The sequence below is a fragment of the Agelaius tricolor genome, unplaced genomic scaffold, assembly GCF_023055355.1.
Source record: "Agelaius tricolor isolate 1412-34295 unplaced genomic scaffold, bAgeTri1.0.p SCAF_78, whole genome shotgun sequence".
Lineage (NCBI taxonomy): Eukaryota > Metazoa > Chordata > Aves > Passeriformes > Icteridae > Agelaius > Agelaius tricolor.
In genome coordinates this window covers 52,501-540,000 of record NW_027269338.1, presented here as the reverse complement: position 1 = coordinate 540,000, position 487,500 = coordinate 52,501, and the positions used below count along the sequence as shown (strand labels likewise).

General features: G+C 57.3%; 14 protein-coding genes and 4 long non-coding RNA genes across 61 annotated transcripts in view; 7 read left to right on the top strand and 11 right to left on the bottom strand.

The window, feature by feature from the left end:
• Positions 1 to 11,510, bottom strand: part of LOC139585439 (nuclear receptor-binding protein 2-like) — a 45,614-nt gene extending 34,104 nt beyond the window's left edge. Inside the window, exon 1 of one of the 2 annotated variants that reach the window (XM_071418198.1) lies at positions 11,126 to 11,510. In XM_071418198.1, coding sequence (XP_071274299.1) covers positions 11,126 to 11,242 — 117 coding nt within the window. In that variant the 5' untranslated portion in view covers positions 11,243 to 11,510. The remainder of the gene's footprint in view (positions 1 to 11,125) is intronic. The other variant, XM_071418197.1, reaches the window with a different exon arrangement.
• A 334-nt stretch (positions 11,511 to 11,844) lies between these two features.
• On the top strand, positions 11,845 to 16,797 carry LOC139585444 (uncharacterized). Of its 5 annotated transcripts, none has more exons than XR_011677082.1 (3): positions 11,845 to 12,517; positions 12,602 to 15,416; positions 15,447 to 16,797. It is a non-coding gene; the product is annotated as an uncharacterized lncRNA (long non-coding RNA). The 5 variants fall into 5 exon arrangements; XR_011677078.1 differs by having other exon boundaries at positions 11,845 to 15,416; positions 15,447 to 15,526; positions 15,585 to 16,797; XR_011677081.1 differs by having other exon boundaries at positions 11,845 to 15,345.
• Positions 16,798 to 30,120: 13,323 nt separating this feature from the next.
• Positions 30,121 to 40,910, bottom strand: LOC139585404 (epiplakin-like). Its single transcript, XM_071418162.1, has 2 exons — positions 40,659 to 40,910; positions 30,121 to 34,236 (listed from the first exon to the last, which is right to left on the bottom strand). The coding sequence occupies exons 1-2, from the start codon at positions 40,908 to 40,910 to the stop codon at positions 30,664 to 30,666; spliced, it is 3,825 nt and encodes a 1,274-aa protein (XP_071274263.1). The 3' UTR covers positions 30,121 to 30,663.
• Positions 40,911 to 51,894: 10,984 nt separating this feature from the next.
• Positions 51,895 to 64,834, bottom strand: EPPK1 (epiplakin 1). The gene has a single exon (XM_071418179.1). The coding sequence runs from the start codon at positions 64,832 to 64,834 to the stop codon at positions 52,226 to 52,228; it is 12,609 nt and encodes a 4,202-aa protein (XP_071274280.1). The 3' UTR covers positions 51,895 to 52,225.
• A 16,497-nt stretch (positions 64,835 to 81,331) lies between these two features.
• Positions 81,332 to 174,980, bottom strand: PLEC (plectin). Its single transcript, XM_071418161.1, is given in 79 exon segments — positions 81,332 to 81,992; positions 82,293 to 82,413; positions 82,875 to 83,059; positions 83,163 to 83,280; positions 84,972 to 85,046; positions 85,129 to 85,283; positions 85,364 to 85,526; positions 86,437 to 86,603; positions 86,675 to 86,789; positions 87,659 to 87,847; positions 90,610 to 90,753; positions 91,045 to 91,170; positions 92,967 to 93,164; positions 94,508 to 94,667; positions 96,814 to 96,983; positions 98,126 to 98,245; positions 99,514 to 99,720; positions 100,984 to 101,203; positions 101,206 to 101,363; positions 101,488 to 101,658; positions 103,045 to 103,173; positions 103,839 to 104,036; positions 105,688 to 105,843; positions 106,748 to 106,894; positions 107,907 to 108,008; positions 108,128 to 108,229; positions 109,236 to 109,358; positions 109,860 to 110,086; positions 110,211 to 110,442; positions 110,514 to 110,717; positions 110,929 to 111,147; positions 111,228 to 111,335; positions 111,430 to 111,549; positions 111,648 to 111,889; positions 112,395 to 112,479; positions 112,554 to 112,713; positions 113,036 to 113,196; positions 113,703 to 113,867; positions 114,290 to 115,491; positions 116,457 to 116,805; positions 116,955 to 117,055; positions 117,695 to 118,454; positions 120,300 to 120,420; positions 120,936 to 121,006; positions 124,259 to 124,320; positions 126,168 to 126,308; positions 126,677 to 126,940; positions 127,476 to 133,803; positions 134,331 to 137,711; positions 139,835 to 139,933; positions 140,106 to 140,210; positions 140,314 to 140,397; positions 141,540 to 141,896; positions 141,984 to 142,122; positions 142,892 to 143,070; positions 144,237 to 144,394; positions 144,943 to 145,126; positions 145,205 to 145,331; positions 145,404 to 145,558; positions 145,983 to 146,135; positions 146,668 to 146,793; positions 146,870 to 146,965; positions 147,518 to 147,622; positions 148,869 to 149,030; positions 149,631 to 149,708; positions 150,561 to 150,876; positions 152,491 to 152,645; positions 152,727 to 152,820; positions 153,372 to 153,499; positions 153,903 to 153,998; positions 154,946 to 155,065; positions 155,150 to 155,256; positions 155,572 to 155,687; positions 157,057 to 157,223; positions 157,367 to 157,459; positions 157,551 to 157,628; positions 159,261 to 159,350; positions 160,651 to 160,712; positions 174,470 to 174,980. Coding segments are annotated over 79 exon segments (23,094 nt in total). The 5' UTR covers positions 174,966 to 174,980; the 3' UTR covers positions 81,332 to 81,945.
• A 16,503-nt stretch (positions 174,981 to 191,483) lies between these two features.
• On the bottom strand, positions 191,484 to 202,683 carry PARP10 (poly(ADP-ribose) polymerase family member 10). Of its 5 annotated transcripts, none has more exons than XM_071418204.1 (11): positions 201,938 to 202,671; positions 201,303 to 201,463; positions 199,765 to 199,998; positions 198,312 to 198,530; positions 196,386 to 196,942; positions 195,721 to 195,933; positions 195,489 to 195,624; positions 194,407 to 195,357; positions 194,202 to 194,338; positions 193,956 to 194,133; positions 191,484 to 192,069 (listed from the first exon to the last, which is right to left on the bottom strand). In XM_071418204.1, the coding sequence occupies exons 2-11, from the start codon at positions 201,460 to 201,462 to the stop codon at positions 191,762 to 191,764; spliced, it is 3,093 nt and encodes a 1,030-aa protein (XP_071274305.1). In that variant the 5' UTR covers position 201,463; positions 201,938 to 202,671; the 3' UTR covers positions 191,484 to 191,761. The 5 variants fall into 5 exon arrangements, with proteins under 5 accessions (XP_071274305.1, XP_071274306.1, XP_071274307.1 ...); XM_071418205.1 differs by having other exon boundaries at positions 194,202 to 194,335; positions 201,938 to 202,667; XM_071418206.1 differs by lacking the exon at positions 198,312 to 198,530 and having other exon boundaries at positions 201,938 to 202,673.
• A 519-nt stretch (positions 202,684 to 203,202) lies between these two features.
• Positions 203,203 to 210,785, top strand: GRINA (glutamate ionotropic receptor NMDA type subunit associated protein 1). 2 transcript variants are annotated; one of them, XM_071418209.1, is made up of 7 exons: positions 203,203 to 203,359; positions 205,629 to 205,968; positions 206,738 to 206,850; positions 206,925 to 207,125; positions 208,502 to 208,630; positions 208,893 to 209,036; positions 209,948 to 210,785. In XM_071418209.1, exons 2-7 carry the CDS (start codon positions 205,659 to 205,661, stop codon positions 210,095 to 210,097), a joined length of 1,047 nt encoding a protein of 348 aa, XP_071274310.1. In that variant the 5' UTR covers positions 203,203 to 203,359; positions 205,629 to 205,658; the 3' UTR covers positions 210,098 to 210,785. The 2 variants fall into 2 exon arrangements, with proteins under 2 accessions (XP_071274310.1, XP_071274311.1); XM_071418210.1 differs by lacking the exon at positions 209,948 to 210,785 and adding an exon at positions 209,585 to 209,698.
• Positions 210,786 to 214,529: 3,744 nt separating this feature from the next.
• On the bottom strand, positions 214,530 to 217,199 carry LOC139585450 (NAD(P)(+)--arginine ADP-ribosyltransferase 2-like). Its single transcript, XM_071418213.1, has 2 exons — positions 216,069 to 217,199; positions 214,530 to 215,683 (listed from the first exon to the last, which is right to left on the bottom strand). The coding sequence occupies exons 1-2, from the start codon at positions 217,192 to 217,194 to the stop codon at positions 215,598 to 215,600; spliced, it is 1,212 nt and encodes a 403-aa protein (XP_071274314.1). The 5' UTR covers positions 217,195 to 217,199; the 3' UTR covers positions 214,530 to 215,597.
• A 3,533-nt stretch (positions 217,200 to 220,732) lies between these two features.
• Positions 220,733 to 222,355, bottom strand: LOC139585401 (erythroblast NAD(P)(+)--arginine ADP-ribosyltransferase-like). The gene is made up of 2 exons (XM_071418160.1): positions 221,460 to 222,355; positions 220,733 to 220,818 (listed from the first exon to the last, which is right to left on the bottom strand). Exons 1-2 carry the CDS (start codon positions 222,292 to 222,294, stop codon positions 220,733 to 220,735), a joined length of 921 nt encoding a protein of 306 aa, XP_071274261.1. The 5' UTR covers positions 222,295 to 222,355.
• Positions 222,356 to 230,967: 8,612 nt separating this feature from the next.
• LOC139585397 (uncharacterized) lies at positions 230,968 to 233,023 on the bottom strand. Its single transcript, XR_011677067.1, has 2 exons — positions 232,952 to 233,023; positions 230,968 to 232,921 (listed from the first exon to the last, which is right to left on the bottom strand). It is a non-coding gene; the product is annotated as an uncharacterized lncRNA (long non-coding RNA).
• LOC139585396 (poly(U)-binding-splicing factor PUF60-like) lies at positions 232,528 to 234,120 on the top strand. Its single transcript, XM_071418156.1, has 2 exons — positions 232,528 to 232,897; positions 232,988 to 234,120. Exon 1 carries the CDS (start codon positions 232,563 to 232,565, stop codon positions 232,851 to 232,853), a length of 291 nt encoding a protein of 96 aa, XP_071274257.1. The 5' UTR covers positions 232,528 to 232,562; the 3' UTR covers positions 232,854 to 232,897; positions 232,988 to 234,120.
• Positions 234,121 to 237,341: 3,221 nt separating this feature from the next.
• CCDC166 (coiled-coil domain containing 166) lies at positions 237,342 to 242,454 on the bottom strand. 2 transcript variants are annotated; one of them, XM_071418155.1, is made up of 3 exons: positions 241,797 to 242,454; positions 241,293 to 241,556; positions 237,342 to 240,245 (listed from the first exon to the last, which is right to left on the bottom strand). In XM_071418155.1, exon 3 carries the CDS (start codon positions 240,222 to 240,224, stop codon positions 239,382 to 239,384), a length of 843 nt encoding a protein of 280 aa, XP_071274256.1. In that variant the 5' UTR covers positions 240,225 to 240,245; positions 241,293 to 241,556; positions 241,797 to 242,454; the 3' UTR covers positions 237,342 to 239,381. The 2 variants fall into 2 exon arrangements, with proteins under 2 accessions (XP_071274256.1, XP_071274255.1); XM_071418154.1 differs by having other exon boundaries at positions 241,293 to 241,530.
• A 145-nt stretch (positions 242,455 to 242,599) lies between these two features.
• SCRIB (scribble planar cell polarity protein) lies at positions 242,600 to 380,001 on the top strand. 19 transcript variants are annotated; one of them, XM_071418121.1, is made up of 46 exons: positions 242,600 to 243,001; positions 266,389 to 266,506; positions 266,685 to 266,763; positions 268,106 to 268,195; positions 268,816 to 268,872; positions 272,885 to 272,948; positions 274,445 to 274,519; positions 274,837 to 274,981; positions 275,752 to 275,870; positions 277,659 to 277,858; positions 280,795 to 280,961; positions 281,891 to 282,015; positions 284,913 to 285,038; positions 285,981 to 286,205; positions 287,090 to 287,407; positions 290,203 to 290,265; positions 309,010 to 309,099; positions 310,148 to 310,225; positions 312,042 to 312,350; positions 312,987 to 313,067; positions 318,349 to 318,594; positions 319,824 to 319,934; positions 323,010 to 323,186; positions 324,532 to 324,648; positions 327,124 to 327,312; positions 331,647 to 331,766; positions 331,989 to 332,045; positions 336,061 to 336,117; positions 336,802 to 336,885; positions 346,974 to 347,042; positions 349,962 to 350,012; positions 352,236 to 352,277; positions 353,026 to 353,154; positions 355,284 to 355,397; positions 357,192 to 357,239; positions 358,325 to 358,490; positions 360,885 to 361,053; positions 362,874 to 362,963; positions 364,063 to 364,123; positions 364,170 to 364,405; positions 367,451 to 367,591; positions 368,733 to 368,872; positions 369,619 to 369,656; positions 371,811 to 371,885; positions 374,489 to 374,540; positions 377,864 to 380,001. In XM_071418121.1, exons 1-46 carry the CDS (start codon positions 242,840 to 242,842, stop codon positions 378,028 to 378,030), a joined length of 5,637 nt encoding a protein of 1,878 aa, XP_071274222.1. In that variant the 5' UTR covers positions 242,600 to 242,839; the 3' UTR covers positions 378,031 to 380,001. The 19 variants fall into 19 exon arrangements, with proteins under 19 accessions (XP_071274222.1, XP_071274221.1, XP_071274229.1 ...); XM_071418120.1 differs by having other exon boundaries at positions 353,023 to 353,154; XM_071418128.1 differs by lacking the exon at positions 290,203 to 290,265 and having other exon boundaries at positions 353,023 to 353,154.
• A 1,964-nt stretch (positions 380,002 to 381,965) lies between these two features.
• Positions 381,966 to 408,465, top strand: FAM83H (family with sequence similarity 83 member H). Of its 10 annotated transcripts, none has more exons than XM_071418149.1 (6): positions 381,966 to 382,293; positions 382,540 to 383,664; positions 401,097 to 401,557; positions 402,887 to 403,051; positions 403,369 to 403,493; positions 405,596 to 408,465. In XM_071418149.1, exons 2-6 carry the CDS (start codon positions 383,610 to 383,612, stop codon positions 408,243 to 408,245), a joined length of 3,456 nt encoding a protein of 1,151 aa, XP_071274250.1. In that variant the 5' UTR covers positions 381,966 to 382,293; positions 382,540 to 383,609; the 3' UTR covers positions 408,246 to 408,465. The 10 variants fall into 10 exon arrangements, with proteins under 10 accessions (XP_071274250.1, XP_071274248.1, XP_071274246.1 ...); XM_071418147.1 differs by having other exon boundaries at positions 382,519 to 383,664; XM_071418145.1 differs by having other exon boundaries at positions 381,966 to 382,689; positions 383,481 to 383,664.
• LOC139585398 (uncharacterized) lies at positions 383,572 to 386,746 on the bottom strand. The gene is made up of 3 exons (XR_011677068.1): positions 386,666 to 386,746; positions 385,513 to 385,622; positions 383,572 to 383,736 (listed from the first exon to the last, which is right to left on the bottom strand). It is a non-coding gene; the product is annotated as an uncharacterized lncRNA (long non-coding RNA).
• Positions 408,466 to 408,634: 169 nt separating the features above from the next.
• Positions 408,635 to 423,870, bottom strand: MAPK15 (mitogen-activated protein kinase 15). The gene is made up of 13 exons (XM_071418153.1): positions 423,723 to 423,870; positions 420,387 to 420,485; positions 420,096 to 420,125; positions 417,939 to 418,029; positions 417,676 to 417,806; positions 416,480 to 416,643; positions 414,811 to 414,950; positions 414,346 to 414,403; positions 413,435 to 413,572; positions 413,109 to 413,214; positions 412,403 to 412,694; positions 412,009 to 412,151; positions 408,635 to 410,594 (listed from the first exon to the last, which is right to left on the bottom strand). The coding sequence occupies exons 1-13, from the start codon at positions 423,846 to 423,848 to the stop codon at positions 410,388 to 410,390; spliced, it is 1,725 nt and encodes a 574-aa protein (XP_071274254.1). The 5' UTR covers positions 423,849 to 423,870; the 3' UTR covers positions 408,635 to 410,387.
• Positions 423,871 to 426,350: 2,480 nt separating this feature from the next.
• Positions 426,351 to 448,355, top strand: THUMPD2 (THUMP domain 2 tRNA and snRNA guanosine methyltransferase). Of its 4 annotated transcripts, none has more exons than XM_071418107.1 (10): positions 426,355 to 426,514; positions 427,080 to 427,212; positions 428,216 to 428,631; positions 430,375 to 430,452; positions 431,864 to 431,916; positions 432,210 to 432,297; positions 433,387 to 433,458; positions 434,156 to 434,270; positions 436,774 to 436,891; positions 438,359 to 448,355. In XM_071418107.1, the coding sequence occupies exons 1-10, from the start codon at positions 426,416 to 426,418 to the stop codon at positions 438,903 to 438,905; spliced, it is 1,719 nt and encodes a 572-aa protein (XP_071274208.1). In that variant the 5' UTR covers positions 426,355 to 426,415; the 3' UTR covers positions 438,906 to 448,355. The 4 variants fall into 4 exon arrangements, with proteins under 4 accessions (XP_071274211.1, XP_071274208.1, XP_071274209.1 ...); XM_071418109.1 differs by having other exon boundaries at positions 426,409 to 426,514; positions 427,112 to 427,212; XM_071418108.1 differs by lacking the exon at positions 430,375 to 430,452.
• A 10,512-nt stretch (positions 448,356 to 458,867) lies between these two features.
• On the top strand, positions 458,868 to 463,302 carry LOC139585423 (uncharacterized). Of its 3 annotated transcripts, XR_011677072.1 has the most exons (5): positions 458,870 to 459,232; positions 459,755 to 459,819; positions 460,437 to 460,500; positions 460,754 to 462,121; positions 462,545 to 463,302. It is a non-coding gene; the product is annotated as an uncharacterized lncRNA (long non-coding RNA). The 3 variants fall into 3 exon arrangements; XR_011677070.1 differs by having other exon boundaries at positions 458,868 to 459,232; positions 460,437 to 462,121; XR_011677071.1 differs by lacking the exon at positions 459,755 to 459,819 and having other exon boundaries at positions 460,437 to 462,121.
• Positions 463,303 to 487,500: the final 24,198 nt, after the last annotated feature.

Sequence of the window (487,500 nt, the reverse complement as noted above, 5' to 3'; positions counted from 1 at the left end):
TCACTTTTAGCTGGGGTGCCCCAGAACCCCCAGTTCAGAGCACAGCCTGAGTGAAGCTTTCACTGTCCTAAAGTGTTGGATATCAACCCTAAAGTGCTGGATATTAGCCCAAATTCTTGGCTATTAACCCTTAAGTCCTGGATATTAGCCACAATTCTTGGATATTAACCCTAAATTCTCAGCTATTAACCCTGAAGTCCTGGATATTAGCCCAAATTCTTGGATATTAACCCTAAAGTCCTGGATATTAGCCAAAATTCTTGAATATTAGCCCTAAACTCTTCGATATCATCCTAAATTCTTGGCTATTAACCCTAAAGTCCTGGGTATTAGCCATAATTCTTGGATATTAACCCTAAATCCCTGGCTATTAACCCTAAAGTTCTAAACCCCATTAACCCTAAATTTTTGGGTATCATCCTGAATCCCTTGGATATTAACCCTAAATTCTTAGATATCATCCTAAATTCCTGGATATTAACCCTAACTCCATGGATATCACCCTGAACTCTTGGATATTACCCAAAAAATTTAGGGCCATCATCCTAAATTCCTGGATATTAACCCAAAAGTCCTGGATATTAACCCAATACTCTCAGCTATCACCCTGAACTCTTGGCTATTAACCCAAAAGCCTTGGGAGCTCCCCCTGCCAGGTGAGCTGAGCTGGGCAGGGTCCCCCCAAACTCCCCCCTGGGGCAAACAGGGGAGCAGGAGGAGGGCAGGGATGGCAGGAAGGGAAGGAGCCGAGCCCTGCAGCTGATCCCCCAGTGCTGGAACGGCTCCTCACGGCTCCTCACGGCTCCTCACGGCTCCTCACGGCTCCCTGGGGACGGGCTGGCAGCAGAGCAGCTTTTAAAAATAACCCCGCGGCAGGAATCGCGCGGCTGGAGCCTTCCCAAGCCTTTCCCCGGCGCGGAGCCGGGATCCGCTGCCAAGTGCAGACCTCATCCATGCCTAAAAATGGGAAACCCCCGCGCCTCCCGGGATTCCAGCCCTCCCAGAGCTGCTTTTCCATGCTTTGTTTTCCTTTTGCCGCCCCAAACCTTCCCCCCGCTCCCTGCCGTCTCTGGCTGCTTTTTGAACACCGCTTTATTCTCATTAAACGCTGCCTCAGCGTTTCTGCCCTGCGGTTTTTGCTGCCGTTTCCCTCTTTGGCTCCTTTCTCCACCCTCCTGGAGGAGTCAAAGCTCAGAGCTGGAGAGCCCCGGGGTGGTTGGGGTGGGGAGGGGTCTTCAACAGGCCCAGTCCCACCCTGGGACATGGGCAGGGACACCTTCCATGGGCAGGGACAACTTCACAGGGCCAGGGACACATTCCATGGGACCAGGGACACCTTCCATGGGCAGGGACACCCTCCATGGGACCAGGGACACCTTCACAGGGGCAGGGACACCCTCCATGGGACCAGGGACACCTTCCATGGGTAGGGACACCTTCACAGGGCCAGGGACACATTCCATGGGACCAGGGACACCTTCCATGGGCAGGGACACCCTCCATGGGACCAGGGACACCTTCACAGGGGCAGGGACACCCTCCATGGGACCAGGGACACCTTCACAGGGGCAGGGACACCCTCCATGGGACCAGGGACACCTTCCATGGGCAGGGACACCTTCCATGGGACCAGGGACACCTTCCATGGGACCAGGGACACCTTCCATGGGCAGGGACACCTTCCATGGGACCAGGGACACCTTCCATGGGACCAGGGACATCTTCCATGGGCAGGGACACCTTCCATGGGACCAGGGACACCTTCCATGGGCAGGGACATCTTCCATGGGCAGGGACACCTTCACAGGGCCAGGGACACCTTCCATGGGCAGGGACACCTTCCATGGGCCCAGGGACACCTTCACAGGGCAGGGACACCTTCCATGGGACCAGGGACACCTTCCATGGGCAGGGACACCTTCACAGGGGCAGGGACACCTTCCATGGGCCCAGGGACACCTTCCATGGGCAGGGACACCTCCATGGGACCAGGGACACCTTCACAGGGGCAGGGACACCTTCCAGGGGCAGGGACACCTTCACAGGGGCAGGGACACCTTCACAGGGGCAGGGACACCTTCCATGGGCCCAGGGACACCTTCCATGGGCAGGGACACCTTCCAGGGGCAGGGACACCTTCACAGGGGCAGGGACACCTTCCATGGGCAGGGACACATTCACAGGGGCAGGGACACCTTCCATGGGACCAGGGACACCTTCACAGGGGCAGGGACACCTTCCATGGGACCAGGGACACCCTCCACTGTCCCAGGCTGCTCCAAACCCCAATGTCCAGCCTGGCCTGGCAAACCTGCAGCGATCCAGGGGCTGCTCTGGGAATTCCATCCCAGCCCCTGCCAGGGAACAATTCCCAATTCCCAATATCCCATCCATCCCTGCCCTCTGGCACTGGGAGCCATTCCCTGGCTCCTGTCCCTCCAGGCCTTGTCCCCAGTCCCTCTGCAGCTCTCCTGGAGCCCCTTCAGGCCCTGGCAGTGGCTCCTGGATCTGTCCAGAGCTCAGTTTCTCCCTTTCACCCCCCAGATCTGCACCCCCAAGGATTTGTGTGCTGAGAATCAGAAGCCCAGCCCGGAGCCATGGCAGGCAGCAGCACCTTGGGATCCCAGGATCCCCACTGGGTTGGGTGGGAAGGGAGCTTAAGGGATATTAACCCTCAATTCTTGGATATCATCCTGAATTCTTGGATATTAACCCTAAATTCGTGGATAACACCCTGAATTCTTGGATATTAACCCTCAATTCTTGGATATCATCCTGAATTCTTGGATATTAACCCTAAATTCTTAGACGTAATCCTAAATTCTCAGATATTAACCCTAAATTCTTGGATATCATCCTGAATTCTTGGATATTAACCCTAAATTCTTAGACGTAATCCTAAATTCTCAGATATTAACCCTAAATTCTTGGATATCACCCGTAATTCTTGGATATTAACCCTAAATTCATGGATAGCATCCTGAATTCTTGGATATTAACCCTAAATTCTTGGATGTCATCCTGAATACTGGGATATTAACCCTAAATTCTTGGATGTCATCTTGAATTCTGGGATATTAACCCTAAATTCTTGGATGTCATCCTGAATTCTTGGATATTAACCCTAAATTCTTGGATATTAACCCCAAAAACCCAAATCAAATCCCACACTGAAGCAGCAGCAGCGGAATCACGAGCAGGGCCCAGCTCCAGGGTGGCTCGGAGGAATAAATCACAGGAACAATTCCAAATTTCCACCCGTGGGGCCCAGCTGAGCCCTCCCATCCCAGGGAAGGGCTGCAGGAGCCCAGGGCTGCTCCAGGGCATCCCCACAGGGGCAGAACTGACAGGTGGGGATGGGGACGGGGTGGAAATCACAGCCTGAGCCCAGGAAATGGGACAGACAGACGGACGGACGGACAGACAGACGGACGTGGCGGGAGCAGCAAACTCCCGCTGGTCACAGCCCCCCCTTCCCGGGCAGATTGGGGGTCTGGGACCCCAAAGCAGCAGGGATGAACCAGACTGATAGACCAGGCTCACCCCAGTGCTGCCCACCCCAAGGGAGGCACAAACAAACCTCCCACAAGAGCACAAAAGCCAATTTTGTCTCCCTTCTGCTGGCGCTCCCCAGGGCGGGTGGTGCAATACGTGGCAGGGGTAATTCACGCTATTTATGTATGGTATAAAATATTGTGAAATCCAAACCATGTCTTTTGACCACCCTGGCAGGGAGCAGCTGTTTATTTAGATTCAGCTCGTTCCTGGACAAAAGTTAAGATAACCATCGATGCTTTAACATAAGAACACGTGAAAAATGCGTGTATTTTATGATTGGCTTTTTGCAAATATTCAAGTGAATATTACATGTGTTGTGTTAGAAAGTTATGCCGTATTAATTCTCTTAAGTAGTGTGTTAAATATAGTTTTGGGTCATAAAAATTGTTAAAATAGAAACGATGCTGTGTAAGATACTTTTTTTAAGAAAGGGCTCGCAGCGAGACAGCAGCCACAGGACACCTGAATCCTTCAGAGAAAGAGAATTTATTGCTCCATTATCAGAAGAAAGGAACTTCCTGCCTCGAAGGTGCTGTTAGGATTGGAGGAAGAAGTTGACGATGACCAGACAGAATCCTGTGTTTGAATGGAATTTATGCATCATGGATGAGGTGTATGAATATGCAACAGGCTGTTGCTTTTAAGGGTTAATCCTCTGTTAACGTGGGTCCTTTTTCAGGCTTATTTTGCCCAGAAAGAGGTACCTGGACCATCCATAACTCTTTGTTTTTATTGTCTCATATTGTCCTAATTCAAATTGTCCGAATTATTATTACTCTAATTGTATTGCTATTTTTATAACCATTTTGTTACTATTAAACTTTTAAAATTCTAAAAACGAGTGATTGGCGCTTTTCACACCGTGCAAAGCCGCGAGCATGAACGGGGGAGACTCTGACACTCCAGGGATCAGATCCAGGTTCAGCCAGCACCGAATCCAGGCTCGACGCTGTCCCTTTGGCTGTGGTGGCTTCAAAGACTGAACTTGGGTCTCGCAGGCAAATTAATAATAAATAATAAATCTTTGCTAAATCTCTGATAATTTTGGCTCGCGATTTGATCATGTACAACAGTGGGAAAAGCAAAGGAGGTCACGGAGGCAAGGCTGAGAGAGAGCCCCGGTGCTCCCAGGTGGGAAAGGGCGTGTGAGCAGCAGCTCCCAAACAGCAGCAGAGCTGTGGCAAGGGCAGGGCAGGGCTGGGACACTGCCAGGGCCATGGAGCTGCTCCTCTGGGACCCTGCCAGGGTCAGGGAGCTGCTCCTCTGTGACACTGCCAGGGCCATGGAGCTGCTCCTGTGACACTGCCAGGGCCATGAAGCTGCTCCTCTGTGACCCTGCCAGGGCCATGGGCCATGGAGCTGCTCCTCTGTGACACTGCCAGGGCCATGGAGCTGCTCCTCTGGGACACTCCCAGGGCCATGGAGCTGCTCCTGTGACACTGCCAGGGCCATGGGCCATGGAGCTGCTCCTCTGTGACACTGCCAGGGCCATGGAGCTGCTCCTCTGACACTGCCAGGGCCATGGAGCTGCTCCTCTGTGACACTGCCAGGGCCATGGAGCTGCTCCTGTGACACTGCCAGGGCCATGGAGCTGCTCCTGTGACACTGCCAGGGCCATGGAGCTGCTCCTCTGTGACCCTGCCAGGGCCATGGAGCTGCTCCTCTGTGACACTGCCAGGGCCATGGAGCTGCTCCTCCGTGACACTGCCAGGGCCATGGAGCTGCTCCTCTGACACTGCCAGGGCCATGGAGCTGCTCCTCTGACACTGCCAGGGCCATGGAGCTGCTCCTCTGTGACACTGCCAGGGCCATGGAGCTGTGCCTCTGTGACACTGCCAGGGCCATGGAGCTGCTCCTCTGGGACCCTGCCAGGGCCACGGAGCTGCTCCTCTGTGACCCTGCAGGGCCATGGAGCTGCTCCTCTGGGACACTGCCAGGGCCATGGAGCTGAGCCTCTGTGACCCTGCCAGGGCCATGGAGCTGAGCCTCTGTGACCCTGCCAGGCCATGGAGCTGCTCCTGTGACACTGCCAGGGCCATGGGCCATGGAGCTGAGCCTCTGTGACCCTGCCAGGCCATGGAGCTGCTCCTCTGTGACACTGCCAGGGCCATGGAGCTGCTCCTCTGTGACACTGCCAGGGCCATGGAGCTGAGCCTCTGTGACACTGCCAGGGCCATGGAGCTGCTCCTGTGACACTGCCAGGGCCATGGAGCTGCGCCTCTGTGACACTGCCAGGGCCATGGAGCTGCTCCTGTGACACTGCCAGGGCCATGGGCCATGGAGCTGCGCCTCTGTGACACTGCCAGGGCCATGGAGCTGCTCCTCTGACCCTGCCAGGGCCATGGAGCTGCGCCTCTGGGACGCTTTTCACAGGGGTTCTTGGATCAGAGACAGGGATCTGACTCCTCCATGTGAGGAGGAGTGTCCCAGACATCTTTTCATGAAAAATTCTTTTCTTAGGAAAAGAGGAAGCTGAGAGGCCTCAGGAACAAAATTTAAACAGTAATTATCTGCTGCTGTGGGATGCAACAGGTAAATCTGGGATTGGTCTCATGTGGTTGTTTCTAATTAATGGCCAATCACAGCTCAGCTGGCTCGGACAGAGAGCCCGAGCCACAAACCTTTGTTATCATTCTTTCTTTTTCTATTCTTAGCTAGCTGGGAATCTGCACAAACACCTGGGAATCTGCACAAATACCTGGGAATCTGCACAAACAAACACCTGGGAATCTGAACATACAAACATCTGGGAATCTGAACATACAAACACCTGGGAATCTGCACAAACACCTGGGAATCTGCACAAACAAACACCTGGGAATCTGAACATACAAACATCTGGGAATCTGAACATACAAACACCTGGGAATCTGCACAAACACCTGGGAATCTGCACAAACAAACATCTGAGAATCTGTACAAACACCTGGGAATCTGCACAAAGAAACATTTGAGAATCTGCACAAACACCTGGGAACCTGCACGAACAAACACCTGGGAATCTGTACACCTGTGAATGCACAAATACCTGGGAATCTGCACAAATATCAGTGAATCTGCACAAACCCTTGGGAATCTGCAGAAACAAACATCTGTGAGTCTGCGCGAACATCTGGGAATCTGCACAAACATCTGGGAACCCGCACGAACAAACACCTGGGAATCTGAACATACAAATACCTGGGAATCTGAACATACAAATACCTGGGAATCTGCACAAATACCTGGGAATCCGCACAAACATCATCTGGGAATCTGCACAAACACCTGGGAATCTGCGCAAACACCTGGGCATCTGCACAAACACCTGGGAATCTGCGCAAACACCTGGGAATCTGCGCAAACATCTGGGCATCTGCACAAACATCCATCTGTGAACCTGCACAAACATCTGGGAATCAGCACATCACGAACACCTCGGAATCTGCACAAACACCTGGGAATCTGCACAAACACCTGTGTGTAGGGGGTAGCACGGTTGGGACAGACGGAGATGAGAGATCTCTGCAGCCAGGTCAGGAACTTCGGGTTTATTGCATAGGGCCAAGGGCAGGGCCCTGCTGGAGCTGCCAGGCAGAGCTCAGAGCAGGGCTGAGAGAAGAGAGGGGAGAGAGGGTGAGAGGGAAAGAGAGCAAAAGCACAAGAGAGTACAAGAGGTAAGAGAGTAAAAGGCAAGAGAGCAAAGTTCCCCTTACAATACAATAAATCTTCTTCTGTGTTGAATATTCTGATTCTCACTCACCAATCCAGTACAAGATACAAATCCTACAGCATTTCCATACAGCCTATAAGAATCACTACATTCCCACACTGTGTTACATTTCAAACCCTAAAAACTCCTCTTTGGGCCCTCCTGCCAAGCTGGCAGGGTCTGCTCTGACCCTTGGGCCTGTCTGCAAGCAGAGGGTGTTGTTCCATCAAAAGGGGATCACCTTCAGCTGGCCATGCCATTGTTTTCCAGTTGTTCAGTAACTGAGGGATCTCAAAGCTTGCTTTCATTTCATTCTCCCTTATAGTTTCCATATTCTCAAAATCTTTTGCCAGACAATCACATTGATAAGGCTTTTCCTGTTTCATCTTCCCCAACACCTATGAATCTGCACAAACAAACATCTGGGAACCTGCACATCACAAACACCTGGGAACCTGCACAGCTCCTGCACAAACTTCCTCCAGCCGGCGATCAGGAGCATTCCTGCCCTCTCCTGGAGCAGCTGTGATGCCCAGGGAAGGCCATCCCACCCTTCCCACCCCTCAGAAGCACATCCCACCCTTCCCTGCTCCAGCTGGAAGAGCCCCGGGGATGGAGAGCACCGGGACCCAAAGCACTCGTGTGGAGACGGCTCTGGGGGTTCCCACCTGTCCACACCTGCACAGGAGGATGAACCCACCCCACCCCAGGCCAGGTCTGGGCATGGCAGCACCGCTCCAGAAAGGTCCTGCATAAATCAGCATGGAAATCCTCAATAAACACCACTGGCATTGAAATCCTCACCATGAAACATGGCTGGCATTGAAATCCTCACCAATAAATGTCACCGTTTGGCATTGAAATCCTCACCATGAAACACGGCTGGCATTGAAATCCTCACCATTAAACATGGCTGGCATTGAAATCCTCACCATTAAACATGGTTGTCATTGAAATCCTTACCAATAAATGTCACTGTTTGGCAATTTCAATTAAACATTGAAATCCTCACCAATAAATGTCACTGTTTGTTTGGCATTGAAATCCTCACCATTAAATGTGGCTGTTTGGCATTGAAATCCTCACCATGAAACATCACTGACATTGAAATCCTCACCATTAAACGTTGCTGTTTGGCCAGAGCAGACTGAAGGAATTTCCCCAATATCCCACCCTGAGCTCCCTGGCCCAGCCTGAGGCCGTTCCCTCTGCTCCTGTCCCTGCTCCTGGGATCAGATCCCAAATCCCCCTGGCTGTGCCCTCCTGGCAGGAGCTGTGCAGAGCCACAAGGGCCCCCTGAGCCTCCTTTGCTCCAGGCTGAGCCCCTGCCCAGCTCCATTCCTGTCTCTGAACGTGCTCCAGCTCCTCGATATTCTCCATTTCACGAGGGGCAGGGGCAGGGTCAGGGCCCATTGACCTGTGGTGTGGGGAAGGTGTTTTCCAGAGAGGGGGAGGGAGCAGGAACGGGGGAAAGGGGGGATGTGGAAGCACCTGGCAGCACCGAGGGACAGAGCAGCTTATTGGCCAGGAGGAATTACCAGCCAGGAGGAATTATCGGCCAGGAGCTGTGATCACCCAGGAGGAATGATCAGCCAGGAGCAGGAATCAGCCAGGAGGATTTGAGTTATCAGCCCCAGGAGCTGTGATCAGCCCCAGGAGCTGGGATCAGCCCCAGGAGCTGGGATCAGCCCCAGGAGCTGTGATCAGCCAGGAGCAGGGATCAGCCTGGAGCAGGGATCAGCCTGGAGCAGGGATCAGCCCCAGGAGCTGTGATCAGCCAGGAGCAGGGATCAGCCTGGAGCAGGGATCAGCCCCAGGAGCAGGGATCAGCCCCAGGAGCTGGGATCAGCCCCAGGAGCTGGGATCAGCCCCAGGAGCAGGGATCAGCCCCAGGAGCTGTGATCAGCCAGGAGCAGGGATCAGCCTGGAGCAGGGATCAGCCCCAGGAGCAGGGATCAGCCCCAGGAGCTGGGATCAGCCCCAGGAGCTGGGATCAGCCCCAGGAGCAGGGATCAGCCCCAGGAGCTGTGATCAGCCAGGAGCAGGGATCAGCCTGGAGCAGGGATCAGCCCCAGGAGCAGGGATCAGCCCCAGGAGCTGGGATCAGCCCCAGGAGCTGGGATCAGCCCCAGGAGCTGGGATCAGCCAGGAGCAGGGATCAGCCCCAGGAGCAGGGATCAGCCAGGAGGAATGATCAGCCAGGAGGAATTATCAACCAGGAGCTGTGATCAGCCTGGAGCTGTGATCAGCCAGGAGCTGTGATCAGCCCCAGGAGCAGGGATCAGCCCCAGGAGCTGGGATCAGCCCCAGGAGCTGGGATCAGCCTGGAGCTGTGATCAGCCTGGTGCAGGGATCAGCCCCAGGAGCAGTGATCAGCCCCAGGAGCAGGGATCAGCCCCAGGAGCAGGGATCAGCCAGGAGGATTGGAGTTATCAGCCAGGAGCTGTGATCAGCTTCTCAGCAAAGCCCAGCCTGGGAATTCAGGCCGGGAGATTCAGGCCTGGGCTGAGCTGAGCGCTGGGGCCGGGTCCTTTACCGGGACAGGGGAGATAAGGGGCAGATAAAGGGTCTGGCCTCGGGGACAGGGGAGATAAGCGGTAGATAAAGGGTCTGGCCTTGGGGACAGGGGAGATAAGGGGCAGATAAAGGGTCTGGCCTTGGATGGGCCTTTCCCCTCCGGGCTCCAGCAGTGCCTATGGTCTGTCTGTCCCCCAGCCCCGTGTCCGTCCCCCAGCCCCCGCCTGGGGCCAGGACTCACCCCCCAGCTCTGCTCCCTGTTCTGGGGGCCCTGACAGGGACAGGGTGGCTCCAGCCCCGTTTTTGAGGAGGCACTCCTGGTGCTGCAGCCTGGCACAGGAGGATGAGCTGCCCCCTTCTCTGGAGAGGAGGAACGGCGCTCTCCAGCCCCGGGATGGGCTCTGGGGGCAGCCCCGACACCGCACCGGTGACCGGCACGGCCCCGCTCCCGCAGCAGCTCCGGGGTCACCGTTCTGCCACCTGTGGGGCTGGCACCGGGCACGGCTCCGGGATTCAGACCGGCAGAACCCTCCGGGAGCCCCGCGGGGCGGTTACCGACTGCCCGGCACGGCCGGTCCCACCGGAACCGGGGCCGCGGGATGGGCCCGGACTGAGCCGGGGCACAGCCCGGTTCTCCACACCGGGGCCTTCCCACACCGGAGCCCGGCCTCCAGAACCCGGTACCGGGACACGGTGAGCCCGAGTCCTGCCCCAGACACCCCAGAGCAGGGCACGGTGAAACCTGAGCCCTTGCAGCCGCCGCACCGGGCACGGTGAGATCGGGTACCCGCACACCTGGGCACGGTGAGATCGGGCCCCTGGGCACGGTGAGATTGGGTCCCGGGGCACCTGGGCACGGTGAGATTGGGTCCCGGGGCACCTGGGCACGGTGAGATCGGGTCCCGGGGCACCGTGAGCCCGGTCCCCGCACCGGCACAGCCCGCACCGGCACAGCCCGCACCGAGCCACGGCGGGCTCGGCTCTCCCCGCACCGAGCCACGGCGGGCTCGGCTCTCCCCGCACCGAGACACGGTGGGCTCGGTTTTCCACACCGAGACACGGCGGGCTCGGCTCTCCCCGCACCGAGACACGGCGGGCTCGGCTCTCCCCGCACCGAGACACGGTGGGCTCGGTTTTCCACACCGAGACACGAATCGCTGTGGCACGGCGAGCTCGGCCTCCCTCACCGGCACAACCCGAGCCAGGCATGACCGAGCCCGGCTCCCCGCACCTCCGGCCGCCCCCGGGCACTCGCTGCCCGCATCGCCCTCCGGCCGCGGCCCTCGCGGTGCCCCGCAGGGCCCGGTGGCCCCGTCCCCGGGATCCCCATCCCGTCTCCCGGCGTTCCGCGGCTCCCACCTGCTCGCGGCGCTTCTGCCAGCGGCCGCAGGGACTCTCCTCCAGCACCTCGCTCTCCTCCTCGCTCTCCTCCTCCTTCTCCTGCGCCAGCCGCGCGTCCGGCTCCGGCACCGCCATCCCCGCCGCGATCCGCGATCCGTGCCCGGCTGTACCGGGCTCGAGTCCGACCTGATCCGCTTAGATCCGACCCGATCCGCTCAGATCCGATCCAATCCGACCCGATCCGACCCGATCCGCTCCGAACCGCGTCGAGCCGCGCTGATGCGCGCCGAACCGAAGCGAACCGAACGGAACCAAGCCGAAGGCGGCGAAACGGAGCCGAGCGGCACCGCAGCGCCCCGAGCCCCGCCGCGCTCCGCCGGTGCCGTGCGGGGCCGGCCCGGTCTCGTCCCGCCCCGCTCCGGACGTGCGGCCGCGCACGCCCCGCCCCGCCGGGAGGGGCTCCCGCACCCCCGGCAGCTCCGGCACCCCCGGGAGGGGCTCCCGAACCTCGGGAGGGGTTCCCGCACCCCCGGCAGCTCCGGCACCCCCGGCACCTCCGGGAGGGGCTCCCGAACCTCGGGAGGGGCTCCCGCACCCCCGGCAGTTCCCGCACCCCCGGCAGCTCCCGCACCCCCGGCAGCTCCCGCACCCCCGGCAGCTCCCGCACCCCCGGCAGTTCCCGCACCCCCGGCAGTTCCCGCACCAGGCTCGACCCGCCCCGGGGCCGTCCGGTTCGTGTCCGTGTCCATGTCCTGCCCCCGCCCCCTCAGCAGCCGCCGGTTGCCCCCTCCGGGGCCCCGGGGCTCGTCCCACCCTCCGAGCCCCGTTCCCGTCCCCCCCTCGGAGCCCCGTTCCCGTTCCCGTCCCCCCCTCCGAGCCCCGTTCCCTTCCCACCCCTCCGAGCCCCGTTCCCGGGCCCGTCCCGTGTCCCTGGGGCTGCCTTGCCCGGCGCTGTCCCCATCTCGGGGGTCTCTCCCTGCCCGTCCCCCGCAGCCGCCCCTGCTCCGGTACCGGGGGCTCTGCGGGACCCCCTGGCCGGGCCTGGGCACCCCGGGAGCTCCGCACCAGCCCCCACCCGGCGCCCCGCAGATGTTTTCGTTCCACCGGGAGCTCTCTGGCTCGTTAGATTATTTTTGGTTTGTTTTTTGTTATTTTTTTTCCTTTTTCTGGCCGTCTCCAGTTACTTTTAGCCCGGCCGTGCCTCGTCCCACCCTTTTTCCGCGCTGCGCTGGCGCCTGGCGGGGCTCGGGCTCGTCCTCCCCCTCTGGGCTGCGGCTGCTCCGGGTGACCGAGGGGACACGGGAAGGGCACGCCAGGTATGGCCACAACCTCCCGGCCTGGCACGGGACAAGGGAGCAGGAGGTGTGTCCTGGTGGGGGCCACCACCGGGTCCTGCTTGGCCACCACCGGGTCCTGCATGGCCACCACCAGGTCCTGCTGTGCCACCATGAAGTCCTGCTGGGCCACCACCAGGTCCCTCTGGGCCAGCACCAGGTCCTGCTTGGCCACCACCGAGTCCCCTGGGCCAACACCAGATCCCCCTGGGCCAACACCAGGTCTCACTGGGCCACCACCAGGTCCTGCAGGGCCAACACCAGGTCCTGCTTGGCCACCACCAGGTCTCACTGGGTCACCACTATGTCCCCCATGGCCACCACCAGGTCCCCCTGGGCCAACACTGGGTCCCTCTGGGCCACCACCAGGTCCCCCCTGTGCCACCACCAGGTCCTGCTTGGCCACCACCAGGTCCCTCTGAGTCACCACCACCTCCCCTGGGCCACCACCAGGTCCCTCTGTGCCACCACCAGGTCCCTCTGTGCCCCCCAGCCCCTGTTCCAGCCCAGTGCCTGGTGCCAGGAGCTGCCAGGGTGGGTCACCTTGTCCCCTGTGTGCCAGGAGCTCCCAGAATGGGTCACCTTGTCCCCTGTGTGCCAGGATCTCCCCTTGGGTCACCTTGTCCCCTGCGTGCCAGGAGCTCCCAGGATGGGTCACCTTGTCCCCTGTGTGCCAGGAGCTGCCAGGGTGGGTGACCTTGTCCCCTGCGTGCCAGGGGCTGCCCCTGGGTCACCTTGTCCCCTGTGTGCCAGGAGCTGCCAGGGTGGGTCACCTTGTCCCCTGTGTGCCAGGAGCTGCCCCTGGGTCACCTTGTCCCCTGTGTGCCAGGAGCTGCCAGGATGGGTCACCTTGTCCCCTGTATGCCAGGAGCTGCCCCTGGGTCACCTTGTCCCTTGTGTGCCAGGAGCTCCCCCTGGGTCACCTTGTCCCCTGTGTGCCAGGCAGGGCTGGAAGCGGTGCCAGCCCCTGGTTCTTATCACAGCAGAGTCTGGGAATGAGTTCAAGGCCAAGGGATGGAAATGTTGCCACCAAACACAAACCGAGCCCCACGCCCAGGCACCTTCCCCATCCCCACAGCCCCTGCAGCGCCCCGGGGCCACCTCCCGGCCTCGATGGCAGCCCCGGGGCCACCTCCCGGCCGTGGCTCACTGCAGCTCCTGATGGGACCCTTGTGACCATCTCCTGGCCATGGCTGACTGCTCCCAGCTCCCAGTGCCACCCCTGTCACCCCTCCTGGCCTCGATGGCACCCCTGTGACCCTTCCCAGCCTCAATGGCACCCCTGTGACCCTTCCCAGCCTTGGCTCACTCCAGATCTCGATGGTGGCACCCCTGTGATCCCCTCCTGGCTGTGGCTGCCTCCAGCTTCTGATGACAGCCCTGTCACCCCCTCCCAGCCTCGATGCCACCCCTGTGACCCCTCCTGGCCTCCATGGCACCCCTGTGACCCCTCCTGGCTGTGTGTGACTCCAGCTCTCAATGGTGGCATCGCTGTGATGATCTGCCAGCCTCGGCTGACTCCATTCCTGATGGCACCCCTGTGACCCCCTCCCAGCCTCGGTTGGCTCCAGTTCCCTGGGACCATCTCTGAGCCTCAATGGGACCCCTGTGACCCTCTCCTGGCTGTGGCTGCATCCAGCTCTTGATGGTGGCACCCCTGTGACCCTCTCCTGGCCATGGCAAACTCACTCCAGCCCCCAGTGCCAGCCCTGGGACCCCCTCCCAGCCTTGGCTGACTCCAGTTCTCAATGGTGGCACCCCAGCCTCAATGGTGGCCACCTCCCAGCCTCAATGGCCCCTCTGTGACATCTCATGGCTGACTGCTCCTGGCTCCTGGTGACACCCCTGTCACCCCCTCCTGGCCGTGGTTGACTCCAGCTCTCGATGGTGCCACCCCTGTGACCCTCTCCTGGCCATGTCTGACTCCAGTTCTCAATGGTGGCACCCCTGTGTCCCCCTCCTGGCCTCCTGGAGCTGCCTTTTCAGCACCTCCAGCACCCCCAAAAGGGATGAGCGGATGAGCAATGTCTGGGCCGAGTTTGCTGATCCACCGCAGTTTCTGGGTGGCTTCCACAGCCGGCTCGGGTGGCACAGGGAGGGGTGGCACAGGTGGGTGTGCACAGGTGGAACCAGTTCCTCAGCTGGGAGAGCACCTGGGCAGGGCTGGAGCACAGGGAGGGCACGGGGAGAGGCTCCTCAGGGTCCCACAGCTCTGCTCTGCTCTGCTCCATCACTGGGGAGCACAGGTGAGCTCACCTGCCCCTTCCAGGTGTGTCACTGCACACAGGAGGGCACAGGGAGGGGCTCCTGGCTGTTCCAGACCTCACCTCCCCTCTCCAGCTCCCTCCTCGCTCACTGGACAGCACAGGTGAGCTCACCTGTCCTGCCTGCTCCTCCCAGGTGTGTCACTGCACACGGGGAGGGCACAGGGAGGGCACGGGGAGAGGCTCCTCAGGGTCCCACAGCTCTGCTCTGCTCTGCTCCATCACTGGGGAGCACAGGTGAGCTCACCTGCCCCTCCCAGGTGTGTCACTGCACACAGGAGGGCACAGGGAGGGGCTCCTGGCTGTTCCAGACCTCACCTCCCCTCTCCAGCTCCCTGCTCCATCACTGGGGAGCACAGGTGAGCTCACCTGCCCCTTCCAGGTGTGTCACTGCACACAGGGAGGGCACAGGGAGGGGCTCCTCAGGGTCCCACACCTCCCCACTCCTCTGCAGCTCCCTGCTCCATCACTGGGGAGCACAGGTGAGCTCACCTGTCCTGCCTGCTCCTCCCAGGTGTGTCACTGCACACGGGGAGGCAGCTGGGAGCCCCATGGAGCTGTGGAGCACAGGGAGCAGGGAAATCTCTGCAGTTCCTGCAGGTGAGTGCTCAGGGCAGGGAAATCTCTGCTGTTCCTGCAGGTGAGAGTGCTCAGGGCAGGGAAATCTCTGCTGTTCCTGCAGGTGAGTGCAAATCTGTGCTGTTCCTGCAGGTGAGTGCAAATCTCTGGCTGTTCCTGCAGGTGAGTGCTCAGGGCAGGGAAATCTCTGCTGTTTTCTGGGCTGAGTGCTCAGGGCAGGGAAATCTCTGCTGTTCTTGCAGGTGAGTGCAAATCTGTGCTGTTCCTGCAGGTGAGTGCAAATCTCTGCTGTTCCTGCAGGTGAGTGCTCAGAGCAGGGAAATCTCTGCTGTTTTCTGGGCTGAGTGTTCGGAGCAGGGAAATCTCTGCTGTTTTCTGGGCTGAGTGTTCGGAGCAGGGAAATCTCTGCTGTTCCTGCAGGTGAGTGCTCGGAGCAGGGAACTCTCTGCTGTTTTCTGGGCTGAGTGTTCGGAGCAGGGAAATCTCTGCTGTTCCCTGGGCTGAGTGTTCGGAGCAGGGAAATCTCTGCTGTTCCCTGGGCTGAGTGCTCCGCGTGGTAGCAGCGGAATTCGTTGCCACAGGGCGCTTGCAGCTGATTTGAAAGGGGTTTTAAAAAGCCATTAGGCGAATTTGCGGCAGGGAAATTGATTGAGGGCTATTAAGCAGAGTCTCGGCTGCAGCCCCTGTGGCTCCAGAGGCTCCTGCTGTGGATGGCCGGGAGCTGCAGCTGCTGGAGCACAGCCCGGTCCCTGCTCAGCTCCTTGGGCCGCTCCTCTCGGGCTGCCCTGGGGGAAATGGGGAGCAGGGGCACCCCTGGGCTCAGGTCTGAGCTGCTTCCAGCCGGGTGGGGCAAGGATTTGGTCTTCAGGGCCTCTCTGGGGGTCTCCTGTGTGTTGTGACCCACAGGGGGGACGCATCTGTGAAAAATGCGTGTGTTTTATGATTGGCTTTTCACAAATATTCAAGTGAATATTATATGTGTTGTGTTAGAAAGTAATGCTGTATTAATTCTCTTAAGCAGTGTGTTAAATATGGTTTTAGGTTATAAAAATTGTTAAAATAGAAACGATGCTATGTAGGATACTCTTTTTAAAAATAAAGGACTCACAGCGAGATAGCGGCCACAGGACACCTGAATCTTTCAGAAAAAGGGAATTTATTGCTCCATTATCAGAAGAAATGAACTTCTTCCCGCCTCGAAGGTGCTGTTAGGATTAGAAGGAAGAAGTTGACGATGACCAGCCAGAATCCTGTGTTTGAATGGAATTTATGCATCATGGATGAGGTGCATGAATATGCAACAGGCTGTTGCTTTTAAGGGTTAATCCTCTGTTAACGTGGGTCCTTTTTCGGGCTTATTTTGCCCAGAAAGAGGTACCTGGACTGTCCTAACTCTTTGTATTTATTGTCTCATATTGTCCTAATTCACTTTGTCCAAATTATTATTACTCTAATTGTATTACTATTTTTATAACCATCTTATTACTATTAAACTTTTAAAAATTTTAAAAACGAGTGATTGGCGTTTTTAACTGAGAAGGACCCTGAAGGGCTGGAGCAGCTCCAGAGGCAGGAATGGACCTGGGAAGGGCCAGGGGGGCTGAGGGAGCTGAGCTGGGGGCGCTCAGCCTGCAGAAAAGGAGGGTTGGGCTGGGTCTGAAAAACGCCAATCACTCGTTTTTAAAATTTTAGAAGCTTAATGGTAATAAAATGGTTATAAAAATAGTAATATAAATAGAGTAGTAATAATTTGGACAATTTGGATTAGGACAATACGAGACAATAAATACAAAGAGTTAGGGACAGTCCAGGTACCTCTTTCTGGGCAAAATAAGCCCCAAAAAGGACCCACGTTAACAGAGGATTAACCCTTAAAAGCAACAGCCTGTTGCATATTCATGCACCTCATCCATGATGCATAAATTCCATTCAAACACAGGATTCTGGCTGGGCAGTGTCAGCTGCTTCCTCTGAATCCTGACAGCGCCTTCGAGGCGGGAAGAAGTTCATTTCTTCTGATAATGGAGAATAAATTCTCTTTCTCTGAAGGATTCAGGTGTCCTGTGGCTGCCATCTCTTTATAAAAGTATCCTACATAGCACAGTTTCTATTTTAACATTTAGTTATAACCTAAAACTATATTTAACACACTACTTAAGAGAATTAACACAGCACAGCTTTCTAACACAACACATACAATATTCATTTGAATATTTGGGAAAAGCCAATTATAAAATACACATTTTTCACACTCAGCTCCTGCCTGGCTGCCCTGAGCACAGGAGCAGCCTGGAGCTCCTGCCTGAGGAGCTGGGGGAGCTCAGCACGGGGATTATGGGTGCAAAGTTCCAGGGTTTGGTTTCCATCCAGGACGGGGGCGCGTGGGAGGTGGGCAGGATTTGGGATTTGGGCTTTGGGATTTGGGATTTGGGGGCGAGTTCTGTCTGCAGGGCAGGGGCAAGGGCACTCGGAGGGTGGAGCTGGGGCTCCTGTCACCCTGTAACCCTATCACCCCTGTCACCACTGTCACCCTGTCACCCTGTCCCCTTGTCCCCCTGTCATCCCTATCACCCCTGTCACCCCTGTCACCCTGTCATCCTGTCACCACTGTCACCCTGTCACCCCTGTAACCCTTGTCATCCCTGTAACCACTGTCACCCCTGTCACCCTTGTCCCCCTGTCACCCCTGTCACCCTTGTCACCCCTGTAACCCTGTCACCCTTGTCCCCCTGTCACCCCTGTCACCCCTGTCACCCTGTCCCCCTGTCACCCTTGTCACCCCTGTCCCCCTGTCACCCCTGTCACCTCTGTCACACCTGTCCCCCTGTCACCCTATCACCCTGTCACTCCTGAGAGGGTGGAGCCAGGGCTCCTGTCCCCCTGTCCCCCTGTCCCCAGGTGCCCCGGCCACGGCTCCCTCCAGGGCTGGGGACCTCTGGAGCTCCCGGTGCTGCCAACCCTGCAGGGCTGGCAGGTGCAGGGGCTCCAAAACCCCACACTGGGGTGAGCAGGGGTGACCCCACACCTGGGGTGAGCAGGGGCTCCAAAACCCCACACTGGGGTGAGCAGGGGTGACCCCACACCTGGGGTGAGCTCCAAAACCCCACACCTGGGGTGAGCAGGGGTGACCCCACACCTGGAGTGAGCAGGGGTGACCCCACACCTGGGGTGAGCAGGGGCTCCAAAACCCCACACTGGGGTGAGCTCCAAAACCCCACACTGGGGTGAGCAGGGGTGACCCCACACCTGGGGTGAGCAGGGGTGACCCCACACCTGGAGTGAGCAGGGGTGACCCCACACCTGGAGTGAGCAGGGGTGACCCCACAGGGCTGTGCAGCCACTCTGCAGCTCCTGCATTATTTAACGGGGGGTATAATAACTCCTGGTGTTATTTAATGAGGGTTATAATAACTCCTGGTGTTATTTAATGAGGGTTATAATAACTCCTCATTATTTAACGGGGGTTATAATAACTCCTCGTTATTTAACAAGGATTATAATGACTCCTCGTTATTTAACAAGGGTTATAATAACTCCTGGCGTTATTTAATGAGGGTTATAATAACTCCTTGTTATTTAACGGGGGTTATAATGACTCCTCATTATTTAACAAGGGTAATAATAACTCTTCATTATTTTACAAGGGTTATAATAACTCCTCATTATTTAACAGGGGTTATAACGACTCCTTGTTATTTAACAGGGGTTATAATGACTCTCATTATTTAACAGGGGTTATAATGACTCCTCATTATTTAACAAGGGTTATAATAACTCTCATTATTTAACAAGGGTTATAATAATGCCTCGTTATTTAATGGGGATTATAATGACTCCCCGTTATTTAACAAGGGTTATAATAACTCCTCATTATTTAACAGGGGTTATAATGACTCCTCATTATTTAACAGGGGTTTATAATGACTCCTCATTATTTAACAGGGGTTATAATGACTCCTCATTATTTAACGGGGGTTATAATGACTCCTCGTTATTTAACAGGGGCTATAATAACTCTTCATTATTTTACAGGGGTTATAATGACTCCTCATTATTTAGCAAGGGTTATAACTCCTTGTTATTTAACAAGGGTTATAATGACTCCTCATCATTTAACAGGGTCCCAGCTGTGGATCCCCCTGAACATGCCCTGAGCTGGCCGAGCCCGTGGCCACTCCCGAGCCCTCTCAGGCCCCTCTGTTTTTCCCCTCCTGGCACCTCCGCAGGCCCCGGGGTTGGGGGGCACAGCCTGGCACGGTGGGACCCCCCCAGCCCGGCCCAGCGCCCCTGGAATGAACAGGGCAGGAGATCTTTCACCTTTTGAATGCCTTCATTATAAACCAGCTTGGGTGGGGAGACCCGACGGGTCACACACACACAGAGACCACCACTGCTCCCAGGAGTGGCACAGAGGAGGAGGAGGAGGAGGAGGAGGAGGAGGGAAATTGCAGCTTCGCCCTCTGATCTGCAGGCAGGGCCGGGGGCTCCATCCCCACCAGAGCAGCAGGGGATTCCTGGATCCTGAGTTTGACACTCGAGCTCTTCCTTCCAGCCGACATCTCTGAGCTTAGGGTGAGGGGTAGAGAGGATCTCAGCGGACACCGGGTTCTGTTCCTCACCTCCAGACATCACTTCAGTCTCTCAAGTCCGTGGTGGCTCGTTGGTTTTAGGGGTTTTTCCTGCGGGATTTGGTGCGGGGTTCCCTCATTCGCCTGCCAGCCCCGATGTCACCTCCTCCTCACAGTCCTGGGCGCCATTTCCCAGGAAGCAGCAGGGGGATGCTGGACAAAGGGGATTTCTCACCACCAACAGCAGGTAATTAAAGGAAAACCATTAACAGCAGGGGATTACAGCATGAAATTATTAACAACAAGCAGTTAGAACTCCAGCTTGGCAGCAATTGGCTTAGCTTGTGAACTCTGCAACCTTTGAACAATGGACAACTCTTCTTCTACTCATAACAGGAGCACAGCTCCAGGAGCAGCAGGAGCCCCTGCCCTGCCCAGCCCAATGGTCCCAGCACTCCAGGAGAATCAGGAGCCCCCAGCACGGTGGTGCCACCATTCCAGGAGAATCAGGAGCCCCCAGCACGGTGGTGCCACCATTCCAGGAGAATCAGGAGCCCCCAGCCCAATGGTCCCAGCACTCCAGGAGAATCAGGAACCCCCAGCACAGTGGGCCCAGCATTCCAGGAGCAGCAGGAGCCCCCAGCCCGGTGGTGCCACCATTCCAGGAGAATCAGGAACTCCCAGCACGGTGGTGCCACCATTCCAGGAGAATCAGGAGCCCCCGGCACGGTGGTCCCAGCACTCCAGGAGCAGCAGAGCCAGAGCCCCTGGCCCAATGGTCCCAGCACTCCAGGAGAATCAGGATCCCCCGGCACGGTGGTGCCACCATTCCAGGAGAATCAGGAGCCCCCGGCCCAATGGTCCCAGCACTCCAGAGCAGCAGGAGCCCCCAGCACGGTGGTGCCACCATTCCAGGAGCAGCAGAGCCGGAGCCCCCGGCCCTTTCCCTGCACTGGCTCCACGGGGCCGGGAGCAGCCGGGCCCGGGGGGTCTCCCCTGCCTCCCTTCCCCTCTCGCTGCCCGGGGGCCCCGCTGGGTCCGTGCCCGTTTTCAGCCGCGTTTGATGATGGGGCCGGGCTGCGGGGCCGTCGTGCTCTGCCGCTGCCCGGCCCGCCCCGTGCCAAAGCGGCTCCGTGGTTCTGGCAAGCGTCCTGCTGCCGCTCCGTCCGTCCGTCCGTCCGTCTGTCGGTCGGAAGGATGGGTTTGTGTGTCTGAGCTCCCCCGGGCTGTGACTGCCCTGCCCGCAGCTCCTCACCTGCAGCATCACCTGGAGCCCGCAGGTGCCAGCAGGTTGTTATAAATGATCAAACCGAGAGCCAAACTTGGAAGAAAACTTAGCAAAGATTCATTAATTTGTCCGCGTAGACCGAATTTCGGTCGTCAAAAACCACCACAGCCAAAGAGGTCAGCGTGGAGCCCGGGATCGGCGCTGGGTGAACACGGATCTGACCCCCGAGTGTGAAAAATGCGTGTATTTTATCATTGGCTTTTCACAAATATTCAAATGAATATTATATGTGTTGTGTTAGAAAGTAATGCTGTATTAATTCTCTTAAGTACTGTGTTAAATACAGTTTTAGGTTATAAAAACTGTTAAAATAGAGACGATGCTATGTAGGATACTCTTTTTAAAAAGAAAGAACTCGCAGCGAGATAGCAGCCACAGGACACCTGAATCTTTCAGAGAAAGAGAATTTATTGCCCCATTATCAGAAGAAATGAACTTCTTCCTGCCTCGAAGGCGCTGTTAGGATTCAGAGGAAGAAGCTGACACTGCCCAGACAGAATCCTGTGTTTGAATGGAATTTATGCATCATGGATGAGGTGCATGAATATGCAACAGGCTGTTGCTTTTAAGGGTTAATCCTCTGTTAATGTGGATCCTTTTTCGGGCTTATTTTACCCAGAAAGAGGTACCTGGACCATCCATAACTCTTTGTTTTTATTGTCTCATATTGTCCTAATTCAGTTTGTCCAAATTTTTGTTACTCTAATTGTATTACTATTTTTATAACCATTTTGTTACTATTAAACGTTTAAAATTTTAAATACAAGTGATTGGTGATTTTCACAGGCTGGAGGTGGCTGAAATGGGGTGGCCAAAATCGCCTCAGGGGCACAGACAGAACATGGACAGAGCATGGACAGGGCATGGACAGAACATGGACAGGGCATGGACAGAACATGGACAGAACACGGACAGGGCATGGACAGAACATGGACAGAACACGGACAGAACATGGACAGAACATGGACAGGGCATGAACAGGCCACCACTGAGGGACACCAGGGGACCCCCACCATGGGCTGAGGGACACCACAGGACCATCATCACAGGCTGAAGGACACCAGGAGAACACCAGCACAGGACAGCTGGTTGGAATTTGGGGCAGGCTGGCTGGGTTTTGGGCACAGCTGGTTGGAATTTGGGGCAGGCTGGCTGGGTTTTGGGCACAGCTGGTTGGAATTTGGGGCAGGCTGGCTGGAGTTTGGGCACAGCTGGTTGGAATTTGGGGCAGGCTGGCTGGAGTTTGGGCACAGCTGGTTGGAATTTGGGGCAGAATGCCTGCATTTTGTGCACAGCTGTCGGACTGTGCCCATTGCCTGTGGCTGTCACGCACAAAGGACACCTGGTTTGTGCCATAGGCCCTGCTGCCACCCCCAGCCCTCTGCAGCTCCTGGGAGCATTCCCTGGGAGCATTCCCTGTGTTCCATAGGCCCTGGAGCATTCCCTGGGAGCATTCCCTGTGCTCCACAGGCCCTGGAGCATTCCCTGGGAGCATTCCCTGTGCTCCACAGGCCCTGGAGCATCCCCTGTGCTCCACAGGCCCTGGGAGCATTCCCTGGGAGCATTCCCTGTGTTCCACAGGCCCTGGGAGCATTCCCTGTGCTCCACAGGCCCTGGGAGCATTCCCTGGGAGCATTCCCTGTGTTCCACAGGCCCTGGAGCATTCCCTGTGCTCCACAGGCCCTGGAGCATTCCCTGTGCTCCAAAGGCCCTGGGAGCATTCCCTGGGAGCATTCCCTGTGCTCCACAGGCCCTGGAGCATTCCCTGGGAGCATTCCCTGTGCTCCACAGGCCCTGGAGCATTCCCTGTGTTCCATAGGCCCTGGAGCATTCCCTGTGCTCCACAGGCTCTGGAGCATTCCCTGGGAGCATTCCCTGTGCTCCAAAGGCCCTGGAGCATTCCCTGGGAGCATTCCCTGTGCTCCACAGGCCCTGGAGCATTCCCTGTGCTCCTCAGGGCCCTGCTCAGGATTTCCTGCCCCTTGGCCCCTCTCCCGGGGCTGGTGCAGCTCCTGGTGGGGCAGAACCGGTGCTGTGTGGGGCTGGAGCCCGACCCCAGAGGGTCCAATCCTGAGCCCTGGGATGGGATAATGGGATAATGGGATAATGGGATGGGGTGGGAACAATGGGATAGGATGGGATGGGATGGGATAGGATGGGGTGGGATCAATAGGATGGGATGGGATGGGATGGAGTGGGATAACGGGACGGGATGGGATGGGATAATTGGATGATGGGATAATGGGATGGGATGGGATGGGATGGCATGGGATAATGGGATGAGGTGGAATGGGAACAATGGGATGGGATGGGATGGGATGGGATCAATGGGATGAGGTGGAATGGGATCAATGGGACTGGATGGGATGGGATGGGATAATGGGATGGGATGGGATCAATGGAATGGGATGGGATGGGATAGGATGGGGTTGGATGGGGTTGGATGGGGTGGGATCAATGGGATGGGATGGGATAATGGGATAATGGGATAATGGGATAATGGGATGGGATGGGGTGGGATCAATGGGATGGGATAATGGGATAATGGGATGGGATGGGATAATGGGATGGGATGGGATGGGATGGGATGGGATCAATGGGATGGGGTGGGATAATAGGATGGGATAATGGGATAATGGGATAATGGGATAATGGGATGGGATGGGATCAATGGGATGGGATGGGGTGGGATCGATGGGATGGGATGGGATAATGGGATGAGGTGGGATGGGATGGGATGGGATGGGATGGGATGGGATGGGATCAATGGGATGGGGTGGGATAATGGGATGGGATAATGAGATGGGATGGGGTGGGATGGGATGGGATGGGATAATGGGATGGGGTGGGATGGGATGGGATAATGGGATGGGATAATGGGATGGGATGGGATGGGATGGGATAATGGGATGGGATGGGATGGGATGGGATGGGATGGGATGGGATGGGATGGGATGGGATGGGATGGGATGAGGTGGAATGGGAAGAGATGGGATAGGATGGGATGGGGTGGGATGGGATAATGGGATGGAATGGGGTTGGAGGGATGGGATGGGATGGGGTGGGATGGGATAATGGGATAATAGGATGGGATGGGATGGGATGGGATGGGATGGGATAATGGGATGGGATGGGATGGGATGGGATGGGATGGGATGGGATGGGATGGGATGGGATGGGATGGGATGGGGTGGGATGGGGTGGGGTGGGATCAATGGGATGAGGTGGAATGGGATCAATGGGATGGGGTGGGATGGGATGGGATAATGGGATGGGATAATGGGATGGGATGGGATGGGGTGGGATGGTATAATAGGATGGGATGGGGTGGGATGGGATAATGGGATGGGATGGGGTGGGATGGGCAGCTCTGGGGAGGGGAGGAGGGGACAATCCCTGTCACCCTTTTGGCAGAACCTCTCCCACCCATGGAGGACGAGCAGGAAGGACACCGGGACCCCCAGCCTGAGCACTCTGGGCTGCAGGAGCCTCTCTTGGCTCACACAGGGGGAGTCTGGGCTCTCACATCCCAGGAACTCCTGTCCCAACCACCTTTAACACCTTCCTGAGCTCTGGTTAAGAGGAAGACATGGAACCAGTCCAGCGGAAAACCGGACAAGGGCTCCTCATAACCTGGCCTGGTTTGTTCCTTTTTATCTCCCAGGTCAAACCTTCCCTGGAGAGAGGGGCAAGAGACAGAGCTGGGGCCAGGGTGACCCCTGGGGCTGGGGAAAGGTGCTGGAGCCGCCAGGGCTCCGCTGCTGAGCCCTCCCTTTGTGCTGCTGGGACAAACCGGGGCAATCTGGGACAACCAGATCCCAGCAGCAGCAGCAGCAAAGCCAAAACGGAAATTTTTGCTCCCCTGGCTGGAAGGGGAGCTCCAAGGGAGCACGTGGGAAAAAATGGAATATTTTATCAAGGGCTCTGTCAATAAATAGCAGGCGAGCCCAGAGCCGGCCCGGGTGACGTTGGGGCTGCAGGAGGTCACGGCACCATCGGGAACAGCCCGAATGCACAGTCATGCCCAGCAGCGTGCCAGAGCCAGCCGTGGGTCCCTCTGGGGCTGGATTGGAGGCACCTGACACAATAATTCACCTGCACACTCAGGTGTTTATTTATTTCCTATCGGTAAAACAGTCTCACTGCTGCGAGTTCAGCAGCAGGGCACAAAATGGCCACAATCTCTTGTTACAGGGGCTTTTAGGACTAAACTGTCCAATTAAGAACTGACACCTAGATTATTTTCCCTTTTAACCCAGTAAATGATCCCAAAGAGCCCCCAATGTGGACTTTTCTGCCCAATTACAAAATGCCACCCAAACCCATGGAGAAGGAGGAAGAAGCAGCATGGAGAAGAAAGCCAGGGTGACACCCTGTGCCCTCCATCTTGCTGCCATCCACAACTCACTAAAAATCCCAAACCCTCAATTTCTCACCCAGTGACACACCCACACTGCTCTCTATAATCTATGTTCTCTATAATCTAAATATTTATACTCGATAAATAACAATCTATACTCTCTATAATTGAAATATTTAAACTCTATAAATAACAATCTATACTCGCTATAATCTAAATATTTATACTCTAGAAATAACAATCTATACTCTCTAAATTCTAAATATTTATACTCGATAAATAATAATCTGTACTCTCTATAATCTCAATATTTGTACTCGATAAATAATAATCTATATTCTCTATAATCCAAATATTTATACTCGATAAATAATAATCTATACTCTCTATAATCTAAATATTTATACTCTATAAATAACAATCTATATTCTCTATAATCTAAATATTTATACTCGATAAATAGCAATCTATACTTTCTAAATTCTGAATATTTATACTCGATAAATAACAATCTATACTCTCTATAATCTAAATATTTATACTTGATAAATAACAATCTATACTCTCTATAATCTAAATATTTGTACTCAATAAATAATAATCTGTACTCTCTATAAATATTTATACTCTATCAATAATAATCTATACTCTCTATAATCTAAATATTTATACTCTATCAATAATAATCTATACTCTCTATAATCTAAATATTTAAACTCTATCAATAACAATCTATACTCTCTATAATCTAAATATGTCACATTTTTGTGGATTCCAGTCTATCTTGAAGTCCAGAAAACTTTCTCCAGCAATGCCAGGGGGTGCCAGGCCAGGCTCTGTGTGCCCCAGTAGTGCCAGGCCAGGCTCTGTGTGCCCCAGCCGTGGAGCAGGGGCAGAGGCAGAGCTGAGGGAGGAGCAGAGCAGGGGCAGCCGCTGCAGGACAGATGTGCAGGGAGATAAACCCACCCAGGGCAGCCTTATCAGGGAGCAGCAGCGCCAGGGCAGGATCTGCTCGGGCTGATGGAGGGGCTGGCACCTCAGCAAACGGGCTGGGAACCTTGGGGGCTGCTGGGAAAGGCGGCCAGGCCTGGCCTGGGAGCGTCCTGGTGGCCCCAGGAGTGCCCTGGTGGCTCCTGGTGGCTTTGGGAGTGCCCTGGTGGCCCCAGGAGTGCCCTGGTGGCCCCTGGTGGCTCTGGGAATGTCCTGGTGGCTCTGGGAGTGCCCTGGTGGCCTCTGGTGGCCCCTGGTGGCCCCTGGTGGCCCCTGGTGGCTCTGGGAATGTCCTGGTGGCCTCTGGTGGCTCCTGGTGGCCCCTGGTGGCCCCTGGTATCTCCTGGTGGCCCCTGGTGGCTCCAGGAGTGCCTTGGTGGCTCTGGGAGTGCCCTGGTGGTCCCTGGTGGCTTTGGGAGTGCCCTGGTGGCCCCTGGTGGCTCTGGGAGTGCCCTGGTGGCTCTGGGAGCGTCCTGGTGGCCCCAGGAGTGCCCTGGTGGCCTCTGGTGGCCCCTGGTGGCTCTGGGAGTGCCCTGATGGCCCCTGGTGGCCCCTGGTGGCTCTGGGAGGGCCCTGTTGGCTCCTGGTGACCCTGGTGGCCCCTGGTGGCCCCTGGTGGCTCCTGGTGGCTCCTGGTGGCTCTGGGAGGGCCCTGGTGGCCCCTGGTGGCCTCTTGGCTGTGTCAGGGTGGGCTCGTGGGCAGGGCTGGCGCCACATCCCACGCTCACTGCCAGGGTGTGTGGCCCCCGTGTGTCCCTCGAGAGGGACATCCCACAGGAGCCTGCGGTGACAGGGGGAAAGCTGGGACAGTTTTGGGCTGAAAGGGTGGAATTAGGTCGGGTATCAGACAGAACTGTTCCCTGTGAGGGTGTGAGGCCCTGGCACAGGTGCCCAGAGCAGCCGCGGCTGCCCCTGGATCCCTGGCAGTGCCCAGGGCCAGGCTGGACACTAGGGTTTGGATCGCCCTGGGATGGAGGGAGGTGTCCCCAGGGGTGGGACAGGAGGAGCTTTCGTGTCCCTTTCTACCCAACCCTTCCATGGCTCCGTGACTCTGTGATCGCTCTGCAGGGGGAGCCGCTGTGGGCGCTCCCTCTGCTGTCCCACCGCGCCCGCGGGCGCATTTTGGGATTTGCGGCTTTCCCGCTCCTTTTCCAGCAGCTCCGGTCCCGTCCTGGCGCTTTTCCTGTCACCCCACTCTTGTCCAACCGAGCCAAGGCGTTTCCGGGCGCCGTGTGACATTCCAGCGGGGACAGGGCTCGGTGCGGTGCCACATTCCCGCAGGGATGGGGTCCCTGCAGTGCCACATTCCCAGAGGGATGGGGTCAGTGCCACATTCCAGCAGGGATGGGGTCAGTGCCACATTCCCAGAGGGATGGGGTCAGGGATGGGGTCAGTGCCACATTCCCGCAGGGATGGGGTCAGGGATGGGGTCAGTGCCACATTCCCGCAGGGATGGGGTCAGTGCCACATTCCCGCAGGGATGGGGTCAGTGCCACATTCCCACAGGGATGGGGTCAGTGCCACATTCCTGCATGGATGGGGTCCCTGCCCGACCCTCCCTGTGTCCCCGGGAGCGTTCGGAGCCACTCCATCCCTCCCGTTATACAACGAGCTCTTCACTATGCAAATGTATTCCGCTCTCGGCTCGCACAACCTCCTGTTTTCCTCCAGCTCTCGGCTCTCAAAACCTCCTGTTTTCTTTCAGCCGCTTTTTTTGGAAACGCAGCGCTTCCTGCGGGAGCGCAGCCCGAGTTCCCGGAGCCATCCGGAGCCATCCGGAGCCATCCGGAGCTGTGCCAGCCCCGGGCTGCAGTGGCACCGAGTCCCTGCAGAGCCCTCCCCTCCCTGGCTGCGGGTCCCCCGTCCCCATCCTGCAGCCCCCGGCGTGTCCCGGTGCCGGCGGTGCCCGGTCCGAGCCAGGAGCGGTGACACGGGGGCTGCAGTGCCACCCTCAGAACAGTGACACGGGGGCTGCAATGCCACCATCAGGGCAGTGACACAGGGGCTGCAGTGCCACCCTCGGGGCAGTGACACAGGGGCTGCAGTGCCACCCTCAGAGCGGCAACACCTGAGCTGCAATGCCACTCTCGGGGAAGTGACGCGTGAGCTGCAATGTCACCTTCTGTGCCACTCTCAGGGCAGTGATACAGGGGCTGCAGTGCCACCATCTGTGCCACCCTCGGGGCAGTGACACAGGAGCTGCAGTGTCACCGTCTGTGCCACCCTCAGGGCAGTGACATGGGGACCGCAGTGCCACCCTTAGGGCAGTGACATGGGAGTTGCAGTGCCACTGTCTGTGTCACCGACACGGGGGCTGCAGTGCCACACTCGGGGCAGTGACATGGGGGCTGCAGTGCCACCCTCAGAACAGTGACACAGGGGCTGCAGTGCCACCCTCAGAGTGGCAACACCTGAGCTGCAATGCCACTCTCGGGGAAGCGACATGGGGGCTGCAATGTCACCTTCTGTGCCACCCTCGGGGCAGTGACACAGGGGCTGCAGTGCCACCCTCGGGGCAGTGACACAGGGGCTGCAGTGCCACCCTCAGAGTGGCAACACCTGAGCTGCAATGCCACTCTCAGGGAAGCGACACAGGGGCTGCAATGTCACCTTCTGTGCCACCCTCGGGGCAGTGATATGGGGGTTGCAGTGCCATCCTCAGAGCAGTGACACAGGGGCTGCAGTGCCACCCTCAGAACAGTGGCACAGGGGCTGCAGTGCCACCCTCAGGGCAGTGACATGGGGACCACAGTGACACCCTCTGGGCAGTGACATAGGGACCGCAGTGCCACCCTAGGAGGAGTGACACGGGGGCTGCAGTGCCACCCTCAGAGTGGTGACACGGGGGCCGTAATGTCACCATCTGTGTCACCCTCAGAGCAGTGACATGAGGACCACAGTGTCACCCTCAGAACAGTGACACTGGGGCTGCAGTGCCACCCTCAGAGCAGTGACACAGGGGCTGCAGTGCCACCCTCAGAGTGGCAACACCTGAGCTGCAATGCCACTCTCAGGGAAGCGACACGGAGGCTGCAATGTCACCTTCTGTGCCACCCTCGGGGCAGTGATATGGGGGTTGCAGTGCCACCCTCAGGGCAGTGACACGGGGGCTGCAGTGCCACCATCTGTGCCACCCTCAAGCAGCGACACAGGGGCTGCAGTGTCACTGTCTGTGCCACCCTCAGGGCAGTGACACGGGGACTGCAGTGCCACCCTTAGGGAAGTGACATGGGGGCTGCAGTGCCACTGTCTGTGCCACTCTCGGGGCAGGGACACGAGGGCAGCAGTGCCACCATCTGTGCCACCCTTGGAGCAGTGACATGAGGGCAGCAGTGCCACCATCTGTGCCACCCTTGGGGGAGCAACCCAGGGACTGCGGTGTCACCGTCTGTGCCACCCTCAGAGCAGCAACATGGGGCACGCAGTGCCACTGTTTGTGCCACCCTCGGAGCGGTGACACGGGGGCTGCAGTGTCACTGTCTGTGCCACCCTCGGAGCGGTGACACAGGGGCTGCAGTGCCACCCCCGGGACAGTGACATGGGGGTCACAGTCCCAAGGCTCTCTGACACCCCCCGAGCCCTTCTGGGAAAGCTCTGCCGGGCAAAAAGAAATCTCAGCACAGCCAGGGGTGAGACAGCAGGAGTTTATCTGAGCCCCACATCCCACATCAGCACATCCAGGTGAGACAGCAGGAGTTTATCTGAACCCCACATCCCACATCAGCACAGCCAGGTGAGACAGCAGGAGTTTATCTGAGCCCCAGCCCGCCCCACACACGGGTTTGTCACCACAGGGACACGCGAAGGGACCCGAGGAGCAAAGTCCCACGGGTGCACTGGACTCTGCTGTGCTGGGATCTCGGTCAGTGGTGGGACACATGGAGGGATACGAGGACCAAAGGCCCACGGCTGCCCAGGACTCTGCTGTGCTGGGATCTCGGTCAGTGGTGGGACACACGGACACACTGAGGAGCAAAGGCCCACGGGTGCCCCGGACTCTGCTGTGCTGGGATCTCGGTCAGTGGTGGGACACATGGAGGGATACAAGGAGCAAAGGCCCACGGGTGCCCCAGACCCTGCTGTGCTGGGATCTCGGTCAGTGGTGGGACACACGGACACACCAAGGAGCAAAGGCCCACGGGTGCCCCAGACCCTGCTGTGCCAGGATCTCGGTCAGTGGTGCCGGGGGCGGCTCTGCTCCAGCCGGGGCCCGGTGGTGACGGTGGTGGTGATGGTGATCCTGTTCACCGTCAGCCCTCCCGAGGGGTAGGTGTCCAGGCACGCCTCCCGCTTGTACTCGGAGACCTGCTTGGAGGAGAGCAGCTCCCACACGGACACCCGGCGCTGCTGGGACGGGTCACAGGTGATGTAGGAGCCCTCGGAGCGCAGCAGGTCCATGGTGTGAGCGGGGAGGGCCCTGAGGTGCTGCTCCAGGCTGTCGCTGGCCAGGCTGCTGGTGGTGCTGAGCAGCTCCTGGATGGGCAAGGTCCCCCCACGGTACAGCTCCAGCAGCTCCTGACGCTTCTCCTCGGGGATGTGGTCAGAGAAGAGCAGGTCCCACAGGGACACCTGCCTGCCTTGGAACTCTCCCACTGACAGCTCAGCTCTGGTGGCCTTCAGGGTCTCCTCCCAGGCCCCATCCCCATCCACGGCTGTGGGTTCAGCCTCTGTGGCCACCAGCTCTGCCCTGGAACCACTCACGGGCTCTGCTCTCTCCGCTGCTGCCATCCTGGTGACAATGGTGGTGACAACGGTCCTCACCTGCTCCAGGCTCAGCTCTCCTGCCTCGTAGAGCTCCAGCAGCTCCCTCCTGTTCTCCTCGGGGATATAGCGGGAGTGCAGCAGGTCCCACAGTGAGACCTCGTGGCCCCGGAACTCCGCAGCCTCCACGTGGACCATTGTGGTTTTCAGGGTTGTTTTCCAGGGTTCCTCTTTGCGGGGTTTCTCATCACCCTCCTCTCCTGCTGCTGTCTCGGGGTCCTTGTTGGAACTCTTGACTGAAATTTGGAATTTCCTGCCTGCAGATTCCTTTTTCTTGATGAGAGTGGTGACAACAAGGATTAACTGCTCCAAGGGCAGGGTCCCCCCACGGTACAGCTCCAGCAGCTCCTCCCTCTTCTCCTCGGGGATGTGGTCAGAGAAGAGCAGGTCCCACAGGGAGGTCTCTCCACCCTGGAACTCCCCCACTGACAGCTCGGCTCTGGTGGCCTTCAGGGTCTCCTCCCACGTTCTATCCCCATCCAGGGGTGTGGGTTCAGCCTCTGTGGCCACCGGCTCTGCCCTGGAACCACTCACGGGCTCTGCTCTCTCCGCTGCTGCCATCCTGGTGACAATGGTGGTGACAACAGTCCTCACCTGCTCCAGGCTCAGCTCTCCTGCCTCGTAGAGCTCCAGCAGCTCCCTCCTGTTCTCCTCGGGGATGTAGCGGGAGTGCAGCAGGTCCCACAGCGAGACCTCGCGGCCCTGGAACTCCGCAGCCTCCACGTGGACCATTGTGGTTTTCAGGGTTGTTTTCCAGAGTTCCTCCTTGGGATGGTGGTCACTTTCCTCTCCTGCTGCTGTCTCGGGGTCCTTGTTGGAACTCTTGACAGAAATTTCGAATTTCCTGCCTGCAGATTCCTTTTTCTTGATGAGAGTGGTGACAACAAGGATTAACTGCTCCAAGGGCAGGGTCCCCCCACGGTACAGCTCCAGCAGCTCCTGCCGCTTCTCCTCGGGGATGTGGTCAGAGAAGAGCAGGTCCCACAGGGAGGTCTCTCCACCCTGGAACTCCCCCACTGACACCTCAGCTCTGGTGGCCTTCAGGGTCTCCTCCCAGGTTCTGTCCCCATCCAGGGGTGTGGGTTCAGCCTCTGTGGCCACCGGCTTTGCCCTGGAACTACTCACGGGCTCTGCTCTCTCCGCTGCTGCCATCCTGGTGACAATGGTGGTGACAACGGTCCTCACCTGCTCCAGGCTCAGCTCTCCTGCCTCGTAGAGCTCCAGCAGCTCCCTCCTGTTCTCCTCGGGGATGTAGCGGGAGTGCAGCAGGTCCCACAGTGAGACCTCGCGGCCCCGGAACTCCGCAGCCTCCACGTGGACCATTGTGGTTTTCAGGGTTGTTTTCCAGGGCTCCTCTTTGCGGGGTTTGTCATCACCTTCCTCTCCTGCTGCTGTCACAGGATCCCTGCTGGAACTCTTGACTGTAATGTGCAATTTCCTGCCTGCAGATTCTTTTTTCCTAATCAGAGTGCTGACAACAGTTGTCATGTGCTCCAGAGTTAATAACCTTTCGTGGTACAGCTCCAGCAGCTCCTCCCTCTTCTCCTCGGGGATGTAATCGGAGAAGATCAGGTCCCACAGAGACACCTGCTGTCCCTGCAGCTCTCCAGCAGGCACACTGACGGTGGTGGACCTCAGGGCCTCATCCAGGTGTTCTGAGCAATCCTCTCCATCCTCCTGTGCCGCTGCCACTGCCCTGTGTGTGCCCCTGGCCTTCGCCACCCGCGCGGCGTTTGCGGCCTCCGCCCGGTTCACCATGGTGGTGACCACGGCGCCCACCTGCTCTGTGCTCAGTATCCCTGCCCTGTACAGCTCCAGCAGCTCCTGCCGCCTCCCCTGAGGGACGTATCTGGAGAAGAGCAGGTCCAGCACGGAAACGTTCTGCCCCCGGAACTCCCCAGCAGTGACACGGACCGTCATGGACTTGAGGGACTTCCTCAGCTGCTGCTCCTGGGCCTGCGTGTCCTGAGCTGGAGGTGACACCCTCGCTTCGCTGTTGGGCTTGGCTGTGGATGAGCCCAGAGCCCCACTGTCCCTTTCTGCCGCCGTGACGGTGGCGGTGAGGACGTCGATCATCTCTGCAATGCTCACTGCCCCTGCCTTGTATCTCCTCAGCAGCTCCTCTCTCCGGTGCTCAGGGACGTAGCGGGAGAAGAGGAGCTCCCAGACGGTGACGCTCTGGCCCTGGAAGAGCCCCACAGCCAGCGTGGTGCGGGCGGCCTGCAGGGCTCTGCGGGCATCCTCGCTCAGCTGGTAGAGCGCGGAGCCCTTGTCCATCAGCTGCAGCATCAGCAGCCCCGTGTCCGGGTCGGGCACGCAGCGGCGCAGCAGCTGCAGGTAGGTCAGGTTCTCGTGCGTGTTGGGGTCAAAGCAAGTCCTGGTTTGATTCTTGGGGTCGGACAGGATCTGGCTCATCTCCTGGTCGAAGTAGCCACGCTTGTGGGCCACCTCCACGGGCAGGCGGTGGCTGTGCACGGGGTCGATGATGCCGCCGGTGGCGATCTGGGCCTGCAGCAGGCGGATGCCGTGGTCCCTGACAATGAGCCCTTTCTGCATGGCCTGGAACAGGGAGATCCTGCGGCCCGTGTAGGGCTCCGTGTACCCCGTCACGGCTCCCTCGGCCGACAGCAGCTTCTCGTAGAAGTCGTGGCCCACGAGCCCCCGAGCCAGCGCCTCCGTCACCGAGAGCCGCGCGGCGCTGCCGGGGTCCGTGAGCAGCCCCGAGGCCGCCTGCGCCTCCAGCAGCACCAGCGCCGTGCCCGGGCTCAGCAGCCCCCTCACCATGGCCTCGTGGATGCTCAGCTTCTTCCCCTTGGCCTGGAGGAAGACTCCGGCGATGAAGCTGCTGCCGTCCCCGCCCGTCTCTCTGTGCTCACCTGGGCACAGGTGAGCACTCCCTGGGCTGCTCTGCTCGCCGTTCTGGGAGCGTCCACTCATGTTCCTCATCTTCCTCTCAATCCTGCTCCTGCGGGGTGCTGGGAGGGTCTGAGGAGGGAGTGAGACATAAACTTTAAGGAATTTAGAGATTTTAGAGGAGCTGAGATTTTAGAGGTAAGTTTTATTGGAGTTAATTGAAATAAATGGGTAGGCCGATGAAGTTAAGAGTTGGTAATTAACTAATAATTGATTGTCAACACAATGTTTGGTTAGCTGGGTTAATAATGAAGAATACAGAGACTGATAAATGGCTTTTAGGAACATCAGACAATTGTGGCCTCCTCTGTCCTGAAACCAACTGAAGATGGGGAATGGGAGTTCTACCAAGGGTTCATTTGTCACATTTGCATTGAAAAGGCAGAAAGGTCAGAACGAGGAAGACTTCATTTACTTCCTCCTTTTGGGACCCCTCCCCATGAACGAGACCACCGACCCATTTCAGGGGACAAACCACGCATGCTTAATGAACAAATTACTTTAGCCTTTGAAGTAATTACCATATGAAGAGGGGAATGGGATGTACCAAAGTTATGAATATGCATTTGTATTTTGGGTATTCAATGCTTGTAAGGATAAAAGGGTTCTGTAATCACCTGTAAATTGCAGTGTGTATTTGGGAGCTATCCCACAGTAAACTCACACTTTCTAACTCTAAACTGCCAGAGAGTTTTTGTCTCGCACTGTTCGATATCAGAACCGGATCAATATCCATAATTTTTAATAAATCACGAGGAACAGACAGAGCCCCTGGTAAGACACAAATCCCTGCGTGGTTTTCACAGTGGGGTCCCCGCAGCCGAGAGGAGGGCAGAGGGAATGCGAGGGTCCCTTTGACTTGGCTGGGGATCCCCAAATTTCCTGTGTCCCCCTCCCCAAATTTGAACCCCTGGCAATGTTGGGGACCAGCAGGGTTTATTGGGAGGGGGTCCCTGCAGGTGGGGAAGGGCTTGGGGGAGATTTTGGGGTCCCCAGGAGGACCAGAGGGATCCTTGGGGAGTGCGAGGGTTCCTCTGACTTGGCTGGGGATCCCCAAATTTCCTCTGTCCCCCTCCCCAGATTTGAACCCCTGGCAATGTTGGGGACCAGTAGCATTTATTGGGAGGGGGTCCCTGCAGGTGGGGAAGGGCTTGGCGGGGATTTTGGGGTCCCCAGGAGGACCAGAGGGGGCTTGGGGTGTCCCTCTGGCTTTTCTGGGACCCCCAAATTCACGTCGCCCCCTCCCCAAATTGGAACACGGGAGCACAGCTGGGACCAGAGCAATTTTTGGGGGGGGCTCGGGGTGGGGGAAGCCTCTCCCTGGAGGTGACCACAGGGAGAAGCAGGGAGGGGCATCTGAGCCTTTGCTGCTCCCTCAGAGCAGTCCAGGGTGCGGCTGGGGTGGGCAGGGAGCTCTGAGGGCAGGGCAGGGGTTGGTGACAGACACACGGCGTTGGTGACAGACACATGGCACACAGAGAATCACCCCGCAGCAGCAGGGACACCCTGCAGCCCCCCAGGGACCCCCCTGCTCCCTCAGAGCCCCAGACCTGCGCCCTCAGCCCCTCTCCTCTCCTCTTCCTGGGGGACACAACCACCCCTTGGTTTTGGGCTGGTGCCAGCACGATTCAGGACCTTGCCTTGAGTTTTGACTCTCATGTTTTCCTTGAGTTGAGTTTTATTCCTTGAGTTGAGTTTTAACTCTCCTATTTTCCTTGAGTTTTAACTCTCCTATTTTCCTTGAGTTGAGTTTTAACTCTCATATTTTCCTTGAGTTTTAACTCTCCTACTTTCCTTGAGTTGAGTTTTAACTCTCCTATTTTCCTTGAGTTGAGTTTTAGCTTTCTAATTTTCCTTGAGTTGAGTTTTAACTCTCCTATTTTCCTTGAGTTGAGTTTTAACTCTCATATTTTCCTTGAGTTGAGTTTTAACTTTCATATTTTTCTTGAGTTGAGCTTTAGCTTTCTAATTTTCCTTGAGTTGAGTTTTAACTCTCATGTTTTCCTTGAGTTGAGTTTTAGCTTTCTAATTTTCCTTGAGTTGAGTTTTAACTCTCATGTTTTCCTTGAGTTGAATTTTAGCTTTCCTATTTTCCTTGAGTTGAGTTTTAACTCTCCTATTTTCCTTGAGTTTTAACTCTCATATTTTCCTTCAGTTGAGTTTTAGCTTTCTAATTTTCCTTGAGTTGACTTTTAGCTCTCATATTTTCCTTGAGCTGAGTTTCAACTCTCCTATTTTCCTTGAGTTGAGTTTTAACTCTCCTATTTTCCTTGAGTTGAGTTTTAGCTCTCCTATTTTCCTTGAGTTGAGTTTTAGCTCTCCTATTTTCCTTGAGTTGAGTTTTAACTCTCCTATTTTCCTTGAGCTGAGTCTTAATTCTCATGTTTTCCTTGAGCTGAGTTTTAGCTTTCCTATTTTCCAGACTCTGCATTAGTAACTCTGAACTCCACACAAAGTGTCAGCAAGGTCTCCTCACAGCTCAGCCACACAGAACAATCCTTTTCCAGCCCCACAACCAAGGACATCACCGCAGCCTCAAGCCCAAAAAGTGCAAACAAAAGTGAATTGGGGAGAGCAACCTGGGAGGATGTGGCTGCACAACCTGTAATTGGAGCTGTAATTGGACAATTAGCCCCAATATGCAAACGAACCCAAACTTATAAAAGTGTGAAAAGCCATGACCCATCATCCACCTGGGGTGTAGCCGCGGCTGGGCTCTTGCACGGCCCAAGGCGTGTCCTTTGAAGGCCCTTTAATAAATGCCTGCTCTATTGAACGCAGTCTGGCCTCTGTTCTGGGCATGGCTCCCTCCCTGCTCCCCGAGGCTGCCAGGGACAGCCAGGTTTCACCGGGGGTCTCTTCCTGAGCTCAGGGCGCGCCAAGAGGCAGCAGTGGCTCCTGAGCTGATGGCACAGCCCCAGAGAGCTGCTGGCTGGTGCTCCCAGTCATTTCCTGCCCTGGCTGGCCCCGTGCTGGTCGCAGGCTGGCCATGACCCTGGTGGGACGCAGGGGACAGCCCGGCTGTGTGTGTGGATGCTCCTGTGTGATCCCACAGCGCCCTGGCACTCCGCAGGGCACGGGAATAATTTCAGGGATGGATGAGTGGCTGTTCAAAGCCAGGGGCAGCAGCGGGAGCTGAGGGAGAGCTTTCCCCTGGCTCTGGGTTCTCTGAGTCTCTGCTTTTTCCAAGGCCACTGGGCGGGCAGAGACCCCAAACCCCGTCCTGCCACCCTCCCGTCGTGCAGAACCGGGCTCTGTGTGTTATTTAATGTAACTTAATTTGAGCAATCGCAGACGCATCATGGAATCCCAGGTTAATCTGGGTGGGAACGGACCTTAAATCCCATCTGGTTCCAGCCCCTGCCACAGGCAGGGATGCCACCCACTCCCAGGATGTCTCACGTTGTCACCTGGTCCCCTGCAAAACAACCTTTCAGCCTCTGCAGCGCCGTGCAGCAGCGATGAGGCCACAGTCTCGTAAAAGCAGCAGAATCGAAACCCAGAGGATCACCCGGGGAACACCCATGTCCCGTGAACTCCTCTGGCTGACACTAACGACACGTCTGACTCGTTATCAGGGTCACAGCTCCGGTCCCTGCCTGTTTACAGAGCACCGGGGAAGCCTCTGAGTCACCGCTTTGATCCAGCGCAGTCCCGGATGGATGCTGGGGTGGAGGCCCCGCGGTGGGGCTGAGATTCACCCCACAGCCCGGCCCCTGCTCTGCGGGGACCCTGCCGTGGCTCTGTCCCACTCCTGTCCCTCCCTGCCGTGGCTCTGTCCCACTCCTGTCCCTCCCTCCCTGCGGCTCTGTCCCACTCCTGTCCCTCCCTGCCCGTGGCTCTGTCCCACTCCTGTCCCTCCCTGCCCATGGCTCTGTCCCACTCCTGTCCCTCCCTGCCCGGCTCCGGGGGTGCAGGGGAGGTGACGGGCTGGCTGTGCCACCTGCCGGGGTGGCAGTGGCCACTAGAGAGGGGTGGCCGTGATTCCCACTGCTCCATCCCCTGGATCCATTGATTCCCAGAGCTCCATCCCCTGGATCCAGTGATTCCCACTGCTCCATCCCCTGGATCCCAGTGATTCCCACTGCTCCATCCCCTGGATCCATTGATTCCCAGCGCTCCATCCCCTGGATCCCAGTGATTCCCACTGCTCCATCCCCTGGATCCATTGATTCCCAGTGCTCCATCCCCTGGATCCATTGATTCCCAGTGCTCCATCCCCTGGATCCATTGATTCCCAGCGCTACATCCTCTGGATCCAGTGATTCCCACTGCTCCAGCCCTGGATCCAGTGATTCCCACTGCTCCATCCCCTGGATCCAGCGATTCCCACTGCTCCAGACCTGGATCCCAGTGATTCCCACTGTTCCAACCCTGGATCCCAGTGATTCTCAGTGCTCTGGACTCTGGATCCAGTGATTCCCACTGCTCCAGCCCTGGATCCCAGTGATCCCCACTGCTCCAGCCCCGGATCCAGTGATTCCCACTGCTCCAGCCCCAGATCCAGTGGTTCCCACTGCTCCAGCCCTGGATCCAGTGATTCCCACTGCTCCAGCCCCAGATCCAGTGATTCCCACTGCTCCAGCCCTGGATCCCAGTGATTCCCACTGCTCCAGCCCTGGATCCAGTGATTCCCAGTGCTCCATCCCCTGGATCCCAGTGATTCCCACTGCTCCAGCCCTGGATCCAGTGATTCCCACTGCTCCAGCCCTGGATCCCAGTGATTCCCATTGCTCTGGTCCCTGGATCCCAGTGATTCCCACTGCTCCAGCCCTGGATCCCAGTGACTCCCACTGCTCCAGCCCTGGATCCAGTGGTTACCCCTGGAGCCGGGACACCTTTGTAGGCCAGGGCTGTCGTGTGAACACCCTGCACCGCCAGCCCGTTTCCCAACCGCAGCCTGTCATTAGCAGCTCTCATTAGCAGCTCTCTAATCAGCCTGCGGGGCCGGGGCTGGGCTGCACACGCAGCTCCCGGGGCTGGCTCGGCCAGGAGGCTCCGGTGGGAGTGGTTTCATAGCCGGAGCCAGCTGGGGTGGCCCCGTAAAAAGGGGGTCCCCAGCCCTGCCCGGGGTCCGGGAGGGAAATCACACCAGTGACCCCAGTACAGCACTGACACTGGGAGGGAAATCACACCAGTGACCCCAGTACAGCACCAGGGACAGAAACCACACCAGTGCCCCCAGTACAGCACTGACACTGGGGAGGGAAATCACACCAGTGCCCCCAGTACAGCCCTGGGGAGGGAAATCACACCAGTGCCCCCAGTACAGCACTGACACTGGGAGGGAAACCACACCAGTGCCCCCAGTACAGCACTGACACTGGGAAATCACACCAGTGCCCCCAGTACAGCACTGACACTGGGAGGGAAATCACACCAGTGCCCCCAGTACAGCACCAGGGACAGAAACCACACCAGTGCCCCCAGTACAGCACTGACACTGGGAAATCACACCAGTGCCCCCAGTATAGCACTGACACTGGGAGGGAAACCACACCAGTGCCCCCAGTACAGCCCATACCGGGGAGGGAAACCACACCAGTGCCCCCAGTATAGCACTGACACTGGGAGGGAAACCACACCAGTGCCCCCAGTACAGCCCAGCACCGGCTCCTTGCTGGGCTCCTGGTGAATTCCCAGTGCTCCAGCCCTGGATCCAGTGATTCCCACTGCTCCAGCCTTAGACCCAGGGATTCCCACTGCTCCAGCCCTGGATCCAGTGATTCCCAATGCTCCAGCCCTGGATCTCAGTGATTCCCATTGTTCCAGCCCTGGATCCCAGTGATTCCCACTGCTCCAGCCCTGGATCTCAGTGATTCCCATTTTTCCAGCCCTGGATCCAGCGATTCCCACTGCTCCAACCCTGGATCCAGCGATTCCCACTGCTCCAGCCCTGGATCCCAGTGATTCCCAGTGCTCTAGCCCTGGATCCCAGCGATTCCTGGTGCTCCAGCCCTGGATCCAGTGATTCCCATTGCTCTGGACCCTGCATCCAGTGATTCCCACTGTTCCAACCCTGGATCCAGCAATTCCCACTGTTCCAACCCTGGATCCAGTGATTCCCACTGCTCCAGCCCTGGATCCAGTGATTCCCACTGCTCCAGCCCTGGATCCCAGTGATTCCCACTGCTCCAGCCCTGGATCCCGTGATTCCCACTGCTCTGGACCCTGGACCCAGCGATTCCCACCGCTCCAGCCGCAGCCCCGGCTCGGTCCCACCGCTCCCTTTGTTTCCCTCCCGCATCCCAGCTCTGCTGAAGCACCGGCGACACAAAACGCGTCACGCAGAGCAGCAGCTCCAGCCAGCCCCGCTGCCACTCGGTCGCTTCGTCCCTTCCCAAAAAGGACCAGGTTCTGCCGGGAGGGAGATCTCCTGCTCACCAATCCCGGGAGTTTCAGCAGCCCCTGCCGAGCGGGAGTTTGGGATCGGGGAGAGGTCCCCGCTCCCCGGGCAGGTCCCCTCGGTGACGCCCAGGTGGGCTCTGTCCTACCTCCTGGCCGTGTCTCCAGAGCGGCTGGACGGCCGGCAGGCTCCGATCTTCCTCCTCGTCCTCCTCCTCCTCCTCCTCCTCCTCCTCCCGCCGGCTCCCAGCCAGGTGAGCAGAGGCGCAGGTGCCCGATTTAAATCCTGCCCTCCTCCGCCCATGGGGACGGCAGGGAGGCCCTGCCCTGCCCCGGGTGGCCCTGCCCTGGGCTGGAACACGGGCCTGAACTGGCCACGGAGCCCCCCTCGGCTTCTCCATGCCTGCTTTAGCAGTAGCTGCTGTCCCAGGGAGCGTTCCAAGGCCATACGGGCCACCTTCCTTCAGGGCATGGTGGGATGCCCTGCCAAGCCCCATCTCCACAAATGAACCAATGTCCTTTGGACAATTGTCATGGTCAGCCTCGGGAAGCACATCCCAACTGTTCGAGTGATTACACCGAAAACTTGCATTTCTGTATGCAAAATAATGGGGAGTAACGTTGTACTTTGGAGGATCGCCAATCATTAGCTGTGAATGAACAGCAAAACTCTATTTTTAAAGGACCCAGGATTTCTAATTCTTGGGGTTCAGACACTGCTCTGGGAAGTTCTTTGGCCCAAATGTTCCAGTCCAATGCAGGATTTATCCCACTGCCAGTTCCATCTGCTGACCAATCTCATGGTGACCGCTCACCTCTGATCACAGCTGTGCTGTCCCTGAGGCTGCCTTGTGCAGCTTCCCCAAAACCCTCTGATTTTAGAGATTCCCACAGACACTGCCTGGGTGACAGAGGGGACAGCGCTGGCCATGGCTCGGTGACAGAGGGGACAGCGCTGGCTGTGCCTGGGTGACAGAGCAGGGACAGTGCTGGCTGTGCCTGACAGAGGGGACAGTGCTGGCCATGGCTGGGTGACAGCAGGGACAGTGCTGGCTGTGCCTGACGGAGCAGGGACAGTGCTGGCCATGGCTGGGCTGACAGAGGGGACAGTGCTGGCCGTGCCTGCGTGACAGAGGGGACAGTGCTGGCCATGGCTGGGTGACAGAGGGGACAGTGCTGGCTGTGCCTGACGGAGCAGGGACAGTGCTGGCCATGGCTGGGCTGACAGAGGGGACAGTGCTGGCTGTGCCTGACAGAGCAGGGACAGTGCTGGCCATGGCTGGGTGACAGAGCAGGGACAGTGCTGGCCGTGCCTGGGTGACAGAGCAGGGACAGTGCTGGCCATGGCTGGGTGACAGAGGGGACAGCGCTGGCCATGGGTGTGCATGGGGACATTCATGACAGTGTCTTTGCTCCTGTCAACCTTCACAGGTGTCTGTGCCTCAGGGGGTGTGGCTGCCCCTGTGGGCTCCTTTGATTCCACGTGCCTGGAACAAGGACCTGTGTGACCCCTGCGTGTGTTTGTGTGACCCTGTGTGTCACTGTGTGACCCTGTGTGTCACTGTGTGACCCTGTGTGTGTTTGTGACCCTGTGTGTGTCACTGTGTGACCCTGTGTGAGACTGTGTGACCCTGTGTGTGTTTGTGACCCTGTGTGTCACTGTGTGACCCTGTGTGTGTTTGTGACCCTGTGTGTGTCACTGTGTGACCCTGTGTGTCACTGTGTGACCCTGTGTGTGTTTGTGACCCTGCGTGTCACTGTGTGACCCTGTCCCTGTGTGTATTTGTGACCCTGTGTGTGACTGTGTGACCCTGGGTGTGTTTGTGACCCTGTGTGTGACTGTGTGACCCTGTGTGTGTTTGTGTGACCCTGTGTGTGTTTGTGACCCTGTGTGTCACTGTGTGACCCTGTGTGTGACTGTGACTCTGCTGTGACCCTCCGTCCAGGTCCCTGCTGTGACCCTGTGTAGGTCCCTGTGTGTCACTGTGTGACCTTGTGTGTGACCCTGTGTGTGACCCTGGTCAGGTCCCTGCTGTGACTCTCCTGTGACTCTCCTGTGAGCCTGGGCACACAGGACAACGCAGGACAATGCATGTGCAGGGCATGGGTGGCTCCCTGTGCGTGGGGACACAGGTGACACACGGAAAGCTGCTCACACCCAGGTGTGCCCGTGTCCTGCGTGGCTCAGTGCCTGCCAGGGGGGACACAGGTGACACAGGTGACACAGGTGACACAGGAAAGCTGCTCACACCCAGGTGTGCCCATGTCCCGCGTGGCTCAGTGCCTGGCCCAGGGGACACAGGTGACACAGGTGACACAGGAAAGCTGCTCACACCCAGGTGTGCCCGTGTCCCGCATGGCTCAGTGCCTGCCAAGGGGGACACAGGGGACACAGGTGACACAGGAAAGCTGCTCACACCCAGGTGTGCCCGTGTCCCACGTGGCTCAGTGCCTGCCAGGGGGGACACAGGTGACACAGGTGACACAGGTGACACAGGAAAGCTGCTCACACCCAGGTGTGCCCATGTGCCATGTGGCTCAGTGCCTGGCCCAGGGGACACAGGTGACACAGGAAAGCTGCTCACACCCAGGTGTGCCCGTGTCCCGTGTGGCTCAGTGCCTGGCCTGGGGTACACAGGTGACACAGGTGACACAGGTGACACACAGAAAGCTGCTCACACCCAGGTGTGCCTGTGTCCCACGTGGATCAGTGCCTGCCAGGGGGGACACAGGTGACACAGGTGACACAGGTGACACAGGAAAGCTGCTCACACCCAGGTGTGCCCATGTCCCGTGTGGCTCAGTGCCTGGCCTGGGGTACACAGGTGACACAGGTGACACAGGTGACACAGGTGACACACGGAAAGCTGCTCACACCCAGGTGTGCCCGTGTCCCGTGTGGCTCAGTCCCTGGCCTGGGGTACACAGGTGACACAGGTGACACAGGAAAGCTGCTCACACCCAGGTGTGCCCATGTCCCGCGTGGATCAGTGCCTGCCCCAGGGGACACAGGTGCCACAGGTGACACACAGAAAGCTGCTCACACCCAGGTGTGCCCATGTCCCGTGTGGCTCAGTGCCCGTTCCGGGGGCAGGAGGGGCTGCGTGCCCTGGCCCTGCCTGTCCGTCTGTCCTGCTCCAGGAGCGCATTCCTGCCGGCGTGGGCGCTGCCCAGACCGGCTGATCGGCTCCGGGAGAGCTTCTCCCTCTGACTCACCGGGGCTCGGCTGCGGGGAGCGCACCTGGCCCAGGTACCCTGGGCTGGGGGGATGTGGCTCTAGGATCCTGTGGGGGGCGCACCTGGCCCAGGAACCCGGTCCTGTCCTGGGGGAGGTGGCTCTGGGATCCTGCAGGGAACGCACCTGGCCCAGGTACCCTGTGCTGCTCCAGGATCCTGCAGGGAGCGCACCTGGCCCAGGTACCCTGGGCTGGGGGGATGTGGCTCTGGGATCCTGCAGGGAGCGCAGCTGGCCCAGGTACCCTGTGCTGTCCTGGGGGAGGTGGCTCTGGGGCTCTGCAGGGAGCACACCTGGCCCAGGTACCCGGTCCTGTCCTGTGGGGAAGTGGCTCCAGGATCCTGCAGGGAGCGCACCTGGCCCAGGTACCCGGTGCTGTCCTGGGGGGAGGTGGCTCTGGGATCCTGCAGGGAGCGCACCTGGCCCAGGTACCCTGTGCTGTCCTGGGGGAGGTGGCTCTGGGATCCTGCAGGGAGCGCACCTGGCCCAGGTACCCTGTGCTGCTCCAGGATCCTGCAGGGAGCGCACCTGGCCCAGGTACCCTGTGCTGTCCTGGGGGAGGTGGCTCCGGGATCCTGCAGGGAGCGCACCTGGCCCAGGTACCCGGTCCTGGGGTGAGGTGGCTCCAGGACCCGCTCCTGAGGCTCCGCTCCCCGCTCTGGAGCCCTTCCCGGGCTGAGATCTGCTCCCAGCTCAGGAAATTTCCTCAGGAAAATGTTTCTGAGCCAAATTTTAAATGTTTGACTCAGAAGGAACTGAGGCATTTTCCTTATTATATATTTCCTTTCTGCTAAATACAATTGAAATTGTTAGATCTTCAGGAAAATGTTAAGAATGAGCGTATTTCTGAGCAAAATTTTAAATGTTTCGCTCAGAAGGAGCTGGAGCATTTTCACAAAAGAACTTATTTGGGTTTTTCTGCTAAATACAATTTAAATTGTTAGATCTTCATTTATCAAACTTGACGCAACTGAGTTCTAGGTGAAATATTTGCCAACTGAGCAAATTTTTACTCTGAGCTATTCCCACCGCATATTTTTACAATCAAAAGAAGAAATGTAAATGGAAGGGATATACTTTTTTAATTCATTTTCATAAAAGAATTTACTTGGATTTTTCTGCTAAATAAAATTTAAATTGTTACATCTTCATATATAAAACTTGACACAACTGAGTTCCAGGTGAAATGTTTGCCAACTGAGCAAATTTTTACTCTGAGCTAGGAAAAATCCCAAACCCTCCATTTCTCACCAAGTGATACACCCACACTACTCTCTATAATCCATATCACACTTTTGGGTTATATCGGGATAATGGGAATATATTTGGGGGCTTGGGGATATTGGGATATTTCTGGTAGAGTCCACAGAGAGGGGCGCAGACCCCTGGTGTGAAAAATGCTGATCACTCGTTTTTAGAATTTTAAAAGTTTAGTAGTAATAAAATGGTTATAAAAATAGTAATACAATTAGAGTAATGATAATTTGGACAATTAGGATTTAGGACAATATGAGACAATAAAAGCAAAGGGTGATGGATGGTCCAGGTACCTCTTTCTGGGCAAAATAAGCCCCAAAAAGGACCCACGTTAACAGAGGATTAACCCTTAAAAGCAACAGCCTGTTGCATATTCATGCACCTCATCCATGATGCATAAATTCCATTCAAACACAGGATTCTGGCTGGGCAGTGTCAGCTTCTTCCTCTGAATCCTGACAGTGCCTTCGAGGCAGGAAGAAGTTCATTTCTTCTGATAATGGAGCAATAAATTCTCTTTCTCTGAAAGATTCAGGTGTCCTGTGGCTGCTGTCTCGCTGTGAGTCCTCTCTTTTAAAAAAGTGTCTTACACAGCACAGTTTCTATTTTAACATTTTGTTCTAACCTCAAACTATGTTTAACACACTACTAACGGAAATTAACACAGCACAACTCCCTAACACAACACACATAACATTCACTGGAATATTTGCCACAAGCCAATGATAAAATACGCATTTTTCACCGCCGGGGTGCCCCCGGGCTCCCTGGCTCACCTGCAGCTTCCCGGGAGCCTGGCACAGACACACCTGGGCCCGGGCAGGGCCAGCCCTGTGGCCTCACCTGCCCGGAGGTGTGGGAGTCATGGCTGGAGCACCTCAGGGCCACATCAGAGGCTGGGAGATGCCTCTGCCAGGGATGTTTCAGCACTGGGGCGTTTGGGGAGGGTTTTCCTGCAGGGATTGATTTGGGAAACCCCCAGGGGCGGGGCTCAGGTGCTGATGCTGCTCCCAGCTCCTTTCCAGCTGGTGCTGGGGGTGCCTCAGGTTTTGGCTTTTCTATTTTTCAGGTTCTGTGCTGCTTCAGTGTGTGGGTCTGGGCTTCATCTCAGGGGATGCTGAACTCTCTGCACAGAGCAGGGAGACAAAACAATTCCTGCTCCAGCTGGGGACCAAGCACAAATGATCCAAACCTCAGCCCCAAGAGCACAAACAACGTGGGCTGGAGAGAGAAAAACAAGAAGGATGAGACTGCATAACCTAAAGCTGTAATTAGACAATTAGCTCCAATGTGCTAATTGACCAGAAGTTATAAAAATGTGAGACCCCGTGAGCTGTTGTCCTTTTTTGTGGCCGTTTTGGATCCAATTCTCAGCCCCAAGAGCGCAAACAACATGGGCTGGAGAGGGAAAACCAAGAAGGATGGAATTTCATGGTCTAAAGCTGTAATTGGACAATTAACTCCAATATGCAAATGGACCAAAACTTATAAAAATGCGAGACCCCGTGAGCTGTTGTCCATTTTTTGTGGCCATTTTGGATTGTGCTGCCCAAGGTGTTTCCATTGAGACCTCTTAATAAATCCCCGCTTTATTCTTCAGCTCTGCCTGGTCTCTGTTCCAGGCCAGCCCTCACAAGGCATCACTGAGCACAGGTCCCCGAGCCCCTGTGGCTGCTGAGGAGTTTTCCTGAGGAGGGGGATGCACAGATGGCAGCCCCTGCCCCTGGAAACACCTGAGCACAGGTTGAGCACAGGTAGAGCACAGCACGGTTCTGGTTAATCCTCCCTCGGGCTGTGCCAGGACACTGAACAACCCCCATGTACACGAGCAGGGTGGTTTTAAAACAATGTGATTGTTTTAATTCCTCAAAACAAAGTAAAATTTAATTCAAGTGCAAAGGAAGGATGTGACCGTCTTCATTGTTGTCCGTAAAAATATAGAAGTCCATATTGGTTAAGAAAATATATAAAGAGAAGAAAGAAAGAAAGAAAGAAAGAAAGAAAGAAAGAAAGAAAGAAAGAAAGAAAGAAAGAAAGAAAGAAAGAAAGAAAGAAAGAAAGAAAGAAAGAAAAAGAAAAAGAAAAAGAAAAAGAAAGCAATGAAGAGAAATAGAAAGTGAGGAAGAAAGAAAGCAAGAAAGAACAAAAGGAAAGAAGGAGAAGCAGATAATGGAGGCCTGGACCCCGGGGAAAGGCCCCTCGGCAGGGTTTGACCCTCGGCAGGGCAGGACCCTGGGAGGCACTGCTGTCACTGGCTGGGCAGGTACCGGGGCACTGCTGTCACCTGTGTCACCTGCTGGGCAGGTACAGGGGCACTGCTGTCACCTGTGTCACCGGCTGGGCAGGTACCAGGGCGCTGCTGTCACCTGTGTCACCTGCTCAGCAGGTACCCATGGTGTTTCTGTCACCTGCCCAGCAGGTACCAGCAGTGTTTCTGTCACCTGCCCGACAGGTACCGGTGGTGTTTCTGTCACCAGCTCAGCAGGTACTGGCAGTGTTTCTGTCACCAGCTCAGCAGGTACCCATGGTGTTTCTGTCACCTGCTCAGCAGGTACCTGCGGTGTTTCTGTCACCTCCTGGGCAGGTACCGGCGGTGTTTCTGTCACCTCCTGGGCAGGTACCTGTGGTGTTTCTGTCACCTCCTGGGCAGGTACCGGCAGTGTTTCTGTCACCAGCTCAGCAGGTACCGGCAGTGTTTCTGTCACCTGCTCAGCAGGTACCAGTGGTGTTTCTGTCACCTACTCAGCAGGTACAGGTGGTGTTTCTGTCACCTACTCAGCAGGTACCCACAGTGTTTCTGTCACCAGCTCAGCAGGTACCAGTGGTGTTTCTGTCACCTGCTCAGCAGGTACTGGTGGTGTTTCTGTCACCTGCTCAGCAGGTACCCACAGTGTTTCTGTCACTTACTCAGCAGGTACCAGTGGTGTTTCTGTCACCTGCTCAGCAGGTACCGGCGGTGTTTCTGTCACCTGCTGGGCAGGTACCAGTGGTGTTTCTGTCACCTGACCGACAGGTACCAGGTGTCAGAACTCAGTGCATCCCTCTGGGTGTCCAGAGTTGCCCGAACCCCTGCCAGGGGGCTCAGAGACCCTGGCACACAGCCCCGAGCACCTGTGGGTTTGATTATGACCCGTGGAGCAAATTTCCAGCTTTGTATGAAGACCTGAAAGCCACAGAAGTTTAAGTAGTGTAATAATAAAATTATCTCTGGGTGAAAAAGTAGATTTTGGGGTTTTTGGAAGAGGGCTTTTGGGGACAAGATGGAGGGACTTGGGCGTGTCGAGTCTTTCTTCTTCTTCTCTTCTGCTGTGATGTTGGCACTTTTGGATTGCTCTAGAGTAGAAGCTCACTGTCTAACATAGGAGAGAGGTATTGGGAAGTCATTGTAAACATGTTATACACAGTTTGTGGTATAAAGAGATAACACAGCCCCAGGGCAGGCACAGTGCCTCTGGCTGTCCTGCTGAGTGGACCTCGGCTGGACAGGAGAAAAATTTTTATAGATAAGACACAATAAACAACTCTGAGACCGAGAACTGAAGAACTCTGGCTCATTCTTCGAACGCGCGGGCCGAAACAGAGACTGCTCACAAATCTTGGGCTGCAATAAACTGCAAACTCCCGGGAGCCAGGGCGCTGCTGTCACCTGCTCGGCGGGTACCGGCGGCCGCCGCCCCTGCCCCGCCTCTCCCCGCCCGCACCGGCGCCTCCGCAGGAAAGAATAACAAAAACAACAAAGTTCCCTTTCAAAAGCCACTTGGAGCCAGCCCATCCCCGCGCCCAGGGGACGGGCACGGGCAGACACGGGCACGGACAAAAAATGCTCTTTATTCCGGCTGGGAGAGATTGCACAACTCTGATCTCTGTGGGAAAGGCACTATCAGGTGTCCTGTGCCTGACTCGTGGTTCCTGGGAAAAAGGGATGGGCCAGGCTCTTCCTGGTGCTCAGGACACCTGGCCTGTGGCACGGTGCGGGAGGGAGAGAATCTGGGGGGGCTGGGGGGGTTCCAGGGCTGCAGGGATGGTGCAGGGCTGCAGGGATGGTGCCAGGGTCACTGGGGTGGTGCCAGGGCTGCAGGGATGGTGCCAGGGTCACTGGGGTGGTGCCAGGGCTGCAGGGATGGTGCCAGGGTCACTGGGATGGTGGCAGAGCTGCAGGGATGGTGCCAGTGTCACTGGGGTGGTGCCAGGGCTGCAGGGATGGTGCCAGGGTCACTGTGGTAGTGCCAGAGATGCAGGGATGGTGCAAGGGTCACTGGGGTGGTGCCAGGGTCACTGTGATGGTTCCAGGGCTGCAGGGATGGTGCCAGGGTCACTGGGGTGGTGCCAGAGCTGCAGGGATGGTGCCAGGGCTGCAGGGATGGTGTCAGGGTCACTGTGGTGGCACCAGGGCTGCAGGGATGGTGCCAGGGTCACTGTGATGGTGCCAGGGCTGCAGGGATGGTACCAGGGTCACTGGGATGGTGCCAGGGCTGCAGGGATGGTACCAGGGTCACTGTGATGGTGCCAGAGATGCAGGGATGGTGTCAGGGTCACTGGGATGGCACTAGGGCTGCAGGGATGGTGCCAGGGTCACTGGGGTGGTGCCAGGGCTGCAGGGATGGTGCCAGGGTCACTGTGATGGTGCCAGAGATGCAGGGATGGTGCCAGGGTCACTGGGGTGGTGCCAGGGCTGCAGGGATGGTACCAGGGTCACTGTGATGGTGCCAGAGATGCAGGGATGGTGTCAGGGTCACTAGGATGGTGCCAGGGTCACTGTGATGGTGCCAGGGCTGCAGGGATGGTGCAGCAGCCACAGGGACACCATGCTGGCCCTGTCCTTGTCCCAAACTGTGTCCCAGTGCAGCAGCCAAGGGGACACCGTGCTGGCCCTGTCCTTGAGAGTGTCCCAAACCGTGTCCCAGTGCAGCAGCCACAGGGACACCACACTGGCCATGCCCTTCAGGGTGTCCCAAACTGTGTCCCCATGCAGCAGCCTTGGGGACACCACGCTGGCCCTTCAGAGTGTCCCAAACTGTGTCCCAGTGCAGCAGCCATGGGGACACCGTGCTGGCCCTGCCCTTGTCCCAAACCGTGTCCCCGTGCAGCAGCCATGGGGACACCGTGCTGGCCCTGCCCTTGTCCCAAACCGTGTCCCCGTGCAGTAGCCAAGGGGACACCATGCTGGCCCTGTCCTTGTCCCAAACCATGTCCCAGTGCAGCAGCCAAGGGGACACCGTGCTGGCCCTGTCCTTGTCCCAAACCATGTCCCAGTGCAGCAGCCACGGGGACACTGTGCTGGCCCTGTCCTTGTCCCAAATCATGTCCCAATGTAGCAGCCTTGGGGACACTGTGCTGGCCCTGTCCTTGTCCCAAACCGTGTCCCCGTGCAGCAGCCACGGGGACACCGTGCTGGCCCTGGCACAGTGGGATGTTACAGACACACCCCGGGGACCCAGCGCTCCCTGTTCCTCTTTGCCTCTGTGGCAGGGAGAATTGGATTTCCAGGATGAGAAAACTCCTGGGAGGTGTTGTGGATTCCCAGTAGCTAAAGGGGGCTGTAAGGCTGATGGAGAGGGACAAAGGCCTGGAGTGACAGGACAAGGGGGAATTGTGGAGATTCTCAGTTCAGTCGAAGAAAGAACAGAAACAATTTCTCCCGGGCTGGGCTGGGGAATCTTAGATGAAAGAATTCAAACAATTATCATCTCTCTTTCTGTAACCATTGTTTATGGATATGGTTCCTCACAGTGTGCTATTCAAAGTCACCAATAATGTGAGAATTTTTCTACTTTGACACCAATCTGGTCCCACTTAGTGAGTGAGACTATAAAACTCACTGCTTCTTGCTAACAAAGATTCTTCTTGAGCCTTCTGATCTACCTGAAGCCTGGAGCCTTTCTATCCATCCCTGACTCGACAGCGTCAGGGAATGGCTTCAAATTGGAGGAGTGTAGGTGTGGGTTAGATGTTGGAAGGAATTGTTCCCTGTGAGGGTGTGAGGCCCTGGCACAGGGTGCCCACAGCGGCTGTGGCTGCCCCTGGATCCCTGGCAGTGCCCAAGGCCAGGTTGGGCAGGGCTTGGAGCAGCCTGGGACAGTGGAAGGTGTCCCTGCCATGGCAGGGGGTGGCACGAGGAGGCCCCTTCCCACCCAAACCATTCCATGGTCCTGTGACTTCTCTCCCATCAGTTTATTCCCTCCTTTTCTGAGACCACGCAATTCTCTGGGCCCCACAGCTCCTCTACGCTTGTTCCCAGGTACCAGCTGCACAAGCTTGTGGCCAAAAGTCCATTTTCCAGGACATTACCGGGTTAATTAAGGCAAACACCCCAAGGCAGCACATTTAAGGAGGGTAAGTTTCCTCCCATTAAACAGCAGTAGAATTATTCATCCCTGAACTGCACGGGAGAGTGGCTCCAGGGCTGTTCCTCTGCTCTGGCATGTGGCTGAGTCAGCTCAGGACACAGGAGGGCAAAAGGAGCAGGAAGGAACGGAGGCGCCCGTGTGGATGGACAGACTGAAAGCACAGCACAGCCACGTCCACTTCCAGCTCCCGTGAGAGGATCCATCCCCACAGAGGCTTCACAGAGGGAGGGAAAGCACAGAGAGAGACCAAACCACGCTGGGCTGAGGCTGTTTGGGCTCCAGACAGCCCCGGAAAGGCAGGACAGGCTGGGGCACGGAGAGCAAAAACACAGATGATGTGTCCCACACCAGCGACACCCAAAGCAAGCCCGGCATCCTGCCCACGCAGAAATCTGCTCTGCACGCTGTCCTGGCTTGAAAACCTGCAAACAGAATGCAATCCTGCAAAGATTCTGGGGAAAATAGCTGGAACATGCAGGAAAATAGGGGCAGAGAATAAAAATACGACTCGCAGCAGCACCTGAACGGAACAAAGACCTGCAGTTAAACCTGAGTGGGGAAAATGAGGATGACACGCTTCACCAAAATGTCCTGAGATAACCCAGCCTGCCTGCTCTGTTCCTGAAAGGCAACTAAGGAAGGATGAACAATGCAGTGCAGCAACACTGCTCAGGGGGAGGCACTTCAAACTGTACCTGATGGGGGTGGGGGGTGGCAAAGAAAAGAGATCAGGAAGGAAATTCCCTCACTGGGATAATAAATGCTAAAAAAATATTTAGGAAAAGAAAGACAAACACCAGCAGCAAAAGAATTATTCACAAAAGTAACATTCCTCCGCAAGGCAAAAACAAGGAAAAAAATCAAAAAGGTTTTGCAATTATTTTCTAACAATATTGAGGAAATAAAGGCCCGTGTCCGGGTCGGGCACGCAGCGGCGCAGCAGCTGCAGGTAAGTCAGGTTCTCGTGCGTGTTGGGGTCGAAGAAGCCCTTGGTGTCGTCGCCGGGGTCGGACAGGATCTGGTTCATCTCCTGGTCGAAGTAGCCACGCTTGTAGGCCACCTCCACGGGCAGGCGGTGGCTGTGCACGGGGTCAATGATGCCGCCGGTGGCGATCTGGGCCTCCAGCAGGCGGATGCCGTGGTCCCTGACGATCAGCTCCTTCTTCATGGCCTGGAACAGGGAGATCCTGTCCCCCGTGTAGGGGTCAGAGTAGCCCGTCACGGCCCTCTCCGCCGACAGCAGCTTCTCGTGCAGCTCGCTGCCCACCAGCCCAGAGGACACGGCCTCGTCCACGGAGAGCTTCTGGTTCTTGACCGGGTCCACCAGGAAGCCGGTGGCCGCCTGGGCCTCCAGCAGCACCAGCGCCGTGCCCTGCCTCAGGATGCCCTTCCACATGGCCTGGTAGATGCTCATCTTCTCCATCTTGCTCGGCTCGCCCTTGGAGGGCACCAGCACGCCGGCGATGACACCCGTGCCGTCCAGGTAGCGCTTGACCGAGGCCATCTGCGTCACCTCCTGCACCGTCCTGGCGCCCTGCACCAGCTCAGCCAGCGTGCCCGTGTCGATGATGCCCGAGTCCAGCAGGTCCGAGGCGCTCACCTGCCTCCTGAGGCCCGTGAATTTCACGCTGCTGCCGCGCTGCGCCGCCTCCTCCACCAGGAGGGTGAGCAGTGTGGCCAGCTCGGCCAGCGCCAGGCTCCCGGCCCGCAGCCGCCCCAGCAGCTCCTGGCGCTTGGCCTCTGACACCCACTTGGAGAAGAGCAACTCCCACAGGGACACCTTCCTGCCGTGGAAGCCGCCTGCCGAGACCTCCACCGTCTGGGACTTGAGGGACCGCTCCAGCTCCTGCTCCTGTTCCTGTTTCTGTTTCTCTTCCTTCTGGGAGTTTGAGGCGCTGCTGTTCTGGATGGGTTCAGGCAGGATCTCCTTTTCTGTGGACTTGGAGGCCCCGTTGGCACCGTGGCCCTGGGCCTCAGCCCTGGTGACGATGGCCGTGAGGAGGTCGATCATCTGCTCAAGGGTGACTGTCCCCGCCTTGTACTGGCGCAGGAGCTCCTGGCGCCGGTGCTCAGGGACGTAGCGGGAGAAGAGGAGCTCCCAGACGGTGACGCTCTGGCCCTGGAAGAGCCCCACAGCCAGCGTGGTGCGGGCGGCCTGCAGGGCTCTGCGGGCATCCTCGCTCAGCTGGTAGAGCGCGGAGCCCTTGTCCATCAGCTGCAGCATCAGCAGCCCCGTGTCCGGGTCGGGCACGCAGCGGCGCAGCAGCTGCAGGTAGGTCAGGTTCTCGTGCGTGTTGGGGTCGAAGAAGCCCTTGGTGTCGTCGCCGGGGTCGGACAGGATCTGGCTCATCTCCTGGTCGAAGTAGCCACGCTTGTAGGCCACCTCCACGGGGACACGGTGGCTGTGCACGGGGTCGATGATGCCGCCGGTGGCGATCTGGGCCTCCAGCAGGCGGATGCCGTGGTCCCTGACGATCAGCTCCTTCTTCATGGCCTGGAACAGGGAGATCTTGTCCCCCGTGTAGGGGTCAGAGTAGCCCGTCACGGCCCTCTCCGCCGACAGCAGCTTCTCGTGCAGCTCGCTGCCCACCAGCCCAGAGGACACGGCCTCGTCCACGGAGAGCTTCTGGTTCTTGACCGGGTCCACCAGGAAGCCGGTGGCCGCCTGGGCCTCCAGCAGCACCAGCGCCGTGCCCTGCCTCAGGATGCCCTTCCACATGGCCTGGTAGATGCTCATCTTCTCCATCCTGCTCGGGTCGGCCTTGGAGGGCACCAGCACGCCGGCGATGACGCCCGTGCCGTCCAGGTAGCGCTTGACCGAGGCCATCTGCGTCACCTCCTGCACCGTCCTGGCGCCCTGCACCAGCTCAGCCAGCGTGCCCGTGTCAATGATGCCCGAGTCCAGCAGGTCCGAGGCGCTCACCTGCCTCCTGAGGCCCGTGAATTTCACGCTGCTGCCGCGCTGCGCCGCCTCCTCCACCAGGAGGGTGAGCAGCGTGGCCAGCTCGGCCAGCGCCAAGCTCCCAGCCCGCAGCCGCCCCAGCAGCTCCTGGCGCTTGGCCTCTGACACCCACTTGGAGAAGAGCAGCTCCCACAGGGACACCTTCCTGCCGTGGAAGCCGCCTGCCGAGACCTCCACCGTCTGGGACTTGAGGGACCGCTCCAGCTCCTGCTCCTGTTCCTGTTTCTGTTTCTCTTCCTTCTGGGAGTTTGAGGCGCTGCCGTTCTGGATGGGTTCAGGCAGGATCTCCTTTTCTGTGGACTTGGAGGCCCCGTTGGCACCGTGGCCCTGGGCCTCAGCCCTGGTGACGATGGCCGTGAGGAGGTCGATCATCTGCGCAATGGTGACTGTCCCCGCCTTGTACTGGCGCAGGAGCTCCTGGCGCCGGTGCTCAGGGACGTAGCGGGAGAAGAGGAGCTCCCAGACGGTGACGCTCTGGCCCTGGAAGAGCCCCACAGCCAGCGTGGTGCGGGCGGCCTGCAGGGCTCTGCGGGCATCCTCGCTCAGCTGGTAGAGCGCGGAGCCCTTGTCCATCAGCTGCAGCATCAGCAGCCCCGTGTCCGGGTCGGGCACGCAGCGGCGCAGCAGCTGCAGGTAGGTCAGGTTCTCGTGCGTGTTGGGGTCGAAGAAGCCCTTGGTGTCGTCGCCGGGGTCGGACAGGATCTGGCTCATCTCCTGGTCGAAGTAGCCACGCTTGTAGGCCACCTCCACGGGGACACGGTGGCTGTGCACGGGGTCGATGATGCCGCCAGTGGCGATCTGGGCCTCCAGCAGGCGGATGCCGTGGTCCCTGACGATCAGCTCCTTCTTCATGGCCTGGAACAGGGAGATTTTGTCCCCCGTGTAGGGGTCAGAGTAGCCCGTCACGGCCCTCTCCGCCGACAGCAGCTTCTCGTGCAGCTCGCTGCCCACCAGCCCAGAGGACACGGCCTCGTCCACGGAGAGCTTCTGGTTCTTGACCGGGTCCACCAGGAAGCCGGTGGCCGCCTGGGCCTCCAGCAGCACCAGCGCCGTGCCCTGCCTCAGGATGCCCTTCCACATGGCCTGGTAGATGCTCATCTTCTCCATCTTGCTCGGCTCCCCCTTGGAGGGCACCAGCACGCCGGCAATGACACCCGTGCCGTCCAGGTAGCGCTTGACCGAGGCCATCTGCGTCACCTCCTGCACCGTCCTGGCGCCCTGCACCAGCTCGGCCAGCGTGCCCGTGTCGATGATGCCCGAGTCCAGCAGGTCCGAGGCGCTCACCTGCCTCCTGAGGCCCGTGAATTTCACGCTGCTGCCGCGCTGCGCCGCCTCCTCCACCAGGAGGGTGAGCAGTGTGGCCAGCTCGGCCAGTGCCAGGCTCCCGGCCCGCAGCCGCCCCAGCAGCTCCTGGCGCTTGGCCTCTGACACCCACTTGGAGAAGAGCAACTCCCACAGGGACACCTTCCTGCCGTGGAAGCCGCCTGCCGAGACCTCCACCGTCTGGGACTTGAGGGACCGCTCCAGCTCCTGCTCCTGTTCCTGTTTCTGTTTCTCTTCCTTCTGGGAGTTTGAGGCGCTGCTGTTCTGGATGGGTTCAGGCAGGATCTCCTTTTCTGTGGACTTGGAGGCCCCGTTGGCACCGTGGCCCTGGGCCTCAGCCCTGGTGACGATGGCCGTGAGGAGGTCGATCATCTGCTCAAGGGTGACTGTCCCCGCCTTGTACTGGCGCAGGAGCTCCTGGCGCCGGTGCTCAGGGACGTAGCGGGAGAAGAGGAGCTCCCAGACGGTGACGCTCTGGCCCTGGAAGAGCCCCACAGCCAGCGTGGTGCGGGCGGCCTGCAGGGCTCTGCGGGCATCCTCGCTCAGCTGGTAGAGCGCGGAGCCCTTGTCCATCAGCTGCAGCATCAGCAGCCCCGTGTCCGGGTCGGGCACGCAGCGGCGCAGCAGCTGCAGGTAGGTCAGGTTCTCGTGCGTGTTGGGGTCGAAGAAGCCCTTGGTGTCGTCGCCGGGGTCGGACAGGATCTGGCTCATCTCCTGGTCGAAGTAGCCACGCTTGTAGGCCACCTCCACGGGGACACGGTGGCTGTGCACGGGGTCGATGATGCCGCCGGTGGCGATCTGGGCCTCCAGCAGGCGGATGCCGTGGTCCCTGACGATCAGCTCCTTCTTCATGGCCTGGAACAGGGAGATCTTGTCCCCCGTGTAGGGGTCAGAGTAGCCCGTCACGGCCCTCTCCGCCGACAGCAGCTTCTCGTGCAGCTCGCTGCCCACCAGCCCAGAGGACACGGCCTCGTCCACGGAGAGCTTCTGGTTCTTGACCGGGTCCACCAGGAAGCCGGTGGCCGCCTGGGCCTCCAGCAGCACCAGCGCCGTGCCCTGCCTCAGGATGCCCTTCCACATGGCCTGGTAGATGCTCATCTTCTCCATCTTGCTCGGCTCGCCCTTGGAGGGCACCAGCACGCCGGCGATGACACCCGTGCCGTCCAGGTAGCGCTTGACCGAGGCCATCTGCGTCACCTCCTGCACCGTCCTGGCGCCCTGCACCAGCTCGGCCAGCGTGCCCGTGTCGATGATGCCCGAGTCCAGCAGGTCCGAGGCGCTCACCTGCCTCCTGAGGCCCGTGAATTTCACGCTGCTGCCGCGCTGCGCCGCCTCCTCCACCAGGAGGGTGAGCAGCGTGGCCAGCTCGGCCAGCGCCAGGCTCCCGGCCCGCAGCCGCCCCAGCAGCTCCTGGCGCTTGGCCTCTGACACCCACTTGGAGAAGAGCAACTCCCACAGGGACACCTTCCTGCCGTGGAAGCCGCCTGCCGAGACCTCCACCGTCTGGGACTTGAGGCACCGCTCCAGCTCCTGCTCCTGCTCCTGTTTCTGTTTCTCTTCCTTCTGGGAGTTTGAGGCGCTGCCGTTCTGGATGGGTTCAGGCAGGATCTCCTTTTCTGTGGACTTGGGGGCCCCGTTGGCACCGTGGCCCTGGGCCTCAGCCCTGGTGACGATGGCCGTGAGGAGGTCGATCATCTGCGCAATGGTGACTGTGCCCGCCTTGTACTGGCGCAGGAGCTCCTGTCGCTGGTGCTCAGGGACGTAGCGGGAGAAGAGGAGCTCCCAGACGGTGACGCTCTGGCCCTGGAAGAGCCCCACGGCCAGCATGGTGCGGGCGGCCTGCAGGGCTCTGCGGGCATCCTCGCTCAGCTGGTAGAGCACAGAGCCCTTGTCCATCAGCTGCAGCATCAGCAGCCCCGTGTCCGGGTCGGGCACGCAGCGGCGCAGCAGCTGCAGGTAGGTCAGGTTCTCGTGCGTGTTGGGGTCGAAGAAGCCCTTGGTGTCGTCGCCGGGGTCGGACAGGATCTGGCTCATCTCCTGGTCGAAGTAGCCACGCTTGTAGGCCACCTCCACGGGCAGGCGGTGGCTGTGCACGGGGTCGATGATGCCGCCAGTGGCGATCTGGGCCTCCAGCAGGCGGATGCCGTGGTCCCTGACGATGAGATCCTGCTTCATGGCCTGGAACAGACTCATCTTTTGTCCCGTGTAGGGGTGGGTGTAGCCCGTCACAGCTCTCTCAGCGCTTAGAAGTTTGTTTTTCAGTTCGCTGCCCACCAGCCCAGAGGACACGGCCTCATCCACTGAGAGCTTCTGGTTGTTCACTGGATCAACAATGAAGCCGGTGGCCGCCTGGGCCTCCAGCAGCACCAGCGCCGTGCCCTGCCTCAGGATGCCCTTCCACATGGCTTGGTAGATGCTCATCTTCTCCATCTTGCCTGGCTCAGTCTTGGAGGGCACCAGCACGCCAGCGATGCTTCCAGTTCCCTCAAGGTACCTCCTCACACTGTCCATTTTTGCTATTTCTTGTGCTGTCTCTTTTCCTTTCTGGAGTTTTTCTATTGTTTCCTCTGTAATTATTTGTGCACTGAGCAGTTCTGATGCTGTGATCTGCTGTCGGATTCCCTGGAACCAGACATCGCTTCTGTCCTCTTCTTTTTCCCTGATGATCTTTAGTATTGTCTCAATGATTCCCTGCACAATGTGTTGCGATTCCGCCTTGTACTTTTTCACCAGTTCTTTTCTCTTCTCCTCTGTGATGTACTCGGAGCAGAGGAGCTCCCACAGCGATAACACCTGTCCCTTGTATTTCCCCACAGGCACCTGGACCTTGGTGCACAACAGGGCGTTTTTGGTTTGCTCATCAATGTAGAAATAGTCGCCTTCCTTTTCCAGGACCTGCAGCAGGTACAAGCTGCTCTCCCTGTCCTTGGCACACCTCTGCAGGAGCTGGCTGTAACTGATCTTCTCGCGAGTGTTGGGATCTATGAAGCCTTTGCTGCCGTGATCTGGATCCGAAAGCAGGAGGAACGTGTCCTCATCCAGGTGTCCACGCTTGTAGGCCACCTCCAGGGGCAGGCGGTGGCCATGCCAGGGGTCAACGATGCCACCAGTGGCGAGCTGGGCCTCGAGCAGGCGGATGCCCTGATCCCTGACTATTACCTTCTGTCTCACAGCCTGGAAGAGAGATATTTTATTTCCTGTTTGGGGGTCTGTGTATCCCGTCACGGCTTTCTCTGCCGACAGCAGCTGCTCGCGCAGCTCGCTGCCCACCAGCCCAGAGGACACGGCCTCGTCCACAGAGAGCTTCTTGTGGCTCCGGGGGTCCACCAGGAAGCCAGTGGCCGCCTGTGCCTCCAGCAGCCCCAGGGCACACTGCTCTGTGAGGAGGCCTTTCTTCAGGGCCTGGTAGATGCTCATCACCTCTTTTCTCAGCGGGAGGAGAACCCCGGCGATGCACCCGGTGCCGTCCAGGTACCTTTGGATGGTGTCCCTCTTTGTGAGGCTGGCAAGGGTGAGACTCCCGTCCTGCAGCTGATCCAGAGTTTTCTTGTCAATTATCTCAGAGTTGAACAACTCTGACACCGACACCTCGCCCCGCAGTCCTTTGACCTTGAGGGCTTCTCCTCTTCGCTCTGTGTCCTCGATGATTTTTAAGATGAGGGATATCAGCTCTTCCAGCGCTAGGTTTTTGCTTTTGTACTGCATCACCAGCTCTTTCCTCTTCTGCTCCGAGAAGTAGTGAGAGCAGAGAACTTCCCAGACAGAAACGGTTTGGTCCTTAAACTTTCCAACTTTCACTTGAAGGGGCTTTGAGCGCAAAGCCTGCTTTGTGGACTCATCAATGTAGAAATACTTTCCTCCCTCCTTTACAACCTGCAGCATGTACAGCCCCGTGTCCGGGTCTTGGACGCATCTCTCCAGGAGCTGCATATACGTGAGGTTCTCGTGCGTGTTGGGGTCAAAGAAGCCCTTGGTGTCATCACTGGGGTCTGAGAGGATCTGGTTCATCTCCTGGTTGAAGTAGCCGCGCTTGTAGGCCACCTCCACGGGGACACGGTGGCTGTGCACGGGGTCGATGATGCCGCCGGTGGCGATCTGGGCCTCCAGCAGGCGGATGCCGTGGCTCTTCACAATCAGCCCTTGGTTCATGGCTTCAAACAGGGACATGGGGGCTTTGGTGTAGGGGTCTGTGTAGCCCGTCACAGCTCTCTCCGCACAGAGCAGCTTTTCAAAAATCTCCCCTCCAATCAGACCCGCCTCTAACGCTTCCTCCACCGAAAACTTCTTGTTTTTCTCAGGGTCGATGATGTAGCCGGTGGCTGCCTGTGCCTCCAGCAGCACCAGGGCGGTCCCTGGCCTCAGGATGCCCTTCCACATGGCCTGGTAGATGCTCATCTTCTCATTGCTTGGCTGGATAAGGACCCCTGCTATGAAATTACTGCCCTCCAGGTACCTGCGGACGGACTCCATTTCAGTCACTTCCTTGACTGTTTTCTTCCCCTGGTTGAGCTCATCAAGGGTTTTTTTGTCGATCAGCTGGGACTGGAAGAGGTCACTGGCGGAAACTCTTTTCCTCAGGCCCTTGAATGCGAACTTCTTGCCTTTTGCCTCAGTCTCTTGGATGATTGTGGTGATAATTGTGGTGATTTCCTGCAGCACTTCAGCCTTCTCATCCTTGTACTTTTGCACCAGCTCTCTTCTCTGGCTGTCTGAGAAGTACTCAGAGTTGAGGAGGTCCCAGACAGACACGGTCTGTCCTTTGAACCGCCCCACGTTGACACAAACAGTCACAGATTTCAGCACTTTCATGGTCTGTTCGTCCACGCAGAACATCGCGTTTTCCGACAGAGGGAGGAGCCACAGACCTGACTCGGCATCACGAACGCACCGATCCTTCAGCTGCTGGTAGGTCACGTTCTCCTTGGTGTTTAGGTCAAAAAAGCTCTTGGTGCTGTCATCCAGCTGAGAGAGGGTTTGGTTCAGGTCCTCGTCGTAGAAGCCGTACCTGCAGGCAGCCTGGAGTGGCAGGTGGAGGTGGTGGATGGGATCAACCACCCCTCCCGTGGCCAGCTGGGCCTCCAGCAAGGGCACGGCCTCTGCCAGGGGGACGAGCTCCTTCCTGAGCGCTTGGCACAGGGAGATGGAGCCCCCGGTGTAGGGGTCTGTGTAGCCCGTCACAGCCCTCTCAGCCTGGAGGAGTTTCTCAGACAGCTCCTCTCCAACAACGGCCGCTCTCACAGCGTCTCTCACGCTGAGCCTCCGGTTTGTGGCAGGGTCAGTCAGGTACCCTGTGGCTGCCTGAGCCTCCAGCAGCCTCAGAGCAGCCCCAGGGAGGAGGAGGTTGTTTTTCATGGCTTCATAGAAGCTCATCTTCTGTTTGGATGCCTCTATGAAGACCCCAGCAATGCTGCCCGTGCCCTTCAAGTACCTCTTTACGCTCTCCATTTCAGCCACTTCTTCGGGAGTCCTTACACCCTGAGCCAGTTCTTCAAACGTCTTCTGGGAAATGATGCCGGTGTCCAGCAGCCAGACCACGGGGACACTGCCCCTCAGGCCTTCCAGGGAGATCTGGGTCCTGGCTTTCATCTCCATCTCCCCCACCAGCCTGAGCACCAGAGCCACCAGCTGCTCCAGCGACAGCTCCTCCGACCGGAACCTCTCCATGAAATCGCTCCTCTGCTCCTCAGTGAAATACCCCGAATGCACGAGCTCCCAGAGGGAGACTCCTTTTTCCTTCACCATGGTTTCCTTGAAGATCCGTTGGATTTGCTCGTCGGTGTAGGCAGGAGCGGCTGCCTGTGCCAGAGGCAGCAAGTGGAAGCCAGAGACGTCGTCCTTCTGGCAGTGCTGGATGAGCTCGGCGTAGGTCACGCTCTCTCTGCTGTCCGGGAGGCAGAACACTCTGTGGTCACCACTGGGCTTGGAGAGGGCCTTGCTGGTGTCCTCATCCAGGCAGCCTCGCTGCTGGGCCGCCTCCAGGGGGATGTGGTGGCCGCACGTTGGGTCGATGATGCCTCCCGTGGCCATCTGCACCTCCATCAGCTGCATGGCCTGCTTGTCCGCGATCAGCCCCTTCTTCATGGCCTGGAAAAGAGGGATCTTCTTGCCCGTGAAAGGATCTTTATAGCCCGTCACGGCGCCCTCCGCCTGCTGCAGCTTCTCGTGGACATCTGGCCCAATGACTCCCTCCTTGACGGCCTCATCCACGCAGAGCTTCTGGTTGTTCACAGGGTCAATAATGAAGCCCGTGGCAGCCTGGGCCTCCAGCAGGGGCAGGGCCACTCCTGGCACCACGATGTTCTGCTTCATGGCCTCATAAATGCTCATTCTCTGGTTGGACGGCTGGAGCACAATCCCCCCGATGCTGCCTGAGCCATAGAGGTACTTCCTGACAGAGTCCATGTGCAGGACTTGTTCTGGGGTGACCGACCCCTCCAGCACCTGCTCAAACAGGGCCCTGTTGATGACACCGGTTTCCATCAGGTGGTAAGCGCTGACGTTGCCTCTCATGGCTGGGAACTTGATGGGGGCCCATTTCTTCATCTCCTCCTCCAGCATCAGCCGGATTTGCTCCAGGCTGAGCTTCCTCAGCTGGAAGTGGTTGAAAATCTCCCGGCGCCTGCCCTCGCTGAAGTACTCAGAGTTCAGCAGGTCCCACACCGAGACCTTCTCCCCCCGCAAGCGCCCAAACCTGACGGGCAGCCAGGAGCTCCTGAACACCTGCCTGGTGGCCTCGTCCACGAACTGCCGCTTCCTGCTGTTCAGAGGGAGGAGGCAGAGCCCTGTGGAGGGCTCGGTGATGCATTTCTCCTTCAGCTGCAGGTAGGTCAGGTTCTCGTGCGTGTTGGGGTCGAAAAAGCCCTTGGTGTCGTCGCTGGGGTCTGAGAGGATTAAATTCATCTTCTTGTCGAAGTAGCCACGCTTGTAGGCCACCTCCACGGGGATACGGTGGCTGTTGACGGGGTCGATGATGCCGCCGGTGGCGATCTGGGCCTCCAGCAGGCGGATGCCGTGGTCCCTGACAATCAGCTCCTTCTGCATGGCCTGGAACAGGGAGATCTTAGCCCCTGAGTAAGGATCTCGGTAGCCAGTGACAGATTTCTCCGCAGCCAGCAGCTTCTCGTACACATCCGGGCCGATGACGTTTGCTCGTAAAGCCTCGTCCACGGAGTACCTCTTGTTGGCAGCGGGGTCGATGACAAACCCCGTGGCTGCCTGTGCCTCCAGGAGAATCAGAGACGTTCCTGGCCTGAGGAGTCCCTTGCGCTTTGCCTGGTAGATGCTGATCTTCTCCTGGGAGTCAGGGAGCAGCAGCCCCCCGATGCTGCCCGTGCCCTGCAGGTACTTCCTGACGGTGTCCATGCCCACCACCTCCTTGGCCGACGTTTCTCCCTCCTTGAGTTTCTTGAACAAGTCTTTGTTGATAATTTCTGAGCTCAGGAGCTGGTCAGCCGTCACCTGCTCTCTCAGGCCCTTGAAGGTGACGTTAGCAGTGGCAGCATTTTCCTCAACGGCGGCTCTGACGGCCTCTCCCAGCCCTTGCAGGGAGAGCGCTCCTGCCAGGAACTGCTGAGCCAGCGCAGCCCTTTGCTCGCCCTGGATATAGTCAGAGAAGAGCAGTTTCCACAGGGACACCGGCTTGCCCTTGAATTTCCCCACAGCAACGGGCACCTGCGTGTTTTCCAGAGCCGTCTGGGTCCTGTGGTCAAGGAAGCCGAGTGTCCCCTGGGACCCTTCGCCGCTGTCCCCAGGGAGTGGCAGCAGCAGCAGCCCCGTGCTGGGGTCGGTGACACAGCGCTGGAGCAGCTCTGCATAACTCAGCTTCTCCTTGGAGCCGGGGTCAAAGAACCCCTTCATGTCACCGGGAGGGCTGGACAGGAGCTGCCTGGTGGCCTCATCCAGGTACCCCCACTCGCAGGCTGTCTCCATGGGGACGCGGAGGTGCCTGCCCGGGGCGATGACACCGCCCGTGGCCAGCTGAGCCTCCAGGAGGCAGAGGCCATGGTCCCTGGGAACAAAGCCCTTCCCCATGGCTTGGAACAGGGAGAGCATTTCTCCGGTGGACGGGTCCCTGTACCCAGTGATGGCTTTCTCAGCTGAGGACAGCTTCTCGTAAAGCTCTGGGCCAATGAGGCCAACCCTGACAGCCTCGTCCACGGAGTAGCTTTTGTTCTTCAGGGGGTCTGTCAGGCTGCCCGTGGAGGCCTGGACTTGCAGGAGCACGAGAGCAGCACCAGGCACCAGGAGATGCTCCCTCAGCGCCTGGTAAAGGCTCTTCTGCTCCCCAGAAGGCAGGACAACCCCAGCCACGCTCCTCGTCCCACGCAGGAAGTGCTGGACAATGTCATTCTCTGCCACCTCCTGGGCAGAGATTCTTCCCTCCTCGAGGCCTCGGAACACGTCGGAGCTGATGATGCCAGAGTCCATCAGGTCCCTGCTGCTCACCCTCCCTCCCAGCCCTGGGAATGTGACCTGCAGCGGCAGGAGCAGGAAGCCTGAGGCCGGATCCACGACGCACCTCTTCCTCAGCTCCGAGTAGGTGACCTTCTCCATGGTGCTGGGGTCAAGGAACACCCTGCTGTCCTCACTGCCGGGGCCGGAGGTGAGCTGGCTCATCTCCTCGTCCAGATACCCCCTCTCACAGGCCAGCCCTGCCGGGAGCCGCCCGCCGGTGGCCGGGTCGATGACGCCTCCGGTCGCCAGCTGGGCCTGGAGCAGGCGGATGCCCTGCTCCCTCCCCACCAGCTCCTTCTGCATGGCCTGGTAGAGGGAGATTTTCTCATCAGTGTAGGGGTCCAGGAAGCCAGTAGCAGCCCTGTCAGCCGAGAGCAGCCTCTCCTTCAGCTCCAGCCCCACCAGCCCCGTCCTCACGGCTTCTGCCACGGGGACACGGCGGCTCCTCAGCGGGTCGGAGATGGAGCCCGTGGCTGCCTGCGCCTCCAGGAGGCTCAGGGCTGAATCCAGGCTCAGCAGATGCTCTCTGGTGGCCTCATAGAAGCTCATTATCCTCTTTGAAGCCTCTACATACACGCCTGCAATGCTGCCGGCCATCTCCGAGGGCTCCCCAGGAGCATCCGGCCCTGCGTCCCTGCCAGCTGCCTTTTGCTGCTTGTGCGGCATCGCGCCCTGGCACAAGTGGTTTGTCCCTGACACGGCTTCCCCGGGGACAGCCTGGCCATTCACTGCTGGCTTGCTCTCCATCCTCCTGCTGCACGCCTCCCACAGCTCCCAGGACTCTGCAGAGAGAGGGAAAGCGCGGTGAGAAATCAGCTTCTTCACGGTTTGCATGTCAAATACCGGGAAATCAGAAACGTAAATGTCCTCAGGCAGGAGGAAGTGACAGCCAAAGACTGGGCATGTCCAAACCTGGCGTGCCACCCTGAGGGACCCGGCCAGACTCAGGGAGTCCGTGGGTGAGAAGCTCCACATGCCCCAGCCACATGCACCAGAACCCCCAAACCCTGCGCCCTGGGCCCCCAGCAGGAAAGGAAGGGGGGATTCTGCCCCTCTGCCCCTGGGCTCAGGTGAGACCTCACCTGCAGAGCTGCCCCAGCCCTGGGGACACAGCAGCAGCACCTGGAGCTGCTGGAGAGAGCCCAGAGGAGGCCACGGAGCTGCTGCAGGGCTGGAGCCCCTCTGGAGCCAAGCTGGGAGAGATGGGGGTGCTCACCTGGAGAGGAGAAGGCTCCAGGGAGAGCTCAGAGCCCCTTGCAGGGCCTAAAGGGCCTCCAAGAGAGCTGGAGAGGGACTGGGGACAAGGATGGAATGACAGGACAAGGGGAATGGCTCCCACTGCCAGGGGGAAGGGCTGGATGGGATTTTGGGAAGAAATCCTTCCCTGTGAGGGTGGGGAGGCCCTGGCACAGAGAGCCCAGAGCAGCTGTGGCTGCCCCTGGATCCCTGAAAGTTTTCCAGGCCAGGCTGGATGGGGCTTGGAGCAGCCTGGGACAGTGGAAGGTGTCCCTGCCATGGGACACGGTGGGGCTGGGCTGGCTCTGAGGTCCCTCTCCACCCAAACCCTTCACGATCCTGTGACTCTGGGGGTGTGTCACAGACATCTTTTATGAAAAATCCTTTCCTTGGGATTTTTTATCTCCTGAGAAGCCGAGAGGCCTCAGGAACAAAATGTAACCAATGGTTATCTGCTACTGTGGAATGCAACAGGTGCATCTATGATTGGTCTCATATGGTTGTTTCTAATTAATGGCCAATCACAGCCCAGCTGGCTCGGACAGAGAGTCTGAGCCACAAGCCTTTGTTATCATTCATTTCTTTTTCTATTCTTAGCCAGCCTTCTGATGAAGTCCTTTCTTCTATTCTTTTAGTATAGTTTTAATATAATATATATGATAAAATGATAAATCAGCCTTCTGAAACATGGAGTCAGATCCTCATCTCTTCCCTCATCCTCGGAGCCCTGTGAACACGGACCCCCTGTGAACCCTAACCCTAACCCTAACCCTAACCCTAGCCCTAACCCTAACCCTAACCCTAGCCCTAACCCTAGCCCTAACCCTAACCCTAACCCTAACCCTAGCCCTAACCCTAACCCTAACCCTAGCCCTAACCCTAGCCCTAGCCCTAACCCTAACCCACGCAGTTCCCTGTGCTCCCACAGGGCTGCTGCACCAACCCCCTGTCCTTCCACTGTCCCCCCTCTTCCCACCCTGCTATAGGCAGAGAGGCTCCATCTCAGCGGGCAGTGGCCACCAGGCCACCTCCAGGGCTACCTCAGGGTGAGATGGCACCCAATGCAAACCCCCGTCCTGCTGGCAGAGCTGTGGGATGCGCTTGTGCCAGAGACCGAAACGGTTCGTGCTGCTGTAAAGTTCCTGCTCACGAAGCCCACCCCTCCCTCAGGAATGCCTGGCTGGAACTTTGCACTGACAGGCAAAACCGCCGAGATTAGATAAAGGGAAACCCATTCCCCAGGGGAGGAGTAAACAAGTAAATCAGGAAAAGAATGCGAGCCGAGCCCAGCAGCCGCGCTGGGAATCAACTCTGGCTGGCTTTGGGGTGGGTGAGGCTGCAGCCCACAGAGCCCTGTGCTAGGAGCAGGTTTGGATCCATCCCCACAGAGCCCTGTGCTGGGAGCAGGTTTGCACAGATCCATCCCACAGAGCCCAGGTTTGCACAGATCCATCCCACAGAGCCCAGGTTTGCACAGATCCATCCCCACAGAGCCCAGGTTTGCACAGATCCATCCCCACAGAGCCCTGTGCTGGGTGCAGGTTTGCACAGATCCATCCCCAGCCCGGGTTTGCACAGATCCATCCCACAGAGCCCAGGTTTGCACAGATCCATCCCCACAGAGCCCAGGTTTGCACAGATCCAATCCCACAGAGCCCAGGTTTGCACAGATCCAATCCCACAGAGCCCAGGTTTGCACAGATCCATCCCCACAGAGCCCAGGTTTGCACAGATCCAATCCCACAGAGCCCAGGTTTGCACAGATCCATCCCCACAGAGCCCAGGTTTGCACAGATCCAATCCCACAGAGCCCAGGTTTGCACAGATCCGTCCCCAGCCCAGGTTTGCACAGATCCATCCCACAGAGCCCAGGTTTGCACAGATCCATCCCACAGAGCCCAGGTTTGCACAGATCCATCCCCAGCCCAGGTTTGCACAGATCCATCCCCAGCCCAGGCGAGGTCAGGCCGTTTCGCTGTGTTGTCACCTCCTGTCGGGGCAGTGAGCCCAGAGGCAGCTGAGGGGCGCCTCCATCCCTCAGTGATCCCCGAGTGCCCCCAGAGTCACTCCCGAGGCCTTGCAGCGCAGGAGCGCGGGGGACACACCCGGGGTGAGCTGTAAAACACAACGGCCCTGCCCAGGGGTTCCTACCTGGCCTGAGTGTTTCAGCCCAGCCGTGCTTTCCAGGGGGACCTTCCCCACCGAACCAGCTGGAGAGGGCATCAGCAGAGCATCGCTGGGGTCCAGGGATGGTGATGTTTTCTTTTCCAAGAAAATGTCTTTTTCTTTGTTATTCTAAATGTAGAATATTTATTCTATATTTTCTTTACTCTATGTTTTATTCTATATTTTCTTTAATCTATATTTTCTTTATGTTTTATTCTATATTTTCTTTATTCTATGTTTTATTCTATATTTTCTTTATTCTACATTTTATTATATATTTTCTTTACTATATATTTTATTCTATATTTTCTTTACTCTATGTTTTATTCTATATTTTCTTTATTCTATATTTTCCTTACTATATATTTTATTCTATATTTTCTTTATTCTATATTTTATTCTATATTTTCTTTCCTATATATTTTATTCTATATTTTCTTTATTCTATATTTTATTCTATATTTTCTTTCCTATATATTTTATTCTATATTTTTTTTAGTCTATATTTTATTCTATATTTTCTTTATTCTATATTTTCTTCTATATTTTCTTTACTCTATGTTTTATTCTATATTTTCTTTATTCTATATTTTATTCTATATTTTCTTTCCTATATATTTTATTCTATATTTTCTTTATTCTATATTTTATTCTATATTTTCTTTCCTATATATTTTATTCTATATTTTCTTTATTCTATATTTTCTTTATTCTACATTTTATTCTATATTTTCTTTACTATATATTTTATTCTATATTTTCTTTATTCTATATTTTATTATTATATTTTCTTTATATTTTTTTTATTTATTCCGCCACTGTCACTCTCTTTTCTATTTTCCATTTCTTCCTCCCTCTCTTTCTCGTATGTTTGCTCTCAGGTAAAACCCATACTCCTGACTTTGGCGCAGGGTCTCGTTTGCACCTAAATTCGGGCAGAGGCATCCCTGATAACCCCAATAACTGGACCCTGACCGCTGGATCCCGCCCAGCCGCGGCGCCGTGAGCACGGGCAGGTGGGAGCGGAGCGGGGCCGAGCCCCGGGAGCTGCGGGGCTCGGGAGCCTCCGTGCCCGCATTCCCCGCGCCAGCAGCCGGCGGGAGCACGGCCTGGAGGAGCCGGTGGGGTGGCTGATTCCCTCGGGAACGCCATGGCCCGGGTGCCCAGCGGGGTCTGTCGGGGCTGGACTGGCCCCAGGGCGGCGGGGGAGCCCCCGGGCCGAGCATCGAGCTCTGCGGGCACCAAGGAGCGGCTCCTGCAGCCGAGCAGGGGCGTCACGGTGCTGCCCCTGGCACGGCCGGACCCGGCTGCAAGGACACAGCCAGGGCAGGGCTGCCCCGAGGTGTCCCCCGCACAGAACCGCAGCTCTGTGCCTCTCTCACAGGCCACATCCAGTGGGGACAGCGCGGGGCAGCTCTGCCCCATTGCCTGGAGCTCACAGACCCGTGTCCCCGAGCTGTCCCCCACACAGAACCGCAGGTCACATCCAGCGGGGACAGCGCGGGGCAGCTCTGCCGCATTGCCTGGAGCTCACAGACCCGTGTCCCCGAGGTGTCCCCCGCACAGAACCGCAGTTCTGTGCCTCCCGCGCAGGCCACATCCAGCGGGGACAGCATGGGGACAGCGCGGGGCAGCTCTGCCCCATTGCCTGGAGCTCACAGACCCGTGTCCCCGAGGTGTCCCCCACACAGAACCCCAGGTCACATCCAGCGGGGACAGCACGGGGACAGCGCGGGGCAGCTCTGCCCCATTGCCTGGAGCTCACAGACCCATCTCCTCCCGGCTCCACCCGTGCGAACAAGAGCTGGGAGCAAAAAGCACCTTGAAGGTGCCGGGGCCGTGCCCACCCCAGGAGCAGCCTCCCAGAGGGGCTCCGGGCACCCGGATTCGTCCCCTCGTGTCCCTCAGCTCCCTCCGTGCCCCTCAGGCACACCAGTGTCACAGACATCTTTTATGAAAAATCCTTTCCTTAGGATTTTTCCTCCTGAGAAGCCGAGAGGCCTCAGGAACAAAATGTAACCAATGGTTATCTGCTGCTGTGGAATGCAACAGGTGCATCTGGGATTGGGCTCATGTGGTTGTTTGTAATTAATGGCCAATCACAGCCCAGCTGGCTCGGATTCTCTGTCCAAGCCACAAGCCTTTGTTTTCATTCTTTCTTATTCTATTCTTAGCCAGCCTTCTGATGAAATCCTTTCTTCTTTTAGTATAGTTTTAATATAATATAATATATATGATAAAATAATAAATCAGCCTTCTGAAACATGGAGTCAGATCCTCGTCCCTTCCCTCATCCTCACACCCCTGTGAACACGGTCACACACCAGCACCTTCTCCTTACGCTCCTCTACCGCAGCCGCGCTCCGGGCTCGCTGCCCGGCCCGGGGAGAGGTCCCGGCAGGAGCCGCCTCCCTCCGCCCGGTGATACCAGCGCGGCTCGGATCCGCCCAGGCAGCGCCGTTTGTGTTTGTGTTTGTGTTTGTGTTTGTGTTTGCAGGATCGGGATCGCGATCGCGCCCGGCCCCCGGTAAGGGCAGAGGCACCCGGGGATCCCTGCCCGGGGGCCAGGGGGAGGGCAAGGGGTCCAGCTGCTGCCTGAGAGCCGGGACAGGGCTGTGCGCTGCCAGCCGGGGGCTGCTCCCCGCCTCGCAGGGCTCCCCCCTCTGCCCCACGGGCTCACCCCGGCTGCCCACGCCCATGCGGGGATGCCGGTGCCAGGCTCATGCAAAACACCTGCGGGGCTGGCAGCACCGCCCACGGGCTCTGCCGCCCGCTCCCGGGCCCGGGAAGGCTGGGGCTGTCCCCGGGAAAGCTGGGGCTGATCTCGGGAAGGCTGTGTTGGCCCCGGGAAGGCTGTGCTGGCCCCGGGAAGGCTGGGGCTGTCCCCGGGAAAGCTGGGGCTGATCCAGGGAAGGCTGGGGCTGATCCCGGGAAGGCTGTGCTGGCCCCGGGAAGGCTGGGGCTGGCCCCGGGAAGGCTGTGCTGGCCCCGGGAAGGCTGTGCTGACCCCGGGAAGGCTGGGGCTGGCCCCGCAGTCCCGTCCTGGCAGGGCCGAGCCGGGCTGGATGGCACCGGCTGTGCTGCCCTCGGAATGAGCTGAGCTCAGCCCTGCCGTGACGCGGGCACAGCGGCGCCGGGGTGGCTCCGGTGTCTGGAGAGCCCCGGGCAGGTCCCGGCAGGTCCCGGAGCTGGGGCGGCCGCGGGCACCGGCACCGGAGCGGTTCCAGCATCCGGAGAGCCCCAGGCAGGTCCCCAGGCGTTCCCAGAACCGAAGGGGCCGCCGGCACCGCAGGGCAGAGGGGACGCGGGCAGTGCCACCGCACCTGTGGAAGGCTGGAAGCGGCTGGGGAAGTCAAGGCGCTGCTGCCCCGGGCAGGGGAGGCGGTGGGCGCGCAGCAAGGGAAGGGCTCCGCTCCCTTTCGTCATCGGAAACTTTGAGTAACCGAGGCAGGGAGATTCCTGGCAGAGGTGTTGGCACCTGCCGCCCTCCCTGGGGCCACGGTCTCTCCCCGACGCGGGCAGCGCTCCCTGGCAGCCGCTGCTCCGCGGCTTTGGCTCCCGGCTGCATCAGGGAACGCGCTGGTAGCGGTGTGAGCACCCACGGGAGCCCCCGAGCACCCACGGGCACCCACGGGAGCCATCGAGCACCCACGGGAGCCCCAGAGCACCCACGGGCACCCACAGGAGCCACCGAACACCCACGGGAGCCCCCGAGCACCCACGGGAGCCATTGAGCACCCACGGGAGCCCCCGGAGCCCGGCACCGGCGGGGGAAGAGGCCCCGGGGAGGCCCCGGGAGCAGGGACCGGTTTCACCGGCAGAGTGCGGGACGCGCTGTCGGGACAGGGTGGCGGGGGCGTTGTTTGCTGGGGCAGGGACTGCAGAGAGCGGGGAGAGGCTGGGGCCGGGGCTGGGGGCGCTGCAGGGCGGTGTCCCGTGGGGCAGCCTGGGGCCGGGGGTGTTTCGGGGCAGGGAGAGCAGCGGGGAATTCTCTGGGGCAGTGACGGAGGGTGATGGGAACAGGGGGGGGCAGCCGGGGCGCCCTTTGAGGCCACCCTGGCACAGGGTCCAGGGTCCTGCCCGGTGCCCGAAAGGGGCTGCTCCAGGATGGACTCGCGCCCTGTCCTCAGGGCAACCCCAGCTCACCGCGGGAGGGGGCTGCCAGTCCTCCCCTGCCCTGTCCCACTGCCCGCCCCCTCCTCAGCGCCCTCAGTGCCATCGGAGCCTCGAGGCTTTTCCCGGAGCGACCCTGCCCGGGCAGCCATCCTGCCCTGCTCCATCCTGCCCTGCTCCATCCTGCCCTGCTCCTGGGACGTGCTGGGACCGCCACCCTCCCTCTGTGCCCCGGGTGGTGCCCCGGGTGCCACAGGCCCGTGTGCTGTGCCCCGGGTGGTGCCCAGGGTGACATAGCCCCTGTGCTGTGCCCCAGGTGGTGCCCAGGGTGCCACATCCCCTGTGCTGTTCCCCTGCACTGTGCCCAGGGTGCCACAGCCCCTGCGCTGGACCCCGGGTGGTGCCCGGGGTGCCACATCTCCTGTGCTGTTCCCTTGCGCTGTGCTCAGGGTGCCACATCTCCTGTGCTGTGCCCCTGGCAGTGCCCAGGCTGCCCCAGCCCCGTGTGTTGTGCCCCGGGTGGTTCCCAGGGTGCCACATCCCTTGTGCTGTGCCCCTGGCAGTGCCCAGGGTGCCGCATCCCCTGCGCTGTGCCCCAGGTGGTGCCCAGGCTGCCACAGCCCCGTGTGTTGTGCCCCAGGTGGTGCCCAGGGTGCCCCAGCCCCGTGTGTTGTGCCCCAGGTGGTGCCCAGGGTGCCACAGCCCCTGCGCTGTGCCCCGGGTGGTGCCCAGGGTGCCACATCCCCTGCGCTGTTCCCCTGGCAGTGCCCAGGGTGCCACATCCCCTGCGCTGTGCCCCAGGTGGTGCCCAGGGTGCCACAACCCCTGCGCTGTGCCCCAGGTGGTGCCCAGGGTGCCACATCCCCTGCGCTGTGCCCCAGGTGGTGCCCAGGGTGCCACAACCCCTGCGCTGTGCCCCAGGTGGTGCCCAGGGTGCCGCATCCCCTGTGCTGTGCCCCGGGTGGTGCCCAGGGTGCCCCAGCCCCTGCGCTGTGCCCCAGGTGGTGCCCCTGGGAGTGCCCAGGCTGCCCCAGCCCCGTGTGCTGTGCCCCACGCCCGCGGTCCCGCCCCGGTCCCGGGAGCGCTGCCGCATTCCTGCCATTCCATTCCGGGCATGGCCAGAGCTCCTCTGTGCCCCGCAGGGCCCTGGCACGGCCCGCGGTGCCCGGCCAGGGCTCTGCCCGCCCGCCCGCAGCTCCTACCTGCGCACGGTGCTCGCGGCTCGGGCTGCCCTGGCAGGTGCCCGGCGTTCCAGCGCTCTGCTTCCTGCCCGGGAGCAGAGCGCGTTTAAACCCCGGCCCTTCCCCGCCCCTGGGGATGACACAGCGGCCCAGCCCTTGCAGAAACTCGCGGGCCGGCCCTCCCCACCGCTCCCTCCGGGATCTGGGGTCCCTCCTCGCAGGGGTTCCCAAAAGGGCTGCGGGGCCGGGGGTGGCCCCGTCCCGGTGGGCCGTGCCCTCCGCAGAGGAGGGGAGAGCGAAGGGCAGGGACCTTCCACCCCAGGGTCAGCGCTGCCTTCATCCCCAGCAGCTCCTCATCCCTCTCTCCATCACCCCCTAACCCTCCCTGCTGCCAGCAGTGCCCCCGTGCCCCGTGGCTGGGCCTGGGCTGCAGGTGCAGGGCTGACAGAACCCCAGTGTACCCCTAACCCTGGCAGCTGGGGTAGAGAGGGGGACCCTCCCCTGCTCCCCCCAGCCTTGCCCACGCCCCTGGACGTGCAGAAAGGCTGAATTGCCCAAAACATGCCCAAACCATCCTGTTGCTGCTTGAGTCACCCAAACATCCCTGCCCTGCCTCCATCAGCAGCTCCACACCCTCTCTCCAGACCCTGCAGCAGCCCCACCGCCTGCTCCTGCTGCCCCCCGAGCACCTCCAGCCCTCTTCCCGCTGCCACAGCTGCTCCGTGGGCCCTGTGAGAGCAGCAGGTCCCACAACGAGGGGCAAAGAGGCTTTGGGGCAGGGGGGTGATGCCACAGCCTCCTCGGGGCGAGGATGCAGCGCTTGGGCAAGGTGTTTATGGGGCGTGGGAGTGTGTTGTCTGGAGAGCTGCCGGTATCCAGGCACGGGCTGGCTGGCTGAGCCCACGGGCACGGAGCCCTGGAGCCTGCCCTGGGTGTGGGCAGCCCTGGCAGTGCCATCCCTTCCCATCAGAGCAGCACCAAACACCTGGGCAGGGTGGCACTGAACAGCTGGGCAGGGTGGGCACTGAACACCTGAGCAGGGTGGCACTGAACAGCTGGGCAGGGTGGGCACTGAACACCTGGGCAGGGTGGCACTGAACAGCTGGGCAGGGTGGGCACTGAACACCTGAGCAGGGTGGCACTGAACACCTGGGCAGGGTGGGCACTGAACACCTGGGCAGGGTGGCACTGAACACCTGGGCAGGGTGGGCACTGAACACCTGGGCAGGGTGGCACTGAACACCTGGGCAGGGTGGCACTGAGCACCCAGGCAGGACGGGCACCCTGTGCCTGCTGCTGGGGCAATGCCATGCTGGTGGTCCAGAAGGGCAGAGGAACCTGGGCAGGGTCACCTGGAGCTGCAGATCTGAGAGAGGAACCTGGACAGGGTCACCCAGAGGGGCAGATCTGAGAGAGAAACCAGGGCAGGGTCACCCAGAGCTGCAGATCTGAGAGAGGGACCTGGGCAGGGTCACCCAGAGGTGCAGATCTGAGAGAGGAACCTGGGCAGGGTCACCTGGAGCTGCAGATCTGAGAGAGGAACCTGGGCAGGATCACCTGAAGCACCCAGAGCTCTGAGAGAGGAACCTGGGCAGGGTCACCTGGAGCTGCAGATCTGAGAGAGGAACCTGGGCAGGATCACCTGAAGCACCCAGAGCTCTGAGAGAGGAACCTGGGCAGGGTCACCTGGAGCTGCAGATCTGAGAGGAACCAGGGCAGGGGCACCTGGAGCTGCAGATCTGAGTGAGGAACCTGGGCAGGGTCACCCAGAGGGGCAGATCTGAGAGAGAAACCTGGGCAGGGTCACCTGGAGCTGCAGATCTGAGAGAGGGACCTGGGCAGGGTCACCCAGAGGTGCAGATCTGAGAGAGGAACCTGGGCAGGATCACCTGGAGCACCCAGAGCTCTGAGAGAGGAACCTGGGCAGGGGCACCTGGAGCACCCAGAGCTCTGAGAGAGGAGCCTGGGCAGGGTCACCCAGAGGGGCAGATCTGAGAGAGGAACCTGGGCAGGGTCACCCAGAGGTGCAGATCTGAGAGAGAAACCTGGGCAGGATCACCTGAAGCACCCAGAGCTCTGAGAGAGGAACCTGGGCAGGGTCACCTGGAGCACCCAGAGCTCTGAGAGAGGAACCTGGGCAGGGTCACCTGGAGCTGCAAATCTGAGAGAGGAGCCTGGGCAGGGTCACCCGGAGGTGCAGATTCAGGACAGGCATTGGCTGGCACAATGCCCTGGCCTCGTGGGGCGATGCCTGAGCAGGGGCAGCCCCAGTGGGGCAGTGAGAGGGCCAGGGGCTGCATCCTCCCTGCCAGGGGGTGGCTGCAGACCCCATCCATGCTCCTGCAGGATGGAGGACCCATCCATGGCAGCCGTGTCCCACAAACGGGCACAAGCTCCTGGCGGTGCCCGGGCGTGGCGGAGGCGTCGCTCACAGGAGGTGCTGAGCTCCTTAATCCATGGGCAAACAGGGCTGAGAGCTCAGCAACACCGAAGCCCCACAGAGCTTCCTGCTGCACCTTGGCAGCTGCCCTGGGGCCCTGTGACCATGCTGGGTGCTCAGAGAGCTCCGGGGCTGCACTGGCACCAGGCATGGATGCGGTGGCGGTGACCGGGCAGATGGGCACGGCCAGTGACCGGGCAGATGGGCACAGCTGGCGGGGGCATGGCCTCCCTGCTGGGCAGGAGGGGATCCCAGCTCCCTGTCGGGGCACACAGGACCCAGTGCACTGTGCTGGGCCATACTGGGCTGTTCTGGGCCATACCGGGCTGTGCTGGGTTGTTCTGGGTTGTACCAGGCCATACTGGGCTGTTCTGGGCTGTACCCAGCCATACTGGGCTGCTCTGGGCTGTTCTGGGCCGTGCTGGGTTGTTCTGGGCTGTACTGGGCCATACTGGGCTGTTCTGGGCCATACCGGGCTGTGCTGGGTTGTTCTGGGTTGTACCAGGCCATACTGGGCTGTTCTGGGCCATACCAGGCCGTGCTGAGCCTGCCACACTCCCCCTGCCAGTGCAGGGCGGCTGCTGCTGCTGCCCGCGGGCCGCCGAGGGGCTGTGGCGTTAATTACCCGTAATTAATGAGCAGCTGCGATTCGGGCAAATCCAACCCAAGCACGGGGCGGCTTCATCAAAGCTCCCGGGCTGCCGGCAAGGACAGGGAGCGACCAGCCTGGGCACCTCTGCCCTGACTGCGGCTGCTGGGGCTCGGTGGCACCCTCAGTGGCACCCGCAGTGGCACCCGTGCCGTGCCAGCCAAGCTGCGGGGCCACAGCTGTGGGGAAAGGGAGCCCAGAGGGGCTGGGATAGGGTCATGCTGTGCTGGAGGAGCTGTCCTGCAGCAGGAACCCCGCCTGGGTGGGATGGGTGCCATGCCAGGGTGGGTGCCATGCCAGGCTGGGTGCCATGGGTGCACTGGCAGAGTTGCCATGCAAGGGCGGGTGCCATGCCAGGCTGGGTGCCATGGGTGCACTGGGAGAGTTGCCATGCCAGGGTGGGTGCCATGGACTCCCTGGCAGAATTGCCATGCCACGGTGGGTGCCATGGACTCCCTGGCAGAGTTGCCATGCCAAGGTGGGTGCCATGCCAGGGAGGGTGCCATGCCACATGCCAGGGTGGGTGCCCAGCAGGCAGCACAAGCCCCCTGGTGTTCCTGACACATTTTATTATTTAGAAACCCTTTCACTAGGATTTTTCCCAGTGCCTCCGGTGCAGCCCCTCACTGCCCAGCAGGCAGCACAAGCCCCCTCATTCTCACTGAGATATTTTATTATTTAAAAACCCTTTCACTCGGATTTTTCTCCTGAGGAGCTGAGAAAGCTCAGGGAAGAAATGTGAACGATAGCAATCTGATGGCTGTGGAATGTGGTGTGGAGGTGGTTTACCAATAGGTGCATCCTTGATTGGTTTCATGAGAATTGTTTTTAATTAATGGCCAATCACAGCCAGCTATGTTGGACTCTCTAAGTCTGCCACGAGATTTTATCATTCTTTTCCAGGCTTCTGATGAAATCCTTTTTTCTCTCTTTAGTATAGTTTTAGTATAGCATATGTCATGTAATATAATGTAATATAATGTATAATATAATGTAGTGTAATAATATAATATAATGTAATGTAATATAATGTAATATGATATAATGTAATATGATAATATGATATAATGTAATATGATAATATGATATAATGTAATATGATAATATATAATATAATATAATATAATATAATATAATATAATATAATATAATATAATATATCAGCCTTCTGAAACACGGGGTCAAGTTCTCATCTCTTCCCTCATCCTCAAACGCCGCCACCCCCTGTGCTGTGTCCGTCTGTCCCCGTGCTGTCAGCCCAGGCTCACGGACAGCCCCAGGACAGGCAGCAGGGTGAGCAGACCCCATTCCTGGGGGGCTCTGGTGGCAGCAGCGGGGGCCAGGCCAGCTTGGCTGTGAGCAGCCACCCTCCCCACCCTCCCCACCCCTCGGGGCTGACGCTGCTGAGTCAGGGATGCCAGGGATGCCAGGCTCCAGGTGGATCAGAAGGCAAAAGCTTTTAATGAGAGTAGCGGGACTTTTCATGATGTGACTCGCTGGGGTGAGACTCGATGGGTCTCAAAGGAGGAGCATCTCACACTGACTGTGAATAAAACACTGTGGAGAACCACAACTGTAAACAATGGCCACAGAAAGAGAGATAATAATTGTTTGAAGGCTTCTTCTCTGAGATTCCCAGGCTCGGCCCAATCCATCCAATGGGAGAGATTATCTCCGTTCTTTCTTTGACTCGAAATTATTCTCTCCAATGGGAGAAATTACCTCTGTTCTTTCTTTGACTGAATTGAGAATTGGGGGGCAGGATTGAGGTTTCCATGGGGCTGGATGGTGGTTTGCATGGGGCAGGATGGTGGTTTCTGCTGTGGGGCAGGATGGGGTTTCTGTGGGGCAGGATGGGGTTTCCATGGAGCAGGATGGGGTTTCCATGGGGCAGGATGGTGGTTTCCATGGGGCTGATGGTGATTTCTGTGGGGCAGGATGGTGGTTTCCATGGGGCTGATGGTGATTTCTGTGGGGCAGGATGGGGTTTCCATGGGGTAGGATGGGGTTTCTGTGGGGCAGGATGGGGTTTCCATGGGGCTGATGGTGGTTTCCATGGGGCTGATGGTGATTTCTGTGGGGCAGGGTGGGGTTTCTGTGGAGCAGGATGGGGTTTCCATGGGGCAGGATGGGGTTTCCGTGGGGCAGGATGGTGGTTTCTGTGGGGCAGGTTGGTGGTTTCTATGGGGCCGGGCAGGATGGGGTTTCCATGTCGCAGGAGCTGGTTTCTGTGGGGCAGGATGGGGTTTCCATGGGGCAGGATGGTCCCACCTGAGGCTGATGGTCCTGTCTGGGGCTGATGGTTCTATCTGGGGCTGATGGTCCCACCATGGGGCTGATGGTCCCATCATGCAGCTGATGGTCCCTCCATAGGGCTGATGGTCCCAACACAGGGCAGGATAGTCTTGTGTGGGGCTGATGGTCCCACCATGGGTTTGATGGTCCCACCTCTGAGGCTGATGGTTCTATCTGGGGCTGATGGCTCCACCATGGGGCTGATGGTCCCACCTGGAGCCCCACTCCCCACCCGCTCACCTGCTGCCCTGGCAGTGGGACCCCTCAAACTCAGCACCAACCCCAAAGAGCCCCAGAGGCTCTGCCAGGACATCCCCGCTCCCCACCCCGTCTCCCCGAGCACACTGAATTTCCGAGCGGGTGCATTTCCAGAGGGTGAAGCTCCCGTGTGCCCATTCCCGTGCTCCGTGTGGGTGTGCCTGTCTGTGGAATCCCTGCCAGCCTCGCTGCCAGCTGACAGCAGCTCTGGGGCTGCACCACAGCACAAACACTGAGCAGTTTGGTGTGGGCCCCGCCGCGCCTGCTGCCTGTGCTTGCCAAGCCAGCGCCGCTGCCTGGGGCTCGGGATGCGGCTGGCACCAGCCGTGGGGCCGGTGGTGCCAGTGGTGCCAGGCACGTTGCACCAGCTGGGAGTGGTGGCTGAGATTTCCAAGGGGACAGGAATGTGGCTGAGATTTCCATGGGCATAGGAATGTGGGTGACATTTCCATGGGCACAGGAATGTGGGTGAGATTTCCATGGGCAAACGAATGTGGGTGAGATTTCCACGGGCACAGGAATGTGGGTGACATTTCCATGGGCACACGGATGTGGGTGAGAGTTCCATGGGCAAACGAATGTGGGTGACATTTCCATGGGCACACGAATGTGGGTGAGAGTTCCATAGGCACACAAATGTGGCTGAGATTTCCATGGGCACAAAATGTGGCTGAGATTTCCATGGGCACAAAATGTGGCTGAGATTTCCACGGGCAAATGAATGTGGCTGAGATTTCCATGGGCAAACAAATGTGGGTGAGATGACCCTGCTGGACATGGACACACAGGGATGGATGCACAGCTGCCAGGACCCTGCTGGACATGGGGACACACAGGGGATGGATGCACAGCTGCCAGGACCCTGCTGGATGGGGACACACAGAGATGGATGCACAGCTGCCAGGACCCTGCTGGATGGGGACACCCAGGACAGGGCTGAGGCCTCGCCCCGCGCTGCCCACGGTTGGTCCTGGTGCCAGCTGGAATGCCAGCGTCAGGAATGGCAGCAATGCCTTCTGTGGAAAGGAGGGGCCGCGGCACAGCTGGCACCGCTGCAGCTCCCGGGGCTCCGGTGCCCCCGGCTGGGACACACCCAGCCCTGCCCGGCCCTGCCCAGCCCTGCCCGGCCACCGGGTGCCACCGGGTGCCACCGCGCGGGTGGCACCTGCTGTGCTGGTGGGACACCCCCTACCAAGACAGCGCAGTGAGGGGTGGACAGACTGACAGACTGCAGCCCCTTGTCCTGACAGACAGACTGATGGACTGCAGCCCCTTGTCCTGACAGACAGACTGACAGACTGATGGACTGCAGCCCCTTGTCCTGAGTACACAGACAGACAGACAGACTGCAGCCCCTTGTCCTGACAGACTGACAGACTGATGGACTGCAGCCCCTTGTCCTGAGTACACAGACAGACAGACTGCAGCCCCTTGTCCTGACAGACTGACAGACTGACGGACTGCAGCCCCTTGTCCTGACAGACAGACTGACAGACTGATGGACTGCAGCCCCTTGTCCTGACAGACAGACAGACAGACTGACGGACTGCAGCCCCTTGTCCTGACAGACAGACTGACAAACTGCAGCACATTGTCCTGGTCAGACGGACAGATGGACAGACTGCAGCCCCTTGTCCTGGTCAGATGGACAAACTGACGGACTGCAGCCTCTTGTCCTGAGCACACAGACTGACAGACTGACGGACTGCAGCCCCTTGTCCTGACAGACAGACTGACAGACTGATGGACTGCAGCCCCTTGTCCTGAATACACAGACTGACAGACTGATGGACTGAAGCCCCTTGTCCTGACAGACTGATGGACTGCAGCCCCTTGTCCTGAATACACAGACTGACACACTGACAGACTGACAGACAGACGGACTGCAGCCCCTTGTCCTGAGCAGACAGACTGACAGACTGCAGCACATTGTCCTGGTCAGACGGACAGATGGACAGACTGCAGCGCCTTGTCCTGGTCAGATGGACAGACTGATGGACTGCAGCTCCTTGTCCTGAGCACAGACAGACTGACAAACTGCAGCTCCTTGTCCGGACAGACACGCTGACAGACAGATGTACTGCAGCCCCTGTCCTGGTCAGACGGACAGACTGACGGACTGCAGCCCCTTGTCCTGAGTACACAGACAGACAGACTGCAGCCCCTTGTACTGAACAGGTGGACAGACTGACAGACTGCAGCCCCTTGTCCTGACAGATGGACTGACAGACTGATGGACTACAGCTCCTTGTCCTGACAGACAGACTGACAGACTGACGGACTGCAGCCCCTTGCCCCAAGTACACAGACAGACTGACAGACTGCAGCGCCTTGTCCTGGTCAGATGGACAGACTGATGGACTGCAGCCCCTTGTCCAGACAGACTGACAGACTGCAGCCCCTTGTCCTGACAGACAGACTGACGGACTGATGGACTGCAGCTCCTTGCCCAGACAGACAGACAGGCAGACAGACAGATGTACTGCAGCCCCTGTTCTGAGCAGACGGACAGACTGACGGACTGCAGCACCTTGTCCAGACAGAAAGACTGACAGACTGATGGACTGCAGCTCCTTGCCCTGAGCACACAGACAGACTGACAGACTGCAGCACATTGTCCTGGTCAGACGGACAGACTGATGGACTGCAGCTCCTTGCCCTGAGCACACAGACAGACAGACTTCAGCCCCTTGTACTGAGCAGGTGGACAGACTGACGGACTGCAGTCCCTTGTCCAGACAGGATGACTGACAGACTGCAGCCTCCCTCCCCAGGCAGACAGACAGACAGACAGACCGACCGACGGACCCCTCCTTCTGCAGAGGGGCAAGCAGGCCGAGGCACGGCGCGGAGCCCCTCCCCGCGCGGACGGACGGACGGACGGACGGACAGACGGGGCGCCGGTAGAAAAAGGAACCTCACTACAGTTTATTGTGGCGGCGGGCGGGCCCGGCCGGGGTTACATTCAGCTCTACTGCTCTCCGGTTAGCGGGGGTGGCGCGGGCATGCGGCGGCGGGGCGGGGGTCCCGCTGCCCCCGGTGCCGCCGGCGGGACGGGACCCCCGGGGCCGGGGGCGGCCGGAGCACCCCCAAGGCCGAGGGGTGAGGGTTAGCACCAGAAACGGGGCTCGGCATCCGCCCGGTGCCCGGTACCGAGCCCGGCCGCCTCCCGCCGGGGCGTGGGAGGCACCGCGGGGACCCCGGTGAGCGAGGCCCGGTGCCGGGGATACCGAGCCGGCCGCACGGGAGAAGGGCAGGGGGCGCCCGGCTGGTCCCGCAGCCCCGGGCGCTGGGAGCGGAGCCGCGGGGCGGGAGCCCGGGTCTCGCTGGCTGTCGGGAGATGCTTGCATATCCTCTGGAACGGGCCCCGGCGGCGCGATCGGTGCGGGCGGTTCAGCTCAGCCCCGCTCGGGGGGGCCGCAGCGCCGGGCCCGAGACGCGCGGGGGGCGCGGCCCCGTGGAGGAAGGAGGGTCCTGAGTGGGGCCGGCCGAGGTGCTGGGCGCAGGGCGGGCGCGGGGCTCAGCGGCAGGGGCTGCAGCGCTCCGGAGGGGACCCTTCGGGCGGCTCTGCGGGGGCACGGAGGGCATGGATGGATGGAGCGCGGAGCTCTGCCCGCCCCGGCTCCAGCGCTGCGAGGGACGGGGGTCACAGCCCCGCTGCCCTGCGGCACAGCGCGCACCGAGCCCGGCTCCCCGGTGCCCCACAGCCTCGGGGTGCCCCCCAGCCCGGCTCCGCGGTGCCCCCAGACCGGGGGTGCCCCCCAGCCCGGCTCCCCGGTGCCCCCCAGCCCGGCTCCCCAGTGCCCCACAGACTCGGGGTGCCCCCCAGCCCGGCTCCCCAGTGCCCCCCAGCCCCAGGGCGCTCACCTGGGGGTGCCACAGGCAGGCTCTCCTCAGCCGCGCTGAACTGCAGCTCCGCTCCGTCGGGCAGCCCCGAGCCCCGGGAGCGCGGGCAGCGGTCCCCGGAGCGCGTCCTCCGCAGCACCGACTGGGGAGGGTGAGGATGAGGGTGAGGATAAGGATGAGGATGAGGGTGAGGATGAGGGCGAGGATGAGGATGAGGATGAGGATGAGGGTGAGGATGAGGATGAGGGTGAGGGTGAGGATGAGGGTGAGGATGAGGGTGAGGGTGAGGGTGAGGGTGAGGGTGAGGGTGAGGGTGAGGGTGAGGGTGAGGATGAGGATGAGGATGAGGGTGAGGATGAGGATGAGGATGAGGGCGAGGATGAGGATGAGGGTGAGGGTGAGGGTGAGGATGAGGGTGAGGATGAGGATGAGGATGAGGATGAGGATGAGGGTGAGGATGAGGATGAGGATGAGGGTGAGGGTGAGGATGAGGGTGAGGATGAGGGTGAGGATGAGGATGAGGGTGAGGATGAGGGTCAGAGGCCCCGGCGGGAGGGTTGGGGGGCTCAGTACTGCAGGGGGGGGGGGCTCGGCGGCCCGTACCTTCCTGGCCAGGGGGCTGCTGGGGGCCGAGGCGCTGCTGTAGAGGCTGAGGCTGGAGTTGGAGCGGCTCGGGGACAGCACTTTGGAGGAGGCGGCCGACTGGGTCCCGGCGCACCTGGCAGCGGCTCCGAAGACGTCCGAGGACAGGTACTTCTCGTTGATCTTCAGGTTGGTCCTTCCCTTCACTGGGGACAGCAGAGGGGGCGAGGGTTACCCTGGGGAGTGCTGTGCCCCCCATGGCCCCGCACCAGGCACCGTGGGACCCCACAGTGGGACCCCCGCCCTCACCTCTGCAGGGGTCGTTCTTCACCAGGAACTCGTCCAGGGCGATCCAGCCGCCGCCCACCCGCACCATGAGGGTGCTGCGCAGGATCCGCACCATCCGCAGCTGCTGGGACTCCCCGAACTGCGGGGAGAGGGACGCTGGGGCAAGGCTGGGGCTCTGGCAGGGCTGGGCCTTGGGAAGGGGGGCAGCAGCACCCAGGCCTGCCCCTCCCTGCCGCCCCCCCGGCCCCACTGGCACTGCCCTCCTGTCACAGACGTATTTTATGGAAAATCCTTTCGTTAGGATCTTTTCTCCCGAGAAGCTGAGAAGCTTCAGCTTCTTCACGTTTTGCTGTTTTGGAATGTGGTTTGGAGAATTGTTTACTCAGCGTGTGAAATTGTTTTTACTTGATGACCAATGACAGCCGCCTGTGTCGAGGCTGTGAGCAGTCACAAGATTTTTTTTATTCATTCCGTTCTTTTCTAGCCTTCTGATATCTCCTTTCTCTTTCTTTAGTATAGTTTTAGTGTATCATTTTCTTTCAATATAATATATATAATAAAATAATGAATCAGCCTCCATGAAACATGGAGTCAAGGTTCTCATCTCTTCCCTTGTTGCAGTTGCCTTGCAAATTCTACACCCTCCCACAGGGGCTGGGGCTCCTCGGGGCACAGGGATGTGCCCCCTGCTCGCCCTGGCACATGGGCACTGCCCCCATGGGATGTGCCCCCTCCCCGCCTCAGTGAAACAAAGCAGAAATTCTCCAGAGTAGAAATCCGTTTTGATTTAGGTCAAATGTACATCTCTGAGTTGAGTCTGTGGCTAGAAAACATGGCTGTGTAGCCTGACTGCAAAGCCTGGGCTCAGGGAAACTGATTCAGCGAAGGACAGAGATAAGGGGGGGGAACACAAGGTGATAAAGAGAAACAGAGACTGCTGTGAGAGCAGGTCAACCTGACCAAGGAATTCTTTCTGATAAAGAAGAACCAGCAGCAAATGTCACGCGAAATTCGTGAAAATGAATATGTATGAACCTATTGTGAAATTGTGTGCATTTGTATTTGAGAGGGGGATAAAAAAGACCTGAAGTTCCCAGAGGTACGCATGTCTTTTAAGCAGAGTAATCACCTTAATGTAATAATAAACATACCAGCTTTACAACTTGCACAAAAGTTGTGGGGTTTTGGTTATCTCTGCAAAACACTGGCACACGGGCACTGCAGGACCCCTGAGCAGGGCATGGGGATGTGCTCCCTCCATGCCCTGGCACACAGAGCACGGGGATGTGCCCTCTCCATGCCCTGGCACACAGGCACTGCAGGACCCCTGTATGGGCACGGGAATGTGCCCCATCCCTGCCCTGGCACACGAGCACTGCAGGACCCCTGTATGGGCACAGGGATGTGCTCCCTCCATGCCCTGGCACACAGAGCACGGGGATGTGCTCCCTCCCTGCCCGGCACACGGGCACTGCAGGACCCCTGCACAGGGATGTGCCCCCACCCTGCCTGGGCACACGGGCACTGCAGGACCCCTGTATGGGCACAGGGATGTGCCCCATCCCTGCCCTGGCACACGGGCACTGCAGGACCCCTGTATGGGCACAGGGATGTGCCCCATCCCTGCCCTGGCACACAGGCACTGCAGGACCCCTGTATGGGCACGGGGATGTGCCCCATCCCTGCCCTGGCACACGGGCACTGCAGGACCCCTGAGCAGGCACGGGGATGTGCCCTATCCCTGCCCTGGCACACAGGCACTGCAGGACCCCTGCCCAGGGCACGGGGCTGGGCACAGGTGTAAGAGCAGGTCCCGGCCTGGGCACTTACCCGGTACCTGTTGGCGCTGATCTGCTCCACCTGGAAGCGCTTGGCGCAGTTGCACTGGGCCACTTGCCGGTTCACCTGCGGGGGCACGCTCAGCTCAGCGCCGGACGGGATCCCCACCCTTCCAGCCGCCCCCCAGCCCCGCTGCCCCGCCCCACACCTCGTCCTGGATCTGGTCGGCGTCGGCGGAGCGGCGCAGCGGGTCCCGGTTGGGGTGCAGGGCGCTGACGAACTCGTAGTAGTCGATGAAGCCGTCGCCATTCATGTCGAAGATGGTGGCCACGGCGTTCATCTCCAGGACGTTGGTGGGGAACTCTGGGGGGGGGGGGTACAGAGAGACCATCAGCCCCCCAGTTCCGGCCCCTCAGCCCCCTCCAGCGCCCCTGGGCACGCACTGGAGGCGAGGACACTCTCGATGAACTCCCGCTGGCTGATGCGCCCGTCCTGGTCCCTGTCGATGCCGCGGAACACGTCCAGGACGCGGGACTTCATCTGGCTGATCCACTGCATGTAGCGCTTCCTCCAGACCCCGAAGTCAAAGTGCGCGAACTCCTCCAGCTGGGAGGGGCACAGAGGGGATGAGCAGGACAGCAGGACCCCCTCATGCCCCCCTCACGCCCCCCACCCCAGCCTGGTTCACCACGCTGTGCCCACTGTGCCCAGCCCCAGCTCCATGGCCTGCCTGCTCCCAGCCCTGGCCCTGCCACGGCTGCAAGGTTGGGGGGGGTCTCTGACCAGGACCCCCACTCTGTGGTGCACGGGGCTCCAGCAGCCCCTCTAGGGTGTCAGGGTGCACCCATGGGAGGGACAGGGACAGGGACGGGGTAGGGAGGGACAGGGCCAGGGCACAGACCCTGCAGGGACAGGGATAGGGTAGGGAGGGCACAGACCCCTGCAGGGACAGGGACAGGGTAGGGAGGGCACAGACACCTGCAGGGACAGGGACAGGGTAGGGAGGGACAGGGACGGGGCACAGACCCCTGCAGGGACAGGGACAGGGTAGGGAGGGACAGGGACGGGGCACAGACCCCTGCAGGGGCAGGGACAGGTAGGGAGGGCACAGACCCCTGCAGGGGCAGGGACAGGTAGGGAGGGCACAGACCCCTGCAGGGGCAGGGACAGGGCACAGACCCCTGCAGGGACAGGGACAGGGCACAGAGCCCTGCAGGGACAGGGACAGGGCACAGACCCTGCAGGGACAGGGACAGGGACGGGGCACAGAGCCCTGCAGGGACAGGGACAGGGTAGGGAGGGACAGGGACAGGGCACAGACCCTGCAGGGACAGGGACAGGGCACAGAGCCCTGCAGGGACAGGGACAGGGACAGGGCACAGACCCCTGCAGGGACAGGCGCTGGGGCTGCTGACCCCATCCCCATGACGTGGCCGAGGGGGCCCCCATGGGCAGAAGATGAGAGGAGCTGCTGAGGACCCCGCAGGGCAGGGGGACCCCCGTGTGCCAGCCCTACCTCCCGCAGGCGCTGCAGGGCCGTCTCCAGCCGGTACTGCCGGTCCAGGGCCAGCAGCCAGAGCTGCTGCCAGCGGTGCAGGAGCTGCGCCATCAGCGGCGTCTGCGGCTCCAGCCCCCCGAGCGGCGCCGCCGCCGTGCCCTGCGCCTTCCCGCCGCTGCGGCGACCTGCGGACAGCGGGGTCAGGGGCGCCCGGGGGTCCGGGCCGTGGGAGGGGGGCGCCGGTGGGTTTCCTTACGTGTGGCCAGTCGGCGGGTGGCCGGGGGGCCCAGCTCCACCGCCAGCTTCCGCTTGCAGCTCTTGGTCACCTTCTCCACGTCAGGCTGCTTGCGGTTCAGCTCCTCCATGAACACCTGCGGAGGAGGGCTGGTGCTGAGCGCGGGCTGGCACAGTTCCCTGGGCTCCACCAGAGCCCCCCGTGCTCCACCAGAGCCCCCCAGTTCCCTGTGCTCCAGAGCCCCCCGTGCTCCACCAGAGCCCCCCAGTTCCCTGTGCTCCAGAGCCCCCCAGTTCCCTGTGCTCCAGAGCCCCCCGTGCTCCACAGCCCCCCAGTTCCCCGTGCTCCACAACTCCCTCTGCTCCAGACCCCCCTGTGCTCCAGAGCCCCCCATTCTCCACAGTCCCCCGTGCTCCAGAGCCCTCCAGTTCCGTGCTCCACAGCCCCCCATTCTCCACAGCCCCCCAGTTCTCCACAACCCCTCCCGTGCCTCAGAGACCCCAGTTCCTTGTGTTCCACAGCCCCCCGTGCCCCACAGCCCCCCGTGCTCCCCAGACCCCCCCATATTCCACTGCCCCCCATACTCTACACCCCCCCATACTCCACTGCCCCCCATATTCCACAGCCCCCCTGTACCAAAGCAGCACCACCCACGAGCCCCGTGCCCCCCAAACCCCTCGGTCAGGCCAGCTCCTGGCCCAGGCCTGGTCGGGGTGTGTCAGGGGGTCCCCCTGTCCCCAAGGCCAGCTGGTTTCGGGGTCCCCGTGTCCCCAAGGCCAGTCGGTTTCGGGGTCCCCCTGTCCCCATGGCCAGCCGGTTTCGGGGTACCCCTGTCCCCAGGGCCAGCCGGGGTGTGTCGGGGGGGTCCCCCTGTCTCCAGGGCCAGCCGGTTTCGGGGTCCCCCTGTCCCCAGGGCCAGCCGGTTTCAGGGTCCCCCTGTCCCCAGGGCCAGCCGGTTTCGGGGTCCCCCTCTCCCCAGGGCCAGCCGGTTTCGGGGTCCCTCACCGCGTGCTGGGCGCTGAGCTCCTCCAGCTGCTCGGCCTCCTCGGGCAGCGGCTCCTGGTCGCGCAGCCCCAGCGCCTCCTCGGCCGCCGTGATCCAGTCCAGCAGCTGCTCCGTGTCCTCCCGCTCGGCCGCCAGCGCCGCCGCCTGCGCCCGCAGCCGCTCGCCCTGCTGCTGTGCCCAGCTCAGCACCTGCGGGGCGGCCGGGGCCCGTGGGGCAAGGGGGGCACGGGGAGCGACCCCGGTGTGCGCCCCAGGGACCCCGGCTGGGATATGGGGCTGGGATATGGGGGCACGGAGAGGGCACCCACTGTGCCCCCCAGGGTCCCCGGCTGGGACATAGGACACTGGACACGGGGAGGGCACCCCAGTGTGCGCCCCAGGGACCCCGGCTGGGATATGGGGCTGGGATATGGGGCTGGGATATGGGGCTGGGATATGGGAACACGGGGAGGGCACCCCAGTGTGCGCCCCAGGGACCCCGGCTGGGATATGGGGCTGGGATATGAGGTAGGAACACGGGACAGGGACATGGGGCTGGGACAGAGAACAGGGACATGGGGTTGGGACATGGGGCAGGGACATGGGGCAGGGACACTGGGATGAGATATGGGGCTGGGATATGGGGCAGGGACACCAGGCAGGGACATGGGGCAGGGATGTGGGGCTGGGATGTGGGGCAGAGATATGGGGCAGAGACATGGGGGCAGGGATATGGGGCAGGGATATGGGGACACGGGGAGGGCACCCCAGTGTGCGCCCCAGGGTCCCCTGGCTGGGATATAGGGCAGGGACACCGGGCAGGGATATGGGGGCAGGCACATGGGGCAGGGACATGGGGCAGGGATGGCACCCACTGCTCTCACCCCGAGGTCCCCTGCCTTGGACATGGGGCTGGGACATGGGGCAGGGATGGCACCCACTGGGCACCCCAAGGTCCCCTGCCTGGGATATAGGGCTGGGATATGGGGCAGAGACATGGGGCAGGGATGGCACCCCAGTGTGCACCCTGAGGTCCCCTGGCTGGGATACAGGGCTGGGATATGGGGGTGGGACACGGGGCAGGGACACAGAGCAGGGACACTGGCCAGGGACACTGGGCAGAGGTGGCACCCACTGTGCACCCCAAGGTCCCCCCCCGGGATATAGGGCAGGGATATGGGGCAGGGATATGGATATGGGGCTGGGACATGGGGCAGGGACATGGGGCTGGGATATGGGGTAGGGAGATGGGGCAGGGACACCAGGCAGGGACATGGGGCAGGGACACTGGGCTGGGATATGGGGCAGGGACATGGGGCAGGGATATGGGGCTGGGATATGGGGCAGGGAGATGGGAGAGGGACATCGGGCAGGGATATGGGGCAGGGACACGGGGCTGGGATATGGGGCAGGGACACTGGGTAGGGACATGGGACAGGGATATGGGGAAGGGACATGGGTCTGGGATATGGGGCTGGGACATGGGTCTGGGATATGGGTCTGGGATATGGGGCAGGGATATGGGGCTGGGACATGGGTCTGGGACATGGGGAAGGGATATGGGACAGGGATATAGGGAAGGGATATGGGAAAGGGATATGGGGCTGGGACATGGGTCTGGGACATGGGGCAGGGACACGGGGGCAGGGACAAGGGGCAGCACCAGGCTCCTGCTGGGCAGCTGGGGCAGGGCTGGGGGTGCTGCCCCCGCATGCTGAGGGTCCCCAGGTGTGTGCTGTGTGGCCATGCCAGCTGCTCTCCCTTTTTGGGGTGCGTGGGGTGAGGGGGGCAGCCCCAGGGCAGATCCAGAGCGGATCCTGCAGCTCTCTGCTCAACAGGGGCTTTGTGTGGGATCGGCTGAACTGGCCAGACCAGTCCCAGGAGCCTCTTACCTACAAATCCAGAGCAGCCCGGGGCGGCTCTGGGCCACGGTGGGAGCACAGTCTGGGGTGGGACCCCAGGACACTGCTCCCACCTTTCCCTGCCTCAGCTGTGTGGTGGCCACCATTGCACTGGAATGAGCCACCACTTCCAAGGGGGTGACCCCAGGAGGCCACAGGGTGGGGGACCATGGGGTGACCCTGGCAAGGCCAAGATCCTCTGGGGCTGAGCACCCCCAGATCCTGCAATGCTCTGCCTGGGGGGGCTGCAGTCCCTGGTGGTGGGAGAGGCGTGGGGCACTGGGACAGGTGTGGGGCACTGGGACAGGCGAGGCGTGGGGCACTGGGACAGGTGTGGGGCACTGGGACAGGTATGGGGCACTGGGACAGGTGTGGGGCACTGGGACAGGCGAGGCGTGGGGCACTAGGACAGGTGTGGGGCACTGGGACAGGCGTGGGGCACTAGGACAGGTGTGGGGCAGTGGGACAGGTGTGGGGCACTGGGACAGGCGTGGGGCAGTGGGACAGGTGTGGGGCACTGGGACAGGTGTGGGGCACTGGGACAGGCGTGGGGCACTGGGACAGATGTGGGGCAGGGGGACAGGTGTGGGGCACTGGGACAGGTGTGGGGCACTGGGACAGGCGTGGGGCACTGGGACAGATGTGGGGCACTGGGACAGGTGTGGGGCACTAGGACAGGTGTGGGGCAGTGGGACAGGTGTGGGGCACTGGGACAGGTGTGGGGCTGTGCTTTCCCCAGGTGTGGGGCACTGGGACAAGTATGGGGCCATGATTTCCCCAGGTGTGGGGCCATGCTTTCCCCAGGTGTGGGGCTGTGCTTTCCCCAGGTGTGGGGCAGTGGGACAGGTGTGGGGCACTGGGACTGGTGTGGGGCACTGGGACAGGTATGGGGCCGTGCCTTCCCCAGGTGTGGGGCCGTGCTTTCCCCAGGTATGGGGCCATGCTTTCCCCAGGTATGGGGCCGTGCTTTCCCCAGGTATGGGGCTGTGCTTTCCCCAGGTGTGGGGCCGTGCTTTCCCCAGGTGTGGGTGTCACTCTGCCCCCCGGGCAGGGATGGGGCCCCTGTCTCACCTCCTGGAAGCGGCTCTTGGTGACCGTGACCCAGGATTTGATGGTGATGATGGAGTCAGGGTGGCAGGTGCTGAGGATCTCCTCCCCCAGCGAGGTGATGCACTCCAGCTCCAGCTGCTGGCACTGCAGGGACTGCATCAGCTCCTGGGGGGGACAGGGACATGGCACTGTCAGGCCCCAGCCCCCCAGACACCACCACACCCCTGGGATCGAGGGATTGGGGTGGGGGTACCCAAATCTCCCCACCTCAGGGCATTTGGGGCCCCAAACCCCGTGCGCTCGGTGTGGTGGGACTCAACACCCCAAATCTCTCAGGGGTGGCACCCAACATCCCTGTGGGGATGCCAGAGCCCCGCTGGGGCAGGCTGAGCCCAGTGATGGAGGTCCTGGGGCAAAGCTGGGGTTTGCTGGGGTTTGCTGGGGGCTGGCACCCACCTGCAGCTGGGCCTGGCACTCCTGCACGGCCGCCTCCTCCTCGGGGAACACTCCGTACTTGAGGGTCTTCTCCGACTCGGTCAGGCGCCCCAGGAAGGAGTGCACCAGGCTGTGGAACTCCTCCGCCTGCCACCACAGCGGGGACCCGCTCAGCGCCCTCCTTGCAGGCCCCCTGAGACTCCCGGCCGGCCCCTGAGCCCTGCTGGGGATGGCCCAGCCCCTGGCACAGGCACTGGCAGCACGCGGTGCCAGGGCAGAGCTGCTGCCAGCCCCGCTCTGGCCCCACAGAGGGATCGAGGGGAGACCCCACAGCCAGCTCTAGAGCGGGACACCATTCCCTCCGAGCCTCCCTGAGCCTCCCTGTGCCACCCTGTGCCACCCGCCCCGGGCACTGTGCATGCACTCACACCTGTAGCAGGCAGCAGCCAGCCTGGCACCCGGCCATGGCACCTTGCGACAGAACCTCAGAGCCCCACGCAGCACCACACCCCGAGCTGGGCAGCCCACAGGGAACCCCAAAAGGCACAGCCCCAACACCACCCAGGCAGCCTGGAAGACCTCCCCAGATGCTCAGCCACCCACCGTGCCTGGGCACCCCATGGAGAATTCCCCAAAACGGGGCCACCCATTGTCCAAACTGCCCCCAAAGCACGGCCACCCACCGCCCAAACTGCTCCCAAAACACAGCCACCCAGCACCCAAACTGACCCCAAAACACGGCCACCCACCGCCCAAACTGACCCCAAAACACGGCCACCCAGCACCCAAACTGCCCCCAAAACACGGCCACACCCCGCCCAAACTGCCCCCAAAACACGGCCACACACCGCCCAAACTGCCCCCAAAACACAGCCACACACCGCTGAAACTGCCCCAAAACACGGCCACCCACTGCCCAAACTGCCCCCAAAACACGGCCACACACCACACAAACTGCCCCCAAAACATGGCCACATGGAGCACCCCCCAAAACACAGCCAAAAACTGCCCCCAAAGCACGGCCACACACCGCCCAAACTGCCCCCAAAACACGGCCACCCACCGCCCAAACTGCCCCCAAAACACGGCCACATGGAGCACCCCCAAAACACGGCCACCCAGCACCCAAACTGCCCCCAAAACACGGCCACCCACCGCTGAAACTGCCCCAAAACATGGCCACCCACCGCCCAAACTGCCCCCAAAACACGGCCACACACCGCTGAAACTGCCCCAAAACACGGCCACCCAGCACCCAAACTGCCCCCAAAACAGGGCCACACACCACACAAACTGCCCCCAAAACACGGCCACCCACCACCCCATGGAGCACCCCCCAAAACACGGCCACCCACCGCCCCAGCACCCCACAGAGCACGCCTCAAAGCACGGCCTCCCACCATGCCTGGGCATCCCACGGAGAACCCCCCAAAACGCGGCCACCCACCACCCCAGCACCCCCCAAATGACAGCCACCCACGAGCCAAGCAACCCCCAAAACACGGCCACCCCCCAACCCACCACCCCGCACCCCCACATCCATCTCAGCCTCCCCACATCGATGCTCCAGCTGCACACCCCAACCCGGGGTTCCCCTGCTGCCCCCAATTCCGGGGGCTCCCCCACTGCCCCCCAACCCGGGGTTCCCCCACTGCCCCCAATCCCAGGGGTTCCCCCCGCTGCAGACCCCACTCGGGGGTTCCCCCACTTCCCCCCAACCCTGGGTTCCCCTGCTGCAGACCCCAACCCGGGAATTCCCTTGCTGCCCCCCAACCCTGGGTTCCCCCGCTGCCCCCAGTCCGGGGGTTCCTCTGCTGCCCCAAATCCCGGGGGTTCCCCCACTGCCAACCCCAACCCGGGGTTCCCCCACTGCAGACCCCAACCCGGGGTTCCCCCGCTGCCCCCCAACCCCCCGGGCTCCCCCGCCGCCCCCCATCCCTCACCTGCCGCAGCGCCGCCTCCAGCCGGGCCTGTTTGGACAGGGAGAGTTTGCAGACCAGGTCCCAGCGGGTGCTGAGCTCCTCCACCTGCCGCTGCAGCCACTGCGAGTCCACGCTGCTGCTGCCCCGCGTCAGGTCCCGCACCGAGCGCTTCAGCGTCTTGATGCAGCTGGCGCGCTTGCCCAGCTCCTTCTGGAACACCTGCGGGGCGGGGGGACCGTGCGACAGGGACCCCACGGCTGGGCGGGGGTGTCCTGCACCCCAAAACCTCACAGCAGTGGGCATAGGGGTCCCCTGCACCCCAAAACCTCGCAACAACGGGCATAGGGTTCCCCTGCACCCCAAAACCTCACAACAATGGGCATGGGGTTCCCCTGCACCCCAAAACCTCACAGCAGTGGGCATAGGGTTCCCCTGCACCCCAAAACCTCACAACAACGGGCAAAGGGTTCCCCTGCACCCCAAAACCTCACAACAACGGGCAAAGGGTTCCCCTGCACCCCAAAACCTCGCAGCAGTGGGTACGGGGCTCCTGTGCACCCCAAAACCTCGCAGCAGTGGGAACGGGGCTCCTGTGCACCCCAAACCCTCACTGCAGTGGGAACGGGGTTCCCCTGCACCCCAAACCTTCACAGAAGTGGTTGGAGAGTTCCTGTGCACCCCAAACCCTCACAGAAGTGGGCATAGGGTTCCCCTGCACCCCAAAACCTCACAACAATGGGCATGGGGTTCCCCTGCACCCCAAAACCTCGCAACAATGGGCATGGGGTTCCCCTGCACCCCAAAACCTCGCAACAACGAGCATAGGGTTCCCCTGCACCCCAAAACCTCGCAGCAGTGGGGACGGGGCTCCTGTGCACCCCAAACCTTCACAGGGTTCCCTGCACCCCAAACTCTCACAGGGCTCTCCTGCACCCCAAACCCTCACAGGGTCCCATGCACCCCAAACCCTCACAGGATTTCTGTGCACCCCAAACCCTCACAGGGTTTCCCTGCACCCCAAACCCTCACAGGGTTCCCCTGCACCCCAAACCCCCACAGGGTCCCATGCACCCCCAAACCCTCACAGCAGTGGGCACAGGGCTGCCATGCACCCCAACCCTTCACAGCGCTCTCCTGTACCCCAAACCTTCACAGGGTTCCCGTGCACCCCAAACCCTCCCAGAAGAGGGTACAGTGTTCCTGTGCACCCCAAACCCACACAGGGTTCCTGTGCACCCCGAATCCTCACAGGGTTTCTGTGCACCCCAAACCCTCACAGGGTTTCCCTGCACCCCAAACCCTCACAGCGTTCCCTGCACCCCAAACCCTCACAGGGCTTCCCTGCACCCCAACCCCTCCCCAGCTCTGGGGCACACGGGAATGCTGGGAATGGGGTCCCAGAGGAGGATGCTCAGGGAGGAAGGGCAGTTCCAGCACCAGGGGCGGGGGCACCCCAGACTGGGGTGACACCGGGGTGTCCCCAGCAAGCCCTGCTCCATCCTGCCCCACAGCGAGGGTGGGCACAGCCCGGGGGTCCCTGCAGCCCCCCCAGGGCCACCCACCTTGTGCTTGTCCATGAGGTCCCCGACCAGGTCGCGGTCCCCCCCGACGGGCGCGTCCTCGCTGAGCTGCGGCTCGGCGCGGTACAGCCAGTCCATGAGCGCCTGCAGCGCGTCCGTGAACTTGCCCGAGAAGAGCAGGTTCTCCTCCAGCTTGTGCTGCCTGTGGGCACAGGGCACTGTGGGCACCTGGGGGCACCCTAAAGAGGAACCCCAGAGCCACCACACAGAGCTGGCAGGGCCATTATGGACTGGGATGGGTCCTGAGCAGGTTCTCCTCCAGCTTGTGCTGCCTGTGGGCACAGGGCACTGTGGGCACCTGGGGGCACCCTAAAGAGGAACCCCAGAGCCACCACACAGAGCTGGCAGGGCCGTTATGGACTGGGATGGGTCCTGGCAGTGCCATTATGGACAGGGACAGGTTCTGGCAGGGCCCTTATGGACTGGGACAAGTCTCATGGTGCCATTATGGACTGGGATGGATCCTGAGCAGGTTCTCCTCCAGCTTGTGCTGCCTGCCAGGGGCACAGGGCACTGTGGGCAACTGGGGGCACCCTAAAGAGGAACCCCAGAGCCACCACACAGAGCTGGCAGGGCCCCTATGGGCTGGGATGGGTCATGGCAGGGCCATTATGGACTGGGATCGGTCCTGACAGTGCCATTATGGATAGGGAAAGGTCCTGGCAGCAACAGTATGGACAGGAACAGCTCGTGGCCGTGTCCTTATGGACAGGGACAGGTCCTGGCAACATCATTATGGACAAAGATGGGTCCTGGCAGTGCCATTATGGACAGGGACAGGTCCTGGCAGTGCCATTATGGATGGGACAGGTCCTGGCAGTGCCATTATGGACAGGGACAGGTCCTGGCAGTGCCATTATGGACAGGAACGGGTCCTGGCAGTGCCATTATGGACAAGGATGGGCCTCAGCTACAGCCCAAGGGCAGAGCCCAGCAATGCTGGCAATGGGGTCCCAGAGGAGGATGCTCAGGGAGGAAGGGCAGTTCCAGTGCCCGCCTGGGACCCGCAGAGCGGGCAGAGAACAGATCGTGCCACAGCTGGAAGGGGATTTTTGAAAGGGGCCATGATGGCACTGGTCACCCTGAAGCTGTCATGGAAAACCAACAGTCCTGTCTGGGTGAGTCAATGGCCCCTGGAGGAGAAGAAACTGAGTTCCCTCAAACAGCTGCTCAATGAGCAATGACAGAAAGGCCACATCAAAGAAACCAACGGCCCCTCGCAGTGGGCACAGGGTTCCCATGCACCCCAAACCCTCTCAGCAGTGGGCACAGGGTTCCCGTGCACCCCAAACCCTCTCAGCAGTGGGCACAGGCTTCCTGTGCACCCCAAACCCTCACAGGGTTCCCCTACACCCCAAACCCTCACAGCAGTGGGCACAGGGTTCCCCTGCACCCCAAACCCTCTCAGCAGTGGGCACAGGGTTCCCTTGCACCCCAAACTCTCACAGCAGTGGGCACAGGGTTCCCCTGCACCCCAAACTCTCACAGCAGTGGGCACAGGGTTCCCCTGCACCCCAAACCCTCTCAGCAGTGGGCACAGGGTTCCCTTGCACCCCAAACTCTCACAGCAGTGGGCACAGGGTTCCCGTGCACCCCAAACCCTCACAGCAGTGGGCAAAGGGTTGTCCTGCACCCCAAACCCTCACAGGGTTCCCCTGCACCCCAAATCCTCACAGAAGTGCTGTGGGCACTATTTCCATCCCTATTCCCATCCAACCTGCATCCCAACCCCTTCCCTGTCCCATCCCCATCCCAAACCCTTCCCTATCCCATCCCATCCCATCCCATCCCATCCCAACCCTTTCCCTGTCCCATCCCCATCCCAACCCCTTTACTGTCCCATCCCATCCCCATCCCAAACCCTTCCCTATCCCATCCCTATCCCAACCCCTTCCCTGTCCCATCTCCATCCCATCCCCATCCCAACCCCTTCCCTATCCCATCCCCATCCCATCCCCATCCCAACCCCTTCCCTGTCCCATCTCCATCCCATCCCCATCCCAACCCCTTCCCTATCCCATCCCCATCCCAACCCCTTCCCTGTCCCATCTCCATCCCATCCCCATCCCAACCCCTTCCCTATCCCATCCCGTCCCCATCCCATCCCCATCCCGTCCCCATCCCATCCCCATCCCCATCCCGTCCCCATCCCAACCCCTTCCCTATCCCATCCCATCCCCATCCCATCCCCATCCCATCCCCATCCCATCCCATCCCCATCCCACCGCACCCACCCCTCACCCCCAGCCCATCCCCGCCCCATCCCGTCCCTCCGGCGCCGCTCCCACCTCTCGGCAGCGCGGCTGCACAGCGCATCCCAGCGCTCCTTCAGCTCCCCCAGCAGCTCCTCCAGCGGCTGCAGGTCCTGGGGCAGCCGCGCCCCCTCCCGCAGCGCCCGCCCGCTCCGCAGCGTCGCCTCGTACACCGGGCGCTTGGCCCGCAGCACCTTCTGGAACGCCTGCAGGGGACCCCACAGCTGGGCGCTGGGTGCCCCGGCTGGAGAGCGAGACTCCCTGCTGCCCCAAGGGCTGTGGGGCAGTCGGGATGCCCCACATGCCCAACATCCCTGGGCCCAGCACTCCCCCAAGACCCCAAGACCCCCAAGGTCTCCCAGCAATACAGGATGGCCCTGGGGTGTTTTCCAAACCCCCTGGCGCTGGGTGTTCCCTCTGGGTGCTGGAGAGAGAGACTGGAGAAGGACACTCCCTGCTGCCCCAAGGGCTGTGGGGCAGTTGGGATGCGCCACATGCCCAACATCCCTGGGCCCAGCACTCCCCCAAGGTCTCCCAGCAATACAGGATGGCCCTGGTGTCAGAACTCAGTGCATCCCTCTGGGTGTCCAGAGTTGCCAGGACCCCGTTGGGGGGTTCAGAGACCCTGGCACACAGCCCAGAGCACCTGGGGATTTGATTGTGACCCCTGGAGCAAGCTGCCAGCTTTGTATGAGGACCTGAAAGTCACAGGAGTTTAAATAGCATAATAATAAAATTATCACAGGGTAAAAAGGTCGATTTTAGGATTTTTGGTATGGGGCTTATGGGGACAAGATGGAGGAACTTGGGCGTGTCCAGCCTTTCTCCTTCTTCTTGTTCTTGGTCTCCATTTTCTGCAGTGATGCTGGCACTTTGGGATTGGTTTAGGGTAGAAGTGCACTGTCTAACATGGGTGATAGGTATTGGGAATTAAGTGTAAATATGTTATATTTAGAGTAGAAGTGCACTGTCTAACACAGGTGATGGGTATTGGGAATTAAGTGTAAATATGCTATACAGAATTTGTAGTATAAAAGGACAACACCGCCCCGGGGGCGGTCACAGTGCCTGTGGCTGCCCTGCTGAGCAGATCTCGGCTGGGCAGAAAGAAAATTTTATAGATCAGAATTAATAAACAACCTCAAGACCAAAAAGTGAAGATTCCAGACTCGTTCTTCAGCCACACGGGCCGAAGCAGAGACATCCTGCACATCCCGGGGCAGCAATCAACAACCAAAACCCGAGGTCCTGGGGTGTTGTCCAACCCCCCCTGGGATCTGGAGATCCCCCCAAAAGCCCAGTTCTGCACCCCCCGAACCGAGGAGCAGAGCACAAGGGGCAGCCCCACCTTGTGCTCAGCCAGCTGGCACTTGATCTCCTCCTGGCTGGTGGCAGCGTCCTGAGGCACCTCCAGGCTCTGCTCCACCTCGTCCATCCAGTCCAGCAGCAGCCGCCGGGACTCGCTGAACTGCAGGGCAGGGCAGGGCTGAGGGGCTGAGGGGGCTCAGGGGGCTCAGGGGCTGAGGGAGCCGAGGGGGCTGCAGGGGGCTCAGGGAAATGAGGAGGCTCAGGGGGCTGCAGGGGCTGAGGGGGCTCAGGGGGCTCAGGTGGCTCAGGGAGCTCAGGTGGCTCAGGGAGCTCAGGGGGCTCAGGGGGGCTGAGGGGGTCTCAGGGGGCTGAGGGGGCTCAGGGGGTCTCAGGGGGCTGAGGGGGCTCAGGGGGCTGCAGGGGGCTCAGGGGCTGAGGGGGCTCAGGGGCTGAGGGGGCTGAGGGGGCTCAGGGGGCTGCAGGGGGCTGAGGGGGCTCAGGGGGCTGAAGGGGCTCACTGGGCTCAGGGGGCTGAGAGGGCTCAGGGGGGCTCAGAGGCTGAGGGGGCTGAAGGGGCTGAGAGGGCTCAGGGGGGGACCCAGGGGCAAAGCGGATCTGGGGCCACCCAAACAGGAGAGATGGAGCCACACAAGGGAGTGACACAGCCCGGCCACCACCATGGGGCAAACCATGGGCCAGGACAGTGACAGCACCAGAGCCACGGGGTCCCTTCCTGGCCCAGCTCCCAACAGGACCCATGACATGGAATCAACATTCCCGGGATGGTTTAGGTTGGAGGGAACTCAAACCCATCCAGTTCCACCCTACTACTATGGCCAGGGCACTTTCCAACAGCCCAGGCTGCTCCAAGCCCCATCCAACCTGGCCTTGGACACGTCTGAGGATGGGGCAGACACAGATTCTCCAGGAAACCCCCCCTCACAGGGAAGGATTTATTCCCAAGATCATGGGAAGAAATTCATGGGCCAGGACAGCACAGTGACAGCACCAAAGCCACAGGGTCCCTTCCTGGGCCAGGACAGCACAGTGACAGCACCAGAGCTGTGGGGCCCCTTCCTGGCCCAGCTCCCAGCAGGACCCATGACATGGAATCAACATTCCCGGGATGGTTTTGGTTAGAAGGACCTCAAAGCCCATCCAGTTCCAGCCCCTGCCATGGGCAGGGACACTTTCCACCAGCCCAGGCTGCTCCAAGCCCCATCCAACCTGGCCTTGGACATGTCTGAGGATGGGGCAGACACAGCTTCCCCAGGAAACCCCCCCTCACAGGGCAGAATTTCTTCCCCACATCCCATCCATCCCCTCTGGCAGTGGGAAGCCATTCCCCCTGTCCTGTCCCTCCAGGTGCATGTCCAAAGCCAGCCAAGGGGCAGAGCCCCCTCCCCAGCCCGGGCCATGTCCTGGTACCTGCTTGCTGCGTTTTCGGGCCTCCTCCAGCACGGCTCCCCTCTCTGCTGCCCGCTGCAGGACCTTGCCCAGCCTCTCCCGGGCTGCCAGCACCAGGTTCTGGATGACGGCCCCGTCCTGCTTCCGACTGAAATCCTTCAGGCGCGCGGCCACGGCCTCCAGGCCGCCCAGCTTCTCCCCGTGGGCGTTCGCCTCCTTCACCAGGGCCTGCAGGGAGGGGGCAGCTCAGGGTGGAGGGTCCTGGGGGGGTGAGGAGCCCCCCGGACACAGCCCGTGCCAGGAGGGGACGTGGAGCAGCACCAGGGACGGGCTGGGACGGGGCACAGAGCATTGCGGTGTCATTTCAGGATTTACCCCTGAACCTGGGTCCCTCCCCTGATAATTCCCTGCCAGGTGTGTGTCAGTCACCTCTCCTTGCCCCTCCCAGCACTGTCTGTCAGTCCTGGAATTCCAGAAGGGATTGGCAGATTCAAAGGATGCCCTCTACCCCCGGGGGGCCTTGGGCCATCCAGGTGTCCTTTGTCCCTTTGTCCCTCCCCTCCTGTCCCTGCTTGGTGGCTCCCTGCCCCTTCCCTGCCCCTCTCCCTGGGGTTCAAAGGAGCAGCAACCCCGGGCTCAGGGAGTTCTGTGGGAGCTGGTGCTGCACTCAGAGGCCTGAGGGCCAGAATAAAGCTCTGGATCCAAACCCTCCATCAGAACCGACTCCTTTCCTTCACCATGGCCTGAAAGCTTCTCCACAGAGGGAAACCTGAGGGGCAGCCCCTGTTATGGGGGGAAGCTCCATCCCAGCACCACCAGAGCTCCTGCAGGCCTGGACTTGTCCCCACGTGCCAACTGCAGCACCCAGCCAGCCAAAAGTGTCTGTGGGGTGAAACACCACACACCCAGCTGGGCAAAAGTGTCTGTGGGGTGAAACACCACACACCCAGGCAGCCAAAAGTGTCTGTGGGGTGAAACACCACACACCCAGGCAGCCAAAAGTGTCTGTGGGGTGAAACACCACAGTTGCCCCTATTAGGTTCAGCACCAAGGGCCAGACCAGCCAAGGCAGGTCCTGTCTGCAATGTTGGTAAATTCCAACAGAGCTCGCTCGTTCTGCTGCGGTGGGGACATGGCACCCTGTTCTTCTAAGGTTCTTCTAAGCCTTTTGATCTTTACATTTTTGTAATGGAGTTTCTCACATGCTTTTCATGTAAATAATTATTGTTTTGCATTCCTTTCTGGAAGGAGGGGAGAATTGACAGGCTGTTGGTTTGACCAGTGTGGCAATTCCATCCTCCAATCCATGTTCGCTTTTGGAATTCTGTAAATATCCAGGTCGGGGAAACACACGCGTCCTTTCTTGCCTCGGACATTTCAGAGTGTGAGCATCGTTCATTTTGTGTCCTTTGTGAGAGGGACACACGAGCCACTCGCTCCAGGCACCCCTGGGGCAGACCCCAGCCCCACAAACCAGGGCACCGCTCTTGCCTTGTGCTCCTGGATCGTGGTGCCACGGGGACACATGTGCCACTCGCCCCGGGCACCCCTGGGCAGACCCCAGCCCCACAAATGGGCCCCAAGGGTGTTGCTCTTGCCTTGTGCTCCTGGATCGTGGTGCCACGGGGACACACGTGCCACTCGCCCTGGCACCCTGCAGCACCCCTGGGGCAGACCCCAGCCCCACCAACCGGCCCCAAGGGCCCTGCTCTTGCCTTGTGCTCCTGGATCTGCTCGGTGACGGTGTCCAGGACGAAGCTGGGGGGCGCGGGGGACCCCAGCAGCTCCTCGGCGTGGGTCACCCAGCGCAGCAGCTCCTGCGCTGAGCCGTGGAACTCGGTGCTGACCGTCAGCCCCTCGGCCAGGCGCTCCTGTGGGCACGGTGGGCACCAGTGGGCACGGCGGGCACCGGTGGGCACGGGCTGCCCTGCTCCTGGCCCGGTCCGGTCAGGGGGAGCCCCCCGCGGGTCAGACCCCCCAGAGCCCCCCGCACACCTTCCTCTCCTGGGCCTCGGCCTGGACGCTCTCCCACTTCTGCTCCAGCAGGCGCAGGCTGTGCTCGGTGCTGCAGGGCCGGCCCGCGCGGCACGAGTCCAGCAGCCGCTGCAGCCGCTCCCGCAGCCCCCGGTAGGAACCGGCCCGCGCCTCCAGCTCCCGGCACAGCTCCTGCCGGGACAGCGGCGTCAGCACCGGGACAGCGGCGGGACAGCGGCGTCAGCAGAGGGACAGCGGGCAGGGGGAGGAGGGGACACAGAGCGGAACGGGGATGGGGCAGGCAGGGTGACGGGTACAGGGATGGGGATGGGAACAGGATAGAGACAGGGATGGGGATGGGAACAGGGCTGGGAACAGGGATGGGGATGGGAACAGGGCTGGGAACGGGGATGGGGATGGGAACGTGGAGGGATCAGGTAAAGCAGACAGGGGACAGGGATGGGGATAGGAATGGTGATGGGAGCAGGGATGGGAACAGGGATGGGGCTGGGAATGGGGATGGGGATGCGAAGGGGACAGGGATGGCGATGGGAACAGGGATGGGGATGCGAAGGGGACAGGGATGGGGATGGGAACAAGGATGGGGATGCGAAGGGGACAGGGATGGGGGATGGGAACTGGGCTGGGAGCGAGCCTGGGAACAGGGATAGGAATGGGGATGGAGACAGGGATGGGGATGGGGACAGGGATGGGAACAGGGATGGGGATGGGAACAGGGATGGGGATGGGGACAGGAATGGGGATAGGACCAGGGATGGGAATGGGAACAGGGATGTGGATGGGGCAGGCAGGGTGATGGGTACAGGGATAGGAACGAGGATGGGGATGGGAACATGGCTGGGGATGAGAAGGGGGACAGAGATGGGGATATGGATGGGGAGGCAGGGTGACAGGCACAGGGGGGAACAGTGATGGGAATGGGAACAGGGATGGGAATGGGGCTGGGAACAAGGATGGGGATGGGGATGGGAATGGGAACAGGGATAGGAACGGGGATGGGGATGGGAACAGAAACAGGGATGGGGATGAGAATGGGGCAGGCAGGGTGATGGGTACAGGGATGGGGATGGGAACAGGGATGGGAACAGGGATGGGAATGGGAATAAGGGCTGGAAACAGGGATGGGAAAGGAGCTGGGAATGGGGATGGGAATGTAGAGGGGTCAGGTAAAGCAGACAGGGGACAGGGATGGGGATGGGAATGGGGATGAGAACGTGGAGGGATCAGGTAAAGCAGACAGGGGACAGGGATGGGAACAGAGGATGAGTTCAAGGTAGACAGCCACAGTGAACAGGAAGAGGGGATGAAGACAGGGATATGGATGGGGACAGGAACAGGTTCAGAGAAAGGGACAAGGACAAGGATGGCTCCTGCTCTGAGCTGGAGCAGCTGAGGGAGGGGTACCAGGCTCTGCCTGGCTGGGGAGAGGAGGCAGCAGAGAAGGATCCTGGCCCAGCAGAGTGGAGAAGGGTGGACCTGGCTCACACATCCCCCCAAGAGACCAAGAGACCGCAGGGGCCGATCCTGCAGCAGAACCGGGCTGGCGCTGGCTCTCACCAGGTGTGCGTTCAGCTTCTCTTTGGTGGCATCCGGGTGGCCCCAGGCCGGCTTGGAGCAGAAGAGCTGCAGCTCCACCTGCTCCAGCCACTGCAGCAGCTCGGTGATCTCCAGCGTGATGTCCTGCACCTGGGGGCGAGGCGGGCTCAGCGCCGGCCGGTTGCAGTGTGATGCCATAGCCTGTCTCAGTCATCCCAGCTCCTTCCCCAGGTGTGCCAATCACCTCTCCCTTCCCCTCCCTTGCCCCTGCTGAGTGCTGTCCGTCAATCCTGGCAGTCCAGAAAGGCCGTTGTGTGTGATTGGCGAAGTTCAAAAGATGCCTCTCAGCCCTGGGGGCATTGGGCCATCCAGGTGTCCTTTGTCCCCTGAGATTTTCCCCCCCTTACCAGGTTGGTGGGATCCCTACCCCTTCCCTGCCCCTCTCCCTGGGGTTAAAAGGAACAGCAACCACAGGCTCAGGGAGTTCTGTTGGAGCTGTTGCTGGATTCAGAGGCCTGAGGGCCAGGAATAAAGCTCTGGATCGAAACCCTCCAGCAGAACCCGACTCCTTTTTCCTTCACCATTGCCTAAAGCCTTTCCGCCAGAGATAAACCTGAGCTCCTGCCTGCCTGGACTTGTCCCAAGCGCCAGCTGCAGCATCCAGCTTAGCCAAAGGCGTCTCTGAGGTGAAACCACCACAGCTGCCACCCTTGGTCAAGCAGCAAGGGCCAGACGAGCCCAGGCACGTTCCATCTAGCTCTATCGGTATTTAATCCCAATATTTTGGCGCCCAACGCGGGGCGCCGTGGCCGTACCTGGCTGAGGTTGTTCTCCAGCTCCAGCTGCCGGCTCTCGGTCTCGCTGCGCACCAGCTCCCAGTGCTGCTCCAGCTGCTGCAGGCTGCGCTGCAGCCCCTCCACGCTCTCGCCCAGGCTGGAGAGCAGCAGCCCCTGCCCGGCCTCGGTCACCGACTGCACCGTGCGGGCGTGGGACATCACATCGGTGCGCAGCACCTGGGCAGGGGGCGGCGGGGTCATGGCTGGGGCAGGGACACCCCCATTCCTAAAGCCCCTAAAGCCCCTAAACCTGGCAGGGACACCCACACTCACATTCCTAAAGCCCCTAAATCCAGCAGGGACACCCTCACCCACATTCCTAAAGCCCCTAAACCTGACAGGGACACCCACACCCTGCATTCCTAAAGCCCCTAAACCTGGCAGGGACAGGGACACCCCCCACTCCTAAAGCCCCTAAACCTGGCAGGGACACCCACACCCCCATTCCTAAAGCCCCTAAAGCCCCTAAAGCCGGCAGGGACACCCACACCCCCATTCCTAAAGCCTCTCACCCCGAGACAGCTCTGCTGTCCCCAGCTCCTCTGCCACCACAGCCCTGGGGACTGACAGTGCCACACTGGGCAGGCATGGCACCCATGGGTGCCTCCAGGCTGGTGCCAGGGTGCGGGGCAGGGCCGAGGCAAAGGATTTGCCGATTTGTGGCAGTGGGGACAGGGGCAGACGGGACGGGGGCAGTGGGGATGGGGGCAGAGGGGACGGGGCCAGAGGGGACAGGGGCCGTGGGGACAGGGGCAGTGGGGACAGGGGCAGAGGGGACTGAGCAGAGGGGATGGGGCAGAGGGGACAGGGGCAGTGGGGACAGGGGCAGAGGGGATAGGGGAAGAGGGGACGGGGCAGAGGGGATGGGGCAGTGGGGATGGGGCAGTGGGGACAAGGGCAGAGGGGACAGGGGCAGAGGGGACGGGGGCAGAGGGGACAGGGGCAGAGGGGACGGGGGCAGAGGGGACAGGGGCAGAGGGACGGGGCAGAGGGGACGGGGCAGAGGGGATAGGGGCACCCCTTGCACGGCCCCCCTGGAGCAGGGACAGCCCGGCCCTCGCAGTCTCGCCCGCGTCAGGCACGTCAGGAGCGTGCCCGGGCACGGGGCTGTGGCACGGGGCCGGCACTGGGACAGCTCATTCCTCCCGTGCTGTCACCGAGGGAGGGGACGCGTCCCATGCTGCAGCCTGCCCGGCCCTGCTGCTGCTGCACCCGAGGGGGGGCCAGGCAGCGCCCTGGGGCCAGAACACCCAGCCCAGGGTGCCACCACGGCCAGGACACCCACCCTGACCAGGACACCCACCCTGGGGTGCCAGCACAGCCAGAACACCCAGCCCAGGGTGCCACCACAGCCAGGACACCCAGCCCAGGGTGCCACCACAGCCAGGACATCCAGCCCAGGGTGCCACCACAGCTAGGACATCCAGCCCAGGGTGTCACCACAGCCAGGACACCCATCCTGACCAGGACACCCACCCTGGGGTGCCAGCACAGCCAGGACACCCAGCCCAGGGTGCCACCACAGCCAGGACATCCAGCCCAGGGTGTCACCACAGCCAGGACACCCACCCTGACCAGGACACCCACCCTGGGGTGCCAGCACAGCCAGGATCCCCAGGACACCCACCCTGACCAGGACACCCAGCCTGGGGTGCCACCACAACCAGGAGCCCCAGGACACCCACCCAGGGGTGCCACCACATCCAGGAGCCCCAGGACACCCAGCCAGGGGTTCCACCACATCCAGGAGCCCCAGGACCCCCACAGGAGCCAGCAGTGTGACGATGGCTGTGGCCGCGTGTGTCCCCCAGCCCCGGCGCACCCTCACCTTGTGCTTGGCCAGCTCGATCTCACAGCTCTGCAGGTCGGGCCGCAGGGGCGCGGGGCCGCGCAGCTGCTCCCCGGTGCGGCTCAGCCACTGCAGCAGCTCGGCCAGCTGGGTCTGGAACTGCCCCAGCCCCAGCAGCGCCGCCTCCAGCTGGTGCTGCGGGAGGGAACCGCGGTGCCGGGGAGAGGGAAGGGCAGGGTTAGGGTTAGGGTTAGGCCCTGGGTGCCCACAGGGCACCCGGCACACACACAGTGCCCGCCCAGTGCCCACAGAGCACCCAGTACACACACAGTGCCCACAGGGCAGCTGGCACCCACCCAGTGCCCGCCCAGTGCCCACAGAGCACCCGGCACACACACAGTGCCCACAGGGCAGCTGGCACCCACCCAGTGCCCGCCCAATGCCCACAGGGCACCCGGCACACACAGTGCCTGCCCAGTGCCCACAGAGCACCCGGCACACACACAGTGCCCACCCAGTGCCCACAGACCACCTGGCACACACACAGTGCCCACAGAGCAGCCGGCACTCAGACAGTGCCCACCCAGCCCTGGGTGCCCACAGAGCATCCAGCACCCACCCAGTGCCCACCCAGTGCCCACACAGCCCTGGGCACCCACCCCATGCCCACCTGGCCCTGGGCACTCAGCCAGTACCCACACAGCCCTGGCATCCACCCAGTGCCCAAACAGCCCTCGCACTCATCCAGTGTCCAACCAGTGCCCACCCAGCACCCAGCATCCACCCAGTGCCCACCTGGCTCTGAGAACCCACCCAGCAACACCCAGTGCCCACACGGCCCTGGACACCCACTCAGTGCCCACATAGCCCTGGACACCCACTCAGTGCCCACCCAGCGCCCACACGGCCCTGAACACCCACTCAGTGCCCACCGAGCGCCCACACGGCCCTGGACACCCACTCAGTGCCCACCCAGTGCCCACTTGCAGCCCCCCACGCTGACCCAGCCCCATGCCCCCCAGCGCCCACAGGATGTGCCCACCCAGCACATTCACGGCACCCCCTGTCCTGCCAGCCCTGCCCCGTGCCCCCTGCCCACCTGTCTGCTGACGATCTCCTCCTCCAGATGGTCCCAGCGCTGGCGGAAGTCGCAGAGCGTGGCCGGGGGGTCCCCCTGCCCCGTGCCCCCCTGGTGCCGCAGGCTCTCCACGTCCACCTTGCACTGGTACAGCTCCCGCTTGAACTCCTGCAGGTAGCACCGGTTGGTGACAGGGCCCGACCCCATGGCACCGCACAGCGCAGCACAGGCACCTGGGCCCTGAGCTGCTCCTCTGGGGGTGCCCAGCCACCTCAGGGGCTCGTGGGGGACAGGGCCTGGCCACCCCAGGCAGGACTTGGCCACCCAGCGCACCTGGGCACGGGCACTGTCCAACATGCCATCCCAATCCATGCCACCTCTGCCTGGAGCACCCGCTGCCCTCCCTGCCCCTGCCAGCCCCAGGGATGTGGGCATGGTGTGGCACAGCATGGTGTGGCACGGCACAGCATGATTTGGCATGGCACAGCACAGTTTGGCATGGTACAGGATGGTTTGGTGCGACACAGCATGGTTTGGCGTGGCACAACACGGTTTGGCGTGGCACAGCATGGCCCAATGTGGCACAGCATGGTTTGGCATGGCACAGCACAGTTTGGCATGGCAGAGCAGGGCTCAGCATGGCACAGCAGGGCTCGGCACGGCACAGCATGGTTTGGTACAGCACAGCACGGCCCAGCGTGGCACAGCACGGTTTGGCATGGCACAGCACAGCCCAGCATGGCACAGCATGGTTTGGTGTGGCACAGCATGGTATGACATGGCATGGCACAGCACGGTTTGGCATGGCACAGCATGGCCAGGCATGGCCTAGCACAGCCTGGTGCGGCACAGCACAGTTTGGTGTGGCACAGCACAGCCCAGGGTGGCACAGCATGGCATGGCACAGCCCAGCACGGCCCAGCATGGCACAGCACAGTTTGGCATGGCACAGCACAGTTTGGCACAGCCCAGCACGGCACAGCATGGCACAGCACATTTTGGCATGGCACAGCGCGGTTTGGCATGGCACAGCCCAGCACGGCCCAGCATGGCACAGCACAGTTTGGCATGGCACAGCACAGTATGGCACTGCCCAGCATGGCACAGCACAGTTTGGCATGGCACAGCACGGTTTGGCATGGCACAACCCAGCACGGCCCAGCACGGAACATCTCAGCACCTTGAGCTCCGCCAGCTGCTGCTGCACCATGTCCAGGTCGCCGCCCACCAGGAACTCCTCGGCGATGCGCAGCTCGGCCGCCTCCAGCCACTCCAGCAGCCGCTGCGGACAGGCAACACGCAGGCTTGGGGGGCCCGTGCTGGCCCCACGGCCCCCCACGCCCCTGAGCGGGGACAGGAGGGTGGCACTGCCCCCTCCACGGGGCATCTGCCCATCCCCACCTGCATGGTGTCCTGGTAGCTGAGGGTGGCCTGGAGCTGCTCCTCGAGGCGCCCGTTCCGCTCCGTCCACACCCGGCTCAGGCTGTGCCAGGAGGAGTAGAGCTGTGCCAGGCACAGGGGTCAGTGGTGCCAATGCAGGGACAGGGCACAGGGGGATGTGGGGGACAGCGTGGACAGGGCACAGGGGACAGTGGTGCCACAGCAGGGCCAGGGGACAGGGGGACAGACTGGACAGGGCACAGGGGTCAGCGGTGCCACAGCAGGGCCAGGGGACAGGGGGACAGACTGGACAGGGCACAGGGGTCAGTGGTGCCACAGCAGGGCCAGGGGACAGGGGGACAGGGTGGGCAGGGCATGGGGGTCAATGGTGCCACAGTGGGGCCGGGGCACAGGGGGACAGGGTGGACAGGGCACAGGGGAGAGTGGTGCCACAGCAGGGCCGGGGGACAGGGGGACAGGGTGGACAGGGCACAGGGGTCAGCAGTGCCACAGCAGGGCTGGGGGACAGGGGGATGTGGGGGACAGGGCATGGGGGTCAATGGTGCCACAGCAGGGCCAAGAAGCAGGGGGACTGGACGTGGGGACAAGGTGAACAGGGCACAGGGGAGAGTGGTGCCACAGCAGGGCCGGGGGACAGGGGGACAGGACGTGGGGGACAGGGTGGACAGGGCACAGGGGTCAGTGGTGCCACAGTAGGGCTGAGGCACAGGGGGATGTGGGGGACAGGGCATGGGGATCAGTGGTGCCACAGAGGGGCCAGGGCACAGGGGGACAGGACGTAGGGGACAACGTGGACAGGGCACGGGGGTCAGTGGTGCCCCAGGGGTACAGGGTGTAGGGGTCACTAGTGCCAGGGAGGTGGCCGGGGCACAAGGGTGGCACCACACGGACATCCAGGCGCACCATGGAGTTCCGGGGCACAGGAGCTGTGTGGGGGTCAGTGGCACTGCTGGGGGGGTCTGGGGTGCGGGGTCAGTGGCACCCAGTGGGGGTCTGGGGTGCGGGGTCAGTGGCACTGCTGGGCATCGGGGACATGCCACCCCCACAAGCAGCATCCCCACGCCCCCAGGATTTGTCCCTCCCTGAACCCCGCCCCAAGGACACTCACATCGTCCAGGCTCTTGGTGACATCGGGCTTGTCGGGGTCCCCGCAGGAGGCCATCAGCTCCACGCCCAGGCTGCCCAGCGTGTCCAGCTCCCCCTGCAGCGCGTCGATCTCCTCCCGCAGGGCCTGTGTGGGGCACGGGGCTCAGGGCTGCCCACACGGGGCTGCCCGCACCTGGGGATGCCCAGGGCACTGAACACACCCGGGGTTGCCCATGGCACTGCCCACACCCAGGGCTCTGCCCACACGGGGGCTGCTCGCACCTGGGGCTGCCCATGGCACTGCCCACACCCAGGGCTCTGCCCACATGGGGGCTGCCCGCACCTGGGGCTGCCCATGGCACTGCCCACACCCAGGGCTGCCCACACGGGGGCTGCCCGCACCTGGGGCTGCCCATGGCACTGCCCAGGGCACTGTCCACACCAGGGGCTGCCCAGGGCTCTGCCCACACCCGGGGCTGCCCACACAGGGGCTGCCCAGGGCTCTGCCCACACCAGCGGCTGCCCGTGCCATGGCACTGCACACACCAGGGCACTGCCCACACAGGCGCTGCCCACACCAGGCGCTGCCCACACCAGGCGCTGCCCATGCCATGGCACTGCCCACCAGGCCCCCGCCCAGCCGTACCTGCATGGTGCGCAGCTGCGTGCGGATGGCCTCGGGCTCACCACCGGCCTCCTCCAGCCCCAGCACGAGCTGCTGGGTGTCGCTGAGCGCCACGGCCAGCTCAGACAGGCCATGCCAGAAGCGCTCGGCCAGTGCCAGCAGCTCCCGGAGCCACCGCTCCCGCTCCTGGCAGCGGCCGCGCAGGCAGTCCCACTGCGAGAGCAGCTGCGCCGTGCGCTCCTGGATCCCTGCGGGGCACAGCGGGCCGGGGATCGGGGCGCTGTGGGGGCCCCAGCACCCACACACGGACGGCCCTGACAGGGACACGGATCTCCTGCCGGCCGTGCCGCGCCCACCCCTCCGTGCCGGTACCTCTGTCCGCAGCATCGGAGCTGACCGCCTGCACGGTGGCCAGCAGCTCCTCGCCCTGCGCTCGGATCCCCTCCAGGGCCACCCCGAGCTTCTCCAGCTCGCCCAGGGCCAGGCTGTTCTCCCGGATCTGCTCCCTCAGGTGGGCCGCGTCGCCGCGGACGGGGGGCTGGCTCTGCAGCCGGCTCTGCAGCCGCTCCAGGCACTCCAGCAGCAGGTCCATGCGCTCCGACAGCTGCGGAGCGGCGCGGTGACTCGAGGGCACGGCCCCGGGGACGCGCCCCCGCAGGGCAGCGCTGGGCATACCTGGCTGTACCGCGGCAGGGCATCCTCCAGCAGAGCCGCCGCCTGGCGCACGCTCTCGCGGATGCGGCCGTACTGCTCCTCCAGCTCCTGCCAGCGCCGCTGGAACGGGGCTCCCTGCTCCGGGCTCAGCTCCAGCAGCTGCGCCGACACGCGCTGCAGCTTCCCCACCAGCGGCCGGTGCTCAGCGATGGCCTCCCGCAGGCTCTGGCAGCGGGGAAGAGCCGCGGGGACGCATTGGGGTGGGATGTGCCCCTTGGGGTTCACCCCGCAGGGATGTGCTGCTGCTCCCAGAGGGCTCCTCTTTGCTGGGTGTCCCCAGCCCGACGGTCCCCATGGCAGTGCCACCCCCATCCCGTCACCGCTCCCACCTGCGCGGTGGCCGAGCGAGTCACTTTTGCCCCTGCCCTGCCCACACCTGCAGCAGCGCCTGCTGCTCCTTGAAGGCCTCGTAGCTGATGGCGTTGGGGGAGAGCTGCACCCCCAGGGCCTGCGTCTCCTCCAGCCAGGGCAGCAGCTCCTTGAGGGCCTCGGAGAACTGGGTGAGCAGGGACTGGGCGTGCTCCAGCTGCACGGCACAGGCGCCGCTGCGCAGGGACAGCTGCTCCGTGCGCTCCCGCAGCGCCTGCACCGATGGCTGCGGGGACAGGGAGTCACCACACAGGGCACGGCCTTCCCTGGGTGCTGGCAATGTCCCCTGGCACCCTCGCAGCTCACCTGAAGGCGCTGCTGCAGGGGCTCGGGGCAGCAGCGCAGCAGCGGCTCCGAGAACCCCAGCAGACGCTCAACCAGGCCCCGGCAGTGCAGGATCTCGGCGGAGAGCAGCTGGAATGGAGCCACAGGTGGGTGCCAGCTCCTGGCGGGGATGGGGATGCCAAGTCAGTGCCCCTGGGACACCTGGGTGCTGCTGCAGACCCACCTTCTGCTCGGAGAGCTGCGAGCGGAGAGCCTCAGCATCCAGCTGCACGCGGCCGATCTCCTCCAGCCGCTCACCCAGCCCGGCCACACGGCTGAGCTGGGACTCCAAGACCTGCTCAAACTGCACCAGGGGGACAGACATCAGCCAGGGAGGGCGTGAATGCACCGGGACCGATGCTGGGAATGGTGAGGGGCTCGGGGAGCCCAGTGTCCCCACACCTTCTCCCTGTCACTGGCAGTGACTGCAGGCTCCTGGCCATCCTGCTGGCTTTCCTGCTCGCCCAGCTCCTTCTCCATGCGGCTCAGCCACAGCGCCAGGTCCTCAGGGGCCGTGCCCAGGCGAGACGAGGCCTCCAGGGTCTGCCCCAGCCGGTGAGCGGTGTCAGCGCTGCTCTGGCCCACGATGAGGTACCGCATCCTCAGTGACTCCATCTTCTCCTGCGTCAGCTGGGCCTCCTCCCCTGCGGCAGCGTGACAGCGCCATCAGTGCCACCGCACTGGCATCCCTGGACATGGAACTTCCAGCCATGTGGCAACCGCTCTGTGCTGACCTTTCCCCTCTCCTACCCCTGCTTCTCCTGCTCCCAGACCCAGCTCCGGCCTCTCATCCCTGTGCCACCAAGACCCACCTTGCCACTGAGCCCTGTCCCACCCCAGCTCTGCCCCACAGGCTCTGTCCTGTCCCCTCTGCATCCCCTGAGGTGCTGCCTGCCCCCTCAGACCATGCCACAGCTCCTGGTGGGGAGCAGCACGCCCCAAAGACCCCCCCAGTGGGGGGGGACCCCTTGCTGGCCTGAGCTGCCTCTGTCTGTGCTCATCCCATCCCGAGCCACAGCTCCCAGTGGGGAACAGCACACCCCAAAGACCCCCAGTGCCCCGGGACCCCTTGCTGGCCTGGGCTGCCTCTGTCTGTGCTCATCCCATCCCGAGTCCCTGTGGCCACCCCTCCCAGCCATTGCCACTCGCCTGTCACCAGCTCCAGGACGCGCTGCCCGCTCTCCAGGGCACCATCCAGCTCTCCCAGCCGCCCGCGGATCTCCTCACAGAGGGCCTGTAGCAGTGACCAGCGATGACACAGGTGCCCGTGTCCACGCCCTGCCCACCCCACGCCCTACCTGTGCCCACCTGGGTCTGCTGGTGGGCATCCTGCACGCGGCCCACGCAGCTGTCAGCATGCCAGAGCTGGGCCAGCTGCCTCTCTGTGGCACCCAGCCACTCCTGGAAGGCGTCTACAGCCTTCTGGAAGGCCTGGGCCGCCGGCAGGATCCGCTCCAGGCAGCCATACCTGCACCAGGAGGGCCGGTGAGGTGGGCAGTGACAGTCCCCGGGCCAGCAAAGCTCCCTCTCCCCCTCACCAGGGTGCCCACGCCCCGTGCTGCCCTGAAACGAGGGACACAGCAAGGCCAGTGTCCCCAGGGAGGGGCCAGTGTCCCCAGAGAGGGGCCAGGGGGAAGGGCTGTGTGACAGACTGTCCGTGCAGCCCCAGCACATGGGATGGGGACGGTCCCTCGTGTCACAGAGACTCCGTGTGGGGGACACCAGAGGGCAGAGTCTGCGCCAGCAGGACGGGGATGCCAGCAGCCATGAGGGCCTGTCCCCTGACCCACCTGGCCTCAGCCTCCTGCATCAGCTTGTCCCACCTCTCCCCGAGGCTGAAGAGGCCGGCGCTGCCCTCGGGCGCCGCCGTGCCCGAGCCCTGTGCCGTCAGTCTGTCCTGCAGGACGAGCTCCACACACGGCCTCCGCTCCTCCAGCAGGCGCTTCAGGAGCTGCAGGGACGGGGGACACCACGCTGGGGACACCTGTGCCCCCCTCCCACCCCGGCACAGCCCTGGGCTGGAACCCAAGGGAGCTGCAGGGACAGGGGACACCGTGCTGGGGACACCTGTGCAGCCCTCCCACCTCTGAGCTGGAGCCCAGGGAGCTGCAGGGATGGGGGACACCACGCTGGGCACTCCTGTGCCCCCCTCCCACCCTGGCACAGCCCTGGGCTAGAGCCCAAGGGAGCTGCAGGGACGGGGGACACCGTGCTGGGCACTCCTGTGCAGCCCTCCCACCCCTGAGCTGGAACCCAGGGAGCTGCAGGGATGGGGGACACCACGCTGGGCTCTCCTGTGCACCCCTCCCACCCCTGAGCTGGAACCCAGGGAGCTGCAGGGACAGGGACACCACGCTGGGCCCTCCTGTGCCCCTCTCCCGCCCCTGGGCTGGAGCCCCGGCCCCCTAATCCTGCACGGGCAGGCGTGGGCGGGACACGCCGGCTGGCCCTGCTGACCTTCTGCTCCTCCAGCTGCGCCTTCACCACCTTGGCCTCCGCCGACGGCGGCTTCTGGTTGCTCACCAGCTCCTCCATGTCGGCCACCCAGGCCAGCAGCCGCTCCAGCGTCTCCTGGCCCCTCTCCGCTGCCTCCTCCGGGACGGGCACAGCCCGTGAGGACACCTGTGGGCAGAGGTGGCTGAGCCGCCCGTGTGGGCAGGTGCAGGGCAGCCATGGGGCTGGGCAGCAGCCCCCACACCACGCCCTCTCCCCGAGGTGACACCCGTGACACCAAGGCCCCATCCAGCCCATGGGGTCCTCCCTTCACAGGGCTCCCCAAAGCAGGGGCTGCACGCCTGGCGCCGTTTGGATCCCTCCGGACCCATGGCCCCCTCCAGCCAGAGCTGAGGGAGGGGAGCTCCTGTCCTACAGCACCAGGCCGGGTGCCCAGCGCCAGCGGTGCCAGCGGCCCAGGCCACACCAGCGGGGCACAGACAGCGACTCCACAGCAGCCCAAGGTCAGGACTCGCTGCGGAGAAAACCACGCTGGAGGGCAGCCCTGTGGCACAGCGTCCTCCCAGCAAGGCTCTCTGCCCGTCGGTCACCTCGGTGGCGTCCGTGTGTCCAGCAGCAGCGAGCTCCCCCACGCACTCCGTCAGCACGGTGACCGTGCGGGTGACCACGGGCTCGCCGCCCTTGTCACCCGCCGGGTACTCGGTCACCTCCACGATCTCGGTCACGATGGTCTCGGTCACCTCCGTCACCTCGGTCACCTCCCGGGTGGTGACGGGCTTCCAGGACCAGGTGCTGCGGGCAGCGCCGGCCCGGGGGGGGGTCCAGGCCGCGCCGCCCCCCTGCCCCCGCAGCGCAGCCGCACCCCCGTTCTGCACGGCCACCTCGGACTGGCTGCGCCTCAGCACCGGGCTGCCCGGCCGGCTGCGGGCGGCACCGGGCCCCGGGCTCCAGCCATTCTCCACCGGCACCGCCGCCTTCTCCAGCAGCCCCGGCCCGGCCTCCGCGGCGCCTCCGGCGGATGGCTGCCCCGCGTCCAGCCCCGGCTCCCGCAGGAGCTCCTCCGGCCGCCGGCTCTTCTCGCCCAGGCAGCTGGGCCGGCTCACCGAGTTCCCCATGGCGCGGGCGCCGGGCCCCCGCCTCAAATCCCGGCCTGCAATGAGCCAGGGGTGCGCGTTAGCGGGACCACCGCGGGACCCCCAGGTGCCGCTCGCCTCGACCCCCTCACTGCACGGTGCTGCCTGACCTCGCCCTCCGGTCTTGGGGGTCCCCCAGCAAAGCGCTGCCGAGAGCCAGGCTACCGGGACAGGCAGAGGGGACACCGGCCGTCCCCGGGGCCTGGCGCAGGGAGGGGACCCCGAGGCGGTGCCCAGGGTGCCTGTCCGACGCGTCTGGGCAGGGGACGCGGCAGCGGCAGCAGGGGAGGGGCAGATGCTCCCGCCCGGCATCGCCCTGCGCCGTTGGATTAACGAGGAGCAGCCAGCGAGGAGCATCTGCCCGGGGAACGGGGGCTGGGGGCGCCGAGCGGGGACGGGCAGGTGGCCTCGCCTGCCTGCGAGCCCTGCCGCAGCCATAAATCCCCGGCGTGACCCGGCAGGACCCTCCCCCGGCAGCCCCCCCGCCGCAGCCGCAGTGCTGCTACCCCCGGCCCCGGGCACACGCCCCTGCGCACGTGTGTACACACAAACACACGTGTGCACACACAAACACACGTGTGCAAACACACGGACATTCACCACACGCGTGTGCAAACATACACACACACCCCACACACGCGTGTGCAAACACACGGACGCTCATCACACGCGTGTGCAAACACACGCACACCCCACACACGTGTGCAAACACACACACATTCACCACACGCGTGTGCAAACACACGCACACTCACTCTCACCCGTGTGCACACCCCTCCCACAGGCAAACCCCACGCTCGCAGCCCTGCCCGGGGTTGGGGGGCGTCAGCGATGGGACCCCCACGCCCGCATCAGCCGTGACATGAGATGCACCTGTGGCAGCCCCGCACACGCGTGGGGAGCACACGCGAGCCCACACGCACCCACCCTGGCCGCGCCCCTGCCGTGGGTACCGGGGTACCCTGAGCCCCCCTGCTCGGCCCGACCCGACCCGCCGTGGGGCACGGCACGGGCGCGACCCCCGTGCGCGGTCACGGCACGCACACCCACACCCACGGCGCGGTCCTGACCCCCGTGCGCGGTCACGGCACGCACACCCACACCCACGGCGCGGTCCCGCCGCGCCACCCTGGTGGGTGCAGCCCCGCACTCCCACCCCACCGCACCCCCCGCGTGTCCCGGCGCTGCGCGGGTGCGTGGGCCGCGACGCGTGGTGACCCGGGGAGACCCCGACCCTCGCCCCCCCGCCCCGTGGGGCCGCGGGACACGGACCCCGCCCGGCCCCGCGCACGCCGCGGCCCCGGAGCCCCCGCCCCGCACTCACCCCTCGGCGGCTTGGGGCGTCCATGGGGCCGGGCCGGGGGCGCCGCCGCCGCCGTTACCGCTCCGGGGGGACCCGGCTCGTGCGGGGGAGCGGGGCGGAGGCGGCGGGGGGAGACTCGGTCCCCGTTACCGCCGCCCCGGCCCCGCCGCCTTTGTGCGCCGCGCCCGCGGCGCGGGGGGAGCGCGGGGGGCACCGGGCGGAGACCCTGGCACCGGCAGCGGCCGGGCTCGGCGGGGCTGGTCTGACCCCGGGCACTCCGCCGCCCCCGTTAACCCTCCGGGAGCCGATCGCCGCCGTTACCGGGGAAACCCCCGGGGCCCCGCAGCCATCCCGCGGGGGAGGGGCGGTGCCGGCCCACCGCCCGCCCCGCGCCGCCCGGGGGGGCGAGAGCCCGCGCCCCGCGCTGCCCCGGCACCTGCACCGGCACCGGCACCACCACCGACACCGGCACCACCACCAGCACCGGCACCGACACCGGCACCTGCACCGACACCGGCACCTGCTCCAGCACCAGCACTAACACCGGCACTGGCACCAGCGCTAATACCGGCACCAGCACCGTCACCAGCACTAACACCGAGACCGGCACCGGCACTAACACCGACACCTGCTCTGGTACCAGCACCGGCACTAGCGCTAACACCAGCACCTGTACCAACACCAGCACCGGCACTCACACCGGCACCTGCACCGACACCTGCTCCGGCACCAACACTGACACCTGTACCAACACCAGCACTGGCACCAGCACTAACACCGGCACCTGCTCCAGCACCTGTATGGACACCATGCTCTCACCAGCACCTGTACCGACACCAGCACCGTCACTAACACTGCCACCTGCACCGGCACCGTACTCTCACTGGCACCTGCTGCTGCCCCTGCACCTACCTCAGCACCTGCACCGGCACCAGAACCAGGAACTGCTCTGGTACCAGTAACCACACTGACACCAGCATCAGAACCGGCCCAGGCTGTGCTGCCTCACCATGAGCCCCAGGACAGCACAACCCCTCGGTGTCATGGCCCCACGGTGTCACAACCCCTTGGTGTCACAGCCCCAGAATGTTACAGCCCTACAGTGTCACGGCCCCACAGGGTCACTGCCCCACGGTGCCACGGCCCCACGGTCCCTCCCGCTCTGGGGCTGCAGCCCCCACCCTCCTCTGGCCCCCAGGCAGTGGCTGCTGTGCTCACTGAGAGGCTTGGCCCCACTGCCTGGGGCTCTTTGGGTATGGGGACCCCTCAGCCAGGGCCCAGGGGGGCTCAGTGGAGCAGGGCTGGGTTTGAGGGGGGTCAGGCTGGGCTGCTGAGATGCTAAACTGCATCCCACCCTGAGAGCCAGGGTGCTGCAGGCCTGGGTCTCCAGAACCCCCTCGCTGCCACCCTGGGTGCTGGAGGGACCAGGGGGCAGCCGGAGGTGCCCAGCCGGGGGCTGTTCCTGCCCCTGGTGTGAACCCCATCCCCATCCTGCCCTGGCTCGGCCTCCCAGGCTCTGGGAGCCCCCCAGGACTGGATCCTGCCCCCCAGAGCCGCACGGGTGCCCCTCGCTGGGCCCCGGGAGCCGGGGGGCCGCTGCAGGCGCGTCGGCCACGCTGATGGATGGGGCTCCCTGGGGTCTCCTGGGAGCGGCGGGCGGCGGGGCCGGGGGCTTTGTCTGCTGCCAGAGACGCTGCCGGGAATTAGCATCTGCCAGGGCCTCGGTGGCTCCGCGCCGTCCTGCAGCAGCTCGGCATCATCCTCCCCGCACGGCTCTGGAGCCTTCCTCTGCTGGCACCGAGGGGCCGGGCACCGGCGGGGGCTGAGCCCCACGGCACTCCGGGCACCCACAGCGCCCGCAGAGCCCGGCCGGGGCCTGCCAGGCAGAAGCTGGGCAGGGGCTGAGGATGCGGCTCGGAGCCGCTCGCCACCTCCGTCCCCCGCGCCCGCCGGCAGCTCGCCCGGCACGCTCCGCAGCCCCAGGTACCGGGCTCGGGGTGGCACGGGCGCCCCGGGCAGGGGAGCCCGGCGCGGGGCACCGGGCGGGAGCGGTCGGCTGGAATGCACAGCCTCAGATCCCGGGAGCCGGGTGGGTTTCTGTGCGGCCTCGGCTTTGTCTGCGCCGGGGCCGGGATGAATGGCCCTTTCAGTTTGTGCCGTCATGTGTGCCGAGGGAGCCCGTGTGCCGGCCAGGCCTCGAACAAAAGGAGCCGGCGAGGGGCGGCGAGGAGGGGGCGGCCGGCAGCCCCCACTGCGCTGCTCCCGCTGCGGCTCCGCGCCTGGGCAGGGGGCACAGCAGCACAGGCTCTGCAGGCAGGGCTGGGCACACATCCCACCTGCCCTGACAGGGGCACACCCCCTGTGCCCGGCTGTACACCCCTAACACCCCTGTGCCCAGCTGAACACCCCTCACACCCCTGTGACCGGCTGAGCACCCCTAACACCTCCTGTGCCCGGCTGAGCACCCCTCACACCCCCTGTGCCCGACTGTACACCCCTAACACCCCCTGTGCCCAGCTGAACACCCCTAACACCCCTGTGCCCAGCTGAACACCCCTCACACAGCCTCACACCCCCTGTGCCCGGCTGTACACCCCTAACACCCCTGTGCCCAGCTGAACACCCCTCACACCCCCTGTGACCGGCTGAACACCCCTCACACAGCCTCACACCCCCTGTGCCCGACTGTACACCCCTAACACCCCTGTGCCCAGCTGAACACCCCTAACACCCCTGTGCCCGACTGTACACCTCTCACACCCCCTGTGACCGGCTGCACACCCCTCACACCCCCGGTGCCCAGCTGAACATCCCTCACACAGCCTCACACTCCCTGTGCCCGGCTGTACACCCCTCACACAGCCTCACACCCCCTGTGCCCAGCTGTACATCCCTCACACCCCTTGTGCCCACCTGTACACCCCTCACACAGCCTCACACCTCCTGTGCCTGGGCAGAGGGCACAGCAGCACAGGCTCTGCAGGCAGGGCTGGGCACACATCCCACCTGCCCTGACTGGTGCAGACCCCCTGTGCCCAGCTGAACACCCCTCACACCCCCTGTGCCCGGCTGTACACCCCTCACACAGCCTCACACCTCCTGTGCCCAGCTGAACACCCCTCACACCCTCTGTGCCCAGCTGTGCACCCCTCACACCCCCTGTGCCCAGCTGAACACCCCTCATGCACAGCCTCACACTCCCTGTGCCTGTGCCTGGCTGTACTCCCCTGATACAGGTGCACACCCCCTGTGCCTGGCTGTACACTCCCTGTGCCCAGGTGTACACACAGTGCACACCCACACACCCCCTGTGCCTGGCTGGACACCCCATGCACACCCACACACCCCCTGTGCCTGGCTGTACACTCCCTGTGCCCAGGTGTACACACAGTGCACACCCACACACCCCCTGTGCCTGGCTGGACACCCCCTGTGCCTGGCTGTACACCCCATGCACACCCACACACCCCCTGTGCCTGGCTGTACACTCCTCACACAGTCTTATAGCCCCTGTTACCAGCTGTACACCCCTCACACCCCCTGTTCCTGGCTGTACACCCCTGTACCTGGCTGGACACCCCTCACACACCCACACACCCCCTGTGCCTGACTGTACACCCCATGCACACCCACACAGCCCCTGTTCCTGGCTGTACACCCCTGTGCCTGGCTGTACACCCCTCAGACCCCCTGTGCCCAGCTGTACGGCCCATGCACAGCCTGTACACCCCCTGTGCCTGGCTGGACACCCCTCACACAGCCTGTACACCCCCTGCCTGGCTGTGCACCCCTCACACCCCCTGTGCCCAGCTGTGCACCCCTGGTGTTTGGCCACTCTCCCATGCCCAGGTAACAGTGCCACGAGCTGTGGCAGTGGCACCAGTGCAGGTGGTGGCCCTGTGGCCAGCAGGGCTCCAAGGCAGTGGTACCCTGAGCCCTGCCAGGGTCATGGGGCTCCCTCCAGGCCAACAGCACCCTTGGGCTGGGGACAGGGAGCCGGGCACAGGAGACCCGACCCCGGCCGGTTCAGGGCTGTGCTGCAGGGTCTCCCAGCCAGCTGTGGCCAGGTCTCTTCCTCCCTCGCAAGGACCAAGACCTCACCAGCCTCGGTGCAGACGTGGGCTGGTCCTGCCCGGCTCTGCACGGCCTGGGGCCAGGCGTTACCTGCAGGGCCGTGCCGGGCTCTGGCAGCGCCAGCAGCCGCTTCTCCACGGCGTCCAGCCAGTGCCGCAGGGCCAGCAGCTGCTCCTGCACCTCCAGCCTCTGCTCGGAGCGCAGGCAGGCTCTGGGGAGAGAGCACAGACACACCGGGCTGTGGGGGACACGGCCACTGTCCCCTGTCCCCGCACTGCCCTGAACTCCGGGCTGGCTGCCCACCTGGCCCAGGTGTGCCACAGCCGCACCTGCGCTCGCTCCCACCCTGCTGGCCCCAGCACAGCCAGCCCACGCCCTCCCCGCCCCAGCGCTGGCCCAGACCCCCCTGAAGGGTTCAGCAGCTCCCCCGTCCGGTGCGGACACCGGGCACGGCCGCAGCTCCCCCGTCAGGTGCGGACACCGGGCACGGCCGTAGCTCCCCCGTCAGGTGCGGACACCGGGCACGGCCGCAGCTCCCCCGTCAGGTGCGGACACCGGGGCACGGCCACAGCTCCCCCGTCAGGTGCGGACACCGGGGCACGGCCACAGCTCCCCCGTCAGGTGCGGACATCGGGGCACGGCCACAGCTCCCCCGTCAGGTGCGGACATCGGGCATGGCCGCAGCTCCCGGCACCCCCGTCTGGCAGCGCCCATCTGTGCCCGTACCTCTCCACCTCCTCCCTGTCCCACGGCGAGCCCTCCACAGCATCTCCGGTGTCCCCTGCAGCACGGTGCACCTGCAGGGAGAGCAGAGGGACGGTGGGCACAGTCCTGGCAGAGGGGCAGGGGACAAAGCTCCACAGTGGGGAGGTTTGGAGCGTTGCTGTGTCTCCCCAGGGACAGCCCATCCCCACCAGCTGGGACAGAGCTGTTCTGGACAGGATCCCCCCGTCTGTCCTGTGCTCCAGCCATCACCAGTACCTGCAGCTTTAGGCTTGGCTCCAGTTCCTCTGCATTCCTGTGGTGCACCTCAATTTCCCAACCTTTTTCCAGCTGGGATCGCTCCCAGATCTCACCCTGCTGCCTCTGGGGGTACATCTGGTCCCTGGTGTCCCTTCACCTGCTCTGTGCACTGCAGAGCTGCTGGCTGAGCCCAAACCAAAGAGCAAACTGACTCTCGGCAAAAAATTACCGACTGGAAAAGCCCCTGTTCTGGCATGGAGCAGCGGTGTCTCAGACCAGATGCTCCTCAGGTGCTGCCAGTGCAGCCACTTTACCACAACACAGAGGAGAAAACGCCGGGCAAACACTGAAATCTACAAATCAGCAATGTTTGTTCATGCCCATGGACACAGGGCACGAACAGGCAGCAGCTCCTTCGTGCCCCAGTGGAGAGCGGGACTGGCAGGAGGGATCACACCAAGCCTGCACCCAGAGGCTGAGGGTGATGCTGCTCCCTGTAATTAACCGGTCGTTAACCCTGATTAATTAAGCCAGGTCACCTGGCTGAGCACAAGGAGGGAGGGGCCCCACTGTGAGGGAAATGGGGCACAGCCACAGCGGTGGTGCTGAGCCCAAGACCTAAGCAAGGACATGACCACATCTCCAAGATATTGTACCAGGGGAAACAGCCAGGGAATGTGAGCTGGATAAATGGAGATAAAACCCCCGTTTTATGAGCAGGAGGGGTGTGACACTGCTGCCATGGATGGACCTGGGGAAGGTGACAGAGGGCAGCTGAGCAGGAGCTGCAGCACCGGGGGCTGGGGAGGCCTGGGATGTGTCTGCTGCAGGAGGAACCTCAGCCAGGGTCTGGTCAGGAACCCCACCAGCAGCAGCTGTGAATTCCCTGGACAGGGGAAGAGGTATCAGGCAGGTGCTGGGTGCTGGTGCCACAGCAGCTCCTCATGCTCACAGTGCCAGCAGGGCTCAGTCCCATCGGGGACGCTCTGGGGACGTGTGCTCACAGCAGGCACTGCTGTCACAATGCCCCCAACCAACCCACACACCCACGGCATGGCACCTGCCCCAGCGCGGGCACCAGTGCCACCCACCAGCTGGAAAAGCCACCAGCAGCACCGTGCTTCCCCCTGCCAGGGCCAGGTGCAGGGAGGGAGCAGGATGGCACAGCCGGGGCCACCGTGCCTCGTGGGGTTGTGGCAGCTCCAGAGCAGTCACAGGTGGTCCTGCAGCCCTCCTGCCCCACGCCGGTGGTCCCTGATCCCGTGTGCCCCCATCCCAGGGCAGGACTGCAGTGTGACAGTGCCAGCCCTGCTGCCAGGGGTTGGGCACAGGGAACCAGGCAGGTGGAGGATGCTGCCTCAGGTGTGCACTGGGAAAAGCTCTTCCAGCCCAAACTCAGCCGGGGCTGCTGGGGCTGGGGCTGGGGCTGGAGCCCCGATGATCGCTGCCAGCCTGCCCCAGACACGGTGCCAGCACGGCTGCACCGGCTGCTCCAGTCGGGACGTGCCAAGAGACACGGGACTGCGAGGAGCAGCAAACCCCAAACGGGTGCTGGGACACACTGGGTGCCCCCATCCCTGTGAGGGTCCCACAGCCGCCTCCTGCCCCGGCACATTGCGGGGGCCGGTCCAGAGCAGCTCCCAGCCCCGGCTCGGGCACCGGACACCGCGGGCTGCCCGTGAGAGCCGGAGCAAACAGCTCTGGAGCTGCCTGGCAGCAGCTCCCGGTCCCGCACCGCGCTGCCCGCACCGCAACACCGCGTCCGACTGGCCCTGGTGCCCGGGGGCTGCCCGGTGCCCGGCGGGACGTGGCGGCTGCAGCGCTGGGGCAGCACCGTCCCCGTTCGCAACGGGGACCGGGGGATTCATCCCTCCAGCCAGCAGCGGCCCTGGCACAGGGGCACGGAGCGACCATCGCTGCTCCACCGGGGATTCATCCCACCAGCCAGCAGCGGCCCCGGCTCAGGGGCACGGAGCGGCAGCGCTGGGCCAGCACCGTCCCCGCTCGCAGCGGGGACCGGGGGATTCACCGCTCCAGCCAGCAGCGGCTCAGGGGCACGGAGCAGCAGCGCTTCACACGGGGCACAGCCGCCCTTGGCCGGCGCACCCGGGCTCCGAGCCTCAGCGGCACGGCCGGGGGGGTCTGGGGTCGCTGGCCATGGGGAGGTTCAGCGGCCCGGCTCGGGGGGGGCGTGGGAGAGGCCGGCCGGCCTTTGTGGAGAAGCTGAACAGAGCGTTCCCGGCGCGGCGGGGGCCGAGCCAGCAGCGCCCGGGGCGGTGGGCACAGCGAGCTGGCAGCTGCTCCGTGCCAGCAGGGCCGAGCCGGTGGCCACGGCCACGCTTGGGACTGGCCACGGGTCCCGCCCGACGGAGCACGGCCAGGACCGGGCGGTGCTGCCGCTCACGCCCCGAACGCCGGCGGGGGGCGAGGGACCCCTGCACGGCCGGGGAGGCACCCGGTGCCTGCCGTGCCAGCGCGGTTCTGAGGGATGGTTTAACTCGGGGGAGCGGGAGGGTGAGCTCCAGCCTCCGCAGCAGCAGGGCGGGATGACATGCAGGGCATTAAAATGGGGAAAATCGTGGAGTTCTCCATGGTGACGAGTTTGGCTTTGGCCGGGTCACTGCCGGCGCTCGGTGCTGAAGGGGCTGTGGGAGGGACAGGGGGTATCGGTGGGGCAGGAGGGTGACATGGAGCAGCACAAGATGATGGAGAGTGTCCGTGGGCAGGGGACAGGGTGCTGGGTGGGGGAAGAGGCTGGCTCACCCTCGAGCCTGGATCTCGGGGCATTCCACCCTCCTCACCCTCCTTTGCCAGCCACTGCAGGGGATCCCACTGCCTCAGCCACACCAGGGAAGGTCCCTGGCATGGGGCCGAAGGGGTCTGGGGGAGAGGGTCCCCTCCTGGCACATGGATGTGAGTCCCACGGCTGGGCCTGGGAGCAGAGGCGTTTCTCACCGGGAAACTGAGTTGGACCCACCAGTGTTGGGGATGGGGGGGTGTGAGGGGCTTCCAGGCCATGAGATGGGACTGGGCCATGGGTCAGAGGGCTCTTGGTGGTCTCATGAGCTTTAGGAGAGGTTACTCACCCTGGGGGAGGAGTCAGGAAGTTGGGAGGTAAGCAAGGAATATCTGGGGGAGCAGGGAACATCTGGGGGACACAAGGAATATCTGGGGGACCAGTGAGGTGGGGCAGGGCTCTGAGCAGCTTGTGGGAATGTCTTGCTGTTCTGGGGCCCTTCCTGAGCCCCCCAATGGCTGCAGCAGCCTGCAGCCCCCCTGAGTCCCCCCCCCAGCCCGGTTGTGCCTAACGGCCTCATCCCACTGCTGGTGGGGACAGACGGACGCCGCAGTTAATTGCTGGTGGACAATGCAATTAACGTCCTGCCCAGCCATCACCATCTGTCCCGGCCAGCCCCACCCGGGGCTGCTGACATGCTTGGCTGGCCCTGGCACAGTTGAGACCCCAGCAGCCCCTGGACGTTGAAGGGGTCCTGCAAGGTCCTGACAGCCCTGGCGCTCCTGGCACAGTGCCTGGCGCTCCTAGCGCTGCCGTGGGGTGACCCTTGTGCTCGGGGAGTCCCAGCCTGGGCTGCACCTGCCTCACTGGGCTGGACAGACCCCTCGAGCCACCTGTGCCAGTGGCTGCACTGACATCTCCAGGTTTGCTGGGCTTTCCCTTCTGAATGCTGCTGTCCTACCAGAGGTTGCCAGGCCATCACATCCCCCCAAAGCCCCTCAGCCCCACAGCTGACCACTGCGATCCACCCCAACAGCCCCCACTGCCCAAAGAGAGCGCCCACAGCACAGCCCACACCGGGCAGAGGCCATGGCACTGGCAGTGGTAGCAGCACACATGGGAACAGTGCCATGGAGGACAGCGTCCCTGTCCAGTCCAGAGCCCCACTGATGAAGGGACAAGTCTGTCCTCATACAAGCAATGCTCAGAAGCCCCCACAGCACCAGAAGCACCCACTCCCCAAAACCAGGTGTCTACTGCTGCACCCACATGGACCTCCCAGCAGTGTCAGCTGTGCCACCAGCTCTGGGGACGACCCCGTGGCCCTGCTCTGTGCCTGGCAGCACCATGGGTACACCCAGGCCCAGGAGCTGGTCAGACCCCTGGCACCCTGGCACACTTCACCACGGCCTGCAGCAGCCCATACAGCCCATGGCACGAAGCTGCAGGAGGCAATGGGAGCCCACGGCCACGGTGGCAGGGCCAGGGAGTGAACAGATCACGCAGAGCTGCCGGCTGGTTTCAGAGGATTCTCCTTTACTGCCCTTGCAGGGGAGCCCTGGGTCCACACTGCTCCTTTTACAGACACTTCGGGGTATGTACAAGTTTAGTGTTTTGCCCCTTTGCCCCCAAAAAGAGATGTGTTTGGGTAATCCATGGACCCCCAGTGTCCCGATGAGTGAAGGCCGGGGTGTGGGGGGCCCCGGGAGTGGGGACTGTCCTGGAGCTGCGTGCAGGGGCACCTCATGCAAAGCTGAATGGGGTCATGAGAGCAATAATGACACCAGAGGCGGAGGGTAACATGACAGGATTTACAGGTGGCAGATGAGAGCGGGTGGGGAGGAGGAGATGTTTTGGAGATCCGCAGTGAGCCCGACACCACACCAGGAGGCCATCGCCAGGGAGGAGGGAGTGTGTGGGGCGAGTGGGGGCCGGGTGACCCTGTGGGTGCTTCTTGGGCCATTGGCTGCTCGGGCACCGTGGCCCCAGTCTCTGTCAGGGGACTCTGGCAAGTGCAAAGGGTGAGGGAGAACGTCCCTGTGTCCTCAGGTGCGGTCCCACCGGCCTCAGGGCGGGGGACGGGCTCCATGGCGGCGATGAGGGGAAGTGGTATGGACATCCAGCCACACTACAACAAAGCGAACAGAAAAGATGGGATGAGACAGGGAGAACAATCCATGAAATGAAGCCACCAAGCCCGGCCGTCAGCGCCGCGCACCTGCTGTGGGACCGGGACAGACCGGGGAGGTCGGCGTTACCTGCGCAGGTGGGCACGGCCGAGCAGCTGCCGCCTCCGGGGCTCCCCTTGAGCCCATCCACGACCTGCTGATGTCGGAGACCCAGCTCAGGAGCTCGCCCAGCGGCACTGGGAGGTCTTTGTTGGGACTGGAAAAAGACGTCTGCCAGAGAGAGAGCGCGTTAGCGCCGGCATGGGGATGAACCGGGGGGATGGAATTACCGCGAAGAAGGAAAAGGAGGCTGTTTTTACAGAAATCTGCCTATTTCTAACGTGAGTGTGTGCCAGGCTGCTACAGCAGCCCACGGCCCACCCTGTGCTGCAGGGGTCCCATGGCCCTCATACCCTTTGTGAGGGTCAGGAAAACCCCCACGGCTCTGGGGGGTTCTGGGGGCAGGAGCTGCGCAGACCCAGGCTGGGGCGCGGGCCCTGGCAGACACCTGCCAACGGGTCACGGAGCCACATGAGTGTGAGGAAATCAACCTCAAGCAGAAGCACTTCCCAGATACACGGAGAGACTGACAGACAGACCGGCCGACCGCGGCGGGCGCGTCCCGGAGGACGGGTGAGCGGGTGGGCTGGCGGAGGCGGGCACGCAGCGAAGCCCCTCGGCGGGCGAAGTGGCGAGCGGAGGCAGGTCCCCCCGCAGGGCGCGGAAGCACCGGGCAGCGCCAGCGCGGCACTTACGGTCAGGGCACCGGCTCTGCGGCGTGGTGGTGGGGACGTGCCGGGAGGCCAAGGCAGGGAGATGGGGCAGCTCGGGGGGCCGGGGTGCAGAGCCCCCTCCTCGCTGCACTGAGGGCGCGTGGAAGGGGTCCAGGCAGCAGCTTCAGGGCTGGTGTGGTGTGTCTGGCTGTCCAGTGCCGAGGAGCTGGTGATGTCCTCCTCTGGCACTTTGGTTGCAGTGGGGTGCACCACAGGGCCAAGGCAGTCTCCTCCTTTCGGGTGCAGGGGCTGAAGCCGGCAGGTTAATTACAAAAGAGTGCTAAGTGGTTAGATCCAAACAGGGAACTGTTTTCTTGGTGTCCGGCTCGGCCGCGCCGTGTGCGAGCAGCGGCGGGATTGGCACGGCCAGGAGCAGGAACGGTGTCCGGCTCCTGGGGCGCAGGGTGGGGAGGGTAGTGTGTATTCTCTCTTGTCTCTCAATATACAAACACTGTCAGCACATTCGCATATATTAATTTATTAGTCTTGTCTTTTTGGTTAAACTTGAGGCACTGCTTTGGGAGAAGAGTGGAGGTTCAAAATTAAAAAAAATACTAGTGATTAGCCAGCAGCGTTGCCACATGCGGAGCGGGTGAGGCGGCGCCTCGGGGGGCTGGCAGGTCTCAGGCCACGCGGAGCAGGGGCCCAGACACCCCGGGGAACTCCCTGCTCGCCTCCCACCCGCAGCTTCTGGATGCGGCCAGGGCGAGGGCAAGGGCAGCCTCCTCCACGGTGCCCTGGGTACCCCCCGTGTATCTGCGCCCGAAACTCGAGGAGGAATAGGAGGAGGAAGAGAAGGTCATGGAGAAGCTGGAGCCAGTGGCGTCAAAACTGCCACGCCGGGAGCCTGAGCGGGAGCCGGTGCGAGAGCCCGAGCGTGATCCAGAGGTGGAGCCGGCGCTGCTGATGTTGTAGGGGCTGTAGTAGCCCTTGCTGGATTGGGAGGAGGCCTCCAGCAGCCGCAGGCCAGTCCCATCCTCGATCATGCTCCGGTCCATGGCATCCTTGTAGGAGATCTTGAGCTTGGTCTTGGGGCAGGTGAGGTACTTGGAATAGGTGTTGACATCCCGCAGCTTCTGGGCAGTCCGCGCGTCGATGGTGCCCTTCTGCAGCGCGTCATCCAGGGAGACACGGCCTGGGGCATCGGGCTCGATCAGGCCCCCTGTCAAGTACTGCACCTCCAGGAACCGCTGCCCGGCCTCGTAGTACAGCCAGCCCTTCTTCAGGGCCTGCGCCGCCGACATCTTCGTCTTGGTCCGCGGGTCCTCAAAGCCGTAGAAGGCCTTCTGCGCCAGGTTGATGCGGTCCACCATGATCTTGTCAACCAGGCCCTTGGTGACCGCATCGGCGACGGTGCATTTGTCACCGGTGTTGGGGTCGATGATGCCCCCGGTGCAGGCCTGGGCTTCCAGCAGGCGCTGCCCTGTGATGTTGTCCACCAGGTTGCGGCGCATCGCCTCCGTGATGGACACCTTCTCCAGAGTGTCCGTGTCCAGGATGCCTGCCACTGGCCCAGTCTCTTCGGTTGGGTCAGTCCACATGGAGATCTGGGTCCGTGACAGGGCTGGGCTGACAGTGTAGGAGGAGGAGGATCCAACCGAGGACGACCGCGACCGGAAGCCACCCATGTTGCCAGAGAGCATGTCAGCAAACTCAGTGATAGAGAGGGTGCCCGAGCGGTACTGGTCCAGGGCTGACTGGTCAATCAGACCCTTGCCAATGGCATCGTCGATGTCATACTGGCGCCCCGAGCGCCTGTCGATGATCATTGACTTCACCACGCCATCGGAGGAGGAGGTGGTGATCTCCTCCCACTCGCACTCCTGCTCTGACAGCTCCAGGTAAGTCTGGTGGTCAATGAGGCCCTTGCGATAGGCTTCATACACGGACATCTCCTTGCCTGTCTCTGGGTCAACGATCACCACCCGGCGCTTGCGGACGGAGGACTTGGAGGAGGTCTTCCTCTCCCGCTTCTTCTCCTTCAGAGGCAGGAGGCACAGGCCGGTCTCTGGGTCCGTGATGCACCGCTCCATGAGCTGCAGGTAGGTGAGGTTCTCCTCTGTGTTGGGGTCGAAGAAGCCCTTGGTGTCGTCACTAGGGTCCAGCAGGATCTCATTCATCTCCTCATCAAAGAGGCCCCTCTTGTAGGCCACCTCCACGGGCAGGCGGTGGCTCTCCTCAGGGTCAATGATGCCTCCCGTGGCGATCTGCGCCTCCAGCAGGCGGATCCCGTGGTCCTTCAGGATCAGACCCTTCTTCATAGCCTGGAAGAGGGAGATGAGCTTTCCGGTGTAGGGGTCCCGGTAGCCAGTGACAGCCCGCTCAGCAGAGAGCAGCTTGTCCTTGAACTCGGGGCCCACAATGCCCATGCGCACGGCTTCCTCCACTGTCAGCTTGAGGCCCTTGATGGGGTCAATCACGTAGCCCGTGGCCGCCTGTGCCTCCAGGAGCTCGAAGGCAGTGCCAGGCCGGATGATCCCCTTCTTCATGGCCTGGTAGATGGACAGACGCTCCTTTGTGGAGTCCACAAAGACGCCAGCGATGCAGCTGGTGCCCTCCAGGAACTTCTTCAGGTTCTTAGAGACTTCCTCAACAGAGGTGAGACCCTCCTGGAGGCGCTGGGCTGTGGCTTCGTCCATCACCTGCGAAAGGACCAGCTCCTCCACCGTGATCTGCTTCCTCAGGCCCCGGAAGGTGAGCTTCCGTGTGTCACAGAGCGGGAGCAGGAGGAGCCGGGTGTTCTCGTCCTTGCGGCACCGCCTCAGCAGCTGCGTGTAGCTGAGCTTCTCATCTGTGGAGGGGTCCACGTAGCTGCGCACCTCACTGGGCTCCGACAGCATGTCGTACGTCTCCTTGTTGATGAAGCCTCGCTGGAGAGCCACCTCCAAGGGCAGGTGGAAGCCCAAGTGAGGGTCAATTATGCCACCGGTGGCAATCTGGGCGTCCAGGAGCTTGAGGGCCTCTTCGCTGGGAATGAGATCCTTCTTCATGGCCTGGAAGAGGGAAATCTTCTGTTCACTGTAGGGGTCTCTGTAGCCGGTCACAGCCCTCTCTGCTGACAGGAGCCGGTCGTGGATCTCTGGCCCCACCACCCCCTTCCTGACCGCCTCATCAACAGTCAGCATTTCATTCTTTGTGGGGTCGATCATGAAGCCGGTGGCTGCCTGGGCCTCCAGGAGGGAGCGGGCCACTTCAGAATTGATCAGCCCCTTCTTCAGTGCCTGGTAGACACTGAGAGTCTGCTTGGAGGAGGGGATGTAGATGCCAGCCACGCAGCCTGACCCGTAAAGGTACTTCCAGACAGTCTCCACATCCAGGAGCTCCCGGAAGGTTTTGGAGCCCTGTTTCAGTAGGTTGTAGATGTCCTGTGTGATGATCTTGGCCTCGAAGAGGTCCTCAGCTGTGATGCGGCGCCGGACGTAGTCATAGGACGTGAGATTCTGCTGCCGGATGATCTCGGTCTTCTCGATGATCTCGATGATAATGATGATCATGCGCTCCTTGGACACGCGGCCCGACTGGAACTCCTCCATGAGATGTTTACGCTGCTCCTCGGGCAGCAGGTCCGAGTGCATGACATCCCACAGTGACATGGAGGAGCCTGCCCGGCTGCCCACAGGGATGTCCACCTGTGTCTCCTCAAACACCTTCCGTGTCTCAGCTTCTGTGTACACGTGAGTGGTTTCCACCACTTTTGGCTTCTCAGGCTCCCGCAGAGGCAGCAGGTACAGGCCTGTCTCGGGATCCTCGATGCACCTCTCCTTCAGCTGCACATAGGTGAGGTTCTCCTGAGTGTTGGGGTCGAAGAAGCCCTTGGTGTCATCAGTGGGGTCGGAGAGGGTCCGGTTCATCTCCTCGTCGAAGTAGCCACGCTTGTAGGCCACCTCCACGGGCAGGCGGTGGCTGTGCACGGGGTCGATGATGCCACCGGTGGCGATCTGGGCCTCGAGCAGACGGATGCCGTGCTCCTTGACAATCAGCCCTTTCTTCATGGCCTGGAACAGGGAGATGGTATCGCCCGAGTAGGGATCCTTGTACCCCGTGACAGCCTTCTCGGCCGACAGCAGCTTCTCATGCAGCTCAGGCCCGACAATGCCAGCCTTCACCGCCTCGTTGACGTACAGTTTACGGTTCTTCACAGGGTCGATCAAGAACCCAGTGGCAGCCTGGGCTTCCAGGAGGACCACAGCAGTGCTGGGTCTCAGCAGGTTCCTCCTCATGGCCTCATAGATGTTCAGCTTTTCCTTGGTGGCCTCCACATAGACACCGGCAATGCAGTCGCTGCCATGCAGGAATCTCCTCACCGCATCTGTCTCCGAGAGTTCCTTCACTGATTTCTTGCCTTCCTTCAGCTGCTCATATTGGGTTTTGCTGATGATGCAGGACTCCAGCAGCTCACTGGCTGGCACCGGAGCGCGCAGACCACTGAATGTCAGTTTCTCCTGCTTTTTGGTCTCTGCCTCCTCGATGATGGTGATCACAATCTTGATGATCTTCTCGATTGTCACTTTGCCGGTCTTGTACTGTCGGAGCAGCTCTCGCCTGTGCTCCTCTGTGAAGTATTCAGAGTGGATCAGTTCCCAGATGGTCATTGTCTGGCCCTTCATGCTGCCCACCGGGACCTCGATGGTTGCTTTGTCGAAGCACTCCTTGGCCTGGCTGTCGGTGTAGACCTCCTCCTGCTGTGACTGGATTGCCTTGTCGGACAGGGGCAGCAGGCACAGGCCCGTCTGCTTGTCGCGGTGGCAGCTCTTCTGCAGCTGGGCATAGGTGAGGTGTTCCTGGGTGTTGGGACAGTAGAAAGCCTTGGCTTCATCTTGGAACTCAGTCAGAGCCTTGTTTATCTCTGGGTCGAAGTAGCCGCGCTTGTAGGCGACCTCAAGCGGGAGCCGGTGGCTGTTGACGGGGTCGATGATGCCGCCAGTGGCAAGCTGGACATCCAGCAGCCGGAGCCCAGTGTCGCTGGGGATGAGGCCCTTCTGGAGTGCTTGGTAGAGAGAAACCGTCTGACCCGTGTAGGGATCCTTGTAGCCAGTCACCGCCTTCTCTGCCGACAGCAGCTTCTCATGGAACTCCGGCCCCACCACCTCAGCCTTCACTGCCTCGTCCACGGAGAAGAGCTTGTTACCCACAGGGTCAATGATGTAGCCGGTGGCAGCTTGTGCCTCCAGCAGGGACAGGGCAACCTCTGGCCTCAGCAGGTTTCTCTTCAGGGCCTCGTAGAAGGTGAGCTTCTGACCCGTAGACTCCACCAGGACACCAGCGATGGCATCCACGCCCTTCAGGTACTGCCGTACAGATTCCATCTCTGCCACGTCCTTTACGGACTTCTTGCCCTGGTGCAGCTGGTTGTAGAGGTCCTTGTTGATGATCTTGCTCTCCAGCAGCTCGGCAGCAGGCACGGGGCCCCGCAGGCCCTCAAAGCACATCTGGCTCTTTTTCTCACTTTCCTCCACAACCGTGATGACGATCTTGATGATCTTCTCCACTGTGATCTTGCCAGTCCTGTACTGCTGGATCAGGTCCCGCCTTTGGTCCTCAGTGAAATATTCAGAGTTGATGAGCTCCCAGATGGTCATCGTCTTCCCTTGGAACTTGCCAAACGGTGCTGTCACTGTGGCCTTCTTGAAGACGTCCTTGGCTTCCTTGTCGGTGTAGACCAGCTCCCTGCCTTTGGCTGCTTGGTCAGTGAGCGGCAGGAGGCACAGCCCTGTGTCGGGGTCAGTCACGCACCGCTCCATGAGCTGCAGGTAGGTGAGGTTCTCCTGAGTGTTGGGATCAAAGAAGCCCTTGGTGTCATCAGTGGGGTCAGACAGGACCTGATTCATCTCCTCATCGAAGTAGCCACGCTTGTAGGCGGCTTCCACAGGCAGGCGGTGGCTGTTGACAGGATCGATGATGCCACCAGTGGCAATCTGGGCCTCGAGCAGGCGGATGCCGTGGTCCCTGACGATCAGATCCTTCTGCATGGCCTGGAACAGGGAGATCTTGTCACCTGTGTACGGATCCTTATAGCCGGTGACAGCCCGCTCGGCCGACAGCATCTTGTTGTGCAGCTCTGGCCCGATCACCCCCTCTCGCACCGCCTCGTTCACCGAGAGCCTTGCATTCCGCACAGGGTCAATGATGAAGCCAGAAGCAGCCTGTGCCTCCAGGAGCACCAGCGCTGTGCCTGGGCTGAGCAGCTTCTTCTTCATGGCTTCGTAGATGCTCATCTTCTGGTTGGAGGGTTTGATCAGCAAACCGGCAATGCTGCTCTTGCCCTGCAGGTACTTCTTGACATCCTCCCTCTGAGAGAGCTCGCCCACACTCACAACACCCTTCGCCAACTTGTCCAAGTTCTCCCTGCTCAGAATGCCGGCATCAGCCAGCTTCTCTGCTGACACCTTCTGCCGGATGCCGTCAAAGGCGAACTCCGGCTCCCCATTCTGGGCTAAGCCATCCACTGCATCCCGGCCATTGGGCACAGCCTTGACATCCAGCAGCTGCGTTGTCGTAACCGCCTCCCCAGGCAGGTCATCTGTCTGGATCATGATCTCCCGTCTCTGGGCCAGGGCAGCCTTGTACTCCTCCTGCATCTGCTCGAGCCTCTCCCTCAGCTTCTGGTTCTCTTCTTCCAGAAGTTTCTCCTGCTGCTGTCGCTGCCTCTCCAGCTGCTGTAGCTCCTCCTGCTTGTGCCGGACGTTTTCCTCAGCTTCCTTCTGATGCTTCTTGGCTTCCTCTAACATAGCTTTCAACTGCTGCTTCTCCTGCTCCATCTCCCGCTGCTGCCGCTCCTGCTCTGCCTTCAGGTTCTGGGCTTTGTTCACCTCATCCTTAAAGAGCTTCTCCAGCTTTGATTTCTCCTCCTCAATGAACTTCTCCTTCTGCAGCAGGGCATCTTTCTCCGTCAGGAAGCTCTGCTGCAGGAGCTGCGTCTCCTGACGGAGCTGAGCCTGCTGGGCCACCTGCATCTGGGGTGGGAGAGAGAACAGTGCAGTCAGACACCCAGGAGGGCAGTGGGGGACTGAGGGTGGGCTGAGGCAGGGGGACGGGCGGCAGGGGTGGCACGGAGGCACAGTCACCCACACACTCTCTACAACAGGTAAGAGCTAAGGAGCAGAGCCGGGGTTAGGGAGCCACACACAACATGAGGCAGGATGACCAGGGGAAGGACACGAGGGAACCCCCAGCACTCAGGCGGGGAGCTGGGCACAGAGAGGAACACGGCAGGACGTGCCATGGGGTGGAAGAGCCAGCCCAGGCGGTGGGGATCCCACCTCCATGGCTCCAGGGGTTTGGGGTCCTGCTCCGACGCTGCCTGAGGACTTTGCTCCACCGCCTCCAACTCTACGCACATCCCTGACCTGCACAGGCGGTCCAGCCCCACCATCCCCAGTGATGGTCCCTGGGGACCGCCCAGGGATGGTGTGGGCTGGCTGGGAAGAGGGACAGCCTCCCTGTGTACCACCACCACTAAGGGGGACCCGCAGCCCAGTACCTCCTCTGCCTTCTGCTGCAGCAGCGCTGCCTCCTGTTTCAGCTTCTCCTTCTCCTTCTCCAGGTCAGCGATGGCCTTCCGCAGCTTTTCGGCATCCTCATCGCTCTGGTGCCGCTGGATCTCCAGAGTGTGCACCATCGTCATCTTCTCCTGTGTGGCCAGCTCAGTCTCATGCAGCCTCTCACTGATCTCCTCCGCCTGCTTTTTGAACCGCTTGGCTTCCTCCTCAGCCTTGGCCTGGGCCATGCTCATCTCCGCCACTTGCAGCTTGAGGCGCTCGGCCTCAGCCGTGATGTCCAGCTGCCGCCGGCGCTCAGCCTCCAGCGTCTTCTGGAAGCCCTCGGTCTCCTCAGCCAGGCGCTGCTGCATTTGCTCCTTGTCCTCCTGCAGCTTCTTGGCGTGTTCCTGCGCCAAATCCTTCTGCTTCTGCAGCATTTCAGCCTCGGCCCGCAGCCGCGTGGCCTCCTGCACTGCCTGCATCTTCTCCTTCAGCATCTTCTCTGCCAGGGCCCGCTGCTGCGCCAGGTCGTCCTCAGCCAGCTGCCGCATGCGGGCGGCCTCCTGCGCCTCCACGCTCAGCCGGGCCACCTCCTCTGCCACCTGCTTCATCTTCTCTGCCTCCTCCGCCAGGAACTTCTGCGTGTTGTCCTTGTCCTTGAGGATCAGCGCCTTGTTCTCCTCCTCGATGCGGCTCTTCAGCTTGGCCAGCTCCTCCATCTGCACCCGCACCTTGAAGAGCTCCTCCTCCACCTGGGCTTTCTGCCGGACGGCGTCTGTCACCTCCTCCTTCAGCCGCTGCAGCTCCTCATCCAGGATGCCCTTCTGGTGGTCTGTCTCATCCAGCTGCAACTTCACCTTGGTCAGCTCCTGCTCCACCTGCGCCTTCTGTCGCAGTGTCTGCTCGGCAAACTTCTTGTGTTTCTCCATCTCGGCGTCGGCCAGCTGCTTCTGCCTCAGGGCCGCCTGCTCCGCCTGCGCCCGTTTCGCTGCCTCCAGCTCGGCCTCCTTCCGCAGCTTCTCTGCGTCCGCCTGCGCCTGTGCCTTGGCCTGCGCCTCCTCCTCTGCCCGCTGCTTCAGCCGCTCAGCCTCCTCCACGCGCTGCCGGGACAAGCTGGCGTCCTGCTCGGCCTTGCCACGAGCAAACTCAGCCTCCTCAGCCGCCCGCCGGGCCCGCTCAGCCTCCTCGCGCAGCCGGTCCAGGAGGCTCTGCTCCTGCTGGCGCGTCTGCAGCAGCTCCTGCTCCTTCTGCTGCACGGCAGCCAGGTGCGCCTTCTCCTCCGCTGCAATCCGCTTCTGCGCCGCCTCCCGTGCCAGCTGGATCTGCCGCTCCGACTCCTTCTCCGCCAGTTCCTTCTGCCGCCGCGCCTCCTCCACCATGGCCCGCAGCCGCTCCACCTCCTCCAGGGCCAGCCGCCGCTGCCGCCCGGCCTCCTCCTCGGCCGCCAGGATGGCCTGCACCTTCTCTTCGGCCTCGCGCCGGCGGCCCTCCTCCTCTAGCGCCAGCGCCCGCTGCCGCTCAGCCTCCCGCTCCGCCTGCTCCCGGCTGCGCTGCACCTCCTCTGCCTCCCCACGGATGCGGTTCAGCTCCCGCTCCAGCTCGCTCTTGCCAGCTGAGGCCCTCTCGAAGCTGGCCTTGAGGGCGCGGATCTCCTCCTCCACCTGCCGCCGCTGCCGCAGCGTATCCTCCACGAGCCCCTTCTGCCTCTCCAGCTCGCTCTCTGAGGAGCGCTTCAGCAGGGCAATCTTCTCCTCGATGTCCTGCTTGTGTTGGGCCGCCTGCTCCTCCAGCAGCTTGCGCTGGTAGGCCTCGTCCTCCGCCAGCCGCCGCAGCCGCTCGTTCTCCGCCTCCTTCTCCTTCAGCGCGATCTCCGCCTCTGCCTTCAGCCGTGAGGCCTCGTTGATGGCCGCCAGCTTCTCCTTCAGGATGCGCTCGGCCTCAGCCCGTTGCCGGGTGGCCTCGTCCTCTGCCAGCTGCCGCTGCCGCTTGGCCTCCTCGGAGAGGGCGCGCAGGCGGGCGGCCTCCTCGGCCAGCTCCCGCAGCTTGTTGGCCTCCGCCTCCAGCCGCTGCTTGGACTTCTCACTGCTGGAGCGCGACTCCTCCTCTGTCTTGGCCTTGCTCTCCAGCAGGACCTCCATCTCTGCCCGCAGCTTGGCCAGTTCCTCCTCCAGCTCTTTCCTCCTCTGGATGGCCTCGTTTACCTCACCCTTCAACCGCGAGAGCTCTTCCTCCAGGAGCAGGCGCTGCTGCTCCCCGTTCTCCATCTCTGCCTTCAGCCGGATCAGCTCCTGCTCCGCTGCCAGCTTCTGCTGGGCTGTGCCCTCTGCCAGCTCCCGCTGCTTTTCCAGCTCTTCCTCCGCCAGCTCCTTCTGCCGCACGGCCACCTCCTCTGCCTTGGCACGTTTGCGGGCCTCGCGCTCAGCATCCTCCTTCTGCTTCTCGGCCTCCTCCTGTGCCAGTGACTTCTTGTGGGCCACCTCTTCAGCCTGCAGACGCAGGCGCAGCGCCTCGTTGGCCTTCTGCCGCCAGCGCTCCAGCTCCTTCTCAGCCTCCTCCCGCGAGCGCTCGGCCTCCAGCTGCTGCCTCTTGAGCCGCTCGGCCTCCTCCTGCAGTTGGGCCACCACATCGTGCTCCTGCTGCAGCGACAGCTCCAGCTGCGCTGTCTTCTCGGCGAAAGAGAGCCTCTTGCTCTGCAGCTCGGCCTCAGCGCTGCGCTGGGCCACCTCCTGGGCCACCTGGATCTGCCGGTCCTTCTCGGCCTCTGCCTGCCGCATGCGTCGCTCAGCCTCCTCTGCCTGCAGCCGCAGCTGCTCCAGGTCTGCCACTGCCTTCTGCTTCTCCCGGGCTGCTTCGCGCTCGGCCTGCACCTTGCGCTTCAGCTCCTCCTCCGCCTCCCGCTTCTTCTGGCTCTCCTCCTTCACCTGCCGGCGCAGGCGCTCGGCCTCCTCCTGTGCCTGCCGCTTCTGCCGCTCGGCATCTTCGGCACGCGCCCGCAGCTCCTGCAGCTCTGTCTCTGCACTCTCCCGCTGCTTCTCGGTGCTCTCCAGCTGCAGGCGGATCAGGCGGATCTCCTCCTCCACCTTTTTGCGGTTGTACTCAGCCTCCTCGATCAGCTTCACCTTGGACTTGATCTGGTGGTCCGAGTTCTGCCGCAGCTGCATCAGCTCCTGCTGGATGTTCTGCTTCTGCTGCTCGGCATCCACGGCCACCACCTCCCGCCGGGTGACCTCCTCCTGCATGCGGAGCTGCAGCTCCCGCGCCTCCGCCTCTGCCTGTGCCTTGGCTTTGGCGTGGGCCTCGGCCAGCTGCCGCTGCTTCTCCAGCTGCGCCTCCACCTCCGCCAGCCGCTTCCTCTCCTCCTCTTTCAGCTTCTCGGCGGCTTTCTGGAGGGGAAAGAGGGTGCAGGGGACAGAGAGGGGAGAGAGAGACAAATCACAAGGGATGCGATCGTGCCGTGGAATCGATGCTGGCCCAGCCGCACACTGCCGAGACAGCGGAGGGGTGGCAGATGCGCGTGGAATGGCTTCGGCCCCTGGGCCACCGCACGAGCCGGTGACGCCAGCTTCCAGAAGATGTGTGGCACGACAGGAGACACACGACAGCACAGGCAGACAGGCAACAGGAGCCAGACAGCAGCGCAGGAAGCCACGCTCCAGAGAGAAGGGACAGAGAGCGAGCAGAGCCCAAGCGATGAAGACGATGCGAGCAGCGTGCACATCACCACCCTGGCTCCCCCTGCGAGGGGGCTGGCACAGACAGCCCCTGCCGTGGGGAAAGGAGAGAGACGGCCGGAGCACTGGGAGCAGAAGAGAGGGGAGCCGTGCCAGGGCGGTGCCAGCAGAGCCTTCCCTGCCGGGAAAGCCTCAACAGGAGAGAGTGGTTCAGCTGGTTCAAAACCCTCCCAGCCCTCTCCGGGCAACTGGGAGCAGGGTCTGCCAAAGGGCCAACGCAGCTGGCGCACCACATGCACCGTGAGCGAGGCAGCCGCACATTCTGCAGGGCCCGGGCACAGGCAGTGCATGCAGGGGAGCCAGACCCCACACCGGACCCCTGGTCCCAGAGCAGCACAGATGTAGAGGAGGGCGAGGAGGAGAGGGTGAGCCGTGGGGCAGGCGGAGGGTGCCGCGGGGAGAGGGCATGCGCAGAGTGAGTACCTGGTGCACGGCTGCCAGAGTCATCCTGGTTTTTTACCCTCCATTAGATCCCCACCAACACAAATATTCCCCAAGAAAAAGCACTGGCAAAGCAGCTCCAAGGGCAGAAACCAAGAGTTAGAGAGGTTACCCCGCGCCAGACCCCGCGGGCCAGCGCCCAGCACAGCAGCATGCGCAGGCAGGTGCTGACTGCACTACGTGTATCTGGGAAGTGCCTCCTACCACCAGTCACACCAGAGCCCCCAGTGCCCAGAGCCAGCTTGGCTCAGAGACCCTCTGTACGCAGAGCCAGCAGCCTTGCTCCCAGGAACCCAGCAGGGAGCAGGAGTTAGGGGCCGTGGGCCAGTATTAGTGATAGGGCTGGAGTCGTGGCCATGGGCCAGTGTTAGTCATGGGTCAGGAACCCCAACCATGGGCTGCTGTTAGTGATGGGGCTGGGGCTGGAGTCACAGCCATGGGCTGCTGTTAGTGATGGGGCCGGGGCTGGAGTCACAGCCATGGGCTGCTGTTAGTGATGGGGCCAGGGTTGGAATCAGAGCCATGAGCTGCTGTTAGTGATGGGGCTGGAGCCACAGCCATGGGCTGGCATTAGTGATGGGGCCAGGGCTGGAATCACAGCCACGGGCCAGCGTTAGTGATGGGGTTGGAGTCACAGCCATGGGCCAGTGTTAGTGATGGGGCCGGGGCTGGAGCCACAGCTATAGGCTGGCGTTAGTGATGGGGCTGGGGCTGGAGTGACAGCCATGGGCTGCTGTTAGTGATGGGGTTGGAGTCACAGCCATGGGCCAGTGTTAGTGATGGGGCCAGGGTTGGAATCACAGCCATGAGCTGCTCTTAGTGATGGGGCTGGGGCTGGGGCTGGAATCACAGCCATGGGCTGCTGTTAGTGATGGGGCCAGGGCTGGAGTCACAGCCACAGGCCAGTGTTAGTGACGGGGCCAGGGCTGGAATCACAGCCAAGGGCTGCTGTTAGTGATGGGGCTGGAATCACAGCCAAGGGCTGCTGTTAGTGATGGGGCTGGAGTCACAGCCATGGGCTGCTGTTAGTGATGGGGCTGGGGCTGGATTCACAGCCATGGGCTGCTGTTAGTGATGGGGCTGGAGTCACAGCCATGGGCTGCTGTTAATGATGGGGCTGGAGTCACAGCCATGGGCTGCTGTTAATGATGGGGCTGGAGTGACAGCCATAGGCTGGCGTTAGTGGTGGGGCCGGAGTCATGGACGTGAGCTGCCATCAGTGAAAGGGCTGGGGTCATGGCCGTGGGCTGGTGTTAGTGATGGGGCCAGGGACCCCGTGAACTGCGCTCCTTTTGGTCACACAGCTGGCCATGCCGCCCTGCACTGCTCCCTACCTCCTCGTCCTCCAGCCGCCGCAGTGTCTCGGTGATGAACTTGATGTACTGGGTGGTGAGCGTGGTCAGCTCACTGTACTGCGTCCGCAGGTCCACGTACTGTGGAGACAGGGGGTCAGCACGAGAGAGGGGAGCTTGCCCACCAGTACCCCGGCAATGATTGGGCTGCACAACCACGCACCACAGCCCCAAATCCACCCCTTCAGTGAGCAGCCATGCCCCAGGAGCTGCAGGACACCCCCGGCCAGTGGCAGTGAGCGCCCTCCCTCACCTCCTGGATGATGCTGTCAGATGCCGACTGCACTTTGGGCTTCTTGGCCGGCGATGCCACCGGCTCCACCTGTGCCTTGAAGCTCACCAGCTGCAGCTCGTAGTCCTGATGAGGAGAGAGTGATCAAAGCTCTGCTACCCCTGGCCACGGTGCTGCGAGCCCACCCCCTGCAGGACACTGTGCTGCCTCCCCAGCCCCCCAGGCCCACCTTGATGGCGTCGATGTACTGCTTGGCATAGCGCTGGCACTCCTCCACCTTCTCCTTGTGCTGCTCACACTCCTCCAGCAGTTTCTGGGGAGACAAGTGGAGGTGAGCCCGGGCACCCCACAGCCACTCAAGAGCACACCTCACCCTGCCATGGCCAGGGATGTCCAAGAGCACCCCTTGCCCTGCATGGCTGGGAATGGCCAGGAGCACCCCTCACCCTGCTGCAGCCAAAAATGGTCAGGAACACCCCCCATCCCACTGGAGATGGCTGAGAGCACCCACCCACCAGGTGCCATGGCCAGGGATGGTCCCCCTCCTGCTGCAGCCGCCCAAGAGCAACGCTCAAAGTGCCATGGCTGGAGACAGCCAGGCACTCCCCTCACTCTGCCAGAGACAGAGATGGGCAGATCTGCACTCTGCTGGGGATGGCCAGGGGAATCCCCTGCCACACCATGGCCAGGGATAGCTGAGATCACCCCTTGTCCTGCTGTGGAATGCCCAGGAGCACTCCTTGCCCCATTGGGGATGGCCAGGCACAACCCCTCACCCCATTGGGGATGCCCAGGAGCACTCCTTGCCCCATTGGGGATGGCCAGCCCTACCTTGCCCCCCTAGGCCGGCCCTACCTTGCCCCACGGCCAGCCCTACCTTGCCCCATGGCCAGCCCTACCTTGCCCCCCTAGGCCAGCCCTACCTTGCCCCTCTAGGCCAGCCCTGCCTTGGCCCCTAGGCCAGCCCTGCCTTGCCCCCCTAGGCCAGCCCTACCTTGCCCCTCTAGGCCAGCCCTGCCTTGGCCCCTAGGCCAGCCCTGCCTTGCCCCCTAGGCCAGCCCTACCTTGCCCCCATGGCCAGCCCTACCTTGCCCCCCTAGGCCAGCCCTACCTTGCCCCTCTAGGCCAGCTCTGCCTTGCCCCCACGGCCAGCCCTACCTTGCCCCCTAGGCCAGCCCTACCTTGCCCCATGGCCAGCCCTACCTTGCCCCCTAGGCCAGCCCTACCTTGCCCCATGGCCAGCCCTACCTTGCCTCCTTAGGCCAGCCCTACCTTGCCCCCATGGCCAGCCCTACCTTGCCCCATGGCCAGCCCTACCTTGCCCCCCTAGGCCAGCCCTACCTTGCCCCCTAGGCCAGCCCTACCTTGCCCCACAGCCAGCCCTACCTTGCCCCATGGCCAGCCCTACCTTGCCTCCTTAGGCCAGCCCTACCTTGCCCCCATGGCCAGCCCTACCTTCTCCTGCAGCAGCTGCTCGCGCACGGCCTGGCTGTCGGTGATGGGCACGGCCTGGATGGCCTCCTGGCGCTGCCGGGCGTCGTGGATCCACTGGCGCAGCGCGTCGCAGCTCTGCCTGTAGTAGCCCAGCTGGCGGCCCAGCTGGTCCAGCTCGCGCTGCCGCAGGTCGGCCTGGCCCAGCACGGCCTGCCAGCGCTCCAGCAGCTGCTGCACCCGCTCCCGGTACCGCTCCAGGTCCACGTCCCGCTCGCTGTGGCCGCGCACCATCCGCTCGTTGACGTCCTTGGCCTTGCCCAGGTCGGTCTCCAGCGTGCTGAAGAAGGGCTGGTGCCCCTCGGCCTGTGCCCGCAGCCGCTGTGGCAGATGGGCACCGGTCAGGGCCGGCCGTGGTGTCTCCAGGCCACCCCCAGCTCCCCTCGGCTCCCCCAGAGCCCCCACTACCTTAAGCTCAGCCTTGCTGGCCTCCAGCTCAGCCAGGTCGGCCGGCACTGCCTGCACGTCCTTCAGTTGCTCCTCGTACTTGCGGAGCAGCTCCTCAGCCCCCTGCGTGCTCCGGATCACCAGCCCGATGGTCTTGAGCCTGCGGCACAGGGGCGGCATCAGCCGGGAGCAGCCGGGAGCAGGATCGGCCAGGAGTGGGATCGGGATCAGCCGGGAGCGGGAGCGGGATCAGCCGGGAGCAGGACGGGATCAGCCAGGAGAGGGATCGGGATCAGCCGGGAGCGGGAGCGGGATCAGCCGGGATCAGCCGGGAGAGGGATCGGGATCAGCCGGGAGCGGGAGAGGGATCAGCCGGGATCAGCCGGGATCAGCGGGAGTGGGGCGGGAGCAGGAGCGGGATGGATCAGGAGGGATCAGGATGGGAGCGGGATCGGGATCAGGATCGGGATCAGGATCGGGATCAGCCGGGAGCAGGGTGGGAGCAGGAGCAGGATGGATCAGGAGGGATCAGGATGGGAGCGGGCAGCCCAGCAAGAGCAGCACCACAGACCCATGAGGGAAGGGAAAGGGGGAAAGGAAGAAAAAGGGGAAAAGGAGAAAAGGAAAAGGGAAAAAAGGGAAAAGTATAAAAAGGGGGAAAGGAAAAAAGGGGAAAAAGGAGAAAATAGGGAAAAGGAAGAAAAAAAAAGAGGAAAAGGAAAGAAAAGGGAAAAGGAAGAAAGGGGAAAAGGAAAAAAGGGGAAAAGGACAAAAGAGAAAAAAAAAAGGGGGAAAGAGAAAAAAGGGAAAAGAGAAACAAAAGGGAGAAGAGGGAAGAAAAAGAAAGGGAAAGGCATGCTGGCTCTCCCCAGACTCCCCAGGGCCTCCCAAGTGCCCAGGCTCGTTTCCAGGTGCCAGGGCTGACTCACTTCTCCAGGTAGATGCTGGACAGGCTGTACACCTGCTCCATCTTGCGCAGGGTGACCTCCAGCTCGGAGCGCAGCACGGGGGCCGAGCCCGCCTGCTCCGGCTGCGCCAGCACCTGCTCCGTCTTCTCGCTGACTTTGGCCAGGTTCTTCTGGATGCCCTCCAGCTCCAGGTGTGTTTGCTGCAGGGAAAGAGTCCCTCAGTGCTTGCTGGCTGCAGGGCAGGGCCAACTCCTGGCCAAATGCTCCCCCCTTCTTGGATCCCAGGAGGAGCGGAGCAGGGGAAGGCTCTGCAGCCCGTAGGTGCAGGTGGACAGGGGAGGTTGAGGAGGGATTTTGGGAAAACTCCTTCTGGAGGCGCTCTCCAGCCCTGGCACAGCTGCCCAGGGCAGGGCCGGAGTGCCAGCCCTGGGGAGATTTTACAGCCGTGTGGATCACCTGGGGACACGCTCAGGGGTGGCCTTGGGTGGACTCAATGGGCTCCGAGGGATTTTCCAACCCAAACCATTCCCCCAGGCCCAGCTTGGCACTGAGCTGTTCCAACCCAAACCATTCCCCCAGGCCCATCTTGGTACGTGTGGATCACTTGGGGACACACTCAGGGGTGGCCTTGCATGGACTCAATGGGCTCTGAGGGCTTCTCCAGCCCAAACCATTCCCCCAGGCCCATCTGTGCACACTACACGTCACAGGCGTGTCACATGGCTGGGGTCACCCTGGGGTCACCCTGGAGGTGTCACCCTGAGGATCCTGGGGGGATGCACTGGGGCAGTTCCCCCAGGCTCTCACACATGGGGGATGCACTGGGGCAGTTCCCTGGGCTCCCATACATGGGGGATGCACTGGGGCAGTTCCTCTGGGCTCCCATACATGGGGGATGCACTGGGGCAGTTCCTCTGGGCTCCCACATGTGGGGGATGCACTGGGGCAGTTCCTGGGCTCCCACACATGGGGGATGCACTGGGGCAGTTCCCCTGGGCTCCCACTTGTGAGGGATGCACTGGGGCAGTTCCTGAGCTCCCACATGTGGGGGATGCACTGGGGCACTTCCCTCAGGCTCCCACACGTGGGGGATGCACCGGGGCAGTTCCTGGGCTCCCACATGTGGGAGATGCACTGGGGCACTTCCCTCAGGCTCCCACACGTGGGGGATGCACCGGGGCAGTTCCTGGGCTCCCACATGTGGGAGATGTACTGGGACAGTTCCCCCAGGCTCCCACACATGGGGGATGCACTGGGGCAGTTCCTGGGCTCCCACACATGGGGGATGCACTGGGGCAGTTCCTGGGCTCCCACACATGGGGGATGGCCCCATGGGCAGTCCCCATATCCCACACGTGTCCCACACCTGCTGCTCCGCCTGGCGCTGGGCGCACTCGCGCAGGGGGTCAGCCTTGAGGGGCAGGCGCAGGCGGTGCACGGTGCGGCTCTCGCAGCTCTCCAGCTGCAGCCGGATGTCCTTCAGCTGCGAGATGTAGCTCTTGCACAGAGACTCGTCCTGCTCTCCTGCGGGGACAGCGGGGATGGCTCAGTGCCCTGGGACACCACGGGGACACTGCAGGGACCCACAGTGATGCCAGGATGTCTCAGCACCATAGGGACCCCCTGGGGACCCACAGCAGGGAGAGGTGACATGGGGATGGCTCAGCACCATGGGGACCCACAGCAGGGAGAGGGGACACAGGGATGGCTGAGAACCACGGGGACACCGCAGGGACCCACAGTGACACTGGGATGGCTCAGCACCATGGGGACACCATGGGAACCCACGGCAGGAAGAGGGGACACAGGGATGGCTCAGACTGTGCAGACAACATGGTGATCCATGGTGGGAAGGGGAGGATGCAGAGATGGCTCAGCACCCTGGGGACACCCCAGGAGCCAGTGCGAGAGGGGGGAGACTGGAGCAGCTCTGCACCATGGCGATACCCCAGGGACCACAAGGACCTGCAGGTCACCCCAGGGACATCACCAGGACCTGCAGATCACCCCAAGGACCTGGGCAAACCCTGGGCACCGCCACCTTCCAGAGGGGGCAGAGAGGGCACACCCACCTTTCTCCTGGCTCCGCAGCAGCAGCTCGTACTTGTGAGTGCAGGCGTTGTAGTCGCGCTCCACCTGCAGCCGGTCGTCGGGCTGGAAGCTCTGCGAGTCCTGGCTGTCCCGCAGGAACTCCTGGTAGTGCCTCTCCAGGCTGGACAGCACCTGGCGCACCTCCTCGGCCGGCAGCGTGCGGAACTGGGGGGGCACGGCCCTGTCAGCCCCTGCTGGGACCCCCGGGACCCCAGTGAGGCTCCGGGACCCCCAGGAACTCACCGTGACGTGCGTCCAGGAGTGGATCTGCTGGATGTCCCGGGTCAGGTACTGCCAGGCGCGGAGGCTGCGCAGGTCCTGGTGCAGCTGCTGCCACAGCCCCAGCAGCTGCTGGTGGGTGGCCTCCAGCCTGTGGGCACGTGGAGTTAGAGGGGGGACACAGGGGGGACACCCGGGTGGGGTGCAGGGTCACCGTCCCCACCTGTGCACAGCGTCCAGAGCCTCCTTGTTGGGGGGAGGCAGGAGGAAGCAGACCGAGGGGACAACGGCCTCGCTGCCGGCGGCGCTCAGCACCCGCCACTGCTGCGGCTGCGCGTGGTTCACCAGGGCACAGGTGTCGTTCTTGTGCACCGTCACCTGCGGGGCGGGGTGTGGCCCTTGTGTCCATCTGTGCCTCTTCCATATTCCCCAGTGTGCCCCCATATTCCCCAGTGTGCCCCCATATTCCCGTGTCCCCCCTGATATTCCCCAGTGTCCCCCCCGATATTCCCCAATGCGCCCCCACATTTCCCTATGGGACTGGTGTGGTCTCAGTGTGGGTGGGGGTCCTTCTGTGTCCCCCCAAGGGGCTGGGGCAGTGTGAGAGCAGGGTGGGAGGTCTCCCATGTGTCCCCTTGTCCCCCAGGGTGGTGCCATACCATGAGGGGGGGATCCTCCTGTGGCCCTCAATGGGGCTGGGGCAGCACCAGACCGGGGTGGTGGACCCACCATGTCCCCCCCACATCCCCCCATGGCCTCCCCAGGGGGACCAACCCCAATCCCAGCCTTGTGTCCCCCTCACCTCCATTTGCTTGTAGTCGCAGACAGCCTGGATGGGGGGCCGGCCCTGCAGGGGTGTCGAGGGGCTGCGTGGCTTCAGCTGCACGATGGTCCTGGCACGGCGGGACAGAGCCCCCAGCTGCACCCCCAGCTCTGCCAGCTGCTCCTTCTGCTCCTGTGGGGGCACGTTTGGGACACCTCAGGACTTGGGGTGCCCCATGGCATTGCGGGGGCATCAGAATCTTAGGGAGGTACCAGCTTTTTTGAGAGCGCTCCGAAATATCAGGAGGTCTCAAAGGTTTTGGGAGCTCTTGGGATTTGGGGGGGGGGTCTCAGGAGTTGGAGGAGGGGTCAGGAATATGAGGCGGGGGGGTCACCCCAATCTGTTGCAGCAATGGACGTGTTGGGGTCACCCCAGGGGCTGCTGTGGGACGCTGATTTTGAGGAGCTGCCACCTCAGAGTCACCAGGGGCCGGGGTCACCCCGCACGTGGGGTGAACCTGGGTTTGCCATGGGGCTGGGGTCACCCTGAGGATCTTGGGGGGCTCCACTCAGGCAGCCCCCTGAGCTCCCACCTGCCCTTGCTACGAGGTCATGGGGCAGGGTCACCCTGCAGATCTGGGCAGGGGCAGGGTCACCCTGGGGGTCACTGTGGGGGTCCCCCCGGGGTCTGGGGGTCTCCCTGGGGGTCTCGGGGGTGCCCTCACCGCCAGGTCCTGCAGCAGGTCCTCGAGGCGCGTGGCTGTGGTGCCGCGGTCGCAGCTGAACTTGCGCCGCATCGTCTCCTCCGTCTTGCGCAGCAGCTCCTCGGCCTCCCGCACCTCGGTGAAGAACTGGGGGGGCCAAGGGTCAGCTTTGGGGGTCCCACCTTCCCTCCCTCTCCCAGCCCTGCCCTGGCACCACCTGTACCTGGAAGTAGTTGGTGTTCTCCTTCAGGTGGGTCTCGATGCAGCAGCAGAGCTGGAGCATCCAGCTCCACTGGGTCTGCAGCGCTGCCAGGAACGCCTGGGGGGAGCAGGGGGGGACACCGGGGCTGGCACCGAGGGCACCTGCACCGCTGCAGGGGCCTGCAGCCACACCTGCACGCTCACCTGCACCACTACAGGAGCCTGCAGCCACACCTGCACCGCTACAGGGGCCTGTAGCCACACCTGCAGCCACACCTGCACCCTCACCAGCATCCACACCTGACCTGCATCCTCACCTGACCTGCATCCTCACCTGCAGCCACACCTGCACCCTCACCTGCATCCACACCTGACCTGCAGCGACACCTGCACCCACACCTGACCTGCACCCACACCTGCACCCAACACCAGTGCCCATACTGCTACAGGCAGCCACACCAGTGACTCCCAGTGCCCAGACCCTCCTGAACCCTCTCACCAACCCACCAAAGCCCCAAAGTGCCCCTCAGATCCTCCCAGCCCCTTCAGTTGCCCCAAATTCACGGAGACCCCCAGGCCCCCCCCAGATTCCCCACACCCCCCAGATCCCCCAGCCCCACACCCCCCAGCCCCTCTCACGCCCCCCGTTTGCCCTCAGCCCCACGCCCACCTCCAGGGTCTGTGCCCCGGGGTGCTCCTCCCGCAGCAGCCGCTCCCCCGTGCTCCGCAGCTCCTGGATCCGCCGCTCCCGCAGCTCCAGCTCCCGCATCAGCGCCTGCGGCAGGGCCAGGGATCAGGGTTCACACTCGTGTGCGTGGCCACGGGGGCATTCAGGGCTCACACTCGTGTGCACGGCTGGGGGGTTCAGTCAGGGTTCACATTCATGTGAAGGGCCAGGGGGCAGGGCTCACACACGTGTGCAGGGCCAGGGATCAGGGCTCACACACGTGTGCAAGGCCAGCAGAGATGGGGGAGTTCAGTGTGCATGGCTCTGTGTGCATGGTTACAGCTGGGGCTGTGTGTGCAAGGGGGGCTCTGGGGGTGCTCAGAGGGTTATGGGAGCTCTGGGAGTGGGGGCACACGGGGGCTCAGTGCTGCACAGCAGGGAGGGGACCAGGGAACACCTCCGTGTGCGTGTGTGGGGATGGCGTGTGTGTGTGTGTGTGTGTGTGTGTGTGTGCGTCCATGGATGTGTTTACATGGAGCAGCTGTGCCCTCCATGCGTGCCTGCTCACATGCGTGTCCATGCCATGGCCATGCCCATCTCTGTGTCCATGTCCACACCCATCCCTGCATCCATGTCTGTGTCCATCCCTGTGCCCATGTCGTATCCATGCCCATCCCTGTGCCCATGTTGTGTCCGTGCCCATGCCCATGCCCATGTGTCTGTGTTCATCCCTGTACCCATGTCTGTGTCCATACCCATCCCCAGGTCTGTGCCTGTGTCCATGCCTGTGCCCATGTCATGTCCATGCTCATTCCTGTGTCCATGTCTGTGTCCATGCCCATCCCTGTGCCCATTTTGTGTCCATGCCCATCCCTGTGCCCATGTCATGTCCATGCCCATCCCTGTGCCCATGCATGTGTTCACGTCCATCCCCATGTCCATGCCCATCCCTGTACCCATGTCATGTCCATGCCCATGCACATGTCCATGTCCGTGCCTGTCCCTATGTCCATCCCTGTATCCGTGCCCATCCTCATGTTGTGTCCATGCCCATCCCTGTGTCTGTGCCCATCCCCATGCCCATCCCTGTGTCCATGCCCATGTTGTGTCCATGCCCATCCCCATGTCCATGCTTGTGTCCATACCCCTGCCTGTACCCATGTTGTGTCCGTGCCCATCCCCGTGTCCGTGTCCATGTCCATGTCCATCCCCTGTCCATCCCTGTGTCCATACCCATGCCTGTACCCATGTTGTGTCCGTGCCCATCCCCATGTCCGTGTCCATGCCCATCCCTGTGTCCGTGTCTGTGCCCATCCCCATCCCCATGCCCAGGTGTCACCCTCCATGCCCGTACCGAGTAACTCTCCTTCTTGGCCGCCATGGCGGGGTTGTTGTGGCTCCAGTCAAAGGCCACCTCCTCCTCCTCGCGCTCGCTCAGCCACAGCAGCTCCTTGGTGGCGGCGCTGACGAAGCCGTGGAGACTCTCCAGGTGCCGCAGCCGTGCCTTGGAGGAGTTCTGGGGGGGCATAGGGGGTGGTTTGTAGCTGTGTCCCTACCCTGCACAGCCTCATCCCCACAGGGCTGCCCCCTGCACGCCCTCTGTCCCCCCTCATCCTCCTCCCCACTTCCCCCATGTCCTGCATCTTCCTCCTGCCCCACATCTCCCCATCCTCCTCCCCACACTCACCCCCAGCACAACCCCCCCACCACTGTCCCCTCTCCTGTCCCCTCTCCTCCATCAGGTCACACAGCCCTGACAGGTCCCCCCATCTCACACCCCACCAGCAGGGCCAGGGGTCTCACCTTGTCACCCCCTCATGGCACACAGCCCCTCCCCAGCACTGTCCCCTCATGTCCCACACCCCCCTGATCCCCATGCCACACATCCCCAGCATTGTCCCCTCATGCCACACATCCCCAGCATTGTCCCCTCATGTCCCACACCCCCCTGACCCCCATGCCACACGTCTCCAGCATTGTCCCCTCATGTCCCACACGCCCCTGATCCCCATGCCACACGTCCCCAGCATTGTCCCCTCATGTCCCACACCCCCCTGACCCCCAGGCCCCACGCCCCCCACGCCTGCCCCCATCCCCTGACCCCCTCGGCGCTCACCAGCAGCTTGGCGTACTGCAGCTCCAGCTTGCCCAGGCACTCCCGGTAGGCGCCGCTGGGGCCGGGGGACAGCTGGCTCTGCAGGGGACACCATCAGCTCCAGGACCCCTACCCCAGACTCACCCTGCACCCCGCAAAGGGAGTGACAGAGGGGACTCGAGGGGAGGGCACCAGGGGTGCAGGGGCTGCGGGGATGCCCTCGGAGCACGGTGCCCCCCACCCTCCTGGGGTACCCCAGGACCTGGGGGGCTCCAGAGCTTCAGGGACCCTGAGGCACAGAGCAAATGCTCAGGAGCAGGAAATGCTCAGGAGCAGCAGAGGGGACAACAGCACTGGGGGGACCCCTTGAAGCAGAGTGGGGACAGCCCCAGAGGACCCCCAGGACCTGGGGATCCCCAGCACCCTGTAGGCTCTCACCCTGTCACCCCCAGAATCAGGGTGTCCCCAGCACCCAGGGGTCTCACCCTGTCACCCCCAGCACCAGAAGGTCCCCAGCACCAGGGGTCTCACCCTGTCACCCCCAGCACCAGGAGGTCCCCAGCATTCTGCAGGGTCTCACCCTGTCACCCCCAGAATCAGGGTGTCCCCAGCACCCAGGGGTCTCACCCTGCCACCCCCAGGACCCAGGGGTCTCACCCTGTCACCCCCAGCACCAGGAGGTCCCCAGCACCCAGGGGTCTCACCCTGCCACCCCCAGCACCCAGGGGTCTCACCCTGTCACCCCCAGCACCAGGAGGTCCCCAGCATTCTGCAGGGTCTCATCCTGTCACCTCCAGCACCAGGAGGTCCCCAGCACCAGGGGTCTCACCCTGTCACCCCCAGAATCAGGGTGTCCCCAGCACCCAGGGGTCTCACCCTGCCACCCCCAGCACCCAGGGGTCTCACCCTGTCACCGCCAGCCCCAGGAGGTCCCCAGCACCAGGGTCTCACCTCATCTGCCCGTGCCCGCTCCACCTTGGCCCGGAACTCCTCGATGGCACGGTGCAGCCCGCGGTGGGCGCCCAGGTGCGTCTCCACGGTGGGCAGGTCGGCGCCCCACTCGGCCGTGGCCACTCGCCGCTGGTTCTCCTCCACCCAGGCCAGCAGCTCCTGCAGGTAGCGCAGGGGAGCCTCGTCGGGCTCCGGCCGCCGCTGCTGCGCCGATGTCACCGCCACGGATGTCACCGCTGTCACCGGCGCACCCGACTTGAGGCGCAGGTTGTACTCGGTGCGGATGGACACCAGGCGCTCGTGCAGGCGGTACACGCTGCGGGGAGGGAGGGGTTGGTGGGGCACGGGGGCCGTGGGGGGCTCTGGGAGCAGGGGGAGATTGGGGGTGCACAGGGCCTGTGAGGGGGTACAGAGAACATGGGGAGTTTGGGGGCATGGGGAGCCTTGGGGTGCACGGGGGTTGTAAGGGGGTGCAGCAAACATGGGGAGTTTGGGGTGCACAGGGGTTGTAAGGGGGTGCAGCAAACATGGGGAGTTTGGGGACACGGGAGGGTTTGGGGACATGAGGAGCCTTGCGGTGCACAGGGGTTGTAAGGGGGTGCAGTGAACACGGGGAATTTGGGGTGCACAGGGGTTGTAAGGGGTTGCAGTGAACATGGGGAGTTTGGGGACACAAGAGACTTTTGGGCCATGGTGAGCTTTGGGGTGCACAGGGGTTGCAGGGGGTTCCAGCAAACATGGGGAGTTTGGGGACACGGGAGGCTTTGGGGGCATGAGCAGCTTTGGGGTGTACAGGGATTTTAAGGGGATACAGAGAACATGGGCAGTTTGGGGATATGAGAGGGTTTAAGGGCAGGAGGAGCTTTGAGGTGCACAGGGGTTGCAAGGGGGTGCTGTGAACATGAAGAGTTTGGGGACACGGGAGGGTTTGGGGACATGAGGAGCCTTGGGGTGCACGGGGGTTGCAGAGGGGTACAGGGAACATGAAGAGTTTGGGGATATGAGAGGGTTTGGGTTGCACTGGGGTTGCAGGGGGGTGCAGCAAACATGGGGAGTCTGGAGATATGAGAGAATTTGGGGGCATGAGGAGCCTTGGGGTGCACGGGGGTTGCAAGGGGTACAACAAACATGGGAAGTTTGGGGACATGAGAGGGTCTGGGGTGCACAGGGGTTGTAAGGGGGTGCAGCAAACGAGGAGTTTGGGGACATGAGAGGTTATGGGGGCATGGGGAGATTTGGGGTGCACAGAGGTTGTAAGGGGGTGCAGCAAAGATGGGGAGCTTGGGGATATGAGAGGGTTTGGGGACATGAGAGGCTTTGGGGTGCACAGGGGTTGTAGGGGGGTACTGGGAACATGGGGAGTCTGGGGACACGAGAGGCTTTGGGGGCATGGGGAGCTTTGGGGTGCACAGAGGTTGTAAGGGGGTACAGAGAACATGAGGAGCTTGGGGACATGAGAGGCTTTGGGGTGCACAGGGGTTGCAAGGGGGTACAAGGGGGTGCAGCAACCATGGGGAGTTTGGGGGCATGAGGAGCCTTGGGGTACACAGGGGTTGTAAAAGGGTACAGCAACCATGGGGAGTTTGGGGACACGAGTGGGTTTGGGGGCATGGGGAGCTTTGGGGTGCACAGGGGTCACAGGGGGCTTTTTGGGGGTGCAGGGGCCACAGAGAGTAAGGGGGGTTTTGAGGGGTACAGGGATCACGGGGGACATGCAGGGCATGGGGGTCACACGAGGCTTCTCAGGGTTTTGGGGGACATGGGGGTGGCTGGGGGTGCAGGGAGCATGGGGCACATGGGGGGAATGGGCAGCATGGAGGACACAGGGGACATGGGGGACACAGCAGACACAAAGGGCTTTGGGGGGCAGGAAGGACACGGAGGACGTGGAGGGCTCCGGGGACTCAGGGCCGTGGGGACGAGCCCGTACCGACGGTACATCTGCTCGCCCTGCGGGTGCCGCCCGTCCTTGAGGGTCTGCACGTCGTTGAAGAGCAGCCGGATCATGGCATCCGCCTTGTCCAGGTCCCTCTCCACCTCTGCCGCCTTCTGCGGTGCCTTCCCGGCCGCCAGCAGCCGCACGTCCTGCGGGGCAGGGACGGTGAGGCCACCGCGGGGAGGGGCATGGCCGGGGCGGTCCCCCCGCCCCGGGGCCGCCGCACTCACCGCCTGCAGCAGAGCATCCGCCTGGTTCAGCTGCTCCTCACAGAGCCCCGACTCCATCTGCAGCTTGGTGACCACGCGCTGCAGCCGCTCCAGCCTGCGGGGACACGGGGGGACACAGAGGGACCCGGTCAGCACGGATCCTGCCCAGGGGCAGCTGTCCTGGCCGTGCACGGTGTGGGTCCTGTCCCGTGCTGCATCCTGCTATCCTGCTCCCCAGCCCGTTCCCAATCCCCCCATATCCCCATCTTCCTTTTCCCACCCCACTTCCAACCTCAACCCCATCCCCCTCATCCCCATCTTTCCTTTTCCCATCCCCATCTTCCTTTTCCCATCCCTATTCCCACCCCACTTCCAACCTCAGTCCCAATCCCCCTCATCCCATCTCATTTCAATCCCCATCCCATTCCCAGTCCCCGCCCCGCTCCCATCCCCGCTGTCCCCGCTGCTGCCGAGCCGTGCCGTGCCGAGGCGCGCTCCAGGCCGGCCGCAGAGGTTTCCCAGCAGGAGCGGTGACTCACGGCCCTGTGGTTCCCCCTCGGGGGGGCCGGGACACCCCACCCCGGCCCAGCCCCGCGGTTTGGCAGCGGCAGGGGGGTGTGGATGCCAGCGCGGCCCTGCCCGGCCCCCCGGCCCCCCCGAACTCGCCTCTCGAACTCAGCCCGCAGCAGCTTCTCCCGCTCCAGCACGGCGACGTGCAGCCGCCCCCACTCCTTCTCCACGTCCAGGGGGTGGTACCCGGGGGGCACCTTCAGCTGGCCCGACTGCACCGCGCCCTGCACAGCCCGAATGTCACACACGGCCCGAAGGGGCGCGCCGGGCACTGCCGGGGGACCCCCGGAACCCTGGGACTGTCATCCCCTTGGGACCCTCCCCGCATCCCCGAGACCACTCACACCCCGGAACCCTGGGACTGTCATCCCCTTGGGACCCACCCCGCATCCCCGAGACCACTCACACCCCGGGACTGTCATCCCCTTGGGACCCACAGCCCCTGGGACCATCACCCCCTTGGGACCCACCCCACACCCCAAGACCCCTGACACCCTGGGACCCCCACCCCTCAGGACCCGGGATCCCCAGGGTGTCCCCCTCAGGCCCCCCACCCCTTGGGACCCCGAGCACCCATGACCGCCGCCCCACAGCCCCTCCAAGCCCCGCCGCCACCCTTGGCGGTACCTCCAGCGCCTGGAAGATGGCTTTGGAGCGGTTCTTGTCGGCCTCCCGAGCCGGCAGCTCCGTCTCCTTGAACTTGAGGAACTGGCGCCAGAGGATCTGCCGGGGGGTGGGGGGCACAGCTGAGCGGGGACCCCCAGCCCGAGCTGCTGCCCCCTCCCCAAGCACCCGCCCTGCCCAGCCTGCAATTTTCCATGTGTGCAGAGCCGGGGGAAGGAAGTGGCCGTGCTGGGCTTTGCCAGCGGTGACTCACGGCACAGCCAGGCAGGGTGAGTCACAGGCTCCCCCCTCATGGGGCACCCGGCTCTGTCAGGGCTCTCATCCCCAAACCCCGCAGACCCCCAGACTGGCACCAGAGGGGGCTCCGTGCCACAGCCACGCCCAGGTCTCGTGGTGACTCATGGCATGGCACAGCTGGCCCTGTGCTGCCATGGGAGCTGCCACACTGGGCATGAGCCACCCAAGGGGGGCTGCTGGTCAGCTGGCACCCCTCAGTGGGCATGAGCCACCCAAGGGGGGCTGCTGGCACCCCTCGCTGGGCATGAGCCACCCACGGTGGGGCCACAGTAGGATTCTGCCACACACTGCCCCTGCTACCAGTGGCTCCCGGGATCAGCAGCACCATCCCTGTCCCTGTCCCCGTGCCCATGCCAGGCCAGCAGCACCGTCCCTGTGCCCATCCCTGTGCCCATGCCAGGCCAGCAGCACCGTCCCTGTCCCTGTCCCTGTGCCCATGCCAGGCCAGCAGCACCGTCCCTGTGCCCATGCCAGGCCAGCAGCACCGTCCCTGTCCCTGTCCCTGTGCCCATGCCAGGCCAGCAGCACCGTCCTTGTCCCCGTGCCCATGCCAGGCCAGCAGCACCGTCCCTGTCCCCATCCCTGTGCCCATGCCAGGCCAGCAGCACCGTCCCTGTCCCTGTGCCCGTCCCAGGCCAGCAGCACCGTCCCTGTCCCTGTGCCCATGCCAGGCCAGCAGCACCGTCCCTGTCCCTGTCCCTGTGCCCATCCCAGGCCAGCAGCACCGCTCCTGTCCCCGCTGGCCTCACCTCGATCTCCTCATAGCTGGCAGGGAGGCGCCGCTCCTCGAAGAGCGCCGAGTGCTGCCGGCTCCACTGCAGCAGCCCCGTCACCACCTCGTAGTACTCCTGCCAGCGCAGCTGCAGCTCCTGCCAGGGGGACACGTGTGGGGCTGGGTGTGGCACGGCAGGGGGGGCAGCAAGCAGAGGTGACCCCTGGCGCCCCAAACTCACGTTGGCCTTGACGCCGTCCTGCACCTCGGGCACGCGCGGCATGGCGTCGTACAGCGAGGACACGTAGGTGATGATGGACTTCTCATCGGGCTGCGCCACGTCCACGTCTGCGGCAGGGAGGGAGGGAGGGAGGGGGTCAGGTGGGGGAGAGGGAAGGGGCTCTGACACCCCAGAGTGTGGATCCCCTTGGGACCCACCCCATATCCCCCAAGACCCCTGACACCCCGGGATCCACAGCCCCTGGGTCCATCATCCCCTTGGTACCCACCCCATGTCCCCCAAGACCCCTGACATCCCGGGACCCCTGGCACACTGGGACCATCATCCCCTTGGGACCCACCCAGAGCCCCCCAGCCCTTCAGGATCATCATCCCCTTAGGACCCACCCCCTGTCCCCCAAGACCCCTCAACCCAGCCCGTACCTTCAGGGTCCAGCAGCCGCGTCACGCCCAGGTCCCGCTCAGCCACGGTGAAGGCCTGGTCCAGGTTCTCCAGGTTGCTCTGGCGGTACACCCGGCTCATGTCGATCAGCATTGGCCTGTGGGTGGGGGTCAGCAGGGGTCACTGGGGCTGTGGGGACCCCAGAATCCCAAGGAGGGCAGGTTCCCCCTTTCCTGGGGCTGCCTCATCTGCCTGAACTCCTGCCCGACCACCCCACACCCCACACCAGAGGCAGCAGTGGCAGGGGAGACCCCCAGAGCCAGCACAGGGACAGGAGGGGCTGGGGATACACACAGCCCCCAGTGGGAACCACAACACAGTCACAGCCCCCAGCTCCTGTGAACTGGGCACCCCAATCCCATGTGGGGCTGGCACCCCATCCCATGTGGGGCTGGCACCCCTGTCCCTTGTGGGGCTGGCACCCCAGTCCCATGTGGGGCTGGCACCCCATCCCATGTGGGGCTGGCACCCCTGTCCCTTGTGGGGCTGGCACCCCAGTCCCATGTGGGGCTGGCACCCCTGTCCTTTGTGGGGCTGGAACCCCTGTCCCCTCTGATGCTGACACCCCAATCTCATGTGGGGCTGACACCCCAGTCCCATGTGGGGCTGACACCCCAGTCCCATGTGGGGCTGGCACCCCTGTCCTTTGTGGGGCTGGAACCCCTGTCCCCTCTGGTGCTGACACCCCAATCTCATGTGGGGCTGACACCCCAGTCCCCTCTGGTGCTGACACTCCCATCCCATGTGGGGCTGGCACCCCAGTCCCATGTGGGGCTGACACCCCAATCCCATGTGGGGCTGACACCCCAGTCCCATGTGGGGCTGGCACCTTGGGCACCCCTTGGGGCTCCATGGTGGGGCCAAGCTCAGTGTGGCAGTGCCATGGCACAGAGCACGGCACAGCTGGCACATGGCACAGCTGGCACACGGCACAGCTGGCACACGGCACAGTGCAGGTGCCTACCCCCATCTGGCACAGGCCTGCACATTTTTGCTCTCCCCAAAGGCACGCAGAGGTCCCAGCAGGACCCGTGGGGACGTGCCTGCCACCGCCCCGGCACGCCAGCAGCGGGCACGGCACTGCCAGCACGGCCGATGGGCTGGGACTCGTCAGAGCACGTGCTCACATTGGCCCAAACAGGATCAGCACAGCTCACCATGAGCGCAGGACCAGCACAGCTGCCCCATGAGCACAGGATCAGCACAGCTGCCCCATGAGCACAGGATCAGCACGGCTGCCCCACGAGCACAGGATTGACAGAGCCACTCCATGAGCACAGGATCAGCACGGCTGCCCCATGAGCGCAGGATTGACAGAGCTGCCCCATGAGCACAGGATCAGCTGCCCCATGAGCACAGGATCAGCACGGCTGCCCCATAAGCAGCTGTCATGGGTGTTCATGAGCACACGCCTGCCCATGGTGTGGATCTCACACATGGATCACAGGCACCACCACGGCGCCCACCTGTGCCGGTGGATGATGGCATTGAAGAGGCGCCCGTCCCTCCAGCTGGTGGTGAAGTTGTCGCAGCGCAGGCCCTGGTAATCCTCCACCATCCGCTGGGACCACAGCAGCAGCTTCTCCTTGGCCGTCATGTCCTCCGACTGCCCGGTCACCTGGATGTCTGAGATCTGCCAGGACACAGTGGTTACTCTGGAAACTGGCACGGTGACACTCGCTGCATGGCCGCTGCCAGTGACACCACTCCTGCCCCCAGCCCCACAGATCCTGGCCCCTCGGTCCCCCTGCCCCGTCCCCACCCCGCCGGGCTCACCTGGAAGTGGAGGATGATGGTCCAGATGAGCCCCAGCGTCAGTTTGGGGTTGCCGTCGGCGATGTCATCGTTGCGGATGTTCACCAGCTTCACCTGCAGCACGGGGCACACACGGCTCAGGGATGGGACGGGCCCGGCACAGCCCCGGGGGTTATGGGCATCCCGGGGTCCCTCCCCATCTCACCTGCCGGTGCTTCAGGTAGTTGAGGGCAATCTGGACATTCTGCAGCTTGTGGAAGCGCATCCGGCCCTTCTCCCGGGGCTGGGGGAGAGGGAGAGGAGAGCGGTGAGTGAGGCCATGCTGGACACAGCCCTGCTGTGTCCTGCCACCGCGGCCCCCCCTGTGACACCACGGCACGATGCCACCAACCCCGTCCTGCCACCGCGGCCGCCCCCAGCCCGGCGCCACCCGGCCCCTCCCAGCAGTGCCGCACATGCCGATGGCTCCCACCCGTGGCACCGCCCTCGCACTTTGCCCCTGCAGGGGTGGGGACGCTCCCCGCGCTCCCCCCGCGGCACCGGCTGCTCCCACGCCCCGCCCGGCGGCTCCGGCGCCATCAGAGCCGTCCCGGGGGGAGCCGAGGGCCCCGGTGGCACAGCAGGCACTGCCCGGGCAGGACTGGCCTCAGCGCCAGGGCAGCACAGCCCTGACGGGGCCCATGCTGCACCCATGGCCACCGTGGTGCCTCGCCATGCAGCTCCCCAGCACGCTCCAGTGTCCCCCCAGCAGGACCAGGAGCTGCCAAGCCGGGTGAGGCCCCCAAACTTGGGGGTCCCGAGGTCCAGGGTCCCCTGGGTGCTGCCCCACACGTTCCTGCCCCACGGCAATGCCAACATTCCACCAGCTGAGCCCAGCTTTGGCTGCCAGGACAGCTGGGGACTCCATGAACCCCCTGGTGCCACTCAGCCACGGAGCAGGGTCACTCCTGTCCCACAGAAAGGGGACACCTTGGACCCCACTCAGCCACAGAGCAGGGTCACTCCTGTCCCACAGAAAGGGGCCACCATGGACCCCACTCAGCCACAGAGCAGGGTCACTCCTGTCCCACAGAAAGGGGACACCATGGACCCCACTCAGCCACAGAGCAGGGTCACTCCTGTCCCACAGAAAGGGGACACCATGGACCCACAGCTCCTCGGGGACAGGGCCAGCCCTAGGGTGAGACCTCAGGAGTTGGGGGCCATGTGCCACCCCCTTGCCAGCCACCCCACAGAGCCAGCAGCACATCCAGCTGCGGCGCCAGGAGCAAGTCCAGCTCCAGCAGGGTGGGATGGCTCCCAAGGATGCTGCTGGTGGAAGATGAACTTTTCCCTCCTGCTGCCGCCACTGAGTTCTGGCCCAGGGAAACCCACCCCCACAGCCCTGGGCATGGGGGGCACCAGGACGGGCAGAGCATGCAGCAGAGCCCTGGGGCAGCACCGGGACAGGCATGGCACAGGGCGCTGGCATGCAGACCGTCCTGGGACATGCTGGGCACCGCCGTCACAGCTCCGCGCCGTGCGGGGCCGCGCCGAGCGCTGACCGACGGCTGAACCACTCACCAACCGCAAGGTCCGCAGGACGTCGCGCTCCCGGGGCTGCCCCGGCCGAGCCGAGCCGAGCCGAGCGGAGAGGAGCAGAGAGAGGAAGGAGGAGGAGGAGGCAAAGGCGGCGGTGGGCCGGGGGCCGGCGCCAGGAAGCAGAGAGGGCACCAAAGCAAAGAGAGGTTAGAGGCGGGGGGCGCGGGCGCTCCAGGGGCACCGGGACGGACGGACCGACGGCCAAGCAGGAAGAGAGGGAACAGAGGCAGGCAGCGAGGGGGAGGACGAGGATGAGGAGGAGGAGGAGGACGGCCGGCGGAGGGGTGCCAGCACGAGGTGGGGACAGCGCAGGGCAGGGCAGAGTGGCACCTACCAGGGTGTCACCCGACAGCACCTCCAGCAGCGAGATGAGGTTGTGCCCGTCCCGCAGGTCCTCGTACAGGTCGTTGACATGGCGCTGCGCCTGTGGGGACAGCCACGGTGTCAGGGGGGCTGGGGACAGCTGAACACCCCTCACCCCTGCCAGTGGGGCTGGGGGCAACTGAGCACCCCCCCTAACCCTGCCAGTGGGGCTGGGGACAACTGAGCACCCCCTAACACTGCCAGTGGGGACAGCTGAACACCCCCCCTAACCCTGCCAGTGGGGCTGGGGACAACTGAACGACCCCCCTAACCCTGCCAGGGGCAGCTGAGCACCCCTCACCCCTGCCAGTGGGGTTGGGGACAACTGAACACCCCCTACCCCAGCCAAGGGCAGCTGAACACCCCCCCTAACCCTGCCAGGGGGCTGGGGACAACTGAGCACCCCCTACCTCTCCCAGTGGGGCTGGGGGCAGCTGAACACCCCCTACCCCTGCCAGTGGGGCTGGGGGCAGCTGAACACCCCCCCTAACCCTGCCAGGGGCAGCTGAGCATCCCCTACCCCTGCCAGTGGGGCTGGGGGCAGCTGAACACCCCCTACCCCTGCAAGGGGCAGCTGAGCACCCCCCCCACCCAGCCAACACCCCGGTGGGTGCCCAGTGACCCCCCCAGTGCAGCGGGTGCTCACACACACAGCCCCAAGTGCAGCTGGTGCCCCCAGTGCCATGATCCCCAAAAACACACACACAGCAGCTCCCCCTGTGCCAGGATGGATCTGGCACCACTCTGGCACCACTCTGGCATGCAGAGACCCACCGTGAAGGGGTCAGCCCCACTGCCTACCACAGTGGCAGCCCCAGGGTGTGCAAAGAGGAAGAGCGCAGTGGGACAGACAGAAAAAGAGAGGAAGGACCTACCTCTGGTCGCCAGTGCTGCACAGGGCAGAGAGAAGAGAGCAGTTAGGAGAGAGCTGAGAGGGGACCCAGCACGGGCAGAGCGTGGTGGCACCACCATGGCACTGCAGGGTCAGGGGCGTGTGGAGACGCACTGGGGGGCTGGGCCATGTCCCAGGGCGTGCCAGGCGCCAAGGGGGGCTCTGCCTGGGGCAGAGAATGGGGACTGGAGGCATGGGACAGGACTGAGGGCGGCAGAGCACAGGACACATCCCCAGGTGCCAAGGGCACCGCTCCCTCCTGGCATACGAGGAGGGCAGCAGGGGGGCAGATCCCACCTGGAGGGCAGCTGAGAGCCCTTGGCCAGAGGTGTGGCACAGGAGCACCGGCACCAGGGACCCTCCACGGCCACGTCCTCGGCCGTGGCAGCACCCGGGGCTGTGGCTGGGGGTGATTTGGGGCAGGGGACGGCTGGGGCAGCGGTGCCCGCTGGACTGGCGGTGCCCATACCTTGATAAGGTGCTTGTTGACCCATTTGGTGAAGGTTTTCTTCTGGACACGATCTCGCTCATCTGCAAGAGAGGAGAGGCACGGGTGAGCCAGTGGCAGCGGGGTCTTGGCACGGCCAAAACCAGGCCCCGGCGGTGGCACCGCAGGGCACGGCTGGCGCAGGAAGCGATGAGCCAACCGCTCTGGGGAAGCACGGTGAGTCACGGGGGTGTGGGGAGAGGAAACAGCTAACGGGGACCGGCCCCGGCGTGCCAGCACCGCGCCAGCACCCACCAGCACCTCAACACCAACACTGCGATTAGATCAGTTGGCCAGAGCGCGGTGCTAATAACGCCAAGGGTGCAGGTTCAACCCCGGCACGGGCAAATTAACACTTGGGCTTGGTGATCCTTGTGGGACTCCTTTCAACTCGGGATGTTCTGTGTCCCCGTGACTGCAGGGAGCAGGAGGTGCCCACCCAACCCCGAGCCCTCTGCACGGCTGTGAGGAGCCCCAGCCCTGCCCTGGGCTCGGTGGGCACTGGCTGAGCGGTTTGGGCACGGCACGGACACGAGGCCATGGGGGGCTTGTCCTGGCACAGCTGCAGCCCCACAGGCAGGGCCCTGGTGGGACAGGCACGGGATTGAGATGAGCCCACGCAGCGTCTGCACTGCCAGAGCCTGGGACACCCCAGGACATCCCCACACCCCCAGGACACCCTTCTCTGTGGGCACGGGGCCAAGCAGGGCTGTGGTGAGTCACGGCGCTCCCTGCCCGCTGCCCTGTCATTAGGGGATGGCATGGGAATGCTGACGCACGGGATGGGAACCCGGGATGGCACAGGACCCACCCCGCAGCACCCAGCTAACCCCCAGCACCCGCTACCCCCCAGCACCCCATATCCCACTGCCAGCGCCCCATATCCCACTGCCAGCACACTACTAACCCCCAGCACCCCATACCCCACTGCCAGCACCCCGCTAACTCCCAGCACCCCATACTCCACTGCCAACATCCCATACCCCACTGCCAGCGCCCCATACCCCACTGGCAGCGCCCGCTCTCCTGTCCCCTGCGTCCCCAGTGTCACCACCAGTGCCACACCCAGCCCGATGCCCCCGAGGGGGTCCGGAGGGCACAAGTGACCCCCCCATTCACACGGGGCGATGCCACCGGTGCCTCGGCAGCCGCGCCGCCCCCCTGCCCTCGCCGTGGCGAGCCGGGCGCTGCGTGCCGGGTCTTGCCCCGCTGCAGCGTGCCGGGATCTGCCCACGCGGCACCCAGCGCCCCGCAGCCGGCGCTCCCCGCCGCCGGAGCACCCCGGGACGCTGCACAGCCCCAAGGGCCCCGCGGGCGCTCCGCGGCACGGCCAGGGCGTGCCGGGCCAGGAGCGGCCACGGTGCGAGAGGGAGGAAGGAAGGGAGGAAGGAAGGAAACGTGGGGCGCAGTGCGCGCCGAGCGGGGGGCAGCGACACCATCCCCCGGCACCCGCAGCGCTGGCACCCAAGGGGTCCCCGGAGCGGCGCCCACCCCCCGGCGGCGGCACCAGGAGAGCCCGGGGCGGCCGGGCCAGGGCGGCCGGGTAGGGCGTGGCAGGAAGCGAACGAGGGCACCGGGGATGGAGCTGGGCGGCGGCCGGGGGGTCTGCAGCGCTCTGCCCCACAGCCCGGCCCGCAGACACCGCCCCAGCGCGGGGCTCTGTGAGCCACAGCCCGCCCCGGCATGGGGGACACCGCTCGGGTGCGGGGCTCTGCCCCAGGGACACCGCTCCGGTGCGGGGCTCTGCCCCACAGCCCGGCCCGCAGACACCGCCCCGGCATGGGGGTCTGCCCCACAGCCCGGCCGGAGATATCCCTCAGCGTGGGGCTCTGCCCCACAGCCCGCCCTGGGTACAGCAACCTGGGGACACCGCTCCAGTGTGGGGGACGCCGCCCCGGTGTGGGGTGGCCCCACGGCCTGCCTGGGGGCCCACAGCCCCGCGGACACGGGCCCAGCCTGGGGGTGTCCCCGGGGACCCCGGCCCGGTGTGGGGCTCTGCCCCAGGGACCCCGGCCCGGTGTGGGGCTCTGTCCCAGGGACCCCGGCCCGGTGTGGGGCTCTGTCCCAGGGACCCCGGCCCGGTGTGGGGCTCTGCCCCGGGGGCACCGCCCCGGGTGGGGATGCGATGGTGGGCGGCCCCCCCAGGCCCCCCCGGGCTCGGTACCTTTGCGGCCCTCGGCCGCCCGCAGCACGGCCAGGTACAGGTTGTCCTCGGAGCCCGTTCGGGCCGGAGCCTCCTCCGAGCTGCGGCGCGGGCGGGACATTCTGAGCCCCGACACAGCTGAGCCCCGACTCTGCTGCTCTGCCCTCCCGCTCCGCCGCCGGTCCCGCCGCGAGTGGGGCGGCCCGGGGAGGAGACGGGGCTCTCTCCCCCCGCCCCACGCCCCGACCCTGCCCACAGGAAACTCCTGAGCTTTAACCCTTCCCTCGCTGCGCCTGCAGGCGGGATGGGACCCACGGAGCAGCCACGGGGACGCTCCACGGGGAACCGGCACCCCCAGCCCCACACACGGGGCCCGAGACCCCCGCATCTGCACGTGCGGGGAGTGGGACACTCGTTCCTGAGGACCGGGGTGCTCAGAAACCCCTCACCCCTCACCCAGGGCGGCCAGAGCCCCTGCCCCACACCTCGGGGCCTTGGGACCCTGGGGAGGAGCACAAGTCTGTGGGGGTGGGACCCACAGCCTGGGGCTGTTGGAGCCCCAGTCACCGCACCCCAGCACCACCAGGTTTCCAAGCTGTGGACACTCAGGTCCCCCAGGTTTCCAGGTCAAGACCCTCCTTGCCCCTCACAGGGGGTCCCCAGAACCCCTCTGGCCCCATGGTCAGGAGCTCCCCAACACCCCCGGCCCCAGATGGGACCTTCAGTCCCTGTGGGGGTTTTGGCACCACCCGGTGCCACAGCCCAGGGACCACCCCAGGACCCCCAGCACACGCCCTGGGGCTGTAGGACCCCTGCTCCCCCCACCTGGGGCTCAAGCCCCTGGGTTCACCAGCCCCAGTCCCAGGTCCCACATTTGAGGGGCTCAGATCCCTGGGGCCCCTCTTGAGGGGTTCAGGGTCACATCCCCCTGGGCTGGAGGATCCCCAGGATGGGAGACTGAGCCCCACAGCCTCCCCCGGGTGCCCCCATGCACACACCAGCCCCAGCAGCAGCTCCCCTCCCAGCAGCACCCCAGGAGAGCACCCCACACCCTGCCCCGTGCCCCACAGCACCCACTGGGGCGGGGGCACTGGCAGCAGGGTAGGAATCCCCCTCCCCAGGGATTCATCACCCAACGCCCTCCCCCAGTGGGTGGCAACGTCAGCTGAGGGGACCACGGGGTGAATTCAGGGCTTGTGCCCCACCGGGTGCTGCATCCCCTGCCCGGGGACCCCCACCCCAGGGTGGCTGAGGATCCCCAGCCCTTGGGGTGACACCGAGCTGCCAGTCCTGCCCGGGGCAGCACCCGTGTCACCAACGTCACCAACGCCACCCACGTCATCCACGGCAGGGGTGGTGGCAGCTGCTGGGGAAAGTTCAGCCATGGGTGCCCTGGGCGCTGCCAGCCTGGCATAGCCAACACCCCAATAGCCATGTCTGCACCCCAACACACACGTCAGGGCCCTAAAGCCCATTTCCTGCACCCCAACGCCCGTGTCTGCACCCCAACAGCCGTGTTTGCATCCCAGTATCCATGTCTGCGCCCCAACACTCATGTCTGCGCCCCAATACCCATGTCTGAACCCCAATATCAATGTCTGCACCCCAACGCCCGTGTCTGCATCCCAGTATCCATGTCTGCGCCCCAATACCCATGTCTGAACCCCAATATCCATGTCTGTGCCCCAACACCCATGTCTGCACCCCAATATCCACATGTCTGAACCCCAACGCCCGTGTCTGTATCCCAGTATCCATGTCTGCGCCCCCAATATCCATGTCTGAACCCCAATATCAATGTCTGCACCCCAACACCCATGTCTGCAGCCCAATATCCATGTCTGCGCCCCCAATATCCATGTCTGCACCCCAATATCCATGTCTACAACCCAACATCCATGTCTGCACCCCAATACCGATGTCTGTACCCCAACACCCATGTCTGCAGCCCAACATCCATGTCTGAACCCCAACACCCATATCTGCACCCCAATATCCATGTCTGCACCCCAACATCCATGTCTGAACCCAAACACCCATATCTGCACCTCAATATCCGTGTCCGCACCCCGGTACCCATGTCTGCACCCCAACACCCATGTCTGCACCCCAACACCCACGTCTGCACCCCAACACTCATGACTGCACCCCAGTACCCATGTCTGCACCCCAACACCCACGTCTGCACCCCAACACCCATGTCTGCACCCCAGTACCCATGTCTGCACCCCAATATCCATGTCTGCACCCCGGTACCCATGTCTGCACCCCAATATCCGTGTCTGCGCCTCAATATCCATGTCTGCACCCCAGTACCCATGTCTGCACCCCAATATCCATGTCTGCACCCCGGTACCCATGTCTGCACCCCAATATCCGTGTCTGCGCCTCAATATCCATGTCTGCACCCCAACACCCATGTCTGCACCCCAATATCCATGTCTGCACCCCGGTACCCATGTCTGCACCCCAACACTCATGTCTGCACCCCAATATCCGTGTCTGCACCCCAACACTCATGTCTGCACCCCAACACTCATGTCTGCACCCCAATATCCATGTCTGCACCCCGGTACCCATGTCTGCACCCCAATATCCATGTCTGCACCCCGGTACCCATGTCTGCACCCCAACACCCATGTCTGCACCCCAATATCCGTGTCTGCACCCCCGTTCTGCAGCGGCGGGCGCTGCCCGTCCCCGGTGCGGAGTCCAAAGGACGCGGGGCCGCGGCCTCGTCCTGCCTGCCGTGACTCACGGTCCAACCGCGCACCGGCGGCGCCCCGGGAGCCCCGCCGGCCGCCGCCCACCCGTGACACCGAGCCCGACACCCACCCGTGACACGCCGTGGGTGCGGGGGCCCGTCAGGGAGCGGCCGGGCCGATGCCCGCTGGGACGGAGCCAGCGCGGCCGCCGCGGAATGCGGGCGGCACCGGCCCGGCCCCGGCCCCGGCACGCACATTTTTCCGCCGAGAGCGCATCTGGCACGGGCACATCTGGCACAGGCACATCTGGCACAGGCACATCTGGCGCCCGGAGCGCGGTGGGAGCCCTGCTGACGCACGTCGGGGGAGGCAGGGACACCCCGGAGCCGCGGCTACCGCGACACGGCCGAAGGTGCCACCGGGGCAGAGAGGGAGGGACGCGGCGGTGACACCGCCAGGGCGGTCACAAGGGTGGCACCGCTGCGCTCCGGCACCGCGCTCACACCGGCCGAGCCTCGGCACCGGGGCCGGAGGGTTCTGAGCCGGGACCAAGAGCTTGGGATCGTGTCGGAACCCAGGAAATTCCTCTGGCTGCCCTGGAGGACTCGGAACCCTGAGGGAGGGATCGGAGACCTTCAGGGCAGCCAGGGGAATTTCCTGGGTTGCGGCAGGATCGCTGCGAGGTGAGGGGCGGAGCGGCAACGCCAGAACCGGCACCCCCAGCACCGGCACCCCCATCACCGGCACCCCCAGCACGGCACCCCCAGCACGGCACCCCCAGCACCGGCACCCCCGGCACCGGCACCCCCAGAACCGGCATCCCCAGCACGGCACCCCCAGCACGGCACCCCCGGCACCGGCACCCCCAGAACCGACATCCCCAGAAACGGCATCCCCAGCACGGCACCCCCAGCACCGGCACCCCCAGAACGGGCATCCCCAGAACCGGCACCCCCGGCTCCCGCAGGTACCGGCCGGAGGACGCGGCGGCGTCAGAGCGGGCTCTTTGAAGACCTGCCGGGGCGGCTCCTGGCACCTTCCCCGGCGGCTCCCGGGGCAGGCGGCGCCCGGCTCCCGGCCCTGGCAGCTCCCGGCTCCGGCGGCTCCCGGGCCAGCCGGGCCGGCCGGGCGGGAGCGCCTCAGTCTCGCCCGCGGCTGCCGACGCCACCGGGCCGGCCCGGCTCCCTCCCACGGCGTCTCCCACCCTCGGGGCTCCGGGGGAGCCCCCGGGAGCCGCCGAGCCGCCCCCACCTCGGCACCACACCGGGCACCCGCACCCCGAGGCACAGAACGGGCGCTGCCACCACCGGGGCCGCACCAGCGCCTGGTGACACCCGGGTGACACCGCCACGGACCAGGCCAGGACAAGGCGGCGGCAGAGCACCGGGGCTGGGGGAGAGCTCGAGCCCCATGCCAGGGAGTGCCAGGAGGTGCCAGGGTCTGAGGGCATCAGCAGCGAGCGGGGATTGGCACCGGGAGGGGGTCAGTGCCAGGGGGTCCCCATAGTGACACACACAGGGGGACCTGGGGCACCTGGCACGGCAGGATGGGCACACGGGGCACTGGGGGCAGCGGCTCCCCAAGGTGTGGGAGCACGGCAGGGTGGGAACGGGGAGATGAGCTGGGACAGACACACGGCCTGCACAGACACACAGTGTGCACACAGGGACACACAGACAGATAGACAGACACACGGCCTGCACACAGGGACACACAGACAGACACACGGCCTGCACACAGGGACACACAGACAGACACACAGACACACAGCATGCACACACAGATACACAGACAGACAGACACACGGCCTGCACACAGGGACACACAGACAGACAGACACACACACACACAGACACACGGCCTGCACACACGGACACACAGACAGACACACAGACACACAGCATGCACAAACGGACACACACACACAGACAGACAGAAACACGACCTGCACACAGGGACACACGAACAGACACACACGGACACACAGACACACGGCATGCACCCACAGACACACAAACAGATAAACGGACACATGGACTCACAGAATACATTTGTGTGCCACTCTGTGTGACATATCTGTGCACACACACACCAGGACACCCGTGTGCACAAACACACACAGAGCACATCTGTGTGCCACTGCGTGTGACACATTTGTACATACACACACACACCAGGACACCCGTGTGCATACACACACACACACAGAGAATACATCTGTGTCCGACTGTGTGTGACACATTCATACACACACATACACACACTACATCTGTGTGCCACTGCATGTGACACATTTGTACACACACACATGCAGCAAGACACCTGTTCACACACACACACACACACACACACACACACACACACATGTGCACGCTGAGACACACCTGCACTGGCCCCCACAGGTGTGCACATGCTCTCACACACGTGTGCACAGGCACAGACATGTGTGCACGCACACAGACATGTACACACACACACACAGAGCCACACAGAGCCACACACAAACATACACAAACACATACAAACACACACAAACACACATAAACACACATAAACACTCACAAACACTCACAAACACGCACAAACACACACAAACACACATAAACACACATAAACACGCATAAACACGCACAAACACGCATAAACACGCACAAACACACACAAACACGCACAAACACGCACAAACACACACAAACACGCATAAACACTCACAAACACTCACAAACACGCACAAACACACACAAACACTCACAAACACTCACAAACACACACAAACACGCACAAACACACACAAACACGCACACACATTTACACAACCACCCTTTCCCGGCGGAGCCCGCCCCAAACGCAGCGCAGCCCAGCCTGGCCTCAGGGCGGGGTCACAGAGGGGGCGTCGCTCGGGGGGGGGATCCGCGCACACCCCGCCCTTCCCGGTGTCCCCCGCCCTCCCGCCGTTCCCGGGTCCCCCCCGTCCGCCGCTCCCGCGCCCCCGTTCCCGCGAGCCCCCCGCGCTCCCCCCCCGCCCCGGGACGCGCCCCCGCTGCCCCGCGCCCTCCGGCCCCGCTCCCCTCGGTCACCGGTGCAGCAGAGCCGGGCGCTCAGGTACCGCCGCCGCTCGGGCCCGGAGCCGCCGCTCAGCCAGTCCCCACCGGGACCCCACATGGCCGCGCCGCTCCGCCGGACGGGCGCGGACGGGACCCACCATGCACCGACCGACGGACGGACGGACCCACGGCCGGGACCGACCAGCGGCACCGGGCGGACGGGACGGGAGAGGGGGGGGAAACGGGCGGGACCCGCCCCTCTCCGCCCCGCCCTCCCCTCGGCGGCCCCGGCTGCGCCACCGCCCGTGGCACCCGGGGGAACCGGAGAGATCCGGGGGGAACACCCCGTCCCTGCAGCCCGGGGCAAACTCCATCCCACAGCCCGTGTTGTGATGCCCGGACGGGACGGCCCCTCCCGCACTCAGGACCCCCGTGCTGGGACCCGGCGCCCCGCACACACAGCCGGAGCCCCCAGGACCAGCCGGTACCGCGGTCACGGGGCACCCCGACACCTCCAGCCCCCGCGGCCCGGCCCCTCCACACACACAGAGCCCCCCCCGGGGGTGGGGGCAGCCTGTGCCCCCCAGCACAAACCGCTTCCTCCAGCACCCATTCCTCCCATTCCTCCCGGCTTCCTCTCCCCACGGGGGTCCCTGTGCCAAGGGCAGCCCTCAGCGCCTTTTCCGGGGGGTGTTTTCCCCACCGACCCCCCCCAAGCTGCCGAGACCCCCTGTGCCCCCGCCCGCGGTCGGACGAGCCCGGCAGCACCGCAGGGCCGGACCCGTTTGTGCTGGGAAGGGGTTTACGGCGGGGACGGGGGTCCTGGGGGATGCCACGGCATCCCGATGCCCCCCAACCCCCCGGCCCGCAGGTCACCTTCTCCAGGCCCGCAGCAGCAGCAGCAGCAGAGCGAGAAGCCCATGGCGCCCCCCGGCCCGCTCGGCGTCCGGCCGCGTCTGGTGGGAGTGCAGCGGAATCCGCGCCCGGAGCGCGGCCAGAGCGCGGCCAGTGACTCACACAGCCCACGGCCTCCGCCAGCCCGGCTCCTCCTGCTCCTGGGCAGCGGAGCCCAGCCCCGGCCGCTCTGCTGGGACCCCCCGGGCCCGCAGGGCTGTGGGCAGAGCGCAGCGGGCAGCTGGCACACAGCTGGAGGGGCTGCAACCACCAGGCATGGCATGGCACGGCATGGCATGGCATGGCATGGCACGGCACGGCATGGAATGGCACGGCATGGCACGGCACGGCATGGCATGGCATGGCACGGCACGGCACGGCATGGCATGGCATGGCATGGCATGGCATGGCATGGCATGGCATGGCATGGCATGGCATGGAATGGCACGGCACGGCATGGCACGGCACGGCATGGCACGGCACGGCATGGCATGGCACGGCATGGCACAGGACCCCCGGTCAGGGAGGCGCTGGAGTGGTTTGATCAGCTGCAGCCCGTGCCAGCACTCGGGGCACTGAGGGGGCTGGGGGAGCACGGGGGCCTCGGGGGGCTTGGGGGGGGCCTAACGTTAAAAGCCAACATGGCCCAAGCAGGCCAGGACGAAGCAGGCCAGCAGCAAGGCCCGGGAGCGGGGGCTGGGCACGGCACGGCACGGCACGGCATGGCACGGTGCCGAGGCACGGCTCAGCCCCACGGCAGCGGCAGCGTCGCATCTGTGCTGCGGAGATAAGGAGCCGGGGGGGCCGAGGAGGGGCGATAGCAGCCTGCAAACGGCGAACACCGCCTGGAACGGGACACGTGTCCCGTGGGATGCGCCCGCCACGCCCGCCACGCTTCCCGCACGCTGCCAGGGCCCCGCCACGCTTCCCACGGCTCCGGGACGCTTCCCACGGCCGCACCGCGGAGGACGTGGGACAGCGGCGGGAAGAGATTCCCCATGGCCGCCGGAGGCAGCGCCGGGGGGCGGAGGCCGTGCCGGGGGTGCCGGTGGTTGCCAGCCGCGGCCCCTCGAGGCCGGTGAGTCACTGCTGCGGCCAGAAGCAACATCCAACAACGCTCCCGGCCTGGCACAGCCGGAGCCGCCAGCGCGGTGGAAAAGCTGAGTGGAGCGGAAAGGGGGACACGGGGGGGGTTCCCAAACCTCTGGGGCCCCCACCCGCCCGCTGCCGCCACGTCTCTGGCAGCCTTGGAAACCGGAGCGGAGCCAAACAAACAGCGGCATCCTGCTGCCGAAACCAGCCGGCGCCGCCGCCAGGCTGCCAAGCTCTGCCGCGCCTGCCCGAGCTTCCTCAGCCCTCTGCCCTGCAGCGCTCTGCCTCGCAGCCCCGCGGGCACGGCCATGGGGACCCGGACGGGAGTTCCGGCTGAGCTTTTCGGTTCCCCGAAAACACCTGCCTTGGCACTGTGCCACCACCAGTGACGCCGAGAGCAGCTGGTACAGTCTCTCGTGGGCACCGGGCAGCTCCTTCGTGGGCACCGGGAAGCCCCTTGTTGGCACCGGGAAGCCCCTCGTTGGTACCTACAAACCCACCGTGGGCACCGGGCAGCCCCTTGCTGGCACCGGGAAGCCCCTCGTTGGTACCGACAAACCCACCCTGGGCACCGGGAAGCCCCCCGCGGGTAGCCCCTTTATGGGCACCGGGCAGCCCCTTTGTGGGCACCGGGCACCCCCTTGTTGGCACCGACAAACCCACCCTGGGCACCGGGAAGCCCCCCGCGGGTAGCCCCTTCGTGGGCACAAAGTAGCCTCTTCATGGGCACCGGGCAGCCCCTTTATGGGCACCGGGAGCCCCCTGTGGGCACTGGCACCCCCTTGTTGGCACCGGGAAGTCCCTTTGTGGGCACTGGGAAGCCCCTTGTTGGCACCGGGAACCCCCTTTTTGGGCACCGGGCAGCCCCGTACGGGCACCGGGAACCCCCTTTGTGGGCACCGGGAACCCCCTTTGTGGGCACCGGGCAGCGCCCCTTCCCCTCCAGAAGGGTTTCATGAACAGCTCTAACCCAAACCCCCTGCCCCGGCAGGGGTACCCCGGGCACCACCGGGGGCACCCCCCGAGCCCCGGGGGGCGGCAGAGCGTAGCCCTCAGCACCGCCCAGCGCAGCCGATGCTGCCGGAGCCCCCCGGGCGCTCCCAGCTCCCAGTGATGGGCCCCGGCAGGTGCGACCTTGGGGGTGTCCTTCGGGCTGGAGCCGCGCCAGGGACAGCGGCCCAGCCCCGGTGTCCCCCCCGGCGGGGGCTCCGGGCCGCCCAAGGTGCCCTGCCCGCCTTATCTGGCACCGGCACCGGCAGCGGCAGCGGCCGCCGCGGCTCGCACCGGCCACGGGCTCGGCGCGTTCCCAGCGCGGCGGCCGCGGGAGCGGAGCCATCCCGGAGCGGCGGCGGCCGCGTGACGGTGCCCGGTGCCACACGCAGACCGACGGAAGCCGCGGCCAACGCCCTGGAAAGTGCCGGGGGGGCGGGAGGGCCGGGGCCGCCGGCAGAGCCCCGGCAGCTCGGACGCAGGTGGCTGAGGGGGTGCGTGGAGGTCTCACGGGACTCCCAGACACCGGCACCCTCTCGGCCCTTCCCGGCCCCCTCTGTCACCAGATCTCTGTCCCCAAAAGCATTTGGCACCTCCACGCCTCGGGATGGGGATGCTGCGGGAGGGTTTGGGCGGCCAGCCCAGCGCCGGGAAGCTCCTGGCGGGACCCCCACTCGAGAAAGGGCCAGAGTGGACAGGGGTGGGCACGGGCCGGCGGCACCGGGGGGGCACACTCTGTCCGTGCTGAGTCACCCCTGGGTACCATCACCCCCCCGGCCTGGGTACCACTCCCACCGGGATGCTGCCCCACGGCGGGTGACGCCCCCCAGAAGCCAGGGCAGCACGTCGCTCCCCTTGTCCCCCACCCCACGGTGGGTGGGTCCCCCCCAGGCCCCCGCAGGACCCCCCACCCACTCGGGACCCGGCGCGGTGCAGGTGTCGAGCGGCTCCCCCCGAGCCCGGGCCGGGTGGGCGGGGCGAGGGGCCGAGCCGAGCGCGGCGCGGGGGGGCCGAGCGGAGCCCAACTCACCGGTGCCCCCCGGCTCGTCCCGCTGCCGCCGCCAGTACCAGACCAGGGCGAGGGATGCCGCGTGCCCCGCCGCCACCAGCGATGGGAACAGGGACCCGGTGTCCTCCATGAGGGGCACGGCGCGGGCTCGGCACCGGCCGGGCTCGGCGGGTCAGGGACGAACCAGCGCCCGCCCCCACGGGGCAGCGCCCTCTCCGCCTTAACCCCTCCCGAACCGCGCCGTGGAGACGCCTCCTGCCCGCCGCACCGGCAGGGCCCCCCCGTTCCGCGTCTTCACCCCCCCCCCCCCCCAGTGTCCCCTTCATCCCGGCTTTTTATATCCCGGGACAAGGCGCCCCGGCGGCGCCAGCCCCCCCCCGTTCCCGTCCTTTCCGCAGCCCCACCGGTCTCACCCACCCGGTACGACCTTCATGGGCAGGCAGGGAGCGGGCAGGTGCGGGCAGGGTGCGGACAGGTGCGGAGCGTGAGCGAGGGCGCAGCGCGGCTCCGCCGGTGGCGGCGGGGGCTGGGGGGGGGCGGGCAGGGAGCGGGTGTCGATATAAATAACCGGGGCCCGTCACCGAGCCCGAGTTAGAACATGACACGGGCGGGGGCGGGACGGGGCGACCGCGGCGGCGCCCCAGGACCCCCGGACCCCCCGGCAGCGGGGCGGGTGGTGACCGTCACCTCGGGGGTCGCCGTGACATCGAGACTAAGGAGCCCCGGCACGGCCCCGCCGCTGAGGGAGGCCGCGCCCCCGAGAAGGGGGGAAAATGGGGCCGAGGGGGGTCCCGGGACCCCCTCCGCCCCGCGGGGACCCCGCAATCCCCGCCGCCGGCGCGACCCCGTCCCCGCAAGCCGGGACTCCAGGCCGGGTTTTCCGGCAGCGGCTCCCGGGGCGGAGGGAAAGCGCGGAGCCGGATCCACTGGCGGCGGGACTGGACGGGACGGGCGCGGCGCCGCGATCGCGTCCCACGCAAGGGTCGGGGGACACCGCAGCCCCCGAGCCCAGCGCGAGATGCGACCCCCGGGAAGAGCTCCGGGGAACCCCTCCCGTCCCCACGGGACGTGGGTGCCGCCCGCGCAGGACCCGCACCCACGGGGCAGCAGCGCCGCGGGCCCGGCCCCCCCGCCGGCCGGTGACTCACGGCGCTGGCAGGGACCGGGCTCGGCGCCTCCAGGCTGGAAACTTGGACCGGAGGCGGCTGCCCACGGCCACGGGCTGACTCACAGCCCGGGGGGATCGGGGGGGGCCCTCACCGCCGCCTCGGAGCGACACCGCAGCTGCCCCGCCCGGGGGGGAGGGACACCGGACGCCCCGCACCCCCGCCGGGTCCAGCTGCCGCCGATCGTGTGTCGGGATCGCGTGTCGCCGGGGAGGCGGGGTTGGGGACCCCCCCTGCCGCAGCGGCAGCCCCCTCCCCAGCAGCGCTGCCCGCCCCAGCTGCCGCCGTCTGTCCGACCCACCCCAGGCCCCGCGGGGACCTCGGGGCGCAAAATCCCCACGGAATGTCCCAGCCCCTGCCACGGGCCCCCTGAAGCGCTGCTCCCCACGGCACGGACACCCCACGGCACAGCCCCCCCCCAATGCCACCCCTGCAGCACCCGGGGTCCTGCCACCCCACTGGCCCCTATGGACCCCGGGAAGCCACCTCACTGCACCCCAGCCCCCCATGATCCCCCAGGGACCGCTCCTGCCCAGAGCATCCCCGTGGGGCCAGGGGCACACGGCGAGGAGCCCCCAGCGCCCTCCTCCCTCCTCAGACAGCGCAGGAGCCTGCAGGTACCCCCACCCCATCCTCGGCTCGGAACTGGGGGGGTTTAGGGGACCTTAAGGATTTGTCCTTGTCCCAGACCCCCCCCGGCAGCAGCGGGGCTCGAGTGCCCCCCACCCACGAGAGCTCCCCGGGGCGCCGGTCGGTACCTGCGGCCGGGCCGGGCTGGGGGGGCGGCCGGCACACCCCCTGCCCCACGGTGGCGGCGACGGCTTCCACGTGCCCCTCGGCCTCGTCCTTCCTGCGGTAGAGGCGGTCACCGGCGGCGGGACGCGCCCGCTGGGTGCCAGCGCCGGCCGGGGCAGCGGCGCGCCGGGGCTCGGGCCGGGGGGCGGCGGGGCGGGGGACGCGCTGCAGGGAGCGCGGCACCACGTCCGGCGGCAGCCGCAGGTACTGGCGCAGGTGGGCCACGCCGGCGTCCGTCAGGTACCAGTAGAGGTGTCGCCAGGCCGCCGTCTGTCGCACGAGGCCGCGGGAGCGCAGCGAGGCCATGGCGCGCCGCACCTCCACGTTGGCCACGCCGGGCAGCTGCGGGTGGGTGCGCCGGGGGCAGCCGTCCCGCTCCCCGACCAGGACACCCTCGCGAAACAGCAGCTCCAGGATGGAGCGGAGCCGCTCCAGCGGCATCAGCATCCCCGCCACCATGGCTGGGCAGCACGGCGCAGGGCACGGCCCGCAGGGCTCGGTCACAGCTCAGCACCGCTCCGTATGGCCCAGCCCAGGCTGCCCCAGCACAGCCCGGTGTGGCCCGGCACAGCCCGGTACGGCCCGGCACGGCCCAGCTCGCTATGGTCCAGTACAACCCAGCACGGTCCCACACGGCTCAGGTGCTCCAGCCCAGCCCGGCACGGTCCGGTTCGGCTCGGTACGGCCTGGCACAGCCCAGCGCGGTCCGGTACAGCCCCGTATGGCCCGGCACGTCCCGGCGCGATCCGACACGGAGCGGCGCTGGCTGCCGGCACGGCGGGAGCGGCTGCGGCTCCACCCCCGGCCGGGGGGGTCAGGGGGGGCCCCAGGCCCAGCCCTGACTCACCAGCGGCCCCTCCCCGGCCCCGGCTCCCGCCCGAAGGGGCCACGGCCGGACCCGCCTCCCCCTTCCCTCCCCCGCCCCGACCCACCGGGCCGGTTCCTGCGTGGGAACCCCCGCGGGTCCCGCCCCGCCCCGGGACCGGGACCGGCCCTGGGGAGTGCCCGGGGGGACCCTGAGCCGGGGGGGGGGGGGGGGTGTCCCTGAACCGTAGGGATCCTCCAGAGGGAGGGGGACACCGAGCTGCGGGGGTCTCCGAGCTTGGGAGGGGCTCCCCGAGCCCGGGACGGACCCTGAGCCGCGGCTGTTCCCGAGCTCGGAGAGGAGCGAGAGCCCGGGGTCCCTGAGAGGGAGGAGGCTCCGGGCCCGGCACGGCCCCTCCCGGCTCGCCGAGCATCCCGGGCAGCGGGCAGAGCCACGGGCTGAGGGCAGAGCCACGGGCTGAGGGCAGAGCCACGGGCTGCGGGAAGAGCCACGGGCAGGAGGAAGAGCCACGAGCTGCGGGCAGAGCCACGGGCTGAGGGCAGAGCCACGGGCAGGGGGAAGAGCCACGGGCACGGGGAAGAGCCAAGGGCTGCGGGCAGAGCCAAGGGCAGGGGGACCTGCAGGTGCACGGGCGCGGGTGCAGGCAGGGGCACGGGCAGGGCTCGGCAGCCACATCCTGCCACGTCAATATTTGCTCTGCTCCTGCCCCTGTTTGTCCCGGCGTCCCCAGGGGGACCCCCCGGCGGTGGCACAGCCCCGGCGGTGGCACAGCCCCGGCGGTGGCACAGCTGTGCCGCGCCACGCCCTCCGGGTGGCAGGTGGGGACGAACGAGAGGCAGCTGCCCCTCCCCCGAGCCCCCCGGCACCGAGCACCGCCCAACGACCCGCACCGGCACCGCGGGGACCCCAGCGCGGCCCCCGGCACGGCAGCGGGACCCCGGCACCGCCGCGGGGGTGGGAGGGCACCGGCGACCCCCCCTCTCCGGGTGCCGTGTGAGGGGCTGAGGGGTGACACCCCCATCACAGAGCAGGAGGAACCGTGCGGGATGAACTGGGGTGCCAGGCTGTGCCCCCAGGATCACAGACCCCAAAGGGGAGGAACCCCCCGGGGCTCTCTCAGCACAGGGAGGTCGGGGCACAGGGATAGTGCGAGGCTGCAGCAGGGGCCCCCCAGCAGCCTTGGGGGCATGGAGGGACACCCCCACAGCACCCCGGTCCCTGCCGATGGGATTCACTGGGATTCACTGGGATTCACTGGTGGGGAGCAGCGACCCAGGCATGGGGGGCTGCTGCCTGTGCGGTGCCCGCCCCAGAGCTGCCCCGGGGATCCCAAACCCGCGGGGGCTGATGTGCACACACTGGCGCCCGGGGGCCCCACCAGGACTTGCACAACTTCCCCATCCCCGAGGGCAGAGCCGGGTGGCAGAGTGGGGCATTGCGAGAGCCCCCATCACCGGGGCCCCAGCACAGCTGGTGCAGCGGCACTGGAGCACTGGGGTGCCCAGACCCCCTGAAAGGGAACCCCTTGGGAGAGCATCAGTGGCCTGTCTGAGCCCCAGCTCGGCTTGCTCCACCCAGAGAGACCCACAGCAGCGGGGTGGGATTGATGGCAGGAGCGAGGGGGGCAGCGGCTGGAGGGGGAGTGATGGGGGCAGGGAGGGGATAAAGGGGGGCAGAGAGGAAGAAATGGGGAGCAGCAATGAGGAGTGATGGCGCCTGCGATGGAGTAAGCTCTGGGGGCATCTGTAGGGAAGTGACCGCGGGGGACAGGGACCGCGGCAGCGCTGGGGGCAGCAGGAGCGCGTCCCCCCAGCCGCGGCCCCGCACCCCCGGCCCGCAGCGGGGTCACGGCCGCGCCGGCGGCTCCCTCTGTCCGGGAAGTGCCGCGTCAGCGCCCGCCGCCCGCCGTGATCCAACGCGATGTGACAGCGGGGCCGCGGCCGGCGTCCCGCGGCTGCCCCGCGCCGGGCAGGGCGCGCCAAGCCCCGCACCCACCGGGAGGAGCCCGCCGGCATCGGCGCCGCAGCTCCGCTCGCCGCCCCGCATCCCGGGGTCACGGCCGGCAGCAGCACGGGCGGCTGGGGGCACCCCCGAGTCCTGGTCCTGTGCAGCCCAGGCTCCCCTCACCCCTACCCCATGGAAGCCTCGGGCAGCCCCCAAATGTGGGGCGGGCAGCGCTTGCGGCAGCGGCTCCTGGCCACGGGCCCGGCGCTGCCGTCGCGGTGCCGGTGCCAGCGGCGGTGCCGGTGCCAGCGGCGGTGCCGGTGCCAGTGCTGGGGTCTGGCGGGGCCGCCGGGCTCCCCGTGCCCAGTGGAACAAAGCCGCGGCTGTTTGCGGAGGGCAGCGCGGCCAGCGGCCGGCTCATAATGAGGCCGGTGCCGGCAGGGGTCCCGGTGCCAGCGGGGGTCCCGGTGCCAGCGGGGGTCCCTGGACGCTTCTCACGGTAAATCAGCCTCGCCGCAGCCCGGGCTCTCCCGGAGGGGACACGACCCAGGATCCCCTCGCTGGGGCCCGCGGCACCGCCACAGCTGCTGGGAGCCGTGACCCTGCCGGGGTCCGTCCCGAACCTTGCCGGGATCATCCCCGCCCGCCCGAGGTCCACCCCAACCGCACCCACCCGAGGTGCATCACGACCCTCGCCGGTGTCCGAGCCCCCCGACCCTCCCGGGCTTCACCCTGAGGCTCCCGGGCTCCGTCGCGACTTTCCCGGCCTCCATCCCATCTCTGGCCGGGCCCAGGCCGGCCCTGGCCGGGCTCCGTTCGGTGGCTGGCTGCGGTGGCTCCGTGCCCGCTGCTGCGGTGACACAGGGGCCGGTGGCCGCAGCAGCCCCGTGACCGGCATCCGCCGGTGCCCGTTACTCACGGCCCAGCGCCCCGGCTCCGCAGCGCGGCTCGGTCACCCGGCACCGCCGCGGCGGAGCCTGCCAGGGGCCCGGCGACACCGAGGAACTCCGAGCGGTGCCGGCGATGCCGGGGCGTCGCCGGTGACCCCCGCCCTCCTGCCCGCGCTGCGACATTGGCACGGGAGGGATGCGGAGCTCCCCGGGACGCGGCCCCCACCCCCGCGGGACGCGGAGCCCTCCCCGGGACGCGGAATCCCCGCCGGTGCCCGTGGGCCCGGCCCCGGGAGCCCTCGCCGTGCCCCCTCCCCCGGTACCTTTGAGGGAGGCGATCTCGTGGTGGATGCCCCGCGCCCCCTCCATGGCCGCCCGCGCTCCGCACGCTGCCGGCCGGTCCCGCAGCCCCGGGGCGGCTCCGTCCCGCCCCGCCCCCCGGCCGCGGCCCCGCCCCGCCGCCGCAGCCCCCCGCCCCTGCGGCACCGACACCGCCCCCCCTCCGGCGGACGGGACCGGCCCCGCAGCCCCCCCCGGCACGGCACGGCACGGCACGGCACAGAGTCCCGGCAGCGCGGCCCTGCCCGGCCCCCGGCACAGCAGAGACCCCCCTGTCAATAACAGCACAGCAGAGACCCCCTCCCCATCAAGAACAGCACAGCAGAGACCTCCCCGTCAATAACAGCACAGCAGAGACCCCCCCGTCAATAACAGCACAGCAGAGACCCCCTCCCCATCAAGAACAGCACAGCAGAGACCCCCCCGTCAATAACAACACAGCAGAGACCCCCTCCCCATCAATAACAACACAGCAGAGACCCCCTCCCCATCAATAATAGCACAGCAGAGACCCCCCCGTCAATAACAGCACAGCAGAGACCCCCTCCCCGTCAATAACAGCACAGCAGAGACCCCCCCCGTCAATAACAACACAGCAGAGACCCCCTCCCCATCAATAACAGCACAGCAGAGACCCCCCCTTCAATAACAGCACAGCAGAGACCCCCCCGTCCATGACAGCACAGCAGAGACCCCCCCATCAATCAATAACAGCACAGCAGAGACCCCCTCCCCTTCAATAACAGCACAGCAGAGACCCTCATCCATAACAGCACAGCAGAGACCCCCCCTTCAATAACAGCACAGCAGAGACCCCCTCCCCTTCAATAACAGCACAGCAGAGACCCTCATCCATAACAGCACAGCAGAGACCCCCCATCAATAACAGTGCAGCAGAGACCCCCTCCCCTTCAATAATAGCACAGCAGAGACCCCCCCATCAATAACAGCGCAGCAGAGACCCCCCCATCAATCAATAACAGCACAGCAGAGACCCCCCCGTCCATGACAGCACAGCAGAGACCCCCTCCATCAATAACAGCACAGCAGAGACCCCCTCCCCATCAATAACAGCACAGCAGAGAGCCCCCCATCAATAACAGCACAGCAGAGAGACCCCCATCAATAACAGCACAGCAGAGAGACCCCCATCCATAACAGCACAGCAGAGACCCCCCCTTCAATAACAGCGCAGCAGAGACCCCCTCCCCATCAATAACAGCACAGCAGAGACCCCCATCAATAACAGCACAGCCCACCCCCAGCACAGCCCACCTTCCAGACCCCCCCACAGCACAGCACAGACCCCCCCACCAATGTGCTCCCACCTCCCAGACCCCCCTATTCCAGCACAGACCCCCTCCCACCCAGCGCACACGGTGCCCCCCATGCCCAGCCGCCCCCCTCATTCCAGTACAGCCCCCCCGGTCCCCCCCCAGCTGGGTCCATCCCCAGGCTGTGGGGTCCCAGTCCAGCCCTGCCGGCAGTGCTGGGTGGGGTCTGTCCCTGAGGGGACCAAGGGACCCCCCCAGCTGGCACTGGCACCACCGGCCAGGCCCAGCCAGGCCTCAGGCTCAGCTCTGTGTGGCCACACCAGCCCCAAAGCCAGCCAGGAACGGCCACTGCACCGGGGACACCAGCCAGCCCTGGAGACACCAAGGACTCTGGCATGGCCACCACACCACAGCCACCAACCAGCCCTGGGGACACCAGGAGGGGCTGTGGCATGGCCACCACACCATGGCCACCAGCCAGCCCTGGGGCCACCAAGGACTGTGTCTTGGCCACTGTGCTGTCACCACTGGCCAGCCCTGGGGACATGGGGAGGGACTCACCACAGCCCCTCCACCACAGCCACTGGCCAAGCCCTGAGCCCCAGGGACATCGGGAGGGACCCAGCACAGCCACCAGCCCCTGGTCACCACAGCACAGCCACCCCTGAGCCCTGGGGACACTGAGCAGGACCCTGACACTGCCACCACACCCCAACCACTGCAGCCACCATCCAGGCTCTGAGGAGAGACCGTGGAACAGCCACCACAGTGTGGCCACCAGCCAGGCCTGGGGACACCAGGAGGGACCCAGCACAGCCACCACACTGTGACCACCAGCCAGCCCTGGGGACACCAAGGACTGTGGCATGGTCACCACGCTGTGGCCACCAGCCATTTTTGGGGACATCAGGAGGGGCTGTGGCATGGCCACCTCACTGTGGCCACCAGCCAGCCCTGGGGACACCAGGAGGCCACCACGCTGTAGCCACCATAGCCACTGGCCACCACACTGAGGATGCTGGCCAGGCCCAAGCCCCAGGGACATCAGGAGTGACACCAGCATAGCCCCTGCACTGTGCCACCATGGCTACTGTGGCCAGCAGCCACTCCCAGATCCCCAGGGACAGCAGGAGGGACACCAGGAGGGACACCAGGAGGGACCAGCCAGGCCCCTAGCCCCAGGGACACCAGGAGGGACAGCAGAGGAACTGTGGCACGGTCACCGTACTGCAGCCACTGTGTCACTGTCACTGCCAGGGACACTGGGAAGGACTGTGGCATGGCCACTGCACTGTGGCATGGCCCCTGTCGCCCCCAGCCATCTCAGGGACCCTGGCAGGGACCCTGGCACGGTCCCCACCCCACAACCCTGGTGAAAGGCCGGGGTGTCCCTGGGGCCCAGCTGTCCCTCACAGGTGACAGTGCATGAGCACCGTGCCAGGTCTGGTGACAATGTGACAATGTGACAATGTGACAATGACACTGGCGATGGTGGCAGTGGAGACAGTGTCCTCCAGCCTGGCTTCAGTGCCCACCAGGCCCTGTGCCACATGAATGGCTCTAACAGAGAGGGCACAAGGTGCCCAGCACCCGTCTCACTTTGGGATCCCAGTACCCTCAGTGTCCCCAGCCCCACGCCAGGGCCACCAGCAGCCACGCCAGGGCCACCACAGCTGCTCCAGCCCTGCCCCACGCGTGGCAGAGTCCCTGGCAGCGCAGCTGTTGGGTCCCCAGGGCTCTGGGCCTCAGGGATGGCACGTGCCAGCCGCTGGCAGGGATCAGCAGCCCCGATGGGCTCCGTGCCCACCGCCGCTGTGTCACCACCGCTGTGTCACCCTGCCCGGCTGTGCTGGCTCAGCCCTGACATCACCAGCCCTGCAGACACAGTGCCCTCCGGCCACTGAGCCCCGGGCATCCACACCCAGCCCGTGGCCAGGGCAATGAATCCTGAACACCCAGCAAGGGGGGACAGGGACCCCCAGTATCGGTGCCCCAGTGGCACCCAGTGAGGTGGCACTGTGCAGTGGCACCAAACCCTCTGTGCAGTGACACCAAACCCTCTGTGTGGTGACACCAACCCTCTGTGTGGTAACACCAAACCCTCTGTGCAGTGACACCAAACCCTCTGCCACTCACTGAGGAGTGACTGCATGGGGACACCGAGCCCAGCCCATGTCCAAAACCCCAGCACCAAGCAAGGTGGGGTCACACGGTGACACCAAACCCACCAGCACCTGCAAGGGGGACAGGGACCCCCAATATTGGCGCCCCAGTGGCACCCAGTGAGGTGGCACTGTGCAGTGACACCAAACCCTCTGACACTCACTGAGGAGTGACTGCATGGGGACACTGAGCCCAGTCTGTGTCCAACAGCACCAAACCCTGGCACGGAGCAAGGTGGGGTCACACGGTGATACCAAACTGCCAGCACCTGGCAAGGTGAGGTGACACAGTGACACCAAACACCTGGCCCAGGACCTACAGCACTGAACCTGCCAGCAGCTGGAGAGGTGGGGACAGCACGGTGACAATGAACCCCTGCTGGTCACACCTGGAGAGGTGGGGACAGCACGGTGACAGTGAACCCCTGCCAGCAGCTGGAGAGGTGGGGACAGCACGGTGACAATGAACCCCTGCCAGCAGCTGCCGAACCGTGTGCCAGCCCAGCCGGTGGCACCCGGGCCGTGCTGAGATCTGCCAGGCTCCTGGCAGCTCCAAGTGCCCCAGGGTCCCTCAGCCGGGGGACACGGTGACGGCGCCAGAGCTGCTGGTGGCACAGGCAGGGACCGCAGGCCGTTCGCAGCACCCCGACCCCGCGGCGCCCCTCTGGGGGAGCAGCCAGGCCCCCCGATGGCCGGGACCCCGCGGCGGGGACAGCTGGGACCCCCGGCTTGGGCCCGGGGGGGTTCCCCCCGCACGCAGCACCGCTCCCATGTAAGGGCATGGCCGCGGCCGCTGCCGCCCCACGCCGCGACACCGGGGCGCCCTCGGCCGCGGGCAGGCACCGGGGGCACTGCGGGCACCACCGGGGCCAGACCCAGCTCCCGGCGCGGGGCTCGTACCCCGAGATGCCACCCATGCCACCCATGCCACCCATGCCACCCATGCCACCCCGAGCACCGGCGCTCCACCGGCCCCCGCCGCCGCACCCCGACCGCCCGTGCCCCCTCCGCGCCCCCCCGGCCCCCGGCAGCCCCTCTGTCCCCAGGACACTCGGAAGGACCCCCCCGCCCCACCACGCCCCCCCTCCGGCCGCTCCGGGGGGCGCGGGCAGAGCCCCCCCAGCCCCCGAGCCCCCCGAGCCCCGGCGAGGGCAGGGACCGGGGGGCTCCCGGCGGGGTCGGCGGTGCCGGGCCGCGTCCCCCGGCCTCCCCGGCCCCCCCAGGCCGGCCCCCCCGGCCGTGGCGGGGCTGGCGGTGCCCGCCGTGCCCAATTATGGGAATGAGCGGCCGCGCTCCCCTGCGGCCCCCCCGCGGCCGGCGCCCCACGGCGCCCCCCGGCCGGCCCGAGTGGGGCGGGGGTCCCGTACCCTTGTAGCGCTCCCGCACGTCCTCGTAGGCCTGGATGAAGTCCTGCTCCTCGGGCTCGGGAGGGGGCCCGGCGGCGGCCATGGCGGCGGGGGGCGGATTTGGGGGGGCGAGGGCGGGGGCCGGGGCCGGGGTCCGGCGTGCCCGGGGTGTCCGGCGTGTCCGGCGGCTCGGCGGCCCCGCACCCCGCGGCTGGGCAGGGGCACGGGACGGCACAGGGGACGGCACAGGGGACGGGACTGGGGACGGGGCGTGCCCCCGCCCAGCCCTTTAAAGGAACCGCCGGACACCGCCCCGGGGCGCGGAAACGGCACCCACGGACACGGCACCGACCCACGGACACGGCACCGTGGGGCAGGGCACCCTGTGGGGCACGGGGCAAGGAAAGCCCTCTACGGCCCCCAAAGGGGTCACTCGGTGCTGGGGATGGGGCATTGCCCGAACCCCGACACTGCTGACCCGTCCATGGGGCGCCCACGGGTGCCCAGAAGAGCGCGAGGGGTGGATGATAAGGGACAGGGGTCGCAGGTGTTAGGGGACAAGGGTCGCAGGTGATGGGGACCGTGTGGGGCTGGGGGCGCAGGTGGTGAGGGATGGGGTGGCAGATACCCGGTGCACCCCACAGCCGGCGCAGGGACCCCCCCGATTCGCACCCCGACCTTTCCCCCCTCGCTCGAGGGGCAGACCCGGCGCCCCCTCCCCCGGTGAGTGCTCAGCCCCTAACAGAGACCCCCGCGTCCCCTCCGGCCAGGGGGGACAGGGACATCACGGCCCCTGGACTTTTAAAAAACCGAGGGGTTTTTAAAGCTCCGTCTCCCGGTGCCACCTGAGGGGCACGGAGGGGGCCCCACCGCGGCCCCCAACAACCCCAACCCCCCCCCGGAGCCCAGTCCCGGCCGTGGGCGAGCTGGGGGGGGGGGGGGGACACACCGGCCCCACGGGACGGGGCATCGTCATCCCTAAAAATAGACATTAATGCCCCGAAACTCGAGCGGGGACAGCGCCGGGGGGGCGAGGGGGCGGGGAGGGAGGCGGGGAAGGACGGGGGGGGGTGGAACGGAAATAGCCGGGGGGGGAGGGCTCTGTGCCGCGGGGGGGCTGAGCGCCCTATGGGGGAAACGCTGAGCATTTTATGGGGACGCACTGGCAGCTGTAGGGGGACGGCACGGCACGGCTCGGCACGGCACGGCACGGCTCGGCACGGCACAGCACGGCACGGCTCGGCACAGCTCGGCACGGCACGGCACGGCACGGCACAGCACGGCACGGCTCGGCACAGCTCGGCACGGCACGGCACGGCACGGCTCGGCACGGCACGGCTCGGCACGGCACGGCACGGCACAGCTCGGCACGGCACGGCTCGGCACGGCACGGCACGGCTCGGCACGGCACGGCACGGCTCGGCACGGCACGGCACGGCACAGCTCGGCACGGCTCGGCACGGCACGGCTCGGCACGGCACGGCACGGCACAGCACGGCACGGCTCGGCACGGCTCAGCTCGGCACGGCTCAGCACGGCACGGCTCAGCACGGCACGGCTCAGCTCGGCTCGGCACGGCACGGCACGGCTCGGCACGGCTCGGCACGGCTCGGCACGGCACAGCTCAGCATCCCTCATCATGGCTTCACTGCCCCAGCCGCGGCGCAGCTCCCAGCGCTGTGTCACCCCTCGGTGTCCCGGTCCCCACGGCATCGCCCCATGGGCCCCCAGACACCGCCGACCCCTCCATCCCCCCGAGCACGCCCCGGGTCCCCTCCCAGACCCCCGGACACATCCCGACCCCCACCCCCCCCCGCAGGGGCTCATGCCGAGCTCCCCAGACACGGCCCGGCCCCCTCGGCACTCCCCGATTCTCCTGTCCCACCCCGGCTGCTCTGTCACACCCCGGCTGCTCTGTCTCACGCCGGCTCCCCTGTCACACCCCGGCTCCTCTCTCACACCCCGGCTCTCCTGTCTCACCCCGGCTCTCCTGTCCCACCCCGGCTCCCCTGTCCCACCCCGGCTCTCCTGTCCCACCCCGGCTCTCCTGTCTCACCCCGGCTCCTCTGTCCCATCCCAGCTCTCCTGTCCCATCCCGGTTCTCCTGTCCCACCCCGACTCCCCAGTCCCACCCCGGCTCTCCTGTCCCACCCCGGCTCCCCGGACGCTCTCCCGGTCCCCGGGCCGTACCTGCGATGCGGATGACGGCTCTCTCGGCAGGGTCCAGCACCGTCCCGTTGCCCGCGGCCGCCTTGGCGCGCTGGGAGCGCTGGTGTTTGCCCAGGTTCCAGGGCAGCGTGTCCCCGGCGCCAGGCGAGCCGCTGCTGCCACTCGAGCTCTCCTCCGCCATCGCCGCCGACCCCGGCTCCTGCGACAGAGGGACGGCGTCAGGGACCCCCGGGACCGGGACCACCGCCCTCGTACGCTAGGGACCCCCGGCACCGGGCACCGGGGACCCCCGGCATCGCCACTGCCCCCCCTTCACTTCAGGGACCCCCGGTACCGGGCACTGGGGACCCCCGGCATCGCCACTGCCTCCCCTCTCGCTTCAGGGACCCCCGGCAACATCGCCTTCGTACGCTAGGGACCCCCGGTACCGGGACACCAGGGACCTCTGGCGCCGTCATCTCCTTCCCTCTCGCTTCAGGGACCCCGGTACCGGGCACCGGGGACCCCCGGCATCACTACCGCCCCCCCTCTCGTTTCAGGGACCCCCAGTACCGGGCACCAAGGGCCCCCAGCACAGCCACCTCCTTCTCTCTCGTTTCAGAGACCCCCGGCACCGCCGACCCCGGCTCCTACGGTAGAGAGGCGGTGCCAGGGACCCCGGGCACCGGGACCGCAGCGCCGGCAGCGCCCGGTGCAGCGCACGGCGGAATCACGGCGCGCCCGGAGGTGCCGAAACCCCTCGGGACAGCCCCGGGGAAGCGGGGTCCGTGCCGAGCTGGGCCGTGCAGGGCGCTGTCGCTAGGGACACGGTCGCCACTGGGCCACCGCTGCGAAGGGATGGGCAGGGAGCGGCGGCGATGGCCGGTCCGGCACCGGGAATTCGCCCGCGGTGCCGCCGCAGCCGGGGCGCGCACAGGAACAACAGCCGGACCGAAGGCGTGGGAGGCTGGACCGCAGCGGGGCAGGGGCCGGGCCGGGTCGGTGTCTCGGAGCGGCTGCGGGGTTCGGCCGGGGTTCGGCCGGGGTTCGCGCGGCCCGCGGGGTCGGTGCCGGGAGCGCTCCCAGGGGAGCGGGACGGAGGCTGCCGGTAGCGATGACTCCGTGATGCCGGCACCTCCGTGATCCTGCCCCCTCCATCCCGGCACCTCCGCCATCCCGCCTCCATCATCCCGGCACCTCCGTGATCCCGCCCCCGCCATCCCGGCACCTCCGCCATCCCGCTGCCCCCGCTCTGCCGGCATCTCCGTGATCCTGCCCCCAGCATCCCGACACCTCCGCGATCCCGGCACCTCCGCCACCCCACCGCAGCCCCGGCGCCGCCGCAGCCCCGGCGCCGGCTCGGGCTCGTTCCCCGGGGAGCCGGCAGCACCGGGCGTTTGCCGCGGCCGAGGCGCCATTTGCAGAAGCTCCGAACCCCGGAAAGTCACCGGGCCCGGCACCACCGGGCCTGGCACCGGGACCCACCGGCATCACCGACACCACAGCGCCTGGCCCTCCCGAAGGCCTGGGACCCCGGTGCGACCGACATCACCGGCACCCCCAGACCCACGGGCGTCACCGGCACCCCCAGACCCACGGGCCCGGCACCCTCAGACCCATCGGCATCACCGGCACCCCCCAAACCCATCGGCATCACCGGCACCTCCAAACCCATCGGCATCACCGGCACCCCCAGACCCACGGGCATCACCGGCACCCCCAGACCCACCGGCACCCCCAGACCCACCGGCATCACCGGCACCCCCAGACCCACGGGCATCACCGGCACCCCCAGACCCACCGGCATCACCGGCACCTCCAGACCCACCGGCATCACCGGCACCCCCCAAACCCATCGGCATCACCGGCACCCCCAGACCCACGGGCGTCACCGGCACCCCCCAGACCCACGGGCGTCACCGGCACCCCCAGACCCACCGGCATCACCGGCACCCCCGGCAGTGGGGTGGCGGCGGGGGGCGGGCGTGGGGAAGAGCTGGGGGGCGGGCGTGGGGGGGCAAAGTGAGGGGGAGCCGGCGGGGGCGGGCGTGGGGCACAGCGCGGTGCCAAGCCTGAGTCACCGGCTCCATCGCCCACGTCCCCCGAGCAGCCCCTCCACCCCAGGCCTGGCGCCGCCTCCCCGCACTGAAGGGGGGGTCACAGGGACCCCCCTGCCCCCAGACTCGGGCCTCAGCACCCAAACGCCCCTCGCAGCCCCAGCAGGGCCCCCCCGCGCCACCCTCCACGCCGCAGCCCCTCCTCCACCCCCCAGCCCTGAGGCAGCCCCGCGGCATCCTCCGATCCCCCCTCACCCCCGCCGCTCCCGGCTCCACGGGGGAGCGGGCGAGGGGGGTCCCACGCGCGGGGACTCACCGAGCGCCACGATCTCCGCCAAGCCGCGCCGGGGGGGCATGACCGGGGGGCGAAACGGCGCCGGCACCGGGAGGGCTCCGGAGGGGATGCGGCACCGGCGGGGAGCACCGGCACCGGTACCGCGGGGGCTCCGGGGGAAAATGGCCCCGGCGGCTCCGCCCGCACCGGCACCGGCACCGGCTCCGGCTTCTCGGCAGGGGCGGGGCGGGGGGCGGGCAGCGGGGGGCGCCTCATCTCAGCGCCCCACCCTCCACAGCCGCGCACCCCGCGGGGGAGGCACCCCCGGAGCCCCGAGCGGGAAGGATTAACACCGACCAGTGCTCCCAGTACAGGCAGAACCAGGGACTAACCCCGGCCAGTGCTCCCAGTACAGCCAGAACCAGGGACCACCCCTGACCAGTGCTCCCAGTACAGCCAGAACCAGGGGCCACCCCTGACCAGTGCTCCCAGTACAGCCAGCGCGGCACGGGTTAACTGTGACCAGCGCTCTCAGTACAGCCAGCGCGGCACGGGTTAACTGTGACCAGCGCACCCAGTACACTCCGTACGGAGCAGGTTAACCCTCCCCTGCACACCCAATCCGCAGAGGATTAACTCTCCCCAGTACATCCAGTATGGAGAGGGTTAAGCCTGACCAGTGCTCCCAGTACACCGGGCCGGCAGGGGTTAACTGACCAGTACACCCAGTATACCCAGTCCGGAGAGGGTGGCTGTGACCAGCGCACCGAATGCGAACAGGGTTAACCCTCGCCACTGCAACCAGTGTGGAGAGGGCGAACCCCGCCCAGCGCTCCCAGCGAGGCCGGTCCCGCCCCGCGCTCCCGCAGGGAAGTCCCGCAGCCGCTCGGCACCGCCCGCCCGGGCTGGGCGATCAATTGTGGGCCCAGCACCGGCCCAGCACCGGCCCAGCACCGGCACAGCACCGGCACAGCACCGGCACACCGCTGGCCCATCAGCGGCGCGTCTGACGGCGCCCGGCTGCCGCATTCAGAGCCCGGGGGAGCGCGGCCGCGGAGGGCTGAGATGGGAGCCCTGGCACGGCCCTGGCACGGCCCTGGCACGGTGCTCACACCCTGCCGGCCACCAGCCTCTCTTCTGGCCGGAGAACAGAGCACGGCTCCAGCCACCAGCGCCGCAGCAGAATGTCTGGTCTGGCGGCTGGGCAGGCTGGGGAGCCGCGGATCCCCTGCGGGGAGATGGGATTAGGGACGGGGATCAGCGCCGGGAACCAGTGCTGGGAGCCGGGGATCCGGCTGGGGAGATGGGACTGGGGACTGGGGTCAGCGCCGGAACCAGTGCTGGGAACCGGTGCCTTGATCCAGAGCTGGGCTGGAACCAGAGCTGCTGCCAGGTCCCGGAGCTGGTGCCGAGAGCTGGAGCTGGTACCAGGAACGGAAGCTGGTACCAGGATCTGGAAACCAGTGGGAACCAGAGCTGGTGCCAGGAACCGGAGCCGGTACCGGGAAAGGGAGCTGGTACCAGGAGCAGGAGCTGGTACCAGGATCTGGAAACCAGTGGGAACCAGAGCTGGTGCCAGGAACCGGAGCCGGTACCGGGAAAGGGAGCTGGTACCAGGAGCAGGAGCTGGTACCAGGATCTGGAAACCAGTGGGAACCAGAGCTGGTGCCAAGAACCGGAGCCGGTACCGGGCAAGGGAGCTGGAGCGGAGAACAGGCGCGTGTGCAGCCCCCCAGTGCGTGAGCACACCTGGGTGTGGTGGACACGGGTGGACACGGGTGGACACGGGTGTGTCCAACCCGGTGGCTGCAGGCACGCCCCGGCGCAAGCACGGAAGTGTGCACAGAGAACACACCTGTGCACACACACACACACGCACTGGGGCGGTCTCGGGGGCTTCCAAGACCCCCCGTGCCCCCCACCACATCCAGTTGCTGGCGTGGCGCAGCCCCCCGACCCCAGCCCCATCGGGGCCATCGCGTGCCGAAGTGACCCCGGCAACCCCAGCACCACCGCACCCACCCCGCGGGGCTCAGAGACCACCGAGCCCCCGGAGCGGGGAGGCGTGAGGACCCCCGGGACCCGACACCCGCACGGTGCAAGGTGGCACCCGCAGCGCCGAGGTCGGGACCCTCTCCGGGTCGCTCTGTCCCCTCCGCGGTACCTGCCCTGAGGGGGACAAGGCTCAGACCCCCACCCGCTGTCGCTGCGGCCGTACCGGGGCTGCCGCTCTCTCCGTCCGCCCGGATCCGGTGCTGGCGCAGCCGCTCCTCCCGCGGTCATGTGCCGGTGCCGGCACGGGCTCAGGGAGCGAATCCCCCGGCCAGAGCCGGACAAAGGGCCCTTTTCAGCCGCGCTGGGCCCCGCGGGCCCCTCGGCGTCAGGGGACAAAGGTCCGGCACGCTTGGCACCGGCAGCGCCGGGCACTCCCCGCCCGGGGCACCCGCGGGGCGCGGGGCACCGGACTCCGCAGAGGGGGGTGGGCGTGCGGCCAGGACCCCTCCTGCACCCCCGACCCTCCGGGCTCTCACCTCCATCCGCCGGCGCTCCGCGGGGAGCGGGGCTGGCGCCACGTGCGCGGGGCTGGCACGGCTGGCACGGTGCCCGCCGGGATCCCAGCGCTGGCACACGTCAGCGGGGCTGGCACACGCCGGCGCGGTGCCACCGCACCCTGCCCGGGAGCCGCCCGCGCCCGCGGGGCCGGGGCCGCTGGTGCCACCCTTGTGCCCACTCCCCTGTGCCGCTGGTGTCACACTCGTGCCCACCCCGTGTGGGGTCCCCAAAGGGGCGCGGGGGTCACCGAGACCCCCAGCCCTGTGTTCAACCACCTGGGGCATCTAAGTGGGCAACATGGGCATGGAGGGGACGCTGGGCACACCCGCCTCACCCTGCCACTGCCTGCTGGAGGGTCTCACCCTGCCAGCACTGCCCACGGTGGGGGCTGTGCCCACACCCACAGGGTGGGCACCCGGGGGCCCCCCAGCACAGCTCGGGGTGCAGGGGGACAGAGGAACAGGCAGGGAGCAGGGAAGAGGTAGGCAGGGAGCAGGATACAGGTAGGGAGGAGGCAGGGAGCAGGTGGGGAGCAGGAAGGGTGCAGGGAACAGGCAGAGGTGCAGGTGGGGAGCAGGCAGGGAGCAGGTAGGAAAGAGGTGGGGAGCAGGGAGGAAGCAGGGAGCAGGGAGGAAGCAGGCAGGGAGCAGGCAGGGAGCAGGATACAGGTAGGGAGGAAGCAGGGAGCAGGTGGGGAGCAGGAGGCAGGTAGGTGCAGGCAGGGAGCAGGTGAGGAGCAGGAAGGGTGCAAGAAGCAGGCAGAAGTGCAGGAGTGGCCAGGTCCAGCCCTGGGGTGGCCCAGAGCCACCACCCAGCACAGCCACCTCACTGGGGGACACAGTACCCACACAGAGCCAGGCTCCGGCCTGACCCCAATCCCAGTGCTCTCAGTTGGGTCTGGGTCCCCATCCACCCCAATCCCAGTGCTCCCAGTTGGGTCTGGGACCCCATCCACCCCAATCCCAGTGCTCCCAGTTGGGTCTGGGACACCACCCACCCTAATTCCAGTGCTCCCAGTTGGGTCTGGGACCCCACCCACCCCAATCCCAGTGCTCCCAGCTGGGACTGAGACATTCCCCCTATTCCAATGCTCCCAGCTGGGACTGGAACTTCCGCTCCCCTCTCCCAGTCCCCCCTCAATCCCAGCCATGCAAAAGGCTCCAATTTATTTAAAATTCCAAATTTTATTTGCAGTTTTATTCCAAATTTCACTGGTGTCACACGGGTGACCCAAAGTCCTCCTGCCCACCTCCTGCCCTGGCACGAGGGTGCCCAGGAGCATCCCCAAGTGAGGATCCCCCAACTCTGAGCTCCTGGGCAGGGCAGGAGCACCCCTGCACACCTCGAGCCCCTGGACACCGTAACCCCCGCTTTGGCACCAGTGCCAGGGGACGCCGAGAGGATAAAAAGGGGTCCTTGGGGCAGAGCCCCTGCCGGGGGGCTCAGAGGGGGCCCCCGTGGCGGCTGCGGCAGGTGATGAGGTACTGCGGGTAGGCCTGGGTGTCGTTGAAGATGACGAAGATGTCGGGCTGCCGCGGGTCATCCACCACGCTGTGGAAGCGCCGGGGCGCCACGGAGCCCTCGCGCAGAGGGGGTGCCTGCAGCCCCGGCTGCCCGGCCGTGAACTCCCCGGTCAGCACCTTGGCCACGAAGATGAACTTGGTGCCGTTGGCGCTGGGCGGCGAGTAGCGGTCCCGCGCCGAGATGGCCGCGCGCGCCGCGAAGTAAACGCCGCAGCCGTAGAGCGTGGCTGAGGGGACGGGCATCAGCCGGGGCACGGGGGTGTGCCAGCGGCACCGGGAGCACATCGGCACCCGGGGCCACACCGGCACCCAATTCCAGACCGAGGGCACCGTGCCCTCCTTGGCACCCCATTCCAGACCGAGGGCACCGTGCCCTCCTTGGGACCCCATTCCCATGCACCCGTGATCACCCTGTTCCTGAACAAATGGTACCGTGCCCATCTCACCCACCACCTATTCCACACCAAGGGTACCATATCCACCTTTACCACTCTATTCCACACTGATGGCACCGTGCCCACCTTGGCACCCCATTCCCATCCTCCCGTGATCACCCTGTTCCTGTGCAAATGGCACTGTGCCCACCTCACCACCCCATTCCACACTGAGGGCACCGTGCCCACCTTGGAAAACCCTTCCCATCCTCCCATGATCACCCTGTTCCTGTGCAAATGTGCCCACCTCACCATCCCATTCCTACACCAATGGCACTGTGCCTACCTTGGAATCTCATTCCCATTCACCCATGGTCACCCTATTCCTGAGCAAATAGCACTGTGCCCATCTCATCACTCTGTTCCTGCACCGAGGGCACTGTGCCCTCCTTGGCACCCCATTCTCATGCCCTCTTGATCACTCTATTCCTGTGCAAATGTGACCACCTCACCATCCCATTCCTACACCAACAGCCTCCTAGGCATGCACCCATGATCATCCTATTCCTGTGCACCAATGGCCCCCCCATCCCATGCACCCCTGTTCCTGTGCAATTGGCACCATGCCCACCTCACCACCCCGTTCCCACATCGAGGGCACTGGCCCAGCTTGGCACCCCATTCCCATGCACCCATGATCACCCTATTACTGAGCAACAGCCCCCATGCCCACCTCACCACCCTATTCCACACCACTGGCACCGTGCCCACCTTGGCACCCCATTCCCATCCACCCATGATTGCTCTGTTCCTGTGCAAACAGCACCATGCCCACCTCACCACCCCATTCCACACCAAGGGCACTGTGCCCTCCTTGGCACCCCATTCCCACCCACCCATGATCACCCTATTCCTGTATAAATGGCACTGTGCCCACCTCACCACCCCGTTCCCACACTGAGGGCACTGTGCCCTCCTTGGCACCCCATTCCCATGCCAATGGCACCCAGTGCCCTGTTCCCATGTTGTCAGCACCATGCCCAGAAGGATACCCTGTTCCCATGCCAATGACACCATGCCCCCCCTGATGCCCTGTCCCCATGCCAATGACACCATGCCCCCCCTTGGTGCCCTGTTCCCATGCTGATGGCACCGTGCCCCCCCTTGATGCCCTGTTCCCATGCCAATGACACCATGCCCCCCCCTTGGTGCCCTGTTCCCATGCTGATGGCACCGTGCCCCCCCTTGGTGCCCTGTTCCCATGCTGATGGCACCATGCCCCCCTTGGTGCCCTGTCCCCATGCTGATGGCACCGTGCCCCCCCTGGTGCCCTGTCCCCATGCTGATGGCACCGTGCCCCCCCTTGGTGCCCTGTTCCCATGCCAATGACACCATGCCCCCCCCGGTGCCCTGTTCCCATGCCAATGACACCATGCCCCCCCCGGTGCCCTGTTCCCATGCCGATGACACTGTGCCTCCCCTTGGTGCCCTATTCCCATGCCAATGACACCATGCCCCCCTTGGTGCCCTGTTCCCATGCCAATGACACTATGCCCCCCCCGGTGCCCTGTTCCCATGCCGATGACACTGTGCCCCCCCTTGGTGCCCTGTTCCCATGCTGATGGCACCGTGCCCCCCCTTGGTGCCCTGTCCCCATGCTGATGGCACCGTGCCCCCCCTTGGTGCCCCGTTCCCACACCAAGGGCACCCCTGGTTGCCCCCACGTGCCCAGCGCTCACCGTTCTTCCCACAGAAGCTGCGGTTGAAGCCGTGCAGGCAGATCTCGCAGCTGGAGGCCTTGGTGGTGCCGTGGAAGAGGACGCGCTCCACGGTGGTGCCGGCGGCGCAGGCGCGCTTCACGCTGCCCTTCTTCAGCTGGTACTGCTTGTACAGCACTGGATGGATCAGCTTCTGCACCTGCTGGGCCCCGCCGTGTCACTGCTGTGCCACAGGGACACCCGGGGGTCCCCCGTGCCCAGCCCCACCTGCACGACGCTGATCTGGCTGTGCAGCTCCTCCAGAGTGCTGCAGAAGTGGCGCACCGTGTCAGCGAACTCCTCCGAGTCCTCGGCCAGCGCCATCAGCCGCACCTCCTCCTCCAGCCCAGCCACCTCTGGCCCTGCTGGACAAAGCCCCGGTGAGCGTGGGCACAGCGAGGGGCACGGCTGGCCCCACGGCACCCACACGCACCGAGCAGGAAGAAGGTGCTGTCCAGCGGGGGCTGGCTGCGGCAGACGGGCACGGCGCGGGCACTGCCGATGTCGAACTCCTCCATGCGCTCCAAATCCACGGTGAAGGGTCGCCCATCCAGCACCAGATCCAGCCGGCGCTCCTGGCGCGACCAGGCCTGCTCCAGCAATGCTGCTGCCTCGGGGGCGTAGAGGACAGCGGTGCCAGAGGGGTCCCAGCGCACCCAGTGCGCGGTGGCAGTGGTGGCAGCGGTGGCAGCGGAGCGGGTCATGGCACTGCCCTGGCACTGCCCTGGCAATGGCAGGCGGTGGAGCAGCGAGGTGAGCTCTCGGGCGGCTGGGGCCATGTAGTCGGCGAAGCCACGCAGCGTGGCGGTGTCCCCGCGCAGGCTGAGCTGCACGGCGTGCCGGCACCGCAGCAGGGCCAGCGCGCAGTGGCCGGCGGCCGGCAGCGTCCGCAGCCGCTCGCTCGCCACGTCCTGCGCCCGCTGCTGCTCCGCCAGCGCCCGCTCCAGCTCCCGCGCCGCCGCTGAGGCGTCCCGCTCGGAGGAGCAGAACACCATCACCCGCGCCGTGTCTGCCGCCTGCAGCACCTCCTCCAGCGAGGCCTCCAGCGCGGCCAGCAGCCTGGCATCCTCCTGGGCCTGCTCCTGCTCCTGCTCCCGGCTGTAGGAGCACAGGGACAGAGCCGTGGCGCGCGCCAGCTCCTCCTGCTCGTGCCTCGCGTGGTCCATGGAGTACTGGATGGCCAGAGCCATCTGCACCTCCTCCTCCTCCTCCTCCACGCCGGTGTCCAACAGCAGCTCCTTGGCACCGTCCCCACCGGCCGCACAGATGAACGCGGCGTTGGGGTCCCGCTCATCACCAGGGACGGTGTCAGGCCACGGGTCGGGGCTGCCACGGCTGTCGGTGTCACTCGGGCGCAGCGCTGCCAGCACCTCCTGGATCTCCTCTGTGGGAGCAGCAGGGTGTCAGCCGTGAGGCCCCCTCGCCATGTCCTGGGGGAGGACCAGCACCCGTGGCCCCCTCATCCCACCGCAGCACCTGCAGAGCGGGCACCAAAGTGGCACCCTAGCCCCTCACCTGCGCTGGAATGGAAGCCGTGGCCGCCACCATCACCATCGCCATCAGCAGCGGCATTGTGGCCCTCAGGCAGGTCCTGGTGCCAGGAGTGTGGCCGAGGCTCCCTGCTTGGGGGCAGCAGCTCCTCCAGCTCCAGCTGTGGGGATCAAGGGTGGCATCACCAACGCTGCACAGCAGGGACCAGCACAACGGCACCCGCTTGCCAGACCCTTCCCTCCCCACGAGGCTGCACCTGGGGATCTGGAGGGCTCCAGGGTTCACCGTCCAGCTGGATGACGCACTGGAAGCGGCTCTCCAGCTGCTGCAGGAGGCTCTGCCCAGCCACGTCCCACAGGAAGCGGGCAACGCCGGGGAAGCGCAGGGCTGCGGGGTGCGAGGCCACAGAGTCCAGCAGGCTCTGCAGGAAATCCGCCACGGCCTGGCACCGGCCTGGCTCCCCGCTCACCTGTCAGTGGATGGGCAAAGGGTCAGCACCTGGGCACCAGCGCCTGCCCAGCTCCCCACTCACCCGCAGGCAGCGTAGGCAGCACCACGGGGCTGGCAGCCCCTGGCAACAGGGTGTGCGATGAGCACGGGGAGGTGAGAGAGCAGCAGAGACCCCTGCTCACACGCCTGCCTGTACCTGCCCACACTGGCCTGTACCTGCCCACACCTGCCTACACCTGCTCACACCTGCCCACACCTGCCCGCACCTGCCTGCACCTGCCCACACCGGTCTGTACCTGCTTGCACCTGCGCACACCTGCCTGCACCTGCCTGCACTGCTGCCTATACCTGCCCACATCTGTCTGCACCTGCCTGCACCTGCCCACACCCCTGCACTCGACGATCTTTAAGGTCTCTTCCAACCTAGTCATTCTATGAATTCTGTCACTTCTACCCCTGCCTGCAGCTCACCCGGAAGCCAGAGATGTCCCCCCCCTCCAGTGGCAGCAGGGACACTTCGGGGACGCTGCTGAGCATGTCCTGGTAGTGCTGCTGCAGGTAGCGCACGGCTCCCGGCTCCGCTGGCACCAGCACCTCGTCCTGCACTGACACCGCTGGCACCGGCTCTGGCACCACCACCGACAGGGGCCTGGGGGGCTGGGCCTGGCTGGGCACAGCCCTGAACCCCTCTGTGTCCTTGTCCCTGCTGGGGAAGGTGTTTGGGGGCTGCCCCGGCCCTGGGTGTGATGCTGGTGCTGCCGGTGCTGGCGCTGTGTCCGGTGTGGGGTTTGTCTGTGCCACGGTGGGGTCTGAGGATGGCACTGAGTCCGGTGGGCAATCTGTGTCCAGCAAGGGCTCCCTGACCAGCAGGGGCTCCACGTCAGGAGGAGAGGCCCTGTCCGGAGCGGGGACAGCATCCAGGGGCACGTCCGTGTTCTCCTCCAGCAGCTCCAGGAAGGGAAAGTGGGGAGCGAGCTCCAGCACCGTGTCCTGAAGCCGGTGTGGCCTCTGCAGCACCCGCTCTGCGTCTGTGGGGACAAAGGGACGGGCAGCTGGTGGCACAGAGCAGCTCCCTGTGCTCCCATGATCACCCTGTTCCTGTGCAAATGGCACCGTGCCCAGCTTGGCACCCCCTTCCCATCCACCCATGATCACCCTGATCCTGTGCAAATAGCACTGTGCCCACCCTGGCACCCCATCCCACACCAAGGGCGCCGTGCCCACCTTGGCACCCCACTCCACACCAAGGGCACCGTGCCCACCTTGGCACCCCATTCCCATCCACCCATGATCACCTTGATCCTGTGCAAATGGCACCGTGCCCACCTTTACAACCCCATTCCACACTGAGGGCACTGTGCCCTCCTTGGCACCCCCTTCCCATCCACTCATGATCACCCTGTTCCTGTGCAAATGGCACCGTGCCCACCTTGGCACCCCATTCCACACTGAGGGCACCGTGCCCACCTCACCACCCCTTTCCCATCCACCCATGATCACCCTGTGCAAATAGCACTGTGCCCACCTCACCACCCCATTCCTGCATGACAGGCACTGTGCCCACCTTGGCACCCCATTCCCATGCACCCATGATCACCCTGTTCCTGTGCACATGGCACCGTGCCAACCTCACCACCCCATTCCACACTGAGGGCACTGTGTGCACCTTGGCACCTCACTCCCATTCACCCATGATCACCCTGTTCCTGTGCAAATGGCACTGTGCCCAGTTTGATCACCCATGCCCCCATGATCAGCCTATTCCTGAGCAAATAGCACCATGCCCACCTTAACAACCTCATTCCACACCACGGGCACCTTGGCACCCCCTTCCCTATTGATCACCCTATTCCTGAGCAAATGGCACTGTCCCCACCTCACCACCCCATTCCACACTGAGGGCACCGTGCCCACCTCACCACCCCTTTCCCATGCACCCATGATCACCCTGTACAAATGCCAGCGTGCTCACATCACTACCCCATTCCTGCATGAAGGGCACTGTGCCCACCTTGGCACCCCATTCCTGTGCCCCCATGATCACCCTGTTCCTGTGCAAACAGCACCATGCCCACCTTGGCACCCCATTCCACGCCCAGGGCACCGTGCCCACCTTGGCACCCCATTCCACACCCAGGGCACCGTGCCCACCTTGGCACCCCATTCCCATGCCCACATGATCACGCTGTTCCTGAGCAAATGGCACTGTGCCCACCTTGGCACCCCTTTCCCATGCCCACATGATCACCCTGTTCCTGTGCAAATGGCACCGTGCCCACCTCACCACCCCATTCCACACTGAGGGCACTGTGCCCTCCTTGGCACCCCCTTCCCATGCCCCCACAATCACCCCATTCCTGTATAAATGGCCCTGGCACCCTGGCACCATGCCCTCACCTGCCGGCTCCTGGAAGGTGACGATGGCCCCGCGTCCCCCTGGCAGCAGCCGCACGTCGCTGACGCGGCCGCCGCCGCTGCGCCGGTTCTCAAAGTAGAGCTCGAGCAGGTCCCGGCCCAGCACCGGCCCCGCTGCCCTCACCAGCACCGCGGGGCTCCGTGGCACCCGCAGCAGCGCCAGCCCCTGCCGCCGTGCCCGCTGCTCCGCCGACGCCAGCTCTGCGGCACGGGCAGCGCTGGCACCGCATGCCATGGCCGTGCCGCTGTGCCTCCGTGGCCACGTCATGGCCCCCGCCATGGCACTGTCACCGCCCCCACCATGGCACTGTCACTGCCCCTGCCATGGCCCCACCACTGCCTCCACCATGGCCCTGCCACCACCCCTGCCATGGCCCTGCCACTGCCCCCACCATGGCCGTGCCACTGTGCCTCCATGGCCGCGTCACGGCCCCCACCATGGCACTGTCACCGCCCCTGCCATGACCCCACCACTGCCCCCGCCATGGCACTGTCACCGCCCCTGCCATGGCACTGTCACCGCCCCCACCACGGCCCTGCCACTGCAGCCCCATGGCTGTGTCACTGCCCCCACCATGGCCATGCCACCGCCCCCACCATGGCACTGTCACCGCCCCCGCCATGGCCCCACCACTGCCCCCACCATGGCCCTGCCACCGCCCCCACCATGGCCATGCCACCACGTCCCCATGGCCCTGCCACTGCCCCCACCATGGCCCTGCCACTGCGTTCCCATGGCACTGTCACCACCCCCACCATGGCCCCACCACTGCCTCCACCATGGCACTGTCACCACCCCCACCATGGCTGTCCCACCGCCCCTACCATGGCCCCACCACTGCCCCCACCATGGCCGTGCCATTGCCCCTATTGCGCTGTCATACCCGGGGCTGGGCACCTGGCAGAACCCATGCCCCAAAATGCCACCCTGGTGTCCCACCCAGACCATCAGCCCCCCACCAACACTCCCACCCCTGGTGCCAGGGCACCCAGCAGAACCCGTGCCCCAAAATGCCACCCCGGTGTTCCCTCTAGAATCCCCAGCCCATCAGCCCCCGAAATACTCCCACCCCTGGCACCACTGTCCCCCCACCCACCCCTCAGCAGCCTGACCCTGTCACCCCAGCCCCCGTATCCCCACCTCATTGCCCCTGGCAGCTCCACCCCATCTCCTCTGCCCTCCATACCACCACCCCCAACATCCCCATCCCACCCTGGTGTCCCCCCCAGACCCCCCAGCCCATCAGCCCCTGCCCCCCCAGTACTCCCACCACTGGCACCATTGCCCCCCACCCACCCCTCAGCAGCCACCCCAGCCCCTGTATCCCCACACAATTGCCCCCTGGCAGCTCCATCCCATCTCCTCTGCCCTCCACACCCCCACCCCTGACACCCCCCTCCCACCCTGGTGTCCCCCCAATGTCCCCAGTCCCACCTGGGGGGCTCAGGGGGTCCTGCAGCCGCAGCAGGCTCCAGCCGGGCACCGAGCGCTGGCACAGGGTGACAGTGCCAGGGGACACCCCCAGCAGGGTCCCCAGGTGCTCAGAGGGGGTCCCGGGCTCCAGACCCCGCAGCAGCAGGTGGCAGGGGTCCCAGGGGGGGGCCGGGCGCACCCCCAGCTCCGCCCCCCCGAGCCTGTGGCTGCCGTGGGCCAACACGTTCTGTGCATCTGGGGAGGGAAGCCCGGGTCACCGGGGGCTCAGCCAGCACCCCCTCACCCCCCGGGGCACAGCACTGCCCACCAGTGCTCCCAGTGGGGCTGGGAACCCCCACACCCCATCCCAGTGGGGCTGGGATCCCTCATATCCTATCCCAGTGGGGCTGGGAACCCCCACACTCCATCCCAGTGGGGCTGGGAACCCCCACACCCCATCCCAGTGGGGCTGGGAACCCCCACATCTTATCCCAGTGGGGCTGGGAACCCTCATATCCTATCCCAGTGAGGTTGGGAACCCCCACACCCCATCCCAGTGGGGCTGGGAACCCCCACATCTTATCCCAGTGGGGCTGGGATCCCTCATATCCTATCCCAGTGGGGCTGGGAACCCCCACACCCCATCCCAGTGGGGCTGGGAACCCCCACATCTTATCCCAGTGGGGCTGGGATCCCTCATATCCTATCCCAGTGGGGCTGGGATCCCTCATATCCTATCCCAGTGGGGCTGGGAACCCCACACTCCATCCCAGTGGGGCTGGGATCCCACATATCCTATCCCAGTGAGGCTGGGAACCCCCACACTCCATCCCAGTAGGGCTGGGAACTCTATCCCAGTGCTTCTAGTGGGAATGGGAACCTCCACATCTTATCCCAGTGAGGCTGGGAACTCTGTCCCAGTGCTCCCAGTGGGACTGGGAGCTCCAAACACAATCCCAGTGCTCCCAGTGGAACTGGGATCCCCCACACCCTATTGCAGTGCTCCCAGTGGGACTGGGAGCTCCGAACACAATCCCAGTGCTCCCAGTAGGAAATGGGCCCCTCACACCCTATCCCAGTGCTCCCAGTGGTGCTGCCAGCTCCAAACACAATCCCAGCATACCCAGTGGGACTGGGATCCCCCCCAACCCTATCCCAGTGCTCCTAGTAGGACTGGGATCTCCTACACCCTATCCCAGTGCTCCCAGTGGGACTGGGAGCTCTAATCCCAATCCCAGTGGTCCCAGTGGGACTGACACCCCCCAATCCCATCCCAGTGATCCCAATGGGACTGAGACCCTCAAATCCCATCCCAGTGCTTCCAGCTGGAACCGAGACCCCCAAATCCCATCCCAGTGCTTCCAGCTGGAACCGAGACCCCCAAATCCCACCCCAGTGCTTCCAGCTGGAACCGAGACCCCCAAATCCCACCCCAGTGCTCCCAGCTGGAACCGAGACCCCCAAATCGCACCCCGGTGCTCCCAGTGGGACTGAGACCCCCAAATCGCACCCCGGTGCTCCCAGCTGGAACCGGGGCACGCCCCCCTGCCCACGCTTACCCTGGGGGTCCTCGAAGGTGAGGAAGAGGAGGGGCCCGAGGCGCTGGCAGCTCTGCACGGGCCCCCCGCCCGAGCGCCGCCGGCTCTCGAAGTACAGCACCAGCAGCTCCTCGGGGGCGTCGGGGGGGACCCCCCGCACCTCCAGCACCCCCCCGGCCATCCTGGGGCACACACACGTTCGGGGCTGGGTTCCGTTACACCCCCTGCCCCCCAATCCGCCGGGACCCCCCGTGACCCCAAACCCCCTCCTCAACCCCCTGTCCGTGCTCCCCCCGCACCCCCGTACCGAGGGCCCCCCCGGGCCCGGGTCCGCAGGGCGGAACCCACCTTTAGCCACAAGCAGGGACCCCCCCCCCACCTCAGGGCCGGACCCCCCGATCGCCCCGGACCCCCCAGCCCCGTGGGGGGTCTCACTCCCCTGCAGACCCCCCACCCCAGGGCCGGACCCCCCGATCGCCCCCGATCGCCCCGGACCTCCCCAGCCCCGTGGGGACCCCACAACCCCCAGCAGAACCCCCCCACCCCGCACCGGACCGGGACCCCCCGATCGCCCCCCGGATCCCCCCAGCCCCGTGGGGGTCCCCACACCCCTGGCAGGGCCCCCCCGCCCCGCGGGGCAGGGCCCCCCCACGCACCGGACGCTGCGAGGCTCCGCCCCGGCCAAGAACCGAAACCGAAACGGGACCAAAACGGGAAGGGGAAGGGCGGGGGGCGGGACCGGGGTGGGGACACGGGACGGCTCCCACGCGAGACACGGGGACGCGGGGCCGGCCCGCAGAGGGGGCCCAGGGACCGCGGGACCGGCCACACGCGGGACGCGGGAGCAGCAGCACGGGTGACAGGGGGACAAGTGACTGTCCCTTGTGCGTGACCGGCCCCACGAGTGACCAGGGACACGGAACTGACCCCAGATGTGGCGAGGGGACACGGAAAAAGCGCCTCGGGTGACAGGGGTACTCGAGAATGACTGGCCCCACGAGTGACCAGGGACACGGAAGTGACCCCAGATGTGATGAGGGAACACGGGAGAATCCCCACAGATGACAGGGGTACACGGGTCCGTCCCCGAGAATGACACGGGGACACGGGTCCAGCCACGCAGGCGACAGAGGGACAACTGATTGTCCCTCGTGTGTGGTGAGGGACCCGTGACGAGCCCCACGAGTGACCAGGGGACACGGGACTGACCCCAGATGTGACAAGGGGACACGGAATAAGCCCCACAGAGGTACAGGATAATGACATAGGCGCACGGGGCATCCCCAGGGGTGACAGGGGGACCCGTGGCTGTCCCTCGTGCGTGACCGAGGGATCCGTGACCAGCCCCACGAGCGACCAGGGGGACACAGAACTGACCCCAGCCGCAAGAAAGGGGCACAGAATAAGCCCCACAGGCCGTACACGAGAATGACGTAGGCACACAGGCCATCCCCAGGGGTGACAGGGGGACACGTGGCTGTCCCTTATGCGTCACCGCGGGCGCGTGACCGTCCCCACGAGCAACCAGGGGACATGGGACTGATCTCAGAAGCGATAAGGGGACATGGAAAAAGCCCCACAGGGGGTACACAAGAATGACATAGGCACACAGGCCATCCCCAGGGTGACAGAGGGACACGTGGCCGTCCCTTGCGAGTCACCAGGGGACTCCTGACTAGCCCCACGAGTGACCAGGGGACATGGGACTGACCCCAGAGGCGATAGGGGACACGGAAAAAGCCCCACAAGTTACACGAGAATGACGTAGACACACGGGCCATCCCCAGGGGTGACAGGGGGTCACGTGGCCGTCCCCTGCGCGTCACCGCGGACGCGTGACCGTCCCCACGCGTGACGCGGCGGCGCCGGGGCCGCCCGCGACGAGTGCGCGCTGCCGCCACCAGGGGGCGCTCTGCTGCGCGGCCCCGTGGCCCCGCCCCCAAAGAGGCCACGCCCCTCCCCCTTTGGCCTACGCAGCATTAGCGGGCCAAGCCCCGCCCACTATCAAGCCCCGCCCCGTGCAGGCCCCGCCCCGCCCGGCGCGCAGCGAGCGGACCCCGCGCAGCTCGGCCCGGCCGGTGAGCGGGGGGCGCGGGGGGATCGGGGGGTCCGGGGCTCGGGTGAGGGGTGTCGGCGGCGAGCGGAGGGTGCGGAGGCTCCGGAGGAGACCCCGAGCGCCGTTCCCTCCGCCGCTTCCCGCTGCCGCAGTCCGCAGCGCACGGGTTCGGTGCGAGAGGGGGGGTAGCGGGGCGGGGGAAGCGGGGCCGTGCGGGACCCCGCGGCCGCGGGCACAGCGGGGGTCTCCGGGCCGCTCCCCCCGCGGAGCGCTCGGGGATTAGGCTCGCTGCTGCCGTAAATAGGCCGCGGCGGGGCTTTACCGAGCGTCAGGGCAAAGCGGCTTACGGGACTCGGAGAGAACCGGGGGGGGCGGCGGCACCCCCGCAACCCGTGATGCGGGAGCACCTGCACCCCCGCAACCCCGCCCGCCGGGCTGTGGGCATCCCTGCGCCCCCCGCACGCCGCCGGCTCTCCCGCGCCCCCCGCACGCCGTGCTGCGGGCACCCCCGCACCCCGTGATGCGGCCCCCCCGCATCCCCGCAATCCGGGGTGCGTTCACGGCCCGCACGCTGCGATCCCACAGCGCCCGCACCCCATGGCCCTCGCTCGGGGCGCCCCGCGTGCCCCCTTGTGGGGCGCACCCCGCGGCCCCTGACCCCGTTCAGGGTCTCTCCCATGCCCTACACACCCCGGGAAGCCGCCCGGGCCCGAAATGCGCCCCCCCGCCCGGTGTCGGTGCCGCCCCCGCGGCGCCGCAGGGCCGGGCCCCCCCCGTCCCGCCGCCCGCCCGGGGCGCGGGGCCGTCACGCGGCCGCCGTGGTTGCGCCACCGGCCGGCGCTGCCCGTTGGCCCGGCCGGGGCCGCTGCGGCACCGGAACAGCGGCGGAACCGCTTGGGCACCGCCGCCTGCCAGGCTGCGGCACCGGCAGCGAGCCCGCACGGGTACCGGTGCCGGTACCGCGCCGCCGGGTGCGCGATCCCCGCCTAGGGCGCAGCCGCCGCTCCCGCACCGCCCGGTTTTGTAACCGGGCTCCGGGAGCGGGGGCGGCCCCGGGGCTGCGGTGGAGCCCGCCCGGCTCGATGCGGTGGGGCCGCGGCCGAGGCCGGGCCTGGGCACGGGCCTGGCAGGACGCCGCCGCTCCCGGTGACGGCCCAAGGGGGCAGTGAAGCAGCGCCGGGGCTCCCCCGCACCGCTGCCGGTAATCGCGGCAGGAACCGGTCCCGCACAGCGATCCCAGCCCCGGGGCTGTTGCCATGGCAACGGCCTCGCCGCCGCCATCTTGTGCGGGCACGGGGGCGGGGGGAGCAGGATGGGACCCCCCCGATGGTGGGGACCCCCATCCCGGGCGTCCCCGAGTGAGGGACCCCCATCCTGGGCATCCGCTGATTGAGGGACCCCCATCCTGGGCATCCCCGAGTGAGGGACCCCCATTCCAGGCATCCTCGAGTGAGGGACCCCCATCCCAGGGCATCCTCCAGTGCGGGACCCCAATTCCAGTCATCCCCCGAGTGAGGGACCCCTATACTGGAGCATCCCCTGAGTGAGGGACCCCTGTCCCAGGGTATCCCCCGAGTGAGGGTCCCCCATCCTGGGCACACCCTGAGTGAGGGACCGCCCCCCCAGGGCATTCCCTGAGTGAGGTACCCCCATCCTGGGCACCCCCTGAGTGAGGGACCGCCCCCCCAGGGCATTCCCTGAGTGAGGTATCCCCATCCTGGGCACCCCCCCAAGTGTGGGACCCCCATTCCAGGGCTTCCCCCGAGTGAGGGACCCCCATCCCAGGCATCCCCTGAGTGAAGGGCCTCCCACCCCGGGGCATCTCCCAGTAGGGACCCTCATCCCAGGGCATCCCCCAAGTGAGGGACCCCCATCCTGGGCACCCCTCAAGTGTGGGACCCCCATTCCGGGGCATCCCCCGAGTGAGGGACCCCCATCCCAGGGCATCCCCCCATCCTGGGGCATCCCTGAGTGGGGACCCCCATCCCATCCCGGGGCATCTCCTAGTGGGGCCCCCCGGGGTGGGGGTTGATGGCCATGGGGGTCTGATGATGGCCTTGGGGGGCTGATGGCTGTGGGGGTGATGAGAAAGGGGGTGATAGCAGTGGGAGGGTGATGGCCATGTGTAACTACTGAGGACGGGGTGATGGCTGTACTGGGTGATGGCTGTACTGGGTGATGCCTTGGGGGGACAAAGATGAGGGGACGAATGCTGTGGGGGTGCCAAGGAGGTGGGTGACAGCCGTGGGGGACAATAGCACCATCTCTAACTCCCTGTCCCCCCTCCACAGCACCAAGGCGGCCGCAGCCCGCGGGCCACCATGTCCCACGAGAAGAGTTTCCTGGTGACGAGCGACGGCTTCGGGGGCCAGCAGCCGCCCACGGCCCCCCCGGCCTACCCTCAGCCCCCGTACCCCGTGGCCCCGTACCCCCAGCCCCAGTTTGCCCCCACGCCCTACCCGCAGCCGGGCTTCACGCAGGGGCCGGGGCCGTACCCACCGGCGGGGCCGTACCCCCCCGCCGGGCCGTACCCCCCCGGGCCGTACCCCCCGCCCGGGCCCTACCCCCAGGGCCCCTATGGCCAGCCGCCCTATGCCCAGCCCCAGCCCATGGTCCCCGGAGACCAGGACTGTAAGTACCGGGAAAAGGGGGCTTGGGGGCTCCAGATGGGCTGGGGGACCCTCCTGGCTGCCTGATGGCGGGGGGGGGGTTGTGACACACCTGGGCTCCTCTCTGAGGCTGGGGAACCCTCCTGGCTGCCTGATGGCGGGGGTGTGACACACCTGGGCTCCTCTCTGAGGCTGGGGGTTCAGGTGTGCAGGGCAGGGCAGCCCCTGAGTGAGGGCAGCCTGGGGGGGCTCCCTTGGATGGGGAGCAGTGCAGACAGTGGGGGGGTCTGGCAGCTCAGCAGGCTCAAGTGGGGCAGCAGGGACCCCCCTGTGGCTTCTGGCTCCTGTCCCACATGTCCTGGGGGGCAGCTGGGGGACAGTGCCCACTGGGGATGGACCCTGGGAGGGGGGGGGACACTGCCCAGAGCCATGCCAACTGTGACACCTGGCTTTGGGGGGCACAGAGCTCCACTCCCTGTGGCTCCTGGCTCCTGTCCCACACGTCCTGGGGGGCAGCTGGGGGTCTGTGCTCACTGGGGATGGACCCTGGGAGGGGGGACACTGCCCAGAGCTGTGCCAGCTGTGACACATGGCTTTGGGGCACACAGAGCTCCACTCCCCGTGGCTCCTGCCGCACACATCCTGGGGGACCGTGCCCACTGGGGATGGCACTGGCTGTGACCCCGGGAGGGGGGACACTGCCCAGACCCAGGCCAGCTGTGACACCTGGCTATGGGGGCACTCCCCATGGCTCCTGGCACCCTCCTGAGCAGTGTGCCCCCTCCCCACAGCCCCCCTGCACAGCACCTACCACGAGGACGGGCCCCCCTCCTACTATGACAACCAGGACTTCCCGTCGGCGCACTGGGACGACAAGAGCATCCGGCAGGCCTTCATCCGCAAGGTGGGACACGGGGGGCTCGGGGCGGGGAACGGGGCATCGGGGGGCTCCCTGTGACCCTGCCCCCCCGTCCCCAGGTGTTCCTGGTGCTCACGCTGCAGCTGACCGTCACCTTCGCCTTCGTGACCGTCTTCACCTTCGTCAAAGGCGTGCGGGGCTTCGTGCAGCGCAACGTGTGGACGTACTACGTGTCCTACGCCGTGTTCTTCATCTCCCTCATCGTCCTCAGCTGCTGCGGCGACTTCCGCCGCAAGCACCCCTGGAACCTCGTGTCCCTGGTGGGCCGGGGGCACGGCTGGCTGGGCATGGGGAGCTGGGGCATCCTGGGCCAGGGGCACGGCATGGCAGGGGTTAAGGAGTGAGGGCATCCTGGGCCAGGGGCACGGCATGGCAGGGGTTAAGGGTGCTGGGCTGGGGGCATGGCATGGCAGGGGTTAAGGAGTGAGGGCATCCTGGGCCAGGGGCACGGCATGGCAGGGGTTAAGGGTGCTGGGCTGGGGGCACGGCATGGCAGGGGTTAAGGAGTGAGGGCATCCTGGGCCAGGGGCACGGCATGGCAGGGGTTAAGGGTGCTGGGCTGGGGCCATGGCATGGCAGGGGTTAAGGAGTGAGGGCATCCTGGGCGGGGGGCATGGCATGGCGGGGGTTAAGGAGTGAGGGCACCCTGGGCAAAGGGCACGGCATGGCAGGGGTTAAGGAGTGGGGGCACAGCATGGCGGGGGTTTAAGGGTGATGGGCTGGGGGCACATGGAAAGTTTTGGGGTGCCGCAGTGGGGTGGGTTTGAGGGTGCTGATCTAGGGAGCACACAGAGGGTTTAAGGGTGCTGGGTTGGGAGCATGGGAAAGGTTTAGGGGTGCCACGGTGGAGTGGGTTTGGGGGTGCAGAGCCAGGGGCACACAGAGGGTTTAAGGGTGCTGGGCTGGGGGCACATGGAAGGTTTGGGGATGTCATGGTGGGGGCAGTTGGTGGGATGGGTTTGGGTGTGCTGAGCCAGGGAGAACACAGAGGGTGTAAGGATGTTGGGCTGGGGGTCCACGGAAGGTTTGGGGGTGCTGAGCCAGGGAGCACACAGCAGGTTTGGATGTGCCAGGCTGAGGGGGCAGATTTGGGGTGCTGCACCAGGGAGGTTTTGGGGCAGGTTTGGAGCTGAGTGGGGTGACAGGGCAGGTTTGGGGGTGCCGAGCCAGGGGCACACAGAGGGCTTAAGGGTGCTGGGGGCACGTGGAAGGTTGGGGGTGCCACAGTGGGGCACTGGGGGTGCAGAGCCAGTGGCACACAGAGGGCTTAAGGGTGCTGTGCTGGGGGCACGTGGAAGTTTGAAGGTACCACCGTGGGGGTAGATTTGAGGGTGCTGACCTAGGGAGCACACAGCGGGTTTAGAGGTGTCAGGCTGAGGGGGCAAATTTGGGGTGCTGCACCATGGAGGTTTTGGGGCAGGTTTGGGAGTGCAGAGCTGGGGGCACACAGAGGGTTTAAGGGTGCTGGGCTGGGGGCATGTGAAACGTTTGGGGTGCCACGGTGGGTGTGGGTTTGGGGATGCCAAGCCAGGGGCACACGGAGGGTTGGGGGATGCTGGTCCAGGGGGCACATGACATGTTTGTGGGTGCCATGTTGGGCACACAGGCCTGATGGGTTCCCCCCTTGCCTTGCCAGTCCATCCTGACTGTCAGCCTGTCCTACATGGTGGGGATGATCGCCAGCTTCTATGACACCGAGGCTGTCATCATGGCTGTCGGCATCACCGTCGTCGTCTGCTTCACCGTCGTCATCTTCTCCCTGCAGGTCAGCGCCAGGGCTGCCCCTGCTCCTGCCTGGGGGCTCCAAACTGGGGCACAACACCCCAGTGACTCCCTGCCGGGCTCCTGGGGGGCTGTGGGATCTCGTCTCAAGGGCCTTTGGACCCCAGATGGGGCGTGCAGCCCTCCCCAGCTCCCTGCTGGCTCTGTGGGATCTGAGCGGGGTGCTGAGCCCTCCCTCTGAGCTCCCTGCTGGCTCTGGGGGCTCCACCCAGGGCTCTGACGCCCCCCAATCCCCCTCCCCACAGACCAAGTACGACTTCACCTCGTGCCGGGGCGTGCTCATCATCTGCCTGGTCGTGCTTGTGCTCTTCTCCATCCTCTGCATCTTCATCCGGAACCGCATCGTGGACATCGTCTACGCCTCGCTGGGGGCCCTGCTCTTCACCTGCGTGAGTCGGGGGGCTGGGACCCTCACCTGCTGGGGGGGACAGTGCCACCAGCACCCCTGGGTGCTCCGGCTCCCTGGGGACACGCAGGGTGTGCTCGGGGTGGAGGGTGCAGGGTGTGCCTGGCTGGTTTGGGATTGGGGCATTTATGGGACCTGCTGGTTCCTCCTGCCCTCCACACTGCCCCATCCTGCAGTTCCTGCTGATGGACATGCAGGGTGTGCTCGGGGTGCTTGGCTGGTTTGGGATTAGGGGATTTATGGGGCCCGCTGGTTCCTCCCACCCCTGACACTGCCCCATCCCGCAGTTCCTGGTGGTGGACATGCAGGGTGAAGGGTGCAGGGTGTGCCTGGCTGGTTTGGGGTGGGAGGGATTTGTGGGACCTGCTGGTTCCTCCCACCCCCTCACTGCCCCATCCCACAGTTCCTGATGGTGGACACACAGGGTGTGGGTTGGGGTGGAGGGTGCAGGGTGTGCCTGGCTGGTTTGGGATTGGGGGATTTATGGGGCCCGCTGGTTCCTCCTGCCCCCCACACTGCCCCATCCTGCAGTTCCTGGCGGTGGACATGCAGGGTGGAGGGTGCAGGGTGTGCTTGGCTGGTCTGGGATTGAGGGGACCTGCGGGAACTGCTGGTTCCTCCCACCCCTGACAGTGCCCCATCCCACAGTTCCTGGTGGTGGACACTCAGGGTGTGCTCGGGGTGGAGGGTGCAGGGTGTGCCTGGCTGGTTTGGGATCGGGGCATTTATGGGGCCCGCTGGTTCCTCCTGCTCTCCACACTGCCCCATCCCACAGTTCCTGGTGGTGGATGCACAGGGTGGAGGGAACAGGGCATCCTTGGCTGGTTTGGGATCGGGGCACTTATGGGGCCCGCTGGTTCCTCCCGCCCCTGCCACTGCCCCATCCTCCCGCAGTTCCTGGCGGTGGACACGCAGCTGATCCTGGGGAACAAGCAGCTGGCGCTGAGCCCCGAGGAGTACATCTTCGCCGCGCTCAACCTCTACACCGACATCATCAACATCTTCCTCTACATCCTCGCCATCATCGGCAGGGCCAAGGAGTAGCCGCCGCCCCTGCCCGGCCCCGCCGCTCCCGCGGCCCCGCCCCGGTCGGGTCCCCTCCCCGTAGCCGGTTTTGTCGCCGTTCTCATCGCGTTCCCCGGCGGTTCCTGCCCCGCGGGGGCTCGCTGGTGCGGGGCTGCCACGGCCCCCCCGGCCCCCTGCTCCTCCCCGCTGTGAATACGATTCTCCCCCACCCCGCCCCTTTGCGTTGAACGCGGACTGGAAGCACTTTGGAACCCCCTCTGTCCTGTCCTGTCCCCACCTCGCTGTCCCCTCCCTGTCACCAGTCTGGCTGCACAGGCAGGGGCAGTGCCAGCAGCACTATAGACCCCCCTGGCCACTGTCCCTGCCTGTCCCCACCCCAGGCCCCCCGTGCCACCTGTGGCACCTCCAGACGTCCCCAGGCACCGTTCCCACGTGGGTGTACCACCAGAACCCCTCGAGCCACTGTCCCCGTCCGTCCCCAGCCCCCCCGAGCCTGTGGCACCCTCAGACCCTCCTGCTCTGAGCCACTGTCCTCATGTGGAGGCACTCCCAGAGGCCCCCAAACCCCCAGCCCTGCCCATTGCCACCTGCCTGTCCCCACGCCCCTGCCACAGCCCCACCTGTGGCACCCCCTGAGCCCCCCTGCCCTCCCCGCGTGGCCGAGGCCCCATCCTGGTCCTGCTGTTAATAAATTGTCTTGTTCATCTCCCACGGCTCTGGCTCCATCCCAGGGTGTCCTGCTGTCCCCAGCTCCCCGTGTGCCCAGCTGGGGTCAGGTGCCACCAGGGCTGAGGACAGCCTGGGGACAAGAAGGCTCAGGAGGGACCCCAGCAGGACCGCAGGAGGCAGCCAGGTGAGGTTGGGTCCTGTTTCCTGAGGTTTAGGGTGGATATTGGGAAAATTCCTTCCTGGAAGGGCTGTGCAGCCCTGGCACAGCTGCCCCAGGCAGGGCTGGAGTCCCCATCCCTGGGGGGATTTGACAGATGTGTGGATGTGGCACTTGGGGACATGGTCTAGGGTGGCCTTGGCAGTGCCATGAGCAGTGCTGGACCTGCTGGGCTCAGAGACTTTTCCATCCAACCCAGCCATTCCATGATTCCTTGGTGCCCAGTCCATCCTGGCAGCTCCTGACACCCTCCTTGGCAGCTCCAGCCCTGGCCAATATTTCTGTCTGCACATTCTCCCTCGGGAAACATTCCCTGCTCTTCCTTTGCTGCTCCCAGGCCTCTCTTGTTGGAGAGTTTTAAGAGCAGCTTTTAAGGGTTTTAAGGTGGCACCAGCAAAAGGAGGTTTGAAATAAAAGCAAAAGCACGACGAGGTTTGTGGGCAAAGCTCACTCAGTGGTTAAAGCACTCAGAGACAAAAATCTAACACTGGTCAACCTAAAGCTAAAATCACCCTGATCTGACTCAGCCCAGATCTAAAGGGTGAAGGATCTCAGGGGAACATCCCTGAGATCCCAAACAGAGAGCTGAGGAGCGGGCAGGGGCAGGTGCTGCATGCACAGGAGGGCACAGGTGATGCAGAGGGACAGGGACAGGGTCACACCTGTGAGAAATGCCCTGGGAGCTTGGGAAGGGCACAGGGGATGCACAGGGACAGGGTCACACCTGTGAGAAATGCCCTGGGAGCTTGGGAAGGGCTCAGGGGATGCACAAGGACAGGGTCACACCTGTGAGAAATGCCCCAGGAGCTCAGGAAGGGCACAGGGGATGCACAGGGACAGGGTCACACCTGTGAGAAATGCCCTGGGAGCTTGGGAAGGGAATGGGGGATGCACAGGGACAGGGACAGGGTCACACCTGTGAGAAATGCCCTGGGAGCTCAGGGAAGGGCACAGGGGATGCACAGGGACAGGGTCACACCTGTGAGAAATGCCCCGGGAGCTCAGGAAGGGCTCGGGGGATGCACAAGGACAGGGTCACACCTGTGAGAAATGCCCTGGGAGCTTGGGAAGGGCTTGGGGGATGCACAGGGACAGGGACAGGGTCACACCTGTGAGAAATGCCCTGGGAGTTTGGGAAGGGCTCAGGGAAGGGCTCGGGGGATGCAGAGGGACAGGGTCACACCTGTGAGAAATGCCCCGGGAGCTCAGGAAGGGCTCAGGGGATGCAGAGGGACAGGGACAGGGTCACACCTGTGAGAAATGCCCTGGGAGCTTGGGAAGGGAATGGGGGATGCACAGGGACAGGGTCACACCTGTGAGAAATGCCCCGGGAGCTCAGGAAGGGCTCGGGGGATGCACAGGGGCAGGGACAGGGTCACACCTGTGAGAAATGCCCCCACAGCTCAGGGAAGGGCTCGGGGAAGGGTCGGTGCCTCTGCTCCTCTGCAGGGCTGAGCCCCGAGGGCCGGGGGAGCAGCCCAGGCTCCAAGCACAGCGAAGTTTGGACTCCCTCCCAGGGAATGCCAGGCACAGCCCAGGGGCAGGAGAGCTCCAAGGCTCCCAGGAAGTGCTTGCAGGTCACAGGAGAGAGAGAGGGTGGACTTTGGCCATGGTCGTTTTCCGTCCTGGGTGCAATTCGGGCCAAGAGCCCAAAGTCTGGAAGTTCAACAGAGAAAATGTTCCACTTGGGTTGTTCTTCAGGAAAGAAAAATGAGTTCCCAAGGCCGTTTGTTAAAGGAGGAGCTCGTTATCCATGCAGCAGGAATTCCTGGGAGCAGACTGTGCTCCTGATAAGCTCGGGAGGAGCTTGGCACAGGCGCTGCTCCTTTGGGGTCTGATGGCATTTCTGAGCTCACAGAGCACTGGGGGAGGTGCAGCACCCCAGATCCATCTCCCACCTGTCTGTTCCCAGGGCTCCACATCCCGGGGCTCCACATCCCACTGCTCTGTCCCTGGGGGTCCAGCTCAAGCCTTTCCTCTCCCGGGGCTGCCCAGCTCCCTGTGCATCCCCTGTCCCTCTCCCAGGGCTCCCTGTCTGTCCCCAGCTCCCTGTGCGTCCCCTGTCCCTCTCCCAGGGCTCCCTCTCTGTCCCCAGCTCCCTGTGCGTCCCCTGTCCCTCTCCCCTCTCTGTCCCTGATTCCAGAGCCAGGGCTGCCTGATTTGCTGGCTCCGGGCCGCCCCTGACGGAGCAGAGCTGCCCTGGCAGCTTCTCCTCTCTGCTGCCCTCCGGATTCCACCCTGCGGTTTGTTTATTTCTGGAAACCCCTCCCCAGCACCTGTCGTGCTGCTGCTGTGCCTGTCCCACCCCCGAGGCCATGTGAGTGTCACACACAGGATCCCCGGGGCTGGCCCTGTGTCCTGCTGGCCCCAGGGCTGTCCTGGCTGTCCCCGTGTCCCACAGCCCTGGGGCTGTCCTGGCTGTCCCCGTGTCCCACAGCCCCAGGGCTGCCCTGGCTGTCCCCGTGTCCCACAGCCCTGGGGCTGTCCTGGCTGTCCCCATGTCCTGCTGTCCCCGGGGCTGTCCTGGCTGGCCCAGTGTCCCACTGGCCCCAGGGCTGTCCTGACTCTCCCCGTGTCCCAGTGGCCCCAGGGCTGTCCTGGCTCTCCCCGTGTCCCACAGCCCCAGGGCTGTCCTGGCTGTCCCCATGTCCTGCTGTCCCCGGGGCTGTCCTGGCTGTCCCCGTGTCCCGCTGGCCCCAGGGCTGCCTCCTGCCCTGACTGGCCCCGTGCCCACGGTGCCAGGGCAGGCACTGGGGGTGCAGCCAGGGACAGGAGCAGCTGCTGGGCCAGTGACGTTGCCAGAGGCCAAGTCTGGAGTCCAAGAGCCCTTGGGGTGCTCCCTGCGGGGTGTTGGTTCTGGGTTGGGAGGAGGGCAGGCACTGAGCCCTTCCCACCATGAGACATTCCCACTCAGATCACTCTGCCAGCTCTGGGCCACAGCACAGAGGGGATGGGGAGCCACTGAAGCGAGTCCAGAGGAGGCCATGGAGATGCTGTGAGGGGTGAAGCCCCTCTGCTGTGGAGACAGCTGGGGGTGTTCAACCTGGAGAAGGATCCATGAAAACACCAAAGCCCCTTCCACTGGCTAGAGGAGCTCCAGGAGAGCTGGGGACAGACAAGGGCATGGAGGGACAGGGCAAGGGAGAATGGCTCCCAAGTGCCACAGGATAGCGTCAGATGGGATATTGGGAAGGAATCCATCTGTGTAGCGGTGGTGATGCCCTGGCACAGGTGACCCAGAGAAGCTGTGGCTGCCCCACCCCTGGCTGTGTCCAAGGCCAGGTTGGGCAGTGCCTGGAGCAGCCTGGCCCAGGGGAAGATGTCCCTGCCCATGGCAGGGCTGGCACCGGACGGGCTTTAAGGTCGCTCCAGCCCAAACCATTGCAGAGCCCCCGGGGCCGGGATGGGGCGGGGTGGGCGCTCGGCAGCGCCAGCAGCTCGTGCTGCCGCCTGCTGTTGGCACCCGGAACTGCAGCTGGGGGCGGCGCATGCCCAGTGCTGCTGATTTCCCGCGCTCGCTGCTGCCCTCCAGTGGACAATTCCTGAACTACAACTCCAGGAGATGAGCAGGTAAAGAGGGAAAACCCCCGATTCGAAGGAAAAAAAAAAATTCCTGAGCGAAACATCAGGAGTTTTTTCATAAACAAATGGGTGGTGCTGCCTCTGTCCCCATTTCTCTATTTTATTTCTCATCCTTCTTCATTCTTCTTTTCTTTTTTTCTCCCAATGTTTTCTGTAGTGTTGCCTCAAATCAGGAAGTTTGGAACTGGCCCCAAGCTGATTATTCATCCTTTTTAAATTGCACTGAACAGCCCCGCCAGATCTCTCAACCCTTCCTGGTGCTCCAGACCCTTCCCCAGCTTCCTCCCTTCCCTGGCCATGCTCCAACCCTTCCAGGTTCTTTGTGAGAGCTGCAGTGAATGAGGAAAAAGGGAGGAACATTTCTCCAGCACCTCTTTGAAGATCAAGGTTTGAAAAATAAACCTTTAAGTTGCCTCTATTAAAAACTCCAGGAACTGCTTTATTTTAGGAGATGAGGCGTCCTGCAGGAAAGGCGTTAAAGGAGCTGTAGCAGATACATCAGGTGAGCCAGCAGCAAATTTTGGTAAAATTTTGATAGACCAGGCAAGCAAGGATCAAATTTCTGATAAACATTTGATACACCAGGCGAGCAAGGATCAAGTTTTTGATACATGTTTTATACCCCAGGTGAGCAATCAGCAATTTATTGCTACATCAGGCGAGGGAGCCAAGGAGCGTCAGCAGGTGGCCGTGGCATTGCCATTCCCAAACCCCTCTGTTGGGAATTGCCCAAGCAGCCCCAGGCCCTGCCCAATCTCTGCTGTCCGTGCTGTCCTTTGCTGTCCTGGCTGCTCCAGCCCCCTTGTGCTGGTCCTGATGCCCTGGCATTGCTCCCTCGCTGGGCAGCTCTCGGAGGGGCTTCCCCTGGATGGGCGCCTTGTTACAGTGACCATGGTGGCCACAGTGGTCACAGGGGACAAAGTGACCATAGTGGCCATAATGGCCTCGGTAGCCTTGGTGCCCTCAATTCCCTGGGGGTCTTGGTGGCCTTCATGCTCATGGTGACCACAGTGGCCCCCAGGACCACCGTGACCTTGGTGGCCTCATGGCTCAGAGGGTTCCAATGGCCACTGCCATGGCCATGGTGGCCAGGAGAAGTCCCCCAAGGTGGGGGAATTTCCTGGGGAGGCTCCCACCTGTGGAGACAAAGAGAGGGGTCAGGAGGGCCCTGGGGAGAGGGACAGGGGTGATGGGGGGTCCTGGGAGTGTGGGATGTCAGAGGGGGCCATAATGAGGCCCCTTTCCCCTGTGCCCAACCATGGGTGGCCTTGTCCTCCCCACCCCTGTGGGTGTCCCCAGCACTGGACGTCCCTGTCCCCCCCACCTGGCACTGGGTGTCCCCATCCCCTGTGCCCAGCAGTGGCTGTCCCTGTCCTTGTCCCCAGCTCTGGGTGTCCTGCTTCCCACCCACAGTGGGTGTCCCTGTCCCCTCTGGGCCATGGGCATCCTGAGCACTGTGGGTCCTTGTCCCCAGCCCTCACTGAGTGTCCCCATCCCTCCTGGTTGTTCCCATGATGTCACCTCGCAGCCACTCGCAGTTGTAGTTGCTGAAGTTCCCGGTGGAGCGAAGCTCAATCTGCACCTTCTTCCCTTCCCTGGTGACTTTGGTGACCTCAAAGGTCTCAAAGGGTGGGATCAGCACCTCCTTCTCGCTTGGATTGAAGGAGAATTTCTGGATGTCTGCTCCATGGCATGTGTGCACCTCAAACATCGTGACGTTCCCATAACCCTGGGCCACCGTTTTGTCCAGCGACGACGAAGCGAATTGACCAAAGCGGACTTTATCACCAGCTGTCACATTGAACTGGATTGTCCTCACCCCACGGAACACAGCTGGACACTCATCAGGGCGTCTCAGCTTCTGGAGGGCCTGGGTCAGCAGGAAATGCAGCGTTTTGAAGCGGAAGTTGTTTCGGTATTCCTGGCGGGAGCGCCCGGCCTGGCGCACGGCCGGGTTGAGCTGCTTGTGCACGTCCGGCATCGTGTAGGCCATGAGGGCGATGGCCTGGGCTGGGGACAGAGGGGATGAAGAGGAGCCCCGCTTCCGCCACTCGGCCGTGGCCTTCACCCAGGCCTGGGAAAACTCCTTGTTCTCCTGGAACTCAGAAGCGTTGAGGGCCGGCAAGGCCTCAGTCATGGCAGGGCCACAGTTGAGGTACTGGTCATCAAAGGAGTTCTGGGCCATGTCCAGGGGCACCACCTTGATGGCCGCAGTGGCCACGGTCATTGCCAGCAGTGCCAGGGTCTGAGCCAAGGGGGCCATGGAGAGGAGAGGCCACAGGGACCAGTGTGGGACACTGGGGGACACAGAGGGGACACAGAGGGGACACAGAGGACAGACTGTGTGACACAAGGAGGACACTGGGGGACAGCAGGGGATGCTGAGGGGACACTGATGGGCACCAGGGGACACTGATGGGACACAGGGGACACTGAGGGACATGGTGGGACATAGGGAGGCTTCCCTGGGGAGGGGCTGGGGAGGGACAGTGGGGTCAGCCCAGGGAGGGGAGGCAGCCCTGGCCAGGAGACCCCAGGATGTTTGTCCTGGGACCCTGATCCCAAATCCTGGGGTCATTCCTGGTGGCCCTGGTGTCTTCCAGTCCCCCCCCGGGACCCCAGTCCCACTCCTACAGTTTTGGGTCATTCCCCTGGGGTCCCCTCAGCCCCCCCAGGACCCCAACCCAAATCTGGGGTCACTCCCTGACACCCTGTGTGTCCCTCTCAGCCCACCCCCAGACCCCAATCCCATTCCCAGTCTGGAGTCCCCTTTGGGGTTGTTGGAAATGAAACACCCCAGGACCCCAACCCAAATGCAGGGATGACCCCCTGCCCCCTGCAGTGTCCTCCAGCCCTCCCATGGCCCAGTCACACTCCCAGTTCCCCCCTGCTGCACCCCAGAGCCCTGTGGACCTCAGTCCCATGTCCCCCAGTGTCCCCCAGCTTCCCCCAGGATTCCAAACCCACATCACTTTCACCCCCAGGGTCCCCCCAGTATCCCCCAGGGCCCCAGTCCCAATGCCAAGGTCCCCTCTCCCCCATCCATGTGTCCCCTGGAGTCCCCCCAGCCCCTGATACCAAAATCAGCTGGAGTGAACTCCCTGATGGATGTGCAGGTATCAGAAAGCCGGAATTCTTTATCAGCTCAGACTCACAGAGGATCTCTCCTGGTCCTGCAGCTCAGGGGGACTTAGCCACTTCTATCCACTGTAATTATAAATATTTATTAAAATGGGCTTCTTAGCTAATACAAAACCAGCACATTTCCTGTAAATAAGTGCCATGGCTCCGCCTCTCTCTTCTTTTATTTTTCTGGAGAATTCCTAGGAAGTCAGCTGGAGGTCATTTTCACTAATTGCCCCCATATTCCAGATGACATTGCCCGAACTTCTGCTTTTGGCAGGCGCTGCTCCTTCTGTGTTACAAAACTTGTCAAAAACCCCTCCAGAGTTCCCCTTCATCTCTTTCTCCACTGCTTTGAGCCATGCTTATTGTGCTCTGTAAATACTTTTACATCCTTTTATCATTTTTGCCTCTGCCCAGCAACTTCACCATGTGGGGAAAAGCCACACTGTGAAAAGCCAAATGTTGAAAAAATAGTTTTGAAATGTGATTCCAATAAAGGCACAGAGTTTCCACAGCCATATCCCTGTGGAGATTCTCTCTCAAGGTTTCGGAGGGTGCAGCCTCCTTTTATCCCAAACTCAGGGCTGCAAGTTGCCTTCTCCCTTTCCCCATTGGATGAGGTACTGGGAAGGTGCAGCAGTTTCCCAAAGCACCTACCCCACATCCCCCTTGAAGCTGTCATTTTCTCCCAAAGTTCAGAAGTTCAGGCTGTCTGGGTTATGGAATTGACTTTTTGGGGACCCATTTCTCTTATTACCCAAAAGTTCAGGACTTCCAACTTTCTGGTTAAACTGCCAGGGTTCTGTGACAAACTTCATGTCTTCACATGCACAGATGTTAAGAACCATTTTGAAGACACTGACAACAATTTCTCCTGAAGACCCCCAAACCTCTGAGTCATTTTTCAAAGACATCAGCACCCATCTTTCCTATAAAATCCTTTCCTGTGGCGGTGGTGATGCCCTGGCACAGGTGACCCAGAGAAGCTGTGGCTGCCCCATCCCTGGCCGTGTCCAAGGCCAGGTTGGGCAGGGCCTGGAGCAGCCTGGCCCAGGGGAAGGTGTCCCTGCCCATGGCAGGGCTGGCACCGGACGGGCTTTAAGGTCGCTCCAGCCCAAACCATTGCAGAGCCCCCGGGGCCGGGATGGGGCGGGGCGGGCGCTCGGCAGCGCCAGCAGCTCGTGCTGCCACCTGCTGTTGGCACCCGGAACTGCAGCTGGGGGCGGCGCATGCGCAGTGCTGCCCTCCAGTGGACAATTCCTGAACCGCAACTGCCAGAATCCCCAAATCCCAGAATGGGTCAGGCTGGAAGGACCCAGAGTGGGCACCCGGCCCAACCTCCCAGCTCAGGCAGCGTCATCCCTGAGACCTGGATTGGAAACCAGAGCAGCCCAGAACTGGACACAGCACTGGGCAGAGCTGGACACAGCAATCCTGATGTGGCTCCCTGGGCAGGGCAGAGAGGCACGATCAATCCCTGACCTCCTGGCCCCACTCTTCTCAACATCCCCTGGATCCCTCCTGGCCTCAGGCCACACAGCCAGCTCCACTGGTCACCCATCAGCAACCCCATGTCCTTCTCCAGAGCTCCTTCAGCACGTCCCCCCCAGCCTGCTCTGGCACTGTGGACTCTCCCTCCCCAGGAAGGACCTGCCCTTGCCCTCTTTAACCTCCCTATTTCCAGCCTTTAATGTCCCCCTGAAGTGCAGGATGTGTCAGGATGCTCTGCCTGGAATGTGGCCAAGGGATAATGCCACATTTGTGGCCATTGGGGCTGCATTGAGAGGTGTCTGCTGCTGATTTGTTGCAGTGTGATTTCCTGTTTCACCTATCCCAACCTCTCAGGTGTGCCAACCTTCCCCCTCCCCCTTTTGCCCTCCTGTTAAGAGCTTGTCAATCAATCTTAACATTCCAGCAGGGTCATGGTGTGGTTGGCAGAAGTTCAAAAGGTGCCCCTCAGGTCTGGGCTCATTGGCCTGTCCAAGTGTCTTTATCCTTTGAGCCTTCCCCTCCTCCCACCTGGTTGGCCCTCACCTGTCCTTTCCCCTCCCCCTGTCCCCGGGGCTAAAAAGGACACGAGACCATGCAGCCTGGGGTTCTATTGGGAGCTGTTACAAGATTCAGAGGTCTACCACCCTGAAATAAAACTCTGGATTAAGACTCTACGATAGAACCCGCTCTTTTCTCTTCACCGTCGCCTGAACCTTTTCCACCAGAGCTAAACTGAGTTCCTACTTTGCCTGGATTTGTTCTGAGTGCCTAGCTGCAGCATCCAGCCGGCCAAATGTATCTCTGAGGTGAAACACCACAGCTGCTGCCTTTGCCCAGCAGCGGGGGCCAGATGAAGCCAGGCACGACACACCCGGAAACATCGGGATTAATATTCTATACTGATTTTAGTGCTGAATCGGGCCAAAGCCAGCCTGAATCACCAACCCCAAACTGACAAGTGAGGGTGGATCACCAGTGATGGGCCTGGCCGTCCATTGCTGACCCCGGGAATGTCCAGTCCCCACTCAGACAGAGATTCCTCTCCCCTCTTCCTTCTTAGAATGAAATGTGTGTGAGGTTCCTCTTTCAGGAAGGGGATGCTTCCCAAAGATCCTCCTTGAGGTTGAGAGAAAGAGACGTTCCCATGAGTGTTGGTGTGGGGAGTGACATGGAGCCCTGCTTAAGAACGGTCACATTTTGCTGGCTTTGTCAGAATTATTTAATAGAATTGCTTTGCACAATGGCCTTGGTGTGCACAGTGGCCACAGTGGCTGTGGTAGCCTTGTGGCTCAGGGAGTCTTGGTGATCAAGGTGGTCACAGTGGCCTTGGTGGTTATAGTGACCATGGTGGCCAGAGTGGCTGTGGTGGCCGCTGTGACCACAGTGACAGTGGTGGTCTCAGTGTCATCATGGTGGCAACAGGTGGCAATGTGGTCATTGTGGCAGTGCTGGCATTGGTAGCCTTGATGGCCTCATTTCTCTGGGCGTCCAGGCGGTTTTGGTGATCGTGGTGGCCATGCTTGATACAGTGACCACAGTAACCTTGGTGACCTTGGTGGCCTCATGGCTCAGATGATTCTAGTGGCCACTGCAAGGGCTGCAGTGGTCAAGAGGAGTCCTCCAAGGTGAAAAGAAGCCCTGGGGACGCTCCCACCTAGGGGTGAAAAGGGGCAAAATGGGAGTTGACGGGGGGAGTGAGGAGGTAATTTATGGCCATAATGAGGGGTTGGGTATGACAGGAGAGATGGGGCCATGAGGTGACAGGTGACAGGGTGTCGAGGGGGGGGCATGTGGGGGGTACAGGGGCCAGGGACGCCAGGGGAGTCATGGTGGGCTTAGAGGTGACAGGGGTCAGGGGTATTCAGGGGTGCCATGGATGGTTACAGGGGGTTACAGGGTTTCAGGGAATGGCATGGGGGATCCTGGCCCACCTGTGTTCTGTACACAGGGCCCATCCCCACAGCACTGCCTTTAGTAGGGAGGGACAGGGTTGGTACCCTCAGGGTCCCTGTCTCTGTCCCTGTCTCTGTCTCTGTCCCTGTCCCTTGTCCCCTGGCACAGGTGTTCCTGTCCGTGTTCCCTCCCAGAAGTGGGGATCCCCATCCCTGTGCCCTGTCATGGATGTTCCTGTCCCTGTGCCCACAATGGGTGTCCCAAGACTTGGTCTTCCCCAGGGTACCCTTGTCACCACACACACTGTGGGTCTCCCTGTCCCCCATCCCCAGTGAGTGTCATTGTCCCCTGTGCCTTATCATGGCTGTCCCCATCCCCCCTGGCTGTCCTCTGTGTTGTTACCTTGAAGCCACTCGCAGTTGTATTTGCTGTAGGTCCCAGTGGACTGGAGCTGGATCTGTGTCTTGTCCCCTTCCTGGGTGTATTGGGTGACCTTGAAGGTCTCAAAGGGTGGGATCAGCACGATTTTATGTTCCGGATGTTTGCTAAAAAGCGTGACATCCACACCATGGCATGTGTGCACCTCGAGCATTGTCTCACCGGGGCACTCGCCAGTTTGTTTGCTCAGGAATATTGGCATGAATTGACTGAACCGGACGGTGTCACCACGCTGTGCCTCAATCCGGGTGCCACACACCATGAGGAACGCGTCCCGACACTGCCCGTTCTGAGCGTCCCTCAGCGTGGCCAGGGCATCGGTCAGCAGGAAATGCAGCGTTTTGAAGTGGAAGTTGTCTCGGTATTCCTGTCGGGAGCGTCCAGCCACATGCAGGGCATCATTGAACGTGCGGCTGAAGTGTCCCATTGTGAAGGCCATGATGGCGGTGGCCTGGTCTGGGGACAGAGGGGACTCAGGGGGGCCCCGACTCTGCCACTCAGCTGCAGCCTTTACCCAAACCTCAGCAAACTCCTTGTTCTGCTCAAACTCGGAGCTGTTGAGGGCCGGCAATGCCGCCTTCATGGCAGGGCCGCAGCCCTGGTACTGGTCATCAAAGGAGTCTGGGGCCATGTCCCGGGGGATCACATCGACAGCCGTGGTGGCCATGGCCATTGCCAGCAGTGCCAGGGTCTGAGCCAGGGGGGCCATGGCAGGGAGAGGCCACAGGGACCGGTGTGGACTCTGGAGGACACAGAGGGGACACAGGGGAGACACAGGGGAGACACGGGGAGGGTTCATCAGTGAGGGACTGGGGAGGGGAGTGGGGTCAGCCCAGGGGGAAGGGAGGCACTCCTGGCCAGCAGAGCCCTGGGCATGTCTGGGATCCCTGATCCCAAATCCTGGGGTTACTTATCCCTCCCCAATATCCCCCAGACCCCCAGGGACCCCAATCCCACACTATCATGGCCCCTCAGAAGCCCAATCCTACTCCCATGACTACAAGTCCAATCAGCCCCTCCAGGACCCCAACCCAAATCCTGGGGTCACTCCCCGAGGCCCCCATTGTCCCCCTTGGCCTGTCTCCAGACTCCACTCCCACTGACAGTCCCCAATTTCTTCAGTGTCACCCCAGAACCTCAGCACAAATCCTGGCATCACCCCATGCCCCCACAGTGTCTCCCAGGCCCCCCATGACCCCAGTCCCACTCCCACCATCTCCCCTCATTTTTCCCCCGAGGAGCCATGACCCCAGTCCCAGTCCTGTGAGTCCCCCAGTGTCCCCACAGGACCGCAATCCCAATCCCAATCCCAATACCACGGTCATATCTCCCCCCCCTTTCCCCCCTGCGCACCCCAGAGGTCCCCTGGAGTCCCCCCAGCCCCTGATACTGAAATCATCTGGAGTGAACTCCCTGGTGGAACTGGAGGTAGCAGAAAGCCAGAATTCCTTATCAGCTCAGACTCACTGCAGATGTCTCTTGGTCCTGCAGCTCAGGGGGACTTTGCCACATGTAATTTATTCAGCAAATTTATAAATATTCATTGAAATGGGCCTCCTAGCCAATACAGAAACATCACTTCTTGTGTAAATAATTTGCATGGCTCCGCCTCTCTCGGGAAATCCTCTTTATTGTCCTACACAATAAGCAAGAAGCCATTTTCAATGAATGCCCCAATACCACACATAACCTCACCTCGAACTTTCAGTTTCAGGAGGTACTGCTCCTTCTCTGTTACAGAACCTGTCAAAAACCGCACTAGGGCTCCTTTTCATCTCCTTCTCCTCTGCTCAAGAAATTGTCCTAAGCAGGTAAAAGATCTGAAAATCTCTAAAGAGATGGGCACAGAGGAGGAGGAATAGGGAGGTCATAGGCTCTAATTTTTGGGGGGGGACAAATACCATGTAGAGCCTGGGATAACTTTAAAAGTGGGTTTCCAAGAAGAAGAAGAATTGGAAATATTCCAAAAAGTTATAGTGTAAACAAAAGCACTGTAAAAGTAACAGGAACAAAAGGAAAGAGTTTCATAGTTCCTGTCATTAAAATATGTAGTAATTGAAGGAGAAACTAAAATTCGGATGGAGGATGTCTTATTAGTGCCTGGAGCAGATAACAACTCATTAAGAAAAGGCTTACAGAAAAAGAATAGAGGTTATACCACTAGAAGGGAAAATGACAACTAAAGATTTAAAATTAGGCCAAGAGAATGAAAAAAAGAAAATCAACAAGGAAGTTTGGGCTGGGAAGGAAATAGGGGAGGATTAAATATTGACTGCATAAGGGTTACAATTGAGAGAGAAGATCGTCCCATATGTGTAAGTCAGTACCTCATATCTTTAGAAGGATGGGAAAATTTGAAGCTGGTAATAAAAAAAACTTATAAGAGATGAGATATTAGAACTTTATATGTCTTCTCATAATACCCCTATTCTCCCAGTAAAGAAGTCCAATAAACTAATTTTTTTTTTGGAGAAACCGAAGTTAAAATTAGAGAAGCTACTATATAACTTTTGAATTTTCTGGGGGGAAAAGGATTAAGGGTATCAAAAGGGAAACTGTAATTTGTAGAACCAGAGGTAAAATATCTTAGACACTTAATAAATACAGGTAGCTGGAAACTCAACCATGAGAGAATTGCAGGAATTTTATACTTTCTCCCTCCCTCTTCAAAGAGGGAGATCAGAAAACTACTTAAATTATTGAAATATTACAGATTATGGATTGAGGGGTACACACAGGCAGTAAAATTTGTGTATGAAAAATTGACAGAGGGAAATGATATAAAATGGACCAAGGAAGATATTGTTAAATTAAAAGAGGTGAAGTTAAAACTAGCCTAAGTACCAGCTTTAAGCTTACCCTTGTTAGAAAAATCCTTTATCATTTATACATAAATAGAGAAAATTGATTAGCTCATAAAATTTTGATTCAGGAGTGAGGAAGAGTGAAAAAAAACCAAACTAGTAGCTTATATATCAAAGAGGTTAGGCCCAGTAAGCCACAGCTAGCCAGTATGTATTTAAGCTATAACAGCTACTGCAATCCTAGTAAAAGAAAGTGGTAAGCTTACTTTTGTAAGTAAACTAGTTGTGTGTACATGTCTGAGGTGTGTTGAATCAAAGAAAAGAGAAAAAGATAAGGAAAGAAAACGAAAGTAAGAAGAGAAGAAAGAGAGAAGTTGAAGCAGGGGGGTGGTATGTTGAAATGTGAAGACATCTTGGTGCTAGAAGAGAGCAGAAGTGTGAATATGTTTTGGGGGTTTTTGTTTGCACGAAAGGCAGGAAAGTGTCCTAACACACGGTTGTTAAAAGCTGAACTGGGGTCCAGAAAGGGTTTAGCAGAACGGGCCCTCCTTGAAGGGAAAAGAGGATAAGTTGACTAGAGAAAGGAAAAGAATGTCAGGAGCACCTGGGGACGCCAAGTTTGGGGTTGTCAAGGTTGGGAAGTGTCTGCCCGCTCCCTACGAGCGGCGGGGTCTCGGAGGCTGCGGCAGGCACCGATCCATGGAGGTGACCCGGTGGTGGTGCTGGCAGCAGGGGACACACGGGTTTGCCGGGCAGGAGCGGGCTGGCTCCGTGGCGGAACTGCCAGGGGGCTCCCAGACTGCCGGGGTCCTGAGTCCAGGATGGCAGCGTCGGCCCCGGTAAGTGGGACTAGAGAGAGAAGGAAAGAGAAAGAGAGAGAAGAAGAGAGAGAGAAGGAAAGAGAAAGAGAGAGAAGAGAGAGAGAGAGAGAGAAGAGAGAGAGAAGGAAAGAGAAAGAGAGAGAAGAGAGAGAGAGAAGAGAGAGAGATGGAAAGAGAGAGAGAGAAGAAGAGAGAGAAGGAAAGAGAAAGAGAGAGAAGAGAGAGAGAGAGGGCAAAAGGGACCCAAGGCTGCCCCCAGGGTCCCCATGGCCCTGGCTGCTCTCCCCTGCTCCGGCCCTGCAGCGAAGTCGCAGCACCAGGGGAAGAACAGCATTGACAGCAAGGCTGTGAAAAGAGGGGAGGGGGGCTAGCACTAAAAGATAAAATCAAAGCAGAGATTGCTGACTCTCCAAACCTCCCAAAGTGGTTTATTTTTTAAAGTAAGGGGGTTTTTTTCCGTTTTGTTTGCTGTTAAAAAGAGGAGGCATTTGTTCTGAAAAGTGGGTCTGTAAGACTAAAACAGTTAAATAGTGCCCAAAAAGTAAAAAGACATAGTTGTGATTCATCACATGTTAAAATTAGCCTGGCCTTTCTTATTTAACTAACTGTAACTCACAGAAAGAAGAATTTGCCTCTGCAGCTATTAGCACAGCTGGGTACAAAAAGAAGAGGCTGCTGTGGAGAAAGCTTTTAGCTAAACCCAGAAAGTTTGGAAGAAAAGCAAATGCTAGAAGTTAATGCAGTATTGTCTTTCTTTTATTACTATGCAATTAAGAAGTCCCTTCCAGGTACTACTGAAGCAACAATCAGAATCATGGAAAGAGGGTGAATTCATGCCAGCAGAATCAAAGGACTTGTGAAGAAACCTGAGGAATAGACTATCGCATTTAAACCGGGTGATACCGAACTGACTTTCCAATGGGGGCTGAGTGGTAATGGTTTAGGAAAACCCAAATGATCCAAGAAATGTACAAAGAATAACACTGAATTAAGAAATAAGACAACTCTTATATCACTGGTTTCAAGCACGGCCTGAATAAAACATCTCCTTGGGGGAGGAATACTCCAGATAGAAGGATCAAGACTGTTTTTGTGTTCCGACCTTAGCCTGAGAATTGTACAGGAGAGAAGGGGAATTACCATTTCCATCAGTACCATGCTGTAAACTTTGATGCTAGCTGAGTTATAAGTAAATGCTTGAATTGTGAGAATAATTAGCATTGTACTTCACAAAATTTATGCTCTTGTTGCAAGAAGTGTTAAAGTAATAATTTTGTTTTGTAGATGGGAATTATTAGCGCCTGTTGAATGAGAGATACCTGAGGAACGGTGGGAAACCACAGTTAAATGGTGTCAAAAATGATTTGCCTGGAAATTAGCTAAGAGTAAGTGACAAGGAAATAGAGGGCAAGACCAGATTGGCCTCTGTATTTTGGCACCGAGAAGATCAAATACACCTGCTGTGGGTTGCAACCTCACAGGCCTGGGAGATGGGAGTATAAGCCATACTGGACCTCTGTTATTCCTGTTTCTGGCACTCATTTGTTCTCTTTTCCCTTTCGGGATACCAGCAAGATCGTGTCACAACTGCTACAGAAAGCATCACGTGGAAAGAAACCAAAGTTCCTCTTTAATTACACACACCTATGTCAACAGCCACGGTTATAACCCATCCAAATTAAGAACCTGTATACAAAACAGAGAAAATTATTGGATTGCAAGAAACTTAGGAAAAAGTGGTAATAGATTTGGAATTGAATGTCCAAAAGGAGAGAAATGGATTTGTTTTACATTTAATCTTAAATACAGTTCAGGATTCGGTAAAAAAACAAATAGTAAACAAAAAGGTAAAACCAGCACAGCAATTTAACTCTGTATTGACCCCAAATTATCTATTGAGTCGTATTACAAGACTCCAAGCAGTTATAGAATTGATAGCAAGTAAAGCCACCCAGGCATTAGAGTTATTATCAAGTCAGCAAAGCCAAACAAAACCTGTAGTGTATCAGAATAGGTTGGCTTTGGACTATTTATTGGCTAAAGAAGGGAGTGTTTGTGGAAAGTTTAATATATCAGATTGTTGAAAGTTGATGACCACAGAAAAGTCATTCTAGAAAAAGCAAAAGAAATCAAAGGAAAAAAAATACATATAATAACCCAGGTACCAGTACAAAAATTAGAAAACAATGTTAAAACCTAGTTGGTGGGGTAATGTATTAGAAGAAATTAAGATTTTTCATTTTATGTGTTACAACTGTTTTGATATTTCTTCCTTGTGTAGTCCCCTGTTTTATTTTGCCAGCATAGTCCAGAAGATGCAAGTAGACAAGGAATATTGCTCAAGCCAAATGATTTACAAAGAAAAAGAGTGAGGATTGTGAAAAATGCGTATTTTATGATTGGCTTTTCGCAAATATTAAAATGAATATTATATGTGTTGTGTTAGAAAGTAATGCTGTATTAATTCTCTTAAGTACTGTGTTAAATATAGTTCTAGGTTATAACAAAATGTTAAAATAGAAACTGTGCTGTGTAAGATACTTTTTTTTCTAAAGAAAAGACTCGCACTGAGATAGCAACCACAGGACACCTGAATCTTTCAGAGAAAAAGAATTTATTGCTCCATTATCAGGAGAAACGAACTTCTTCCCTCCTTGCTTGGGCAGGATGCTGTGTCAGGATTCAGAGGAAGAAGCTGACACTGCCCAGACAGAATCCTATGTTTGAATGGAATTTATGCATCATGGATGAGGTGCATGAATATGCAACAGGCTGTTGCTTTTAAGGGTTAATCCTCTGTTAACGTGGGCCCTTTTTCGGGCTTATTTTGCCCAGAAAGAGGTACCCGGACATCCATAACTCTTTGTCTCTATTGTCTCATATTATCCTAATCCAAATTTTCCAAATTATTATTACTCTAATTATATTACTCATTTTATAGCCATTTTATTACTTTTAAAGTTTTAAAAACGAGTGATTGGCGTTTTTCACATACTACGAGCTGGGGGAGGACACCATCCGCCAGGCCTTCGCCCCCTTCGGGCCCATCAAGAGCATCGACATGTCCTGGGACTCGGTCACCATGAAGCACAAGGTGGGACGGGGCTGCCGGGAGGTTCCCTGCCTGCCTGAGGCACGGGGTGCAGCTGGAGGAGCTTTAAGGTCCCGTCCTGGCCAAACCCTTGTGGGATTGCCTGGGTCTGGCAAAGAGGAGGGGAACTGTCCTGGGAAGGGGTGGAATTCCTTGGGGGCAGCGAGAGCTGGTGGTGCTGATGCCCCAGTGCTGAGGCCTTTTGGGGTCTTCTGCAAGGACATTTCTTTCAGCCGTGTGTCCTAAACACAAAATAAGCGGCTTTGCAGAATTCTGGAAGGAATCCTTCCCTGTGAGGGTGGGGAGGCCCTGGCAGAGGCTGCCCAGAGAATTTGTGGATCCACCCCATCCCTGGAAGTGTCCAAGGTCAGGCTGGATGGGATTTGGAGCAACCTGGTCTAGTGGAAGGTGTGGAACTGCATGGGCTCTAAGGTCCCTACAGCCCAAACCATTCCATGATTCCATGATTCCCAGCCCTCAGGGAACATCCTCCTCTCTTCAAGGCTTTCCAGATGCAGCCAGGAGAGGAAAGGGCCCCTATCCCTGTGAAGAACAGGCTCCTTTTAGCACTGGGGGTGAATGTTTGCAGCTCCCTGATCTGCTTAGGGCAGGATTCTGTGGTGGGAGCCGGGGGTGTGTGGGGTGAAGTGCATGGAATCAGAATGCACAGCATCTCTGAGCTCAGGAGCACCCACAGCACCTCTGAGCTCACCCACAGCACCTCTGAGCTGTCCCACAGCATATCTGATCTTTCCCACAGCACCTTTGAGCTTACAGGCACCCACAGCACCTCTGAGCTCACCCACAGCACGTCTGAGCTCACCCACAGCACATCTGATCTCTCCCACAGCACCTCTGAGCTCAGCAACACCCACAGCACCTCTGAGCTCTCTTACAGCACCTCTGAGCTCTCCCACAGCACCTCTGAGCTCACCCACAGCACCTCTGAGCTCACCCACAGCACGTCTGAGCTCACCCACAGCACATCTGATCTCTCCCACAGCACCTCTGAGCTCTCTCCCACAGCACCTCTGAGCTGTCCCACAGCACCTCTGAGCTAAGAGGCACCCACAGCAACTCTGAGCTGTCCCACAGCATTTTTGAGCTCTCTCACAGCACCTCTGAGCTCTCTTACAGCACCTCTGAGCTTGGGGCACTCAGGGGCACCTGCAGATTCCTCTGAGCTCAGGGGACTCAGGGAACACCTGGGGGGACTCAGGGAACACCTGGCCTCGCTCTTCAGGATTGATTTACCTGGGCCTGGAGTACCAGGACAAGGGAATGGTTTCCCATTGCCAAGGGGGCAGGGTTAGGTGGGATTTTGGGAAGGAATCCTTCCCAGTATTCCATATAATCATATCCTATAATATCCCAATAATGAGGGTTTTTAGGGCACCCTGAAGCTGTGGCTGCCCCATCCCAAGACTGGGCAGGGCTTGGAGCCCCCTGGGATGGTGGGAGGTGTCCCTGCCCATGGCAGGGGTGGGACAGGATGGGCTCTTGGTCCCTCCATGCCAAACCATCCTGGCATTCCCTGATCTTCCCGAGTCCCTTGGAGGGCTCAGAGCAGGCCCTGGTGAGGAGTCTCTGACTGAGCTCTGGTGTCACTGGATCCAACCCTGGTGGCCTTTGGGCTGGAAGGGTGGGGCTGGCACAGGCCAGGCCAGTCTGTCCCAAGAACCAAGTTCACCTCTGCCCCACTACATCCCATAGAGGGTGAGTCCTGTGCAGAATCCCAGAGGAGCCCCCGGTCTGGGTGACAGGGTGGGCCTTGGTTGGACTCATGGTCTTGGAGGTCTTTTCCCACCTGAATTGATTCTGTGAACCCCTGAGGTGCTGATCAAACAGAAGTTCATGGGAATTGCAGTGAGGAGGAGGACAAGAATGAGGGGTAGAAAAAGAACATTAAACAGAACAATGGGTTCATGGATTTTTGTGGGGGCTGTTGTAGGGGACTTGGTGATCTTGCCTGGGCATGTCCAGTTTGTTCCTTTGCTGGAGTCTCCTGGCAGATTTCCTGAGCTTTGACAGGGAACCTAAGGCATTTCTTCCCCATTTGCTGATAGGGACAATGCTGACAGCATTCCCAAGGAATGAGGGTTCCCTCCTCTTCCCAAGGGTGCCTGAAGTGAAACACACCTTGGGGCTCCTGTCCCAGCAGCCACAACCACCTCAGTCCGTGGGACAGCCTGGCTTGGGAAAAGCTGAGCAGAGCTAAATAGTCTCATTTAAGGTTTAAAAAATTTAAAACCCCCAAAAACCAAAACTTGCAAGTCTTTTTTAATATAATGCTCCATCCCAAGCTGTTTGGGATTCTGAGCCTACAAGTGCCCTTGGCTTGGGCTGTGAGGAGCAGCCACAGGAAATGTGTTCACGTGGAGCCTGGAATGGGATGGGGCAGAGCCTGGAATGGCCCAGGTGTGCCAGGGCCAGGGGCACAGAGCAGCCTGCCCAGAGGGGGTGGGATTCCTGTCCTTGAAGGCACCAGAGGCCACCTGGACGTGGCCCTGGAGCTCAGGCCAGGTGATCTGAGAGCCCGAGGGGCTCAGTCATGGAAGGGCTGGGTGCAGGTGTGTCACCCATGTCACCCACCTGTGTGTCCTGCTGGGGGCACCTGGGGAATCCTTTACTGGGAGGGGAGGAAAGGAACACAAAGAGAATTGTGACAGAATTGTTGAGGAAAAGCCAACAATACCCGTGTGGTGTTTTCGGGGTCCCCTGTCAAAGGCGAGGAAAATGGTGAATCTGACTCCATGTTCTTAGAAGGATAATTTATTATTTTATGATATTATGTTATTAAAGAATACTAAACTAAACTATACTAAAGAATACAGAAAAGATACAGACAAAAAACTGGAAAGACACCAATGAAATCTCGTGACTCTCCCCAGAGTCTTGACACAGTTTGACCATGATTGGTCATTAAGTAAAAAAAATTCACATGAAACCAGTGAAGCAATCACCTACACATTCCAAAGCAGCAAAACACAGGAGAAGCAAATCAGATAAATTATTGTTTACAGTTTTCTCTGAGGCTGCTCAGCTTCCCAGGAGAGAAATCCTGGCCAAGGGATTTTTCCAGAAAATGTGCCAGTGACATACCTGGATGGCAGCAGCACAGGGAAGATGAGAGTGGTGCCCAAGGCTCGTTGTGCTTCCAGGAGTGTCCCAGGAAATGGCCCACAGCATTCCCAGCCAGGGGAATTCTGATCCAGGGGCCAGCAGCACACAGGCCTGGAAACTTGCTGCCACATTTCTCTTCACAGAGAAAAGCAAGGCACAAATCTTCCCAAGAATATTTCTGAGTTTCACATTCTCTGAACGTCAGAGAAAGGAAAAACAATTCTTATCATTTGTTGTGCCAAAGTGGAATGCAGTGTGGGGATTGTTTACCCAGAGTGATGGTGTTTTGTTTCCTTGGCCTGTCAGCCCCAGGTGTGTGTGTGTGTGTCCTGGACTGTCTGGACAGTCACAAGGGAGGGTCAGGAGATGAGTGCAGAGAGAGCAGTTGTGTGCAGAGTGAGTGCTTGGCAGATTCACTTTACATGGAATGTAACATAGTATAATAAAGTAATTAATTATTATTAAAGTAATTATTAATTTTTATTATTTCGATTAAATAAAATAAAATTAAAAATTAATTAAAATAATTGATTAGAAGTTTAAAATTAATTTTATTAATTTTAATTAATCATGATTAAAGTTATTAATTATTATTAATTATTATTAATTAGCCTTCTAATGGATCAAGTCCTCCTCATCATTCCTCCTTTGTTGAGTTGCCAGGCAGCAATAGGAACTCTGTGATTATCCCTGAGAGGCTGAGCCAGCAGCCCCCTGGAGGGTGCCTGTGTGCCAGTGTTCACAGGGGTCCCAGGATGAGGGAAGAGATGAGAATCTTGACTCCATGTTTTCAGAAGGCTGATTTATTATTTTATGATATATATTACATTAAAACTATACTAAATGAACAGAAGAAAGGATTTCATCAGAAGGCTTGAAAGGAATAGGAAAGGAATGATAATAAAATCTTGTGACTGGCCAGAGACTCTGAGACAGCTGGACTGTGATTGGCCATTAATTAAAAACAACCACACGAGACCAATCAGAGCTGCACCTGAGACCAATCCCAGATGCACCTGTTGCATTCCACAGCAGCAGATAATTATTGTTTACATTTCATTTCTGAGGCCTCTCAGCTTCTCATTCTAGCAAAAGGATTTTTCACAAAATATCATGGCTGCAGTGCCTGCAGTGGGGTTTGGGGTTTGGGGTTTTGGTGCTGGGCTGTGCCCCGTGCGCGTCTCCAGCCCTCACCCCCTCCTCTCCTCCCTCCCTGCAGTCCACGGTGATGGTGCTGCGGAACATGGTGGATCCCAAGGACATCGACGACGACCTGGAGGGAGAGGTGACGGAGGAGTGCGGCAAGTTCGGGGCTGTGAACAGGGTCATCATCTACCAGGAGAAGCAGGGCGAGGAGGAGGACGCCGAGATCATCGTCAAGATCTTTGTGGAGTTCTCCATGGCCTCAGAGACTCACAAGGCCATCCAGGCGCTCAACGGGCGCTGGTTCGCGGGCAGGAAGGTGGTGGCCGAGGTCTACGACCAGGAGAGGTTCGACAACAGCGACCTCTCGGCATGAACTGCACCCCGGGGCTGGGGATGGGCCTGGGGCTGGGCCTGGACCTGACCTTGGGGCTGGGACTGGACCTGGACCTGACCTTGGGGCTGGGACTGGACCTGATCCTGGGGATGGGCCTGGGGATAGGCCTGGACCTGATCCTGGGGCTGGGACTGGGCCTGGGGATCGGCCTGGACCTGATCCTGGGGCTGGGACTGGACCTGATCCTGGGGCTGGGGCTGGGCCTGGGTCCAATCCTGGGGCTGGTGCTGGGCCTGGATCTGATCCTGGGGCTGGGATGGGCTTGGGTCTGGGGATGGGCCCAGCTCTGATCCTGGGGCTGGGAATAGGCCCAGCTCTGATCCTGGGTCTGGGAATAGGCCCGGCTCTGATCCTGGGTCTGGGAATAGGCCCAGCTCTGATCCTGGGTCTGGGAATAGCCCCAGCTCTGATCCCAGAGCCTTGATCTGGGGAATGGGCCCAACTCTGTTCCCAGGGCTTGGCTGAGCTTGGCCTCTGGGAATTGGTTTATCTGTGATCCCAGAGCCTGGTTGAGCTCAGATCCAGGGAATTGGCCAAGCTTGGATCCAGGGAATCAGCCCAGCTCTGATCCCAGGAATTGGCCAAGCTTGGATCCAGGGAATTGGCCCAGCTCTGATCCCAGGAATTGGCCAAGCTTGGATCCAGGGAATTGGCCCAGCTCTGTTCCAAGGAATTGGCCAAGCTTGGATCCAGGGAATCAGCCCAGCTTTGATCCCAGGAATTGGCCAAGCTTGGATCCAGGGAATTGGCCCAGCTCTGATCCCAGGAATTGGCCAAGCTTGGATCCAGGGAATTGGCCCAGCTCTGTTCCAAGGAATTGGCCAAGCTTGGATCCAGGGAATCGGCCCATCTCTGTTCCAAGGAATTGGCCAAGCTTGGATCCAGGGAATCGGCCCATCTCTGTTCCAGGGAATTGGCCAAGCTTGGATCCAGGGAATTGGCCCAGCTCTGATCCCAGGAATTGGCCAAGCTTGGATCCAGGGAATCAGCCCAGCTCTGTCCAAGGAATTGGCCAAGCTTGGATCCAGGGAATCAGCCCAGCTCTGTTCCAAGGAATTGGCCAAGCTTGGATCCAGGGAATCAGCCCAGCTCTGATCCAAGGAATTGGCCGAGCTCCTGGGGTTCTGCCCTGCCCTCTCTGCCTCCCGGGGTTTTTGTAGCTGTGTGTAAAGGACATTCCAGGACATTCCAGGGCGGGCACAGGGATCTGGTGTCTGGGGAGTTGAGATAAAAACGGCAGAGAAAACCGGTGTCACTTGTGTGTGTGTGTGTGTGACAGGGCTGGCACCACCTTGGCCTGCCTGGCACGGGGCTGGCACTGCTCTGGCACAGGGCTGGCACTACACTGGCACCTCCTCAGCCCATTTTGGCACCTCCTCAGCCCGGGCTGGCACTGCACTGGCACCTCCTCAGCCTAGACTGGCACCCTGGGGAGCAGGGCTGGCACCCGGGGGAGCAGGGCTGCCCTCAGGAGGTGCTGTGGGTGCCCCTGCCCAGCCCCAGCTCCCTCAGGCACACCGGGGTCAGTTCCCTGGGGGGCAGGAGGGGCCCTTTCCCTCCGGGATGGGCTCCAGGGGGTTGGGATGGAGCCAAGGGGGACCCTGGGGAGGGGGAGTCACCCCTGGGGGCTCCTGTGCTGGCACTGGGGGAACTGGGGGTGCTGGGAGGGAGCCCCGATCCAGAGAACTGAGCTGAGCCTGTGCTCAGGAATCCCACAGGACTGGGACCCAGCTGGAGGAAATGATCCTGGTACTCCAGAAATGCAGATCTAAGGAGGATGATCTCCAGGGAATTCGGGAATTCCGAGCCCGGCCTCCCTCCGGGGGTTGCTGCCAGGCCTGGGGATGTCCTGGAGCTGAGCTGGGACACTCACCCGGGGCTGGAACGGCTCAGCCTGGAGCGCAGGCAGCAGCTGTGTCCTCAGCTGGCATGGTGGGACGCTGGGACGCCGTGTCTAAAACAGCTGGGATTTTGGGATATTGGGATTTGGGGATGCTGTGCCTAGAGCAGCTGGGATTTTGGGATATTGGGATTTGGGGATGTGGTACAGCAGCTGGGATTTTGGGATATTGGGATTTGGGGATGCTGTGCCTACAGTACCTGGGATTTTGGGATATTGGGATTTTGGGGATGCTGTGCTACAGCAGCTGGGATTTTGGGATGTAGGGATTTGGGGATGCTGTGCCTACAGCACCTGGGGTTTGGCGATGTTGTGCCTGCAGCAGCTGGGATTAGGGGGTGCAGGGGTTTTGGGATGCAGGGTTTGGGGAGGCTGTGCCTACAGCAGCTGGGGTTTTGGGATGCTGGGATTTTGGATGCTGTGTCTACAACAGATGGGATTTTGGGATGCTGTGCCTACACCAGCCAGGATTTTGAGATGCAGGGATTTGGGATGCTAGGATATAGGGATGCAAAGATTTTGGTATGCTGTGACTACAGCAGCTTTGGTTCTGTCTTTGGCTGCCCCAGGCTTTCAGGGGTAGCTGCACAAATCACTGAGCAGCTCTGTTTGGGGCCATGTCAAAGGAGGCTCTGGTGTTTAGGGAAAACATCCCAAAAATGCAGGGGGTAAGCACGGGAGAACCGGCGCGCCCGGCGGGCAGCGCTGCTCACACCAGCACGGGACAGCCTGTCCTGCTCGCCCGTCAGGGCCAGGCCACTGACCCCAAACCACCTGTCCGGGACCTGGAGGACCCAAGCAAGGAAGCAACCAAACCCTTCTGGCAGTGGGAGCACTGAGGGTTTGGAGCTCTTGTCACAAGGACCCATCAAATACATTTATGGACCAGATCCATACCGATGTTCTCCTTCTGTCCCAGGGAAGCTGTGGCTGCCCCATCCCTGGCCGTGTCCAAGGCCAGGATGGGCGGTGCCTGGAGCAGCCTGGCCCAGGGGAAGATGTCCCTGCCCATGGCAGGGCTGGCACCGGACGGGCTTTAAGGTCGCTCCAGCCCAAACCATTGCAGAGCCCCCGGGGCCGGGATGGGGCGGGGCGGGCGCTGGGCAGCGCCAGCAGCTCGTGCTGCCGCCTGCTGTTGGCACCCGGAACTGCAGCTGGGAGCGGCGCATGCGCAGTGCCGCTGATTTCCCGCGCTCGTTCCTGCCCTCCAGTGGACAATTCCTGAACTGCAACTCCAGGAGATGAGCGGGTAAAGAGGGAAAATCCCCGATTTGAAAGGAAAAAGAGTTTCCCGAGCGAACCATCAGGGGTTTTTCATCAATAAATTGGTGGTGCTGCCTCTCTCCCCGAGCCTGGGGCTGCTCTATAATCTCAGAAATGCCATCAGACTCCAACGAGCAGCACCTGTTCTGAGCTCCTCCAAGCTTATCAGGAATACTGTCTGCTCCTAGGAATTCCTGCTGGATGGATAATGAGCTCGTCCTTTAACAAACAGCTTTGGAAACTCACTTTTCTTGCCTGAAGAACAACCCAAGTGGAACATTTTCACTGTGGAGCTTTCAGAGAGAGCTCCAGGCCCAAATTGCAGCCAGGATGGCAAAGGACCATGGCCAAAGTCCACCCTCTTTCCTGTGACCTGCAAACGCCTCCTGGAGCCTTTTTACAGGGATGGACATATTTATGTATCTTTATCGTTATATAACTACATATTAATTATGCCACTTATATTTTTCTATTATATACATTGATTTCATCCAAGTATGGATTTTTAAAATTTCTATCCACCCCCCCGACATCATTTCTCATTATTCTTGTTACAATTAAACAATAATTACATCCAATTGCCAAACAATCATCACATCTAACAATCATATCATTTATCATAGTCATTAAATGATTATACAGGTGCAGCCTAGCATTTTCCCAGGCCTATCCTTCCTTTCTAACTCCCCTGAATATTCCATGATTTTAGAAACATTTTATCCCTATACTATCACTGCCAGCTCCTCAGCTCTCTGTTTGGGGTGTGACTGCGTGCAGCAAACACACCGGGGGTGCTCCCCTGGGATCTGTCACTGTGAAAAATGCGTATTTTATGGTTGGCTTTTCGCAAATATTAAAATGAATATTATATGTGTTGTGTTAGAAAGTAATGCTGTATTAATTCTCTTAAGTACTGTGTTAAATATAGTTTTAAGTTATAACAAAATGTTAAAATAGAAACTATGTTATGTAAGATACTTTTTTTAAAGAAAGGACTCGCAGCGAGATAGCAGCCACAGGACACCAAAATCTTTCAGAGAAAAAGAATTTATTGCTCCCTTATCAGGAGAAATGAACTTCTTCCCACCTCACTCAGCCCTGAAGAGCAGTCAGGATTCAGAGGAAGCAGCTGACACTGCCCAGACAGAATCCTGTGTTTGAATGGAATTTATGCATCATGGATGAGGTGTATGAATATGCAACAGGCTGTTGCTTTTAAGGGTTAATCCTCTGTTAACGTGGGCCCTTTTTCGGGCTTATTTTGCCCAGAAAGAGGTACCCGGACATCCATAACTCTTTGTCTCTATTGTCTCATATTATCCTAATCCAAATTGCCCAAATTATTATTGCTCTAATTATTTTGCTATTTTTATAACCATTTTGTTATTATCACACTTTTCAGATTTTAAAAACAAGTGATTGTCGTTTTTCACATTCACCGTTTAGATCTGGGGTGAGTCAGGCTGGGGTGATCTCAGCTTTAGATCAACCAGTGTTAGATTTTTGTCTCTGTGCTTTAATCACTGAGTGAGCAGCAGAGTGAGCTTTGCCCACAGTCCTTGTTGTGCTTTTGCTTTTATTTTAAACCTCCTTATGCTGATGCCTTTGCTGGTGGTTCTTTAAGTGACCTCAAGCCTCTCACGTGCCACAAAATGTTAAATGGCAATATAAAACCACTAAGCTGTTTGTGGCAGTGCCAGCAGTTCACATCTGGGAATACATCACCACATGCTGGAAAATTGAATTGGTTTTGTAAATTGTCTTTTTTTGTTATTGGGGGGTTAAAAATTTCAGCCATAAGGGAATTCCTGAGTTATTGCAGAGCCAAAATGACATTTCCATGAGCTGTGGATGCAGCTGATCCTGGCCCTCAGCAGGGCAGGGAGCTCTGTGTGGGAGCAAGCAATAGTGAGAGGGAAATGTTTAGAATTTGCCTTATTTACTGCAGATTTTAAAATCCATGCAGATTTTTTGTCAAGCGTGAGAAGGATTCCTTAGCTGTGCTGCTGAGCTTTAGTTCTTCTGGGAATTTAAGTCTGAAAACTTAAAATCTTTAAACCTTGAACTCTAAGTTTTCCACCACATGATATTGCATGCTTCTATTCAAATTACACAACTTCTATTCAAATTACACAAATTACAGCTGGGGTGACCCCAGGAGTTGTGGAATCACCTTGTCTGTATCTTTTAAATGTTTTTAATTACTGGGATTTAAATATTTTAAGTTACTGGAAGCTTTGTCAGCTGGCAGGGCCTGGTTTTCCCTGAAAAACTCTTGGCAGAGGTGTTATTTCAGAGAAGGAATTTTGAGCCAAACACAGTTCTGGGGTTTTCCATCACAGCACATGAAATATTCCAGCCTGATGATTCCAGCTTGTGCCCCTGGCAGGATGGAATGAGGATGTGGGGATGCTGTGTCTGCAGCAGCTGCGGTTTGGGATGCAGGGATTTTGGGATGTTGGGATGCTGGGATGCAGGGATTTTGGGATGCTGGGATTTGGGATGCTGTGCCTACAGCAGCTGGATTTTGGGATTTGGGGATTTTGGGATTTTGGGATTCAGGGATTTGGAGTGCAGGGATTTGGGGTTGCAGAGATTTGGGAATGCTGGGATGTTGAGATGCGGGGATTTTGGAATGCTGGGATTTGGGGATGCTGGGATTTGGGGATGCTGGGATTTGGGGATGCCATGCTCCAGAGTCTTTCACCTGCAGCCAAACCCAGGGGTGGCTGAAATCACCTCAATTTACAGCCGTTGGTGTTGTTTTAGGGTTTTGGGTTTTTTTTGTATGAGCTGATTCCCAGGCTTTTCCCCAGCAGTTGTGTGGGGAGTGAGCAGGGAAGCCTCTGTTGATCCAACAATTCCCACCTGGAGCTCAGCCAGAGCCTGGAGCAGAGCTCCAGCTCCATCCCACCTGTTCCCAATGGCATCAGAGCTCCCGGGGAGGGTCCCTGGGACCTCCCTCCTGCAGAGCCCAAGAGCTGCTGCTGCTGCAGGCACAGGTCGCTCCCACAGGAGCCATTTGCACTGAGATCCATAATTTCATGGAATTCTGGAAAATCTCACCCCACTGCCATGGGCAGGGACACCTCCCACCAGCCCAGGCTGCTCCAAACCCCGTCCAAGCCTGGCCTTGAGCCCTTCCAGGGCCGGGGCAGCCACCTCCTCCCTGGGACAGAAGGAGAACATCGGTATGGATCTGGTCCATAAATGTATTTGATGGATCCTTGTGACAAGAGCTCCAAGCCCTCAGTGCTCCCACTGCCAGAAGGGTTTGGTTGCTTCCCTGCCTGGCTCCTGCATGTCAGGGCCAGGTGGTTTGGGTGGTTTGGGGTGGTGTGGGGTCAGTGGCTGGCCCTGATGGGCGAGCGGGTCAGGCTGTCCCTGCGGCGCCGCGCTGGTGTGAGCTGGAGGCAGCGGTTCTCCCGGAGCAGCTGCTCCTGCTGGTCCTGCAGCTTGATCCTGGTGTCCCTGAGGAGCTGGCAGTGCTGCAGGAGGCCCATCAGCTCGTGGCGCAGGAGCCTGTTCTCGGCCTTCACCTGCTCCACGTGCTGGATCAGAGCCCTCATGGCCACCTCCTGCGCGCCCCAGGTGAGCTGCTGCATCCTGCGGTGGAACTGCTGCTCGCACTCGGCCTTGTCCTGCAGGAACTTGCTCCTGACGGCGTGGGTCTCCTCGGCGCAGCGGATCCTGGTCACCCGCAGCTCCTTCTCCAGCGCCTTCACCCTCTGCTCCGCCTGCACCTTCTGCTCCTTGTAGGGCTCCAGCTGCCGCAGCTCCGTGTCCAGGCGCGAGGCCTCGGCCTCCGTGTCCTCCAGGGCGCTCCGCACCTCCCGCTCCTTGCCGGCGTAGCACGGCACCAGCTCCTCCTTCTGCGCCTGGATTTGGACCAGGTCCTGGCGGTTCTGGTCGCTCAGGGTGATGATCATGCCCGGGGGGTCCTGGCTGAGCTTCGCTCCGCAGCACAGGTAGGAGTGGCTCTGCTCCTCAGTGTGCCGGGCTTCCTTCTCCAGGTGTTTGGTGCCCTGCAGGAGCTGCTCCGCCCTGCCCAGGTAGGTGTCCAGGTGTTGGGAGAGGATCCTGCATTCCTCCTGCAGGTACAGCTTCCTCTCCCGGACGGGGTCCTCCGTGTCGCTGCTTTCTTGGGGTGGCTCTTCATCCTTGCTTTTCTTTGTTTTGGATGCCATATTCCATCAGACGGTGAAAAACTGAAACAGAGGGGAAAAAATGGCACCTCAGGGTTTTTGCCCCAGTCCTGCCCTTGAGTTTCCAACTGGCTCCTCCAGCAGCTCAAATGTTTGACCCAAAACTGTTTGGTGCCATTCCTGGATTTGCATTTCCCATCCTGATTTTCTCCCGTTGCCTCAGGAGAAAAACAAAAATGCACATTCTTAAAGATTTCTCTTTTTTTGCCATGTAGTGTTGGGATATTCCTGCAGTTTGGAGGAAGTGCAATTCTGCCCCATTCCCATCAAACTGTGAAAAACTGAAACAGAGGGAAAAAACCAGGACCTCAGAGATTTTGCCCCAGTCCTGCCCTTGAGTTTCCAACTGGTTCCTCCAGCAGCTCAAATGTTTGACCCAAAACTCTTTGGTGCCATTCCTGGATTTGCATTTCCCATCCTGATTTGACTCAAGAGAGAAACAAAAATGCACATTTTTAAAGATTTCCCCTTTTTTGCTGTATAGAGTTGGGATATTCCTGCAGTTTGGAGGGAAAAGTGCAATTCTGCCCTGTTCCTCCCTCACTAATTCCAGTGTTTGAAGAGGCAGCTGCATCCCAAACCAGTACCTCCTGTCCAAAACCAATATCTCACATCCCAATTTCAGGAGACTCTCTTTTAAAAAAATATTTGTCAGCATTCATTTACTGAGATTCAGGTTTTTTAAGCACTTTTTAAGCATTAATTTCAGGATTGGCTGAATTTCTGAACTATTTATTCCAGTGTAGAATGCTGGAATTTTCAGGATTTAGAGCTGGAGTCTGACAAGTCTGATGGTTTCAGTGAATATTTGTAATTACAGATTCTCATTTCTTAATACAACCCATGTAAATTCTTAAGGAAAAAAACCACAAAATTCCAGAAGATGGGTGAAAAACAGAATGAATCCAGTAAAATCCCAGCCCAGGCTGCAGGGATTTGGGGAATTTCGGGGGGTTGGTGCAGGGGATGTGTGAGGGTCAGAGAATTCTCCGGTCCCCGTGGGAAAAGGACGAAGTTGGGGTATAAAATGTGGTGTTTTAGGGCACTGACCTTCCCTGCAGCCAGGTTTTCCCGGGTCCCACGGCTCTTGGCTGGCTCTGTGTGTTTGAGCCGTGTCCATGGAGATGAGCTGAGGTCACAGGGGGGCCCTGCAGGGGGATCCCACCCAGCCAGGTTCCACTGTGGGGTCTGGGAGATGCAGCAGGACAGAGCGGGAAAGGGGCACTGACTTCCTCCTCGCCTGCCCGGGTGTGCCAGGGCTCCTTCCTCTTCCTCACATTCTCCTCTTCTGTGAAAAACACCAGTCACTTGTTTCTAAAATTTGAAGAGTTTAATAGTAATAAAATGGTTATAAAAATAGCAATACAATTAAGAGTAATATTAATCTGGACAATTCCTAATCCAATAATTTGTATTAGGACAATACAAGACAATAAAAATAAAGAGTTACGGACAGTCCGGGTACCTCTTTCTGGGCAAAATAAGCCCGAAAAAGGACCCACGTTAACAGAGGATTAACCCTTAAAAGCAACAGCCTGTTGCATATTCATACACCTCATCCATGATGCATAAATTCCATTCAAACACAGGATTCTGGCTGGGCAGTGTCAGCTTCTTCCTCTGAATCCTGATGGTGTCTTCGGGGCTGACCGAGGCGGGAAGTTAATTTCTTCTGATAAGGGAGCAATAAATTCCTTTTTTCTGAAAGATTTAACTGTCCTGTGCCTGCTATCTTGCTGCAAGTTCTCTCTTTGAAAAAGTATCTTACATAGCATAGTTTCTATTTTAACATTTTGTTATAACCTAAAACTATATTTAACACACTACTTAAGAAAATTAACACGGCACAACTTTCTAACATAACACATATAATATTCATTTTAATATTTGCAAAAAGCCAATCATAAAATACAAATTTTTCACAGCCAGAGCTGGTGTGCCCAGAGCCGGGACCCTCCCAGCACCAGCGCCGCCGGTGCCGCGGGGCGGAGCCGACTCCGTTTCCCAGGGCTCTAGTTCCCGTCTCCCGGGACTACATTTCCCAGGATTCCATTTCCCAGGACTCCATTTCTCAGGACTCTGTTTCCCATTTCCCAGGACTCTCCGTTTCCCGTTTCCCAGGACTCCATTTCCCAGCATTCCGTTTCGCAGGACTCCATTTCCCAGTATTCCGTTTCCCGGGACTCCATTTCCCATTTCTCAGGCTTTATTTCCCAGCATTCCCTTTCCCAGCACTCCATTTCCCCTTTCCCGGACTCCATTTCCCGTTTCCCGGACTCCATTTCCCAGCATTCCCTTTCCCAGCACTCCATTTCCCGTTTCCCGGACTCCGTTTCCCAGGCGCACCCGCGGAGGGCGGCGCGGCCCGGGAGCGGCCGGGAGCGGCGGCAGGCCAGGGCGGCGGAGCCGAGTGGAGCGGAGCGGGGCGGGGGCGCTGCCGCAGCCGCAGCGGGAGCAGCCCGGCCCGGCCCGGCCCGGCGCGGCGCGGCCCCCGCACATCCGGGCGCTGCCGCAGGCCCGGCCCGTGCTCCCGTGGCGGCGCGGCCCGGGTGCTGCCGGGCGGCCCGGCCCGTGCTGTGGCGGCGCGGCCCGGCGCGATGCTGCGCTGCATGCCGCCGCTCTGGCGCTGCAACCGGCACGTGGAGGCGCTGGACCGGCGGCACTGCTCGCTGCAGGCCGTGCCCGAGGAGATCTACCGCTACAGCCGCTCGCTGGAGGAGCTGCTGCTGGACGCCAACCAGCTCCGCGAGCTGCCCAAGGTGAGCCCCGCCGCGCCGGCCCCGCCGCTCCCGAGCGCTATCCCGGCCTGCGCCGCCCCGCCCGGCCCGGCCGAGCCCTCCCGTGCTCCGCGGCCGGCACCGAGCGCTTCGGGGGCCCCGGGGCTCCGTGCGGCCATCCCGGGCCGGGGAGGAGCCCCTCGGCCGCGAGCGGCATCGCGGCTGACGCCCAGCGGGATAAAGAGGTCCCCTGTACCCGGGTCATCGGGATAAAGGGGTCCCCTGCCCGCCCGGGAGATCCTGTACCCGGGTCACCGGGATAAAGGGGTCCCCCTGCCCACCCGGGAGATCCTGTACCCGGGTCACCGGGATAAAGGGGTCCCCCTGCCCACCCGGGAGATGCTGTACCCGGGTCAGCGGGATAAAGGGATCCCCTGCCCGCCCGGGAGATCCTGTACCCGGGTCACCGGGATAAAGGGGTCCCCCTGCCCACCCGGGAGATGCTGTACCCGGGTCAGCGGGATAAAGGGATCCCCTGCCCGCCCGGGAGATCCTTTACCCGGGTCAGTGGGATAAAGGGATCCCCTGCCCGCCCGGGAGATCCTTTACCCGGGTCAGTGGGATAAAGGGGTCCCCTGCCCACCAGGGAGATCCTTTACCCGGGTCATCAGCCCTGTGACAGTCACAGCCACTGCCAAGCCAAGCATAGCATGAATTAAAAAACTCTGGTCTAGGCAGTAAGCTGCAAAAAGTGTCAGGTAAGTTAATGAAAAGTGATAGAACTGCTTTGTAGTTATGATCATAACTATGATGCTGGAGCATCTCTGCCATGCTGACAGGCTGGGGGTGTTTGGCCTCAAGAAGAGAAGCTCTGGGGAGAGCTCAGAGCCCCTTGCAGCGCCCAAAGGGGCTCCAGGAGAGATGGAGGGGCACTTGGGATAAGGGGGAATGGGGGGAATGGCTTCCCACTGCCAGAGGGCAGGGTTAAAGGCGTTATTGGGAAAAAATGATTTCCTGAAGGGTGGTGAGGCCCTGGCACAGGCTGCCCAGAGCAGCTGTACCTGCCCCGTTCCTGGCAGGGTCCAAGGCCAGGTGGGACCGGGCTTGGAGCAGCCTGAGACAGTGGAAGTGGCCCTGCCCGTGGCCAGGGATACCTGTCCATACGCACTTCCCTCATGGAAGGGGAGTAGGACCGAGTGGTGTTTGAGATCCCTTGCATCCCAACCCAGTCCATGATCTGGGGCTGCAGCCTGCACTTGCAGCTTCTGTTCTGTCCAGCACAGAGCTCTGCCCACAGGAGCACCAGGATAAGCTGCTCCATGCCACCGTGAGCCCTGCAGGGCTCAGGATGGAGATCTGCCCTGCTGCCAGCTTGGCCCAGCATCTCCTGCCTCCCCAGGGTTTGCTTTTGCAGGGCAGGGTGCTGGGACGGGGGAGCTCTCGTGGTTGGTCCTGGAGCACCATCCAACCATGGTGTTCCCTTTCTGCCTGGGATGCTGCAGGTGGGAATTTGAGCCTGCCTCTGGGGAAGGAAAAGGCTTGGAGACAGTAACTGGGCTGTGGGATACTCTAGAGGAAGTTTTATTGTGTATCCCCTTTGGAAACTGTGTGATTTTTAAAAGTTATTGAAGTTCTGCCTGTGCCAGAAAGAGGAGGTGTTTGGCTGCCCTGTGTTTGGAGAGATGCTCTTCAGGGAATGCTGACTGAGTTGTGTGTTTATTAAAAAAATTGAGAGGTGGGTCATTAGCTTTCAATGTTTTTGTTGAGTACTGACATGTTACGGATTTTGCCATCAAGTGTAGATAAAATAAACCCTTACTAAGCAGAAACTCAGTTTTGATTCAGGCCAGAGTGATTTGGTTCAGTTTTGTTAACACATACAAACATCCACACCTGAGCAGGTTCTCTTGTGTGGAAGCAGCAGTTGCTGCTGTGGTGTTTTTGGGTTCAGTTTCTCTTTCCTGCTTGTCTCTTCCTGGTGAGCTGGGCTGCCTGTGGCATTCAGTGTGAGGCTGTTCAGGTGTGGAGACACCAGTGAGAGCCTCTGAGCTCTTCTCTCAGGTAGCTCAGCATCTTGCTGTACTCTAGGCAGAAAGATTTCCCAGGCTGCTGGAAAATGTGTGTGTTGTGGGCAGGCTGGGGCTGGGCATGGCTGTGAGTCTGTCTGCAGAGGAGGTGATTGTGACACACCCACGGAGCAGAACCTTCTGGGCCCTGTGCTCTCAGCTCTGTGTACCCTGCTGAGCAGCCACAGCCTGGCCTTCTGCTCCACTGGACCCCTGGAACTGGGACAGACTGGGGTTTGTGAGCTTGGAAGAGCATCTTTAGGATTGTAAATGCAGATTTTACACTGGGTTTTTGCTTAGTCTATAATTGTGTGGGTGCAATCCAGCCTGTGATGGCAGGTGCTGTGTGCGTGCCCTCAGTGCCCTCCTGAGCCACCCAAAGAGCTTCTGTGTCACAGAGCTGTGGCATCTGTTCAGCCTGGAGCATCAGAGCTGCTTCCATGGCCTGTGCTGGGCTCACGGGCTCCTCTCTGGGTTATCCTGGGTTCACAGGCCCCTCTCTGGGTTATCCTGGGCTCACAGGCTCCTCTCTGGGTTATCCTGGGCTCACGGGCCCCTCTCTGGGTTATCCTGGGTTCACAGGCCCCTCTCTGGGTTATCCTGGGCTCACGGGCCCCTCTCTGGGCTGTGCTGGGCTCACGGGCCCCTCTCTGGGCTGTGCTGGGCTCACGGGCCCCTCTCTGGGTTATCCTGGGCTCACGGGCTCCTCTCTGGGCTGTGCTGGGCTCACGGGCTCCTCTCTGGGCTGTGCTGGGCTCACGGGCCCTTCTCTGGGTTATCCTGGGCTCACGGGCCCCTCTCTGGGTTATCCTGGGCTCACGGGCCCCTCTCTGGGCTGTGCTGGGCTCACGGGCCCCTCTCTGGGCTGTGCTGGGCTCACGGGCCCCTCTCTGGGTTATCCTGGGCTCACGGGCCCCTCTCTGGCCTGTGCTGGGCTCACGGGCCCCTCTCTGGGTTATCCTGGGTTCACGGGTTCCTCTCTGGGCTGTACTGGGCTCACGGGCTCCTCTCTGGCCTGTGCTGGGCTCACAGGCCCCTCTCTGGGTTATCCTGGGTTCACGGGTTCCTCTCTGGGCTGTACTGGGCTCACGGGCTCCTCTCTGGCCTGTGCTGGGCTCACAGGCCCCTCTCTGGGTTATCCTGGGTTCACGGGTTCCTCTCTGGGCTGTACTGGGCTCACGGGCCCCTCTCTGGGCTGTGCTGGGCTCACGGGCCCCTCTCTGGGTTATCCTGGGCTCACAGGCTCCTCTCTGGCCTGTGCTGGGCTCACGGGCTCCTCTCTGGCCTGTGCTGGGCTCATGGGCTCCTCTCTGGGCTGTGCTGGGCTCACGGGCCCCTCTCTGGTCTGTGCTGGGTTCACGGGCCCCTCTCTGGGTTATCCTGGGCTCACAGGCCCCTCTCTGGGCTGTGCTGGGCTCATGGGCTCCTCTCTGGGCTGTCAGTTCCCGTTCTGGAACCTCCTGGCAAAGAGTTATGAGAGGAACAAATGGAACAGAGCAGTGAGATGCTGGTCCCCTGGTCTCAGGAGATGGAGTAAAGAGGATGGGGAGAGCAAGGGGTGTGACCAGACCCAGTGTACAACAGCTTTGCATAATGGAGGTGAAGGCTTTCAGGGTGTCTGCATCTGTCTGGGAAAGGTGGTGAAAGGTGGAGCCATTCCCCAAACCATTCCCCATTCCATGGCAGGGGCCTGGAGGGTGAATGATGGCCCAGAGGAGGGGACAGGGAGCCGCTGCTGCTGCTTGCAGGAGAGCACTGAGTGCAACCAAAGAGGGCTCAGTTCAGAGCTAATGACATCATTCTTCATGCAAAATGTAGTTTAACTGAGCTGCAGAACCACTTGGCATATGGCATAACAGTGCTGTGGGTTAGCACGAGCTCAGGAGAGAGCTGGAGTAGTTCAGGAAGGAGAAAACAACCAAAACTGAGGGTCTGCAGAGACACCACTGTGTGTTTGCACTCCCTCCTGAGAGAGGCCTGGAGGGAGTTTGGCTTGGCTGTACTCACACTCTTCCTTCCCAGCCCCTGTCTGGAGCTGCCCAGGGCTTTCTGTGGCCATGCTGGGTGTCCTCCCATCCCCAGCCAGAGCTCAGTGCCCTCACAGGTGAGCATCAGGTACACCTGAAAGGAGAGCAGCCCCAAATGCTGCTGCTCCTGAGAGCAGCCAGGGAGTGTGGGCATGCCAGAGGATGGAGACATGCTGGGCAGAGAGAGCAGAGTCCCCTCTGTCCCTCCCTTCCCAGCCCCTCCAGGTTCCCTGTGGCTGCTCCAGAGGCACGTGAGGAGGAGGAGGAGGAGGAGATCTGCAGGAACAAGGAAGCAGGTTTGACCCACCTTAGGTGTGACCCAGTGTGTGTCCTGAAGGTTCCCTGAGCTGTGCCAAGGTGCCTTTGGTCCCAGGCACACAGGTCACTGCAGGAAGGGCGTTTTTTGAGGATATTCCTGTTGGCAGGGACAGACACCTAAGGCAGGAGTAGGAATCTGTGTGGTATGAGGTGAATACAGTGATGAAAATTGAAAATAAGCTGCCCTTCCACCAGGAGGAGGGAAGGTGGGAGCGCTGGGTCAGGCACACGCTGTCCCTGGAGGATGGTGCTGGGAAAGCTCTCTGGCTGGGGCAGGGGGATGATTTCCAGGTGAGGAGCCCTTGATGGAAACAAGGCCTTTTTTGGGAAGGAGACCCTGGGAGGAGGAGGAGGAGGGTTTGTGCTTGTCATGAGGTGGAGAAAGGGCAGTGTGCTTGTTTCACAGGAGGGGCTGCACGTGTCCATTCCCTGGGAGAGGGTCTGAAGGACACAGGGATGGGAAGATCTGTCAGAAAAGTGGGAATGAGAGAGCAGGCACAGCCCTGGGCAGCAAGGTTGTATTTGAGGGGCTCAGGCAGGGCTTTTAGGGAAAGAATTCCCTGTGGAGGTGATTTTGGAGGTGAAAGGATTGGAAGGGTGCCTTTTGGGAAGGTCTCTTGAAAATCCCTGAGTTTATATGGTTTATCTGAGTTTAATGGTTCCTCTTCTGAGGGTTTCTTACCCAGCACCAGCTGGGAGTTTCAGACTGTCTTTTCTGTGTCCTTATTTCACCTGTTTCAGAAACATGGCATCTCCTGCTCTTTCTGTGGCACCGTTTTCCTCTGCAGGATTTCCAGTGCCCTTTATGCTGGTGCTGTGCTCCAGATCCCATGGGATGCTCTGCCCATCTCCTGGATTTCTGAGTGACACTGCTGTGCCTTCCTCGCCTCTCCCTCTCTCCATCCTGCAGTGTCAGGTCCTCTTCTGGCTGCTCTTGCTTCTTTTTCACCTGTCCCTTGTGGAAACTTTGCCTGTTTTGAGCCTAAATTTCCCCTCAGGGTGGCTGTGCTTGGGCAGTTTGGAGGGATGGATTAAATCTGTGTGGGAGCATCTGCTGCCCCATTGCAGGGATTTGCTGACAGGGCGATACCACACGATTTAATGGAAAATGATAAATTCCCCTTGATAAGCTGCTTGTGCTTTCCACGAGGGTGTCTGAATTCCAGAGGTGGAAAACACTGGCTCTGTGCTGATTTCTGCTGTGCCCATCTTGCAGAGAGTGGTGGCTGCAGGATCTCTGCAGGAGCAGGGTGCAGAGCAGTTTTGGTGGTGAGAGTTCTGGAGGTACAGCTGGCTAAATCACTGTGTTGGAGCTGCATAACAACACCGTCATCCAGGCCACTCCTGAGCACTTGAGAAGTACGGGTCTCACTCAGCAGGAAGGAATGAACACATTCCATGGAATTTGGAGCACTCGGAGGTGGCAAACAGAGCCGGTCACAACCCAGAAGGATCCAGAGACTCTTGGTGTGCTTTTGGAGGAGTGCTCCAGTTTGGAGTGTGGGGAGGGAGGCTGGAGGAAGCCTGGGTGGAGCAGAGCTGGTTGGACCTGGTGTAGGAGGACAAGAGGGTGGAGCTGAGTAGGAACTGAAATCCTGAACAAGTCTGAGCAGAGGGAGGAGACCTCGGAGCTCTGGTGTGTCAGCATGAGCCTGACCCTGTGCCCAGGGACAGGCTGCTGGACACCTCCCGGGGGAGTGCTGGGCTGGAAGTGTCTGAGGCTGTGGGCTGTGCAGAGGGGGAACCCCAGGGCTGGCTGTGGCCCCAGGCCTTTTAGCAGTGCTGGTGCTGAAGAGGGAAGCCCCAGGCTTTTCTCATACAGGGGCTGCAGTTCCTCACTGCAGCTCCCATGCTGCACTGAGCCCAGTGCAGAAAACACTCTTCTCACTGCCAGTGAGCTGATACCCACTTGCACTGGAAGCTGTGGGAGACACTGGGGAGAGGAGCCCATTTCTGTCCAGGGCAGGTCCTGCCCTGTTTGGGCTTGTTGCTGTTTGCATCATGGCAAGGCCCTTTGGAACCAGCCAGGTTCCAGCAGCTCCTCCATCATGGCAAGGCCCTTTGAAACCAGCCAGGTTTCAGCAGCTGCTCCTGTTTGGCTGCCGTGGCCTGGGGTGAGAGCATCCCCATGCTGTGTTCAGAGCCAGGATCCCACCAGGAGCTGGGATCCCACTGGACCTGGGAGCCAGGATCCCACCGGGAACCAGGATCCTGCCCAGGGCCAGGATCCCACTGGGAGTTGGGATCCCACCACACCCGGGAGCCAGGATCCCATTAGGAGCTGGGATCCCACTGGGAGCCGGAATCCCACCACACCTGGGAGCCAAGATCCCACCAGGAATCAGGATCCCACTGCGCCTGTGAACCAGGATCTGCGGGGGGCTGGGATCCCACTGCACCTGGCAGCCAAGATCCCACCAGGAGTCAGGATCCCACCGGGAATTGGGATACCACTGGCAGCAAGGATCCAATTGGGAGCCAGGATCCCACAGGGAATCAGGATCCCACTGCACCCAGGAGCTGGGATCCCCCTGGGAATCAGGATCCCATGCCAGCCAGGATCCAACTGGGAGCTGGGATCCCCCCAGGAACCAGGATCCCACTGCACCTGGGAGCCGGGATCCCACTGGGAATCAGGATCCCACTGGCAGCCAGGATCCCACTGCACCCGGGAGAAGCTCAAGGCCATGCTTGTCCCTCTCTCCCAAAGCAAAAAGGGGCCTCGCAACACTAATTAAGAGCAGCTTTTAATTTCCTGGCATGTGAAGGCTGTAAGGAGGATCTTGGGGTTTATTTACTTCTATGGAAGAGTAAAGCTTCTCCTTCTAATCTCTGTATTAATAGCCCTTCCCTGAGAAAGTCAGGGAGCCAGGAGTGCTCTGTGGAGCCAGCCTTGGAGCCTGCCAAGGCTTGATGTGGGGTGGGCACCTCCTCTAGCTCTGGATGTGGCTCTTTCTATCCCAGGCTGTGTCAGAGCTGCAGCTGCATTTGCTTAACAAAACCAGCCAACAAACTGGTTTCACTTGCTGGTTGTGGGACTCGTGTGTGGAGCCAGCACAGCTCTGGGTGCTTTGCAGGATTCCAGCAGCCCTGTGGGTTACTGGGACAGCTGGATGTGTGTTTGTCTCTCCAAAAGCCATGTGTCCTGCATTGCTGCTGCCCAGAAAGTAGAATAAATGCAGGCCATCTCCCCTGCACCCTCCCCTGGTGACAGCAGAGGTGTAGGATCTGTGCTGGGGTGGCAGCAGCCAAACACAGGCTCAGTCATGGAGAAAAGAGCTGATAAAACTCTTGGATATACGAACAGGGAACAGGAAAGAGGCACACAGGTGGATTTTATGCTTGAGGTCTGGGAAAGGGAAGTGACTGTTAGCATTCAGTTCTCTGAGGTGTGTTCAGCTCTGTGGCACAGGTGTGGGGGTGCTGCCAGCCTGTGTCTCCCCACCAGCTCTGGCCTTGGAGGGGGTTCAGGTGTGTGGAATGGGAGGTGCAGAGGCAGCTGGGCAGTAGAGGGGTTTAGAGGAGTAAGAAATGATGAAAATTCACGTGGCCGTGGTTGGAATGGCTCTGCCTCTCACCAGCCCTTGCTTGGCACTGGTTTGGTACCTGCAGGGAGGCCAGAGGTGGAAGCACCTGCTCATCCTTCCTGGGTTCTTCTAAAGCTCTCTGTAGGTCGCTGCTGGGTGATTTCACACCTGCCCCGTGTGTGCTGCTGCCAGCTGGGTTTGCTGTGCCCCTCTTGGGGCTGGTTGCCTGTGTCAGTCCCCAGCCCCAGCTGCTGTTCCCAAGGCTGTCTCTGATGTGGCATTGCAGAGGCCCTGCCTGCTCCTCCCAGGTGTCTCAGGTTCCCTTTGGTGCTGCTGAGGATCTGCCAGGGAGAATTAGTTCATTGATGGCTGGAGGTAGGGGCAGGGCTGGGTTAACCCCTTCAGCTCTCCTCTGACCTGTTCTGTGTGTTTGCTGCATTCTGGGGCCTGTTTTGGCATCTCCCTGGCAGGAGCTTGGCTGAGGCAGGGGTGGGGCGTGGTGGATGGAAGGATGGATGCTCAGCTGTGTGCTGAGCAGGGGGATGTGGCAGCACAGCACCTCTGTGGGCTCTGGCTCCTCGCTCCATTCCTGGTTCAGGGCATTTACTGGTGTATGTCTGAGCTGTTCCCCTGGAGCTGCTCCAGCACCTTCTTCCTTGTCCTCTTCCTGCTCAGGGGAGGTGTTTGGGTACACTTAACTCTTCCTCAAGACTTCTCCAGTCCCCCAGATGTGCTTTCCTGCACCCCAAGGGTACAGGCTGCCTTTGAGTCCCCCACTTTGCACCAGTTACTGGGCTTGGTCTCATTGCCATGTCCCTGAAACATTCCTAGTTTCAGGGTTAGACCTGGTTTGTTGGGTTTTTTTGGTGGTTTTAAGGTGCCTCACTGTGCTGGAAATGTATCTGTTGGATAAACCCACTTAGGATTTCTGCCTCTGGAAAACACAATCTGATTGAAAACAATTGCAACAGGTTATTGTATAATACAACTTCTGGCATTTTTCCCCTCTGCTAATAGCTGTGGCATTACAGATCAGTCAATTACTTTTTTGTAGTTTTGAAGTTGACCCTTCTTTGCTGAGAGGGTGGTGTAGAAGTACATGGTGTCCCTTGGCTGAATTGTGGGGCTGGTTCCCAGTGTTCCATCAGGAACTAGAGGGACTGTGAAATATGGTTTATGGATAATTAGTTTCTTATCGATAGAGATGGAGAAATTGGAATGCAAAATACCAGCTTGTGGTTCTTCCTATGTGTTCTCAGCTCTCTAGCTGAAGCTGAAGACAATGGGCATCCCTTACAATGTTTCCTGTGAAAGTTTCTGTACATTGAAGTGGAATACAAAGGAAATACCCCAACAGCTTCTAGAACATGTCAAAATCATATGAATTTTGGTAACACGAAGGAAGTTTATTAATTTTGTGCATATCCACTGGAGTTCTTCAAAACATGAAACCATTAGGGTATATCAGAAATTAGTGAGACCCAAAAAGAGGCATTTGGATGATAATGGAGCTCATGAGAGAAGCACTCCTCCTTAACACCAGGACTCAGTGGGGACAAGGCATCTGTTTCCTGAAAAATTAAGACTCTGAATTATGCTGCTTTTCAATGAGAAACAAAACTAATGCCTGCTGTCTTTACCATGAAAAAATTGTCAGAAAGTACCACATATCTCACTGACTCAACAGCTTGGTGATCAGAGGTATTCATCAAAATTTTAGGAACATCACATCCTGAATGAAAAACCAAGGAGGAGGTGATTCCTGAGGTGCAGGTGTGCCAGGGAGGGGCCTGGCTGGGAAAACTTCAATGTTCAAATCAGAAAGGGGCAGAGGTGCTTGGGTGGAAGCTGGGGTGTGCTGGGTTTGGCTGCTTCACCTGCACCCAGGATGCTCTCCCTGAACTGATCTCCACAGCTCTCTCCAGAGTAATGATTTCACTCCAGTGCTTCTCTACATGCACAGTTAAGAATTTCTTCCATGTATGTAATTTAACCAGGCAGGAGGCACCTGCTCTGCAGCAGCTGGAGGAGACAGCACTGCATATAACATCACTGAACATGTAGAAATACTTTTTTATAATTCTCTAGGAGAATTATAGGAGATTGGCCTACTACTCTGACAGAAGGTACTTGAGGCTACACTATTTTAATGCTTGATACAGGAATACCACCAGATTAAAATGTGATTTGGATTTTTTTTTTTTCCAAAAGCAAAAGCAAATTTTTTAAAGTGACTGAGGTCCTTAAAGTAGGTACAATGTGTAGTGGTTCTGTTATGGAAAAAATTAGTCACAGAATCATTGAGGCTGGAAAAGACCTTCAAGATCGAGTCCTACCTTTGAACACTGTTTTGTCAACTAAACCACAGCCCTCAGTGCCATGATTATTTTGTATATTCCAGTATATTTATATAGTGGAATATATTAAATATATTCATTCACAGACCAAGGTGGAGGCTGTGAGTGCTGGGGTTGTATGGAATATGGCCTGCACATATTCCATTGAAATATATGGAATAATATACTGTATATATATGAATAATATACTGTATATATATGAATATATATATATATATATATATACACATACATATTTATATACTGGAATATATGAAATATATTCATATATTTACAGTATATTATTCCATATATTTCAGTGGAAAGTGCCCCTGAATGCCCCGTGCCTGCCACAGGCAGTTCTGGTCCTTCCTTTCTTGCCCCATCCCACTGCACAGACCCAGGTGGGGGCTGTGAGTGCTGGGGTTGTGCTGAGGGCCCCTCTTCACCCAGCCAGAGGCGGCTGCTGCTGCTGTTGTTGCTGCTGCTGCTGCTGCTGCTGCTGCTGCTGCTGCTGCCGCTGCCTCGTGTGCAGGATCAGCGTGGGAGCACCGATCACTCCCCAGCCTCGGCAGCAGGGGGATGCTGGTTGTGGTGTCTGGGTTGAATCCTGGCTCAGCACTGCCCTTCTGGGGTTGGTTTGTTGTTTCACCTGGAGCAGGGGCTGCTCCCTGCTCCTGGCCGTGTGCTGTGTGCCCAGCAGCTGCTGCCCCGGCCCCTCTGAAGGGGACAGCATTCCTCAGCCCTGCTGCAGCTGCCAAGCCTTGGCTCCCAGACAGTCGCTTTGTCTTCGCTGGAATGTATTCCCAGCCCCTGAGTGCTTTTAGATTTTGGCAGTGCATTCCTCAGGGCCCGATTCGGGGTTAAATAGTCGGAAATCCGCCGGGCTGCAGGGGAGGGCCGTGTGGGGCTGGCAGGGAGCCGCCTGCTGGGGCTGCCCTGCTGCTCCCTGCCTCCAGCGTGGGCAGGAGCGTGTGGGGCCGCTCCTGTGGCTGCCCCAGTGCCCCTGCCCTGCCTCACCAGCCCCTCTGTGCCTCTCCTGCTGCGGGCACACAAGGAGCGTCCTCTCTGTCCTCTTCTCCATGCCCTCTGCCATGGCTCTGGCTGCAGAGCTGAGCGTGGCTGGCATGCCAGCAGTGTCTCTTTGGGACTGAATTGCCACCTTTCAGGTGCTGGTGACCGTGTGCCTGCAGCCACAGTCACTAGCCATGTCCCTCATATCTTCCCCTCCAAGTTGTGTCTTCCTCCTTGATTTTTTCCCCTGCTTTTGCAACATCTGTGAAGTTAGTTTTGGCCTCTTTTGGTCCTTTGCACTGCGCCTGATTTCCTCCCAGACCACTTTCTTGTAGTCACTAAATCTCTGGATTTTCTGGGGTTTTTATGGTTGGTTTTTTTTTTTCAATTGCATTTCATTTGATCATATCTCCTTTCCAGAGTCTCTTTTCTATTTCACAAGATCCCATTTTGAGGATCGTTTTGTTTCCAGGCCACAGTTCACTAGCCTGGAACTGGTTCAGGGTCTGGCTGTAAATGCTGTGAGGAGGGGAGAAGGAAGCACTGGTGGTGAATTGCCACCTCTCAGGTGCTGGTGACCGTGTGCCTGCAGCCAGAGTGTTTCACTGGCCTGGAGGTGGTTCAGGATGTGGCTGTAAATGCTGTGAGGAGGGGAGAAGGAAGCCCTGGTGGGGTGGGACAGCTGGGAAGGTGTGGTGTTGGGGGGCAGCTGGTCTGTGTCCAGTGCCTGAGGTGGCTCAGACCAAGTCCCCAGGTAAAGGACACCTGCAGGGTGGCTGTGGTGCCCTCCCTGTGGCACCAGGGTGCCTCTGGGGCTGCTCTGCTGGAGCTCCACACTGATGTTCCCATCTCTCAGCAGTGTGATAGCTTGTTTGACCTCAGCTCGGGTTAACTCAGTTATCCTCATCAGATTTCAGTGATTCTTCTTGGATTGAGCTATTCTGGGAAGCACCATTGCCTTCCTGGTTTCTGTCTGTAGGGAGAGGTGTCTCTTGGGTTTGCTGCACTGCTGTTACCTGGAGGCACTGGGCTGTGCTGGAGGTGAGTCCTGCTCTGCTGGGGGAGCTGTGCAGCCTCTGGAGCCGGGCCTGGGCTGCCCAGCCATGGCACACAGGTGTGGCAGGTTCTGTGGCCTCACCTGTGCCATGCTGCCTCGGAGCACTGGGAAGTGCTGGGTTTCACCCTAGAGCTGATCAGCTCCTGGCTGTTTTGCTTTGCAGCCGCTGCTTCCAGCTCCTCCTGACTCTGTCCCAGGCTGGATTCCCCCAGAGACAAGGCACTGGCACAGGTGTGAGATCTCTCAGCACACCTGTGGAAGGAGGGCCCCAGGTCTCTTCACACTTCACCTGTAGGTGTCTGAGGCAGGCTGGGTGTCCCAGTGCCCAGCTGTGGAGCATGCAGCAGCTCTGCTTCCTCCAGGGACAGGAGGAACATGCTGAGCCCATGTTTAACCAGGAAAATGGAAAGGAAACACAAGGCTCAGATGCATGAGCTGGTTTTGCTGCCAGCATTTGAGGAGCTGCTGTGTTGCAATGCTGACAGATGGATGGACAGACACCTCCTGCCTGCAGTGCAGGGTCCCATGCATTCATCCAGCCTGGAGACAAGCTCAGAGCTCATCCAGGAGCCCAGCCCATGGTGGCATGGGAAGCGGGCCTTCCTGCTGGTGAATCACAAGGAGCATTGTAATTATTTTCCTGCTGCACAGTCTGATGCTGCCTTTAATTAAACATGTGCTGTCCTGCTGGAGGCAGGGATTGCTCCAGCAGGGCTGGACAGGTGGACTTGAAAACCTCTGAGGAGAAACGAGGGGTGAGGAGACTGAGGAGCACCTGAGCATGGGCACTTCCAGGGCTGAAGGGTTGGCAAAACCTCTGCCTTGGAGCCCCTTAGCTCCTGTTGGAGGAGCGGTCACACAACAGGCGCTGCTGGGGTGCTCGGTCCCTGAAGAAAATCACGTGTTACCAGCACTGCTGGCCCAGGGCTGGTGTCTGGGGCAGCCTGGCTTGTCACAGGTTGTTTTTGGGGAAGAGGAGTGTGGGAGAACAGGTTGTAAAAGAATAGAGACGGTGCTGAAGGCAATCTCACCCCTAATGAATTGCAGCTGTACTAATTACCAAAGACTGGGAACAGCCTTGCCCTTAATAGGTCACAGCTGTGTCCAATAAGGATGGGTGTTAGAAAAGAGGGGGTTAGCTGTCTGAGAGTGCTTCAGAGTCAGAGCTTGCTGGCTGTGCTGTGAGCAGGAAGGGTCAGGATGTGCTGTGAGGGACAGACAGGGTCGGGTGGCTGCGCAAGGGACAGGAAGGAGGTGGCTGGTCCTGCAGAAAGAAGAGGGAAGGCGAGAAGGAGGCAATGTTGTGTGGAGCTGCCCAGGAAGTTTACAGAGAAGGTATGAGAGCTTTTTTCACTGTCAGATAATAAACTGATGGTGCCAGTCAGTTTGAGTCTGCTGTTAATTGGTGCCAAACACCAGCTCTGATAAATGGTGCCCTATGTGAGGAGAGGACACCTACAAGAGAGGAGGTGTCTGAGCCCTGCTGTTTGGGTAGCAGAGCTGGGAGCACCATGGTGGTTTGGCTGCAGGAGCAGATTCTCTGTCCCATTCCAGAGCCAAGATTGTGCTTGTGGTGTAGAGTCTGTTCCTGATTCCAGCTGTGCAAATTGTCACACCTGGTTCCGGAGCCCTTGGCCTGAGTGTGACATTGCTGTGGCTCTGTGGTTAAGCTGGTGCTTGCCTCCTCTTCCCCTGACACGTGTCCTGCTCTGCTCCAGCAGTGCTGCTGTTTGTTACCTGCAGAGGTTCTGCACTGGAACCTGCCTAAAGCTGCTTGGCTGGGGGAGGGATGTCCCCAGAGCCTGTGGGGACACTGAGCAGCCTCCCCTTTCCTCTCTGCTGCTGGCAGGAGGGTCCTGGGGCCAAGGCAGCTCCAAGAGCTGTCTGTGCTGAGGACAGCATGGCTCCTTCTCCACAGAAACTGGTGGAGTAGCCCAGCTGTCTGTCTGTCTGTCCTCCTCTGTGTCTTCACCGATGGGGATGGCTCTGGTACAGGTGAGGACATGAGGTGATGCTGGGGAACAAAAACTCCCCCATGTCCTGGCTCCCATGGCATGATCAGAGTAGGCACCAGGTGAAGGGAGAGCTGGAGCTTAGCCCTGGTTAGGCCAGAAACCCTTTTTTTGTAGCCTCAGGAAAACAAAGGTTTGGACAAGAGTGGCGGTGCTGACCTGGGGGGGGGGATCAGCTCGCATGCAGACACGTTTGGTGTTTTCCAGGTGCCAGGCTCAGCAGCCAGACACGTTCTGTGTTTCCTTGGCAGTGCAGCTGCATCTCCTGCAGGTGGGACAGGAGCACCCAGGGCTGGAGTTGCCGTTGTGGGCACAGGGATGGGCACGGGGCTCGGTGCTTGCTGCAGGCACCAGCAGGCTGCCAGAGGAGCTCAGTGCCTCTGTCCCTGACCCTGCCAAGCTCCCTCAGGGTGTTCCAGGCCTGCAGCCCGTTCCCCCTCCTGCCTGAGCAGCTGCAGCAGCGGCCTGGGCCAGCGTGGGGGTGGCTGTGGTGGCCCAGCACTGTCACCCCAGAGCCAGGCTGCCTCTCTGTCCCCAATCCTCATGGCTGGCTTTCCAGGCCTGCCCTTGGGACTTGGCTGTTTCTGGGAAACGGCATAGCTGAGTGGTGGCTCAGAGGGTTTGTCCTGAGCCTTTTATCTATTGTCCTTTCTCCTTTTTTCATTTTCCACCTCTTGGTCTGCCTGAATGAATGAGTGGGGGGCGGACCAAGGCTCTGCCAAGCATCAGCTGCAGCAGGAGGGAGACGTGGGGGTGGTGTCTGAATTCCTGGCATCACTGGACACTGTGGTTCTCTTAGATCACCTAACAGCTCCAGCAGCCCTTTGTTCATGTCCTGGGGCTCTGCTGCAGCCTCAGCACTCTTGCTGGGAGCTTCACAGACACGTCACATCAGCTGGAGAAACACAACTTGAAGGCTTGGTCATGGCAGAGAGGGCATGGAACCTGCTGCAGACGGTTCCTTAAGGACAGAGAATGGGCTTAGAAGGCCTTTGAGATTCTGCTGTATGTGTGCATGTCTCATGTGCCTCTGATGTGTGTGTACCTGTGTGTGACTGCTGTGTGTGCATGTCTCATGTACCTCTGCTGTGTGAGTACATGTGTGTGACTGCTGTGTGTGCATGTCTCATGTACCTCTGCTGTGTGAGTACATGTGTGTGACTGCTGTGTGTGCGTGTCTCATGTACCTCTGCTGTGTGAGTACATGTGTGTGACTGCTGTGTGTGCCTGTCTCATGTACCTCTGCTGTTTGAGTACATGTGTGTGACTGCTGTGTGCGTGTCACATGTGCCTCTGCTGTGTGAGTACGTGTGTGTGACTGCTGTGTGTGCGTGTCACATGTGCCTCTGCTGTGTGAGTACGTGTGTGTGACCGCTGTGTGTGCGTGTCACATGTGCCTCTGCTGTGTGAGTACGTGTGTGTGACCGCTGTGTGTGCGTGTCACATGTGCCTCTGCTGTGTGAGTACGTGTGTGTGACTGCTGTGTATGTCTCATGTACCTCTGCTGTGTGTGTACATGTGTGTGACTGCTGTGTGTGCGTGTCACATGTGCCTCTGCTGTGTGAGTACATGTGTGTGACTGCTCTGTGTGTGTGTCACATGTGACTGCTGTGTGAGTACATGTGTGTGACTGCTGTGTGTGCGTGTCACGTGTGACTCCGATGTGTGAGTACATGCGTGTGACTGCTGTGTGTGCGTGTCACATGTGCCTCTGCTGTGTGAGTACGTGTGTGACTGCTGTGTGTGCGTGTCACATGTGCCTCTGCTGTGTGAGTACATGTGTGTGACTGCTGTGTGTGCGTGTCACGTGTGACTCTGCTGTGTGAGTACATGTGTGTGACTGCTGTGTGTGCGTGTCTCATGTGCCTCTGATGTGTGTGCATGTCACGTGTGACTCTGCTGTGTGTGCATGTCACAAGACATCGCTGTGTGTGCACCCCCTGCCCCAGGTGCTGCAGCTGACCTCTCTCTGAGCAGAGCTTGGACTGCCTGGGACAACAGGTCCCTCCCAGCCTCTCCCCCTGCGTGGCTCTGCATTGATCTGTGCTGCAGGTTGCCTTTTGGAATGAGCTGCTGTCCCTGACAGCCTGTCCCTCCTCCAGAACCTTTTGCTGTTCTGGGGCTGTTGGCTCTCCAGAGCATCCCCTGCTGTCTGGACATGCCCTGCAGCTCTGTTCTGGAGTCTGCAGGGCCTGGGACGCCTGCCTGGTGCTGCTCCAGGCTGCGAGGACAGGTTCAGTCTCTGGGGCAGGGCAGGAGGTGCCTGCTGCAGGTTTGGAGCAGGACAGTTGTTTCCCCATGCAGGGAGTGAGGAAGGGGTGTAGGGGGATACAGTATGGGTAAATGAAGGTGGTGTAGAATGTAATCCTATCCCCAAATTACTAAAGATTAGGAGCAGGCCTGATGTTAACAGGCCACACCTGTAGCAAATAAGTAGAGTGGTATAAAAGTGTGGATTGGTGGGAGCTGGAGTTAGTTGGCTGCTGCAAGGACAAGGAGGAGTCGGTGCTAGAGGAGCTGCCTACAAGAAACATCAAGGAGGTATGAAACTCTGGCAATATGGAGCCTTTGCACTGTAATGACAGGGGTCCTGTTGTCCCTGCTCAGGAGTGGCTCGTCTCCTTATCCTGATGTTGGCCAGTGCCTCTTCCAGTGCCACCCATCCTGCTGCTGGCCCATCGTGCCATGCAGGGTTATGAGGGCAGAGGGTGTTCCTGGCTCTGGTGGCATCTCCTTCCTCCTGGGAGCACTCTGCTTCCCTGTGGACCTGGAGCTGTGCCCTGCCCGAGGTACAGGCACGCCTCGTGACTCCCCAGGGGCAGGGACTTGGGTGCCTGTGCCCCTGGCTGGCTGGAAAGCTCTGCCATGGGTGTTGGGCAGCCTGGAGAATCATGTGCAGGGTCAGCCGCGGGTGCCTGGGGCTGCCCAGGTGTTCCCCTGCTCAGCAGGAGCCAGAGTGAGTCTGCCAGGGGAGGCTGTGTGTGCTGCTACCAGTGTGTCTGGTTTCCCAAACCGGCTGAGCCTGTTCCTGTTTCTGTGGGTAACCCCAGTCCAGCCCCGTGTGGGGTGTGGGAATGTTCCTGGGGCAGGACTGGCCTCCCCTCTGAGGGTGAGCGTGGCTGGGCTGGCTCTGCCTCACAGAATCACAGAATAATGAGGTTGGAAGAGACCTCTAAGATCATTGGGTCCAACCTATACCCTAACACCTCAACCAGACTATAGCACCCAGTGCCATGTCCAGTCTTTTTTAAACACACCCAGAGATGGTGATTCTACCACCTGCCTGGGAAGAGCATTCCAGTGCTTTATTATTCTTTCAGTGAAAAATTTCTTCCTAATATTCAACCTATACCTTCCCTGACATAGCTGGACACTGTTGTCCTCTGGTTCTGTCAGTGCTGCTGGGTGGAAGAGACCGACCCCACCTGGCTACAGCCTTCCCTGAGGAAGGTGTAGAGAGCAAAAGGTCATCTCTGAGCCTCCCCTTCTCCAGGCTGAACAGCCCCAGCTCCTTCAAATGTTCCTCATAGGGCTTGTGTTCCTCCTCTTCTCCAGGCTAAACAGCCCCAGCTCCTTCAAATGTTCCTCACAGGGTTTGTGTTCTCCTCCAGGCTGAACACCCCCAGCTCCTTCAAACATTCCTCACAGGGTTTGTGTTCTCCTCTTCTCCAGGCTGAACAGCCCCAGCTCCTTCAAGCGTTCCTCACAGGGTTTGTGTTCCTCCTCTTCTCCAGGCTGAACAGCCCCAGCTCCTTCAAACATGGCTTGTGTTCTTCTTCTTCTCCAGGCTGAGCACCCCCAGCTCCTTCAAATGTTCCTCACAGGGTCTGTGTTCCTCCTCTTCTCCAGGCTGAGCACCCCAGCTCCTTCAAGTGTTCCTCACAGGGTTTGTGTTCCTCCTCTTCTCTAGGCTGAGCACCCCCAGCTCCTTCAAGCATTCCTCACGGGGTTTGTGTTCCCAGCCCCTCACCAGCCTCATTGCCCTCCTCTGGCCACTCTCAAGCATCTCAACATCCTTCCCAAACTGAGGGCCCAGAACTGGACACAGTGCTTGCCTGCTGCAGGCTGACCTGGAAGGGCTCATTTTGGGCACAGCTTTGGCTGTCACCCTGTGATCCTGCTGTCAGCACTGGGTATTCCTCTTCCATAAACTGATGCCAAATGCAGTGCTCTGGATCAAGAGGCTCGCTAATAATTGCGTGGGGCTTTCATCCTTTCTCTCTCCTGCATAGATCAGCCAGTTGGAACGGGCCCAGAGGAGGCCACAGAGATGATTAGAGGGCTGGACACCCCTCCAGTGATGAAAGGCTGAGAGACCTGGGATTGTTCAGCTGGGAGAAGAGAGGGCTCTGGGAGACCTTAGTGCAGGCTTTCAGTACCTGCAGGGGCTGCAGGAAAGCTGGACAGGGACTTTGCACAAGGACTTGGAGGGACAGCACAAGGGAAAACAGCTTCCCACTGCCAGAGGGCAGGGATGGATGGGATATTGGGCAGGAATGGTTCCCTGGGAGGGTGGGGAGGCCCTGGCACAGGGTCCCCAGAGCAGCTCTGGCTGCCCCATCCCTGGAAACGTCCAAGGCCAGGCTGGATGGGGTTTGGAGCAACCTGGGCTAGTGGAAGGTGTCTCTGCCCATGGCAACAAGTGGGACTGGGTGGTGTTGAAGGTCCCTTTCTACCCAAACCTTTCTATGGTTTGGCACCCCAAAACTGCCATCACATAACTTCCAGTCAAAACAGAGTTCAGCACTGAAAACCCAGTTCCAGGTGTCTCCATTCTCCAGTTTAGGGGGAAAAAACCCACCCTGTGACAAGGACAGGATGCAGAAAGGAAGAGACGGGTCTGTAGAGGGGAGCTGTGGGTGTGTAGGGATTGTGGGGTGTCACTGGGCAGGGTTTGGCTCATGAGGAAGCCCCAGATTCTGCTGGTTCCATCTCATGGGTGCTGTTGATCCCCCTCAGTATGTGACTGGCAGCAGCAGCGAGGGGTCTTTGAGGGGTTTGATTGGTTTCACAGAGGCTGTGACCCACTGGAGCCAAGAGGCTGCCCTGGAGGGATCTTTATTTGGTGGAGCCAGGGGCCCAGAGGCGTTTTGGGCCATCCCCCATGGTTTGAGCAGCCTGCCCTGCCTCATCCTGATCCTGTCCTGAGCAGGAGGCTGGGCTGGAGATCTCCCAGGTACCTTCCAACATGAATTATTCCATGTATATCATGGGTGATATGCAAAGGATTGGAAGGATGTTATATCAGGTTATAGCTCAGTCTGTTTTGACTGAAAAATCCATGGGTCTGGCTTGCCTTTTTTGACTTTTTAAAAGACTGAAGTACCTGAATTTAGTTTCAGAACTTAGCAAAAACACTTGGATGTGTTTGCATACATTTGGCTCTCAAGGGGCTGCTGAGGGAGGATGTTACAACTGAAAACCTGCTGAAGCCTGAATTTCAGTTTTCTGCCTTTTTTTGCAATGTTGTCATTTTGTGGAGCATTTCTTATCTGTTGGCATATGTTTTTTTACAAACTCTTTATACCTGTCCCTAATTAGTGACTATTTCATATATTTCCAGTTGGCTGCACTGTGGCTGCTCTGGGTATTGTAAGAGCTCATGTCCCTGAATTTGAATTGTAGGACAGTTTTGTAGCTGTTTTCTGCCTTATCTACCCTGTGAATACTCCCATGCTTCAACAGAGAATATCTTTGTAATGCACCCTGCTTTGCAAAGGCTTTTTCCCCCAGTTACACCCAGCTGCTATTATGTTGGTAACCCCTAATCTTTAGCTTTTTTGCTTTTTTTTTTTTTTTTTTTTTTTTTTTTTTTTTTTTTTTTTTTTTTTTTGTTAGTGATAACTTCCATCACACTCTGAACTGCTGGAATATTCCTGTGCTGGTCCTTGTGGGCTTTGGGCTGCCAGGAAACAGGGAGAGATTGGGCTTACCTTTTTTTTCTTCTTCAAACTTTTATTTTTAATGTACTCTGAGTCCAGTTTGGACATTGAGGGATATGGGTTGGGCAGATTTGGTGGTGTTTTGTTTTATAAATCAGAAAACGTTGAAGCTGGGGGAGTTTCTCTTTATTTGAGATATTAAATGTGGTGCCAAATCCAGGGGTTTGCTTTGTCAGCTCTGGGAATTGGGGTAAGCTTTGGTTAGCAAAAGGGATAATTGCCAGTCTGCAGAGACGTGTAATCACTCTTAGTTCTAGTAAGAATTTTTTAATCAGTTTGTTCTCACTTTCAAGTGTCACAAGTGAATCTCCTGTGCAACCTTTGCTTTGAGTTGTTGGGCTGAGCTGGAGTCTTCAGCTCCCAGAACACTGAGCTGGAAATGACGTGGAAATTCATGTCAGAGGCAGCGTTTGCAGCCCTTGGTCACATCCTCTTGCCATCTCTCTTTGGCAAATGTAAATCCTGCGTTCAGGCACGAAAACACTGTGATTCTCACGTTTGTTTTTCTGGCTACCCCTGATGGCTGTTGGCTGGTTTTACTTTTTGTCACATCTAAATGTTTTATTCAGGTCCAGTGTAAGTGATTCTGCCAAGTGGGATGCAGCTCCTGCAGCTCTGCACATGGGCTGTGCCCAGCTCTGGCAGTGCCAGGGGGTTTAGAAACCTTTTTTCTCAGAAAAAGGAAGGAATTTGGAGCTGCTGCACCATGCATAGCCTGGGTTTATTCATTTAATAAACCTAATATCATTTAAAAGTGTGGAGATGTGTTCCGAGGCCACCTGTGCCCTGGGCAGCAGTGCTGCAGCCTGGGCTGTGGGTGCTCAGCCCCTGTGGTTATTTTCCAGTGTGCAGACTCTGGCAGGCCAGCACCATGTCTTGTCTGGAATTTCCTTGCATTCTAAAATTAGGAGAAGGCTCTAGGAAACAATAGCAAATCAAGTCTGTAAACTCCTGCTCCCCTGGACCTTTGTTGTCATTTAGACTTTCACCCACTTCCTTTTCACTGAGCTGGTCTGCATTAGATAAACAGAGTTAAACAGAGCCACTGATGAGCTGGTGAGAGGGGTTATTTTTTAAATTTATTTACTCATTACACAATTATTATAATTCTTTAGGACATGAGAGGTGTGAAGTTCCCATCAGTGCTGTTGGTCCCTGGTCACTCCCCCTGTGCAGAGTGGAAGCAGGGCAGCAGCAGGGGCTGTGCTGGGGTTTGTGCCCCTCAGACACACACACCTGTGCCCAGCAGTGTGTCCTGTGGGGCTGGGAGCTGCAGAGCCTTGGGTGTGTGCAGAAACTGCTCCAGGTACACCTGCAGAGCTCCTGGCTGTCGCTGCAGGAGGGGAGCAGCTCGCCTGTGCCCTGTGCATCTTCTCAGGGTCTGTTTGCTCCTCCCTTGTCTGCTCTGTGCTCTCATTTTCCACAGTGTTGGGGGTCCTGAGGGTGCCCCACACCTGAAGGTACCTGCAGGTGTTCCTGGGGAGCTCTGCCCAGCAGCTCCTGTGCAGGTGGGCACCTGGAAAGGCACCTGGAGAGGCACCAGGAGTTCCTGGGGAGCTCTGCCCAGCAGCTCCTGTGCAGGTGGGCACCTGGAGAGGCACCTGAGGAGGGAGGTTCAGAGCCTGCTCTGGTTTGGTGCCTGTCAGTGTGGGCTGCAGGAGGAGCCCTGACTCTGGCTGTGCTTTGGGACCTCAGGATGACCCCAGGGCTGCCTCTCCTGCGCTGCTGTGACCCCTCCCTGCCTCTGCTGAGGACAAGCACGGGGTGATGTAATTTGGACATGGCCTGTGCATGTCCCTGCACAGACCTGAGTTCGTCCTCGGTCACTTGAGAGCGTTTTCTGCAGTGGCCCCACATTGTTGTTTGTTGTTCCCAGTGCTCCGAAACACTCCAGGAAATGCAGCAAACACCCCAGCCCTGGTTCCCATCCTGTCCAGGAGCTGACCTCTGGCAGTGGTTAGAATCAGCTGCAGTATGTGGTCAGTTGATAATTACAGTACATTGTGTTTACTGAGCTCGCTGGGGCTGTGGTGCCTTGGAGGAGTGATTGGTGGATCCTGGAATTTGCCATTTGCAGCTGATGGACTCCTGGGAGCCCCAAGGGGCGTGTGGAAAAGTCAGATGTTGTGAGGGCCCTTCCAGCCACCATTCCTATGGCTGTGGTGTTTCTAGAAAGGAGTTTTTGTGCCTTGTCTAGCTCAGTGTTACCTGGGGCCATGCTGACAGCTCACCTGTGCCTTTTCCACCTGGCACAAGCCTGTCCCTGATGGTGTGGGGACCTGCCCCTGATGTCCTGACCAAGCATGCTGCACAGCAGCAGGGCAGCTCTCTGGGCTGCTGCTTTCCTTGTGTTTCTCCTTTGTTGTCCCTTCTGGACCTGCCCCACAAACTCAAGTGTCTGCTGCAAGCTGATCCGGGTGACTTCCCTGTGGTGCTGGGCTTCAGAGCCTGAGGGGAGCTGTTATTGTAGGAAACAGGCAATGTGTGATCTGTGTTCTCTGCAGGAGGGAGGAGAGCAGTGGGGTCCCAAAAGCTAAATCAGTGATCAACCTGAACTCATTCATGCCTTTTTTCGTGTACCCTCATCCCTTGTCACCATCATATTTTCTGAAAAATCCCCTTGCCCAGGATTCTTCTCCTGGGAAGCTGAGAAGCCTCAGAGAAAAAGGAAAACAATAATTATCTGATTTGCTTCTCCTGTGTTTTGCTGCTTTGGAATGTGTTTGGACATTGTTTACCAACAGGTGGTTGTTTCATTGGTTTCATGTGAATTGTTTTTACTTATTGGGCAATTGCGGCCAAGTTGTGTGAGGCTCTGGAGAGTCATGAGTTTTTTGTTAGTATCTTTTAGCCTTCTGTCTGTATCCTTTCTGTATTCTTTATTATAGTATTCTTTAATATAATATAGATCATAAAATAGTAAATGAGCCTTCTAAGCATGTCAGATTTGTCACTCCTCACCTTTGTCGCAGGTACAAGAACCCCTCGTAGCCCTTCATGGGGATTCTGATCCACGCAGTGACTGCCCCTGCTGGGATGGGGTGCTGGGTGGGAGCAGGCAGGGTCTCGGGGGGATGCTCTGGGTGTTCCCCAGAGCTGCTGCTGACCCCGTTGTGTCCCTTTGTCTCAGCCTTTCTTCAGGCTGCTGAACCTGCGCAAGCTGGGCCTGAGCGACAATGAGATCCAGAGGCTGCCCCCCGAGGTGGCCAACTTCATGCAGCTGGTGGAGCTGGACATCTCCCGCAACGGTGAGGCCAGAGCTGGGCAGCAGCAGTGCCCAAACCCCACAGTGCCCCCGGGCTGGGGAGAAGCTGTGCCCTTCCTTGCCCTCAGCACTCCTCTGCTCTGAAGTGTCTCAGGCTGCCACCACTACCTGCTGTCCCATTTGCTCAGGCCTCTTTTGTTCTTTCACCTGTTTTTTTCCAGACATTCCAGAAATTCCTGAAAGCATCAAGTTCTGCAAATCCCTGGAAATCGCAGACTTCAGTGGGAATCCTCTCTCCAGGTAGGAAGGCACGTGCACCCCGTTAGTCCAGCTGAGAAGGAGAAGTGGAATTGCACATTGTGCCTGGCTTTCTCTGATCTTCATCTTGTAATTGCGTCCCCTGTCAAGCCAAGGCTGGGGTTGCCCTGCCTCTTCCAAAGCTGCAGTGTCTGCTCTCCTGGCCCTGGAAGTGTTCCTGGCACTCTCCTGGCACTGGAACACTTGGTGGTGGAGGAGCTGGTTGAGCTCCATCCTCAGGGCCCGGGGCTGCGGGTGATGAGCTGCTGTTGTGCTGGTGCCAACAGTGAGGACTTGTGTCCTCTTGCAATGAGTTTGTCACTCCCTTTGCACTGGTCACAAACCAGAATGCAGAGCGGAAAAAGCCTGCATGCCATCTTCTAACCCCAGACCCCCTTCTGGGCCCCACTCTCAGCCCTTTTTGCCCCCTCTTAGCCCCTTTTCCACCTCTCTGTTACTCAGAACTGAGGACAGCCATGGTTTGTACCCTTCTTCCCTCAGTGCCCAGAGCTGTGCCCAAGCAGGAATTGTCTTTCAGTACTCTGGAGCTTTTAATACATAAATTTGGGATTCAGCGTGGCTGCCTGCCTCAGTGAGCCACGTTTCCAGGCACTGGTGTCATGCTGCAGGGGTCCCTGCAGGTGCCACTGTGGCCCCAGGTGTCCCTTTGTGCTCAGGGCAGGTGCTGCCCAGGTTTGAGGCACATTTGACTCTGCTCCCTCTCCTGGTCCCAGGCCCTGCTGGAGTGGGACAGGCTTCCCTCCCTGTTGGTGACAGTCCCTGTACCACAGGAGTCACCAGCACTTCTGCAGCAGGAGTTACTTGTCAGAGCTTTTTCTGCTCAGGGTTCAGATGAGTTGGGGGGTGGGTGCTGAGGGGGCTCTATGAGCTGCCTGTGGAAGCAAAGGAATTTCCTCCAGGAATTTCCTTCCAGGGTTTTTCCCTGTTCTGTCTCACCTTGGGTGTGTTGTGATGGTGCTTGGCCCTGGGGAATGCTGCAGTGTCATCTGCAGGGATGTCCTTTGTTTTGGGCACTTGGAATGCTTGGGAGCCCTCCTTTCCTCAAGAGTAAATGCTCCCATGGCGTGGTTTAGTCTGGGATTTGTGCTCAAGCACTGCAGGGCTGGGTTTGCCATCCTGGACAGGTAATGCCTGGTGCAAGTGGGTTTTGTGGTCTGGGAAGCAGAGCTTGTCCTGGATCAGCAGCCAGGGTTGGTGATGGTTCCTGTTCTCCTTTCCACACGTTGATGCCAACTGGGATGAGATTGGCTTTGTGGATCTAAGTGTTTTGGGGCATTCTGTGCTTTGCACACAGCATTAATGGGGTCTGTTCGTGTTCTCACAGGCTGCCCGAGGGCTTCACCCAGCTCCGGAGCCTGGGCCACTTGGCCCTGAACGATGTGTCCCTGCAGAGCCTCCCCACTGACATTGGGAAGTGAGTATGGCCTGTTCTGGCAGCCCCTGGGGAGGGGCTGGGCTGGGGACACCTTGCTGCTGGCACCAGGACATGGCAGGACCTGGAGGGACAAGCCAGGTGCAGCTTTGGGTTGTTAAAAGAGCTTCCTACTAATCCCAGCTGCTTCTCCTGCTGGGGTTTGTGGCACAGCAAGGATTGATCCAGTCTTCTCAAATCCAGTTTTCCCCTGTGTTCTGAGTGCCCATTTGCCCCTTTCCAAGCAGGTGTGGGCTGCCTGATGATGTTTGATTCAGATTTATGCTGCTGGCCAGTGGCCTTGTGGGGTGCAGTGCCTCTCCCATGGGGTTTGCCTTTCCTCGTGAGAGGGGTTTGACCTTTTTGGGCAGACAGCCCTGTTGTGGCAGCGTGTTCCTTGTCCTGAGTGTGAGCACAGTGTTGTTCCTTGTGGCTGCAGCAAGCACCCGTGTCCACCAGAGCCATTTTCATCGTGTTGCTGTTCACATCTCCATCCACGTGTGCACATCCATGCATTGCACAGGACACCAGGGGTGGTGCCAAGGGAAGGGACATGAGCAGCCCCTTGTATCCCTGAGCCCTGTCCAGTGAACCTGGCTTTCTTGCTCCCTTTTCTCTTGCAGTTTGGCAAACCTGGTGACTTTGGAGCTGCGTGAGAACCTGCTAAAGACTCTCCCCACGTGAGTGTCTGTCTGGGGGCTGCAGGAGTCTCCTGCCTGGTCCTTCTTGCTGGATTTCCCTCAGGGACCAGTGCAGGCACCATCACTTGGCTTGGGAGGGCTCAGGCTGGGCACAAATAGGCTGCACCTTGCTGGATTTCCTTAATTGGGGTGAGGAGGGAGAGGATGGTGCAGGCCTGGAGAGCAGCAAAGGATGTTCAGAGCCTGTACTCAGCCTGTGTAAGGATTGATTCAGAATAGGCAGGGTTCCCAAAAAATGCTGCTGGAAATAGTGAGAACCCCATTTTTCCTGAAGAGGTGGAGCAGGCGATGGATTCTTTTGGAAAGAAAGAGAAAACTGTGGATGGGGGTGTAGGAGGAGCTCTGTGCACAGTGAGTCCAGGACTTGAGGAGCACAGCTGAAGGGTCTGTTTTGCTGCTGACATCTGTTCTGTTGGATATCCCTCCTGGTTGTTCTGGATGGGATACCTGCCTCCCCTGCAGCAGACAAAGCTAAGCCAGCAAGGGAGAAGAGGTAAGTGTTGTTCCTCATGCTGGAGTCAGGCATAGGGATGAGTTCCTGGCAGGGAACATGGTTCATGGTGGAGGTGATGCTCTCAGGTGGATGCACGTGGAGAACTGCCCAGTTGCTACTACAGTCTTTGCTCTGGCCATCAGAGTTTGCTGAGTTTCCTGCCCTCCAGCAGCTCTGTCAGCTTGTTTCCTGCCTGCTTATGCATCCCACTGATGATTCCCCCAGCTTTCCTTGGGTGTCACTGACAGGATTCTGCTGACTCCTTTTTGAGCAGCAGTTGTTTTGGGGCCACCTGAACTCCTCAGTGCAGGTGTGATGTGTGCAGCTGCTGTCACCTGTCCTCAGAGCTCTCTTACAGTTCCTGGCAGGAGCTCAGTTTGTCTGCTGGCACTCCCCCTGTGGGAGCACAAATAAGAATCACAGATGGCCTGGTCTGATGCCAGCCAGCACATCCCTTGTGCCCAGCAGGGGCTCTGTCACAGAAAGGTGACAGGAGGGGACAGCTGAGGTGGTCCCATGTGGAGTGTCACCACAGAGGACAGTCTGGGTTAGAGCTCCTTATCCTGCAACCCCAGGATGGCTTGGCTTGGAAGGGACCTCAGGGCTCATCATGTTCCAGCCCATTATTGCCTTGGGCAGGGACACCTTCCAAGGTGCAGGGAGCTCCAAGCCTCGTCCAGCCTGGCCTTGGACACTTACTCTGGGCTGAGAACTGGCAAGCAGAGGAGTTGGGGTCCTGATATGGGCTGCTCTGCTGTCTGTTCCTGTTCTGGGTGCTCACACAGGCAGGTACCACAGCTGGCTTACCCCATGCCAGCAGAGAGGTGCAGCAGCTTCATCCAAGGCTGGCCTTCCAAACTTCAGAGTGTCACTGTGATATTTTCTGAAAAACCTCTTTGCCAGGATTTCTTCTGGGAAGTTAAGAAGCCTCAGAGAAAAATGTAAATAACAATTATCTGATTGCTTCTCCTTGTGTTTTGCTGCTTTAGAATGTGGTAGGTGATTCTTTCATTGGTTCCATGTGGATTGTGTTTTCTTAATAACCAATCACAGCCAGCTGTGTCAGACTCTCTGAGGAGTCATGAGTTTTTATTATTCATTCTTCTGTCTGTATCCTTTCTCTTTATTTAGTATAGTTTTAGTATATAATTTCTTTTAATATAGTATCATAAAATAATAAATCAACCTTCTGAGAACTTGGAGTCAAATTCTCATCTCTCACCTCGTCCTAAAAACCCATCAACACCACAGCAGAGAAGTTAGTCCCAATAGCTTTTGGCCATCTCAGAGCCACCAAGTCTCTGGAGAATTCCTGAGAACTCAGTCTGTGGCCCACAGCCCTTGGGTTTTTGGGGAGATCTCTCTTGCCCAGTGCTGGGTTTTTGGGGAGATCTCTCTTGCCCAGTGCTGGGTTTTTGGGGAGATCTCTATTGCCCAGTGCTGGGTTTTTGGGGAGATCTCTCTTGCCCAGTGCTGGGTTTTTGGGGAGATCTCTCTTGCCCAGTGCTCCATGTTGCCCTTTGGTAGTTCTGGGTGCCATCCAGCAGGATGCTTGTAGTGTGCTGTGATGTTTTGGTATTTTCACTGGAAGGTTAATGCAGGCTTGATACTCACTCTGTAATGCAAATTCAGCTTCTTTTCATCTTTCCCCAATTCCCCAAATTCTGTTTTGGGGTGATTTCCAGAAGTAGAACGTGGATCTTGAAGCCAAGGTAGATCTGATCAGAGGTATCAGTTGAGCACAAGGTGGCAATCCATGGCCAAAGCCATTTGAGTGATGCTGTGGGGCTCTCTGCCTGAGGCCCTGGGACAGGCTCTGGCTGCACACTGTGCCTAGAAACAGCTCTAAATGAGATCAGGGGGCCTTGCCAAAGAGGAGAATGACTTAAGCAAGAAATGGCTGGTGCTTTGTTGCCAGGGTTCCTGAGCCCAGTGGATTGATAGGTGGGCTTCAGTGCTGAGAGTTTGGGGCAGCATAATGCATCAGGGTTCTTTTGGTGTTTTGTTGTTGTAGAGCTTGTGGAAAGGTCCAGCTTGCAGTGACCTTTGTTTGCCAGAATTCCATGTAGTTGGTCAGCCTTCTGATGTTGCCTGAGTTCTGGAATGGTTCAGCTTGTGCAGCTGGTGATCACCCCTCATTTCTCCCATGCAGATGGGATGCAGCCAGAGACTTGGGAAGGGCAGCTCTCCTGGACTCTTATGGAATGGTGGAGGGTGGGTCTACACTGAGGCCTTTTGCCAGGTGTCATCAGTGTGGATTCCCCAGGTCACTTGTTTTGGGAATTCAAGCTGTGAAGGTGCAGAGGGACAGTCAGGGCTGTCTGTGGATCCCCCAGATGTGGATTCCCCAGGTCACTTGCTCCTGTTTTGGGAATTCAAGCTGTGAAGGTGCAGAGGGACAGTCAGGGCTGCATCACCTCCAGAGGAGTTAGGGTTGGTGTACATTCATGGTGAAGGAGTGCTGTGCTACAGGATCCTCTGGGTGAAACTGCTGGTAAACCTTTGCTGGAGTTTATCTCAAAATCCACTGCTGCATGCAGCAGGAAATTCATTTTCCTGAGTAGCCCAGATGTTTTTACAGGCAAGACAACTCCCTTTTATTGCACTCCCAACAGCCCTGATTTGGGTGGCCTTGAGAGGTGGACCTGTTTCCAGAGAAATATGGGGATTTGTCTATTGGAACAGTTCCTGAGGAGGAGAATGAAGCTGTTCCCTGCTGGGGGAGTGGGCAGGGCTGGCAGCTGGCACACAGTGAGGGGCAGCAGCCCTCTGGGGAGCTGGAGTGGATGGGTCACACTCAGGTGTGGGGACAAATGAGCACCTGGACCATGTTGTGAGAACCCAGCCCTGGGTTTGTGGGACTGCAGGGCTTGCCCAGCCCCAGGTGTGGTGTGTGGGGTGCTCAGGGCTGCTGCTGTGGGTGAGGACAGGTCCTGTGCAGTGCCTTCATCGTGAGCTTCTGTCTGTACACGCTCCCCTCACCCGAGACATCAGGCCACTGTCGTCTTCCCTTCCTCTTCAGAAGCATGAGCATCCTGTTTGGGGAAGGCTGTGGAATTTGTCATTCCTCCCTGTCCCTGCAGCTGTGTGCTCCCCTTGCCCCCCACATGTCCTGTCCTCTGCTGAGCCCCTCCTGTTGCCTGTCAGTCCGTGCCCAGGTCCCCGTCCTTGCTGTGGAGCAGCAGCCATGGGAAGGTGTGGCTGCTCAGCTGCTGTGCTTTTAATCAAAGGGAGTGCTGTGGTGGGAGGGCCAGAAGGGAAACTGGTACCAGTGGGGCTGCTGGAGCCTCTGAACCCATTCCCTGGGTGAACAGACTGGCGTGGGGAAGGGAGCAGCTCCACAAAGTGCTGGGCTCAGAGGGACCGCGAGAAAGGCCAGGATCGCCCCACCTGCTGTAGGAGTTGCTGAGATCGTGTGATTTGTGCAATGTGTGTCCCAGGTGCTAACCTTCCGCTCTTTATTTCTTGTTTTATCTCTCTGTCCCCTGTGCCTTGCAGCTCCCTCTCCTTCCTTGTCAAGTTAGAGCAGTTGGATCTCGGTGGCAATGACCTGGAAGTGCTGGTAGGTGAGGGCTGCTGGGGAGGGGCTCGGGTGGTTGGCAGGGGTTTCCACCTCAAATGCAAAGAGATAGGCCCTCAGGTTATTTGGGGAGGTTCTGGTCTGCCCAGCATGGCCCAGTCACCATTCCCAGATGAATTTTCTCTCCATGTGTCAGCCCTTGTGTCTCGTGTCCTGCTGGCCTCACACACTGCCTGCCCTGTCCTTTCCAAGCTCTGGGATGGTGATTCTTCCTGTCTGGCTGCCAAGGATCTTTCCTTTCCAGCAAGGCTCTGGTGCTTCCCTTCTCTGTCCTGCACTGCCCCCAGCTGTTTTTCTTCTCATCCAGCTTCCTGCCTTTCTGCTTTCTGATATGATTTCTGCCTCACACAGTGCTGGGCCATTCCATGTTGTCCATGGCAGTGAGGGTAGCCCAGTGTAGGGGCTCTCTCCATGGAGGGCTCAGCATGTGGAGAGCGAGGGCACAGTCTCAGAGTTGAGGTTATCTGGGCATTTGGGGCCACCCTGTGGTACTCTGCAATTTGCAGCTGTGGATTAAGCTATTACTGGATCTTCCTCTTTGTGTTCTGGAGTGGGTTTTGGCAGAAACCCTTCAAAGCTGGGAGGCAAAGGGGCTCATGCAGCTTAGCTGTGCACAGGCTGAGCTCACCTGTGAGAACAGGTGTGTGACACTTGAGCCATGCTCCAGTGGGGCAAACTCCAATCCCTGATTGCTTGGGGGGCTGTGGGATGTGCACATGTGTCTGTCACAGCTGATGGTGCCACTGGGTCATCTTGAGCTGGCCAGTGGTACCCAAATGTTCATTTTCATGTCTGAGAGGAGGAAGATGCATTTCTTCTGTAAGGCAAGAATTTCCAACCCCCTGGAATCATGGAATCATTTAAGTTGGAAAAAACATCTGAGACCACTGAATTCAGCCACTCTCCCAGCATTGCCAAGGCCACCACCAACCCATGTCCCCAAGTGCCACATCCACACAGCTGTTAACGTCACCCTGGGGGTGAGGACTCCACCTCTGCCCAGGGCAGCCTGTGCAAGGGCTGGACAGCTCTTTCTGGGAGGAATTTTCCCAATATCCAACCTAAACCTCCCCTGACACCACTTGAGACCTTTTATCCTGTCCCTTGTTCCCTGGGAGCAGAGCCTGACCCCCACCTGGCTCCATCTTCCTGCCAGGCAGCTGCAGGAAGCAGCATCTCCCCTGAGCCCCCTTGTGCCGCAGCTCCCTGAGCTGCTCTCCATCAGAGCTGTGCTGCAGGCTCAGTTCTCATTGCTGGTGACACAGTCCTGCTGATGCTGTCAGTGTTTGCCACTGGAGCCATCCCAGGTATTCCAGTGTGCTCCCAGGGCTGAGGCAGAGCAGTGCCTGGCTGTGCAGAGTGGTGTGTTTGCACATCCTCGGGCAGCCTCTCCCTGTCCCTGCAAGGGGCTGATTGATGCCCTGGCTGATGCCCTGGCTGATGCCCTGGCTGATGCCCTCACTGTCCTGTCTCTGCAGCCGGACACTCTGGGCGCGCTCCCGAACCTGCGCGAGCTGTGGCTGGACCGGAACCAGCTCTCGGCACTGCCGCCAGTGAGTGTCTGCTCAGCACATCCTCCCCTCCCCTCCCCTCCCCTCCCCTCCCCTTCCCTTCCCTTCCCTTCCCTTCCCTTCCCTTCCCTTCCCTTCCCTTCCCTTCCCAACTTCCCTAAACTTCCCTTCCCTAAACTTCCCTTCCCTTCCCTTCCCTTCCCTTCCCTTCCCTTCCCTTCCCTTCCCTTCCCAACTTCCCTAAACTTCCCTTCCCTAAACTTCCCTTCCCTAAATTTCCCTGCCTTGCTGCTCCCTAAGCCATGCGCACACGCCCAGCCCTGCCCTGTCCTGAGCCACGGGCTCTCCTCTCTCTGCAGGAGCTGGGCAACCTGCGCCGCCTGGTGTGCCTGGACGTGTCTGAGAACAAGCTGGAGCAGCTGCCCAACGAGGTCAGCGGGCTGGTGGCACTGACGGACCTGCTGCTGTCACAGAACCTGCTGGAATGCATTCCCGACGGGATCGGTGAGTGCTGCCAGCTGGGGGTGCTGCAGGGCTTCCTTGGCCAGAAACAGAAACTGGGCTGTGCCAGGGAATCAGGGATTCAGGCACAGCCATAGAGGGCAGGAGCAGTGGGTGGGACAGGTGAGCTCTGCAGGACAGTGCAGGTGCTTCATCTGTGCCAGGGAATCAGGGATTCAGGCACAGCCATAGAGGGCAGGAGCAGGTGACCTCTGCAGGACAGTGCAGGTGCCTTGTCTGTGCCAGGGAATCAGGGATTCATGGACACAGCCATACACAGGGCAGGAGCAGTGGGTGAGACAGGTGAGCTCTGCAGGACAGTGCAGGTGCCTTGTCTGTGCCAGGGAATCAGGGATTCATGGACACAGCCATACACAGGGCAGGAGCAGTGGGTGGGACAGGTGAGCTCTGCAGGACAGTGCAGGTGCCTCGTCTGTGCCAGGGAATCAGGGATTCATGGACACAGCCATACACAGGGCAGGAGCAGTGGGTGGGACAGGTGAGCAGAGCTCTGCAGGACAGTGCAGGTGCCTCGTCTGTGCCAGGGAATCAGGGATTCATGGACACAGCCATACACAGGGCAGGAGCAGTGGGTGGGACAGGTGAGCAGAGCTCTGCAGGACAGTGCAGGTGCTTCATGTGAGCAGGCCTGCTGGGAGGAAAAGCAGAGCCTGCATGGTTGGGTTGTGTGACCCTGGATAGGATCACAGGTGAGTGTAGAGCAGCATCCTTCTCTCTGGCACAGCTCACACCTAACTTGTCGCCCTGGCCAGGTCAGCTGAAGCAGCTCTCCATCCTCAAGGTGGACCAGAACAGGCTGACAGACATGACAGAGTCAATTGGGGACTGTGAAAACCTGTCTGAGCTCATCCTGACTGAGAACATGCTGACGGTGAGTGCCCAGCAGGCACCTGCCTCACAGAATCACAGAATTCACAGAATCACTGTGGAAGAGACCTTCAAGATCATTGAGTCCAACCCACCCCAACACCTCAACTAAACCCTGGCACCCAGTGCCACATCCAGGCTTGTTTTAAACGCACCCAGGGATGGTGACTCCACCACCTCCCCAGGCAGAACATTCCAGAACTTTATCACCCTTTCCATGAAAACCTTTTTCCTAATATCCAACCTGTATTTCCCTTGGTGCAGCTTGAGACTGTGTGCTCTGGTTCTGTCATTCCTGGTGGAAGAGACCAGCCCCACCTGAGCACAGCCACCTTTCAGGGAGCTGTAGAGAGTGATAAGCCTCTCCCATGCTGTTCTCTGCATTCAGCTGCAGGGATCCCTTCCCTTCTCCTGCCCTCCCAGCTGAATTCCTGAGCATGCTCCAGCTGCTTCTACAGTTTCACCAAATTCACACAAGTTTGGAAGCTGCTTTCTCTCACTGACTTGTTTCCCCAAAATCATTCTCTGGGATAGCAGGGATGCTGGGATTGCCCATCCCAAAGACCATCCCAGGCTGCATTGCTGAGGGTTTGGGGTGGTGTGATTGACAATGGCCCTGCTCCAAACCACCTGTGATTTGACTGGTAAAACATGAGGATTGGGAACAGGCAGATAAACAGAAGGGAAGTCTTGAGCAGTGGTGCTTGGAGTGTGCTGTGTTGAAGGGAAGAGAGGGCACGGATCAGTCTATGACCCTGAGGGAAAACCTGTCCCAAAGATGTCCCGAAAATGTTTTCCCAAATGTGTCTGTTGGGATGGAAGGCAGCTTGTTCCCCGGGCTGAGGGCTCTGTGCCTTTACCTGTGTGTGTGTTTACCCTTTCCTCTTGTGAGACAGCGTAGAAATTTTCCAGAGTAGAAATCTGTTTTGATTTAGGTGAAATGTACATCTTTAAGTCTGTAGCTTGCTGTTTAGTCTGACTGCCAGTTTAGAAACTGCTTCAGCCAAAAGACAAGAGATAAAGGAGGAGGAGAGAGGCGGACAGAACAAGGCAGCATGACCCAGGAGTTCTTTCTGATAAAGAAGAATTAGCAGCAAATATCACACGAAATCAGTAGAATGAATATGTATGAACCTATTGTGAAGTTGCATGCATATGTATTTGAGAGAGATATAAAAAAAATCCGGAGTTCCCAGAGGTACCCATGTCATGTTAGGAGAACAATTCCCTCATGTGTCCAGTGCTGTAATAAACATACCCGTGTTATAGTTATCCTATAGATAGTATCCTATAGATACTACAGTTATAGTATCCTCCTCAGGCCAGGTCTGATGCGCTCCAGGAGGCCTATAACACACCCAGGATAGCTCAGCTACCCTTGGAGAAACAATAATCAGCAGGATGGCTTCTGTTGCAGTGTTGGAAACAAAAAGGTTTAGTAAAAAGCAAAATAGCAAACAGAAAAACTGAGCCAGGTGCTAGACGTTCCTGTTCCTGGTAAAAACACCTCACAAAAGCAATTAGTTTCTTTGTTCACGTCCTTTTCTAGTGGGACTTTTTGGCTTCTGTCCAATTAGCTAGCCTTAAGTTTGAGGTGGAGTCCCCTGGGTCCTCTGAGGAGTCTTTTCACTTAATCCAGGAGAGAAACTTCTGGACTTCTTTCCCTTTAAGGGACAACGGATAGTTTTGTCACTCCATCAACAGAAAGCACGCTCCTACAGACCAGCTTTACAACTTCCACAAAAGTTTGTTTGTTTGCAGCCACTGACTGGGCTCCTTCTCTCCCTCTCAGGCCTTGCCCAAGTCCCTGGGCAAGCTGGCCAAGCTGACCAACCTGAACGTGGACCGGAACCGTCTGACAGCGCTGCCGGCAGAGATCGGAGGCTGTGCCAACCTCAGCGTGCTGTCCCTGCGCGACAACCGCCTGGCACTGCTGCCCCCCGAGCTGGCCAACACCACCGAGCTGCACGTGCTGGACGTGGCTGGCAACAGGTGAGCAGCGTGCCCTTGGGGGTCTGGAAATGCAGGTGTCTGCTAAGGAAGGCAGCAGCTGCCCCTGAAAGGGAAACTGGAAACCCCCTCCCTCCCAGCTGCCATAAATTTGAAATTAAGGGGCTCTCAGGCAAAGATATGGGAGCAGGAATAACACTTCTTTACTGGGGAAGAAAATTAAAAGGTAAAATAAACGATGCAGTAAATCAAAACAACACTAACAGAGTCAGAATGCGACCTGACACCCTGTGGGTCAGGGTGTTGGTAGCTGTCCCATTGGAATGGTGGCTGCAGCCCTCCTGAAGTGTGGTTCTGTTGGAGCAGGGATCCTGTAGAAATCCAATTGGAATTGTGGCTGCAGCCCTCCTGAAGTGTCAGGGGTGGTTCTCTTGGGTCAGGGATCCTGTAGAATTCCCATTGGAATGGTGGCTGCAGTTTTTTTGGAGTGTCAGGGGTGGTTCTGCTGGAGCAGGGATCCTGTAGGAGTCCAAGTGGAATTGTGGCTGCAGCCCTTGGAGTGTCAGGGGTGGTTCTGCTGGAGCAGGGATTCTGTAGAAATCCAATTGGAATTATGGCTGCAGTTTTTTTGGAGTGTCAGGGGTGGTTCTGCTGGAGCAGGGATCCTGTAGGAGTCCAAGTGGAATTGTGGCTGCAGCCCTCCTGGAGTGGCAGGTGTGGTTATTAATTGTTGTGGTGTTGTTGTGAGTGTCCCCAGGATGAGGTGAGAGATGAGAATTGACTCTTAAGTTCTCAGAAGGCTGATATATTATATTATATTATATTATATTATATTATATTATATTATATTATATTATATTATATTATATTATATTATATTACACTATACTATACTATATTGAAAATTATATACTAAAACTATACTAAAGAAAGGGAAAAAAAACATTAAAAAACTAACAAAGAATGAATAATAAAAACTCGTGACAGACTCAGAGTCTGACACAGCTAGCTGTAATTAGCCATTAATTAAAAAAAATTCACATGCTAAGTAAACAGTTTTCCAAATCACATTTCAAAATAACAAAACATGGAGAAGCTGAAGCTTCTCAGCTTCTCAAGAAAAAAAATCCTAGCAAAGGGATTTTTCATAAAATATCACAGTGACAGGCAGGTATGGATCTGTTCGAGCAGGGATCCTGGAGAAGGGTGGAGTTTTCCTCTGCAGATCCAGTGGAAGAAGCAGCTGTTCCTCTGGGAATCCAGTGGAAATGCTGTCCTGGTGTCCCAAAATCTCAGATTATTTCCAGTTAGGAACGCTTGCCTCCTCCCTCTGGGCAGAGCATCTCACAATGGGATTATGTTATTTTTATCAGTCATGCAATGAAACTCAGTGGCCCATCAATAGCAGATGTCTCCCCAGAGGGAGGATTGGTTTGTGGAAGAGATAAAGAAAACTGCCCACTTAACAGAAGATAACTGCCACACCTGTAACAGATGGTGATAGAATACACATGGCCTGGCAACCTAGGACATTGGGGGTTTTCTAATTTTTGTTAAAGTTGGGAATGAAGTGTTAGAAATGGTATTTTGTGTTTAGTTTTAGATGTTTGTTATTTTTATTTATAATATAAGTTGTGAGAACTTATATTATTTTTATTTATAATATAAGTTGTGAGAACTTATATTATTTTTATTTATAATATAAGTTGTGAGAACTTTATAATATAAGTCCTATATTATAGAACTTCATAATATAAGTTCTATAGTATTTTACTAACAAGTTACAAAAGGGCTAATTATTTTTCTATATAAGGTCTTCTAAGGTTAAATTAGCTAATTAAGAAATTGTATTTAAGTTATTTTTACTTTTAATTTAATAACTAATTACTTAAAGTTTGTAATGTGAGTTTTTTGTTTAATTATAAAATATTACTTAAATTCCGGAAGAAGAAGGTGAAGAGGAAGGACTAGTTGCTGTTTTAAAACTTCTGTTTTAGCTTCATATATATTACTATATTCTAAAACTAAATTTTTTTAAATGTATAATACAGCTATTACAAATTTTTAATATTTAATTATTATTTAAATCTATTATTATATAATTTATATATAAAAATATATAATATATATTTTTATATATAAATTATATATAATTATATTTTTATACATATAAATTTAAAAGTTTATATAATAAAAATAGTAAATAAAACTAAATTACTAAATTCTAAAATTCTGAATTTTCTACTTTGTGATATTACCTACTTTTAACCAACTATATACTTGTAATCTTAGTGTTATCAGTTAATTTTGGTTGTATTTTCTATGGCCTCAGGTCGAATGTAGTGTTCTCTTGGTAGTTAGGGTTTGTTAGTATAGAAAGTGTAAAACCCTTGGTATCTAGGACTCTGACAGCTGCTGAGAGGGAGGTGCTGGAGCTGTGTGGATCCCAGGATCCACGGGCTGGGAGAGCCAGGCTGGCTGCTGAGGGCTTGAGCTGTGAACCCCTGCTTTGCCTTCCTTTTTCCCCCTCCCTTTTCCCCCTTCCCTTCCTCCCTGCAGATTTTTGGGGTTTGTGTCATCAGTGCTCAGGTGCCAAAGCCTCATCCGTGGTGTGTGGGTGCCTGGAGCTGTTCTGAGAGCTCCTGTGGTTCTGTTTTTGGGGTTGGTGCTTTTGGGAGCAGCTGGATGCTGACCAGAGGTTCTGTGGGGAGCACTCTGTGCACTGGTCTGTGAGAGCATGGCTTTCCTGTTTGTGAACCCCTCCACACTGTTGGAGGGAGCTGTCCCCTGCTAGGGGCTGGTGAGCATGGGTACTGCAGCCCAGTCCACAGCCAGGGGCAAAACCAGCTGGGAACAGGACTGGGGCATCCTCAGCAGCGTGGCTCCGTCCCTCTGCTCAGGTGGGGCACTCAGGAGCTAAGGTGAAGCTCGTTCCTGACCAGGTGAGTTTAACAAGCAGTGGCTGTTCTCTTTTGCAGGCTGCAGAACTTGCCCTTTGCTTTGACAAATCTTAATCTGAAAGCCCTGTGGCTGGCAGAAAACCAGTCCCAGCCCATGCTGAAGTTCCAGACCGAGGACGATGAGAAGACAGGAGAAAAGGTTCTCACTTGCTACCTGCTCCCTCAGCAGCCCTCTCCCAGCCTGGGTAAGAATCTGCAGCACCAGCACTGGCTGCAGAGCCTCGTGCTCTGGAGGGTGCTGAACCTTCTCTGCTGGGCTGGGCTGTCCTTGCTGTGATTCCTGTGGCACATCCAGGCTCTTGTTTGGATGGATCTGGGGCACCTTTCCCAGGCAGTGACTGTTAAAATTGAGGAATTGCTTTATGACAGGTGACAAGGCCCTGCAGCCTCCTCTTTGAGTGCTCTGCTTGGATTTGATGATCAAGCAGTTAATTGTCATTGTCCTGTCAGCGTGCTATTTGTGATGGTGTTCACAGGGGTCTTGGGATGAGGGAAGAGATGGGAATGTTGACTCCATGTTTCAGAAGGCTGATTTATTATTTTATGATATATGTTATATTGAAACTATACTAAAAGAATAGAAGAAAGCCTTCTGAGGAAATCCTAACTAAGAATACAGAAGGAATGATAACAAAGGCTTGTGACTGACCAAGACAGTCAGGACAGCTGGGCTGTGATTGGCCATTAGTTACAAACAACCACATGAGACCAATCACAGATGCACCTGTTGCATTCCACAGCAGCAGAAAATTATTGTTTACATTTTGTTCCTGAGGCCTCTCAGCTTTTCAGGAGAAAAAATCCTAAGGAAAGGATTTTTCAGAAAATATCATGGCTGCAGCTATTCCTGACGGAATTCTGCCTTTTCCTGCACTCCTTGAGTAAGGAGTGCTGGAGCTGAAGCATCAGACACTTCTGGAGGCTGCTGTAGGTCTGGTGGGAGATGTACAGAGGGTGACAGCATGGTGAGGCCACAGCCTTTGTCCTCAAGGCCTCTGATGCCATGGGCAGACACAACAAGAAGCTCCCTAATGGGATAAGAACTGACCTCCATCCACACCTACAACCCTGCTCTTCCCAAAAGGAGCTCCCACTGTGTTCTCTTGCTCCCCAGAGAACCTGCTGCAGAACAGCGTGGATGAGAGCTGGACAGACAGCAACCTGAACAGAGTCAGTGTGATCCAGTTCCTGGATGAGCCCAAAGGAGATGAGGATGAGGAGTCTGGAGCTGAGAGACGGGTGAGGAATTCCTGGAGCTTGCTGGCTCCTGTGGGAGCACAGGGACAAGCTGAGCTTTCCAGAGATGGGGCCAATGTTTTTGCACTGCTATAGGTGTGTGATTTCCACAGTCTGAAGGCTTTTGGTGCCCAAGCAGGAGGGAAGGGAATGAATTCCCTGGCAGCTGTGGTGCAGAGCCATATTTTGAGGCTCTTCTATGGGAGTGGGGCACTCAAAGTGTCCAGAGATCCCAGCAGAGCACTGTCAGGGTAGGGTTTTAGCTCACCCCCACCATGGGGAAAGGCTGCCCAGCCCAACCCAGGCCATCCCCATCCCTCCAAGCATGCAGGCAGTGCAGCCCATTGTCAGGGTTCTTTTTGCCAGGGTCAGGATTAAATATGTGAGATGGGATTTCTTGTTGGGACTCAGATGTTTATTAGTTCTTATCCATGTTACAGTCTCACAAACCCTGAGTTCTACAGCACTTCACTTTTAACAAACTAAAAAATGGAGCTGTATCTCAGTCTCTACAAGGCCTTTTAAGTGTAAACTGTCCAATTAAGAAATGGCACATAAATTATTTTTACTTTTAACCCAATAACTAACCACCCATGGACCACAGTGTGGACTTTTTTATCCAATTACACAAAACCACCCAAACCCATGGAGAAGAAGGTGAAGAAGAAGGAGCAGCCTCTGCCCTAGAACCTCCATCTTGCTTTATATATATTACTATATTCTAAAACCTTTAACTGTAGGGTTTTCACCCTGTGATATTACACACTTCTGTTCAAACTCTGCACCCACAATCCCAGTTCTGTCATTCCATTTTGGAAGTTTTCTCCACAGCCTCAGGTCAATGCAGTGTTCTCTTGGGGGTCAGAGTCTGTCAGCACAGAAAGTCTGAAATTCTCAGCAGCCAGGGTTCCAGCAGCCCATGCTGCAGAGTGTCCTGTTAGTAAAGTACTAAACACTGCCTCAAAACATGCAAGAGGTGGTTTTGTGCTACCAGGGCATATGCAAAGGCCAGGACAGCAGTTTTCAGTGAGTGCTCTGAGGAATAAAGTCTGCAGGACTTTATTCCTTTTTAGTTTTTGGGAAGCCATCCTTATGGTCTGAATCCTTCTAATGAATGGTGTTGGCAGCTGTCCTGGCAGTGCGTGTGTGCTGCTGGCATTGGGAGCCTTGGGGTTTGTTGGAATTGTTCTCAACATTGTGACCAGTTTTAGAATGCTGGTTTTCTTGGCTCTCCACCTGGGATGGAACTCACTAGGCAGCACCAACTCTGCTGCATTGGGGCTGGGCAGACCTGTTAAGTCCAGAGGAGTTAGGAGGACACCCCAAGATTTCTCACCTGTGCTCTGGAGGAGTTTTGTCGAGAGTTTTTTATTTACTAAGCCTGAAACACCACTTTAAACTCCAGAGGAGTTAGGAGGACATCCCAAGATTTCTCACCTGTGCCCTGGAGGAGTTTTGTTGAGAGATTTTCATTTACTAAGCCTGAAACACCACTTTAAACTTCCCAGCTCCATAGTTCTTGCCAAAGCCCCTGTCAGCTGCAGAGCAGACTGATGTCCAGAGGGAGCTCTCAGGGCTCCCTGCCTCTGTTCTTTCCCCATTCCAGCTGCAGGCTGGGGAAGGCCTGGAGCAGATCCTGCAGCAGGAGGTGGTGGTGGTGTCCCCCTGGGGCTCTGACTCTGATAAAGGTGTTGGTCACCTGCAGAGGGTCATGGCCTGGTGTCTGGGTTTGAACAGACAGGTGTGTGCTGAGGAAGGCAGGGGCCTCCCCTGAAATGGAAAATGTAAACCCCCTCCCTCTGAATTATTGTAGTTGTGAAATTAAGGGGCTCTCAGGCAAAGATATGGGAACAGGAATAACAGTTCTTTACTAGGAAATTTAAAAATACAAATGGAACAGTACAAAAAACCCCAAACCACTGCCGGAGTCAGAGCAGGCCCTGTCCCCCTGTGTGTCAGGGGGTGGCCCAGCCCCATCCCATGGGGGCTCAGCCCTCCTGCAGTGCCAGCTGTGGCTCTGCTGGAGCAGGGATCCTGCACAAGGGGGGAGTTTTCCTCTGCAGCTCCAGGGCTGCTGGAGATAGGCCTGGGCTCCCTCTGGCAATGCAGGGGAGAGGAAAGCTGCTCCTCTGGGAATGCAGTGGAGCAGAAAGCTGCTCCTCTGGGAATGCAGTGGGCAAAGGCTGCTCCTCTGGGAATGCAGGGCAGCAGGAAGCTGCTCCTCTGGGAATGCAGGGGAGAAGGGAGAAGAAAGCTGCTCCTCTGGGAATGCAGGGCAGCAGAAAGCTGCTCCTCTGGGAATGCAGGGGAACAGAAGGCTGCTCCTCTGGGAATGCACTGGGCAAAGGCTGCTCCTCTGGGAATGCAGGGGAGAAGGGAGAAGAAAGCTGCTCCTCTGGGAATGCAGGGCAGCAGAAAGCTGCTCCTCTGGGAATGCAGGGGAGAAGAAAGCTGCTCCTCTGGCAATGCAGTGGGCAAAGGCTGATGTGGTGTTCCCAAAGTCAGATTCTATCCAGGTAGGAATGCCTGGGTGGAGCATCTCCCAACGGGATGATGGAATTTTATCAGCCATGCAGTGGCACTCACTGGCCCGTTAACAGAAGATAATTAATAATTCATGGCCCATGAACAGAAGCTGTGTCCTGGAGGGAGGATTGGCTGTGGAAGAGATAAACTGCTCAATGAGCAGCAGATAACTGCCCCACCTCTGACAGAGGTGGTAGAATACACACACATCTTACAAGCCAGGAGGATTGGCTGTGGAAGAGATAAACTGCTCAATGAGCAGCAGATAACTGCCCCACCTCTGACAGAGGTGGTAGAATACACACACATCTTACAAGCCAGGAGGCTGGCAGTGCTCCAGGCTGGAATGCCCTGCTGAGGGTTTCTCCTTGCAGGGCCTGCAGCGCAGAGCCACCCCCCACCCCAGCGAGCTGAAGGTGATGAAGAAGGTGATCGAGGTGCGGCGCAGCGAGGTGAACGCTGCCAAGGCTGATGCCAACCCCAGCTCTCCCAACTCGGAGGTGAGTGCTGGTCCCTGGGGAGTGGAGAACCACAGAGAGCAGGGGATCATCTGTGGTGGTGGTCACAGAACGAGGGAAGAGATGAGAATCTTGGCTCCATGTTTCAGAAGGCTGATTTATTATGATATATATTATATTAAAAGAAAATTATATACTAAAAGAATAGAGAAAGGATTTTATCAGGAGGCTAGCAAGGAAAGGAAGGAATGGAATGATAATAAAATCTTGTGACTGACCAGAGAGTCCAAGACAGCTGGACTATGATTGGTCGTTAATTACAAACAACCACATGAAACCAATCCCAGATGCACCTGTTGCATTCCACAGCAGCAGATAACCATTGGTTACATTTTGTTTCTGAGGCCTCTCAGCTTCTCAGGAGAAAAGATCCTAGCAAAAGGATTTTTCATAAAATGTGTCTGTGACAGTCATGGAATGGTTTGGGTTGGGAGGAATCTTACACATCACCGAGTTCCACCTCCATGCCATGGCAAAGACATCTTCCACTGGGAATATCTAGCATATAAAAGGACTGACTTTGGGAAAGATTGGGATTGGATTGCCTGGGGAGGTTGGGAATCTGCCTTTTGATGTCATGGGGGGCCTGTGAAACAGAGCAGGAGATAGAGCCAGGAGGCAGAGAACAATGGAAGGGGAATTGTATGTGTCAGTACCAATTTTATAGCACAGGGAGAGGGAGAGAAGGCTCTGATATTCCCAGTAAAGAGTGGTGGGAATGGAGCACTTGCAGGAGGCACCTTGCTGCCCTGGTAGGAGCTGGGAATCAATCCCCACACAGGAGGGTGCACCCAGTCACAGAGAGGGAGCAGAGAAGGGGAAGCTGTGGGCACCCTGAGGAAAAGCTGGTTCTGCTGGTGCTGCATTCCCCCCTCACAGCAGTCACACTGCTCTGGTTCCATGCTGACCACATCCTTTCCTCAGGAGAAGAGGCTGAGTGCCACGTCCAACCGCAGCGAGGACTCTCACCTGTCCACCAGCACGGCCTCCGTGGAGGCCAGGGCAGAGGACAGGGACAGGGGCTGGCCCAACGGGCAGCTGCCCGACCTGCACAGGGAGCTGCACAAGGAGGGCAAGCCCAGGGCCCAGGAGGAGCACAAGGAGGCTGCTGACCACGAGGAGGAAGATGTGGAAGTGGAATACAATGAGGTAGGAGCCTGGCAACTGCAGCAGGGTCGTGAGAAAAAGTGAAGGGAGCTGGAAGTTTCAGAGGAGGTGGGAAATAGAGGTGCAGGTAAATGGGTATGGGGTTTGGGCATCACTGGAGGCAGATCCAGGCCGTGGAAGGCAGTGCAAGCAGAGGCTGAGGCAGCTTGTGGGAGCCTGGCAGGCTGTAGGAAAGCTGGGGTGACTGTGAGGGTTTGAATGCCCTCCATCCCTAGAGCTGACAGAAGAATGCCTGGGGAAGATGTGGTTGTGAGAAAAGGCAAAAAGGAAATGGGAATCCATTCCTGCCTTGTGCTGGGCACAGCAGCAGTGCCACTGGCCTGGGGAAGGTGTGGGTGTGGAAAAAGGCAAGGATGGGGAGATGGGAATGCATTCCTGCCTTGTGCTGAGCACACCAGCAGTGCTGCTGGCCTGAGGATGGTGTGGTTGTGGAAAAAGGCAAGGATGTGGAATTGGGAATTCATTCCTGCCTTGTGCTGGGCACAGCAGCAGTGCCCCTGGCCTGGGGAAGGTGTGGTTGTGGGAAAAGGCAAGGATGTGGAATTGGGAATCCATTCCTGCCTTGTGCTGGGCACACCAGCAGTGCTGCTGGCCTGAGGATGATGTGGTTGTGGAAAAATGCAAGGATGGAATATGGGAATGCATTCCTGCCCTGTGCTGGGCACAGCAGCAGTGCCCCTGGCCTGGGGAAGGTTGTGGAAAAAGGCAAGGTTGGAATATGGGAATCCATTCCTGCCCTGTGCTGAGCACAGCAGCAGTCCCACCGGCCCTGCCTGGGTGGGACAGGGGTCCCAGGGACAGCAGGTTCTGTGCTGCCAGCCCTGTGTCCCCGAGGCTCACGCTGTGTCTGGGCTCTCCTGTCACAGCCCACCGTGCACTTTGCCGAGGACACGCTGATCCGCAGCGAGGATGAGGACGAGGACGAAGAGCGGCCGTTCCCCGTGGAGAAGCAGAGGCTCATCCGCAAGGACACGCCCCATTACAAGAAACACTTCAAGATCACCAAGCTGCCCAAGCCAGAGGCAGTGGTGGCACTCCTGCAGGGGCTGAACAGCGACGGGGTCCCCAAAGAGGAAGAGGAGCTGGGAGGCTGCAATAATAACACAGAGCCCAGGGATCAGGAGGAAGCGTGGGATGAGGATGACAGAAAGAATGGAGCTCTGTCTGCTCAGCCCTCCGTGAAGGTAAGGTCTCGTGGGGAGGGGGAGCTCACAGGGCTGCAGACCTGCCCCTGCTCCTGTGGCCCAGCAGCCAGGTTGATGTGGTGCTGAGGAAGGCTCTGGCAGGAGGCTGCAGCACTTGGGCAGAGCTGCAGGTCCGGGGCCTCCAGGGGCTGCCCTAGAGCTGTGCTGTGTGGCTGTCTGACACCTCCACTGTGCCCAGCTCCTTGCACCAGCCCCATGCCACGTGCTGCAGGGACAGTTCTGTCTCACCTCTGGTGGGTTCTGCTGCCCCTTCCAGCCTCCTCCTCACTGCTGGTTGGTGCTGCTGGTTCACAGGAGGATGAGCTTTGTCCCTGTGTGGATTCAGTCTTAGTCTGACACTTGTTGGCACAGTGCTTCCTGGAGCATGTCAGTGCAGCCAGGAGTGTGCCCTTCCCTGTGCTGCCCCCCACACACAGCCTGATGGAGGCTGCACTGGGATTTAGGGCAGCTTGGGCTCTCAAGTTTGGCCTTACTGGTTATACTGGGGCTTAAGAGATGGGGGTCCTGGGCTCTCTTCAGCTGAACCACCATGTTTGGCTGGGGACACACAGAGGTTCCTGCCTGAGGAGGTTCCTCACAGTGGAATGGGAATACATGGATGAGGGACTCAGCCCAGTTCTCACCCAAGGGTTTGAGGATTTTGAGTTTGGTGGGCAGAGGTCAGGATGTGGCCAGGTCTCCATCCCAGTCTGACATCAGCAGATCTCAGGGGTGAGATGTGGGTCCCTGGAAGGTGCTGGAGTGCTTCTGCTGCAACTGCACATGCTCCAGGTGTGCATTCCCATCCCTGCTGGAGCTCGGGTTGCCCAGGAAAAGGTCCTTTCCCTCAGTGGGTGCTTGCCTTGCTCTGTGTGAGCCAGTGCAGCTCATCTTGTGCTCCCTCGGGGTGAGGCCGGTTTTCCCACTGCTGGTGAAGTTCCTCAGAAGGAATGTTTGAAGCTGTCCCAAGTCCCCTTCATCCAGGACCCATCATCCTCACCTGAAAAGGTTATTTCAGCTGGGGACTGAGCTGAGGAGGCACTGACCCACTGCAGAGCCCGTGGTGCCTGCTCAGGGGTGGGAACCTGTCAGAAATCGCCCTGGCTGCCAGCTCAGCCTCTGCTGGGGCTCAGCTCTCCTCCCTGCGGGGCTGGATGCATGCCTGCTCCATGAAGACATTTGTGTGCCAGCAGTGGGGATGGATGCAGGGAGCAGTGTCCCTGGGCAGGGGGGCTCGTGCAGGAGGTGCACTGAGGAGGAGACAGCACAGCCTGTGCAGGAGGCTGAAGCCTACAGCCAGAGGGCTTTGTTGCAAGGACAGTCGGTGTTCAGAAGAAATCCTGAAGTTTCCTGCGCTTGAGAGCAGGATCCCAGGTGCCTGTCAAGATGTGCTTGAAAGAGAGAGGGATTGGTGCAGTTGTGTTTGGGACTGCTTTTTTGCAGTTGTGTTTGGGGCTCCAGTTGTGTTTGGGACTGCAGCTGTGTTTGGGACTGCTTTTTTGCTTTTTTGCAGTTGTGTCTGGGACTGCAGTTGTGTTTGGGGCTGCTTTTTTGCAGCTGTGTTTGGGACTGCAGTTGTGTTTGGGACTGCAGTTGTGTTTGGGACTGCTTTTTTGCAGCTGTGTTTGGGACTGCTTTTTTGCAGTTGTGTTTGGGACTGCTCGTTCCTGTGCAGCAGCTTGTGGCACCACAGGCTCCTCGGTGCTTCCTCCTGTGTTTAACCCTTCCTTCCCCTCTCCCAGAGTGACCTGGAGTGGAGAGGATGAGGTCAGCTGGTGGTGACCCTCAGGGTGAGGGCCCCAGGGTGCCAGCACAGACAAAGCCTGGCCTTAGGGGTGCTCCTTGGCAGGACTGTGCTGGCACTTGGCACCGTGGGAGCCCACGAGCAGCCCTGCTGGGGTGCTGAGCAGGACTGGGGGCTGCTCTGGGGCTGAGGGTCAGCTCTGGAGCTGTGCTGTGAGGGGGCTTGGCTGTGGAGCCCTGGGGGTCAGCAGTGACCCCAGGAAATCTGGAGCTCAGCAGTGATTCCAGGAAATCTGGAGCTCAGCAGTGACTCCAGGAGCTCCTGAGCTCAGCAGTGATCCCAGGAGCTGGATCAGCCCAGGAGCTCTGGGGCTCAGCAGTGACTCCAGGAGCTGGATCAGCCCCAGAGCTCTGGGGCTCAGCAGTGACCCCAGGAGCTGGATCAGCCCAGGAGCTCTGGGGCTCAGCAGTGACCCCAGGAGCTCTGGGGCTCAGCAGTGACCCCAGGAGCTCTGGGGCTCAGCAGTGACTCCAGGAGCTCCTGAGCTCAGCGGTGACCCCAGGAGCTGGATCAGCCCCAGGGCTCTGGAGCTCAGTAGTGACTCCAGGAGCTGGATCAGCCCAGGAGCTCTGGGGCTCAGCAGTGACTCCAGGAGCTGGATCAGCCCCAGAGCTCCTGAGCTCAGCAGTGACCCCAGGAGCTCTGGGGCTCAGCAGTGACCCCAGGAGCTCTGGAGCTCAGCAGTGACTCCAGGAGCTGGATCAGCCCCAGAGCTCCTGAGTTCAGCAGTGACCCCAGGAGCTCTGGAGCTCAGCAGTGACCCCAGGAGCTGCATCAGCCCCAGAGCTCCTGAGCTCAGCAGTCACCCCAGGAGCTCTGGGGCTCAGCAGTGACCCCAGGAGCTCTGGAGCTCAGCAGCACCTCGGGAGCTGGCCCAGCTGCGGCCCAGTGCGTGTGTTGGGTGGTGGTGGTGGTTGTGGTGGTCGTGGTGGCGGGTTTGGTTGATGCTCCACTAATCCGCATGCCTCTTTGCTGGTTCCTGTCCTAACAGGGGGTGTCGTTTGATCAAGCCAATAATCTGCTGATTGAACCTGCTCGCATTGAGGAGGAAGAGGTCTGTACCACTCCTACTGTTCTCTCTCTGCCAAAAATCATCCAGCCTGCTTGATTTGCTTCCCAGCCTCACCCGTTGTTGTAGGGGGACTCTGATCTCTCTGGGTCGAGTGGCTTCTGGACCTGGCTGATCCCAAACACGATGATTGTTTCCTCCTTGCTTTCCCCTTTTCCTCCTTTCCTGGCCTTGAGGTGAGAGTGGCTGCTGCAGAGCAGGAGTGAGCTGGAAATGATGTAAAAACCAAAGGGGCTGAGGTGGGAAGTTCAGTTCCTATTTGCTGTGTGTTGATGGAGAAGTGGGGTTGAACAAATGGACCTTTCTGGACGTGTGGGTAACCCTGGTGGAGCACAGACATCGAGAATCAGCTGAGTGCTGTGTAGTGACCCTTTGCTAAAAGGAGATCTCCCTCAGGGCACTGTGCCCCTGCCTGGGGAAAGGACTGGAGCCAATGATTTGTGCATCTCCTGAAGCCTCCCCTGGATCCCTTCAAGGCTTAACATGCAGCATGAGGTGTCAGGAAGGGGCAGGTGGCATCTGAGGGGCCTGGCATGGGGATGGTGAGTGTGCTAAAGGTTAAAATCCTGTGTCTGCCTGCCTGCTCATCCTCTGGCTGTGTGTGAGCAGCTTCCTGTGTTTGTCTCCAGGGTTTCAGTGCCTGGCCCGTGGGTCAGCACCTTTCTGCAGGCAGGTTTCCCAGGAGCTGCTGCCACTGAGGAGAGGCAGGAGCAGCATCCCTGCTGACAGCTTGCATGGGCATTTCTCCCCTAGCACAGGGCCCCAGAGCCGTGGGCTGCCTGGGAGTGCTGGCCACTGAGAACTTGGCTCTGCTGTTCCCTCACGTGTGAAACTGAGATTTTTTTTCTTGGTTTTGCAGTAAGGCTTTCCAGGTGGGAGGTGACAAATCCTTTCCACCCAGGCAGAGCATGAGCTGGCTCAGGTGTTGTGGAGGGATGGAATGTAAGAGAATACTGCAGAAGGCAGTCTCACAGCTGAGGAGTTGCAGCTGTACTAATCACCAAAGATTAGGAACAGGCCTGCCCTCAATAGGCCACAGCTGTGTCCAGTAAGAAGACAAGTGCCAAAAAAGAGTGGGTTAGCTGGGTGAGGAGAGAGCTGGAGGCAGTTGGTTGTGCTGTGAGGAAGAAGGAGTCAGTGCTGTGAGGAGCTGCACATGAGAAATCACCGAGAGGGTGTGGAAGATTTACAATAAGATGACTACAAAGTGTGGTCCCCTGTTAGTGCATCCTGAAGATTTCTCCATCTCTAAGTCCCTGAAAACCACATTAGTATTTCTTGCATTTCTCTTCTGCATAATCTTCTGATCCTGGAGGTCTTTTCCTGCCTCGGTGATTCTGTGATTCCTGGGTGTGGCTGGTGTGAGGCCCCAGGCTGGCTCTGGAGTCCCCTCAGCACAGCCCCCTTTGCACAGATCTGTTCCCATATTGAGGAAAACGTGGTTGTGCAGCTCACAGGAGCTGGAGATCCCCATACTGGTGGTTGCAGTCACCCAAGAGCAGATCAGCTTTGGGAAGTTGGTTGGGAATTCCTGATTGTCCTGCAGCTCTGGGGAGTGCTCAGCAAGGAACCTTGCACGAGACCAGGTTCCTCCAAGCCTGGCCAGCCTGTCCTTGAACCCTTCCAGAGGGCATCTGCCTGCTGCTCCAGGGATGATTCCTTGAGAAGAATCATGGGATGATGGAGCTGAGCAGAGAGCCTGGAGTCCTTGAGCAGCAGGGTTTGAGGTTCAGGATGCTGCTGTCACATTCCTTATGTAATGTAATACAGCCCTGGGAGAAGAGGGACCGCTGGTTCCTGACTGTGTTCCTTATCCCTGAACCATGGCTGTGAGCTGGAGACTGATCTTGGCAGAGCAGAACTGGAGAGACACAGGCAGCCTGTGCCAGCCCCAGCGTGGGCACTGCCAGAGCTGCTCCTGGAGCCAGGGGGGCTCTGCTGCAGCAGAATAACTGTGTTAGAGTGTGGGATACCCTGTGCTATAGCACAATAACTGTGTTAGAGTGTGGGATACCCTGTGCTGCAGTGCACAATAACTGTGTTAGAGTGTGGGATACCCTGTGCTATAGCACAATAACTGTGTTAGAGTGTGGGATACCCTGTGCTGCAGTGCACAATAACTGTGTTAGAGTGTGGGATACCCTGTGCTATAGCACAATAACTGTGTTAGAGTGTGGGATAGCCTGTGCTATAGCACAATAACTGTGTTAGAGTGTGGGATACCCTGTGCTGCAGCACAATAACTGTGTTAGAGTGTGGGATAGCCTGTGCTATAGCACAATAACTGTGTTAGAGTGTGGGATAGCCTGTGCTGCAGTGCACAATAACTGTGTTAGAGTGTGGGATACCCTGTGCTATAGCACAATAACTGTGTTAGAGTGTGGGATACCCTGTGCTGCAGTGCACAATAACTGTGTTAGAGTCTGGGATACCCTGTGCTGCAGTGCACAATAACTGTGTTAGAGTGTGGGATACCCTGTGCTGCAGTGCACAATAACTGTGTTAGAGTGTGGAATACCCTGTGCTATAGCACAATAACTGTGTTAGAGTCTGGGATACCCTGTGCTATAGCACAATAACTGTGTTAGAGTGTGGGATACCCTGTGCTGCAGTGCACAATAACTGTGTTAGAGTGTGGGATACCCTGTGCTGCAGTGCACAATAACTGTGTTAGAGTGTGGGATAGCCTGTGCTATAGCACAATAACTGTGTTAGAGTGTGGGATACCCTGTGCTATAGCACAATAACTGTGTTAGAGTGTGGGATACCCTGTGCTATAGCACAATAACTGTGTTAGAGTGTGGGATACCCTGTGCTGCAGTGCACAATAACTGTGTTAGAGTGTGGGATACCCTGTGCTGCAGCACAATAACTGTGTTAGAGTGTGGGATAGCCTGTGCTATAGCACAATAACTGTGTTAGAGTGTGGAATACCCTGTGCTGCAGTGCACAATAACTGTGTTAGAGTGTGGGATACCCTGTGCTATAGCACAATAACTGTGTTAGAGTGTGGGATACCCTGTGCTGCAGTGCACAATAACTGTGTTAGAGTGTGGAATACCCTGTGCTGCAGTGCACAATAACTGTGTTAGAGTGTGGGATAGCCTGTGCTATAGCACAATAACTGTGTTAGAGTCTGGGATACCCTGTGCTATAGCACAATAACTGTGTTAGAGTGTGGGATACCCTGTGCTGCAGTGCACAATAACTGTGTTAGAGTCTGGGATACCCTGTGCTGCAGTGCACAATAACTGTGTTAGAGTCTGGGATACCCTGTGCTGCAGTGCACAATAACTGTGTTAGAGTGTGGGATACCCTGTGCTATAGCACAATAACTGTGTTAGAGTGTGGGATACCCTGTGCTGCAGTGCACAATAACTGTGTTAGAGTGTGGAATACCCTGTGCTATAGCACAATAACTGTGTTAGAGTGTGGGATAGCCTGTGCTGCAGTGCACAATAACTGTGTTAGAGTGTGGGATACCCTGTGCTGCAGTGCACAATAACTGTGTTAGAGTGTGGAATACCCTGTGCTATAGCACAATAACTGTGTTAGAGTCTGGGATACCCTGTGCTATAGCACAATAACTGTGTTAGAGTGTGGGATAGCCTGTGCTATAGCACAATAACTGTGTTAGAGTGTGGGATACCCTGTGCTATAGCACAATAACTGTGTTAGAGTGTGGAATACCCTGTGCTGGGGTGCACAATAACTGTGTTAGAGTGTGGGATAGCCTGTGCTGCAGTGCACAATAACTGTGTTAGAGTGTGGGATAGCCTGTGCTATAGCACAATAACTGTGTTAGAGTGTGGGATACCCTGTGCTGCAGTGCAGAATAACTTTGTTAAAGTCTGGGATACCCTGTGTTGGATATCTCTGTCCCAGTTTGGTCTCCATCCTCCCCTGCATGGCAGAGTGGCTGTGCTGGGGTGCAGAGAGGCTCTGAGAGGAGGAAAGCAGAGTGTTGAACACCTGCTTGGTGGCACAAGGTTAGAGCTGAGCTGTTTTCAGGTGGCTTTGATGGAATAGCCTGGAAAGCTGCTGGGCAGGTTGCAGAGCAGTGGAAGGAGGGCCCCAAGGTTGCAGAGCAGTGGAAGGAGGGTCCCAAGGATGCAGGACAGTGGAAGGAGGGTCCCAAGGTTGCAGAGCAGTGGAAGGAGGGCCCCAAGGTTGCAGAGCAGTGGAAGGAGGGTCCCAAGGATGCAGAGCAGTGGAAGGAGGGTCCCAAGGATGCAGGACAGTGGAAGGAGGGTCCCAAGGATGCAGAGCAGTGGAAGGAGGGTCCCAAGGATGCAGGACAGTGGAAGGAGGGTCCCAAGGTTGCAGAGCAGTGGAAGGAGGGTCCCAAGGATGCAGAGCAGTAGAAGGAGGGTCCCAAGGATGCAGAGCTGTGGAAGGAGGGTCCCAAGGATGCAGGACAGTGGAAGGAGGGTCCCAAGGTTACAGAGCAGTGGAAGGAGGGTCCCAGGGTTGCAGAGCAGTGGAAGGAGGGTCCCAAGGATGCAGGACAGTGGAAGGAGGGTCCCAAGGTTGCAGAGCAGTGGAAGGAGGGCCCCAAGGTTGCAGAGCAGTGGAAGGAGGGTCCCAAGGATGCAGAGCAGTGGAAGGAGGGTCCCAAGGATGCAGGACAGTGGAAGGAGGGTCCCAAGGATGCAGAGCAGTGGAAGGAGGGTCCCAAGGATGCAGGACAGTGGAAGGAGGGTCCCAAGGTTGCAGAGCAGTGGAAGGAGGGTCCCAAGGATGCAGAGCAGTAGAAGGAGGGTCCCAAGGATGCAGAGCTGTGGAAGGAGGGTCCCAATGATGCAGAGCAGTGAAAGGAGGGTCCCAATGATGCAGAGCAGTGGAAGGAGGGTCCCAGGGTTGCAGAGCAGTGGAAGGAGGGTCCCAAGGATGCAGAGCAGTGGAAGGAGGGTCCCAAGGTTACAGAGCAGTGGAAGGAGGGTCCCAAGGATGCAGGACAGTGGAAGGAGGGTCCCAAGGATGCAGGACAGTGGAAGGAGGGTCCCAAGGTTACAGAGCAGTGGAAGGAGGGTCCCAAGGTTGCAGAGCAGTGGAAGGAGGGTCCCAAGGTTGCAGGACAGTGGAAGGAGGGTCCCAAGGATGCAGGACAGTGGAAGGAGGGTCCCAAGGATGCAGGACAGTGGAAGGAGGGTCCCAAGGTTGCAGAGCAGTGGAAGGAGGGTCCCAAGGATGCAGGACAGTGGAAGGAGGGTCCCAAGGTTACAGAGCAGTGGAAGGAGGGTCCCAAGGATGCAGGACTGTGGAAGGAGGGTCCCAAGGTTGCAGGACAGTGGAAGGACGGCCCCAAACTGTGCTTCTGTGCCCAGGGCTGCTCTGTTGTGGCAAAGGCTGGTTCCATCCACACCCTTGAGTGTGCCCAGCCTTAAGCCATGTCCTGCAGAGCCCCTGTAGGTCCAGGAGCTGCAGAGGGCTCTGTGCTGCCAAAGCTTCCACTGCTGGGGCACGTGGACAGGATTTTGTGTCTCACTCTGCCCAGGGACAGAAGGAGCTGCCTTTTCACACCCTGAGAAGGAGAAAAGGTTTCCACAGGTGCTGGGTGTCTTCTTTGCTGCTGCTCAGGTGTCACATCCTGTTGCTCTGCAGGCAGGGAGGGAGCCTGATCCTGTGGAAACTGCTCAGGAATGTCACCATTTGTGTTGGAATGCCAGCCTCAAGCCTGGCACCAGCTAGGATTTGCCAGCAGCAGATGTGACAGCACAGCCTGGTCCTGGTCCTGGTCCTGGAGCATCCTGTGCCCAAAGGGTTCAGGTTTGGAAAGGCTCCACAGGTAGTGGGGAGCACTGGGATGTGCTGGGAGCCATCCTGAGCCTCCTGGAGCATCCTGAGCTCAGGGATTCAGCTGTGGAAGGGCCAGCACAGGGACTGGGGAGCACTGGGATGTACTGGGAGCCATCCTGAGCCTCCTGGAGCATCCTGAGCTCAGGGATTCAGCTGTGGAAGGGCCAGCACAGGGACTGGGGAGCACTGGGATGTACTGGGAGCCATCCTGAGCTCAGGGATTCAGCTGTGGAAGGGCCAGCACAGGGACTGGGGGGCACTGGGATGTACTGGGAGCCATCCTGGGCCTATGCCTGGGCACACACGTGGAGCTCTTCCCCTTGCTCTGGTTTTGCATTTATGGGGTGAGTGTGTGCTGCATCAGGGCATTGTCAGACTTGGAATTCTTACATAGCAAATTTGATTTTCTCACAAGGTGACCCATAAATTTTAAACCCAGAAAAGTTTAATAAACCTCTTGTGTAGTGCAGGTGAGTTCACATCACCTGTGTTTGCTCACCTGGGTTGGCAGGAACATGACAGAGTGGAGTGTTTTTGATGTTAAAAAAAAACACTCACATTTTTCATATTTAATTTTTAAGATGATCAATGTTCCTATTGAGCAGAGAAAAATGTGCCGTATTTTCTCCTTTAATTTGTCTGGCTTTTAATTTATTGCCATCCAAATGTTTTTATGACTTTTTCCTACTGGGTTGAAGGATCCTCAGTGTTTTTTATGGAATCATAGAATGGCTTGGATCAGAAGGGACCTTTTAAATGTCACCCAGTGCCACTCCTTGCCATGGGCTGGGGCACCTTCCACTGTCCCAGGTTGTTCCCTGTCCTGTCCAACCTGGCCTGGAACACTTCCAGGGATGGGGCAGCCACAGCTGCTCTGGGCCGGGGTTCTGCCACCTTTCCAGGCCAGGACCCTCTGGTTTGGGGGCAGTTTGTGACCTGGGGGTGGGTTTGTGACCTCAGGGTGGGTTTGTGACCTCGGGGTGGGTTTGAGGTGGGTTTGTGATCTCTTCCTGTAAATGTTCAGCCTCACCCATGGACCTGTGTCAAGGACAGGGACATGAGTCACCCACAAAGTGTCAGAGATTGAGGATTGATTCATGTGACTCCTGCTTGTTCCTCACCACTGATCCCTGCTCAGCTTCAAGTTTTGTCTGATCCAGAGTTCTCTGGCGACCAAGGAGCAAAGTGTGGAATGATTCTCACACAAATGCAGTTCCCTTTGCCTGCTCCAAAAGTGGGGCAGGATTGTTTTGGTTCTGCCCTGTCACACAATCATCTCATTGGCCTTCACAGAGAGAGCAGAAAGCAGCAGAGAAGGGGCTGATGGAGTGAAAATTGCACATTTAAACACGGTGCTACAGCAAATCCAGTTCTCCCTTTGCACTGGGCAGGTGCCCTGTGTGTGACAGACAGGGGGCTTTGCTGCTTTGTTATGTACCAGAGTCAGGCATTACAATAACCCCCACAGCAATCACAGGGGCTGAGGCATTCACCTGCCCTCAAACTGGACCCTGTGTGCTGCAGCGTGCTCTGAGTGTCACTGGAGGAGAGCAGGAGCTCCCAGCAGTTCCCAGACCCCACTGTAGTGGGAAACAATCCCCAGCTGGGCACTGGGCAGACTGGGACAGGCTGGAAGAGGGAGTTTAGCTGGAAAAGGGCTGTGCTCACCTCAGGAGCAGCAAAGCTCAGTTTGCAGGGAGGATAACATGATTTAGGAGGAGGTGCTGAAGTCAAGTCTTCTGCCAGGACTGGCAGCCCAGCATTATGCTCTGGTTAATAAGTCAGTCAGACTTTTCATTAAACACTGCTTGTTTCATCCTGTTAGCAGTGTGTGCACACACAGATCCCTCCTCCAGGGAGAACCCCAAAACTTCTCCATATTTCTGCTTCTGGAGTGATCAGAAAACTTACTTTTAATCTGTCATTTGTTAGGTCATTGTTTTCATGGTATTTTATCTTGTGCAATCTCCTCCCTGCTGGCTGACCCGTTGCCTGCTTGTCTTTGGTTTAATTCTATGGACCCCAGTCCTGACTTCTTCCACCCTTCCTTTTGCTGGATTAGAGAAACCAAATTTCTCTGGTAAGAGGGATTTCCATTTATTCCCTGCCTTTTCTTCCACCTGATCTGCCTGAGCTCAGGTTTGGTGGCTACAGATAACATGAGAGAGTTTATCCAGACCTTGGTCCACTAAATTCCATGCTGCTTTTTCCATTTCAGACAAGGCAGTTCCTGCTCCTGGATGGGAATTTCTCTTTGTTCTTACCTTTATTACACCTTTAGCTTTTCTTCCTGTATCCTTCAGGTCTTGGGGAGGCTTGGCCTCCAAACAAGGAGCACTTAGAGATGTCTCTGTCTGTTTGTTCTGAGGCAGGTGAGGCCAGGTTTATTGGAAGTTTTCCATGTATTCCACTGTTCCTTGGATAAATGCTCTCCTCCTGCAAGGCCTGCCCTGAGCAGCACAGCATTGAAGTAGGTTTTAGGAGAGTTGTAAACTCCCCAGTCTTTACAGCCTTGTAATTGTGTGTTAAATGACAGCTAAAAGGACCTTTAGAACAGTCTGAAACTGCTGGGCTGAGAAGAGTCTCCAGTGGAATTTTATAGTGGAAAATACAGTGAAGAAAAATGGCTGCTCCGAGGATTGCACCACACAAGAAGGGTCAGTGAGAACAGGAATAAAAACTCTGTGCTGCTGCAGGGATGAAATGGAATGTGTTCTGGTGTTACCTGTTCCAGCTGAACCCAGGTGTAGGTTTCTGTCCTGTTTCTGGTTCTGAAGTGGTTTGAGGATTGGTAGCTTTGGACAGTGCTTTTTGCTTCTCTTTAAGCATTTGAGTGTTTTCATTTCCAGGGAGATCCTGTCCTGCTGCATTCCATAGTTTGGCCAGGCCAGATCCTTGCAGGATTCCCTTCTTTTTCTGTCTCTGTGCCCCTGACAAAGCTGGCTCCCAACTGGGATAAGAAGGAAGTGCCATCTTCCTAAGTGCCACTTTGTGTCATTCATTAATGAAATAACTCATCCTGGAGCCCCACTCTGTGTAGTTCATTGATGAAATAACTCATCCTGGAGCCCCACTCTGTAGTTCATTGATGAAATAACCAATCCTGGAGTCCCATTTTGTGTAGTTCATTGATGAAATAACTCATCCTGGAGTCCCACTCTGTGTAGTTCATTGATGAAATAACTCATCCTGGAGTCCCATTTTGTGTAGTTCATTGATGCAATAACTCATCCTGGAGTCCCATTTTGTGTAGTTCAGTAATGAAATAACTCATCCTGGAGTCCTTCTTTGTGTAGTTCATTAATGAAATAACTCATCCTGGAGCCCCACTCTGTGTAGTTCATTGATGAAATAACTCATCCTGGAGCCCTACTCTGTGTAGTTCATTAATGAAATAACCAATCCTGGAGCCCCACTCTGTGTAGTTCATTGATGAAATAACCAATCCTGGAGCCCCACTCTGTGTAGTTCATTGATGAAATAACTCATCCTGGAGCCCCACTCTGTGTAGTTCATTGATGAAATAACCAATCCTGGAGCCCCACTCTGTGTAGTTCATTGATGAAATAACTCATCCTGGAGTCCCACTCTGTGAAGTTCATTGATGAAATAACTCATCCTGGAGCCCCACTCTGTGTAGTTCATTGATGAAATAACTCATCCTGGAATCACAGAGCAGCCCAGGGGCCTCGACAGGCCCAGGGCTTTGAGGGGAAGGAGCCTTGGTGAGGCCCTGAGCCCCCAGCCTGTCACAGCCAGGGATGTGGAGTCTGTCCCAGTGAAGGATTGTTGTCACTGCAGGCATTTCTCCCGTGCCCCAGGATGAAATCAGGCCTCTATATAGACACACAGCAGCACTCTGATCTGGCTGTGGATCTGCAGCCCTGGCACACAGCTCTCAGATGGGGGCTCACATGATGTGTGAATATTCATGTAGCTGTAGGAGCCCTGGGTTTCGTTGATGCTGCAAATGTGACCATATTCCATGTTTCAAAAAGGCATCCTGGCTTCCTTCTCCCTTGGGGAAACGTGGTCACTGTCCTCAAGTGTCCTGGGAAAGGGATGTGCAGGAGCAGAGCAGCACCCTGAGCATGGCAGGTCCCTGTTCCATCTGCTCCCAGTGCTGCTGTCCCTGTCCCCTGTGCTGCTGTCCCCAGATCAGGGACTGTGGCAGGTCCCTGTCCCTATTCCCAGTGCTGCTGTCCCCAGTGGGGCTGTGGCAGTCCCTGTCCCCAGAGGGGCTGTGGCAGATCCCTGTCCCATCTGCTCCCAGTGCTGCTGTCCCCAGTGGGGCTGTGGCAGTCCCTGTCTGTGTCCCCAGTGGGGCGGTGGCAGCTCCCTGTCCCTGTCCCCAGAGGGGCTGTGGCAGATCCCTGTCCCTGGTGGGATTGTGGCAGGTCCCTGTCCCATCTGCTCCCAGTGCTGCTGTCCCTGTTCCCCCTGCTGCTGTCCCCAGTGGGGCTGTGGCAGATCCCTGTCTGTGTCCCCAGTGGAGTTGTGGCAGGTCCTTGTCCCTCGATCAGGAGCTGTGGCAGGTCCCTGTCCCTGTTCCCAGAGGGGCTGTGGCAGGTCCCTGTCCCTGTTCCCAGTGCTGTGTCCCAGTGGGGCTGTGGCAGCTCCCTGTCCCCAGAGGGGTTGTGGCAGCTCCCTGTCCCCAGAGGAGCTGTGGCAGGTCCCTGTCCCTGTTCCCAGTGCTGTGTCCCAGTGGGGCTGTGGCAGCTCCCTGTCCCCAGAGGGGTTGTGGCAGCTCCCTGTCCCCAGAGGAGCTGTGGCAGGTCCCTGTCCCTGTTCCCAGTGCTGTGTCCCAGTGGGGCTGTGGCAGTCCCTGTCTGTGTCCCCAGTGGGGCTGTGGCAGCTCCCTGTCCCTGTCCCCAGAGGGGTTGTGGCAGGTCCCTGTCCCCAGAGGGGCTGTGGCAGGTCCCTGTCCCTTCCTTCACTGCTGTCAAAGGTCTCCTTTGGGGTTCTGTGCTTTGCACTGTGTTTTGCTTTGCACTGCTTTTGTGGAGGTGCTCAGTGGGAAGCCAGTGAAGTGCTCAAGCTCCCCTGCCCTGTGCCCCCCATCTCTGCCCTTGAAGTGCTCAAGCTCCCCTGCCCTGTGCCCCCCATCTCTGCCCCCCTGATTCCCTTTGAGAACTGAACCCACTGGAACAGAGGAAGGAATAATGTCAGAGCCAGGAAAGCTCCAGCCCATGTCCAGGGGCTGCTCTCCTGCCAGGGCTGCTCTTCCTTTGTATTCCTTTCCCACTGCCTGGGGTTAATTTAGCTCTCAGCAGTCAGTCCCATCTCCCTTTTTTGCTCACTGTTATTTTCAGCCTGTCTCCTTGTCCCCATGAGCTGTCACTGGCCAAAGCCAGACAGATTTAGCTCTTCTCATCTTTCCTGGTGAATCAGTGCCTCCAGCTCTTCCCTGTCCCAGCTCTGTGCACCCAAGGTGAGCAGGATCCCAGAGTTATTCAGGTTAGAAAAGACCTCCAAGACCATGGAGTTCAGCCTCTGACTGATCCACACCTTGTCACCAGCCCAGAGCCCTGAGTGCCACATCCAGTCAGTCATTCCTTGCACACCTCCAGGGATGGTGACTCTGCCACTCCCTGAGCAGCCCCTGCCAATGCCTGCTGACCCTTTCTGGGAAGAAATTCTTCCTGGTGTCCAGCCTAAACCTTGAGGCTGTAGTGTGATAGTTAAACTGGTGTGTTGTGTCATATTGCACTGACTGAGCACGTGTCAGAGCAAAGTGCCAGGAGCTGAGGGGCCCAGACCCCAGCAGGACAAAGAGATCCTTCCTTCCTTCCTTCCTTCCCCTGGTGGGTGCTCAGCTCCTGTCACTCTGTGGATCATGTTCATGCCCATGTATGAGGCACCATGGGGCTGCCATCCATGGTTTTGTCTGATCCTCTCCCATTCCTTTTATGCATTTCAGTCCCACAGAATCTGGTGGCAATCAATTATTAGTTTACTTGAGCTTTATATCCAAAAGCATTTTTTAAGCCTGCTGCTGATATTTCATTTGGTTTTTTACTGAGTTCCATTAATATCCCTAATTATTTTGTGATTACAAACAGGGAATAATCATCTCCTATAAAGTTATTAATGGCATGAAAAGATAAAAAGGGTCTATCTCCCCCTCCTGAATTGGAAGGCCCCCAGCCTCCCCTCATATGGAATTATTTCAATTCTGTCTGCTTTACAGTAAAGCCATGCCTGACAGATCCTGACAGAGCCCAAATTCTCATTTCTCTCCTGATGGCTCTTACCTGGTTCTTCCTTGGAGCACAGCTTCCATGTTTTGTACAAGTCTGATTGGTGAACCTTCACTTCATCTGCCCTGTCTGGAGTCTTCTCAGAATGAAATAGTTTGGCTTTTGAGGGACCTGGTTTTCATGGAATTCAGCTGTTCCTCATGCGAGCCACTTGTGTGCCTGCTGAGAGCCACACGAGCTCCTCAGTTACTCCTGGAGTGGTGTCTGGGTGAGGAGCTCATGGTCACAGGAATCCTTCTGGGTCTCTCAGTCCAGCAGCACAATGTCAGGGGTCTCGGGCTACCAAAAGCCCAGAATTTTGGAAATGCTCTATAAGCACCTCAGGCAAATGTTGGGACTCTTGAACACAAGTTGTCCAGCCCTTTTGATTTTTGAAAAGGTTATTGATGATATTTAATGGCTTCTTCAGCTGCTGTTGAAGTGGGATCCCTCACCTTCACATGGCACCAGTCCCTTGTCACACATCTGTCCCAACATAAATCCAAATTACTGCAGTGTGTATTTCCTGTGTCAGTATGACAGTCTCAAATAAACCTTTTGGGAGATGTAAATGTGAGGATTGGGCACTGAGAGTCAGGAACCCTGATCACAACATAAATCCAAATCATTTATTGCAGTGGGCATCTCCTGTGTCAGTATGACAGTCTCAAATTAATATTTTGGGAGATGTAAAAGTGAGGATTGGACACTGAGAGTCAGGGAATCAGTAAGGTTGGAAAAGACCTGTAAGATCAGCAGGTCCAACCATCAACCCAGCACCACCATCATGTTCATCACTAAACCATGTCCTCAAGTGCCATATCCACATGGTTTTTGAATACTTCCAGACATGAGGGCTCCACCCCTGTCCTGAGCAGTCCATGTCAGGGCTGGACAGCCATTTACAGGAGGGAATTTTCCCAGTATCCCATCTAAACCACTCCTGGCACAACTTTGGACCGCCTGCCCTTGTCATGTCCCTTGTTCCCTGGGAGCAGAGCCTGACCCCCACCTGGCTCCACCTTCCTCTCAGGGAGCTGTAGAGACTGAGAAGGTCCCTCCTGAGCCTCCTTTCCTCCAGGCTGAGCCCCCTTGAGCAGCCTCAGCTGCTCCTGGTGCTCCAGACCTTTCCCCCAGCTCTGTTCCTGGGCCTGGACTTGCTGATGCCCCTCAATGTCTTTCTGGTTCTGAGGGGCCCCAAACTGACCCCAGCTGTGTGCATCCACATGTAGAACCATTTGTAAATCGATGCCTTTCCATCTTCTGCATGTGAAGCCCTTGAGCCCCACTCCTGTGGGTGTGTTTGGAGGATGAACTTGGTTTTTCAGCTGCTCTCAAGTACAGCAGCTCTGAGCTTTGTCCCTTGAGTTCTGTCCCTTGAGTGCCTCCAGCTCCCGCTCTTCCCTGTCCCAGCTCTGTGCACCCAAGGTGAGCAGAATCCCAGAGTTATTCAGGTTAGAAAAGACCTCCAAGACCATGGAGTTCAGCCTCTGACTGATCCACACCGTGTCACCAGCCCAGAGCCCTGAGTGCCACATCCAGTCAGTCATTCCTTGCACACCTCCGGGGATGGCGCGGTTGGTGTCTGCCGTGCCCCTGGCAGGCTGCAGGAGTGCTCAGTGATGAGTTGCAGGGCACAGCAGCAAATTCAGACTGCCCCAAATCTGCTGGGCAGCCCCCAGATGTCCCTGGCTGCTGCCTGCAAGTGAATCTGTCCCGGTGGGCGGCAGCTCTGGTGTGTGCAGCTCCTGCTGAAAGCTGGGAATTCCTGCAGGAGCACCTGAGCCTGTCAGCAGAGAGGGGTGGCTGGGTGGGTCTCTTCCACCCAGACTGTGAAAAATGCCAATCACTCGTTTTTAAAATTGTAAAAGTTTAATAGTAACAAAATGGTTTTAAAAATAGCAATACAATTAGAGTAATAATAATTTGGACAATTTGAATTAGGACAATATGAGACAATAAATACAAAGAGTTAGGGACAGTCCAGGTACCTCTTTCTGGGCAAAATAAGCCCGAAAAAGGACCCACGTTAACAGAGGATTAACCCTTAAAAACAACAGCCTGTTGCATATTCATGCACCTCATGCATGATGCATAAATTCCATTCAAACACAGGATTCTGTCTGGGCAGTGTCAGCTTCTTCCTCTGAATCCTGACAGCGCCTTCAAGGCAGGAAGAAATTTGTTTCTTCTGATAAGAGGGCCATAAATTCTCTCTGAAAGATTCAGGTGTCCTGTGGCTGCTATCTCGTTGTGAGTTCTTTCTTTAAAAAACGTATCCTACATAGCACAGTTTCTATTTTAACATTTTTTATAACCTAAAACTATATTTAACACAGTACTTAAGAGAATTAATACAGCATTACTTTCTAACACAACACATATAATATTCATTTGAATATTTGTGAAAAGCCAATCATAAAATGCATGCATTTTTCACACAAACCATTCCATGATTCCATTTTAAAAGACAGTTACACCAAAAGCCATATGAGAACTGGGTTGAGGTGGCCCTGGGTCATGTTTGGTGTGTCCCCCAAAGAGGCACAGGCAGGACTGAGGGCACAGGGTGTGGAACTGCTGGGTGTTTTTGGTGCCAGTGATGGTGAATGGGTTCCCAGTGGAATCCCAGGGCTAAGGATGGCAGCGTGACCGTGTTCACAGGGGTCTGAGGATGAGGGAAGAGACGAGGATCTGACTCCATGTTTCAGTAGGCTGATTTATTATTTCATTATATATATTATATTAAAACTATACTAAAAGAATAGAAGAAAGGATTTCATCAGAAGGCTGGCTAAGAATAGAATAGGAAGGAATGTTAACAAAGGTTTGTGGCTCAGACAGAGTCCGAGCCAGCTGGGCTGTGATTGGCCATTAATTAGAAACAACCACATGAGATTAATCACAGATTTACCTGTTGCATTCTATAGCAGCAGATAACCATTGGTTACATTTTGTTCCTGTTGCATTCCACAGCAGCAGATAACCATTGTTTGCATTTTGTTCCTGAGGCCTGTCGGGCTTCTCAGGAGGAAAAATCCTAAGGAAAGGATTTTCCATAAAAGATGTCTGTGACATGGCAGCTCGAAGTGTAGCAGCTTTTCCAATTTCCCCACTTTTCCCTGGCACTGCAGCACCTTTCCTGCAGGGCTGTTCCCTGCTGAGGACCTGGGAGCGTGGTGTGCTCTCCATGAAGGTTTGTGCTTTCTGCAGAGGGAGAAGCAGCGAGTTTTGGTGAGAAGCAGCACAGATTGGATCATCTGGATGGTCTGTGGGTGGATCCCTGCCTTTGGGGGAAAATACACAAAGGATAAAATACCCCATGAAATCCATGGCAGGAGCAATGGCAAGGAGGGAGCTGAGCTGTCCCTGCTGGGGGCAGCTCTGTGCTGTGCTTTCAGTGCTTTCAGTGGTTTCAGTGGTTTCAGTGTGGTTTTGTGGCAGCCCAGGCAGCCCAAGAGCAGCCTTAGGAAAGAGGAGCTTGGGGGAGCAAACAGCTTCAGGGTTTAGAGCCAGAAACAGCCTGAGCTGCACCTTGAGGGGCCATTCCAGGCTGCTGGATCCACGTCCTCCTTCTTGAGGCTCATGTTCACATCAGTTACTGTTTGCACAGACCTCAAACATCCGTCCACCAACCTCCACAAACCACACTCGTTTTTGATTTTCTTAGGAGTTTGAAATCTTTTCAGCCTACATGTATTTATATCTAATTCAAGCCCCTTTGCTGCAGTTGTCTCAGTATTTTTAATCTGGCCTGTTTTCTCCTTGGGGTTTTGCTTTTCAGTGAACATTGATGGACAGAAGGTTCTTCCCCCTCAGGCCAGTTAGCTTTTCTGGCAGGTTTCCCCATATTTTTAGACTGGTTTGCTGAATTTGTGAAATCCAGGGGGTTTATGGAATATCTTTCTGTTAGTTTACAGCATCAGCTTCCCATGCAGCTGAAGTGACTTTCTGTGACCAGTGACATCAGACAGTCCTCAGTCATTTTCCAAAATCATGATCCTGTCCAGTGGATCCAGGCACTGAGCAGACCTGGGAAACACCAGGATCCTGCTCTTAGACCAGTCTGTAATCCCTGCCTGAAGCCCTGGTTTGCTGTCATTCCTGTAATCCCTGGTTTGCTATAATTCCTGTAATCCCTGCCTGAACACCTGCTTTGCTGTCATTCCTGTAATCCCTGGTTTTTTGCTGTCATTCCTGTAATCCCTGCCTGAAGCCCTGGTTTGCTGTCATTCCTGTAAATTCCTGTAATTCTTGTCTGAAGCCCTGGTTTGCTGTCATTCCTGTAATCTCTATTTTTTTGCTGTCATTCCTGTAATCCCTGCCTAAAGCCCTGGTTTGCTATAATTCCTGTAATCCCTGCCTAAAGCCCTGGTTTGCTGTCATTCCTGTAATCCCTGGTTTGCTGTCATTCCTGTAAATTCCTGTAATTCTTGTCTGAAGCCCTGGTTTGCTGTCATTCTTGGAAACTTTTGTGTTGAATATAGAATTACACAATTTCCTGATCACCAGGATCCTCAAGACCAGTTTCTGGCCCTGCACAGAGCAGCCCCAAAAATCCTCCCATGTGCCTGAGAGCATGGTCTGAGCACTCCTTGGACAGTACAGATGTGAGTCTTCAGAGCATTCCTAGAGTCCAGTGAGTCTGGGTGGAAAAACAAGGGGTTTGTAGTTAGCTCCTGATAGGGTCATGCAAGAAGCATTGTCTGGTCAGGAGCTGGTTTGAGCTGGGCTGTCTTGGTGCTGCCTCCTCACTACCCCATTTCTGTCTTGCTTGGGTATTCCAAACCTTGGAATTTTACAGAGTTTCTGGCTCTTGCACAGAGACAGTGAGCTGATGGCAGGTCTGGAACCAGGGATTTCCCTGGGAAGATCCCTGAGTGTTCTGCTGTTACCTGGGCACCAGAGGAGCTGGCAGAGCAGAGCACCTCAGCTGGTTCCACATTTCCTGCAGGGGGTTTTGGTTTGGTTTTTGTTTTAACCCTAGCAGAATATGTGTAGGGGGATACAGTATGGGTAAATGAAGGTGGTGTAGAATGTAATCTTATCCCCTAAAGATTGCAGCTGGACCAATTACTAAAGCTTAGGAGCAGGCCTGATGTTAACAGGCCACAGCAGTAGCCAATAAGAACAGTGGTATAAAAGAGTGGATTGGTGGGCACCAGAGTCAGATGGCTACTGCAAGGAGCAGGGGCAGGCAGTGCTTAGAGGAGCTGCCTGTGAGAAACATTGAGGAGATTGACACTCTGGCAATATGGAATCCTTGCACCATAATGATAATAGGACTCTTGATGTATAAGACAACAAATAGGGAGCTCCACAAGACGTTGGTTCTGTCCCTGCAGAAGTGAAGGAGGGTTGGGAGGGAAGTGTTAAGGAAGGTGATCCCTGCTTCCTTTGCTGCCTATGGTGTGGCCATGTGCAGCTGACACACCTGACATCTCTGCAGCAGCCTCTCTCCATCCTGGGCTTTGTTTCCAAAGAGGTGACATGGGGGACAGCCAGTTTGGTTCTCTGGAGGAGCCTGTGCTCATTTCTGTCACTGAGCTCCCCAGCTCCTTGGCCCTGAGAGAGTCCTCTCTGTCCTGTTCCTCTCCCTGTGTCCTACCACGTGCTCCCTGTCTTCCTTCTCCTGACTGTGGCATTGGGAATGGCTCATGCTGGTGTCCCTGAAAGAAACAGCTTCAGCCTGAGTCACATCAGCTGCTGGCAGTGGGCATGGCTGGGTGTGTGGAGGTGGGAGGTAGGAAGGAGGAGAATTGTGGATTGCTCAGCTGTGATCCTGAGCAGCTGGGGCAGAGGGGAGCTGAGCATCTGGGGCTTTTGGACTTGTGTGTTATTTCCATTAATACAGCAAAGCCAAGTGTCCACCAGAGTCTTCTGGACAAGGTGCCATCCTTGTCACTGCACACTGCTCTGGGGTGTCCTGGCATGCCCCAGTGGCTGCTGGAATTACACTCAGAGGGAGCCATGGCAGAGCCAGGCTGTGGTGTGAGCACTGTCCCTGTCCTGTGATCCAGTTCAAGGCCAAACTGCCTGCCCAGTTTGCCTTGTGCTGGAATCCCCTCTGCTGTGTCCACTGTGGGCAGGCTGACTGTTGGCTCAGGGCTCAGCTGTGGGAGGAGATTGATGTGTTCCATGGGTTGTGGGGGTGCTGCCCCTGAGGCACGAGTGCCACGGCTCCCCCAGTGTGTCCCACAGGTGTCACAGCTCCCCCAGTGTGTCCCACAGGTGCCATGACTCACCCACAGGTGCCACAGCTCCTCCAGTGTGTCCCACAGGTGCCATGACTCACCCACACACCACAGCTCCCCAGTGTGTCCCACAGGTGCCACGGCTCCCCCAGAGGTGTCACAGCTCCCCCAGGGTGTCCCACAGGTGCCATGGCTAACCCACAGGTGCCACGGCCCCCCCAGTGTGTCCCACAGGTGCCATGCCTCACCCAGAGGTGTCACAGTTCCCCCAGTGTCAGGAGATGGCCCAGAGCTGCTGTTTCCCATGCAAAGGAGCCATGCAGGGCTCTGGGTGCCCTGACCCACAGCCCCCTCCCCAGAGGTGCCAGGGCCCCCCCAGTGCCAGGAGATGGCCCAGAGCTGCAGTTTGCCATGCAGAGGAACCCAGAGCTGCTGTTTGCCATGCAAAGGAGCCGTGCCTGGCTCTGGGTGCCCTGACCCTGTCCCTTGTGTTGCAGCTGACCCTGACCATCGTGCGGCAGACGGGCGGGCTGGGCATCAGCATCGCGGGGGGCAAGGGCTCCACGCCCTACAAGGGGGATGATGAGGTAAGGCCTGTCCCTGTCACTGTCCCTGTCACTGCTGAGCCAGCTCCTGCTGGGGACTGGGTGTCCCTCATGGGAGCTTTGGGGTGGGTGGGAGCAGCCCTGGCTGCCCCCAAAGGGAGGGTGGTGGGGTGGAGCAGATGGGGAGTGAGCTGGATGAGCCATGGTGGTGGGATGGAGCAGATCCCACCAGGATAAGGGATGAGCTGGATGAGCCATGGTGGTGGGATGGAGCAGATCCCACCAGGATATGGGGGATGAGCTGGATGAGCCATGGTAGTGGGATGGAGCAGACTCCTGTCCCTGAACCAAGAGGGTCTGAGCTGGAGCTGCCATGGCAGCAGGGCTTCCTCCCCAGCTGTGGGGCACAGGGGATGGGGTTGTTCCCCACCTGGTGGCATCAGCTGCATCCTGTGATTCCAGTTCCACTGGAAGAGGGTTAAGGTGTCATTCCCTTGTCTTGTGGCTCACCTGGGGCAGCCTTGCCATGGGGCTCCTGTCCCTCTTGTCACCTTGGGATAGCCTTGGAATGGGATTATTGTCACCTTGGGGCAGCCCTGCAATGGGGTTCCTGTGTCCCCCTTGTCACCTTGGGATAGCCCTGGAATGGGGTTATTGTCACCTTGGGGTAGCCTTGGAATGAGATTATTGTCACCTTGGGGTAGCCTTGGAATGGGGTTCCAGTCCCTCTTGTCACCTTGGGGCAGCCCTGCCATGGGGTTCCAGTCCCTCTTGTCACCTTGGGGCAGCCCTGCCATGGGGTTATTGTCACCTTGGGGTAGCCCTGCAATGGGGTTCCTGTGTCCCCCTTGTCACCTTGGGGTAGCCCTGCAATGGGGTTCCTGTCCCCTCTTGTCACCTTGAGGCAGCCCTGCAATGGGGTTCCTATCCCTCTTGTCACCTTGGGGTTTCTGTTCCCTCTCCCCAGCTCCTGAGCTGCCATGTCCCCTCATGGTGGGTTCAGGACTGGCCAGGGGCTGGAGCTGAGGGGTCTCTGCACTGCAGAGGGATAAGGAACGGGCTCTCCATGACCAGAGGGTTTTATTTCCAGGGCATCTTCATTTCCCGCGTGTCCGAGGAGGGTCCTGCGGCTCGGGCAGGGGTCCGTGTTGGTGACAAGCTCCTGGAGGTAAGCACTGACTCCTGGCAAAGCAAGTGCTTCTGATAGCTTGGAGGGGAGGTGTGAGATGATTGGGAATGGATTTGCATCACACATATTTTAGACCAAGGTGTGTAAGAGCTAAACAAAATCCCTTTGGCTCAGAGATAGTTGTTTAATTTATGTCACCATGAACCTTTTGTTGCTTTATAAGCTCCTGCATTTGCTCTGGCCCAGCTCTGAAGTGTTGTGTGGCCCAGGTGGGAATAAATACAATACAAGAACACATACCTGGGCAGAGCAAAAGTGAACCCAGTAAATAACTTCTTACCCAGGGAGCCAGCCATGGGGATTGTTTGGGTGGGAAGGGACCTTGACACTCATCTCATTTCACCCCTGCCATGGGCAGGAACACCTTCCACTACCCAGGCTGCTGGGCTGACCCCTGGTTCTCCCTTTTGTGCCACCCTGGGGATGATCTGCTCTGTGACATCCCCACACCGAGGGACTGACACACAGGGCTCTGTCACACTGACAGCTCGGGGTGTTCCAGGGCTGTGAGCAGCTGCATGTCCCTCCTGGAAGATGGACAGGGGTCAGCCTGAGTTGTGTTGAATTGTGCTGAGTTTTGTTGGTGGAGATGGTTCTGTGTGGGGTTATCTGTCTGGGATGTTACCTGTAGGGATGATACAGGTGTAGCGAATTCAGGACTCTCTGTGGGGAAGGAATTCCTCTGAAAGGGCCTTTCCTTGGCTGCCCTGGCCTGGGACAGGTAGCAGGTGCTGTGGGAAGGCAGGATAACCTCCCAGAGGTCTGGGCACACCTGTGGGAACAGGGCCCAGGTGGGGTGTGAGGGGTTGAGCCAGTTCCCTCGGGCAGCAGTGGCTGGGGTTGGGATGGGTGTGAGATTGGGGCTGGGTGAGATTGGGGCTGGGTGTGAGGCTGGGGCTCAGTGTTGGTCGAGGCTGGGTGTGAGGTTGGGTTGGGTGCGAGGGGAGTCTGGATATGAGGTTGGCCTGAGTGTGAGAGGACACTGGGCGTGAAGTGAGGCTGTGTTTGAGGTCAGGGCTCTGTGCAGGTTGGGCTGGGTGTGAGGTCGGGGCTCTGTGTCTGGGCTCTGTGTCAAGGCAGGCTGTGTGTTGGTCAGGGCTCTGTGTTTGCTTGGCTCTGTGTTAGGCTGTGTGTTGGTCAGGCTCTGTGTTTGTTGGGCTGTGTGTAAGATTGGGCTGTGTGTTGGTCAGGGCTCTGTGTGGGTTGGGCTGTGTGTGAGGTTGGGCTGGGTCTGAGGTCAGGAGTCTGTGTTTGTTGGGGCTGTGTGTGAGGTTAGGGCTGTGCATCAGGGCAGGCTGTGTGAGGTCAGGGGTCTGTGTTTGTTGGGCTCTGTGTCAGGGCAGGCTGTGTGTGAGCCTGGGCTTGTGTTGGTCAGGGCTCTGTGTTTGCTGGGCTGTGTGTGTGTTGGGGCTCTGTGTCAGAGCAGGCTGTGTGCTGGTCAGGGTTTGTTGGTGTCTGTGTTTGCTGGGCTCTGTGTCAGGGCAGGCTGTGTGCTGGTCAGGGCTGTGTTTGGGCTGTGTCTCAGTCTCACAGCACGCTGTCTCTCTCCCTGCCCAGGTGAACGGCGTGTCCCTGCACTGTGTGTGTTGGTCAGGGCAGGCTGTGTGTTGGTCAGGGCAGGCTGTGTGTTGGTCAGGGCTGTGTCTCAGTCTCACAGCACGCTGTCTCTCTCCCTGCCCAGGTGAACGGCGTGTCCCTGCACTGTGTGTGTTGGTCAGGGCAGGCTGTGTGTTGGTCAGAGCTGTGTTTGGGCTGTGTCTCAGTCTCACAGCACGCTGTCTCTCTCCCTGCCCAGGTGAACGGCGTGTCCCTGCACTGTGCCGAGCACCACGTGGCGGTGGAGGCGCTGCGGGGCTCGGGCAGCTCGGTGTCCATGACGGTGCTGCGGGAGCGGATGGTGGAGCCCGAGAACGCCATCACGGTCACCCCGCTGCGGCCCGAGGACGATTACAGCCCCCGGGAGCGGCGCGGGGGGCTGCGCTTCCCCGAGGGCCCCGAGGCGGCCGCCGAGCGCTTCTCCACCTGCCTCATGCGCAACGAGAAGGGGCTGGGCTTCAGCATCGCCGGCGGCAAGGGCTCCACGCCCTACCGGGCTGGGGACACGGTCAGTCCGAGCCCTGGGACCCACATCCTCATCCCTGGGCGTGCAGCTGGGCAGCCTCTGCTGGGCAGGGTGCTCTAAAGTCAGGGAATCACGGAATTCTAGGATGGTTTGCGTTTGGAGGGACCTTAAACCTCCCCTTGTGGTGGGCAGGTTCCACTGTGCCAGGTTGCTCCAGGTCCTGCCCACCATGGCCTTCAACACTTGCAGGGGTCCAGGAGCAGCCACAGCTGCTCTGGGCACCCTGTGCCAGGGCCTCACACCCTCCCAGGGAACAATTCCTGCCCAATGTCCCATCCATCCCTGCCCTCTGGCACTGGGAGGCCATTCCCCTTGTGCTGTCACTCCAGGCCCGTGTCCAAGTCTCTCTCCCTCTTTTTTATAGAAGGAGGGTGGCTGGGGCTCCCAATCCCTGCCAGTGACATCTAATCCCACTGCTGCCCTCCTGGCACAGATTCCAGGCCCTGGGCCACGGCAGGATTTGCTGCCAGGGGCTCTGGGAGCAGAGGGTTTGTGTGGAGTGCAGAGCCGACGGGAAGGGGCAGGGCAGGGGGGAGGACTGAGACCTGCCTGGGTTTGGGGAGCCAGGCTCAGGCAGGGACAGCCCGGGCTGCTGTGACCCTCCTGCCTGTGCTGCAGGGCATCTTCATCTCCCGGATTGCAGAGGGAGGGGCAGCCCACCGGGACGGGATCCTGCGCGTCGGGGACAGAGTCATCTCGGTGAGTGCAGCGGAGGGGCTGGCTCGGCAGGGGCTGCTCCTCTGCTGCTGGGGCTGCGTTTTGGGGCTCCTTTCTTCAGCTCTGAGCCTTCTGGGACAGTGTTTAATTTGGGTGGTTCTCCCCTGTCTGGGGGTGGGTGCAGTTACACCTGCCCTTTACCCAAGGGGAAGGAAGGAATGGAATGGAGGGAGGGGACACAGCTGCACTGCCCAGCCTGGGGTCCCTCTGGAGCCTGGGGGGCTCAGCCACGGGGAGGGGGAGCCCCTTGGGGCACAGTGGGGTGGGCTGGAGCACAGGGAGCTGCCCTGGGGTGCTGTGGAGCAGGGCAGGGTGCCCCAGTGCTTCCCTGCTTCACGTGGAGCTCCGGCCTGCCGTGCTGTCGCTGCGGATCTCACTGCTCTCACCTGTGTCTCTGCCTCCTGCTCCTCACTCCCCTCCTGCGGGAGCCTCTCCTCAGCCTCCTGACCCTCCTCCCACGCTGCATGCTGCCTCTGGGCACCTCCAGCTCCTGGTGCTGGTGGTGGTTTCTGCCCAGCTGCCGTGGTGCTGCCGCGGCGCTGGCGTGAGTAAGCACTGATACAGCCTCGTCAGTGCTGGCTTCTGTCTGCTCTATCCCTGGGCTGGGGCTGGCTTGGGTTTGCTCAGGCACAGCATTTTAGTGCAGGTCTGACACTTGGCAGGAAGCTTGAACTGGTGTGGCATCTCTCACTCCCTCCTAGTGCTCCCCGCTGCCCAGAATCAAGCCCTGACCCTGATTAATGCCAGATAGACTGGATTATTTTGGATTTGTTCATGTTTTGATGCTCCATGGTACAGAGGCAGTACTGAGGCCCATCATTTGTGGTTGGTTTGCTCAACCTGTGGAAAAAGGAGACACAAAACCTTAGAACAGATTCAAAAGTCAAACCTGCCTCCACCCGGCTTCAGCAGCTCTATTTATATCCATGGGCAGCATCGTAGGAAAAGCAGATCTAATTCCCTAGTAATAGCTTGCAGTGGATTCCTCATGGGATGTGTGAGTTCAGGGCTTACAGAGCTGGGGCCTCTGCTGTATTTTGATGTGGCTGAAGTGTTGCTGTCATTATTCCTGACATCCCTAGCAAGGTCTCCTTGGCTACCTGTGCTCAGGTGTGTGTGACCATGGGGCTTTGGTCATTATTCCTGACACCCCTCAGTTCCCTGTGCTGAGCTGTGTGTGACCATGGGGGTTTGGTCACTATTCCTGACACCCCTCAGTTCCCTGTGCTGAGCTGTGTGTGACCATGGGGGTTTGGTCACTATTCCTGACACCCCCTTGGCTACCTGTGCTCAGGTGTGTGTGACCATGGGGGTTTGGTCACTATTCCTGACACCCCTCAGTTCCCTGTGCTCAGCTGTGTGTGACCATGGGGGTTTGGTCACTATTCCTGACACCCCCTTGGCTACCTGTGCTCAGGTGTGTGTGACCATGGGGGTTTGGTCACTATTCCTGACACCCCTCAGTTCCCTGTGCTCAGCTGTGTGTGACCATGGGGGTTTGGTCACTATTCCTGACACCCCAGCAGGTTCCCCTCAGTTCCCTGTGCTCAGCTGTGTGTGACCATCACAGAGGTTTGGTGCTGAGCACCAGCTGAAGCTCAGATCCCATGCTCACCTCTGAGGAGTGCAGGAACATGTCACCTTTCAGAAGAACACTCCCAGGACTTCCAAGCCTGCTTACCACCCTCTTTGGAAGCAGCAATTTCCCATTTTTATTGGAAATCTTCCACGATGCTGTGGTTCCTAGGATGTGGGTGCAGGTTGCCTGTATCTGCATGGGGAAGGAGAGGACCCTTGCTGGGTACAGGGCCCATTTCCAAAGCTGTGCTCTCCTGGTCATGCTCAGCTCTCACTTTGCCAAAGAATTCTGTTTTCTTAAGAAAATAAATACAGCACAGCTTCCTGCTCTTCCCCTGTGCTCCAAATCCTCCTGGATTTCTCCTTAGGAGAAGAGCTGGGATTGCTCCTTTGACTTTCTTAGGGGAGCTTTGAGCACAGGGGTTGAGGAGCCCAGCTGGGTCTCCCCTGAGTTAACACCCTCAACAGGCCCCAGTGACTGTCACTCATTCCCTGTGTTCCTGTGGCTCTTGGGACTCATTTTGGGGGGTAGACACTGGCCAGGAACTGCTGGGGGAGTGCTGCAGAGCTGGAGCTGTGGGATGGGAATCCAGCAGGGAGGGTGCAGGATTGGGAGCAGTTGCTAAGAGCAGCTGATTTTTTTGGGACTGGGAAGAAAACTGACATTGGAGAGATGTAGGATAGTGGGAGGTGACACGTGAGTCCCAATGATGCAGTGTGACCCCTTAGAGACTTGCCAGGATAATATAATTCCCTGGCACACAGAGAAACATGTGGAGCAAGGAATTATATTATCAGACACTGTCCCTTCCCCATGGCACTCAGAGGGCTGCATGGCTGGCCTTGCTCTCCAGCCAGATAAAGGCCATGGAAAATCAGCTGCCCCAAAAGCTGGGTAGCCACCAGGATTCCAGGTAGGGGAGAGTTACTGGGTGAAATGCTCCAGGGGCTGTTACATTTGAGACAGCCCTGACTCCTGGAGTCCTGTGCCCTGGTCCCTGCTCTGCTGTGCCCTCCTGGCCTGACCCCATCTGAGCACTCTCCCCCTCTCAGGGGCAGGAGAGCAGCAGAGGGGATGTGAGAAATGAGAGTGCTGCAGCAGCTCTGTGTGTGCAGTGTCACACCGTCAGAGCAAGGCTTGGCTTGGAAGGGGCCTCAAAGATCATCTTGTTCCCTCTCATTGAGCATGCTTGGCCTTGATGTGGTGATAGAACCAAAGAGCCAAGTCTCTGCTGGCTGTTGCCTTTGTTAACCATCAGAAGACCCCAGGAATCCTCCCTTCCCAATCCCCTGCACACAGAGCTGCTGCTTTCCCTGCTCCAGCTGCACCCCTCAGCAGGGCAAAGTGCAGGCTCCAGGTGTGGAACACAGGGCAGACACAGCCGGTCCCAGAGCACCGGGGCAGGACAGGGCAGTGCCCTTCCAGGTGCACACCTGAGCACAGGTGGTGCCCACAGGGCAGGAGCACAGCCTGGTGTTGCCTCTGGCTCACCAGGGTTCAGCTTGCTGGGGGATGGCACAAATCCTCCCTCCTTCCCTCACTCAGCCCGGTCAGGGCTCCTGCCTGCTCCAGCAAACAGGGCTTCCAGGCTCTCTGCTCACCCCCAAACCTTCCATCCAGCCTCTGCTCCAGCAAACAGGGCTTCCAGGCTCTCTGCTCACCCCCAAACCTTCCATCCAGCCTCTGCTCCAGCAAACAGGGCTTCCAGGCTCTCTGCTCACCCCCAAACCTTCCATCCAGCCTCTGCTCCAGCAAACAGGGCTCCCAGGCTCTCTGGTCACACCCAAGGCTCTTTGGTCACACCCAAGCCTTTCATCCAGCCTCTGGGCCACCTCTTGAGTCTTCCCATGTTTTGGATTCCTACTTGCTGGCCATTCCAGCTTGAGTTTTACCGGCAGCTGTGCACATGTGCCCTGAACAGAGTGAGCTGGCCCAGTAAATACAGAATGTGGGGAGAGGCAGAGCAGATGTGCACTCAGGCCCAGGGCTTGGCCACACCAGCACTGACCAGCAGCCTCCTGTTCACCCCTGTATTTCCCTGTGCTTGTTCCTCACCTCCAGTCCTCTTCCTGTTCTGCTAAACGTCCCATAACAAGTGCTGCATATTCCCAAACACCTCCTTCAAGCTTCCTGCAGCCACTGGGCCCTTTCTGCAAGAGATGTGCTGAGACAGCCCCTCATAATCTCCATTTCTTCTGCAGACTGGTTGTCAGGCCTGGTCACGCTTCTCTAATGTGCTGATTCCTTTGTGTGATTGCCTTTGGTGACTCTTTGAGGGTCCATGTGCTGATTCCTTTGTGTGATTGCCTTCGGTGACTCTTTGAGGGTCCATGTGCTGATTCCTTTGTGTGATTGCCTTCGGTGACTCTTTGAGGGTCCATGTGCTGATTCCTTTGTGTGATTGCTTTTGGTGACTCTTTGAGGGTCCATGTGCTGATTCCTTTGTGTGATTGCTTTTGGTGACTCTTTGGGGTGTCTGAGCCATGTGTCTGTTACCTGCACTCCCTTAGGGGCTGTGCACCTGTGTGGTTCATTTGTCACCTTTCCTGCTTGGTGCCCTGTCCTGTGCTCAGCAGCCACTGCCCAGGTCCCTCTCATCCTTCCTCTTCCTGGGGCACGTGCCAGCTGCTGCCCTGGCATCCTTCTGGTTCATGCCAGGGGTGTCCTTTGGGGACAGTGCTCTCGGCAGAGGTGACGCTGGGCAGTTCCCAGGACAGCACTGGGCTGTCCTAATGAGAGCAGCACCCACAGCTATGGGTGGGACAGGGTGCTGGCAGGGTCACAGGGGGTCTGGACAAAGCCCTGCATGCCAGCTTAGTCCAGAAACTGCTCTCTGGGGAGGAGCTGGGGAGTTTCAATAATATTTCTGGGGATCAGGCACTGGGGAATTGGCCTACAAAGCCCAGTTGCTGTGACTGTTACAGTCATGTTGTTACTTCATGAGCTGATCAAAGCCCATCTTGGCAGCTCCTTTTTTCATGTCCTCTTTGTTCATTTTGGAAAGCTTCTCCAGAACCTAATGGCTAGAAACCTTTTAATTTTCAGCTTTTTCCTGTCTAGTTTTGTTGTTCTGTCTGTGTTCTCTCAGCTCAGTTTCTGCCCCTTCTACATCCATGGAAAACAGTCACGTCCTTTGAGTTTCTAGGGAGGCAGTTTTAAATGTGAATTTTGTAGGAAAGGCTCTCTGTTCTTTCACATCTCCCTGTACCTGGGCTCACTTTTAAAGCCTCAGAGCTGGCTACCATGCCCTTGCCCAGCATGGGCAGCCAGTGGAGCAGTGAGCAGTGACAGGTCCTGTCAGCCACCAAATCCTGCCCGTGGTGTCCGTGTCAGGGCTTTGGGTGACTGATGAGGGCAGGTGCCTCAGTGACACGGCAGCAGCTGCTTCTGCACGTGCCTGTGTCGTGGCACTGCCGCTGGAAGTCTCTGTTTTGCTTCTCCCACACGGAGACATTTGCTGAGGCAGGTGGAACATCACCCCTGGCCTGTGTGATCCCCTGGAGCACCGTGTCAGGTGTGCAGGGAACGGGAAAAGGGGCAGGAGAGCCGAGCAGGAAGGGAACTGGGATCATTGGGAATTCCCAGGCGCCCGTGCCCCTTTGCCAGGTCGGAGGGAGCTCTGGGGCACAGGTGCCAGCAGGACAGGGCTCCCAGGGCTCGGCCCTGACGCCAGCTTTGTTCCAGATCAGTGGGGTAGACATGACAGAAGCCAGGCATGATCAGGCCGTAGCGCTGCTTACCGCGGCCTCCCCCACCATCGTGCTGCTGGTGGAGAGAGAGGGCAGGGCAGAGGAGCAGCCCGGCGAGGGGGGCTCGCCCCGAGCCCGCATGCACTCCCCACCACCTCCACCGGGACCCGGGGACAGCCCGCCCGAGGAGACGCCCAGGAACCACCTGTGCAAGGGGCTGGAGGACCAGTACCCCATCGAGGTGAGCTTGGCTTGGGGGCGCGGTGTAACCCTGAAAGATGGGTGTGGGGATGGGGATCAGCCTGCTGGGTTATTGGGGCTGGAGGATCAGTACCCCATCGAGGTGAGCTTGGGGTAATCCTGAAAGATGGGTGTGGGATGGGGATCAGCCTGCTGGGTTATTGGGGCTGGAGGATCAGTACCCCATCGAGGTGAGCTTGGGGTAACCCTGAAAGATGGGTGTGGGATGGGGACCATCCTGGAGGGTTATTGGGGCTGGAGGACCAGTACCCCATCGAGGTGAGCTTGGGGTAATCCTGAAAGATGGGTGTGGGATGGGGACCAGCCTGCTGGGTTATTGGGGCTGGAGGATCAATACCCCATCGAGGTGAGCTTGGTGTAACCATGAAAGATGGGTGTGGGAATGGGGACTGGCCTGGAGGGTTATTGGAGCTGGAGGTGTCATTTAGAAAGGATTGGGGTGAAGGGACCTGGAAGCCAGACCCACCCCTTGCCATGGGCTGGGGCACCTTCCACTAGCACAGCTTGCTTCAGGCCCTGTCCAGCCTGGCCTTGAATGCCCCAGGGGTGGGGCAGCCACAGCTTCTCCAGGCAACCACTGCCAGGGCCTGGAAGGATTTCTCCCCAGTATCCCACCTAACCCTGCCCACTTTCAGGGAGAACCTATTCCCTCTTGTGTGAGCTTGGCTTTGGGGGCATGGTGTAATCCTGAAAGATGGGTGTGGGATGGGGACCAGCCTGGTGGGTTATTGGGGGCTGGAGGTGTCATCATGGAAAGCCTTGGGGTGGAGGTATCTGAAAGCCAGACCTGCCCCCTACCATGGGCAGGGACAGCTTCCACTAGCCCAGCTTGCTTCAAGCCCTGTCCAACCTGGCCTTGAAAATTTCCAGGGATGAGGCAGGCACAGCTTCTGGAGCAGGGCCTGCCCAGCCTCACAGGGAAGGAAGGATTTCTCCCCAGTATCCCATCTAACCCTGCCCACTCTCAGGTAGAACCTGTTCCCCCTTGGGTCGCTCCAGGCCCTTGTCCAAAATCCCTCTCCAGCTCTCCTGGAGCCCCATTCCAGCTCTTCTCCAGGTTGTAGAGTCCCACATGGGTGTCCCCCTTGTCCCATGGGTGTTCACCTTGTGCTTACCCATGCAAAGAGCCCTGACTCCGTGTTTGTCAGTGTTTGTGGTCTCCAGGTGATCTCCTTCATTGTCTTTGACACTGCTTCTTGTTCCCTTCAGGAAATCCACCTGGTGAAAGCAGGGGGTCCCCTGGGCCTCAGCATCGTCGGGGGCAGTGACCACTCCAGCCATCCCTTTGGGATTCATGAGCCAGGTGTCTTCATCTCCAAGGTAGAGTCCCAGCAGAGCTGCTCTGGCTGTTCTGAGCTGTTGGTTATTGGCATTCAGGTGAGGGATTTGGATGTGAGTCCAGCTGTACAGGATGGATTTGTGAAATGAGGGCATAGGAGAGGGATGTGTGAAGGGTTATTTGTACTGCGTGTGCGGCTGCTGCTGGAGCCATCTGAGGACATGTAAAAGCCTCAGACCTTTCTAATCCATGCTGAACCCTTTGGAGGGATCCCAGTCAGCTTTTGAAATCGCTGGGTTCAGGTTGGCCTTAGTGAGTCCTGGGAAGATGCTGCCATTGCAGGAAGCCAGCCATTACTGGGAAGGTGCTGGTGGGACTGTGTGGCTGCTCTGATCCCACGTTCCCATTCCAGTGGTGATGCCATGCAGGGGCAGCACACACCTGGCCACTGCCTGCAGCCCATTCCTCACAGTCCTGCACTTCCACACTCATGGGAATAGGGATGCTGGAGAAAACATCCCTGCAGAGCCCTCTCTGCTTCCTGACTGCTCTTGTCACTTGGAGGTGCTGAACCTGACTGCTCTGACACCTGTGGCAGGGTTCACACCTTGCTAAGGGCTGTTTGGAGTTCTAGGAGTGATGCCTGCCAGGCCTCTTCCTTGGTGTGCCCATGGTTTTTATTGCAGTGCATCAGCAGGTCAGTGGGGCAGGATTTGCTCTTCTCAAAGCCTGCCTGACTCTTTCCCACCATCCCTACTTCCCCACAGATTTCACCCTTTCCTTGCTGACTCCTTTGTTTCACCAGGAACACAGGTTTGGTTGTGTGTTCAGCTCTCAGGAGCCCCTGTAGAGCACTGGGTGAGGACTGGAGCAGTCCTGGTGCTGTCAGTCCTGGTTACACTCACAGGCAAAATAATGGCAAGACTGGCACAGGATTGGCTCAGATTAAATTGGAAGTGTGAGAATAACATATGGAATAGCACTTGAAAGCACATTCCCAGTGCTGCCAGATGTGTCACCTCTTGGGGAATTTTGTCTGCAGAGAGGAGTCAGAACAGGCCTGCAGGGTCTGGAGGATGCCTGGGGACACAGTCACATCTCCAGGAGAGATGGACTGTTGTGGCTGAGACAGTCACAATATAAAGCAACACGCTCCATTCTCAGAAGGCTTCAAACTGTGTTTATTATAGCATCCATGCTTTTTATACATTCTGTTGGGATCCCAGTTGTGGGTTTCTCTGTGTCTGGATTCAAGGTACTTGAGACAATAATTCATGTTCAGACTCAGCTGTTTATTATTTCTAATCAATAAAACAATCTCACTACTGTGAGTTCAGCACCTTTTCATTAGAAGGCACAAAATGGCCAACAATCTCTTGTTACAAGGGCTTTTAAGACTAAACTGTCCAATTAAGAACTGACACCTAGATTATTTTCCCTTTTAACCCAATAAATGATCCCAAAGAGCCCCCAATGTGGACTTTTCTGCCCAAAATGCCACCCAAACCCATGGAGAAAGAGGAAGAAGCAGCATGAAGAAAAAACCCAGGATGACACCCTGTGCCCTCCATCTTGCTGCCATCCACAACTCACTAAAAATCCCAAACCCTCAATTTCTCACCCAGTGACACACCTACACTGCTCTCTATAATCCATTTCACACTTTTGTGGATTCTGGTCAATCTTGAAGTCCAGGAAACTTTCTCCATGAATGAGGGTCGGAGTCAGTGCTGCCCTGGGGGTCAGGACACCCCAGAGCAGACAGAGTGTGCTGTGGTGCACTGGGTGCTCTGGGTTTCCACAGCATTCTTACAAAACTCAGAAATTTACACTGTACTCATTAATCACAAGAGACAAACAGTGTGCTTATGTCACAGACATCTTTAATGAGAAATCCTTTCCTTAGGATTTTCCCTCCTGAGAAGCTGAGAGGCCTCAGGAACAAAATGTAACCAATGGTTATCTGCTGCTGTGGAATGCAATAGGTAGATCTTTGATTGGCCCATGTTGGTTGTTTCTAATTAATGGCCAATCACAGTCAGCTGGCTTGGATTCTCTGTCCAAGCCACAAGCCTTTGTGATCATTCTTTCTTTTTCTATTCTTAGTTGGCCTTCTGATGAAATCCTTTCTTCTATTCTTTTTAGCATAGTTTTAATGTAATATATATCATAAAATAATAAATCAGCCTTCTGAAACATGGAGTCAGATCCTCATCTCTTCCCTCATCCTAAGAACTCTGTGAACACCATCACATGCTCATCTCTTATTTAACCTTCTTTCCTTCTTAGTTTCTGCATCAACAGCCTTGGTAGGAAATTCTTTCAGGGGTACCCATGGATCTTGTTACCAGGTGTCTTGGTTTGGATAGACAGGTGCCTGTTAAGGAAGGCAGGAGCCTCCCCTGAAATGCAGAATGTAAACCCTCCCCACCCCTCCCAATTGCTATAAATTTTAAATTAACGGGCTGTCAGGCAAAAATACGGGAGCAGGAAATAACAGTTCTTTAATAGGGAAGGAAAAAAATAAAAGGATAAAATAAACAATGCAGTGCAGTAGAACAACACTGCCAGAGTCAGAACCCAGCCTGACACCCTGTGGGTGTTGATGGCAGTCCCATTGGAAATGTGGCTCAGCCCTCCTGCAGTGCCAGGGGTGGTTCCATTGGAGCAAGGGGGATCTGTAGAGAAGGATGAATCCTTCCTCTGGAGATCCAGGGGAAGGAGAGGCAGCTGCTGTTCCTCTGGGGAATCCCATGGAGAAGCCGTGCTGGTGTCTCAAAAACCTCTGGATTATATCTGGGTAGCAATGCTTGGCTCCTCCCCCTGGGCAGAGCATCTCCCAGTGGGATGCTGTAGTTTTTATCAGTCATGCAGTGACATTCCATAGCTGTTATCAGCAGATATCCCCTCCCTGAGGGAGGTGTGAATGTGGTCACTCAAAGAGAGAGATAAGGCAAACTGCCCACTTGACAAAGATAATCTGCCATACAGATGGTAATGGAAAACACCTTGCATTGCAATCTTCATCACCAGACTTCTCTCAGGCTGCCAGCAGTCCCTGTAAAGGCTCCTGCAGGGTGGCCAGCCCTTCTCAGGAGGCGTTGCTGTGTCCATAGGTGATCCCGCGGGGGCTGGCGTCGCGCAGCGGGCTCCGCGTCGGGGACAGGATCCTGGAGGTGAACGGCACCGACCTGCGCCACGCCACGCACCAGGAGGCCGTCAACGCCCTGCTCTGCAACAGCCAGGAGCTCAGCATGCTGGTCCGCAGGGACCCCCCTCCCCCTGGCATGCAGGTGGGCTCTGGGGCAGGCACCTGGGGAGCTCTCACCTGGGGGAGGTCTGGGATAGGGGACAGCCAGACTCCTGGGATTCCCTGCTCCTGACACCTTGGGCAGGGCTCTGGGGCAGGGCTCTGGGGAGCTCTCACCTGGGGAGATCTGGGATAGGGGACAGCCAGACTCCTGGGATTCCCTGCTCCTGACACCTTGGGCAAGGCTCTGAGGCAGCTCTCACCTGGGGGAGGTCTGGGATAGGGGACAGCCAGACTCCTGGGATTCCCTGCTCCTGACACCTTGGGCAGGGCTCTGGGGAGCTCTCACCTGGGGAGATCTGGGATAGGAGACAGCCAGACTCCTGGCTGGGATTCCCTGCTCCTGACACCTTGGGCAGGGCTCTGGGGAGCTCTCACCTGGGGCAGCTCTTACCTGGGGAGGTCTGGGATAGGAGACAGCCAGACTCCTGGCTGGGATTCCCTGCTCCTGACACCTTGGGCAGGGCTCTGGGGCAGTCACAGGGGGGTTCTGGGGCAGCTCTCACCTGGGGAGGTCTGGGATAGGATACAGCCAGACTCCTGGCTGGGATTTTTCCTGCTCCTGACCCCCTGTGAAGGCTGGTCTAGAACAGAGGCTGGATGGAGCTAAAGAATAAAGTAGGGATTTAAAGTAGGGGTTAAAAATAACGTAGGTTTATTTGGAGACCTCAGTAGACCCACCTTGGGCAGTACAAGAGCCCAGCCAGGGCTACACCCAAGATGAACCAAAATGGTTACAAAAAATGGATGACCAGTCCTCACACTTTTATAAGTTTTGGTCCATTAGCACATTGGAGCTAATTGTCCAATTACAGCTTTAGCCCATGCAGTCCCATCCTTGTTTTTCTCTCTTCAGCCCACGTTGTTTGTGCTCTTGGGGCTGAGATTTGGATCATTTGTCCTTGGTCCCCAGCTGGAGCAGGAATTGTTTTGTCTCCCTGCTCTGTGCACAGAGCTCAGCATCCCCTGATGTGAACCCAGACCCACACACTAAAGCAGCACAGAACCTGAAAAATAGAAAAGCTAAAATCTGAGGCACCACTCCTTTGGCAGAATCCAGTCACTTTTAAGTGTGTCTCCAGCTGGGACATGGTGAGCATCTCTTGCCATGGCTGTGGTGACTCTGTCATCAGGGAACAGAAAAGGGCAGGTCCTCTCCAACAGGAATAAACTGACAAATGAGGGATGGAGCTATTCCCTATCCCTCATTCCCTATATCTGTACCTAATTCAGGCCCTTTTCAGGGCACTTAGAGCTGTGGTCACTCCCAGGAGTGTTCCCTCAGCTGAACTTAGCCCAGAAACAAGGAGACTCCTCTGTGTTTCCAGGAAATTTGCATTGAAAAGGCTCCAGGAGAGAAGCTGGGCATCAGCATCCGGGGTGGAGCCAAGGGCCATGCTGGCAATCCGTTTGATCCCACTGATGAGGGCATCTTCATCTCCAAGGTACCAGAGCACCACCACCCCTGCAGGCACTGCCAGGGAGAGGAGGGTGCTGCAATGTGCTCTCAGCTTTCACTTGTGCACCATTCTGGAGGTTCTCCCTCCAGCAAAGGAGACAAATCCTTGTCCTTGCATATTTCCTCCTCTACAGCAGCTTCACAGTTTCTTACTTTGCTTCCTGCTTGCCTTTACTTTGCTTTGTTTCTTCTCTTGTGTTTTTTTCTGTAGTGCAAGCCCACACATCTTTCCTTGTACCCACATTCCTGTTTGTCCGCCTGTGTCTGTCCCTTCCTGCCCACTCAGACATGCAAGGAATCCCTAACCTTTTCTCCTGTGCCTTGCACTGTCTGCGTGACTTTGTTCCTTTTTTAGGTGACTGCTTGTGTCACACAAAATTCTCACATCAGTTTTCCTCCAGAAATTACATGTTTTCTTGTTCAGCTTACACTTATCATTTTATGCTCCTCCCAACCCTTTCCAAAAAGTTTTTATTGTTTTTTCTTTGCTGGCTGCAGAGCTCAGCAATGAGTGGTGTCATTTTGGTCTGGCTGATGACAAAGAGGACTCTGGGTGTTCACCCTATTGTCACTATTTTCCTTTTCAGCTGTTTTTCTGGGGGTAGAAACTGATGTGAGTTACCCTCATGGCTGCAGACACTCTGTAATTGTCAGTCAGCCCTGATAACTGAGAATTGGTTGCTGCTAAGGCAAGGGAACATTCAGCATTTGTTGTTATGTGGCTGTAACTGTTTTATCTGAGTTCTAAAGATAAAAGAATAAATTCCCTCTTTCAGAGTGGCAGTTGCATGTTCACCTGGGACATTTGTAACAGCAGGAAAAGAAAACCTGAGATTATTTTAACTGGCAGTGATTTTGAGAAGTTGGCTCTGGTTTGCTCCCCTGCAGCATTACAGGATTTAGGGGTGGAAGGTTCACAGTTTAGCCATGGCACAGAGTTGGTTTACCCCATCTCCCCTCCCTGTTTTTCCCAATACTTGTTGTTTTAGCCTGCAGAGAACCAAAATCCTGAACTTCCCTGCTCTCCCTTGAGCTATGTTACTCCCCTCAGCCTCTCCTACCTGTCCTGTCTGGAGGGGTTTTCCTGCCTCTGCTTTTCCCTGGATATTTGTGGTAACCAGGAGACAAAGTTGTGCTTTTCCTCTTCTTCCTCTTTGCATGTCTGATCCCTGCCTCCTTCCTCCTTAGTTTGTCTTCATTTGCATTTCCATTGTGTCTCTCTCCCTCCACAAAATGATTTCTCTTTCCATGAGACACATCATGATGTGACAGCTTTTCCTTCTCACCTTTCCTTGGTTACATGGAACCAAGAAGGCTTCTTCAGAAAGCTTCAAACTGTTTTTATTACAGCATGCATGCTTTTTATACATTCTGTCTATGGGGTACCAGTTGTGGGTTTCTCTGGGTCTGGATTGAAGGCACTTGAGATGGTAGTTCATGTTCAGACAGCAAATTTCAATTTCACCTTCTTTTATCTCACACAAAAAGATTCTTCCACACCTGTTCCCTCCACCAACCTGTACAGCTTCTTCCTGCTCTGCCCTCTCCATAGTTCTTGCAGATCCTCCCCCTGCTTGCAGCTGCAGGCTGTTGTCCCTGTCCCTGTGTGTGCTGTCACCCCTCCCTGTCCCCAGGCTCTTGTGTCCCCTCTGAGCTGCTGCAGTGGCCTCTGGTGTAAGAGCCTAAATGAGAGATGCGGGACTCCAGGCAGCTCTCCGAAATGCAGTTTATTGTATCCAAATGCAGTTTGTTGTATCCAAAATGCAGTTTATTGTATCCAAAATGCAGTTTATTGTATCCAAAATGCAGTTTGTTGTATCCAAAATGCAGTTTATTCCATCCAAGAGGTTACAGCAGTCCAGGGTCGTGGGTGACAGAGCTGTGCCTACAGATGTCAGCTCCAGCTGCAGGCAGGCCTGGAGACCCTTTGGTTTAGGTTACATTGCATTCTATACTTTTCTCTTGGTTACAATGCATTCTATGCTTTTCTTTGCTGAGCATCTTAATACAGTAGAACCAATCTATACCTTAACTATTATCTATAGCCTATCATAACTACCATGATTACCATATTCATGTTACTGTTCTCCAATCACTAAAAGTTAGTACATTACAGATTCAGCTAGAAGTTGTTATTCAGTTTTCTTGCAGTGGAAAATTCTGAGACATTTGCTGATTTGTTTGCCTGTGCTCTCTTTCTGCTTGGTAAAAACATCTTCTTGTTTGAGGTGGGTTTATCCTTTGCTCTAAGGCATAAAAACCCCTTCTAACTAACACACCCTCTGCCTCCTTGGTTATCCAGTAAGACTGGCTCAGCAATTTTTTTCTTCTATATCAAAACTTGCTTCCATCTCTATTCCTTCATCAGACTCAACATTTAAAAATCTTTCTGCAAAGCATCCATATCAGTGAGACTTCCTTGTAAGACTTTCATCCTTCCCAACACCCTGGTGTGTTGCAGGTGAGCTCCTCGGGGGCTGCAGCCCGGGACGGCCGCCTGCAGGTGGGGATGAGGATCCTGGAGGTGAACCACCAGAGCCTGCTGGGCATGACGCACACCGAGGCCGTGCAGGTGCTGCGCGCCGTGGGCGACGCGCTGCTCGTGCTGGTCTGCGATGGCTTCGACCCCAGGGCTGCTGCTGCCATCGAGGTGAGGCTGCAGGGCAGGGCTGGGGCCACCAGGGTCACCCACGGGGATCCCAGTGAGGCTGGGTGTGCCAGCTGGAGCACCGTGGATCCCAGTGAGGCTGGGTGCCAGCTGTAGCACCATGGATCCCAGTGAGGCTGAGTGCCAGCTGGAGCACCATGGATCCCAGTGAGGCTGGGTGCCAGCTGTAGCACCATGGATCCCAGTGAGGCTGGGTGCCAGCTGGAGCACCATGGATCCCAGTGAGGCTGGGTGCCAGCTATAGCACCGTGGATCCCAGTGAGGCTGGGTGCCAGCCTGGATCCCAGTGAGGCTGGGTGCCAGCTATAGCACCATGGATCCCAGCAGGGCTGGGTGCCAGCCAGGATCCCAGTGAGGCTGGGTGCCAGCTGTATCAGAGTAGATCCCAGCAGGGCTGGGTGCCAGTTGTAGCACCATGGATCCCAGTGAGGCTGGGTGCCAGCTGTAGCACCATGGATCCCAGTGAGGCTGAGTGCCAGCTATAGCACCATGGATCCCAGTGAGGCTGGGTGCCAGCTGTAGCAGAGTGGATCCCAGTGAGGCTGAGTGCCAGCCTGGATCCCAGTGAGGCTGGGTGCCAGCTGTATCAGAGTAGATCCCAGCAGGGCTGGGTGCCAGCTGTAGCACCATGGATCCCAGTGAGGCTGGGTGCCAGCTGTATCAGCGTGGATCCCAGTGAGGCTGGGTGCCAGCTATAGCACCGTGGATCCCAGTGAGGCTGGGTGCCAGCTGTAGCAGAGTGGATCCCAGCAGGGCTGGGTGCCAGCTGTAGCACCATGGATCCCAGTGAGGCTGGGTGCCAGCTGTAGCAGAGTAGATCCCAGCAGGGCTGGGTGCCAGCTATAGCACCGTGGATCCCAGTGAGGCTGGGTGCCAGCTGGAGCAGTGTAGGGTTTAGATGGGAGATGCTGGTACCTATTTATAGTGAAACAAGGCGACCTCCTCTTAAGTTTCTGTGGTTGAAATGGCTCCCAAGGTGTTAGAAAGTCGTTTTCTTCCAGCTCCACAACCAAAGAAGTTGAGATTTGTCAGTTCAAGGTTGTTTATTTTCTCTTATCTATTACATTCTCTCTCTGACCCACTGAGATCTGTCCAGCAGGTTGGGTTGTGGCACAGTCCCTGCCCTTGGGATGGTGTTCGTTTTTTACACTAAGAACTACGTGTACTTTATTTACAATAATTTTCCAATACCTATCACCTATGTTAGTCTGTCTCTATTCTAAACCAATTCAGAAGTGTCACTGTCACAGCAGAAGATAGAGGACAAGAAGAAGAAGGACAGGACATGCCCAGATTTCTCCATCTTGCCTCTTGAACCCCATTCTAAATCCCCAAAATTCTACTTTTTCACCCTGTGACAAATTAACTATCATTCTACTCAAACCCTAGTGGCTTGTAAATCCTCACACAAAGCTGGCAATTGTTTCCATGGGTTAAAATCCAAGGCACAGGAGTTTGTGACTCCATGCCAAGGTCTCTGAGCCCCTTGCCAGGGTCTCGAGTCCTCCAGGGCAGCCAGAGGAATGCCCTGGGTTCTGACAATCTGGAATGATTGGCATCTGACTCCAAGGCTCTGGAATGCTGAACACTCACTTTATTAAAACTATACTATGTTACATTATACAATATTAAAGAGAGATGCTATACTGTATCATACTAACTACTGAAAAACTCCTGACTGTCTGTCAACAGCCAGGACACAGCTTTGACCCAATAGGCCAATCAATACAAACAATCAGCACCAGAATCCAATTACCAAATTCCTTCAGGTAAACAACCTTCCCAACACATTCCATGTGTGCAAAACACCAGGAGCAGCAAGCAGAGATAGAAATTGTTTTCCCTCTGTGCTTCTCCAGGAAAACACCTGAGAGAGGAAATTATGGCTCTGTTCAGAGACTGTGAATGCCACACCTGTTCCCTGAGTGGTGTTCACAGGGTCCCTGGAAGAGGGAAGAGACAAGGATCTGATTCCATGTTTCAGAGGGCTGATTTATTATTTTATGATATATATTATATTAAAACTATACCAAAAGAATAGAAGAAAGGATTTCATCTGAAGGCTTGCAAAGAATAGAAAAGGAAAGAGATGGAATGATAATAAAATCTTGTGATTGACCAGACAGTCTGATACAGCTGGACTGTGATTGGCCATTAATTAGAAACAACCACATGAGCCCAATCCCAGATGCACCTGTTGCATTCCACAGCAGCAGATAACCATTGCTTACATTTTGTTCCTGAGGCCTCTCGGCTTCTCAGGAGAAAAGATCCTAAGGAAAGGATTTTTCATAAAATGTGTCTGTGACAATTCCCCAGTAAGCATCTCCTGTGGAAAAGTTGTGTGGGTAAATGTTCAGGCAAGGGAGTCAGGTGCACACACCACACTCACATGGCTGGCTCAGCAAAGAGAGGCAGAAGGGCCTTTTGTGGGGTCAGTTCCAGCAAAGGTTTATTGCAGCACACAGGAGGGAAATCAGAGACAAAGGACAAGACCACATGCTCTGCACAAGGTTTATTGTCACTATTGTCACTGTGGTATTAGGGACAGGTGAATGAGGTGGCACAGACCCCTGTGTTCTCCCAAGTTTATTAGACACCACACGTTCTTTTATAGACAGTTCTGACAAAGCTGGGCCTGGTTGGTCCCCAATCAGCACCCCTCACCTCATTGGCTAATTAGGAACAACACATCTGGTACACTTCTCACAAGTAAACAACACGTTCAAGCTGCAGAGATTAAGGACTGTTTTAATTCTTCCTCTGAGCTTTCTCAAAACTTCCCAGAGCAATTCCTGGGAAAGTTTATCTGACTCTATCTCTGACCAGACTGTCAGCATCCACAGGTTTAGGTAGGGGCAGGTATGGGGACAGGGCAAAGGGCACTGGCCTACAGGGAGGACAGGGCTGACCACCAGGGATACCACAACTGCCACAGACATCTTTTATGAAAGTCCTTTCCTTAGGATTTTTCCTCCTGAGAAGCTGAGAGGCCTCAGGAACAAAAGGTAAGCAATGGTTATCTGCTGCTGTGGAATGCAACAGGAACAAAATGTAAGCAATGGTTATCTGCTGCTGTGGAATGCAACAGGAACAAAATGTAAGCAATGGTTATCTGCTGCTGTGGAATGCAACAGGTAAATCTGTGATTAATCTCATGTGGTTGTTTCTAATTAATGGCCAATCACAGCCCAGCTGGCTCAGACTCTCTGAGCCACAAGCCTTTGTTATTCTTTCTTTTTCTACTCTTAGCTAGCCTTCTGATGAAATCCTTTCTTCTATTCTTTTAGCATAGTTTTAATATAATATATATAATGAAATAATAAATCAGCCTTCTGAAACATGGAGTCAGATCCTCATCTTTCCCTCATCCTTGGAGCCCTGTGAACACGGTCACACACAACCAATGATGGAGCAGGGAAAGGAGAAACCACGAGATTTGGGACATATGGGGAGAGGAACTGGGGTGGATGCAAGGCTCCATGGAGGAGGAGCCCTTTCTGTCCACCTAGGTGGGGAGAACTCTGTGGTGGGTTTTTCCAGGCAATGCCCTGAGGATTTCCCTGAGGGAGAAGGATTCAGGGGATTCCACACTTCACAGAATCCTGATTTTCCCCAAACTTCTGCTGTGGATTTGTTTGGTTTTTTGAGGTTCCAGGTTTCAAAGTCCGACCTTTGATGTGAACTGGAGGCAGTCTCCAGTCCAGAAAAGGAGTGGTCCCTCAGGACTGTCTTTCTCCTGCTGGTTCTGTCTTTCTCCTGCTGGCTCTAGAACTATTCCACAATAGCACCACACTGAAAAAAATAAGTTTTCGAGCTCACTTTCACTAAACTAATTATTCCTACTTTTTCTTGGCCAGTGTTGCAATTACAATGAATGGTCTGGCTCTTTATTGGTGTTCATTGTTCCCCAGGGGTAGAACTTCCCTGGAGCAATCCCATGCCCTCTCAGATTTCTGCTTCCAAGGCTTAGCTAGCGAGCTTTTGTATTCTCCAGCAGAACATGAAGCCAGTCCCTGTTCACCTTATCCCCTTCTTGCACCTGGATCAATTTGAATTCAGCTTACTTAGACCTTGGTTTCCTCAAACAATTGTCAGCCTAAATGGCAGGGATGGAGCTGGATGCTCTTCAGGTCCATTCCAACCCAAACCAGTCTGGGATTCTATGGAACAAGGTTCCCAGTTGTTGGAAGAGTTCTGTGTCTGCCTTGCTTGGGGCTGTCCTGGTACTCTGTGTGTGGGAGGCTGGAATAGGGAGTTCCTGGGATGAATTCTGTGGCTCCACCAGGTGTGATGATGTGCTGTTTGCTCTGCAGATGTCCCCAGGAATCATTGCCAACCCTTTTGCTGCTGGCATCGGGCGCAAGAACAGCCTGGAGAGCATCTCCTCCATCGACCGCGACCTGAGCCCCGAGGAGCTGGAGATCCTGCAGAAGGTGGGTGTGGGCTGAGCTGGGAGCAGAGTGGGAGTGCTTTCTGCAAGTCTCTGGTGTCTCCCGTGGTGCATGGAGCCTGCAGAGTGCTGTGGGCATGGCCTGGGATCAGCAGGAGGATCAGAAACACTCTAGGATGGGACTGTGACACCTCGGTGAGGTTCCAGGTGCTGCAGGTTTGGAGAGAGCACAGGGTGAGGCGGCTCTAACTCTGCTCTCTCCTAGGAGATGGAAATGGTGAGAGAAGCCACTCAGTGGGAGAGAGAAGAGATGGAGAAAGTGGTGAGAGATCATTTGTGTAGCAGAATGTGTTTGTGGCAGTGGCTCTGCCGAGCCTGTGAGTCCCCAGGAAGGTGTCATAGGTTATCTCTGCCCCACTGTAGTGCCATGGGGAGCTCCAGAGCTCTGCCCCATTGTCAGTGCCATGGCAGTTCTGGATCTCTGCCCCCTTGGCAGTGCCATGGGGTGGAGCTCTGGACATTCCCTCTCTGTGGTTCGCTGCTCTGTTGCCCTGGCTGCTCTTGGGCTGTGCTGCACCTCCCTGTGCACCTCTCTGGTCTCCCTGGTGATGTTCCTGTGGTATACACCAAAACCACCCTTGTAACTTGCTGGTGCCTCCTGGCCAAGCTGCAGCTTCCAGAAAAATGGCCAATGAGCTTGGAAGTCCCAAATTTAGTCAGTCACCCTCTGACTGGCAGAGGTTTTGTGAGCAAAGATGAGAACAGGCAGCTCTGAGCTGCTCTGAGTGAAGTGATGCTGTTGGTCAGACACAGCTTTGTGCTCCTCAGTTCACATGGCCGTTTCTCTGCTTTGCTGTGGGAGTTTTGTGTCTCTGTCTGCTGGCTCAGCCTTGCACAGAAAGAGAATTTCACAGGAATGGATCAGCAGACTCAAGCCTCTTGAGGACGTAGAGTTTCCAGTCATCCCTCTTAAAACAGTAATTTATCCAGTCAGAAGAAGAGGGAAAACTGAATTCTTCAGTGTTGTCAGTGGGGAATCTGCTCTCCTGGCAGAGGTGTGTGTACATTTGGAGGTGTTCTGTCAGGCTCCTGGTTCAGATGCACCTGAAGTTTCCCTGGGCTCTCTCTGCAGCTGCGGTTCCTGAGCTCGTTCGCGTTTGCTGCCCCCGAGAGCAGAGTGAGGGTGGCAGTTGTGGGTGGAAGGGGAATGGCCTCACAGAATGATCCCCAGCCTGACCCAGCTGAAGGTGTCCCTCATTGCAGGGGCTGGACAGGATGGCCCTGGAAGGTCTCTTCCCACCCAAACCACCCTGACTAATTTGGGTAGCAGGGACCTCACCCAGAGAAAGGCAGTTCAGATCAGACTTAGGTTTTTCCTGTAAAATGCCTCATTCCTTGTCTGGGAAGGAGCTCAGTGTGGTTTGATGTGGTTTCAGCAAACTTGATTTCATTGTTTTTCCGTCTGAGCAAAGGATATTCCAGCCAGTTTTAATGTGGGCAGTATATGGATTTGAATATGGATATGTGGATTGAAATGCGTTCAGGAGAGCTCAGGTGCTGTGGGTCAGCATCAGCATTCCTAACACCTGTGAATATTGCAGGTGTGGCCCCAAATTCTGCTGCTGGGGCTGAGCAGGTGCCATTTGTTCAGGCTCAGGTAAAGAAAGACTTTGCCAAAATTTATACTAAGATTATTTAAAAATACTTTGGTCAAAAAAAAAACCAAAAACCCAGAGAAACATTTATGATTGGTGAAATAGCCTTGCCCATATCTGATTTTTAAAAAGCTGATGTATTTTGGTGCCCCTTCCCTTGGTGTGCCAGGAGGAGGCAGCAATGGATTCTCCAGGCTCCCTGGACCTCCTGGCATCCTGAGGCCCCTGAGCAGAGACATGTTTTTCTGCTGGGCCTTTTAAACCTTGAATCTGGGATTATGTCTCTAAAACTGCTTGTGATGATTAAATTTGTCCCAGTGGTGGAGCCAGCACTCCGTGGTGGCCATTGAAATACTGAAGGAAGTTCCTGACCCAGTGCCAGATCCCTGGTAATTTCTGTCCCCATTTTTGGAACGTTTTTCTTGCCCTTCAATGTTTCATATTAATTCTTGCACAAGAGCAATGGAGGCCAAATGTGTCTCCAGCCCACAGCAAGCTGTGAACTGAATAACTGGGAGGAATTATGCCTTTGTTCTACTCGTGGTGGAAGTTTTCAAACCCATTCACTGCTGACACCTCCTGCCTCCAATTCTCTGATAATCCAGTTTCTAGTAGAAGTGTCAGTGATTCTGAGTCTCTGTGGACTGATTCCTGCTGCTCCCTCCTCCCTCTGTGGCTGTAGTTATGTTTTAGTCTTAATCCAGATCTCCCCCAGCCATTGTCAGAGATGGATTTGGAGCAGCATCTGGAGCCACAAATTTGTGGGAATTTGGAGCCACAGCTCCATCTGGGCTGGCTGGTGCTCCTGTCACTCCTCAGAGTATGAGCTCAGAGAAGAGCCACACACCACATTAGTGTCACCTGGAGCCCTCACCCTTCAGAGGACTCTTGGTCAAAACAAGCATAACCAGGTTCAGAATAAACTACCTTGAACATCCCTCAGTATCCTCTTGGTGATCCTCCAGAGCATTAGTGACTTCTCAGGCTGCTTATCCTTGCTTGGAGCTCACAGGGTGCTGTGGAGCAGTGGGAATCTGTAGTGCATGGAATCTGTTAAAGAGCAGGGCCCAGGTGCTCAGCAGAATTTTCAGCTGATCCCTCTGAGCTGCCTCCCATGGCTCAGGGCTTCTGGACCATCTGGTTCCTGCTTGGGGAGAGCAGCTGGGAGGGCTCCAGGGACAAGAGGAGGACGCTGCTGTGCTGTCCCAGGCCTGGCTCTGCCCACAGCTGCCAGGTGACAACTCACAGAAATATCAGTGCTTAGGACAACCCCCCCTAATGCCCCTGCAGCCTGGAGCAGCCCATGGCTGGGGCTTTTGGGATGATGAGTCACTGGTCACTCCCTGATGCCCCTGCAGTGCTGAGTGGCAGCTGGTGCTGAGCCAAGACCTTTCTGTCCCTTTGGATCGTTGTGTCTGTGGTGGGGCCTGTGCTCTGTGGGTTTGCTTTTCCATTCCCTCCCAGCCTGTCCTGCCTGGGCTCCATCAAGGTGTCTCTTCCAGTGTGATGGTGTTCACAGGGGTTCCTGGATGAGGGAAGAGACGAGAATGTTGACTCCATGTTTCAGAAGGCTTGATTTATTATTTTATGATATATATTACATTAAAACTATACTAAAAGAATAGAAGAAAAGGTTCTCATCAGAAGGCTGGCTAAGAATAGAACAGAGAAGAATGATGACAAAGGTTTGTGGCTCAGGCTCTCTGTCTGAGTCAGCTGGGCTGTGATTGGCCATTAATTACAAACAACCACACAAGACCAATCACAGATCTACCTGTTGCATCCTACAGCAGCAGATAACCATTGTTTACATTTTGTTCCTGAGGCCTCTTAGCTTCTCAGGAGGAAAAATCCTAAAAAAAAAAGATTTTTCATAAAAGATGTCTGTGACATTCCAGCAGTGAGCAAACCCCTCCTCTCCCTTGGTGTGGATTTGCTTTTCCATTCCAGTGCTTTTCCATCAAGGTGTCTCTTGCAGCAGTGAGCAAATTCCTCCTCTCCCTTGGTGTGGTTATGCTTGGGGACACAGTAGCTCTCTCACTTTGCCCAGGACTGTCCCTCAGAGGATCCTGGGGACACAGTAGCTCTCTCACTTTGCCCAGGATTGTCCCTAGAGGATCCTGGGGACACAGTAGCTCTCTCACTTTGCCCATGACTGTCCCTCAGAGGATCCTGGGGACACAGTAGCTCTCTCACTTCCCCAGGATTGTCCCTCAGAGGATCCTGGGGACACAGTAGCTCTCTCACTTTGCCCAGGACTGTCCCTAGAGGATCCTGGGGACACAGTAGCTCTCTCACTTTGCCCAGGACTGTCCCTAGAGGATCCTGGGGACACAGTAGCTCTCTCACTTTGCCCAGGATTGTCCTTCAGAGGATCCTGGGGACACAGTAGCTCTCTCACTTCCCCAGGACTTTCCCTCAGAGGATCCTGGGGACACCTGCTCTCCCTCTCCCCTGTGGCACCCAGATGTTCTTGTTCTTGTCCTTTCCTCTGGCAGTAACAGCTCCCAGTTCCAGCTCCTCCCTACCCAGTGCCAGTGCTGGGTTTCTGCTGCCCCTCTCCTGGTGCTGGCACTGCCCCTGTGTCCCCTGAGCAGCCCTGCCCAGCTGTGTGACCTCTGTGCCTCTCTCTTCTCTCTGCTCTGGCCCTGTCTGTCTGTCTGTCTGTCTGTCCCACGGAAGGAGCGGATGCGTAGGGAGCGGGAGGCGGCCACACAGCAGCTTGAGGAGGAAGCAGAGGTGAGCAGCACAGGGGAAGGGCTGGAGAGGCCCAGGAAAGGGCTGCAGCTAGGCTGGAAGGCTGGGGAAGTCCCCAAAAAGAGTTTGTTCCCCAGAGCTTGTGGTCTCCACTCCCTCCCCTAAGAGAATGTGGCTTTGGGGATTAAGACATCAGAACTGAAGAAATGTGTAAAGGGATTGAGGAAAATGGGCTGGGTTAGAAACCTTGGCTCCTCTTTAGGGTTAGAAAGGCAATATGTGGGAAGCAGAATGGAACAAAGTTGTACAGTGAGTGTGAGTTAAGGCTGGAAAAAGGAGCTGTAGAGAAATTGCAGGTTTGCATTCTCACACGTGCCCAGGTCCATCATTCCCAGTGCTGTTGGAGCAAACAGGTGGGTATGGCATGTTCCTGCTCCATCAGGAGGTGGAAATGGGGCAGGAGGAGTGCAGGGATCTGAGCAGCAGCGGGTGCCCAGGGGTGCACAGGGACACATTCCCTGTGGGGTTTCTCGAGCCTGGCTCCTGCCACGAGTTCATGTGGTTGTGCTTTGAACAACTCCAGCTCTTGTTCCAGGTAATGGGAGCTCTGATGAGTTTGGAGATAAGACCTGGGTTATTACCGGGGTGGTTCCCTTTTCATTGCCCTTTCTCATTGATTTCGTTGACTTTGGGCCTGACCTGTTCCTGGTTTTTCCCCCTCTCCAGAACGTCCCCAGCGAACCCCTGCGCCTGGACTACAGAACCCTGGCAGCGCTGCCCAGCAGTGGCCTGCAGAGAGGCAACCGTGCTGTGAGTGGGGGTCCTGGGGGGCTGTGGAGGGGGGGTTCCTGCAGGGGAGGCACTGAGGGGCTGTGGAGGTGATTCCCAACAGGGAGGGGCTGTAGAGATGTGATTCCCAACAGGAGAGGCACTGAGGGGCTGTGGAGGTGTGATTCCCAACAGGAGAGGAGCTGTGGGTGTGATTCCCAACAGGAGAGGCACTGAGGGGCTGTGATTCCCAACAGGAGAGGCACTGAGGGGCTGTGGAGATGGGGATCCCAACAGGAGAGGCACTGAGGGGCTGTGATTTCCAACAGGAGAGGCACTGAGGGGCTGTGGAGATGGGGATCCCAACAGGGGAGGCACTGAGGGGCTGTGATTCCCAACAGGAGAGGCACTGAGGGGCTGTGATTCCCAGCAGGAGAGGCACTGAGGGGCTGTGGGTGTGATTCCCAACAGGAGAGGCACTGAGGGGCTGTGGAGATGGGGATCCCAACAGGAGAGGCACTGAGGGGCTGTGATTTCCAACAGGAGAGGCACTGAGGGGCTGTGGAGATGGGGATCCCAACAGGGGAGGCACTGAGGGGCTGTGATTCCCAACAGGAGAGGCACTGAGGGGCTGTGATTCCCAACAGGAGAGGCACTGAGGGGCTGTGATTCCCAGCAGGAGAGGCACTGAGGGGCTGTGGAGATGGGGATCCCAACAGGGGAGGTCGTGGTCCCTCCATCACCTGCCCTCCACCTGTGCCATGGTGTGGGAGGTTGTCACGATCCGTCCTTAGGAACGGGGTTCGTGATGGTTCGTGGGTTGATCTCAGGGTGCAGAAAGAACCGACACGGCACAGGGGATTTGCAGTGATAATCAAAACAAATGCATCTTTATTGAATACCCACAGCAAAATGCAATAGAGGGATTAAGGGGGAGAAAAAGATAGAGAAAGAGAGAAAAGAGAGAGAGAGAGAGAGAGAGAGAAAGAGGGGGATATGGCTACCAAACATAGAGACGAAGTCCTTTGGTCCAGTCCAGTCGAGGATCCGCCTGTTACGTCAGGGAGATCTCAAAATCTCTCGCTAACTCAGCGGTTTTTATTATGATAATTCTGTTGGAAATTGTGAGGTGGGGGAAACAGATACAATAAGGCATAGATGTAACAGGTAGTCCATGCTCTCAGCAGTAAACGAGAGCCATTGTTTTCGTGGTCCAGCGGTCACAACCTGCAGGCAAACATCTCGCTCTGGTCAGCTTTGGTCCCCCACACACCTGCCCCGGGCTGGGGGGTTCAGTCCCAGTCCTTGGGAGGAGCAGAGGGGCATTTTCACATGGGGGTTTCAGTGCCAGTCCTTGGGAGGAGCAGAGGGGCCTTTTCCCATGGGGGTTTCAGTCCCAGTCCTTGGAAGGAGCAGAGGGGCCTTTTCACACGGGGGTTTCATGTCCCAGTCCTTGGGAGGAGCAGAGGGGCCTTTTCACACGGGGGTTCCGTGTCTCAGTGTTTGATGGAGGAGCAGAGGGGCCTTTTCACATGGGGGTTCTGTGTTTCAGTCATGATGGAGGAGCAGAGGGGCCTTTTCACATGGGGGTTTCAGTCCCAGTCCTTGAGAGGAGCAGAGGGGCCTTTTCACATGGGGGTTTCAGTCCCTGTCCTTGGGAGGAGCAGAGGGGCCTTTTCACATGGGGGTTTTTCATGTCTCAGTCCTTGATGGAGAGGCTCCTCACATCTCAGTCTGTCTGTCACGGTGGTTGTAAAACAGGTGAGGGTCTGCTGTGGGAGACCACCTGAACTCAGGAGAATCCAGCCAGGCCGAGAGGTGGGACAGCTCCCAGGGCTGTTGTTGCAAAAAGGGCACGGTGCCCCCTTCTTTGGGCTCAGTGTAGCATACAGCAAACAACACCTGTGAAAACAATGGCTTAGCAATGCTCTCAGGTCTCAGGCACATGAGTTTCTCCTTTGGAGCCAGAGATTTAAGACTCTTCTCTTCAGTGGTCCCCCAATGACGATGGTGAGGCAGATGAGGGAAAATCCAGACAGACTCTCACAGAGGTGACAGAGGAAAACTGGGCAGCAGAGCTGTGGGGGGCTCAGGCACTGAACCAGGAGCTGCAAAAGGAAGATGGGAATGAGAAAATGAGGAGAGCAAGAGGCAGGCAGCTCTGCCTTTTGGGAAGGGAAGTGGCACAGTTTGAGAAGCTGCAAAAAGCAGAGTTGGGAACAAGGCAGAAAGAACAGCCTGGGGTAGAGAAGGGGATGTGGGTGAGGGAGTGCAGGGATTTGTTGTGGAAGGAAGAGGTTCCAGAGAGCTGCCAAGGGGGGAGAGAAAGATCCTTCCCCACACAGCGATGGCAGTGTTGTGTGCACAGCTCAGCTGTGAGTCCATTGTGGGATGGTGTTTAGGAAAGGGGAGGGATGAGGGTGCTGAAACTGAAAGTATTGAACACAGAAAAGGTTTGAGGCCAGGTTGGGCAGTGCTTGGAGCCATCCATTCAGTGGAAGTGTCTACCCCTGGTGCTCTGATGGAAAGAGCTTGGCAAGGGTGGGACTGGCTGCTCTCAGGGTCCCTTCCAACCCAAGCTGCACTGAGGTTCTGCTAAAGCCAAGCTTCCCCCAGGCCTGCAGAGGGGAGGTGGCTGTGGTTGTGTGTCATGGCTGAGCCCTGTGGCTCCTGTATCCTGCTGTGATTGTGACTCCTGCCCTGGGCACTCCTGTCCTGGGCCCTGCCTGGCAGTCCCTCACTGGTAGTGGCCATGAGAAATTCCAGATTTCTCTTCCAAATTCCAGAACAAACTTCACAGATAACAGGCCTACCTCTCTCCTGTGTTGTTTGAAATCTCACCTCCCCATCTTTTCTTTCTTTTCTCTCCTGCATCACACCCATTCTGCTGGGTTTCTGCCTCCTCCTTCACACATCCTCAGTCTTCCTCCTTTCCCCCTGTTGCAGCAAGATCTCCCTTTGCTGTCATCACCCCATTCTGCATTCCATTCCAGTGTTTCAGGATCATCTTTTACCCTTCCTGTCTCCATCTCCTTCCATGCAGACAGCTCTCCTCTCCTGTTCTCTTCCCTCTGTTACTCCAGGCCTCACTCCAGTGGCAGCTCTGCTCTGGCTCCAGCTCTGCCTCCTTTTCTTCCCACCCTTCCCACTGTTGGGTTTTTCCCTCTTGCTGTTCACACAGCAGAGCAAGATCAGGAAAAGGTTTATTTTTAGCACTCCTCAGTGTAACTCAGGAGCTGGAAGAGGGCAGAGTCAGCCCCAGGCAGCAGCTGGGTCCGTGCAGGACAGCTCAGGGTGGTGCAGAGCAGCTCTGGGGCTGTGCCAAAGGAAGGAAAGAAGAGGTCCCAGAGAGCTGCCAAGGAGGGAGAGAAAGATCCTTCCCCTCTGGAAGAGGGCAGGGTCAGCTCCAGGCAGCAGCTGGGTCCGTGCAGGACAGCTCAGGGTGGTGCAGAGCAGCTCTGGGGCTGTGCCTGGCAGGGAGGTCAGCCTGGGAACGTCAGGCACGGGAATGTGGGGCCGGGCTCGGGGCCGTGGGGGCTTCTAAAAATGTCCCACTGCAGGGAGGGCCCCAGCCAAGGGGGCCTGTGTGGGTCCAGCTGTCACCAGCCCTGTCTTTGCTCTGGTTGGAAAAGGAAATCTGCCTGGGTCCTGGGGAAGGGAGGGGCTGGTGCTCCTTCACGAGCTGCCCTGGCCTGTTGGGTGGCCACTGGGAGGCTCAGCCAGTGGAACAGTGGTGGGTCAGTGGTGGAAGGGCAGGCAGGTCAGTGACAATAGATTGTCTGGCTCTGGGCAGCCTCCTCCAGGTGTCTGGTGCTCCTGCCCTGCCCCATCGTGGTTTTCTCCTGTGGAAGGGCAGGCAGGTCAGTGGTGGCAGAGCAGGCAGGTCAGTGGCAGATTGTCTCTGGACAGCCTCCTCCAGGTGTCTGGTGTTCCTGCCCTGTTCCCATTGTGGTTTTCTCCTCCTTCCTGTCTCCAGGCCAGTTCTCACCACCGGTGTTCTCCTCTGAGCAGTGGCTGGGTGTCTTTCATCTTTCACTGCTGCACAGCTCCCTGTGAGGGATCTGCAGGGGGCTGTTCCTGTCCTTCCCATGCCACACAGGGATCTGCAGGGAGCTGTTCCTGTCCTCCCTGTGCCACACAGGGATCTGCAGGGAGCTGTTCCTGTCCTCCCTGTGCCACACAGGGATCTGCAGGGGGCTGTTCCTGTCCTCCCTGTGCCACACAGGGATCTGCAGGGAGCTGTTCCTGTCCTTCCTGTGCCACACAGGGATCTGCAGGGAGCTGTTCCTGTCCTCCCCGTGCCACACAGGGATCTGCAGGGAGCTGTTCCTGTCCTCCCTGTGCCACACAGGGATCTGCAGGGAGCTGTTCCTGTCCTCCCCATGCCACACAGGGATCTGCAGGGAGCTGTTCCTGTCCTCCCTGTGCCACACAGGGATCTGCAGGGGGCTGTTCCTGTCCTTCCCATGCCACACAGGGATCTGCAGGGAGCTGTTCCTGTCCTCCCTGTGCCACACAGGGATCTGCAGGGGGCTGTTCCTGTCCTCCCTGTGCCACACAGGGATCTGCAGGGGGCTGTTCCTGTCCTCCCTCTGCCACACAGGGATCTGCAGGGAGCTGTTCCTGTCCTCCCTGTGCCACACAGGGATCTGCAGGGAGCTGTTCCTGTCCTCTCTGTGCCACACAGGGATCTGCAGGGAGCTGTTCCTGTCCTCTCTGTGCCACACAGGGATCTGCAGGGAGCTGTTCCTGTCCTCCCCATGCCACACAGGGATCTGCAGGGAGCTGTTCCTGTCCTCCCTGTGCCACACAGGGATCTGCAGGGAGCTGTTCTTGCTGTGCAGCAGGAGGAGGTGCAGGTCCATCTGTCCCCTGTGGAACAGGAGGTGTTGATCTCTCCACTGACCACTGCAGCTATGGGTGGAGCTGGTCAGGAGGCTTCCCCCAGAGCAGCCACCAGGGAAGGGAACAGTGGTTGTCTGTCTTGGATCCATGTGTGCTGCTGCATCTGGGGCTCTTTGTGAGCAGGATTTAACAAAGGCTGACAAGATGCCCTTTCTCTTTGTCCACTCTTACAAGCCAAACTGAAAATTCCCATTGGAAGCAGCATGGGAATGCTTGTTTGGGGGGTGCTCTTTGGCCAAGCAGGGCACTGCAGCCTCTGGAGAGAAGCTGTGGCTGCTCCTGAATCCCTGGAAGTGTCCAAGGCCAGCTTGGATGGGGCTTGGAGCAGCTGCCCATGGCAGGTGGAACAATCTGAGCTTTCAGGTTCCTTCCCACCCAAACCATCCTGGGATTCTGTGACTCTGACATTTCCCTGACAGAAATCAAAGAGCTGCTGCAGTCTCTGCCTTCTGCATTGAACAGGAATGAAAGCCAGACCCCTGAGGGGCTGATCACAGCAAAGCCATCAAAGTCCAGTTTTGCTTTCTGGGCTGTGAGAGATGGAGAAGACTTGGTGTGTCTCAATAGCAGGTCACCACAATTAGTTAATTAGCAACCTGTGCCTTCTGTTCTGAATCTTTCTCTTCAGTTTCTTGCTATTGATTCCTTTTTTTCACTTGTTCATGAATTTAAGACTGGATTTCTTTCAGTGCCAGGGAGGATGCAGGGTAGCACGTGTCTGTTCTGTCTGCAAGCTGGGAAAGCTCGCTGCATTGCCCAAATTCTTGCTCACCCAAAATAGAAATCGTGGCTTGTCTGACAGGAATAGCCCCAGTGAGGCTGGGGAGTGAGGAATCCCTCACCAGGACGTGCTGCAGCAGGAGCTGGAGCTTCCAGGGAGACAGGAATAGCCCTGGAGAAGCTGGGGAGTGAGGAATCCCTCACCAGGACGTGCTGCAGCAGGAGCTGGAGCTTCCAGGGAGACAGGAATAGCCCTGGAGAGGCCAGGGAGTGAGGAATCCCTCACCAGGACGTGCTGCAGCAGGAGCTGGAGCTTCCAGGGAGACAGGAATAGCCCTGGAGAAGCTGGGGAGTGAGGAATCCCTCACCAGGACGTGCTGCAGCAGGAGCTGGAGCTTCCAGGGAGACACAGACCCAGCCTAGGTCCAGCTGGGCCCAAGAACAAAGCAGGGACTGAGGCTCCCATCAGGCATGGTGGCACTCTGGGGAAAAGAAGCTAAAAGTTGGGTTTTACACTGAAAAATCACACCCAGCAGAATGACCCAGGGTAGCACAGGCTTCACTGGTGAGGAAACACGATATGAGCCAGGGCTCTGCCAGCCACAGAGGTTGGGCTGGGGGTTAGGGCAGGGCCTCTGAAATTCCTGAGCCTCCCAGCTGCCATTGTAGTCAACAGCCCACCCCTGAGAGCTATTTTGGTGACCACTGCCATGCCACAGGAGCTGAAGAATTTGCTGTGAGCAGGAGAGGTCTTTGTGCTCCCTGGAGGCACTTGGATGGAAGCTTTGGGCTCTGCTCTCTGGCTGTCCCTGCTCCCCTGAGGAAGGCTCTGGCTGGGGTAACAAACTCTTTTCTGAGGCATTGAGGGGAAGGGCCAGGGCTTCACTGGGGCTGTAGGAACTGAGCCCAGACAGAGCTGGGGCTGCCTCAGTCCTGCCATCAGCGAGAGCCACCCCGAGGGGCTGTGCTGACTGAGCTCTGGCGTTTGCGGGGTGCTGTGAGCACTGGGACCCTCACAGCGTGTTCACCTGGGCAGCTGTGGTGTGGCAGCCCTGGGGTGGCAGCAGAGGCTGGGCCGTGGGTGGTGGGGCTCAGTGAAGTGGGGGTTGAGCTGGAGGATCTCCAGAGGTGCCTGCCAGCCCCAGCAGCTCTGTGGTTCTGTGTGCTGAGGTGAGGAGGGGGGGCACGTGCTTGTACAGGTGCTGGAGGTGGGTCTGGCTGGCAGCAGCTGCAGGGAGGTGTGTGAGTGGGAGCAGGGCAGCCTGCCAGCCCCCCGGGCTGTGTGTGCACAGCAGGCTCCTCTCCCAGGAGTGACACTGAGGGTCACAGCTTGGTGGCAGAGCAGGAGAGAGGGTCGGGATGCCGTGCGGGCGTTAGCACTGGAATTCTCTCCCCTGTCCTTCAGCTGCTGTTCTGTTTTCTGTCTCCTCCTCTTTACTGTGTTCTCCTCATTTCTCTGTGACCCTTGTGTTTCCTCTCAGCCTGTTGAGTGCTCTAAGCCCAGCTGCAGCATGGAGGGTGACTGCGCCGTGCTGTCCCCACGGGGGTGGCACGGCCAGGCAGCGTCCCCGGAGCCAGCAGCAGGCACAGCCGGGCCCCCCCGGCTCCCCACGCCTCCCCTGCAGCCCCAGGCAGACCAGCAGGACCCCGAGGGCTGCCCCTTGTCCCAGGAGCAGCTGCCAGAGACGCCAGAGTGTCTGATCGACTCGCAGCCCATCCCCTTCAGTGAGAACCCCTTTGTGGTGGCCAACCGCAGGGGCAAGGCCGGCCTGGGGGGGCCCCCCCTGGGCTATGGCAGGGGGGGCGTGCTGAAGACCAGCCTGTACTCCAAGGCAAGCAGCGTGTGGTGTGTGGCATGCACTGACACAGCCTGGCCACTGCTCCCTACTAAACCCTGGCACCGGGCAGCACGGCGCCCGAGGGCCGGTCCCTGCCCTGTGTGCCCCCGCCCTGTGCCACCTGAGGGGTCCCCAGGGTCACCAGGCCGTCCCCCAGCCACTAACACACACCCTGGTGGTGGGGGTGTGGGGACAGGATGGCATCTGTGACCTCCCTGCTGTCCCCTGGGCTCTGGCTGGGAGCTGTGGTGTCCCTGCCTGCTCGGCCGGCAGCAAGGAGCTGGCAGCACTGGTGGGGATCAGTGCTGGTGCCACGCTTCTGTCCCTGGGCACAGCCCTCCTCTGCACTGTGGAAACATCTGGAAAACATCTGAAAAACACTGGTGGGGATCAGTGCTGCTGCCACACCTCTGTCCCTGAGCCTGAGCACTGCCCTTCTTAGAAAGGAGAGAATCTGGAAACCACAGTAGATCCACAGCCCAGGAGCTGCTCCTCCCAAGTGACACCACTCAGTAGCTCAAGACTTGGGAATTCCAAGGGATAACTTTGCTTTCTGTTCTGGGAGATCTGTATCTGACATTCCTGCTGTTGCACAGGGAACCCGTGGTGGAGCAGGGACTGGACCCAAAGATACCATCTTCCAGATGAGCACCACATTGCCTCTCTCCTTCTTCCTTTTTAAGCCTTTTGGGAGGGCTGAAAATCAAACAGCCCCACATAAACAGCCCCATACACAGCAGATCAGCAAACCAAATCCTCAGCTCTAGTGATCTTGGAGGTGGTTTAGTTCCTTGTAGGAATTTCTCAGGTGTGTAGCCAGGTGAGCTCAGAGCAAGGTATCTGGAATCTCTGCTCCAGTATAAACTTCAGGTCACTTCAGGCTTGGCGTGTCAAAATACTGACTTGATCCAACTGGCCATGTGCATGGTATTAGTGACTGGGAGCTGTATGTTTGCCTGAATAGTTCCCGAAATCCCAAGTGACCTGCCTCTACCTTAAGGCATTAGAAATCCTTGTGAAAGGTGCTCCTGGTGCTGCAGTGGGAGTGCAGGTGGTTCTGGAATTCTGCTCTCTGCAGTGCATGTGGTTCCTGGGACACTGCTCTCTGCAGTGCAGGTGGTTCTGGAATTCTGCTCTCTGCAGTGCAGGTGATTCTGGGATGCTGCTCTCTGCAGTGCATGTGGTTCCTGGAGTGCTGCTCTCTGCAGTGCAGGTGGTTCCTGGGATGCTGCTCTCTGCAGTGCAGGTGGTTCTGGAATTCTGCTCTCTGCAGTGCAGGTGGTTCTGGAATTCTGCTCTCTGCAGTGCAGGTGGTTCCTGGGATGCTGCTCTCTGCAGTGCAGGTGGTTCCTGGAGTGCTGCTCTCTGCAGTGCAGGTGGTTCTGGAATTCTGCTCTCTGCAGTGCAGGTGGTTCTGGGACACTGCTCTCTGCAGTGCAGGTGGTTCCTGGGTGCTGCTCTCTGCAGTGCAGGTGGTTCCTGGGATGCTGCTCTCTGCAGTGCAGGTGGTTCCTGGGACGCTGCTCTCTGCAGTGCAGGTGGTTCTGGGATGCTGCTCTCTGCAGTGCAGGTGGTTCTGGGATGCTGCTCTCTGTTCAGCTGCTGGCAGCTGAGCCTCAGTGCCAGAGGTTGCTCTGGGAGCCAGGAGAGCCTTATCTCCCTCCAGCCAGGAGAGCCCTGTGTCCCTGCAGCCAGGAATGGCTTTTCCTGATCAGTGCCAGAGGTTGCTCTGGGAGCCAGGAGAGCCCTGCATCCAGGAATGGCTTTCTTTGCTCAGTGTCTATGCCCAGGAGTGTGACCCTGCCTGTGAGGGCTGGGGGAGTCAGGGAGGAGGATTCCTGGTAACCTGATCCAGCTGGGATGTGATCCCGGTGTTTAACCTCATTCCCTGGCTGCTCCTGACCTTTTTGGCATGTGCCAGCTGCTGCTGGGCCCTGCTAACCTTGCTCCCTTGTGAAAAACGCCAATCGCTTGGTTTTAAAATTTTAAAAGCTTAATAGTAATAAAATGGTTATAAAATAGCAATACAATTAGAGTAATAATAATTTGGATCATTTGAATTAGGACAATATAGGACAATAGAGACAAAGAGTTAGGGACAGTCCAGGTACCTCTTTCTGGGCAAAATAAGCCCGAAAAAGGACCCACATTAACAGAGGATTAACCCTTGAAAGCAATAGCCTGTTGCATATTCATGCACCTCATGCATGATGCATAAATTCCATTCAAACACAGGATTCTGTCTGGGCAGTGTCAGCTTCTTCCTTTGAATCCTGACAGCACCTTCGAGGCAGGAAGAAGTTTATTTCTTCTGATAATGGAGCAATAAATTCTCTTTCTCTGAAAGATTTAGGTGCCCTGTAGCTGCTATCTCGCTGCGAGTCCTTTCTTTAAAAACAAATATCCTACATAGCACAGTTTCTATTTTAACATTTTTTATAACCTAAAACTATATTTAACACATTACTTAAGAGAATTAATACAGCATTACTTTCTAACACAACACATATAATATTCATTTGAATATTTGCGAAAAGCCAGTAATAAAATGTGCATTTTTCACATCTCTGGCTGTGCAGGGTGTCCCATGGCCCTGGGCTGCACAGACCCCCTCCTGCCGTGCAGTAACGCTGAGCTCTGTCCTGAGCTTTGTCTTCTCTCTTTCAGGCTCCCGTGGGCGAGTCTGGGACAGGAAATTCCAGGCGTGAATCCCCCTATTCTCCCAGTAATCCTCAGGTGAGACTGCCCCCAGGACAGGTGGTGTGGGAAGGGCAGGGGGGCACTTCCAGGGTAAAGGACAGAGGCAGCTGCTGAGGGCAATTTCCATCCTGGAGTGACCCTGTCAGGGTGGAGGGGATCCACCAGAGAGCAAGAGAGCAGCTCCCTCCTTCAGAGTGTCCCAGAGAGCCAGAAGGGTAATTAGCTGCTCTAAATGAGCTCTGAGGGGCAGCTTAATTGCAGGGTGATGAGGAGGGGCTACAACATGTAGTTGTGAGTTTTTTGGGAATGGTCTTTTTGGACCAGTACCTTGCACAGCGATTGTTTAATTCTGGCAACTGGTGTGTGGTAGGAAATGGAGGGTTTGGGGTTTGGGTCTGTAAACCAGGGCTGCCCAGCCTGCAGGGGATGCCCTGTGTGGGCCTGGTGTGGTTAGAAATGGAGGGTTTGGGGTTTGGGTCTGTAAACCAGGGCTGCCCAGGCCTGCAGGGGATGCCCTGTGTGGGCCTGGTGTGGTAGGAAATGGAGGAGTCAGGGTTTGTTTGGGTCTGTAAACCAGGGCTGCCCAGGCCTGCAGGGGATGCCTGGCTCTCTGTGTGAGCCTGGTGTGGTAGGAAATGGAGGGTTTGGGGTTTGGGTCTGTAAATCAGGGCTGCCCAGGCCTGCAGGGGATGCCTGGCTCTCTGTGTGAGCCTGGAGAGCTGCTGGGCAGGAGGTGGAGGGATCCTGCTTCAGCCACTCGTGGGTGACCCTGCCCTCAGGACCCTGCTGCAGCTCCTTGCCAGAGGCTTGCCCTCTGCAATGGGAAGTATCTTTGCTTTTGTAATTTCTTGTAGCTATGATATTTTTTGAAAAATCCTTTTTTTAGGATTTTTCTTTTTGAGAAGCTGAGAGGCTTCAGGAATAAAATGTAAACAATCATTATTTGTTGTTGTGGAATGTAACAAGTAGATCTGTGATTGGTTTTATGTAGTTGTTTTTAATTAATAGTCAATCACATTCAGCTGGCTCGGAGTCTGTCGGAGCCACAAGTTTTTGTTATTCCTTTTTTTTTTATTATTTTTAGTTAGTTTTTTGATGATTTTTTTTAGTATAGTTTTAGTATAATATATGTTATAAAATAATAAATTTAACTTTTTGAAACATAGAGTTATATTTTTGGGTTTTTTTTATTTTTAGACTTCTGTGAACACTGTCACAACTTCTGATGATTTTTTCTTTATAAACATTACCTTTTATCCCTTGATATTCATACTCCTTATTTATCTCTGAACTTTTCAATATCTGAGTCTTTGATCCCCCTGTTCATCCCACAGCAGGAGGTGTCACAGCTCAGTTGAGCCTTTTGAAGGTAAATGAACTTAAAGAGTTTTTTAAATTTTTCTTTTACAGTTGTTGCCCATTGCTGGATTTTATACTGGGGGCTGGAGTGAATTGCCAGTTGTTCTTTGTTCTCTGTCCTTGGTCATTTTGGGTCCGTTGGTTCCTTTTGGAGTCCAGCTGTTCTCCAGCTGCTCTCCCCACAGCTGTGGCACTTCCCTGCTCCTCAGCCCCATTTCAGCTCTTGGGGCTGGGCAGGAGCTCTGGAGGGGGACAGAGCTCTGGGGGTGAGGTGGCTGCTGGGGCAGGCTGAGGAGAAGGGTCAGGAGCTGCAGCAGGAGCAGCACTTGAGTCCAGCCTCTGTTCCTTCTCAGCCTGTCCCAATCTCCCTCAGTTTTGGATCATTTAGAATTGAGTGTTCATCAGGAACCCAGCACGACTGGAAGGTGGTGTCACAGCTGAACTATTCCAATGCACTTTGTTCCAGCTGTTGACATTTCTGACAGCAGCTGTGGTTTTTGTAAGTTTTCCTTTTATCACAAGTGCCAATTCTCTTTATTTCTTTGAGATAGTTTTCACAGACTCCCAGGATGGTTTTGTGGGAAGGGACCTTCAAGACAATTTCATTGCCCTGCTATGGGCAGGGTCACTCTCCACTGTCCCAAGGTGCTCCAAGCCCTGTCCAGCCTGGCCTTGGACACTTCCAGGGATCCAGGAGCAGCCACAGCCTCTCTGGACACCCTGTGCCAGGGCTGCCCACCCTTGAAGGAAATAATTTCTTTCCAAAATCTCATCTAACCCTGCCTCTGTCGGTGGGAAACCATTCCCCCCTGTCCTGTCCCTCCAGGCCCTTGCCCAAGGTCCCTCCCCAGCTCTCCTGGAGCCCTTTAGGGCAGTAGAAGGGGCTCTAAGGTCTCCTCCCTGCAGCCTTCTCTTCTTCAGGCTGAGCAGTCCCAGATCTCTCCTGTTTTAGGGATTCAGGAGTCTTAACTTCCAAGGGATTCAGCAGTCTTGACTTTCAGGATGTTGCTCCAGAGCAGAAGTTCCGAGGAATTTTGTCTCTTACTCTCTGTCTCCATCTATTTTTTAATGTTAATTCTTAGGTTTCAACATCTTGTACTCCAGCCAGAATTGACTGGCTGATTTCAGAGAATTATGTTCATTAATTAATTCATTCAGAGAATAATTTTAATTCTTTGGTTTCAACATCTTGTAGTCCAGCCAGAATCGACTGACTGATTTCAGAGAATTCCTTGAGGGAAATGGAATCCTTTGTCCCAAGGAGGCATTGGAAGGGTTGAGTAGGCATTGTAAGGGTTGAGTAGGCACTGTGAGGGTGAGTAGGCATTGTAAGGGTTGAGAAGGCATTGTGAGGGTCGAGTAGGCATTGGAAGGGTTGAGTAGGCACTGTGAGGGTCGTGCCTGGCCTGAGCTCTGCACGGGGCTGGGGGAGCAGGAGGTGTCTGTGCTGGGTCTGTGGATGCCAGGCAGGGCAGGGGGCTCCCCTCGGGCTCCTCTCCCCTGGCAAACCCAGTCTCTCCTTTTCTCTCTCCCCTGGCAAACCCAGTCTCTCCTTTTCTCTCCCCTTCTCTCCGTGCTGCTGCCCCCTCCCCACAGGTGCCCACAGCCCCCCGGGCCCCTCACCTGGCCGGCAGGGAGACACGCTTTGTAAGTGCTGGTTGTGGTGTGCAGGGCTTTGTAAGTGCTGGTTGTGGTGTGCAGGGCTTTGTAAGTGCTGCTCGAGGTGTGCAGGGCTTTGTAAGTGCTGGTTGTGGTGTGCAGGGCTTTGTAAGTGCTGCTCATGGTGTGCAGGGCTTTGTAAGTGCTGCTCAAGGTGTGCAGGGCTTTGTAAGTGCTGGTTGTGGTATGCAGGGCTTTGTAAGTGCTGCTCGAGGTGTGCAGGGCTTTGTAAGTGCTGCTCAAGGTGTGCAGGGCTTTGTAAGTGCTGCTCGTGGTGTGCAGGGCTTTGTAAGTGCTGCTCGAGGTGTGCAGGGCTTTGTAAGTGCTGCTCGTGGTGTGCAGGGCTTTGTAAGTGCTGCTCGAGGTGTGCAGGGCTGTGTAAGTGCTGCTCGTGGTTTAGAGCTCTCTCTAAGTGCTGCTCGTGGTGTGCAGGGCTTTGTAAATGCTGCTCGTGGTGTGTAGGGCTTTGTAAGTGCTGCTCGTGGTTTAGAGCTCTCTGTAAGTGCTGCTCGTGGTTTAGAGCTCTCTCTAAGTGCTGCTCGTGGTGTGCAGGGCTTTGTAAATGCTGCTCATGGTGTGCAGGGCTTTGTAAGTGCTGGTTGTGGTGTGCAGGGCTTTGTAAGTGCTGCTCGTGGTGTGCAGAGCTCTGTAAGGGCTGCTCATGGTTTACGGTGCTGTGTAAGTGCTGCTCGTGGTTTACGGTGCTGTGTAAGTGCTGCTCGTGGTGTGGAACATGCGCTCTGCCTGGTGTGCACCTGCCCACTGCTGCACTGCTCAGCTCCTGCACTGCACAGCTGCTGCTGCACTGCACGGCTGCTGCTGCACTGCACGGCTGCTGCACTGCTCAGCTGCTGCTGCACTGCACGGCTGCTGCTGCACTGCCCACTGCTGCACTGCTCAGCTGCTGCTGCACTGCACGGCTGCTGCACTGCACGGCTGCTGCACTGCACGGCTGCTGCACTGCTCAGCTGCTGCTGCACTGCACGGCTGCTGCACTGCCCAGTGCTGCACTGCACGGCTGCTGCACTGCTCAGCTGCTGCTGCACTGCACGGCTGCTGCTGCACTGCCCACTGCTGCTGCACTGCACGCCTGCTGCACTGCCCTGCGCCAGCCCCATGGCCCACGGGGGCACACGGGGTCCTGGCATCCCAACGGGGACCCGGCATCCCCATGGGGACCCAAACATCCCCACAGGATCCTGGCATCCCCACGGGGACCCCACGAGGACCCGGCATCTCCTCCGGGGCTCAGCATCCCCACAGGGACCTGGCATCCCCTTGGGGACTCAACATCCCCACGGGGGTCCTGGCATCCCCTCGGGGGCTCAGCATCCCCTGGGTTTCCCTGGGGAGCAGCACCCCGGTGTCACCCGAGGCACAAGGGGCTGCTCCCTGTCAACTGCTGCTGTGGTGGCACCACCAGTGCTTGGGCAGGAGCTGGGGGGGACGGCTTTGCTCGGGCTGGGGCAGGTGTGCAGGGTGGGCATGTGCCCAGGGAATGTGCCCAGGGGATGTGCCATGGACCAGGAGCAGGGGATGGGCCATGGGGATGTGCCATGGACCAGGAGCAGGGGATGTGCCATGGACCAGGAGCAGGGAATGTGCCCAGGGAGTGTGCCATGGACCAGGAGCAGGGAATGTGCCCAGGGAGTGTGCCATGGACCAGGAGCAGGGGATGGGCCATGGGGATGTGCCAGGGACCAGGAGCAGGGGATGTGCCAGGGACCAGGAGCAGGGGATGTGCCATGGACCAGGAGCAGGGGATGTGCCTAGGGACCAGGACCTGGGGGTGTGAGCAGAGACAGGAGCAGGGACTGTGACCATGGACCAGGAGCTGGAGATGTGTCCAGGGACCAGGAGCAGGGGCTGTGCCCAGGAGCAGGGGATATGCCCAGGGAATGTGACCAGGAGCAGGGGATGTGTCCAGGAGCAGGGGATGTGACCAGGGAGTGTTACCAGGAGCAGGAGCTGTGCCCACAAGCCGGGGCTGTCCCAGAGCTGGGGTCAGAGTTTGGAGGTTTGCAGAGCTGTGAGCGTCTCCTCACACAGCACAGGGGCTGGGAGAGGCTCATGCAGGTGGGCTGTCCTCACCTGAAGAGGCAGGTGCTGGGGCTTCTGTGGGACCTGGAGCTCCCCACACAGCTGGGCAGTGGGGCAGGGGTAAACAAAGGCTTCCAGACTCCAGATTTACCCCTGTATTTCTGTTTGCAGGCTTCCATTAACTTCATAACATCGCAGGATGACAGTAAATCAGTGAGTACAGCTGCCGTGAGACCTGACTGTGCTGCCCCTGTGCATCCCCCAGCACATGGAGCTTGTTCCTTCCTCCTCTTGGCTCCTATTCTGTCTCCTCCAGTCCTCCACTATGCCTCGAGTTTGTACAAATGCATCAGGTCTCAAATGTGGTCCATCTGAACACCCAGCCTAGCTGTTTTTGCAGCTTTTATTGCTGTTTCCCCTTCTGCAGGTTTTGCTGGCTTACCCAGTTCCTGTGCCACTCTCGCCACTTGCAGGTGCTTTGCTCACTTTCACACAACATCCAGCAGTGATGGTGGCATCTAGGAGAAGTTTTAGCCTCTCACCTCTTCTCCAGTAACTGCATTTCTCATCAGACCCAGTCTGGTTCACTTCCATCCACAGCTTCTGCCAGTTCCCATTCCTGGCTGATATTTCCCTCTTTCCATCCCTGGTGCTCACATTTTCTGAGCTTGGTCACACATACCTTACCCTGCCAACCCTGGTAGCTGCTGCTGGTCTGGCAGGTGCTTCCTTTTGTCCAGTGGTGCTGTGTGACCCTTCCTTGGCTGAGTCTCCTTTGGTGTTGGCTCCAGGAGCTGGAGCAGGCAGCACGGCCGAGGACAGGAGTGGGGGTGCATGGATTTGCATGGGTTTGTTTATTCACCTGCATGGCAGACACCTCCCTGCCCTAACTGCTCGTTTCTCTTCTCTTTCTCCCCCCTTGTCCTCCTGTGCCCTGCCCACGCTGTCCTGGCACCAGCAGACCAAGCCTGGCGTCATCCAGCCGCTCTCCCGCCTGCGACCGAGCGCTGCTGTGGCACTCAAGGCTGAGGAGGGGGACAGCCCCAACCCCTTCCAGCAGCCCCAGCCCTGCTTCAGGACCCACAGCTCTGTAAGTGGCCAGGGACCCCTCCCCAGAGCCCTGTGTCTGCCCTGGGGGGCTGCAGAGCCGTGTCAGGGGGCAGGAACCCTCCCCAAGGTAGCTCTGCTTGGTGACCCAGTGCCTGGTCACTCTGCTTGGTGACCACGTGCCTGGTCACTCTGGTGTGGTGACCACATGTCCTGGTCACTCTGCTTGGTGACCACGTGCCCGGTCACTCTGCTTGGTGACCACGTGTCCTGGTCACCCTGGTGTGGTGACCACCTGCCTGGTCACTCTGGTGTGGTGACCACATGCCTGGTCACTCTGCTTGGTGACCACGTGCCTGGTCACCCTGGTGTGGTCACCACGTGTCCTGGTCACTCTGGTGTGGTGACCACCTGCCTGGTCACTCTGGTGTGGTGACCACATGCCCGGTCACTCTGCTTGGTGACCACGTGCCTGGTCACTCTGGTGTGGTGACCACGTGCCTGGTCACTCTGCTTGGTGACCACGTGCCTGGTCACTCTGCTTGGTGACCACGTGCCCGGTCACTCTGGTGTGGTGACCACCTGCCTGGTCACTCTGGTGTGGTGACCACCTGCCTGGTCACTCTGCTTGGTGACCACGTGCCCGGTCACTCTGGTGTGGTGACCACCTGCCTGGTCACTCTGGTGTGGTGACCACGTGCCTGGTCACCCTGGTGTGGTGATCACATGTCCTGGTCACTCTGCTTGGTGACCACATGTCCTGGTCATTCTGGTGTGGTGACCACATGTCCTAGTCACTCTGGTTTGGTCAGCACGTGCCTGGTCACTCTGGTTTGGTCAGCATGTGCCTGGTCACTGTGGTGTGCTGACCATGTGCCTAGTCACCCTGGTGTGGTGACCACATGCCTGGTCATTCTGGTTTGGTGACCACGTGCCTGGTCACCCTGGTGTGGTCACCATGTGTCCTGATTGGTTTTGAAAGGTTCATGTTCCTGGGGCTGTTTGTTGATAGGAGAGAAAAATTCAGGTGTTTTTGTCTTTGTCATGAGGCAAGACCTGTGTCCCTTCAGTATAAAAGGGACAGTCCCTTGCCACACAAACCATGCTGGGTGAGATTCCATGAATCCAGCCCTTCTGTCCCTGCTGGAGCTGGTGCAGTGGGATACCAGAGCAGAGACCTGATTTGCAGGCAAACAGCTGTACAGAACCCATGGAACTGGGCATGGTTCACATTTCACAGCTCTCCTGACCTCACTGTGCTGTCCTTTAGCATTGTTTAACCCTAGCCCAGGATTAAGAAAAACCAGAACCAGAACTGGATTAGTGCAGCTGGAGGGATGAGCGGCTGGAGGGGATTTCCTTTCCAGGAGGAGGAGGAAGGTTATGGTGACATTGCCCCCACCCCTTCCATTTCTGTGATGCTTGGAGCAGGTGCCCCCAGTGCTGCAGGAGGGCTCACAGGGAAGGTGGGTGAGGAAGGGACCAGCAAAGACAGTGACAGGCACTAGGAAAGTCCCCTCAGAGCTTGTCAGATGCTCCCCAGTAAGTGGAATTCTGCAAAGGAAAATTTGAGATCAAAGGCAGATCTCCTCCCCATCACAGATCCCTGGATCAGATCCTGGAATCACAGGGTGCTTTGGGTTGGGAGGGACCTTAAAGACTTTAAAGACCTTCCGCTAGAGGGACTCTTGTTCAGCCCTAAATAGAAATCAATGTGTGGCTGTCCTGTTCTAGCCCAAAAAGCCCTGATTCAGGTAGGCACTGGCTGATTGAATTGGGTGTAAATCCTCAAGGACTGGGACAGCAACGTGCCTTTGGCCAGAGGATCTGTCACAACATTCCCATCAGGTCAGTGAAGGTCTGTGCCACCAAAAGCACCATTCCTTCACTGTCCATGGAACAGAACGGGCTGTGACCCTCGTGCTGCTGGGTGCAGTGTGTGTGTGCAGTGCTCTGCTCCTGCTGCTCCTGCCCAGGGCTCAGCAGCAGAGGCTGACATTGGCTTCCCAAGGCTCACAGATCCCTTACGTGTTCCCTGACCTATTCCTTCCCTATCCCCCTCACCAGGCTCTGCAGGCCAAGAGTCAGGCTGTGTTTCCCCCGTGTGGGTTTTCCCCCAACCTGTGCTCACCTTTGCCTCCTGTCTGTCTGTCTGTCTGTCTGTCCCCATAGCCAAAGCCATCGCCGCCGTCGCCACCGTCCCCTGACGAGGTGCCCATCAACGTCAAGCAGGCCTACAAGACCTTTGCAGCAGTGCCCCTGTCCCAGCCCCTGCTGGGGACACAGGTAACCCAGCCCTGGTGGCACCAGCCCGGGGCTCAGCAGGCCATGTCGGGGGGTGTGTGCCCTCAGGGACAGCTGGGGACACGGCGAGGGCCTGGGGGAGCTGGAGGGGCTGGGGATGGGATGGTCACCCTGGCAGGGTCCTGTGTGGGTGATGGGATGGTCACCCTGGCAGGGCCCTGTGTGGGTGATGGGATGGTCCCCCTGGCAGGGCCCTGTGTTGGTGATGCAGATGTTCATCCTGGCATGGTCCTGTCTGTGTCAGGTCTTGCTGGAGTGTGTGGATGGTGCAGGTGTTCACCCTGGCAGGGTCCTGTGTTTGTGATGCAGGTGTTCACCCTGGCAGGGTCATGTGTTGGTAATGCAGATGTTCATCCTGGCAAGGTGTCCTGTGTTGGTGATGCAGATGTTCATCCTGGCTTGGTGCTGTCTGTGTCAGGTCTTGCTGGAGTGTGTGGGTGATGCAGATGTTCACCCTGGCAGGGCCCTGTGTGGGTGATGGGATGGTCACCCTGGCAGGGCCCTGTGTTGGTGATGCAGATGTTCATCCTGGCTTGGTGCTGTCTGTGTCAGGTCCTGCTGGAGTGTGTTGGTGATGCAGATGTTCACCCTGGCAGGATCCTGTGTTGGGGATGGGATGGTCACCCTGGCAGGGCCCTGTGTTGGTGATGCAGATGTTCACCCTGGCTTGGTGCTGTCTGTGTCAGGTCCTGCTGGAGTGTGTGGATAGTGCAGGTGTTCATCCTGGCAAGGTCTGTGTCAGGTCCTGGAAGCTCATGGAATCTCAAGCATTGTTGTTCTCCCTGTACATTGGGATACTGGTGTACAGCCATGCAAAGGAACTCTGAAATTCCAGACTCCAGGGCCAGGCTAAACCTGTGCTGAGACATTTTTATATAGATTTTGATCTTCACTGGGATTCTTCCTTTTTCCTGCCACCTAGCTGAATCCTGGAACAGTCCAGACTAGCTGAGGACTTGGAGGTCATTGTCTCAGTTCCCTCTGCAAAACAGGGCACCCTTGGGTGTTGGAATCCTGGAATCCCAGAATCCTGGAACATCCTGAGTTGGAAGGGACCCACAAGGATCATCAGGTCCAGCTCAGGACACCCTCAGGAACCCCACCATGGGCCTAAGAGCATTGGTCAAACATCTCCAGAGTGGTAGGAGGTTGCTCAGGCAGATCCACTCAAGTTCTGAATTCTGAATTAGTTTTTGGAGTGTTTGGATAAAGCCAGAGCTCATCTCCTTGCTCTCTCTTTTTGGGTCATTTCAGTTTGTCTAATTGTAAAACTTCCTTCTTTCCCATAACCAGTTTGCAGTTCTCAGTTTGTCCCTATGGATTCCTGGTTAACAGATGGATTTTGGGGATCAGTTTCCTCCCCCTGTAGTTCTGTTCATCCAATATTCTGTTATGCATCCCACTAAATACAGATTTCAGTCTTTCTGATGGCATCTCTGCTTCTTTAGAGTAAATTTTGGGTGGTTTTGTCTTTGATGTAAGCAAAGTGTGAGTGGCTCCTGCCAGCTCCTGTGCACCCCCTCCAGCCCTAGCTCAGCCCCTGCTCCTGTTTGCTGCCTGTTCCCTGTGATTTTCAGTTTCTGCCTTCAGAAGTTGTCACACCTGGTTCTATTTAACCCTCAGTTTACCATAAATCCTCATTCCTGACCATTGCTAACCCTTGTTAAATCTGTGTGAATTCTGGGACAGCCTGGGGACCTGTGTCAGCTGTCTGGCCTTGGGGCACATGGCTGGAACCTCTCCTTTTGGAACATGCTTGTTTCTCTCTGTCCTTAGGAACTGTCTGGTCAGAGCAGCACAGAAAACACCAAACTGGCCTTGGAGGTGAGTGCTGGGGCTGGGAAGGGTGGGAGTCATGGGGGTGTGGGTGGGGAGAAGGGGTCATGGTGTGGGAGAGCTGGGGAACAGGAGGAGGAGGAGGAGAGGATGGGGCAGAGTGAGAACTGAGGGGATGGGGCAGACTGAGAACTGAGGGGATGGGGCAGACTGAGAACTGAGGGGATGGGGCAAACTGAGAACTGAGGGGATGGGGCAGAGTGAGAACTGAGGGGATGGGGCAGCTGGCAGAGAAGGGATGGGGTGGCATGGGGAGGGTGGGCAGTGCTGTGGCTGGGTGGGCAGCGGGCAGTGCTGTCCCTGGGTGCCCCATGGTGTCTCTGGGTGCCCCATGGTATCCCTGGGTGCCCCCTGTCCCTGGGTGCTCCATGTCCCTGGGTGCCCCATGGTGTCCCTGGGTGCCCTCTGTCCCTGGGTGCCCCCTGTCCCTGGGTGGGCAATGCTGTCCCTGGGTGCCCCATGGTGTCCCTGGGTGGGCAGTGCTGTCCCTGGGTGCCCCCTGTCTCTGGGTGCCCCATGGTGTCCCTGGGTCCCCCCTGTCCCTGGGTGCCCCCTATCCCTGGGTGCCCCATGGTGTCTCTGGGTGCCCCATGGTGTCCCTGGGTGGGCAGTGCTGTCCCTGGGTGCCCCATGGTGTCCCTGGGTGCCCTCTGTCCCTGGGTGCCCCATGGTGTCCCTGGGTGCCCCCTGTGCCTGGGTGCCCCCTGTCCCACCCAGTGTCCCTGGGTGCCCCATGGTGTCCCTGGTTCCCCCTGTCCCTGGTTCCCCCTGTCCCTGGGTCCCCCCTGTCCCTGGGTGCCCCCTGTCTCTGGGTGCCCCATGGTGTCTCTGGGTGCCCCATGGTGTCCCTGGGTGGGCAGTGCTGTCCCTGGGTCCCCCTGTCCCTGGGTGCCCCCTGTCTCTGGGTGCCCCATGGTGTCTCTGGGTGCCCCATGGTGTCCCTGGGTGGGCAGTGCTGTCCCTGGGTCCCCCTGTCCCTGGGTCCCCCCTGTCCCTGGTTCCCCCTGTCCCTGGGTGCCCCCTGTCTCTGGGTGCCCGTGTGTGCCCCACGTGCAGCAGTCTGGCTCTTGCAGGTGGCCGCACACAGCCCTGGGGGCCAGCACAGCCCTGAGCAGAGGTCCTTCCGTGAGAGGCAGAAGTATTTTGAGATTGAGGTGAAGCAGCAGCACCTGGACAAGCCTCCCAAGCGCGTGTCCCTGGTGGGGGAGGACGACCTGAAGAAGATGAAAGAGGAGGAAGGTACGTAGCAAGGTGTGCTCAGAGGTTTATCCTGCTAAGGGATTCCTTTTCAGAAGCCCCTGGGTGGTTATTGTAAGGCCTGGGAATGATTTGAAGTGAATGCTGAAGAATTCTGTGCATGCTGCAGTGATACTTCCTGGGCTGGTGAAGTGCTGTAGTTTCAGGTGTCCTGTATCATGGAATCACAGAAGGGTTTAGGTTGGGTTGGAGGGACTTTTAACCCACTCAGTGCCAGCCCTGCCCTGGGCAAGAACACCTTGCCTCAGACCAGTGGCTCCCAGCCCCATCCAGTCTGGCCTGGAACACTTCCAGGGATGGGGCAGCCCCAGCTGCTCCTTGGGCAGGGTCCCTCCCCAAATGCCAGCCATCCCTGAAGCCATCCCCCCTCCAGGCCCGTGCCCAGAGCCCCTCTGGAGCCCCTCTGGGTGCTGCAGCCTTCTCCTCTGCAGGCTGAGCAGTCCAGCTCTCACACAGCTCTCCCTGCAGAGCAGAGGGGCTTCAGCCCCCAGAGCATTCCAGGGTCCCTGCTCTGGGCTCTGCAGCTGGCAATTAACCCTTCAGGGACATTTGTAAAGCCCCTGCACACACAGTGGGGCTGTGCCAGCCCACACAGGCCTGGCAGCAGAGCTCAGAGCTCACTGTGCTGCTCCAGGGCTGCACTAGGAGCTACATTGCTGCTCTCCTTTTTGATGCCATTTCCTCTTGCTTGAGAGTTCACAGAATGACCAAGTTGGATGAGACCTTAAAGATCATCAAGTCCAACCCATAGTTGCTTTAGGAGGTGATAAGGAACAATGTGAAGTGGACAAAAGCATTTTTACTGAGCTCTCCAGCCACTCCTCTCCAAAGCATACCTGAACCTGGCATTTGGTTCCATTTCATGCCATTAATGGTTGCCCAGTGTTCCAGCCTGTCTGGACCCTCCTGTAAGGCTTCATGGCCCTTGAGAGAGTCACCAGCAGCTCCCAGTTTGGCATCAGCAGCAGAGTGCAACTGTTGCATTCAGCTCCTGCAGAATGCAGATTAAATTATTAATTTTATTAATAAATTTAATATTATTTTTATATTTTAAGATTTTTATTTATTTTTAATATTTTTTTATTTTAATATTATTTTTATATTTTTAATATTTTTAATCTTGCCCTGAGCTGGCCCCAGGCCTGAGCCCTGAGGAGCACCCCTGGATGACCTGCAGGACACCTGCCCAGAGAGCTGCCTGCTCCTGTCCCCTCTGTCCCTGACCCTCTGGTGATGTGTGCTGACAGCAGAGCTGTCCCCAGGGCCACTGCCACACGTGGGGCCAGCACCAGCACCCAGCCTTGGCTCCTGCAGGAGGCCAGGGGCACATGCAGACTGCCAGGGCTTTTCCTTCCTTCTGGGAAAAGGGCAGGGAAATCTGCCCTGGGTGTCCAGGGATGGAAATCTGGTGGATAAGGAAGGGGGGGCTGAGGAAACCATGCAGAGTTTGTTTCATCATTGGTGGAAGTGTGGAGGAACAGAGGTGTTCATGGAGAGGGGGTGCACTGAAACAGCCCAGACTTGCAAGGATGAGAAGGACCTGCCCACAGGTCCCATCCTGCAGGTTCTGTGCCAGGACCTGCCCAGAGGGGTTCAGTGTCAGGGCCTGCCCAGAGGTTCCATCCTGAAGGGTTCATTGTCAGAGTGTCAGGGCCTGCCCAAAGGTCCCATCCTGGGGGGTTCAGTGTCAGAGTGTCTGGACCTGCCAAGGGGTCCCATCCTGCAGGGTTCAGTGTCAGGGCCTGCCAAGGGGTCCCATCCTGCAGGATTCAGTGTCAGGGCCTGCCCAAAGGTCCCATCCTGGGGGTTCAGTGCCAGGACCCCCCCACAGTCCCATCCTGGAGGGTTCATTGTCAGGACTGAATCTCTTGGGGGTTCAGTGTCAGGGCCTGCCCAGAGGTCCCATCCTGGAGGGTTCATTGTCAGAGTGTCAGGACCTGCCAAGGGGTCCCATCCTGTGGGGTTCAGTGTCAGGACAGGCCCAGAGGTCTCATCCTGGAGGGTTCAGTGTCGGGACAGGCCCAGAGGTCTCATCCTGGAGGGTTCATTGTCAGAGTGTCAGGGCCTGCCCAGAGGTTCCATCCTGGAGGGTTCACTGTCAGAGTGTCAGGGCCTGCCCAGAGGTCTCATCCTGGAGGGTTCATTGTCAGAGTGTCAGGGCCTGCCCAGAGGTTCCATCCTGGAGGGTTCATTGTCAGAGTGTCAGGGCCTGCCCAGAGGTCTCATCCTGGAGGGTTCATTGTCAGAGTGTCAGGGCCTGCCAAGGGGTCCCATCCTGGAGGGTTCAGTGTCAGAGTGTCAGGACCCCCCTGCAGTCCCACCCCGGGGGCTCAGCCAGTGCTCTCTGCTGTGAGCTGCCTCCCGTGTCCCTGGCAGCCCGCAAGCTGCAGCAGCAGCGAGCCCTTCTGCTGGAGGAGGAAGCTGAGGAGGAGGAGGAGGAGGGCAGGCAGGCACCCGAGGCCGTGCAGTCCAGCGTCATCATCGAGGGCGTGGAGTACAAGGTGGAGAGGCTGAATGGAAGGAGCAGCCAGGCTCCAGCAGCTCGGTAAGGCAGCACCCTTGTTTTGCAGAGATAACCAAAACCCCACAACTTTTGTGCAAGTTGTAAAGCCGGTATGTTTATTATTACATGTGGGGATTACTCTCCTTAAAAGACATGTGTACCTCTGGGAACTTCAGGTCTCTTTTTATCCCCCTCTCAAATAAATATGCACACAATTTCACAATAGGTTCATACATATTAATTTTCACGAATTTCATGTGACATTTGCTGCTAGTTCTTCTTTATCAGAAGGAATTCCTTGGTCAGGTTGACCTGCTCTCACAGCAGTCTCTGTTTCTCTTTATCACCTTGTGTTCCCCCCCCTTATCTCTGTCCTTCGCTGAATCAGTTTCCCTGAGCCCAGGCTTTGCAGTCAGGCTACACAGCCATGTTTTCTAGCCACAGACTCAACTCAGAGATGGACATTTGACCTAAATCAAAATGGATTTCTACTCTGGAGAATTTCTACTCTGTCTCACCCTGGGCAGGCCCTGCACCTCCCACAGGCAGAGTGTCCCTGGAGCTCTCAGGGGACAGGGCTGGCAGAGATTTCTGCACAGAAAAGGCCAAATTTTGCATCTCACTCTTCCAGGGAGCAGCTCCTTCAGCTGTGCCCCAGGGTGTGGAGAGAGGTTGATTTTTAGAGACAGATGCTTCAGGATAAGCTGAATGATGAAGTGATGCTAAAACAGGTTTGGGGGTTTTTTAGGCTTTTGTTTCCCCATTCTCTGGGACTTGGCCTCCTGGTTACCTTGATGTTTTTTTCTAATTCTTGGGCATAGAACAGAGGAATGAGAACAAGGTTCTCAAAGGCTCCAGATAAATTCAGAATGCACTGGAGTAAAGCTGAAGCTGTCCTTATCTGCCTTTGAAGCCTTTGGGACAGTCTCCTCTCCACAAACACTTGTCAGTCACGGTGGCAGAACACACCCTGGCATGTGCAATCTCATTTCTCTCTGTTGTTTCTGCCCAGTCTCACTGGAGGAGCTTCTCACATCATGATGCCCTGAGACTTCCCCTGCCCCTCTGAGCTGAGGCAGCTCCAAGGAGGAAAGCAGTCACACACAGCCCCTTGGTTTTCTGGGAAGCCCCACTGATCCCTGCTTGTTCTCATCCTGAAACGTGCAATGCTGAAGAACAGGAAGCCTGGGTCCATCAGATGACTTTCAGTTGTTTATTATTTATGCTTGAATGCAAGGGAGGCAGTGGAAGAGACTGAAGTTGTGTTTCCTGAAATAATCTTCCTCATGCTGGGAGAGAAACTGAAATTTAATTAAACTTGAGCAGTAAAAGTCAGAGCTGAGTGTCACTATAAACTGAACACCCCCAGCTCTCCCAGCCAGGTTCCAGCCCTCAGAGCAGCTCCATAGCCCATCTCATTGGAAGAACTTAAAATAATCAAATTAATCTGTTAATGAGGGTATAAAATCAGGATCAGGTGACAAGTGTTTCCACAGGGAATCTTTCTTGGTTTCCTCTGTTTGGAATCCCTTTGTGCCACATCTAACAAAGCCAAGTGTGAGGTCCTGCTTCCCAGGACTGAAGGGTGAGATCCAGAGGAAAAGAAAGCCCAGCAAATATTTTTATTAGGAAAACTGAGGAAAAAATTGTGTGTGTGTGTGTGTGTGTGTGTGTCAGTGGCTGGGTGATCTGCAGGTGCAGGAAATGAGCTCTGATATTCGTGTGGATGTTAAGGAGATCCCACAGGAATGTTCACAGCGGAGGTCGCGGAGGGCTGTGACTTTACCCTGGAGCAGTTGTTGCTTTCCTGGGGTGGAGCTGTGCAGCCCGTGGTGCTGCAGCTCACAGGGGTTTTTTTCCAGGCCCTTGGAGCTCAGTGAGAACAGCAGCTCACAGAGGAATTCCCTGGAGGAGGGGATCAAGCCTGAGCACAGAACCAACTCCATGTCGGGGTGAGTGGGGCAGGGGCTGCAGAGTTGCTCCTTTTGAACAGCCAGGGGCTGCCAGGGAAGGGTCTGGGGGACAGAGGGAGGGGAACTGAGCAGAGCCAACTTCATGGAACCCAGCATGGGTTGGGTTGGGTGGGAGGGACCTGCAAGACCCTCTGGTTTCAACCCCCTGGCCTTCGGTGTGACCGTGTTCACAGGGGTCTGAGGATGAGGGAAGAGACAAGGATCTGACTCCATGTTTCAGAAGGCTTGATTTATTATTTTATGATATATATTACATTAAAACTATGCTAAAAGAATAGAAGAAAGGATTTCATCAGAAGGCTAGCTAAGAGTAGAAAAAGCAGGAATCATAACAAAGGCTTGTGGCTTGGACAGAGTCTGAGTCAGCTGACTATGATTGGCCATTAATTAGAAACAACCACATGAGACCAATCACAGATCCACCTGTTGCATTCCACAGCAGCAGATAATTACTGTTTACATTTTGTTCCTGAGGCCTCTCAGCTTCTCAGGAGGAAAAATCCTAAGGGAAGGATTTTTCATAAAAGATGTCTGTGACACTTTGAGGATTGCTCCAAGGACAGTCCAAGCCCCATCCAGCCAGAAACTCCTTACAAGGAGCTTTCCTGTGTCCTGTGTGCTCCCCATCCATGGCAGCCCGTGCCAGTGGCACCAGGCAAGTGAGCAGAGCTCCCAGGGGCACAGGACAGGTGAGCAGAGCTGTCAGTGGCGCAGGGCAGGTGAGCAGAGCTGACAGGGGCAGAGGGCAGGTGAGCAGAGCTGCCATGGCCCAGAAGGTGAGCAGACCTGGCAGGTGAGCAGAGCTCCCAGGGGCACTGGGCAGGTGACCCCAGGTGCCCCTGCCTGCCAGGTGAGCCCTGCAGCCCCCCCAGAGCCCCCTGTCCCCTCTGTGTCAGGTTAACCCTGGCAGAGCCCAGCACTCACGTGCACAGGGGGGCAGGTGAGCAGGGCTGCCATGGTACAGGGCAGGTGAGCAGGGCTGGCAGGTGAGCAGAGCTCCCAGGGGCGCAGGGCAGGTGAGCCCTGCAGCCCCCCGTGCCCGGCTGAGCCCTGCATCCCCCTGTCCCCTCTGTGTCAGGTTAACCCTTGCAGAGCCCGGCGCTCCCGTGCACAGGGGGGCAGGTGAGCAGGGCTGGCAGGTGAGCAGGGCTGCCATGGTACAGGGCAGGTGTGCAGAGCTGGCAGGTGACCCCAGCTGCCCCTGCCTGCCAGGTGAGCCCTGCATCCCCCTGTCCCCTCTGTGTCAGGTTAACCCTTGCAGAGCCCGGCGCTCCCGTGCGCACGGCCAAGGCGGAGCGGCGGCACCAGGAGCGGCTGCGGATGCAGAGCCCCGAGCTGCTGGCCCAGCAGGACAAGGAGCTGTCCCCGGCTGAACGCCGGGCCCTGGAGGCCGAGAAACGGGCCATGTGGAGGGCAGCACGGTGAGCCAGGGCCTCCCTGCCCTCCGGGGATGGAGCTGGGCTGCTCCCGGGTGTGGGGGATAAAGGGAGTGAAACCGGGGAGTGCGGGATGCTGTTACAGGGCTGCTCCTAAAGGAGTGAAACCGGGGAGTGGGGATCCTTTCACACAGCAGGGCAGCTCCCAAAGGAGTGAAACCAGGGAATGGGGATCCTTTCACACAGCAGGGCAGCTCCTAAAGGAGTTAAACCGGGGAGTGGGGGATGCTGTTACAGGGCTGCTCCTAAAGGAGTGGAACCGGGGAGTGGGGATCCTTTCACACAGCAGGGCAGCTCCCAAAGGGAATAAAACCAGGGAATGGGGATCCTTTCACACAGCAGGGCAGCTCCTAAAGGAGTAAAACCAGGGAATGGGGATCCTTTCACACAGCAGGGCAGCTCCTGCACATCTGAGACTTAAGGGGAATAAAACCAGGGAATGGGGGATCCTTTCACAGGGCAGGGCTGCTCCCAAAGGAGTAAAACCAGGGAGTGGGGAATCCTTTCACAGGGCAGGGCAGCTCCTGCACATCTGGCACCCAAAGGGAGTGAAACCAGGGAATGGGGCGCCCTTTCAAGGGCAGATGTTGAGGGAGGCTGTGCAGGATCAAGCCCTGGCTGAGCTGTCCCTTGTGTCAGCACAGGGCTCCAGGGTGCCCCAGTGCCTGCCCAGCCCTGCACACAGGGAGCTCCCCATGGACACAAGCCCAGCTGAGTGCTGCCCTCACACACCATTCCCACCTTGTTTGTGACCCTTTTGGAATGGTGTCACTGAGGCTGCAGGGTCACACAAGGTCCAAAAGGAAAAGTGGAATTTCACATTTCCAGTGTTGCTGGGCTGGACATCCTGCTGCAGCCAAGAATGGCAGGATCTGGCCATTCCCATTCTTTCCCACATGAGCTGTTCCATCAGCCATGAAAGAGTGACTAAAAGTTGTTCTGGAAGAAAGAGAACTTCCTAATTCAGAACTTAAGACTTGAAGCTAGTCCAGATGTTTACTGCATCATAGAATTCCTTCCAAAAATCACTCAGGCTGCTCCTATTGATGGTTTTTCTTCTCCTGATATTCCTGTAGGAGACATTCAAAGGACAGTCTGAGCTCTCTTTTGGGGTTTGGATGAGGCCTGGAGGGGACAGGGTTTTAGAAAAGACTGGAGGGATCACTGGGGGCAGTTCCAGTGTTGGTGCGTGGGTGATCATGGGGCTGTTGCTCCCAAGGAGGCTCTGAGAGTGCAGAAGTGCAAAGCAGATCCTCAGTGAGAGCTGGACTGATGTTCTGGGGCTTTGAGCAGTTTTCTCTGAGATGGGTTTTCACAGAATCCCTGGGTGGCTCAGGGGAGAGCATCAGTGCCATCCCTCCCACCCCTGCCATGGCAGGGACACCTTCCCCTGTCCCAGGCTGCTCCCAGCCCTGCCCAGCCTGGCCTTGGGCACTGCCAGGGATCCAGGGGCAGCCACAGCTGCTCTGGGCACCTGTGCCAGGGCTCCCAGGAAAGGATTTTCCAAGCTCCCCCCCTCTAGCCCTGCCCTCTGGCAGAGGGAAGCCATTCCTTCCCCCTTGTCCTGGCACTGCAGGCCCTTGTCCCTTTCTGTGGGACAGGGAGGGACTGTTCCAGGAGGTTCCAGTGCTGTCAGGGCCCCTTTTCCAGCTCTGGAATGGGCACAGGGATGTGGTCAGGTCCTGTCTGCAGGGGAGGTTCTGTCCTGCCCCACTCGCAGGGCTCAGCCCCACCACCCCACTGGGTTTGTTCCTCCCTCTCTGATCTCCTGTCTTCTGCTTGTTTCCAGTTCTCTGCTCTGTGCTGTCACTCGTGACCCTCAGTTTGCCCTCCTTGGGCTCTCCTTGCTCTCCCTGTGCCATCAGTGCCCTGCCAGGATGAGTGATGCCCCTTCCCCAGCACCCCTGTGCTCTGTGCAGACACACACAGAGCCACCTTGCCCACGGGTCATGGATCATGGAACAGTTTGGGGTGGAAGGGACCTTAGGGTTTGTCTGGTTCCACCCCTGCCATGGCAGGGACACCTCCCTCCATCCCAGGTGGATCCCAGGCCTGTCCAGCCTGGCCTTGGGCCCTGCCAGGGATCCAGGGGCAGCCCCAGCTGCTCTGGGCACTGTCACCACCCTCACAGGGAAGGATTTTTCCTGGATATCCCATCTACCCCTGCCTCTGGCAGTGGGAAGCCATTCCCTGTGTCCTGTCCCTCCAGGCCCGTGTCCTGTGGGAACAGGGAGGTTCAGAGGCTCTGGTGCTCACCCTGGGGCAGGTGCCCAGCCGGGCCCACGAGCATTTTGGCACATTTGGCTTAGGGACACACTCACCCTCAGTGTCCCTGGTGTGTCCTGTGCTTGGCATTGTGTTCCCCTTTCCCATGAGGAGTGCAGGGACTACATGGTCAGTGTAGCTGAGGGGCTGGCCCAGGGGTGCCCTCAGCCTGACCCACACCCTCTGACCACCCCACAGCCTTTCCATGGGGCTGGAGCTGCTCCTGGTCCTTCCCATGGGGCTGGAGCTGTTCCTGGTCCCTCCTATGGGGCTGGAGCTGTTCCTGGTCAGTGTAGCTGTCCCAGGTGTGCCCACAGCCCTCAGCCTGACCCACACTCACCCCTAACCACCCCACAGCCCTTCCCATGGGGCTGGAGCTGCTCCTGGTCCCTCCTATGGGGCTGGAGCTGTTCCTGGTCCCTCCATGGGGCTGGAGCTGTTCCTGGTCCCTCCCAGCACTGGGAGGGTGTCCCCTGGATGTGGTCCTGGTCCCCTGGATGTGGGCACTGGTGGAGGCTGCTGTTCCTGAGCACCATCCCAGGCTGCCCCAGGCTGCCCCAGCAGTGGCCAGGGTTGGGTGGGATCAGGTGTGGGACCAGCCCAGGCTGCCCCGTGTCAGACCCGAGTTTCCCCTGCCCAGGGTACGTTCCTGTATCTGTTTCTTTCTTTTCCTGTTCTTGTCTGCTGCAATGTTCATCACCACCATCTCTTCCTCTCCCTCCTCCTGTTCCTCCTGTCCCTCCTGTTCCTGCTGCTGCTCCTCAGATGCTCAGCCCTTGAAGACAGTGTTAAGCAGTACGAGCAGGACCTGGCCAGGAGGCTGTACCAGTCCAGGCAGAGAGCTGCTGCCCCAGGGCAGAGCCATCCCTCGAGAGCCACCCCTGGGGCAGGAGGAGGCCAATCCAGGTGTGCACTGCCCTCCCACAGCTGCATGCTCCTGTCCGTGTCCCCTGTGCCCCTCTGGGGGCTCCTGGGGCAGGACCAGGCTGGGCCCTGGTGTGACCCCAGAGAGCAGAGGGGGTGCTGGGGCTGCCTGTCTGATGGGGAGGAAGGAACAGACACCTCTGATGTTCCACAGCTGTGTGAAGGAAGGAAGGAAGGAAGGAAGGAAGGAAGGAAGGAAGGAACAGACACCTCTGATGTTCCACAGCTGTGTCACAGAGTCCCAGAGGGGTTGGAAGGAACCTTAGAGATCACCCAGTTCCACTCCCTGCCAGTTCCACCAGAGCAGGGTGCTCAGGGCCCCGTCCAGCCTGGCCATCCATGATCTCTGCGGGCTGAGGAGGGTTCAGGTTCAGAACAAGGGAGGGTGAAGCCCCCAGCACTGATCTCTGCTGGTTGAGGAGGGTTCAGGTGCAGCACAGGGCAGAGTGGAGCCCCCAGCACTGATCTGTGCTGGCTGAGGAGTGTTCAAGTGCAGAACAAGGGAGGGTGAAGCCCCCAGCACTGATCGCTGCTGGCTGAGGAGGGTTCAGGTGCAGAACAAGGGAGGGTGAAGCCCCCAGCACTGATCTGTGCTGGCTGAGGAGGGTTCAGGTTCAGAACAAGGGAGGGTGAAGCCCCCAGCACTGATCTCTGCTGGCTGAGGAGGGTTCAGGTGCAGAACAAGGGAGGGTGAAGCCCCCAGCACTGATCTCTGCTGGCTGAGGAGGGTTCAGGTACAGCCCAGGGCAGGGAGGGTGAAGCCCCCAGCACTGATCTGTGCTGGCTGAGGAGGGTTCAGGTGCAGAACAAGGGAGGGTGCAGCCCCCTGAGCACAGGGCAGGGAGGGTGAAGCCCCCAGCACTGATCCTGCCTGTGTGACCCTGGCAGTTCTGTCCCCAGCTCAGGTCACTGTCCCCAGCTCAGGTCACTGTCCTGCTGTGGGGCACTCTGGGGCTGCCCACAGTGTGCTGCTGGTCCATAGCCTCAGGCTCTGTGTGTTTGGCACAGGGGCTCCCAGGTGCGTGTTTGGGATGGCCGCCAGCCCAGCTGTCCCCCTGGGGACCCTGGCGGGCTCTGGCAGCACTGATGGCTCCTCTCCCCACCCTCACCCCGTTCCTGGCAGGATGAAGTCCCTGGAGCAGGATGCCCTCAAGGCCCAGATGGTCATTGCCAAGTCCAAGGAGGGGAAGAAGCGCAGCACCCTGGAGCAGCTGGCAGAGTCCCCGTCCCCGGCGCCCACCCCGTCACCCACGCCTCTGGAGGGTACAGAACAGGGGGAGGGGGGCAATTCCCTGCCTCTAGGGGCAATTCCCTGCCTCTGGGGCAATTCCCTGCTCTGGGGGCAATTCCCTGCTCTGGGGCCAATTCCCACCTTCTGGGGGCAATTCCCTGCTCTGGGGGGCAATTCCCTGCCTCTGGGGCAATTCCCTGCCTCTGGGGGGAAATTCCCTGCCTCTAGGGGCAATTCCCTGCCTCTGGGGCAATTCCCTGCTCTGGGGGCAATTCCCTGCTTCTGGGGCAATTCCCTGCCTCTGGGGGCAATTCCCTGCTCTGGGGGCAATTCCCTGCCTCTGGGAGCAATTCCCTCCTTCTGGGGGGCAATTCCCTGCCTCTGGGGGCAATTCCCTGCCTCTGGGGCAATTCCCTGCTCTGGGGCCAATTCCCTGCCTCTAGGGGCAATTCCCTGCCTCTGGGGCAATTCCCTGCTCTGGGGGGCAATTCCCTGCCTCTGGGGCAATTCCCAGCTCTGGAGGCAATTCCCTGCCTCTGGGAGCAATTCCCTCCTTCTGGGGGGCAATTCCTTCCTTCTTCCTGGCTGGAATTCAGGATTCCTTTTTTCAGGAATCCCGATCTCCTGGAACAGCAGTGGGGAGGTGTTGGTTGGGAGGGCAGGGGACAGTGACACCCTTAGCGTGGTGCCACCCCTCTGAGGCTGCTGCAGGGGCTGCCAGGGGTGGCTGTCACCAGCCAGGCTGTCACTCACTGTGCCTTTCTGTCCCCTCCTGCAGACTGCAGCCCCAGGAACGTCACCTCCCCAGGAAGGCTGGTACGGTGTTCTCCTTGCTTTTGTCACCTTTCCCCAACCCTGGCATTCCCTGGTACAGTGTTCTCCTTGCTTTTGTCACCTTTCCCAAACCCTGCCATTCCTTTGTCACCTTTCCCAAACCCTGGCACTCCCTGGTTGCTCAGGCTGGTATGGTGTTTCCTGCCTGCTTTTGTCACCTTTCCCCAACCCTGGCATTCCCTGGTGTGGTGTTCTCCTTGCTTTTGTCACCTTTCCCAAACCCTGCCATTCCTTTGTCACCTTTCCCAAACCCTGGCACTCCCTGGCTGCTCAGCTCTGCTGAGAGCTGTGGCTCCCTCTCAGTCCTTGCTGCATGGTGCAGGGAAGGGAGGGGGGTCTGTGGATGGAGCTTGGCCAAACTCCTGGCCAGAGGAACCCCCTTTACTGCAGCTGCCAGGGGACATCTGCTCTCTGTGCCCTGTTCTATGGTGCCATCCATCCGTGCTGCTTCACCTCCTGCTTCAGAAAGATTTCCACCAGGTCCAGAAAGCCTTTCCCAGGTTCAAAAAGCCTTTCCCTGGTTCAGAAAGCCTTTCCCTGGTTCAGAGAGCCTTTCCCTGGTCCAGAAAGCCTTTCCCAGGTTCAGAAAGCCTTTCCCTGGTTCACAAAGCCTTTCCCTGGTCCAGAAAGCCTTTCCCTGGTCCAGAGAGCCTTTCCCAGGTTCAGAAAGCCTTTCCCTGGTCCAGAAAGCCTTTCCCTGGTTCAGAGAGCCTTTAGGTTCAGAAAGCCTTTCTCAGGTTCAGAGAGCCTTTCCCTGGTTCAGAGAGCCTTTCTCCATGCTCAGAAAGCCTTTCCCTGGTTCAGAGAGCCTTTCTCCATGCTCAGAAAGCCTTTCCCTGGTTCAGAAAGCCTTTCCCTGGTTCAGAGAGCCTTTCCCTGGTTCAGAAAGCCTTTCTCCATGCTCAGAATGCCTTTCCCTGGTCCAGAAAGCCTTTTCCTTGTTCAGAAAGCCTTTCCCAGGTTCACAAAGCCTTTCCCTGGTTCAGAGAGCCTTTCTCCATGCTCAGAATGCCTTTCCCTGGTTCTGAAAGCCTTTTCCTTGTTCAGAAAGCCTTTCCCAGGTTCACAAAGCCTTTCCCTGGTTCAGAGAGCCTTTCTCCATGCTCAGAAGGCCTTTCCCCAGGTTCAGAAATCCTTTCACTTCCCCTGGGGGATTTTGGCCCTGTGTTTCCTCAAGAGCACAGGGCAGACCTGCAGCTGCAATCAGCGTTTTCCCTTTGCTAGCCCTGAGCAAAAGGCCAGTGTTGCACAGCCCTGTAAGAACTGGTGGGACAGAGCAGGGGGAGCAGCAGCAGAGAGGGAGCCTTGTCCTGCCAGGTCACCCCAAAACCCAGCCCTGGGCTGAGATTCTGACTCTGCCCTGGCCGTCAGAAATGTTGCCATGAACTTCCCCCAGAACCAGCTTTCCCACCTGCCCTGGTGTGCATTAACATTTCACTGGAGCAGGGGATGCTTCCTGTGTGGTCAAACCCCTCCTGCCACCAGGAGAGCTCCAGGGCAGTGTCCCAGGGGTGCCCCACATCCCAGGCTCTGTCCCAGGGTGTCCCAGGAGTGCCCCACATCCCAGGCTGTGTCCCAGGGCTGTCCCACATCCCAAACTCTGTCCCAGGAGTGCCCCACATCCCAAACTCTGTCCCAGGGCTGTTCCACATCCCAGGGCAGTGTCCCAGGAGTGCCCCACAGCCCAGGCTCTGTCCCAGGCTCTGTCCCAGGCTCTGTCCCACGTCCCAGGCTGTGTCCCAGGCTCTGTCCCAGGCTCTGTCCCACATCCCAGGCTCTGTCCCAGGGTGTCCCAGGAGTGCCCCACATCCCAGGCTGTGTCCCAGGGCTGTCCCACATCCCAGGCTCTGTCCCAGGCTCTGTCCCACATCCCAGGCTCTGTCCCAGGCTCTGTCCCATATCCCAGGCTCTGTCCCAGGCTCTGTCCCAGGCTCTGTCCCAGGCTCTGTCCCAGGGTGTCCCAGGGCTGTCCCATATCCCATGCTCTGTCCCACATCCCCTGTCCAGGCTCTCTTGCCTCTCCCTCTGCTTCTGCTGGGGTCTCTGCTTGCCTTGCTCAGCTTGCTGCTGCCTCTCCAGCCCTTCCTCTCCCTCACTCTCTCTTCTCTGTTTCTTCCCCTCTGCTGTCCCTTCTAGTCAATGTCTGAAAAGAAGTTTGACTACCGGGAATTTGCTGCTATTCCTTCCTCCAAACCTGTTTACGAAATCCAGGTATAAACTGCATGCTGAGCCACCTCTGCACAGCTCAGACCTTGGTTTGGTGCAGGAGCTGAGCCTGAGGGGTTTGGGGGAGCCCTCTGCAGAGGCCTTGGGGCAGAGACACCAGTCCTGCTGGAAACTGAGGGCTTGCTGGAGCCTCCAGCCAAGAGGAGTTAGGAAAAGGTTGGTCCAGATGGTTTTAAAATGAATGACAAAAGCCTTGCAGATAGAAAACATCTGCATCTTCACCAGAATGGCTCCTGGAATAGTTTTAAGTGAAAGATGAGAACTAAAAGGGAAGAAAAAGTGACAGAAATGATGGCTAGCAAATGCCAGATTGGGGCTGTGCTTGTGTACTGCTCAGGAGCCCTGGGTGCCTCTTCTCAGGCTGTAATCCTGCTGGCAGTGAGCTGTGGAGCCAGCACCTGGTTCTGAGAGTGGAAGCCATGGTGAGGTGCTTCTCCTTCCTCAGATGGGCTGGTTTGAGCTCCTTTGTCATGGGCTGCCAGCTCTGGAGGTGACTCTGACCCCTGGCCCCTGCTCTGGGAGCCACTGGAACCAACCTTGTGGGGCTGGGAGCTGGGACTGCCTGGCTCAGTCAGTCCCTGGTGGCATTTGTGACAGCTGGATTGGGCAGATTCCCTGTGTCTGAAGGGGTTTAGGTGGGCTTTTAGTGTCTGAAGGGTTTTGGGTGGGTTTTTAGTGTCTGAAGGGGTTTAGGTGGGTTTTTAGTGTCTGAAGGGTTTTGGGTGAGTTTTTTAGTGTTTGAAGGGTTTTGGGTGGGTTTTTAGTGTCTGAAGGGTTTTGGGTGGGTTTTTTAGTTCTGTGTGCAGACCATGAAGCAGATTCAGGGTGTGGGGAGCCAGCAAGCACTGCCACACTGAGCCTCAGTTCACAGTGGGGACACAAAGGTGTCACTGCAGACACAAAGGGGACACAAAGGTGTCACTGCAGACACAAAGGTGTCACTGCAGACACAAAGGGGACACAAAGGTGTCACTGCAGACACAGAGGGGACACAAAGGTGTCACTGCAGACACAAAGGTGTCACTGCAGACACAAAGGGGACACACAAAGGTGTCACTGCAGACACAGAGAGGACACAAAGGTGTCACTGCAGACACAAAGGGGACACAAAGGTGTCACTGCAGACACAAAGGGGACACACAAAGGTGTCACTGCAGACACAAACCGGGGACACAAAGGTGTCACTGCAGACACAAAGGTGTCACTGCAGACACAAAGGGGACACACAAAGGTGTCACTGCAGACACAGAGAGGACACAAAGGTGTCACTGCAGACACAAAGGGGACACACAAAGGTGTCACTGCAGACACAAAGGTGTCACTGCAGACACAAAGGTGTCACTGCAGACACAGAGGGGACACAAAGGTGTCACTGCAGACACAAAGGTGTCACTGCAGACACAAAGGGGACACAAAGGTGTCACTGCAGACACAGAGAGGACACAAAGGTGTCACTGCAGACACAAAGGTGTCACTGCAGACAGGCTGGCTGTGGCAGAGTGCCGTGTGAGGATTCTCAGGCACTCCTGCTTTATTTGGTGTCTGTTCTTCACTGCTGCCTGTCCCTCATGGTGTTGCTCTGCTCCTGGAATCATTCCTCATTTCCCTTTGGGGTGTGCCCTCCCCAGTTCTGTCCCAGGCGAGTTGGGGACTGGCTGCTTGAGCCCTGTGGTGGCTCCAGACCACCCCAATTCCCCAGGGACAGCACTGGCTCTGCTGCAGCTGAGGAGGTGCCTCCCAATCCTCAGGCAGTGTCTGTGGGTGCAATAGTTCACAGAATCCTGGGATGGTTTGGGTGGGAAGGGACCTTAAATCCCATCCCACCCCAGCCCTGCCATGGCAGGGACACCTTCCCCTGCCCCTCATGGTGCTGCCAGCCCCATCCAGCCTAGGATCCTCGGCCACTGCCAGGGATCCAGGGGCATCTGTGCCAGGGCTGCCCACCATGGGCAAGGATTTCTGACTCATCTCCAACACAAACCTCCCCTCTATCAGCTCACTGCCTTTTTCTTCCCTCTCTACTCTTTGTGCCTTTTGTGTTTCTTCCTCTCCTTCCTGCACACACAAAGTTTGGGGCTTGGCCGAGGGTGCCTGAGTCAGGCACGGGGGATTCCAGCTGGAGTCCCTGTGTCAGTGTCCCCTCTGTGGCCATGTCCCCACTGTGTCACTGTCCCCTCATTGTCAGTGTCCCCCCTCTGTCAGTGTCCCCTCTCTGTCAGTGTCCCCTCTGTGTCACTGTCCCCTCAGTGTCAGTGTCCCCTCTGTGTCACTGTCCCCTCTGTGTCACTGTCCCCTCTCTGTCAGTGTCAGCAATGGGCAATGTCCCCTCTCTGTCAGTGTCCCCCCTCTGTGTCAGTGTCCCCTCTCTGTCAGTGTCCCCTCTGTGTCAGTGTCCCCTCTGTGTCAGTGTCCCCTGTCACTGTCCCCTCTCTGTCAGTGTCCCCTCTCTGTCAGTGTCCCCTCTCTGTCAGTGTCCCCTCTGTGGCCATGTCCCCTCTCTGTCAGTGTCCCCGCAGTGTCAGTGTCCCCTCAGAGGGTTCCAGCTGTTCCAGCTGTTCCAGGTGTCACTGATCCCATTTCTCTTGCAGTCCCCTGATGCAGCTGATGACCTCAGACACGTGGATGAGCGCAGTAACTCAGGTAAGCCCAGCCCAGCCCCAGGCCCAGCCCAGGCAGTCCTGGCTGTCCTTGCTCTGGGTCTGGAGGGTTCCCCTGCCTTGTGGGACCCCCCTGAGCCCCTCACCTTCTGCTGCTTGAAGCAATGCCATGTTCTGTCTGTTCTAGAATGACAACTCCGCGCTCGCCACCTTCATTTTGGGTAGGACATTTGCACATTTGCATCGTTTTCAGTGATGACTGATTTCCCAGTGTGCTGTGTTACAAGCATGCCTGGTTTTCTCCAGTTTGTGTCCTGGAGCAGAGTGGCAGGAGGATGTGGCAGGGAGGTTTTGGGCTCTGTCACCTGCTGCAGGTGCACGATGTCCCTCATGCAGGGGCTGCCTGGTGCCCCTTCTGCTGGAACAGGGAATGGTGCAGGTGAATTCATCCGAGGTGCACCTGTGGGCCATGGCCACCTCAGTCAGGAGGAGTTACAGGTGTGCAGCTGGAGCTCTGGGCTGTCCAGCTGGGCTGTGTCTGCTTGTCCCACCTGTAACACACACCTGAGCCTCACCCAGCTGCTCCCAGGAGCTGGGCAGAGCCTGCCTGCTGTGTAGCCTCTAACAGCTGGTTATGGTTTGCTTTACCCTTTTTGCATGTTTCACCCCTTTATTTAAAAAACAACCAAAGAGTTCCTTTTATCTTGACCAATTCCTCTGAGTCCAGGCTGCATCCCAGACAGCTGACCCATGGCTGAGCTGTTTCCTGAAGGAGGTTCTGCTGCAGAGCTCAACACAAACTTACTTTCCTGAGAACAGGATCTGTTCTTCATCCCTCAGAGTCATCCTCTAAGCTCTGGGTTATTCTCTTGAGGGCGTTGGTTCAGGCAGTGCAGGGATGAGAGCTCAGGGAAGGGCTGGGGAATAGCAGCTGCTGCTCAGGGCACCCAGAGCTCACTGCTGCCTGTCCCTGCTCTGCTGGCCCTCAAATGGGATGAAAGCCAGAAAGAAAATGTGGTGCTCATGAGAGACCCAGCCCTGAGTCCTGAAGTGATGCTGAAATCACCTGTGATGTGTGTGAGGCACACAAACCAGCAGGTTTTCCCCAGTGATCTGGAAAGGATGGAGGTGGGGATGCCAGTCAGCTCTCCTGGCTTTTTCAGAGCCCCCCATCCCCTCTCTCTCTCCCAGGCAGTGCAGCATTCCAGCCAGCATAATCAGAATGGTCCTGGATCATGGAATTATGGCTTTTTGACTCACAGCAATTCTGAAACCTTGTGCTAGCAAGCCACTACATCAGGAACTCTGAGGAAATCCCACTGCAGGAAGGTGTTGGCATCTCACTCCTCCCAGCACACCCCTGTCCTCTTGCCCATGCAGAAACAGGTCCCCCCATTCTCTGGTCTGACTTCATGGTCATCATCTCTTAAAGGGATTTAAAAACCTTTATTGCAAGGTTTCCATGAGGCTGTGGAGTTACTGAACTGCAGAGCAGCATTTTCAGGGTGGAACCAAGCAGTGTTCCCTTTGCTGTGGCATGACTTCTCCAGATCACCTGAGACTTTTGCTTCCCAGTCCTGTAGCCCTGAGGTTGCAGAACCTCCCCTGATGCCTGTGTGCTGCTCCTGCTGCTGGAAAGCTGCCTGTGGGATGTGAGGAGCTGCTTTTTCCCTGGGCTCCTTGCCCACCTGGGCTGTCTGCTGTGGGCAGCAGCTGCCACAGGTGCATCCTGCACCTGCCCTAATTGCTGCTGGCCAATGAACTCTGCAGCTCTGACACTCTCTGCCCTCGTGTGGCTTTAATTTAAATCTCTCTGTCCTCCCATGGCTTTAATTTATCCCTGTCCAGCCTTTTTAGCCACATCACTACTCCAAGGACTTGTGTGGTATTTTCTGGGGTCCCCTGTGGCAGGAAGGAATGAATCTGACTCCATGTTCTTAGAAGGCTAATTTATTATTTTATTATCTCTATGATATTAAAGAATACTATACTAAAACTATACTAAAGAATAGAGAAAGGATACTTACAGAAGGCTAAAAGATACTAATGAAAAACTTGTGACTCTCTCCAGAGCCTCAACACAGCTGCTGTTCATCAATTCACATGAAACCAATGAAACAACCACCTGTTAAATGAACAATCTCCAAACACATTCCAAAGCAGCAAAACACAGGAGAAGCAATCAGATAATTATTGTTTTCATTTTTCTCTGAGGCTTCTCAGCTTCCCAGGAGAAGAATCCTGGGCAAAGAGGATTTTTCAGAAAATATGGTGGTGACAGACTTGCATCCATCCTGTTTTTCTCCAGACTTGCATTTCACAGGTTCTTTCTCATCAAAATGCCAACACAAAACTGGAATCTCTGGATTCATCCCAGTGGCAATGCCTGTGCTTTCATCCTCAGGATGTCAGCTGTCCCTGGTCAGGAGTGTCATCTGTCTCTGCAGTCCTGACCTGAGAGCTGTGGTCAGAGCAGCCCCTGCGTCCAGCTGGGCATGACATAAGGGGGGACCCTCACCTCACTGTCCCTGTCCTTCCCTAAGGGTCTGGATCCTCCCATTCCAACACCTGAGGCACAGCAGCTGCCCCACCATGCACGTGGTGCCCCTGAGTTTAAAGCCCTCCTGGCCAGCTGGGCCAGTCTGTGACCCAGGCTCTCCTCCTGCTCTGTGGCAGAGGGGCCTCTCAGCCCTGCAGACCTGGACTGGGGTGGATCCCTGCTCTGGAGAGCACAAGGACACTCAGGACATTTCAGGACACTCAGTGTTCCATGCAGCTTGGCACTTCAGTCACATTCAGGGAACCAGGGCTGTTGCAGGCAGGTGTCTTCTCACCCATGGCTCTTCCTCCCCAGCACCCACAGTGCTCCTACACAAGCTGTGGGTCACCAGGGAGTTACTGTGAGTGACTGAGGCCAGTGCTGTCCCAAATCCAGCACCTGGGAATACCCTGGAACACTCCTGAAAGTGTTCCAGGCCAGGCTGGACAGGGCTTGGGGCAGCCTGGGACAGTGGAAGGTGTCCCTGCCTGTGGCAGGGGTGGAATGGGATGAGCTTTAAAGTTCTTTCCTGCACAAACCATTCTGTCATCCTATGATAGCCTTGACATCTGCATTAACTGTGCCAGCTGTGCCAGCTGTGTGCTGCCAGAATCACAGCATGCTTTGGCTGGGAAGGGGCTTTTCAGACCTCCCAGTCCCACGCCTGCCCTGAGCAGGGACCCCTTCCATCAGACTGGGTTGCTGTGAGCCACAGCTCCCCTGGCAGCCTTTGCCTCAGCACCTCACAGGGAAGGATTTCCTCTCAGGATTTCCCTGACTTAGCCCAGGGCTTTGTCCTCAGATGCGAACCCCTCTTGTCATTGCAGTTCCCCGGGAGCAGGACGGGCAGCCGGAGGAGGAGGAGGAGGAGGCCCTGGGAGCGGGGGATCCATCGGCAGCAGCTCCCTCAGCCCTGGAGGACATGGCCCTGTACAGCAGCAAGAGGAAGCTCCGGCACAGCCGGCGCAGCCTGGAGACCGCTGTCCCCACATAGGTGACCCTGGCCACTGGACTGGCCTGGCACAGCCTGGCACTGGACTGGCCTGGCACAGCCCCCTCGGGAGCTCCAGGGACAGCAGCAGGCTGCCCCCCTGCCTGCAGATTCCGCATGGGACTGAGCTCCCCGGGAGCTCTGTGGCCAGCTGACTCCTCTGGGGCTGTGAGCCGCCCTCGTCTCTCACCCAACAGTGCACTGGGGCACATCCCAAAACTGGGACAACACTGGACTGACTGCTGGCAGATGGAGAGGAAGGGTGGCCAGGACAGTGGGCAGCTTTTTAGCCTGTAAATATTGTGTGTGGGGAAGAGTAGGACAGGGAGAATGTAGGAGTGTGAGAGTGTGTTGGGCTCCAGCTGTTACTGCCTCAGCTTGGGTTTTGTAGTGGTTAAAAGGAGCTTCTGCTCTGGTGGGAATCAGGAGGAAGGTCCAGCCTGCCTTTACTCCTATTTAATTTCCAGTCTTTTGCCAAAAAGCATCTCCTCCCAGCTCCTGCACTGTGTCACCTCACTTCCCTTTGGGAGTGTTTGGGAACGGGAAGCTTGGAGGCAAAAAGAAGGAAAAAAAAGAGATAAACCCAGCAGAATTCCAGCAAAGTGCCTCCCTCTGCCACTGGCACTCTGTGCTCAAGGAAAGCAGAGCCAGCTCTGTGCCACCTGCCTCTGTCCTGGCGGGACTCTGCTCCTGCTGGGGCTTTGTGCTGTCCTGGGACAGCTCCCACCTCGGATGGGCACATCCCCTTTGTCACCACTGCAGAGCACAGGAGTGGAGGAGCCTCTCCTGTGGCACTGGGGCTGAACTGGGCACTGGGGCAGGAATGGGCTGGGGCTGGCAGCCAGAGCAGGGGCGTAGGGATGTGTGGCAGCAGTGGGGCAGGACAGGGGGCAGAGGTGGGAGGTGTGACAGCAGGTACCTTAGTGGGTAGAGTTCAGGACCTGGGGATGGGTAGAATGTGGAGTTGCTGGGGTCAGGTTGGGAGTTACAGGATCCTACACATGGAGATGGGGAGTGCACAGTGCCCACAGTGCGGGCTGTAGGCTGGGGTGGGATGTCACGGGGTGCCTGCTGTGGTGTGGGCTGGCAGGGAGCACCAGGAGCAGGATGGGGCTGGCCTGTGCCTTGCAATAACCACACAGTTCCACTTTGCCAGCTCAGTGGCTTCAGGCCCCTTCCCATGGAGGACAGGGAAAATGCACGTTTGCCCACACAAGAGGGAAAAAGGAAAATGAGTGGGGGTGTGAGCCTTGGTTTCCACAGGTTCTGAATCATGTGAGCTCTGCAGACGTGGAGGTCACAGCTGCTGCTCCCAACTCTGCCATCAGCCTCTGCTGCCACTAGTGAGGGGAAACAACCCTTTTCTTTTTCTTTTTATCACTGCCTCTCACCGTGAGGAAGGTCCCAGCTCGGCACAATCCCCTTCCCTGTCCATTGGTGCTCTCTGACTCCCCAGTAAGACCAGGGTTGGACCTTGAGCCTCACAGTGGCTGGGCACTGACAGGCACATCTGCTTGTACATTTGCTGAAGGAAAGAGCTGGATGCAGTTTTTTGGGTGCAGTTTTTTAGTTGAGCCTCTCCTTTCATGCCAAAATCCAGCGGATCATTTTAACTGACTCTGTACGTTTTGATTTTACAGACTTGTGAAGGGGAACTCTGATAATCTCATGCTGCAGCTGCAGCTGCCTCCATCATCAGCAATTTGAGCTTTTCCTTTTTAAATCTAATTTTAGCATTTGCTTTTTAACAAGAGCAGTTTTGGAAACAATCCTGGCTGGGTTTTGGTGACTAACTTGTGATTCTTCTCTCCTTTCCCTGTGCGGTACCTGGTGCCAGGCTCTGGATTCTCTCCCGTTCTCTCCCAAGAGACTCCGAGGGAAAATTAGCGCATCAAGACTGTAACTAGTGAAATTTGTACAACCAAAGAAATCTATTTTGTGGTTCAAGGATAATAAAGTTTACTTTACATTTTAGAGCCTTTAGTCACAGTGGTTTGCCCTGTGTCAAGTCTGCAGTTTCAGTATAAGGCTCTGCTGGTGGTCGTTACTCCCTGCATAATCCAGCAAAGATGCTCCTGGTGTTCCTGCCTTTGGGAGCAGGAACTGATGCACACCCCAGTTACTGCCAGCTGAGAATATCAATATTCAGAGATGGGAAAAAAAAAACAATATAAAACACAGTGACACCAGCAAGATCTTCAGTCTCTTGGCTTATTTGGTGAGGTTAAAAAAAAAAAAAAAAAAAAAAACCAAAAACAGAAAGGTCCAACATTCTTTTGTTTATATTATTAAAGTTTTTAAAAATAGTTTGGTAAAAACCAACCCCATTTCCTGTAGCTCAGTCAGGTTTTCCTGAGCCTGGTTCAGTGGATGGGCACCATGCTGTGCCACCCCAGGGAAGGAGGAGCAGTCTCAGAAGAAGGTGAATTGTGGATTTCCTTTTCCTAGAGCCAGGGTGGTGCCAGAGCTCAGCCTCAGTGTTCCACCTGTGTGACAGGTACAGCTGGAAAAGGGGCCTTGGCCATGGCACTGCCTGCTCCTTGGTCAGTGAGGGCTCAGAGCTGCAGTTGCCAACCTCACACAGGCTCTGTGCTCGGGTCCTGGGCTGTGTTTGATTTATTTGTTTATTTATCTGCTCTCTCCCTTGGGCTAGGCTTACTGCCAGGCTCCTCTCTTAGTGTGTATCATTTGTCCCCCAAAACTGGACCCTGATTAGGTGATGGGAAGTAGTTACCCCTTCAGACAAAAGTAAACCCAGAAACATCATCAGTGGGGATTGTTTATTTGGGGATATTTATTTAGGCATGATTCATGTAGGGTTGGAACTAGATGGTCTGTAAGACCCCCTCCAAGCCCAACCATGCTATGATTCTATTATTTATGTAAATAGGAATACAAATAACCCAGCTCAATACATGGGGAGAATGATCTGCAAGGTGGCCCAGGCAAAGAGCAGAGCCCAGCTGGCTGGGCTGCAGGGTTTGCAAGGAACTCTTGCAGCCTTGACAACAGCAGTGACTCACAGCCAGGCCCTGGGAGATGAGGCTGGGAAATGTCACATCTGGACACAGCTCCAGCTGTGAACCTGCCCTGCCCTCCCCTCTGATCCCGCCCAATGCCAGTTCTGGTCCCAGGAGTCAGTCCTGCCTGGCGTTGGCCTGTGAGCTGAGGGATGGCATTGTTGGTCCTTCGTGCACTTCCCCCATACAGAACAGGCTGGAATAACTCTGGGATTCTGCTCAAGGACTGCCCTGAGCAGACAGGAGGGGCTGTCCTGGAAGCTCCAAACCACAACAAACTCACCTGTTTGTCAGTCAGGCCCCCGGAACACCTGGGACAGCCCGAGGCTGGGGAATGCTGATCTCCAGCCTTGCCCAGGGGCCACCAGCCGCTTCTGGAGAGCAGCAGCTGCTTCTGGAGAGCGGCATCTGCTTCTAGAGAGCGGCAGCTGCTTCTGGAGAGCGGCAGCTGCTTCTGGAGAGCGGCAGCTGCAGGAGATGAGCTCCGCTCAGTGCCGCTCTGGTCATGCCAGGTGTAGTTTTAGTTGATTCTGTACTTTCAGCCACCAGCAGTGACCAGAGAGCCCGGAGCCCGGCAGGCCGTCCCATGGCACAGCTCCCACCGCCGCCACCGTTCGCTCCACTCCTACGGGCCCTGGGCAAGGCCGCTCCCGGTTCGGGCCCTCCTGTCCCGGTGCCTCCCGTCTCGGTGTGCACCACCCGTGAGCCGCAGCTCCCCGGGGGGCAGAGAGGCACCGGGGGTACCGGCGGGGATGGGCCGGACCAGGAGCAGCGGCGGTACCGGCGGGGATGGGATGGGCCGGGCCGGGCCGGGAGCAGCGGGGGCGCGGCCCTGCCCGGTGACGTCATCACGTGCCGCTGCGCGCTGACGCTCCCCGGTGACGCCACAGTGACGCGACAGCGGCGGGCCCAGGCCGAGCCCAGCCCAGGCCCAGCCCGGCGAGGGCCGAGCGGAGCCCGGGAGAGGATCCTGGAGCGGGGATTGAACGGCTCCGGGAGCGGCTCAGGGCCCGTGCTGCGCACCGCCTATGGAAAGGTGCAGCTCTGTGCCGGCAGAAACCATTGAGCTGCAGTTCTGGTGACTCCTCATTTATTTAATAACCCTAAACCAGCATTTAAATCATTTAAATCAGGAGCCGCTGTGCAGTGAGGCTGTTTCTCCTCAGGGAGGACGGAGCAGGCACACAGTGAGTGCCCCTGACTGCCCGGCCGTGTTTGCCCTGTCTGTGCTCCCGCAGCAGTGGGGGTGAGTCACGGAGTCACAGAGAGCTGAGCTGGGCTGGGCTGAGCCGAGCCGGGCTGAGCCGAGCTGGGCTGGGCTGAGCTGAGCTGAATTCGGCTGAGCCGAGTTGAGCCGGGCTGAGCTGAGCTGGGCTGAGCTGACAGGACCCCGGATGCCATCGAGCTCCCTGGGGAGCCCATCCCAGCGCTGAGCCACCCTCTGGGGGCACAACCTTTCTCTGATATCCAGCCTAACCCTCGCCTGACACAGCTGCAGCCGTTCCCTCGAGGCCTGTCCCTGGTGACAACAGAGATCAGTGTCTGCACCTCGTCCCCTCAGAAGGAAGGTTCAAACTGCAACCACTCTGGAATTAGAATGTGTCTCCGTGACTACTGAAGGCAGAGGCCCTGCCAGTGCAGGGTGAGCTCTGGCTCGGGATGTCCTTGTTCCTGAGGGGGAGTGGGGACTGGCCCAGCCAAGCAGGTCTGGGTTTTTTCTTACTCAGGACATACTGGATGTTCTGAATCCCCCTGTCTGCACGGGGGACCCTCCAGTGGGGTCCTGCTTAAGGCCAGGTGACCTGATCCCAGGGACTTTCCTTCCTTAGGGCAAGGACCCTTCCTGGGTTTTCCCCAGAAGGAAAGGACAGCCACCAGGGCTGAGCACTGGTAAAGAACAAAACAGCAAACCCTCCCAACAACTTCCTGCCTGGTCCCCAAACAGTGCTGCTGTATAAATACAACACTGATTCTTCGCAGATTATTCCTCATCAGCCCCTTTAATTGAAGGCAGTTTTCTTTAAAAAAGCAAACAGCTTCTAGCAGTGAAACTGTGCAAGACCACATTTCTGTTCCCACACCCAGAGTTCCATGCAGATGTTGGTTCTGCTTGTTAGAATAATGTGGGATTTCTCCACAATAAAAAAGTCACTGTGAAGAGCTAGAGGGGAATGACTCGTGCAATACTGAAGAGACTTTTCCAATTCTGTCAGCACAGCAGGGGTAGGAATTGCACTGGGGACCTGTGAGATGAGTGACCAAGCCTGCGGTCACTGCAGAACAATCAGCCAGTGCTCAGTGCCAGTCAGTGCCTGGGACTCCTGAAACTGAGCTGGCATGAAAACAGGCAGATCATGTTAAACAGCTTCAGAGCAGACAGATAAAGGGCAAAAGCAAAGCTGCACTTAACCCAGATAATCTGTACACATGCAGAGCCTGAGCAGATCAAACCCAGAGTGGCAGCTGGGATGAGTCACCCGTGTGGAGTCAAGGGGAAGATTCACCACCTTCTCCACTATCAAAGAGCCCATGGATCTGCACTGCTAGAGGAGCAGCTCTGGAATGAGGTCCTGCTCTCCAGATTACCTTGTGTGTGCTTGTGGTGCCTCTGGGGCAGGTAATGTGTCTGTTCCTCACATCCTGGCAGTGATCACAGCGCCAGTGCCTCACTGGTGGATGGAGCCAGGGGCTGTGTGGTAATCACAGAATCATGGAACGTTTTGGGTGGGAAGGGACCTCAAAGCCCATCTAATCCCACCCCAGCCATGGCAGGGACACCTTCCCCTGTCCCAGGCTGCCCCAGGCCCCATCCAGCCTGGCTTTGGGCACTGCCAGGGATGCACAGCTGCTCTGGGCACCCTGTGCCAGGGCCTGCCCACCCTCCCAGGGAACAATTCCTGCCCAGTGTCCCATCCAGCCTGGCCTTGGGCACTGCCAGGGATCCAGGGACAGCCACAGCTGCTCTGGGCACCCTGTGCCAGGGCCTCACACCCTCACAGGGGAGAACTTCCTCCCGGTATCCCAGCTAAACCTACCAGAAGCCAAGCTCCCATCCGGTCAGATTTCCAGGATTTCAGTTTTAAAATCATGGAATCACTGAATCATTACAGTCACAATAGACCTGTGAGAGCACCAAGACCAAGCACCAGCCCAGCAGCACCATCATGCTCACCCCTAAACCACGTGCTTGAGTGCCATATCCCATCATGTGGGGATATTCTTGGAACAACTCGGTGGCACTTGAGGACACAAACTTGTGCAACCCCCTTTTGATCACTGCTGAGACCCCTGGCAGTGCTCCTGTTCAGGCTGTTGCCAAAACTGAGGGTATGACCTGTCTGACACACGTGGGCTGTGCTGGTTCCTAGGGAGAACTGCAGCAGAGCTCTCCTTGCTGCTGCCCACCTGCTCAGGGTGTTCTCCCAGCTGTTCCCCCCCTGCTCAGAGTGTTCTCCCAGCTGCTGCCCCCTGCTCAGGGTGTTCTCCCACCTGCTCAGGGTGTTCTCCCACCTGCTCAGGGTGTTCTCCCTGCTGCTCAGGGTGTTCTCCCAGCTGTTCCCCACCTGCTCAGGGTGTTCTCCCTGCTGCTGCCCCCCTGCTCAGGGTGTTCTCCCTGCTGCTCAGGGTGTTCTCCCAGCTGTTCCCCACCTGCTCAGGGTGTTCTCCCTGCTGTCCCCCCCTGCTCAGGGTGTTCTCCCTGCTCCTGCTCCCCTGCTCAGGGTGTTCTCCCAGCTGTTCCCCACCTGCTCAGGCTGTCTCCCTGCTCCTGCTCCCCTGCTCAGGCTGTCTCCCTGCTCCTGCTCCCCTGCTCAGGGTGTTCTCTCCCCTGCTCAGGGTGTTCTCTCGCCTGCTCAGGGTGTTCTCCCTGCTGCTACCCATCTGCTCAGGGTGTTCTCCCAGCTGTTCCCCCCCTGCTCAGGGTGTTCTCCCAGCTGTTCCCCCCCTGCTCAGGGTGTTCTCCCTGCTGCTGCCCCCCTGCTCAGGGTGTTCTCCCAGCTGTTCCCCACCTGCTCAGGCTGTCTCCCTGCTGCTGCCCCCCTGCTCAGGGTGTTCTCTCACCTGCTCAGGGTGTTCTCACAGCTGTTCCCCCCCTGCTCAGGGTGTTCTCCCAGCTGTTCCCCACCTGCTCAGGCTGCCTCCCTGCTCCTGCTCCCCTGCTCAGGGTGTTCTCCCTGCTCCTGCTCCCCTGCTCAGGGTGTTCTCCCTGCTGCTGCCCCCCTGCTCAGGCTGTCTCCCAGCTGTTCCCCCCCTGCTCAGGGTGTTCTCCCTGCTGCTGCCCCCCTGCTCAGGGTGTTCTCCCAGCTGTTCCCCACCTGCTCAGGGTGTTCTCCCAGCTGTTCCCCACCTCCTCAGGCTGTCTCCCTGCTCCTGCTCCCCTGCTCAGGGTGTTCCCTTCCTGCTCTGCTGTCTCTGAGAGCTGCAGTCCCAGCAGAAGCAGCTACCACAATCTGAAGTTAGGTCTTACCTCATTCCACACACTTTGTTTTACCCCGTGTGGTTAATCCAGACATCATCAATCTGGGACACGAGTGTGCTTTGTTTGAATGCCGTTGGCAGAGGGAGCCTGGTGAGACACTGGTGACAAACAGTAATTACCCAGTTTGGATTGCTGCACTAATCCAGTGTAACAATGCAAACACGTTGTAATTCATGAAAACCAAACAAACACCACTTACACACGTACATGGCATTTATAGGGAAAGAAGGTTCTCTAAAATAACCAATATTATCTTGGAAATAATACAAGAAAATAAACACAACCAACATTCAGAATAGCAAAGCAGCAAAACTTTATTACTAATTCCCAAGTGGAAGGATGCAGACCTTTTTATTGCATTAGGAATAGCTTTAAAATCAGCAATTCCAGGTAATATTTACTCTGGAGTGCAAAAGAAATTGGCTCAGGAGAAGTCAAACCTACTCCAATAAAATCTTGGTGACGTGTTTGTGCATACAGCAGTAGTGAAACTGAAAGTACAAGCATCCTGTTTGATATTCAGATTTGAAAGTTAGTTTTGAAAAGCTGGAACACAAAAGGTCCACCAATACCTTTTAAGAGATTTGGAAAAGAGAAAATGAGAGGTTTAAAATGTTTTCTATTTAATAGTGAGAAGACTGAAAGGTGATGATTGTATCTACTTACTGAGAAATACTTTACTCAAATACAGGCTATGAGACTTAATGAAGTAGATTAAACTGGTGTGACATGAAGGCTGAAACAAGAGTGTAGGGTTATCCCACAGGCTCTGGGAAGGCCAGTGTGTTTTTACTGGGATTTAATAACATCTGGGAATAACTCACACAGGTCCTTGCTGGCTGATAGAATCTAAAAGCCAAAGTTCATGAAGATTTTAAGTTCCTTTATGGATAATTCCACACTTTTACTACAAATCATCATTATTTAAGGATAAAAGGTTTGTAAAGCCATACACTGAAACCTTGCAGAAAAACTAATGAAACAGTTTAAACCTGACTTTCTGAGGGATTTCACCAATTCATATTTCAGTATCACACAAGGAAAAGCTCCAAACTCATGTTGAAACTGGCTTTCCTTACAGGCAGGATTGGTTCAGCTCATTCAGAATCACAGGGGCACTGCTTATCCAATCTAAGTTTACCTGTGAGATACCAGATAGATGGTGTAGCTCCCTTGTATCCAGTGGGGTTCAGCTGCAGTTCATCTTTTTGGCCTGGAAGGTCTGAATTACCCCCATGTACATAGTGGCACCATTCCAAGGTCTCTGGGATGGCCGGTGCTGATACAGCCACCTCTGTCACCAGCTGTCACCAGTGTTCAGTCTGATAGGTCCTGCCTTAAATAGCCATATCAAAACCATGTCACTGCCAGCAACACCATCATTTTTGGGGCCTCAAAACAGATCCTTTGCAGTTTCCTGATGACAGAAGAGGGATTATATCAAAGATGCAAACAAAGACAACACTACATTCCATTAGAGAGCAGAAGTGTTCTGCCCACAGAAGAGAAGCCAAGCTGTTGATGAATCGTTTCCTCGATTCCAGTGCCTGAAGGGACTCCAAGAGATCTGGACTTTAGACAGGGGCCTGGAGAGACAGGACAAGGGGAATGGCTTCCCACTGCCAGAGGTGAGTTTAGTTGGAATGTTGGGAAGAAATCCTTCCCTGTAAGGGTGGTGAGGCCCCAGCACAGGGTGCCCAGAGAAGCTGTGGCTGCTCCATCCCTGGCAGTGTTCAGGGCCAGGTTGGACAGGGCTTGGAGCAGCCTGGGCTAGTGGAAGGTGTCCATGGCAGGGAGGTGGAACTGGATAAAGTGTAAGGTCCCTTCAACCCAAACCGTTCCATGATTCAATGATCACTGCGTCCAGCTGCTCCCCCAGCACTCCCAGGACCAGCACTAGCCCATGTCTCCAGGTGCCACATCCACTCCACTGTTCAGTCTCCTCAGGGATGGGGACTGGGCAGCTCCGCCAGGGCTGGACAGCCCTTTCCAGGAGGCATTTTCCAAATATCCCCCCTAAACCTCTTCTGGTGCAGCTTGAGGCCATGACCTCTCATCCTGTCATTTATTAACTGGGAGCAGAGCCTGACCGCCGGCTCTACCATCCTGTTATGGAGCTGTAGAGAGCGAGAAGGTCCCTGCTGACCCCCTTTTCTCCAGGCTGAGCCGCCAGCTCCCTCAGCCCAGTGCTGCAGACTCTCCCGCAGCTCTGTTCCCTCCTTGGGCACGCTGCAGCCCCTCAGAGGAGCCCGAGCCTGTCCCCGCACCGCAGACACCCCGGCCGGGCTGCTCGGCCCTCCGTCCCTCCCTCACGGCGGACCCCCCGCCCCGCCTGAGTCACCGCCGGCCCGGCCCTCACGGCGGCGGCGGCCGGGCGGGACGAGCTGGGACATGAAAGGTGGAACAGGCGCTGCCACGCCCGGGGCTGCGGGGAATCTCGCTTAACCCTTCCCTGCCCGCGGGGCCCCGGCTGCGGGAGCGGGCACGGTGATGGGGGGAGACGGGAGGCCGCGGCTGTCCCCTCAGAGCCGCTTCCACGGCACCCCCGGGGACACGGGGAGAGGGCGCTGCCCCGGCCCCTCCTGATCCACGGTGCCACTGCCCAGGAGCTGCTGCTCGTCTGTCCCCAACACGCCCAGAGCACCACAAGCGCCCGAGGAGCCCAAATGTCCCCTCCTGGGAGCCGCAGGGCCACGACCGAGCTGGGGCCAGCGCCCAGGGGCCCTGCCCAGGGCTGGGGGCCGCGGTCTGGGCCCGGGGCTGGGCTGGGGTCCGTGTCATGGGCCGGGACAGCACCGGGGCTGGGCTGGGGTCCGTGTCACGGCCCGGGACAGGAGCGGGGCTGCGGCGAGCCCTGCCCCGCTGCCAGTGCCGAGCTGGTCTGACAGGCTCGGGGCAGACGGAAGGGAGAGGCCTCCGGCGGCTCAGGAATGCGCAGCCCTTATCTCTGGCTCCCTGCGCGCCTGGGGAGGGAACAGCTCTCCGGAGTTTGCCTTTCTCTCGCTGTTACTCACCCCCGCTCTGCCCTGGGTGGAGCCTCGCTCGCCTGGCTCCCAGGTGAATCAGGTTGCAGGCACGTCCAAGTGAGCAGACAGTGACCCACCACCTGCCCCAGCTCACCTGGGAAGGTAGAGAAGGGTGGAGACCTCGTGGGTACCTGCATGGCTGCCTGAGCCAGAGAGCGACCCACTACCTACCCACCAGCTGGCCGGCTTCCCTGGTAAGGTAGGAGAAGGGCAGGTACCTCCTGGGGTACCTGTGTGGCTGCCTGAGGTGGAGGGCAAGGGCTGGGGAGGGCCTGTCCTGCTCCTCTGCACAGTGCCTGGCACCTGGGACAGGGAATTCTATAGGCAATCCATGGGCAGGAGGTTGCTGCTTCTATCCAGGAGGGCTTCAGTGGCAGGAGCTCCCAGTTACGCCATGATGGCAGGAAGGGAGAGAGACAGAAGGAGATGAGAGAGGCAAGGGGGGCAAGAGAATGTCCCAGTGCTCTCAGCAGGGTCTGGGAATGGGAAAGGAATGGACCCAGAATGTCCCAGTACAGGCAGCAGGGACTGGAGATGGTGAGGGAAGGGACCTGGAATGTCCCAGCTGTGCCCAGGATGGAAAGGGAAGGGACCCTTCTGTCCTCAGATCAAAATTGCTTATCAAACACTTCACACAATTGTGTCCATTCCCCTTTGAGAAATCCCTCAGGAGCGGATATTCCCAAACTCAGCCTCATTCTTTGGGAAGAGCCTTGCAACCCGACTGAGCTCCCCATAACAAAGCCCAAGCCGGTCTCCTGTTTGGACCAGGGATACTGTATGGTGAGGGATGTATGGGATGTATGGTGAGACTGGGACAGAGGGGATGTGCTGTGAGGGCCGAGGTCTGCGATGGGCAAGGAGCTGGGAAGCGGCTCCCGAGGCCCCTGCATTCCACACACAGGGATTGGGTGTGCTCTGAGTGCTGACACGGCCCACGAGCCCTGGCACAGCCGTGCACGTACGGGCAGGAGCAGGGACAGATGCGTGTGGACAGGCGTGCACAGGCACACGGGCTGGCACTTGCTGAGTTTTCCATAGGTGTGAGCCCGACAGACCTCAGGACTGGTGTGTGAGGACAGGAAGGGGATGGTTCTGTGTTGCTCACTCTAAATTGGCCAGGGTCAATAGGGGTCAATTGTGGATCTTGCCTGGCCTGAGGATTGGCTTCTCCATCTAGGACAGTTAGAAAGGGAAGAGGCACCTGTGAAGGAACAGAAGTACTGATCACATCCTTCTGCTGCTGAAAACATCTAATTTGTGGAAGCTGCAATAAGCTCAGCTGCAAGAGAGGCCAAAAATAGGTCAGTAACAGCAAACTACCCCAAAGCAGATCAGTGACAGTGGCAGCAGTGCTGAGCACCAGTTCCCATTCCCTGTGCAGATGTTCTCCCTGGATCAGGAGGCAGGAGAGCAGAGTGTGTCCCAACCCCATTAGATGGACACAAGGGAGCTGCATTTTAGGGAGAGAAAGTTGTTTTCATTTTGGTCTCACTCCTATTTACCCGAGGGACTTTATAGTTGCATTTGAGGTGTAAAAAGAGAGTTGGATTTGCTGTGACCTGGCAATAGGAGTATTCTGAGGGGGGAAAAAGGTCTTGCTCTTCATATGGTTTATGGGAAATTGCATGCCAAAGGAAAAAGTTGTTGTTTTCCCCATTCCTAGAAGGTTCAAGACTGGGATGGGACTGGGAGCAACCTGGTCTATTGGAAGATGGCAGGGGGTGAAACAAGATGGGTTTGAAGGTCCTTTCCAACTCTAACCTGTCTGATCCAACTCTAATCTGTCTCTGATTCTGAGATTCTGTAAGTGTGGAAATGTCTGTATGCTTGTGTCAGAGCAGGGTTGTGGCTCAGGACAGATTTACCCATGTTCTAGGCATAATTTTTCTGGCAACCAAAACTTTCCAGGCAATGGAAATTCACCTCCAAACCCTGCAGGATTGGAATTCTTTGCATTTTACAGTTACATGGGACACGTCTGGACTGCTTATCAGGCCCCGTGTGCTGGATTTTTGTAGTCTTAATGAGGAAGAGGAGATTGATGAGTGCATTTCTAAAATCAGTGTGTGGGGGAAGTAAAAGTCAAGGGCAGCACATGGTTCTCCCCCAAATTAGACCTTACACTGATTGTCCTTTTTTTTAAGTTCTCCATTTTAGACTTCCTTATGCTTGCTACTTTTGAATAAAAACCCAGGGGAAGGGATTGGCTGCAGGATAGTGAATGTGACACGAGCATTGCTATTGTAGATGTGGCACTGGGACATGGGTTAGTGGTGGCCTTGGCAGTGCTGGGAGTGCCATTGGACTCGAGGGTCTCAGGGGGCTTTTCCAATCCAAAGGACTCTGTGATCATTCAGATAATCTCCTAAGAGACACCTTTTTCCTGCAGGATGATATTTCATTTCCAGCTGCTGTAAACATCAGGTTTTGTGCTGGTGCTCCCCACAGCTCAGATTTCCCTGTCCACTCTGTACCCTTGCTGCATGGGACAGTTAAGGCTGACAGGTTCACGTGCTGCCACTGTGGGACACGTTGACAGCTGTCTCAGCAACCACTTCACAAAGAAAATTACAACATGTAATTCTTCTGCCGCTTTTCCCTTCCTCTGGCCTGCAGAAAGGTCCCCTGGATATCCCGAATGTCTGGCCACTTTCTCATTCTCCACCAAAGAATGTTCTGTGGGATCCCTTGCCCTAGTAAGCAGAGATGAGTGAGAGTCCAGTGGGTTTTGGAGGTGCAGACCAGGCACTGGTTCTACTCTGCCACGTGCCTGCAGCATTCAGGGCATTCACTGCTCACCTGGGACACAGAAAATGTTCTTGGAGCCATTTATCAGGGTCAGCTGCCACAGGTATGAACACAGAAAGTGCAGCTGCCATCTCTAGAAACTCAGTGAAAAGTTGATTAATTGAAGCAATTTCTCATCTGATGGCCAAAACTCCCAGCAGCAGGCAGAGGTACTGTCTGTTTTTTAACGATGACTGAGATCCACATGAGACCATCCAGAGTGAAGAATGGGGTGACATTCTCTCAGATGATTAACAGGGAGTGATCAGCTGTTCAGATGACCAAAGGAGAAGGTCTGGGAGCATTTTATGACATTGTAATAGGAATAACAAATTCCGACCAGAAATTCTGACAGTAACCCAGGCTTTGAGCCTACTGCCTGAAGAGGACACTGAGAAGGGGAACGTGGTAAGACTCAGCAGGAAATGCAGAGAGAAGAATGGAATGAGAAAAAATAAGAATTAGGACTTGGCAGAGGCAGTTGTAGCTAAAAAAGTGCTTAGTCGAGGTTATTTGCCATATTTCCCTGTTGGGAGGAATGTGCCTGAGCCCTGCATTCTCATGCAGCCGTGGAATGGTTTGGGTTGGAAGGGACCTTCAAGACCACTTCCTCCAACCCCCTGCCATGGACACCCTACACTAGCCCAGGCTGCTCCAAGCCCCATCCTTGGACACTTCCAGGGATCTGGCCTTGGACACTTCCAGGGATGGGGCAGCCGCAGCTTCTCTGGGCAGCTTCCTCTTTGCCCCAGCTCTTGTACAATTCCATGTTTTGACCAAAGTAGGAAATTCTGGGCTACACTTCAGAACTACAGATCCTGTACCCCTGTAAGACTGGCAGGATCCTTTTCAGGAGAAGTCCAACCCTCAGAACAGAAAAGTGAGGAGCAGCTTCTGGAGAGGACAAGCATGTCCTGCTGTTCATACAGGTTCTTCCTCTGCAGCAAGATCAGAAGGCACTGGCTTTTCCTTCCATCACACAGTGCAGAATTAAAAACCCCACACCTTAAACCATATTCGAGGAGACAGGTCCCTTCCCAGATCATTTACCAAGTACAACATTTTCTTGAGAGCAAGCTAACACTTTCCATGTCTCATTGTCACCATGTCTGCTCCAGTCATTTTCCCTCAGGCATTGCTGTCCTCTCCTAAACCCAACCCTCCCACAACATCAGCAGTTTGTTTGCATAGGATCTTTCCTATTTTTTGAAGGCCAAATATTTTTTTTTAAATAATTGATTTGTAAACTTTGTGTATAGAGCCATTTTGGAATCATGAATTTTTTTCACAGCCCACCCTAAGAGATGTCAGTGATGCCCCTGGATGTGGTGTACAGGCCAGGTGAGGCCCATCACAGGGATCAAAATGCCTTGATTCATTTCTTGCCCATAGTTCAGAAGCCCTTTGAGTGTTGATAGCACAGAGGGGTTTGGGCTGGCTGAGCAGTGTGCTTAAAAACCAGTCTGTCTGTGCTGCCTTTCTTTTCTTGGTGCTGTCTAGGGCAGTGAGAAGATGAGGTGGTTGAGCCCAGGAACTTTTGTCTGTACTTGCACATAAGGGGCTGGGGAACAGCTTGGCTCTTCGCAGCCCTTTGCAGACTCGGGGATCCAGCCCTGCTTCCTCGCAGGCAGCTCCTTCCTGGGTGCTCCAGGCAGCTCCTGGGAGTGTCCCAAAGCAGCGGAGCAGGTCCAGCCAGGGAGGGATCACCTGAGCGAGGCAGCCTGGGAACTGGCTGTGCAGGCAGAACACGTAACAACAAGCACTGGAGTCAGCACAGCCAGGCAGATGGAGCCAGCCCCAGGTGCTGAGGCATCTGCAGGGCTGGCACCAGGCACAGCAGATGAGAGACAAAGGGAGCACTGAGCCGGTTCCCTTTTGCTTAGACTGACAAACATGGTCCAGCACCCTTGATTCACACCTGGCACAAAGGCTCTGGAGAAAGGCAGGTCCTTTTATTTATTTATTTTAATCTGTAGGGCTTTGTGGTGATCACAGCGTGTCTGAATCTGTGATTTCCTGCTGCTCTGTTAGGAAAAAAACAGTATAAGTCTGTTGAAATGGAATATAATATGGACAGGCACCAAATGCTGCCCACATCAACAGGTCTGTGCTTTTCCCAGTTTCTGCTCCTATAATGAATCCAGAGGCAAAGGGACAGTTTTTACCTCCAGCTTTATCTGCCAGCCAGTTTTCCTTACATTAAATATTCCATGTGGTTGAGTGTGTTTCAGTGTGGAGGAATCTGCAGGCTGTGATCACATCTGACTCTTCCCTTTATTAGGAGGGTCTGACAGCTTTTGGGAATCTCAGAGCTGAATGTGTGTGACAGGAATCACAGGCAGTAAAGTCACTCCCATTTATACCAGTGGGAACAGAGGCAGATCTCAGGCCAAGCTGAAGGGAAATTTCCCCACCCCTGCCTTGATCATAGCATGGGGATGGCTGAGACCTGCCTGCTCCTTCCTCTCCACCTGCTCCTCTCCTCCTGATGGCTTTTGGCCAGGGAGGGGAGTGACTCCACTGGGACTCCCTGTGCACCACTGCAGCAGCAGCAGCAGCAGCAGCAGCAGCAGCAGCAGCAGCAGCAGCAGCACAGTGTCTGACACAGCCGCAGCAGCAGTGCAGGGTCTCACACAGCAGCAGCAGCAGTGCAGTGTTTGATGCAGCAGCAGCAGTGCAGGGTCTGACTCAGCAGCAGCAGCAGTGCAGTGTCTGACTCAGCCACAGCAGCAGCAGTGCAGGGTCTGACTCAGCAGCAGCAGCAGTGCAGGGTCTGCCGCTGCAGCAGTGCAGTGTTTGATGCAGCAGCAGCAGCAGCAGTGCAGTGTCTGACACTGCAGCAGTGCCATGTTTGATGCAGCTGCAGCAGCAGCAGTGCAGTGTCTGACACAGCAGCAGTGCCATGTTTGATGCAGCAGCAGCAGCAGCAGTGCAGTGTCTGACACAGCAGCAGCAGCAGCAGTGCAGGGTCTGACTCAGCAGCAGCAGCAGCAGCAGTGCAGGGTCTGCCGCTGCAGCAGTGCAGTGTTTGATGCAGCAGCAGCAGCAGTGCAGGGTCTGACACTGCAGCAGTGCCATGTTTGATGCAGCAGCAGCAGCAGCAGTGCAGTGTCTGACACAGCAGCAGCAGCAGCAGTGCAGGGTCTGACTCAGCAGCAGCGCAGTGTTTGATGCAGCAGCAGCAGCGCAGTGTTTGATGCAGCAGCAGCAGTGCAGTGTTTGATGCAGCAGCAGCAGCAGTGCAGGGTCTGACACAGCAGCAGTGCAGTGTTTGATGCAGCAGCAGCAGCAGCAGTGCAGTGTCTCTGGCACAGCCCAGGCAGACGGGCAGAGCAGACCTGGCTCCTGCTTCTCCTCAGCCCATTCCGGGGCCTTCATCCCCCACTTGCTGGGTTTCCAACAAGCTGCTTCGTGCTCTCCTTTATCCGCTGCCCCCGAGCATGGGAGGAGTTGCTGCAAACAGCCACAGAGGAGCTGCCTTCTGTTCTGTTCTCCTGCAGCTTCCTCCTGCCAGACCCAGCCACCGGCCCGGAGAGTGCCAGCAGTACCCACACCCCCTTCTTTCTGTGGGCTCCTTGGGGCTTCCTGTGCAGGGCCGGGAGTTTGGCTTGGTGGCCCTCGTGTGTCCCCTCCAGCTCGGGAGATTCTGCGGTTCCTTCCACACTGTTCTGTGTACGTGTCCGTGCTCATGCTTGTCCCAGCCGTTGCATTAGGAGAAGGATTTCTTGGGGAGAAACTAAATTTTGCAGGTTTGGTTCTAAGGTTCTCATCATGAGTGGTGATAGTCCTAAATTTATGGACATAATTTCATAGAATGATCACTTAGGATAGCAGAGAAGTGCATGAAATGCCAAATAATGGTAACAGACTTCTAGAATGTCTGAAGAAGTAACACTGTGACTCTAAGTGTCAGCTGGAATCCTGCTGCTCTGGAGCCAGGCTGGGACAGCTGGGGCTGTTCAGCCTGAAGAAAACTCAGGGGACACCTCAGAGCCCCTTCCAGTGCCTAAAGGGGCTCCAGGAGAGCTGGAGGGGGACTCTGGACACGGGCCTGGAGTGACAGGACAAGAGGGAATGGCTCCCCACTGCCAAAGGACAGGGCTTAGATGGGATATTAGGGAGGAATCATGGAATGTTTTGGGTTGGAAGTACCTTAAACCTCATCCAGTCCCCCACCTCTGCCATGGGCAGGGACACCTTCCACTGGCCCAGGGTGCTCCAAGCCCCATCCAGCCTGGCTTTGGACACTGCCAGGAACAGGGCAGCCTGTGCCAGGCCTCACCACCCTCACAGGGAGGAGTGTGTCCCCAATATCTGACTCATCCTCCTGTCAAAGCTGCCTCCCATCCTCTGGTAAATTCTGGTATAGAGCACTGACAGTTCAAAGCAAGATCTTGGTAGGATGAGTTGTGTGACAGGGTAAAGGGGAATCTCTGAGTTAAAACAGTTGAGGTCTGAGCACTGAGGCTTTAGCAGGCTGACTTGTTAATGTCTGGGAGAAAAATTAAGAGAATATTTGGCCAAACATGAGCGTGTCTGTTAGAAGATGAATCCTATCCCATGTTTCTTGGATATTATCTGTAAGGGGGTGCAGATAGGCACATTGTACGTATGCATTTGGTCACTGATCCTGGAGGAGTAACCCTGGTTCTGAAACCTGGGGTTTTTGGGACATTCCAGGTGCCTTTGGGCATCTGAAGCTCAGCAGGTGTGAGCCCTGCTGTGCAGAGACCCACGGCCTCCTCAGCAGCAGCTGGAGGCCAGGCCAGGCCCCCTCGGGCACCCATCCAGGTGACATGGAGGGCCTGTGTGTGAGCACCGCAATTGCTGCCCTGGCCATGGCTTGTTTGCACTTTATTTATAGTGACTTTCCCAAGGCCTAAGGGCTCGGCGATGGGGAGAAGTAGATTTTCCCCCTTGCTGCCTAATTTACCTTCTGGAATTTTTCTTTCCTTGAAGCACCAGGGGCTTGGCTGCGGGATCAGTAGGGATGTCGCTCAGTGGTCTGAAGAATGTCTTGGGTCCGGTATTGGTGTTTTCTGCTCAAAACATCCAGCTTCAAGCAATTGCTGGAATTTTTTCCCAGGTCATATTGTCAGGATGCAGCAGGATTCCTTTCCTTTTCTGTCTAATGGGGCAGTTCTCTTCCACTCTTCCAGGGAAGTGTTTCCTGGTAAAATTGCGGCTCTTGAAGGTGTGGAGGACATTGGTGATGTGCTTGAGCTTTCCTCCTCCCTTCTGGAGGTGCACTGCAGGGTTTTTGGAGTAGGGGACTTCAGGGCCTTACTTTTCCAATATTGTCATGGGGATGGAAGAAGGGATGTTGAGGGTTCCCTCTGGCTGAACACATCTCACAGCTGCAGGTGCTGGCTGGGCATGAGCTCCTCCCCTCCTGTACCCACTGACAGTTCAGTGCCTGAGCTGTAACTGCACATAGAATATCTTGTTACCCATTAGAAAGAAATATTTTGTTACCCATTATAAAGACCCCCACGCAAATTGCCACACCTTATTCTTTTTAGCATTCTCATTTCTCCCTCAAATCCTCATCACTCCTGTCAGAAGATTTTGTAAACTGGGACCGGCAATTAAAATAAAACGAAATTCCTAATTAAATAAAATAAACAAGCATGTAAGTAAGTAAAATTCTCTATAAATCAGTACTTACAGGGTGAAAATCTACATTTGGGATATTTTCAGTTTGTGGCTCAGCTTCTTTGACAGTTTTGATGGTTCAGAATTCCAGAAATACAACATTTGTCTTTTTCTGGGGTGAAAGAAGCTGCAGGAAACAGACTTGCAGGTAAAGTTCAGACAAGGAGCCAACCCCTGCTTGAAGTCACAGAATCACAGAGTGAGCTGAGTTGGAAGGGGCCACACATCAAGCCCAGCTGCTGGCCCTGCACAGGACCACCCCCAGGAGTCCCACCCTGTGCCCCAGAGCATTGTCCAAATGATTTTTGGACTCTGCTAAGTCCAGTGCCCAACCACCCTCTGGGGGAAAAACCTTTTTGTAATTTCCAACCTCACCTTCCCCTGCTGCAGCTGCAGCTGCTCCCTCGGGTCCTGTCACTGGGCACCCAGAGAGGAGATCGGTGTCTGCTCCTCCTCCTCCTCTCATGAGGAAGATGTGGAGTGCACTGAGGTCCCCCCCCAGTCTCCTGCAGGTTGTTTTAGGTGCCCCTGACCAAGGAGAATCCAGCCATCAGGGAAGAACAGAGCTGATAACTCTAATAACTGATGTGTGTCCAGGCTCCTGTCCCTCTGAGGGGAAACCTGACCTTGTGCTCCCTGACTCTGGTTAAAAGGAGCCAAGGCTTAAAGCATGGAATGCCCTACAAAATGCATGGAATACACAGTTCCGGACTAAAAAACTAGCAGGGCAATGTGGCACAGTGAGTAATCCATCTCCTATTTCCTGAGGCATGTGAACTGCTCCTCCACCAAATCCAGCCTTGCACGGGGATAATGGACACACTTGGAATGGAGCAAGACTAGTTAAGAGAGAAGTGAAAAGACAGGAGTTTAAAAGCCAGTTCTGTCTCAGAATCCTCCCTCTGGCACACAAATATCAGTCAGAAGTGGCATGTGATTGCTTACATCTGATTTGGAGAGGAATTGCTTTCCAAGTATTGGATGGTTTGATCCAGAACTGGAGAACTGGCCTGGCAGTCAGTGCTTCATGACACCAAATCTGACCCAGGGCCTCAGAGCTCTGCCAGCTGCAAACAGGTCATCCCAGGGGCTGGAACAGAGCAAAACAAAATTATAAAAATCCATTAACTAAGTGCAGACTCCATCTGAAGTCAGCAAGAAGAGCTGTAGCAGGAGAAATTTTATTTATTCCTTGACCTGAACTCAGCTCACACCCACCAAAGTGACAAAAGGTCATAAATATCCTTTGGGGTTCCAGATACTTTCTTCCCTTCTGCTTTACCTGACAGGGAAGGATTTTGGAAGATAAAGGAAATATCCAGAATTTAGTGTGTTTGTATATATATATATATATATATGTGTGTGTGTGTGTGTGTGTATAGCTATTTATTTATTTCCATACTTACTTATATGTATAAACCAGCGTTTTTCATGCAAACTGAGAATTCATCAACATGGTGTTGTTCTTGTTGCAAACCAGGGAATTAAAGGATGCCAACAGTTTATGGCATCATGGAAGAACAAGATGCTTTGGGTTGGAAGGGACTCATCCTGTTCCATGCTCTGCAAGGGCACCTTCCACCAGACCAGGTGGCTCCAAGCCATGGAGCACATGAAGAGCTGGGGCAGGCACCTGTAGGGGCACAAACACAACTTCTGGTTTTTGTTTCACAGTTATGAACTATGGGTCTTTTCCAGGCCCCTTCCAGACATCCCCTGCAGGCTCCCCCGGTCACCCAGGCCAGCAGCCACCCCCACTGCTGGGTTCAGTGATACCAGGACACCCCCAGCTCCGTGTCCGTGCTCTCCCAGTGTCTCAGGGAAGCCCATGAGGAGCAGTTTGCTTTCACATCAAATTTACCTCTTCACTGGTGCTATTTTCCCTGCTTATTCACAAATGTACTCATCTTGGGGGGCTCGGGTGACTCCTGACTGTAAACACTGGGAGCAGAGCCTGACCCCCACATGGCTGCACCCTGCTGCCAGGGAGCTGCAGAGCAATGAGAGCTCCCCCAGATCAGCCCTGCTGAGCACAGGGGTTTCCTGGTGTCCCTCTGAGCCTGCCAGGTTCACCTTCTGTCCTGTTGGGTCCTTGTGCTGGCAGCAGAGCTGCCCTGGGCCCAGTTTGTAGATGTCAGAGTTCAGGCATAAGCCTCCGTTTTTGGGAGCTGAGGAATAAAACATCCATATCCCCAGCACACTCCAGCTGTGAGTTCCTGCTGAACCTGTGTAGTGCTGCTGTTTTCTGTGGTCCTGCCCAGTAACAGCCAGTATTGCTTGATGCTTATTTAAAGCTCAGTCTTCTCCCTCTTCATTTATAACTGTAGTGAAATAATTATATTAATCAATATAAAATTGCTTTGCCACTTCACCAGCATGACCTTTCCTCTGCTGTTTTGATTGCCCAGCAGTACCCCAGGGTTCTTCTGATAATTCTTCCTTTTGATACTGCACTTGTTCCTTTGTCTCTCACGCTCCCATCTCTGAGCAGTGTGAGCAGTTCGCTGTGGGACCTCTGTCCCCTTCCTGGGGAATGTATTAATGAGTTGGGTATGTTGTTCTTCTGTCCAAGATTGATGGCACATGGGAGTAAGCCCTTAAAATGACACTGTTGAAATAGTTAAAAGCAGGAACACTGGTGACTTGAGTATCCTAAAATCACAGAATCCCAGGATGGTCTGAGTAGGAAGGGACCTTAAAGCCCATTTTGTTCCACACCCCTGCGATGGGCAGGGGCACCTTCCACCAGAGATACACACTGGAGTGCTCTGTATCCTCTCCTCTTACACAGAGAAAATAAGACAGAATTAGAGAGGGAAGATAAATGTAGACAATTCAGACTGTATAGGCAGCTGCATGTGAGAACTGTAGAAATGAGTATCTGTTGCAGTACCTCACATATGGAGCTGTTGGATTTTCTTATCCTTACATTAGGACTATAATTTTTCCTGTTGTATCATGCAGCTTTACCAGGAGTTCCAGTTTGGAGCAGGAGTAATTTGTGGGGGTTGAGGCAGGAGTTACACAGCACTGCTGTGTGCTGGGCAGGTGGTCAGGTAAGAACTTGACACTGGTTTATGCTCACAGCTCCTGATGAGTGATAGTCTGAGTGTGAGGTTTGATCTTCTCCCAGTGCACGGCAATGCCTCCCATTTTGGGAGCAGATGTGTGGGGTGGCAGTGACAGCAGCGACCCTCACCTCCTGTAACACCACTCAGCAGGATCTCTTTGGGGATCAGGAGGAAATCTCTGCTGGCACCTCAGAGGTGGGGTGCAGGAAAAGAACATTCCAGCACTGACATTAGTTCAGAGTCTAAAGCCAAAGTGCTTTGAGCATTTTGTGGATCAGTCAGATATTACTGTTGTGGCACAACAAACTTTTCTGTCAGAAATGGATTAAAATCAGATTTGTTTATAGTCTCAAATAATTGTCCCCTATAGACAATTACCAAATATTGCATGTGAGCCCCTTTCAGCTCTGTTTTTTCTTAACATGAGGAGACTGAAGAAGTGATCACATCCCTTGTTTTTTATTTCTTCATTCATCTCATGGAGACTCCTCTGCTTCTGACTGTGTTACACCAGCAGGTCACCCCTGCACCCTCTGCTTCTGTTCCTGTGCTGAGGTGGTGATAACCCAATCTGTAAGGGTCCAGAGGGTGTCCTTGTGTTCAGGCAGGGCCACATTACACATAGTAAATAACTTCTGTAGCATTTGGAAATTAATTTTAATGGGGTGTAGATAATAACCACCTAGAGCTTTGCTCTTGACTTTCAAACAAACAATAAATTGAAGCTTAGCAACCAGCAGCCTAAAAGAGAAAGTTGATCATTCTGTTGGATGCATTGGCCTCACTTATCCTAGGGCTGCCTGGCTGATTTGTTCCATATTTTGGCCCAGAACAGTTAACTCTGTGAAGGTAATGGTTAAGTGACTCACACCCCTGCCTAATTTTAGCCTCCCATGCCTTTGAATTGAACTTTCTCCAGCATTGCTCCATGTAGTTTTAATCTGTGCCTTTGCTCCCTGAGGAGGATGTGTTGGATGTGTTGCTGTCGTGACACTGCTGTATCTCAGGGATGTTCTTTGTTCTCCTCCAGCTCTCCCTCCCCCGATGGCTCGTCGATCCCAAAGCTCCTCCCAGGGGGACAACCCCCTGGACCCCAACTACCTTCCCCCCCACTACAAGGAGTACTACCGCCTGGCCCTGGATGTGCTCACGGAGGAGGGCAAGGAGAGCTACCAGCGCTTCCTGGCCGAGGAGGCGGCCCCAGATTTCCTCTGTGGCTCCGAGGTGGAGCACATCATCCAGAACCTCCAGAAGCCCCAGTACGCCAACCAGGAGGGCAGCACGGACACGGCGGGGGACAATGACATGGACGGGTCCTCCGGGACGTACTGGCCCATGAACTCAGACCTGGCCGTGCCCGAGCTCGACCTGGGCTGGCCGATGGTCTTCGGCTTCAGGGGAACAGAGGTGACCACGCTGGTGCAGCCACCCCCGCCAGACAACCCCAGCATCAAGGAGGAGGCTCGCAGGATGATCCGAGCAGCTCAGCAGGTGAGACAGGGAGAGCCCAGCCAGAGCAGAGGTAAAACCACACATGTGCCAGAGAAGCATCGGGAGGAGAATCGTAGTGCAGTGGTTTGGGTCAGAGGGACCTCAAAGCTCATCCAGTTCACCCCCCTGCCATGGGGATGGACACCTCCCACTAGCCCAGGTTGCTCCAAGCCTCCTCCAACCTGGTCTTGGACACTTTCAGGAATGGGGCAGCCAGGGCACGCTGTGCCAGGGCCTAATCCCCCTCACAGGGAACAATTTCTTCCCAATATCTCATCTAACTCTGCCCTCTGGCAGTGTAAAGCCACTCCCTTTGTTTTGTCACTCCAGGCCCTTGTCCAAAGTTCCTCCTGAGCTCTCAGAGCCACTTTAGGCACTGGAAGGGACTGTAAGCTTTTCCTGGAGCCTTCTCTTCTCCAGGCTGAGGAACATCAGGTCCTCTGCTAATTTCCTGAACTTTGTTTCCAGAACCTGACAGAAGAGCAGGATGATCCAAATCCAGCATTGACTGCACCAAAACTTGTCTCTGCTCTGCTGTCATGGCACCGTGCCCTAGGCCTTGCTAAAACACACCAAGAGTTCACAGAATCCCAAAACATTAGAGATTGGAAGAGGCCTCTAGAGCTGGTCCTGTCCACCCCCCTGCTCAGAGGAGGTCAGTTAGAGAGGGTCACTCAGGATGTGTCCTTGAGCATCTCCAAAGGTGGAGACTAAACCTTTCTGGACAGCCTGTTCCTATGCTGATGGTCTCCTTACAGTCCCAGAAGCTTTTCTGTAACTGAACTGTAATTTCCTGTGTTTCAGTCTGTCCTTGTCCTTTCCCTGGGCACCACTGAGAAGAGTTTCACTCCTTCCTTATGCCTTTTCCATCAAGTATTTGCACTCAGGGAGCTGGGAAAGACAGGAAGGGAGACCTGTGAAGCTGCTTCCCATAAAATCAGCACATGGATGCAGCTGAGAATGGCTGCCTGAATCTGGCCAGGAAGTTACCTAAAAATGGCACGGGGATGTTGGAGTGGGAGGACCAGCTCCATACACCATCCAGTGTGATTACATGGCCAAAAAATTCATGGAACTATTGGATTGATGAGTCGGGAAGCTCGCAGGGAGGTTTCCCCTCAGCTGCATACACAGAACCTGCACCTTCCTGGGCAGAAATTCTCCTTCCAGTTCGGGGCCCACAGTGCTTAAGGGGACCTTTAATTGGGATGGTCCCTGTTTCAGAAGGAAGCTGAGATGGGAACAGGGCAGCTCTGGGGTGTGAGAAGCTGGGATACACGGGTGGTCAGGGGCCCATGAGGGATGAGTCCTTCCTGCATCCCTCCCCAGGTGGTGGCCATCGTGATGGACGTTTTCACCGACGTGGATCTGCTGTATGAGGTGCTGGATGCTGCTTCTCGCCGGGTGCCTGTCTACATCCTGCTGGATGAAATGAACTCCCAGCTCTTCCTCGACACAGCTGCCAAGTGCAGAGTCAACCTCAACTATGTGGAGGTGAGCAAAGACCTGTCCTACCTGATGGGTGTCCTGAGGGGGTGTGTCCCGCACACAGAGGGCCAGTATGGCAGGAAACACCTGAGAAGGGGGAGAACCTGGTGAAAGATGAAGTGAAGAAAGCCAGGAGAGCTGGCACGACACGGGCTGAGGGCTGGAGAAGTGCTGAGAAAGGGGTTTGTACATCGGTGTGAGCAGGCAGAACCACTGGAGCTGGATAACCCCAGTGGGGGTGGATGGGTTAAAAGGAGGCAGGGAAGAAGGGGCAGGGGAGGGAATGAGGGTCCCATCTGAGTCAGAGCCTTTCTGGTTTGCAGTTCCTGAGGGTGAGGACGGTGTCTGGCCCAACCTACTACTGCCGCACGGGGATGTCCTTCAAGGGGCACCTGAAGGAGAAGTTCCTGCTGGTGGACTGCATGGTAGTGCTGAGTGGCAACTACAGGTGAGGAGCCCTGTCCAGCTCAGAGAGACACACTCAGGTGCTTTGTGCACGGGGCTGGCTGCAGAGGAGCTCAGCTCCCATCTGATTCCAAGGGAGGAGAATTTGCCATAGCATAAGGAGTGCAAGATTTGCTTCTTAGCCTGGACCAAATGAACTTTGACCCCCACTCACAGAATCATCAAATCACAGCATGGTTTGTGTGAGAAGGGGCATTAAAGCTCATCTTGTTCCACCCCCACAGCCCCACATGGGCAGGGACACCTTCCACTATCCCAGGCTGCTCCCAGCTTCATCCAGCCTGGCCTTGGACACTTCCAGGGATGGGGCAGCCACAGCTGCTCTGGGCAACAGAGAGGAGGGTGGTTTTAGTGGGGGGTGGTTTTAGTTAGGATTGAGATCAGCCATTAACACATTACCATTCTTTTGGGAATAACAATCTTACCAGCTGAGGCATTAATTTCTGGCAGAATAAATGTTTTTAGTGAGTTGCAGTAGAAGAATTTCTCCTTCACATATTAAAAGGGTGATGGGGTAAACACCTGTCATGCTCTGAGAATGTAATCATAGAATCACAGAATGGTTTGGGTTGGACAGACCCTAAAGCTCACATGGTTTCTCCCCATGCTGTTGGCAGGGAAACATCTAGGCCAGGTTGATCCAAGCCTACCATGAGTTGCTTCTCATGGTGGAAGTTAAGGAAATAGAATTAAGGGTATTTAAAACCACAGTATATGAAGAAAAAATTGTAAGAATCTGATTAAAGTGCACATTCCATGACAGTAAGATTTCACTTTGGTTTTTTTCCCTGGTGTTTGAAAAGAATTACTCACATTTGATGCTGTACCAAATAACTAACTGTTCCAATTGGATCATTTCTTGTTTATGAGAGCATCAAGTAAATTGTTCAGGACTACTTCTGCCACACTCCTATGGCTTTGGGCTTTCCAATATATCACTTCTGAAGTAGGAAGTTGTGGAAGTGTTCAAGGTGAGGCTCACCAAGGCTTGGAGCAGCCTGAGCTAGTGGAAGGGGTGAAACAAGGTGTGATGGTCCCTTCCAACCCAGACCAGTCTGGGATTCTGAGAGACAGGCTGGTGAATTGGTAAAGCAGCATTCTGGCACTTCCACATGGACATCAGGGACACAAGTTTTGCTCACTGAGTAAGGACACTGAGTAGCAATTTTTTGGGAAAAATACTCCATTTTGCAGTGGAGGTAGATACAGCAACTGAAGAAGGCCTTGAGCCCAGACAACCCCAAACCAAGCTTCCTTCATGTTAAGAATTAAAAAATCTGTGGCAAAAATAAAAAAAAGGACAGTAATTCTAAGGGTTTTGGTTAAGCCCAGCAGGCAGCCAAGCCTCACAAAGGATGTCCCTCATCATTCCCAGCAGGATGTGGTAGAGAACTGCAAAGGTGGGAACACTCCTGGGTTGTGATACAGTTTTAACAGCTGCAGCAAACCTGCACACACAGGCAGGGCAAAGTAAGGGATCCCTTCCCTGCTTCCCATCACTCAGACGGGGAAAAAAAGCAGAGCTTGACTTGGGAAGATGAACGCCATAACACTGAACATCTTCCTCCCCCATTTCCAGCCCAGCTCCTTCTGTTCAGTCCCCTCAAACTGTGTGGGTGGAAAGGCTGTGCCACCCCAGGAGTAGGATCTTGGGTTTGTCTTTTTGGAGGTTCTGTTGGCACATCTCCCAGCTTTGGGGTCCCCCTGACTGGTGTCACCTGCCAGGTGCTGAGGGGACACACTGAGTGTTGTCCAGGTCATTCCTGACAGTGCTGAAGACAGGAACATCTGCTTCACACAAGGATTATCATCAGCTCACTCTGGGTGACATGACTGACTAGCTTTTTAGAACAGAAATCATTTATTGCCTTGTAAAATTCTCTGCAAAGATGTGATCCCAAATCAATCAAGCTGTTAGGTTTGGGAACAGTCATGTGTAACACACACAGCTGCAGGGGAATTGTCTGCTGTTATTTTGCCCTATTTCTGCCCAACCAGAAAATTTAGAATTTGCTTCAGGTGAGCAAATGTTTTAATGAAAACAGGTACAGCTGAGTTACTCCATCACTTCTGTTCTCTCTTCAGTTTCATGTGGTCCTTTGAGAAGATTCACAGGAGCATTGCCCACATCTTCCAGGGTGAGCTGGTGGCCAGCTTCGATGAAGAATTCCGCATTTTGTTTGCACAGTCGGAGCCTCTGGTTCCTCCAGCCAACGTCCTGGCAAAGGCAGAGAACACGTTTGCCCTGGCTCCCTTTGGCAATAACATGCCTTTCTTCCCCAAGAAAGGCCCCCTGATGTTCCAGAGGGACGAGAGTCTCTTCCCCTCCTTCATGGACAGGGTGGATCCGGACAGGTACTTCCTGTCCAATTTCCGGCGGGATGACATGCTGCGGCACACCGTGGAGGGGTCGGCCATGCGCATGTACAAAAAGGTGGAAATGGAGAATTCCCAGATGGATCCCGTCAGGGGCTTCCTCCGTTCCAAGCAGCTGGAGCTGGACGCTTTTAAGAGACACAGTTTTGCAGAAGGAACATTTGAAAATTTTGCTTCTGCCAAGCAGTACACCCGGCAGATGTTCATGAACAACATGGATGAGTTCAAAATCCAATCCAGTCATTTCCAGAAGGACCAGTTCTACCAGTACCAGTTTGAACATCCCCATCTTCCTGGCAGACCTCAGGGATTCTTTGAGAGGATTCGAGGGGGGAGGCCGGGATTCAATGAACTGGAAGACTACGGAGAGGGACCCCGATACCCCGAACTGGAGCCCAGTTTCCCACAGGAGGGTTTCCCCCTACGGCTGGACTACGTGCCCTCAAATTCTTCCAGGGAGGTGAGACATGGCTCCGACCAGCTGAACCCCACGGGCAACGGCCCCATGGGAATGATGCTACGGAGGCAGAACATTGGACAGAAATTCATTTGCCAGACTTCTCCCACGCAGAAGCAGAGCTTGGAGCAGCGCCTGTTCCTACAGGACAAGGATGAAGAGCAGGATGACGACAAGAACACACAGGAAAACAGAACGGGGTTACGGAACTGGAGGATTTCTTCGTACCTCAGCGCGTACCAGTCGGAACCAGATGAGGGGCTCCCAATGCCGATGGAGTCCGAGGCGTACAACGATGCTCTGGGGGATCCCCTCACAAAGCACCCCACTGACCTCGTCCCAGCCTTCAAGCCCCCCACGCCCTTCAGCAGCAAGCCACTGGGAATTGACAGTGCCAAGGAATCTGCAGATTCTGATAGAGCAGGTGAAGAAACCTCAATCATGAAACCAGATGCCTTCAGGTCCAGGATAAATCCCTTGATCCAGAGGAGCTCCAGGCTCAGGTCCTCTCTGATTTTCAGTGCTGCCAAATTAGATCAGCCCAACACCACAATAGAAAAGGTGCAGATGATCCAAAAAGAGCAAATGTCCAGTGAGTTAACAAAGGACAATGAAACCATCAAGACGGCTGCCTCCTCCAAAGTGGCCGAGCTGCTGGAGAAGTACAAAGCTGTGGGCAAGGACATGGAACGGGGCACGGTCACCCACACCAAAGCTGTTTCGGGTTACCTACAGGAGGAATCTCAGAATACAGAGAAGAAATGTACCAAATCTGTGCAGTATAAGATTCTGGAGAGCAGGGTGCTGGACTCCAAAGACTCCTGCAGTACTTACAAGATGCATGGAGATTTGGACAGAGCATTTGGAATGGCCTCATCCACCCCGCAGCTTGGGGACGCGTTGAGTAAAGATCCCCTGGCACATCTCGGCACTAAGGTGGACAAGCTGTCATCCCGGTTTTACCCCATTGAGAACAAACCTCCTCTTCCAGAGAAGGAGAGCCTGATATTTGTAGGAGACACTCAGAAACTGGCTCTTCCAGAGAAGAAGGACAGAGTGACCTTCAGAGAAGACTCTCCAAAATTAGTCAACACAGAAATGAAGAAACCACAGGTGAGGACAAGTACTACGTCCTCAGTTCTAGAAAGCCTGTCTAGAAGTCAAGGGTCTGACAGCTCTCTCAACAAATCTGAGGAAGACTGTTCAAAACAAGAGCAAAATCCCATGGAGTTTTTAAGAAAAGGGTCACTACGGCTGAAGCAGCTTTTGAACCCAAAAGGTGAAAAGAAATTGGAGGAGGAACCTGCTTCTGAGAGTGGGAAATGTGACAAGCAGGCAGTGGTGCTCAAACGATCATCCATAGGGGACTGCCAGGAAGCAATGGAGGAAGAAAAACCCCCCAAATTCGCAGCACCACTGCCCCCCAAGAGCAGCCAGACAACGCAAGGGAGGTTCCCGTCCTCCACAGCCAACATCCTGTACAGCAGCAACCTGCGTGACGACACCAAGGTGATCCTGGAGCAGATCTCTGCCAACAGCCAGAAGAACAGAGCCGAGCTGGCCAAGCAGCTGCCGTCCACCAGCAACCCCGACCTCTCCAGGTCGACCACAAGCTTGGAAAGAAAAGGGGAAAAGGAGAAAAGCTGTAACATCCACAGGTCAGAGAGCTTTGGGAGCCAGAAACGGAACCTGCAGCGGCAGCCGTCGGAGGACAGAGACACCCTCCTGAAGAAGATGGAGAACATGAGGAAGGAGAAGCGAGTCTACAGCAGGTTTGAGGTGTTCTGCAAGAAGGACGAGCACACGAGTCCCAGTGAAGAGGAATATGACACAGATGCCAAAGACAAGAAAATGGGAAAATTCATGCCCAAAATCCTGGGGACCTTCAAGACCAAAAAATGATCCTAGAAATCCTATTTAATTCCATTTAATCACTGACTGTCACAGGAGATGAGGAAGAAACTTGTCTATGATGGCTACAAACCCCAATGGCAATGTTCTTCTTGATTAGTGAGCAGAAATGTATCCAGCATGAGCCTCCCACAGCACAGTTTGCTCAATAAAGTCAGGTGATATCAAACTTTATCACAGTATGTTCCAAATAAAACAATTAAAATGCCAACGTGCTTAAAAGTCTCTGTTACTGTACAAAACTTAGTGATAGTCTCTGTTAAACCCAGGGAATATTTTCAGCAGAAAAAAACATTCAAATTTCAGAAAAAAGAAAACCAGAAAATTCAGTACTTGAGTTTGGGCCAGAAAAAATAAATACAGACAGACACACACAGGTATTAACTGGAAAAAAGTATTTAAAGCTCAGTGTTTTCTCAGGTGCAGTTACACTTTTTCTGTATCTCACAATGAATCAGACACAAGAGGCACCTTTTTGAAGGTTTACATACAAAAAAATAGTTGTAATCAAAGTTTTGGCCTAATCTGTGGTTCTGATCTTCTCCAGCTTTTGTGTTTACCAGTTCCTGAGCCTGCGGGGTCTGGTTTGTTCCCTTGTGCAAAGGGAATTACCTGCTTTAGGGGCTGAGCTCAAAGCTCCTGAGGTGCTGTTGATGGAGAAGGGCTTGGCTTTAGGAGACCTTTTCAGGTGAGTCTCAGTTTAAATAAACATCTGAAGTCCTGCCTTGGCCAAGCAGTGTGGAGTTCATGAGGTGACAGGTCTGGAGCAGCTGAGAGAGCTGGGGGCAATAACAATCATTCATCACAGGTAGAGTAAAACCTCAGGGACACAAGAGCTTCAAGTTAATGAGGAAAATGTATCCAAAATCATCACTGAAGCAGGAATATCAAGTTTCCTGTAGTCCCACTGTAGACTGGCAACACCTTACAATGTCTCAGCAATAGTATCTCATGAAACATTGCTTTCTGAAAGCAAAACCAATAAAAATTACCAATTATTCATTGAAGAAGACAGCCCTACCAATAGGCAGTTTCCCTCTCAACACAGCAAATGCTGCTTGAAAGACAAGGTTCTGCAGTGCAATATAAAGGATTTATTATTAAAATATTACATACTAGAGAAGCTGTTAAATATTATAAAAGAACCCACCTGTATTTCAAATGTTTTTCTACTTGATTTTAACAAAACCAGACCATAATAAATTTTGTTCATCTAGCCTAGAACAGTCATAGAAATGAGTGAAGGGCTGTAAGGTTATCTGTGAAGAGTTAGGTCTTCAGAGAACAGTTACCTGTTCTGCTCAAAAAAATATCCACCATTTAGGCAGACTGCTGAAAAATCCTGGAATGGGTTGAAAAGGACCTTTTAAAGGTCACCCAGTCCTAACCCCTGCCTGCCATGGCAGGGACACCTCCCACTGTCCCAGGCTGCTCCAAGCCCTGTCCAACCTGGCCTTGGACACTTCCAGGGATCCAGGGGCAGCCCCAGCTGCTCTGGGCTCTCTGTGCCAGGGCCTCACACCCTCACAGGGAAGGATTTCTTCCCAACACCCCATCCAGCCCTATCCTCTGGCAGTGGGAGCCATTCCCCTTGTCCTGTCACTCCAGGCCCGTGTCCAGAGTCTCTCTCCAGCTCTCCTGGAGCCCCTTTAGGCACTGGAAGGGGCTCTGAGGTGTTCCTGGAGCCTTCTGTCCTCCAGGCTGGACACTTCCAGTTCTCCCAGCCTATCTCCAGAGCAGAAGGACTCAAGCCTTCAGAGCATTTTCTTGGCCTTGCACTAGGCCTTGTTGAACTTCAGGAGGTTCCCCTGGGCCCTGAATATGTCTAAAAACCACTCAAGTATCAGAACAATGCAGTTTTCTGTGGTTTTTGCAGTAATTCAGACAAGGAGTGTGAAGTGACAGCATTCCCTGTTCTCAGGGTGTGAGAGCAAACATGCTGTGTCCTTGCCTGCTGAGATGGAAGGCAGAGGAGTGGGACTGCCTTTCCCATGAGCTTGTCCAGAGGAGAGGAGGACGTTGTCCTAAGCAGTGAATAAAGCATTTCCTCCTGGTGTGCTCGCCCCTGCTGCTCTTGCCCTGTCAGGGGCTGAGGGATGAGCTGCACTTCACCTGTATGCAACATCCCCACAGTCACTGCTCAGGGTTCTTGGGGGCCTTTGCTATTGGAAGGCTCTGCAGTGCAGATTTACTGATGGTTCCATAGGCCTGGGAGTAGCTGCCCATGGATGCCCTTGGATCACCTGCAGCTCCCACATTTGCAGTGATCTGGAACATCTTTTTACTGGGCTTCGGAAGGGGACGAACATCTTTGCTGGGACACTGAGAATTTCTGGGATTCTGTGTGAGAAAGAAAAGCCAAGAAAAGTTAATAAGCTGGAGTCAGCTTTCTGGAGTGCAAATAAGACACAGGTTTGGCCTTGGTCAGTACTATTCTCTCAGGAAACAAACACAAACTCGGGGCATGTGTAGGCTGATCTCTCTCTTCTGCTCTTGTCACAGAAAATTGGTCAGAATTCCCTAAAGATCCTTCCAAATGCATTGATCATGTCTACACCTGCATGTGCAGCATGCTCTACAATCTCATCCTGGGGAATTAATGGCTTCTCTTTCTCTGAAAACATTTTGGAAGGGATTCCAAATCAGAGGGGCTGAAAGGTGGGCTACAAGTGTGCTACTGGAAATGGTTGAAGCTTTCTGACAACCAGGACTAGTGGAAGCTGTTCCTGACCATGGCAGGGATGGAACCAGATGAGTTTTTAGGTCCTTTCCAACCCAGGCAGTCCGTGATTCAGTGAATCTGTCCTTCCATACTCTTCCTTTGTCACAAGCTTTCTCCATCACCTCTGCAGGTGCCAGCAGTCAGCAGCCAGCTCAGGAAGGAAAAAAGCAGGAGCAAGAGGTCATTCAAGAAGCCAGTGAGGGGGAGGACTTTCCCAAGGAAGCATGGCCAAAATCAGGGAAGAGGGAGGAGCAGAGAGGACAGGACTGACATCCTCACAGCTCAGCAAGAGCAACTCCTTAGATCCACAGAATCATGAAATCAGAGAATTGCTAGGGTTGGAAAAGCCCTCTGGGCCCACTGAGTCCAGCTGCTCCCCCAGCACTGCCAAGGCCACCACTGACCCCTGTCCCCAAGTGCCATTAAATCTGTTAAACCCTCCCAGGGATGGGGACTCCACCACTGCCCTGAGGAATCTGTGCCAGGGCTGCACAGCCCTTTGCAGGTGGTTTTTTTCCAGTATCCAACTAAACCTGTCCTGGAACCACTTGAGGCCGTTTCCTCTCATCCCATCACTGTTTCCTGAGCAGACCCTGACCCCACCTGGCTGCACCCTCCTGTCAGGGAGCTGCAGAGAGTGAGAAGGTCCTTCCTGTGCCTCCTTCTCTCCACAGCTGCTGCTGCAGCTCCAGCAGCTCTGTTCCCCCCAGCTCTGTTCCCTTCTCTGGACACACTCCAGCCCTTCAGTGGGGCCCCTCCTTTCTTGTTGTGAAGAGCCCAAAGTTGCCCCCAGGGCTGGAGGTCCCTCAGCAGTGCCCAGCAAGGGCATGGTCACTGCCCTGGGTGTCTGGCCACACCGTGGCTGCCACAAGCCAGGTGCCACTGGCCTCTTGCCCACCTTGGCACACCTGGGCTCATGTTCAGCTGCTGTCATCAGCACCAACAGGTGACCTTTTCCAGCTTTCCAGCCACTCTGGGGGGTTGCTGTGACCCAGGCTACCACAGGTAAGGGCTGGAAGTTAAGCTACTCACATTGTAAAGGTTCTGCACACTTGTAGGAGAGAGCCGAGTGTTTGGCCATGTGATTTGTCTCCCTAGTTTCTCATTGTTGGAGATTCTGGACTGTTGAGGTGGTGCAGAACAGTTCCTGATCCCAGCACCAGGATTTGCATTTCCTGCAGAAGGAAAAACATGAGAGAAAGTAGGAAAATCAGAAGAACACAGAACACATTGACTGAGGCAGGGACAGTCCCGTAGTCAACACTCATTCACCAGTGCTTTGTTCTCATGTCATTTCCCTCCCACACTCCCAGCCCCTCATTTTACCATGCAAATTCCCTTCATTTATTTTACAGCACTCAGGCTCCCTTCCCCACAGCAACACCCCAAGGTGGGTCACACCCCGGTGCAGGAGGGTGGTACCCACTCTGCACAGTGGTGTGTGTGATGGGGTTGTACATCATCACACTCATCTGTGATCTCTGCCCCAAATCCTTGCTCTGGCTGGCCCCTGCTGGCTGGGCCCCAGCTGTGGCTCCGGGGTGCACATGTGGAGGGTTTAGCAGAGGGGGTGCTGGCTCTTGCTGCCCTTTCCTGGTGGGTGCAGCCTCTGAGCTGACACCTGGCAGAGCTGTGCTGCACTCAGACTGGCTCAGCTGAATGTTTTCTCTCTGCCCTGGCTCCTTTGGAAGGCTCTTTGACTTCTTTTCAAGGATCATCTGCAGAACAGAAAAGATAGTTGGACTTAACACAGCAATACAGCAGAAGAATAAAACATCAAAATAAAGAAGAATACTTATGAATATCTGCAATTTATTTTACAGGCTAAGTAACAAGTATAATTTCAGAACTAGATGATCTTTAAAGTACCTTTCAACCCAAACCATTCTGTGAATCTTTCTCAAACATCATGCTTCAGAGATTTTTATTTGCCCTGTGGGAATTTTACATGTAAAAGTCTCTCAAAGATTAGGACAGTATGGAACTGATCAAACACCCAGGTGTAACTGTGCCACCAGGTACAGAAAACCCAGGGGAACACAGAGACAAGACAATGACAGAATTTGTTAAGTGTGTGCAGGAATGGCAGGCTACCTGGAGGGTTAGGATTTGGGAAAGCAGCATGAAAGTACCTCATATAATTTATTTCTATATTCTGCCACAGACAGCTGGACATCGTCACCCAAAGGAAGGATCACATCAAAATCCAAAGAGGGCTCCCTGGCAGGACAATGGAATCTGAGGGAATGAGAACACATCATGTAATTCACTGACTGGAAACAGAGTATTAAAATTTAAACAGGATTGTTAAACAATCTCATGTAAACAGGGTTGGAGAAAATAAAGAATTAGCTTTGCCATTTTTTCTGTAATGCATTTAAAGAAAATTTGTGCCAAGAGCAGGTTTGTAATGTCTCAGAAGACACCAGGGGAAGCTGCACACTGGTGTCACTCTCACCTGCTCACATAAGGATGCTGCAGAGCCTCCTCTGCCGTCAGCCGCTTGTCAGGGTTAAAGACCAGAAGTTTCTTCAGCAGATCCAAGGCAGGCAGTGGAGTGGAGGATGGGAAAATCTCCTCAAATGCTACTCGCTGCCTAGAAGTCAGAAGAAAATGATACAAGCTCCCAGTGTCTAATTTCCAGAGAAGGCAGGAATGACAGCTCCAGGATCACACCAAGGTGACACCAGGCACAAGTTCACTCACCACGTGTGCCATAATCACTGAATCCTAAAATGGTTTGGCCAGGAAGGAACCTTAAAGCTCATCACTTCCCAGCCCCATGATCCTGCAAATCTAGAAGTGAGATTATAGAAACATACTTCTCTGTAATTTACAGAGAAGATAAAATTTAAAAATCTGGTTTTGGATTTTGAAATCCTAAATACAATTGTGAACATAATGAAGAAGAAAGTATCTTGAAAAAAATCCGTTTTAAGCACCAAATCTTACTCATATTTAAAATAATTTTTATTTAAGGAGACAACTTAGAGCCCCTTCCAGTCTGTAAGAGGCTCAAAGGCAGCTGGAGAGGGACTTTCAACAAGGGTGTGGAGTGACAGCACAAGTGGGAAGGGCTTCCCAGTGCCAGAGGGCAGGGTTAGATGGGGTATTGGGAAGGAATTATTGCTTGTGAGGGTACTGAGGGACTGGAATGGTTTCCTGGAGAAGCTGTGGCTGCCCCATCCCTGGAAGCCCAGGTTGGAAGGGGCTCAGAGCAGCCTGGTCTAGTGAAAGGTGTCCCTGTCCATGTCAGGGGGTGGAATGAGGTGAGACTTGAGGTCCCTTCCCACCCAAACTGCTCTGTGGTTCCGTGACTCCAGGGTCCTACATTAGATGATCTGAGACCCACAAACACCTCAGGCTTACCTGGAACTCATGTGCTTAATAACTGAGGCCTTGTACTCTGACTGCAGAGCCAAAATATCTGCAAGAATTAAAACATACTGTTACTGCCAAGATGAGGATTAGCAGAGCTGCATAGTTTATGAAGGAAAGCCAATATTTGATATTAACATAGGAAATTATCCACACAGAACTCAGTCGGAGATCTATGGAAGGGGATGGAATACTTACTTACGAATTTTCTAAACTGATTTTTGAATTCCTGTTTATTAATCATACACTTCATAAACTTCCATTCTCACAGCAAGAGATGCAGAGCACCATATCTGAATTTCTGAGTTTTCTCTAACACTGACATTCAAGATGAGGATTTTAATTCCTTTGGAAAGGTGCCAGAATGAATGAGGTACCTCCTTCCCTGACCCAGCCAGGCTGCTTTCTTCCACTGAGCCCCTTCTCTAGATCCCTTTCCCCACAGCAGGGTCCTACCTTCTGGGGATGGAGCAGGGATGACCCTCAGGATCTGCTCTATCTGGTTCATTGTTGATGTTCCAGGAAAAAGAGGCTTTCCAAGCAGCATCTCTCCAAGAATACAGCCAATGCTCCACATGTCCACACCCTTAGTGTAACTACCAACAGGAACAGAACAGAGGTAGGATTAAATCAAGCAAATATTTTCCTCTACCTGGTATTCACATCACCTGAATTGATTTATTTGCTAGAAAGCGTGCTTGGTGACTTCTCAAATATAAATGCTCACAGGATTGAACTATAAATTGAATAACATTTGGGAATCATGACACTGGCAAGCATGAAACAGAAAGGAGATTTATCCTACTCAAAGTCTAGTCTAAGAAACCATAAAAGGAAGTACATTACAGGGAAATGCTAGAACAAGGTAATATATTAAAGGTAATGCCAGAACAAGGTATTACACCCTTTTCATATGACCAAGAATGAAGATGCACATTGTTCTTTGGTCATAATGCACGTATAATGTAGTTACAATTACTTAAGAATTACATTTTTAAGCAAAGTAAATGCCAAACAGTGGGTATAGGACAGTTTGCAAAATACCCACATTTAAAATATGGGCTAATACCCTGCATCTATTTATTGACTTTTCTAGTTTTTCATATTTAATTTTTAAAGGACTAAGCCCAACAAGCAAGCAGCTGGTTTAAAATATGATTAGGGAATATTTCATGAAAGTCTATCAAAAAACACTGCTTCAATTTGGAAAAGAGGATTCACATTCTCAAGCAGATGTTGGAAAGTTGTGGGTTTAAGGGAGAAGACTTAGATCTGGAGGGAGAAAGGGTGACAAGCAGATGAGCTGCTCGTGTATGTCCACTGACACTCTAAGAACACAGTGTGAAAAGTGCATATTACATGGCTCTACACAGATATTTACCATATGTATTTTGGTGTATTGATTAGTAGTGCTGTATTAACATTTTAATAATAAATGTAGTCTTGTAATTAAAAGGTTATTTTTGCAGTTAAAATAGAAACGATGTTAGTGGGATTTTTTAAGAAAGGAATGAGGCACTCGCACCAAATAGCAGCCACAGGACACCTAAATCTTTCAAAGAAAAAGAATTTATTGCCCTCTTATCAGAAGAAACTAACTTCTTCCTGCCTCAAAGGCACTGTTAAGATTAGAAGGAAGAAGCTGGCACTGACCAGACAGAATTCTGTGTTTGAATGGAATTTATGCATTATGTATGAAGTGTATGAATATGCAACGGGCTATTGTTTTTAAGGGTTAATCCTCTGTTAACGTGGGTCCTTTTTCGGGCTCGTGCAGCCCAGAAAGAGGTACCAGGATGTCCGTAACTCTTTGTCTCTATTGTCTCATATTGTCCTAATCCAAATTGTCCAAATTATTATTACTCTAATTATATTACTATTTTTATAACCATTTTATTACTATTAAACTTTTAAAATTTTAAAAACAAGTGATTGGCGTTCTTCACAACAGGAAGGACATGTCCATGTTAAGAGGTTTTTGTGTTGCAGAAGTTGTACTGTACACTGAGAGAACAGACTGCTGACGTGACACGGCATCTGGGGACACTGACAACGGCAAGACTGAAGGCTTTTAGACAAAGAGACGTGCGAGCGGTGCAGGGCCAGGCTGCCCTCGGTGACTCACCGGCGGGAGGCCAGCAGGATCTCGGGCGCTCGGTACCAGCGCGTGGCCACGTACTCGGTGAGCGCGGGGCCGGGCCGGGGCTCCCCCCGCTGGCACAGCGAGCGCGCCAGCCCGAAGTCACAGAGCTTCACCCGGCACTGGGCATCCAGCAGCACGTTGGAGGGCTGCAGGGGACACAGCACAACCCATCAGCCTTGTACTCTCTCAAGAGCAATTATCAAGTTCTTTTACTGGTCTCATACTTGAACATTTCTTCATACTTCCCCTATGGACACAGGCTGGGACAGCTGGGGCTATGGGGAGAAAAGGCTCCAGGGGAGACCTTAGAGCCCCTTCAAGTGCCTCAAGGGGTGCCAAGAGAGCTCGAGAGGGACTTTGAAAACAGCCTGGACAGCACAGAGGGGAATGGCTCCCCACTGGCAGAGGGCAGGGTTAGATGGGATATTGGGAACTGGCACACGGCAGGGTTAGATGGGATATTGGGAACTGGCACACGGCAGGGTTAGATGGGATATTGGGAACTGGCACAGGACAGGGTTAGATGGGATATTGGGAACTGGCACAGGACAGGGTTAGATGGGATATTGGGAACTGGCACAGGGCACAGTAAGATGGGATATTGGGAACTGGCACAGGACAGGGTTAGATGGGATATTGGGAACTGGCACAGGACAGGGTTAGATGGGATATTGGGAACTGGCACAGGACAGGGTTAGATGGGATATTGGGAACTGGCACAGGGCACAGTAAGATGGGATATTGGGAACTGGCACAGGACAGGGTTAGATGGGATATTGGGAACTGGCACAGGACAGAGTAAGATGGGATATTGGGAACTGGCACAGGACAGGGTTAGACGGGATATTGGGAACTGGCACAGGGCAGAGTAAGATGGGATATTGGGAACTGGCACAGGGCAGGGTTAGATGGGATATTGGGAAGGAATTCTGCCCTGTAAGAGCAGTGAGGCCCAGGCACAGGTTGTCCAGGGAAGCTGTGGCTGCCCCATCCCTGGCACTGTCCAAAGCTGGACAGGGCTTGGAGCAACCTGGGATAGTGGAAGGTGGCCCTGTCAATGGCAGGGGGTGGGAACGGATGGGCTTTGAAGGTCCTTCCCATCCCAAATCAATCTATGATTTTATTTAGTGCTCATCAGAAAACTGGAGTGAAGAATACAGACCATGACTGAAATGTACCTTCTGATCCCTGTGAATAACATTCCCTGAGTGGATGAATTTAGTTGCCTTCAGGAGTTGGTAGAGAATGTAACACTTGTGGATGTCTTTCAGCAAATCCCCCTTCTTAATCACAGCATGTAAATCAGTCTCTGTAATACACCAGTAATATATTGACATCAGTAAATATCAATAGTATCATGAGCATTCACTATCAAAGTGATAACAAAGATAACTCCTAAGAGAGGCTGGGTCTGTCTGGCTGCTGCAGTGCTGAGTCTCACCCATGGACTCGAAGATGAGGTAGATGTCCTTGTCATTCTCTGCTGGGATAACATCGAGCAGCTTGATGATATTTGGATGTTCTCCAAATTCCTGCACAGGGAAGAGACTCAGCTGTCAAAATCATACGTTTTATTGTGAATTAGAATTATTGTGGCATGAAAATAGATCATAGCTGTCATCAACATTGATAGTTAAAACCCCAACCAATCAGAACATGTCGATCTGAGGGCTGGCTCAGACACTCACAGGCTGCACTGAGGAACTGACTGCTTGGAGATCAGACAGAGATACCTGAACACAGGTACCACAGGTACCACACTGCAGGTGGAGGCCATCCTCACATTTCTGCAGACTGACATTGACATTTCCCATGACTGACATTTGACAGACTGACATTTCCCATGACTGACATCATGGGATCCTTAAGTTCATCCCCAGCTTTAACAGTTTTTATCTCCCACTTCTGTGCAGCCAGGGACACTGTAAACACTTCATAAGACTGTGACATTTTATAATGTGTAACATCCAGGAAAGCTCCCAAAGTGAAATCTCTCACAAGGCAGTGAGACACAGCCAGCCCATCACACACTTTGTTTTCATTCTGAGCATAGCCACAATACCCATCCAAATGATCTAAAGAAGGTTTTTACCCAAAAGGGGGTATTGTTCTAGAGTTGCAGCTAAATCTGGACAGTGTTACTTGAGTGCTATTTCAGAAGGAAAATTCCACTGTCTCACACTGCCTTGCCCTGGAACTGATAACAGAAAGTCATGACAAAACTTCAGTCTGTACTAAAAAACCACATTACCTTGAAAAAAAACCTTGTCAGGGCCAGTTCTATTAATCTTTGCTTAAAGAATAATAATGCTACTAATATACCTACCAAAATGACATTCTAAAATTGGCCTAAAATACACCCGTAAACCACAACTGAACAGCAAACACAAAACCTGCAAGCAATGACCAGAGCATCAGAGAATCATTCACACCCCAGACTCTACAGCAACTTCTCAATTAGAATAATTGACATACACAACATAAAACAATAACCTAGTCCATCAAATGACCTCGTGATCAACATCAAGATTGAACAAAACAATTATTGTGCACAGACAAACAAATTAAGACAAACATGAAGTTATGAATAACAGAGTATTTTTCACATCTTTTCCTTTCTGAGCCCTCAGTCTTGAACCTCAAGATACCTTTAAAATAGTAGGGGAAACTAAAATTCTTAAAGTCTATTGAGCACCAGAAGTTATGGAAGTATGGGCTGAGCAGCACATTAACTTCCCTCTCCCTGCCCTCCTCTGCCAAGTGACTCCTTTCCTTCAGAAGAAATGTCCTTTTTTCCCCTGCTCCTACTCCATCCATCCATTCCAGGAGTGCTGCACCTTCAGAGATGATCAAACTTCTAAGGTAGTTCATTTCTAAGGAACTGTTTATATTTTTAGCTTTAAAGTTTTCAGCTTCTATTTCAGGCTTCAAGAATGACTAAAAAGTTAAAACAAAAATATCTTTCCTACTTAAATTTGGCAGTCTTAGGAAATACCTCTTCTATGAGCCCTGCCTCACTTGCATCCTTAGAAAATCACAATTTATAACAAAATTATTCCAAAATATTGATCTTTCCACATGGTAAGGCTAAGGAGGAGTGGACAGATAACTGGAATGCCACTGATAAAATCAATTATATCAAAACAAGAGTAGTCTTAAGTTATTCCCTGCAGAACTTCCCTTTTTCTTTTGGTTAGGTTATTTTAAGTGATTAAATTGCTTACAGCATAATGAAGAAAAACAATTTTGGAGTGTAAATCCCTCTCCCATCCCAGCCATCCTCCAATCACAGCAGCTAAAATGTCAGAGATAATAGTTTCTATCCACAAAGCAGCAATAAGTGACAGAAGGTGCCGATGTGCTGTGCAGCAGACACATTGCTAAAAATGGGGAAAGAGTAAAAACAAGCCCAAATGGACAGTGTTTTATTCAGGTGGGTTCACCCTGAAAGGCTCTTTGCCAAGACGGTGTAGAAAAGAAATTAAAGACTTATCAACACTAATCAATGACTGCTGCATTTTGGAAAACAGTGGGAAGAAAATACTTAGACATCATAGATAACAAAAAAATCAGAGAGGAGGGGGAACATGGACATTACCTGCAGGAACATAATCTCTCGAAATGTTCTCTAGAAATAAAGAAAAAACAGTTTATCATCACCTCAAGAGAACAGCAGAACAGAGATGCAGTTCAATGACAGGGTTAAATCTACTCCTCTTTTATACATGCCATGATACACAAAGCTTGATATTTATTACTTGTTTTATCCCAATACAGCTGCAGACTGTATTGTTATGTGCATAATTATCATCTTCCAGAGACAAAAGTCCTGAAAATACCTATGGAATCCCACCACGTCTCAGAACACACCAGGACAGTAATTTCTCACCTGAGCATCTGTTCTGTTCCTGAAAGCATCAAAAATCTTTTTAACAGCAACTGTTTCTCCTGTCTGGCGGTCGGTGGCTCTCCAGACGATGCCGTAGGCCTGCGGAGAAGCAGCACAGGTGAGCCCAGGGCTGGCACCTGCACCCAGCCCGGGCCTGCAGCGGCACCAGGACGGGCTCAGGGATGGACTGGAGCAGGGCTGGCGGGAGCCACGTGGAGGACAGAGATCAGGCCAAGGAGACAGACTCAGGAGACACTGAGAGGGTTGGTGTAAGAGCCGAAATGAGGGAAATGGGACTCCAGGCAGCTCTCCGAAATGCAGTTTATTGTATCCAAATGCAGTTTATTGTATCCAAAATGCAGTTTATTCCATCCAAGAGGTTACAGCAGTCCAGGGTCGTGGGTGACAGAGCTGTGCCTACAGATGTCAGCTCCAGCTGCAGGCAGGCCTGGAGACCCTTTGGTTTAGGTTACATTGCATTCTATACTTTTCTCTTGGTTACAATGCATTCTATGCTTTTCTTTGCTGAGCATCTTAATACAGTAGAACCAATCTATACCTTAACTATTATCTATAGCCTATCATAACTACCATGATTACCATATTCATGTTACTATTCTCCAATCACTAGAAGTTGGTACATTACAGTTTAAGCTAGAAGCTGTTTTTCAGTTTTCTTGCAGTGGAAAATTCTGAGACCTTTTTTCTACTTGCAACATTTGCTGATTTGTTTGCCTGTGCTCTCTTTCTGCTTGGTAAAAACATCTTCTTGTTTGAGGTTGGTTTATCCTTTGCTCTAAGGCATAAAACCCCTTCTAACTAACACACCCTCTGCCTCCTTGGTTAGCTAATAAGATGGCTCAGCAATTCTTTTCTTCTATTCAAAAATTGCTTCCATCTCTATTCCTTCATCAGACTCAACATTTAAAAATCTTTCTGCAAAGCATCCATATCAGTGAGGCTTCCTTGTCAAACTTTCATCCTTCCCAACAGGTTGGGGTTGTGCAGCCTGGAGAAGAGAAGGCTGCAGGGAGACTTTAGAGCTCCTTCCAGCGACTGAAAGGGCTCCAAGAGAGCTCAGGAGGAACGATGGACAAGGGCCTGGAGGGACAACACAACTTGGAAGGGCTTCCCACAGCCAGAGGGCAGGGTTTAGATGGGATTTGGGAAAAAATCCTTCCCTGTGAGGGTGGTGAGGCCCTGGCACCAGCTGCCCCAAGAAGCTGCACATGGGATGGGACAATGGGATGGGATGGGATAATGGGATGGGATGGGATAATGGGATGGGATAATGGGATGGGATGGGAGAATGGGATGGGAGAATGGGATGGGATGGATGGGATAATGGGATGGGATGGGATAATGGGATGGGAGAATGTGATGGGAGAATGGGATGGGAGAATGGGATGGGATGGATGGGATAATGGGATGGGATGGGAGAATGGGATGGGAGAATGGGATGGGATAATGGGATGGGAGAATGGGACGGGACGGGATGGGATGGATAGGCCCAGGCCAGTGGTGCATAGGTCAATAGGGCCAGGATCTGGGTCTTGGGTCACAACCCCATAAAACATGCCAAGCTTGGGAGCTGCGCAGAAGGAGTGTGTGTTTTCCACTTCCCAGAGTGGCTAGGAAGCTGGAAAGGACCTGGTGGTGCTGGTGACAGGGGCTGAACATGAGCCCAGGTGTGTCCAGGTGGCAAGAGGCCAATGGCACCTGGCTCATTCCAGCCATGGTGTGGCTGGCAGGTCGAGAGAGATCATTCCCCACATTTGACTTTGGTGAGATTCCCAGCTGGAGCACTGCATCCAGCCTGGAGCTGCTCAGTACAAGAAGGACACAGAGGAGTTTGAGCAGCTGCAGAGAAGGGCCATGGAGATGCTCTGCTCTGCAGCCAGGCTGGGACACCTGGGGTGCTCAGTGCAGGGACAATTTACTGTGCTCTTTCAGAACTGAAAGGGGGGTGGTAAGAAGGACAGAGAGAGACTTTTTACCAAGTCTGAAGTGACAGCATCCCAGAATTGCTGAGGTTGGAAAAGCCCTCCAAAACCACAGGGTCCAACCACTAACTCACCACTGTCAGGTCCAACACTAAACCTTTTTTTTCAATTAAAACCTGTGTTGTCTGTTAAGGGAACAGGAACTTCTACTTGAGTTTTCCCTATTCTAAATGACTGTGATCCTTGCAAATGATGATTACTCAGTCTCACTTGTGGTACAGATCCCTTTTTTTTCATTTTAGGCCATAGATGTGTATGTGTATTTTTTTCATTTTAGGCCATACAGCCTAGGTGTAGAGCTGCTTTACCTTTACACAAAGGGATCACATCCTGCTCAGAAATGCCCATTTACTGTTTAAATACTTGTACAAAGCAAAAGAGCAGCAATGTATGATCCTAGTGATTAAAAACTCATGTAAGGACATCCAGAAGGCTTCTCAGTAACATGTGTGGTCCTTCCCCCCCACCAGGCAGTACAAACAGTTGTACAAAGTACCTCAGGTAAGGGGTACAGAACTATCCTGCTGGCAACTGCAGAACAGCCTCGAGTCGTGCCAGGGGAGGTTTAGGTTGGATACTGAAAAAAACTTTTCTGCAAAGGGCTGTGCAGCCCTGGCACAGACTGCCTCAGGGCAGAGGGGGGGTCCTCATCCCTGGGGAATTTAACAAATTTAATGGCACTGGGGGACAGGGGTCAGTGGTGGCCTTGGCACCGCTGGGGGAGCAGCTGGACTCCACAGGCTCAGAGGGCTTTTCCACCTCAGTGACTCCTTGACTCTGTGAACATAATGAGGGAAATACTTAAATACTCGTATCAATTCAAGTAAATGATAGCAAAGACCTGCCAGAATAGTAAAGCAGATAACTCGGGAGGGTTTAGAGACTGTCTGAGGAGACGTATCTTAGAAATTGCCATTGGCTTAAGTTTAAAAATACATTTTATGGAGAAGATATGACTTGATGCAGCATGATCTGAAGTGATGAGGTTACAAGTAAACGTAGAAGGATTTGGCAGGCATAGAGAGAATGTACTTTGAGACTCAGATCTATTTCACTATTTACTTTTTACAGTCCCCCGTAGTTCCCCTGGGTCACCTGGAGCTTCCACAGAGCCCTGAGCGACAGACAGAGCTCCCACGGGCGCCTGAACTCCCAAACATCCCCTCAGCTCCCTCGGGCCGCCTGGAGCCCTCACGGTGCCCTGAATTCCACACGGGCCCCCTGAGCTCTCACGGGCCCTCCGAGCTCCCGCGACCACCCCAGCTCTCCCCGGCCACCCCGGCTCTCTCAGGCCACACCGGCTCCCCCAGGCCAGCCCCCGCCAGGCACTCACCCCCTTGCCCAGGCGCCTTTTAATCTCGTATTTGCGGCACACGAGCGGCTCCACCTCGGGCGGGCTCATGGCGGCGCCTCCCTGTTGGCTCCCGCTGCTATGGCAACGGCCCCGCTCACCGCGCATGCGCACTGCACACGCCGGGGCCCGCCAGGGGGCGCCGTGAGACCGGGCTCTGAGGGAGGAGAAGGCGCGGGGGCCGCCAGGGGGCGCCGTGAGACCGGGCTCTGAGGGAGGAGAAGGCGCGGGGGCCGCCAGGGAGCGCCGTGAGACTGGGCCCTAAGGGAGGAGAAGGAGCGGGGAGAGGGGAGGGGAAGGAGAGGGGAGCGGGGAGGGGAAGGGAGGGGAGGGGAGGAGGGGAGGGGAGGGGAGGGGAGAGGGGAGGGGAGGGGAGAGGGGAGGGGAGGGGAGGGGAGGGGAGGGGAGAGGAGAGGAGAGGAGAGGAGAGGAGAGGAGAGGAGAGGAGAGGAGAGGAGAGGAGGAATAAGGAAGGAGCGGGGAGAGGGGAGTAGATGGAAGGAGATGGGAGGTGATGAGAGGAGAGGAGAAGGAGAGCAGAGCCCCTTGCAGGGCTCCAGGTGAGCCAGAGAGCAGCTTGGGGCCCGGGCCTGGAGGGACAGCACAAGGGCAATGGCCTCCCAGTGCCAGAGGTCAGGAATGGATGGGACATTGGGCAGGAATTGTTCCCTGGGAGGGTGTGAGGCCCTGGCACAGGGTGCCCAGAGCAGCTGTGGCTGCCCCTGGATCCCTGGCAGTGCCCAAGGCCAGGCTGGATGGGACATTGGGAATTAGGAATTGTTCCCTGTGAGGATGGGCAGGCCTGGCACAGGGTGCCCAGAGCAGCTGTGGCTGTCCCTGGATCTGTGCCCATGGCCAGGCTGGATGGGATATTTGGGAATTAGGAATTGTTCCCTGTGAGGGTGGGCAGGCCTGGCACAGGGTGCCCAGAGCAGCTCTGGCTGCCCCTGGATCCCTGGCAGTGCCCCAGGCCAGCCTGGATGGGGCTGGGGGCAGCCTGGGACAGTGGGATTTGTCCCTCCCATGGCAGGTTAATGGGACTGGATGAGTTTTAAGGTCCGTTCCAAGGTAAACCATTCTGAGATTAAATTATACTTCTTTGTTTGGTTTTTTTCCCTCCAATTTTGATCCTTCCTCCCTACCCCGACCCTATTCCAACTTTTCTGATGAAGCTAAAGTTTATTTAATGACACTTTTCAGTGAGAGTTAACACTTTTGTCATGCTCTCTAGAGCTTCGCTTTTTTCCTTGTGTTTTATAGCAGATTGAGAAGATTTCTGATCTGTGTGTGAATTAGATGGCTGAAATCAAAATTGCCAAGCTGAATGCACTCACTAGATACTATGTTGTTACTTTTTTTTTAATGACGATATTATGAACGTAGATTTAGTGCAATGGATTTGTATGACTGTAAATGTTTCTTTGAGATACAAATTCAGATTTGTTAGTGAACTGGCATCTTCGGTCATGCAGGGATTCGGATTGCTGGTGTATGTTTCCATCACTGACATCATTCATTTTGTGTGCAGGTTTCTTTTATATAATAATGAATTCTGACTCTTACAAAGAGGCTTATTCCTCTCAGCCCATGATTTTAAAGCAATTTCATTCAGTTTAGTTTTAAATGTTATTTAGGATTCCAGAAGGGACTCACTAATTCTTTTAGGCTGTATTGTTTCTGTCTACTGGGATGCATTTATCTGCTTTATCCTGCTCATAGAGACATAAAGCTGTGTGTGTGCACTTAGCAGCAGACTCCAAAGCTCAGGTCTGAGCTGTGACAATTGTGGATTAGATTGTGAACTATTGTGACTTAGTTGTGCTGTCCTGTGGATGGTGGTGATGAGAACAACCCTTGTATTGTATGAGCTTCTGCTCAAGCTCCTAATTCTTTGTAAACTCGATGTTTAAAGTTTATTTTGAGAAGAAACTTTAACCTATTGCAATGAAATTTTCTGGATTGTTAAAGATGATGAATTTTAAAGCAGGATTTGTGTGGTGATTTTTCTGGTATTTTTCTCCTGTGTAAGCTTTTAAACAGTCCAGAAAATATTTCTGTATTTGAATGTACTCAACTCAGTAAGAACAATACAATCTGATGTTTTCACACCTGTTGGCTGTTTATTAAATACAATTATGAAGAGGGGGTGGGTGCTAATTTACACTTTCATTACCTTTTTTGCATTCACTTTACATCATTTGAGTCTTGTCTGTTGAATAATACACACAACTGCATGAAAATATTAAATGAGTAATTCTCAGACATTTGTGCTGAAAGGTTTTCCATGAGAATCTTGAGTGTTTCTTCTCCAAATGCTTCAGTTCCGTCTCATTGCACATTGCACTTGCAGACTCCAGATGAAAACTCTGTTCTCCATTGGTAATTCCCAAAACTCACATGGATTTAGCTGGCAATCAAGGCAAAAGCAACCTCTCAAAAGTAGAAGACTGTTCCAGTCTGTGCTGTCCTGTTTGAGTAAAAGAGCAGTTACTCAAATAACAGCATGGATTTGTGTAGGAAGCGAACTAGGATTTTTTAGATTAGCTTTTAATTTACTTTTAATTTTTTAGTTAATTTTTAATTTATTATACTGATTCATTAGGCCACGCCCCCGAGCGGGCCACGCCCCCGTATCCCCCAGGAGCCCCGCCCCCAGCAGGCCCCGCTCCTCCAAGATGTCGGCGGCAGAGCCGGGGTGGTTCTTCTGCACGGCGGGCCGCGGGCTGGAGCCCTTCCTGGCGCGGGAGGTGCGGGCGCGGCTCGGCGCCACCGAGGTGAGCGGGGAGCCGGGGCTGGTGACCAGCCGGGTGAGCGGGGAGCCGGAGCCAGTGACCCCCGGGCGGTCCGGTGCGGGTGAGAGGGGAGCCGAAACTAGTGACCAGCCGGGTGAAAGGGGAGCCGGAGCCAGTGACCAGCCGGGTGAAAGGGGAGCCGGAGCCTGTGACCAGCCGGGCGGTCCGCTCAGGTGCGGGTGAGCGGGGAGCCGGGGCTAGTGACCACCCGGCGGGTCCGGGTGAGTGGGGAGCCGGAGCCAGTGGCCAGCCGGGCGGTCCGGTCCGGTCCGGCTCAGAAGGGAGCTCCGCGCCCGGAGTCCAGCAAGCATGGCCCGGGCTGTGCCGGCCCCCGCTCGGGGCTGGCCGGGATCGGAGGGGCTCACCCGGAGGGGGCCGGGGCTGCGCTGCCCGCGGGGCTGGCCGGGGCTGCGGGAGCGCTCACCCGCAGGGAGCCGGGGCTGCGGGAGCGCTCACCCGCAGGGAGCGGGGGCTGCGCTGCCCGCGGGGCTGAGGGAGGGCTCACCCGGAGCCGCCCGGCCCGGTCCGATGGGTGTTCTCCCCGGAGGTGGACTGCGTCTTGGGAAAAGTGTTCTTCAGGGCGGCGGCGGGGCCCGGAAAGCTGCGGCAGCTGCGGTCGGGGGAGCGCCTGTTCCTGCTGCTGAAGAAGCACAGCCCGCTGCCGGTGTCCGGGAACAGAGGTACGGACACGGGAAGCCTTGGTTTGAGTCCTGGTTATAACATTTGAAGTGTGTAGTTTTTTACGGATGGCTGTAGTTCTAATTGACAATAATCAATTCTAAAGTGTCTTTCAGCCCTGAAAAGGGCTTTTAAATTGTTTTCAATAGCTACCTTGCAGCCTGTATTCTGCCTGCACTGAGTGTATACGTGTATTTTAGAGACTTTCTCCCCCACCCAGCCCCAAAAAAGAGAATAATACCCCACCCGAAAACCGAAGTTCAGCCTTGGCTCTCTTGTGTTTATTTTAACAAGAAGTCTTATTTTCTGTTAAACAAAGTGAATCCCAATCTATATATTGTGTCAATTTAGTCCTAAGTACACAGCTTCCTTCTAAGTCTCAGCTGCTTGGGTCGTGCTCTCTGTCAGAGCTGGAGTGAGAATTTCAAGTTAGATGGATTGATGTTTATCTGGGAGATTACCTTTGGCTTTGAGGATGAAATTTGATCATGAGTCTAAGTTTTTAAGTGATAACTAGAAAGACCTTTATTTTTTTTTCCTTGACCAGCTTTGATGTATTTAAGTGAATTGGCCTCTCTGTTCCTCATGCCTCTCTTGTGGGTAGCTTGGGACTGCCCACACGTGTAGGTGTGTGTTGCAGGATTGAAGGCACGGTGATGAATGGGAGGCAGAAATTTTCTTTTTGAAAGAATAAACTTGTTTTTGCCTGAGATGACTCAAAGTAATTCATGTTTGTATCTGTCTTTCAATTCTGGAGAGTGTTCTGCCTCACAGGTGCTCTGGCTTTCTACAGCTGCTGAGTTCTTGTGCAGAATTCAACCCTTGTGTGATTTGGTCTTGGTTCTGCAGAGCTGGTAATCAGAGGGGTGCCTGTGTGGCTCCTGGTGGGTGCTGAGAGCTCAGCTGTGCCTGTGATTCTGAACTCACACATGAATGAAATCTGAACACAGGGAAGTGAAATGCCAAGGCTGAGGTACTTAACCCAAAACTGCTTTTTTCTTCCAGGGAAAATGCTTCATGAGATTAAAAGCCTTGTTATTGAGGACCCAAAATACTGGCTGGATATTATCTCTGTTTGGAGAAAGCTTCATGGACACGAGGGGAAAACAGATGATGGCTCTATAGAAAATGCATTGGCTCTGAAGAGAAAGTCAGAAGAAGAGACAAATACTGCAAGTAAAAGGCAAAAAACGGAACAAGTGAGGGCAATTGTGTCTGAGGAGTGTCAGGTGGGAGCTGGAGAGACCTGTGAGGCACCAGCCAGAATGAGCAGGCAGGAGTGCTGGGCTGAGAGCAGGACTTGCTCAGAATTGCCTTCCAGGGGCAGTGGAGAGGATCCTGCTGCCAATGAGGAGCTTGGCTTCAGCTTCAGAGTGTCGTGTCGCTGCAGTGGAGCAATTGCCAGAATACTGACTTCACAGGTATGCTGAGTTACCTGCTTTAAAAGAATCCAGCAAAGGTGAATAGAGATGTGTACTTTGTCATTTCAGTTGTGTTGTGTCTTCTAGAATAATAAACTGATGTAAGTTTTTTCTGTATTTTCTCAAAAAGCTCTTAACCTACATTCACCTTAAACAAGTGGAAACACAAATGCTGGTTTTGATTTCTGTGCACTGTTACCCTTCATGTTTTTCAAATCAATACCTTTTGTTGAGGACAAGCAAAGGTAAGAGTTTGAGGTTCTGGGCCTGTGGAGGCCGAGGAGTGATTGGATAATTTACAGCTATTTGAAGGGCCATTGCAAGGACTGTGGGGCCAGACTCCTCTCAGTTGTGCAGCCTGGACAGAGGGGTAAAAGCCAGAACTCACAGCTTCAGTTGCCTCTGGCTGGGTATTGGGGAGAATTTGTTCTTCAGGAATACAGCCCTGGGAGTCTTGGGAGAAGTGGAGCTTGGTCCTTGGGAAAGAATAGTGGCATGCAGTCCTGCAGGGGTGTGTTCCATTCAGCCCTCTTCCCATCTGGGCAGGTTACTCTTACAGGAAGGTGTCAGTATTTAGATTTTTTTCCTATTAAAGCTAGTACCTTGGTGAGGTCAGTCACATGAGCTGCCCTACAAGGGAAGTGTTTGCCTAAATCTGTGCTGTGTTTGAACCTATACTCTGAAGGTAATCAGAGCTTTCTATATGTAATGAAAGCATTAAAACTGTGAGTTGTAGTTGTGTACTTGCAGGTTTTCTGTTGGGTAATCTGCCTTAGAGCCATTGGAAGTATTTTTTGCATGTGATTAAGAATTCCAAAATGGTGGCAGTCACAGAATATTCTGAGTTGGAAGGGACCCACAAGGATCAAGTCCAGCTCAAGTCACTGTTTTATTGTGACTTAGTCAGGACTGGAACTTCAGCTTCTCCTCTCCTGCTGCAGCTGAGCATTGGTTGTTTGCCTTGTGCTATGTTTGCTTTGCCCCTCACTCACCTGCTCTGCCCTGTTGTACCTCTTCTGCTGTGAGTTGTGTGAGTTACTCTCTTTGGCATAGACTCTTCCCTGGGATTTCTGAGGGTTGTGCTTCCAGGCTGTTCTCTGCAGTTTCCCCAGCTGTGTGGTTTCTGTGCCTGTGCTCTGCAGTTTCCCCAGCTGTGTGTTTTTTGTGCCTGTGCTCTGCAGTTTCCCCAGCTGTGTGGTTTCTGTGCCTGTGCTCTGCAGTTTCCCCAGCTGTGTGGTGTTTCTGTGCCTGTGCTCTGCAGGTCCCCCAGCTGTGTGTTTTTTGTGCCTGTGCTCTGCAGTTTCCCCAGCTGTGTGTTTTCTCGTGCCTGTGCTCTGCAGTTTCCCCAGCTGTGTGGTTTCTGTGCCTGTGCTCTGCAGTTTCCCCAGCTGTGTGTTTTTTGTGCCTGTGCTCTGCAGTTTCCCCAGCTGTGTGGTGTTTCTGTGCCTGTTCTCTGCAGTTTCCCCAGCTGTGTGCTTTCTCGTGCCTGTGCTCTGCAGGTCCCCCAGCTGTGTGTTTTTTGTGCCTGTGCTCTGCAGTTTCCCCAGCTGTGTGTTTTTTGTGCCTGTGCTCTGCAGTTTCCCCAGCTGTGTGGTTTCTGTGCCTGTGCTCTGCAGTTTCCCCAGCTGTGTGGTTTCTGTGCCTGTGCTCTGCAGTTTCCCCAGCTGTGTGTTTTTTGTGCCTGTGCTCTGCAGTTTCCCCAGCTGTGTGGTTTCTGTGCCTGTGACTGTTCTCCCCTCGCAGGAGGTCGGCAGAGCCCTTGGCACGGCGCTGGTGAAGCAGTGCGGGTGGCGTGCAGATCTGCGGGACCCTGACCTGGAGGTAGGGCTGCTTGTGTGCCTGTGGGTGCTTCCAGACTCACCCTGACACCTCTGCTTTGGTTCTCTGCTCCCTCTGCATGTGGGACCATGCATGACCAGCATGTCCCTGCTGGTCTTCCTGCTGCTGGATTTACCTGAAAATCAGCACGTGTGTGGCCCTGCTCTGTGTGTGTGTGTGTGTGCCTTCCAGAGCCCTGGCATGAACCCCAGCCTGGCTGGGGCTGCCTGCGTGGGAGGGGAAGGATCCCCAGAGGATCCAGCCAGATCAGCAGACTGCTGGGCTCTGACTGTGTGAAAATGGAACTCACCTGAGCCAGGGGGTGTCTGTGAAAGGATCCCCAGAGGAGGAGTTGCAGGATCCAGCACCCTCACAGGCTGCTGGGCTCTGACTGTGTGAAAATGGAACTCAGCTGAGCCAGGGAGTGTCTGTGTCCTCTGGAGGGGAAAGGAGCAGGCAGCATGGGTTCTCAAGGAGCTGGACTGGAGAATATCACAGACAAGGCCTGTGGGAAGGCTCCCACACAAACAGCAGACAGTTCCCTTGGTGCACCCTCGCTGGTGCAGCTGCCTGGAGACCTCCCAGAGGACTCCTGGCTCCTGACAAGGAGTGTTTCTCCAAGGATGTTTGTCCATCCCTGCCCTTGGCTTGTGGAAGTTGCTCTCAGCTCTGATGCCCAGAGATCCCAGACCTGCAGAAACTTTGGAGTTCATTTCCTGGCACTGGTGCCCACATTCAGCACTGTGTACAGCTTTGGTGAGGCTCACGTGCACCTCCTGTTCTTGCCCAGATTTTTGCTCTGAAGCTGTTCAGGTGCTGAGGACTGGGATTTTCCAGCAGCATCCTGTTTCCCTTTGTGCTTCCTGGGGGCAGGGATTGCAGTCATGCGAGACCTTCTGGGGAGCTCAGTCTTCTTTTGGGATGTTCTCTATGGGACAGCAGAGCAATTTCTTGTAGCTGCCTATAACTGCTTGTTGTTGTTTGTTTGGGGTTTTTTGTTTGGGGTTTTTTTGTTTAGTTGGTTTTTTTTTAATGTTTATTGTTTTGTTGCTAGTATACAGTGAATAATATTCTCCCACTTGTAGTAAATGGATTTATAACTAAAAATTCCTATGCTGTGTTAAGGAAAAATAGGCCCCTTTATAAATTCAAGTGCTTGCTGATGGATTCCTGGCTGACAAAATACCCCTCAGCTTGATAAAGCATTAAATTATCTGTACAGTGGCATTCAGATCTAGACATCTAGTAGGATTTCTTCCAATTAATTGTTATTGTTTATAGTATACATTTTTGTTCTTAAAAACTGAAATCAGAAGCTGTAGAAGCATCTATGTCTGGTTTAAATGAGTTAAAGCTATTATTATGTAAGTTTGAGACTTTAAAATGTTGGGGTTGTTTTTTTTTCCTCTTCTAGATCTTTGTACACCTTAATGACATTCACTCTGTGGTGGGGATTCCTCTTTTCAGGTAAGTGTTTTCCCCACTGGATTTGTCATGGCAGTATCAGAACAGACAGGATTTGTAAATCTTGCTATCCACCATGAGTATTTATCTTTTGGTTTGATAATCACTGTTGTCAAATTAGTCTTGTGATCTGCCTGGGCTTTAAATGAACACACAGACCAGACTTTGCAGTGAGTTATGGTTAAAAACAGACTTCTCTGTCTCTCAGGAGATCTGTCCAATTCATTTGTTCTTTGATATCACATGGGCTTTTCTGGGTGGTTTTGCTGCTGTTTTAGTAAACTTTTTTGGTGCAGGCTTCCATTGGCAAACAGAGAGTATATCAGAACAGCAGGACTGCGGTCAACAGTGGCATGGGCCATGGCATCTCTGGCTGAAATCAGGGTCAGTGAATGTTCTTTGCAAAGAAATGGGTCCTGAATTAAGGGAATGGGTGCTGCTCATGGGGTCTGGGGCTGGGGAGGAGTGCGGTGGTTTCAGTGCCCCCTTCTCCCCATTCACTGGGAAGGAGTGAGGTGATTTCAGTGCCCCATTTACTGGGAAGGAGTGGGGTGATTTCAGTGCCCCATTCACTGGGAAGGAGTGAGGTGATTTCAGTGCCCCATTCACTGGGAAGGAGTGAGGTGATTTCAGTGCCCCATTCACTGGGAAGGAGTGAGGTGATTTCAGTGCCCCATTTACCGGGAAGGAGTGGGGTGATTTCAGTGCCCCATTCACTGGGGAGGATTGGGGTGATTTCAATGCCCCATTTACTGGGAAGGATTGGGGTGATTTCAATGCCCCATTTACTGGGGAGGAGTGGGGTGATTTCAGTGCTCCATTTACTGGGAAGGAGTGGGGTGATTTCAGTGCCCCATTCACTGGGAAGGATTGGGGTGATTTCAGTGCCCCATTCACTGGGAAGGAGTGGGGTGATTTCAGTGCTCCATTTACTGGGAAGGAGTGGGGTGATTTCAGTGCTCCATTTACTGGGGAGGATTGGGGTGATTTCAATGCCCCATTCCCTAGTCCCTGTGGACAGGGTCTGCCGTGCCTGTGATGAATGTGCTGTCACCTGCAGTTCAGCCAGGTGTCTGCTGTAACTCCAGGTGCTTCTCAACAGGGCTGGTAATCCTTGTACAGATACAGATGTCTAAGTGGTAAGACTTTTTCTGCTGTTCTGTGACAGTGAAAAAATGAAACATTGTTTGGTGTTGTTTTCCAAGGAAATGTAATCTCTTTTCACAGTGGTACCAATATCTGTCTGCAGTCCACTTGTAATATTTCCTCCTGAATGTCTCCTCAGGGCTGTCTGCAGTGAAGCTATTGGTGTTTTTCACTATATTCCCTTACAGGCAAGTTTGGCCACGGATTACCAGAGATTCTTGTTAACCTGTGCTGGGTTCAGTGGGATTATGCACATCCCTCTGTGAGCTCTGTCCTGGCTGAGGAGTCTGTCTTGCTGGGGATGCAGTAACCCCTCTGTTTTTGTAGGCTGGTGCCCTTGTGCTGGATCCCATGTGTGGGCTAGGAACCATCCTGCTGGAGGCTGCCAAGGAGTGGCCTGTGAGTATCCCAGCCCCAGCTGCTGGACCTCTGCAGGGAAACTGGTGCTTGTGGGACAGGGTTTTCTCTCTGCCAGATAGGCCAAAGCCCATTGCTGCCTGGAGAGGTGAAACCAAACCAATCTTTCTAGGCAGCTGCTAGAAGCATTTCAGTACAAAGGTTCCTCCAGACGTATGTGTCCTGCAGGCTGGTGCAGATGGTGATTCCCACTGCAGGGTTTGTGTGAGGCAGCCATGAGCTTGTGAAGCTTCCTGGGCTTGTCCTGGGGTCAGAGGAGTCGGTGTCATGGCACAGTCATCAGCATTAGGGGCAGGGGCCTGGCTGTACCTAGCTGGCATCGTGCTATTAGGACATGCTCTGGGTGTTTCTGTCACTTCAAGGGTCTTGAGCAGACCAGAGCATTAAAGGAGTGGAGACAGCACATACTTGTGATCATTAATATTTCTGAACATTGAAAGAGTGGAGACAGCACATACTTCTCCGATCATTAATATTTCTGAACATTGAAAGAGTGGAGACAGCACACACTTCCTCCATTCCTCCATCCTCTGGATTGTGAATTGGTTTGTGTAACAACAGCAGATGTCCCAGGAAGGGGGTTATCTTGCAAGAGCTGTGCAACAAGGCAGTTCGAGAAGGGTTTATGAAGTAAAGAACTGGAGTGTTCACAAAATTACTTTTCTGTCTCTCTGGACAGGAAGCCTGGTACTGGGGTGCTGATATAAGTGACTCGCAGTTAGAGGGTGCAGATGGCAATATCAGAGCTGCAGGCTTGGTGGATAAGATTGAGCTGCTGAAAGTTTCTGTGACAGGTATGTCTGTGGGATTTCCAGATGGATTTTTTGTGTTTCTGGGATTGTACAGGTAGGTTCTCCTGAGGTGCTACGTTGCAGAGCTAACTCCCAACAAATAGCTGGGTGGTGACTCTGGTGCTAGTGAAAGGATAATTATTTGTACTTCCTCCCTGCTGCCTGCACCTGTAACTTTGGTAAGAATGAAGTCAGCAGAAGACAAGAAAAATTACACTTGTCTGCCATGGACAGTAGTTGTCTCTCTTCATGGTAAATGTGTGATTTACCACAATACCATAAAGAGTATGTACCATGTGAGAGTTCTTTGTATCTTAGTGGAACACAGCCAGGACAAATCCAAATGAAGTGCAGCCTGTAAGTTAAATTTACCAGGTGAGTATTGGTGAGGACACATTAAACTGAGCTGAATTGTTCATGTTTTGCAGTAGGAGTATTTTGAATGATGGTTCCCTTCTCCTGTAAGAAGGAGTCTGCTCTTATTTTACAAGCTATTCTGTAGAGAAGGAAATAATTTCATGACTTTATTCTGGATGTCAGAGTCTGAGGCTAAATTATGCCTGTATGAAATCCATGACAGCCAAGCTGGCTGAGTTTCCCTGTGCATGAGTGATGAAGTGTGCATGATTTTTTACCTTGCAGTATTTATTTCTTACTGGAATGGTAAGAAACATTATTGATTTTTTATAAAAATGTAGGTTTATTTCTCACTTAAAAGATGTGTTTGACTTTGGTTTGTAGGATAATGGAAGGTACTGAGCTGTCAGGTTTTCTAAACTGAGCAAGTTGGTGTCTCCATCACTGGTCAGGAGCTGTCACTTCTGCATGTCTTGAGCAGGGCTGTAGGTGGGATGTCCTTTCATTTGCAGATAAAATTGATACCCAGTTGTTGTGCTGCAAGTGTTGACACAAGAATGCTCCAGGAAACATCTCCAGCTAGTTGTGGAAAAATTGGCATAGAATCTCAGCAGAGTTTAGGTGAGGAGGGGCTGTTGGAAGTCTTTAGTCCTGCTGTCTGCTCGAGGCCGTGTCCAGTGAGTTTGGAGCACCCTGAGGGATGGAGGACCCCAGGGTCTGTGCAGGGCCCAGGCCTGCTGGGCTGCCCAGCCTGGCACAGGTTGGAGGATCTGTGGAATCTCAGCCTGGCTGCACAGCCTGGCACGGAATGGAGGGATCCCAGCCTGGTCTGCACAGCCTGGCACGGAATGGAGGGATCCCAGCCTGGTCTGCACAGCCTGGCACGGGATGGAGGGATCCCAGCCTGGCACGGGATGGAGGATTCCTGGGATTCCAGCCTGGCTGCACAGCCTGGCACGGGATGGAGGATTCCTGGGATTCCAGCCTGGCTGCACAGCCTGGCACGGGATGGAGGGACCCCCAAGGTCTGTGCCGGGCCCAGGCCTGCTGGCCTGCACAGCCTGGCACGGGATGGAGGGACCCCTGGGATCCCAGCCTGGCTGCACAGCCTGGCACGGGATGGAGGATTCCCAGGATTCCAGTCTGGTCTGCACAGCCTGGCATGGGATGGAGGATTCCCAGGATTCCAGTCTGGTCTGCACAGCCTGGCATGGGATGGAGGATTCCCGGGATTCCAGCCTGGCCTGCACAGCCTGGCACGGGATGGAGGGACCCCTGGAATCTCAGCCTGGCCTGCACAGCCTGGTACAGGATGGAGGGACACTCAGGGTCTCAGGAGGGGTCTCAGCCTGGCCTGCACAGCCTGGCATGGGATGGAGGATCTCTGGAATCAGAGCCTGGCACAGGACGGAGGATTCCCCAGGGTCTGAGGAGGGATCTCAGCCTGGCCTGCCCAGCCTGGCACACGATGGAAGGACCCCTGGAGTCTGAGGAGGGGTCTCAGCTGGCCTGCAGTGACTGGCACATGGCCAGCCTTCATCACCACAGGCACAGTGCTTCATCTTCCTTAGGGGAGCTGACCTTGGCTGGGATGCAGAAGCTCTAAGGTGACCCTTCAAAGGCATTAGCTCTGACAGAATCTGTGTGATTCTGGATGTAACCAGATTCCTGAGGGGAGAAAAGGGGCATGGAGAAGAATTGGAGGTGGCTCCTTGCCATTCATACACGTGCACTAGAACATTTGCACTGAGTAAAGTGCTCACAAACGTAGCTCTTCTTTTGTGTTTTGCTCAATGATTTTCATGTTTAAGGTGTACTGGGTGTCGAGAGGCAGCAGTTCATTTGGGACCATGCAGTGCCTTAGGGGAGAGTCTTGCTGCAGAGGCAGACATCTCAGGAGCAGAGACTCTGCAGGCTGAAGGGTGCTCCCACACATTTGTCTCCTCCCAGTCTGCAGAGGGGTGGTGTCTCCATGGTGGAGGGCAAGTGCAGAAGGAGCTGTGAATCTGCATAATCCAAAATGTGGATTGTATGAATGTGCATAGCCCAGAAAGAGCTGGCAGGCAGTGTTGAAGGGGGAACAGGGGCAGAGCTGCTGTGCATTTTTCACAGAGTCAGAGATAAATAAAGACCTGCCTTTATTCTGCAGCGCTGCCATTGCCTTCAGAAAGCTTTGACAGCGTTATTTCAGATATTCCGTTTGGGAAGAAGTTCAAGACCATGAGTGATGCCCAGCTCCTACCAGATCTTCTCCAGGAAATGGAAAGGTACGTGTGGCCTTTGGCATGCTCAGGGTTTGATGGAAGTGCCATGGTGGTTTGTGATCCGAGCATTCAGCCAGCTTCAGATCTGCTTTGTTCCATAGTCTGCAGCTCTGTAGTGTGACCCTGTACAGGCTGTGGAGGTCTCAGCCCTTTACTTGTCCCCTGGAGGCTGTTTGTTGTGTCTCACCAGCTCTGAGTGCCAGTGGCAGTTGCCAAGGGAGGCTCCTGTGTGAGCCATGCTCACAAATGCTCTTTGCAAGGCATGAGGGGAAATGTTTCTGAGCCACACTCCAGTGTGGCAGAAAGGAGAAAGAGGAGAGGCCTACCTGGACAAAGTTAAAGCATGGCCAGGCAAATAAAGCTGTAATCCTTTTCTAGTTGAGGCCTGCTTGTATAAATGCATAGTCTTTCCTTTTTGAGGTCACAGCCCAGCTTTGGCCAGCCTGCCTTGGCAGGAAGGATCTCAGACTAGAAGAAGGGGCATGCATTGTCCTTGCTGTCCAGGAATGCCTCACTAGCAGCCTGGGCTGGTTTTAGGTGTGTCCTTTCATCTCTCACCATGTCATTTGGTGGCAGAGTTGGGCCAAGCTGATAGCTGGGCTGCTTCTAACAGACAGGTCAAGCCATCCTCCCCTCTACTTCTTCCCTGCAAAGAAGCCCTTTCTCTAGGACTGCTCTTCAGCAGGTGTTGATCTCAGCCAGTGCAGCAATGTGGTGGGAAGGTGATGGAGAAGGTTGCGTGGCTCCACAGAATGGTGTGGCAATCTCACTGTGCTTGTTTTCTGGCCTTATTTGCTCTATTGGTCCATCCTGAGTAAAATATTCCCTTAGGAAGGTGGAGATGAGGAAGGGGCCATGAGAGCCCCACCAGTAAAGCTGTTCAAACTACTTGCTGTAAACTGAATCAGGACAGTATTTCTTTTTCCCTTCTTTCAAAGCCATATGTAATGTTTAGACATATACCTAGAAAAATTAATTGCAAACATTTATTAATTTGCTTCTGCTTCCTGAGTTTGAAAGCCATTAAGGATCAGTGGAACAGGAAAAGTTCCAAAAGGCTGTTTTTCGAAGTTTCCAAAAGGAAGGACCAGTTTCAGAATTACCATGCTAATCTGAGCAGCCCTTGCTGCACTGGGAAGCTGTTCCTTTGCAATCTCCAAAAACTGTGGGCTTGATGGTGCCCTTGATCCCTGAAAAAGTGCTGAGGGGAGTAAAAAGTCAGTCCCTCTTCCCTGCTAACCCGACAGAAAGAACTGCTAACATCAGAAATGTTTTGGAGTCAGGACAAGGAAGGCCCTGTTCTGCCATTTAGAAAGAGGTAAGAAGATCAGGGATTTAAACTCCTCTTGGAGGTGCAGCTCACTGACTTGAGCCGTGACACACTTGGGTGTTTCACTGAATGCAGGTGGCACCTGAAGCATCAGCAGTGAGGGATCAACACCTAACCTTTTTTTTTCCTGTGATTGCCAGAGTGCTTCGAGTTGGAGGGACCCTGGTGTTGCTGCTGAGCCAGGAGCTCCACAGACGCATGGATGGTTTGACCAGGAGTGCTGGAGGTGGCCCTGCTGAGGCCTCTGCTGACAGTGACAGTGGAGCACAGGCCATGGATGGTTTGACCAGGTGTGCTGGAGGTGACCCTGCTGAGGCCCCTGCACAGGCCATGGATGGTTCGACCAGGTGTGCTGGAGGTGACCCTGCTGAGGCCCCTGCACAGGCCATGGATGGTTTGACCAGGTGTGCTGGAGGTGACCCTGCTGAGGCCTCTGACAGCAGAGCAGCCCTGAGTGTGGATGGGAATTCCTCCTCCTTGGCCCAGAGGGGTGGAGAAGCCATTCTCAGCAGACATTTTGGGTCTCTGCTGCCAGAGGGTGTCTATGCTGTTAGCCTGGGCAAGACTGATGCTTTCATACACAAATACAGGAAGGTGTCTGGGACTGGGAGCAGCAGAACTGGGACTTGGAGCTGTCCCAGTACCGGGACATTCTCTGGAACTGGAAGCTCTCTGGCCCTGGGCTGAAGGGAACTGGAAAGCTTCGGGAGCAGCAGGGCAGGACTCGGTGGGGCTCTGCTGATGCAGACACACCCACTGCCATCCCTTAGATTGCCTCACGTTCCTGGCATGTCCTAAGGCACTGTGCTGTTGTGTCTCTGGTTTTTAGGAGAGGTGGAAGATGCCAGTTTTGCTGTATTGGATACAGTGAAAAAGGATATATAGTGTATTGTAATGTGGCAGAGTCCTCAAATCCTTGTTTAGGCAAAGCTGCTCAGTATTGGGAGGAGTTTCTGTAGGAGAGAAAGTCTTGGTTTGCAGGACTGCAAACCCAGATGTGGTAGCCCATGATCTTTGGGCTGTGCACTCCAGCTCTTCATTTCAAAGTAATATTTAAGCCACAGCTTTGCCTATTCTAATTATTCTTAGTGTTCAGGTTGTTCTTAGGTGGAGGATAGGCGAGCCCCCTGAGATGCTGAGCAGGAAGGGAGGCTGAAGGAGAAGAAGCAGCACTGACAGCTGGAGTTCCAGCCAGTCCCAGGCCCTGGGCCCCAACTCTTTTGTGTGTCCTGGGTCCTCCCTGTCCTGCCTCTCCCTCTCCCTCCTGCACTTTTGTGACACCTTTTTTTCTCTCCTGTACCTTTTCTTTTCTCTTGGTTCTTCTGTCCCATCAAAGTAGGGCTTTTAGAACTGTACCAGCATTAAAGAAAGGGCCCAAGGCAATGCTGAAATCACTCTCTCCTTTGGGATTTAGCATCCTTTGTACAAAGGTTGAGATAGCAAAAACCAAAAGTCATTGCACATTTTCTGTGAGAACTAAACATAAAGACTTCTTACTGCTTTCCTAAGCCATGCAGGAACACCAGAGGCCTTTTGGGAAGGGAAAATTACTATAAAATACATTTCTGTATGTTTCTGTGTAAAGTTTTTTACTGAAGATCACCTTAAAGAGCAGAGTTGGGTTCAATAATGTTATTTTGTTGGCTTCAACACTGTTTCTCTCAAATCTTTTTACTGAGAAAAGTATAAAATAGGACTATATTATTTTCAAACACACTTTTCTGTCCTTAAATATCTTGTAGTTGTTAATGTGTATTTTTGCAGCTGTGAGTCTATGATAAAGACTTTCTTTTGAAACTCAACAGCATTTTGGACTAAAGCAAACTTTGTTATTGTCCTAGGGTGATGTTATGATGCTTGTATCCCCATCCCCATCTGTTTATGCTGTATATCATGTTCTGTGCCTTCAAGACTGGCTGTGAAGAGCGAATGTTTTGTTTTGGTTTTGCTATCAGCCGCTCCCCCACGGCTGGCAGGACACACAGACAGGGCAGTACATGGTGCTGCTTTTGCTTGGCTTTTTGCTTTGCTCTTGCTTCTGCTTTGCTCCTGCTTTGCTCTTGCTTTTTGCTTCTACTCATTAGTTAGTTTAGCTAAGCAGTCTAAATTTTCCCTGGGCTGTTTCTCCTTTTCCTTTTTTGGACCCACTTGAACCTGCTCCAGACTGGGACCTGGGAAACACCGAGAGTTTGCACCTTGTGGCTGCAGCAGCTGCCCCAGCACAGGACGGACTGAGAACAGAGCGACCACCCCCAAGAGGGACTTTCTGAATTTGTTATCATTTCAGAGCGGTGAAAGAGTGGTGTCACCTGGTATTGTTCCTTTTGTGTGCTGGGGGGTGCTGTGCCTGTTAAATAAACGGGTTCTTTCCACTTCTCTCCAAGGAATCCTTCCCGACCCGGTTGTGGGGAGGGGCCGTGTGGGTTTGCTTTCTGGAGGGGCTCCCTTTGGAGGTTTTCTCCCAAATTTGCCCCTAAACCAGGACAAAATTTGGCGCCCAACGCGTGGGATTCGAGAGAGAGTGGAAAAAACCCTGTTTTGAGTGCATTTTGGTTGCCATTACTCTGTGTTGGTATAAAGCAATTAATAGCCATGCTTCTTGAATTCATAATGTCTCTTGGGGTGAAGGCTTGCATGCATTTCTAGTCCCTAGGGTTTTTTAAGATCTTAATACCTCTATGGTCCCTAGGTTTATTTTCTTATCCAGAAATAGCTCTAGCATTGTCCCTAATACATAGTTTTTACAGCAGAGGAGCAGTGACCAGAATAGCTCTCCTGCTGGGCTTGGTGGTAATGATTTGTAAGAAGTTTATAAACATGCTGGGGTCTGCTCCAGGTATGAATGGCTCGTGGCTATGGTTATGCTCCCAGTTTGTTAGAGGAGGAGCAGGGGATGTGGCTTTTCAGCCTTTGCTTTCCTTTTTCTCCTCTGAATCTCTTACATCGCTATTGGAGAATGTTCAGTTTACCCTGAATGTTTGAGACCATCTTTCTGGTATTCAATCTGGTAAGCTTCCTCTATACAGTCTGCTGCTTCTCCAGAATGAGGGCTGAGATTTCTAGATGGGCTGATGAGACCCCTGACCCAGGAGTAGACCCAGGTGTGGAAAATCGTGAGTGGTGTGGGAAATGGGAGGATATGGGCCAAATCCTGAAGGAATTCTCTGACCCTATAGTCTGGGACTTTCCCCATGAACAAATTCAGAACCCAGCTGAGGTGAGGAAATACCTGAAAGAGAAGTAGCAGGATGACCCTAAGGAGGAAAAGATCATTGCAGTGAGCCGGGCCCTGGCTTGTGCTTATCGCACATTGCTAGATACTGTCGGGCAGCAGACAGAGGCAGGGGGACAGGGAGATAAATCAGCAGCTATCCCAGTCGCTCAGGCTGCAGCCAACAGCCCAGGCTCGAAGCCAGCAGCCAAACCAGATAGCAAGCCTAAGCCAGCAGCTAAACCAGACAATAAGCCTCAACCAATGGCTGTTGCTACCAACACTAGAAGTGGAAAGTGCATGGACAAGACCAATCGACCAGTGGATGATGGTGATGATGATACAGGAGGAGGACCCTCAATGCTTCCTGATGTAAAATCAGGAGTCAAAGCAGCAGGCACAAGATCAGAAGCCAATATTGAGTCCTTTTCCTTGAAGCCCTTCGTGGCCTATGGAAGGATTACACTCGACGACCTGATGAATCCATAATTTGTTGGTTAGTCCGTCTCTGGGATGCTGCAGGTGAGGCTACAATTCTGGATGGCACTGAAGTGAGGCATTTGGGATCCCTGTCACATGATCCTGTCATCGACCAAGGAATTATGAGGGTGGCAAACCCTCACAGTCTCTGGGCACGGCTCTTGGAAAGTGTAGCACAAAGATACCTGTGTGCAGATGATCTTTATGTGCAACAAACACAGTGGAAGACCATAGAGCAAGGGATCCAAGGCCTTAGAGAGATGGCAGTGGCAGAGATGATCTTCTCAGATGACATAACAACTAGGAATCCAGACTTGGTACCATGCGTGTCTGTGATGTGGTGAAAACTTGTGCGACTTGGGCCACATGAATATGCTTCTGCCTTAGCCATAATGAAGAGGGATGAGAGGGATGAGACCGTGCTTGATATGGCAAAGAAGCTCCAAGCATATGCAGATGCTGTGCATGGCCCAACACATGCCAGAATTGCAGCGGTAGAAACATGTCTGCAGAACTTAGAGGACAAGATAGAGGAGAATCATAAGAAGCTCAGAGAGGAGATTAAAGAAGACCTTCTCCAAATCTCAGCAGTACAGATCACAGGTTCTGGTGCCCAACGCAGATGTTCCCCAGATGGCGAGAGAAGGTACACCCCACGAACAGAGCTGTGGTTCTACCTGCGTGACTGTGGAGAAAACATGAGGAGGTGGGGTAGAAAACCTACTGCTGTTCTGGCACAACAGGTGCGTGAATTGAAGGAAGACAGGGCTAAGAGAGGGAGTTCCACCAAAAGGAAAGCAGCTCCAGTTGCCCGTAGCCGAACCACCAGGTATGATGCTGATGATGACATGTCCAATCCCCTTGAAGGAACATCCAAGACATATGCCCAGGGAAAGAAGGATAACCAGGCTTAGAGGGGCCCTGCCTCTAGCCAGGTAGAGGCTAGGGAAAATCGTGTTTTCTGCTCTGTGTGGATTCGTTGGCCTGGCACATCGGAATCACAATAGTATAAAGCTTTGGTTGATACTGGTGCTCAAGGTACATTACTCCCATCGAGACATGTAGGGACAGAGTCTGTTTCTATTGCTGGTGTGCCAGGGGGATCCCAGGATTTCACTTTGGTGGAAGCTGATGTGAGCCTGACTGGAAATGAGTGGAAGAAACATCCTATTGTGACTGGCCCAGAGGCCCCATGTATTTTGGGCATAGATTATCTCCAAAGAGGGTCTTTCAAAGACCCAAAGGGAATCAGGTGGGCATTTGGGATAGCTGCTGTAGAGACAGAGGGCATCCAGCAATTGAACACCTTGCCTGGGCTGTCTGAGAATCCATCTGCAGTAGGACACCTGAGGGGAGAAGAGCAACAGGTGCCAATTGCCACTTCCACAATTCATCGTCAACAGTATAGAACCACTCAAGATGCTGTGATTCCCATCCATAAGATGATCCGAGAGCTGGAGAGCCAAGGGGTGGTCAGTAAAACCCACTCACCCTTCAACAGCCCCATTTGGCCTGTGTGTAAATCTGAAGGAGAATGGAGATTGACTGTGGACTGTACATTGAATGGAGATTGACTGTTGTGGACTGTGCATTGAATGAAGTGACTCCACCACTGAGCGCTGCTGTGCCAGACATATTAGAACTCCAGTATGAGCTTGAGTTCAAGGCAGCGAGGTGGTACGCCATGACTGATATTGCCAATGCATTTTTCTCCATTCCTCTGGCAGCAGAATGCAGGCCTCAGTTTGCTTTCACGTGGAGGGAAGTGCAGTACACCTGGAACCGGCTGCCCCAGGGGTGGAAGCACAGTCCCACCATCTGCCATGGACTGATCCAGGCTGCACTGGAAAAGGGTGAGGCTCCAGAACACCTACAGTATATTGATGACATCATTGTGTGGGGGAACACAGCCGTGGAAGTGTTTGAGAAAGGAGAGAAAATCATCCAAATCCTCCTGGGAGCTGGTTTTGCCATTAAAAAGAGCAAAGTAAAGGGACCAGCTCATGAGATTCAGTTCCTGGGAGTGAAGTGGCAAGATGGACAGGGTCAGATTCCTACAGACGTCATCAACAAGATCACAGCTGTGTCTCCACCAACCAATAAGAAGGAGACACAAGCTTTCCTAGGTGCCATAGGCTTTTGGAGGATGCACATTGCTGAGTATAGTCAGATGGTGAGCCCTCTTTACCTGGTCACCCGCAAGAAGAACACTTTCCACTGGGGCCCTGAGCAGCAACAAGCCTTTGCCCAGATCAAGCAGGAGATCGCTCATGCAGTAGCTCTTGGCCTGGTCAGGATGGCACCAGATATGAAGAACATGCTCTACTCTGCAGCTGGGAACCATGGCTTGTCCTGGAGCCTTTGGCAGAAGGTGCCTGGGGATACTCGGGGTCGACCACTGGGATTTTGGAGTTGAAGCTACAGAGGCTCTGAAGCCAACTACACTCCAACAGAGAAAGAAATCTTGGCTGCCTATGAAGGAGTCCAAGCCACCTCAGAGGTGATTGATACAGAAGCGCAACTCCTCCTGGCACCCCGACTGCCGGTGCTGGGGTGGATGTTCAAAGGCAAGGTTCCTTCCACTCACCATGCCACCGGTGCCACATGGAGCAAATGGATTGCTATTATCACCCAGTGCGCCCGTATAGGTAAAGTGAATTGCTCTGGGATTCTGGAAATAATTACAAACTGGCCAGAAGGTGAAAACTTCGGTCTCACTGATGAAGGGGAACAAGAAGTGACACGGGCTGAAGAAGCTCCACCATACAATCAACTGCCAGCAGAAGATACACGATACGCTCTTTTTACTGATGGTTCTTGCCACATTGTGGGAATGAAACAAAAGTGGAAAGCAGCCGTATGGAGCCCCACAGGACAGGTCGCAGAGGCCACTGAAGGAGAAGGTGGATCAAGCCAACTTGCAGAACTCAAAGCTGTTCAGCTGGCCCTGGACATTGCTGAGAGAGAGAAGTGGCCAAAGCTCTACCTCTACACTGATTCATGGATGGTAGCCAATGCTCTGTGGGGATGGCTGGAGAGGTGGAAAGAGGCCAACTGGCAGCATAGAGGAAAACCAATTTGGGCTGCTGATGAGTGGAAAGATATTGCTACCAGGGTAGGGAGGCTACCTGTGAAAGTCCGCCATGTAGATGCCCATGTTCCCAAGAGTAGAGCCAATGAGGAGCACCAAAACAATGAGCAGGTAGACCAGGCAGCAAAGATAGGGGTGTCCAAGATAGACCTAGATTGGGAACACAAGGGAGAGATATCCCTAGCTCGATGGGCCCATGATGCCTCAGGCCATCAGGGCAGAGATGCCAGCTATAAGTGGGCAAGAGACCGAGGGGTGGATTTAACCATGGACGGTATTTCTCAGGTTATCCATGACTGTGAGACGTGTGCTGCCATCAAGCAGGCCAAGCGAGTGAAGCCCCTGTGGTATGGTGGGCTGTGGTCCAAGTACAAGTATGGGGAGGCCTGGCAGATTGGCTACATCACACTGCCCCAGACACGCCAGGGCAAGCGCCACGTGCTGACCATGGTGGAAGCCACCATGGGATGGTTGGAGACCCACCCTGTGTCTCATGCTACTGCCCGGAACACCATCCTGGGCCTTGAAAAGCAGGTCCTTTGGAGGCATGGTACCCCTGAGAGGATTGAGTCAGACAATGGGACTCATTTCAAGAACAGCCTTATCAGCACTTGGGCTAGCGAACATGGCATTGAGTTGGTGTACCATATCCCCTACCATGCACCAGCTGCAGGCAAAATGGAGAGGTACAAGGGACTATTAAAAATCACCTTGAAAGCTTTGGGTGGGGGATCTTTCAAAAACTGGGAGGGAGCAGCATCTCGCAAAAGCCACCTGGTTAGTTAACACCCGAGGCTCTACAACTGAGTGGGCCCTGCCCAATCTAAGCCTTTGCATAGAGTAGATGGAGACAAAGTCCCAGTGGTACATGTCACAAGTTTGTTAGAGAAGTCAGTTTGGATTAATTCTGCCTCGAATACAGACAAACCCATTTGTGGGGTTCTTTTTGCTCAGGGACCAGGTTGCACATGGTGGATAATACAAAAAGGTGGAAGATCACAATGTGTACCTCAGGGAGATCTGATTGTTGGGTGAGACCTATGTGTAAAGGTAAATCACTGTTTGCTGAATGTTATTACCTTTGTGTATAGCTGTATATTGGATGTATAATGTATGTGTTTGTAAAGTTAGAATTTATATTAGTTTTAGTAGTAAGCTGACAATATGGAGATGTCGTGGTTTGACAGGAAGTAGGTTTTCTGGGATATGCTGTGGTCACCAATAGGTGTTCAGATTTTAATATTGGCACCTGGTGTGGCCACTGGGGACAATGGATACGTCTCTGAGAACACAGGTTAAAAAGCAGAGCACTCGTGGAGGAAGTTCTCTTGAATTCCAGCAAGGGAAGCAGGTCAGACCTGCCCTGCCCAGCTGTCTGCACTCGTGAGGGAAGTTCTCTTGAATTCCGGCAAGGGAAGCAGGTCAGACCTGCCCTGCCCAGCTGTCTGCACTCGTGAGGGAAGTTCTCTTGAATTCCGGCAAGGGAAGCAGGTCAGACCTGCCCTGCCCAGCTGTCTGCTGCTGGGTGGGGGACGGGCAGCCATGTGGCCTGAGGTAGGCTGGGCTTGGACAGAGATGGGAGGTGAAGAGGCCCTTGAGGACGGAAGGGTGGAGGAGCACCAAGAGGCATCAGGCAGCCACCCCCACCCCCCCCAGGAGAGAGAGAGAGAGAGAGAGAGAGAGAGAGAGAGAGAGAGAGCCAGCCTATGCCTGTGCTTGTGCCACCTTGAAATCTGATAGCACTGCCAGCCAAAAAGGAGTAAGGGGATGGGGGTGGGGGGTGCGGCGAGAAGGTGCCCGGCAGGGCAGCGTGGGAGTTCTGAACAGGCAGAGACTGAGATTTTTGACCCTTTTCTTGCATCGTGGAAACCTTACAAATGCTGATCCTCCTGGAGCTGAATAAGGAGAGAGATAAGAGATGAAATAAGAGGAAAGAAAAGAGAAGTGGAGAAGAATCTTAGGTGGGAGGAGATGATGGAGTGGCTTTTGGCTGGACTTTTCTTGTATAGCCATGGACAGAACCATTTTGTTCCCTGTGACACAGAGACTGCATTTAGGGGGAGGCAATGGCTTGGAGCCAAGAGAGTGCAGTGATGTTATGGGAGTGCATGAACAGAGACAGTGAATGAGGAGGGTGGTGGTTGGTTGGTGCCCTCGATCTTCAGTGGAGAAGATCTCTGTTCTCGAGACCCCTCAGCCCCAGGGGGTGAAATCTGGGGGGGACAGCTGTCCCAAAAGTGAGAGACTGTGCTCTTTTTTGGAACTGGACAAAGCATCCTTAAAAGAAAAACCCTAGAAGCAGCCCTGGTCCATGCGCAGTGGTGAGAGCACTAGGCATGGAAGGAAGATGGCAAATGTTCTCCGGGCAGTGCCACGTGTGACAGGAAACACAAGAGGTATCAACTGTGTTTCCAGGGGAAGCCTATGGCACAAGAAGGACTCCTCTCCTCTTGATGACCTGAGAATTGATTACCTAAAAGGTGGTGATGGACCGAGAGGTAGTAATTTGGGGGATGGATGTATTGAAAATTGATTACCTAAAGGGTGGTGATGGACCAAGAGTTGGTAATTTGGGGGATGGATGTATTGAAATTTGGTGGGGGGAGGAGGAAATGTTTTTGGAAGGTTTTAATTTTCCCTGTGTGTTTTCTTTTTACTTAGAGTTCTAGTTTAGTTAATAAAGAGGGTTTTTTTTATTTCTAAGTGGGAGCCTGCTTTGCTTATTCCTGGTCACATCTCACAGCAGACACCAGGGAGAAGGTGTTTTCATGAGGGCACTGGCATTGTGCCAGCGTCAAACCATGACAGGGGATAAGGGGTGGAATGTCCTAGGTTGACTATATGATGCTTTTATCCCAAATCATCTTGTTCTGTTTATGCTGAATAATAATTTGCACCTTTAAGACTTGTTCCAGAGAGTGAAGGGGGGAGAGAAGAAGCAGCAGTTTGTTTTCAGACACTGCACTCACTCCTCCACATTCCTGCTCCTGGACTGTGTTGTCTGCGGATGGACACACAGCGGGACAGAGCTCTCCTTTGCTTTTAGTTAGTTTTAGCTTGCTGAGGCAAGGAAGTTCCCTGGACTGTGGGTTTTTCCCTTTTTCTTTGGACCTGTTCAAACCTGCTCTGGACTGAACACCCAGGGGAGCACCTGCAGCTGCACATGTGGCCCACCGGGCCGGGCCTGGCCTGCAACATTTCCAGCACCAGACGGACTGATCAGAGACTGAGTGAGCTGAGCTACAACCCAGGGAGGGGACTTTCTCAGATTGTCATCTCTTTTGGAGCAGCAAGGGTTTTATTATTTAATATTGTTTAGGTTTTATTATTTAATAAACAGATTTTTTCCACTTTTCTCCAAGGAGGTATTTTCTCCTGGACCAGCTGGGGGGAGGGGCCGATTGAATCTGCTTTCCTAGAGGAGCCCCTTTGGGGGTTCTGTCCAAAATTTGCCCTGAACCAGGACACCATGGAATCCCTCACGGCTGGGATCAGAGCAAACTCAAATTGGCTCTTCTAAAACCCAGGGTCCTTGTCCCCTTCAGCATGCTCAGCACAACCTTGAACTCCACAGGGCTGTGCAACTGGAGCAGCAGGACAGGGACCTTTGCAGCCTGAGCTGCCCTTGTTCCTCTCTGTCCCTGCACAGAACGCAGCGGGGAGGAGAACGGCAGCAGGGCCCTGCACATGCCCGGGCTCAGGTTTTGTGTCCCTTCAGCTCCACGGAGACGCGGCTCAAGTGAAAAACCCAAACTGTTTATTAAGGGAAAGCAAAGGGAAGGGGTGAGCTGGGAGATAAAAAAAGGGAGTGGGCAGGGCCTGAGGGCTGCAGGGAGGGAGCTGCCAACAGGGAGAGAGATGGCAGGAGCTCCTGGAGCTTCCCACAGGCTCAGCTCTGAGCAGCAAGAGCTGTGCCTGGAGCTCCAGCTGGTCCATCCTGCTCTGCAGGTGCCCCCATCTTCAGTGGGAACTGGAAATCGCCAATGGACGCCGGTGCATCTGATCCAGCAGATGAACAAAGTCCTGCAGATCTTCTCTCAAAGGTCAGCTGAATCAGTATGCTGAGGCAGGATGGGCTCTCATCTTCCCTCAGGGCTTGAAGAGCTGGAAGAGAGAGGAACAGAGCCACGCGCAGAGGCCAGATTGAGGGAATCCAAGGAAAGCCTTCTGCCAGGGCCATCCCAGCCGGCTCTTGCCATGGCTTCGGCCGGAAGGTGCTGGCCACGCATCGCCCACGTTTCCCTGACAGCTCTCCGGGCTCTGCCCCCGCCGCCCCTCGTCCGCACGGGGAGCAGAGCCCTCCGCAGCCCGGGCACGGATTGTAGCTCCGGGGCCAGGGTGCCCTGACTCACCCTCGCTGAGGATCTGGAGCTCCTCCTTCTGTCCCTTCACGAGCACTCCGGCCAGCCCTGGCAAGACAGAGCCCGTGGCGGCGCCAGGCGGCACAGCTGCCCGGCACGGGCGCTGCCAGCCCTGCGGCCGCACGCCCTCCTGCCCCGGCAGGGCTCCTGCCGGCCCCTGGCGCACGCTGCCGCCCGAGGGCACGGCTGGCTGCGGGAGGGCGGCGGCAGCGCCGAGGGCGGCCGGGGCTGCAGCGGCCCGGGCGCGGCTCCCGCTGCCGCCGGGGCAGCAGCCGGGCCGGGGGCGGGGAGGGGCGCCGGGCTCGGGGCTCACCGATGATCCCGACGGCCGCCTCTCGCACGCGCCTCTGCGGGCTCCGCAGGCGCGGCAGCGCCCAGCGCAGCTGCTCGGCCGCTCGGCTCTCGTCCTGCAGCAGCTGCGGGGAGCGCCGGCAGGAAAGGCTCGGCGCGGGCTCTGCCCCTCGGCCGGGCGTTCCCCGCGCCCAGCAGCGGCCGAGCCGGCCCGCACGGCCCAGGCCAGGGAGCGGCGTGGGGGGCGCGGGCTGGCGGGCCCGGCTGCGGCGCTGGGCAGGGCCACAGCTGCCAGCCCCCCGCACCGAGCACCGGGGCTAGGGGGCTTCTCCAGCCTGCGGCTGGGGATCCCGGGCTGTCCTTACCAGGCGCTCGGCGAACTGCATCCGCTGCCCCTTCATCAGCAGCTCCTCGAGGTCCCTCCTCCCCAGGAAGCGTGCCGCACGAAGCAGGGCTTCGCGAGAGGCCTGGAGAGCATCAGAGAGCCGCAGGTGGCACCAGAGCCCGGGGCACGGGAGCCGCGTCCCTGTGCCAAGGCCAGGGGAGGCTGGAGCCCACCAGGCGCCGGGGCAGGAGGTGGCCGAGCCCCCTGCCAGGGATGCGGCAGCATCACGCAAGACCTCACCTTGGCCACGTGCAGGTTCTCGTCGTGCCAGTGCAAGAAGAGAGGCAGCAGGCTCTGGCTCACGATTGTCGTGAGAGGATATTCCCCCTCTTCCATTACCAGCTCCATCACCTTCCAGAAGAGCTGAATGGAGAGCAGCCGCACGTGGCTGTTGTCCTGGAAGGATAGGAAAAGTCCTAAGCCCCAGCTACTCCAGGCCCATTGGGGCTAAGGCCCAAAACTGCACAGGGCACAAAGGTTCCAGGCAGCGTCCAGTGCCCTTGGCTGGGGGCACAGAGCCTTACATTCTCACAGTGTTGCAGGAGGGGCTCAGCCAGCTTCATGGTGGTGACGCTGGGTGGCTTGAGCTCTTTGTCCTGGAGCATATCCCTGAGCCCACAGAGGGTCATGCAGACCATCTCTGCATCTGGATCAGCCAGCTGCTCCACCAGGTGTTGATAGAGGCCGCGTATTCCTCCGCCCTGTGTGCAAGACCAGACTGTGCTGTGAAGCCGTGACTGGCCGCAGCACCAACAGCTGCTTGGGGCACTCAGGCAGCTGAAAGCTGAAGCGGGAGGCAAGAGAGCTGGGAGCAGCTGCCTCTACTGCCAAAGGCAGCCAAGCCCAGAGCTATGCATTGCCCAGCCCCACGCTGCTGCCAGTGGGGCTTCAGCCACTGCCCCCTTCTCACCAGCGAGGGCTCCTTGCCGAGCACCACGAGGCCTCTGAGCACCAGGCGCAGCCTGTCCCTGCACTCGCTGGGCAGGTGCCTGGATACCACCAAGAGGGCACTGGGACCGTGTTTGCTCAGGTCCAGACACTCCAGGAGCTGAAAGGCACAGGAGGGCAGTGCCAGGGGAGCCGGCCGGCAGGAGCCCGGAGCAGCACGGCGCTGGGCCCAGGCAGCAGCAGCGGGCACGGGCAGCGTCTCAGGCGGCTGCAGCTACCAGAGGCCAGAGAGCTGGGAGGCAGCTCAGCCAGGCAGCGCTGGCCATCAGGCTCACCTCCACAAAGAATGCCAGGGCAGGCAGATGCCAGCGGGGCTGCTTCCCGATTTGCAGGCTGAGCAGGTGCGAGGCCATGAAGGGACACAAGGGGCTCAAGCCACGGCGCATCTCCCTGGCAGGGAAAAAAGGCACCAAGGCCCTGAGCCTCCCAGGGTGGGCAAACCTCTCCCAGGAGTGACTCCCAGAGGTCTGATCTTTGCCCAGCACTCTGCAAGGGCACATGGGCCCCTTGGGAGGTGGCTGCTCCTGGGCATCCTCCTCTCCCAACCTCTTCCAGTCTGCTCGGCCCTCCCTCGGTGACAAGGCCCTCTCGCTTACAACCCCGGCGACTGTGTGGGGCACTCTGGGCAGGGGGCACAAATGCTGGCGGTGGTGATGGGAAGTAGGGGATCTCACCTGGCCAGCAGACCCGCTGCATAGTGCTGGGTGTCGGTACAGAGCAGCTTCTCCCAGACCTGCTTGTGCTCCAGAGCCACCAGCTTGTTGTCAAAGCCCAGGCGGGAGAGCAGAGCCTTCATGGTCTGCACTGCAAACCTGCGTGCCGAGCAAAGGCCAGGTCACTCTGGAAGCGCTGGCCCTGGCCATGAGGGCGTGGGAAGGAAAGGGCGACTGGCACCTGTTGGGGTGGCAGGGAAGGCCGTGTTCCTCCTGGCACGCTCTCCAGAAGCTGCGGGTCTCAACATCCTCTGGCATCCGCTCTGTGCTGGTGACAATTTGCAGGAGCAGAGCCACGAAGAGTTGGGGAGAATGGAGGAGAATTGCATAGTGCCACTCGCACATGGGGGCAATCCTCCACAGCGCCAGAGTTGCCTGCAAGAGACAAAGCAGCCCGAGGCAGCGCTCAGTGCCAGGGTGTCCATGAGGCAGGGCCCGAGGGGAGACGCAGGGGGAGCACCCGGCTTGCTGCCCCTAGGCCAGCTTTCAGCCCAGGCAGGGAGCCGCAGGGTGGGGAGAGCACGGAGAGCTGCTGGAGAGGCGACCTGGAGGGCCAGCGTAGGCCAGCTCCAGAAACTCACAGCCAGGGCAAGGACAGCCTCGTTGTCCCCGCTGCAGAAGAAGCTGCCGTACGCTGGCTGCTCCTCTATGGCAGAGAGCAGCGCTGGAAGCACCTCCTGGGCGGCCACTTCCGACGTACCGACGGCTCTCCACATCAGCGCGGCCGCTCTGTGGGAGCAGAGCTGTGTGTCAGCACCGTGCCCCGTGCGGCTGCGTGGGGCCGGGTGACAGAGCCCCGGTGCCCTGAGGGGCAGGGAGGGAGCGTGGCAGCAGGCTCAGGAAACAGAGGGGCCCGAGGCTCCCACAGTTCTCCGCCTGTCTGGCAGACTCCGCTGGACAGGCTGTACAGGGCCAGGAGCCCTACGGGCCAGTGAGCACCGAGCTCTCGAGGCACCTGTGCCCCGTACCTGTCACACGTTGGGGCACAGGACAGGAGGCTCATCACCACTTGAGCAGGGTGTTCTTCAGCCAGGCTCAGAATCTCCATTTGCAGCCCAGCGTCCACGGTGACACGGGACGTGAGTCTCTGAAGAATGTCCCTGACCATGGCTAGCACCTGGAGGAGGCGGCATGGGGAAGACTTGGAGTGCTGTCCAAGGGAGCAACTTCCCCAGCTTCCCCCAAGAAGTGCTTGCCTTCCCACCCCACTGTGATGGCCTCAAAGGCTGAGGGGCCCAGCAGATGTAGCTTGAGGGGCCACGTGATCCTAGGATGACTTCAGCCCTGGCCCCAGGCTGCTTACCTGCTCTGGAGAAGAAGCACCCTTCTGGAAAACCTCCAGAGTGGGTGCAGGAGTCCCGGTCAGTGTGGGCATGGCCCGAGTCTCTGGCATGCCCTGAGCCTGGCTGTCTGTGGTGGCCATGTCCTCAGTCAGGGCCATGTCAGCCTCCTCCCAGCCGTCCTCATCTGTTTCCCAGTCAGAGCTTGCTGCGAGGTCAGAGGACGCTGAGCTGGCAGCAGCCTCTGCCCGCAGCTCGCCGGGCCTGCAGTCGGGCTGGGCCGGGCCCTCAGTGGCAGTGCCGCCGGTCTTTGTGCGACGAAGGCGCAGGAGCCTCCGCAGTGTCTGCAGCAGAAGGAAGGGCGGGAAGAGAGGGACGTTCCATGGCCTGCTCCAAGTACGGGGCTCGGCCAGGCAGTGCCAGCAGGCCCAGACCAGGTGGGGACGGCCGCAGGTACCTGCGCTGCTCTGCGGAAGCGGCCACGGGTGGGCTTCTGCTCTTGAGTTCGGTCCTTGGCTGCATCTGCCAAAGAGCGAGTGCAGCCAGAGCTGAGGGGCCGCGGGAGAGGCCGGAGAACACAGCCCAGCCCTGCGCTTCCCAGGCAGGGAGAGCCCCCCGGGTGCCCAGGGGACGGAGCACGGCCATCGGGGCAGGCAGCTCCGGCCCCTGTCCCATCCTGTCCATGGGCATGTCCATAGGGATGGACATGATGGGATGGGATGGGATGGGATGGGATGGGATGGGATGGGATGGGATGGGATGGGATGGGATGGGATGGGATGGTGCCAGACCGGCTGCAGGCACCTGCCCTGCGGCCCAGCTCCGCCACTCACCGTCCTGCAGCGGCTGCAACTGCTCCGGCTCTGCAGGCTCCTGCGCTGGGGCAGCTGCAGGGCCTTTGCTTTTCTTGCCTCGAAGCCCCTTGAACAGGCCGAGCAGTCTGCCCGCCATCCCACTGTCTGACCTCGAGGGCACCTTCAAGACAGATGCCCCGTCAAAGGTCCGAGTCAGTGAGCGCCGCAGTCCTGCCTTGCAGGTACCTGCAACAGAGGAGCCTCAGGAGGATTACAGGACAGCAAGTCCTGCACTCTGTTCTCGAGGGCTCCTGCCACAATGACAGGAGACTCCTGGTGAACGATGGAGGTCACCAAGTCCCACGGCCTGGCCACGAGGGCACCGGCCACAGGGATGGGAGATGCCTCGGAAAAGCTCCGAGTCACCGAGTCCCGAGGTCTGGCCGCGAGGCCAGCCGCAGGAGGAACGCCTCGGAAAAGCTCCGGGTCAGCAAGGAATGAGCCGGCTGTGCGGGGACGCCTCACAGCACCGCTCTGTCCCGTCCTCTCCCGTCGCGTGCACCGAGCACTGTGGCGTGGCCGTGGCAACGGCAGAGCCTATGTCAGCGCGTGTCACAAAGGGCTGCTCGGACACCCCATCCCTCTCGGGACTCCGCTGCACCGTGTCACAAAGGGCCCTTGGACACGCTGCCACGTGCCCTGGGGCTGCCCCCTCCCCACCCAAGGTGCCCCTGGTTAGATGGAATCCATTGCCCCAAGTGTCTGATGCAGCCCCAGACACACCAAGCCTGGCCAAGTGCTCAGGAAAGGACTCTCCATGGTGCCCGCACAGCCCAGCTCGGTGCCAGCCCTGGAGCAGAGCAGTTTCCAGCAAGCAAGAGGCAAACGCATCTTGCTAAGAGTTCAAACACACCAGATAGGGAAGATACCATTAATGTGTGCATAAAGGCCTTTGAATTCACAGCTCTCTGAGAGATATTTCGGGCTCTCGGCTGGACAGAGATGATCCAGCTCTGTCCTGTGCTCAAAGGCGGGGAACACACCCTGCCACCGGTGCTTGGCTTGGTCTCCGCAGGCCCAGGCAGATGCCAAAGCTGCTCTTCACAGCCTTCTTCCTTCCCACACCCCTCTGCCAAGGGCAAAGGGGCCTCAAGGACGGAAAGGAGCACAGGGAGCCAAAGGGAGACGGCTCACTACCTCACTGGGGCTCCTGGGGAAGCACTTTGCTTGAGAAGCAAGCCCCTCTCTTCCAAAAGCATTTCCCCAAATGCCTACATTGCCCAGGGAACACCAACACACACTTAAGAAACCCTGGCAAGGCTGAATTACTTCTGCTCCTTGCAGCACAGGCACTCCTGCTGGAGCTCATCTTCCTTGCCCCGAGTCTGTTTCCACGTGTCCCTTGTGGCACGCAGCCCCGCGCCCCCTATAAACAAGAGCTGCCTGCTGCCTCTTGACATGCCTGAGCTCCTGCCCGCGCTCAGGGCAGCAAAACCAGGCTGTTCCCAGCCAGGGAGCAGAGCCCCGTCCCGCAGGAGGCTCCTCTGAGCCCCTTCCCCACTGTGCACGCAGAACTTCTGCCTGCCTGCCCAGAACGCTCTTGGCACAGCAGAGCACAAGCTGGCCGCCTCTGGGCTCGGCACAGCCCAAGCACAGGTGCAGGAAGACACAGCGGCTGTTTTGCAGCCATGCCCCAGAGAGATGGGAAGGGGCCCTGCCTCTGGTCTCGCTTGGTTGGGTTTCTGACTGGCTCTGAGGCAGGGGCTGCAATGCCTCGCTTGTGGGGAGACCAGAGCCGCCGGAACCGCAGCCAGCGTGCAGGCACTGCCTCCGAATCTCAGCCACTCCCTGCTGCTGCTGCTGCTGCTGCTGCTCCATTTGCATTTAGGCACACCCAAAGCTCACTGCTAGGCCATGATGGTCTCTGGTTCTGCCCTCTTCCTGTCCCTGTGTAGGGATGGAGCATTGCGGTGCTTTCAGGAAGCTCTTTGTGAAACCTTCCGGCGTTGCAAGCTCCTTTGCCCTCGCTGGATGCTTGCACTGGAATCCCTCACAGCTGGGATCAGAGCAAACTCAAATTGGCTCTTCTAAAACCCAGGGTCCTTGTCCCCTTCAGCGTGCTCAGCACAACCTTGAACTCCACAGGGCTGTGCAACTGGAGCAGCAGGACAGGGACCTTTGCAGCCTGAGCTGCCCTTGTTCCTCTCTGTCCCTGCACAGAACGCAGCGGGGAGGAGAACGGCAGCAGGGCCCTGCACGTGCCCGGGCTCAGGTTTTGTGTCCCTTCAGCTCCACGGAGACGCGGCTCAAGTGAAAAACCCAAACTGTTTATTAAGGGAAAGCAGAGGGAAGGGGTGAGCTGGGAGATAAAAAAAGGGAGTGGGCAGGGCCTGAGGGCTGCAGGGAGGGAGCTGCCAACAGGGAGAGAGATGGCAGGAGCTCCTGGAGCTTCCCACAGGCTCAGCTCTGAGCAGCAAGAGCTGTGCCTGGAGCTCCAGCTGGTCCATCCTGCTCTGCAGGTGCCCCCATCTTCAGTGGGAACTGGAAATCGCCAATGGACGCCGGTGCATCTGATCCAGCAGATGAACAAAGTCCTGCAGATCTTCTCTCAAAGGTCAGCTGAATCAGTATGCTGAGGCAGGATGGGCTCTCATCTTCCCTCAGGGCTTGAAGAGCTGGAAGAGAGAGGAACAGAGCCACGCGCAGAGGCCAGATTGAGGGAATCCAAGGAAAGCCTTCTGCCAGGGCCATCCCAGCCGGCTCTTGCCATGGCTTCGGCCGGAAGGTGCTGGCCACGCATCGCCCACGTTTCCCTGACAGCTCTCCGGGCTCTGCCCCCGCCGCCCCTCGTCCGCACGGGGAGCAGAGCCCTCCGCAGCCCGGGCACGGATTGTAGCTCCGGGGCCAGGGTGCCCTGACTCACCCTCGCTGAGGATCTGGAGCTCCTCCTTCTGTCCCTTCACGAGCACTCCGGCCAGCCCTGGCAAGACAGAGCCCGTGGCGGCGCCAGGCGGCACAGCTGCCCGGCACGGGCGCTGCCAGCCCTGCGGCCGCACGCCCTCCTGCCCCGGCAGGGCTCCTGCCGGCCCCTGGCGCACGCTGCCGCCCGAGGGCACGGCTGGCTGCGGGAGGGCGGCGGCAGCGCCGAGGGCGGCCGGGGCTGCAGCGGCCCGGGCGCGGCTCCCGCTGCCGCCGGGGCAGCAGCCGGGCCGGGGGCGGGGAGGGGCGCCGGGCTCGGGGCTCACCGATGATCCCGACGGCCGCCTCTCGCACGCGCCTCTGCGGGCTCCGCAGGCGCGGCAGCGCCCAGCGCAGCTGCTCGGCCGCTCGGCTCTCGTCCTGCAGCAGCTGCGGGGAGCGCCGGCAGGAAAGGCTCGGCGCGGGCTCTGCCCCTCGGCCGGGCGTTCCCCGCGCCCAGCAGCGGCCGAGCCGGCCCGCACGGCCCAGGCCAGGGAGCGGCGTGGGGGGCGCGGGCTGGCGGGCCCGGCTGCGGCGCTGGGCAGGGCCACAGCTGCCAGCCCCCCGCACCGAGCACCGGGGCTAGGGGGCTTCTCCAGCCTGCGGCTGGGGATCCCGGGCTGTCCTTACCAGGCGCTCGGCGAACTGCATCCGCTGCCCCTTCATCAGCAGCTCCTCGAGGTCCCTCCTCCCCAGGAAGAAAAATTATATAATTATAACAGTAAACATAAATATGGAAAATAGATAAATACAAAAATCTATACTATATAGTATATTATTGTAACATAATAGATATAAGTTATAATGTATTATACATATACAAAGGTATTTAAATATAGATTGTAAATATAAAAATATTAAATATACTTTTAAATAATTTTGGGATGTTTGCTTTTTTGTAGGTTCTGGGCTGGGTTTTTTTAAATAATATAAATGTAAATAATATAAAAATATAAATCCAAATATACAAATATATAATTTTTATTCTGATATCTATAAATACCTATTATAAGTAAATATAAGTAATAGAAATATATAATATAAAAATTGTATATCCGATATTCTATTAAAGGGTATTCTCTATAATATATATAATATCTATAAATAAAATTAATTAAGAATATTAATGTAAATGTGAGTAATATGATGAGATGTAACATAGAATATAAATAACATTATCCGGAAATATAAATTATAAATATAAATGTGAATATGATATGAAAAAAATATGTAAATATAGTTTAAAAGAAAGGGGGTTTATTTATATTCTAATTATAGAAATATATAAACAAGATATAAAAATATAGATATAGAAATTTAAAACATAAATAAATGTCAATAATAGGAAGAGGTGTAATATAGAACACGAATAACACTATACATTAGTATACGTTTTAAATGTAAATGTGAATATAAATATGAAAAGTATAATTAAAAAATTAAAATACATTTTAAAAGAAAGGGCTTCATTTGGCTTTATTTGGGTAGAGGCAGGGGCTTTATTTTAAATAATGTAAGTGTTACAGAAGTAAAAATCATAACACAGAAATATATAATCAATATATGAAGATATGTATAAAAATATATAAATAAATCTAAGTAATAGAAATAGATGTAATATAGAATATAAATTTATATCTAAATAGAAAATTATAAATATGAATGTATAAATAAACGTTATACATCAATATAACGTACAAATATAAATGTGTATATAAATATGAAAAATATAAACATAAAATATATTTAAATATTGATTAAAAGAAAGGGTTGGGAACTTTTTGGTTTTTGGTTCTTATTGGTTTAGAGGCAGGGTTTGTTGGTTTTTTTTCCCGGCTGTTTTGGGGCATTTATTTCAGAGGAGTTTTTGGAGGGGATCGCCCCTGCCGCCTTCCCTGCCCGCATTCCCCCCAGGCAGCCCGGGCTGGGGTGGGCGCAGTGCTGCCCCCTTGTGGGCACAGCGCGGTACTGCAGCCCGCCACCGACAGGCAGCCGAGAGGCCGCCATCTTAGGAGTGGCGTGTCGCGGATGTCGTGGACTCGATTGACCTTCTCAAGGTGGCGGCCAAAAGGGCGGGAAAATCACAGCCCTGGTAAGTCTGCTGCCCTGTGGCCAGAGAGCGGTACTGCAGTCCCCCGAGCCAGCGCCCTGCCCCTGGCCGCTGGGTGCCGGGGGCGGGGGAAGGACGCGGCTGCCGAGCGAGGCAAGGGCGCGGGGCCGGGTTCGGGGGCGGCAGAGGCGCGGTCGCAGCGCTCCGCGGGTCGGGGGCAGCGAGCGGGGACGGGCGAGCGGCTGCGGAGGCGGCTTCGCGGCGTGCTCAGCCTTGCGAGCAGAGAGCGCTGCGATATCGCTGGCATGACACGGCTGCTGAGTGCCTCAGTGCTCGTGGCTCTTTCTTCCACGCAAACAGATGGAGCGGCATCGCTGAGCAGTAAAACACAGCGATGGCCCGGAGAATGGCGAGCGCAAGGAGCGCCGGGCAGGATCCTTCTGATGGCACAGGTGCGATCGGCAAACTCAGCCCCTTGTGCCCCTGCCCTCCCGACCCCCAGGGGAAATGCTCTCCAGCCTCGAGCTGCTGAGAGACAAAACGTGTGATTTGACACTAGGGTCCGGAAAAGGTTTCCGTTTAGATTAGCAAATGCCTCAATTGTTCTTGGTTACATCCTAGGATCGGTTTTAGGCAGTGACTTTCTACCGCTTGTCGGATTTTCTTGTGCAATGGTAAGAAAATAGGCAGGTCTGATACTGGTTTCGCTTTTTTTCTACTTCATGTTCCACGTGATGCTTTTATCCAAGCAATTGTTTTAAAGTTCTACTGTAGGCGCTTGTGGTTCACTTTTTTTTCTTTGCAGCACCCGTGACTTTTTTTTTTCTCTAAATCGGCAGTAAATATAGCTGAGTAAAATTACCTTGGCTTTCTTTCTTCATTTTTAACTGAAATGTTTTTATTGATAATCCTATTTGAATATTCAGAAAAAGAGGGTATGTCCTGTAATATATCCTAGCTTTTCTTGTTTACAGGGTACTCAGAAAATATTTTTCCCTTAGAGTCCCACTGAAACATTCTCCGTGCAATCTCCATTAAGGTATGGATTGACAAGTAAGCCATCAGTTTAGATATTTGCCTGTGTACCTTTTCCTGTAATTCAGAGCTTGCGTTCTGTGATTTTTATGATAAATCTATAAAACATGTAAAAATGGTTTTGCAAGTCTTAATCATTGAAGGCAGCAAGAAGTGGTTTTAAAGCCTGTTCTTGACCAGACAAAGGGGAGAAGTGTGAATTTGATGCTGAACTTGTCATTTCTCATTTGACTTGCCTTGAATTATTTAGGAAGAGAGAGAACTAGAAAAAGAGAGAAATAGAATTGGTTCTTGAGCCCTCCTAAAATGCTCCCCGTGATTCCGTGTGGAGCCAAAGTGAAGGGTGATGGAACAGAGCCCCTGTGCTTTAGAAGGAAATCAATTTCAACCTGATCTCCACCCTGAGTCTCCCTAATTTCTGTTTTTAAAATGCAAACTAAGTTTAGGAAGTGTTGGGAGTTAGTATTTTGGGGAAGAAATGGCAGTTGCACAAACCGTTCCATTTCCCAGAGGCTCTGGGAACGATTCATTTTGTAAGCGCTGTAACTGCAATCGGTTGGTGGTTCAGGGTTGAAATGTGCACTTGCCCTCCTATAAAGCACTCGTTCATTTGCATTTCAGTGCTAGGAGTCTTGATAAATTGGAGAAGAGCCCAAGAGACATTTTTCATCCTGAGATACAAAAGGTAGGAAGTGACTTTTTTTTGTTTGGTTCTTTTTCTTTATGATTTCCTGGAAATAGAAGTAATTAAGTATAGATACTACTGGTTTGTTTCTTCCGGTAGCTAATAATAATAATAATAATAATCTAATACTACTTAAACTGTCTTTATCTATTGAACTGGCCATTTCAATTCCAAACTTCTAAACACCAATAAAACCATCATCCTTGTAGAATCTTTAATAGGAGGGGGCTAAAGATGCTGTTTTTGTTGACAGGATTTATTGGTTCTTGAAGGGCAAGAGGTGAGTACAAGCCTAACTACTTCTAGCTCACAGACCCGTCCGGTGAATACGGCTTTGTATTTGGATGGGCTTTTGATGACTTCTAAATCAATTGCTCATTACAGTAAAAATAAGTAATGTTTTTTTGAACCTGACAGCAAAAATAACTTGAAGCACCAACTTAATAATAACAGATCACCAATCTAAGTTAATGATTTTATGCTATACTATCAAAGTTTAAAGGTAAATTATTGTGTAGTAGGAGATGGTATAAAATGTATGTTCTAACGTGTAGGATGTAGGCAAAGATTAGAGGAAACAAATTTTTATGTCTTCTGTTTGGCTGTTTACCAAATAATATTTGGTTTTATTTTCCAGGGATCGGTGAATTTTAAATTTGGAGTCCTCTATGCTAAGGATGGTCAGCTTACAGGTGATGAAATGTTCAGTAATGGTGACTTTTCCACCTTCTCCTTAATTGTTTTGCTCATCTGAAAAAAAAAAAAAAAGGCAAGTTAAAAAAAAAAGGTATGTTTATTATTTGTTACCCTGTTCTGTCCGTTTCCTCAGTATTTGCTGGAGCTCTGCTTACCCAAGCTTTGGGTAAAACACGCTTTGGGTTCCTTCTGTCCCACTGGGTGTTGCCCAGTTTGGTTGCATCTGGTGAAATTCACCCTGAGCCCTTACAGAACCAGCTCAAACCACGTGAGAGCCATTCGCAGCTCTCTCAGGACACCCGGAGGAGGATGGGTGACGTTTCTGAGCATCTGGCAAGTGTACTTCTATCAAAACTCGGCCTGTGCAATTTCTGGGGAAAACCCTTCTGTATATCCTGAAGGGTTCCTCAAAGTCTGTTGAGGATCCAGTTAGCAGTTGCTCACCTGGCTGGTTCCAGCTCCTCAAGTTAACACTTGTACTCTTGCCCTGTAGTTTAGATCTATTGTAGTTTTGGTATTTTGCAAGATTTGACGTCTTTGGAAAATAACGTGCATTTCACTCTTTGGAACCTCTCGGATCATTCTTTGGTGCAGCACCACCTAATGGGACACTTGGCTGCTGTGCTGAAGGGCTTGGTTACTGGAATTGTAAATCCCGGAGAGTTTGTAAGTCCTCTGTCCCCAGGGAGGCGTCACGCTTTGTTCACCGTTGCTCTGTTTGTCGGGTGCTGCTTCTCGTCGGAGGTATTAACTTCAAACTGCCCTGTTCTTTTTTGAACTTTTTTTCCTGGTTCTCTCCGTAGGGCAGGGAAGGACTCTCGTATCCCGGTCGTCAGACTCAGCGCTGCCCAAGAAGATAGAGAGACTGTAAAAATCATAAGAAGCAAATAGGACTGCAGAGGAAACAAACTGGAGAGAACAAAAGGTGATATTGTTCTCCTTAGCCTGGATTAGAAACATCCACTGCGCTTTGATGCCGCTGCCTGCCAGGGGCTTGTTAGGTCTCTTTAGGCAGGTGTAGGTGTTCACTTGTAGGTTATATTTTTTGGCAAAGGACCATGAGAGAAGTTTATTTATACATCAAAATAAACATTCATCTTATCTGAACATAACCTGTCATCCCCTTTCTGACATTAAGGACTCCTGTATAAATACTTGGGGGGGTTTTCTTTGTCATTTCTGAATGGTTCCATTTTGGTTCCATCTACGTGCTGGATACTTGAACAAGTCTGAGGTAGTTTAATTGCATACCGCTTCCTTGAAATTCTGTTGGTCTCTGCTTGGAACCCTTCTTGTACTGCTTAATGAAAGACTTCTGATGGTGTTTTCTTGCCTGTTTGTGTTTAAGGTCGTGCTCTGATGCATTTACAGAAGCCATGGCAGGAGAGAGTCAGCTGCTGGAGAAGAGGAGACAGTATTATCCCTGTGCAGCACAGAACTGTGCCACTGCTGTGTCATCAGCTGTGTCTGCACTGAAAGTAGCCACCTTCACTTGTAGGTAGCTCCTTGGTGCTTTAGGACACGCTGAGGGATTTATTCCTTTTGGGATCCACGATGAGGATTCCCAAGAGAGGTAGTAGTAATAAGGTCTGAGATTGGAAAAAAGCCTGTGTCCTTGGAATGTTGTTGTTGTCGTCAAAAGTTAATTTTTCCTTCTTTCTTAGCCAGTAGTCAGCTTTTTGCTTTATTTTTTGTGGTATCAGTATTTGATTGTTTAAAAAATCGCTTCAAAATAACTGCAGTGGCTGGCCACCAGGACCTTGTTCAGATTTGCCTATTTGCTTGTAGCTAAAACGTTTCCATATTGTTTATCATTCTGTTTAAGAAACTGCTGCCCAGTCAACTAAGAACTGAACATCTATCTGTCTAGGACATGGGGAGAGGATTTAGGTCATGTCTTTGTTTCCAGAAAAAAGTTCCAGTGTAGTTTCTAACTAGAGGAAAAGGGGGGGGTGAAGACTCGGGGCTCTGATGCCGTTGGGGGCACCCCGAGGTGCCCAGGAGAGGGAGCCCCACTGCGGTGCAGGAGCAGGTATGTTATCACGTACTAGAGAGCAAATTATAAATAGAAATATGAAAATTATAAATATAAAAATATTTTTTAAATAGTTAAAGAAAGCGTGTTTTTTACTTGTCAATAGGCAGGGTTTTGTTTTGATGATAAAAATTATAAATACAAAGAATATGAAGGTAGAAATCTAAGTCTAGAAATATATCATAAATACATACAGATAAAGTTTAAAACTAGAAGAAAAAATCAGTTGCAGCAGTAGATATGATGCATAATATAAATAATAATTTAAATACATGTCTAGAATTTTATAGATATTATAATTATTAATAGATTGCATCAAAAGAAACTATAAATATAAATGTGAGTATAACTATACAAAGTATAAAAATATTTCGATATCATTTAAAAGAAGGTGTTTTCTTGTATTTATTTGGTTAGAGATGGGGTTTTTATTTGGATTAATAGAAGTATTCTAGAAATATAAATCTAACTATAGAAAGATACAATCAATAGAGAAAGATATTTTTAAAAACACAACCGAACGACGCCGCCTTCGGGGGAATCGCACGAGCTCGGCCGAAGCAAGGCGAGAGCGGCCGACCCTGACGGCCTCGAGCGAACCGAGGCGAGGCTTCCGAGGCTGCCTGAAGCGAAGCGAGCCGAGCTCAGGCGAAGCTCTCGTGCGCGCTGCTTAGCGCCAGTGCGCTCCCAGCCTAATGAGCTCCTGCCCGAGCCCGCGCTCCCGGTCGTGTCCGCGCCATGGCCGGGCCGCCCGCGGGACGCGGCAGCGGGAGAGCGCCGAGCCGGGCGATCTGAACGGGAGGCGGCGGCGCTTGCCCGCCCGCCGTCGGGGAGCCGAGGCGAGGCGAGCGGAGCCGAGGCGCGCCGAAGGCACAGAGCGGCTGGGAGTTGGGCCGAAGCGAGGCGAGCTCGGCCGAAGAGGCGAATGCAGGCGCCAAGAGCCGAGTTGAGGCGCCAAGAGCCGACTGGAGCCGAGCGTCTCCGGAGCGAGCCGAGCTCCGCCGAGCGCCGCAGCATCCCGGGCAGGGCGAGGCGCCGGGCCGGGCTCGGGGTGCAGCCGGGGCTCTGGGAGGCTTCCCCGCCTGTCGCTCTCTCTAGCCCTCCTTCCTTCTCCCCGTATTCGCCTTCTCTCGCTCCCTTTCCCCCATTCCCTCTCCCCCCACAAACCTGGCTCCTTCCTGTCCTGTCCCTAGCCCGCTACTCCCTTCTGTTCCCCCTCTCTCCTTCCTCTGCCCAGCCTCCCTGTACCCCCGTCCCGGGCTTTCCCTTCCCGTCCTGCTTTCCTCCACAGCCCGAGCTCCCTCGCCGCCCTTTCTCATGCCCTGCTCTCGCTCCTCTCTTCCCGTGCCCCCTTTCCTTCTTTGCCCCGCAGCCGCGGGGCTCGGGCTGCCGGAGAATAAATCCCCGAGGGCCGGAGCCCGGCGCCCCTGGGCCCTTGCAGGAGTCCCCGCGCGGGGCCGGAGGCTCTCGGCGGATCCCCCCGTGCCGCTCAAGCGGCGCGGCCGACAGCGCCGGAGCTGCGGCTTTGCCGGCATCGCGCTGAGAGCGGCCCCCGCTCCGTGCCGGGCCGTCCCCGCCGTCTGTGCCGCTCCCTCTCTCGCTGCCCCTGGCCCGTGACAGTGAGGCTGGGCAGGAACCTCAACCCTTCTGGGGGCTGCCCCCCCTTTCTTGCTGGGGCCATGTACGTGTGGGAAGGGCTTGGGGGAAGCGCTGCGCTGCTGTCCAGGGCAGTCGGATTCGTTCGGAGCCTTCTTTGGGGGTCAGGGAAAGGCGGGGTGAAGACTCGGGGCTCTGATGCCGTTGGGGGCAGCCCAAGGTGCCCAGGAGAGGGAGCCCCACGGCGGTGCAGGAGCAGGTGGGGGGCGGGCGAGGGGCGGGGGTCACGCTGGGTGCCGTCCCCCAGAGGGACCCAAAGCTGCCACCAAATGCACAGGGAGGGGTGAGTGGGTGTAGGATGCTAAAACCTGGCAAGGCATTCGGTTTTCTAGGTATTGCTAAAGAATAGGAATTGGTCTCTAAACTCAGCTGGGGAGAAACCCTCTCTATGCACTCATTTGTTTACAGGAATGTAGAAGGTTCCGACTGGAGATGCGTAGTAGTTCTGAAGATATTGCCGTGAGGTTTTGATCTAGGAACGGACCGAGCTGTGCCCTGGAACCCTCAGAACAGCTGCAGGGGCTGAAGGCGATAGAAAGGGCTCTCTGGCACCTTTTGCCTCCGTTCTCTGCCAGCGCCCAAAGCGTGTCGCAGTCCCGGAAGAGGCGCTTGTCTTCCAGAGAGCCAAAAGGAAGACGTGTCAAATCCCAGCTCTGCCTTGTGTTTCGTGTGGGTTTTTTACTTCGTATTGATGTCATTCCAGAGAGCAAGGAAAGAAGAAATGTGACCGGGTCCCACTATTACTGTGTGAAGGCTTTTTTTGAAAGGCTGCTGTATTTATATTGTCTTTTTCCACTCCAAGCTTGACTTTTGCCCTCGTTTTTCGAGCTCTGCTGCATTGGGTGTCCCAAGGAGGGCGGGGTTCCTCAGCAGGGCTCTTAGGAGGTGGCGCTGATTCTGCTTTTTCTGAAGGCGTCTCAAAGCGTGCTACCAGAATGACAGTTTTGTGCACTGGAAAGCTTTCCCTCAGTGCCATCAGCGCACGTCCGTGTCTGAATTGTGGAAGCAGACGGACTAAGAAAAGCCAGCCCTCGGAGCAGATTTCTGTTGGCTCTGTGTCTGTGAGAAGCGGGCTGTGTGCTGGATGGGGAGAGGCGCTGTTGGGAAGTGGCATCAGCGCCAGGTGTGAGCTGTGAGGATGATGAGGGGCCGGCTCCTGCCGGGGGGGGGGGGGGTTGCGAGGCTGTTTTAGGGGGAGGCTTCGCCTCAGCTGCTTTTTGCATGGAGCTGCTGAGTAGAGGGGTTCATGGGGGGCTCCCGGGGCTGTCTCATGGAAGGACTGCGAGAGCTTCTCGCAGCGTCTGGGCGAACACCTGGATACGCGCTTGGTACGCGGAGCATCGCTTCAAGGAGGTGCCGAGGGACGAATCTTTGTGCCGGGAAGCAGCAGCCGAACAGGTGAACGCGTGTGGATTTGGAGCGGGGACTTTGGTCCTTTCCCTTTTCAATTTGATCTTGGCAGTCCCCCCTCCCCGGTTCCCCAGGAACAAAACCGGAGCTTGTGAAGACAAATGAAGGAGAGGCAAGCAGCTACTCTCCTAATATTGTCTGTGTTTGAACTGGGGGGGATCCGCTTTCGCTTGCGGTTCGAAGGGTGTTGATTGAAGGAAAACCTGCCTTTTCCTGGCTGTTAGGGGTCTCCCAGGGGTGACAGGGAATCCCTGCGTTCCATTTGAACGGGAATGGGCAAAGTATTGTTGTCATCGGATGGCTTTGATTTGAAGGCAGCCAGCCCATTTTCATCATCCTAAGGTTTAAATGGAGGGGACAGCGCTGGTGTCCCTCCTTTGCAAGGGTTTGAATTGAGGTCAAAATCCCCCTTTCCACATGGCTTGAAGGATTTCATTGGAGGAAAGCCCCTTCTTTTTTGCTCTCCTAGGGGATGAACTTGAAGGGGAGAAGACATTTCTTTGCCCTTGTTGAAGCGAGGTGAGCGCCGCCCGCGGCGTCAGTTTCGGGGTTGAGTTGCGGGAAGCCGCAGCTCTGGCGGCGTTTGCAGGGCTGCAGTCGGGCTGTGCCGCTGCATTTGCGGGCGCTTCTTGTGGCCGCGGCCCGGGCCGGAGCGTTGCCGCTCGGGAGCGCTGCCGGCCCGGGCCGGGCGGGTGCCGAGGCGCGGGGGGAATTTGGCGCGGCAGCGGCGGAGCCGCTTTGCCGGTGCGAGCCGCCGTGCGGAGCCGAGGGCAGCTGGCGCCGGGCCGGCCAAGGGCGGCAGAGGCGGCGCGGGCGCTGCTGCGCCGGCCCAGCCGGTGCCGGCCGCTCTGTCCGCTCCGGGCGCGGGGCTCGGGCGCCGCCGGGGCCCCCCGGGCAGGGGGAGCGGGCGGGGGCGGGGGGGTCTCCGGGGCGGCGCCGCCCCTGCGCGCCGGAGCAGCCGCCGGAGGAGCCGCTTTGCCGCCGGGAGCCGCGCTCCGTCCGGGGCCGGCAGCGCGGGGTTGGGCTGCCGCAAGTTCTTGGGTGTCGCGGTTCGGAGGTGGCTTTGTAGGGATCGATCGCACGGGTTTGTTCTGGTCGCAGTGGGTGTGCGCTAAGGGCTATGGCGTTCTTCCTGACCGGTACGGTCCTCGGTTCAGGTGGTGACGATAAAGGTTTGGTTTGAATTGAGTTCTGTAGTTGGATATTTTTTTTGCCGGGCTATTCTGTTTTTAAAGGCGTGCAATGGTTTCTACGGGTCGTTGCGTGAAGCAGCGGCTCGGATTTTAATTCTGTCGCCGTGGCTTTTATTAGCGTGGGCGTGTAGCGTTTGTTTCGGTGGGTTCGAGGTGGCGTCGTGTAGTTAATAGCAGCGGGGTTTTTAAAATCTCTCTAATTGCGTTTGTGTTTCTCGTCTTCCAGGGCTTTTATTTATTTGGTTTGTTTGATTGTAGTGTATGTTTTATTGTTACGGATAATTTGGTAGATATTGTTAATGGTTACGTTTTTCTTTGGGCTTCGTGTTTATTTCTGGGTGGTATTTTTATTTTGATCGAATGAGGCTCTATGCGTTTATTCTTCAGTTGGGAATAATTTTTTTGTTGTAAATTAAAGTTGATTTGGTTTGGGGGACTTTTGTTTTACAAATGTATTTTCTTTTCTTTTTTTTTTTTTTCTTTGTTTTTTTTTTTTTTTTTTCGTTTCTTGTCGTCCTTTGACGTATTTGGTGGTTGTTGATCAGTTTTATTTTTGGGAACGTGGGTATTTATATGGTGGGTCTTTTTAAGTAGGTTTTTTTTTATTTGGGTAGTTATTTTCTTATTTTTTAGTGGTTGAGATGTTTTGGTTTTTTCTATTTCGTTAATTAGTTCGCTTTCTAAAGTTCTTTTGACAGAGTATTGCTTATTCTTTGAGTTAGTGTAGATGTAGAATTTTGGTTAGTTTTTAAAATAACGTTCAGGGTCAGTGGCACTGATTGGAGTTGAGTGAGTTGGTTTGTTTTTTTTTAGAGGTTTTTGTGATTTGCTGCGTGTGTTTCTCAAGGGTTTTCTTTTCGTTTGGTTCCATTTTTCTGATGTGCTGAGAACTGTTAGTGAAAAGAGTGTTGTGTGTTTTTTTCGGCTGCAGTTGTTTGGCTGGTGGAGGTATCTTGATGATTTTGGAAGACATAGGTGGGAATTCGATGCTGTTTGTTTTGTCATTGTATTTAGGAATTGGATTTTAAATGTAAAATTCTAAGGATAGCTATATTTAAACAAAACAAGTAGATGTGTAGAAATGGGAATATACTTTTATTTTGATCTATTCGATCTATATTTAAAATTTAACAGGTAACATAAGTCATGATATATTCCAATAAGATATTGTATTTTTTAATAGAGTATTGTGTATGTTTATAGATATATCAATAGAGATGATAAATATAAACACTACTCAAACGAAATTTTAAATATAGAAATGTATTGCGTATCTATGCAGTTACATATATAAAATTATTAAAGGATTGTAAATATAAAGTGACATAAATCCATACAACACGTAATACAAGTGATACTGTATATATCTTATGATGATATATTATAGGAAATAGCTATAAATATAGTACGTCACTATGATATAATATCTAAAACATGTTAGATATGGTAAATATAAATACAACAATATTATTAAAAGTAGTTTAAAAGAAAGGATGGTTTTGTTTTTTACTTGGCAAAAGCAGGGGTTTTATTATAAAAACTACAAATACAAATAATAGAAAGGTAGAAATCTAATTGTAAAAATATCTCATGAATACATCAAGATTAATATAAAAATTGAAAATATTAGAAAAACTAAGTTGTAGCAGTAGATTTGGTACATAATAAAAATAATAATTTATCTATGTGATGTGAATAATATATATGTGATATGTAATTATGAATAGAATGCATCAGTAGAAACGGTGACTATAAAAGTGAATATAATTATGCAAGCTCTAAATATAAAACTATTTCAATATAGTTTAAAAGAAGTTTTTTTGGTATTTGTTTGGTTAGAGATGGGATTTTTTTTGGAATAATAAAAGTATGATAATAATAAAAGAAATCTAAATCGAAGTATAGAAGTATACAATCAATATATAATGATATTGATAAAACCACAAAATATGAATAAATAGAGATAATAGGAATAGACATAATAGATTGTATAAACGACGTAACACATCACTGTCCGGTAGAAATATGCGCGTGAATAGAACTAGGAAAACTAGAACTATAAAATTTATTTCAAGAAGGCTTGAAAGAAAGGGGGCTGATTTGGTTCTTGTTTGGTAAGAGGCAGGTTTTTGGCATTTATTTTTAGAGTAGTTTTTTGGGGGGATCGCCCCTGTTCTTTTTTGCCGCCTTGGCTGCCAGCAGCCCCAAGGCACGCAGCGCCCCCGGCTGGGGTGGGCGGCAGTGCTGCCGCCTTGTGGGCAGAGCGCGGTACTGCAGCCTGCCGCCGCCAGGCAGCCCTCTTGGGCGTGGCGCGTGGTGGAGTTTGTTTGACCTTCTGAAAATGGCGGCCAAAAGGGCGGGAAACTGGAGGACCCCGGTGTGTCTATGCGGACTGCCTGCACGGAACACCGACGCTGGCGCGGCCCCGGCGGGGTTTTCTCTTGCGTTTTAGGTGTACCCGACACGGGCTGTGGGGTCAGCGGCACCGCGGGCGGGCGTATTTTGGTGGGTTTGTGACCGGCATCTGAGTAACCGCCTCTCTTGGCCGAGGCGGAGGGGGGGGGGGGGGGTCCTCCCTCGGCCGCCATGTTGGGAGTGGCGTGTCGCCAATGTCGCGGGGATTTTTTTTTTTTTTTTACCTTCTCAAAATGGCGACCAAAAGGGCGGGGAAATCGCGGACCCGGGAGTCTGCCGCCCTGTGGCCAGAGCGCGGTACTGCAGCCCCCCGAGCCAGCGCCCTGCCCCTCGCCGCTGGCTGCCGGGGGCGGGGCAAGGGCGCGGCTGCCGAGCGAGGCAAGGGCGAGGGGCGGGAGCGAGCGGCGGGCGGGGCGGGAGCGAGCGGCGGGCGGGGCGGGCTCGGTAGATGGCCGGGAGGGGTGAAAGACGTTCAGGAGTGCAAAAGGGACACGATGGCTGAGAAGAATGGCCGGGGGGAGGGGGGGGCGGCCCAGCGGGGCCGCTTTCGGCGGGCGGCGGAGGCACGGTCGCAGCGCTCCGCGGGCCGGGGGCAGCGAGCGGGGGCGGGTCAGTGCCGTCGGAATGGGGCTTGCACCCCGCCGAGCCCGCGCACGCGCCTCTCCAGGTGGCGGAAGCGACGGCGGACTGGAAAATCCCGGCGGGGCGGCGGCGCGCAGGCGGCGGAGCCGGGGTCGTGGCGCTGCCCGCCCTTTCTGCCGCCAGCTTTGCAAGGTAAGACCGCCCGCCCCGTCCCGCCCCGTCCCGCCCCGTCCCGTCCCACCGCCTCCCGGTGTCTGTAAACTTCTCTCTTCCTTCCCCCTTCTCCGTGCTGGAGAGTGGGAGAAAGGTCCGTGCTGCTTGCCGTGTCCTCGGTGGGCAGAGAGCTCTGACCTTGGCCGGATGGGCTGCTGAGGATTGGATCCATGGGGATGTGCTTTGATGCATTTAGTGACCTTTACAGATTTCTTTCCCTGCTTTTTTCAGTTCACAGAATCAGGGAATAATTCAGGTTGGAAGGGGCTCTAAAGATCACTTCATTCCAAGGCTGCTGCCACTGTGGGCAGGGACGTGCTTCCATAGAGCAGCTTGCTCAGAGCTTCATCCCAGAGCACCAACGGGCCTTGAACACTTGCAGCGATGGGGCAGCCCCAGCACCTCTGAGCAACCTGTGCCCTGTGCCAGCCAGGTGCCAGAGGAGGCAGGAAGCCCTTCCCACCTGGAGCAGAGGCTGCTGCAGCTTGGCGTAGCCTTGTGTCACCGAGCGTGTGAGACAGAAAGGCCCTTCCTTTCTGGAGGGGTAACAACACTCAAAGCTCTTTCTCAGGACAAGCAGAGCAATGGAAGGCCAAAGTAGCCTTCAGTTCTTCCAGCAGATTTGGGAACAACTTGAAGGAGGAGCAGAGCTGGCCTGGTGCCTGCCAGCTCTGCAGGCAGTGGGCATGGAGAAGCTGCAATTATCTGTCTTCTTGGCTGAGGCTTTAAAAATGAGGCTTTAAAAATGAGGCGCTTTTCTGTAGTTCCTTTTCAGGCATGACGTGCAAGTTGCCCCTAGAAGTCCAAAGGCAGCTGTTTTCTTAGCAGAAGGAAGTCAGGAGGAGGCAAAGCCACCAGCTAAGTCTGGATAAAAAACTTGGCTAACCTATTTTCCCCGCCCTCCTCCAAACAGGCAATTGTGAAGCACTCAGCAGAGATCTGCCCGGGAAGAAAAGCAGAGGCAGTCTCTGAGAAGCGATGTGCGAGCTCTGGCGAGGACGGCTGCTGCTCCCCCTGGCCTTGGTGTGGGACCTCCTGAGCTGCCATTCCTGTGGTGGGAGTGTTTCTCCTCTCATCCAGCCAAGCCAGAGACCGCCTAGGGAAGGAGCAGGTAAGGTTGAAGTACCGAGGTCTCCCAGGTAAGAAGTGACACGGCAAAAGGAAATGGCCTCAACTTGCAGCAGGGAAGGCTTAGATTGGATTGGAGGGAAAATTTCTTCACTGATAGGGTGGTCAGGCATAGGAGCAGGCTGCCCAGGGAAGTCCCCTTGCCTGGAGACATGTCAAGGATGTCAAGATGTGGTGTTTAGGGACCTGATTTGGGGGGGCAGCAGCTGGGCTCGATGTCCTTAGAAGGCTTTTCCAACCGCAAGGATGCTACGGATCCTATGGTTCTGGAAAGCCTTGACCCCTCTGGCTCTAGCACAGCACCTGGTTGCTGACAAAATGAGGCTGGTCCTAGAGCCTGGAGGTCCCTGTGCCACAGGGAGAGGACAAGCCGGTGTCACCTGCAGGGAGGGTCTCGTCCCCAGAGAGCCGTCAGTGACTCTGTCCCTGCCCGGGGCTCTGGGTGCACCCTCGGGGGGGGACACACCTGCCCTCAGGTGTCCCTCTGGGCACCTGGGAAGGTCCATCCATGCGGCAGCTCCAGGGCTTGCAGGCTTTGGGGCTTTGCAGCTGTGTGCCTTGTCACAAGGTGGCAGGGACATGACACTGCCTGGCAACGCTGCTGGCCTCGGATCCTTGCTGCTCTCATCTTTATCCCATATGGATTTAGCAGCAATCTTCTGTCTTTTCTTTAAAACTGTCCTTGGGAGAGTTCCAAGAGAGGGTCATTAGTTATTTCAAAGCCTACATCTTTTACCTATTGGCACTGAAGAGAAAAGACACAAACCTGCTTTGCATGCTTCTGCCTGGAACTCATTGTGACACAAGGAAGGGAGGAAGGGGCTGGCTGGGGTCAGCCTCTGCTAAGCCTCAGCTCTTGCTGCTCCTGCTCACAGGGTAAAGCCAAAAGCTGTCATGATCAAAAACGCAGGCTGCCTTTCTGTCCTGAGTCACAGGGGCTGTTTCTTCTGAATGAATCAAGATGGGAAATCATTCTTGGAGCTTCAGAAGAAAAAAAACCCCAAAACCGTAGGTACATTTGTAAGAGTGGGTATGTACGTACATTTCCTTTGATGAAGAAGAAAATCTTAGAAATATCATGTCACGTCTGACTTCCTAGAGAAGATCCTGAACTCTGGGCTTCTGAAAGCAAATGGCTGTGCATTTATAGGAGCGTTTCCCTTCTTTTTATGTGCCTCCCCCAGTAATCTTCTACCCTTGCCCACGGCAAGGAGAGTGTGGTGATTTGGCTGCTCCGCTCTGCCGAGGGTGTTGCAGGCTGTGTAGCAGGGAGTGAGGCTTCTGTGGCTGCTCATCAGACATTTTCCTACAGCCTTCTCCCTGCAATGGTAAAATGAGACTTGTGTTAGCGAGCAGTCAAGTAGAGCAGGTAACATTAGAAAAGAATTGTTTCTGAGCTGCTGTTCACTAGCACGTGTTTCCCCTTTCCGGCAGAGTGCAGCCGCCCAAGAAGGGATTTTTTGTGGCTCAGCCAGATGTGCTCCTGCCTCCCACCGAGACACTGAGACGGAGCTGAGTTTGCATTTCAATATCTTGGAACAGAGGCTCATGGGAAGTTTTCTCAGCTCTCTAAGGCACGGAGCCCTGGAGCCAAGTCAGCCTGAGCTGCTGCGTGCTTGCTGTGAGCCTTGAGGTGAGCGCGCATCATTGCGGGCTTGGGATCGATTGAAATGCGCTAAGGAAACCAGCTCTGGGGAGGGAGGGAGGGAAATGCTCTCTTAACATGTGCCAATTCTTCTGTCAAACTCATCAGGGCAGGACAGCGTTCAGACTTGAAAGTGTAAGAGGATGTGGAGTGAGACAGAGAATCTGACAGGAGCACCGGACTCACAAGTGCACAAATTTTGCTTTTGGCTTGGATTTAAACTCAGAAGTTGTAAGGAATTTGGGAAGGAGAAGGGACATTTCAGAAGGAGAAGAAGAAAAAGAAGTTGTTGTTGTTACAGCCCTGGCAAAATCTTTGGTTCTAGCTAATAAAGGAAGTTAGTTGAAATAAAGAAAAAAAGTGGGTTTTTTTCCTTCACTGTTGTATTTGTTGGTGGTAGATGGTGTGTTGTTTTATTTCTTGGTCTTATTAACTCTGTGTAAATATTTTTTTTGAGTGAAGCTAACTTTCTGGACGGGTTGGTTTGTATTTGAGGTAGAGTTAATTTCAAGAGATTTCTTTCCTAGACATCTGATAGGTATTCCTGGGATTTTGGTTTTGTTTACTGTATGTATCAAGAGAGAGATTTGGTAGGGCCAGCTGGGCTGCTGGAGTTTTGGGTGTTAATTTATTAGATGGCTTTTGTTAAACACAGAATAATTATGTAAGTTAACAGCAAATTACCCAATTACCCAATTTATCTAGGTATGCTACCTAAACACAATGCTTTATGTCTTACCATTTTTCTGTCCATCTGCTCCAAGTAGCTGTGTCAAAAAAGAAAGCGCTGTTATTTTTCTGAAGAGCTTTCTGTTACAACAAGGCATTTACTCCCTTTGAATTTGAGTCAGAGGAGCCAAACAGCTGCAGCTGCTCTGAGGGCTTTTCTATTTGGTGGGATCAGCCCCCTCCCTTTTCCCAGGCATCATGGGAATGGGAGGCGGGCACCATCAGGGGTATATTAACCCCAGCCTTTGCTCAGGGGTTTCATTCCCTCTCTGGGATGTGCTGGGGTAAGAGCTTTCCTGTTATTTCAGTGAAGAGCCTCTTTCAGCTTAGCTTGCTTTCAGCAGGTGTTTCTGGGCATCTAAAGCAACAGAGGCTTTGAAGATCCTGTGAAGAAAATGGCATGGAATACAGGGAGTATTTAAGTTGGCGATTTTGGGTTTTGTGTTTAGGGGTGGTAAAGTGCATTTGCAATTTCTGGTTTTGTTCTTGTTTTGTGTTTTTATTGTTTTTAGGAGGTGTACAGCTTCCAGAGATCCCAGGTTGTGTCAAGCACAATACTTTTTTCAGCAGATTCATCATGTCACAGGAGGTATCTGCCCAGTGTCAAAAATGATGTTTGAGATTGAGGCTTCAGATGAGTTGAGGGTTGTGACTGGGAGAGGGAGGGTGAGCAGGTATCCAGTTAGGAGTTATTGGGGGGCAGGGGGGTTTGCAGGCAGCAGGGTGAGAAAGGGTGTTTATTTGAGGGCCCCCCCACACAGGGCTTTTCAGAAGCATAGCAGAGGCATTCCCATGTTTTCCTCACACAAGGTCATCCACTGCACTCACAGGAATGCCATTTAACTTTGCTTTTCTCTAACCCAGGTGCCACTGATATTAAAGGCCACACCCTTGGAATGAGGATGAAGGTGGAGCCTGAAGGAGCCAGGCACACTCAGGAGAGGGCAAGTAGCTGACTTGCTGGGATTTGGCCCACATAACTCTGAACTCATACATTGGTTTTGGTTTTCTTTATTGTAGCTGACCGAGAGAGGCTAACAGGCGATCACGGGGCCCTCCGAGGCAGACTCATTTCAGGTGCAACGTGGATTCACATCACTGATCATCCAAAAGATAAGTCAGGGCCACTGCCTGGAGAAGGGAGAGTAGCGGGTTGGGAGTTCTTGGGACAGATTTAAAAATTAGCGGAGGGAAAAGCAATCTTCTCCAAGGGGCCTCTTAGGACAGCTAAAGGGAGAGACTCCACATTTGATGGCAGCATGCAGGCGGGCAGGGCAGAGCAGTTCCGGTCCACGTCATGTTGTCCGGTGTACCATGTTACCTACTGTGTCTTTGGGGTCCCTTTTGCCTTTTCCCCTTGAGGCCCTCACTACAAGCATAATGTGTCGTGTTTAACGTCCCCTGGTTTGTCGCGTTCTGTGTCACGGGTGTCTGCACATATTTGTGCCGGAGCTGCTCTGCCCTGCTGCAGAGGCTGCTGCAATAGGACAAGGCTCAGGGACACGCAGTTTGTGGGGTGTCGCTGGACTCTAGATGATATTCCTACATAGACAGAAGATGTTTGGAGCTGTGAAGATATCTTGCAGCCCTTTGACGTTTGTCCTCGCTTTCTTTCAGACGCAGAAGGATAAAATCCAGGGCAGAATCCATCCACCCATCCCGAGTGAGGAGGTTCCCCCGAGCAGGTCGGTCACCATTTGTCTCTGCAGGGAGAGTGTAAAGTGTGACTCTGTTACAGCTCTGTTCTTTTTCTTTTTAGGAAGTAAAGCTGGACATCAGCAGTCAAGGTGAGGTGGGCAAGGTGAGCATTGAGTAGCGTAGAGAAGCAGTTGTTATTGCTCAAGTCTCACTTTCCGGTGCAACTCTAAGCATCCGTTCCTGTTTCTGCGCTTTAGGCAATCCACTCGGAGTACGCTGGGCCCCAGTCACCAACCGGCCGACGCGCCGGGTTTGCCGCTCTCCCGAGCCCTGCGGAAATATCACGGGACTCGGCAATGAAGCCTCTGCCTTTTCTATTTAAAGGTGTCACCAGGGTAGCCTTCAGCAATGGCCGAGGAGTTGCGGTGAGTCAGGGAAGTAGGGAGGAGGAGCGAGGCTCCGCTCAGGTTTCAGCAGCGCCACATCACCTCGTCTCCTCCTAGCCCAGGCGTGCCCCACGACGATGGCGTCAACCTCCGAGTGCGGCTGAAGCGTGCGGCCCCAGGAGCCGGGCATTCTTGGGAAAAGAGTGAGTGGCAGAATTGTTGGGTTTTGGCCAATGTGCTGCTGAGGTTATGCATTGATATTTTGTTTTCTTTATTGGAGCAGACAAAGAAACGACAGGAAGTTGTTTAACAACAGTGCCAGCAGGAACTTCCCAGATGTCGAGGCAGCCTTCCTTTGTAGATGACACAGACTGGCATCCCCAGATGCCTGAGAGATAAGTAGAGGGCTACAACCCACAGAGGGGATGAAACCAGGGCGCAGGGCAGGGACCCACCGGGAGGGGTTTTTGAGTCCGCTTTGGAGACGGGGGTGTCCATGAAGCGGCCCCTTAGGCCTGGGGGGGAAGTAAAAGCAAAGTCTCACTTTTGATCACAGTGCTGAGGTGTGCAGGGCAGAGCACTGCCGGTGTGTACTGTGTCATTTGTCTATTGTGTGTTCTGTGTGGTTGGATGTGTCATGTCCTTTACCTTAGGCCTTTGAGGAGCCTAGCAGAAACCCTGGCATCATTGTTAGCATCTGTAATCTCTGCATTCCTTGGCCTGGTACCCAGGCCATTGACCTTTTGACTCGGGAGCTCCGACAGGCATCAGAATTGCATCTCTCTTTGGAAGCATCCAGTCAGGTGGCTTTTCAGGTCTTGTTCTGAGCTGCACGGACAGCCGTGCTCCTCAGTGCTCCATTTCAATGGATTAGGCTTTGTAAGAATGCGAGGTTAGGGAGAGGATTCTGACCGTAGGATTCCTGGGTATTCATCTTTGCAGTTCTTGGAATAAATCATTCAGCCAGCATCTTCCTCCAGGGTTCTCTGAGACTCATCAGTTTGCCATCTGTCTCACCTCGGTCATCTCCTTTTGCATTCTCTCAGTCCTTGCAGCCACTTTCCTTGCCAGCAGATTTCTGTCCCTGTTGTGTCCCCCCTGTCTGTCACGTCCTGTCCTGTGTAACGGGTGTCAGCACACACATTTGTGCCGGAGCTGCTCTGCCCTGCCGCATAGCCTGGTGCAGTAGGAGAGGTCCCGGGGACGTGGCGTTTGTAATGTGGGGTGTAGTTGGACTCTAGGTGGGATTTGTAGATGGACACAAGATGTCTGGAGCTCCTAATTTATCCTGCAACAGTTTGAGTTTTGTCCTAACTTTTTTTTCAGATTCAGATGGATTAAATGTGTGCCAGAGGGCCCCATCCCGGGTGAGGGGTTTCCCCCGAGCAGGTGAGGCACCGTTTGTCTCTGCAGCAGAAGTGTATGTGGTGACTCTGTTACAGCTCTGTTCTTTGTCTTTCTTTTTAGGAACTAAGTCTGGATACCAGCAGTCAAGGTGAGCAGTGGAGAGAAGTAGCTGTTATTGCTCCAGTCTCAGTTTCTGGTGCTGCTCTAAGCTTCCATTCTCGTTTGTGCACTTTAGGCAATCCACTCGGAGTATGCCAAGCCCCTGTCACCAACCGGCCGATGCACCGGGTTCCCTGCACGTGTGAGCCCTGTGGATGCATTACAGGACTTGGTGATGAAGCCCTGAACTTTTCTATGTAAAGGTGCCATCCGGGTGGCCTCTGGCAAGTGCTGAGGAGTTGCGGTGAGTCAGGGAAGTAGGGAGGAGGAGCGAGGGTCCCCTCAGGTTTCAGCCATGCCAAATCACCTCATCTCCTCTTAAACCAGGCGTCCCCTGTGACGACGGCCTCGGTCTCCGAGCGTGCCCGAAGCGTGCGGCCCGAGCAGCTGAGCGTTCTTAGGAGCGCGGTGAGTAGCAGACTTGTGGGGTTTTGGCCGATGTGGTGCCACGATCAGGCATTGATGTTTGGTTTTCTTTAATACAGCTGTCGAAGAGACACCAGCCCAGTGCCAGCAGGACCTTCCCAGCTGACGAGGTGGCCTTTCTTTGCACCTGAGACCGGCATCCCCAGATGTCTGAGAGAGAAGTAGAGGTCTACCACCCCCAGGGGGGATGAAAGCAGGGTGCTGGTTTGGGAAATACTGGGACGGGTTTTTGAGTCCGCTTTGGAGGTGGGGGGGTGTCCATGAAGTGGCCTCTTAGGCCACATACAAGGAAAGTCTCACTTTTGATTACAGTGCTGAGGTGCGCTGGGCAGAGCAGCCCCTGTGTGTATCATGTCCCTTGTCTATTGTGTATTACGTGTTGTTTGGGAATCTCATGTCTTTCATCTTAGCCCTTTCAGGGGCCTGTCAGAAACCTTGGCATTGTTCTTATCATCTGTGATCTCTGCATTTCTTGGCCTGGCACCCATGCCATACAACCTTTGCCTGGGGAGCTCAGACATATATCAGAATTGCATCTCTCTTTGGAAGCATCCAGTCAGATGTCTTTTCAGGTCTTGTTCTGAGCTGTACGGACAGCTATGCCCTGCCAGGATCCATTATGGCAGATTAGGACTTGAAAGAATGTGAGGACAGGTAGAGGCTTCTGCCCGTAGGATTCTCGGGCATCCATCTTTGCAGTTCTTGGAATAAATAATTCAGTTAGCATCTTCTTCCTTCAGTGTTTTCTGAGCCACATCAGCTTGCCATCAGTCTCACCTCAGTCATCTCATTTGGCATGCTCTCGGTGCTCGCAGTAATCCTTTTTGCCAAGAGATTTCTGTCTGTGTTGTGTCTCCATTGTTTGTCATGTCCTGTCTGTTCGGTGTCACGGGTGTCCACACATATTTGTGCCGGAGCTGCTCTGCCCTGCTGCATAGCCTGGTGTAAGAGGACAAGCCCTGGGGAGTTGAAATTTGTAATGTGGGCTGTACTTGGACTCTAGATGCTGTTCCTAGATTGATATAAGGTGTTTGCAGCTTTTGAGTCATCCTGCAGGTGTTTGACATATGTTCTAAGTCTCTTGCAGGTGCAGATGCATTGCATCCATGGCAGAGCACCCCATCCTGGGTGAGGGGGTTCCCCTGAGCAGGTCCGTCACCATTTGTCTGTGCAGGGGGAGTGTCAAGTGTGGCCCTGTTACAGTGCTGTTCTTTGTCTTTATTTTTAGGAAGTATAGCTGATTCCCAGCAGTCAAGTTCAAGAGGGTAAGGTGAGCAGTGAGCAGTAGCCTTTCTTGTTGCTGAGGTCTCAATTCCTGGGGCAAGTCTAAGTCTCCATTCTCGTTTTTGTGCCTTAGGCCATCTGCTCGGAGCATGCCAAGCTCCCATCCCCAGCTGGCCGACGGACCGGGTTTGCCGCTCTCGCGAGCCCTGCGTTCCGGGCAGCCATCAGGAACCGCCGAGGAGTTGCGGTGTGTCAGGGAAGTAGGGAGGAGGAGCGAGGGCCCACTCAGGTTTCAGCAATGCCACGTCACCTCCTGTCCTCTTAACCCAGGCGCACCCCACGACGATGGCATCGGCCTCCGAGCGCGGCCGGAGCGTGCGACCCGAAGAGCCGGGCCTTCTTAGGAAAAGGGTGAGTAGCAGACTTGTGGGGTTTTGGCCAATGTGGTGCCACGATCTGGCATTGATGTTTGGTTTCCTTTGATATAGCTGTCTAAGAGACAACGGCCCGGTGCCAGCAGGAACTTCCCAGCTGGCGAGGCGGCCTTCCTTCGCACCTGACATGGACTGGCATCTCCATATGTCCAAGAGATAAGTCGAGGGCTACGACCCACAGAGGGGATGAAAGCGGGGTGCTGGGTCGGGGCTCCTGGCGGGGGGGGGGGGTTGAGTTGTCTCTGGAGATGAGGGTAGCCAAGATGTGGCCCCTTAGGCCACGTAAAAGGAAAGTTTCACTTTTGATCACAGTGCTGAGGTGCGCAGGGCAGAGCAGGCCCGGTGTGTATCGTGTCCCTTGTCTTTTGTGTTTTATGTGATGTTTGGGTATCTCATGTCTTTTATCTTAGCCCTGCGAAGGGCCTGTCAGAAACCTTGGCGCCATTCTTAGAATCTGTGATCTCAGTGTTCCTCAGCCTAGCAGCCATGCCATGGAACCTTTGACTCAGGAGCTCCGACAGGCATCAGAATTGCATCTCTCTTTGGAAGCATCCAGTCAGGTGACTTTTCAGGTCTTGTTCTGAGCTGCATGGACAGCTGTGCTCCTCAGTGCTCCATTTCAATGGATTAGGCTTTGTAAGAATGCGAGGTTAGGGAGAGGATTCTGACCGTAGGATTCTCGGGCATCCATCTTTGCAGTTCTTGGAATAAATCATTCAGCCAGCATCTTCCTCCAGGGTTCTCTGAGACTCATCAGTTTGCCATCTGTCTCACCTCGGTCATCTCCTTTTGCATTCTCTCAGTCCATGCAGCCACTTTCCTTGCCAGGAGCTTTCTGTTCCTGTTGTGTCCCGCCTGTCTGTCACGTCCTGTCCCGTGTCACGGGTGTCAGCACACACATTTGTGCCGGAGCTGCTCTGCCCTGCCGCATAGCCTTGTGCAGTAGGACAAGTCCCTGGGAGTTTGTAATGTGGGGTGTAGTTGGACTCTAGATGGGATTTGTAGATGGACACAAGATGTCTGGAGCTCCTAATTTATCCTGCAACAGTTTGAGTTTTGTCCTAACTTTTTTTTCAGATTCAGATGGATTAAATGTGTGCCAGAGGGCCCCATCCCGGGTGAGGGGTTTCCCCCGAGCAGGTGAGGCACCGTTTGTCTCTGCAGCAGAAGTGTATGTGGTGACTGTGTTACAGCACTGTTCTTTGTCTTTTTAGGAAGTCAAGGGCGAGTGGGCAAGGTGAGCTTTGAGTAGCTTACAGAAGCAGCTGTTATTGCTGAAGTCTCACTATCTGGTGCAGCTCTAAGCATCTCTTCTTGGTTTTTTTGTTTGTTTTTTTTTTTTATTTTATTTTAGGTGGTCCTCTTGCCATCCTGGCTGAGCATGCCATGCCACGTGGGTGCAAGCTTAAGGTATCGGTGTGGCATACTTGTCAGGATAGGGAGGTTGTGTTTTCACAGTATCTCAGCTTGGTTTTCTGCTTTGTGTCCTTGCAGGTGCTTTTGCTGCCCTAGGCATGTCAAGGAACGGAGGAGGGCAGGTGAGTCGGTGTTTAGGCAGGCTGACTCATAGGTGAGCATTACACAGCAGCATGCTAAGTGTGTAGCTTTTCTTTTTGCAGGTATCTTCTGGGCAGCCTCCGGAGTCAAATGAAGATTTGAGGTGAGCTGGGGCAGTGGTGTGGAGGAGTCCCAGGGATTACTGTTTTTGAGGGCAATAATCACCTTTTCTGTTTTGTCTTAGGTACCTTGAGGAGGTTTGTAGCCAAAGCTTGGAAACGGCAGCACCGAAGCACACGTGGAGAACATCTCAGCGTCCACATCCAACCACCGATGGATTTTGTCCTCTCATCTTCCAAAAGCTAAGTGTCGGGGCCAGTGGCTGGGAGAAGGGGAAAAACCTTTACTATCACAGAGGGCAATTTGATGTCAGCTTAGCGTAGAGGTCTGTAGTGGGACGGGCTCTCTGGAAGAAAAGGGAGAGGGTTTCTCCTCAGCCTGACCAGAGCCTTTGACGGGCAGGGCAGTTCCGACCCATCTCAGGATTCTCATGAACTTTGCGTTGTCCGCCTTCCTCGGCCCGACGCTGTCACGGATCTTTCCCCTGAGGAGCTCGCCTTCACGTCCGGAGCTATCGCCACGGTCACCTGGCCGTCCGCTTCCTTCTCTAGGCTCGCCGAGCCTCTCGAGCATCCTCTTAACTGCTGTGGCAGTAACTTCTTTTAACAAGTTACATTTCATCATCACGTTCTATCGTCATAGGGCTTCCTTTCCTTTGGCATCATCAGCCTCTGGCTCATCTTGCAGTAGGAATCTTGGGTCCCTAAGGGGAAAGTGCCAGGCAGTGGCCACTTGTCTCTGTGTTATGTCACCTGTGTCTATGTTATGTTGTCCTTGTCTGTGTTATGTTGTCTGTGTCCATTGTCTTCCGTGTCATAGGCCTTTGTTACGTCCCGATGCTTTATCGGCACTATTCTGTGCCATATAGGCCGTATTTTACTCACGTTCCTTCCCGGATATCGCTTATTCTGGCATCTTTACATTTTTACTCTTTGAGACTGGAATGTCTCCAACAGACAAGATGTTCTCATCCATCTTCCTTTTCACTACCAGCTTTGGTAGTGCCTTTTTTTCCACGCCATTCTCTTGGACTTCCTGAGGGAGCGTCTTACACCCTCCTCAGGTGACTGCAGCAGTTCTATAGGTTCCATCTTCTCAAAGGGCATAGGGCTCAAGAATTAATCTTTCAGAGAATTATCTGAAGTCCTGGCTTACATTGTATGTACCTATGTTGGCTTATATTGTATGTACCTGTGTTGTGTGTACCTATGCTGGCTTATACTGTATGGACTTACATTGTATGTGCCTGTGTTGGCTTATGTTGTATGTACCTATGCTGGCTTATACTGTATGGACTTACATTGTATGTGCCTACATTGGCTTATATTATATGTACCTATATTGTGTGTACCTATGCTGGCTTATACTGTATGGACTTACACTGTACCACTTATGGTCGGAGCTGCCCTGCCCTGGCATGTAGTCACAGTTAGGTAGAAGCGTTATAAAAACTTTAGTATTCATCTGTCTTTTATGGGATTTTGGGTGGAAAATTTATTGGTCCAGAGCGGGGACAAGTCCTAGCTGTCAGCTAGCCACTTGTTGACCACTTCCTGTCATCTCACAGGTGGTCCCCGAGGCTACCGATTTCCCCACAATCTACCATTTGACGTCAAGGAGCGGCAGCCAGAAGACGTGTCGAAGCACATTCTTCAGTGTCTCAAGTAAGGGCCGCAGTGAGAAGATAAGTGGGAAGAATGTGTGAGCGTGAGTGAGAGCACATGACTGTGTCTGTCTGTCTGCTCGTCTCTGCATGTGCAAGCGCATGCTGACTGGATTTAGGGAAGGGAGGAAGGGGCTGGCTGGGGTCAGCCTCTGCTGAGCCTCAGCTCTTGCTGCTCCTGCTCACAGGGTAAAGCCAAAAGCTGTCATGATCAAAAACGCAGGCCGCCCTTCTGACCTGAGTCACAGGGGCCGTTTCTTCTGAATGACTCAAGATGGGAAATCATTCTTGGAGCTTCAGAAGAAAAGAACCCCAAAACCGTAGGTACATTTGTAAGAGTGTGTATGTACGTACATTTCCTTTGATGAAGAAGAAAATCTTAGAAATATCATGTCACGTCTGACTTCCTAGAGAAGATCCTGAACTCTGGGCTTCTGAAAGCAAATGGCTGTGCATTTATAGGAGCGTTTCCCTTCTTTTTATATGCCTCCCCCAGTGATCTTCTACCCTTGCCCACGGCAAGGAGAGTGTGGTGATTTTGCTGCTCCGCTCTGCCGAGGGTGTTGCAGGCTGTGTAGCAGGGAAGTGAGGCTTTTGTGGCTGCTCATCAGACATTTTCCTACAGCCTTCTCCCTGCAATGGTAAAATGAGACTTGTGTTAGCGAGCAGTCAAGTAGAGCAGGTAACATTAGAAAAGAATTGTTTCTGAGCTGCTGTTCACTAGCACGTGTTTCCCCTTTCCGGCAGAGTGCAGCCGCCCAAGAAGGGATTTTTTGTGGCTCAGCCAGATGTGCTCCTGCCTCCCACCGAGACACTGAGACGGAGCTGAGTTTGCATTTCAATATCTTGGAACAGAGGCTCATGGGAAGTTTTCTCAGCTCTCTAAGGCACGGAGCCCTGGAGCCAAGTCAGCCTGAGCTGCTGCGTGCTTGCTGTGAGCCTTGAGGTGAGCGCGCATCATTGCGGGCTTGGGATCGATTGAAATGCACTGAGGAAACCAGCTCTGGGGAGGGAGGGAGGGAAATGCTCTCTTAACATGTGCCAATTCTTCTGTCAAACTCATCAGGGCTTGACAGCGTTCAGACTTGAAAGTGTAAGAGGATGTGGAGTGAGACAGAGAATCTGACAGGAGCACCGGACTCACAAGTGCACAAATTTTGCTTTTGGCTTGGATTTAAACTCAGAAGTTGTAAGGAATTTGGGAAGGAGAAGAAGAAAAAGAAGTTGTTGTTGTTGTTACAGCCCTGGCAAAATCTTTGGTTCTAGCTAATAAAGGAAGTTAGTTGAAATAAAATGAAAGAAAAAAACGTGGGTTTTTTTCCTTCACTGTTGTATTTGTTGGTGGTAGATGGTGTGTTGTTTTATTTCTTGGTCTTATTAACTCTGTGTAAATAGTTTTTTGAGTGAAGCTAACTTTCTGGACGGGTTGGTTTGTATTTGAGGTAGAGTTAATTTCAAGAGATTTCTTTCCTAGACTTCTGATAGGTATTCCTGGGATTTTGGTTTTGTTTACTGTATGTATCAAGAGAGAGATTTGGTAGGGCCAGCTGGGCTGCTGGAGTTTTGGGTGTTAATTTATGAGATGGCTTTTGTTCAATGCAGTTTTGAATTGGTGAAAGGGTTTTTAATGTAGTGGTTTTAAGGCGGTTTTTAAGAATTGATTGTATTGTTTCACGTTGTTTGTAGTTGGTGTATGATAAGGGATATGGTGGAACTTCTTGAACGTTCTGGTTTTAGCGTTCCTAAGTTCCGATTTCTTTCTGCTTTGCTGTTTTGTTTCTGGTTTTCTTTTGGGGGACAGGGGCATTTGTATACGGTGGGTTTCTAGTGGCAATATGTCTTTCAATTTGGGTAGTGATATTTTTTAGTATTTTAATAGTTTTGATTTTTTTTATTTTCATGCTTTTAATGAGTTGTTTTAAAATTTTGAAGATAACCTTTCTAGATGATTGGTTATTATTTGTGAGTTAGCCTCAAGGTAGAGCTTTGGGGGCTTTTTTTAGTAATGTTTAGGGTCAGTTGTAGGGTTTTGAGTTTAGTGAGTTGGTTGGATTTAATTTTTCATGGGTGTTTGTTTTTACTAGCAGTTCTGTCATTTTCAATGTGTATCTGAGTTTTTTGGGGTTTTGAGCCATTGGTTTAGGAGGAAGTTTATGATGAGAATGTACGGAGCTTTTGGGCTAGTTATAGTGGGATTTCAAATGTCTTGACAGTTCGGTTGATTTGAGTTTTTCTTAGGGTTAAATGTTGTGGGGTCTTTGTTCTGTTAGTCCTAGAAATAGGTTTGGTTTGGATACGCTGCGATGGGATGAGCGTGGGCTGCGTACCGGTGCTGCCGAAGGTGCGGTATTTGTGTGGTTCTGATGCGTTGGGTTAATGAATTGATACGGTCTAATATATAGATTAATTAAAGTAGAAATAAATATCAATATAAAACCAAATATAAAATGATAGTGGTAAACATAAATATAGAAAACAAATAGATAAACACATAAAACTATACTATATAGTATATTATTGTAACAGATGATAATATATAGAAATGATAGTCTATTATATATATATATATACAAAGATATATAAAGATAGGTTGTAAATACAAAAATATTTAGTTAGAGTTAAAAGAAATTGGGGATTTTTTTGTTTTTATTAGGTTTTAGGCTGGGGTTTTTTTTTCTAAATAGAAATAATATAAAAATAAAAATCCAGATATCCAAATATATAACACGTATACTGATATCTCTAAATATTTAATATAAAGAAATAGAAGTAAAAGAATATATAGGATATAAAAATAATATATCTATTATTATATTAAAAGGTATTCTCTCTAGTATAAATAATACCTACATATATAATAAATAAGAATTATAAATGTAAATGTGAATAGAATGATGAAAAATAAAATTATTTTTAGAGTTTTAAATATGGTTTAAATAAAGGGGTGTCTTTGGTTTTTGTTTGGTTAGAGGCAGGGGTTTTATTTGAAATAATAGAAATATTATAGAAATGTGAATCTTAAGATAGAAATCTATCATAAGTATAGAAAGAGAAATGACGAAACTATGGATATAAATTGAAATCTAAATCTACGTCAGTAATGTGAAGGGTTGTATAGAATAGAAGTGACCTTATGTGGCAATATAAATGATAAATGGGAATAGAAATATAAAAATATGTAAATATAGTTGGAAAGAAAGGGAATTTTTTGGCTTTTATTTTAGTAGAGGCAGGGGTTTTATTTTAAATAATACAAGTGTTCCAGAAGTGAAAATCTGAATGCAGAAATAGATAATCAATGAATCAAAATACATATAAAAATATAGAAATAAGTCCTCGGAATAGATGTAATATAGATTATCAATTTATTTATAAATTGACATTGATAAAGATAAATGTATCAGTAAGCAATACACATTATAAATATAAATGTGAATATAAATAGGAAAGCATAGGGGTAAAATCTATTTAAATATTGTCTAAAAGAAAGGGTTGGGGTTTTTTGGGCTCTTCTTGGGTTAGAGGCAGGGTTTTTATTTGAAATAATATGAATATAGATATTACTCTTACCTGTTTCTAAATATTGAGATAGATAATCAAGATATAAATATAAAACCTAAGTAAATATAAATAATAGGAAGGGATGTAATATAGAATACAAATAACAGTATACATTGATATACATTTTAAATGTAAATGTGAATATGAACCTGAAAGATACAATTTTAAAAAAGATTGAAATAGAGTTGAAAAAAAGGGGTTCTTTTTGGCTTGAATTTGGGTAGAGGCAGGGGTTTTATTTTAAATAATGGAAGCGTTACAGAAGTAAAAATCTTAACACACAAATATAGATTGAATATAGAAAGAAATGAATAAAAATATGTAAATAAATAGAAGAAATAGGAACAGATGTAAAATAGAATATGAACTTATAAAAAAATCGGGAATTATAAATGTAAAAAAAACATTATACATCAATATACGTTTGAAATATAAATGTGGATATAAATATGAAAAAAATTATTTTTTTACAAATTTAAATACAGTCGAAATTAAAGGGGTTCTTTTTGGCTTTTATCCGGGTAGAGGCAGGGGAATTATTTTAAATAATGTAAGCGTTACAGAAGCAAAAATCCTAACAAATATATACTTACTATGTAAAAATATGTATAAAAATAGAGAAATAAATTTAAGTACTAGGGAGAGATGTAATATAGAATATAAATTTATTTATAAATAGAAATGTATAAATATACATCAATATACATTGTAAATAGAAAGGTGACTATTAATATCAAGAAATATTTTAAAAAATATTTAAATATTTTTAAAAGTAATTGTTGGGTTTGGGTTTGTTTTGGTTTTTTTTTTTTAATCCTATTAGGTTAGAGGCAGGAGGATTTT

Coding starts and splice junctions, on each gene's coding strand:
- LOC139585404 (XM_071418162.1), bottom strand. CDS start 40,910: ATGGAGAAGCCGAGGGGGGCTCCGTGGCCAGTTCAGGCCCGTGTTCCA. Junction 34,237..40,658: donor TCTGGAGACACGGCCAGGAG/GTAGGACAGAGC, acceptor CTCCCTCCTCAG/ACCCTCCCAGCACCCCGCAG.
- EPPK1 (XM_071418179.1), bottom strand. CDS start 64,834: ATGGAGAGCAAGCCAGCAGTGAATGGCCAGGCTGTCCCCGGGGAAGCC.
- PARP10 (XM_071418204.1), bottom strand. CDS start 201,462: ATGGCCGGGGGGGTGCTGGAGGTGCGGGGGGTCCCCCCCGACGCCCCC. Junction 196,943..198,311: donor CACCTTCCAGGAGCCGGCAG/GTGAGGGCATGG, acceptor TTGTCCCCACAG/ACGCAGAGCGGGTGCTGCAG. Junction 194,339..194,406: donor CAGCACCTTCTTCCTGCTCG/GTGCGTGTGGGT, acceptor GGCTTTGTCCAG/CAGGGCCAGAGGTGGCTGGG.
- GRINA (XM_071418209.1), top strand. CDS start 205,659: ATGTCCCACGAGAAGAGTTTCCTGGTGACGAGCGACGGCTTCGGGGGC. Junction 208,631..208,892: donor TCGTCATCTTCTCCCTGCAG/GTCAGCGCCAGG, acceptor CCCTCCCCACAG/ACCAAGTACGACTTCACCTC. Junction 209,037..209,947: donor GGGCCCTGCTCTTCACCTGC/GTGAGTCGGGGG, acceptor ATCCTCCCGCAG/TTCCTGGCGGTGGACACGCA.
- LOC139585450 (XM_071418213.1), bottom strand. CDS start 217,194: ATGACCCAAAACTGTAGGAGTGGGACTGGGGTCCCGGGGGGGGACTGG. Junction 215,684..216,068: donor CAACTGCGAGTGGCTGCGAG/GTGACATCATGG, acceptor TTGTCTCCACAG/GTGGGAGCCTCCCCAGGAAA.
- LOC139585401 (XM_071418160.1), bottom strand. CDS start 222,294: ATGAACCCTCCCCGTGTCTCCCCTGTGTCTCCCCTGTGTCCCCTCTGT. Junction 220,819..221,459: donor CAACTGCGAGTGGCTTCAAG/GTAACAACACAG, acceptor TTTCACCCCTAG/GTGGGAGCGTCCCCAGGGCT.
- LOC139585396 (XM_071418156.1), top strand. CDS start 232,563: ATGGTGCTGCGGAACATGGTGGATCCCAAGGACATCGACGACGACCTG.
- CCDC166 (XM_071418155.1), bottom strand. CDS start 240,224: ATGGCATCCAAAACAAAGAAAAGCAAGGATGAAGAGCCACCCCAAGAA.
- SCRIB (XM_071418120.1), top strand. CDS start 242,840: ATGCTGCGCTGCATGCCGCCGCTCTGGCGCTGCAACCGGCACGTGGAG. Junction 369,657..371,810: donor TCACCTCCCCAGGAAGGCTG/GTACGGTGTTCT, acceptor TGTCCCTTCTAG/TCAATGTCTGAAAAGAAGTT. Junction 371,886..374,488: donor AACCTGTTTACGAAATCCAG/GTATAAACTGCA, acceptor TTTCTCTTGCAG/TCCCCTGATGCAGCTGATGA.
- FAM83H (XM_071418149.1), top strand. CDS start 383,610: ATGAGGTCCTGCTCTCCAGATTACCTTGTGTGTGCTTGTGGTGCCTCT. Junction 401,558..402,886: donor TGATCCGAGCAGCTCAGCAG/GTGAGACAGGGA, acceptor ATCCCTCCCCAG/GTGGTGGCCATCGTGATGGA. Junction 403,052..403,368: donor TCAACCTCAACTATGTGGAG/GTGAGCAAAGAC, acceptor TCTGGTTTGCAG/TTCCTGAGGGTGAGGACGGT.
- MAPK15 (XM_071418153.1), bottom strand. CDS start 423,848: ATGCGCGGTGAGCGGGGCCGTTGCCATAGCAGCGGGAGCCAACAGGGA. Junction 418,030..420,095: donor GAGAGATTATGTTCCTGCAG/GTAATGTCCATG, acceptor TTCCCTGTGCAG/GAATTTGGAGAACATCCAAA. Junction 416,644..417,675: donor TTATTCACAGGGATCAGAAG/GTACATTTCAGT, acceptor TGTCCCCTGCAG/CCCTCCAACGTGCTGCTGGA.
- THUMPD2 (XM_071418107.1), top strand. CDS start 426,416: ATGTCGGCGGCAGAGCCGGGGTGGTTCTTCTGCACGGCGGGCCGCGGG. Junction 430,453..431,863: donor TGCGGGACCCTGACCTGGAG/GTAGGGCTGCTT, acceptor TTCCTCTTCTAG/ATCTTTGTACACCTTAATGA. Junction 434,271..436,773: donor GCTGAAAGTTTCTGTGACAG/GTATGTCTGTGG, acceptor TTTATTCTGCAG/CGCTGCCATTGCCTTCAGAA.